Genomic DNA, 450,773 nt, shown 5'->3' with positions numbered 1-450,773 from the left:
ATGATGGAGTTATCCATTCTATGTCAAATTACATAAAAATTAGGGCACTCACCAGGACCTGGGACATAGTTCCACCTCCCTCCTGAGCCTGATGGAGGCTCAAATCCACATCTCCCATCTCTGAAAACGTAACCTAACCATTGGGCTATGAGTCATGCAGAGAAATGAACAACTGGCAGTGCTGCATAGTGGCACAGCTCCAAAAACAGGAGGAAAGAGCATCTGAACCCAGAGCAGCCTGGTAGTGAAAGGATTTATCCAGATGGTGGAGAAGGTGGGTTTGATCTCTGACTCCCTCAGACCTAAAGAAGAGGAGGGATCTGAATCTCAGTTTCCCAGTGCCTGGGCATGTGCTGAAATGATAAAAAAGTCGAGGGAACACCCCCATGTTATGATTTCAACCTTCAAAATTAAGAGTATGTCCCCTCTGAGGGAAAAAACCTCTGTCTTCCAAGAGGTGAACCTTCTTCTTTAGTGGTGTATCCCAATACCCCACATGGGAGGACTTCAGATTTATTTCTATGCCAGCAGTGTCTCTGCTGTCTGCTCCCTGCTAAGACCACTGAGTACTCTGGATCCCATACCAGGGCATTACACTGCTTAGATAGACTACACACCTACTATTAGATGCAGCAGCATGCCTGAAATGCAGGTATTCTGCTGTCTTTGTGTCTGGGTTCCTAAGACCTGGATTCACCTTGTGTCTCTGGGCACTTAATTGATGTGCCCAGAGGTTTTTCATAGTCTGTTAAGAGACTCAGCTCTAGGGAGCATCTCAAATCTGAATTATTATCTGGAGATGCCCCTGGGAATCCATTAATGTTCCCAGACTTAGGTACATGCCCAACCTCTCATACCTCATCTCTAAGCCTGTCTGTCTTGGTTTGCAGATGAGCAAGATACAGGTGCAGAAGCCAGAAGGGAACCACCACCATGTGCTCAGCAGCTCTCCCCTGTTTGGGCAATTAGGGATACAGGACTGGAGGGCATGCTAACTTATCTCCCGCTACTGATTAGGTTGCTGACCCTACTTGGTTCTTAATTTAGGTACTCATAAAAGGCTGAAGGGACACAATGACTAGATGCCTTAGTTTTTATCAGATCTAGTCCTCCACTGGATTCTAACACTCCATTGTGTATCATTGCAGAATTTTGTGTATTTCCCTGCCTGGTACGTGAACAAACATTTCAAGCTGCTGGAAGAACTTGTGTTTTGTTCATTTGCTTATTTAAATATAATAATTTACATATATACACAGATGTGAGTCAGGAACTCATCTTCTGCTTACAAGCTACAATGTAATTTTAAAAAATGTGTTAATTTCTTTATTATTATATTCTTGAGCTGAAAGGCAAAGAAAGAATTAATAAAAAAAAGATTCACAGTTTATACGTGATGTTAAAAGTAATAAGTTGCAATCAAGGTTACAGAAATATGCTGATAACTTAGCTCATTTTTTGTTACTCATTAAATTATTATGGGTGGGAAGAGGACTTCCTTAGAAAATAGTTTCTCAGTGGTTGAATCATTATCTTCTTGGTGTATTACCAGTTTTGAATTGTTATTTGAAAAGTTATTGCCTTACTAACAGAGAGCTACATTTTGGCCAAAGTTTTGGAAAAATTAAAGAGGTCATCAGCAAGACTCCATCTTATAAAAATGAATTGTAAGGGCTTGTTCAAAGATGTAAACTCTGACCAGTCAGATGACCCAAGCCTGCAAATTAAATGACATTCCTGAAGAACAATTTACTTTTAAAGTTCAGAATGACGAAGCCTAAATAAATTGTCAGATATCCCACAGTGGAGCTAGTGTGAATTTCAGAATTGTAATCAGGTACACTAATGAGGTTGCTGAAATATACATTAACACAAATAAGAACACAGTGACAATAAAGGCCTTGCACTTTTTTTTTTTTTTTTTTTCCTTTTAATTTCATGGGAGTATTGTTGAGACTTGTGATTGTGCAGAGAAAAAAAAATAATAAAAAGGCTTTGCAAAAAGAAGCAAGGCAGAAAAGCTCATAGACCACTTGCAGTGCCAAATCAGATAATGTGCTCGGCCTGGTGGTGTAATATCATGATGTACCAGTCAGTCTTGCTTTAAATGCTTGCTCAGTGCAGGACCTCTATTACCCTTAGGAAAGTAATGTGAAACCTACACCACCTCAGTTGTCTAGGCAGAGAGACCATTGCATAGCTGCAAAGGTATCAAAGAACTCTTGAACTCTGGTGCACAGAGGGATGTTTTTAGTCAATTCTTTGCTCTCTGCTCCCTCCTAGATTTCCACCAGCCAAAGCACAAAGAAGGTGTTCTGCCCCTCACATCTACCTTGATGAACCTTCTGGTGAGTACATGCAGAACTTGTCCCAGCCACAATGCATGCTGACCCGGCAAACCGTGGTCACCAGTCAGTTCATTTTTTTTTTCCCCTTATCTACTTTCATTCTAGAAATTCTGCCTTTTAAAGCATACTTATAATGCCACTGGATAATAAGAAGGAAAATTCATGGTTATTTATTTTTATACTAATATTAAACAGGCACATCCTGGGCCTGAATCTTATCAAACTACTTTGTTACAAGTTTGTTGTTTACATATTTACATTCCATAGGCACATGGGGGAAAACGTTGTAAATATTTACAGTTCTTTGGATGAGAAGACCTGAAAATTAGCAGAAAGAAGGTTTCCAGTATTGCAGTGAAGACTGTGAACACTTGCTTCCCTGCATGAAATGTGCCCGTTTTCACTTTGAAGGGCTGCCAGGTGGCAAGGGTGGGTTAAAGCGCCTGGCAAGCACAAGTTCTGGGTACATCTGAGCTGTCAGTTGGGCTTGCTCCTATTGCCCGTATGCACATGCTGGATCCTTCATGGGGTGGAACAATTTGGTATCCACCCAGCTAAAACCTGGAGCTGACTCAATGAAAAAAAACATCTCATGGCCTGCTTCAATGAGCATTACAGGTGGAAGCGAGCCAGCTCTCACCACCTCCACCTGGCCTGGCCTTCGAACACCATCTTACCAGGCGGTGAGCTGTCAGAATAAGTAACTCCTTACACAAATGTGCCCCTGGCATCACACACAAACACACCAGCGTTAGAGATGCCTGTGAGCAAGTGGCTGCAATGGATAGCTGCTGTGCCTGTGCTACCCAAGCGCTACAGATAGGGCCAAGCTGCTCAATGGGGAGCGCAGCAAGTTGTACCACACGATTCACTGGTTGGATAACTGGGAATGTATCCCTGGAGCAGGTGGCAGTACCAGCACAGGCACAGTCATCCTTTCCTCACTGAAACCTTGCAGACAGAGGTTGTGCACAAGCGAACCCCAGAGAACCTGCAGCTAAGTCTGATGATACCAACTACTGAAGCTTATTTAAAGCTCATTTCCTCCTTAGTCTTAGCTTGAGAACTAGTATCAGCTGACCATGTACTGAATGCCCTGCTAACTTTGCTTACTTGCTTTTTGGTTTTGTGTTTCTTTTAATCACAAAGATCACCTGTGCTGAATGCTGTAGATCAGGTTTGTTTAACCAGCATTGCTCCAGGGCCTCATGCTGTGTACGGATTCCTGCGCTGCACAGCCTGCTTCTTCTTGTTTGGTGACTCCTCCCTAATTCGTTGTCCACTTTCACCCCAATGCCCGTTTCTATTTTCTGTGCTTTTTGTGGTTTTGTCCAAATGCCTTATTACCTCTGTTTTCGAGGATCTGAAAACAATTCTGTTACTTTTATCTACTCTAATTCTGTTTTGCTCTTTTTTTTTGTGTCAACTCTGTGATTACCTGCAACACCCTATCTCATAAGAACACAAACATGTTGTTTAAGCATTGGTTTTTGGTTTTTTTTTCATCATTAACAACCATGATTAGATAATAACACTGAACTTTACAGGAGACTAGTAGACATCATTTAAATTCAATACATTGCTAAAAACTGGTACTGTTTGTACTTTCATTACATATTTTTCAACCTATGTGACAGAATTTATTCTGAACTGCATTTGGAATAAGTATTTAAAATAATAATGGATAATTATTCAAATAGTTTATTAAAATTCACATAAGAACTATGCCACTCTCTTCCTTTCACCTGTATTTTGTTCCAGCAAACTTTTTCTTGAATCAGCATAACGTAAACTTACCGTGTGCAATAATTTTCTTTTACTTTCTTTTATCTATATTTTTCTATATACTAGTTCCATTAGTAAAGGAAGTTAAAACAATTAATTGAAATTATTTTCAAAATGTCTTACGACTTTATTTTTTACTGAAAATAATTTTTTTTCTGATTTTGTTAATGAGATGGCTTACCCTCCTTTTGGCCTTTTAATTTAACCCAAATTTATAAGCCCTTCCTGTTTTTACAGTATTTGTGAATTTGGGGGGGGTTATTTGCAGGCTTTGAGGCAGTCCTTGCCTCTGCCTCAAAACTCTGAGCAGCTCTCACTAAACTTTTTCACTTGTCCTTGACATTTTACATTGTAGTCCCAAATCTTGGATTTAATGAACTCTTCCAATCACATGCCTTATCTTCCAGAGGAATTGCTTGTGTTTCTCTTTTTAATTGGCAGTATTTTTCTCCACTCATAGAACTAATTAAGTCTCTGACTTACATATGGCTCATCGTATTTCTTTGTTCTGCAGACATCTCTGTCTCAAAATTTGATGGCCTTCTAACATTATAGTTGGTAAACTCTTTTATTCCTATATTATTAAATATAAATCTTTTGCTATAACTGGATACAACATTTTTTCCATTTTTTTCACTCAGTAGTATCACAAAGAAGCAGATGAAGATCTTAAGTATTCAATGGATATTTTAATATCTATATTCTAAAATTGTTTTCTAATCTATCTTATAAAGCCCATCAATGATGGTTTATTACCCAGTGGTGGCCAGATTACTTAAGATTCTCCCGCAAGAAAGTTATTCTGTTACTACATTGTTCTTACTCCTAGTGTGCTATGGTCAGTCTACTGAAACTTCTCTCATTTCTCATTCATTTCACCTTTCCCAAGAAAACTTCCCAGCCAGGATTTACTTTCACTTCACAATTCATCAGTATTGCACATGACCCTGCTATTTTTTCCATCTTGCCCCATCTCCTTTGTCTTACATCGTTCAGCCAACTATAATAAAATGTAAAAGCCCTGGAGTGACAGCAAACTATTAATGACCTTCTGTATTGGTGGATTCAAAACTAAACATTAGAGTTATAGTTGTGAGCTACCCACAAGCCAGCAGTGCACCTTGGCAAAAGATGCAAAGATGTCCAAAGGCATCCTGAGCTCTATTAAAAGAACAGCCAGCACTTGTTATACCATATGAATAATACTGTGTCCAGTTTTGGGCCCTCAGTACAGGAGGCATCAATAAACTGGAACAAGTTCAGCAAGGGCCACCAGGATGGTTGGGGCTGGACCACTTGCCCCATAAAGAGAGGCTGAGGGACTGCAGCTTCTTCAGCTGGGAGAAAAGATGGCTCTGGGGGACCTGGCAGCATCCCTCAGTACCTGCAGGGATGTCATCAAGGAAGTGGAGCCAGGTGTTTCACAGTGTTGTGTGGTGGGAGGATGAGAGGCAGTAGGCATAAATTGGTACGAGGGTGGGTCAGGCAGGATCTGAAGAAAACCATTTCTCCCCATGAGGGCATTCATGCAGCAGATTGGGTTGTCCAGAGAGGTTATGCCATCTCCATTCATGAAGAAGATGACTGGATAAAGCCCTGAGCATCCTAGTCTGACTTCAGAGTTGGTCATGCTTTGAGCAGGAGGTTGGACTAGAGACTTTCCGAGGTCATTCCCATCTGTAATTCTATGGTTATAAAGATCAACCACAGAGCAGCATTAAATATCATATAATATCACTCTCATAGATCCTCTTATTAAAATAGTTCACATTTACCATTTACCTGGTTAGCACAAAACCTAAATTTCATCATTTGCAATAGTAGTAGCTGATGGTGAGATCTGTAGATCTGGCTTGTTTCATGTATTCTTTGCTATTGTGTAGAGACAGTAGAGCATATTCATGCTCTTGTTCTTTGCCTTCTGTCTCCTAGCAACTCCATCTGCTGCCTTATTTTATATGTTGGAAGAACAAGTCAGATTTATTTTTTTTAGTTAGAGAAAAGCTGCTCCTTCTCTGTTTCTAGCCTAGCTTAACATACAGTTTTATATTTAAGATGCTGGAATGCCTTTTGCAGAAGTAAAGTTCATTTCATCCTGCACTCTCTTATGCTCAGGCCCTCTTTTCCACAGATCTAGGCCAGTTCTTTACCCATGGGTTCTTGGCCACGTAGAAATTTCAGTGACTATTAATATTGTCGATTGCCTCCAAGACTCATTAATCCACCTTTGGTTTCAGGGAATGTTTCTGTTGTTTTTCACTCCTATTGTTTGGTCTTTCATAAGCTATAATTAGATGTTCTCTGGCATCCATAATTCACACAAATCTCTATTACTCATTCCCTGGCACATGACATATCTCCTTGCCAATATTTGTGGAGCACACTGTAAAGTGAGTGGCACTGAGAAGTACGTAATAAAAAGTGCTTATTCTGTACATGCCTGTCAGTTACACACCCATTACATTTAACTCGTCCGGCTCCACTGTGACATTTGTATCCTTGACTACAAGCAATTAACCATCACAGCAACATAATCTCTTATCCATCCAATGGATAAAACATCATAGTATTGGGTGATGGGTAAAGAAAAAGGACGGAAATATCAGTCTGCACTTGGACGATGTGAGAGTGCCTCAAGAGAGCATCAAAATATTATGAAACATTTCACCTTTCTAAAAATGTTTAATTACTTATACTTAGAGGGGTGATTTTCATCTACAAATAACAGACTGAAACTTAAGCCGCCTTTGTAGCCTACAGAAAAATCACAATGACTTTCATGTATTTTCAATAGAATTGGAGCTGAACCTTTTGTCCATGGTTCTTTAATCTGAGTATTCCTCCCTTGAATACCTTCAGTCCTTTTCATAGCATGTAATTTTTATGTTAGTTAGTCATGTTTCCAAAACTCCCTTGTTGATCTTTGTAACCGCTTCAGGCATTGCCTTTTCTGATATCAGCAGCAAATACTGTTGGGCTGCTCATTTCAGGAGTGAAGTTTTTGTGTAAGATTTGAAAAGGTGGATTGAAAGGGAAAAATAATCTGTCTTTATTGCATCCAGGTTAGATTGTACCCTAAACCAGAAACCAGTAAGTGCAAATGCTAGAAAGATTATTTTTTTTTTTTGGTGAACAGTCATGTACTTTTTAAGTCATCATTCCTGGGACTCTCTTGAGCTATAGGACTGAGTTGTGACACTGAAGTTAGACTGATCTATAGATTCTAGCAGTTTTAGGAGAACAGATTAAAAGAAAATGCAAACATCAAATTACATAACGATGCAGGAAGCTCCCCTTCTACAACATACAGACAGTTTAACTACAGTCCAGCCAAAATATTTATTTTGTCTCCTTTATATATGACTCCTTACAAGGAAAGGTGAGTTTTAAGAAAACCCACATACTAATGGTGCTCAGAATTTTTATTTTTAAAACATTCCTAAGCAACAGCTAATGGCCAATGATTAACAATACAGGTGATTGCTGGATTGGTATATAGATGATGTAGTCATCTACAAAACCCCACCTTATACCAAAACTCCCATGTGGACACAAGCTAGAATATAGCCCATCAGCCCTTATGTTTTCCTGGGGTCTATTGAGGCTGTCATGAACAGAAACAATAATCCCCTCATTCAGCAGAGCAAAACTATGACAATGAGTTAATCCTCCCAAGTGCTTTGCCCATGACAGTAACAACTAGAAAACAAGCATGCGATACACCGGCTGTTTGTGTTTACACCTTTCGTAGTTGCCACTGGCAACAACAAAATTAACATGTAAAAAAAACCCCAACAAAATATCTATTATTTTAATTGACAAAGTATATATAATGTTGAAAATAGACAAAACTAGCAGGAAAAAAACATGTAATAGAAAATATGACCTTTTTAAGATACCTTTTTTAATTTGCACAGCTGCAGTCTTCTATCATAGTGAAGTAAAAGAACAGTAAATACTAGACAGCTGACACTTAAATCATATATATCTTCTAGTTTTCAGCTCAGCATCTGCTGTATCATTTCTCAGACTTCAAAGTGTCTGGGAAGAGAGATCAAGGATAAGAAAAACGCATCTTTTCAACTGAAAGCATATACTTTTCAATGACAAAGGACTACAGGCCATATTCCATTGCTATTACGCAATAGCAGGGTACTCTGAAATTCTCATTTTCATCTAAAGGAAAAACTACCTCCACAACAGCAATTTGGAGGGAGTGGGTAGTTACAGAATAATAATAATAAAAAAAAAAATAATTACTAAAACATGTCAAGTTTTTATATTCAGTGAAAACGAACGTGTCCATTTCTCCAAAAGAAGTAGCATTGTAGTCCAGGCAAGCTGTTTCTGAGTGGGATAACACCCCCAGTACCTCCAGAACGCGGTTCAGGGAAGCAGTTGTCTTTCTTGTGCTGCACTGATTTTCCGTGCCAGAGGAGAATTCTGGTTTCAAGCATTTCCTCCTTAAAATGAAAGGACCTGATTCTTCTCTTACATCTATGGAAATCAGGAGAGAAAGACAATAGAGTAATGGCAACATTAAAGCAAGGACAGGATAAGAGACAAGAGCTTGAATATCGCTTTATTTATCATCCCTCTCATTAAAAGGAATTAGAGTTAATTAGCACAGCTTGTAGTGAAATTAAGATGTTTCATGCATATCCTATTTAAGCTTTCTATTATCTTTCTCTAGGTTTTCTCTTTACTTGTGAGAAATTCTATAAAGAAGCATATTAGATGACTTTGACCCACATCATTAGAAAAATCAATATGTTTTCATTTAGAATCAGATCAAAACACTGTAGCTCAAGAAAAATCAGAACTGTAAAGCCTTATTTAAAACCTTTTCTCTGTTAAGGGAAGTTATACAGTTTTCAAAGCGCTTTAGAAGCCTCAGTACTATATTTTGAAAAGACTGAAGAACTAAAATCCTATTAAAGCCATACTGCTAACCACTAGAGTGCCTGCTTCCTGACTCTGTTTTGGATGGATTTAGCCAAAATCACTTTGCCATGGGAAGAGCTAACCCTAAGCAGCATGGATTTCTGCCAGTCTGTGCCATTGGATCCCAAGGCCAGCAATACATCCCCAAAGCCATCAATCCCTACTTCACAGAGCAGACATATTCAGAGAGACTAGAACTTGGAGAATGGGACTCAACCCCAAAACAGCACGACATGCTACTATTCCCCTTCCTACACAAGCACTCATGGGATAACCGTGGGCATGCTGTCAAGCCCTAACTAGTGTGATGTGGCCAGACTACAAGTTTTCACGGCATTTTAGAAAAAACTGATGAAGCTACTGAGGCAGAAGAATGGGGATGTTTTTCTTTCCTCCAAACTGCTTGTTGAAGGAGAATGATACCCTTGTTTGGCTGTTCTTCCAGCCAGATAAGGAAAGGCTCAGTCACAGCTGGAGCAAGTGCCCTTCTCCAGTCAAATTTCATCACTAGGAAGCATTTACTCATTCCTACAAATGAAAAGGATGTCTCAAAAGTAAATCCTGTTTCTCAAAACATATCTGGAGGGTAATGAAGCCATGTTAGATGATTACAACTACATTCTCCACGTTCCTCAAAAACATTTCCATTTTTCAGACAGTAAGAAGGTTGTCCTGGAAAGAGGGAATACCCTCAATCCTTTCTACTAAATATTTTCTACCTTGAATAAAACTATTAGAATGTGACAGGGGGTGGCAAACAGCACACAGATGAATCTTGGTCTCCAGTTACATTAATTACTCTGGATCCTAGTTTAATGCAAGTGCTTCATGTAACCCAGGGTTAAATTAGTCATTTTTAAGATGCTTTCGCACCCCCCCACCCCCCCATATTTCTTACTACCTGTAGTAGTTCTTTATTTGGCTCGCTGGGGTTTTATGCTCCCCATTCATAAGCCCTATTTCTACACACACTTGCACATGTATATGCACACACAAACACATACACGCATAAATACCTCTCCTTGTGTACATGGCTGTCTCGTCCCGTGGCGTTATGGAGGGATTTCACTAGGCAACAAAGTCCTTGCAAGGCACGTACTGTAAGAGCACGTTTTTCTGTGAATCTAGCCTTGGTGTAGGAAGCTAGTTAGGTGCTTCCAAAATGTTAGTCATGTTGCTTGGTTACAACACACAATATTTAAGAACTTGGACACGATAGACTTAAGTAACTTGGTGCAAGACATAATCTAAAGAAGAAAATTCAGCCCTGCCTACCACAGAACCCCTGTTCTGGACCAATACAGACTAATATCTACAGAAGGTGGTATTTTTGCCATTAACTTCAATAAAATAAGCTTTTCATGTTACACCCTTATTGACAATACACCCAATCTAAACGGAAGCATGAAAACACATTTCTGAAAAAGGTTTATTTGCACATTGATTCAAAAATTTTGAAGCACAAAGCCCTCTCCAAAAACATCTGAGGATTTTTGCTCCCAGTGTCACAGGACTTACTCTTCCTTTTCTTGTGATCTATCTTCTGTCATTAAAAGGGATGTCTGGAAATAAGAACTCTCTTTTGCAGTGCTGAATAAATACCAACAATAAGGAATCTAAGATGCTGAGTTTTGACAGCGTACTTTTATAGCATTAATTTACTGGTTTTCATTATAAAATATCAATATACAACACACTTAACAAGGATGTTCATTCAAATATTGACACAAACCTCTGTCTGTTGCTATGATACTGCACTCATTTTATATTCCCATTTAGGTTATAAGAACATTTGCTCTGTTGTTTACTACAAAAAAGGCAAGACAAAAAATGGTTAGTTTTATGTCCTCCCCCATTTAAGGAGAATGTAAATGAACTCCTTACACCCCTCACTCCGCCTTTGGTTGGAATCACAGGGCTGGGACATCATGTTGGAAATCAGTACTGGGTATGCTGGCTTATTGTTCTCAACATAGTTACTATAACATTGAAAATTAATAATATATTTCACAGGTAGGCTCATAAGATGAGATATACATGTCTGATAGGGAAACAGCCCAGAAATGGTTAATGATGGTTCTAGTTTCCTCTTCCACCTAGGCCAAACCTGACAATTAAAAGCAGCTGGTAAAGGGGAATGTTGTGGGCATGGCAGGTGTGAAGTTTGGTTTGGAGATACTTTGTTAATGTTGCACATTAAAGAGGAAAAATACTGTGGGGGAAGTGGTTGAATGAGGAAGCTAAATAAGGGTCAGGTAAAATGCCCCTTTTACCATTTTATTTCGAGTTCTTGCTCTCTGGTTTGAGTCAGGTTCTGAGACTGGCTCACCTATATGTTATCCTGCTGCTATTTTAAGCAAGATGGACTGTTTTGCCTGATCCTGAGCTGGCAGTGGAGCTTTTTTAGCCTGAAAAAGTGTCTCTGTGCGTGCAATCTTCCATTCCTCATGAGGAGGAAACATGTAGAGGACCATGTACAGCTATATGGTATAGCTCTGGGTTTGATGTGCTTTACCCCCTTCTTCAGTGGTGTAGCCTTGCCTCTTTTGCTCTTTTCTACAATTTGAGAAACTCTGGAGGCTGAAAAGCAGTAAACAAAATTATTGTCCAGATCATCACAGGAATGAAAAAGGGAGCAATGGTCTTAGAGAGGAATGAGAGAGTTCGGCCTTTTCAAAGCATCTCACGTCCCTTTTTTCTTGGCATCTATTTGCCCTATCTGTAGTTTCCTTAGAGCTCTACAGATATTCCCCCACCCTCTCTTACACCCATGGGATCCCACCAGTTTCCTAGGAACCTGCTTCTCAGTAAAAATTGTCTGCACTGCCAAAAAGATTTGAGTTAGTTCTGGCCCTTAGCCAGAAGGGAAGCAGTGGTGTTGGAGATAAGGGAGCAAAAGGCTAACAAGCCTCACAGTGGAGAGAGGTCAAGGCTGACCTTATAATTGCCCAGATTATGCGGTGGGCATATGCAATTCCAAATTCTGTGTTGGATAGGGATTATACCTTGAATTCTATTGAGAGGAGGTATTGTGGGTGCTTGTGATAAGCCCATCTAGAGGACATCTCATGGAGATTGTTGGAGCTCTTTGTGTACATATAAAATTGAGTACCTTTTCAACGAGAGCATCAAGCAGTATGCAGGAGGACACTTAAACTACACAGGAAATAATCTTGGGCTGTGAGGACTTCTGTAGGCACAGCAGTGCAGCCACCTGTGATATGATCATACTTTCAGAACAAAGGTGCTGCCCAAAATGGAGAAATGTATGTTGTAACTATTCTGGCGTAACAGTATTAGCAATGGGTTGTTACACTGGTCTGATTATATGCTACTATAAATGCACTAGTGAATTTCCCCTTGTAAACAAACCTTGTAGAGGGAAGTGCAGTATCTTTTATTGTTTCCTGATGAAAGACTGAAATGTAAAAAGAACAGCATGTGCATTCTGCCCTTTGAAAGGAAAAACAGCAGTGCTGAGTGTCCCTCTTCCTCTCAGGCAGACACAAAGGACCTGAAGGCAAGCCTGTTCTATGAGTGCTTTAGTGCTCTCTGCCCCTCATTTTAATTAATGGATAGCACTGAGGAGGAACTAAATCCTGTTTGTTTTACTCAAGCAAGTGATCCCATTGACTTGAATTAAGCTACCTGCAGGATTAGAAGTAGAAGGATTAAGACCTCAGTGTAGCAAATTCATTTCACTCTTTTTCAAATGCAAATAGTCGTCTCTCAATTGTCAGCTTGATTCCTCTGTTAGTTGTTTAGCACAATAAGATCCTGATTCTGCTCCCTGATCGTGTCTTGTAGGCTGCTGTGTACCAAAAACATACTCAGCCTCCACAGAGTAATTGGAATAAAGGTGGAATAATAGGTGCTCTAACAATTTTATGTATAAATATATAAAAATAAAAATATATCTCAAATATCTCACTCTCAAAGAAGACAAAAACTTCCTCATAGGGAATTTGTTCCATGAGTTGTATCTCTGATCTTCCGATTTGTAATGTGGTTTTATACCTATTTTCCCTTTTACTTAGATTAGACAAGATTTTGCTCCCCTCTCTCCCCCACTGTGATGCTGAGGGAGAGACTGGTATTAGATATGCAGCATGGGAAGTCACGTTATTTTACAACTGATGTAACTATCTTGTGAAACCACTTTATAGCTGCTTTCATTAGAATGTCTTCACTGAGTTAAATAGATTACTCAACGTTAACCCAGCTGTAACCAAGAACATACGCTGATCTGAAATGTCATTTTAATTTGTAACCTCTCATTTTAATATATTTAATAGTTTTGTTGGGTGAGGACAACATTTGCCATTTATGGGTTTTTTTATTTAAATTATTTGAAAAAAACAGTAAGAGACTGTTACTGTGTTGATCAGAAGTCTGATAGCATCTTGAAACTCTGCCAAATTATTCCTAATTGTATGATGCATCTTTACTTTACAGTCATGTTGAATATTTCCAGAGCTTCTCTTCGATTATCTGTTTGATCTGCCACTGAAGTGGTTTTACCTTTCTACTGAAAGAAAGACCATTAAGAATTCTTACTAAGTCAGTGTTATCACTTCCTTAATTTTTTTTAAATATTTCAAATTGACTTTATATATCACTGAAAATTACTGTGAAATGAAAACAGTGTTATGTTGTGATGTTATATATCATACCAAAGGGTTAAGTTCCAAACAGAAATTTAAAAAAATCAGGAAAACCAGGAAAAAATGTAACTTAGTAGAGCACAAATAAATGTTGAAACTGTTTTTAAAAAATACAGTCTGTTCATTGTCATTTAGAGAGTCTCAAAATTTTTTTTAAATAACATGCTCTATTTTAAGTACTTCTGGCTTTGTAGCTAGGATCTCTGGAGGAGTGTCTACTCCCCATATAAAAATGTTCAGCCTTCTGAGTCTAGAAATTATTTGAAAAATGGAGCTTATTGGAAGCAGCATATTTTGTGTAATCCTCAGAAACTGTAAATGCTCTATTGAGTGTTTTGATGTCAGGTTTACAGCTGTGTTTGCCTACTCTGGTCCTCCAAAAGTCAGTAGCCATAGGTATGTGCCATCTATACCTCTAAAATTCTAATTGAAGAATAAGAGCCCAAAAGTTGGCTTGCTTGCCTGGATCAATATTTCAGGGTTTCTTTCTTGAAGCTTTAGTATTGCTGGGGTTTTGTAACACCTTGTCAGTACAACCCCCCTGGTTTTGGGTTTACCGTTGCATTGTCCTGATTTGGCAGTAAGACTCCTTTGAGGGAACAGAGCCAGTGCACCCCTTGGAAGACAGGAATCTGGGATGGCAAATCCCCATCAAGCCTAATAAAAGAATAGGAAAGAACCAACAAATTATCTGGCAACTTCAACTTTTCCAGGAAGATCCTGGAAAAATGTATGGGTCAATTACACAGTCAAAAATATGATCTGGCTTAAAGTTAGAAACTCCTGTAAGACCTGGCTTAAAGTTAGAAACACCTGTAAGAAGACATAACAAAAATGATGAAACTGGAGTTGTGATGTATTTAACCTAGCCACCTTTAGAAAGATGTTTGACAAAGTAATTAATTTAAAAGCAGATTAATACTCAGGTACAAATTATATACTTGCTTTTACTTTTCAAAGAACTGTTTGGACTGAGGACCGACAGCAGTTAACCATGGTCATGGTGCAGACAAAGGCTTGCAAATGGGGTAATACAGTTCAGTGAAAAATAAATTATCGTCCTGTTGATATTTCACCAGGAATATCACAATGTCACAAAATGCTTGCTAAAACAATAATATCCTTCCTAGTAACTCTGTAAGACACCCAAGCAAGTCTTTACCGTATTGCAATAAACAATTTACAGGTAAAATGCATTGTAAATTAAACATTGATTTAAATGCATTAGTCTTTTAATTGTAGGATTGCTAAAGACCTGGCATGGCTCAGAGGATTAAAAAAGATGCTGGGCTTAAATGATATTCAGTATAGGCTCAGGCAATTGCTTTTGCAAATCTATTACCAGCCTGCACTGCATTTGATAGTAACTAAAGTTGTCTTTATTGGTTGTTGAGTGACCAACATAAAGCACATCTGACAGAGTTGTGGAGGACATGATGGCCATGTTCTCAAACCCTTAATAAGTATCAAAAGCTCAGAAACCAAATACTTGTAAATAATGGGACAGAGCTTCCCATGCTCACAAATGCCTTTTCAGTAATAGAATGGCAATAGCATTAATTACCAAGGTCCTTCAGTGATGCTTCATTTAGCCCACAGCTCACCACCTCTGACAGCAGTGGGACTGCACCTCTGTCCAGCACAGGGTGTGTTGCCTTATAACAAAGTGTATGTGTATGTTTTTAGAAAGAACTGGGATTTTGTTGCTTTAACTTCTTGTCAAATATAATGGCAAAATATACTTGAAATATAATGGCAAAAAGCAATATTGTTCCTTTCAGAATGATGTTTAGCTACCATTTTGCATAAAATCATTCACATAAAAAGGTCAGAGAAGATCAATTTAAGAATAATCCAGAGGTAGGAGTTAGATGCATAAAAGTTATATGAATAATAAAATATCTCCTGAGGATGATCTGCATTGTCACTGCAGAGGGATATATCTCAGGATGGAATTCAAATCAGCCATCGTGCTAAGCAGGCAAATGTCTAGACTTAACCAAATGACATCTGAAATCCCTCCCATCTCTCTCTAGAGCTCAGGGCTTTTTGATCTGCATAATGTTCTCTTGAAAATACAGGTTCACATGCTTTCCTTCAAGGAATTTAGTAGGACCAAATGTGACTTTTTAAAAGCTAGTAGGTGATGTCACTACTCAAGAAGACTCATACTTACCTGACTGCAAAAAAAGTAAAAACAATCAGTCTTAGAGCACAGCAGTCAGATTTTGCATCTCCAGTAATTCTTCTGACCATTTATTTGTCGTAACATTCCTTTCTCTGTTGTTTTCTTGCTTGTGGATGCTTTGGACTGCTTTCAGGTTTGATAGGGGGCAGGACAGAGCCTGCTGTTAAGACACTGCCCTGAAAATCGTATGGTTTAACTCCTTCAGGTGCAGTATGGAATCAGGGCCACCCAGGCTAGGTGGATGGCATCCCTTCTGGGTTATTGCAGAAAGAATCACTTTTCTAGAGTAAGAGTAATTTCCAACTAAGTTTTCCAAGAAGCCTGATTCATTATGTTTGTTGGAACTGCTCTGAAAGCTCCTTTGGAATTTGAGTTCCTCAGAGGGCTTAGATGCTGGGAGGAATGTCTGCTTTCTGGTTCCCAGTCAGTCCTCAATAGAGGGAAGATGCTGAGATGCTCAGAAAGGGCAGTTCTCACCAGTGGATGGAATTGTGGTCCTTAAGCTTAAATCCCACCAGAACATGTGGTATATTGCAACAAACAATCATAGATCACAGGCACAGACATTTCAGTTATAGCATGTCATGTTCTTTTGGGCAAAAGGTTTCTTTCTTTGAGTGTTGGAAAAACTTTTTGGCTAAAAATTTTTGAACACTATAAGTTACAAATGTGACAAAGAAAGGAAGCAAATTTTTGGAGAAACAGGTAACAGAGAAAGACACCAGAAATCTACAAAGTTTTGTGTTACTGGATATTCAAAGGACAAGACGCCCCATTTTTTTAGACCCCTAGGTAAGGTAATAAATTCTGTTTGGTGTAATGCATGCCTGAGTTAAATTGAAACCATTTCTAATCAGCCGGTTTGAGGAAAGTCTAGGAAATAAAGAAAAATATCTGTGGGTGTTTAGTTATATGTGATAGCACGCTTACATTTAAAAGAACAAAATTTGAAAGATTTTGCCTGAAATTATTTTATGGTGGAGGGGTGTGATACATATCTATCACCAAAACAATTAACCAGGTTTTATTTGTAGTTATTTCAGAACAGGACATCATGAATGTGATGTTATACACAAAAACTTAATGCAAATGAAAAGAAGAAAAAGGCAAGCACACAAATGTGCTCATAATGTAAGATTTATTCTGTATAGGCTTACTAGTAATTACACTACCCTAATATTTGTCTAAATTAGTTAGAGTAAAAGAATATAAATGTAATTTGTATTTATATATACTTCTCCAGTTCATACCAAGAAAATATTCAATGGTAATTCAGTTAGTTTTTCTGCACTTCATGTTTTCTCACAGAACAAATACAAAGGCAGAAGAAATCAATTTGATATGAGACTATCAAGGTCAGATGGCTTAAAGTGCCTTTGTTTGAAATGGTTTGTTGCTTTGAAAGGCTTTTAACAACTTTTAACATACTATATGCCTGAGTTTTGGTCACAAAATGGGCTGAGAGTTAGTCAGAATTTGAAAATGGGATAGTCATCAGAATGATTTTCTAAAAGTAAAATTTTTGTTGTAACTATTAGTCCTCTCTTTCCTGTATCTCAAAGCTAATTAAACAAGTGACAATATATATTTTAGCATCGTTACTTTAAAAGACAAACTTTACTGCCTATCCTCCCCCCACACCCTCTTTTTTTTTCAATTGTGGCAAGTATATACATATGCAGCATTTCCAGGTTTAAGAACACAATTTTGAAGACATGCTTTCCCTCAGAAAAAGAGAAGTTGACATTTAATATATAACCACCAGCATGTCGTACAGTTTTAGATGCTTCATGACTTATGCTACATCCATGTTGGGTTGGTAGGTATGACACAACACTTTTGGGAGGATGCTTCATTTTGAAATGCCTGCTGGAGGACAGCCCGACTGCATACTCTGTTTCATACTTTAAAAATGCATTCCTCCTATGGTTTCAGATCTTTTTAGCTAAGAACAAAATAAACAGCATGGAAAATTGTCATTTTTGTGTTATGACCAAAGGGAGGTGCTAGGCTGGGCTAGGTAACTGCGGACATCCTCCTGGTTGATGTGGGTGGGAACAGTTTTCATCACCACAACCACAGGTTGGCACACTTTATGCCCATGTGTTTTCTGGGGGAGCATTTGCAGGACCAAGGGAGGAAAGCCAGGCAGCACTGGAGCTGTATTCAGCACAGTGCTGTCATGTGCAGGGACAAGTTTCCAGAAATACCATACAGCAATTTCTCTGTGCACAGGTGGAAGAGCTGATGTGGCTGGTGGTTATTTGTTCACAGCAGTACATGGACACTATCGTGACTGTCAGCATTTACCAGCTGAAGGGGTGGGAGGGGGAGGCAAATACCTGGATCATTATAATTGTACTTTGTAATGATTTCTGTAATATTTGCAGTTTAGAACTCTTGCTCCAGATTTGTTTCTTATGACATGAAATAAGTCTGTCGATCATAGTATTTATATACCACTCTTCTGGAAGAAAGTCTTAGGACTTTAAAATTATTAGCATCTATAAAAATTATCATTTATAACAAATTCTGTTGTTATAAAGATTAATTTCTATTGACAGCATGAGTAGCAACCTGGGAGAATGACTGAGGCTTTCATAGTTAAACTCTAAAATAAATTCCCCAGTTCCTGTGTATGTTCCCAACATGCTAATGCCAATAACTATTAAAACATTTTTATATGGATTATTATTTATAATATTTTATATGGGTATTCTCTGTGCTTTTGTGCTTATTTTTGTTTGAAACAGCATGCTGGTACTTAATGTAGACACCTGCTACGATTCATCAGTTTAATCTGTTAAGAAAAGTATAAAGGCTAAGTAATTTGTATTTCTTTAAAAACATATATGCTATAATTAACAAAACATAAGCAAAGAGCTTCATGTGATACTCCCTAGAAATCATCCATATTTTAAAATAACTTAAAATGAAAATACAGAGACCATCCCATTTAACTTCACTGATTTGCAAAGTCTTTAGGCACTGTGTTACATCCTACACATTAAATTGGTCTTTTAAAATATTCATAGATCTAAATTAAGTGTTTGAAATAATTTCCATTTCAAGTCTTAATATGAATATTAAAATCCCAAGGCAACTGAGAACTTGCATATTTAATTTGTTTTAAATTTAATGATAACATCTTAAAAGTATGATAATCTGTTGAGTTAGAGCTTGGAACTTAAAACATAAACAAACTGTTTAGTAATATGACCTGTATTTTAGCAAAAAGAAAAAAATGGATTGATGGTTGGTTGGCTTATAAATTAATCCTATGAATGTCCTTCTCTCCCAGTTAAAATCACAAAGAAGTTCAGCATTTGTCTTATTTATTCTCTGCATTGAATTAAAAAAAGGAAAATATTTCTTGTATTCTACATAAGTTTTGAATTCATTTTCCTAGCTGAAAGTGAGAAGGAATCACTATGTAGGCTTCATCAAGGCCACCTGAAAACAGGAAAGACAGGTCGAGCTACATGGACCAGTTATGGTACCAAATACAAGTGCACAACAGACCACTTTTGTAAGAATGCCTACTTCAGCTGCGCAGTTCCACATAATCTTACAGCCCAAGCAGATTTTTAGTTCTATACAGACTGTATCGGCTTAGGTTCAAAACTAGTTTTGGCAATCTCAGCACAAAAATATTTTTAATTCTGCACTGAAATGCCTCAAACTTTTGCTGTAGGACAGAGTGCAGAGCACTGACAGAAAGGTAGCTGCAAGTTTTGAAAAAGATGCTGAAAATAATATGGAAATTATTTATGTGGAGCTTACTCATAGGTCATCGTAATTCCAGGTGATTTTGTTTATAGACATCATGTCAAAAACTTCCGAGAAAAATCTAGTGTGCAGCATTTGTTTTGTTGCTAATGCTGGAAAACTTTGTAACAAGGCCACAGGGCAAATTCTGACAAATAGATGAGATTAAGGTGACAATTAATTTCCCTGAGTGATGGGCAGATGAGGTTTTAGGCTGCAATACCTTTCATGAAGATAGATAAGAACAAGATGTGGCAATCATCTATTTATTAAACTTAGAAAATATGCATATCTGTGACTTCTGAAATTTGTTTCAGCTTTTTGCAGTTTATACCATAGTTCTACAGCTATTTGCTGTGAGACTAAAAGGTTAAAGTGGAATACACTATAGTTTTGCTGACTTCCACCCACAGTTACAGAAATGCTAAGGACAAGTAAAAAAGTTAATAAATATTTTTTATGAGCACACCTGCATGCTGTTCTGGGCATTGCTGTCCCAGGTTCAAAAATAGTATGTAGTGAGATGTGTAGTGAGACAGCATCAGGTTTGGCACCCTTTGCCCTAACCATCCTCCAATGCTATTCCAGCAGGTTTTGAACCCTTTTCTTACCCTCCACTGACCTTTAGGTCTCGCCATGCCTGCCTTAACTTCATTCCATTAAAACATCATGCTGTTGGCCCCCATCACAGCCCTCCCATTATCTCAGACACTTCAAATCAGAGTTGGATGCATTTGGCAGCATAGATGTGGTCATAAAGTAAAGCCTTGCAAACCCAATGTGGCAATGAAGGTCAAGAAGAGGGAAGGTGATGGAGTTATAACCAGCTGCACTTCACTTTTACTTTCTCCACAACAGTTGCAATGTGGTCAGCCTCTGCTCCTATTGCTCCTGTCATCATTTCCCACCCCCTTCAGCAATGCAGGGAAAATTGCGCCTTCCCCTCAGTTGAGTCTCTGAAAAATTCGAGTCTATCCCTTGCTTAATGCTGTAATTTTGTTACAGGAAGCCTGCTGCTGTAGGAACTGGCAGCTTTGAAGGACAACTTGCTTGCAAAGAACTGTCTTCTTACACCAAGTCAAAAGTTGTTTTGCTTTTTCAGAAAACAAAAATGTCTGCATATTTAGACCTTCCAGAAGGTAAATATCCCAGGATGGATTCAACAAAGATATGCCCTTTTATTTTACTCTTTCTGTTCATACAGTTTTTGATTAATTAGAATTTAGCGGGGGCCTTTGAAACCTCTTAGAAATGGTTGTAATAAATCTGAGTGAAAAAGCATGTTACTTTTTCATTATATCAGAATTACATGGTTTTTTACCATCACGCTTGTTCTCTCAGCTCTAAGATGCTTAGCAGGGTGGCCTCTAGTTGCAAGCTTGAATAAAGCACAGACATAGCATATGCTTATTATGTTCTAAACTTGAACGGACTGGCAATGAAGTAATTGCTGACAAATGAGCTCAGCATATAAGGATGGGGGCATGCTCTCTCAGCTAATGTGGTCCACACTACGTGGTCTCAAATAGCAAGGAGTAATGGTGCTTGCAAATTATACTTCTGACTCTGGCTGGAATAAGGAATTTTGCAGCAATGGTGCCTTACCAGAGAAAATTGTTGGTGCTGCAATTTTTATTCATTTGTCTCCAGGATGCTTTCAGGAATCTCCAAGGGAATCATTAACAGATTGCAGAAATCAGCTGTCATTTTGAAAGATACTCCTTCCTCTTTTTCCTCTCTGTAGGGACTAATTCAATGATTTTCATTAAAGAAGACCAGCTTTTAGCTGCACTTTATACAAAATTATCACTAAAAATAAATGAACAGAAATAACATTCATGAACATAAGTCACTACTTGTTTCCTTTCCTTTTTTTTTTCGTTGGATCAGAGGATGCCACATGAAAGAAGTCTTATTTCAATAACATGATTCAGCTTCTCTGTTGAAAATTAGCATCAGATTTCCAGATATTTGAAACATAAAATGTAAATATGTACCATTTTACATATGCAATTTCTGTATTTTCTGCATTATTAATCTGTTTCCTAGAGGAAGGTACAAGCTACCCTGCTGCTAAGTCATTAATGAAGTTCTGCTCTCTAATTAGAGGAAGTAGCTATGGGAATGGTGTCTTGTGAAGCTCTAAGGGTATACTCTGAAACATGTTCTGTTCCTGAACTTTGGTGTTGGCATGAAACTCCTAACTCAAGTGCAAGCCATTAACCAGTCACATAATTCTGACCCAGTGCCAGGGGTTACGTGGCTATGATAGGACATAGGTCTGCTCACATCTTCTAGATGGGTGTTATGAGTCTGATCCTTACAGGGGAGATGCGGGTTTGAACTCTCTGAGACTCTGCAAGCCTCATACCTCAGCAATTCATCACTTTCTCACCCCAGTTGGCTACCTAAGAGCTGCCTCCCACACTTTCTGCTTCTAACTGCTGATACAGTGATTATTCCAGGAGAATACTTGATGTTGTTACTTAACTGCTGAAGTTCCTGGCCCAGTAGGAACATACCATGTGAATGGAATAACAAAAAACACACACGTTGAGGAGTGATACTGAATAACTATATTCTTTTGTCTAGTCAATCACAATGTGTTATAGGAAATAATTTCTCTAAACATTTTTTTATTCTAGTTTTCTTTAAAACCTCCTTGTAGCTAGGAGTTAGATAAATAAAAGCTGAAAAGGAGTTATTTAGCAATATTTAGCACAACAGATTTTTAGGTCTTAAGCACCAATCCCATAGCTAATCAGAAAAGAGCAGAGAAAAAGCACACATCTAGCTGGATAGACACACATTTTACAGTCTGAGGCTTTCATAGGTGAACAGTAACTCATGCAAAAAATCATATATTTAAAAAAAATGAATCAAAGTTTTTACTTTGCTCAAATCCCCAAAGGTAGGCCTATCTAGTCCATTCACTCTAATCGGTTTTTGAAGAACTGTCTTCCTGTGAGCTCCTTATTAAACTGTTGCCTTATTTACATTTTACAATATTTCTTGCAAATTAGGTCTAGCAATGGATGCTTGGTTCCGTCAGATATTTTTCAAGAACCTAGAAGGCACTCATCAACAGATGTTTTGCTGAGTTAGCCCTGCATCTTGTGGTTCAATGTTCATGATGTTTTCCATAAAGGATTTCTTATTAGAATGGATATTTGTATGTATAACATGTCCTCTAATCACAAGCGCAGTAAAGCTTGTGTGAGCAAACTAATTTGTGGGCAGCAGCTACTTGTTACTTCTGATTTATAGATGTCTGAGACATTAGATTAGGAAACAAAAATGACATCTTATGATTTGAGTTGCCAATATCACAGACATTCATGAATAACAAATCAGAAAATTTGGCAGTAGCTTGGCTAACCTTGACCGATACACATATGCAAATTATGATAGTAATAGAATAAGTAACAGAAAAAATTACTCTGTTCATCTAAAATTTAATTGTTAAATGAGAATTTAGATAAATCTCATCCTAATCAATAACAATCAAGAATATCTTAATAAAACAAAACCATTAGAAATAAAAAAGTTCTTCTGTTATGCAACAAAAAATGTTTAACTAAACACACAACCTTTTATTTATAGGAAACAGAAATATCAACTCATTTCACAGTGTGATACTTGGATCATCATCAGATGTTAATCTGATATCAACATGGCACCTTTCTTCTAACAAAATTTACAAGGCACATATCACACCAGGAATGTGTAAATCATTTCATGCCAAGAACACCCTAATCTGCTACGTCTCATCTCGTAAAACATTTATGGAAATCATTCTGTGCATACTGCATAGGAGAATTTAAAGGAATTCAGTCTGGAAAGGGGCAGACTGATTGCAAGTATCAACATATTTTTATGCATACAGTCCTACAGCCTTTTACCTGCTGTAGTCTCCACAGGATCTTAAAAAATTCCACCTGCTTTGATCAGATTACAAGAGCCAATCGCCTCCTTCGCACTACATTCCAGATAGAGTAACTCAATCTCTTATCAACAGATTTTTTCATTTAAACTGATTAAAAACCATAAGAAAATATCATTAATTTTAAAGGAGAGCAAATAATGCAACTTCTAGAATACATTAACCATGGTTATTTAGTATTACTGAATGATTCCACCGAAAGTTATCTTGTATTAACTAAAGCTAAAATTCCTCTTTCGAAACTAGAAGGGAGACTCAAAGGAAGGCTTATAATGATAGAAGGTGGCAATGTGCCATTATTCTTTTGTTGTCATTGGCAAGAACACAATCATGTGCCCTTTAATCTTTGTTATTCAGCCTGCTGCTCATACGGATAACAGAATCAACCACTTCTTTCAATCAAAGGAACAGGAACAGAATTGTCTGCGTTGAGAGAGGCACCAGGACTAGACTGAAACTGTGATATCCAACTACTATGTGCCCCATACTAACATGCAGTTCTAAGTCACAGAGATAAAAATATTCTGTACTTTGCTGTACACTTAATATCTTCTAGCACATCAAATTGCTTATGAATATGTTGAAAACAGTGGACCAATAGATTAAAATACACAGAGATAAAAGACTTCTGCATTTTACTGCTTAATTTAAAAGTTATCTGTAGTGTGGCACAAATTTATTTCCTAGGAAATAGTTTTAACTTATTAATGTATCTTATTTCATACCTCACAAATATAGTGCATACATACTGCATTATAAATAGTAATAGTATTACTACAAATAGCAATATACTTGCTAAATTCCATTTACTCAACTGTGCGGCAATTTTTTTCTTTGCAGTTTTCCCAGTGCTCAGTCCCAATTATGCCTAATGTCTACTCCAAGAGACCTAAAACCACTTTCATTTCTAATTTCTAGGAAATGTTTTAACATCCTTTGCCTCTTTTGTAACTCATCTGTTTGTTGTTTTTTTTTTAAATAGTAACATCGGAGCAATTGGTAACTGCCAATATAAATTCTTGTCGACTTTTAAAAGGCAGTTAAAAATAGTTTAAGGCAGTGGAGAGGCCTCGCTAATTCTGTGGTTTTACTATCTCTTTTTAATGGATTATTATATTATATCAGGAAAGGGAGATTAGGGCTAGATTCAGAGAAAGGACTTTGATGCAGCAAGGCACCATTAAGTAGAACATATAGAGTTCATGAAGACCTGCCTGAATTTATAGCAGTGAATAGGCTGTTCTAAAGAAAGCTGCATATTTTGAACTCTGGGGTTTTGTGCATGAAATCCCATGCATCTACTTGGGATTCACAGTCCAGACCTTTACGCTAAACAGTGTGTGTCTCCACTCTATATATCAGCCTTGCATACGGAGCCTTTGACTAAGGTATGGAAGATGCATGTTTACTTCTCTAGTTTGCCTGAGATCACAGGTGCTTTGGCATGACAATGTCTAATAATTAAACACCTTGATCTACTGGAATTACTCAGGGTGCCAGAGGTGTGATGGGTGCCATGCAGCCACTGGGGAGGTCTAGGTGTCTCTGGAGAGCAACCTACAGGCTGAATAAGTACATAGCCTGGAACCAGACTGAAAAGACACTTGTAAAACACACAAGAAAGATCTCTTTCACACTGCAGGTTATATAGATATAGCCTCTTTTTCATAAGAACTTAATACTCGATACAGTTGCCTTCAGATAGGTCTTTGATTAAAAGACTGCACAAAACCTGAAAACCCCAAGACCAAAAAGCCAAAACCCCCAGTCACTGGATTACTGACTTGTCATCCTCTATACCTCCATTTCACATTTTTGGCTGCAATGTATCCTGATTTCAAGAAGAATGGAGACACCACTCCCCAGAAAAACTAAGATACTCTGACAGTGGTGAAGATGTTTTTATGAAGGGAGATCTGTACATCTGAACCACCCCAGGCTGCAGAATATATGACCTCATGTTTCCCCTTTCTTTCATACGTGTTGCAGTGATGAGGCTAAGATGAAAAAAAAAATGCACTGTTATGCCCATCCTGTTTTTGAGAATGAAACCACTGACCTTTGTGCACACCTCAGTGCAATTTGCATGGGTTAAGTCTGACTAAAATACTTGGACGATTAGGTCCCTCTAAGGGACTTTGGTTGAGTTTAGCCATCTCACCATCTGGTATCTTGGTTAAATAGTGAGCTTAAAGGCAGAGATATCTTGTAAGATCAAGGCAGCATGACCTATAGCGAGCTCTTGGATCATCTCTTGAGCACAAATTTCACCCAGTTCCTATTAGGAGCTGGGCAAATCATGGGACAACACACAGTCCCAGTTGTCTTTGGCACTGATTATTACTTAGAAGTATTATATCGATACACATAATAGTTATGTTTATATTTAGAATATTTACCTTGTAAGGAAACCAAGTTTATTTTCTCTTCAGACCTTTCACAAAATGCAGTGGCAGAAAGTTCATAACTGTCATTTTCTATGCATGTCATATTATAAAAATCAGAAGAGTCATTGATCTGTCAAATGCTGAACATGTGCTTCAGAGACTTTACTAATGAAAGTAGCCAGCAGATAATTTTTAAGTTTTCTTATTTTATTTTACTAGTTTCAAATTTATAGTTAAGAGTCAAACAACACAGAAAAATAATGTTAGTAGCTATACATAGAAGTTAGGTATTAAAAAAAAATTTACGGCAGAATTAAGAAATTACCATGTTGTGCACATGATCCCACTTATGATGCCATTATTTAAGCAAAGGTCCTGTTCATTTAAAAATCTGCCATTGGTAATTCAGCTAAGACAAGTTTATAAAGAAAATCAGGGGGACAAAGCAGTTTTCAGGCATGCCATTCAATTATAGTTACAAATGCAAATACTTTATACAATCACAATTCAGTATTGTTACATTTGGATTAACCATTAATACGAAATCAAAAAAAGTTCATTATTTAGATAAGCCAATCTTTATAAATCTTTATAATCTAAAAGCCTCAAAAATATCCCACACTGTCTACTATATATCCCAATATTAAGGCAGTGCAAACATTTCTAAAGAGGGTTCAGTACATTTTCCAGAGCCTTGTATGAACATTTGTAATCAAGATGAATTATGTAAATACAATCTCTGCTCTAATTAATAAAATGTGAATGCCTCATACCTGCTTTAAAACAATTTAAATAATGTGTGCAATGCACCTTCATATTTATGTCATTGTATACAGAGCTAATCATACTCACCCTAAATATTTCACACTCCCCAGGCTCTTGTGTGACTCACAGTGGAGTAATCTAATTTTTCCAGGAAGAAATCTCACTAGAACGTCAATTCAAGGAGTGAAAATGCTTATGATAGCAGAAACCTCACATTTAAATAAATGAGAACATTTGTAGGTCCAGGCTTTTAATTTCAGAAATAGGTAAAAATCCAGCTTAATTTTGTCTGCTCATCTGAGATCATAGGCACTCAGTTTTCTTCTGTGAAAGCTCATCTATAGTACAAAACCACTTGCAGTCCTTTAATGACAGCTGAGTAAATTCATAGGTCCCTCATACCCTCTCTCTAAAGAGTTTTGCCTTCCATCTTTATGTTATGGACTTAACACTGATACTTTCAACACTGCTGAAGTTTTTATTAATACTCTGCCTAGTCTAATTTAAGAATGTCCGCTAACTCTACAGTGCAACATCTCAATCCCTAAGTATTTTTGCAGATAATCTTCTTAAATGTCATTAATTTACTTATTGTTGCTAAGTAAATCTCTACATAGATTTAAATCAGTTCAGATATTTAGACATACCAATTCATTCATTCTGATCATTGCATATGCCACATATATAAAAATGTAAATACATGTATGTCTAGAAATTGTACAAATTTATAAATTGTATGAATTATTACTTATATATACATATAATTATTTATTTATACAAATACATTTTAAGGGGAGTGGTCTGGAACTTGATATAGGAGTGGGCCCTGGACCTGACCTTAAGCACCTCCTGTGTCCCAAGAAATGATCGTCTAAGCCTCATTCATTCTACTACATCTCTGACAAGGGAGTGACCCCACTATCCTGGAGACAGAAAGTGGTAATATTCACAGCAGTATCTCAGTAGTATGATCAGTTAAGCAGCTTGAGGATCAAGCAGACACAGTAGCTGTCAACCGGAAATGAAACAGGGAGCTGAATTTCTGACACATGCTGCCTTTCTTGGCTGCTGAAGAAGGGACATCGAAGACTTCGCTTCATAGTTTTGGAGAAAAGATAGCTGAAGCTTATGGTACCCATCAGATGAAAAAAGCAGAGATGGACCATCCATTGCTAAATGAGAAGAAATGTGCAAGGAGAAGAGGTACAGCTGACTAAAAGCCTGGGCACAGGAAGATGCCATTCTCCAACATGGATATTATCCATCTAACATGATTGCCCTAAACATTAATGAACAGATAAAACATGATTTTAAGTCACATTTGGTTTCTAATCAGGAAGCTAGTTCCTTCATAAAAAAAACTAAGGCTGAGACAGCCTTCTCCATCTACTGCACTTGATTTTTTAATCCATGTGTAAAACCTTTCACTTGTCATTATATAATTAAAACATGACTATTGCAGTCTGACTGACTCCTGTCAGTCTAGATCACTTTGAATTCAAATTCTGCCATCATTAGTGCTTGTATCCACATTTATATTACTTGCAAATATAGCAAGCATCCTCTCTGTCCTTGATACAAGACATGAATGGTAGCACTAAGTAGTGTCCAGCCTAAGATAGGCTTTTGTACACCCCTTCTTGATATATCCTTACAGTTTGACATCAAGCCATTGAAACCATTCTTCTGAGCTTTATTTTTCTAGCTGCGTAACCACCTTACAGTGGGATCACCTAGATCCCTACCTTCTGCATGAAACTGTCATATGAAATGGTGCCTGAAGACTTTCAGTGGTCAAAATAAGTCATATCTACTGCTTCTTCTTTATCCATCAGCCTGTTACCTTGCTATAAAGAGAAATTATTTGTTTGACATGATCTGCAAAGGACAAATTGATGAGGGCTGTTATTTTTCATCTTGCTTTCAATGAATTCATTTGTTACAGTACTTTTACAGGCATTTAAGTTAGGCTAAATTGTATATAGTTTACTGGTCTAGTTCCATCCCCCTGGTTTTCAAGGATTAGTGTGGTTTTTGCCCTTTAACAGTCTTGGAACTTCATCCATTCTGCATGAGTTCTCAGACATAAATGTTAACAGCTTTGAGATGGTCTTACTCTGCTGAATCTCCTACTGTGAATTTTACTTGACTTGAGCAGATTTGAAAATGAATCCTGAACCTCTTTCTTCTTTTTGTTATACTACAATGATTCTTACCTCTATTTCCATGTGTGTTAATATTCTTAACCAATTAGGCTTCTTAGTGAAGAATTAAAAAAAATACCACAAACCACCAATGAAACACTGCAGAGTTCTCAGGGTATTCAACCACTGGATATACTTTCCTTCTGCGTAGAGATCTTTCTTTACTCTTCTAAATACCAGTATGCTTACAGAATATTTTATTCCTCCTAATAACTGCTTCTTATTTTATACTTTTGTGATTTTGTCCCTACAAGTTCATGCTATTCTTTTATAGTCATCCTTAATCTGAGAAAGGCCTTCTCGTGTTTGAGGTTGTTGAAGAGTTCATATCCCAATTAAACTCATTGTTTAGCATACTTTCTAGCCTTTTTTTTGCACTGTGTTTTACATTTGTGACCCAAATCTGACTTTTAAGAATCTATCAGACTTTGTGGTCTTTCTTCCTTTAAATCCACTTTCCACGGGTTCTTAAATATCAGTTCTCCAAGTTCATTGAAGTCTGCTTTCTTGAAATCAATTCATATTAGTTTTTTTCCTCCATCCTAAGTGTAAAGAACTGTAAACCTCATTATTTCATATTAGCCCTCATCCATCTACTTTCACTTCTTCGGTAAGGTCTTCCCAATTGGTCATAACCAAATCCAAAAGAGTGTTACTCTCCATCACCTGACCTTCCACCTGCTCTATTTCTTTGCAAGATGATGACTGAAGAGCTAGAGGTTTTCCACTAACACAAACTCCTGTTTCCAATTGTTAGTTCCTCTTAAAAAGGCACAATATCTGACACTTATGGGTTTATTTTCTACAGAATACCCTGACCACAACAACAAACTTTTGACATCAGCCAAGTAATTTCAACATGGCTATTTATGAACATTTTGGAGGCTTGAATGCTTTTCTATATATTTTTATATGAAAGGCAATATCTTTTTTTTCTATTCACAATTAAATTGTACTTTTTTATATCAATATTCTAATCCTGTGAACTAAGTTTCTGTAATGAATGTTAAATGATTATTTCACTTGTGTACTAAGACATCAAGCCCATCATTTGTATTACTCATCTAAATCTAATCTACTGCTAGAATATACACCTAAAATGTTTAGTATACAGTTTTATTCTTTGTATCACTATTGTGAAGCAGAAATTTTGCTGTTCTCAATTTTACGCCTTTAATGCTGACCTGTAAATTTATGCTGCCATCATTTCCTAATCTAATCTAATCTAATATGATATAATATATTGTAATTTAATGTAATATAATATGACATAGCATCATGTAACATGATATGATATGATATGATATGATATGATATAATATACTCTTCCACTGTGTAGAGGATGTTCCTTCACCTTCGGTATTACCTGACTGAAAATCTGGTGGAAGAAATGAACCCTACCCCTGTTGGGTTGTCCTCCTTTAGAACACCACCATGTACAATGAAGACAAAGTCACCCTGCTTATAAGTCTGCAGCCATATGTTTTTATTTAATTTATCTATACCTATCTGGACTGTTATCAGGGACATTATCAAATCTAAGGGCATTGAAGGGAACCCCACCTGAGCTTTCACTTTTGCTCCAAGAGCTATGTAGCCACTTACCTGCCTAAGATCATTCCTGGAAACATACTTACAGCCTATGGCCCATGGTAACCACAGTCACATGGGTGTCATAACCTTTTTCTTAACTTCACAGGTTCTGTCTCCTGGAAGGCAACACACTTCATAGCTGTTAAGTCAAGTGAGCAAATGCATACCCTCAGTATCTTCAAAAGTGTGTCACTGAATACTCCCAATATTTTTCCTCTTGAAAGTGGTAATTGTTCACTTCCAAACCTTTTGGACATGCAGTTCCTCAGCAGTCATGACTGAGGCTAATTCCTCACTCATTCACAGGGCAGTGGATGAGGTTTTGATCTAGGAAAATGTCTAATTGGTTGCAGGGCAATACAGAGAGAAGCAGCATCCAGTTTCCATTTCAAAGTCATCCCAGTCCATCTACCTTGGTCAGCACTGTTCTGTCCCTTCTATTCCTTTCTGTAATCTCCACCACTGGATGTTTCTGTGTTTATCCCATTGATCAAGTGCTTCACAATAGTGGATGCACCTTCATCTGCTTCCTAAGAAGGTCTGCAAGCAGATGCCTTCACCCTGGCTGCAAGTCCTGCAAATTAAGGCCAGTACCTTGGGTAAATGAATTGATCTGCTTTCCCACCGCTATTATTCTGTTGTTCCTGTGCATTATTTTCTCCCTTCTCCCTTGCAAAAGCACTATTTCCTACTTAATTTGAAAAGATCTACCTATCTGACTGCTCCATCCCACTCTTAATCACATTTATACTCTTCATTTTATCTAATGCACATACATATACTCGACATCCCAAATGGGATCTAACTTCTCCATTCTGTTATGATTGTGCCTCTTTTTCCCAGCTGATGAAAACTAGCCCTTGATTTTTTGTGACTTCTTCCCCTCAGAACTACTGGAGCAACATATACTCATTCAGATTTTCAGCTGACATCCATCAATCCAATTTCTTTAAATTTCTATTTTTAGAGAACTATCTTGTTAATTATCATTAGCAAACCCACAAAAAGCTCTCAGGATGACCACAGAAATACTCAGTCTAAAGACTGTCATGGTTAGATTTTTGCATGATGTATGTCTGTGGCATTTTCCTTTCCAAATGCATTTCTGAGGTACTATATCCATTCATATAATGCTAATAGAAATTAATGACACACCCCCCCACACACACACACATTTAAACAAATGAGTTTCTTGGTTATAAGACTGGAAACATGTTTTTAGAGTATATTTGTCCAATGCCTTTCATTAGCTTTCTCTGTTAGCAATTTAAAAGTACAGGGTTTTTTCCTGCTGTATTTTTAAAATATCTCATTTCTCTTATGGCCACAATCATCCATGATCTTTTCATAAATTCTAGTCACTCTTAGAAATTATTTTGCAGTATTCCATAACTATTTTACTTGGGTTTACACTTCTTACTATATTATCCAGGTACATGTTCCCAAAGCTGTTGAGGTCAATGTAGGTATTGACCGTAAAGAGCAGACCAGTAGCCTTATTACAATATTATTCTTGTCTCTCTGCAGCTACAGTACACTGTCATCTGAAAATTTTGTTGAGGAAGAGAGAAAAATGGAAGATATAAACCAGCAATAGTTCTAGGGGAGACACAAAACCCCACCCAAGGTAGAAAATTAAGAACTAATGTGTGAAAAATTAAAATTTTCAAGAGACACATTCCTTTTCTCGCATGGCCCTACTCCTATGGAGTACATCCACACTAAGAAACCTATCCAGTCACAGCTTCTAAGTTGTGCACACACGAGCAATATTGACACCAAAGAGCAATCAGATACTTCTTGATAACTTGCTAAGGAATGTTAAGAAAAGGAAAAGTAGAAAAAAATTAAGACAGTATAGAAATGAAGTGAGTGAATATTTTCAAAGCAAGTAAATTTTGTATTCACCCTGGGAAATGACAGTAAGGCCCACCCCCAGAAGGTCATGGAAACCAAAAAGGTGCTTAAATAATTTTTTGTATTAAGGAAAAAGCCCACTAAGTGGTAACAAATTGAGCACATTTCCATTTACAAGTGTGAAGAAAATCAGCTCTAACTGAAGAGTAGCAATGACAGTGAATGTAGTGGAAACCCCCTTGGTAGTAAATACATGTGGTCTTATTAATTTCATTGGTGTTGTATGTGTAAATAAAACAAGCAGTATTAGGCCAAATGAAATCTTGTAGACTATGAAATAATCTCCCAGGGAAGCCAGGTATAAGCTCCTTTGCTTAACACACTAAAATGCTGCAACATAAAATACTAAGAAAACATTCTAATGGGCAGCAAACTGTACTAGATGATTCACCATGAAAGGTCTTTCCTATCTCTAATTTCTATCAGTCTAGATCTAATCTATAACAATGGTTAATTTCCAAGGGGCTGTCACCCCCATTTCTTTCACAAGTGATTTCTATTATCACTGCAAAAACAAAGTGACTAATCAAGACACCAGTGACATTTTGCTACTTATCTGTAATTAAAATGCAGATCTTTTATTCTAATGTTGCCAAGGCATATAACATTTTCTGAAAAACACTGATTTGCATGTAATTTTATCTAAGTAAAAAGATGCTAAAATCAATTACCATGTTTGTTTGTAGAAATAAAAATAGAATTTAAAGTCAATATAGATTTATGAGTTTATGTTCTCATCCTAACCTAGTATGAGATTACAGGCCTGATGCAATTCTATCAGATAATTATATGACACAAAACCAAATGTCTTCTGTTGCATTATTAAAAAAATCTAGGGAAGACATTAACTACCAGTGGTTAAATGCGTCACGTTCCTGTGAAGGGGCTTTATAGCTGCATATACCATAGCTTAGAATTTGAAAGTAAAAAAAGAATTTGTAGTAAAAAAAAATAAAATATTGAATGTGTTTTTCAGGCACTTTAGTTGCTCATAATTCTATCTAATCTAACATATTTATGTAGTTTAGGGGTTCTTTAGGGTTCTTCTTTAGAGTTCTGCTTAAGATCTGCACAACTTCATTTTTCTATTATCCATGAAAATAACCAAAATACACTAGAATGTTAACTTCCCACAAATTCTGAGGAAACAAAAGTAATAATTTTAAAATTAATCAAATTTTTGAAGTTGCAGGACACAGATAGCTCAGCCTTACTTATGATAACATAGTTCCTAGTTCCACTCAGAACATGGGTAAGCGAGTGAAAAATAAGTGGGAACATCTATTGTATTCCATACATAAAATTGTAGCAGTTAAGTTGAATTCATCAATGTGTGCAACAAGATTCTGTGAGGCTTACTTTGAATGCCAGAAAATATAAAGAATAAGATGACACTGATGAAAAGAGAGGCACCAGAAATGAAAAATTAACTTCCATATGAAAGTTTAAAAATATATGCTAATAATAAAATATCCATTTTAGGTGATATTCCAAATGGAACTAGCATCTTGTAGAATACCAGTTATCAGAAACACATAATTAAAAAGTATTAAAGAGGGGAAAAATATTTTTTTACATAAAATTAAAGTCATATAAGGTTTCTTATAATTCTCACAAATACAAACTCAAGCAGGTCATAATTTTGTCTAGCTTGACAAACTTTCAAATTAATTTTATCACTGTGCATTAAATAAACAAAATGTTCATGTCTATAAGTATGTCTAGACATTATAAAAATGTAACAAAATAATTTAAAAAGTGATGAACAATATTTCTTTTCTGTATCGAAATTACTGTTCTCTCATTCTCACACGCACACTTTTTTCTGATTTTTCCTGTTGCACTAAACAACTTTTTTTTTTTAATACACCTTTCTACTGACTTAAAGAATGAGAAATATGTATTTCACCTTCTGTTTTGTTTTGAGCTTGTTTTTTTTTTTTTAATTCCACCTTTCCCTACCAGTACTGCTGACCACATTCATTCATTGCTGTTCCCAGCCAGAAGTTTTATTCTGCACTTCCCCGGTGTCCTAGCTTGCCTGTGCTATTGTTTATATTTTTAATTGTAGGAACTGATCTTGCACATACCAAGGCCATTAGGAGTTTCAAACTGAACTGAGTAACAATGGAATCAGGACTTAGAAAACTGAGCAATGATCTTGCATTAAAGGTTTGAAATGTCACTAAAAGGTGCTCTCATTAACCCATTTGGAGTTGAGGGGCTGGCAGAAAGTCACGCATGGTCAAAAATAAACTCTGGATGGGGAAATGGGACAAGTCAGAAACAGTGATGGAAAGTAAAAAGAAAATAATCAAGGGGAAGGGGAAGGGGAAGGGGAAGGGGAAGGGGAAGGGGAAGGGGAAGGGGAAGGGGAAGGGGAAGGGAAAAAAATGCAGGGAGGGGAAGAATGCATATAAAGTGTTCTATTAAATGAATTAACACTAAAAATAAGCAAGCTTTTCTATTCATAAATAATGCATTTTGAATTATTACATTTTTTTACATACATTGTTTAATTCAAATATAGGAATCTTAAACCAGCAGCCTTGATCTCTTCTGTCTAATGAAGGAATTTTGAGAAAGAAATTTTTTGTTTCCCCTTTTTTAAAAATCTGAAATATTTATATTGTTTGTATGCAATGTTCTGGTTTGATAATGTTCAGAATGCGAAATTTAGTATCACTTAGTATCACTAGATTTAATACTGTCTTTTAAACATACTTTATAATGAAGGTGAAGTTTCTTATCATACGGAATCTACAATTTTCTGTATTTTGTTTTGTTTTGTTTTGTCATGCATATTACTAATCTTTTTGTGACCTATGAAGAACTTACAAAGGAATTAATACTTTTATTCTGGAAAGTATATTGGTATTAGTACACAGTGTCACAAAGGCAGCCAAGCTAGCTGTAATGAATTAATTAATCACATTCAATGAATATTGAAGGCAGCAATTTTTGGAAATGAAAAAACTTAATTTTCCCAGTACAAAGGTGTCTGTACAACAAAAGAAAATTATCACTTTCCAACATCTGGATGAGAAGAGATGTTTTTAATAACTCTGATATTGTTTGTTATGAATAATTATTTGATAATAATGATGCAATAAACTTTCATTGATTCTCAGATGCAATCCTACAGGAAAAAAATCCAGTGGTTTAAGAAGTTACTACCTTCAGCTGTTGGTTTAAGGGTATATGAAAATACATTTGAATTAAAGTTTCTTGATTACTCAAGCTAGCCTACCTTAGATCACTTTAAGAAATCTTAGGAGAATACATTGCTGCTACCAGAGCTCAATGCTAACTTTTTTAACTGCTTGAGTTTAATTAACAATATGCTGTCTCTCCATACTTCTGTCTTTAGTCTGAAAAGGTGAATAAAATAATGCTTTCTCTTAAGCAGTACCATCTCTCATCTCAGAAGACTGTTAGACACACATAAACACCAGGAACTAGCCCATACCTACTTAACACCCGTAAGCAATTCAGTAACTGGAACACCAGTCTCTGCTCTCCGAGGTCATAGCCATTTATTTCTCAGCAGCAGAATTATTTTATGCCAAGGAAATATTGCAGCCTTGAAAGAAACGCTTTTTGCCACCATTCTCCTTGCATCCTGACAGTGAGGTCACTCTTCAGAAATAGGAGCTCTTGGTTTGAATCAGTGAGTCAGTGAACATGAAATCTGAGCCACCAGCACCAGCTAAGATAGTGAAATCTGATGATGATTCTTTAAGACACACATGCCTATAACTTTTGCTCAGATGCGATAATACTAGCTCCTGAATGACTCACTGTCCTATCTGGTGGTAGATACATGTGTCTCTCTCTAATGACATAAACATGTATTTGCAGTATAACATATTTAGTGTATTTCTTGGTGAAGAAATTTATAAGTAGAAAACTGAAAAATATCAAGGTAATATTCCACAGAGAAACATCATAATTCTCTCTTTATGACAGTACACTATATGTACTATAAGGCCTTTGTAGTAAGATTCAGCCCCATTTAAAATTTCACCTATCTTTAATTAAAGTAAATGAGTTACCCGTTCGCCATCTAGAATTAATCTTAGATTTCTCATCTCAATTAGCATGGCTTTTAGCTTATAACATAGATGGGGTTTGACTGATTCTTTAGCAGTTCACTCCCATATGACTCCAAAGCAGCTTTGTTTTGCTGTAAGGTCAGTCGTTGTTCGCTTCCAGATAGATAAACTAAGAGAACATTTCTGATGACTGCAGCCATTCATAGTATGCAGCACTTTCTATTTCAAAATGAGTGACTAATGAACAATCCTTTACCACCATTATTTGTCCCTCTAAATGGTAACATATACTTAAAAATGAGCTTTTACAGCCTCACTGATAATAGGAGGATCCTGCCTGCCACCCATCTCTTCTTTGCAACACTTTATGGTTTGTATTTGCAAGTAGTTTATTTATGTTTCAGCTTTCTCAATAGATATTTTACCCTTATTCAAGTTCCAACAGCATCCCAAATTGGAATATGACTGCAGATCCAGACAGCTCCCAGAAAAGCCTATCAGGAATCTGGATTAACACTAGGACCTTCAGAAGTTGTATAAATTAAATGTCTTCTGCACTCATCTGAAAAGGTATATACTCACTCTCCTTCCTTGATTGCCTCTTGGATATGACAAGTATACTCAAAACTACAGTAAAATAGTATCATAAATTGCAAACAAAAAAATAAAAAAAAAGTGTTTTGTAAGCAAGAACATAAATGATTGCGCATGGATTATAGAAATTGTGCAACTGTGACAAAAAAAATAGACAGTTGGTTTTCATTTTGGTGGTCATTTCAAAACCCATGCAGCTTTCCCATATATAAAAAGTCACTAATTCAACTATGGAGATAAAACCACCTGACTTAAATTTTCCTGTTTCAGCTGGCCTTGGATATCAACCAAAATCATTATTTAAATGGCAATAGAGTAAAATAATTCAGCATACACCTATTTTTAAGTAGAACATGACTATTACTTGATTGTTAGAAAAGAAAAACGTATAAACGTTGTCTTTTACATGGAATTCAAGCCTATACACTTCTAACAAGAAGACATTTCTATGCAGCCTATGCAAGGCACCAAAGCTTCAGAGAACAGCAAAATTCAAGTCCATTTCTGAACTGTAATTTCTAAATGCCTTGTACCCCATAGCAGCATGCTCCATGAAGTCAGATACACTGGTTCCTATGCCAAAGCTCCAGCTTACTTCCTTCCACAGCACAGGAGGCACAGGTCACTAGCCCAGCTTTCTTGTACACCACTCATAGGCACAGATGCCTAAAAGCGTCTAAGACCTCAAACTTTAAACAGCTACGTTGTTTATTGCCTACAGCCTTCGCCTGTAACATTATTTCCTTTCAAAACCCGTAAAGCCTTACCATTGTAAGCTGTTTTGTGAGCTTCACGTATTACAGTAATCCCGTTTTTTTCCCATTTGCTCCTTCAGGAACAGTGCCAAAATGCTCACTTTTCTGGAAACCCACTTGCCTAAGGAAATACATGTTTTGGTATATATCTTATGCTTTTCATTTTTGATTTATACCTTATGTGTTAACATTGGTAATTAATAGGCTATGGCTGGTCCTTTCACACTCTCATGTATTATACAAAGTACATTAAATCTTGCAGAAATTAACAGCTCTGCCTCCTGTTACTGTCAGATCTGTTCATCCCAGAAATCAATACGGGTTTGAAGAACACATTTACCCTGAACACACACGTGAAAGCTTATGAATGAGAAACAGCTCTAATTTAAAACTGTGCATGCAGAGGCCACAAACTATTTTTAGTAGTTATGATAACATCCTCAGCAGAGGCCTAAAAAGCACTTACATATATACTTGCATATGTAAATCCAAAACTGCGATTCTCAAAATCTTCTCTTCTTTTCTGCATAACGGTTTAAGCTCTGCAGGTTCCTCATGTGTTTTGAGTTTTAATGCATGCCTAGAAGTGCAACAGTCTTAAACAGCGAAGTAATTTGGCCCAAGCCTGACTGTGGCCAGCAATTGATCAGTAGTCTGCCTTTGTCCATGACAGGCTTAGACTCATAGGTGAAAGCTCCTGGCACAAAATGCAGGTGTGGCAGTTACTGTCTTTTGATACAGGTCAGTGGAAGTGGCAGGCCATCAAATGTTACATCAGAGAGTAGCTAATTGCTAAAAATATTTGCCCAGTAATAAATGATGAGAACTGTTTCCTCACAGAATGGAATTACATTTCTTGTAAAACAATATAATGGTCATATTGTTGTATCAGGAAGAAACTCAATAACCTTTTTATGGTGCAATAAACTTTGAAGTTCTTGCTGCAATAGGGGGCACTTCTTTGGAAAATGAGATGGAGAGCATCTGCTCTCAAAACATACCATTCGCTGCTTAGACTGACACTCTAGAGATAAAGATCTGAATTACTCAGAGGAAGGATGGCATTCACCCCAACCACCTATTTCTTTCCCAAATGCTCCAACATCTACAGTAGTGCATGAAAGGGTAATGTTGCACGGCATACTCTGCCAGAACAGTAAGGAGAGGCATCACTAACCACTCTCTGTCTCATTAAGGTCCTTATATCACACTTTGAGAAGGGGTTAATTATGCTCATGTGTTTTAGCCTTAGTCAGTGCAATCTTAATTGATTAGACCAATGGGGACATTTAACACAAACATGCCTGATATACACAGGTGGGACTCAACCTGCCCAAGTCCAAGTTTCTATAATGTAGAAGGTGGTCTACATGTAAGACAAATTTGAGGGCTTCTGTTACTTTAATAGAGAGATAATTGGTCCAGTCAATGGACTGTAGAAAGCTATCAATCTCATCCTGGTGTGGGCAATGACATTTCATCATCTGAATATCTCCCCAGCTCTGGATAGTTATCTATTATATCTAGCTCTGGATATAATTAGATCTAAGACACCTAGCTCACACATAGACAACAGCCCTAAAATTAAGATAGCTAGTATCCTACGCTATCCACATAAAAAAATATGATGGACAAGAGAACACCATATCCATGTGACTGGAGTCGCACAAGAACAAGTTCAATATTTCCAGCTGAAAAATATCCTCAGCAGGTGCATACGTCTATAACCATAGAAGCAGAGTACAGAAACCAGAGAATCAATCGTACCTATTGAGCAGACTCAGTAGGTATGGATCCTGGAAAGAAAAATCTTTGATTTCACAGAATTGTCCAAGTTATGAGCCTGGCCCCATTACATTTGTTTATCGATTATCTCTTGGCTTGAAGGATGGTCCTAAATTAAAAGCCAACCTCTGATTCACCTGGAGCTGAATTTACTCTGATTGGAGTCAGGTAAATCCAGAGCTGTTCACTGGCTTTACATCAATGCTTTCCAGCTCTCACCTTCTGTCTGTGAGAAAAAGCTTTTCAAGTTTTCCAGATTGCTGGCAACTCTTTTAAGACTTGAAAAAACAGTCAGTGAGTCAAGTCTAGTGTGATGCTAATTAGTAATGATAATTAGTGCTTTATAGTGCCTTTTATCTTCAAAGCACTTAAGAAATGCTGAGTTGGCATTAAATCTCACATCTCTAACCATGCTGAGTATACTAATAATTGAGCTGCTGATTAAAAACAAAAAACAAAAAAACAAAACAAAAAAAAAAAAAAAAAACAAACAAAAAACCCCCAAACCAACAAAAAACAACCAAAAAACCCAAAACCAAAAACTAAGGAGCAAGAACACCTCAATCTCTAGCTTCTACCTGTGCTCTGTAATTTTTAGATAGCCACACAGCTCCTGGAATAGGTTCCTACTGTGAACAAAAACTGTCCACATTGGAAGTTCAGACAATCGTGGATAAATTCCCTAAACTTAAAAATTGAAACCCCTGTCATGTACAAATTTATGTTGTGTTTACATTTCAGTGTGCATCCACACATTGTTTTGTGACTGCCTTTCTTCAGTGGCTGAATACTTCAGAACTCCAGACAATGCATAGGCACCTTATTCACAGGCATAAATTCCAGTAGTTACCAAAGAACCCAACAGCTGGATGCTGCAAAACACAATTTATTTTTTATAGTGATAGCTTTAGAAGATTCATAGATGTGAAGCTCTGGAAAGAACCTCAAAGATCTCTCTTGTGCCTCTAGGGAAGATCAGATGTTATGTTTTAAACCAAAACCATATTGTCTAATTTGCCCTTCTAGAGGTGTTAACAGCAGAGTGAACCTCATAGTTAGATCACATTGTTCAGGGAAATATCCAAGGATGGAAATTTCATTACTTCTCTTGGCAATCTGTTCCAGTGCTTAATAATTTTAACTCTGAAATTTTCTTTCTTACATTCAGTTACAATTTTCATTAATGCAACCTGTGACCAATGCCTCTTGTCCTTTTGCTGTGTACCTCCTACAAGATTTTGGGTCTATAAGGCCCTTTTAGGTCACTCAAGACAGAAATTTGATCCCCTTTTGACTTTCTTTTCTCCAGATTAAGCTAATTCAGTTCACTCAGCCTCATACGTTGTATGCTTCAGCCACTGAATCCTCTTAAGGATGCTTTGCTGGACTTTACTACTGGGATGTGCAAACCTGGGCACAATGCACCACATGTGACCTTCAGAGTGCCACGTAAAGGGGAATAAAGACTTTCTTTGACCTGCTGGCTATACTTTTATTAATGTGCCTTGGTATGAGATTGGTCTTCATGACCACCAGGTCACATCGGTGATTCACATTCCATTTCTTATCTACCAGCACCCCAAGGTTCTTTCTGCACTGCTGCTATCTCAGCAGCCTGTATTGCTACATGTGGTTGTTCTGTTTCAGATTCAGGGGTTTGCAGTTGCCTTTGCTCAGCTCCACAAGGTTTCTGCCAGTCCATTTCTCCAGGATGTCAAGGTTGTTCCAAATGGCAAACCTTTCCCTCCAGTGCATTGATGAATGTTGCTCTAATCCCTCTCTGTCCTCCCTGTCCCCTGCCATTTTGGTGTCATTCACAAGTCTGCACTGTTAAAGGTTTCATTATCCAGGTCATTGATGAAAGTATTAAGTAGAATCAATCCCAATATGGGTCCCTGAGGAATATCACTACTAGTTATACTTTGATCTGTTGATCACTCTTCATTAAGCCTGATGTTCCACTTTTTCATCCACTTTGTAGTCCATCCAGTCTGTATTTCCTCTTCTAGGCTAAATGTTTGTTATGTGAGAATATGTCAAAAGCTTTGCTTTGTTGAAGGCAAATGACATATGCCAGTCCCTTCACCCAATACGAAGAGTCAGTAATGTCATAGAAGGCAATCAGTCAAGCATACTTTTGCCTTGGTAAGTCCATGCTGCCTGTTTCCAAACAAATTCTTGTCCTTCACATGCTTGAAAATGGCTTCCATGAAGCTTTCCCCATAATCTTCTGGGAGAGTGAAGGGAGGCTGACTGACCTACAGTTTGCTGTATCACTCTTTCTGCCTTTTTGAAATGGATATAACATCTGATTTTTCCCAGTTATCAGGGACCTCCTTCAACCACCGTGACTATTCAAAGATAATAAAGAGTGGCCTCACCATGGTATTTGGTCAGCTCTTCAGCCTTCCCTCATAGATAAGCTTTTCTAACCCTCTTATCATTCTTTTGATTTCTCCTGAATGCCTTTCAGTTCATCTAAAGCTTTAGAAAAACATAGTGACTAAAACAGGACATAGTGTTCCTACTACTACATACCAGTACACTCTAAAATGAAAAGCAACATAGCATTGTTGACAAATGCTCTATTTTTGATTCATGATAGCTCCCATACTAGCTAATTGGAGACTGCACTGGTCTGGTAAGGTATAACAAAGATATTTCTGATTCATAATACAGAGCTCAGATTACCGGGTAATGTCTATCTCACAGGAGAGATTCAGGTTTTTTAGATATTGAGTTCAGTAAGATCTGATGATTTATAGCATCCATCATGATCAGAATTATAAGATTCTGTGTCCTTGACCAAGAATTTTGTGACGCAGAATTACTACAGATGAGCTAATAAAAATAATTCACTTGTTATATTAGACTCATTATATGTCTGCCATAAAAAATGAAAATATTCTATTTCTTTCCAAAATTACATCACAAAAGTGGTTTAGCAGCTCTGGTTTTATTAATTTTGAATCTAATGTTAAACACTCTGAACTTCAAAGTCTCTCCTTTTGTTGAATAATAATTTTAAATGCTCAAAACAAACCCATACCAATTAATAATAATGACCCCTGGAAACAGAGAACACAACTAGTATTAACCAGCATAATGACTGCTAAAATATATGCATTTTAAAATAATTTATTTTGATTCAAAACATTGTGGTGGGTTAACCTTGGCTAAGGACCAAACACTCTCAGCTGCTCTCACACCCCCTCCTCAGTGGGACAGGGGGAGAAAGTGGGATGTGAGAACTTATGGGTGGAGACAGAGACAGGGATGTCACTTACGAATTACTATCATGGATAAACTGGGCTTGACCTAGGGAAAGTTACTTTAATTTCTTGACAATTAAGATAGATTCAGGTAGTGAGAAACAAAAATAAACATTAAAGCTAAGTCCTTCCTGCTCTCTTTCTGAGGCCCAACTTCACTTCCAACACCTCCACCTGCCCCCACTCAAGCAGTGCAGGGAGTATAGTGGGGTGGTCAGTACATGGTGGTTTCTCTTTGCTGCTTCCTCACTCACACATTTTCCCTGATCCAGTGTGGGCTCTCTGTGGGCTGCAGTCTTCAGAAATATCCACCTACTCCACCAAGGTCCCCGCCATGGTTAAAGGGGAACCTCTGCTCTGGTGCCTGGGGCACCTCTCCTCTGACCTTGGTGTTTCCTGTGTTGTTTCTTACTCTTTTTGTTGCCTTGTCCATATTCTGTCTTGTGGTTTTTTGTCTTTTCTTAAACATATTTTCCTTGAGGCACCTCAACCTTGGCTGATAGGCTCAGCTGTGCCCTGTGTTGTGTCTGTTGGAGTTGGCTGGAACTGGCTGTGCCTGAGGTGGGGCTTCTCCTCACAGTGTCCTGTGATCACCCGCTGCTGATACCTTGCCATGGACACCCAACACAAACTTGTATGCAGTTAGAAGGAGCATGTAATCCTGTCCTATCATTCAGCAGATGGCTACTTCGGTTGACCATCTAGTTTAAACAGCCTTTCAATTTCCCCTAGAAACATACTGTCAATGACAATATAATCAAGAAATTGACACAGTCTTTGTACAAGACAACTAAACAAGCAGGCTGTCATAATTTTCAGGAGGGGACCTTGAAAGGTCATCTGGTCCAGCATTTCATGGGAAAGGGAGCCCAAACGAAATTGTCTAGCACCCTGTCCAATTGCATCTTGAAAACCTCCAGTGGTGAGGACTTTACAACATCCCTGGGGAGGTTATTCCAGTGAATGATTGTTCTCACTGTAGAAAATTTCTTTCCTATATCAACATGAAACCTCTTCTGGTGCAACTTGTACCCATTTTACCTTGTCTTTTCTGTGTGGCTTCTAGTGAAGAGACATCCTCCATCCTCTTTGTAGCCACCCTTTAGGTACCGGAATACAATGATGAGGTCCCTCCTGAGCCTTCTTTCCTCTAGGGTGAAAAGACCTAACTCCTTCAGTCTTTCCTCACAAGGCAGGTTCTTCAGACCTTTGATCCTCTTTGTGGCCTTACTTTGGACCTTCCCCAGTCTGTCTGCATCTTTCTTGAATTGTGAGGACCAGATCTGGACACAGTACACCTGGTGCAGCCTAACACATGCTGAATACAGTGGGATGATCACATCTCTATGTCTGCTGGTAGTACCTCTGCAGATGCAGCCCAGGAGCTGATTTGCCTTTGTTGCTGGCAGTACAGTGTTACGTTCAGCTCATTGTCCACCAGAACCCCCAGCCCCTTTTCAGCAAGGCTGCTCCCCAGCCACACAGATCCTACCCTGTACTGGGCTTTTTGTTATGTCATCTCATCTCAGATGCAGGACTTAGCACTTGTCTTTATTAAACTTCATATAAGTCTTGCTAGCCTACTCTTCCAGTTTGTCCATGTGTCTCTACCAGAAAGCTCTCCTTTCTGACATGTCCACCTTACCACCCAGTTTGGTGTCATCAGCATGCTTGGTGAGGGTGCTTTCAATTCCACCATCCAGATCATCTATGAAGATGTTGAACAGCATGGGGCCCACTATCAATCCCTAAAGGACCCCACTTGGGACAGGCTGCCAGCTTGAGTAAAAACCATTGGTCACCACCCTCTGAGTGCAGCCTGTTAGCCAGTTTCCTAACCATCCCACAGACCACCCATCCAATCTGTACCTTGCCAGTTTGTTTCAGAGAAGGTTGTGGGAAACAGTGTGAAATGCTCTGCTGATTTCCAGGTAAACAACTCCCACTCCTCTCCCCATGTTGACTGAAGATGTTATTTTGCTGTAGAAGGTGATGAGGTTAGTCTGGCTTGATTCACCTTTGGTAAATCTGTGCTGACTTTTCTCAATCACCTGCTTCGTTGGACAGTTGCTAGGAGGACCAATTCCATTATTTTCCCAGGGACTGAAGAAAGACCAGTGGGTCTGTGGTTTCCTGGGTATTCTCTTGGGCCCTTCTTGTAGATAGGTGTAACAATGCATTTTAAAACGCTTACACTAAAATCAGCATATATTGACAAATAAAATAGTTTGATTTATCTTCCACTTGTTAATGTATTGAATCTTCCCCAATTCTGGCTACTGATAAGCACTTTTTCATAGAATTCTTCTCTCCTTACCTGACTCAAAAGTTAAATTTGGGGAATTAGGTTCTGACTGTGTTTATTAGTTAGAAATTTTTTCATGAGCATTTACAAAGAAATTTCAGTGTTTTGACAGTTATTTTTAGTATGATGTACATTGTACTGTAATGAGTTTCATGCTATTGTCAGATATTACTACTTTAATGTTTATTTTTAAATAATGAACTTATAAATGTACTGCTAGTTGCAAATGAAAATTAAATTCAAACAGATCTTCATATTGTGTTCCTTAGAAAACCTCTCCAAGATGTAGATGCAAACTCTACAGTGTTTTATTCCTCCAGCATTCTACTCTTACACAGTCTGTAAGGCAGTCATATAAGAAATAATCTGTATCATATTTTGTAAAATATTGAAATAGACTGATATGAGATCACCACTTTTTATCTATTCTCCCATTTGCAGGTGAGATAAACTTGATAAAGAACCACCATCTGAAGGATTGTCTGCATATTTGGATCATCTTGGGTCTATATCCTCCATAAACATATAAAAGCCCATCTAGAATTTTCAAAATGGTCTAAATAGTTAAAATGCTTTGAAAAATCTCAAACTTTAATTCTAAACAGTCTCACCAATTGTACGCCGCTTTATCTGTCTTGGTAACATCAAAAAGACCTGTAGTATCATCTTATAGAAATCAGCAAAAAACAGGAACAGTTCTTTTATTTCACTATTCAAAAGCAAATTGGCAAATCCCTTTATGTATCCATAGTATAAGACTGGAATCTCTAAACTACAGGTAAATCAGTTTCTGAGGCAACTTAGATCAAGTAAAATAATGAACAACTTTTTCTTGCTGGGTTTTGTTGTTGTTTTGGGCTGGGTTTTGTTTTTATCTTTATCTTTTGTAGGTTGTTCATTTATACTCAAATATTTTTCAGCTATAGGTTTGCAGTGGGAAGATTCAGAGGCAGAAACACCCAGACCTATAGCCACTGAGTTGATAATTTACACATCCCCTCTCCTGTACAGCACAGAAGTGCTTCTCTAGCTTCGCCAAAGCTGAGAAATAATTAAAGAAAACCACTCCAAATTATTGCTGTGCTGCTGCCAAGAACATATTTGTGGCATACACACATACCCTAGCCCTTTCTGTGTCATAGTGTTGTTTCGTTACTGTGATATGACACGGAAACATGCCTGAGGAAAGTGGAAAGCAGCTGAGTTCCCATTTACACAATGGATGCTTTGTGGATACACAATGGTCTTTCTTAAAGTAATTTTCTCCTGAGTTTCAAATGAACTATCTTTATCATAAACTGATTTATTCTCTGTGATTTGTGTTATTTGTAAACAATGAGTCACAGTGGAACTTGAAAAATTGATATATTGTATTGCTTCATTATTCATAGTTATGCTTAGCCTTAATATTTAGAATAATTTGTAATGTTGTTTTCTTAACTTGTAACGTAACTTTTGCTGTATTGAAAATAAATGTATTACTATTACTGGAAGCCTTTCCTGGCAGGGAATGAAGGCACCAGTCACAGTTAAGCAATAGAAATGCATCTTTTTCAGACATAGGAAGAATTCTATCCCTGCTCTGTGAGAAACAGTCAATACGTTATCACCATAGCAATGCTTACTCTGAGCTTAACAGTTTCTGTGAGGAGAGGAAATACATGCAGTGGTTTGTTATGGATAAAAAATTGTTTCAAATTTTAAACTGAAAGAGAGTAGATTTACATTAGCTATTAGGAAGATGTTCTTTACTTTTACTGTCAGGGTGGTGAAGCACTGGCACAGGTTGCCAAGAGAAGCTGTGGGTGCCCCATCCCTGGAGATGTTCAGTGCCAGACTGGATGGGGTTTTCAGCAACCTGGTCTGGTGGAAGGTGTCCCTGCCCATGGCAGGGGGGTTGGAACTAGGTGATCTTTAAGGTCCTTTCCAACCCAAACGATTCTATGATTCCACAGTGATTCTATGAAATGGGTCCCCTAAGAAATATAGCACCCAATGCTACATCGTTCCTTGTTCTTCATGATATTGACAAGAGAAAAGCAGATTGCTGATGTTTGCCAGGGTGCTAAAATTTACTGAAACCTTTTGTATTATTTAAGTATCTGAGTACTACAAGAGATAACTTTTTCTTTTTCTGTTCATATTTATTTTCTCCTTTAACACAGATGGAAGAAAAATATTCCCCAGAAAATGAATTCATTATAGAACCTATTCTTTAGGAATTTCTGTGTTCTTTTGTACTGAATGGGAATGACATGAAGGTTATTTTAGTGAAAACAGCCATTTCCTTCATTCTTCTACCACCCTCCAGTTCCAAAAGGGCAAAGATCTGCCATTTTACCTAAGAACAAGTCTGCATTTTGTGCTCTTGGAACTACAGAAAGCAAAAACCCTTCCTAAATGCAGCATTCCATAAAATTTGCTGAAAAAACACTCCCTGCAATCTTCAGATGTTCAGTTTAGCTAAAAGTCACTGGAATCTAGGGCATATAATGTGTGTGAATAAAATCTGACTGTAATTAATCAATGTTTGCAACAAACACTCCACTCCCATTGTTAATGATTACACGGATTACAAAAATACTCTGAAAACATGTTCCTGTTAACTTTAACATTGTAGCATTGTCAGTGTTGTCTTTTCTAGTTATCAAACAAAAATTTTCTTCATAACTATTGGCAAGTAGTATAGGATAGATATTACTCAATGATAAACCCAGTCTCTTCAGCTGTTTTGGACCCAAGTTACTGAGTTTTGGACACAGTCTACAGCTTCAAACCGAATACAAAGGTTGAAAAAGTTGTGATATTAGGCAACATTATGTAACTTTTCACTGTAAAGGTGAATTTTATGTGCAGGAAGCCCAGAAGTTTTGCGTCTCTGAGACTGTGTGTTTACTTCCCATAGGGACTTGGATCCATCAAAGTTCTCCTCATTTTCCACCCAAGACATGAGACAAAGAGAAAGAAATCAAGAGATTATCATGCCAAGGGAAATGATACATCATAGGATTTTGATGCTTATGCAATATATGCAGAACTCAAAGCACAATTTTTTAGTTAGCTAAACTGTTTCAGGAAGTTCAATATATTCTAGGATTGATTTGAAAAAAAAATATTCATAAACTGCTACTTCTATTAAAAGAGAGACATACAGCATCAGTGAAACACTCATTAAAGAAAACAGGAAATAATTCTGTGACTTGCACTGTGGTCTTCTGCCATACAAGTGGGTGCCTTACACTTTAGGCTTCAAAATTAGATATCCTTCTACTATTTTTATACGGGTCTTAAGAAAAAGGAAGATTTTTCTCTGTAATTTTGAAGAGTATCTCCATATCTAGTCTTTTGATACATTCTCCCATGAAGTTTTGGTTTACCGCCCTTTCAGCTAGAGGAGGTAATAGGATATAAGTCTCTCATTTCCTTGGCAACTGTGGCCAACTGTTAGGTTATTCTATGAAAGAAAAGTGTGAGCCCAGCTGAGTTCTCTAAGAGGCTGTTGGTGCTTACTTTCAAGTAAAAGCTTTCTCAGGCCCTCTGTGCTGCTCTGTAAGCTTTCAGTCTGCTAAATACATTTTGCTGCAAAAGGATAAGATGCTAAGATAATGGAAACCATAAAAGAAGCCATTATATATATATGTGTGTATATATATATATATATATATATATAAAATGTATTTGGCCTGGTCACTAACAGAAGAGCATTTAACACTGCTGTTAAAAACATTTAAATATATCTATTTAAACAATAACTTGGCCCATACTGTTAACCTATATAAAGGACCAGGAAGACAAGGGCAAAAGACACTAACCACCTCGAATCTGCACTGCTTGTTGCTTGCCCCTTGATGAACAGATATGTCTTGGATGCAGCCTGATGAACAGATATGTCTTGGATGGAGCTAACCCAACACAGAGACAGTGACCGAGCTAACATTTAAGCAGCATGCTGAAGATCACTCTGTGGCCCTCTTTTATTTCACCACAGAGGTACAAGAACACAGATAAGTTAGTTCTTATGTTTTCTCAAATTTTTCAAAATCTTATAAAAGTTTCAAAAAATATTTGGTTAAGAGTTAAAGTTAGAAATTTCTTAGATTTTACTTTAACCCTTGTCTTTTTTTATTTTGAAACCAGCAGTCCTACCTGGAATAAACTCAGAGCATTGTGGTTCCCAGTCAAAGGATGACCTTGTAACTGTATACAGCTACACCAAAGACATATCAGTTCAAATGTTCCCACAATGACAAGCTGACGTACTAGAGATGTGAGCTTCAACCTTTCCTACTTTTGGCAGCTTAGCCATTTTTCAGTACCATAGAGAAAAATTTAAGCTCACTGACAAATAATCATCCTGCTTTTCTTAATTACCTGCTTTTTTATTCTTAAGAAGGAATTTACAGTCCCTAGAAGTCCAAGGTTAAAACCCATTATGGTAGGCAAACATCTCTACATCATCCTTCAGTCCTTTCCCATGCACAATTTTCACTTGCCTTTCTGATGTAAATGAGAGTTCTGCTTGATGTGGTTTTTTGATTCAGTTGACCTCCTGTTTCCTTTTTTTTTTTTTTTTTAATTGGAGAAGGTGCTTGCTCACAGCTTGTTTCCAGACAGTGGCTGAATTCGTCTCTTCTTTCCAAGGCAAATACTTCCCTAAAGTCTGGAACAGGAAAGCCTACTGACAGATGCGTGTAAAAGCATTCTCCTAGCAAATCAAAATTATACAGGAACATATATTCACCTAGGTTCACTCCACCTTCAAAATATTCTGTTTTGCTTTTGATTTACTCTCAAGGTAACATAAAATTACAATTACATTTATCCTGAAAAGCAACTGAACAATGAGTCAGTGAACTAGACTGAACTGCCCCATGACATTTATTCCATGTTTTTCTCTAGTTTTAAATCTAATACAGTCTTCAGCACAACAATCTCTTCCCAGCCTTCTTTTAAGAGCAAAACCTGAGATTTTTCTATGGCTAAGGAATGTTACTTTCACAGGAAAAAAAAGTAATAGGCATAATAGCGCATGAAATTTACCTGACTGTTCTTTTAGGGAACAAAGTTGTCGAGAAATATTAAAAGTATGACCTGTTCTAAAAGAGAGAGAGAAAGAGAGAGAGAGGTTGCTTATTTGTCTTTCTAGGAGGTATTACCAGGGAATCCAGTCAAAAGGAAGATACACTCAGCAGCAGTGAGTTAATGAATCCCACGGGGAAACAGGAAACAGACAAACTCCAAAGAACCTACCATCCTGAGAAATTTGTCCTAAGTAAGTTTATCTCCCAAAGGATAAGGGAAACTTTTTTTAAAGACTTCCTCTTAACCTGTACACATAGGACATTTTTGTTGTCCTTTTTGATCACGCACAGACTTTTTTATATACATACATTTATTACAAAGTATTAAGTTATAAAAGTCTTTGCAAAGTTATTTGATTTCTGGATTTTAGACAATATCAGAAGTACAGAGTCAACATTTGACTCCTCACTACAGAAAGAAGACCCACCTACCAGTCTTCAACTCATAATCTGCACATACTCTCTAAATTAAATATCCAAGTTTAGGATCAGCTCCTGAATAGAGCTGAGGCCAAGCTAGAACCACAGACTGGACGCAAAAGATGCTTGCTTTCATAGACATTGACATAACCATCCTGTTGATTCCTATTGACTTCTTATGAAGAAATAGCTATTTGCTCCCAGATAGCTTTCAGCTATCTGGTGTTAATTCTGCCTTCCAAGTGGGGCACACAGAATAAGGGCATTGCACAGTAGTTTTAGTAGTTTCCTATAGTGTCTCTGCTCTTAATGTTACATGTGGAGCCTAAACCGTTCCTTGCCCTCCTGTTTGAAAAGCCCACAGTCTGACAGCTGTCTCTAATTGTATGTGCAATTGTATGTCCAAAACTTGGTATGCTTCCAGAAGCAGTCCTAATACCACCTATTGATCTGGTCATTAATGTCCTAATTGCATGTGGTCATTTCAGGAAAGGGAGAGGTGATTTTGGGTGAGAATTTACATCTTCTTCAGTAAAAAATATTTTACCAATTTTGTTCCCATTTAATGCCTAAGCACTCCAGCAAATATTCTCCCATGGGAACAGCCTTTGACTCACAAAAAGTCCAGGTGCCCTTCTCCATTAGCCGTCTGGGTTAACATGCTCTGTTCCCTATCTCTGAAGTGACTATCCGTAAGACAAACTCATCTGGAAAGCTATATACAGCTGTGGACAGAACAGCGTTTCAAAGGTTTCTAAGGCTTTGTTGCAGACTGCCTTCTGTATTACTTTCCTGTAGCCATCAAGGTCATTCAAAGAAGCAAGGATGTAAGTATAATAATTTCTCTTAAGAGGTTGGTTATGTACTTTTCAAGTCTTTCAGGATGTCCCTTAAGATATGAGTAGAATTAAAAAAGTCCAGTGGGATGGTTTGAACTTTACCCCTGAGCTGAGCTCCATGGGGTTTATCTGGGTTAGAGAGCAATGCAGATGGTGGCCAAGCCAGCAACAGTTGGCTTGCAGCAGTTGCAAGGTGCATGACATGCCACTGAGCGCCCTGTCTCAGCAGGCAAAGTAGTCGTGGGACATGCATCTACACAACCAAACTCAACCTAGGGTTTTGTGGGGATGTAGAGTGAGAAGTCAATGATTCCCTTTCTTTGCATTCCTGGACAACTGTTGCACAATTTGAGCTGTGGTGAAATTATCAGATTGACCTTTTCAGCCCGCTAAGTGGAATGAAGACCTTGAGTAAACTGCTGTCAGACTACTAAATCCCGCCACTGAGCAATGCTGAGATGGCTGGTTTCAGACAGCCCCAGGCAGAGACTCAGAAACTCTGTGTTAAATTTGCATGGGACTAGACAGAGATTCCTTCCAGAGGACTGTCATGGGATCAATAGCATAAAAATAGTTTAACCTTTCAATTTTCACCTGAACAAAATCCATTAAAACAGTCTGCTCTGGGACTTCATAGGCAAGTTGTGTTTTTCTCTCAGCTACAGAGCAACCTGCACAGTATACAGGCTCATAGATCCCCTTACAATATTAAGGCCTCTTAACTCACAGTCTGCTATCACCTTTGGGATGACGGTTGCAGGGAGAATCACCTGAAGCGTAGTTATTCCGACGCCAGTCACTCAGCCAGACTTCAGCTTCCCTGGTCTGCTGGCTCCAGAAAACATTTCAAGAGACATTTCTGCTTATGACAGAAATCTGCTGTGGCAGCCCGCTGATTTGAGATCCATCCTGAACATTTATTCATTGCAATGGTCAACATGAGTCTGATTCAGCTGCCTAAACAAAGGCACCAAAGGTACCTCCTTGCCTCCAGCTGCCACAGAAGAAAGGTGCAGGTCTCTCATGGGATGTGTGTCGTACCTGCCTGTCCTCTGTATAGGATACCAAAGGCATCCTGAATTCTCTAGTGCATCTCAAATGAGACTTATCAGTTACGTTTGGCCAACAGCTCTGTGTTTCTGCCATAAGACCATAGCTAATTTCACTTCTAGCAAATGCTGTCAGTTCTTTCAGCACTTTTGCAACAGAAGAGCTGGTCTCCAGTCAGATCTTGAGCCCATAGCATTTCAGGCTATCAGCTATTAAAATATCTAAATTAATATTAAAGATGAAACCATGACAAAATCCTGGAAAATATGTTACAAAAAGGATACAGGAGAATATATGGAGCCAAACACACCCATTGTTTTATGATTTTGCTGTGTCCTTTCATGTTTCTTTACAGAGGGGGCACAGTTAGATGAACTCATACCCTCCCCTCCAAATGGAGCATTGGGCACAAAAGGTAGTGCTGGGGAGAATCTGGTCTTTACACCTCTTTGTGGGACTACAGAGTCCAGATCACAAGACTTTTCAGTGCTGTAGATGAGTCCAGTTTATACAAGGTGTGAGAAGCTGTATCCAGTTGCAACAGTTATTGTTTCAGCAAGAATTCCCCATATGTATATCCTGTTTTGGAAAAGAAAATCATCATGCGGATTTCCTTATCAACTCAAACTCTGATTGGAAAGACAGGAAAAAGACTTATTTCATGGGAAATAGTCCAGCAAGATGATTTTTGTTGTGATATGAATTGAAAGACCTCTCTTATCAGACTAAGATTTTATCTTCCTACCACTGAAACCTCAGAAACCTTATCATACTTTTAGAAGTTTGTGTATTCTGAATGACACCAGAAAAGGTCTGTGGATTGACCCTATCTAATACCAGACTTGTAATTTAGGTCATCATAGCCTTCATTTAAAGGCATGGGAGAAGAAACAGAAAATTCATGCATGTCCTCATGTACTCTCCATAGCACCTTCAGCTGGCAAACTAGCCCACCTATTATCTGAGTCATCCACTGACTTGAGAGTCAAAGGCAATTACATTCCCAATACTGGATCTTCAGTTATTTGCCTAAAATTAGTTTAGAAAAATCTGGACTCTAAAATGTTTCAACGTGCTGGCTGGCTAAACTACTGTTGACTCTTACAGAATGAACTGCAATCTGCAGAGCAGAAAGCAGAGCTGGAAAAAACAGAAATATCTCTATTTCTTCTGTATAAGTAAAGGAAATAGTCAGATGAAGCACTGTTTCAAGTTCAGCAGTCGTAAAAGAGTTTTCCATTCTTGTAATCAACATCAATCTTAAAAGGAGTACCTTAATTAGAATCTCAAAATATTTTTTTTTAACTAAATTGCTTTGGGTATTGCCCAAAGCAGTTGAGCTAATCTGGTTTGCAATTATATCTCTTTGGTTAATTTTATCAGACTGACTGGCTGATCTCTCTTTGATTTGTTAATACTCTTTAACATTTTAGTAATCCATTTCTCTCTCTGTTCTTAATAATTGTTTCTTGTTGAGTATCCTTGTTTCTTATTATCTCTTGATCAGTTATGTTGCAAGGCATGCTTTCATGGTTTCTAAAAAAATGCCTGCATGTCAATGTTTGTGATCACTAGTTGTATGGTTGATACACAAATACGTCACTTTGTGTTCCCTAAGATTTCATAAACAAGCAAGAGGGGGAAAGGGACGGTGATGAAGGCTTGCTCTCTGTCTGACATGAAGCTAGAATGCAGCTGGAGTTTGTAGCTGGACCCAGACATTGGGACATACCCTCACATTCCACAGCTTACGTTGCCTTATATGCTATTTAGTATAGCAGAAAGGAAGTCCAATAAGAAAACAGTTTAAATTTGTTTTTCTTGTGAGGCTTTCTGTAACCTACCTTTCCAAAGCGTAGCAATGGCTGATCCATCTTTTTCCAGAACTAATGTTTAAATCTCTAAAATTTTGGCTGTCAGTTCAAATTTTGCCTAGATAGGACTCAGTCAGCACTTGTTTCTTTTGCTGCATTCATCCTAGACTACTCACTTTAAGATTATTAAAGGAAGTTGCAAGTTTAATCTGGTAGAAATCAAGAGCAAGTTTAAATTTATTTAAATGCTAGAATCAAAGATCCAGCCTGGTTGGTTGTTTACCTCTAAAATGACCTGGCAAAAGTACAGCTTCATGTTAATAACCAGTTTATGGGGAAACATATTTCTTCAAATAAATAGGTTACTATTCTCTTCATACCTTTTAGACTTTGTAAATTACCCAACATATTAGTTTCAAAAGTATACTAAAACATTAGATTATCTACTGTTAGCTACACTCATTTATCCTGAATTTATATTAGCGTCTATTACCAAACCACCATAGCTAAGTTACTAATATAACTTTGAAATTATGCTTTCAGAAACAAATTACTAAGCATCCAAGACACTCCAACTTCATAAAGATAGTTTTCCTTTCCTTGCTAGTAAGTTAACTAAGTTTTTAAAATAGTAACTAGAGTCCTTCTTCTAGTAAGTTAACATCTATTTATGAGCATGTCCATAATTTGTTTCATTTTATCCAAATAAAGCAAACTTATTAAACCTAAATTTTCCCTCACTGCATTTCTGCAAAGCAAAATAACCTTAGTAGCTTCATCAGAATTTTTATAGAGCTGTTGCTAAGTAAAAAAATTCTGAAGGTCTTGAATTTTTAACAGCTATTCCCAGGCTGTTCTTTAATATTAGGGGAAAGTCTGCTCCATGAGATGGATCACCCTGTCTTCACATATATCTAAAAATTGCATGGGGCTATATGGCCTACAGCCTAAGCATAAACATGTTAACTAATGTTCAGAAAAGAATAAGTAAGTCCCAGTTTTCTATTTTTCTCAGAACATAGTAGAAGTAAAATTCTAGAAATTCATGAAGTCAAAAAGTATATACAAAAGTATAAATTTTAGAAGCAAAAGAAATCTGTGGCATAACTTCCTAAAACTGGGACAAGTTATGGGATCAGCTGACCCAGCAACTTAAAACAGCAGCCAAAAGTAGTTCCTACATATATGTATATATATATATATATATATATATATATATATATGTATATAAATCCTGGTGTAAGTGCAATGGAAAATTAGTAAGATAAGCTGCAGCTAGGAGCTTTCTATTAAGGTCTGAGGACTACACTAGGATATAGCTTCAGCTAAAGGTGAACTGGTGAAAATAACAGAGGCTGGTTAGCAAGATTCTTTAACTTTGAAATACAACTTTTTCTATTGTGGAGGTCAAGGAGTGAGGTTGGTAAGAGTTGCTGGAAGACCTTCAGTGAAAATGACTGAGTGAGAGTTTGAGGGCTAAGGAGAATGAGTATATTTGATTTTACTTGCTCTTTGTTCACCCATAATAGAAGTAAATGGCCTTCTAACAGCAGAAATCAAAAGCATGGCTCCATCACCCCACTGCAGACAGACTTAACACCATAAGCTATGTCTACTTTCATATTTCACTACTTTGCATTGCATCAGGATGAGTAAAGAAACTGGAAAAACATCGTAACTGCCTGATTAAAAGATGTCTAAAGCTTTTATATACTATTTATCCATTTCAAGCTCTAATTAAAATATGGTGGGCACCTCTGGAGGGCAATTCATTCCACCATAAGAACAGACGCTCAAGACAGGTGTGATGAATTACTCGTTGGAGATACTTGTCTCTTTTCATTTCCTATGGAAAGAGCTTGTCTAGCGTAGGCAACACAGCCAATACATACATTGGTGGTTGAAATGAGTGAGTCCTGCCTGAAGGATATTGATTATTAGCTGCTAGTGATAGACTGATATATGGTATGTATTTGGTTAAACTTCAAGCCAGATTAGTCTGAGATGCCTAACCTTTAGATGACTAATATTAGATAAAATAAGCTTTCCCTTTTTACAAAAAGGGGTTGTAAGTAATCTTCTAGCTTACTCCAAGCGTGAATGTTGTGAGCAGGAACTACTTGAAAATTTCATCAAAATGTAGCTGACTAAATTTACATTATACTTCATTGCTTTAAAATCATTATTCCCATAACTGTTTTGAATAGAGGGAGGTGCTAAGAGGCTTGTCAGGTCATCCCAAATTCAACAGTTACACATGGCACTTCGAGATTATTTCTGAGCGCTAGGTTGCAAACAGTTCTAGTCTCACACCACCTGTAAGTGGCTCTGAAAGAAAGCAGTGGAGATAGTCCATCTGTATATGACTACTTATTTTGTATGGGGCTTCAAATACCTGTGTCTGTATGGCTTTACACAGACAAAAGGACGTAGCATTCACAAAGCTGATGATTCATTTCTGGTAAAACTTCACTGAGTGTCGTTCTTGTATTTCTGTTCTTTGGGGTTTTTTTTAGTTAGTAATGGTGCTATAGCATTTTTTAAAAAGGAGAGCATCCAAAATTCAAAATTAAACTAATTGGCTAATAATCCATCTGCTCTATAGCTGCTCAGTAGTCAATAATTCATAAATTAAGAAGTTAGTTTAAAAAATATATAGAAATAGTATTTTTTCTGCTTGATGAACTGAATACTTTCTTTTTTTGTTTGTTTCCAAAACAAAGCCTATCTGTTGAATTGCAGTAGTTGTACAGGGCTGCAAGCTATCACATATAAACATATATACACATATATACACTTACACACATATATATATATAAAAAAGTATATATATATAACACATATGTACTTTTGTGGCTGTGTTTCTCATTAAAAAAAAGTGTAACAGATGTAATTATTTGGTTTTTAATATTGGTATTAGAAAGCATATTCTTTTAAGGAAAACAACTACTAAGTAACTTGATTGTAAAAATGAAAACATGTAGCTTTCTGGGGGTGTTTTTGTTGTTTGGGGTTTTTTTTGTACAGAACTAGTTTTTGAGTTACTATATAGTATACGAATGGAATTGCAAACTGGTCAATGGTAGAAGCATTCCTTGTGGTAGAAGTAAATTCTATTAAAGGATAAAACACATATACGGATACATCTTAAGAAGTACTTGTTAATCAGCTAGTTAATAACTTAGAGAAATAATATTTATTTAATGCTACCTACTTTTATATAAGAGCATAGCTAATCTACTTGATCTTTGGTTGTCTAGTCCTGCAGTCCTTTCTGTTACCTAAGGAGTGACATTAAAAAAATTGCAGAGTAATTATTGTTTTCATTGTGTTTGTACTTCTGATACTAGCACAAATTTAGCGTTCTAGTTCTTTTCTTTTAAAAGCTCTCTAAGTACCAAGACAGTTGGGGGGGTGGAGCGGAAATAATAAAAATCTTTGAATCTTGAGCCAGGGCTTTTAGAGTTCTTATTGGGATTTGTCTCTACGGTCAGTTAGTTTTAAAATGTTTAGTCCTGTAGTTCTTCCTAACATCTTTCATAAGTTCTGGAATGAAAAGCGTCTGGCTGCTTCAAGGTAATGTAAGTACTTCAAGAAAATAACTTTATGCAGGTGGGTCTGTGGCATTTGAGTCTTAAGTAAGAAATGTTGATGGATGCAGACATTTTTTTGAGTGTATGTATGTGTGTACCATTGTGCTTTGGTGTGAGCTTACTTTTCTTGTTTGTCATAGCTCCTTTTACTGTACTGTCATTTATTCCTTGTGATTTTTATCCATTTGCGGGAATTCTAGTTTTTACCTTCCTGAGCCACCCCTCTCTTGCAAAGGTTCTTGTTTTTTCTGTCTTTGGGTGCTCCTCCATCTAAAACAGAAGCTATTTTAAAAGAAATAGCAAAATCGAGGGCTGTTTAGTAGGTTGTAACTGGTGTTTGGGCACTTTCTCAAGAAGTCATATTTAGTTCAAAGACATCCAAATCAGTATGAATCTTTCCAAAGATTGATCATATTACCTCTCTCCTTTCATAATTATTCTTTATCTTAAACCTCTTAATGACATTTGAAAAACACATGAATATATACATTAGAACTGAGCATGTGTTCCATTCATACTCAGAGTAACATTTCAGTCACTTGCTATAGCTGTTCTTGAGCAAGTCACTCAAATAGCTACGACTCTGGTCCAAAGAGGGTTTTAATATGTTCTAATAAGACAAATCGTTTTTTTAGGATATTGCCTAGATTTCTTCAATGTGGTTTTTGGTTCCCCCAAATAAAGCAGCTCTGTTCAAATGCAGAATGTTGCTTAGGTCTGCTTCTTCTCACACTATATGCTCTACTTCTTGCAAAGGTGTTTCTGTTTCTGTTTTTGACTCTTGGTGTATGAATTTCATTTAATCCCTGCATGTATCTTTGTACTTTGCTAGCTCAGTTTGCTGTGATATCATTTTATTTTCTTGTCAGAGCTTATAATCTAAGATACAGATGTACTTGGGTAACTGAAGTCCACACTTTCCCTAAGTCTGATGGAGAATCCTGACAATTTTCTTCTGTTTATTAATTTCTGATTCATATTACAACCTGTTCCCAAATTAGAGATTTCACGGTCTTCCAAAAGCATATCTCTGACTGAACTCTCATTTATTTAGTAAATGCTCTAAAAAAATCTCCGTTAGGCTAATCATATGAATCTCGTAACTTTCAAAAGCAGCTTTCTTGAAAACATGACACTGTTCAAACAGGTTACCCTGTTCTTCTTCATGAGCAATTGAAGCTGAATGCTTCAGATCATACAATTTGACATTAAAAAAAATAATAATCCAACTGTTCTTTTGATCCTTGGGATTTGGGCTTTTTTTTGTTTGGGTTGGATGTTTTTAGTGTTTGTTTCTTTTTGTTTTATTAGTGTGTATGCAGGTGAATGGAACTAGATTATTGTTTGAATCTCTCCTGTTGTAATACCTTCAAGAATTCTAGCTAGAGAGGGTTCCTAAACTGCTGTCTTCTCATCCCTCCCCACTCTTTAAATATTTTTTCTCCAGCATTGCAGTATATATCCTTCATATCCTTGTGTTTCTTCCTTTTCTTATATCACCATAGAGAACTTTTTTTGAAGGAATTGATGAGAGAGATGTTTGGCAGGTTTTTGTGAGTGGGAAAGGGGAGGTAGTTTCTTTACTCATCTCTTGTTCTAAAGTCCTGTGGGGGTTGGATGGAGACAAACACATCTTGGTCTGTTAATTTTGCCTCTGCAAATAATTTCACTAGTCACACTAAAACATGCTGATATACGGTATGCCTGGAATTAGCTCAGTGGATGTTCCTTCATTAGGGATCCACTATCCTAGTGATTATAGTCTTCTTCCAAATATGAAATACTGAAGGACACTGAAATTCACTCTGATTCAAGTCCTCAATTTTAATAAAGAGTTTATATTTCTTGTATTTCTTCAAATAAGTGAATAAAGAGGCTGTGGAGGTTTGATTTTGGTTGTGGGTTTTTTTTTTTACAAATTATTTTTTTAATCTGCTGCCCTCTTGTATCTCAGGTATGGCTATACATTTAAATAGTCCATGAAAAACAGGGGAAAAAATGAGCGAGATATCAGAGGAAAAACCTTACAAACATGAAGATAACTTTTCATTTAAGGTGACCAGAACAACTTACTGGGAAGTGTAAGATGTTGTATGGGATGCAGATGATTTGTTCTCAAGGTCATCCACAGGGAGCATGAGCATTAAACTAACCTGGTGAAGCTGTACCAGTCAGTTCTTTGTATGCTGCTACAATGGATAACAGAACATTATTTCTGAGTTGAGAACATACTTCCTGGCCACCTCCCCCCACGCCACCCCCAGAGGTGAGAGGTCTTCGAAAATCACCCCCACCTAATGGGAGTGGACTTTACTCTTGCACAGCTTCTGAACTACAGAGCCACATAGCTCCGCTTTGACCTGTGTCGTGCACGCACATGATGGAGGGAAGTGAAAGATCCTATATTTCACTCAGTACTTGGTCCCTTGATCGGGCCTAACAAGTCACACAGGTCAATTTGGTTATATTACCTAGGACTTGCTTCCCAATGGAGAGGAGTTTTTCCTCAGTGGGCCTAAGCTGGTAGTAAAGAGAGAGAAGACACTTCAGCAGTGTGGGCTTTAAAGTTTATGTGTTATTAAATGTGACAGAAGTCTTAGTGGGGAGGATCTGTGCCCTGGTTTTTTTTTTATAAAAAGGTTAGCAAAGAAGATGAATAACGAATGGTGGAACTATGTTCCATATCAGAGACAAAGAAATAGAAGGAAATTGACTCAATGAAACAAAGATGACAGAAAGTAGCATGTTGTCATGAACTCAAGACTACTAGGTTTGAAATGCACCGCTTGCAGACAGAAGGTGACTTTGCAGAGGCTTTCCTGATGTCCTCTGAGACATCATGTGCCACACTGGCTAGAAAAATACCCACATTTCTCCCCCCCCCCAGTAGTTTTCCAACTAAAGGAAGTGATCCTAATAATCTGTCCACAGCAAATGCTACATGTTATAAACAGTTCATGGATCATGGATCCTGCATCTGTAGATATCAAATTATGCTGAACTGTAAGATATGAGACTACAGAGTATCCAGAAGTGATGCCTCTATGTAAAACATGCTGAAGTTTTAAGAAAAAGCACATAAAAGGAAAGAAGGTAAAACATACAACAGCAATAGGACTTGGATTAATCTGCGGCAGATGCTGATCTGAGGGAAATTCTTCCAAAACAAGCCTTCCAAACTGTTGTAGGCACAGCTTCTAGTGCTTCTACAGGTGATCAAAGCCACTGCTAGCACAAGAATTTTGGGGAGAAAAGAGAAGAATTAAATGGACTCCTAATTCTGAGTTAGGGGATCAGGAACGGAATGAAGAGCAAGGATTGAGGAAGCCAGTTGGGTAAGATCCATTCGCTGCCTTACCAGGCCAGTCACAAGCCTCTGGAACAAAGACTTAGCTCCCAATGTACTATAAGCACATTATTAAACTGTATGAGAAACTGCAGTACCTTATAGCAGAACTGGCAAAATCCATGCCTTCAGGTGTAGAGTCTAGCATGGAAGCAGACGGAGAATATCCCACAAATAATGGCCAAGTAGGTTTTGTCCAAATGCTTTGAAAGATATCAAAATCTAAGCAGAATCTAAATAAATTGTGGGTTGCATGCTTGCCTCTTGGTTTAACTGTTTACAATATGCTCCTATAAATATGAGGAACAGTGCCTGTTCTCAGGACCAGTTGAAATGGGAAGTTTCTTCTGGCTGCCCTACTGATACATATTAGTAAGAAAATCATCAGTCAAGTGACTAATGTAGTAGTCCTTCATAACTATAAGTCTACAGGGGGGAAAAAAATAAAATCCCACAGGGAATAATGTGGCTAGTGTATCAACAGGTGTATGCATAGACCTTGAGTTCAGTAAAATTCGTTGTGATAATTCATGTGTAGAAAGTCTCTTTGTGTTTGAACTTATAGCTGAAAAAGTTCACTGAGCTATTAATTTAACTGAATCCCAGGACTCTGCATTTTAAAACCAGCCCGAAGCCTGAAAGAGCTTTATTTAATTTACAGCTGTTCAAGAAAATTGTTTTAAGTAACTTCCAGTTATTAAAAATGGGGTGGGTTTTGTTTGTTCATTTGTTTTCCTTTAGAGTGTCTTTATAATGAAGATAGGGAAAACTTGACTTGAAAAAAACACAACAAAGTGAATACATTTGGAGAGTTAAATTTTTTAATTTTATAAAAATATTTATTATTTAAATACATCAGCTTTGTTTTCCTTCATTTCTGCTGTATATGGAAATGAAATGCGAATAAATGTAAGTTGGTGCCATTATCTGACCTGGAAAGCAATTGGATAAGGAGGAACAAGCATTTCCATTACAGGAATGGAGAAGAAGCTCTTGTCTCTAATATGGAGGTGGTATAGTACCTGCCCTGTGCTTTTTATCATTAACGAATTCCTTACATTAGAAAAGCACAGGACAAGAATTATGTTGTAAAGCTTTGTGGTCTGTCATGTCTTATGTCTCCCCCCTCAACAGTAACGAAGTCTCAAAATAAATGCTGACAACTCAAAGATAGATGTACATTACAGAGTGAGAATGAGAAACCAGACTTTAGCTTTGTTCATAGAATCATAGAATGGTTTTGGTTGGAAGGGACCTTAAAGATCACCTAGTTCCAACTCCCTGCCATGGGCAGGGACATCTTCCACTACACCTGGTTGCACAAAGCCCCATCCTACCTGGACTGTTGAAACTATGTTTGAAAATAGTTAACTACGTGATGAAAAACTGTCCCTTTAACTAATCATATCAACAGCCTCACAACATACCTTGACAGTGACAGAAGCTTAGTGACCAAGAGATTACACACATGCCCCCCCCCCCCCCCCCCCCCCCCCCCCTTATTACTGGTTTAAGTCCTATTTGTGGAGAAAATTCGATGGTAAGACCTTCAAGTGAACAAAGAACTCTAAATCACCTGGTTAGTAAATTCGTAAATTTCAAGTTTTATTGCAGAAGTACTGAATTCTGTGGTTTACAACTACCTGGCTGCAATTTGATATGTGAACTGTCTAGTTCACGTATTTTTGAAGTGATCTTATTCCAGACTCCCTGCCTGCTTGTGAAGAAATTACTGTATTGGGTTGTAGCATATTTTTAAAGTTTTTTAAAAAAAGGCCTGGAAATATAATTGAAAGTAAAATCGTTAGTTTATGAAACCATGGAACTTTTTCCTTTATGTTCCATCATGCAGGGTATGGGAGCTTTCCAATTACCTGGTGGGAATTCTTGTTCTACTGTGTTGAAACTCACGTTTGTATAATCCTGGTCCATGTGAGCAGTGATAGCAGGACAGACTGTCAGATTCTGATTCTGGATGACTTCTGAACCATTTGTCCTGCTGACACTTATTTATAAAGGTGCCAAGTGAATGAATGCAACTGCTGAAAACCCCACCTTAACGGAAAAGGGAGAGGCTGACAAAGTGCTTCGTTCTGTAACAGCAAGCAGATGTTAGCAAATGGGAAAGAGTTCAGTATTATCAGATGTAAGACACACTCTGGTTGCAAAGCACTTAATAGTAGCTTTCAGTTGACTGAATTTGTTTTAATGGTATAAAAAAATCATCTTTCAAATATACTGCTAGATCCAAAACTCCAGCTACATAAAGCAAAGGGCTAATCTGGTGCAAACAGAGTCCCCAAAACTATAACTACCACTTTTAAAAAACCAAACAAACAACACCCCCCCCCAAAAAAAAAAAAAAAAAAAAAAACCAACACAAAAAAAAAAAAAAAAAAAAACCACAACAAAAGACAAAAAAAATTGAACCTGTAATAATTTTATGCTAACTACAGGAGTATAGTCAATACCAGATCTAGCATAAGGCTGCTCTGGACAAATGTGTACTCCTGAATGTTCTTACATAGCACAGTACTGGTATTTATTGCTCAGAATCAGTCTCAGAGAAATAATATGAAATATGAGTACCACAATCATATTTTTAAAAGGATGAAAAAGAAAAGGTGACTTCCTCTGAGGACCAAACCACAAGCTAAAATATGGCTGTGAATGAGGACTGAACATCCAGCTCCCACCCAGCTGGTGCCATTAACAGCCTTACAAGTTGGACACTACTTCATATTTTGAGTGAAGAGAACTTGGAGGTAGACTATCTGAAGGTCCAGAATTATTTTTGCTGTGCAAATCCTAGTTACGTTGTCAAACACTGCTGCTCGTCACAGGCTAAAGTGTATGGAAGGTGGACTCTGTACTGTGTACACTTTGCAAGATTCCACCCAAAAGCAAAAAGATTTCAGAAGAAGAGGGATGTGGAGTAGCAGCTGCAGCTTGCAAAGAATAATGCTTACCACACTGTGTTGGGTACAACACAAGCCCAGACAAATTCCAGAGTTTGGAGCAATATGCAAGAATTGCAATAAATTGCATCACTTTCATAAAAGTTTGCCAGCACTTAGCATTTATGGCACATACATTAAGATGGTTAAACAGCATTAGTGAAGAAGAATAATTTTGAAATGTGACAGTGTTACACCATTTGTCAGGCTGTGTGTGTTTGGTGAAGGAAAAATTACTGTTTGCATATAGAGTAGCAGTTTACAGCCTAACACAAAAATGAGCTAAAAGATGGGGGGAGTTATTGTTTTTCTTTTTATTTGTTTGGTTTGGTGGTTTTTTTTTTTTTTCTGGTTCTTTCCTGTAGGAATGATTTTAGGTAATCCCTAAAAAAGGAGCTACAAAGACATATTACTCTGATTCTCAGAGGGAATGCGATTTGGTGGTGGTTAGCACCACAAGACATGGTCCTAGTTTTTTTGTGGCTCCTTTTATCAGTGATGGATTATTCCCCCCCCCCCCCCCCCTTAAGAATTATAATTGAAAGCTTTTTATGTAGTTACTATTTTAAATACTTCTTGGATGGTCTCTGGTGTCTCTGACTTCATTCAGGGTGTAGCTTTTTCTTCAGTGATGGCAGTAATCCAGCTGTCATTGTGCAACCTGGACAGCTACCTTTGAGAAAACCTGTATGAATTTACTGGGTTTGACATCCCCAGTTCTCTGAAAAAAAAAAAAAAAGTACTTGAAATTTGGCTTGAATGCTTAAGCATTGGTCGGCAACACACAAGCTTAAGAAAGATGGTTCTCTTATATTTGCTGTTATGCAGAATTGTTTGCAAAAATAATATATCTGTATTCACAGTCAGTGGAATCCCAAGCTTTCTTTAGGCCCTCTTTTGGAGGGGAGAAGAAAAAAATAAATAAAAATATGACAGCATGCACCTTCTTTGGATGACGGTTTTCTGCAGACTGCAACCCAGGCCACATTTGGTATATTTGTTTGGGTTTGTTGGGGTTTTATGTTTGTGTTTTTGTTTGTTCGGTTGTTTGTTGGTTTGTTTTTTTCAGTAACAAGTACTCTGGCCTGTACACCTGCAGTTCCCAGCTGGGAAAAGTATTAGAAAATGTGGCAAAACCGCAGGGCTGCAATTCCACTGATAAAAGGTAACAATGTAACAGATGTGAAGAAAGTAAATTGGTTGAAAGGCAGTAATGTAACAACATAACAAGATGAACTGTACCAGCACCTGCTGCCGCCTCCCCTGCCCTCTGCGAGCCGGTAAGGCATCCCGCAGCAAACCAGGCCAGCTTAAGGAAATCCCGGCCCAGCTTGGCAGCTGGATTTAGTGACCTCTGCCTTAAGCCAGCGAGAGGCTATCGCTCCTGGAAGGATCCTGCCCAGCCAGCATTACACAGCGCAGGCACAGGGCATGCGGGCTCAGCCGCCGCGGTGGGTCGCAGCAGACCCCTGGCGCCCCCGCCGCAGGCCGGAGCGCGGGTGCGGGGCCTGACGCGAGGCGGCGGGGCGGCCGCGGCTCTCCTGGCCGAAACCGGCGGCTCCGGCGCCTCGTCCGAGCGGGGCGGGACGCCGGCACGCGCTGAGGCAGGCGGGCGCGCGCTCCCGGCAGGGCGCAGAGCGCGCCCCGAGAGAAACCTCGCGGGGCCGGCGGAGCTCGACCCCGGGCGGGCAGGACCCCGGAGCCCCTCGCCGGCATCGGCGGGCCCCGGGACGGCCGCCGGCCCCTCGCCCGGCGCGGCAGGTGCGGGCGGCCGCTCGGCCCCGGATTTCCCGGGGGCCGCGCGGGGGGCGGGGCCGGGCGGCGCATGCGCCCGCCGGCCGGGCTGGCCGCCGGGGGGAGCTGGGGCGGCTGTGCGGAGAGAGGGCGGCGGCGCCGCCGAGGAGAAACTCCAGCGGGGAAGCGGCAGCCGCCGGCCTCCGCCCCCCCTCTCCCCCACCCCCCGTAGCGGGAAGGGGGAAGCGAGCGGCCGCCCCCCTCTCTCCCCCCCACCCCCCGTCCCGGAGGCACACGGTCCTGCCCGGAGCTCGGCGCGCCCGCCGGCGGGAGGGAGCGGCAGCCGTCGCTGCGGCCGGGGCGGAAGGCGAGAGGGCCGGTAGCCGCGGCCCCAGAGCCGCCGCTTGAGAGGAGGAGAGGGGTGTTCCCGCACCTCCGGCCCCGGCCCGGGTGGATGAGCGGCCTCCAGGGCGGCGGCGGCGGCTTTTGCGGCCTCTCCATGGCTGGGCCCCGGCGGTGAAGGCAGCGGGAGCCGCCTGTGTCCGCGTCGCGCCGGGAGGCAGCGCAGCCACCAGGGGGCGGGCGGGGAGGGGGATGAGCGCCGCAGCCGCCGCCGCCTCTGCGGGAGCCGCCGTCGCTGCCTGCACCGGGGCCGAGGGCGGCTTCTTCTTCTTTTCCAGCGGCTCCGGTCCGGCGGGGCCCATGGGGCCCGAAGAGGGCTCAGGCGGCGGGCTGGGAGCCCTGCCCGGCGCCCTGGCGGCGCAGCCGCTGGGCTGCCGGAGCCGCTACCAGCTGCTGCTCTCCGGGAAGGCCCTAGCCGACAGATACCGGAAGATTTACACGGCGGCGCTGAGCGACCGGGAGCTGGGAAGCCACCCGGGCAGGTAACGCGCGCCGAGCTCTCTCCCAGGAGAGACGGGCAGCCGCCGGCTGGGAGCGGCCCTTCCCCCGGCCCCCTGCGTGCACCTTCCTCCTGGCAGCCGTATGCCGCCCCTCTCCCGGCCGCCGCCCTCCCGGCCCCCTTGTCAGGCAGCGCGGTTGCCCCGCTGCCTCTGCCATGTGGCCGCCTCCGGGCCTCCGGGGACCGAGAGGGCGGCGATGTAACCCGGCGGCTGCCCAGGTGCCACCCCCGCCCCGCCGCCCGGGCCCTGCCGCTAGCTTGGCCGGCGGTACCGTGCAGATGGCGCTGCCACCACGCTTTCCCCGGGCCCGGGGGGAGTTACCTGTGCACGCTCCCCTCCCCCAGCGCGGAGGCCGGGGCTCCGTCACGCCCTTGTGGCGGACCGTATCGGTGTGAAGCCCCGCTCCGCGCGTCCTTCCGCGGCCCCCTGGGGGGATGGAGCGTTTCCTCACGGTGTCCATGTTGAGACCTCGGGTAGAGCTCGCTCTGGCCGGGGCCTGTCATGCCACTGAACCGGGCCGGAGCCCGCGGTCTGTAGCGAGACACGCCGCTGCCTGCTGCGGGAGGCACCCCGGATCTCGCTGGCGAGGTCGCCCGAGCGAGGGGCCCCGGGGCTTTGCCGCGTGCGGAGCAGCCGTTGGCTGCCCTGCCTTATTTTTCCTCTCTCGGTAACCTGCCGCCTTGCAGGCGGCCTCGTGTCGGGAGGGAGGCTGCGTCCCCTAAGCAGCGCTTCCCAGGGGGAGGCGGGGGGGGTGCGAGGGGTGTGCCGCCCCCACCCGCTTCCTGAGCCCCCCACGGCGGACGGTGCCCCTCGGGGGCTTCCTTTCCCGCCGGCCGGCCCTCGGGCTCCGGTCCCGGGGCCGCAGCAGTGTGCCTGTTGCTCCTGCCGCTTTTCGCCCGGGACGCGTCGCCGCCCTCCCCTCAACCTGGCCGTGTGACAGGCGGGGCGGGGGCGCCGCGCGGTGCCGGCGGGGGAGGGAGGGGCGGCGGGCGGCGCGCGTGGCCGCCGCGGCCGTTACCCGCACCCCCCGCCCCGGGCCGGGCCGCCCCTCCCGCCGGCGGAGCCGAGCGGCGGGGCCGGGAGCCCCGGCCTGGTGGCCGCTCTGCGTGAGGGGGGCGAGGGGCGGGTCCCCCCGCGGTGCCCGGGCGCTCCCCATTGTTTCCCACCGGAGGTCGCAGGGGATGCGGATGGCACGAAACCGGCACGTTCCTGTGTTCTCGGCCTCCGCTGGCCTTCAGCTGGGGTGTGGGTGGCCGGCTCGCGAGGAGAGCTTTGGGGCACCCTGGGTTTAAGTTTGTAAGCGGTTGTGAAGCGCTGGGTGGGTGGCCTCTTCGGTCTGGGCGGGTATTGTCAGTCGGACTGCAGCGGCAGGGCTGAATTCCGCCCGCCGCCCGCCCCCCGCCCCAAAGGCTGTGCCCAGGACTGCAATTAACAGGAGAAGCTAAAAGAATGACATAACTTTCCCAATTTGTTCCCGCAAATGCGGGAAGCGTGGCCTGTTAACATTGGCGTTTGGTATCTTTGCAAATACCGAGCGATTTCAGTGTATGATAGGGAAATGGCAGTTCTTTCTTTCCCTGGGTAGAACTGTGAGTGTTTTCTTACCCCATATAGTCCTTGGTTCAGTGCTCGTGCCTTTTTCCTTCAAAGCTTCTCTTTCTACTTTTGAGCTTTCTATTACTTAATCCTGGGACTGCAAGTGCAAAGTGTAAGGAAACCACTAAATGTAGGGAAATCAGCCCCGCGATTGCCCCGCGGTGTTCAGCTATTTGTCTGAACTTTGCCTTAATGTGTCTGTAGTTTTGAATTCGTTGTGTCCTCTGTGTTTTTTGGTTTCAGGATAATTCAATTGGTATCTCTTGTACTTAAAATTGTAGAAAATATTAGCTCTAGGTGGGTGTAAATGTTAATGTTTCTTTTAGTTGATGTTCTTACAATAATTACTTTTAAGATACCATAGATTGCATTCTTTGGGGTTCTGTTTCTTATTAGCAGATTCTTATGAGAATGCCAGTTAAAAAGAACAGTGACATTTGCAGTTAGTATATGTCTTTATTCTGGAAGGCTAGATTTAATCATGTATCTTGGCTATGTTATGTCATCTTCGAGCAAATCAAAGAAGCCAGACTCCTTGTACAGAGGAAAGGAGTTATCTTAAGCTGTTAGCAAGTAAATGACAGCTAGTTAATGCCGGTGAATACAGCCAATGTGTGCTGTAGGACTTAGCAGTGAAGGAATATTTAATAATCAGATGGTTGTCTGTTACCTCTTGGTACTTACCCCCAGCATCTTACGTATCAGACTGATGGCAGCCAAGGTAAAGCTCATGATCTCCACTGTTTCTTTGTATTGGTGTCACGCTGTTGCAATCTAAGGTTTGAGAATTTCAGTTACCTGGTAATCTTAAGTAGAAATGGTCAGAAATGCTTTTTTACAAGAACGATGAAAATTCCAAACATTTTCTAAAGAGATGCTTTGAAGTGATTTTTGATTGCATCTGGTTGCTGCGGTAGATAACAGTGCCAGCTAAAATAATTGGAGGTTAAGGTAATATAGTTTATAACAAGGGTCTTAACTTGATTTTTATATGTATGGAAAATCTGAAGCCTCTCAATCCATCAGTGAGTTTTTGTCACTAGAAAAATGTCTTCAAGTAGCTTAAACACCTAAACAAATTGGCTTATGAGCATTAATAAAATTCTTCCTGTGCTCCAAGAAGACTAATTTGAAGAATTATTTGCAGTATGTCGACACAGAATTTTTGCTTCAAGTCTGCAAAACTGTCCTCTGCACTGCACATGGTGTGACCAGTGACTGCCTCAGTGAATGCTTTTATTCAAAACCTGACTGTAATGTTTATGAAGAATTAAAAAGCAGCATGAAAATGCTTGTGCATAGACAAGGAAACTAAACTTGTGAAGACTATCTGAAAGTCACAAGTAAGATTAAGATCACATTTGCAAGGTGTTTGTGCTGGCTGTTATCTGAAAGTGATGAATATCATGTGTTGTGTAGGATGCAGTAATTGGCTTTGAAACAGAACTAGCAGCGCTTTGCATTTGCTCACGTGATACTGGCTGCGGTGTCATGAACACTTCGTTCTCCAAAAGAGGCGGTTCGGTCAAGTGTGCTTGTTCCCCCTGCCACGTTGACATATTTATTTATATAGCCTCTTGCAGTAACAGATTAGAGACTTGCTCTGGGTTAAAATTAACTTGGCAAAAATGATTTGTTGTAATCCAGACTAATTCCCTCATCTGGCTCACCTTGTGATTGTGCTTGTGACAGCGTGAGGTGAAGGGTTGTGCAAAGATCTGTGTACAGAGGTAGCGAAGCACTGCCGTTTCTGTTGCTAACACCAGCCTGATATTTTTATGAAAGCTATCTAATCCTGGAACTTAACATACAACCATCTTTGCTCAGATAACTATTAAGACTCTGTTACAGTACTACTAGCAGTGGGAAATTTACTCATCAAGGCAAGATTGGTTTGGAAGATGAATCTACTCTGAGTGTGCCTAGTTTGTAGTCTCTGCTTTGTGGCTGAAATATATGAATATTACTAGTAATGGCATAATGGCTGGTGTAGCCATGAAAGTCTGTAAAACACCAATAGGAAGCATGAGCTTCTTCAAGAGGGTAAATACAAACTTCATGTTGCAGTGTCGTCTCATAGGCTGGGTTCTGAGTGGATGAAACTGGAAGTCTGCTCTCTGTTACTGAAGTCATGTAAGTTGTTAACAGGTTTCAATCCTGAAGCTTTGTATCTGCAAAGTGAGGTATTTCTGATTTTCAGATTTTTGTTGTCTTCAAATATACATTTTTTTTCTGTTGTATAACTTAATCCTGACAAACAACCCTATCCAGCTGAACTGCTGCTGTTAGCTCTTGTGCATCTCCGGGTTTTCCCTGAACTGTCAGTCCCTTTAGTCTTCTTTTACCTATGTAGGTACTTAATACCAGAAGCATCAGTTAGGCTCAGTGTGTTCTGTGAAACTTTTTGTCAAATATGGATAGGTATACAAATCTGTAATGGCGCTAGTGTGGCCTGTTTTTGTAATGCAAGTGTTCTCTACATAATTTCTACTAACTTGAGATTTTAAAATAAAAATGACAATGTACTCTAAAATGACAGTAATTTCATACTCAAAGATTTTTTTTTTCTTGTCTGTTACAGCTTATCAACTGATTTTTACTAAAAAGATCATTTTCTTTTTGTCTGTAGGACAACAATTAGTAAATGTAAGAGTAGTATCATGCAGATCCAAGAATCATTTCTGAATATGTTCTTCTTTGGTTCCATTTGCACTTTAAATTACTTGCGAGGACTGTATCTGGATTTCTGTGGTAACATTAGGTATCAGAATTGCAGCAGTATTTATTGAATAATATTTAATATTGAAAATTTTGTATGTTCCTGACTAAAGGAAGATATCCTACTGAGCTTGTCAGGTGTTTAATTTGTTTGCTGCATAAAGCTTAGTAGAAACATTCTTTTAACTATTTTAAAAGTATTAACCATTTGAAAATACAAATGCTTTTGGGGAGTTACTTTTTTTGTCCGTTACTTCATTGCTCAAGTTGTCTCTTTTAACTTAGATCCTTCAGAGTAGAAAAGCTTCTATTTGTATTGTGGGGACAAAAATACCAAACAAATACAGTGTTGTGAAGTGGCTTGATTGAGATCAAGGAAAATGTCAGTGATGACTGGAATGTAAGATTTCTGTTATTAACCAGAAATCAGATGGCTGGTTTTCCAGCCGTTTTGTATGAATAAGAGGCAGCCAACTTTCTTTCATTTTACAGTGATTCTTTCTACTAGATGATAAATTTTTGGAGGTAGGCTAGCTCATCCACACTCATAGTTGTAAATTATATGTCCTTTGGAGAAAATTGATCATTATGTTAGTCTTTAGACTTTTTGAAGTTGACACAAAGTCTTCCCTTATGCCCCTTCTTCTGCTCAGTAATGCAATGCTTATTTGGCCCTGGGAATTTTTAAGTATGTATTTTTTAAAAATTTATTGGGGAAGCACTACTGAAACACTTTTGCAATGCCAAGTTATTTAAAGTATTTATAGAAAACGTGTAGTAAAATTAGATATGTGAAATGTGTTAATTTTGATTGCTGCACATCAGAAAGCCTGAATTTCTGAAGTTCTAAAGCCTTCACAAAAGCTGTAGGCTGTTCTTTGGGACTTGATGCTTTTTAAAAATGAAATCATAATTGTAGAAAGTTTGGAAGTATTCTTTTGATTGAAAAAATAAAGGTTATGTACAGAAAGACTAACAAAATGATAGCAGTGTTTCTGGTGAGGTATTATGCATTACATATTACATTTTCATGTTTATTCTTGGGGAAAAGTTTGCTCTGTAGGTCCCTTCCAACTGAAATATTCTGTTCTATTTTCCGCTCCTCTGTTTTTCAATTCTTAAATTTTGTAAATGTCATTTAAAAAAAAAAAAGTTTAAGTTCTTACATAAACTTAGGTTTATTTCATTGGAAAACTGATGTGCTGAGTCTTACATTAAGCTAATGTGCACTAGCAAAGCTGGTAAGAATTGCTGTCTGATGTAGGTTTTTTAGCTGCAATACGGTAATGTTTTAGTACTATATTGTGCTATTGGTTAATGGGGATTAACTAACAACTAAACCTGTGTATTTTTACTTACCTTCTTCACCTTATATTCTGATAAGGAAAATGGTTCTACAGATTTTTAAAAGAACTACTATGTAATAGTTGTTTAGTCTGACATGGTTTCTATTTGTGTAATGTTAGTGTAGAAAACATACTAGAAGCTGGAAAGAAACTAACAATATTATGTTGAGAGACTTAAGATGATTGTTTTATTTGTGTGTATATATCATAATTGATATAAACAATTTGAAAATGTAAAAAAACCCAACCCTGTAATCCATAAGAATATTTAGGTTTTGTGAAATATTAGAAAAACATTTCCTTTTCACAAAAATAGAGGCTGAAGCAGCCTTAGAAGTCTAGTGATGCTGAAAGTGACCTTTGTCTTTTGCAGTTGTGTGTGTCCTGCTCCTTCATTTAGACGGAAGGGCTGTAGTTTGAAAAGGAGTTAGTGAATGTGATAGTATCGTGTTGTGTGTGTGTGTGTGTTCTCCTATGAATTGTTTTGGATTACATAATAATACTATGTGGAACCTTTTGCTCTTCAGTTAAAAGTTCAGTTATTGGCCAAACCAGAATTGAATAGAAGTTGCAAAAAACTGTTAAGCTATTTTATTTTTTTTTTTAGCTATGAGAGTGTGCTTGTGTGAGAGTGTGCCAAGTAGCAGCAGCTTATGGTGTTTGTACTGTTAAATAGTGACATTCTGAATGTTCAGCTGTGGAGAAAATTGACATATTCTCAACATAATCAATTTGTTACTAAATTGGTTGTATGGGGTACCTAACTATCTAGCTGTAATATTTTGGTCATTATTGGTTAAGCATGTTTTAGTGTTCACATGGTAATTGTCTCAGGAAGTGTCTTTTTGCTGAGGTAAATAATAATGATAGCAGGTTATTGCCTCTTTCTCAATTCCTGTTTCGGCATTCTTGTAGATACTTCTGAAGCATAGGCAAGAGTTTACATCATTTTCCTTTATTGTTAGGTTAGTCCTTGATGGTTGGTGGTCACTTGATAGCATTGCCACCTTTAAGGATCTTGGCTGCTTATCCATGATCCAAAATACTGTATTTAATGTGCTGTAAACTTTTAAAATAATCTGTCCTTTCTGAATGTCAGCTTGGGGATTAACGAAGAGAATATTTGTGGGAATGTGATTATAGGTGTTGGTATCTATACAGTGGCAAAGTTCTTAGCAGCAGCAACATGTCTGGCTCAAGTATTAAGTGTTATACTTTTAGGAATTAAATCCATGTGTGGTCATTGCATTAATTTTGTGTGGGTTTTTTTTCTGCGGATAATGAAATCTCTTCCACTTTAAACCAGCAAACATTGTCTGAATAGTCTGCTGAAGTTCACAAGAATTTGAAACTTTAATATGCAAACATAAGGGAGTAAGTCCTTAAGTGGAACAGGAGAGGAGTCAGCATATTAGATTTGCAATGATTGTGGTTTATTCTGCTTAATATTTTAACCAGTGACTGATTATTTTTTTCTCTAATTTATTTCAAAGTGGCTACAGCTAGCAATTAGAGAAATAAACAAAAAGTTATTTTTGCTAAATTGGAATTGGACTTCACTTCCATTTTTTAAAGATGCATTCTGTTGGAAATTTTCAGGTAAAATATGATTTACTGTGCTCCATAATCTTCAGAATTCCTAATCTGTATGTCCCTGGGATTCTTACACTTACTGATATGAAGCCATCTGTGTGTAACTTCTATATTTTTCTTTCCTTTTATGTTGTTGGTTTGTGGTGGGGGGTTTGGGTGTTCTTTTTTTTGTTTTTAAACTGACAGGAAATGCCAGTTAAAGTTTCAGTTACACTGTCTGCTCTGGCATGTCTCTTAGGTGGCAAATATGAGCAGTTAAAGTTAGGCTGGAGCTGGAGCAATTTAAGAAGTTACCATTCCTCACTGCTAGCTGTGTTAAATGTAGTAAATGTGCTTCCTGCATACTTAAAAAAATTGTGTTGAATTTGTGTTTCTGCTATGTTAACCATCAGTTATGGGGGGGTCATTTTGTTTTCCTCACATATTAGGATTTTCCTCCAGGTCAAATTATTTTAATGTTTCCTTAGTAAATTCTCCTGACATATGAGTATGTATGTTTTACCAAACCTGTAATTTAAAGAGTATGTCTTTAAGGAAAATACACGTGATATATCAGTAATATTGTCTTTGGTACTGACATAACTTTGTGCAAACTGTCTTCCACATCCTTAGTTTACTTTGAAAACTTGCTCCATTGCAGCACCTCTTAAATACATGGTTGCATTTTTGTCTTTTTCTTCCTTACCTTGCTTGCTACAAACATTGTTTCAGGTTGAGGTGCTGGCTGGAATAGCAGTCTTATAATTAACTAAAGTTTTTGTATTGTATGTATACTCTTTCACAGCTAATCTTTCCTAGTGGGCTTTCACAGCCAGTTCTACCATTGTGCATCTCCAAAGGTTGAATACTAGAAACTGGCACATGAGAATGGGCTCCTTGTGCCATAAGTGGCAGTATTAAGGTATATGGTTTCTGTACATTTAGATTGAATGTTTCATATGTTACAGAGTGTATTAATATGCTTTTTTCTCAGTAGCAAGTATTTCATAGTAGATAGCATGTTATTGCTCCCTGCTTCTCTTCAGACTGATGGTGTTGATGGATTTAGTTTTATTTTTAAACTGAATGATAGTTCTTTCTTTTCATCTAGTATGTCTGTGACTACGTTAGCCTGAGAATACTGTGAGGATTTTTCTTTTGTAATGCATTTAATAAACCTAAATCTATACCGTTTTTACACCTTAAAAAAGAAATAAACATTTTACTTCCTTGTCCCCACATAAAACTGAAGCCCAATGGTTAGGTTAGTGCCATTCCTTGATTTTATTTTCTTCCCTTAACTTTCCTTGGCTTGTGTTCCTAAGTATCATTGTCCAAGGTAATGGTTTTTGAACTGAGGTTTTTAAACTCTTAGAAAATATTGATTCTGTGAAAGGGTGTGGTGGTTTAACCCCAGTAGGCAGCTAAGAACTGCACAGCTTCTCAGTCACACCCCCTGCAGTGGGACGGGGGATATAGTTGGAGGGATAAAAGTCCAAAAACTTGTGGGCTGAAGTAAAGACAGTTTAACAGGTAAAGCAAAAGCTGTGTGCACAAGCAAAGCAAAATAAGGAATTAATTCACTGCTTTCTATCAGCAGGCAGGTGTTCAGCCATCTCCAGGAAAGCAGGGCTCCATCACATGTAATAGTTACTTGGGAAGACAAGCCCCTTAACTGTGAATGTTCCCCCCTTCCTCTTTTCAGGAAGGAAAGTTCCCCCCTGGCTCTTATTGTTGAGCATGACATTATATGGTAGAGAATATCCCTTTGGTCAGTTGGGGTCAGCTGTCCTGGCTGTGTCCCCTCCCAGCTTGTGCACCCCCAGCCTGCCTGCTGGTGAGGCATCGTGAGAACAGAAGAGGCTTTGATGCTGTGCAAGTACCGTTCAGCTAAAGCATAGGTGTGTTACCAGCTCTGTTTCCATCAAAAATCTGAAACATACAAGCACTATACAAGCTACTCTGAAGAAAAATAACTACCCTAGCCAAAGCCAAGAAAGTAGAATGTAAAATAAGGTAAAAAAAGTTCAAGTCTGTTGTTTGTGGTTTAAATTCTTAGGTGCCATAGTATTTGATTATTTTGGTCATGATCTCTGTCAGTTTGGAAAAATGTCTAGGTAAAAGTTTTAACCTTAAAGGGGTCAAACCCTGAATTCTTCATTTTACTTCTCCACTGTTCTCATTGTTGCAGTTGATAACATCACTCATCTTTTCTATTGCTGAGCCTTTAAGCCAACGACTGTCTTTATCTGCAGCCAGTCATTTACATTACATCGAGTTGAGCTTGTTCTTAAATAAATGCCTTATTCTCTTGTTTTTATTATTTCAGCCTCTTCTTATTTTGATTGCTTCATCTTGAGTTATGTGTATTGTTACTTATGGCTCACCTCTTATCTGGTTTTGCCTTTCCTTTCTTTCTAACATACGTGCTCATTCGTCTTCATTATGCTTGTATGTTTTCAGAGCAGTCATATCTCTATTCCATTTGTCTCCAAACAAATCAATTCTCTATTCCATTTTATTTCTAGAATATAGTTATACAGGGTAGACCGTTGACAGCTGTGAACTGGTGAGTTTTCAGTTGCTTGCATTAGGTGGTTGTGCCTTCTGTTATTCATTGAAGACAATGTAAAATTTATTTGGTTTACTTGTAATAGTAATCACTCTAAGGATGTTATACTGTCATTACCCAGTGGTAATGTGCTGCTTCTTAGTAAGTACAGTTCTTCCTAAACTTCATGGCACATCTTCCGTAAATTAAAATTATGCTGGTATGATTCTGTGTAAGATAATTCTGTATGCACTTTTGTTTTGGTGGCTGCATTTAGATGAGAAGGTGGCCAAAGGTGCAGATATTGTCATCTTTTCTATGGTTGAATGACTTTTTTATATATTAAAAAAATAAGTGTCCTAAAAGTATTTATTAAGGATAAGAGATATAGAAATACTTTCCTCTACACTGAAAAACTTGAGATATTTTCCTTGTATGTTTTCTTACAGATCTAATTTCATAATGACATTGCAGCATATAAAGAAAAATCAGATAATTACAGAAAAGAAACTACAACTGTCAATTGTTGTACTGAGAGACCATTCTCTTTGTGTGGATAACACTTTGCGGGGGTGCTTTCTTGTGGTTCTCTTTGTTTCTATGAGATTGATGCTTTTTCAGATTATAAAAGGTTATAGATAAAAAAGGGATCTAGATACTGTTTTGTATTTCTGCACTTTTGTAATGGTTAAATGAGAATCAGATACATTTTACTTGTGTGGCTGGTTTTTAATTTCATTTATAGAACCTGCAGTGTTTGTTTCAGACTGTATTGGAGAAAGAAAAGATACTCCAGCAGCTGGGATAACTCCTTTCATTTTTAAGCCTCCATAATTTCGGTTTTTCAAAAAAAGCTAGTTGTTTAAAAAAGTTAATGTGATGGTAAAATAGTTCTGGGTTGTGAAACTAAAGTCATGATTAAAAAATGTGCAATTTCAGCTCACAAACAGTAGCACATTAAAGTCCCAACTGAACAATCAGATAGTAAAATGACCTTTTTCTTCTGGATCAGAGTGTGCAGGGAGGAGTTCCAGGCAATAGCTAATATGGCTGTTAGTCTTCCCCATCTTCCAGATGTTTATGTACCTCTGTGTTCCTCCTCGGGCAGTGTTCTTTCAAATCCATCAGTCTCCTTTTGTTCTGAGTTTTTTTAACTTTTTCAGATGCCTTAGAAGCCCAATATAGCCAGTCCTACTAGTCTACCTCTTCCTCTAAGCCTGTCTTAATTGGATTGCAGTTGATGTTCCTTACCTTGATTTATGGATTTCGTTGGCAAGGTTTTTAATAATTTTTCCATTTGTAGATGTACTGCTTAAGCCCTGACTTTACTTTTTTATTGGCATGGATGAAAATTCGCGTCAGGATGCTTGATTAATAATTCAAAGAAGATAGCATATAAGCTGGTAATGGTTTGGAGTGCATGCATATGGCTGTTAGAATGACAGTTGAGCTATTGCCCACTTTTAGTAAAAATTTGAGTTCCTCAAGTGTTAGATCTTAGGCTTAATAAATTATTATAAGCCTAAAATTATAAATAATTTTAAATATTTGAGGTCATCCAAGGATAATATTCTCATTGTTGACAATCAAAAAATACTGAGCTTATATTATTTGGGGGGAAAATTGATTGTGCTCTCTGGCATTGTTTTGAGATCTGCCTGTCAAGCTGAGCAGTTTTGCTCTTCAATGATTCTCACTGCTGTGTTCCTTAAAAAAGCTGTAGCCCTTGATGAAAAGTAATAGTACTCCCAGTAGTTTTCAGTAACAGTAGGTAATCTACAGATACCTTCAGGGAAGGAAGGGCAGTGGATGTTCTTTACCTCAACTTGAGTAAAGCTTTTCATACTGTCTCCCATAGCATCCCCAGGCTGACAAAGTACAGGTTAGATACGTGGACAGTGAAGTAGATTGAGAACTGGTTGAATAACTGGACCTAGAGGTTTCCAACCAGTGAAACAAAGTTCAGCTGGAGACAAGTCATCAGTAGCGTACCTTAGGAGCTGACACTAGGGCCAATACTGTTTAGCAACTTCATTAATGACCTAGAGGCTGGGACAGAGTGCACTCCCAGCAAGTTCATCGATGGTACAAAACTGGGAGGAGTTGCTCATATATCACATGGTTGTGTTTCCATTCAGAGGACTCTGGACAGGCTGGAGAATTGGGCTGTGAGGAATCTCATGAATGCAACAAGGGGAAATGAAGAATCCTGCATCAGGGGAGGAGTAACCTTGGGGGGGCTGGCTGAGCAGCTGTAAGACAGCTCTGCAGAGAAGTAACTTGGCATACTGGTGGACAACAATCTGACCAGGTGCCAGTAATGCACCGCCATGACAAAGGCGGCAGGCGGCTTCCTGAGCTGGGTTAGGAAGAGTGTTGTCAGCTGGCTGAAGGAGGTGCTCTCTGCTCAGCACTGCTAAGGCTGCATCTGGAGTGTCCAGTTCTAGACTTTCCAGTACAGGAGAGAGTCCAGTGCAGGGCCACAAAGGTGATTAAGGGTCTGGAGCATTTCTCTTATAAGGGAAGCTGAGCGAACTGGGACTGTGCAGTCTGAAGAAGAGGAGGCTCAGGGGGATCCTACCAGTGTATGGAGGGTATGAAGAAGAGGGAGCCAGACTTTTCTAAGTAGTGTCCACTGCCAGGACAAGAGGTAATGAGCACAAATTAAAAAAAAAAGAAATTTCAGTGCACTTCAAGAAAGCACTGTATGAGAGAGCAAGCGCTGGCACAAGTTGTATTCTTGAAGATACTAAAAATCCAACTGTACATGGTACTGGGCAACCTACTCTGTCTGACCCTGTTTGAGCAGGAGGTTTCATAGAATCAGTCACAGAATGGTTGAGGTTGAAAGGGACCTCTGGAGTTCACCCTGCTCAAGCAGGGCCACCTGGAGCCAGTTGTCCAGGACCACATCCAGATGGTTTTGAATATTGCCAAGCACAGAGACTCCACAACCTTGCTGGGCAACCTGTGCCAGTGCTCAGTCACCCTCCCAGTAAAAACAGTGTTACCTCAAGAGGTCCTTTCTGACCTGAATGATTCTGTGATTCTGTAATTCTTAGGAATAGACCACAAGGAGAAAGGATTGAGGTTTACCTGTGTGGGAACAAACACAGAGTGCTGAAAAATCAGTTCTTACAGCAAAGCTGTGTTGCAAGACGTGGTCCTCATGTTGCTGGAAACATAGAATCATGGAATCATTTAGGTTTGAAAACACCTTTAAGATCATTGAGTCCAACTGTAAACCAAACACTGCCAAGTCTTTCACTAAACCATCTCTGCAAAGTGCCACATCTACATACCTTTTAAGCTTTTAAGTACCTCCAGGGATGGTGACTCCACCACTTCCCTGGGCAGCTTGTTCCAATGCTTGATAATCCTTTCAGTGAAGAATTTTTTCCTAATATCCAACCTAAACCTCCCCATGTGCAACTTGAGGCCATTTCCTCTCATCCTATCACTTGTTACTTGGGATAAGAGACCAACACCTACCTCGCTACAACCTCGCTTCAGGTAGTTGTAGAGAGTGGTAAGGTCCTCTGAGCCTCCTTTTTTCCCAGGTTAAACAACCCCAGTTCTCTGTTTCCTCATAAGACTTGTGCTCTAGACCATTCTTTGGACATGGTCCAGTGCTTCAGTGTCTGTCTTGTAATGAGGGGCCCAAAGGTTCAGCCTCACCAGTGCTGAGTCCAGGGGGACAACCACTTCCCCATCCCTGCTGGCCACACAGTTTCTGATACAAGCCAGGATGCTGTTGGCCTTCTTGGCTACCTGGGCACACTGCTGGCTCATGTTCAGCTGGCTGTCCACCAACACCCCCAGGTCCTTTTCTGCTGGGCAGCTTTCCAGCCACTCTTCCCCAAGCCTGTAGCATTGTGGGGGGTTGTTGTGACCCAAGTGCAGGACCCGGCACTTCTCCTTGTAGAACCTCATACAACTGGCCCATTGATCCAGCCTGTCCCAGTCTCTCTGCAGAGCTTTCCTACCTTCAAGCAGATCATCACTCCTCCCCAACTTGAAGTCATGTGCATACTTCCTCAGGTTGCACTCAATCCCCTTATCCATATCATTGATAAAGATGTTGAACAGAACTGGTCCCAATACAGATCCCTGGAGAACACCACTTGTGACTGGCCACCGACTCCATTCACTTTGGGTTCAACCGTTCAGCCAGCTTTTAACCCAGCATAGAATACACCTGTCGAAGCCATGAGCAGCCAGTTTCTCCAGGAGAATGCTATGTGAAACTGTGTCAAAGGCTTTACTAATGTCCAGGTAGACAATATCCACAGCCTTTCCCTTACCCTCTAAGCATGTCAGCTTGTCATTGAAGGAGATCTGGTTAATCAAGCAGGACCTGCCTTTCATAAAGCCATGCTGGCTGGGCCTGATCACCTGGCTGTCCTGTATGTGCTGCATGATGGCACTCAGGGTGATCTGCTCGATAACCTTCCCTGGCACTCAGGTCAGACTGACAGGCCTCTAGTTCCCCAGACCCTCCATCAGGCCCTTCTTGTAGATGGGTGGCACATTTGCTAATCGCCAGTCTGAGTCCTCCCTGGTTAGCCAGGGCTGCTGAGAAATGATGGAGAGTGGCTCAGTGAGCTCTTCTGCCAGCTCCCTCAGTACCCTCGGGTGGATCCCATCCAGCCCCATAGACTTGTGTGTGTCTAAAGTGGAGCAGCAGGTGACTAACTATTTCCTCCTGGACTGTGGGGGCTTCATTCTGCTCCCTGCCCTTGTCTTCCAGCTCAGAGAGCTAGGTACGTGGACAACAACTGGTCTTACTATTGAAGATTCAGGCAGTACGTACCTTAGCCTTTTCCTCATTCTTTGTCACTATGTTTCTTCCCACATCCAATAAAGGATGGAGATTCTCCTTAGCCCTCCTTTTGTTGTTAATATATTTATAGAAACCCGTTGGACCTCCATTCTGTGGGCCGATAGAAATGAAAGGAATATGAGAGGAACTGAAAAGGTAGCCAAAGTTGCAGTTTTAGATAAGTTAATGCTACGTATTTGTCCTAACATTCTTGTTAAAGAGCTGCATGGTAACAGCATTCAAATGTAAGTAATTTATTACTTACTGTATTTGTAAGCTGTTTTAAGGTCTTTTGGCCTTATGGATGAAGATTAGTCTTGCTGAGGTGATGGGTGGATGTCTAGTGACAGTTAGTGTTCAGTGTTTGGGGTATTACTCAAAAAATCCTACTTTCTTCTCCTGCAACCTGTCTTCCACTTGTTTGGTTGGTTGGTTTTTGTTTTGCTAGCAAATATAATATTCAAACTTCTAATGTATCACAACAGGGAAAATACCTATTGTGAGCTAACTGCTATGCAACCGACTACTTTGGCTCTGATTTTGGCAGAAGCAGTTAACTTATTTTTCCTGCCCTGCCTGCAACAGTGTAAAGAGGAAGGGAAGGTCAAATGACAGCTTTACAGAGGTATTTTTCATTAAGTATTTCATAGAGCAATTGTTCCCTTGTCAGAGATATTCAAAAGCCCAGGGATACTAACTAGTGTTAGTGAAGGCATTTTTTCTGAAGAGTTCTGTAGATTTTGTTGCCCAGTTACAGTGAAAGGATTTAGATGAGTGTATTTATTTCTTCAGAAATGTACATTTTGGGATTTTTTTTTTCTATTTGTGCTTTGTAAGGTGCAATTTTGGGTCAGTTTATGATGAGAGTATATGGCATAATATATATTCTATATGTGCATGTGTATTTCATAAAGCTTGCTAATAATTGCGTTACACTGGGGGGGGTTTATGTGTATTTGTATGGTATGTATTTGTGCACTAGGTTTTGGTTTGTATATGTGTATTTTATTCCCTGTCAGCTATATTATGGCAAGATTATTTTGGAATCTTGATGGGTATTATTGTAGGTGGTACAAAAAAATGAAGCATTAAAAAGTTTTTTGAACGGTTGTTTGTAAGCAGACATTTTGTTTATTGAGACAAGGTCAGATTGGGGGGTTTGAGTGGTATTTATTTTCCTTCTTAAGTCTTGCAGTCTACTGACACTGTGGTTGAAGACACATTGGATATTTCAGTAGCAGAAGGAATGATTACCTGTGGCTACTTAGTCAAAGGGAGGTATCTGCAAAGGAAAAAAGTAGAGCAAGGAAAGCCTTACGGAAGTTGAGTTGTAGGGTACTTGAGGGCAACATCTAAACGTGATGGAACATTTGCTGGGTCCAGTTGACTTGAACTACTTTCTTACTAATTGGCATATTTGTGTTAATGGGAGTTAGATAGACTAAACCTCAAGTGAGCTGAGGACAGAATTAGGAGTTAAGTGGTATAGACTGGACCTAGTACTTGAGCCATTTCCTGAGCATCTCTCATTTTACAGTACAGATGCAATCTTAAAGCACCTACTCTTCAGTGACAGTCAGCGTGCCAACTTTGTAGAAGATAGACAACGTTTTGATTATGCAAGTTGTTTACTTAAGAGTTGCTTTATGGTGTGTGTTGTAAGGTATTTTCTAATTGTAGATATTTAGGATTCTTGGCAGCTGAAATAACAGTGGTGCAGAGATCACAGTGAAGTTGGAGAAATCAGAGGATTTCTTTTGGAGGGTCATGTAATGTGTAGCAAAATATGAGAGGTTTTGTTCATGGGGACTCTTTAAGAGAAGTAGTTGCTTGCAAGAAACAGTGTTCCTCCAGTTCATAGAAATAAGGCTGCTGAACATTGTAGTTTTTTGTAAATCCAGAGAGGTACCAAAACAGGGAGTGTGTAAGACAAGCAGCAACTTTGATGCATTTTACAATATTCAGTTGTTTGCATTTTGTCACTGATACCTCTTCATCTCCTTGCCAACATCCAGACTCCACAATATTTTTGTTGCTATTAAGTTCTCTGGTCATAAAACAACTTCTTTAGCTATCGATCAGGCCGTTAAAGCTTTGCCTATTTCCTTTGTTTCATTTCTTGTCATTGTTAACTTCCTCATGTGAGTCATTGCTTGTTTGTCCCAAACTTTTGTTGAACTTCATCTTTCTTTCTTTTGTTTTTCCTTTGGCTTTATGTTTCCCAGATGCTTTTCAGTTAACAGCAAGTCTGTATGCCCTGTAAAACAAGACTAAAAAAAGTAGCCTACAATTTTTAGATCACATCTTCTGATCAGCCTTGATAACCATTTTTTCTTTAATATTCCCTTTCCTGTATTTTCAAGCCCTTATAGTTGGACTTCTATAGCAATGAAAGAGTGAGTAGTTAATTTTTTTGCTGACAAGTGCACTGGTAATTATCAGCTGTGGTTCTCCTTTATTGTATTTGATATTAAGATGCCTTGAAGCTAGATTATAAATTAACAGCTGTTTTGGTGCACTTTGCAGGATGGAGTAAATGGTGTGGGAGATAGGGAAGCCCAGCAGAGGCTGTGACTGTTTTATTGTCTCTCCGTAATGGCTCTGCCCTTCATCTCTGTGATCATGGGTCAGATAGATTACCTGCTTACAGAAGATAAGGAAAAAACCTCAAAATGCACATTGTTGTGGTTTACCAGAAAAGTACCTCCTGGTTTTCTGCATTGCTGAAAAGTCTGATGCAGATCTGAAAGAAAAGGTAGCTCTGCCTTATAGTAAGTTAAAACAGTTGCAATCAGTGATGAAGGCAAGAACAGAGAAAGAACAGGCTAGAAAGTAGTTAGGCATGTTCACAATTATGATGAAATTCCCCCTTTAGAGTGGTTTGAAAAACTGGCTGAGGCAATTTCAGAGCTATTAGGAACTACCTTGGAGAATTCATAGAAGATATGTAAGCTTCTAGAAGACTAATATAAAGCAAACTGGTAAACAGTGGCTGACTAAAACAGGTAAAGAAGGACTCGGGGTAGTCTAGTACAGTTTCTGTTGACTGCATTTCTAAAAATACTGGGAAATTACATGTTCTATAAATGAGGATAGTAAATTAGACACAAAATGGATTTATGGTGAGCTCTAGGAAGTGTAATACTCAGCTATTAACAGTTGTCTAAAACTAATTTTTCAAAGATTATGGGAAATAATTAGCATTTCACCAAAAGAAATCTTAGTTTTAAGTGCTAAGTTTGTTCTAAAATCAGATGATGATTGAGTTTGGACCCAGTGCCGCTTAGTCTGTACTTCAACCCAGAGCTTGCTCCAAACTGAACTAAACCTTAGAATATCTTGTTACAGCAGGTCAGCTAAGGAGTATGCCAGGGCTCTGCTTCTAACCTTGGGTCTGCACCAAGAAGCATGGGATGATCTTCAAGCTGATGTTGCCCCTGTTGTCTCATTGGTTGGACTGTATCCTTCTGCAGGTGGCACTTTTGGGTGTGTTGCCTTTCACCTGTCAATTTGGCTACCTGTGCTCTAGCTGGAACTACTGTAAGGTGGATTTAAAACTACACAGAAGACCACCCTTGAGAGGCTAGCTGTCCTGCTCAAGGGGGGTGCATGCAAAAAGGTGTAGTAGCTCTTGTTCTACACCTGGATCTGTCCTAGGTCCTGAACGCTTCAGTCTCATCATTGACAGTTTCAACGTTGGGGTTGAGATTGTAGATTAAAAAATTCAGTGGATGCAAAACGGGGAATGATTACAGGTATACTGAAGATAATAACCTCAGCAAATACTTAGCTTCAGAAAACCTCAATCAGTAAGCACAAATGTAAAACCAATAGTGAATAAACAGTAAGGTAGAAGCTTCTAGTGACAGGTTCTACACATTGTATAGAATTATAAAGTGAATGTGATTCAGGAGTGTCATGCTGTTGGAGTTTTTTCAGATTTTTTTTTCAAAATGTGTGAGATTATTTTGTGTAGGAAACCTGAAGTAATTCTTGACCTTTTCTTTGCACTTTAGGATTGTGGGGCTTATTCTCCCTCCACCCCACCCCCCAGCCTGCTCTCTTGTTTTGTTTTCTCAACAAGAAGGGCTAGTACAGAGTATGACAGAATACTGAAATTAGGTGTTAGCGATCTAAATGATTTGTGGTTTAGGCTAAAGGAACTGAGACTGCTTAATTGACAAGATTTATTTCTCCTTATACTCAAAATAGATTCAAAGTAACTGTGGAAAAAGAGGAAAAGAAAGTGATTTTTCTACAATAAAAACATAAAAAAGTAGCATTTAATTGCTGTAAGGGTGATTTAGAAAAGACCTCACAAAGAGCTTTCTAGTAGGATTACTTAGGACATGGTGGAAGTATGATCATTGGCAGTGTTTAGTATCTCCACAGAGAAAACATGTGTTAGGAATTAATTGAAATTTTACTATCCCATGGATCAGGGAATAGAAAGACTGACCTTTCAGAGTTCTTTCCAGACACTGTTTTTAACAATTATAGAGTACCTTTCACTTGTCTATATTTTAGATTGCCTGGGGGCATGCACAAGTTTTCTGTACCATTGAAGTTTGGGAAAGTCTTGTTAAAAATCCTGTACACAGTGTCCACATTAATTCATCTGCATAGGAAACTCTTGATTGTTGCATGTAAGCGTATTCTTTGTCATGCACTTCTCTAGTATACCCTTGGGCATCAGTTATATCCAAGAAAGTGTGGATTGATTCAGGTGGCTGGCCTGTCTTAATACAGGCATATATTTTAAGTGTGGTAGAGTGGTTTTCATCCCTTGTTCTCTTCATAGCTTTGCATAGTGTTGTAGGTTTCATTATGTTGACTAATTCCCATAGAAGTCTGCTCTTATGCCTGAATTTGTTGTATGTTTGCTTATCCAGATGGTGAACAGCTGAAAAGCTCAGTATGTCTCTACTTGGAAGCGTAATCAGAAACATGGCTTGACACCAGGAAAAAATGCTAAACTCCGAATAAGAAAAAAATGTACTCTTTCTCCAATGTACAACCACATTTATTGTGCAGTCAAATTTTCCTTTACTATGTAAACAAACAGTGAGGATCACAGGGTAGTTGAGATTATAAGGGATCTCTGGGGACTGTCTAGTCCAACCTTCCCGCTCAGAGTAGGATCATTCAGAGCAGGTTGCTCTGCATTTTGTCCAGTTGAATTTTGGATATATTCAAGGGTGGAGAATCTATAGCCTCCCAGGGCAATCAGTTCCAGTGTTCGGCCACTCTTACAGTTCTTATTTTTAAATGGAACTTCCTGTATTTCACTTTTTCCCCCCTTGTCTCTCAGCCTGTCACTGGATGTTGTTCAGAAGAGTCTGGCTCCACCATCTTTACTGTCTCCCATCAGGTGTATATCCACATTGAGAAAATTCCACCCTCGCCGGCCCAGATTTTCTCTTTTCCCAGTTAAACAATCTCTGCTTCCTCGGTTTCTTCTCATATGACAGACACTGTGTGGTCCCCTAAGCATTGTAGTGGTACTTCTCAGGAGTTGCTCCAGTAAGCGGGTCTCTCTTGTATTGGGGAGCCCCAAACTGGTCATGGTACTCCAGATGTGGTCTTGCCAGTACTGTGTAGAGCATAAAAGCCAATGTTGTCAACCTGCTGGCAACACTTTTTCAATCCCAGCCCAGGAGGCTGTATGCAGCCTTTGCTTCAGGGGCATGTCACTGACTGATGTTCGGTATGTCCACCATGAGCACCTGTAGGTCTTTCTCTGTAAAGCTACTTTCCAGTCAGTTGTCTGACAGTGCCTACAGCTGAAAACCTCAGTATGTCTCTACTTGGAAGCGTAATCAGAAACATGGCTTGACACCAGGAAAAATGCTAAACTCTGAATAAGAAAAAAATGTACTCTTTCTCCAATGTACAACCACATTTATTGTGCAGTCAGTTTTCCTGGGGTTGTTCCTCTCCAGATGTAGGACTTCGCATTTCCCCATGTTAAACTTGAGATAACTGGTGGCCCTCTTTTTCAGTCTGTTGAGGCCCCTTTGAATGGCAGCACAACCCTCTGGTTTATTGACGACTCCTCCAGGTGCCTCTGCAAACTGGTTTGAAGATGCACTCTGTCCCATCATTCACAGCCCTTTGACCGTAGCAACTTGGCCTGTTTTCAGTCCATGTTTTTCTAGCTTGTATTTCATCGGTTTGTGTATGGGGATGTTGTGACTGACAGTGTCAAAAGCCTTACTAAAGTTGAAATAAATAATCCATTGCTCTCCAGTTACCCAGTAAGACAGCTTTCTCATTGTAGGAGGCTACCAGGTTGGTCAAGCATGATTTCCTCTTTATAAATCCAAGCTGGCTATTTGCTGTCACAATCTTATTCTTTGTATGTTTGGATCCCTAGGTCTTCCCTCTTTCTCTTGGTGATAGGAGTACACATTTATTTTCTTCCAGTTCTCAGGACTGTGACTTTTCAAAGACGGAAGGTGACCTTGCATGTCATTGGCCACGTTCCTCAGCACTTGTGGGTGCATTCTGTCAGGTCCTGTTGACTTACTTAAATGTTTGCTAACCTGAATTTGAAGGTAAGACATCATTACTTGGACTTTTCCTCTGGTCTCAGGGACATGGCATGTCTGAGGACTAGTTTTACTAGTAAACATGTAGATGGCCAGTGTCCTTTGTGACTAGGCTCTTACTCATTCAGCATTGGGCTCACATTTTTCCCTAGTCTTCATTTTGCTACTGATACACCCATAGAAGCCAACCTTGTCTTTCACATCCCTTGCCAGATTGAACTCAAGTTGACTTTGGCTTTTAGAACCCCATCCCTGGACACTCAGACAGTGTCTTTATGTTTCCCCTGGGTGATGTGACCCTGCTGCCACCACTTGTGTACTTCCTTTTTATGCCTGAGTGTTGTCAGGAGCTCCTTGTTCGTCCATGCAGGTCTCCTGTCTCCTATGTTTGAATTCGTGCATGTGTGAACAAACCATTCTTGAGCTTGGAAGTTATTCTTGAAAATCATCTAGCTCTTCTGCACCTTTTTCTCTTCAGGGGACTGTATGCCATCAGGTTCTTCAAAGTAGGTTGCTGAGCAGGCCAAAGTCTGTTCTGAAGTCTAGGGTTGTGATCCTGCTTTTGCCTTGCTCCCTTCTTTCAGGTCCTGAACTTCACCTGCATTGTCACTGCATCCGTGACTGCCCCTAGCCTTCATTCACCTGACTTGTTCTTCCTTGTTTCAAGTGTCAAGTCCAGCAAAGTGTCTGCCTTCCTTGACTCCTCGATCACCTGTGTCGTGAAGTTATCGTTCATGTGCTATGCAAACCTTCTGTATTGTTATGCCCTGCCGTGTTCCTTTCTAGCAGATATGGGGATAGTTAGCTTCCCCTATAAGGACCAGGGCCGGTTAATGTGAGGTTTCTTGCAGGCCTTATATACTTCTTTTTGACCAGACTGTGTGTAGCAGACACCCAAAACAATATCTGTCTGCTTTCTAATCCTAGTCATCTCAACTGGCTCACTATCAACTCTTTCATATTCTGTTTGAATCACAAAAAGGACAAGGACAATCCAGTTGGTGTTCTGCAACAACTATAATAAAGTTCTTCTAAAGTTTGGATGTGGGAAGGTAAAGGAAAACCATCAAACTGAATAGTAGAAAGTGAAAAGTACTGTGTTTGCTACTTTCTTTGAAGTGTATTTTATACCTCCAGAGACTAAGCAGAGAGTAATGAAGTCATTGCATTTTCTGGGAAGTCATTCTGTGTTGATACTTTTTTTACTCAAAATATTCTTTTATTCCCCACCTCTCTTCTGTAAGTTTGCAGTACTTCAGTTCTCTAGTGGTGACTTAGGAGTAGTGGTGCTTCTGTGTGCAATTAGGTGATATTAAAGAAAAGTCTTTGAAAAATTGTGTCTATCAGATGTTATAATGCACTTATTAAAAAAGAAAATCACAAAGGTATATAGACTTTTGCAAGTCAGTCTTCTGACAGTTTGTTGGGCAGAACTTAAGGTAGATGAGATAGGGCTCTGACATTTAACTGCTTTGGACCAGTTAGTCTTCCTGTAGTCCCACTGCTTTTATGGCAAACATGATACTCCATGGTGTAGTGACAACCACTGGATAATCTGATTTGTAATCTTTAGATCCTTTATGGCAGTAATAAATCTATACAAACAAAGCTGCCAAATGGCACTAGTTATTATGTGATTTCTGCACATAGAGATGAGTATTGCTGATCTTGCGTTGTTACTTAGTATGGGGCAGCTGAGGAAAAGTGGAGGAAACATCAGTTCGTTACTTTTCAACCAATGTCCACATGTCAGTACTTGTATTTCACTGACTTTGCGTGGAGTGCATTGGTAGGTTTAGAGCATTTTAAGGAACTCAGTGCTGTAATGAAAGACCCTGAGACATGATGGTGACTACATGAGTGATAATAGCTTGCAGATGTGGCCTACTTGATAGTTTCAGCTTGGGATTTCACTTCAGGCTATTCAGAAGCAAACACTTGCTGCTTCTTGTCCAACCAAATCGACCACCAGCAGCAATAATTCACCAAGAGCATGGAACAAAAGAATTCTTTGATATCACAAATCTGTTTCCATTTCAGTGTTGCTGAGTGTTTGCTGCCTCTTAAGAATATTTCCACTAGCCCTTGAATGCTTAAGCTAACTGTGCAGAGTAAGCAGCTATGGAAACAAAACAATACAGTCTGTTTGTCTGGACACAGCATGACTTTGATAGACCTCTCCTGTCAACAGTATACTTCTTACCAAAGATACTTAACCATCAAATCAGAGCAAGCAAGTTTAGACAAATACAGTGAGTCAAAGTCAGTTAGAAGTGTAAAAATTTTTAGCATGTGTTAGCATGTGGCTTACTGAATTCACTCATTTTTCAAAAGTGTACTCAAAGATTTAATTAACAGGAGAACGACTGGGTTTTAATGTTGTTCTAGCTACCACGACCTTTGGTAGCATATCTCAGATAGAAGCAAAGGTTTTAGGTCAGGCAGCAGTTGAATAACACTTTTGTTGTTCCTATTCTGCCTCAACAGCAGAGACAGAATAATAATTTTTTTTCTACTTGTCAGTGACACCTTTAGTGTAACATACAGCCTAGAAGAGCTTATGCAGGTGTGACAGTATTAACATAAGGTTAACATAATGTTAACCCATATCGAGTAATTCAGTAACAACTTGGGGGGGGGGGGGGGGGGGGGCAGCGCTAAACACATAAAGCTTCCTTCTCAAATTTCAACTTACGATTTGCAATTCAGGACTGTTGAGACTTTGAGGTAAGATGCTCTGTTTGCATTTCCTCAGCTCTTTTGAACAGAGTAAGAGCAATGGTGTTGAGACAACTGAAGAGCACCCTCCTAATATTGCAGCAGATATTGCAAGTTCTAGCTAATGCTGCTTCTGATTGGAAAACAAATAAACTAAGCATGCTTTTACTTCCTTTTACAGCAGGTGCCATGAAGCCCAATAGAAGTTGCAAACATGTCATTTAACAGCTATGTTACCTACTTTAAACTGTCCACCAATCACTTGTTGCCCACCCTCACCTTTTTTTTCTTTTCCCTTTGGTTTGAGATGGTTGTTCCATATTCCATGGTTTAACATTTTAGGTCTTTGCTTTTATTCTCAACAGATTTTTCTGTGAAGGCTATAATAGCACCATTCACTCTTTCTTTGGGTCCATTTGCCACAAGTATTTTCTTGTCAATGTATCTTCATGTTCTGCACTCATTTGACTTGCACTTCCTTTGTGGTCTAATTCAAAATTGCTAACTTAGTCTCAGATGTTACAACGGTTTGAAGTAGTCTGCAGAAAACCTGCCTAAGATTGGCTGATAATCAGTGTTTGGTTTGTGTGAACTGAATGGTATCAACAGCTGAGTTAAATGTTAAAGGCTAAAGACCACCTGCCACTGGAAGCAGATTGTCAGCATAGAGTTTCAGCGCTTTCACAAATAACAGTTTACAGCATTTTACAATTGTTAACCAAAACCATAATTAATAATTTAGCTAAAGAATCCAACCGAGCCATATCAGGTCTTGTTAATCTGCAGGTAGTAGAAGAGTCAGGCTTATAATTAACACATGTGGTTTTCAACAGGAAATTACTCATAATCTGCTTAACATTGTTTTTCATGAATATACTTGCCTATATTTTATCCTTTCTACCTGAATATTAGAACCTCTTGGCATAATGGTATATAACAGTAGAACTGTGGACAATCATATATATCTTTATATGTTATATACAGATACTTTATAAACACATTAGTATTACACAAAATAATGATAGGTTGCTTAGAACTGTTTATAAAATTAGTGTTGATGAGTTTTCTTTAATTTTTTTGATTAATCACTTACTAGTTCCAAAGTTTCATTTCGATATGGGGAAAAATAATGCTTTCTAACAAACCCACGGGGATTTCAGTATCCTTGATGTTTTGTTTTAAGAAAAAATAGGGAAATAAGTGTGGGTTCTCAACATGGCATTTCTATACCAAGTTGTTTCCATGTAAAAAACTGTTCAAGCCTGAAAGCTGGTGAAGATAATGACTGCTACAGTGGAGCGACTAGGAAAAGTTTATACTTGTAGCATCTTTAATGGCTGATGAATGAATGAGGGAGATCATAGCATCACCACTTGGAATCTGAAAGAGGAAGTAAGCCCATTGCTGATCTTTCCTGCTTGCTAATTGAAGAAGACATTGTCTAGGTATCATTGACAAATGAAGTTAGTGTGCAAAACAGTGGGGGTTTTGTCACTTTGGAAATGAGCCCAATCTTAGCAAGGGGGGGAGAAAAAGCCTTGATTTTGGGGGTTTCTAGGTGTATATGTACACACAGATAAATACATACAAAAATACAGGGGCTGGTCCTTTGATATATTTACAAGACGGAAAAGTACGTCTAATATTTGCACACTGTAACAAATCTGGAGAGTCTGCAAGAATTTTGGCAGGCAGAATTAAATTTGAAGTATCTTGGCAAGTTGAGTTAATGTCCTTTTTTCAAAAAGAAAACCAAAAAGCAATGCTTATTGAGTCTCTGGAAAGCGCAAATTGTAGTGTGTTTAAAAGATGTAATTAATAGGGCAACTAGATGAAAAAGTATTGGAAACCCAGTTTGGAGGTTTGCAGGAAAATGTTTTCAAGTCAGTCTGGGTTACGTAGGTCTGCCATGTCATATTGCTGTGAAGCTGGCAGATAATGCCTGGAATACATACTTTGGAGGAATATGAGGCAGTTCTTCTTCCTCTTCTCAATAGCAAATATTAAGTAGTGTTTTCAGTTTTGGTCAGGGTGGTTTACTTGTGGTGTGGACTGAGAGAGCCCTGAAGCCACCCAAAATAAATCAGGACTTTTACGCTTAAAGTTAGGGTGAAAGTTTCGTAATAGGTTGTTTGGTTCAGAGAAGAAGATTGAGTGGCTATAGAATGGAAAGGACTGCACTGTTCATGTTTGACAGCAGAATAAGAATTAACTTCAGTAAATTCTAATAAGGAAAAAAACCCTTATCTAATGTAAGAATAACTAAATAGTGAAACTGTCTATAGAGTTTGATTATATAAATTTGGATGTTAAAGGTTGTATGAAATTTCTTCTCCCTGCTTCTTAAGTAGGTTGTATACTGTCATATATTGAAACTTTACTGTTGAAGGAACCTTAGGAGGTCATCTAGGTTCTCTTTATAAGCTTTAGTTCACTAGGTGGGTGAGTGGGGGTGTTTCCCCTCACTGAATCACTTCTTTTAATTCCAGGGTAATGGTGGTCATTCCTTATAAGAAAAGTGGTGAGCTGATTTGTTTCTGCAGGTAGTGTCTTGATAAGGAACGTACCTTCTTCTTTGTTAACAGGTGAAGATGGAAAAGGTGATGAAATTTCTAGCAGACAGCTTTCTTGGGATACTCTGTGGGGGCTCTTTGTTTGAGCTTGTTTTCTGACTGGTGGCCAGTCCGACTTTAGTTTGCAGCTTTTGACTGCTGGTCCATGAGACTTCTATACTCGTGCAGTCTGAATGCTGTACGTGACAGAATTGTAAGCAATACGTTTGTAGTCCCTCAGAATTTTTATTTAGAACAAAATTGTTTGAAAAAAATGCTGAGATTCTCCTGATTCTCAATCTCTTTCCAGTTTGTTACCTGAAAGTGTAACTTCTTACTGCCTGTGATTTTCAGATTCCATAGTTTTATTTTTCCAACTAGTCTGAACTATAAACTGTTTGAGTAATGTTTAAGTGGCACAGAGGAATGCTAGTTGCAGTTGCTTTAAGTCCTGTATAGGATGAGCTGTGTGCTGCACAGATAACATCTGTCTTTTTTTTTTTTTTTTGCCAGAGGGTTTGTATTTGAACAGACCAGAGAAATGTAGAGTATGTTAAAAAGCATGCGTCTGGAACAAAGTAACCTCACTGATCTGATGATAACAAAATAGTTGTGTGCATATGTATGGACTCTTTTTTTTTTTTTTTTTTTTTCCCTCAACTGGGTAGTAATATGGAGGAGAAAAAGATTGTGATAGGAATGAGGTGTAGGCAGAAGAGGGTTAGAATACTGTGTGTTAGCCAGAGCTGTAAAGTAAAGGGATGGAAATGAAAAGTCTGTAAGATGAGGGTGGGAAAAGTCCACACAAAAGTTGAAAAAGCTGTTTGAGAAGTTGCAGTTTCTTCAACCAACTGAATTTTCTGCCAAATGATACATTTTTTAAGCTTTCTTTTTTACTTGGAAGGCTTGAATTCTTATCTGGTAAAGACTTCAGAAAACATACATGTTCTTTACTAACTGGATATATTATTGAGAATTGTCAATAATTACTGCTTCTAGCATTGGTGTAGCACTAATGGACTTGTAATAGAAACAGTAGAGTAAACCAGTATAAAATATAGGAATTTTTTTTGTCTGTCCTAGCATATATTCTGCTTAAATCACTGAAAGTAAAGAAACTTAATTCAGTGGAGCATTAAGAAAGCATAATTTTAAGTGCTTTATATTCTCTTCTATACTCGGAAATTCTGCCTCTGTTGGTTCCCTTTGCTTAGGAGAAAAAAATAAAAAAAGAGGAGTTCTGACTTTTTTAATCCTCTGCTGGTGCTGCTGTTTACCATTGGGTGTGGAAGGGAGTTTGATTCTTTTGTTCTCATTTCTGCTCTTTTTCAGAAGTAAGAAACTTTTTAGCAAGAAAAAATTGAAAAGGAAACAGAAGACTAAATTGAAAGTAAAAACACGCAACAAGGTAAGTCTATAACTGACAAATTTCTAACTAAAAAATGCAAGTAATTTCAACTGAGAAAAAAAAAGATATATAAAAGTGTAACCAGCAATTTAATTCTTTAGAAAAAATAAAAATAGGCCAGCATTGTTTCTTCGTTTACTGTGTTTTATATGACTATGATAATGATGTTAATCTTATTCATCTGTTTGCTACTAATGTTCAGCATGAAATACTATGAGCAGCATTTTTGATTCTCCAGTTCCTAAACTGTAAATGTAGCTAAACGTAGTGGTCTTATAGTTAAATTTAGAGATGCATGTCTAGCCAACAGAGACTGCTGCTGCGAGTTCTGTATACATTGCCTAAAGGAGAAAGGACGCGTTCAATATCTAAGGAATCCAAAGTTACCTCTGAAAATTCCTCCATAATGGAATAGATGATACTTACCTGTTTCTATTAATATTTTTGCCCCATGTAACCCCTGCCTCCATCACTTTAAATGCATGGGAGCAGTACAATGAACTTCTTAAAAATGTTTACAAGTTTAGTTGTTGCAGAGAAGAAATCTAGGCAGAAGCAACAGTATTTTAAAATACTGCTCTGCTGCATTCTGTATTGGAGATGTATTAATTTTATGTTCAAGCTAGCGCGTTGGAGGGATTTTCGTGAAGGCTCATTGCAGGCATGGAGGCTTCTTCCTGGGTTCCCACTGTAGTCAGTAAAGAAAAAGTAGATGATTCTGGACTGGTTCTGAAGGACAGAACCACAGAAATATCCAGTGAAAACACTTTCTAGTCAGTTAAATGCTCTTACAATACAAATACACTGTAGATCAAATTTGCTGTCTTATCCCTGTTTGCCAAACCTTGTGTAGTTACTCTATCTCAAGACAGATGACTTTGGGAGGGTGAAGCAGGCCCTGTATCTCTTCATTTGGTATTGCCTTTTTTTGGATGCTTACCAGATTGTTCTGCTTATCTCAAGTAGTGCAGCTCCAGTCTTTGGTATAGAACGGGCTTATCTTCACTTCTGTTTTCAGCACTGTACAGTGAAATGTTTCTGGTCCAAACTGTTTTTTTCAGCCCTTCCTTCAGTTGCTATGATAACAGAAGTTTTAGCCCTGTTCCCTTCGTGATTTTTTTCAGATGCACTGTCAACACACAAAACCAGGTTAGAAATTTGAAGAAATTTTGCAAAAATCTAGTTAGTCTTTGTGTGTTCTGTCTGGTGACAGAAATTTGTGTTTTAAAATAAGATAACTCTTCACCTTTGATCATTGAAAGGGAACCTTGTCTTTCTGAGTAGTGGTGGCCTAGTTGAACATTCGAGTAGGAAGCTAAATCCAGAACCACTGTTCTCCACAAGCTTGACAGTTAAATGTGCTTCTTGGATTTAGTGACACTGGATAACTGGATTGGCAGGATCCCTTCTGAATGGCCAAAGACATGAACATATTAAGGGCTGGTTCTTGTCAGTAGTTATAGATTTGGCACTGATTGATCATCTCTACACCTCATGCCTATGGAGGGTTGTTTCCAAGATTTTATTTTGATTTGAAACAGCTTCTACTTTAAGCATTAAATAAGATGTATCTGCCTTTGAAAGGTATAATGGTTTTTTGCATGCCTTTTATGATGCCTCTATTCTAGGAAGTCTTTGAGGCAGGCCAGGGTTGACCAGTAGAGCATTGATGTTTGTTCTGATTCACTGAGGTACAGAAAGGCACTCCAGCTTATTCTTGCAAGACAGCAATAACTTCTGTATTTCCTGAAAAATGTAGATGAAAAGGGAGAGGTAAAATCAGATCCATAGCTTTACAAACTTCGTTTACTGGAAAAGTGGGGTGGATTTGTTTTTTGGTTTTGGTTGTTTCCTTGGGGTTTTTTTTGTTGGTTTGGGTGGGGTTTTTTTGCCCTATATGTTTTTCAATGCATTCCCATACTTTGCAGTGCAGGATAAGCACAATGATAATTTTTGCACTGGAATGTCTGAAAACAGATTTGTGTATTGTCAGGAAAATGTGAGTTTTCATTTGAAGCCTTGTAATAGGGCAGATTGAAAAGCCCATCCCTACTGGACATTTTGAGCAGACTTGTGTGCATCTGTTAATTTCTTAAGAGCCAGGGTCTTTTAGTCTGAACAATGGGAGCTTTCTCTTGATATGCTTGATAGAGGCAGAGAGGGCCTTAAATTAAGAATAAGCTGAAGGAACCCAAAAATTTGTTCTTTATATCGTGTGCTTACTAAAAATAATTGAGTAATTGAAGAGGAGGGAACACTTAAAAAAAAAAGCCTTTGAGCAACTGGAGGAAAATAATTTCCACCATTTATGTATTAAATGTTATAACATTTTAAGTATAAAACATTATTTTATATTTAATGCAGCCCAGTAGTTTGAGCCTTATTCTGTCTCTAAGCTGGGGTCATGTTATGATCATTTTGAGCTCCTGTTAACTTTTGGTTTTGTGGTTTAGTATCTTTATTTTAAACAGTGGTATAAAATTTTAACATGTGGATACAGTGTGTTTTGGCTTTAGAAATTCAGGGCTGAATATGTTGTTTTAAATAGACAACAAATATGCCATTACTAGCCATCGGTGTAGCACCTTGGATTCTTGCTGCTGCCTCCTTTTTTTTTTTTTTTTTTTTTTTTTTTTTCTTTTTGGCAACAATTATCACTAGAAAATTGTAGGCTGTGTAACTTATGTCGACCCTATGAATACTGCTGCTTACTTCCCCCACCCCTCCCCCCGCCTCTTTTCACCCCTTGGAGCTTTCCCACATAACCATTAACTCAAAACTGCTGTTTAGAACAACTAGCTGAGAGACTGGATGGAAAGCCGTCTTCTGTTCTCATAATGTTATTTGAAGAATACTGAAGAATTGGAGTCTGCCATAGACAAAGAACGTAATTCCAGTGATTGGCATCCACCTGCTTAAATTATGCAACTATGACTTGTTTAGCTTTATACAAATAGAAGGAGTAAAAAAAATAGGAGGAGGAAAGGATAGTTCACATAGCAGACAAATTTATTGTAAGCCAATGATTAGATGTATAACGTGGATCAACTGGGAGAAATATTTGTCTCAATAAAACCACATGGAACTTCTTAAATAATTTAGCAGTGTTTTTAATGGCTTTTGTATTATTTGGTGTTTCAACCTCAAGAGGGCATCCCTTTCTAAGAGATGTTTTAACTGTTCAGAGAATTCGGTGAGGCTCTATGGGTCTGTGTTATGCACAGGTTAGATCAGATGGTTATTATAGCCTTACCTATTTTTAACAACAGATTAACTTTCCTCTCCTAGATTATAGTCTATTTCCATCACATCTGTGAATAAACGATTACTGCAGTCATCTGGTTCAAGAGGAAGGAAATAAGTTGGTCAGAAAATAAGCTATGTATGGATTTCATCTTTTGAGAAAACAGTTTCCTTAGGTGTGAGACAAGCGTAAAGGAGACCAGAGGGTTTTGTTTTTCCCACTTCTTTCCTTGAGCGTACTGGAACATTACATAGGCTAACTGAGGAGAGCATTTGTGAGTCTGGTTGATTTGATTTATTTTATGAACCAAACCTGTGCCATTTAACCTTTCCTACATAATGCATCCTTCCATTTACCAGGGTCTACGTGTTTACAAGGACAAGTCACGTATCAGAGTACAGGCATCTATGCTTCATTCTCTCTCATAAGATAGCTTCGTATCTTTTAGAAAGCAAGTAACACCCAAGAAATAAAACTTTACCTTCATATATTAAAACTCTGTTCATGATTCTTCATTTACATTGGCATTGCAGTTTCTCAGACTTACATTTAGACTTCAGTATTCAGTGGTTCTGGACTGAATTGTTCTTTCTTCAGCGTCTTCTAGAACTTCAAGAGAAAGACATTTCTAATTTTATCTTGACTGCTTGGAGAACATAATCAGCTTCTATTTTGTCTACCTAAAATACAGAAAACTTTTGTGAGGATTTTAATTAGGTTTATCACGTTTAACAGATTCTCTATCTATTCTTCTGGAAAAGATGCCATAGTCTTACTGACCATTGAAATGACCTTTCATCACTGTTACCTCACCTTGTATGGTTTCTGTTGAGAATCTCCTTTTTGAAGTTTAATATTGCACATTTTTTAAGAATGATGTCATATTTAAAAATTGCTTTTCCTTTCCACCAAAATTTAATTTTAGATGTTCTGTCTAGCACAAATTTTTCCAACTCTCAAGATAGCACATACCCAATATTCATCACACCTAACTTTTACGATGTATGTTTCATCATGTATCTTGTTTTATGAAGGTGCATTTTCTATTTATGATGATACCAAGTGAAACAACAAAGGTAAAGATTTCAGAATGTCCCACTTTCTTATAGTTCCTATGAAAACCACTGAATCAAAAAGGGTCATTCTTTTTTCCAGTCCTGAAGCTCCATTCTTTTTGAAAGTGATAGTGATTTCTTATTCTGAGGAACCAAATGCTTTGGGAGAAATGTGAGGCCTATCACCTTGTCTTCTACTCAGACATCCTAGAAGCTGGGTTCTAGTCATTCTTATATTTAGGGAGTGCTTTGGATTGCAATATTCCAGTAACCATTAAGAAAAGGACATTTAGAGGTGCAGAAAAAGCAGTTGTTGCTCTTCACCTTATCCACAGTGTCGCAAACAGATGTTTCATGCATCTGTGGATATGAATACACTTAACACCAAGGAAACAAGCTATAGGGTGGGTTTTTTCTTGAAATAATGTATCCCATAGCTCAAGAGCAGTCTGATTGGATTATTAATAATCCTAGGTCTGTGCAAAATTGGTAAATTGCTTCACTGAGTTGTTAGAAGTTGGTTAACATTTTCATTTAATGTTCCAGTGTTTTCCTTAACAACGTACAAGTATTTTGTGTCAACATGAAATGCAGCATCATTAACGTAACTTAAATTAGACTTTATTGGTTTGATATAAGAATTACAAAGTGGGGTTTTGTAGGCATAGTTAGTGGTTAGATTTTCACAGTGATCTGTTCTACCTCAAAATCTATGAGCCAGTAGCAAGATTGTACAGATACTAGCACAAATCTCATACTGCTGGGGAGGTTTGTATGGCTGTGTAGAAGTGACCCAATGCGATGGCTGTCATTAGAAGCAGAAAATGAAACTTCCAGTGCATGATGGGATGAACTTACATCCCAGTTTCCTAACTTGATTGGTGCATCTGATGACCTCAGTGAAGTTAAGAATCTGTTATAATCTGGAAAGGAAAAATCTTACCTTAGATGGAAAAAACTTCTGATGTCTGTTTTGAATACTTTCCACTACAACTGCTGACAAAAAGAAAAGGGGTGCGGGAAGCTGCTCACTGAAAGAGACAGAACATTCTCCTGTTTGGTTGTGGGTTTTGTTTGTTTGTTTTATCAGATCCATCTCTGCCTTCTGTAAAAGAAATCTAAAAAAAAGTTTATACAAACTACTCATATACCTCCACTTCTGAACAGATGTTTTTTGAAGACCTGGAAACTATAAATATTATAGTTAAAGTCCCACAGAGACTTGAGCAAATAAATCATGAAAAGTCAGTGGCTTCCACCTTGTAGTGAAGTTTGTGGGGGGAAGAGAGAGAAAGAACGACATGATAATTGGATATTCCCTTCCTACTCTCCAACCAGAAACAATGTGCCTTGTCATTCAGCACCTTTCTTCTGCCTTGAGGCATGCTAAGCATTTTTGTGCTTATACATGTAATGTTAATTCAGTTAAATTTTTTTCCCCTCAAATGAAAGACAGTAAGCAGTGAAAGTTGTAATTATCCTTGAGTTTTAACCTGGTTTTGTGACAACTTACTACTGTTCAAAGGAGGATTTATTTAGTACAGTCATAAGACCAGTGTTTTTAAACTGACAAAACCAGGTAGTGAATTTAAAAAATATTCTTAAGGGACATTGTTAGCTTTTCTACTATATTTGTCAAGTGTATAACAGGATAGAGTATAAGATAGTTTCAAAATTTTTCAGTTCTCAGAGATAAGGTGTTGTGAAGGGAAGGCAGAGGTATGAACTAAGAAATGTAAACAGTGGGTTAACATCACAGCTAGGAATTAAACTCTAGTTCTAAGTCATATATTCTAGTGCTACACTGTTCAGATAGAGCAGGGTTTTTCTGGAGAATGTGCTGTATTGAAGTCTGGATAGCAGATTATTGTATATACATATAGTTTGCAATGTTGTATAAGATTGAGACACTAAATAGAAATATAGACTATTTAAAATGCTTACTGTTTAAAAGTTAAAGCATTAGCTAAGGGACTTTTTAGTAGTTGTAGAGTATTGAGAATAAGAAAGGGGTTTATTTCTGAAAACTAGTCAACTTACTATTAATAAGCAAGAAAACATACATTGATATTTATCTAGCACTGTAATGTCTAAAATTATCTGTGCTGGTTAAACAATTTGGCCAACTTATTTCAAAAGAGGCAATATGAGCTACAGAACTAAAGCTGTTCTGGAACAGAGACTGAGCTGAACCCCTGACAGGAAAGAACTGAAATGGGAGCTCTTCACAGAAGTTACGATTACAGTACATGACAATAATTAGATAAGTGAAATGTGAGATAGAGATATTTCAGAGGATTCAGATATTTTTCTCTTCCTGTAACTGTCATTAAACTGGGAAATGCATAATAAATTTACTAAATATTTTTTTTTAATCTGTGCAGTTCAACTCAATTAGCTTTAAAGCTGAAAGCTTATATTGTGTGTTTGCCTTAACAACAGCTGCAAAAACTGTTGGGGTATGTGAATGGATATTTGACATACAGAAGAGTCATATCATCAAACAGTTTAGTTTTCTGGTGCCAGATACATTTTAAAGTATGTAGCAGTTCATTATCATTGGTATTAGTCCAAATCTATTTTGATGCAGTTTGATACTGGAATAACATGACATTGTATCTTGAGTTCTTGCACGGATTAATGATTGTGGTTTTTTAACAGTAGCTTTATTATTTCAAAGATAGTTGTGTTGAACAAGGACTAAACTTCTGTTGCATTTCAGTTCCTAATGGCAGAACTTCTGTTGTGCCAAAATAGAAAAAAAAACCCCAAACTTTTTTGTTCTTCATTGTCTTTATTTTTTTGCACTTACTGCTAGCACCAATATGGGTAAGAAAAATTAACGCAGTGTCTGTGTTGGATAAAATAGGCTACAGAGTAAACATGGCTTCTTAATGTTTCAGCTTGCAATAATTTTGTAGTAATAATGGAAAGGAAGGATATGCAAATATGTACCAGTACGGTTAGAATAATACTATAGTCAAAAATAAAGGGAAATACGTAAACTATGAAATATTTTTAAGTTCTTCTCATTATTTTTTTTTTTTTTTTTGTGACATATGTTGTTAAATGGTCTAACTTAGAAGCCTGTATTATTTCTGGTAATAATAAAAAGATAAGTGGAGACAAAAACCTGTTGTGAACCATTGCTGTGTTTTGATGTACAAACTTGTGTCTACCATAGTGTAGAAAAATAAATCCCTCCATTAAAACATTATCCAGTTCACTGGTTCTCTTCTCTGCTTAAGTCCTCTTTCCCATCAGTGCTCTCACAGATGTGTGAGTATTTCCACTCTGAGCCGTTCCAGATCACTGTAATATAATTCACGATGTATTCTGCCAGATGAACATGGTCATTCACAATATCTATCCCCCTTAAATAAAAAGAAAAAAAGCCTCCATCCTCACTGCCCCCCAAGATAAAAGAAACAAACCAAAATAACCTTGTGAAGTTAGTCATGACCCTGAATCAGTGTGGCCTAGTGCTCTTCCAAATTTTGCCTTGCAAGTTCAAGGAAATTTGTCTTGCACTCTTAACCTAGGTCTTCTCTCCTTACGTAGGCCCTGTGCCCTCTGTCTACACTGAAGTATTATAGGGAATCCCTTCCTCCCATATTCCTGAAGTCCAGTTTTTCATAGCCTGGGCTCAAACCAGCCTGGGCTCAAACCAGCCTAGTCTTTGGTAGTACACAACCGAAGAGAAAGTATAACCCTGCTTAGGGATTATTTTGTTGTTGTGGGGTTTGGAGTTTTAGTTTAAGTCTATCATTCCTCCTGTGTTATTGTACTGTTGCAGAAAGGGGGAGTATGGGGCAGAGTTTAAAAGATGTTTTTTAAAAAAATGTTTTTTCTTAATATTTTTTCAAGTCTGATGACAGCCTTCTGGAGGCTTTTCTGTGCCTTGGCAGTGGCTGACAGTAATACACTTGTAATAGATACCAAGGAAAGGGTAGGGCAGGGTAGTGGGTAGAGTAAGGGTGTGGATAGCAGTAGTTTCTCAGAATAGTTTCCAAACTTTGTGGTTCAGGGCTGTTGAAAACAGGATGGTGTCCTGTTATGTCATAGGTGTTGATACATTTTTGTATTCGGTAGTTTGTCCATTAGGTTTTTATTAGCCACAGCATCCTGCCGTGGGAGTTTTTGAATTGCCATCTGTTTTCATTTAATGACGAGACATCTAATGGCATTTTTAATTTCTAATATACATTTAGTAAACAGCTTGAATTTATTATTTACCCTTAGATTAAAATTAACAACTAGAATAAAAAATGACACATTTTAAAATTCAATAATAAATAAAAAATATTAACTGACTCCTGTTAGATAAATCCTGAATTCTGCTAGTCTTTTGCCTGTGACACAGGTTTGGACCATTCTGTAGCCTGAGCTGCTTTCATTTTCTGTCCTAGTGTCCTCATCAAGTTATGAGAGGTAGAGACTAAACCCAGATGGAATATATTGAAATTTCTTCCTTTTCCTCCTTTCTTTCCTGCCTGAAATGTAATTGCTACTTCAGCAAGAAAGTTCAGTCTCGAGTTTGAGAATCATTTTGCTTAGCCAAAATTATTGAGATGGTTGAGATTACTTTTATTTAGCAAAGCTTGAAACTTCTAATAAACTTAAAATTGATCTTGTTTTTCAGACTGAAAACCTAGAAAGTACAATAACTATACCAGATATCAGATTACATAGCAACCCTTCAGCTTTTAATGTTTACTGCAATGTCCGCCATTGTGTGTTGGAGTGGCAAAAAAAGGAAGCATCTGTATCTTTGGCTTCAAAGAACAGTGTACAGAGTGGGGATTCAGACAGTGATGAAGAAGAGGAATCCAAAGAGCCACCTATCAAACTTCCAAAGGCAAGTAACTGGATACTGTTTGAAGTGTGCCATGTATGTCATCTGAAGTTGGTATGTTCTTTGTGGTCAATAAGGAACAGCATTCTAAGCTAGCTGCTCAGAAAATAGCTATAGTTTTAGTTGTGGTCCATTTAGTCCAGAATCATCTGATCTGATGAATTAGGAAGATCTGTGTACCTGCCCAGTAATTATCTTCAAGTCAATTAAATGTCAGGTGAACATTCAACTTGCACTCCTTTAGAAGTGCTGGTACTTGAAACTAATCTACAGCCTCAAAAATCTTCATAAACAAAATGCAAATATGGTAGCTCTTAGAATCTGTCAGGCTACTAGCCACTAGTGATAAAACGTGCTTTCTCTTGCTTTATCCCCAAAAAGGAGTAAATCCTTCCACTATTAGAGTTCAGTTGGTGGAGTGTTTCCTAAAGCCGTTTGCCAGGTATATGTGTAATTGCAATAACTGTCAATTATTCTTAATAGCTTAGTTTTTTAATTTTCCACTTTCTTGCCTTTAGTGACTTTTGGCACTGATAAATATAGATAGTAACACACCTTAAGATTTTAGACACTATAGTTCAACAGTTAGGATAGGTTTTTTACTATTTACTAGTTCTGTGCTTATAGTAGCATTAATGGTGGAAAGTCAGAAATCTGTATACAAGCTACTGGTTTTTTCCTTAATTTTTTTGATTTAATGATTCATTTTGTACTATGCAACTTCTGTGCATTCAGTTTTGTTCATTGCTAGCTTATTAATGCTATAAATCCTGCTTCCTTTTTGTATTCTGAGTCTAAAAAGCACGTTCAGAGTAAATTTCCTTGTTTGTATTTGCTCTAAAAACAATAAAAATACCAAACTAAAAATGGTGTTGCAGCAATGTTCTAGTTGTTTAGAAAATTAGAAGTTTATAGACGTTTATAGATGATTGTGTTTAGGTAGTATTATCTGAAGGGCAAGGTTGGCACTCTGGAAAGTACTGGAGAATTGCAGAGGAATATAACCAAGTCAGGTAACTGCAATTTGGTAACTGAAATTTCACAGTTGGTAGTTGCAAAGTTATGTGTGGTCAGTAGAAATAGCATAATTTATGAACTGCATCTGACTCCTTGTGGATTATATTGAATGAATCAGCAAGTGCTTGTAGATTCTGGATTTGGAATTTTAAGTAAAAAGCAATATAGCTATTAGCATTTATAAAGAACGTAATGGAGTTTTAAAGAGATTTTGAAATTAAAAGAGGTTCCAAGAAGGATAAGATTTACCAGTGGTAAGGACAGAACACTTGTATATAGAAATGAAAACATTGGTATTGTTAAAGATGATGTAGAGTTTATCAAAAAGAGACTTGGAAAAATGGTGCAGTTTTAAAAAGATGGTGGCTTAGAAAAATGATAGGGAAGCTGTAGGTAGGAAGCTTTTATCAAAACAGAAAATCAGTGAGATATTTTGTTACATTTAATACAGAAAATTTAAATTGATTAAAATCAGTATGCCTTCAAACTGTTCATTTTTAGCAAAGAATCTACAAAATATCAAAGAATTCAAGAATTTTTACTGATTGAACGATGTCTTAGATGCTTGGTACAACCTCAGTGCTTTTAATAACGTATCTAGCTAATACTTGGTTGTTTAGGTCACTCTGAAATAAGACACTTTTTAATACTAATTTCACTTGCATCCAAACACTTGGAAAAAGCATCAACTTGGAGCTGTCTCAGAGGTAGTAAAACTTTTGGAGGCTAAGTATGTAAATGTCTTTGTATGCTGAATATAGGTGTCTGTCTTATGCTTTGAGGATAGTGTGGTCTCATTCTTACGTATAATGAACAATATTGGGTAGGGCTTAATTTGCTAAATGTAAAGACACATTTCTGAAAGTAATTGTTAGCTTATTAAAAAGAATACTGATATATTTTGAGTTTCAAGGTGAGGTGAAAGATTAAAAAAAAAAGTTTAGCCAAGATTATTTCTTCTCAGATTCTCTTAAACTGGTGAAGTTAGTCCTTGGTGTGGATTTTTTGGTATTGTGTGGGGTTTTTTGGTTCTTTTTTTAATTAAAATTCTTATATATGCATATAATTCTTTCATATGTATTTTTTATATATATATGTATGTGTGTGTGTGTGTATGTATATGGTGAAGAGAACTATTTTAAGATGCCTACCTGGTCTTTTTATCTCAGATACTAAAAAAAACCAACCCGAAACCTGTGAAGATAAGGCAAAACCCCAGCACAACTATCCATGGTTGATTTATGGTTGATTTCTACTGTAGTGGAAGTTCACCAAATTGTTTCCTTCACTGTGTTAGGTTCTCTGCTTTCTCCAGCTGCCTCTGTCAGCTGGTAGATGAGGTGTTCTGTTTGAAGACTGAGAAGAATATGTTAAACTTCTCATTTTCTCTCAAAGATACTATCACTGAAAAAAAGGGTATTTATAAAAATGTACTATAGTGTATTTTATTCATTAGCCTGCAAGATGATGCTGAGTTTTGGATCTTGAAAAAAACATCTGTGCTGTTATTTTGTTGACAGGTGGTTGGTTTTTTTCCTTATAGATTCCATGCATGTGTTTTCGTATCATTGGAGTGGGGGAAATGTAAGGTGCAATTTGCAGGAAAATTGCTGTTGCACTTTGAAAACTTGATTTGATTATGTTTTTATTTTTTCCTTCAAAAAACAAACAGGTGGTAAAAAAACTTCTGAAAGACAGGAACTAAAATAAATTGAATGACAGCAAAGACAGTTGCAAGGCATCTAGTAGAACTTAGATCTATTCTGACAGTCAGCTCTCTTTTAAGCATGACTGTCAGTTCCATTAACAATTTTATTTATTTTCAGATTTCAGTCTTTCTCAGATTTCACTCAGGGGTGAATCTATATTAAACACTATAAACATTGCGTCTCTGCTTCTTACAGAAACACACAATGAAGTTTTGAAGATATGGTTGCTTATTTGTTATGAGTTAACCCTACATGTTTTTTTTCATCCTCCTCACCATTACATACCATGTTTGAGAAGGAAGTGAAAGGGAACAGTCAGTGGAGAGAAGCATAACTGTAATCTCAGAACATTCAGAAATCCTAAAAGGGAAAGTTAGGAGTGGCTGTAACAGCGCTTTAACAGATGATGTATTAGTTGGCATAATGCGTGTCTGTGACGAGTTACATAAAGAGTTTTAGCAATAAGCAATTCATCTTTATTTTTTATATTGTCACAAAAACAATCTCAGAGGCTTTGGAGGGGAAAGTACTAGCGCTACCCGTATCAGCTGTCAAGTATATTGTTACTCAAGTTGGGAAGTAAGGATGCAAGCCAATTCTAGCTTGCTGTTTCACATTAATGAGCAAGGAGAAAGGAAAGAAGTCTGTCAAATAAAGTGTGAGCTTGATCGAAATTAGAAGGACTCAGGAGGCACAGTTTGTCTTATATTGTCCAAAAAAAAATAAGTTTCCTTATTTTTTCGTGGAACTGTTACTCTGCTTAGATACGCACTTTCATATAATGACATTGCTTCTGAGTAATATTTGCGAGTACAGTTGTGTAGGTGGGTACTTTTGATTCTCTTTTGAATTACTGTTTACATTTTTGTTCTTCAAATAATTGTCTTGTACTGTGAACATTAAGATATACTTTTATTGATGAAGATCCAAAAATATTAACAGATATTCTGAAATATCTGTACTTCTTTAGATCATTGAAGTTGGATTATGTGAAGTCTTTGAACTGATAAAGGAGACGAGATTTTCTCATCCATCCTTGTGTCTCAGGAGCCTACAAGCCTTGCTTAATGTGCTCCAGGGCCAGCAACCAGAAGGACTGCAATCAGAGCCTCCTGAAGTCCTAGGTAATACCTCATCTGTTACTGTATTTGTATTAATATATATCTATTATTGTGTTGGAGAGAAGAAAATGATTCCTAGGAAGTATTTATGAGATGGTAACTTGTTTGTTCTCAACTGATTGACTTTATTCTGGAGTGTAAACTCCTTGTGGTGTTGTAACCAGTGCTTTCTCAGCATTAATCTTTTGTAGAACAGAAATATTGGCATGTAAAGATGTATATATATACTTATAAAAAAAGTATCATGTTTTGTTGCTGTGTAATGCAGAGCTTCACTGAAGCACATAGTAAACCTTATAAATTGAGATTTGCTTGTCTTACCAAATTATAAAATGCTTGGTCTTATTAGAAGGAAGAAAGTTCTACGGTGAACTTCTTTTGTGATTTGCTGTTGTAATCTGTAGCTTAGCTATTTAATTAAAATTTATATAAAGCTGCTAAACAAAATGTCAGAATTATTGCTTTTATTTCCTCTGGCCATCCAAAAGCTTCCCTGAAAATTAATTTTGCTTTTAATGATATTGAAACTAAAAGTTGAACTGAAGGCTTTAAGTGTGTGATTGATTATGTCCTTGAAGTTAAAATCCAATTATCTTTTATTAATTCATAGTTTTTACTTATTCGTCGAACTGCAAAGAAGACTAAGCTATAGCATCTGTAGTTTAAAATCGAACAAAAATATGTATTTTCAGACTTTCTATATATGTTTTTCTGTGTTATGGCTCAACTGTACTCCATTTCCAAAGAGTATAATAATTTGCTACAGAAAGTTTTATTTTGTATTGATGCATAGATTATTAAAAAGCTACAAAGAAGGCTTTGTTTCGATTACTGCCTCAGTGATTATTGGTATATACTACCAAAAAAAAATGAGGTGGATTTCTGTTCACACCTTGATTGTTAAAGATGTTCAGCTGCTAAACAGTGCTTATAAAGAGGGATAGGATCAAAATAATTTTCAAGCTTTGATTTGAAATGCTTGTTTCTGAGAAATGGGATGTGCTTCAACATGGGTAATTGTCATAAAGATTAGACAAGTTTGGTCAAGACCTACATATCATCTCAGTGATGAGGCAGACTGAATAGGCAGATAAAGTAATTCGTTCTCACCCATTTTTTATAAATGTGTTCCACTGTAACAGAAGGACTTGGTTTTTCTTCTCTGGCCATTGTGGTTGTCGAGACTTAACATTTTCTGGCTAAAAAAGAGTGAAAAGGATGTTTCAGGCCTGTTTAAATGGGATGCTTTCTTTTCTGTCTGGAAATAGAGCTAAATTTAACAGCTGAGGAAAGATTACCATGTATTTTGTAAGTTTAATTTCCCATTGACTGGCAAATTGCTTGATACGATTTGGTGACTCATCTGTGTAATTGCTGTGTTTTATTTGCAGAATCCCTGTTCCAGCTTCTTCTGGAGATAACTGTCCGTAGCACAGGAATGAATGACAGTACAGGACAGTCCTTGACAGCACTTTCCTGCGCTTGCCTCTTCAGTTTGGTAGCAGCATGGGGAGAGACAGGAAGAACATTGCAAGCAATCTCTGCTATCCTCACCAATAATGGCAGCCATGCTTGTCAGACTATTCAGGTCTCTCACTAAAACTTCTCTGTATCTGGGAATTAATGTAAATGATACATACATGAGTTCTGAGAAGATCTATTCTGTAAATTCAGTTAACTTTTTTCCCCTCGCTATTTTTGAGATAAGAATAGGTACTTCATCTATCTTGAGTTAGACATGGAAGAACAAAAAATACAACACTTAAAAAATAGTAATGTTTTTCATTCACTCACTATTTCTTCTACTGTTTAGGTGCCAACCATTTTAAACTCTCTTCAGCGGAGTGTACAGGCAGTTCTGGTAGGCAAAATCCAAATCCAGGACTGGTTCAGTAATGGGATAAAGAAGGCAGCCTTGATGCACAAATGGCCATTGAAAGAAATATCGGTAGATGAAGACGACCAGTGTCTCCTTCAGAGTGATGGTTTTTTCCTGTATCTTTTGTGTAAAGATGGACTTTACAAAATTGGCTCTGGATATAGCGGCACAGTGAGGGTAATGTGATTTCTTCTTGTCTGACAAATGATAGTTAATATTTTAACATAACTTTTATGATGTCCTGTTTCCATTGAGAATCTTTTGTAGCTTACTAATGATCAGTTCTTTTAAATTTGTCTAACCTTTTTGTGATGATTTCTATGAAAATTTTACAGCATTTTCCTAAAATTTTCACTCTTCAATATGGTTGAATACATTGTTATTTAGATGGTAAATTATTTTGTGTAAAATTGTTGCTCTGATACTTGTTAAATGATTGGAGCTTTTTGCTTTTCAGGGCCATATATACAATTCCACATCCCGCATCAAAAACAGAAAGGAAAAAAAGTCTTGGTTAGGCTATGCTCAGGTAGGTGAATATTTAAAACATAAAATGTGTGCCCCATCCCCAGTCCCCCATGAGTAATTTAAATAGATCTTGGCTTAGAGTAAGATGCATGGGTATTGTATTGTTCCTTTGGCTTTAGTTATAAAAATAAATTTTTTGATACTGACTTTTAAATTGTGGAAAATGAGGAACATCTAATGGTATTGGCATGTAGAAAGGAGAAATGAAATTTGTCATTGATTTGTGCTGTCACTGTAAATACTTTCCCAAAATACAATGGTTTAACACATAAATTAATGACTTGTACAATCAATTGATGTATGCTTCTTCAATAAAGAAGTCAGTGGATGTAAACTGTGCTGTTGCAACAAAATAGTTTAAAAATATACTCAAAATATCTAATTATGAAAATTAATTTAAAAATATTTGTAGTAAATGACTACTGCAGAGTTAACTATATTTGGTTGATGTTTTGTGTTTTTAGAATTAGTCAGTTTCTGGAATATCAACCACCTTTTTTTATACCTTTGCCATTCATCATAAAAATAGTGGATTTTTTTAGAATCCTATTATTACCACTGAGTGTGCACACTCTCATGCTCTCTCTCCCTGCTCCCAAACAAAAAAACCTACAGCAAACCAAAAATTAAATTTCAGAGAACAATGAATTTACCTAATTTTTTTTAACTAGAGCAATTTTTATTGTATATTTACTATCAACTGAGTGATCTCATTGTCCCAGTGTGAAATTAACTGTACTCCTTATCATGTTTTTGAAGTGAAATGGCTCATTATGAATATATATTCTATTATTACAGTTATATACACACATACACATGACGTGGTTTTGTTTAGTGTTAAAACAGATCACGGAAAGACGGAAAGGTATATTGGTGCAATACAAATGTGTGTGGATGCATTCGTTCAGGAGCCTGTTTTATCCGTTTGGAAGGGAATAGGATCCATACAGTTTCACTATATAGAGTTACACATCTGTACATAGCTATAAATATATTTGATGTTCTTTGAGTGCTTGTACAGGTGTATGCACTCACACAGTGACTGTACCCAAAGGCATTGCTAGTTGGAAAAATGTCACTCTGGGGCTATATTTATAGGAAGATGTGTAAGTTGCACTTATTGCTAAGTATGTGTCCGTAAAAGAGGTAAGATAAACCCTCAGTCTCATTTTCCTTCAGGTGCTAGGTTAAGTCAGCTCAAATTCAAGTGATTTTTCTTGCTTCATCGTATGTTATTTTAGACTGATTCTTTTCTGTCTACTTTAATGCTATTAACTTATTTTTCATAGCTTTTGTGGGTTTGTTTTTCCTCGTTTCACAAAGATTTATCCAGAAAAATTCAAGTAGTTTAGATGGAAGGAAAAGGATTGGTTGGATTTTTCTGTTGTTGTTAGATGATTGTAATTAGGGTCTGTGACTCCTTGACAGATGAAGATATTCAGAGGTTAAGCCTTAGTGACCTCCATGTGAAAAGGGTCCATATGTAGATGTGTAGAATCCCCACCTGAGGCCAGTCATGCTTCAAGCAAGTACAAGCCATTGTCATATCTCCTGCTATGACACTACTGTTGTCAGAATCATTACTTGGTTCATATTGGCCTCTACAGCTTTCCTGTAGGTGAATACTACCTTGCTTGAGTGAGAACGTTTGTTCCTTTCCTTTAGCTGCTTTTATAGCAGAAGTGCTTTGTAAGTGTAAATTCCACACGTGTGTTTCTACCCTGCTCTCTCAAAGTCTTTGAAAGGTTCACAGGCATTGTAGGATCTTAAAAGATACAAGAGCAAAGTTGCCATGTTACTACTTCTGTGGATCTATGCACATTATGCAAACATGGGGGCTTATGCAATCTATCTAGTTCGAGTGTTTGTTTAAAAGTGCACTCAGAGTTAGAGGTACAAACAATAAACCTCAAATGTGAACTTCAGATAGGCAAATATTTTTACTGAGAAACCTTCTAAAATGGTGACTGAATCAAACCTTTAAAAAAGTATACATATGAACAGAGGGAAGACACTGTTTTGGTATACCAAAGGAGACTTCTTGACATGGGTTGCTGACCAGAGTAAGTAATTTTTCAGAAATGAAGGTATTCTGCATGTGGAGAAACAGAAAGAGGAAATCTTTAGTCCTGAGTATCCCTTCCCCTAGGTCTGGTTAGGAGCTGGAACGTACGAAGTATAAGAACTCATTGTATGTAACCTTGTGCCATGGCTACTGTCACCAAAATCACCCTGTACTTTGCAGGAGTTTCTTTGACGCAGAGCTCAGAAAGAATAAATACATGGTATCTTGTTAGTGTGGGAGTCAAAGTAGTTAATTAACATTTTTGAAAATTTATCTAGTTTTTAATGTTTATATTAATATTTATTAATGATCGCTCTCTATATAGGGCTATATATGTATTTTCTTCCTGGAATTCCTGTGAGTCCTTTGTTGATTTGGAAAGTGGGGACAGGAACATTGGTTTTTACTGTGGCTGTAGGTTTTAACTGTAATTGCATACACATGAAGAACAGCATTACTACGTGTGACTCCAAAAGCTGTATACAAGCTTTAGCACACTGGTCTACAGAATGTAGAAAGTGTGGAGGAAGGGGATCAAATTTCCATTTTTTATTACAGAATTTGATTAATGGAAAAAAGTTGATTATCAAAATTAAGCAGATTTGTGGTAAAAGGTTTCAAAAATGTTTAAACAATACCTAAAATGACTATTGCACTTTGAAACTTTTGACAATATCCTTTGATGTATTTAAGAATATTTTCGTACCAATATATGTATTTTTACTCTTACCAGGGTTATTTATTATATAGAGATGCAAATAATCACAGTATGACAGCCATAAGAATAAACCCTGAAACTCTGGAACAAGATGGTACAGTTGCTTTGCCAGGTAAGATCCTCTGGATGTGAGAAGATGGTTATAGTTTACTGTTTACATGATATGTATTTTCAGGTAAGCAGAAGAGAAATTGAGACAGGTTTTGAGATCACAGAGACACTGCTTTTTTTATGACTGATTTGCCTCATTAGACCAGCTGCAGTGTTTCATTCAGAGGTCTTGCATCTTACTCCAACTACTGGAAGAATGCTGCCACATCTAAAATGTATGGTCATCTTAATTTAAAGACTCCAAGAGCTTAACTTCCTTCTTAGAGAATTTTTATTTCTTCCTCATTTGAAGTTTGAGCATTTGGCTTGGATGTGACTTTGTTTCCAGTATCTCTTACATGTAGGTAGTTACAAACTCTGACCAAAATAATTTTTAAGTTTTTAATATCATAGAAATGTATCTAAAGAACAAAGGAGGCTAATGAACACTGATGGGCTATGCTTCTGATGTTTAAGTTGGTGGTGGGTTTTTGTTTATTTGTTTTGGGAATTTTTTGTAGGTTTTGTTTGTTTGTTTGTTTTGGGGTGGTGGTGTTGTTGTTGGGGTTTAGGTCTCTGTTTAGAAAATGAGGATGTTCCTGGAACGTGCTTAAATTAGCTTCCTGGTGAAACATCTCTTCTTAACCACTCACGTAAACAGTAGAAGGGCACAAGAATATCTTTTGATCGAACAATGACAGGCTTATTCTGTAGATCAGAAGAAAGATTTTATGTTGCATCCTGACATAAATAAGAAGACACTGACTGAAACCTCAGAAAAATTCTCTAGGCTTTTTGTACTTCAAACACAAGCAATCATTTTTAAGACAAACTATGAGTGTAGAATCTAGTTTATGCAGCTTTCTGCAAGTCCTTAGAATGTGGATGTCTGTTTAAGCTGCTTGGTCCTTGTGGGGCTGTATGAAAAGTCTTGAGTGAGAGCACATTCCAAGGACCTGACAAATTGCCTTGTAGGGCTGTTTTTACACTGTCTTCACCTCAAGGCACCTTCTTCAAACAGTAGGGTTCATTGAGGTCCTCAATTATGTTACCATTGATAAACAAATCGGTGCTCTTCATGCAAGTCTCGAGGGACACTTGAGAACATGTAAAGTCTGTACCTCTAAGCTTTTAGCTTTCTTTTGCAAATCTGAGTGACAGGTGTCATTCTGCAAGACAGCCTTGTGTTTATACTATAAAAAGGTGCAAATTAAATGAGTGTGCCTTCTAAACAAAACTGTAGTAATCTTTCAGTGCAAAAGTAAGTCTTACAACTCTGGGAATACCCAGCCAGAAATCCCTGAAACTATTTCACACAGTTGCTTTTCGTATGGTTTGTGATGGTGTGAAAGTGGATGCCAGGTGTTCTTCGTAACTCCTACCATTTGTATTTCAGGCCTTGAACTTTGCTGTTTTACTTTCTACACTTCTACACGTTTATCTTAATGTTATAATGTGAGCAGATATGACCTAGTCTTTTGGCTAGCACAAAGTCAAAGGGGTTCACTTCTGGTTATTTCAGTTTCCCATTAGGACAAAAGAAATTAAGGCGGGGGGGGGTGGGGGTGGTGGTGGTGGTATGTGACCTATATGAGGATACCTGATAAGTAACTCCAAGCAGTAGTGGCTGCCCCACTGTAACCTCAATAATAACCTGTGGCATGTTGTAGTTCTGAAAAACCATACTGGAAAGAACTAGAAGGCAGTAACCTTGCTAACAGCTGAACACTGATCTGACTCCCAACTATTTGTTCCTAATTGGTATGGTATTCAGACATGGCTGTTTGGAGTTAATCTCTTTCAAATGCCTGGGTTGGTGATTATGCATTTAAATAAGGTATTTGCATTTATTTGTACAGGGATGCGGAGGAGATTAGGAGCTCATTAGGACATGTGATTAGGAGTTGATCCCAGCTAGAAGTCACATGACCTTAGAAAGCTCAGTGAACTATAGAATATTATCTTCTCCTTTTTCAGACAGTAGGATCCACCAGTTTCTCGAAACCATAAACTTCTATTTCAAAGGGCAGTCTTTCCACTCTGATAGATGATCTAGCAAATCTGACAATGTATCTGGAACTGCCAGGCTGTGTGTCAACATTCTTGTATCTAACACCTTTGCTAAGCTTCATACAATGTAATTGAGATGTGGTGCTGTCTTCCCAGTCCAAATATCATAAAAGAATCTCTGAATTCTATAAGATTTTCTAGGTGATTGGACCGGAATTTACAGGGTTTTTTTCTAGATTGTTTCTTTAACAGTAATGCTTACTACATACCTGAGAGAAAGTTTGCTGTGTTCATCTGAAGAAATTGAAGTTACATGGTATATGGTTTCATTGTTCTTTGAATTTACACATGAATATCTTGGAGCTCAGGACTATTCACTTAGTCAGAAAAGTACTGCTGAGGGTAGCCTAGACAAGCTCAAGAGTACTTAAACAGCAGGCACAGGATGCACTGTGTAAATATGGAAGGTGATGGTTGACAGTTATCTTCTCGGGAAGCCTCTGCAGAGGCTGTGCTTAACAGATGTCGGTAGTTATGACCTTTAAATAAAACATAAGCACTTTCTGTTATAGTAATCTCCAGACAGAAACCTTGGATATCTTCATCCCCAGAGTAATTTCCAGTCAGATTGAGTAAGACCACAATTGTAGATAAGAGCTCCTTGCTAGCTGAGACACTACACTACCCTACTTTTTGCAGATACTCCATTTGTTTTCCAGTTTCTAATCTCCCCATTGATTAGATATTTAATGCTGGGCCTGGGTGTTATCTAATCATGTGCTAATTTTTAGGAAGTCTTCTGAAGAACATATATTAAGGAAAAAAAACCCACCAACATCCCAGATATAAACACATAAACAACCTCCAAAAACATTTACCTGGGGGCTTTCCTCTTCTTGAAATGACTCAAGAAGTAGGCCAAAGAGTAATATGGACCAACTGGTGGCCAGAATATCTTGTTTCCTTGACTGTTACACTTATGTGAACACGTAATTTTCAACCATTCAAAGGATCTTAATACTTACCAACTTCCTGTAACCTTTCAGAAATGTCATTTAGATTCTTTTTGGAACTTTTCTTCAAGTTATTGATGACTCTTGTTTTATCACTAATATCACTTTGCAACATAGAGAATTAGTAACATGAACTGACCTTGGTCATCAAATCAAGATTATATTTGAGAGAGCAGTATTTCAGACATCAGTGTATCTGTGATTCTCCATCCCGCTTGCTGCTTACCCTCTTTGTGATTCATACCTGTATGTGCTCTACGGGGGAGGCTGTCTACTTTAGGACTGTTACTTCAAGATGTGAAAATTAGAGAAGGCCACCTAATGCATATTCTGTTCCGAATAAGATAGTGTATTAGACTGGGCAGTACAGCAGGAAAAACTAAACAAGCTTATGGGTTTGTGCATACTGTGGTGGTTTTTTCAGGTGTAATATTTTTACAAAATATTCCAACTAGCTAGCAAAAAATAGCAAACTTGCTAGTTATGACAGAAGGTTATTATGTGCTTCATTTAGCATTAAATTTATTAGATAAAATTACTGATACGGGATCTTTGTTCAGGTTATGAAGCAGATATTTAGAGTGTAAAGTAGCTGTCCCAGAATATTTTTAGAAAAGGTGTATTTCCTGTGTGTAATCAGTGAAACAAACATCTTACAAGCCATATAATATCAATATCTTTGTTAGCAGCTCCTAGAGCAGAGCAGGAAGGGAAAAAGAGATGGTGTTAGGGACATACTCTTAAACTTGCAGAGGAAGTGGTCTTTTTATTTTTACCCTAATATGGGCAGAATTCTTTCCTTACCATTTTTTCTTGGAAATAGCTGACCAATTTTCAATAAATATGTGATGCATTCAAGTATATACTTTGTAGTTTTCAAAAAAACCCTAATTTTCAGTGAATAATTTGGCAAACTTTATAAACAATGGGAAAATGAGGTGAATAATGAATTCTGTTTCATTTATTTCTGTTAAGTTTTATATGCTGGACTGAGGAAATTTCTTTAAAGATAATGGCCCTTTTTTTAAAAAAAAAAGTGGGGGAGGGGAAGATCTTTGGGGAAGGAGAAAGACGAACACTCCCAGAAGATTAGAATTTGTGTTATAGTTTAGAATACCCCTCACAGGTGAATACTAAATGCTCTTACAGTTAAATATTGAGGTAATCCCTTATGTTTCATACAATGGAAAGTGCTTTAATAACTCTTAAAGGAACAAAGGAGTATTATATACTTTGGGTGAGAGAGGAGATCATAGCATAAAATAACATGTTATCAGAACAGTCTAATCTCTCTTCAGGCAAACTAGAATTCTCATAGTGTGATTAACAGTGTGTGTTATGTAAGTTAAAATAAACTGATGCAGTGCATTTCATCTTTCTCACAGATTGTCATACTGAAGGGCAGAATATCCTTTTCACTGATGGAGAATATATTAATCAAATAGCAGCATCTAGAGATGTAAGTGTTACGTATGATGGGTAAACTTCTTTCAACTGAATTGTTTTATTTTACAATACTTATAGCGTCCTTTTTGCTTAATGTTTGGCTTTTTCTTTGCTAAGGAAGAAATCCATGTAACTAGAGATAATGGGGAAACTACCATATTTGTGTATAAAGGAGCAATATTTTGGTATTTACCCACACAATTTTAATTTGTGATGGATTTTTCAGGTTTTTTTTATTTTTCAAATAAATTTTAAGGAAAATGTTGTTGCTCTTTCTGAGGAAAAAAAATCTTATACGTGGAATAATTTTTTTTTTAACATGTTGTTCTCCAGGATCTCTGTGGCATAAGCTTCTTAGAGCTTTATTATATATTTTTATTTTTCTAATTTAGTTTCTTGTAATTGCTTTGGTACATGTTAGGGAATTTCAGCGAGATTTAATAGAAGAGGTATGAAAGATACTACATTCAGATAGATTTTTATATGAAAATTGCCTATTGGCCAAAGTTATGGAAATGCAAATAAGTGCTTCTACTAAGGGCAAAATAGTTCTAGCTGTTCTGTGTTGTGTTTGGCAGACAGTTATTACATTTTTAGATCTGGATGGATCACTGTGTTTTGACAGTGAGAAAGCTGTAAAACAGGGATAGGGTAGGGACAGGGTGATACAGGCTTGGCAAGAAGTGCCAAACTTGCAACTATAAGAGAACCAGGATTAATCCCTTTCCCTGCTAATAAAACAACGTTTAACATGGCCAGATGAAGATGCTTGATCTACACTTGTAAACAAAAACCTGTTTTAGCTACTTTTTAAAGCAGTTAGTCTTCAACTGCGATGCAGAATTTTGGGTTCTGGATCAGGAGGGCATAAAAGATAAATGTGAATAGTTACAAATATTTCTGTGGTGAGATTCAGAGTTAATTATCTCTATAGTAATTCACCATTTTCATAGTGTTCATAGTGTTTTCATAGAATTCAAAATATGTTTAAGGTCAGTCAGATGCTTATCTTCAGCTCGTCCTGTTTGACACTTTCTTCTGTTCTCCTGTATAATAATGTTACATTTATCAATGTGTCCTCTGATAACTTGCTCTGAAGTAGTATTATCCTGAGGCACCTAGGCCTTAAAAAGTAAATTAATGCATTTATTTTACAGTATAAAGTAGGTTGTTTTTTATTTATTTATTGCAGGATGGCTTTGTAGTGCGAATATTTGCAACAAGTACTGAGCCAGTACTGCAACAAGAGCTGCAGCTTAAGCTTGCAAGAAAATGCCTACATGCCTGTGGCATCTCATTGTTTGATTTGGAGAAAGACTTACACATTATCAGTAAGTTCTCTTCTGTGAAGTAAGTCCTCTTCTGTGAAGGTTAATAAAACCCTAGTAATTCAAATAATGAAACCAAAACACTGCCCTTCCTGTTGTTTGCCTTTATTACGTGCAAGAAGGTATAGGTCCATTATAAACAGGTGGAGAAGTACAAGGGTTTTGAAACTGCTTAAGCGTTATTTGACTCATAGTAATCCACATACACATTTTGAAACCACCTTTCTATCTGTAGCATGATCAATGGTTTTCCAGTATTTTCCTCTAGTTGTGCAATAAATATATAATTGTTTGAAGCTTGGACTTCATAATGGTGCTCATATAACACATAGATAAACTATAGAACTCCTTGTTGGTTTGGGTCAAATTTACAAAATTTAAAAGGACTGTTGGCTGGATTAATGGAACAGAAATGTATTGAAAGATATTAAATTACATGAAAAACACCTTTGCATTAGAATCTGAGATGCAATAATGTTGGTTCCTACAAAGGCATTTTGGAGAGATATGACTTGGCCTTTGTTGTGGGTCTTTTTTTCTCCATTAGGTTTCTGCTTTTGGTGCTATCAGAACAAAAAGGCTACACGGACCTTTTCTCTGACCAAGCGCAGTAGCTCTTATGCTAGTGCTTTTTACCTCTTTGAACAACTCTGTCAAGTCTAGCCCTGTAAGCCTTCTTGTGGCAGCAAGACTTTGTTTCACTTGTAACTTTCTTAGAACTTATTGTTATGACAAACTGTCCCAGGCAGAGTTACGTTTGTAAACTTGTCTGTGATACCGACTGGTTAAACTGTCTGGTTAACACAATCTTACTCACTCAGGTACAGGGTTTGATGAGGAATCAGCTGTCCTTGGTGCTGGAAGAGAGTTTGCACTAATGAAAACTGCTAGTGGAAAGGTACTGAACATGTTCTGTAGTAAATAACGAACTACACCAATGTATATCTACACGTCATTTAATTTAATTACTGTTTTCCAAAATAGCTTCTTGCCTTTTTAGTATGTTAGAAAGACTTTATATGACACTATTTAAATACATTTTCAGAGCCTACTTTAAAGAGAAAAAGGAAAATGGTTATTTAAAACCACAGATGGTGTTGGAACCATTGAGAAATCTGTGGCTTGAAATTTACAGGAATTTCTACGGTCAGTCTTACTTAAAGATGGTGTGAGGCTTTGTTTTAGATTTGGGGGACAAAATTACCTTTTGTCTAAAATGATGTATTAGCACATTTGCAAAATTTTTTGCCTCATAACTTTACGTAAGCACTCTGACCATAGTCATTTATTTAAATCCCAGCCTGATTTTTCCAATCCTTTTGAAAATTACTATCTTCCGTAGGCAAAGTTTTCAATTAATTTCTTTAAACCTGTTCTTAATGATTTGATGTGTTGGTTCTGCTCAGTGGAGGCTGTTTTTCTGAGACATTTGCATATTCATTGACATTTAGAAATAATTTTGCTTACTGTGACTATGACTTTTTACATTATTTACTGTGGTTCTGTTTTGGTTTGGGAAACTGATGTTATTTTACTTGTATAAGCATAGTTCCTTGTTTTTCTTTGTTCAGAATTGTGTTGCTTTTTTGGAATGAAGGCCTTGCTCTGCTGCTATCAAAACAGTGAGACTGGTGAAAATGTTCACAAATAAACTTAACTATGTTTTCCTAAAAAAATTTAATATTATGAAGCAGAGTTTGATCAAGCAATACTCTTCAGACATTAGAGGACACAGGTTAATTTGAACTTGAGACTAACAAATGCCTCTTCAGTATAACATTAACAAATTTCCTAATTTTGATCTCTAAATTTGTGTGTTTAGGTAGGAAATACACTTTATAAGACAATGAAAAATGGCTTTAGGTGCCCACATAGGTTAACACACCTATTTTATATTACTATTGAGTAGCATGGTTCTAGAGGAAACTTTTTAGGCCAAACCGGTAGTTTTGTGTTTGTTCATGTGAAATATTTTATTCTGTGTTATTTATGTACTCAATGGCCACTGTGCATTTACTGAAAATAAGTTCTAAAAATGTGTCAAAGCATATGAAAATTTGTAGTAATTTGGTATTTTAAACTATTTTTATTGTTATAGTCCCATCTTGGGTTTACACTGAGTTAACTTTTAAGTGTTTTCAATGCTTGGTTTCCTCTGAGTAGTTTCTTCTGTACAGTTCTTTCTTGCGTGTTCAACTCATTTAGCCAAACAATTATATATGAAAACTAACTCTGTGGCACAGTAGAAAGCACAATTCAAAACAGAATCTAATCAGAATGTTTCCCCCATTAAGTCAAAATTCATGAATTTAGAATAGAGGTATTGAAATACTGTAAACAATTTCAGGGAAAGTTCTGTATGGTTTGAAGTGATGGGATTTAAAAATAATGCAACTTCAAAAATTATGCATGTTTAAAGTGCTGTGGCATAACTAAAAATTGTGAACTGTTTTCTCCTAGATTTATTATACAGGCAAATATCAGAGCCTTGGAATCAAACAAGGTGGTCCTTCAGCAGGAAAATGGGTTGAACTCCCAATCACAAAATCTCCAAAGATTATTCAGTTCTCTGTTGGACATGATGGCTCACACGCCTTACTTGTTGCTGAGGATGGAAGCATATTCTTCACAGGTTCTGCTAGTAAGGGAGAGGATGGCGAATCAAGTATGTATTTACACTTGCTTGACCAATGGTTGATAAAAGCCTGTTAACCACCTTTTAATTTGAAGAGTTTAAATGTTTTCCAAGACCATGTAAGCATACCATTGAGTTTGAGTTTTGCACCCTGACAACCAATTCCACCACCTCTCGCAACTAGAGATGTTTATGATCTTTTACCACAGTTTGGATTGTATCGTGGGAGTGCTATTTTAGAGTTTTCCTGAGGAAAGGCAGTCATAAGTTTGGTCAAGAGGCCATGCTGTCTGCCTGGAACTTTGTCTCAAAAACTGAAGAGCCAAACTTTAGCCTTTTCACTGTTGTTTTAGAGAACTTTGGAAATCGATGTTTTGCCAGCTAATGCCTCTCCATGATGCAGAGGTACATTGATTAGGAATTGTAGAAGCATGGTCTTCTGTGCTTGATCGAGCAGAATTCTTCAGACATTACAGAAGACAGATTAATTTGGTCTTCAGACTAACAAATGCCTCTTCAATATAGAATTATCAGACTTCCTAGTTTTGATCTCTGAAGCTGTGTGTTTAGGTTGAAATACACTTTATAAGACAATGAAAGTTACCTTTAGATGACCTAAAGCTCTGATCTGCTCTGATGTTAAATACTTCACTTTAGAAAACAGACTGTTCTGTTATGTTGTGTTAGATTAATATTTAAAAAAAAAAAAATGTTTTGAAAAATGTCTAGCTCCTGAGGATCTTAAAACAAAGCTGATATTTGAGTTGTCAGCCTCATGTGTACATTTTAATAGGATAATATGTATATTTCTATACAAGCCTAACTCAATTTCAAATGAAACTCTCCATAATGTCCTTCTTTAATAATGTAACTTAATGTTACCATTAAAATTAATATATTTTTCAGAAGGCGAGTTTGTGGAAAACTTCAATCTGCTAGCCATAGATTTTAAACACAGATTTAATAAGACTGAAATATTTGTGCCTCAGTGCAGTCAATTAGAAATATTATGAATTTTATACCAACATTTGAGTACTGTTTAGGTCTTTGGATACTAGTAGATGGTTAGAATTTTAAAATTTATTTAAATTAGAATGTAAAAATAGATTTAAAGTCTTGATAAACAGCAATGGTAGAGTCCAGCTTTGTTTCAATCAACTGTGTAGGCATTTTACCTTTCAAGAAAGCTGTTAACAAAAACTCAGCAGGCTGCATATGTGACCTATGGCATAGCTCATGCAGAAAGAAAGCATAGTTAGCTTACTGTTCCTGTAAAAGATTAACTACACTGACAGTATTCTCCAAGGCTGTGGGTTTTCTCATGTAATATAACTAAAATGCAGTCAAGAACATATTTTAAGGTTTGATCATGCATATGGTGTGGATTTTTTAATGTATTCAGAGTGAGAGGAATTTACTAGTAGAACTTTGGTATGTGCTTAGTATGTGCTGTAGTAACTTTTTAGAGTCTTCCTAAATGCAAATCTAATTAAAATTGTGTTGGACAAAATCATACTACTTTCTCCAGTAAATGTAAAGTAAATTTGAAGAGATTCAAGCAAAAATATTTCAGGAAATATATTTAAAAGCATAAATTTCAAGATTTCTTTGCACAGTTATTGGGAAGTTATCCAGAATACAATTAAACTGACTATTTTTGTTGTATAATTGATCTACAATTTCAGATGACACAGAAGTTTAGCACTGTGAAGTAAACTGCTGTTGCTACTTTTTTTTTTTTAAGTAGCAAAAATTAAATGAGAAGATTCAGTGCTTACCAGATCTTCTTACTGAAGAATCTGCTGAAGGACCTGATGATGGTCTTTCTTATGTTCTTTTATAAATTCAGCTCTCTTCTGACTCATCTGGTTCTCTTCGCCTCTTTAATTTGGCTCAGAGTGGATATGCACAGGTTTTATTTTTTAGTCCCCTTATTTCTTTTAAACCTGGGCAGGGAGACTGGGTTTTTGTCAACAGTATGTGTACGTGTTCTTTGTAGGAAGCTGGTAACTGTCAGCAACTGAAGGTAACTGGCAGTTCTTTGACTTGGGTGAAGAATCACCGACAGTAATGATAGCTATTAGTTCTTTTATCCAGTCTTTAGCTACGCTGTTACTGATTCGTTTGAGACCAGATTGGAAATAGTGATTTTGGGGCAGGGCTTTTTTAGCACTTTTAATTCCCTTTTTCTTCCTGTGGGAATCTGTCGTGACTCAGAGGTTTTCTAAACATTGTTGTCAGGGTTTAACCCCAGCCTGCAACTAAGTACTATGCAGCTGCTCGCTCACTCCCTCCCTGCCCCCCCACAGTGGGATGGGGAGAAGAGTCAGGAAAAGGTAAAACCTGTGGGTTGAGATAAGAACACTATAATAATTGAAGTAATGTAAAAAATTGTCATAATAGTAATGACAATGGAGATATTAAAAAGAGAGGAATAAAACCCAAGAAAACCAAGTGAGGCACGACAGAGTTGCTCATCACTCACTGATGGATGCCCAGCCAGTCCCCAAGCAGCGATCGGTCTGCCCTGGCCAACTCCCCCCCCAGTTCATATACTCAGCATGATGTTCTAAGGTATGGAATATCCCTTGGACTAGTTCAGGTCAGCTGTCCTTTTTATGCTCTCTCCCGGCTTCTAGTGTACCTCCCTTATTGGCGCAGATGGGGAACTGTAAAGGCCTTGACTAACAGCAAGCACTATTTAGCAACAACTAAAACATCAGTGTGTCCTCAACATTATTGTCATGCTGAATTCAAAACATTGCACTGTACCAGCTACTAGGAAGAAAATTCATTCTATCCCAGCTGAAACTGGGACAATGATTTTAATAGAGTTTATTATTTTTCTTGTAAAGAACTGAACTTGTGCAACATTTCCCTGTGAACTTATGCATATATTGTCATATATATTCTTCTCACATGGCAATGAGGACTCTTTTTTTACTATGCACTGCTTTGTAAAGTTCACAAAGTTAGTTCAGTCTATATATAAAAGAAAAACTCAAAGAATCATTCCTGGAAGATACCTATCTAATCATGACTTTGCCATTGAATTTTTTGAAAGAAACCGGTGTAATCCATTAAAAATCATACAGATGACAGTAGCAGTCTGAAAACTAACCCCTAATTATAAAACAAATGTTATTGTGCCTTTGAAAATTATTTTGGTAGAATGACTTGCAACTTATTTATTTATTTAAAGCTAAAAGCAGACGACAGTCAAAACCATATAAGCCTAAAAAAATTATTAAAATGGAGGGAAAGATTGTCATATCTACAGCATGCAATAATGGAAGCAGTTCTGTAATTTCAAAAGATGGAGAACTCTACATGTTTGGAAAAGATGCCATTTACTCCGATAGTACAAGTAAGTTAATATTTTTCTTTTGAGTGATTTTTCAACTAGAGTAATTGAAATGAGTCTGGAAGCTTTTAACATGTGTAAATGATGTTTGTGTGTTTCCTACTCTCCTAATAAATTTCTGAATTTCTGCTGATTCAGCCAAATATGGCAGAAGGATAGAAAGAGAAGACAATTTCCTTAAGTTCTGTAAAAATGTATAGCAGCACTGGTGACAAATGCCCAAACAAATGCTTCCACTAAGGAGAAGAAAAAATAAATTATTTGTTGTATTAATCTGACACTAGAAGGCCACACAGGGAAAAGTCAACAGAAATGAGACATGTTTTGTCAGGAGCAAAGGCTGCAGGAAACCAGGCCTTATATGTTCCTTTGCTCAAAAGACAGCCTGTTTTGAATTTGCAGGTGATCCAGTGCATCTCAATTTAAATAAAATATTGAAGAAATAAACTCCAGTGGCATTATAACTCCTTTAGAATTGTTTTTCAGAACAAGGGATTTGCAGCAGGGTTTGGTTTGGTTTTGGCTTTCCTTTCCTTGCAGGATAAATGGCCTAGACCTAATTCTCCTTTCACTTCTTATTCTAGAACTTGGTTTTTATATCTGCTTTTCTCCTTTGCTGTTAATTCAAAAATTGTCAGTATCCATTAGCAGTTTTGTTATGTCTCTGAAATTTCCTTCTCGGGTAGAAAGTACAATTTACCACTCAACTGTTTTATATCTTATAGGTTTAGTAACAGATTTGAAAGGCCATTTTGTGACTCAAGTAGCCATGGGCAAAGCTCACACCTGTGTGTTAATGAAGAATGGAGAAGTTTGGACATTTGGCGTAAATAATAAAGGACAGTGTGGGCGAGACACAGGCTCCATGAGCCAGGGAGGAAAAGGTGAAGGACCTAGATTTTTCCTTTTGTTTTGTGTGCTGGAAAATATTACAAGTGAAAACATAGCTAAGCATTTTATTATAAAATATAATTCCAATACTAAAGCTAAAGTACCTGCAACATGCTTAAAGAAACACACAGGTATGGATACTTTCACTTGAACGTCAGGTATTTGGTATTCTGCACATACTAATAAACTTAGTTATGTTAAAAAAAAATAAATCTCAATTACTTTTGTCAGTGAAAAAGCTTTTCTTTAAAACAAATGAGTAAAATCAAACCTCATCACTCCTTGTCTTACTATGTGCCATTGTCTTAGTAAGAAAAAAATTTCTGCCTTTCCTTGTTTTCATTCAGTCTTGAGGCTGTTGTTTGCCCAAACAGGGCATGACTGTAAGTCTATATCTTTCTCCAGAAAACCGAGCATTTCCGTTGCTCCTAAATATAGGTATGAAAAGTCATACCTGTTCATCTTTGCTGGATTAGCATATGTTATATGTGATGAGTAAGTGACCTGTTACTTGTATACTGAATATAAATGTTTCATTTCCATTGTGAAACCATAGCTATGTACCCCAGCCTGTGCTCAGAGGGGTTTTACAGGCATTGTTGTGCTGGCTGAGCATGCAAAGCAGGCATGCCTAGTCACTCCTTTTAAAACCTGATCTGCGTGTGTTCTTCAGAGCTTCTGCAGCAGCCACTGTTGGCCTCAGAAAACAGCTCTTTCTTGTTTTAATATCTTGACTAGGTTTTGGTGTGGAGAACATGGCAACAGCAATGGATGAAGACCTAGAAGAGGAACTGGATGAAAAAGATGAGAAGTCCATGATGTGTCCTCCAGGCATGCATAAATGGAAGCTGGAACAGTGTATGGTGTGCACTGTATGTGGAGATTGCACAGGCTATGGAGCTAGCTGTGTTAGTAGTGGGCGTCCTGACAGGGTGCCTGGAGGGTAAGCAAACATATGGAAATACACTTGCTATAGTGTGTTGAATGGCTAAAGCATGTGTTGAATACAAACTGAGTCGATGTGGTTTTAAACTTCCATTTAAGGTAACATTATATCTAAAAATAGTCTGCTTTTAAATTCAGAAGTAGGCTAAAATTTTTGTGTATGGCTTGTGATGGTTTCAAGTGATTTAGGTTTAAATTCATTTTTTAACATTTCTTTAGCATATAGTTCTTTACTAGAAGCTGTTGTATGTGAGCACCAATGTAATCTGTTTCTTGATAGAGTTGCTGGCTTTGGCATAACGTTTCTTCATCCTATGATGGAAGTTTTTTTTATCTTGCTCTTCCAGTTGCTTTTATCTGTTACTTTGGGGTTGAGCTGCATAAAGGGCCACTGCTTTACATATTGCCATTACTGTTTATCCAGCATGGCCTGTGCTTGTTTTTAACTTGTTCATGTTTTCATGTTGTGTATGTTTAATTAAATGAAGAAAAGTTAATGCTGAGAAGTCAGTTCAGATATGCATGGTCAGTGTGTGCTCTCTGGCACCATGGAGCAGCAGCTAGGATCTAAATTAGCTATATTTTCTGTTTATCTCAGGAAAAATTACATATCCAGAGATAGAAAAATAAATAATGTATGCTTTAATTACCAAGGCATCAGTAAAGCACAAAAATAGAAGATAGTGATAAAAGAACTCTTTATTTGCTGCAGAATCTGTGGCTGTGGCTCAGGTGAGTCAGGCTGTGCTGTATGTGGCTGCTGCAAGGCATGTGCTAGAGAACTGGATGGCCAGGAAGCAAGGCAAAGAGGAATCCTTGATGCTGTAAAAGAGATGATACCTTTAGATCTCTTGTTGGGTAAGTGACATGAAATTAGCAAGATGGCTTTTAATTTTCTTTCTTGCTGCACCTTTTTTTTCCTCAGTAGATCTGTTTACGCTCTTTAATAAACTCAGTCCCACTGATGACTTTTGAAACTTGAATTGGAATAACAGGTTAGTTTAGAAATGGGTTTGTTCTTTTCAGTTAATATTTCAGTTAGTATTTTCATTCTTCTGTATGATAAAACTTTGTATCTTAAATAATGCAGTTCTTTCTTTCCAATCAAATTACTGAATTTTTAGATTTACAGAATAGTTTTAGCATCATATTTTTAAAATGGGTAAAATGTGGTTTATCATGTAGATTTAATTGGTGAAATAGAAAAGTGGAATCACATTGGTAAGTGAAATATTTTAAACTTGCCCTTACTATACACCTGTGTCCATTTTGTCTTGTGTGGTTATGATACTGATACTAGAAAGTTGTTCTTGTTCTTTTTTGATAGCTTGAAACTTTTTCTATAATCTTTTTGTCAGGGTTTTTTGTAGTTACATAGAAGATGGGGAATATTGTTTCTTGAAAACTTTTTTATTTTTTCTCTTATAAATTTTCAGAGAAAAAGAGCTGCCAGGAATGTGGAATTTACTTTTCAAAAACCCCAAACACCTCCCACCCCAGCCCTCCTCCCCAAAAATACCCACCTTAGGGGGAAAAAAAGCCAACTAGTATGATTATTGGAAAATACAGTTTGGAGTCTTTCCTTCTAAGATCTGTTATCCCAGCATTTTTAATATTATATTCTCTCTACTGGGCAATTACAGGTTTTTGGAGGTCAGGTTTTCCTTCCTTCTTATTAATGTTTAGATTTATGTAGAGCCCTTAGTCCTGCATGGATATATGGATATAGTATTTGCTATAGAAAAGGAATACAAAAAAAAAAATCAAATGCATGACTTAAATTGATGAGATGTATAAATATTTTATTGGGGGTAGGGAGTGGGGGTGGAATAGTAACAATAGAAAATTTATGCTGTACTTGGAGTGTGGGAGGTTTTTTTCCCCAAGCAAAAGTTAAATAGAAACTAGAAGTGGTCCTCTTGATAAATTAACAGTAAGAACCCCAAACAACCTCACTGTGCACTCCCGATTCCTCCAAACAGGTATTTCTAAAAATAATTTTCTTTTATATGGCTATCACAGAAGTAGGTTTATATCGATGGTGAATAGCAGCTTTGATTCACAGCCCTGTTCTCATGCATGACCAGGAAGAAGTTACAGTTTTTGTGCAAACCTCCACTTTGATAACTACCCTCCCAGCAGGATAGGCAACAGCTCTTTGGTGCTGTGTTGGGCTTGGCATAGTTTGAGGTGAGGACTTGACCACATTTGTCTGTAGAAAAGTGACAGTACTTCCAGCTGAAGATTTTGTTTGATGCTGGGGGCAAGGTATATTTTGTTTAGGTTCTTGCAATTTGCTGAAGAAACATTGGAAAAAGGTAGTGCTTCTAGTAATTTTATTGTTGTGTTCATTCAAGTCATGCTTTCTGTTTTAAAAAGTGCTTTTCACTTTGTTTCAATTTTCTATTAAATTACCTATTTTGCTAAATAAGATTTACATACAGACTCTTAGTAAGCACAGAGCATACAGTGGTAAACCATTCTTAAAAATATCTAATCTATCTAAAACGTTTTTAAAATATAAGCTATTTTATGCTTGTTTTAGTAATAAACCTTTCTGAAACTTTTTTGGGGAAAATTGAGATAACAATGACAACACATAACTGAGTATTTCCTTCTATTAGGCACATACAGATTTATAGTATGTGCTAAATACTGTTCAGTGATGCTGGAATTGTGGCAGATTCATGAAAACCAGGAAATTCAGAGATAAGGCCTAAAACTCTTTTCCAAATTTACTCAACTCCTTTCTTTATTTTTAAATACTGTGTGAGAGCAGTGTAAGATGCAGGTAGTAAGTAGGCTTCAGTTTTCATTTACTTAACTTCTTCTAGGGTTTATTACAATAATAAAAATTTTTACAGATAGTTTTACATATTTTATTTTCTTAATCTATGTAGCTGTACCTGTTCCTGGAGTTAATATTGAAGAACACCTTCAGTTACGGCAAGAAGAAAAGCGGCAACGTGTAAATAGGAGACATAGATTGGAAGAAGGAAGAGGTAAGTGACTTTCCTATTGATAAGAGGCTTGAATACTTCAAGCAAACTTCTTAGTCTGTTTTCTAATGAAAATTAATTAGTTTTCCTCCAGTGAGCCAATACAGTAATGAAACAAGAATCAGAACCTAAATGGATAGCTTATGTTATTTAGCATGCTTCTGGAAAATTGTAAAAAATCTGTATGTTTAACAAAGTCTGCTCATAAGAATCAGCATTTTAATGGCGAACAGTAGCATTTTTTATCACTTTCATATAGTCAGTTTTCATTTTCTGTTGTTTCCTAGTTCAATAATAGTTTTTAAAAATGTAGATGCTAAAGCATATTTTTATATGCTTTTTTATATGAAGAATAGAAATGACTGCAAACCTGTCCAGTGCTAGTTACCTATAATATGAATTGTTTAGTTATTATTTTAAATGAATGACTCTATGTTGTACAATATGTAATCAGAATTTCTTGTTTCATACAATGAACTTTCCTACATTTGAATAGCATGAAAAAATTGACACACTGACTGAATAAAAAACAAAACGCTGCGTAATTTCAAAATTTTCTTTCCTTGTGTATTATCTAACTCAGGAAGTATTGCTGATTTTCTACATAAACAATATGTACTTAAACAAATTTTTAGTACTGTTCTTGTTTTAAAATACCTCAGTGTCTTAATCTGGTAAATATTTAAAGTTGAGAGATTTAAACTGACATAAATTATAATATTTTATGAAGCATGATGATGTCATTGGTAAGATTATTGTGTGTTGTGAAGAGGAACAGCTCTGTTGGAATGCTATGCTCTTCATATATGTATGAATAATAAATATATGATACCATAAATACCATTTTGATTCTTCTTTTAGGAATTAGATACTGGTTTTACTCAGATACAAAATGCACACCATGATGAAACTTAGTTCCTAGACTCCATGCCAGTGAGCCTTGTGGGGCAAATTGTGGCTTTATTTCACTTGCAAGTAAGAAATTACTGGTTTTAACACAAATAAGGAGCAACAAGGAAGAGAAGGCTTATAGTTTGCTATACATGTGGAAGAGGATGGAATATTTATTTTTCTTTAAATCTTTATGGTTAATTTTAGCTGTGACATGGAGAGGGGAAGCCTTTTGTCTTCCTTAATCTAGGTCATGTTAGAGCTGCATTGCATACTGCTGGCAAATACTAGGTACAGCTAACAATTATTTTTTGTTAAATCTTCATTGAATTACCCAGGTATTATTGAAACCTGCTGCTGTTCAGCCCAGATAGGTAACGATGACAGAGCTGGGAGGTAAATTTCAGTTGGAAAAAGAAAAGAAAGGAAGACAATAAAAGAGCAGCAGAGAAACATTTCAGTTTGCTTCCATTTCTGTGGTTAGAAGTAGAACCAGAGCAGTTTATCCCTTTTGTATGCTATCTGTCTCTAAAGAAAATAAATCATATTTTGGATTTAATTAAGTCTCGGGTGATCAATATCAGGAATGTGTTGCTATTGTTGGGTTGATAGGTGTATAGGGACTGTAGCTAAAAAGATGTTGCTGGACAGCTTGTGGCACACATCATGTTGTATTCTGTATCAAAATAACATTGAAATGCTATACCTACGTGGCTGCTGGAGGTAGTGGGTATGTCTAGCTGGAAGGCTTGGAGATTAGTCTCCTCTTTCAGTTTGGAATGACTTATGTGATAAAGCTAGGAATAGTGTTTCGACAAATACTTAAAGATCCTGATTTACATAGTCAAGTATGAAAATTTGATTTGATAATCGATCTTGATTTACACAATTATATGAAAAAGTTGTTTTATTGCCTCTCCATCCAAATGCTACAATTTTCCATGAGCTGGTGGAAAGAACAGCACCATTCTTGAGAACCCTTATAATCCTCTTTTCATGAGAGAGACCAAGAATATTTAAGTAATCAACTAGATTTTTGTATTGCTGTGCAAAATGTTTTGCAACCTGAAAAATAATTGTATTAATGTTAAAAAGAATAGGCAGACTGCTTAGTTTACTCAAAAAGTTCTAGTATTTGTGCATATGTAACTGAACAAATCCTTGCTAATGAAATAGCTATTTAGAGATCCAAAGAAAGATTCCAACCTTTTACTTCTCTGAAAGCATTGCTCAGTCAGTTAAAGGCCAGACTAGCTCTGTTAGGGTCTTTCCTTCAGGTACACAGTGGGGTATTTTGTCAGGTTTATGATTTCTGGGTTGTAGTGTTTTAATGTGTGGCTTTTGTTCTTTTATGCCAGATCAGTAAGAAACAAAGCCTGTATAGTTTTTGAGAGTCAAGAATCATAGAATGGTTTGATCCTTAAATATTTGATCCTTAGTTAGATCCATATTAGGATCCATATTAGATTCTTAAAATTAACTGTGGAAAATATTTTTCAGTTTGGGATAATAAATCTATTATTTCAAAGAACTTAAGAGTTTCTTGATATTGGTTATATTTCTTTACTCTTTTCAGTTCATAAAGTACAGTGTGTTCAGGTGACCAGTTTTGCTTCTTTTCTGTGGTAGTGGTAGAACTACTTCTTCCAGCTGCTCCTTTCTGCTTCTAGCTTAATGGCTTGACAAGAGCAGTGAAGAAGGCTCAAAATCAATTCCACATTTTTCAGTGTGGTGTATGACCTTTTGAGAAATAAAGCCAGCTGTATTCATCACAGCGTCTATGCTATATCATAATACCTCTACATAATTATTGATGGATGTTTCACTTTAGAATTTAGAAGTAGTCAAATATTTTAACTTAGTGCTTAAAGGTAATTTTTTTTTTTCAGAAAGCTGCAAGAATGTGAAAATAGCTTTTTAAACAAAATACATTTAACTAATAAGCTAAAAAAACACAGACATAGCTCTTACTATGGTGATAATAAATGGTCTTGTGCTTCACTGGTATTTCACTACTTCTCTTTCTCAGCCTATGATGTAAAAACCTACTTTTAGATGATCATTACAGAGATAGAGATTTGGTGTGTAATTAACCAAGTTTTAGCTTTTGATGCCCTTAGAGAACAGGAAAATTATTTTCCATCAATCTTATTCTATTTTGAACAACAAAAGAACCCACAGGAGATTGATTGATTTTAGTGAAAGCTGCTGTGTTTTGAGACAATGTTATCTGAGTCTGTGTATATTTGGGCAATTTTTGATTTTTCTGAAGTGTAACTGATTCAGTTAGTTCAGTTTTACCATAGTAGGTTGAGTAATATATAAAAGTGTTTAACATCTGTCCAAGCCACTATGGGCTTGGAATCAGTTTGTCAGTAACACTATTCTTTGTTCGTTGCTGAACATATACCTAAATATACAGCAGAACTATCTATTCAAATACAGTATTTTTCATTAAATATTAGCACAGCTTCTTTTTATAGTTTAGTTACATATTTATTTTGTTGCTTTCAGGACCTGGAGGTTATATTTGTTTCAAAGTTCTTTAAACAAACCAAAACAAATCAAATCTTTCTACTTGAAACAAAACAATCTCAGACCCATACATGACTTTCTGTTTAAGAATGCTTTCAAGAGAAGGCTGTAGGTTTTTGTCCTTAATGACCAGTAGGTATGGTTCTGTGAAATTACATTGTTGTGCTTGAGTTTGTGATTATTGTCTGAAAGAGGTGATTATTGTTAATAAAATTGATTTTTAAAGTAGAGGTATTTATATTATAGTTTTTGAACTCAGATTTGCAGTAGACTCAATGAGAACAGTTCTGGTTTATAGTTACTGTTTTAAGTTACCTTATGTGTTTTTATACAGAAATGCATCTTTCACATTTATTTAACAATATAGAGAAAGTCAAGTATTCAGAAGGGAAGAGGTGTCAAAATTAAGATTATCATAAATCATTATTTCCATCCCATTCTCTATCATCCCCAAATTGCCCTTTGGCTAGCCTGCATCTCCTTTTCCCCCTATAAGAAGCCCTAAAAATTTTTGTTTCATGTCTGATTTGTACAATTTTTAAGTGTCAATAGAAAAGAGTTTTAAAAACACAGGAAGAGGCATGTGTCCTGGTTTTATTTTCATTGTTTTGAACAAATTAAGCAAACTGCAATTAACCTTAGTGCCCGCAGAGCACAGTGACATTGTCTGTGAATATTTCCTACAAGTATTCCAGAAGCCAAAAAGTAGGTTTTTACAACAGAAAGTACCATCCAACCTAGGACTTCCCTGTGCAACCTTAAGTTACGCTGCTTGTGTGTGTTCTTCTTCATGATATGATCTTCAGTTTTGTGGTCGTGTACTATTTTTTCAGGTAGCCTGCTAAATTCAGTGCACTGATGTAGAAGTCACCATTTGAGATCATAGATTTCAGTATTCTGTAATCACAGCTTGCTGAATAGCATTTATTTAGGGAAAGTTACTAGAAAAAATCAAAATGTCAAATCAAACAGTAAGCTCTTAGATAGTTTTGCCTAAGTGCTTAGACAGCCAAGAATTCAAAAGCAATGCATGCAGGATGATAGTAATTGTGTACATTTTCCTGTAGTCCACTGCACTATTTAATAAATCCATTGTAATTTTCTAGAAAATTAAATTATTTTTGTAAGTAAGCATTTTTTTCCTTCATGCTCTTAATTCACTGCCAGACAAAGTCCATTTTAAAAGGCCTGGATCCTGCAGGACCGAGAAAAAAAAGCTAATCTTGACATTTCCTAGGCTATGGATGTTTAACCTCTCAGGTTAACTATGGGAAAGCATTCTATAAAGAATAAAGGGAGAGAGTGAATGTCATTTTACATTATATAGCAATTCCTTTAAAATAACAGCATTACAGTCTAACAGTGACTCTCCTTTGCTTGTCTCTTTAACTTGAGCTACTAAAATAACTAAGAATAGCGATAGGTTGTTATTCCCCATGTAGATCTATGTTAGAGGCTTCTAGAAGAGTTTTTCAAATAATGCTCTTTAGGCATTTTTTAACAAAATAAAGGAAATGTCCAATGCATGGCTGAGTTGTTCCACCAGAATAATTCATAGTACTTAAACTCTGCTCCCTTTATATAGGCAACCTCAGATGTAAGCAGAGAGCAGATATGGTCTATATGAATTGTTCTAGTGTTTTGTTTCCTGTGGTGGTATATTGGAGAGAGAGGAGGTACTTTACATTTTCCCAGTGCATGACTAAACATGCATTGCAATGTAGTTGAATTGTAGATATTTATTACATTATGATCATGTTACAGATTTAGCATGTATAAAAAGCCAAAGAGAATGACAGACTTGTGTTACATGGATTGGATATAAATTACTATGAAATTGATATATATTGCATTAAACTTTCTTTTGGATTCAGGTTCTTTCCATAATAGGTGGGAATGTAGCGTATATAGGAGTATCCAGAGACAAAGATAAATCCTGCTTTGGTCAGAAAGTTAGATACTGCTACAGAAATGTCATCTTGACCAGGGGAGTGTAATTCATGAGTGGCTTGGCTACTAAAGGCATCTGTGTGCGAGCACAATGCTGGAGCTGGCAGCTGACAGCATTTTCTGCTTCCTAGATATTCTCAGTCTTCCAAATATCCTGTATTTCTTTTACTCACCCTGACGTACTTAATTTCCTTCTGTCCTCCTGAAATTCTCTTATGCTTTTGCCATCTTTGCTCTGAGCGCTAAAATGCCAAAGGCTGCTTTCAGAGCTGTCTCTCATCCCCTGGTCTGTTTGTTGTGCAGGCATTTTCTATAACTTCCGAATTGTTTGCCTAAGTTATCTAGAGATCACTTCTTATGTTTGATCTCCCACAAATATCTTAGATCTACACACTTCATGCTGTACTCTTTGCAGTCCTTGCATCTGTCTTTACAACTTTTCTAATCTGAGTTTCGCTTTTGCTTTTGTTATATTATCCTGTCCATTCTCTATTTCTCAGGCTTTTAATTTCGACAGGAACTTCTCAGTAAGCAAGTTTTTTCGTGTTTGTGTTTTTTTATTATTATTTATTTTTATTATTTTCTCCTGTTCTTCATCCAGCTTCCCTCTATATCTTTTGTCCTTCAAACATTTTTAGCTTTCATAATCAGCTTGTTATTTGTGTCTCTCTCCTTTCTTGCCTTTTCCTGGCCTGCCTCAGTATACTCCTCAGTATCTCCCCTCCAACTTGGAAAGAGGGAAAGTGTGGTATAATTTTTTGTGTAAGTCTAAACTCTGGGAAGTAGGATATTAAACACAGCAAGCGGCCAGGCAGAAAGTAGTTTTTACCAAAAATGTATCTATTACACGGAAGCTTCAGCTGAGAGGAGACTGAAAACTGGGAACAATAGTAAAACAGCTAAAGGGAAAACCTGAAAGATGAAGATAAAGAAAAAGCAAATGATGATCCTTGATTGCCAGGAGTTCTTAATTATCAAGGAGACCTATATGGGATTAAGAGAGTCCAGAGAAATACAACAGAACCAAACAAAATATCTATGCTGTGTGTAGAAACATACATGATTAATGAGGTTTTGGGCCTCAGGTTTTGGGGCTATTTTTAATTTTGTTTTTTAAGTTAATGCTAAAATTTGTGAACTTCTGTGTGTGAAGGCAAGTTTCTTCATCTGAAGGCTCTAAAGCTAGGCAGAATCGGCCTGACTTCCACTTAAATTTCTTTCCATACTGTCTACTATAAGTTGAAGGAACTAGTGGTCTAAAGCTGACAGCAGGAAACCTAAGAGAATGGGCATTTATGAGAAGTAGCCTACATGAATTTCTTAATAAAGTTCAGCTGAGGAAATGGAGTATCAATAATGATTTTGGGGAAAGAGGAGGAATACTTGTTTTCAAGGTTTCAAAGCTGTTTATAACATGACATAAAGCCTAATTTGGGTTTTTGGGTTGTGGGAGTTTTTTGGGTTTTTATATTGGGTTTTCTGGTTGGTTTGGGCTTTTTTGTTTGTTTGTTTTTTGTTTTAATCCATGAAAGGACTGGGTCTGGGAACCCATGGACTAGCACTTGGCAGAAGTAGCTGCTCCTGATTCATGGTTTCCATTGAAAGTGAGACTTCTGGAAGAAAGATGCCTCCAAAGAAATTCTTGGTGGCATGCTTAACCTTTAAAATGGAGGAAAAATACAGATTCAAGGAACAAATTGCTGGTCCATGATCTACATATAATCAGCCTTAATTAAACTTGATACAGCACTGCTTGGTTCTAGATTTTAAATAGAAAAGGTAGCCTAGAGAAAATTTTAAATACATAAATCGTTGCTTTCTTCAAATACAAATCTTCTCTTGAAGACCTTTACATAGATGGGAAATATTTTAAAATAGATTTCAAAAAAGTCATATGATTTGCATAATTTTCCATGGAACAAGTGGTTTTGGGTTTCTTTGTGAGAACTCGGCATTTTAATTATGGTAATTACAAACAGTTGAATAGTTATGTTTTTTAAATTCAGCATTGATATGATGATACTGTTTCAAATTAGTATTTTGAATGTAATATTGTAGGATGTAAAGCATGATAATTAATCTTTTTAACTATTAAAGACAGTAATGGATACTGGCAATCAAATTTTACTCCAGTGCAAGCCTGTTCTGTTTCCATTGCTTGGAGTGTAGTTGCATACTTACAATTTTAGGTAAAACTGTCACTATGGGATATTTATTGTTTCTTTGCATAATATTTTGGTCTTATTATCAAGAAATGGCAACTTTCTTATTTAGGGTCTTTTGAATTTAGGAAAACAAAATTATATAATTATTATTATTTTTTTCATTGTTTTTAATTTGAATTTTGTTTAACACACTGTTTCCTTTTTTGTGAGCTTTCCTATGCATGTGCAAAATGTTTCTCCTCAGGCCCCCTTGTATTTCCTGGTCCTATTTTTATGAACCATCGAGAACAGGCTCTAGCCAGAATCAGACCCCATCCAGCACAGCTAAAGCATAAACGGGACAAGCACAAAGGTATTTGGTCTTCGTTATTGGCTAGGGTGGAAATAAGCCCATCTTCCCAGTCACTTCTTCCATGCACTGAATCTGTCTTTTCAAAGAACTGCACAAAATGGGTTCTGCCTTTCTTCTTGTTAGTATCTTGTTACCTGAGGAGAAAGAAAACACATTTAAATGTTAACCTTTTTTTTACAGTGTAAATGTTCGGTAGTCTGCATCATCTTTGTTTTTATTTCTTTTTTTTTTTTTTTTTTGGATGAAACATGCATTGTCTTTCTGTATGTCTTTTCTCATTTCTAACACTGTCTCCTTCTTAAGGCTCTTTAATTTTACCCTAGGAAACTTTAACACCTTCCAGCAACTCAGACTGTTGCATTGCATTTGTGGGTTTTTTTTGAACCTTTGTGTTGTATATCTGGGGTGATTGCTTTAACATATCAATTCCAGACTTGTTAATTCTAGCATAAAAATTTTGATAGGTATGTTATCTTTTAACAAGGCTTTTTTAGAAATGAAATATTTAAACCAATGTAATAAACACCTCCTTTTTTACTAGCTTTGAATAGGGGAAATACAAATCAAAAGTACAGGTTTTATGCTGCAATATTCTTGAGTTAAACATTTTTTGCAGAATGTAAGTTAGGAGGTATCTTTGATATTTCTGATGGTTTTGTATGTCTGGAAAGCCAATTCATTATACCTTGAATTTCTAAATGTGTAATTTGTTCAGATATAAGTGATTTCTTTTTTCTAGGAAGAGATAGGGTATTACTAAAAATTTCAGCTAAATTGATTAAAATTGAGCTGTATCAAATCTGATCATAGATTCTATATATATCTGTATATAAATGTGTCTGTACATATGTATTTACCTATAAAAATACATAGAATGTAGATTACAGACCTGATCAAAGTAAGTAGAAAGCTCATAAAATGGTGAGGGCCCGGAACATTTCACCTATTTTCTAATGAATAGCTAAATATGAATTGTTAAAATGGCATTTAGGTTGCATTAATGGAAGTTAGTGATAGTATTTGGCATGTGTGCAAACAAATGGTATGACAGTTTGAAGCCTTTATGGATGCAATATCAGTGTGTGAGTGATAGGCCTACCTAGTTACGAACATGCTGGATCATGAAATCATCTTAAGTATTTTATGGAAATGAAAGCAGAATCTGGTCCTTTGTATTTGCGTAATATATATTCAATCTGTTTGGAAAAGATATTATCTGTGCTTTAAATCATGATAGATTAAATAGAATAACCTATCATAATCTCCCTGGGAGAGATTGCATGCTGAAAGACAAAAAAAAATACAGAACCTGAATGCTGTCAATGACAATACTCGTTGGTGACCAGTATTCTTGAGCTGGATACTACTGCTAGTTGTACTGCTTGCAAGCCTTGACCTGATGGGCGAGTGCATAAAGGAGTATGATCATCCTGCCTACATCTGTACTTTTCCAGCATGTGGTAGTAGTTGGAGCTCACTTCAGCTCAAGTATCTCCTTACAAGAGGTATACTCATTAGTGTCAGTTTGAGGTTTACATGGCTTCTCAGAGTTGTAAGAACAGTGTGAAGGTCTGTATTTTGCTGAAAGATTTTGTCAGATATGCCCTGTAGAACTGAATATTTATTTTTCCTTGAGGAAGGGTATATGTGAAGAAACATTCAGTTTATTTTAGTTGTTTTGTGGCTCATGCTAAATAGCTAAGGAAGGTTGTAACATCTTTACAGTAAACTTTGAGGCCTGTCTCTGCCTGAGAAGATTGTTTCTCAAAAGACAACCATACATTCCACTAGAAACTAGAAATGCCCCTTAACTTCTGGAAGAGCTTCCAAGGGAAAACGGAAAACTGGTGAAGTGGGTTGTTATCAAAGTAGTAGGAAAGGTGGGAATCTTGAAAAAGATAAGTAGTATACCTCACCTTAAAAGGCATGCCTCTTTTACTATGCATAGAATGTAAAAGCAGCAATCGGGCAATCTGTGGCAGGGATGTTGACTTCAGTAGAAGGACAGTAACATTGAGATCAGCACATTCTTTTGGTTTACCTTTCAATGTGATGCTTTCCAAACTGGCATTCTTACTTCAGATCTTTCTGCTCAAGTAGTCTTGTAACTCTTCACACCAACCAGACCTTCAAGATCTTCAGGCAAGGAAACTTTATATCAAGTGGTCGTATTGATGAGGCCAGTACTAAACTTGCTGGTACCTGTTCCTGCTTCTCCATTTGCAGCTGAAGAACCTCTCTTGATAATGATATTTAAGCTTGAATGTGAACAGCTTCTTCAGAACTCACAATTACGACCTAATTTTAAAAGTGTATTTGATATGTACTTGTAGATATTATCAAATCAACATGTTTTCCACTTGTGGAATTCTTCTGTTGAATTGTCCAATTGAAAACTCCTTCATCAAAGTGCTCGTTTTCTGCAAAGCTTGCCATTGTAATCTATTCATTTCACATTTATAGGGTCTGTGTATCAAGATCCTTGTTATTACAAAAAATGCATATTAAGCATAATCATAATCTTTTTGGTCTATGTGTCTCTATCACAAGTATAAATAGAAAAGAGTAGGTACCACCTTCTTGGCATTCATGGAATGCTTTGACACTAAGAAGAAAAATGAGCCTGTACTTCATCCTCAATCTGCATCTCCAGTCCCTGTGGACTTCGTCACTGGGAATCTGAGAAAAAAAAAAAAGATTATTGAAAGTCTAGAATTTTCACAACTCTAGAAATTAACTGAGTAGCAATAAAAACAAAGTAAGTTCATTGAGTCACTTAAGATTCTGCAAGCAAATGCCACTTGTTTCCTGTATTTGTGAATAGTGGCAACGAAAAAAATATTCTAAACTGTATGAAACCAAATATCCTCAAAAGGTCAAAGGCTAGATGGAGCTGAAGATGGAACAAGCTATATAACAACCGTTTTTCGAATTCTAATACAAAATTATCAGGTGTTCAAGAGAATTTGCTTGTAACTTACTTTTTAACTGTAAAATAGTTGTCTGAAGGATAAAGTAGTTTAAAGCACTCATTGGAGAAAAACAGCTGACTGAAAAATCTACATCTAAGACATAATAGATATGAATGATACTGGAGTCTTTATATGTTCCATATTGACATTTCTATAACCTGGTAGACTTGTTTTTGTGTGCTAAGTGTTCCTAAAGAAGTTCAAAACACGTATTGCTTAAGACTTTTTGCACTTTGCTTAAGAAGATAAAAGTTGCACCAAAAGTGTTTCAGAGCCACTTTTTCTTTGCTAGGTTTTTACATGCTGCCATCAATAAGGAGAAATTTAGATGAGAACTTTCTTGGAATTTGAGTCATATGTTATCATGACAAGAAATATTTATTTGTTAATAACAATTATTAATGAAAAACTTTACTTTCTTTGTAACTTTTCTGCTACTGTTAGTTATGTCTCTCCATTCAGACTGCCTTATCATCTGTCATACCATACCAGAATAAGGTAACTCATAAATGTATGCCTTTTCGTCCACCTGTGAATTAAAGCTGAATACCTAATTTGGGAAGACAACATTGAAAGTAGCTTTCCTGGTTTCTGTCCTCTGCTGGAAAAAGGATAGAGGCAGATCTTTTTACTCCTCCAAAACATACATTTCTATTTGGCAGCTATCTGGATCACAGAAAATACCCAAGAACTCACATTCAGTCAAATACGCTTCTCTTTTTGTTGTATTCATATAGCATGGAAAAATAAGTACATGGAGAACATGGATGTGTTTTGCCATTGCTCAGTATTGCAGTTTTACTTGCATTCAGGTCAGATTATGGAATAATTTACTTGGCTGGTAAATTCCTGTTTGCATTTACTTTTTGGCTGAGCTGAACAGGTAAGCCAATACTGGTACAGAAATTCAGGACACAGTTATTACTGTTTGTAATAAGAATACAAGTTTTTGGTCACATTATCCTGAGTGTTACACACTTGTGATTCGGCATATCGAATGTCACCTATATGTCAAGTAAACTCTTTATTAACCTCTCAGTCATCCAACAGGCTTACTTTTTTTTCTGCCCTCATATGACAGATGATTTTCACAGCCAGAAGTAGGTTTCTGCAGCCATAGGCTGATTTGTTCAAGTAATAAACTGGTTTATAAATGTTTATAAAATGTTTATAAAGCCTATAGATGATACTAAAGGCATTCAGAAAATCCTGTGAGGGTTGAACGTCACAAATACTAACCAGTAACTTGTCTGATACGCTTTATTTGGGTAATCACTGCTGAACTGAACGAAGATTTGTTGGCAAATGATGTGGTCTAAAAAGACAATTATTCTAAGAATTTTTGTCTACAGTCATACTGCATTAGACTTTTCATCTGTGGGGAGAAGAAATGCATTTAATATCTTTAGAAACACCTTTCCCTCCTCCAGAGATGGTCAGTGACAAAAAAAATAATCTCATCACAGAAAAAGAAGTTCATCACCAGCTGAGGAACACTAATAAAAGGTTTTTCCTCAAGTCTGCACCAAGGGTCTGAGATGCAATTCTGTAACAATGTTGGTTTGGGTTTGGGTTTTTTGCCAGCAGAACTCTCATTTGTAGCTTATGATTTCCTTTGCTGTTAGGATTGAAGGAGCTTTTTTCTTCATTTCTGGAAAGCGGCTTTTTTTGTGCTAGTAATATCAGCCAAGAGAACTTTTGACCATGTTCCACAGAAGGAAAAAATTGTCTTCAGGAGTTAAAGAATTTTCTAAGGAAAATGGAGTGGTGGGGAGCGGTTAATTGGTTGTATTTCCAATTATTCCACTTTCCTTCCCCAACTGTACTAGATAACCAAGATGAAAACCCATGATTGTGAAGTTGTTCATGGAGACCAACCCCCAGTGTTGACAGCAGGAAACACTTTGGAGTTTTTGCTTGGTGCTGTCTTCTATCTCAGAGAGATGGAAGAGTCAAACTTTTTGTTCAGTGGGAGTCCAGTTGGGTAACATTTGAAGTATTAACTTGCTCTGCTTATAAGATTCCATTCATTCAGCCAGAAGAGTTTCTGCTTCAGTAGTCTTTTTATGCTTCCGTTTTAGGAACAGCTGTTTTGACACTACTTTTAATGAAATGAATACATGCCCAATTGTTTGTAAGAAAAAAAAGCATGTATCTCCATAGTTCTGCAATTGTTCCTTGAGACACGTGCAAATAAGCTTTCTGCATCTACCTTTCACCCTTGTACCTAAAAAAATTTTGACTCTGGGAAAGTACGGAAAGGAAGGGGGATGACCCAGTTTATTTGCAGCCTTATCTCTAATTGTAAGAGCTTGTAGAGCTTTGTTCTCCTGGCCAGTGCTGCTAGAAAAATGTGGTATGCATTGGCCATGTAATGGAGTATACAGATAAGCAGTATAGCCCATTAGTATTGCTGTAAAAGGAAGTAGTGATATTCTATTTAGCTTTGTATATTTTAGTCAAAAGAATTTTTTCCCCCTAAACAATGCTAGCTGAATCTTACTTTTTTTAGTGATGAGGGTTTTACACTTCGCACACATAAATTAATTTAGAGTGTTTATCAAGTTGAAGATTCAGCTGATTCAAAACTCATGAAACCATTACTAACCATGAAAGAAGGCTGAGAGGAGTTCCATTTTGTTTGCAAATTTCACACTTAAGCAAGGATATGTATGAAAGACAGTTGCTTCCATTCCTGCATTCTTAAAAGCTTGAGAAGTTAGCTTTGAAATTTGAAAATGCCAACTCTGTAAATCTTTTTCATTTAGAATAGATTTATTTCTCAGATAAGAAATTGCAAAATGTATTTCATGTGAGTGTACTTGTCTTTACATCTTGCACAATAGTATTTTGTGTTTCCTTAAGGGTAATATGATGCTATGCTTTCATTTGCAACTTCAGAAAAAAAGGGAATATATCTAGAATAATCTTTTTTTAAAAAAACAGTATCACATATTTATCATTTGTGAAAACAGCAGTCCTCAACTATTTACTAGTAGTTGTTGAAGCACTTATGACCAGTATGTTTTTCTTATGATGAAGCAGGGAATGCACATGTACCTGTTCAGGTACCTGCAGATCACTTGATATGATGCCATTACGTGACCAGAATACAACTTCTGCTGTATTTTGTTAATATGATGGTGCATAGGTGACGTGGTTGCTGTGTGTTGAGTTCATTTCATTCTAGGAAGTGCATGCAGCCACAAGACATACTTAGCAGATGTGTGCATTCCTGGCAGATGACTGTTCAAGTGTGTTTGCACAGTGGGGGAGCTTACATTTTTCATTACAGTTCTCAATGACTGAGGGAGGAAGGGTGACAAGGGACCACAGGTAGACTTCCAGAACAATTAGCTTTTTTCTGCTTCTGTCCAAAAAGCTTTTGTGAAAGAGGGAAGCAGTGAATAGGCTGCTTGCTGACTAAATAATTCTAGTGGCAGTATTAGCCCTTAGAACTATCTCTTGATTCCTTTCGCATGTAGAGATTAATGCAAATGTAGGCATAAAAAGTTCAAAGGTACTGCATTTGAGAAATAGCCAAATTGTTAACTAAAATACTAGAAGCCTGTTAAGGCAGAACTGTATTTTCAAGGGGTTTTGTTTAAATAGTGGTTCTGTCGCTTTGATTTTGTTGTTAGTACAAAAAAAGCTGCAGACAGACCTTCAGAAACATTTCTTCTAATGTGTGTGTGGTCTCGTAGTACACACACATTAGAAAACCTAATGTCGGAAAACCCTCAAAAATCCCATGGCAGTTCTGAGAGCCAGACAATTCCTTTACCATGTCTCCATTTCACGCATATCCAACATGTAGTGCAAGTGTAATTCTTTTTGATGAAGGGTACCTACATTTTGAAAGGGATACTCTACCTATGCTATTAAACCTAATTCTTCAAAAGCATTACTTAATACACACTGTTCCTTTACAGATGGAAACTACATGGAGATTCATATAATTACTGTACTCAGTCATCACTAGAAAACAGCTTTATTTCCAAAACAGGAAGATTTTTTTAAAACTGGTTTATAATAAAAATATTGACATGACTTTATCAGCAGTTTCCATGCATTAAAAAGGAAAGCAAGTTTGAGTAATATGTATAAAGCCAGAATTATATTTTTAAATTTTTTTAAGTCTCTTAAGTGCTATGCTGCAGATAGTGAATAATGAATGCTCAGAGTTCAGACTTCCACTAATGATTATTCACCATTACACTACAGGGAAACGTGTAGAAATTATAAATATAGATCTAAATTAACAGCACCTTGAATGCTTTGAGCAGCAATTGTTTCCCTGTATCAATTTTGTTAAGAAACAGTAAGTGGTCAGAATTAGCACAAAATTAATGTGGAATCTACTTTGTGCAGTTATTTTTCACGTCATGTATTTTCACTTCTTTATGCAAGAGACAGTGTGACTGAAGTTATATATGAAATTTTTCATTGTGAAGATGTACTTTCTTTAGAGCTTTCATTGCCCACTTTCTACACAAGTATAGGTGCTTTAACGGTGATGAGCATATTGTCTTTTTCTCTGTCATGTTGGTTTCCTGCTAAAGAAACCACCTTCCTTTGCAACCGTGTGACCACATAGTTTAATTACAGTGAAATTGTTAGATGACATAAACGTTCTAATTTCTGGAGAAGACAGTGGCTTTCAAGAAGTTTACTAATAATGCACTTATTTGACACTTCAGCGCTTTTCTCTGATGTGAGGGCAGTTTGACTTTAGGAACCAACAGTGCATGTCATACTAAAAGAAATGACAGAAAAAATGTCTCAAAATTCATCTTAAACAGAGAGAAAACAGACATCCTCGTAGTGAATATGTTGGCATTGATAGAAATGAGCTGCATAACTAATTGTAAGTTATGTAAAACAAGGGCTATATGGCCAAGTTGGAGTAAAGTAAAATCCTTAACAAGTAGTAATTGGAAAAAACAGACCAGGCTATGCCTATTGAGTTTAACTACAGTGCTTTCTGTCTACTTCATAATGCTACTTAATAAAGAACACAAGTGATAGTTATTAAGCTAAATTCTGCAGATATTTGAATTTCCTGTCTTGCTAGTCATTTTTGTCTGCCCTTTGAGAGACTCTGCTTTAAAGGATGTGATATTTTCCAGTGTGTAACTTTGTAGTAGGTGGTTTAGAAACAGAGTTTCTGTCATCTTTCACATCTACTTTGATGCCACGTTTTGAGCTGTCTGTCATACTATTCTGTGAGTTCTTTCTGTTGCCTTACAGATGGTGGGGTGGGGAGTTATTTACTATTCTTGTTCTATTCATTCTTCTAATATAACTCTTTTAGAAAACATGGGATATAATTGTAAGTTTTGTTTATAGACGGAAGTGGAGAAAGAGGTGAGAAGGATGCCAGCAAAATCACAACCTATCCACCAGGGGCTGTCCGGTTTGACTGTGAACTGCGGGCTGTACAAGTCAGTTGTGGATTTCACCATTCAGGTAAAAACAAATAAATCAATGTTAATTATAGCATAGAATTTTTGTTGATGATTTTTGGGGGTTATTTTAATGTTGTCATATGTGTTTTCCCTGCTGAGGGAAATTTAATTTTCTTTAAGGATGTAGGTGGGAGTGTTCAAGGTTGAAAAGAGTGTGGTATCATTTTTGTAGCCTACTACACTGTCCTTCAATAGTGAAAAGGATTATCATGTATTCATAAAGTATCATCAAGTCATCAAGTATCATATATTGAGTTACAATAGAGCTTTTAAGCAATTTTTGTCATTTGAAAACATCTGCATGGCATAGCATAGCCCTGCGTAGAGATGCTGGCTGTGATGGGTTGTGGAATCCCACACAAATCTCTTAGTGTTTCAATAGGGATAGTTAACTGTGCTGGTCAGAAAGGCTAACCCAGTACTGGTGCAGTACCATGTTAACATGTGCATACATCAGAAACATACTTTTCTTTTTCATTTGTTTTTCAGTGGTTTTGATGGAGAATGGTGATGTTTACACATTTGGATATGGGCAGCATGGGCAACTTGGACATGGTGATGTTAATTCCAGGTGAGCTGGTAATTAAAGGATGTGATTGTGTATTGCTGTACTGCTGCATAAAAAGTGGCTAAATTTCTGTTTCTCTGTAGCTAGTAAGTGTGAAAACTTGGGTATTGTCCAAATAAAGTTGATAAGCTCTTATCCCCCATAACCCTTGTATATAGATACAGTAACAATACTGTTGTACTTTTTAAGTAATTTGTTCAATACATGAAGGCTTCTGTGCATAGTTATTAGTGTAGCTTTGAGAAGGTTTCGTTTCTTCAATTCTCCCTACATATATGAGAGAATGACATTGAAATCTCATTAAGATTTCATTATTTCTGTAATATACTACATAAGCAGTAATGCAAATAGTACGATGTTTAAACCTAGGTTAACCTGTTTCTGTTACATAATTGACAGTAGTTCAGTTACAATAAAATCTCATTTTTGTTCATTATTAATCTCCAAAATTAAGTCTTTAAATTTGGGTCTCAACTGCATTTTGTAGACATTTATTTTGGATGTCAGCATGAGAGATATGTGCTTTCCTTGCGGTCAATGGAAATAGAGAAGTCAACAGTGTGGAAAGCTATTTAACTAACGACCTACTCTTATTTACTTTAGGTATGCTCAGTAACTGTGTAAACTTCATGGGCTTGATCTCCACTGACTACAGTGAAAGCATAGATAATTAAATATAGGTGTCTTTAATGTGAAGCTCAATCTCACCCTTAGTGTCTCATTCTTAGTATCTTACATACTCACTAAAGTAAAAAATGGGTGTCCTGCCATAAAAGGAAATGTTGTTCTTTGGGCACATACATATACCATATAACATGTAAGACAGGATATTGAATAGTAGGAATCATTGAGGCTTTGTGTATGTTCACTAATGCCCATTATCCTTATATAAGGCACACAGTGTGAAGCATCCGTGACCTGTCTTCAGTTCTGTCATTTCTCTTGTAGCAGTAGATCAAAATTACTGAACCTCTATCCTTCTAATCCCTTTGGAGACTTCCAAATCATTTCTTTTGTCAAGTTTCTGAAGAAATCTTCATCATCTTAAAACTTTCATTGGATTCACTAAACAAAACAGGGAGAGGGAAGGAAGGAAGCAAGAAAATTTACTGGAAGTTTTACTTTGTATTGAAAATATTTGTGCCTAATGGTAGTCTCTAAACTGGAGATTACCTGTAGTCAGTTTGCATTGGACTAGTGAATGCAGTCTGCGTTTCTGCCTATGGTGGAGCCATATCACGGATGAGTACTCTGTTTTTCATTCCTTGAAGTTCTTGGATACTTGTTCCAAGCTACAGCTGCTTTAGCTGGCAATTCCAGTCACTACTAGAATAAAGCCAATTTCTGTCTTAAAGGCTGAAGAGGTACAAACAGCAGTGTCATTTGTACTGGTAACTTACTGTCTCCTATTTTCAACTTTGATGAAGTTACTTGGCTTTTCTGAAGGCATCGGAGCTGTCCGCTGTATCTCTCAGAATTTCAGTCAGTAAACCCCACATCTGTTGCTTATTTGGACAGAAACTGGATGGAGACCAAATGTAGTTCCAAGTGAGATCCTAGAAGAGAACATGAAACATCCTGTGCCAAAGGATAATGCTTGACCGGGCCTAGAAGCTGAGGAGGTACAAGCAAATTGGCACTGACCTTTGTATCATTCTACAACAGACCCTAGAGTATCTGAAAAAAGCCTTGAAGAAATTTGGACTATGTCCTGTGCATGAGAACTGGCTATAGTACTATATTGCTGTTTAGCACCATCATTCAAATTATAATTTCCTCATTGATGTACTTCTTTTTCCAGCTTTAAGTAGAGATCTCTCCTCTGTCCTCACAGTAAGGGATTCAGAGAAGGAAACAGGGAATCCTTATGCAGAGTTCCACCTCAGTTGGGACGCAGTGGTGCTCAGATGGCCAGCTCCAGCCAGGTCAGTGGTATGTCAGTCATGCAGTGTGTCACATTGCCTGTATTGACTTCAGGAAGACCATCATCTTCTGAATCCAGTAACTGATGCTTTACTGTGTTTCTGGGAGAGAAATTAGAGAGAAAAAAAAAAAAAAGAAAAAAAAAGGAAGTAATATTTAGGCAGCCTAGCTAGTATGGGAGCCCATGAAAACAAAAACTGTCAGGGAAAATGCAGGAACTCTCATTTTCATCTGAGGGAGCCATCTTCATTGCCAGATGAAGCAATGATGGAAGTTCCTGGGCAGCAATTGATGATTTACCCTTTCAGAGACTTCTGTGTTGCAGTGTAAAGCTTTAGTAGTGAGACTATATTTTAAAACATCTTGAAAATGCTGAACTACTTTGAATTCTGCACACCTGTCCAGACATGTCTTTCTCCTTGATTAAGGGGATTCTGGACTCCTCTATTACAGTATGGTAGACACCGCAAATTCTTCCTCCTACTTCAGTAGGAGTGAGGCTTATTACATGCACTAGATGAACTTCGGGCTATTTTTTATGCAAACAAGCAAAAAAACCTCAGCAGTTGAGCGGGATGATGTGGTTCTCAATCAGTTAACAGAACTGAAATGGTCTGGAGGAACAAGGAATATGCACAAGGTGGTGTTATTTTATCCTTCAGCAAAGACTTCAGCCATTCACAGAAGGATCACTTAAAAATGCAAGTGATCTGGTTCCTGGAAGGCTGTTTTTTCCATATCAGTATGCTGGAGGCATTAAGCTAATCTGTATAGGTTTTCTGTTGTAAAATCCACAGTGGCAGATGTTGATGAGCTATTCACTACGTGAAGGATGTTGTCAGTGTCTGCTTATATTCTCAGATTAGATGCTGGTGGATAGAAATTCAGTGGAAGCAAGAAATGTTTTGCAGAATCTAGTCTTGGTGAAAAATAGCATGTCTTGTACTCAGGTAAGCAAAGGTCTGTTTGATACTGGTGCTCTCAGGCAGCTGGGACTTAAAACTGCAGGATCCTTCTGGTTTTGTTCAAAATTTGTCTACATTTCTTGTACAAACTGTTGACTTCAGCACAGTGTTAGCAAGGACCTGGTCTGGCAGTCAAGCTCCAGAAATGGAACGAGTGAAGTAAGACAATCCTGGTGTGATTTTGCTTCCGAAGGTTCAACAATAACATTGAAGAAAATTGAGCAGACCTTCCGTGGACAGTCAGCTGTTCTATTTGAAGACAACATGTAGAGGCTGTATCCTATTAATATCACTAGGAGGGGGAAAAAAAAATATGTTCCATTATCTCTGATAGGGTTGTGTTTCTAGGTGCATCGCCAGCCTATTTTACTTCAGTGGTGGAGTGCAGTTCTTGTTTACATCTTTTCACCAAACTTCCAGTTACATCTAAGATCTAAAAATCGGCATCTTTTTTTTAAGTCCGTACTGGCCATCTCTGCCTGCAACTGATAGAAGTTACTACCGGTTTCCTTTTACCCACTACACAGTAACAGCCCCTGGCACCCGGACTGTACAGCACCGCGGTCAGCTACCCCCAGTGACATCGTGCGGGACCCGGCAGCCCGGGTGGGCTGGGCAAGGACCATGGACAGCGACCGTGCCAACCCTTACTGCAGGGCGAGCTCTGGAAGCCCACACCTGATTCCAGAAATGCTTATCCTTCAGGATGGAAAAGGGTTTCGGATTGGCCAGCCAAAAATGCATTTGGACCCCCTGCAGGATCCTGAGTTAGCTGATGCATGTGTATCTGCTGCTTTTCGTTCAGCAATCATACATTTTCCCAAGGAGTCTCAGGTTACTTTCTGTATAGTTGAGGTTGGTCTTTTGCCATTGGCCTGTGTCAGGTACCTGTGTCATATCCCGAAGCCAAAGAATCTGTGAGTTTGAGGCCAATGTGTCCTTCAGTTCCATCCCAAAAGAATACTTCTTGCTTTCTGCCATTCAAATGGAGAAACCCTGGTTATCAAAACTTTGTCCAAAGAATCTCTCAGACTCTCAAGTGTCTATGCTGAGTTTTTCTGTGTTGAGCTTCAGAGGGATAGGGAAATACTTAAAACTATCACAGGTTTTAGATTCCATTTACATCAGTCAAACTGGCTTACTGTATTTTTCCAAATCCCTCTTCCTTTTATGAAATGAAAACTATTTTTCTGTAATTTTACTTTAAACTTTTGATTTAGTTAAATGTATTAAGCTTTTTCCTCCTCATATTTTTAGCTGATACACTGTAGTTGGCCATTCCAAAAGCTGGATGATCTGAATAAAAGAGCTATTTAAGAGGATATTACCTCTCTCTACATAAGTTGCCTGTCCATTTTTGCTTTGATGCTGCCAAGGGAATATCATGTACAGCATTCAGATAACATTGCTGACAGATTCAATTGCCAAAACAGAAAGACAGATAGTTTTGGTGATAACAGCTTGCATTTATGCATCAAAGAGATGAAACATTCACCTTTTTTACAAGCATAGGATTGATAATTTCATGCCTGCAGCTATCATAATTTTGAGAGAGAGAAAAAAATGTAATAAAAATATTTCCCTTTAACAGGAATGCTTTTGGATTAGTTCTTAACTATGTTTTGTTTCTGCTTTGGTGCCTTTTTGAGCTTCCTTAAAGTTAATGAGAGGCAAATGTAATATTTCTCTTGTTTTTAAAATATTTCATCATTGGTACAGCTGAACCTGTGTGTCTACGTATAATCTTACTGATGTCCAAACCTGTGTGCCTATAGACCAACAAAGGTTTCTAAATTTATGAATGCTATGTTGTGCATGCTCTACCAAATTTTATGCTGCCCTTCAGTCTCTCCATCTCCACTAGCATCACCTACTGGAAGCTACATTTGCCACAAAGCAGTAGTTTCTTTCTGTATACCTGTGTTCCCTCTCCTTCAGGTCATTAACCTATCTTCATGCTGCATTCTGCTGTTCCACATTTACGTGTGTTCACACCTTCTCATTTACCCTTTCCCTGCTGAATACATGATGCCTCTTCTTCCTCCTGCTTTCTTGACTTCTGTTTTACCTGCAATTCAGCCAAAATCAGGACATGTAGATAACCCATCTTTTTGCACATCAGCTGCTAAACAATCCCTAAGTAACCGTGGGTTGACACTTTTGTTACCGTCTAAGACAACCTGTTCTTCTTTTACATTTACCTACTTTTGAAATTGCGTGTTAAAAAGTAAGTTTAAATAGTGCTGCTGTTCTCTGGGTCAGCGTTCTCAAACAGAGTTATTTGGGAAGAAATTGTTCTTCAACTTCACAGTCTTTCTAAGTCCACAATAAATTTGAAGTCTAGGTAGACATTCATTATGGGGTTTAAAGTCTGGTATAGTTCTTTTAGGTTCCTGTTCACTTTGTTGGGATTGAGATAAAAACTTTAGGGTTTTTTTAGTATCTCATACTTCTTTCTTTTTATCTTTTCTGCTATTTCTATTCTAAATCATCACTTCAAGTTTTCTTTCTTTGCTTCTTGATCATGCTATTGGTTTGGATTTTTTCCATATTTTTTATTGGAATGGGAAATTTAATTTCTTATACCTGTCCATATTTGGGAGGCACATGGATTAGACTTTTTTCAGGTCTTTCTGGAAGACAGGAGAGGTTTGTTCTGCGTTGAGTCTAGAACTTTGATGGAGAGTGGTTTTTTAATGCGTTATTCTCCATTAGGAAGCTGATTGAGGTGGGTAGACCTCTTTCTGTAATAATTCTCTAGACAGTGATCTCAGGATGGCCTTATCAATATTGCTCCAGGTAATTGTATTAGGGTATCAACCACATAAGGCTTTAGTTGCTTCATAATGCAAACAGGGGTTTTTAAGTGCTTAACCAGCATCCTCACAGTGGAGGTTTTTTACTGCTGCAGTTCATTGCGATACGTTTTATATGCATACATGTATACACACTGATATATATTAGTGTAACTACAGTCACATTAATGAATCCTACAATTATATTAAATTAACCATTTTTGTTCTATGCTGATTTCTGAGTTTAACTGAAGAAAGGGTACTTGATCTGGTTCCCTGTAACAAGAGGGCATAACCTTAAATATCTGGTACAGTCTTTCGAACCTCTGTTAATCTCTGTGAGATGTTGCTTGAGTCTGATTCCGTATAGTATGTGAACATTGTGAATGTATTTTACGGTTACTGAAATCCTTATGTTACTAATGTATGTGTTAAATTTTTCATAAGCATATATTGATACAAAATTAATTTATTTTGATATAGGGGATGTCCCACATTGGTGCAGGCATTACCAGGTCCTAGTACACAAGTTACCGCTGGGAGCAACCATACAGCTATTCTCTTAATGGATGGCCAGGTTTTCACATTTGGAAGTTTCTCAGTAAGGAAACAGTAATATTTACTTATGGGAATAAGCTAGTAACTAATGTATTGTTCAGAGACCTTTCAAAACTGCTTATACTTGCTCTTATAGAACTACTCATGACTTCTGCATGTCTTTTGTGTCTGTTATGTCTAGAAATGTGGCATCTAATATTGTTGTGGTTAAAAAGGTATGATGCCAGAAATTCTTGTTGGTTTTCATATTTTAATGAAAGTGGTGATTTAGAACTGGCTTATTTTATAAGGTGCACTAGTTTTCTCAAACCCTTACTGTTGCAACCTTGGTTGCAAATAAATATCTATTGCATATTCTGTTACCTGTCTGTCTGCATTCATTAGAAAAAACAAGTGTCCTGTTTTTTTTCATAGAAATGGCAGTAAGTTGTAGAAGTTATGCTTATACTTGAGGGGAGATTATTTCTCAGTATAAAACAGCATAACTCTGGTACTCTTCTTTCCGCATGGTGTATATGCTCCTGAGTCCATGTGGAATCCGTTCTTATATTCACTGAATGAGCACTTCAACATCATTTAGTTCTCCTTCATCCTGATTTTAGGCCTTTGTGCTTCCTTGTCTTTGCAAAACCTCCCTTACTGCAATCTTTCTAGAGTCATTTGTTGTTTGTGCTTTCCCACTAATGTCCTTTTGCCAAAAGCTAGAGTGTAGGTACTGAGCTATATTTATGTGTTTAAAAACTACGTACTGTCAAACACAACAGAAGAGAAACTGCATCTCTGAAATCTGCCTTTTTACAAAAAATAAAGTGAAGACTGAAATTTTTCAAAGTGGAAAATCATGTTTTGAACTAAAAGTGTACCACAAGATGGCTCTTTGATTAGGTAATGTTTTGTTGTTTTTCAGACTTTTTAAGTAAGAGCTTTCGTGTCCATGTGTTTTTGAAAAGGCACTTGGACACATAAAAGTTTAGGCTTTGTTGACTTGCAGTGAAACTTGGCCCCTGAAAAACCAAATTAATTTTCAGAAATGGGATTTAAAAGCCTGTCTGTTGACTGAGGGTTTTTTTCTTTTTCTAAAAGAAAAAATAAATGTATACTACATTTAAACCACCTGTTCTGTGCATCTGGTTTTAATATTGTAATGCTTGAAAGTTTTTTGAAGACTTCATAAAGTCAAGACTAGCTCAAAAGCAAGCATGTTTCTTGAAAATGCTTTCACTAGTTTACTTACATACAGTGTTTTGTAGAAAGATGAGTAACACGCTGGACAGAGGGTATTTGCTGTACATGCGTGTTTCTTCTCCCTTACCATTTTAAATAAAAAGTTACCTTGACTTCATTAGCCTGCAATGAATTTCCTTTGCCTCAGGGAGGTAGATGGAGTCTCAACAGATTTATTGCTGCATCTCTTACTACATGCTTAAGTACAGCACAAGAACTGTTGGTCCACCTCTCAGTAACTAGTTGTACATAGAAGATAAGGCCCTAGATCTCCAGGTCAGGATGTTAAAGAGCATATGCAGAAGGGCTTGCTTAAGCATTTTATGCTGTTTTTAGCTCATTTAATGTGATAATTGATTCCTAGAGACCTCTAAGAGGTATTTGTTCAGTAAGATTTACAGTCCATATAAGTTCAGAATTGAGTGGGATATAGACTGAATCTGAATGTAGATTCCCACCCCCGCCCCCCATTAATTCATGCAGTTTGGCACTGAAGTTATTCAGGTATTAAATATTGAAGGAAAGTAATGCTTTTGTATTTGGTTCTGAAGATGGGAAGGAGGGTTATCCATCATGGAGAGTTAGTTACAGTAAAAAAAAAAAAAAAAAAGTTCACTCAAAAACCTAACTGAATAGAGAGGAAAATATCTGCCAGTAACTTGTTACTTGTATTTAAATGTGTAACACTTCGCTTAGAGTAGCCATTGCCTTTTGAAGGTAATTTTGTAGTAAACTAGCTCTTCCAGATTACTAATTTTGTATGTTGAAACTATCAAAGTAATTTATTCATCTTTGCAACTTCCTGTTACTTACTAATACTTACAATCTCTCTATAGAAAGGTCAGCTTGGTAGACCAATTCTGGATATGCCCTACTGGAATGCAAAACCAGCACCTATGCCTAACATAGGCTCTAAATATGGACGCAAAGCAACATGGATTGGAGCAAGTGGAGACCAGACTTTTCTCCGGATTGATGAAGCTCTCATTAATTCTCATGTGCTTGCTACATCAGAGATATTTGCAAGCAGGCATATAATAGGCAAGAACTCTTCTATAATATTTTAAATGCTTATAGAACTATTGGAGAAAAAATAGCTTTGGTCATGCAAACAGAATAGGAACAGGTCAAAAATGTCAATGGAGGGAATTAAAATATTTTGACTTTCTAATTATACTGCAGATGGTGATACTAGCTCCTTAAGAAATTAATTTTATTAAAAATAAGAATGTAAAAGTCTAAACTTTTCTCGCACTTAAATCTTACTACAGTTTATATTTTTGCCATAGGAGTGTATCTGTGCTTCCCTACTACATTAATGCCTCATGCATAGAAAAAGCCACGTAATGAGTGAAGTCTTTATGTCTTTCTGCTCCTTTTGCTTCCCGATCTAGGTTTGGTACCAGCTTCAATATCAGAACCTCCTCCTTTTAAATGTCTTCTGATAAACAAAGTAGATGGCAGTTGCAAAACATTCAATGATTCTGAGCAGGAAGACCTTCAAGGTTCTGGTGTGTGTCTGGATCCTGTCTATGATGTTATTTGGAGGCAAGTGTGGATTATAGCTATTAAACTCATAGTATGGAAATCTTTTAAAAATATTTTGGGAGGCTGGAGATTTGATTATGCTCATTTCCCTAGAAACAATTCTTAGTATTCTTTGTACCTTTTTTCACATGTTTTTATTTGTTCAAGTAAGCCCCAAACAAACATCTTCTTTTCCCTGATTTTTTTTTAAATTTATTTTCTTTTTTGCATCATTCTTGTTACATCTTGTGATGTTTGAGGTACCCCAATCTATTCTGCTTATTTACTGGTTTATTCTTTCCTTACTTTCCTCCATCTACTTAACACTTCACTGAATAATTTTCTTGCCATACCCAGCTTCCACAACCTTTTGTCTTAAATCTTCATCCTTCTCTCAGGAATTAGTGGTTAAGACTTGATTAGAATGGATGAAGTAATAGTATTCTTTTCAGTTCTAACATTTTGGGAGGTCAAAATAAAGATGCTTATTTAGATGATATAGACGTTCAAATTACAATTGTATTTATTTCACAGTCTTTGGGGTGGTTGCTTTCAGTGGAGTCTTAGAGCAAGCTTTGATCATAAACACTTGTTCCAAAATAGTATCATTACATTCAGTTCTTCTATAATGATGTAAAAGCTATGTTAGCCAGGATATGGGAGATAAATTTGGACTGTCATCTGAGTGCAAGGGATGGATGATGTTTAAACTGTTTGAAGACCTAGAACAAGAATAATCACTTAAGGTAGAATAAAGCAGGGAACCAGCTAGTCTGTGTTCGTCTGGAAGAGACAGTATTATGTAGGATCGTATCTTTAAAAGGTCAATGTGTCCAGAGGCTACTTGCGTCCTGCTTTGGGTGTCTTCATCCAAAATCAAGATGCAAGAACTTAATAGCCACTTAACATTGAAGCATGGGTATCTGCTAGGCGTGCTCTCTTATGACATCTGAAGTCCCACGTATGGTTGTAGTTCTGCACTGTGCACATCCCTGGGATTGTTTAAATCTCCTTAGCTAGGTACCAGTTCTTACTTAAATTATGCCGAGATTTGAAATAAGGAAGAGTAGCACCTACATCCCTTAACTCTCTCAGTCGTTACATTATCAGCTTGATGAAACACACTGAAAGACTCAATTTATGAAAAATGCAGTTGTGAGTGGCCACAGAATAGCAGTGAGTTTCAGGGGAGAAAAGGTGAGGACGCTCAACTTGATGTAGCACACTGAAATGTTTATTCAGTTTGAGGAAGTTCAAAGTCTCATGTTAAAAATATTATCATGGGTGAACATGGTTTGAGGTGTTTTGTATTGCAAAAATTTGGGGACTGTAGAACTATATCTAGAGCTTAAATACTTAACTGAAGAACGGATTATTGGAATCTGTGCAGTTTTATTTCCGTGTTATATCCCATGTTGTTTAATAGAAAATATTTTTAAAAGTCTAAAGAAGAGACATGTGAATGAACATGTCTATTAGTAGTGAAATATTTTGTATATCAATTATTATTTCTGGGCATTTTTATTCATGCCTGTTTAAATGAAGGAGCAGTTTCTCTGTACAGGGTGACAGCATTCTTGATTACATAGAGCTTAAGGATTTTCTTCACAGCTTTGACTTTTTTGAGTAGTAGTGAAATTCAAGTGGTTAAATAGTGTTGTATGTATGTGTGTGCATAAACTTGCACATTGCTAACTCATTGAAATCCTGAATACATATGGTGTTCTATAATGTTTTTAGTTAAAACTATTTCTCTGTTGGTTAGGCCATCTTCACCCCATATGGATTTTTAGAACAGTGTACCAAGTGAAAATTCCTTTTGTGCTTATTCTGTTTCTTCTTTCTACATAGTGATATCAAAGAGCACATTTTTTTACTTTTCTTGTTCTCCATGTTAACCTGTAGTATAGAAAGTCTTTGTATTCCCTTGTTTATGCTGCCCTTTTCTATAATCCCTTAAAAATTCATAAGGTGGTGTTACCCATTTTAAAAAGCCCAAACAAATTATGTTGGATTTCTCAAGATCTTTTTACTCTTATTTGAAGGTGAGTAACCCTTTTACTTTCACTTGGTATCTTTATCATTTATAGCACATCTGCCATTATATCTAGTACTTTTCTAGTTACTTGATGCTTCTTAATAGTTTATACCGGTTTTACTATTTATTAGCTTGGAAAAGTATCAACATTTTCTGAATTTTTAAACCCATATTATGACTGTTTGGCAAGTATGATAAGAATGTTTTTGTGTCTTTCCATTTGCTAGTGTGTTAAGCTAGTAAAGTTTGTATGAATTTGGTGTAATGGTGTTCAATTTTAAGAGTTTGTACTTGCAGACCTACATTATACATTAAGTAGCTTATAAAATTTAATTATCAGTTAGATTTTTATATTTTTTAGTAGGTGAAATGTTTGTTTTTTTACTCTGTTTCGTCTTGCTCTAGGTTTCGACCAAACGCTAGGGAACTGTGGAGTTACAATGCAGTAGTTGCTGATTCCAGACTTCCCTCAGCTCCAGACATGCAATCCCGGTGTAGTATTTTGAGTCCAGAACTTGCTCTACCAACAGGTTCCAAAGCTCTAACCACCAGATCTCATGCAGCTTTGCACATTCTAGGTATACACTTGTAGTTGATAAGTCAGAAGCTTAAGTGAAATAAAGAAACATTACTTCATGTATAAATGAATTGTAATCTAACAGCTTTCTGAATTTTTTGAGTTAAAATTTTACTTCGTAATCTTTCACCCTTGCTCTTAATGCTTATGATCTGGCTGATATGCATTAATTTTAATCAAAATAGATTTCTTCTGTTATCTTAATGATGCTAGAGGATTTTAGAGTTCTGATGGAACCTGCTACTAGAGGTTAGCATAATAAAATAAGAGAGCACCTTAGATGATCTTTTTGGACAGTCTGCAGAATAAAGTCAGTACTGTTAAAATTAATCTCGAGTCTCCAAAAAAAAGTAATCTTGAATAAGCTATTTTTATTTTAATGTAAATGCAGTATCTAAAATTAGAATTTACTCTTTTCAGTTTTGTATAGTGGGGCACTAAGAATAATGTGATTTCCTTTGGTAGTCTAAAAAGCCTACCAAAACAAAAAATAATCCCACTGTGTTCATGTATAAACTGACCACATGCAACATACCCAATACCCCAAAGCACAGATTTGGAAGTTATTTTAGCTCACTTGCTCACTGATTATGATGAGTTCCTTGTCCTGCTCCCTTCACTGTGTGTTAGAGATGTGATAAATTTTAATTTGAACAGCACTTTTTTGTGTCTGAGTCAGAGTAAGGCATGTCAGGTACCCATGTACGTGAAACAAAATGCCTTTTACGAATGCTCTCAAATCTATCCATAATTCAGTTACTGCTTCAACTCTTTTTTGGTAATATGGGAAATGTAAAAAGGAAAAAAAAAGGTCAAAATGAAGATGTTGCTCGCAATTTAGTTACCACTGGAAAAGTTTGGACACCATTTCAATCTCTTTTCTTGGTTATTCTGTAAAATTAATAAATTAAATTAAATTGATCTTCAGTGCTGACCCTTGAGATTCTACAGCAGTGACCCTTGACCTAATCAAAGCTATAATGATATTGGGTAACATATGTGTGGTTTAGGGACAAAACAGGTTGCTTTGATCTTTTAAACTAGTATTCATTTCCATTTCATTGATTATAATCAACAGTAAGAAATTTTGAATTCTTCTTTTTTTTTACTTTCTTTTAGGTTGTCTTGATACTTTGGCTGCTATGCAGGACTTAAAAATGGGTGTTGCAAATACAGAAGAAGAGACTCAAGCAGTAATGAAAGTTTATTCTAAAGAAGACTACAGTGTTGTTAACAGATTTGAAAGTACGTACCTAGCAAAATTTTATAGGACAGTTTTTTCAAGCTTGCAGAATAAAAGACTAAAATAGATTAACTGTATTTTTGTTGGGGTTGGGTTTTTTTTTCTTGCAGGTCATGGAGGAGGCTGGGGTTATTCAGCCCACTCAGTAGAAGCAATCCGTTTCTGTGCTGATACAGATATTTTGTTAGGTGGTCTTGGTCTTTTTGGAGGTAGGGGTGAATACACTGCTAAAATAAAGGTAAGTTTTTTGGTTCTGTTTTAAACAATATTATGACTCAAAATCAGAACTTTAGAAATGCCGTCTAAACCCATGTTTTTTTTTTCTTGATGAATGAGTGGTTTACTATAGATTAAATGCATTAGTAATAGAACTAGAAAAATACTTCTTAGTGAGAAAGCAGGTGAAGGTAAGGTAGGTGAAGTAGAGATCTGAGAATTACTATTCTTGTCAAAAATTGGCCCATTCGTACCTTCATAAATGCAATGCCATCTGAAAGGTGTCTTGAACAGATATGGTAGTGGGTCAAATTGTTCTGTGACCCATTTACACAAAGCTCAGAGGTCCACCTGCAGAAAATTGGTGTTGTAGGCTTCAAGTTGGAATCGCGTCCTGTGTCAGGATACATGAGGCACTGCTGCTCAAAGCCAGAAAAAGAATGCTTATCAGTAGCTGGAATTCCTTTGGTACCAGCTGAGTCATTGCTTCCCACTGACTGTACCACTTCTTTCTCAGACTGCTCTCATAGCTTCTCAGCTGGGATTCTTCAACTGAGAGTGAATGGCATCAAACATACTTAACATCGCTTTATGCCAAACGTGAGGATGATTAGGGCTGGAGCTTATGTGCTGATTTAGAATAAATAAAAAAATAACCTCGCTTTGCCTAAAAAAGCTCACGTAAACGCATAGTGTGGTAACAGCTCTGCTTTCAGATAATTAGCTTCTGTTCCTGCATTTAATAAGGATTTCAGAAACTCCCCAGAAGATGTTGTAAAGGAAGGATCTGTCTGAGATTTATATTAGATGTGTATGTTCAGAATGTGTTGTTGTTACTTGTCATTTAGTGGGTTTTATTGAGTTTTCTTCTGTTTCAGAGGAATAGATATTAAGGTTTCATTTAGGGAAATGGGTGGACTGTGCTTAACAGTAACATTTGCATAAAACAACAGGAGATCCAAAATAAAGTAGTTGTACTTTATTCTAGTTGACCACAATGATCAAGGATTGCAAATAATTAAGGAAAGCCAAGAAACTAAAAAAAAAATAAAAAACCCACTAATGTTCAAATACTAAAGGTAGTAACACTATGAAAGGACTCTAGTATTACTAATTTTTTCAATTTGTTTCCTGTTGTGTCTGGTTATCTTATAGCCAAGAAAAGATTTGCCAGTCCTGTCATACATAGATAAACTGTGTATTAAATAGACGTTTCAACAGAAGACCACATGTATTATGGTCTTTTTTGAAACTCGTCAAACTGTAGAAATGATTTTTGACTAAGAAATCCACGTTCTTTTGAAAAAGTTCTTTATTGTCTTTTGTCCTAGTCACTAACTGTTTATGACACTATTGACTAGCTCTGCTAAACAGTCAAACTGTTCCTTTCCAGAGAAACTGAGTGCATCTTCACTGCATTTCAGTCTATGACAGAAAGCCTGTGTCTTCTGCCCTACTTCAGATGCTCCGCATTTGTCTTGCTGCAAGATTTAGGGAGTTTCTCCACTTAAGAATATATCTGTGTATAAGGCTGGGAGGTCACTGTCAGCTGCTATTTTTTAACAGTTAATGATATTACAAAATCCTGACTTCCAGATGGGAATCTGCCTGTCAGTGATGGTAACTAGCAATTACTTTTGGGAAGGGGAGAGATTAATAGTAGACAGTTTCCAGAATGCCAGACAGGAAGAAGTGGTATTGTGAGGTTTCTAACACGTAAGACTTATTTTTTTCCTTTTTTCTTGCTCCACCAGTTGTTTGAATTGGGTCCAGATGGGGGAGACCATGAGACTGATGGAGACCTTCTTGCTGAAACAGATGTCTTAGCATATGATTGTGCTGCTAGGTAAGATGTTTTCCTTACCCACTTCTACCTACTTCTTGATGTTTATTTTTATTTTATTCATACACTTTTGAAACTCACTTTAAATATCAACAGAGATGACCTACATCAGTAGCAGTTTGTAGCAAGTTATGTAAAACTTACACTCAAAGTGCATTGGGTAAAGTAGTAAAACTCCTAAACATTATGGTGCTAAATTAAAAGAAGGAAAAATTATCACACGCTTCCTGTTGTATAGATCAAAGTCAAATCCCATATTCCTGTGGTAAGACAAAACAAAATGTTGCAGCAGCTCTTTTGAATACTTCTATCAAAAGGACGCTTTCAAGCACAAATGGGTATTTGCATTAAACAACTCATCATTAAACTTATTACAGTATAAAATTACCATAGCCAAAAGAAGGGTTATTGTGCTTCAGCTCATTAGAATACAAGCAGTTACTGCTTGAAAGATATTGTGCATATGGATGGAGTTAGCCATGTTTTAGCTGCTTTTTCATTCCCTGTTATGAAATAATTTAACATTCAAATAATCCATGAATAATTATTTTAAGTTTAATTCTTATGTATCACTAGTCCTAACTATATATTGTATTACTTTCTGAAATATTCATGTGTAATTCCTAAGAATTTGCCTATAAGCTCTTCTCATTTACAAAAATTTTCTGGAATTGAATTAAAATGATATAATTAATACTTTATAATTAATACTCTACTTGCAATATTATGTTTGAAGTGTAATTGGGGTTTGTCTGTTAATTTAACTTAATCTCTCCTTACTCTATTTGGCATTTGGTATCTGTTTCAAAATGCAAGATCAGGCTAGGCTTAGGCATCTGTAGGTCCTTCTGAATTATTTTTTTTTATTGCTACCATATTTTTCAATGAAATATTTTTAAAAGTTGAATATAAATAAATACCTGAAATTAATAATTTAATGCCATTAATTTTCTGTTTTCTAAGCAGGGTGTAATTCGTCAAAGATTAATCTAAAACCTAATTGACATACATCTTTTTTAAAATTTACTTTTACCAGAGAGAAGTACGCAATGATGTTTGATGAACCGGTACTCCTGCAAGCTGGCTGGTGGTATGTAGCTTGGGCAAGAGTGTCAGGACCTAGCAGTGACTGTGGATCTCATGGACAGGCCTCTATTACTACAGATGACGGGTACATGGTTTTTTTCTACATCTCTTTTAATGCCAAATAAAAAACATAAGGGATCTAATATTACTTGAATAATTATTGGATTATTTCTCTTTCAGTGTTGTATTTCAGTTTAAAAGTTCCAAGAAATCAAATAATGGTACAGATGTTAATGCGGGGCAGATACCACAGTTACTGTACAGGTAATATTTTGATCTCTATTTAGACCATTTATTGACAAGTTTTTAAAAAGAAGCCCTGTTAAAGTAAGCGTATGTTTCATGAAATCATTATTGTATTAAGCTAAGGAGATCAGTATCTGAAAAATTTAGGGAATGCTTAGTGTCTTGGAAAAAAGCAATAAATCCATTATACTAAAATGTATTTCTTCTGTACAGTCTCATAATTTCATCTAACATACTTCAGTTTTTTACTGGTTGGGAAGTAGTCTGTGTAGTAGGCCTCAGTTTAGGAGCAGTATACTGTCAAACAGGTGATTTTAAGGAAAAAAATAAACAAAACCCAAGGAATTGTGCTTTAGAGTAAGTTACCATAAATTTATTATTTTCACAATAAATGGTATGTAACTTTTAAAAGCAAGAACCCTTTCACTGTATTGCTAATATATTTCAGATTTCCTCAGATATATGCAAGACCTAATCGTTACATATTGTGTGTATAAATACATAAATAATTATTCCCCTCTGCCCTCACATTGATTCTGAAACTTGGAATTTCTTCATACCAGTTCTCTTGCTGTGTCCTTTCTAAGCACGTCCTTTCCAGGGTCCCTTGTCAGAACAGCTGACTGATGCCAGTAAGCTTTGTGTCCATAGACCCATATCTCTCCAGAGGAAGGTTTTGTTTTGACTGATTCACATTAAAATCCTGGCATAACCTATTAATTGTTTTGGGTGGTTTCTGTGGAGAGATGGCTGCAGCCAAAGACAAACAAGCCTTGGGGACCTCTGAGGGAGGAATATGGCTGAAAAGCCATGAGTAGCCCAAAAGGAAAGGTGCTGCAGTGACAGGTTCTTCCTGTATTTTTTACCTCCATTATGTTTTATCTCCACAAAACTAGTGTTCTTTAAGGATTAACACTTCTAGTCTTAAAAATGTCATCTGAAGAAATACAGTAAACACTTGTAATAATTGAATATGTAATTAAATCTCAACTTTATTATCAATTGTCACAATTCTGCCAGCTGAACAGAATTCAAGATATTTGATTACTGGCCTAGAACAATTAGGAACTAGAGAAAGTTCTGCTGAAATTTAACATTTTTTGGATAATTACCTTAAACTTCCCTTGCACTTTTGTTCCACTTGAATAATACAAGCTGTCAAAACTGCTAAAAGTAAAAAGTGCTGATTTCAAGTTAGTTCTTAATTTGTTCTTCCAGGCTGCCAACAAGTGATGGCAGTGCATCCAAAGGAAAACAGCAAACGAGTGAACCTGTGCATATTTTAAAGAGATCTTTTGCCAGAACTGTCTCAGTGGTGAGTATTATCAAGTATCTTGTGTGTTTCCTGTAGGCTCATTCATACTTAGAAAACAGAGATGTATATGTGGAAATGACTAATGATTTTTTTAGTGTCTGCTTTATCAAGCAGAGGTTATGTACACTGATGTATAAAACATTGTAATTATTTACTTTTTGTGAAGATTTCAGATGTAAACTTAAATCTAAGCTAAGCTTGGTATTGACCTAAGGATGAGAGCCTAGAAATGTGTATGTTTACAAGGTTGAGTTACTTAGTTTTGGTATTGGTTTTTTGGGGTGTGGGGTTGAGTTCATACTTACTGGTTGTATTCAATGTAGAACCCTTACTCCCTGCCAAGGAATTAATTTTAGCAGGCTCTTTAGAGTTTTGAGGGATCTTTACTACATGCTCTCTTCCATGGCTTTTAAATAACTGTCATTAATTAGTTGTTGGTGAGATTCATCTTCCTCTGGGATGCATTCCAATATACATTGAGAATCAGATGGCTTTTAATTAAACTTTGATAAATTGAGGTAAGGAGTATTTAATAGGCACAGTGAACTGCAACTATTAATAGAAGAGAGTCTGCAGTTATTCACATACAAGGAGGTTAGTCGAGTTTTGAGGAACACTGCATTAAGTTGAAAAGCAGTATTGTCGTGCAGGGTAAGGCCAATTCTGTCTTCATGTTTTTGAACTACAGTCCCTTCCTTATATGTTACAAGCAGTGATTATTTTCAGTTCCATCCTATTCTATGTTTTATACTGCATAGCAAGTACTCTTAGTATTCTCAGCTGATTGTTACATTGAAGTTACTGCCACCATACAAACACTTGCAGTCCAGTTTTCTTAACTGGTTTGCTTTCTCTCATTTATGTATTCTCTATTTCTTCAGTATTTCTTAATGATTAGGATGATCGTCCGCTCAGGTTTCTTCTACACAATTTGCATGTTTAGTAAACATATTATCAACATATTGATAGTTACTCTTACTGTATGTTTGCTTAAAAATATTTGCATTAAGTTATGGTCTCCTGTGGCTTTTAATACTTCACATTGTATCATCCCTCTTCATTATCTTGCTGCTGTTATCCCTCACCACAGAGGTGAACTGGGATAAGAGTAAAGTTTTGACTTTCTGAATCATTAGTCATAACTAACTTTGAACAATCAGTTCAATTGTTGCAGCTTGAAGGTATTCCATACCAAATACTTGTAGTTTGCCTTCTGAGGCACAACTTTATGAAACTATCAACCACATGTAATAGTAGTAGGAACAAAGTTTTGGACAAATAAAACTTTTTAATTCCTCAGATATCTCGTGTCCTATCATGTGCTTCTGTTGAATGTTCAAGTACTGTAAATGTGATATAGTTCCCATGCTCCTGCAGATCATAACTGTTTAAAAACAAAGTGAAGACAGCCCTGATAAGTCTTTACTGTTATGACAAGAATGTATTCTGTTAAAAGTAGGTATTAGACTATTCATACACAGATGAAACACATATAATTTCCAGAAAATTCTGTATTACAGATGAATACAAACAGTTGTTAGTTCTTAAATAACTAAGAGACTTCCACACACATAATAATATATGTTATAAATTGCTTTTAACATGTTATTATAGTGAAGTGTTCCCTACATTGTCAGTGCTCTTTTGTTCTCAAGGACAATGGGATTTGTGTGTTGTGTGGTAGGTATGTATAGACATAAATACATTTTTATAACAAGAATGGACACAGATGTTGTTTGCTTTTCATCTTATACTGATGCTGAAAGTTCACTTTTTTTTTAACACAAAATCTGTCTTCTGTGTCTTTCATAATCCTGACATAGGAATGCTTTGAATCTTTATTGAGCATCCTTCACTGGAGCTGGACAACACTGGTGCTGGGAGTTGAAGAACTGCGTGGACTTAAAGGATTCCAATACACTGCTACTCTTTTGGATTTAGAAAGGTTGCGTTTTGTGGGCACTTGCTGCCTGAGGTTGCTGAGGGTCTACACCTGTGAAATATATCCAATATCGGGTATTGCTTTTAATCACTTGTTTGATATTTATCAGCAAATAATAATCCACAGGACATTCAATATTTCATCTAAGTATTCATGTAGGATTTGCTAGAAGATGAAAATGGCCTACACAGATGGTTTTATTGGAATAGTTAAGAGACTGGATATTTGCGATTATCTGTATAACCAAGCATCCAACAGCACATGTTTACACTGTAACTTGTGTGTATTATTTACTTGTGTGTAAAGTTAATCTTCTGTTGGTCTTGACAGTTAAGTTCATTTGGGCTATACATTCTTTTTTGCCATTTCTGTACATAGTAGTTTCTTTGGTGGTGAGCACAATTTAAATTTGAAAGACAGTTTCTGTTTTTCATGCCTGTAGTTTAACAACACTCATATTAAAATTCAGTGTATATTATGAAAGACTGGAAAACTGGAAGTTTCTAATGTTCAGTTTTTGTTGATGTAGTTTAACCACTTTCACTGTTTTCCTTTTGAAATCAACTTCTCTGAATGTAGATTCATTAATTTTGCTAAATTCTTGTTGTTTTATTTGCATGTAAAATGTGCATCTAATATGAAAATGTTTTGTTTATTGTACATTTAACACTCCTCTTTGTGTAACCTTCTAGCTACGGCTAAGGCAGTTGTAGAAGAAACCAGCAAACTGGCAGATTGCATTGGAAAAACTAGGACCTTGCTGAGAAAAATTTTATCTGAAGGTGTTGACCATTGCATGGTGAAGTTGGACAATGATCCACAAGGATATCTCAGTCAGCCTCTCAGTCTTTTAGAAGCTGTTCTTCAGGAATGCCATAATACGTTCACAGCTTGCTTTCATTCATTTTATCCAACACCAGCTCTCCAGTGGGCATGTCTTTGTGACTTGCTGAATTGTTTGGACCAGGTACAATAAAATGGCACAAGCAAATATTAGAACTGAGCTTGCCCTTTTTCTCAAAGAGAAGCCAAGCAGTATTTATCCTCATTTGCAACTTGAATTCTGCTGTGGTTTGTTTGGGTTTTTTTAATAATTGGGGTTTGTTTTGATTTTGGTGTTTGTTTTGGTTTTTAAAGTGTCCAAGTTCAACAAGAGCCTAGGAACTTCTCTCTCCCTTAGCAGTAAGATTCTCTTACTGCTTTTTCTGAAGAAAATTTGTGGTGCTGATAACTCAACACCTGCTTCTTCAGTGTTGAGGCCATGCCTTATAGTGATTACTCGTGCTGCATGTTGTTCAGGAGCATACATGTGGCGTTTTTAATAGTCATCATTAGTACTTGAGTAATTTCTTATTAATAAATGTTACAACAGTGTTGTGATCCAGCAAAGTACTTGAGAAGATGGCAATATTATTCTATAATCAACAGCTTTCTTCTATCTTGCTTATTGTGAATTGAGCATCCCACATCGAAACAGTGTAGTCGCTTGCTTACAACAGTGAGCTCTAAACAATTTGATGTGTTGCATAAAAATTTATTTAGCATATAAAATTTGAGGAAGAATCAGTTCTTTAATATGTTATTCGTATTAGATTTATCAATTATAATAAGTGCTTTGTCTTCCAAGGGTGCCATAATTTCAAAACTAAATTTAAATGGGTTTATTATTTTAAAACATACCAACCAACTCATTTTAATTACTCCAGTTTGAAAGATCTAAATGGAAGCTCATGAGAGAAAATAATGTAAAATTCACAGGAAAGCTAACAATATATGAAATTCTTTCTCTAAACTATTTTTATAATTGCTATAAAACTGGAAATTTCCTCTCAAAAGCAGTTTCTCCCTCATTTACTTTGAATGAATGGTGCCAATTCTATTAATTTCTTTCTATGTTTTTAGGACATTCAAGAAGCAAACTTCAAAACCTCCAGTAGCCGGCTTCTTGCTGCTGTTATGTCAGCTCTCTGCCATACATCAGTAAAACTGACCTCTATCTTTCCAATTGCTTATGATGGAGAGGCGTTGTTGCGATCAATGGTTAAACAAGTCAGCACTGAGAATGACTCTGCTCTGGCCCATCGTTTTCCTCTTTTGGTTGCACACATGGAAAAACTTAGTCAGGTTAGGATGTATTCTAAAAAATTAACAATGTGTTTGTTTTACTTTGCAACAAAAACCACTCCATGTAAGTTCAAGTTTTAGCTTTATAAGGATGTAGCTGAATTTGCCTGAGTGTTTTCTTTCTAGGACACTTGTTTCAGAAACTTACTGTTTTGTCCAGTTTTCATCTTTTGGTCTGAAATATTCCAATTATCTCTTTTTCAGACAATGAGCAAAAATTATTCTGATATAGTTTGGAATATTAAATCTGCAGAAATATAGTTTGGAGTTGTCTTCCATTGCATAGTGTTTTCTGGAACAGTCTTTCGCTTTTCCACATGATCACAAGAATGAACATGTGCATAGATTCAGTGTTTTGAGCAAGAGTCAACACAGTTTTGGTAATAAAAAGTCACGTCTCAAGCTGGAGTTTTTAAAGGACTCAACACGCAGTGGACAAGGGAAGCCCAGTTCATATAGTTCTATCAAAGGCTGCTAGACAATTTTGTATTCAAGGGCTCCCAAATGCTGTATTTTTGCAGTTCTGTTATTCCAGAATATATTTACGGGAATTAAAAAGGTAAAGATGATAAACAAAGATATAGGACTACTAAATAGTATTCTTCACTTTAGAAGACGAGAGGTAGGATCTTATGAAATTATGAATCATGCATGAAAGGTAAATACAGGATAATTGTTGAGTCTTGCAATACCAAAAGTTTTGAGCCACCAGAGACTTTAGCAAAAGGTAAGTTCTTCGTAAAATACACAGCTAAGTTGTGGAACATATTCCCGTAGGCCATTATTATATTAAAAGTTTTCACAGACTTAGAAAGTACCTGCACAAATTAATGAAGAAGAAAATCACCAAAAGCTATTAAATGCAAAGATAATATTTCTGTCTTGGGTACAGTTGCCTCTTTAAAAGTTAAAGGTAGAAAGAGTTCTGTGCATGTACCTGTGCAAGTTTGCTTGACCTGATTGTCTTCCCTGTCTGTTCGCTACTTGGGTGTCTTTGGGAGACGCAGTGTTGAGAGAGACAAACCTTTGACTTCTATCAGTACAGCTGATTTTAATTTTCCTTATTGGAAATGATTTTCAGTATGGATAAAAGTTTTTGAAAAACTTTGGAAGTCACTGCTAGGTAGAAGATACAGCAGATCCCTAAGCTTAGATTTGTTTCATAGTCTTCATTCAGTAAACAACAATTGTTTTTATAAGCATCCCACTACTGGTTTTATCTTACCTATTTGCATAGAAGATTCTCTTTGCCAATATCAAAGCCAAAAAGCTTCTGAGTTTCTTTTTAGACAATGGGGAAGACAATGATATGAAGAATTCCATAGGTAGCTGTATATGTGTTGTATTCTAGTGTATGCTTATAGATAGTATGGCAAAGAGGGCTGTAAGAAAAGCTCTCTCCTGAAGAGGACACTTATATCTTTCCAATGCAATAAGAAAAGGTTGAGACCGCCTCATTCTGAAAGTTTAAGAGTATTAATCTTTTTTTTGACAAAGGACTACATACTGTGATAGCTTTGAGAATTATTTTTTTTTTACTCTTTAGACATTTCTTATTAAGAAGTCACAGGCTTTTTAGTTACATAGTGCTTATAATATGTGAAAATCCGTGTGGTTTTTTTTTAAAGTAAGAGCAATATCATTTGTCATTTTTCTCTTCATAATGCAGAGTGAAGAAAATGTTTCAGGGATGACAAGCTTTCGGGAAGTTCTGGAAAAGATGTTGGTCATTGTTGTTTTACCAGTACGGAACAGCCTTAGAAGAGAGAATGAACTTTTCTCTTCACATCTGGTTTCTAATACTTGTGGGTTGCTTGCTAGTATTGTGAGTGAGCTTACAGCATCAGCATTAGGATCTGAGGTAAAGCTTCTATAAAATCATTAGTAGAAGACTTTCAGAACAAGTATATTATGAATGTGTGATTCAGGCTGTGGTAAGAATTTGATAGGTGTGCAGATGTTTCACAGATGGTGGAATTCTCAGTTCTTGGTAGCTTTCAGATATTTAACATAAATTTTAAAGCCTGTACTTGGTGTACTAAGGAAGTACTGGTGATAATTAGCTACTGCATTATAACTGCAGAATACTGCAGATTGTTTATAAAACAGCAAATTTTTTAAGTTCTTCTCTTTTTACATGCATATCTCTGCATGTATACACTCAAAATATATTTTGTTCAGTACTCACTAGAGCCAGTGCCACATACCTGAGCATCTTTGTTCCCTTCATGGTATCATGGGTGCCTCAAGTTCTAATCCTATCTGCTTTTAATTATGGGTCAGAATTTATAATGTGTTTTGTTTATGCATTGTGTCTTCCTCCTTTATATACAAGATACTCCTTACACGTATCTTCCTTTATATATTCAATATTATGTATTATGCATATTATATTTGTCTATATCATTAGACTTTTTCCAGTTTATTTGCTTTGTATTCAAAATTGAGAGTGGTACTGATTTCAACTTCTTAAAATCCAGAGATTTATAATTACAAACGGAAGTTCCCTTTCATGAGGCTATAAAGTCATTAAATGATGGAATCTTATTTGATTTTATTAAAGGGATGTCACTGTCTCTGTACAGTCAGCAGACTTTTCACAGAAAGAACCAAGCCTTTGATAACATCTTGATTAAAGATGTATTTACTATTATATACGATCTGTATATGTCCTCTCTTAATATTGACCTAAGGCAAAAATACCCACCTTTTCTTGAAGCACAGTTAAGCTGTATTTTGTGCTAATTCATCCTGTAAAATATATTTTTAAATACTTGAAAAAAATAAGAATCAGATTCCTAATTACTCCTAGTTAATTTCCAATTACCATAAATTATATTTTATTTTTTCTTTTTAGTTGATATTGAATAGAAGCTGCAGTAGTGCCATCTTTTGTGTTTCATCAGTTGACTTTTAAAATTTGCCTAGTTGAAAATCTGGTTATTTAATTCACTTCAGTTTGCTTTATTAGAGTTGTCTAGCGTTTAGTGATTCATTTTTTCTGGTGCTTGTATTTCATTTTCTACAGGTTGATGGGCTGAACTCTCTCCATTCTGTCAAATCCACTCCAAACCGATTCACTAAAACAAGTCAGGGAAGAAGCTGGAATACTGGGAATGGATCCCCTGATGCAATATGTTTCTCTGTTGACAAACCTGGTGTAGTTGTAGTAGGATTTTCTGTTTATGGTGGAGGAGGAATTCATGAGTACGAGTTGGAGGTATTAGTTGATGATGTAAGTGCTGCATTTGAAAAAACATATTTGACCAAAAGTAACCTCAGAGTTCTTTATAATATGTTTTACAAAGTAATATTGTAATATTCTTATACGGTCTGGGCTACTAGTTAAACGGTGCACTGGTAGTAGGGGGGTTTGTGCTTCTGATGGTGATTTTTATGGTATTGCAAACTACATACCATATTCAGTGATGTCCTTACTTTGGCTGTGGTCTTGAAATCTTACTTTATTAAAAATAATATTTCAAGTATAGTGGGCTTTTCACTTCCTGGAGCTAAATTTTAATTAGTACTAGTTATCTTTTTTCAGACTGTGAAGGAAAATAAGAAATAAAGGACACAAAGTTAAAATGTTTTAAACCAAAACTTAAAGAAAGGGGTGGCCTACCAGCATGCTCAGACTGTAGGTACAAATGTTTCATGTATTGTTGTAGTCCCTTAGAAGAAGCATAAAACTGTATTGTGTACTTGTAATGAAGAAAAACCTGTTCTTTTACACCCGGTTGTCCACTTCGACTGTTCTAATCTCTTGTACAGGACAAGCATAGGTGGCTATGGGAAATCAACCTCTCTGCTCAGTAATTGCCTTTTTAGCAGAAAGGCTTCACTGTTGACTCCTGAACCGGTTTTCCAGCCTTTTTTTTTTTTTTTTTTTTTTGGTAATGCTGTGTATAATAATTTATGCAGGGAAACATAACTTGCACAATTGCATGAATGAATGTCATGTATTTACATTATAAATGTATTTAGATGACTTTGTTTCTTTGAATCAGAGTGATCATACTGGAGATTCAACTCATTCTCATAGATGGACATCTTTAGAGTTGGTTAAAGGAACTTACACCACAGATGATTCTCCCAGTGACATAGCTGAAATCAGACTTGACAAAATTGTGCCACTGAAGGTAAATAAAAGATGTATGCATCTGTAGGTTTCATATGACTTTAGATAATAAAATCAGAATGTTCAATGTAAATTGGTTTGTGTACATATTTGCAACTAGATGTTTACATGTTTGCTTTATAAAGTCCCAATGCAACCCTGTAACTGAAAAGTTCAAACCCTGGCAGCAAAAAGAAATTAAATCTTAATTTTTATAATAGCGTAAGGTAAATTGTAATTGCTTAGTAATTTCAGAACATTCTTGAATGTGGAACTTTTGCATGCAATTTGGTAGCTGATTTCATTGGGTACCTGGTTACTCTTCAAGTACTTAGTAATATTTTCCATAAGTTATGTTCCATATTTTGAGAACACAGAACAGCTTTGACTTTTGTTAAATGCTGGATCTTTTTCATTTAGTTTAATTTGTGGAGTGCTTTGAAGGACTTTCCAGGCTCTCCAGTATTAAGATAAAATCATAGAATCATAGAATGATTTGGATTCAAAGGGGCCTTAAAGATCACCTGGTTCCAACCCCCCTGCCATGGACAGGACACCTTCCACCAGACCAGGTTGCTCAGAGCCCCATCCAGCCTGGCCTTGAGCATTGCCAGGATGGGGCATCCACAGCTTCTCCAGACAGTCTGTGCCAGTGTCTCACCACCCTCACAGCAAAAAATTTCTTTCTAATATCTAATCTGAATCTACCCAATTTCAGTTTAAAACCGCTACCTCTTCTATCACTACAGGCCCTACTACAAAGTGTCCTCATCTTTCTTATAAGGCCCCTTTAGGTATTGTAAGGTTACTATAAGGTCTCCCTGGAGCCCTTTCTTCTTCATGCTGAACAGCTCCAACTCTCTCAGCCTGTCTTCATAGGAGAGGTGCTCCAGCCCTCTGATCATCTTCGTATATAATAGCTTTCATAATACTGTGAACCTTAACTTATATACTTGTTTTCTACTGTGTACTATATTTGGCTCTTGTTTTTAAGGAAAATGTGAAATACGCAGTTCGTTTGAGGAATTATGGAAGCCGGACTGCCAATGGAGATGGAGGAATGACCACAGTTCAGTGTCCAGATGGTGTAACGTTTACATTTAGTACATGTAGTCTGAGCAGTAATGGCACAAACCAAACACGAGGACAAATTCCACAGATTCTTTATTACAGGTTTGTGTGTTGTCATGATCCATTTCTAAGAAAAAACAGTAAAACCATTGTATTGCTATTATACCACATCTATTTTTGAGAAGTAACAGAAATAAATATATCTGGAGTGTGTTTGAGGAAAGAGCCTCTTTAACAGTATTACTCTGTTCTTCCAGTGTAGTTTCAGACTTCAGTTATTTAGTGAACACACCAGTTGTACTGGTGCCTCTTCCAGTCTTGTTTTAGGTTCTCTTTTTTTTTGACTTGGCAACTAATTTGATGGTTGACCTCTTTTACAAGGTCTGTTGTCTGTTGCTTTAAAGCTGTAATATGGGGGACTGGTAAGATGCACTACTTCAATCCCTTTTTTTTTTCTTTAACTTAAGAGACTTTTGAGACACTGCTCACTGGAATGCTTATCTTTCTGACTTCATTCTGTTCCTTCCTCTGTTGCTGGAAAGGATTGCATTATGTAGCAAAACAAAGTCTGTTTCTATAGGAACTGTATTCTCTCTTCTGTAGAGTTCAAAGGTATAAAAAGAGAAATTGCAACTGCCTGAAGAAAATGAACTGAAACATCTGACTGTCCTGCAGGGAAGCTTTATTTTAGCCTTTCAGGATGATAGTAGGAATACACTTAAGGTTATGCTTTTGCAGAAGGCATTGATTTAATTTTTGAGGTACTTGCCCTGATATGTATGAAGACATGGTTTTTCAAAAAGTGTCAGCACCTGACTATATGAATTACTACCATAGTCTGTATAACAAATAAATGTGTCGTGCCTTTTACTCGGTTCTCAATTTCTGTCGTAAAAGGCCAATCAACAGGAGGTCAAAGGAATAAAAGGAGCAAGGAATAGTAATTTACTTCAATATTTAATTATGTGTGAGGTGTACCTACCTACTAAAAGATGAGGAGGATAAAATAAGTAGCGCTACAAGTGACATATTTTGGACTAACAATCACAAGAACATGTTGCTCTTAAGAAAGTTTTGAAGGAGCTAAAATACAAAGAAATAAAGTTGCCAGCAAAATTATAGTAACAGTATATTTTAATGTAGAGTAATTCTGAACTCTTTTAAAACATGACATTAGATGTTCTCAGAGACTCACAAATCCAGCTTGTCAGTAATGACAGAAATTGCTTATTAAAGAATGGAAATACAGTGGTGCACATCATGATACTTTCGTTGATTTAGTCTCCTGGAATCTTGGACATCTGTGTTTAGGCAATTCCTCCAGCATTTGGAGGAATCTTATTTTGAAGTATCATAATTATGAAGTATATTACATAAGAAACAGGAAAGAAGACAAAGACAATATTTATTCCTTGTCCTGGATTTTCCACTTTTACATAAGCAAAAGTAGGAATAAAGAAGAAATAACCATTTCTTTGATTTCAGAAAAGCTAAGGACATAAAACCAGTAAAAGGAAGCTTCAAGGCATTTTAACTTAAGTTAGCATATGGCAAAGTGCTGTCTTCTGATCAGAGCAATCTTTGGGTTTTTTTGTTTCAGCTGTGATAAAATTCTAGGAAGCTTTTGAAGAACTGTAATGTCACAACTCAGAACTATTACAGGATAAATTAAGTTTTGTTTGGAAAATTTGAAGACTGCTGCCTGTAATCACAATGTCTGTTGAAGTCTGCTTGGACAACACAAACTTAAATGTTATCTGATGGATGGCTAGTTACAGACTTAGCTTGAGGATTCCCAGTTTAATAATGACTCGAGGTTTTGATTTGTCTACAGCAAAGGAACAAATGTTCAGTGAACTATTATAGAACAGAACTCGTAAGGTTCACATTCGATTTTGTTTGAAGGATGGGCAAATACAAATAAAATTGTTGCTTATGCAAATGCCAGGAAAGGTCATACCAAAAGTAATATGTTAATGTACTTCTGATAAAGGCAGAAATGCTGTGGAAGGTTTTATTGGAAAAGTACCCAGTTGGAATCAAACCCACTGTCAGTCACTAATAAAATAAAATTAAAAATGCTTGAGGCTGACAGCAAAACTACTGTTCTAGGAGGACACATTGACAAAAAAAAAAACACCCACCAAATCAACATTTTTTTGAAAGAGTGGTTAAGTCAAGTCATAGAGAAGGCTAGGTATCCTCGTTGCACACTGAACTGCTCCAAGTAAAGTTTTTGAGCATTCTCAGGTGCCAGGCCTGGAATCTTAATGTTCTCAAATAATATTTTGAAAAATCAAGTCTTTTTGGACAAACATAAGATAGCTGAAAGAGAATGGGAAGTTTTTACATGTTGATTAAGTGATTTTTGTTGTCTATGCCAAGGCTTGACCACTGTCATTTTGAGGGCTTTAAATTATCATTCAGCTGCTTTGAAAAAGTGAATCAAACCAAATCTTTTATATACCTTATTTGACATAGTTTGATGCATAATGTTGTTTAAGAGAACCTAGTTTTCATACAGGGTGGATTTCAAGGAAAAAACTATTTTTTAAGGGTAGCCATCAAATTGTATTTCAAAACCAAAATTAATCTTTAGAATAGGAAGGGAGAATCTTTTTCCCCTGTTTTACAATATTGCAGAAATATCCACTGAGTTTTACTCATTTTTGTGATGCATTTAGTATTATTCTGTTTTTATCAAGATAGATGGTTGGGCTTGGAAGAGCATAGCTATTAATACATTTTTGTGGTTTGAAAGGCATCTAGTCAAAAGAAACATTTCAGAAAAATGCTTTTCATATTTTCTGCCAAATAAAAATAAAATTATTGCAAAGGGCTAACACTGAGGCATTGCCTCCAAAATATCCTCTGTGGTTTCTTTGATTGTTTCCTTTATTGTTTTATCATAAATTAATAATTTATTCTGTGCCAAAAGTCAGTCAGTCATGTTCTTTTTTTAATATAATTTTGTATTTTGTGAACTTACTTTAACTTAATCCACCATCCAGGAGTGAGTATGATGGAGATCTGCAATCACAGCTTTTGAACAAAGCTAATGAAGAAGATAAAAATTGTAGCAGGGCTCTTTCTGTCGTGAGTGCTGTTGTACGGGCAGCCAAAGACCTGTTGCACAGGGCTCTTGCTGTAGATGGTAAGGCTTTTGAAAATTGACTTTAAAAATTCACTTCTCAAAACTTCTTTCCTTGATAGCAAGAGATAATAGTAGAACATCAGTAATAGAAAAATTGTGATATTTCTCTTTTGCTTTCCAAAGAGTACTCTTCTAATCTTTCATTCCTGTAGGTATCAAACTGTGAGTAACTTTCTAAGTCATTGGAGTTGTACTTGAGGTATTGTAGGCAGATATCTTGTATAAATTTGCTCATCAATTTAGTAGGTATCGTACTAAAGCTGGTAAGATTCTTTATTTCTAAAAAATACACGGTGGTAGGTCAGTTCCAAAATTTATTGCACATTTTGCACAGTGATGATCAGGAAGACTGGTGAATGTAAAATGCAGTTAAAAGGACTTAAACATCCATTTGTGAGAAATGTAAACATTAGCCTTAAAACTGAATGGTTTTAAGCTACCATCTTCATATCTAGAATATTACATAGTGCTGTAGAAATTGATTTGGAGGGCCAGGAGGAGTTTGTTTTGCTGGCTTTTGTAGCATAGAAAGTATGAACACAACTTCACAATTTGGCAAAGAATGTAATAAAATTATGCTCTAAGAGGAGGAAATTTTTTAACAGAGATCTGTATATAATGGCTTGTTTATCTTGGTTGAACTTTGCGGGTTTAGAATTTGACAATATTTAGATAATGAAAATAATGTGAAGTAAAACCTAGTGTAGAAACTAGAAGTTTAACTTGTAAGAAGCAAACTAGAAAAATAAGATGTGTTTTGAACTATGGTACATTTATTAATAATACCTGTATTGTATTTATCTTTGTTTAGCTGAAGACATTCCAGAACTACTCAGCTCTTCCAGTCTGTTTTCAATGCTGCTTCCCCTCATAATAGCCTACATAGGACCAGTAGCAGCAGCTATTCCCAAGGTATGCTCCTCAACAGAAATTATTGAAGAAATTTAAGAGTGTTATACATTAAAAGGTTTACTTTGGAAATGTAAACATCTTGATTTCTTAAGTTTTTGTGAATATAATGGTTTGTATTTGACCATGTGACTCATTATGAATTTTCCAAGAGTCAGGAATTTTAAAAACAAATCACCTTTTCAAAATGCCTGTTTTCTTTTTAACTTACATTGAAGACATTATGAAAAAAATACCTTAAAGAAGCAGAGAGAAAGATCATAGAATCTTAAAATGGTTTGGGTTGGAAGGGGCGTTAAAGATCACCTAGTTCCAACCCCCTGCATGGACAGGACACCTTCCACCAGACCAGGTTGCTCAAAGCCCCATCCAGCCTGGCCTTGAGCACTGCCAGGGATGGGGCATCCACAGCTTCTCTGGGCAGCCTGTGCCAGTGTCTCACCACCCTCACAGTATGAAAGACTTTAACAGTAGGAAAAGACAATAAGTTAGAATACTCTTCATTTCAGAGTCATTGATGAATATTAGTTGGAAGAATTTTTAAAAGATATTACGTAAATTCTACTTTTACAGTGAAAATCCAAAGCAGCGGTACCTGCTCATTAAATTAAGATTATTTATAGCAAATTTAGAGATGGGAAGATGTCAGCTGTAAATAAAAATAATCTTACTTTTCAGTCACATAGCATTCTTCCATGTCCCTGGGTTGAAACACTCTTGAAATTGGTTATTAGATTTACAAATGTCATTAATCCTTCACTAGTAGACACGATTGCCTTTTATTGCTTTGTCATGAACAATGAACATGAACAGGTTAAACTCTTTTCTGTCTTCTCATTAAAGTGGGGAGGAAAGACATCTGGCCACTAAAAATCTAGCAGGTTAATTTCATCAAAAATAGTTTCAAATTTTAATTAACTTGTTACTGTGATGAACTGGTGTTTAGAACAAAGTGTTTTACTTTAGAAGTATTCTCCTTGGAAGGTGTCAAAAATTACAGAGATAAGTGCGATGCTTAACACTAAATGCATTAAAATATATTAAATATTTGAAAAAACAGTGTTGTTATAGAACAAAATATAACTGGACTAGGACTTCAGTATGGTATTTGCTTTCTGTCAACTCATGCATATTTGTAAATATTACAGCTTTTTAGTAGGAGCTGGTTTAGTGAAAGTATCTTGCAGTTGTGTACAGATCTTTGTTTCAGCTTTGACAAGTCTGCAAGATAAGTGTTTGAGATGAATGTAGTGGTTCTTTTTTTATCAAGATTGTGTAGATGCAGAATTGGAAAGTGACTGGATGAATTGTAGTAGTGATATTCTGAAAACATCCAAACCATCTCTGTAGAGAAATGTAAGTTTGTGAGTATTGTTTTCACTCAGTCATAGGTAATACTTTATTGCGTGTGGTGTTATGTTACAGGTTGCTGTTGAGGTCTTTGGCCTAGTACAACAGTTACTTCCTTCTGTGGCAGTTCTGAATCAGAAATATGCCCCTCCAGCTTTTAACCCAAATCAGTCTACAGACAGCACCACTGGAAACCAACCGGAGCAAGGGCTTTCAGCTTGTACTACCTCCAATCACTATGCTGTTGTAGAAAGTGAGCATCCCTATAAACCTGCCTGTGTTACGCACTATAAGGTAAGCACCGTTTCTAAGTGCATACGCAGTTTCTTCAAAGCTTTTGACACAGGGCTTTCGTTTCGTTAACATTTACTGTCTGAAAAATTGTTGCATTGGGTGATAATTCCTAAATTTGCTCTGTCATAGATTTTCCTACTGTGACTCGCAGTTTCTCTGCTTGAACTGTCTTGGTTGTAGAAGTTGGAAGTCTTTATCCATACATTTTCTAATCAGATCTCAGACTTTCTTACCTAATGCTAAAGCAATGTTTTGTAAAAATACCAAATGCCAATTTTAGTCAAATTAATATGCATTATAGTAAAGATGTCCCTATGGTGGCTGTCGCTGTCTGACAATTTAAATTCTTCATTAATTACTTCCACTTGGGGCATTATTTAACATTGCAGAAGTCTCTGAAGTCCTCTTTAACTGGGTTAAATCACTCTGCATGGGATTCATTCTGCCTTACATGCATGACTATTACAATAAAACTACATTTTCCTCTATGTCAATAAAGGGTGTTTTTTCTAGTTCAGTAAAGGACTGAGGTATAAATTACATGCCTGAGAGATAAATCTCATGTTACAGTTCTTGAAATAGTGAGTTCTGCAGTTGTGTTGATTCCATGACTGTAAATACAGAGGCTGCAAACCTGGAATTGAGTAAGAGCTGGAGGAGGTCATTAATTGTTATTCTACTATTCTGCTTGCTTGTCCTGTGAGGCAGCAAGACATCCACGGCAGAAAATGTAGTTGTTATATGATCTTCCTGATGCAGTGATGCTAATTGTTGTTCTAAACGTTTATGGAGCTCATCTGAAGACTTAAACTTAGTTGCTACTGCATTTGATTTTCTGTAGCTATATGCTGTCATACTGCAGGCCATGTTCACAAGTGTGATTCAGCTGCTGTGTACTTTTCTAGGATTGCCCAAAAGAAATATTGAATATGTTTTTTGAAGTTTGCATTCAAAAACGTATTTGAGAGCTACATGTTTATAGTAGTTTGTGGTTGTTTTGTTTAATGATCCTGTGCAGAGTTCTTAAAAACAATCACGAATAGTATCGTAAGTGCAAATACTTAATCTGAACAGAAGTTATAATACATGATTGTAATTCAGTAAGGCATTTCAGGTATATCTGAATTTCAAAGAATAAATCAGGTTAATGTTAATCAAAAGCATGTCAAAACAACTGTACAGAATTACATAACTGAATCACTTTCTTAGTCTAAAGAGTTAAAACTAAATGGAAATGAAAAAATGTAAAAAACAACCACCCCCCAAGCCCACTTATCCCCTCCCCCTGCCCCCAAAACTTGTACATAATTAGGCTATTGTTTTGTTGTAGGTGACTTTTCCTGAATGTGTCAGGTGGATAACAATAGAGTTTGACATTCAGTGTGGCACTGCTCAATCAGAGGATGTTCTTCGTTTACTAATTCCTGTCAGAATTGCACAGAGTCTGGGATTTGGACCAAAGCATGCTTCTGTTCATGAAAACCTTAATTCATGGATAGAATTGAAAAAATTCTCTGGATCTTCAGGATGGCCCACCATGGTATTAGTATTGCCAGGTAATAAATAGATACTGCAGTAATTTCTAGTAATTTGATATTAGGTTTCTCGTTTCAAGTGGTGATCTGTGTGTTAATCATGGTTTTACTTTACATTTAAAGCCTGGGTTTCATATATGGTCATGTAGAAAAAACATACAAAAAGAGGAGAAATATTAGTATCTTTATAACGTATTTTATGTATCCTTTTACTTCCTATAAGGAAATGAAGCTCTTTTTTCTCTGGAGACTGCATCAGACTATGTGAAGGATGAAAAGGCTTGTTTTTATGGTTTCAAATGTTATGCAATTGGATATGAATTTAGTCCGGGATCTGATGAGGTAAGGAAAAAGTGAAATGGCTAAAATTGCTGCACCTATTAATTGTCTTTTGTAAGGCCAGGGTTTTTTAGTGAAAATATTTGCATTTCCACTTCTGACTAAATAACATTAGCAAAATACTTCTAAATTAATTTCATACTATTTGTTTGGAATTCTTTGAATATTGTTGGAGTGGCTTTTTGTATGGTTTGGAATTTTTAATAACTCTGACAGTCTGCAAATACGTACCATGATCTTTGTCTAGTATGTCAGTGGGATATTAAATTTCCTAAAATTCTGACCTAGTTTTCCATCAGAAATCCAAAGGATTGGGCGTTTCAGATATACAGTGATTAGTGTTCTGCTGTCAGTGCCAATTATGGGATGAAACTTACATTATTTTTCCAGTGTTCACCCATACCAGAACTTTCAGACTCCCTGGAAATGCTGTGCTCAGTTAGGCTACCTGAGATTTTGCACAGCGGTCACCTCATCTTGCCTTTAAGGTTGAGTCACTTCCACCGCTGTTTCCTTGCTGCAAAGGGAAGATAAAATTTCTTCATGTCCTTGAGCCAATGCTTTATTTTGTCTTTTTAAGAGATTACTGAAAATAGTTAATGTGCTTTATAATAATTCCAGAAAAATGGCCCTTCCCTGATCTTGGGAGTCTTTGGGCCTATTGCTTCATGTGAACTTCACAAGGTTTGCTTTACACCAAAACCTTCCAGAAGATTTACCTGATCTTATTCCTGGATTCTGCTCAAGCTAAATAATGTCTTCAGGTTTTCAGAACATGAGATTGTTTGGAATTCCAAACATGCCAGATAAGAAAACATACCATAAGATTATTAGCTATGATAGTCTCATTGGCTTGCTGCAAATCAGATTTATAAATCCTATAGATAATCTAACTAGTTTGTGTTTGAGTAATAATAATGATTTTTGCTTAAGCAGAAAAAAAGATGCAGATTTGTGTATGTCATGAATTTTTTAGAAGCAGTGGCAAACAAAGCTGCTGGCATGCTTTTAACACTCCATGCTGAAACTTGCTAGCCAATGTTAACTGTATCATCTAAGGAAAAGTTGCAAATAGTTGTTTTCAAACATACATTTTTATAGACTGAACACTCTAATTTAAATTCTAGAAATAGAAAATCAAGTTTTTCAGTGTTTAAGCTACCATGCATCTCAGGACTAAAGCATCTATAAGTAACTTTACGTAACTGGACGCACAATGTAAGTTTCTCCTTCTTTTGGGAACTTTGTGATTACAATTTTCTGAAGTGTTACCAGTGGTAGAAAAAGAAGCCTATGTTCTAGTGACCACTGTTTTCTCTAGCTTAAAGTAACAAAGTATCAGTCAGACCTAACTCAAGTCAGTGGGATTAATTTTTGCACCATCTGATTCTTTCTCCTCCTAAAGGACAAGCTTCTGGTACCATTACATAACTATAGTACATCGAATGACATTTCATTGTTAGGGAAGTCTTTGCAAAAACTGACATGTCGTTGAGTGTGAGCAAGTGCATCAAAGGAATCGGCTGTAGTTGAACTATTAATTTAAACCTAGGATTTTTGCAAAAATTGTAGATTTATGCTTTGATAAATGAAAAGGAAGACTTTTTGCTGGTCAATATTGAATCTACAAATATATATGCAAAATCTGCCTTTTGCATAAAGGGTGTTCACATAAGCAGAGACCTTGCAGTGAGTGGATCAACGTTTCAGATCTTTATTTGCTTTCTATTTCATAACCTGCTGTTTTGAGTCCTAAAGATGCAGTTTATCAAGGATTTAGTCTAAAATGCATTTTGGAGATTTTTTTGGTCTGCTTGGGAGTCTGGAGAATACAAGGCAAGTCTAGGGTTACTGATTTTGAAGACTCTTTCCAAAAGGATTTTTTAATCTACTTTTTATATTGCTGCTTTCTCTAAGTCTGCAAGAAGATCCATCAGATGGAGGTTTCCATCTCCCCTGCTGGTTTTTGGTGGTGGGTCGGTGGGGGTTTTTTCTTCCATGAGAGGTATTTGTCAGAGGTGTACTGAATCACTCATGCATTTCTTTAAAATTTAAAATTGGTGTTAGTGTCACTATCTTTTTTGTGAGCAGTTAAAGAGTTTGTGCCTGCATGTAGCTGAGACAAGTTGAAGGGAAACTCAGATACATTTCTTTATGTTTTAAAAAGTAGCAGCAGCCTTCTTAGCCGTACTAGTCTCCCCCCATTCCTTGCATCAAACCTCCTTCCCTCCATGTATTTGAAACCCATGTGCATGGTCTGTTCTTTTTTTCTTGTGAACAAGGTTGAAAGGTACTGATTGAGAAGCTCTCATGTTTTCAGTGACAAGTCTAGGGGGAGGCAGGGAGTCTTCTCATTCCCTAGAACAGCAGTGTTAATTGGAAGAAATGTTACCAGTGCAAACAGAAGGGAGAAACTGCCAAGGGTGTCACCCAGGATCTATAATGGAGAAAGGGAAATAATGGAATCTTTTTCCCGTCCTTGCCTTTCAACTAGAGAAGGGGAAGAGGAAAAAAGTTATGAACAGTACTACCTTTAAACAAGGTGGCAAGGTGAGCTTCTGTGGAATGTATATATGTACAGCATAGAAGATGCATTGCTTTGCAATCTGTATATGTATTGGTAAGGTGGTTTTTTGGGGTTTGGGTTTGTTTTTTTTTTTATTAGGAAGTTTCCTTTCTTTTTAACATTACAGACAAAAGACAATTATCATCTTCAGATGTTTTTACTAGGCTACCAGAAGCATGGTAACCCATTTATTAATACTCTTACCTAGTTGAAATTGTTCCAGAATTTTTGGTATGCTAGCCCATGTCACAGCAAAACATGACAATAGATGTATGGCAAGAAGTGTTTCACAGAAACTTGAAATGGAACATAAAATTAGTATCTTTTAGGATAAAGCAGTGTCAGGGAAAAATACTCATTGTCCTATTTTCTGAGACACTATTTTTGTTTCTAAATTGGTTTCAATTTTAAGGGTATTATTCAGCTGGAGAAAGAACTGGCAAATTTAGGAGGATCATGTGCAGCAGCTTTGATGAAGAAAGATCTAGCTCTTCCTATTGGTAAGTCCTACTCAAAGAACATACTTTGTTATTTCATCATTTGAGGTTTTCTGAATTAATGCTATCTTTAAATCTTAATGTTGCTCTTAGAGATAATCACACCAAACTGATTCTTAAAACTGAATTAATCAAACAAGATAATAAAGTAGTGAAGTTTTCTGCCTACACTGTTCCCTTCATGTGTGTATGGGGGGAAGGAAATGTGGTCATTTAAATCTGAATGAACTCACCCCGTCCACAGGTAGTGTATCAGTGTATGAGCTATGTCCTACAGTTTCCTCGGGGTACTTCACAAATGTGCAGGTATCTTATTTGTGTTTCTCTTTCACTGTTTCTTCTCCCTGCATTCCACACCTTTCTGAATGAAAAATACCTGCAGCTTTGAATTGCGAAATGTAAAATTAGTTGTTCAAAATTGAAAATGACCATTATGTATGTAGACCTTATACCCTAAAATATCTACTGTAGGGTTTGGAGTTTTTTACAATTGCAAAAATAGCTACATACTTTTAGAGCAGATGAAGTACATAAAAGTTTACAGTAACCCAAATGCAATTTAAAATGTTGCAATTTATAATGTAAGGAAAACTATGAGTTTATGAAAATTAATGGATATGGAGATTGAATTAGAACTTCTAATGATGCAACCATGTTCTGTGTAATAGAATTTCTCCTAATTAACATTAGTGTATAGGAAAAACAGACTTATAATATATAATAGGATATCTTTTTGATCATTTTAATTTAGGAGCAAAAATGAGAGCTCAAATATTGTTAATGAGACTGGAAATGTGTATTAATGAGCAGGAGGGCATTGAATAGTGTGCAGTTATAACCACAAAACCTAATTTGGAATTTTTAACCTGGTATTTTGCTTGAGTATTGGATGTTCAAATTTCTTACTTTGTTTTAAATAGGCACCTCAATTGCACTGGTAGATCTCACTTCTCTCTCAAAAGTACAGGCAATTCTATAGTTTAAATAGTGCCCTCTTATCCTTCAAACAGCCTCATTAAATCCTTAGTTGTATTGACTTCCCTAGCACTCATTTATCCTGTTGTTGTCCTATGCAAAAAAAAAAAAAAAAGCTAACATTGAAAGCTTCTAACTTAATTTCCTAGGTTTTCTAATATTTTCTACTTCTCCATAATTTTTTTTTTGTTTTGTTCTAATTTTGAATGTCTAAACAAGAAGGGAGAGTAGGTGGTACATAGACCAGCTTTAAATGCTTTCAGAGAGAAGGAATTTGAAATAAAACATGCTTTTATGTTACGTATGCAGTCTCAGCCACCTATAAAAGTGGTTGTCTATGATCTACAAGAGAGGAGGGATAAGTGCATTGCCTGTAAAGAGGCCTCCTGATTACTGATGTAATTACAATTTAATCAGCTCACTCTTTACCTAACACCAACTTAAGGACTTTAGCCAAGTCTGTTAGTGTTGCTGACAATACTACAATGCAAATTACATACCTTTGTATTATTTCTCTACAAGATCACTGGACCCTGTGATAAACAAAATAAACAAAACTGATGAAGTATACGCAGCAGTGGTAGTTACTTGTGAATGGAAACTACTGTGCAACCTTTTTAAGATGTTTTCAGTTGTCTGTAATTTTGCTCTAAGTGTTTTGCTTGGTGTCTCAGAAAAACACTATGGCAGAAAAAGAGGTTAAAATGGGGTTTTCTAGAGCAACATTTAAATGTCTTAGTATTAGACTGGTAGTTTTTTTCTTTTTCTGTGTTCTAAATTATGTATCTTCTACCTTTTGCTGCAAGTGAAATAGTGTTTTTAAAAATACTGTATTAGTGCCATTGCTCACCGACAGAGCAGTGTTGTATTTGTGGAATGGAGTGTCATTTAAGAAAAACCTATATAATCATATAAAAGACTGTCTTGTAATGCATACATACAGGAAAGCCCTTTTTGTTAGACTTCCCATACTTTATAATTTCTACAATTTTACCTCTGTTTTGTGTGTGGATGTATAGGCTAAACGAAGTAACCTAAAAGGCTTACTCCACAAAGTAATTAGCAACTTAACTTACAATTCCTGAACTTTGGGATTTAGAAGTTAGGCATCTATATCTAAGGTAGTAGCTCTAACCTTCTATTAGAGTTAATTTAGATATCCTCAGAGGATGGTTCATGTCATCCTTAGATGAAGATGTAAGAAAAATTAAATTAATCACCCAAAGGAGGAGCCTGTTTCTCCTTCATTTATTTTAAAGGTATCTTTCAAGTCTGTATCTATACCTAAGTCTGAGCTCATTTCATGCTTCGCTGCCCAAAACTAGGTAAAGTAATCCTGTTCCATTTCCCGGAAACTAAGTGTTCTTAAAACCTGGTAATTTTAATGAAGACAATAAGAATCTTCATGAACTTTCTCTCAGTGAAAATAGGATGATTGAACTGACTTCAAATCAGTTTTTACTGGTATCCTTGTAGGACCCTTCCATCTTCAGCTTTATTTGCATGATTTATCTTGATGTATTGACTTTAAGGAGGTTGTCCTTCACAAAGACGTACTTGGCTTTTTAGTAATTGCTGTAAGTGGCTATATTCTTTATACAAGTAACCAAATACCTGTCAAGTATTCCTCCAGAACCATTAGGGAAAAAAGTGTTTTGAAAGAACATTAAGAAGGTCTAGCATCCTCGCTCTAGAGGAAGATGAACTAGACAGTGATTCCTTCCTGTATTAGGAAAACTTTATCTTTGAGATACACGCAAATACTATTTGAGTTCCCGTGTTCAAAAGGTCACAATTCCTCCTTGCCAGTTCTCCAAGACTTTAAGATACTTCTTCCCAAGAGAGAGATCTGGTCTGTGACAAAGAATTAACTTATACAGCAATGTGGAATTGATTGATGTTTTTAACATTGTTACTTACTTGTTTGATTTGATAGAAGTTATTTCTGAGAGCAGATTTTTTATATGTCTTTATTTCTTTGGATTTTAAAAATGCCTTAGGACTTCATTCTTCTCACTTCTCTTTCTCTCTTCTGACTAGTAGAATTGCCTGACATGTTTTTGAGAGAAGGTAGAAATATGGTAACCTTACCTGTTTTACTTTTCTGTTAAAAGACTGTGTTTGGCAATTCTGGTCACCCTGGAAATCGGAATTTTTTGAGTTGTATTTGTAAGAAAGGAATATTGTGTAATAGAATGTATTCAAGTTTTATGTTTTAGGGGGAATGGTAATTTGCAAAATTGTGCAGAGTTTATCAGGTTTTTGAATACTGGTACTAGGGTAGTAAGCTCTTGAAAGGGAGCAGCTGGTGCATACTCACAAGTACTGCTTCCCAGAAACCATCTTGACCTCCCAAAATGTTTTTCTGAAAATACCTAGTCACATCCAAAGATTTGCCATACATACTGTCTTGGAGATAAGAAAAGTACCAAATTTTGTTTTGTATAATGGATATTGTTTATTTGCTTGTGCACTGAACTACACTATACTGCATGTTTACTACGTTACTTGAGAATACTAATCTTTCAACTGCTGGTTAAACAATATTACACATCATCATGCAAACCTAAATTTTGTTAATATACAAAGCTTCACTAAACAGAATTGAATTTCACATTCTATAATATGTAGATAAATCTTAATACTATTGTTATGAGAAATATATGATTATATTTTTACAGCAGGTAATGAATTTGAAGAAGATCTTGAGATACTTGAAGAGGCTGCCTTACAGGTATACTGTGGCTTTTTATCCATATCAGCGTACTTAAGCACATAATTGCATTTCAACTTTTTGACTGCTACAGAAGAAAATCACGTGTAAGGTTTTTATAGTAGAAGGGAATCCGGCTTGTTATAAAACAGTTTAAGAAAGTATTGTGGAAGTTTAGTATTTATATTATATCTTCTAATACTAAATCTTATTAAAAATGCATAAAATATCACATAGAAGGTTAGATGACCAAGTATAATTCAAAATATCTGTTTGGCTTAAGTTGTACTATTCAGCAAATTTTAAAAGTTACCAAAATTAACCCTTCACATGTCTTTGTAATTGCAGAAATAAAATAATCTTTTCAGTTGAGCACTAACATTTATCAAGCCCTAAATAATATGATTGCAGTTGTTCTGGTTTGATGGTGCTATGTTGTTTGTTGTGATGGTAGCTAATGATGGTCAGTAAGTCCCTATTTATAGCCCCTAGCTGATGATGAACAGTAGAAAAATTTTCAATGTTCTTTCTCTTTCCTAATTATCTTAAGGGCAACTGTTTTGAAATTCAGTTGTCACAGTACTTGCTGAAAAAACTCATCAGTGCTACAGTATGACACCAATGCATAGGTCTTAGGTGACAGAACAGTAAACAGAAACCGTCTAGGAGGAATCAGATGTTCCTTGGAAGAAATATTTTTTCAGCAATCTGTTCTTGGACCCACTGTGTTCTAATTCAAAATGTGAGCTAGGAGTGTGCATGCAAGTCATGGATTCCCCTTTGCTTTTAGTCCTGTCTGTTCAGTGGTTTATGCATCTTTCCATCTTCCTTCCTTGCAAAGAAGGGATTTCTTTTACTTTGTCTCACCCCAAAAATATCTTTCTTAAGAGATCTGCCTTTCTACAAGTTGTACCTCTAGCCTTTTATTTTCTTTTGGAACATGCTCATTGATCACATTTTCAGAATGGATTTTCAGATTTTTCAATTTTTCAGAATTTTAAGAATGCATTTTCTTTCTTCTGTCAGCAGTTTAGAATACTCCAACATGAAAGTCCGTGTTACCTTATTCTTTCCTCCAGAAATTCTCCCTCAACTCAAGCTCATTTAATTTCTTTTGACATACATTGTTGTTTTATAGACTGAGCTGACTTTTTCTTAAACTTTAATCAAAGTAAAGTTTATCCAGTTTTTATTCCGTTTATTCTCCTCCATGAATGGTTTTCAGTACCCAAACTGCCTATACCAATTGTGTCATGTCATGGGAAAGTGTCTGCATGTAAGATACTGAAAAGCACTTTTATGTCTCCAACCTTTCACCCCCACCTCAACCTCTGCCAAAAAAAAAGGTCTGCAAATCTCACTCCGGCATTCTTGGGAAAGGCTTGGCACTGTCTCACTCACCAACCATTTTGGAAGCTCTTGAAGGAAATCTTCCACTGCAGGTACAGAGCAATGAGCAGTCATTTCTGGAGGATTTCATTGCTTGTGTACCAGGATCAAGTGGTGGACGACTTGCAAGGTAAAAGTTTGTATGCTGCATGAATAAACCCATTACTTCATAGTTTAAGTTTTGCAGCAAAGTAGAAAATGTTTAGTTATCTGCTAAACTTTAACACCTGTGCGCTGTTGCTTGTCTATACAAATAGCTATAGATCTTTAATAGTTATATCAAATATTAGTTAAATAAAATTACTTGGCCGTATTGTTTCTGTTAATATATTAGTTAAAAGTATTGTGTATTATAGAGCTTCTGCACCCTTTCTTATCTGGAAGTCATGTTTATACAGAGTAAGGATTTATATTTGGGGGGCTATAAAAGATATTAATGGTAGGGTTGTTTTTTTTTGGTAGGTGGCTTCAGCCAGATTCATATGCTGATCCTCAAAAAACATCATTGATTTTGAATAAGGATGACATTCGGTGTGGCTGGCCAACTGTTATTACAGTACAAACAAAAGACCAGTATGGGGATGTTGTTCATGTTCCTAATATGAAGGTAATTATTTGAATCTTGGTTGTTCCTATAATTCGTTGTGTCATCTCTTAGTATTTGTTTTAAATATTCCACAGAATACTCTTGTATTGGACAGAAAGCGGCATTCATAAGTTCAATGTAGTCACACTTTCTTACCTATAAATCCACAAAATTACCAGAATCTGTATTACGCAAACACCATTTCATGCAGTTTATATTTTTTCTGTAATGAGCTACACATGCATAGTTCTGGAAATAACCAGTTGTAGGTGATGTTTGATAGTAATGATCTGTATGGTGACAGAATCCATTTTTTTTAACTTGTAAGCCAGGAAACAGTATAAATCATAGACTGAATAAATGTGATGGAAAAAAAGAATCAGAAGCACATTGATGGACCATTTTATAGTCACTTTATTTTAGACCAGAACAGCACTTCCCCCTTTTCTGTTTCTAATATCTGGAAGTTCTGTAGTTATTGAAATGAATAAAATAACTGGCAAGGTCTGAGATTCTTGGGTTTTGCTTCAGCCTCTTCAGTTAATCACTGTTCAGTTTTTTTAATGGTTCTTTTTTCGGTTGTTGAAGTACTGGAAAGGAAGTGTTTATGACAGCCTCAGGTAGAATTAGAAAATCTTTGCACACTTCAGAGAAAACCTATGTGATATGTGTAAAAGTTGGCTGCTTGAAGTGGCGAAGAACACAAACAAAACAAATTGAACACAAAATGGTTTTCATGTAGCTCTAATAAATTAGGTTATATCGATGTTTTAAACCCCACTGTTATTGTGGGGTAGTTGGTTTTGTTCAAACCCAAAAGTAGATGAAATACCTTTTACAGAGGCATGGTTCCTGCGATAAGAGCTCTCATATCTATTCTTTGTCTAGGATGTAATTGAAAGTTACCTTACAGTGAGCTGTAAACTCATTAATGAACAGTGAGTCTACAACAGTAACACAAGAATCAGCTTAGTCACAAACACAGCTTGAGTGACATTTATACATGTGGTTACTGACTTAAATCTGTGACAGAGGAAGTGGAATAGTCTTGAAGGTAGTGATTTTATCTATCAATCAGGAAAAGGGTATGTCAAAATATCATCAAAATTACAAATCATTGCTGGATATTTTTTTCCACATATGTATTAAAGTAATAAATCTTGATTCAATTTAATCATTCTGTTGGATTCATTCAGTGTGCAATGCAGTGGTACAACTTCCATAAATTAAGTCAAATTTTGATAAAATGTTGTGTGAAATCTGCAATATTTAATGTACTTTATTGCAGATTTAGGATGAATAATGTATAAACTTATTTTCCAGATTGTCTGTTCTGCCTCAGAAAACTGTACTGCTGACTATATTGCCTGCATTGATGGAGATGTGGTACCTCTGGGGGAAAAAAAAGTCAATTAAAATATGCATTAAAGAGCACAGTATAAACGTAACAGTACTGATGTAGTAGGATGGCAGAGCCAGCCAGGATCCAATCTGGCCACCACTGATGCAGATCTAGCAAGCCCTGATGATTCACTCTGAAACCTGTGTGCTCATTTGGAAGGCTCTCTTCCTACTTCGTAGCATTTTCTGTTGTGGGAAAACTTAGCTAGGCATACCGGGCTATGTGCTGCTCCCCAGTGAGTGCTCTGGGACTGGCAGAGTCGACACTGGCCCTTACTGATCATGTGCCAAGTCAGTTGGGTGCGTCTCTCCTGTACATTTACATTTTTCAGAGATGCAGTGCTTGGCTTTCCAAATTGTTGCTAAGTGTAGACACAGGTTTTTGCTACAGCTGGATTAAGCACTCTAAGCACTTTGTCACTGTACCTTACCACATCTAAAAGATTATGTGTGTGTGTGTGTGTGTTTTCTCTCTCTAAATCATCTTATGTTTCCCATGTCTTATTGTAGGTAGAAGTCAAAGCTATTCCTGTTTCTCAGAAAAAAACATCTTTGCAACAAGAACAAGTTAAAAAGGTGCAACGAATACCAGGGAGTCCTGCAACAGCTGCTTCCCCTAGCAGTGATATGACCTTTGGAGGACTTCCTTCACCAAAGCTTGATTCTTCCTATGAGCCAATGATAGTAAAAGAAGCTCGATATATTGCAATTACAATGATGAAGGTAAATGACTGTCATTTAAGCAATATAACTATAAAATTCAGTATTCGAAGTGCTTAAAGTATGCAAAAGAGAAGGAAAAAAATGTATTTCGTTTTGGTCACAATCTAAAAATACATTGATTACAAATTATTTTGGTTATGTTTAAGTTTAGTGTAAAACTACATGCATCAAAAAGGCCAATTTCCTGAACTATAAAGCAGTTACAGACTGGATTAGCATTTAAAAAGAAAAGTTCTATTTCATTGTGATTACACTTATTAACAAACTAGTCCGAGTTACTCAGGAGAAATTAAAACAGCTATTGAAATGTTGGAGGGGAAGTCAAATAAATGTATCCGTATAGATTTGGAGTGTTGCAGTGGATCTGTATTAAAACTGTAAGTGGTGAACATAGGAAAAAAATCTGAGCTCAGCATAATAGAAAGGTCACTTAAATAATTCAAATTTTTGCAAAATTACAAAGTTGCAAAAGAAGTTTGCAAAAAAAGCAAAAAAATGCAAATTGAGTTCAATTATGCAAATGATTCATAAATATTAAACACAATTTGTTGAAATTAGCCATTGTCAAATGGATCAGCTCAGAGACTTTGCCAGGAACAGTTTTTAAAAAGGTACAAATGGAAGAGTTAGTATTGAATAAGTGTATTTTAACACCTGCGATAAATTTACATATAAGTCACATTGACTCAGTTAAGAGATGTGACATGATGAGTATAATTAGCAGTTGGACATCTTTACAAGACATGATTAATCAGGAATCAGAGAAGGATAATACTTAGTATAATCAGTATGGATTTATGGAGGGGAAAAATCAGCAAAGTAGCATCTTTTAGAGGGCACAAGTGGTTTTCTGCATAGCGCTACAGTTGCTATGTGTAAATAGTGCAACTGGCTACTAAATCATGTCTTAATGGATCAGTGAAAGGACTAAAAAATCAATATGGAGTACAACAAATGTTTTTAAAACTTGTTAAATCAAATGTCTGAAAAAGGTATTTGCATCAGGGAGTGTATATCAAGGAGACAAGTGTGTTTGGCTTGTTTGGGTTTTTTTATTTGGAGTACTGCAAAGATCACTTCTTGGCTTGATGCTACTTGGTAATTTTATCAGTGACTTGAGGCGGGGAAAAAAATACATTATTTATTCAATGTTGGAACCCACATGGGATTTCTGATAGCCATTTTCCACAGGTACCTGCTGCTTCTTTTCCAGTAACAGGTGGCAAATCTGCTCCCACAACTGTTATGGTGGCACATCTAGCAATGTGTTAAGATACTCTGCAGTAAATGATAGTGGAATAAGTGTAGGGTGTCTAGAAATTAATTTCTAGATCTGATGGACCCTTTGAGTGAGGAATGCTTGATGTTAGCTTGTTAACTTGTCGTCTTTTTTTAACTGAGTCAGGCTAAGATAAAATGAAGATAAAAGTATTTGGTTAAAGTTATCTTAGTAGATAATAGCAGTAGAAGTCTTGGTAAAGATAAAAGTAAAACAGTACAAGTACACACCAAGGTAAAATACAAAAAGTGTTTCTCTCTTCTTGTTGAAACATGCTTGACTTCCATGTTTAACACCTTGCTGGGGAATCTTCCAGAAATTCCTTTTAGGTTAAGTCTTTTCTGTCCAACACCTTAACATTTTTTTGGTTTGTTCAGAAGAGAGCTGATATTTTGCTGCTTAAATTAAGGACTGTCTTGACATACTGGGAAATGCAGATATGTTGCCTGCTGTACTTGATTAGCTTATTAACAACTTTACTGATTCAAGAAAGTGTAAATAATTGTCTTCTACTTTCCTCCCCATGTTACTGAGTACACTCATTTCAGTGCAGAATGCCAATGTCCCCTGACTTTTTAATTTTATACCAGCCTGCATGTTATATCAGTACTGAATAGAAACATCCAAGTATGATTAGAAACTCTAACTTCTTACTTCATGACAATAAATTATTACATGTTTGGGGGACTGATAGCCTAAACTCTCCTTGTATAGAGATCTAAAATGGCTGATCTGCATGTGTTTTCAAACATTCTTATCTACCTCTTCCCTGCCTGTTGTTTTTGATTTAACATGGGAATCTGATAACTTGGCAACCACTGCAGCCTAGAGATTCTTGCTGAGGGACTTTGTGCAGTTCTGGGACTACCATTATTTACTTATTATGGGGCTTTTCAGTGCAGTTGTTTCACAAGAATCTGTAAAAGTGAATCGGCTCTTTTTTGTAGTGAGAATCAGTGGAAATATCACCTCAGTATAGAGGGAATTTCTTCACTGTGAGTAGAAAGAGAGAGGATCTGAAATTCCATTGATAAACCCACTGGTCTGGTTTGCAGTTTTTGACCTGCAGCATGCTTGCTTTCTTATCTTCACATGGTCTTCAGTGCACTACCTGTGTTCAATGGCTTTTTGTACAAGTGAGATTAGAAGACTTGACTGTGAACAAATGTTTTTGTTAGCAATAGGTATCTTTTTTACCTAAATAATGGTTATTTAAAGTGAAGATACTTTTTTCACGTATGTATTTATAATATAGCTGTGTTTCTCTTTCTGTGTTTTGGAATTTGTTTCTGGTTTCCTGATCCATACTTGTGGTGAGTGTAAAGTTAGATTAGTGTGATCTTTGAGAACATACCCTTGCTTTTATTTATTCTTGACCGTAGTATAACTGATAACTGTTGATTTTATGTTTGTTGAATTTAACCTGTTTATAGGCATATGAAAATTATTCTTTTGAAGAACTACGCTTTGCTTCACCAACACCAAAGAGGTAAACATAAAAAATTACTTTTTAGTAGGGGCTTAAATTAACCTGCCTTTTCACTTCTGCTTACACCCAGCCTCACAAGCTTTGACTGCCAGGTAATCTTTGTCTAAGGGTAGAAACACAAAAATCATGTATTATTATATTTTTTTCTTAGATTTAGAGATTTTGCTCCTTAATTCTTAATTGTTCTAATGTTGATTCCTTATTTGTATTATCTACTCTCTGAATGTGTTGTTTCATCATTTGCTATTAATAAATGTGGCATAGAGGGTTATAAGTTGATAATAAATAATATGAGGTTAATACATTGGACAGGGAAAAATGGTATTTAGATGATCTGTTAGAAAAAAAGTAGAATAGTTTCAAACTGTTACAGGTTAATTCCAAGAAGACAGTAATTGTTTAATGATTTCCATTGTTTTGTTTATGCCTAGACCCAGTGAAAACATGTTGATCAGAGTCAATAATGATGGTACATACTGTGCAAACTGGACTCCAGGAGCTGTTGGTCTCTATACCATTCATGTTACTATAGATGGCATTGAAATAGGTACTCAATTTTCACTATACTTCAGCATAAATTTATATTCTATCCATTTTGTATACCGATAAATGTATGTCTTGGTGCTTGCTCACAAGTTTTATTATTACAGTTGACAGCAAAACGTAGCACCCAAGTTTTTTGTTTAGAAGTGTTCTATCTAATTTCTTCTTCCTTCTGAAAAGGAAAAAAATACCACAGCTATTCTCTCATAGAAAAGGGATGTATGTGGCATATCATGTATTTATAATGTGGTTATATAACTACCAGATTAATAGAGTATCTTACTTTACAGTCCCAATGTTGCAAGAAAAATGTCTTGTTTCAGCTGAGAACGACAGACATGTATACTTAAAGGAGAAAAATAAAAAACAACAACCAAAAACCAACACTGAAGAACCTAAGGAAAGGGGAAATTGTTTCTGACCATGTAGGAGTAAATAATGCCATTTCTTCTGTGGAAAACTGAGACAGTGTGGTCTTGGTCTTAACTGAGACTCCACCTTAAGTCTCAATCATTTGTAGTAATTTTTAAATGCCTTAGGTTTCTTCCTTGCTGAAAATCTTTTAGTTCTCTTGTTAGGCCTAGGGACTACACTATGTGATACTATAGCATGCAGTGGAAAGATTGCCCCTCCAAAAATGTTGGTATCTTGAATACTCTCTTGTTAGTCTTACTGGTGCTATGGTGAAGATGGATATTGAAGGCATTGTAGTTAGGCCCAGATCTGATAGGGTTTCTGTGAGTTCACCAGCACCAGCAATTCCTTTTTCCTAATGCTGCGCAGCAGCTTTTGTAAATACATAAAGTGATACTCATAAATATGAATGCACATAATTCACATAGAATTGGAATGGGATATGTTAACTACAGAAGATAAGATTTATACGCTATCATTATTAATGTTTATCTTTGTTCCTCAAACAGTAACATTTTCCTTCATAGGAGTCTCCAGTGCACTCAATTGTATTTTTCCAGTCTGCTATTCCTGGAGACAAACTTTATACTGTAGTTTAAATCAGCTGTTGTTACACTTTTTCATGTATTCTACCATCCTCTATTTGTGTAGTGTTAACTTTTAGAAATGCTAGAATACAGTTGTTAACCTTGGTTATTAAACAGGTGTGAGTATACTTCAATACCTATGCCATTTTTCTTCAATGTAACTTCAGTCTTGGTTCAATCATAGTATCTTACTATCCCCTCTCAAGTTTTCATGTACTCGTGCTTGACCCCATAGTTCTGTCAATTTTTCACTGCTTTAGTTAAGTCTCTTAAGGTAGCACTTAGTTTCTTCTCTGTCTCAAACTTCAGTGTTCTTGATACTTCTGGATTCCCTCCGTTACTTCCATGCTTGGTTAAAAGAATTACTGAAACTAACAGTTTTATTGCTAGGTCTGGCTGCTTCTTTTCAAGTTGTTGCTCTTCAAAGGATCACCTTCTAAAATGAAACAACAAAAAAACCCTGGAAAAATCTACTGAGGCTATTAATTTGTAGTTTGGCTTTAACAGTGATTGCTGAGACAATTTCTTTTAAGATTATTACTCAAGGTTACTTAAGTTTGAACTGTTTCTTTAAATTTATTTTTTTTCACAATCTGAGAATGTTACTGTGTTGAGATATTTTCCGGTACCTTCTGGTCTTACAACAATGTTGGTAATTAAAGATGCTGGCAGTTTACATTACTGGCCTTTTCTGGTTGTGCAACTTGGATTTTAAGGCGCTTATCTGTTTTTCACATTTTGCAATTAGCATCTGCAGCAGTACAGCATGCATAAGCTATTGCTTCTCCAGAAGCTTTCACTTGCACCTTTCAAACATTAATCTCTTCTGTGTTCGCTAGTCCTTGAAACATACCCCTTAAGCTACTATTATGATACAAAATTACCTAATAGTGTTGTGTGCACAAGGTGTGACAGGTACCTAATAATAGTATGAAAATATAGACCTGTAAATTTCCACATATGAAGATACAAGTATTGAGAAAGTAATACTTTGCACCATGAAGCATCTGCAAGTGTTATTTAGGGCAGACAGATAAGCAAATGGTTATTTTGCCTACTCTGAATTGTAGCACAGATAAACTGTAATTCCTGTTTGACTGATATATCCTGTAATATTTTATTGTTTTTTTTAAAACTTAGTCTTGTTTGCTTACAGATGCTGGGCTAGAAGTGAAAGTAAAAGATCCTCCAAAAGGAATGATACCTCCTGGAACACAACTTACTAAACCAAAAGCAGAGCCTCAGCCAAACAAGGTTTGGAGAATGGGAGAAAAACCCCAACCATACAGTAATATTTGGGTGGGATTCTAGTGTTCTTTAATATGTACTTTATCATGTTATATTGGTGCAGGACTTAAGGATATTTGCAAATGTCTTTAGTGTGCCGAATGCAATGAAATTAATATATGGGGTAAAACGAAGGATGAAAGTCTGTTTCCTTTCAGTCTATCCATTAATAAAACAGTTAGAACCTCTGCAGAAATGGCCTTAGTCTTGGCTTGTCACACAAACGTTGTGGGACTATTGTGAAAGCCACAGACTGCATTCTGCACTATTAGTTCTTTTTCTTTGATATTGTACTATGAAATTAATTGTGCAAAGGTCTTCAAAAAGGTTATGGTTGTTTTTTTTTTGTGAAAAGGATCTTCTTCAGTCAATATAAAAACCAAAATTAGTTTATTAATATCTTCCTTAGAATATCATTATTTTATTTTTAAAAGTTATCCTTTCTGAAGCTTTTGACTTCCCCATTTCACCTTACCTTTCCACCCTGAAGGACTAAAGTAGACGCAAATAACAGAGCTTTCCTCTGAAAGCTGGTGTGGCAGTGATATAAGGAATATGCCCAGATGAAGGAATCATCTTCCACTTCCCCTTATATGCAAACGAAGGGATATTAAATGAGCCACTGAATATTTTTTTTCATGAAATAAACCTGTATTAAAAGATGCAGAATTCTGAAATACTACAACATTATCCTTTCCTGTCTTATTACAACTGCAAAGGTGGCTAAGAAATAGGTGGTTACAAAAATAATCAAGTGTTTGCCAGCTTCTTACCTATACAGTGTGTCCTGACCTAGTTGTTTTCCAACTTTCTGAATAATCTAGAGACAGTAACTTTATTGTGTAGTTTCCCAGTCTTTAAATGCATCCAGCGTCTTCTTTTGCCACTAACAAGATTCTTTTCCCTGCACCCACACTTCAAAATAGAAATAATAAATTAGCTTTCGTTTCCACACAATTTTTTATCTTTCATTGCATAATATTTTTTTTTGCCCTGAGAAATACTTCTAGGCTTTCTCCTTCCTCTTGGAAGGAAGACTTCCTGGTTACTTCATTATCTTAATTAAAATTCCCAATTCCTACTGGGTGAGATTCATCTCACAGAACTTAATGATATCTCCATCCAAGCTGATCATCATACATGTTGTTGTCACTAAAGACATCTGATCTAAGACGAGATAAATTGCTGAATGAAAGTGGTGTCTGTCTTTTTAGTTATTGCAGTGGAAATGGAGTTGACTGGTTCATATGTAACAGCTACATTTTTTTCATGAAGGTTAAAAATACTATACAGAAGTTAGGCCTCTGGTGTTCTGAGGCATTGCCTAGTGTTTAGTCATCTCCCTGGGGTGTTCTGTTTGCATGTCTTGTTTGTTGTTCCAATTTGTAGTCTCTTTGAAAGAGAAGACTTTCTGTCCTGTATATAGTGTCAGTAGAGCCTGCTGCAAAAATACACTACCTTTTATGGTAAATAATTTTGTCAGTCTTCTTTCTTCTGTGTTGTAACAAATCACACAACAAACCAGGTTAGAATAATTCTTTGTGTATGAACAGCAGTATTATAAATGATACAGAAAGGTAATTATTGCACTGTACTCCAAGCTTCTGAAGTCAAGAATGCAGATTAGATATGTGTCAGTCAGAGACAGTCCAATATACCAAATCATGTTTCCCTGAGAAAAAGGACTTAGCTGAGCTCTAGAAGCTTCTTCCTCTTCTTCGTCAGCCTGAAATTTCAGATAGTTATAACCAGAGGACACTAACACTGCATTCTCAGTGGTGATCTGTTCTCAGGTAGAATCACCAAATTATTTTCATTGAGGCAGTGAAACATTCCAGTTTAGTAGTCATACCTTACTTGAATCACAAGTTGAAAATGGATACTATAATATGATTTTATTATTGATGTCTTCATGCTCTGTTATTTGAAATCAAATGAAAATCTGGTTTTCCTGTCCATCCAAGTTGGTAAAGATTATCCCAGCGATCTGTATTTAGCCTGGAGTATATGACCCATAAGAACTGCTGCCTCCTCATTCATTGACTGTGAACCTTAGATTAACTAATTTGCAGGAAATTCCATTCTACATCCTATGGAGGGAAACATCATTTTTCAAGCTATGTAATGTAATTCAGGGTAGTTGGAACCAACTAGAAGAAAGCAGTCTGAATTTAGCTGAGTTGGAATGGGCAAGACTGGTGTCAGAATGATTGGTCACTAATATGTTTTGACTGTTTTGACTGTCCTCACATGACTGAACAAGTAGCTAGCATCAATTGCAAAAAAACCACCAAACCCAAAAACTCTGGGCAAGAGGTGGTGTTTTGCATCCCTTCATAGAAGGTTAAGTCCCTTGTTAAGTTCGCTTTATCCTATGCAACACACCTGTCTGTGCTGCAAGGTGTACCGCATTTTCAGATTAATTAAACAAGACACAGCAACAAAGCTCTTAAAAACTGCTGTCCACTGTAAGGGACAAGTTCATCTTAATTGCTAAGCCTTTCTGCATTAGCCACTTCTTTCAGTAAGAATCAGTTTGTGTGTACTCCATGGAAGAACTGACTATTGGGGTGTTACAGGACAGATACTGAACCATTGTGCCATAGAGAAATATTCCAAGTAAAGAGGGGCTAAGTCAGAAAGAAGACTCAGACAATTAAGTTTTTCATGATGGTCAGAAATGAGCATAAGAGAACTTTTAGTCTGTTTTTTGTTGTATTGTCTGTCAGTGGATCTGATCCCTGAACAGTGTGCAGTTACAGCTTGAACTTTCTTCAACTTAGTTAGCTCCTGCAAAGGGGAAAAATGCTCTTTCCAGGCCTGTGCATATCCAAATCTTGTGATTTGTGTGAGTTTTCTTCCTCTAAATTCAAGGTTTTTAAATCTAATTTCTAGCCAACCCATCATATGGTTTTCTAAAGTAACATTTTGGCATAACAATGCAGCGACCTTTAATTTGCACGGCTTTGTTTATAGGCTTGTCTCTGTTGAGAACGCTGTCAGCAGTGATTCAGCCTTACATTTTCATAAGGACCTTGGAAGTCTTAGTCTTGTCTGTTGAGAGAAATCTAAATCCTTGGAGTAACAGGATTGTTAGTAAACAAAACCTTGCACAATTTGGAGTAAGCTATATTTGAAATTCTTCACATGCTTCTGGGTTGTTGTTGGGATTTTTTTAATTAGCCTTAAATAAATACCATTTCTTAAAACAATTTCTTTAGGGGGGAAGAAATGAATTCATGCACTTAGTTGTTACCTTTCATTACCTTTTCCTGAGTTTACTTTTTCCATATCATTCTGTGCTTTATGTTAAGTTAAAGATTGAGTCCATACTTCAGTTGATAGGGTTTTTTTTGCTTTACATGTGGAGTTTGAAAATAAAGGTTTTATACCACATGCATAGAATACATGCACTTCTCAAAACCAGAGACCAAAAGGATGGCTTAGATTTGTTTTTTATGGGACAGGTGCCTGATGAGGTCTTTGAATGGTGAAATAATGATAGTGAATAACAACTGTGAGATTTTGGGGACTGTAGTAAATCAAAATTGTAACAAGGAGCATCTGATCTTCCTGTGAAAAAGGGAGAAACTATTGAAATAGCTATTATTGAAAGATAAAATAAAGAAGTAGAAAGATCTGTTCTTTTTCTATTTTTAAATGGCTATTTCAACTCTTTAGCTAAGGAAAATATCCAAATTTTGGCCAAAAAGTTGACTAAACAGAATCTTACAGTAGCACGAATGAGAACTGGTAATCCCAGGTTGATCAGTTACTGGAAATACTAAGTTTGAAAGGGCAAAAGCCTTGAAACTTGCAAGAATTAATAAAATGGGGAGTAGCAGGGCAGTTGAAAGAACTGGAAGCTTGTATTGAACATTGGATATTGTGTGGTACAACAGATCTTTCCAAGACTGAGTCAATGTACTTTTAGGTCTTTTTTAACGTTACGATTGGTTGTAGTAAAAAAACTTATACACAGCAGCCATGGGAAACTAGCAACAACCTGTAACTCTAAGACTGCCATCTCATCACTAGCATTTCAGAATCTGTTAAACCTATTTCTTTTTACTCTTGAGAACTCTGTTCTGATTTTTTCTTCCTTACTGTCTTCCTTTGCTTCTCTTAGGTTCGCAAATTTGTGGCCAAGGACAGTGCAGGGCTTCGTATCCGTAGCCACCCTTCCCTTCAGAGTGAGCAAATAGGCATAGTGAAAGTCAATGGATCCATCACTTTCATTGACGAGGTAATTCATAAGACATTTCTGTTGAAAATTGGGCTAAGATGTAAAGTTAATTCATGCAAATAATGGGTTTTTTATGTTTAGATGTTGACATATACAGCTTAAGAACGTAAAAGTATAAATTGCAAAAATCTAAATATTTACTAATTTAGTTTTTCACGCTGTCATTTCCTTTTAATTTACTTAATTGAAAAACTGTGTAACAAACTTTTGAGACTGATATGTAGAAACAAAATTCCTAGACTTCATCTCACAATAATATCTCTAAGGATTTAGCTGTTCATGACTTATTATTTCAACTCTACACAAAAATTCAGATGTAGGTGTAATTTTCATTACATCTTTCACTTACACTTCTGAAAGATCATTAGTGTGTTAGACTACTATGCATGTATAATTCTTACAATAAACTTCATATACAAGGAATATTTTTGCAATTTACTAAGTTATATCCGCAGTGTAAAAATGGAAAGTGGGGAATTTATGAAGCTTATGAAGGCTTGGCTTGCTTTCCTCTTTTTTTCTCAAAGCAACTCTTATTATTGCATGATCCAATTTAAATTTAATCTTCGTACCTTGCCTTCTAAAAAGATACGCCTCCCACTCCTTTGAAATTCTGATTTTGTTGATATTCCTCTTCACCTCTTCTTACATTCTATCAGCTTAGTGAAGATCATTACTTTCTTGCTACTGTTGTCTGTTTGTCTGAAGTCTGTTAATCCTACCAAGGTATGGAACAGTTACAGGAGGGCATGGCTCGTTTTTGTTGCTTGTTTCCCATAGATCCACAATGATGATGGTGTTTGGCTGAGGCTGAATGATGAGACAATAAAGAAGTATGTTCCTAACATGAATGGTTACACTGAAGCCTGGTGTCTCTCTTTTAACCAACATCTTGGCAAGAGCCTTCTGGTACCTGTTGACGTAAGTAAAAGGTGCCTTTGAAAAATATCCAAAAGTACACTCTATCCTCATTACAAGACTTTCTTTAATTAAGGCTGCAAATGAGTCCTGAGGTAAACAATATTTTAATTACCAAATGCTATCTTATATGTGTGTGCATTTTTGAGGGCTATTGTGTAATGAGGGTGGAGTGTAGAAAGGTACAAGGCTTTTTATGTTAAATCCTCTTCCCCTAGAAGAGAAACGAAAGTGCAAGGACTGTTGTAACAGGGTACAAAAGTATACTCATACTAGGTTGTGGTCTGCACCAGGTGTTTCTGTTGCAAGATGTCATTGTGTATAAAGTGATCCACTGACGTTACGATTTCAGAAGAGGCTTGCAGCCTGCAGTGAAGCAATGTAATTGAGGCTTTTTGAAAAAAAACTGAAAGTTCTTTAGGCTCTGTTGGGTTTTGTGTATATTTTTTGTGAGTTCTACACCTCAATCCTTGAGTTATCAATTTATTAGCTAATCATAGAATCGCAGTGCTTCAAGACAGTACAAAATTGAATTTACAGTAAGAGTAAGCATGATTTATCTGCATAACTTTAATGGTGGTCATCATTGGAGTTCAAAGGTTACACCTTTTCTGGAACAAGGTACAATTTGAAAAAAAATGTAAAAGGCAAGAACATATTTTAACCAAACCAATGTTTCTCAAAAAAATTATGAAAGTGCAGGCCATTCTGGCTCATCTGGTTTTGTGCATTCCCCAGAGTGGGCAGTACCTTGGTTTCTTCAGTGCGGAATGTAAGAACCAGATCTAATCATAAATACTGTTATTTAGATTTTATTTGTCATCTTATATGAGTGAGCTGCTGCTGCAGTTGAAGACAGTTAAAAAATATCTGGCCACATTTAATACCTGCAGCCAGCAATGTCATCCTGGTCATATTTTCCAATCATGGAAGAACGGAGATATTCCCAGTTTCAGTGAAACTGGGCTGTTTGCTAGTAGCCACATCTGGCAATTAATAAACCCCTCCAGCCTGTGTTTTGACAAGCACTGTTATATGATGTGAGTAGATCTTTCTATTCACCTTCTTGTTTATAAACTATTTGTTCATATAATTCTATTGGAGATTTCTCTCAATAAAATTCTTATTTTGGAAATTAATATTGCATTTGGGAAACATTTCTGTAATGGGAATAATTTCTGTATTCAACCATCAGTCATTGAAACACTGTGATGACAGACTAGTTTATGTGAGATACATGAAAACATGGGAAAAATTTAAGCGTTGCTTAAAATCTTGCTTGTATTTTTGGCCTTATAAATGGATACTCATTAGAAAATTGCTATATTATACTTTTACAAAATATTAAAATTTGTATACAGCAGTTGAATTTTACCTGTTCACACGTGATAAAAGTGAATTGACCTTGACAAACTAGTTAACTTCAGGAAATATTTTCTGAATGGGTATTATAGTCTGTTATGGGGTGGGGGGGGGAGGTGTTTGGGTTTTTTGTTTCTTTTGGTTTTTAAGTTTAACTATTTCTAATACTTTTTTACTTGCTGAAGGGAATAGTTTTGATCTCAGCAGTCGCATAGGTGATTAGCAAGAACTTACTGGCTGGTGTATTTCAAATGGCTCTAGAACATAACCTGCGCTTCCTGAGAAAAGCCTGAAAGGAAATGGCTGTCATTAATAAATAACTGAACATTCAATCTTGACAATCTAATCTTGAGAATTCAAATGACATTTGAATAAGTAGGTCAGGCACAATCACATGTGAAAAACGGCATTTTATTATCATATGTTTCACTCTGCTTCTGTAAAGTTCAGATAAAATACTGTCTATTTTTTTTTTAAACAGTATCGGTTCTGATACCATTTAGACTGTTAGAAGCTGGTAGATATGTCTAATTTTCTTTTATGTAACCAGTTACATTGCATTTTTAATGTCGTGAGGTTAAAGCCACATGCTTTCTTGGCTTCTGATCAGTAAGCAGGCCCTTGGCCAACATAGCAGAAGTCTTACAAAAGCAACTATTATAACAATGTAGTTATATATAATAAGAAATGTCTTTTGAACTAGTTTCAAATGGAAGGTTTCTTTGCATCTCTCTCATATTTTCAAATTTTAAAACGAGTCAGTGTGTCCTGAAACTATTTAATTTCATTATGACAGTATTTAGGCATAAAGATTTGTTGGTTTGATTCATAATAATAAGAGGAAGAAGGAAAAAATATTACCTAACATTTTCTCTTTCTTTCTTAAAGGCCACAAAACAGAAGTCACGATTCAGTGACTTGCTTTTGAATGCTTTAGTCTTCAGTGCATGCCATTTTAGCATTATGCACCACATAACTTGATGAAATTCAATAAACTCTTTTGTAAGCTCCTGATTTTGTAGCTCAGCTTAAAACTTTTTTTTTTCCTGCTAAATCTTGATCACATTAAGTGATAATGCTTTCTTGATAGGAAGTTTTAAAATCTCTTTTAAGGTGATTACTAAGTTGAGAATATTCAAAAATCTTTATTTCTCTGAATTGTCCAAGAAAAGAACTGTATTTGCAAGTTGTCAAACTTGATCAGTGCAGTCCTCTAGAGGTGAATGGCTCATGACAAAAGATATTCAATTAAGTAATACATGCTAAAGGTTCTTTAGATTAAATTTTGAAATAATCCATATCTGCTTATCCTGGTTTATACAAGGGGTTTGGAATCCAAAGCTGTTCTACCAGTATTGGTTTCAGAAGAAGGAAATAGACTGGAAATTTCTCTTGTGACTAAATATACAACTGGAATATCAAGTGGCTGAATTAGTCATTGTATTCCCTGTTCAAATTAATGTCACATTACTTTTATTAGGCTCCATTTTTATTCAGCTCAGGAGTTTATGCAGACTTGTAACTCCAGTTACGTTACTTTGTCACATTTAAATATACAGGCTTTTTATAATCATCTCATATGTAAATAAAATCTCTTAGTACCTTCTGTAAAATATGTAAAAAATATAATTTAAAAAAAAAGCTTTGGTTATTCTGTTTCATCACTGTATTAATTGAACAGTGAACAAAGAAAAAGCAGTAGAGTTTTTCAGCAGTGCTAATTTTGGCCTTTTATCATCTTGACATCTATATTGTATCTACATTTTAAGTTTTTTATTGACATTAACTAGATATTTATGAGAAAGCAAACACTGAATATCTTAGAACTCCTAAACAGACTGTTTCTATATATTTTGATCAAAATTACTATATTTAAAGGTAAATGATCATAGGAAGGCAGAGATCCATTGTAGTTATGAGACTTATTTATTGGAGCTGTGGTCATTTACCTTCTTAGAAAATCTGTGTCGTCAAATCTTCCTTATGTTGCTCATGTCCTTTCACAAGGAACTGCTATGTAGCCATTGATTTAAAACTGCACATGCAATCCATTGTAGGTAATATGATTATAAGACTATGAATTTAATAGAGGTGATTTTGGATAAGAGTATAAGTCTTAACTGATTGCAATTTTGGAGAAGCTGAATCCAATCCCAGTAGTTGTTTTTCCTTCTGTTTTTTTGACATCCAGTTAACTGTTTTTGAGAAAATACTTAAGTTCCTTACACGGACAGTGATTTATTATAGATGCTTACGCACAGTACTTAGAAGAAAGGTGCATACAATGTAAAACAGTACACACTAGGAAGAAATAGAATTTTATCTTGGTTAAGCTTTGGAACTTTACTTTTTAAAAATATTATTCTAAATATGTATTTATTACTTCATATTACATGTAAAAATTTATTATTAGGAATATTGTACCCTGCTGCCCAGTTATATTATTACATTCCCCAACCACCATAGACAAGCAGGATTGAGAAACTGCAAGTTTTTGAAACCATTATCGCAGTGGAAGCAAAGAACCAAAATTAGTATGTAGGCTGCAGTGCTGAATCACAGGACCTCAGAAAGCTGAATGTTCTGTGGAAATGTTGAAGGACTTTCACAAGAGACAACTGCTGTTGTTCTAGGCACAATGGAAGGAAACTGGGGAGTAGGACTATGCTGGGTAAAATAACAAGATGGTTGTTTAAGATAAACCCTTAGCTTTGAAAAGTAATATCAATTGACATTTTAAATATTTTTAAAAGATCTAATTTTTGGTGGTGAAACAAAGTCATTTATATTTAATTTTTTTTTATTTCTGAAACTTACACTTCATTGGAAAAAAGAATGAATTCCTCAAATTATTTGTAGTTTTAGTAGGGGAAAGCTTGTAAGGAAAAAATGAACAAAATCTACAGAAATTAGCATAAGGACTAAAAATAAAGCTTCTAGCTAGTAGTTTCTTCAGAATGAAAACTTAATTCTGAAATACATGCCAGTTAACCTAAACTAGCATAGACTATGCTAATAGTCTGGAAGCCCTGAAGCTCCCACAGTGAAGGACAGCTTCTAGTTTCATTGTCTCATTGTTGCTAAGCCAACATGGTCCCACTTCACTGCTGTTCATTTCTTTTGTATGTTTTACACATGTAGCTTTATAATGTACAAAACATATCTTTGAAATTACACTTGCGTATTTTAGGTATAATTATTCCATGTTTCTCTGTACAGTAGAGGTCCATCACAAACTGAGATACTCTGCCAAGTAGCACAATGAGTCAGTTAAACTATGTTGGATGCCTATGAAGTACAGTCTCACTAGACTAATATAGGCTTTTTATAGTTGCCATAGTTTTATCCCAAATTGATAAGACTATATTCTGCTAATCACCCTGTCTGAAACCCTCCCCACCTTCCCTAATGCTCCAAAATTTATCTCACTAGTGCATTGGTACCTCTTTCACTTTTGAGTAGATAGAGGTACTTTCACTGTTTTTGTAAAAATTGCAAATTGTTTGTATTACTGAAACTTGATGTAAGCAGTTTTGTCAACAGTATATAGCTATTATCATGAGACAAAAGCATGGGTTTAGTTACTTTTAATGTGTCAATGTTTTTTCAAGGAATGGAGAGAAGGCATGCGAAGAGTTTATTGTACTTGTTTCTGCTTAAAGGGATTCATTGCCTTTACTATTAAATTTTAGTGTGACTGCTGTCCAGGGATTTCGCTTGGTTCCCCTAATCAGGATGGGGATAGTAAATAAGATTTTCACACCTCTGTTCATATAGATAAAACGATTGCTTTGCCAAAAAGATTTTGTCATAAATACCAATTATTAGTACTGATATATATACTATTAATTCTTTCATTTGACAGGAACAGTGAAAATTTTCAAAGAAATTAGTAGAAACCAATTTATGGTGAAAGGATAACTTCTTTTTTATATTTTTCAGTGATTAAAAAACACTATCCTAGCTGTTCTGTGGGATAAAAAAGTATGCAGAACAGCAGTGCTTATTTATGTAGTACGGGCAATTGGTTATAAAATTAGTGAAGTCTCTCTGGCAGCTCTATTTGGTTGATGATAATTCATAATAAACTAGTAAATGCATTGTATATTTTATAAAACTAATTAAATCATAGCAATTGTTTTTCCTGCAGCACTCTGTGAAATTTTTGGCACTGGTAAAGAGTGCGATTTTGGTGTGCAAACTGGTGAAATCATTCTGTGCAAGTGAATTGCTTTCAACAGTGAGTTTAGCCTTCCTGCATCTTTTTAGTTCTGACTTGGTGACTAGAAGTCCATATTGCACTTGTCTTGCAATAGTTGAAATTATCTTTCAGAACAGCAGACTGTCTTGCTGTAAAACTGTGATTTGTGGTAGGACCAGCTACTGTTTTGTTGTAACAAAGTGTGGGATTTTCTGTGCACGAAGTCTCAAGCTTTATAAGAAATGTCTGGCTCTTAATTTCAGTAAATGGCATGACACACTACATCCATTTTGAGCTTTTGACATACTAAACTGTTCTTGTTTAATGGATGATTTGCCATGGTGAGCAATGGACTCAGGTGACTTGATTAGGAAAACAAAACTTTCCCTTTTGCAAAACATTCTACCAGTAAATTTACTTGTGGAGAAAGTTTGCATTAACAGAACCTTGAGCTTCTTCCTCCAGTGTTTCTTTGTTCCCATTTCTTTGTTGATATATGTCTTTTTTTTTAAACTTTGTTGCTCAGAATGTCTTTAATGCTAGCCAAGGAGTAAGGGATTTGGACTTTTTTTCATGGACTTCCAAAGCTTTACCCCCTAAGGTGAGTTAAATGACAGGTGCAGTCATGCTGTGTATCTCATGTTTTCAGATTGTACCTTGTGACTCAACTTTATGCTAAATATTCTTTGATTTTTACAGGAAATAGCAAATTCGCACAGAATGCTGTATCTGTGTCTCTTCCTTTAGGATGAGGAAAAAAAATACCAGAGCAGATTATTGAATTTTCATTAATTCATAAGCAGCACTCTCCTTTTTTTATGAACTGCATTAGAAATTCAGAGATGGCCTAGTAACATAATAAAGGCTTTCATTCTCTTTTGATGCAGAATGTACTAGTAATTTTATTGTGTTATTGGAGGATACACATGAAGTTGCAGCATCTAATAAAATGGTATTTGTATGAGTAAAGCCACAAATATTTAATCAATACTCAGCCCATTCTTAATCTAATTTTTTTAAATTATACAACTACTGGAACAACATGTTATGTACAGTTAAGCAGTTTAAGTTATCTATAGAAGTGCTTGTCTAAATCTCTTTACAGCCCTGTAGTGATTTTGAGATTGAGGTTTTTTCATAGGAACTTTGTAATGAAGATGATACTCAGTGTTGTACATACTGGTTTAGAGTTTTAAAGACTTGGTTTTCCATTGAATCTTTTTCCCCTAAATAGCAACCCTTTTTATTATTATATCAAGATCTAGGCACTGTTTAAACTGTCTTTAAAACATATGATTATTTTTTTCCTTGAACCAGTTTACCTCAGGTTGCATAAACCTGCTTCTAAAGTTGTGTTTACAGAACAGGATTCATTTTTGTATAAGGGCTTCTTTGAAAGACTGCTGAATTAGTCTGGACATAGTGCACAGACTTCCATACCAAAAAGCTGAAAATATGATAATTAAAGAGATCAGAGGAAATTATATTAATTAAAAAGGAAATAACATAAGGAGAAGTTTGGTTTAAAACTGATAAAAGGAAGTATTCTTTTACACAGCAAGAAGTGAACTCCTGGAAGGTGTTGTTACAGGAGATCGTGGTGGCAGAAACTATCAGCACATTCAGATGAAATTAAACATATTTACAGAAATCAGATTCATAAATAAACACTAAAGAAAATGGGTATACTCTCTAACATTCATAATAAAAATATTTAAAATGCTGTTGCTATACAAGGGACAGACCACTAACAAAGACTTGTATGCTACTTCTAAAAGAGCATCTCTTGTTGCCATTGCTGAAAACAGTATACCAGATTAGGTGAACCATTGGCTTCATCCCGTAGGGCATTGCTTAGTTCTTTACTTTCAGGTGTTCTTTTAAAAGCACCTATGACTTGCACCATAAGCATAATAGAGCTTGTTCCTGCTTCTCACTTGCTTTCTTCTGATATAAATATGCATTACGTTACTCCCGTCCCTCATATTTTTCTGTACAATAGCCTTTTTATTAAGCTATGGCTAGCTGAAAAATCTATGCTAATATTTCTCTTCTTTTAGTAGTTACCAATTTTTCTTGTTAGAAGATTCAAAAATGTTTTCTCATGTCAGATTCAAGTATATATTTCATCTGTAATTGGTGCCAGGGGAAGTAAATTTGCGGGCCATTTTTATTGTCATAGTATTAGTGCACATTTATTATTTTCACTTACATGTGCGTTTTGGAATGTATGATGTTGCTTTTACTTAGTCAGAACTTTACCTTTCCTTTACTTTAAATTAACAAGTATTCTAAATATGAAATCAAAAAAGCAGTGTATCATTTGGAAAGAGAGAATATTCAAAATCCCTTTACATAGCCCCAGGCTTTTCAGAAAATTTCACAAGTACAGCAGGAGGAATGAGTGTGTCCTGCTAAATGTCAGCATGAAGCAAGGTTTAGTGAAAGCGGTTAGAGTAGATAATTTGTCTCCAATGGTAGATATGAGATACTCCTTTTACATAAATGGTTTCATTTATACCACTGTTGTTTCAAGAGTAATATGGTGACTTTTCAATTAATGTGCAATTTACTAATAGTGGTTTATCATTGCACACTAAAATTAGCAATGTAACTAGTGTCTCTTTTAGCTTTGAAATTTAGCTGTTGTCTTGAAATAAGTATTTCTTATCTAAAAGTTCAAAGGTATTATTAATAGGTTTTATTCTGTTCTGTTTTGTTTTGCCCTTTTTTTTTTTTTTAATTTCTCAGGAATCTAGGTCTAATACTGATGATTTTTTCAAAGACCTAAATTCACACTGCCCACAGGAAGCAGTGATGCAAGAACAAGATATGCCATTCCTTCGAGGTGGACCTGGAGTGTACAAGGTAGTGAAGACTGGCCCATCAGGTCACAACATCAGAAGCTGCCCTAACCTTAGAGGTATCCCAATTGGAATGTTAGTTCTGGGAAACAAAGTCAAGGCAGTGGGCGAGGTATGGATCCTTGTAGCTTCAGTTAATGTCTTCATAGATACCAGTATATAACAGTAGTAAACACAGCAAAAGAATCTGCCCCTTTACAGGTTTGCTTTTCCAACCCTCATGATAAATACTAACCTTTGAACCTGGTTTATGTTATAAATACCAATGCAGTTATGTCTTTTGCCTTTTAGATGTGTGCATTGATTGAAATAATGTTAAAATTGTACTGCAGTTACCTATGCTTGCTTATATGTTTCTGTTACAGTATTCCTTACTTCCTTAGGAAATCGTTTCTTGTTTTACATTTTTGTCATATTCTTTGAAAAAAAAATGGTTTCATTGAAAAAATGTTTTTCTAGGACCTAACCAATTAACGAATTATTCTGTTTCTCTGTATTGATTGTATTCATTTGTTTAGTTGCTGAACTGTTGTTACTGTTCCCAGTTGTCCAGCTGTGGTGTTTTATGGTTAAGAAGGGCTTAAGGATGAAGTGTGTCATGCTATTTCCTAAATATAATGACAGGAACAAAATTAGTATTCATACAAACTTTTCACATATAACATAGTATTATAAATCTACTGTTGCAGCCATCAATAAAAAGGCATATTTTGGTGAATATCTCCACATTTTTATCTAGGCTTGTTTGGATGTTCTAAAGTTGTGGTGTCAGTGTTTTGCTTCTTCTAAACATAAACAGGTGTAACATTTTTGGAAACAGTCCTAACTGAAAATGTGCCATAAATAGATTTGGTACTTCAGTCTGCCTCAGCCTGTGGCCTTAATTTAAGAAACTGGGTTTTTGTCACATTTGCTTTGCGATATGTAGAGATTGGAATGAGTGTGTTTTTCAGGTACTATAATAAGTTGCTGAATCATGCTACTGAATTATCTGAAGAGTTAACAAATTGTGCTTTTTTGTGTGTGTGCATCAGGTGACTAATTCAGAAGGTACGTGGGTGCAGATGGATAAGAACAGCATGGTAGAGTTCTGTGAAAGTGATGAAGGCGAGGCATGGTCATTAGCTAGAGACAGAGGTGGAAACCAGTACCTCCGACATGAAGATGGCAAGTTGTTGTTTTGTTTGTTTTTCAAATTAACTTAGAAAAAATTAAGCAATCTGAGCAAGACAAATAAAGAAGAAACTGAGTTTTAAACAGGTATAACATTAATTTATGCTTTTTCATTTGAGTTTCTTGACACAGTTGGACTTCAGAGGTTTTTAGAAGAACAATTAAAATATTTCCTTGTGTTTGCTTTTGTACCAGTTATGGATCACAATTTTAACCATCCTCCTTTTAGCTATGGGAATCATTTTTAAATAAGAAATTGTGTGGTTTTGTTAACTTTCTTTGGTCTACTAATTGTTTTTTCCTTAACAGTCACAGCCAATCTAGATGAATTCTCCTATGCATGATTATGGGCTACTTATATTTCCTTAAAAGATGAGGCAGGGAATAATCTGTCGGTATTTATATTTCTGGAGGGGATCATCTACCCAGCCTCCCTGTCGGTGCAGATTCAGCTAGATCAGGTTGCTCAGGCCCTTTGTCTTCTATCTCCAGCCTTTCTGGACAACCTGTACCAGTATTTGACTCACCTTCATGGTGAAAAATTTTCCTAATACCTAATCACAGTTTCCGATGCTGCAACTTGTTTGTTGCCTCTTTCCTGAACCCTTCAATTAAGTAGTCAAAGGGAGCAATAAGATTTCAGCGTTCTCTTTTTAATACTAAACAAACCCAGATCTCTTAGCCTCTCTTTAGATGATGTGTGCCCTGCTGCCCTGACAGTCATGGTGGCCTCTGCTGAACTCATTTCAGTCTGTCTTCTGGTGGGGGGAGTCTGAAAGTAGACTCAGCGTCCCAGCTGTCCAGTGTGTCCCTCTTGTCTTTCCAATGTTCAGTAAAAATTACTATGGATCTTCATTAGCATGATTTTGTTACAAGTGTGCTCAGAGAGAAACATTTAAGGTTCATCTGTTGATAGTAACATTTTGGTAGACTTTCCTAGAGAGTGGTTAACTCACTTAAGATTTAGTTTCTTCAAGCCTTCTTTTTTTTTTTTTTTTTTTTTTTCCCCCCAACATATATATCTCTGTTTTCTGATTAAAACTGGACATTTTCAATTTATAATCTTCCCACTCCATTTATGGGATCTAATGCTTCCATCTTCCGAAGATCTCTTCATGAAAAACTTCTGCCTCAGCAGTCAAATTCTGCTTGTGTTCTTAGGTAATACTTATTGGCAGCCTCTTACTTGCTCATCATAACAGACTCTTTGCCCTTTTTCTGGTTTTGGCATTTTATTTCTGAAAACTGTTCCACACCTAGACACACATAATTAGCATCATGTTACCATATTAAAACAAAGTAATTCCTTGCTAATACATAAGTATCTCTTACAGCCTGTTGGTTTTTGGCTTTGAGGTATAAAACGTTCTGTGAAGAATGGGAATAACTAATAGTTTTAAATAAAATGCATAAATTGTTGGGGAAGAAAAGTTTATTTAATACTTAGCACAGTATTATTTTTTTTTGTCATAGATCCTCCGTTTTTAGTTATTTCTGATAATGTCAAATTCTGAGGTGCTTGAAGAGCCCAAGTAGCTTCTAAAAACCAAGTATTTGTGCTTTGGAACAGTACCTTACTTTTGAAAACAGGCGGATTTGATAATAGGGTTATTAACTTCATCATTTTCTATCCTAATATGAGGCTATTTGCTTTTTCAGTAGAAAATAATTTCGCTGAAATAATAGGTTTTTATCCATCAATAATACCATCTTTCAGATTACTTTTGTAATTTCATTATTTAATAAAATGATAATGAAATTTTAAAAAAGAAGTAGGATTTCTGTCAGAGACAAAAACAAAAGTCATACTGAATGCTCAAGTCTGTAGACAGGTATCCAGATACTTTAGCTGAAACGCTATAGCAAGATCTAGAATTGCCTCTAATTGAGAAAATTCTAGATCCTTCCTTTTTTAAACCAAGTTTAAATTTCCAGCCTTCTCCCTGATATATATATATTTTTTTAAAGTTGAATATGTGTGTTATGTAAAAGTTTGTACTATGTGGTTTTGGTCTGAAATGCAATTTTTTAAAAAATGCCTCTTAGAACAGTTGGGGGTTTTGTTTTTTTTACTTGAATCCACATTAAGTTTAGCATGTTTACAGGACAAAAAGTTGTCTGAGGTGCCAACTTGAGCATTTAACCTGCATTTGGGAGATTTCTTGTGAATATTTTGTTATAGATAATCAGTTCAAACTATTTCTGACCACATTAAGTCTGTCTCTCATTTGTCTTGGCTCTTGTGTTGCTATGGATGTTCTGAAAGACCCCAGGCTGAGTTTTGTTGGAGATTTTTTTAGCATCATACAGAAAGCAAAACTGTAGTACTCAGTAACAGATATGAATAAATCTGTCAGGTGAAAAAATATCTTATGTCCTGTGAACTATTAGCGGGTAGCCAGGGTTAAAAGTTTATTGGGTCTGAGTTTGCCACGGAAAACTATCCTTTCTCTACCACGCTTTGTCAAATGAATGTAACAATACCTGTCCAAAGAACAAATACTGAATGGTGCGATGCTAACTGAAAAATGAAATGTTAAGCCTGTTCCTAAGTGGCATATGACGGCAAAGCAGGCAGCAACTCAGTCAGACATAAAAACAGTCTGCATGGTATTAAGTCCTCCATCTTTATATTTTTAGAGCATGAGGTCTAAAGAAGAGAGATGTGCTTTTCTTTTTGAAGAGAATTGAGTGGAGTGGAAGAGTGCTCTCTGTGGAAAAAGAATATCGTTCTTTTGCCGTGTGACTCATCTTTCCAATGTAAATTGGTTACTGAGGTGGTCTAATTCTGAAGTGATGTGTCTTTTTTACAGAGCAAGTCCTTCTAGATCAAAACGTTCAGACTCCTCCTCCAAGTCCTTTTTCAATACAAGCTTTCAGTAAGGGGACAAGCTGTAGTAACGGACAAGGGTTTGATTATGGCCTTGGAAATAACAAAGGTATGTTTTTAGAAACTGATATTTTTCTTAACTTTGCTTAAATTTTTATTACTCATTTCCTACTCTTTCAGGCACCATCAGACGTTCTCCAAAAGGTATAAGCAGTAGTGCAATGAATTGCAAGGTGTTTTACATGTAGTTAATGTTATAACTTTAATTTCACTCAGTCTAAGTACACTGTATAAAAAGGATCATTAGAGTTTTGTAAATTACAGCTGAGGCTTTCTATAGTGGTAGGCACAAAATTATAATGCAGGAATGAAAAATATGTACTTGTAAAATAAGGTATGAAAATTACTGGATTTAGAAAGCATGTGCTTCAAAATTATCAGAAACATTTGTAAACACTTCTGACCTATCTTGACATTTTTAAAGTGCCTTCAATGGAATAACAAGATAAAAGATACCATTTGAGATTTTTAAGTTGTAAAACTGAAGTTACCTTTAAATCACATAGGTACCAGTTACAAATGCTGGGAAATAAATAAAATCTTTTTAATTTTACTGACATAATAATTGTTTCTTACAACCATGGTTTATTTCATTGGCCAGATGTAAATATATATAAGCCATCACAATAAACTCAAACTGGGCTGAATAGATCTAGAAGATTTAATAATAAAGTAGGGACTTTTGCTGAGGCAGATGTCCTTGAGAAATATTACTGAAACAAGGAGCTCTGTGATTCTGCTCTGACATAACTATACTTTGTTCATGTCACTATAAACATGGGTCTAAGGTGTGCTGTGTGTTTTTTGACACCAGCATATATTCTTAGTGGTCTCCTAAATAAAATATCTTGTTTTACAGGAGAAGACATGGGGGAAAAAAATATTCCTAAATGTTCTACTCTGTTATTTTCATAACATGAAATAGTTTTATGTCATTTCATAGTGTTTTACTGCAGAAAGAAGCAGTTCATACTTGTCCGTGCATTGCTACAGGAAACCCTTTTTTTGGACAAAGGCTGGAAAAGTTGAAGTGTTTTCCTTTTGTTTTAATAGGCCTTTTATACAGAACTGTTTTTCCCAGTTTAGTCATACTCATTTCAAAGTAATGGTTGAATTACAAAAGTGGAAGTGTTTAAGATGTTTGGTGTCTGAGGCAGTATTAAAGCTTGTCTCTTGTCAACTGTGTAATAGTGCAAAAGTATTATCTATTATTTTTTCTGCAGAAGCATATTAGGAAAGGAATTATTTTTTTCCTGTGTTGTCCAAAGATAAAATCTTGGAGTTCAGTATGCTATATTAACAAGCCTTCTAATTTTTCAAAGATATTGTGATTCTTTTTACTGTATTCTATCTTAAATATTTTCTGAGGTGTTATTTTGGATATTGCAGTTACAGAAAGTTTGGAAGCTAGTCCTGGCATTGAATTCTGTATCATTTTATATCCATTATTGTCTTGACAATACCCTCAAACTGTGATGTTTAGTGTGAGCAAGCAGCTCATCTAGCTGACTTTATTCCTTGTGTGTACTGTAATTCCTTCAGAACTGCCCAAGAGTAGAGTTGTTGGCAACTATACTGAAATAATAATGATATTACTTTCCCAAAACCAGAATTCTTCAGCTGTATTGTTACTTCATATGTAGTCTTTTTGCATTCTCAGGTCTAAGAAACATTGAGTTTTGTGGAAAATAAAAAACTGAAGGCATAACCATGATCTCTTAGGGAAATTTCTGAATGAAGCAGTTCTTTTGGAGGTGCTTGTTTGTTAAAAGAAATTCTGTAGAGATGCACTAGCTTCAATGAAAATTCAGTCACTGTATATGAATGTTTCAAACTGCTGGTCAAATATAAAGATCCCTATGTAATAGGTCTGTGTTTACAGTATGACCTGTGAGGAAGAAGACATAACTCCCACAATCCTTCTGTTTGATTTAGCTATGTCTTCTCTATTCCAGCTGTCTGCATTGCAGGCAAGTCTTTAATATTCCTCATGAGTAACCCTACCCACCTCCATATTTAATTATTGTGGGCAGATGACTTTCAACCTCTTCTCGGATGTTCTTCCATTTAAAATAATTATTTGGTTTAGGAAATAGGCCTGTCATATTTGAGAATAATAGTTGTTGTCAAACATGTCAATCACTTCTGGGTTATTAAGGTAGGAATGATTGCTGTCCAAGTACTGATTCTAGTATTTTTTAGTTATACTACTTCCAAAACAGTGGAATAAAATTGGTCTTTTTGATATGTGTAGATGATTATTTAGAAAGTTGTTCCAGGTGGTTTTAGGTATTTTTGTTTTCTGAATTTTGAAATCAAAATATCAAGAAAATAGGTGCAAATTTTAATTTTAGAATTCTTAGGTAACACAGGGTTCCATACACCCACTAGTCTTTCTCTAATTCAATGAAAAGACGATTTATAATGATCCAAAAATGTTGTACATTCAGTGAGTTGTAAATACCATATTAGTTTCTGATTTTTTTACTAGGGTTTCTAGAACGCTGTCAATGATATGAATTTGCAGAATAAAGTGTTGCTGTAGGATTTGTGTGGTGATGGTTCAAATCTGAGACTCAAACTCTTTGTGTCTCCCAGCTGATATTACTAAGTATACTTCAAATTATGACATGGTGTGATAAACTGCCTTCTTCCTGTAGGCTTCATGTATTTCTAATGCTCACACAGAATTTTTTGAGAATTGGCATTGAGAAATTAAAATTATTTTTAACTTGCTAGTTTTTTGAAGGCCTTCGTTTGCCTCACAACAAATGAATGTAGTTCTTCAGAAAACCAGTTCCAGTTCCAAAGTGGTACTTATTTAAAAAAAAAATTAACTTAAATCTGATCTTTAAAAACAGCATGACAGAATATTTTTGAAGATATTTGCAAAAACGAGCAAATATTTACCAAAGCCTTGGCACAGAAATACACTTGCCAAAGCCTAATTACATGTTATCTTTCCCTTCTCATCAGTTTTTCTAGTCTTTTTTTGCATGTTCTGTTGCATGTGTGGATTATTGTAAATGCTAGGGATTTCTGTTTTCTTTGGCTGCTCTTCATTTTTTAGCAAGGCGAATATAAATCTCTGTTTTGAAATGTTTTAAACAATTGCAATAAAATATCCATGATCCTTAAAAACCCTGCTTGTACTTTTTAGTGATTTTATTGCCATGCATGCAGTGAGATTTTTATGTTTAGCCACAACCAGGGTTGTATGTGGCTAAATAAGATCTATGACCTTTTTCTGTTACCACCATTTAAACTTTGAGCACCATTTTACTCTGCCTTTCTGGAGAATGACAGGTTGTAGTTTTGACTGTTTTGCCCACTACAGGTGACCAACTGAGTGCCATACTGAATTCCATTCAGTCACGGCCAAATCTCCCAGCTCCTTCCATCTTTGATCAAGCTGCAAAACCTCCCTCTTCCCTAGTCCACAGTCCATTTGTGTTCGGACAGCCCCTTTCCTTCCAGCAGCCTCAGCCACAGCTTCAGAGTAAGTTTGTCAGCCTTACCTGCCTCATCAGTCCATTTTTCCAGCTTTCAACATTGCTGTTCTCAGTTGCTTACCAGCTACTAATCATCCCTCAGTGCACCTCACTGGTTTTGTTTTTTTTAAGTTTTCCATGATTCAGAAGCATGTGAGATAATGGTCCTCAAGAAGTATACTTGTTCAACTTTAATTGCTATATTGAAAATATTTTGCTTTTGTATGTGTTCTGCAGTGTAGAGAAGTTATTAAAGTGCATTTCCAATACTGTGTGCAACTCTAGGTTTATAATTAAGATAAATATTTTGTATGGTACAAAATGTTGATAATTCTTTTAACATCAAAAACAGACTGCAGTAAATTCATAGGCATTACAATTTCTGACCTCCTAAATTCCTGGTTCATCTCTCCTGACTTCAGGGATGTAGCTGGAAGGTGGGAACAACTTGGCACTGCTCATAAGAAAGGCTTTGGTACCAGTGTTTTGTTGGGTACTCGTAGGTTTGGCATGGATGTGAATGTTTGCACCTTGAGGTGAATAGCAGTTAACCTGGTTACTGATGGGAGGACAGGAAACTGTTTGGTTTTTCACTAGTGAGAAATCAAAGCTCAGTATTTATGATGGATAGCAGATATTGCAGTAAATTCTTCCTTATATACAGAACAGGTATGGCATGGGTCACAGGAATAGTCTTCTTTTGTCTCCCATACTGTCCTTCAGAAGTGCCTCAGTTCTTTCTTGTTGGGACCCTGTCAGTCAGTTCAGCCTCTATGTCTGTGCAGTCCTGGATCTATCCAGCTCAGCTTATTGACGTGACATTGCAATGCTTCATGTGAGAACTAGATTAAAGTCTCTAATTCACTTTTGTAAAGACTATCAGAAATATTCTGACAGTGATCTTCTGTACTTATGCTGGATTTAAAACAACACCCTGAATGCAGAATATTCTAAAACCTACTCAGAAGAGAGGTGATTGCCAGTGGTATCAGTGGACTGTCAGTGAGAACTTGTCAATTGTATATTCTTTCCCATCGCTTTCAGTTTTCTCCTCTTGTTCAGAGCAGTAAAGTCAGTTTCTTATCCAATTTTGCATCAAAAATAACGCTAATTGTTTTATTTCACATTTCAGATTATTTGTCTTTTAGTGTTTAGACGTATATTGTATGAAAAGAAAAGCTGTCAGCATTTTTTGTTGGCTGCCCAGGAAGATGTTGCTCAATGGATTTGCCTATCCAATGGATATAGATAACTGTATTCAGTAAGCTGCATCCATGGTTTGTGTTTTATAACACAAACCTGATATATATCCCTGATTTAATAGCAAGCCTTTTTTGTCAGATAGTGGGGGCATGGGTAGTCTACCAAATAAAGTAATAATGAAACTAGGAAAATTTTTCAAGTTTGTGTCTCATTTGGGATCTTAGCTTAGTACAAGATCTCAAACAATATGTTTTTTTGGCCTTCCAGCAGGGCAAAAATCATCAGCCAGAACTGTTGCACTAACTGTGGTTTGATACAAGGACTTTCTTCCAAATTGTTTATTATCTAATACAGGATTTGATGCAGATAATACAAATTATGCATAAAGGATAGAAATAATAAGATTTTTGTTTTCACTGCCAAAGTTTAAGAATAATAGGGAGGAAAGTTTCCTGTTTGAACTTCCTTAGTTTTTTGCAAATTTGTTAATTCTCCATTTACAAGTTCATCCAACTTCCAAATATTGTCAGGGAGGCCTGTAAGACTATATTCACATACTTTTTCATTTAATAGTCAAGGAAATTAGGAAGGATATATGACTTTAGATTAAACATTTTATTTTAAGCAGTTATTCTATTATTACTGTATTTCTTGAAACTTTAAATATTAGAAAGTAATGGATGACTTTGCAATATAATAATAATTAGAATAGCGAGCATATATGCAATAAAATTATTTAGACAGAAAAGGTTAATTTGGGTCAGATTCTGCTGTGTGACTTTCAATGTGTTCAATACTGATGCAGCTATAATAGAACTGTAACAGAAATGCTTTTTAAGTGTGTGATTTTCATTTGTTATTTCCAAAGAACTTCATAGCCTTTTGTTATCAAACATGTAATTCAAAGTTAAACATTTTAAACAACATATCCCAAGGCTTTGTGTGAAGTCACTTGGATTTTTTGCCCTAGGCAAGTTTACTTTTAGTTTCAAATTGTGTTCTGTCCTTAAGTGCTTCTTGAAGTTAGATCTAAATATTAAAATAAATGTTTATAGTCAATAACTGCTATATTAAAGGGACTAATGATAGTCTAATAGTTGAAAGAAGTTGTGCCAGCCTAGATTTCCATGGCCTCAGAAGTTATATACCAAATACTGGTCTTGACTGAAAGTCTGCCTGCATAGTTTAGCCTACCACTTAAATTATCTGTCCTTAGGAAGAACAGAAACCTTTCCTCCTGAGGAGAAATTTTATTTGTAAGCATGATTGTGAGGAAAGTTAGGATCATTTGAATGTCCTCTAGAATTATTTCCTTAATTCAGATTTTTACAGTAGAAAGAAAAATGTTGGTCTGAGTATAAAACATACTCTGTGCCAGTGACCGTTTGTAGTTTTCCTTTAGAAGAGTTTGTAGCTTGCTGTTCTTTCTGAAGAATGGTTTCTGTGCTTGGGGTTTGGTTTGGTTTCCCAATACGTTTAAGGAAGAGGTAAAGGGCTTGTCACAACCTTTTATCTTCCAGTACAGTGTCTGGTTATTTTTTTTGTGGAAATACTACAGTTTTGGACAACCACTTCCTCAGATACAGTGCATGAAATAATAAGTAATGTCTCTGTTTTTCTTTTCACATCATAAACAGGTAAACTAACAAGAGTCTTGTGTGTTTTGTCAAAGAATTTTTTATAGAAGGGTTATTATAAAGAGAGAGGAACTGTGTTATTCAGTTTTGTGTTATTTGGTAGAACTCCATGAAGGGCTGCTTGTTCTGTTCTGCTTCATTCCTTTGCTAATTTTCACACATGGTCACACATGGGAAAAAAACAAACAAGCTTAAGATGCTCTTGTGATGTGTTTTAATTCCTTGTCAGTTCTTTATGCAGCTAAAAGTCAAAAAAACTAGAAGATATGGCATAACCTAACTGGAGTTCAGGAACAGCTGTATTGACCTGGAATCTTAGCAAGGATTTTTTTCCAGAAAGAGCACAAGTTTATATATATTTCTTCTTTGATTATTTCAACAAATCAATCTGTAATTGCTCCAGCCTGTCTATGCCAGCTTCTGAGAAGTTTGCAAAATCATCAGTAACAATTTGCTCAGGACTGCAACCTCCCATAGCTGCAAGATTATTAGTGGTTACTGGATTGATTTGGCTCTGGACTTTGTGAAGAGCACCAGTGACTCAGATTCCTTCCGGAAATCTGGCTATAGGTGAAGTGTGGAGGCCTAGAGGGTCAAGGAAGATCTTGTTTCCTTCAGCAGTGTATATGGGGTCATAAAAAACTCCTCAGAGGCGACAAGTCAGGGAAATAGGATTTTGCCATGCTGTCCAGCATCAATTATCAGAATTTCAATTGGCTGTTGAACTCTCAACTTGGGGAAGGAAATGTGAGACCTTGCGGTCACCAGTGTTAGACCTTTATGCCATGTCTCCTCACATCTGAGTTGTTACTGCGAATGAGGAGTGGATTTATAGGCTGAAGAGGCTGTGGACCCTGCCTCATCTGTCACATTCTTCCTCTTCCACGGCAGCCCTGGCAGCTCACTGAGCCGCTGCACAGCACGGCTACTGCTTCCTGACTCATCTCAGTCCAGCAGAAGCTGCAGTGGTGGGCTGCTGCTCCGTACCTTCACAGTGTCCTGACAGGCAGCTTCCTCACCAGTCCAGCATGTGGTCCCACCGTATCTGATCAACCCCTACCATTCATGTTAGGAGTTTCTTGATACATCCCTTCAGTGCTGTGCTAGCACTTCCTTTTTGGTTTTGGTCTCTTCCTTTCTAGGTGCTAGTTACAATGCATTTAGAACCACTGGCTTTGCCTGCAGTGCTTCTATCCATGTTTCCTAAACTGTAGAGGGGATGCAAAAGACCAGCACACATATGGAGCACATAACTCGTCTTGGTAGTGTTTGAGTAAAATGAGCCAAGCACACTGATCTTTTCTGTATCATGCTGAAATGACTTAATGTTCATGTGAAGCAGCCAGAGAGTTTGGTTTAACTGCTTTTTCAGATGCTGAGTATTGTCAAAGCTTTGTTCCTGAAAACTTGAGCTAATAAGTTAAACAGTTTCATACCCTAGGCTTTACAGATTTGTTAATCAAAGAGATATATGAAGCATACATTTGTCTAGATCAATCTAAAGCCATCCCTGGGGGACTGGTATGGTAAAGTTTGGAGGTAGAGCACAAGTAGTGTCAAGCTTTATTTAAGAAATAAATTCAGTTTATCATATCTTCAAAAATCATAGTTATAGATTATAAGATTATAGATTCATTTTTATTCACCTTTCTAGCACAGGAATGCTTTTTTCAGTTAATAAACTTAGTGGCTCAAGTGTTAGTGCTCCAAACGCTACCTTTTGGTCAAGTACATTGCTAATATTTTTCTAATGATACTGTGTTCCAGCTTTTACTTCCATTCGCTGACTCATTCCCCTCCTATAACAGTACCTAGTACTTTTCTCCCTTTTTTATATTTAATATTCAGACATTTGTTGACTTCAGTATATTCTTTTACTCATGAAAAAAGAAAGAGTCCTTGTCCAACTGTCACTATGACATTTGGCATTTTCAGGATGTGAAAAAAGATACATTGATTGCAGTGCTTCAGGAAATTCGGCTAACAGCCATATCATAGCTTCCACGTCAGTAACAGGGAGCTAAATTTTTGAAGAGTCATCCATTGCTTAGGTGAAGGGGCAAAAGCAGGGCAGTGATTTCCTTCATCATCATGCAAAAAAGCAGTGGCATTTCAGAAGAAACGTCAACTTACCTCCACTCTCCAGAGACATTGTTGTAGAGTTTGTTTAAAAAAGACTGATGTGGACCAGTTGGTGGCATGTCATGCCTCCTGGATCGGTTTACCAGGGTTTCCGCAGAGGAAGCAGGCATAGCTGTTAGAAGACTACATCCTGCCATAGGAATTGAACCACTTCTTATGTCTCCATATTGTGTAGCTTTTCAAGCTGGAGCTATTTCCACATTGAAGGAAAGAGTGTGACTAAAGATACGCTGTCACATTCGAATGTTATGTGAGACAGACCTTGCCTACCTTGTATTTCAGATCTTTGTAGCCTTTGAGGGTGATTCAAAGAGAAGGAATCCTGACAAAAAAGCTGGTCCCTGTGGCTGACCAGTTATCCTGGATAGACATACATTGTTTTCCAAGGCAGCAAGGAGATTATGTGGGAAACGTATTCTCTTCGACCCACAGTCCCCTTGGAATGATTGAGTAGTAGTAAATTGTTCAACATAAACTATATTACAACATTATAAAATATAAGTATTCTTAGACGTAGAATGAAAGAATGAAGTGTAAACGTGCATTCGTGAAAGTGAGCTTAGAAAATATTTTAATTAATTGTTCATAGAGTGGAATGCTAGTGTATCAAATTGACGTTTTTAGTATTGCCTCTACTGCTACTTTGTGCTCCTGACATGTCTTTCTGCATTTTACCTTTGAAAATCAGTGAAGTGACATCCTGTTACTCAGAAGCTGTATAGTTAGTATTGGATCTCTACATTTGTAGGCATCAGAGTAGGTAATACTGTTCTTAAATCTATGCTAATACTGGATTGAGAAAATAATAGCTTATTTTCTTGTTTTCAAGAATTAATTCAAACATGTGAACACCTGTTCATTGTACAGTCTATAGAACTGCAGGTCATTGCATAAGATTGGGGGTTTTGTATATTTATGTCTACAAGTTAGTAAACGTAGTACCAGACAAAAAGATGTCTTAAAAAGTGTAGGAATCGAAATGACTTATTTTCCATACACTTACCTTATCCCATTTGTGTGAAAGCATCTCTCTAAAACAGAGTATCTTCCAACATAAAAATTCTCTTTTAAATTGTTAATGCAGTACTAATTTGAGGTTTGTTTGGGTTTTCTTCTAAAGGAAGGAATAGGAAATTGAATTAGAAGTAAAAACAACATTACAGGAAAGTAAAATGATAGATTTGAGACTTAAAGTCTCTGCTGTTACATCACTTCAAGTTTCATTTGGAGCTGTACCTCTAACAGATTTTATCTCATTAGACTCTACTGAAATCATCTTGGATTACATCAGAATTTAACTTCTTGTGGTTTTTTTCTTAAGGCAAAATTTTGTTGAAGGGTTGATACACATTTGTTTTCATGTCTATACTGTTTGATAGAAACTCTTCTACTGCTGGTTATGTCTCTTGATAATATTGAGAAACTACAGTTCACATTACATATATAAGTTTTTTGAAACATTTCATTGTTGAGCTGCATTCAGATTTGAAAATAGATATTTTGATGTGTTTAATACATTTTCTTCATTCTTTCCAGTGATCAGTGAGACTGTCCAACACAAACATCTAGATGTTCTCTATTTTTGTCAAAAGAACGTGAAAATTGGTCATCTAGAAGACCATATTGCAGGTTTAAATAATTCATCTCTGAATTTACAGATTAAAAGTTAACATTTGAACATTTCAGTTCAAAACTAGATACTGCTGAGGTTTATACCATAAATCTCATTGGCTAGTCTACACATATTACATTCTTAGATCCTAGAAACTAATACTGAAATCACAGAACTTTTTTATTCTTTTAAAATTTAGATCAGGGAAAACATTTGGAAGTAACTTTCTCATTTAAAACTAATGTAGGAGTCTAAACAATTAATTCAGAATACTTAACAAAGGAGATAACCTATCATTTGAAATGCTTGTTTTTATTTCTGCTGCTTTTTCCATTGAATCTGTGCTGCTTCTGTGCAACTGTTTTCCACTGTAGAAACTCCATCCTGCTGCCTTGCTTCTCGTGAGCGTATTTACAAAACTAGTGATGTAGCTGGGCCTGCCTCTGCTATTTCATCTCTCTCTCACAAACTGAAGGGTGGGTATGCATGCCAACATAGCAAGGTTATTCAGATTTTTACATTCAAAATGGGGGGGGGGGCTTTTTTTCCTCCTTCCATTCATTTTCATTTCATTCGCTTAATAAAATAATGTTTTGAAATTAAACATTCAAGTTTGGTATTTGTTGGGAGCTTAATATAGCCAATTCAGTGTTGCCTTCCTGAGTTGCAGCAACTTCGTGGTATGCGATCTAGCTATCTCTTTCTGCTTCGTAAAGACGAAGGTGACTTAATCTAATCTCATAACCCTTGTTTTCAACCACTAGGCAAATGAAATATAGAAGAAAGGAGAAAAAATGCAGGGGGGGGGGTGGTTTTAAAAATAAAGCAGTTTGCTATATGATTATGCAGTTTTTAATTTTGGGGAAATGTTTTTGTGCTGATATAGTCTAGAATGCTAATTAGGATTGTTTACCTGTATATGTACAAATCCAAACCTTTGTTTTTAAAAAACATAAAATATCTTTTATTGCTGGAAGCTACTGTTAAGCCATGCCTTTCATAAGCAGTTTTGTCCTAGAATGTTTTCCTGTTTGATATTCATGCATATACTTGAATTTGATACATTGCTGAACGGCTTGCAGCATCTTCTGTCCTCTAAGCAGACTATTGTTGTCTTTTTGCTTTTTTTTTCCTTTATGAGTAATTCTGTAAAAGGTTCTATCTAGAGCATTTTCTCATCTGGCAGACCTTAAATTCATCTTTTTATTTGTTTCTGGGAAAAGCGTGTATAAAGTAATTATGATTTACATTTCTGAATTCATATATCACAAATTAGAGATCTCAAAATAGATCATCAGTAGAACTGGTGAATAACTGAGCGGGCATGAGCAAAATGCTTGGTCTGATATTTAAGAAAATGTTTGGTTTTTTCTTTCAGCAAGAACAATCATTTTATAAACCATGATGTACCATGCTATTTCTTAACTTTCCTCTTCCCCCACTCTTCCCCCCAAAAAAAATTACTATAGAACTTACAAGAAAAAATAAAGACAGATTAGGCTGTCAGAATTTACTATAATGATGTTTGAGATGTTCTCATTATATTCTGCTGTTTACATTTGGCATATTGTTCTGGAATAAAGACAAAATATTTCTTCTCTGCCTGGAGAGGTATGAACTCCTACCATGTTTTATGTCCTGGGAAGCCAGGAGAGTACCCTAAACTTCAAGCTTGTTAAATATTCTGATATAGGTACCCTTCACTTTTTCCTGTTTGTTTTATTATAAGCTACTTAAATATGGAGGTCGCAAAATAATAAGAATTGTTTGTAACCTGAAGAAGCATCTGGGTTGCTAGACTTTGCTTAATTTTTTATTTGTGTGTGTGTGTGTGTGTGTGTGTTGTGAGAGGTAACAGTAGGAAAAACTGCTTGTATATATATTCTAGCATAGGGATAAGGCTTTATGATTGAGAACTGGAAGAAATTGGTTCAGATCCCATCATGCAGGAGGAAGTAAACACAGATTTCTTACCTTCTAAGTAAATACAGAAGGTCTTGAATAAAAGATGACTGCCTGTCCTCTCTGTTCCCATTAGACATCAAGGTCCAAATTTGAAGATATTCTTTGATTAACCTAAACCTTATTTTTTAATAGGTGTTTCCCAAAAAATGTGCCCAGATAGTAAAAATAACCTTTTAGTATCTAGAAAAGTAAAATAATCCAAAGTACTGTGACCTAATTCTACAAGCTTTGCTAGAGAAACTCTACCATGTTTCACTAATGAACACCCATTCATATCAGGACGTAACTAATACGTTCAAGACTTTGCAGTGCTTTGCAATGCTTTGTGGAGAGAGTTATATTTAATTTGCAACAACTGCTGCATTGCTTATTTTTCAAAATAGAATTCTTCAAGAGAGAATGAGTGTTCACAGAATTGTTAGGATCAGATCGCTTTAATAAGCTACTTATTTGCATATACTTGTTTTGTATGTATTTATATTAAACTACCCATAGTTTTTATAGTTCTGTAGATTAATATATGTACAAAGTCACTGTGCACAGGAACAATAAATTAGTGCATCAAAATAAAAGGACATCATAGCTAAATCATCAACTCTGGTCTTAGTGACTGAAAAAGGTGGATGTTTTTTTTAGTAGGTTGTGTTCTGGTAGGAGAACATTGACAGTCTGTGGTTTAAAAAAGGTAGATACCTCAGAATATTAACATGAATCATTTTAAGCATGTTTGTGAGCCTCTTACCCAATTTGTCTTATAGCTGTATTTACTTCCTACGTTTCCTGACTGTTGAGCATTAATGAAAATAGGTCTGGTAACAGGCTTGATCTTTCTGCAAGTCTTTTTTTGCTCTCAGACTGACACACATAGAGATAATAAATAAGTAATCCCTGGTTTCTGTTGCAAGTGTGGTAAACTTAGTTAACTCCTGGCATTTTGCCCAAGGATGTAAGTTGTGCTTCCTTTACTAGTGTTTTGTGGAAATAGTTAACTGTGCCTTTTGGTACCGCCACAGTAGTGTTTTCTCTGTGAATATTTCCTAACACTTGTTTGTATGTATCTTTGGGAGAAGAAATGTGTTGAAAATAATCTAGGGGGAAAAAAATCGCATTATATTTCCATTCATTTTGATGTGAACAGAAGCATGTGTTTGATTTTTGTCTTGTGTTCGGGTCTTTAATCTTTGTTTTGTACTATTAAAGGTATCACTGTCAAAATATAGTAATTTAATTATAAAATACACTAAACAGGTGACCGAATGAATTTCACAGGAGCTGCTAGACCGATTTCTCCAGCAGGAAAATCAGACATGTCATCAAAACACAGAGCTGACAGCAGGTCACCCAAGCTCGATGTGCGAATGAATAGAGCTGCTGCTGACCAGAAGAAACCTAGGAATACAGAAGGCTTGTCTGCCAGTGAGTCTCTTATGCTGAAATCAGATGCTGCAAAATTGCGGTCAGACTCTCACAGCAGATCTTTGTCTCCAAATCATAACACTTTGCAAACACTAAAAACTGATGGAAGAACAACTACTGGTCTGAGAGCTGAATCACCAGGGCCAGGAAACCGGTCATCTTCTCCAAAGACAAAGACACTTACAGCTGTTAGATCTGGTGCTAGTTCTCCACGATCCTCATCACCCCATGACAAAACTCTACCTCAGAAAGCTCCTTCCCCTGTAAAAACAAAGCTTGATCCTCCTCGAGAACGCTCCAAATCAGATTCTTACACATTAGATCCAGACACCCTTCGTAAAAAGAAAGTACCACTAACAGAACCCTTAAGGGGGAGGTCCACTTCACCCAAACCAAAAATCATTGCAAAAGATGGAAAACCTGTTACAGAAACTGAAAATAGAGCTCCTTCCCCTCATGTGGTACAAGAAAATCTTCACAGTGAGGTAGTTGAAGTATGTACTTCAAGTACTTTAAAGACTAACAGCATTACAGATAGCACCTGTGAAGACAACACAGAATTCAGAAGTCTGGATGATGGTTCTAATAAAGTTCATTTCAGCATAGGAAAAGCACCGCTGAAAGATGAGCAAGACATGAGAGCATCTCCAAAAGTGAGCCGTAAATGTGCTGGTAGGCACACAAGACCCAAAAAGGAAAAATCCAGCTTTCTTTTCAAAGGCGATGGCTCCAAGCCCGTAGAGCCTGCCAAGCAAGCAATGTCACCTTCTGTTGCAGAATGTGCTAGAGCTGTATTTGCTGCGTTTCTCTGGCATGAAGGAATAGTTCATGATGCTATGGCTTGTTCATCTTTTTTGAAGTTCAATCCAGAACTGTCCAAAGAGCACGCACCAATACGAAGCAGTCTTACTCAACAACCTGCAGAGGAAAAAGAAAACAAGTTGAAAAATAGACATTCGTTGGAAATATCATCTGCTCTCAACATGTTCAACATCTCACCTCATGGACCAGATATATCTAAAATGGGTAGCATAAATAAAAACAAAGTCCTCTCAATGTTAAAAGAACCACCTCTGCATGAAAAGTGTGAGGATGGAAAAACTGAAACTACCTCCTTTGAAACGTCAAGTCATCACACAACGAAATCCAAGTCTCCTCTTCCATTAACACTGCAGCACTTGGTAGCTTTTTGGGAAGATATTTCTTTAGCGACTATTAAAGCAGCTTCCCAAAACATGATTTTTCCAAGTCCTGGTTCTTGTGCAGTGTTAAAGAAGAAGGAAAGTGACAAAGATAACAAGAAAACCAAAAAAGAGAAAAAGAAAAAAGAAAAGGTTGAAACTAGGCCAAGGGGAAATCTTTTCGGTGAGATGGCCCAGCTTGCAGTGGGAGGACCTGAAAAAGATACCATCTGTGAGTTGTGTGGAGAATCCCATCCATATCCAGTGACTTACCACATGAGACAAGCTCATCCAGGTAAGATTACATATTTACCTACATAATTCCCATGTCTATCTGTAAAATATATTGCACACACACGTTTTGGTACTAATTATTTTTATGAAAGTGTGTCAGGCTGTCTTGTCTAACATTTTAACACGGTTCAGTATGTAAGATAAATCAAAACTTATACATGCTAACTTATAAATTACATGGTTTTGTACGTAATTTTAGGTACTTACGGTCTAGGCTTTCAGAGATGCTGAATAAAGTTGTTTGAAAGAAGGCCAAAATAATGAGCTGACTTTACAGTAGACCTTCAGAAACATGCCATTTGTTACGCTTTACGACTGGAAAGTGTGCTGAGAAAACTGGAAATAAAATAAAAAATATGAGATTGGTTAATTTGAGTTTCAATGTTGCCAAAAGTTTTCTATTAGTATTCTTCTGTGAATAGTAGAAAACTTTCATGTATCCACTGTGTCAGCACTGGGTATCAGTGACTTATTTTTTTTGGTTTAAAATGTATCTTTTAAAAGAAACCATACAATCCAGTTCAAGTCTCTAGTCAATATGTACTTGCAAAATACAACCTGAGTCTGCTATTTTGTCTCTTTATATGGGTGTCTGAATTTTTTTCAGGAGTTAGTTTATTTTAGGAAAACAAGGTAAATCCGTGCTAGCTAAGCATTACCTTAGCTAGTCAACTAAGCTCAAAAGGTACGTAAGTTGTACTTCTGTTAGCTAATCCCTTCTGAATAATTTTCTACAATTTAGCTAGTAAAAAGTAGCCTTATTAAAGACAAAAATACTTCTGTCTTTTCTAGCTTGTAAATATCACTAATTATTTTGGCGGTTAAGAGAAGTTCAGGCTGATGTATGTGCTTATTTTAGCACTGTATGCAAAGTTAAAGCAAAATTAAGGAGCCTTATTATTCAGCAATTATCGGTGCCTTGAATCTTTCCAAGAAACAGTAATTGGCAAAGGAATGCACTTTGTTTCCTTTTAAGCTTTCTTAGACAGGGGGTAGGGTTTTTATGTTTGTTAAATCATAATTAATGTTGGCTAACATACAGTACTGACCTTACCATCACTCAGCTGTCTGAATTAGGGATCTGTCGATGCTTTGGACAAGTTCGTAATAACAACTGGAAAACTACAACGGGTTTGGATTCTTTGGATACCAGTGGGACACATGGTCATGCACCTTGTTTTTCAGTTACTTCAGATATATGGAAAAGGAGAAAATTAGGCCAAGAGAAGACAAGTGTCGTCTTTCCCTCTCTCCATTCCTCTTTTACAGTAATAAATAATGTAATAATAATCTTTCTTTTGATATAATGGGGTTTTAAAATCTTTTTCTCCAATGTAGGTTGTGGCCGTTATGCAGGTGGCCAAGGTTATAATAGCATTGGGCACTTTTGTGGAGGATGGGCTGGTAATTGTGGTGATGGTGGTATTGGAGGAAGCACTTGGTATTTGGTTTGTGATCGATGCAGAGAAAAATATCTCCGTGAAAAGCAAGCAGCAGCAAGAGAGAAGGTATTTGCATCTGTTTCTTACATGCTTAGCTCTCTATCTGTTTTATAGTACTGTGTTCACAACTTGAAAATAAGGTAGGGCCATTTTAAAAAAATTGGTAATTCAGAATTCTGGAAGGTTTTAGAATATTCACTTATGTCATTGATGGCTTAAAATAATAAGGTAGAACCTTTGTTGATTACTTGTGACCAAATTTCTTCCCTTCAGATAGTAGTGCTTTCAAATTTGTGATTTTATTTTTTTATCCCAATAGAACTACAGCACTGAATGTAGTGCCTAATTTTTTAAAAGTACGTGCCATGTTACTTAACTTTGAATTCTGTTTTATTTGTAAACTGAAATGAGTACTGTTTTAACTTTATGTTTGTAGTTTCTTTAATGATCTTAATCATCCAAATCATTGTATACAGATGCCAAATACTGAGCAATTTTTAATGGGAAAAGTACAAAAAGTGTTGTTCTTACATTGGTTTTCCACAATCAATTTCAAATTCTTGCTTAAAGTATACAAATATACTTTGAGGTTTTAAGATAAGCAGAACAATGCTAATTTAACTTTCTTTTCAAACTAAATTTGTTGAAACTTTTTGCACACAAAATTCGTCTTAAGGAAAACATCAAAATTTTCAGCTGTTTATTAAAAGTTTGCACAGTTATGAAAATGATAAAGTGTCATTAATAGAATAATAGAAATACATAATAGTAATAAAAATATAGTAATAGAAATATATATATATATAAAGTAATAGAAACATTTTAGAACAGGAAGGATCAAGCAACTTTATTATAACTGACATTGTCAGCTTTTCCTGTGATGAAGTATAAACATACTGGTTTTAAATTTCTCTAGATTAAACAATCTAGGAGAAAACCAATGCAAGTTAAGACTCCTCGTGCCTTGCCAACTATGGAAGCTCATCAAGTGATTAAAGCCAATGCACTGTATTTACTGTCACTGAGTAGTGCTGCTGAGCCCAGTATCCTCTGCTACCACCCTGCAAAAGCATTCCAATCTCAACTTCCCAGTCTCAAAGAAGGAATTTCTGAAGACTTTCCCATTAAAATGCCATGTCTCTATCTACAGACTTTAGCAAGGTAATTAAAGGAAGTTTATGAATATTGATTTCAACACTCATATCTATTTATGGAGTTGGATAAATATTTGTGTAGAAACACAAATGTAGAACATCCATAGAAAAATACATATTTTCCTAGTTCTTAATTATTTTTTTGTTCTTTTACATTTCAATGATCTTGCTCAATTTCTTAGATTGTATTTGCTCCAAGAGTCAAATATACCCTGAGTAGCTTTTGGATGCTAAATATTTTTTAACGACAGCTTAGTTTCTGTCCAAAAAATCTAGAATTTCCTGAAGAATTTAACTTAATATGTTAGTAGCAGACATATGTGCTACTTCCCTCTCTTCACAGTTAAAAATACTAGGAAGGAAACCAGAAGATTTGTGTTTACTTGGTATTGCTATGTAGATTTCACTGTAGTGTCTCATGTTTATGAAGGACAGACATTTGGACCTAAAGTACATAATGGAAATACCTAGTGAAAATACTGAAAGATAGCAAAGGGTGATCCCCTCTCCCTGTTGGTTGAAAATGCCATTATATTTTCCACTAACATTTGTAAGTCACAACCAGCATAAATGCATTAGGTGAGGGGTAAATGAATAGCATTGGCTGGCTAAATAGATTGGCAAACGACTTGTGTGTGTGTGTGTGTGTTTCAGGAATTTGTAATTCTTAATCCTAATTTTAAAATCTGTTTTGATGTAGGCATCATCATGAAAATTTTGTTGGGTACCAGGATGACAACCTTTTCCAGGATGAGATGAGATACCTGCGCTCAACTTCAGTACCTGCACCGTACATCTCAGTTACTCCTGATGCAAGTCCTAATGTCTTTGAAGAGCCAGAGAGTAACATGAAATCTATGCCCCCAAGGTACTTCCTTGTAATTCTAGATACTACATACAATTAGTAAAGCTTTAGCATAACACCAATTAAGGGGAAAAAAAAAAAAAAAAAAAAGAGGAAAACATTGCTGTAGTTAAGTAACTAAAGGATCAGATCAGCCCAGATCAGTCTCTGGAATGTTAGCAAAAAAGCCAAAAACATATGAAGCTGTAGTTAGAAAAGGATCTTCGGTGAATCATAGCATATCAGGTATATTTTCAACCACTAGCAATGCAAGTTTGCAAATTGGATTTGAAACTTTTACCTGTAATGCAAACCAGTTGCTTCCCTCTAGAAAGATCTTGGTTTTACAACAGAAATATGAAAAAATGTTCTTCAGTAATTGATAATGACTCTTAGTATACCTCAGGGAAATTTTTATTTCCCCATAGAGACAAATACAATTTCTCAAGAATCTCCAGAACTGAAGAAAGGGTCCAAGGACCAATCAACCAGCTGTTGCGAACTCCTTGAAAATGTAGCAGGTCTTTTTCCCCTGTATTTCTATTCTTTAACGCCTCTGACTATAGCGCAGATTAGTGGCCTTTTTGAAAGGCAGTGCCTATTATTCTCCTTTCAGGATTTCATTCTGAAGGGAAGTTTGAACAGGAGGGAATTTCATTGCATTACATTTTTCAAAGCAAGTGTTGCTGCTTCTTTCTGTGGAAAGTTAGAATGTCACTGAATGACAGCTTAATGCTATCTAAGACCAAGAGTGCTAGATGGTTTCTGTCAAGTTAAGCCAGTTTCTTACCTTATTAAGTTTACTGTGATCTAATTCAGGCAATAACACAATTTTTTGTTTTGCCAGGGAAAAAAAAGGCTTTTACTGTTACTTAATAATAGTCCAGAATCAACTTAGATGCTTGGTATTTTGAGATGTTAAACAGTGATTCCTCATATTACAATGAGGATGTAATGAAGAGAAAACTTGCTTTTAGTCTGTATTTATTTCAATCTGTTATATTTTATACTGACAGCAAAAACAGCTCATTGCAATACTGCAATCTACAATGTAGTCTTTTCAGAAATAGAACTTTTGTAACAAAACTCCTTAGGAGTGCATCGTATTGCTATATTCCTTTATTAAATCTGTGGACACCATGGTCTCCTGAGGCCTATAGGGACAGCATAAACTGGGAATTCTTCTGCAGACTGTAAGAAGTCCACTGAAGGTAAGGGGTAAAACATGTCAGAGGCGTAGCCATAGCAATTGAAAATTGGCTTTAAAGCTAATGATACTAGAAACTTTTACTTCATGTAAAGTTCTAAATTTCAGTTTGCTTGCAATTAAAAGTTCACTCCATAGGTGTTTTCACGAGCATTCTCAGGGAAAATTTGGTCTGAAACTTCAATTCAGGCACAATCTGAACGTTTGTAGTCTCTAAAAAAATACCTAAATTCTTGGAACTTGCCATGTACACCATTACACTTGTTTATAAAGCACTTGCATGCTTTTTCACCATGTGTAATTCTAAAACATGTTTCTTCTTTTCCAGCCTTTAAACAGTTATTAGGTACATAAGACAAAGTTTCATGCAGTAGCAGCATTTTCATTATTATGAAACGCATGTGTCTTTATTTAATATTTATGTATAATTCAAGTATATTCTATATATTCATTAATGAGTCTGTAACTTCACTGTTTTCTTTGTAGTTTGGAAACCAGTCCAATAACAGATACAGATCTTGCAAAGCGTACAGTCTTTCAAAGGTCATATTCAGTTGTTGCATCAGAATATGACAAACAGCACTCGATTTTGCCAGCCCGTGTAAAGGCAATCCCTAGGAGACGAGTCAACAGTGGAGATGCAGGTAAGAGCACAGACATGAGAAGCAGTGGAAAAAGTATTCAAAGATACATGGCACTGGGTTTGCAGTTCTTGGAAACTGTAGACAAATATAATTATGTATAAATAGATGTAATGGCTTTCATTTCTGGTTTTTAATAAACATTAGCTGTTTCTTAATCTGCACAGGGTTAGTCCAAGAACAGCTCAGGAATTACTGAGGTTCTGAAATTTGTGATGCATCTTTTGTGCTTGATTTCAAAGTTAAAGTGGTATTTTCTTTCTCGCTTGAAGCATCATTTTTCCATAGTGCTTTTTTTAAATGCATTTTTCGTGTAGAAGAAATGAAAAAAAATATTAATTCTAAAATGGCTCCATTGCTTTTTATTTTTACTGTGGCTATAAAATTAAAATGCACAAATAACCTGATGTATGCATATTTTTATGCTTTTGAATAGAAGTGGGGTCCTCCCTCCTGAGACATCCATCTCCTGAACTTTCTCGGTTAATCTCCGCCCACAGCTCTCTTTCCAAAGGAGAGAGAAATTTCCAGTGGCCAGTATTGGCATTTGTAATCCAGCATCATGATCTGGAAGGACTTGAAATAGCAATGAAACAAGCCTTACGGAAATCTGCTTGCCGAGTCTTTGCCATGGAGGTATTAATGTACTAATAGATCTTGTATGATTAAAATAAGACATTTTTAAATTCTATCTTAATTTTTCTTTCAGAATTTTTAAATATTTTTTTACAAAAGAGCGATGTGCAGTAAACCTATATTAAAAGTTCGGTTACCTGTATTATTAACTCTAAAAGTTATGAATACAGAAGTATTGTTTGTAAACCTTCCTCAATACTATATCTGTTGTGTAGAAAATCTCTGACAAAAGAATATTATTAAGGCTGCAAAAATCAACTATAAAAAGACTGCTTTCTCCTCATTTGCCCAGCATCTTCCAGGTCTTATTTGCCATTCCTTTTTCAAATCTGGGACTGAGTATTCTTTCTTTAGAATTGTTTTGGTGCTGGTAATAGCTAGATATTTCACAACTTCCTTCTGAGATGGATGAATGCTACCCCTGTTATGTAGATAATGAATGAGCGACCAAAAGATCCATTAAAGATCAGTTGCTTCAATAAAAGCTGCAAGAGACAGCCTCATTGAGGGCTTTTTTTGTTGTTGTTTTGTATTTATTTTAGCTAAGCTTTAATAATGTTTCTTCTGAACTTGTATACAGCATGGGTATTTTCCAAATATTTTTAATGTGTGAAAATATAGATGGGTTTTCTCAGATGAAGTAAAAACCACACCTCTACTGTTAAGCAACTGTCAAATTTCCAAACATCAACGTGAAAAGTGTTGCAGCTTTTAGAAGAATTTAAGAATATTATAGTTTTAAAAAACTTTTTTTCCCCATTATGTTGACTTTTTGGAAGTGGCTTAATTGTTTTGATTAATTCAATGGCAGAGACCAAACAAGGAAACCACATCTCAGCCTACAGAGTTCTAAATTAAGAAGGATCTTTACTTGTTTAACCAATTTAAATAGTAAGGAGTGCTGCCACCTTATCCTGTAATAATCTCTGAATATACTTCAGAACTTTGCTTTTTCATCCTAAAAGCTTTTTTCAAAGAACTTATTTTGCTGTACGGTGTTTGTGAATTACTTTGCTATACCCTGTGTAATATAGTTGTCATTTTAATAAACTGTTGTAGCTACAGAACAATGTGTCTTACTTGAAGGCCTTTGCATTATTGTTTGTCTGTCCAAAAGCATCAGTGCACCTCCTTAAATACATGGTTTAAGGAATGGTTTTACTGCAGGTTTGATTAAGCAATTATAGTAACTCCATGCGTGTGTGTTATTTTAGGCTTTCAACTGGCTGCTTTGTAACGTCATTCAAACAACTTCTCTTCATGATATTTTGTGGCATTTTGTGGCTTCCCTGACCCCTGCACCTGTAGAGCCTGAAGAAGAGGAGGATGAAGAAAATAAATCAAATAAAGAAAATGCAGAACAGGTAAGTAAGGTTCAGTGTTCCCTTCATAAATGCAGTATCTCTGTTGATTTTGTAGTCAATTTAGAAATATTTTTATTGTATGTAAAAAAACAAAACAGAACAAAAATAAACAGACCCTTAATCCTCTCAGTAAAAACAGTATCTTAATGATGGAATAAAAATTCTTAGTCTTAAATTGTATTTGATCTCCTTTGGTAGTCATAGATAAATTATTTTTTCTTCTCAAATCACCAGATTTTGTGTGCTGATGCATTATTTTTGTGAGTATTCAGAGGAAGGAAGGAGAAAAAAAAAACATAAGCACATTGCTAATCTAGTAACAAAAAAAATGTACTGTTTGCTTTTTATTCTTCCTTTGCCCCCGAATAAGAAGAAAGAAAAGAGAAAATATTTTTTAGAGAAGCTTTGTTGTTTGGTCTGCTGCGTCTTTCAGTGCTTTAAGAAAAGTCTGTAGATAATTCTGAAAATCTGTAGTTAATTTAAGTAATTCTAAGTATAGAGAGAAGTATATATTAAAACAAATAATATGTACACTACATGTAGTTAATTTAGTGATTTAAAAAAAAATTACAGTTCTGAAAATGTAGCATGTAAAATGGTATAGTCTAACATAGCACTCTTCCAAAAGGTAGGCAGTAGCTCTCTGCATTATATTGTGAATATTGTTTCTGTGCACGGCTCCAACTTTCTGCCTTCTAATAGTAATTGCACATCAAAAGCACTGCTAGAGTGAGGGAAATGTGTTCTTGCTGGTCAGCCTACAGAGTAAGAACCTTTACTATATAAAAGAATAAACAAATATTGTCTTAGCTGTAGTTTGGATAATTAATAATTGAAAGTTAAAGGACATTAGAAAGGAATGTTAAAATATGCCATTTCTGCTCTGGTGGGAATGCTGCTTCTCCTTGATACAACGAAGAGGGGGGACTTAAAAAATTCTTCTTGATCACTTAGGTAGGATGAATAATTTAATGGCATACAGAAACTGGCAACAGTTTTCAGCTAATTGTTAAATATTGTTCAGGTGATGTATATTCAAATCACATCTTCCTTTAGTAGTCTGATCATATGATAAAAAATACCCATGTAAATCTATGTACCTAATGTAATAAATCCAAGGCAGTTTGGTGCTTTTCCACAAATGGAATTCACTTCCTTATGTGAAATACTTTTACTTATTCTTTTAACATACAGGGAGAGGGTGAGAAAGCCCAGGGATGAATTCTGTAAAAATAGGAGATGGAGATCTAAAACCGTAAATGATTTAACACATAAAATGTAGGTTCAAGGTCAATGTCCTTCCTAAAGCAAAACAAAATGCCAGAATTACCAAGCTCCAGAGGAGGCAGGGGGAGCAAGATGTTATAAGGTGAACGCTTAGGCTTTGAACTTTTTCTGAATAATTGGTTTTATTTAGTGTAGAATTCAATCTCATGCTGCTTACTTGGTACGCTGAGCACACTTTACCACATTAGGCCCTCCAGGAAAACAGAGAGAAATGTCTGGTTTGATGGTTCTTGGCTAGGTAAGCATGTGCCTAAAATTTATTTCAAGTAATACCATAGCATTTCTAGGCATTCAAGCAGTTGAGATGTGTGGGAAATGTACTTGCAAGAATATACATAGACAATTTAATGGGTTTAAAATAGTAAGTTTTAATCTGGATTTGGATGTCAGTAGGTTGGGGGCATGCAGCTGGGTTCCATGGTTCAAGCAGTATCAGATCCTCTTTTAAGAAAGAAGCAAAGAGTCTGTATCCTTCGTAAATGAGTCTTTCTCTGCCTTCTGACATAGGGTATCATGATCAGAACCTCCTTCTCTTTCTCTGCTACTCCTCCCCATAACAAACCTTGCTGGCCCCCACCCTCTTTGGCCCTCTGCTGCTGTCTTCATACCCACTGCCCAGTGGAACGTGGCTCCCAATGCACAGCCATTCCGATACTAGCGCACCATTACTAAGAATCATCATTTTCACAGCTCTAATGAAATAAAGCAGCTGATAACCCTAGCTTAATTAGCAAGTTTGTTATGGCTGGTTTTTGCTGCTCATAAAAGTTGTTATTAACAGCTAGAATATGTCATTTTTCCTAGTTTGTTTCTTTGTTTTCAAATTATTGCAATGTTATCTTTTGCTTATGTAAATCATGAGAAACATGTGGTAGTATACAGTATACTTCCCAAATTCCTTGTTTAGTGTTCATGTATAACTTGTTACTGTAAAAATTCTCTGGAAGTAACTGCTTTGAAGTTCACATTCATTACAGGATTGTTGTAGTTATTCTTAAACCAAATATCATTAATGTTTTTGTTTCTGTTTATTTTTTTTTCTCTGAAAGTCTGTTAACAACATACAAATTGCTTTGCATCTTAGGAAAAAGACACAAGAGTGTGCGAACATCCTCTGTCAGATATAGTGATTGCTGGTGAAGCAGCTCACCCATTACCCCACACTTTTCATCGCCTTCTCCAGACAATCTCTGATCTCATGATGTCTCTTCCCAGTGGTAGTGCATTACAGCAAATGGCCTTAAGGTAAGCACAAATTAAGACAATTCTTAAAAGGCTGGAAATGTTGTAACATTATACATGAAAAGATTTTGCAATGTAGATAGGAAGTCTGAAATGACTTTATGTGCCCATGTGAAAAGGAACGTATCTATCCTTACGCATAGGAAAGATACATGTAAAAGATGTATTTATGTGTTTCTACATATAAATAACAGTATAAAAGACTTTATAGAGAAAAATATATTTGCTTGTAAATTCTGTACTATATCCACTATGGAAAAAAAACATATCATCAAATAATACGGTGGTATCTGTGTGTGTATGTGCATGGTAGCATGATACCTTTTACTCAGAAATCCATCATCTGAATAGTGTCCTTAAACGGTTTGAAATTTTTCCTGTGTATCTGTCTCAAATATACAATTTCAAAAACAATGATACTACTCACTGTTAAAATTCTAAGAAAAGTTTATTCTTGCCTTCCTCAAAATGATGCATAGAAACACTTAAGATCCTGCAATAATTTGAAGTTAAAGTTTTATAGAAAATACTTTGAGAAGCAAAAATGTAATTAAGTTTCACTGGTAGGTTATGTCTTTTAAACAATATTCAAAATTTCGAAGTCCACTAAATGTGTTTTCAGGTGCTGGAGTCTCAAATTCAAACAATCTGATCACCAGTTCCTGCACCAGAGCAATGTTTTTCATCATATCAACAATATTTTGTCTAAATCTGATGATGGAGATAGTGAAGAGAGTTTTAGTATCAGCGTTCAGTCTGGTTTTGAAGTGATGAATCAGGCAAGTATTACATTTCTCTCTCAGAAGCAGAGATTGATTGTGAACAGCCTGTACTTTCTACGATCATTCTGTTTGAATTAAAACATTTTTTATTGCAGTATCATATTTCCTTTAATATATCTCAGTTTGGGATCTTGTTGCTGACATTCAGGTTCTCATATTTAACTTTAAAGGTACAAGTATTGAGCCTTAGCTCATCTATCCTAAATTTTGGAGCAGTGCCTGTAAGTGCCTCTTTGCAAGTAAAGTGTTTGGGGGTCTCTTGTAGTTCATTCAGTTAATTCATTTCCTTTATTGAGTTAGTCCATTTTTTAAATGCTTTATACTCCAGTTATTACTTGCTTATATCTTTTTTTTTATTTCTGTTATTCTGAGGATTAGAAATTAGTACTCCTGATTAATATATTTAAAGTGGTTTCTTCCATTTATTAATAAATTTAGGCATTTCCTAATATATTCAGCTGTTAGCTAGTATATATTTCCTTTGGTTTAAAGAGCTAAATAATTTGAACAAATAAATGACAAATTTCTTCTTTAATTCAGAGTGCAGATTCCTCAGAACAAAAAAGCCTGTATGGTTTAAAAAAATGTAAATAATGCCTGTATTTGGGGTTATTTTCAGATATTATTAAATATTCTCATTTGTTTTCACAGGAACTGTGTATAGTGGTTTGTCTAAAAGACCTAACCAGCATTGTTGACATTAAAACATCAAGCCGACCGGCTATGATTGGTAGTTTAACAGACGGATCTACAGAAACGTTCTGGGAGTCAGGAGATGAAGATAAAAACAAAACTAAAAACATCACAATTAACTGTGTAAAAGGAATCAATGCACGTTATGTGTGTGTTCACGTAGACAATTCCAGAGATCTTGGGGTAAGAGGAAAGCGAAATTAAATGTCTCTCATTGAAGTTGCATATCAAAGTTGTATGTATTTATCAGTCAAGAACACAGTTTTCTTTGTCCAGTTCAGTTTGTAGTTCTAATTCTGAAGCTCACATTTCAAAGTAAAGTTTCTGATTCTTGTGGTTTTGAAAGCAGTAGCTGATGTGATCAGACCAATCCAATTAAATGTGCAGTTTGCATGAACTAACGTGTTCAATTTCAGATGCATTTTGAAGCATTTGATTATTTCCTAAGTTACTTTTCCGGCTCATGATTTCTGTCAAAGCATTCAAGTAAGGAGTTTTCGTAAAATCCAGACTATCTTCTAGACTTACTGCATTCAGGTTTATTCTGTACAGTAATATTAGAAATATATCTTTATTTCGACTCCAACTTTTAATACAAGGAGCAATTTTTTTCTTTTTCTTTTTTTTTTTTTTTGAGAGCTGTGCTTTGGAATCCTTTGTCCTTGGTTTTGATCACTTTTTAATTATTTTTTTTAATGAAACAAATTGCCACTCTTTTATGTACATTCTCTCTCAACAGAGAAGAAATAGTCAGAATGGTCCTCAGTTGAAGTGTTTTGTTCTTACTTTGCTTGTCTTTTGCAGAATAAAGTGACTTCAATGACCTTCCTAACTGGCAAGGCGGTAGAAGATCTCTGCAGAATAAAGCAGGTAAACATTTTAACAGCTGACATTGAAAAATTGATGTCATTTTGCCTGCATAGAGCAGAGATTTTCTAAGCAAATAGTTTCAATTTATTATAGTAGATAAATTATTTTACAAACATCAGGTATCATAATATTATTGGAAAATACTGTATTATTAATGACAGAATTCAGTTATATAAACTGAATATTGATCAAGCTTTTACTCTTTTACTGAAACAGAACAGGGTAATATGAAATGTTCCTTCGATTTTTTTTTTTTTTTTTTTTTGGTTTTTAATTGCTGAAGCTGAAAGTGTAAGTGTCCATGTAGGAGGTTTCCAAAAAAGAGCGTTTAGGTTGTGTTTTATAAGGTCCAACAAGCTGATTGATTTCTTTTACAGTACTTACATCTGAATATACCTGAAATAATTGCATTAATTAGTATTACACATTGTTACATATTCCGATGCCTGTCTTCTTGGTGTTGCACCTTTACCTGCTTCATGGAATCATTTTTCATTAAAGAAATGCAGCTTAAGAGTTAGCAGAAGTAGAACACCATGAGAAAGGAGAAAATAAATCATTTACCCTTAAGACAAGTTTTTCTAGTTACATGGTCTAATATACGTTTATAGCATGCATTTTACCCTGCTATTTTGGTTCTCAGCTTCAGGTGGCTGAAGACTTCTGTCCAGAGACTCGAGTTCAGAATGGTATTCAGTCTTTATACTTCTGTTGCGAAGCCAAATGATAGACACATGTGTTTTGTACAGAGAATAATGTTTTTTATTTTGACATTGGTGTGACCCAACAAAGATATTTAAGGTTTCAAGCAGGCAGTTACCATTTTGGGCTCAAAACTTTATTTGGATTATTGACAATCAGTGGTAAAATTCTTCAAGGAGAAGCATTGTCTTACTGCAAAGAGATGGCTTGCTTTTCTCTACCTGTTATCCTCAGAGAGCATTTACAGCAAAGATACAGCTCCAAAAGTTGTTACAAACCTGAAGAAAAAAAACTTTGGTACAGTGGGCTCATACTAAATGGTGAAGTGTGAGCGTGTGTATGTATGTAGAGAGATATAAAGTGTGTGTGTGTATGTGTATATTCCTCTGTGAGTCTATATATGTACATACAAAATATAGATGGAAGCACACGCACCCCTCTTGGATAATTCTTTTTTTGTGAGAAGACTGACTTGGTATGCCTGGCTGTCCAGCTAAATAAAAGAATGCTACAGCACAGCTCAGGTGCTGGACTTGCTATCATTGACACAGCTTGTTAGCTTGGTGCCTGGCCTTGTTTGTGTTTGCTGAAACAGTGCCCTGGCATTTCTTCAGGGATAGTTCAGTCCCAGGAGACAGGCAGGACTTGATTCAGCTTTGCTCCCTCTGCTGAACAGTCCTCTGACACTTCATCAACAGCTTTTCATCTTCAAATACACATGCTACACCCTAACTCATGCATACCCTGTCTCATGGTATTAAAAAAAAAAAAAAGTCAGTCTTGTCTGCTGCAGCACAGTTCAATGCAGACACTGAGAATTAGCATAGAAATGGGAAAGAACAAATATTAGCTTGGTTATAATTGAGCCTGTGGATATTGAGAGAGGGCTGGCTTGGCTCAGGGCCAAGTGCAGTTTAGGCTGCTTGGGCTGCTCGGAGCTGTGATGTGAGGCACTGCACCCTAGCGGGTTTTGGCTTCCAGTAGTGACATCACAGTTTAAATCTTATAACATTATTCACATTCTTTAAAAAAAAAAGATATTTGTTTTAAAATCATTTGATACAGTTCATCTGTCTTTTTTACAACTGTTAAGTCCTGCATCTCTTGATAAGACTATCAGACATTGACTTCCACACAGTTACAATTTCTTTGACAGGTGTTTATGTGCATAGGGATGAAATAACTACTGATAATTGTGTGTTATATTTTCAGTTAATCTTCAGGCTGCTTTTTTTTGTTGTTTGTTAAAAGTAGTGAGCAAATATTAGTTCAAAGTGTTTTTTTGAATATGTGAACTGTTGCTTAGAGGATGAAAGGGATAGATAAGCCACTATTTCTAATAGGCTTTAAAGACCAAAAATAAATATCTATATTTAATTCTTTTTAAGTTTGAGAATTTTTTAAATCAGAATTAATGATGTTGAATGTTTTTATAATTAAACATCTTAGTCTTACTGCTCAGGATGAAAATTTCATAGCAAACACTGTTTTGGTTCCAGCAGTATATGACAGGTTTGGTTTAGAAGTAGGTGACTTTTTGTTTGATGTAATAATGTCTGTTCCTCTCTTTATATTCCTGTTTAATAGGTAGACTTGGATTCAAGACATATTGGCTGGGTAACCAGTGAACTTCCTGGGGGTGACAATCACATCATCAAAATTGAATTGAAGGGTCCAGAGAACACACTAAGAGTTCGACAAGTGAAAATTCTTGGATGGAAAGATGGTGAAAGCATTAAGATAGCAGGCCAGATTTCTGCAAGTGTAGCTCAACAAAGAAACTGTGAATCTGAGACGCTGCGAGTGTTCCGACTTATTACATCCCAGGTGGGGTTTTAATGTGTTATACAGTGAAAGTTACTATAAGTTGTAGACTTTTGGTGCTTCATCTTTTAACGTGAAATGTCACATCCGCACAAATTTATCTCTTGAGATAATTGTCACTTTCTTCCTTCCAGGTATTTGGAAAACTCATCTCTGGAGATGCTGAGCCAACCCCAGAACAAGAAGAAAAAGCGCTGTTGTCTTCCCCAGAAGGAGAAGAAAAAGTACACAATGTATTTATTTGTATTCTATCAATAATACTTTGCTGAAAAAATGATCCAGGATGATTTTCAATATTTATCCTATGTCTTATGATATGTAATCTTCAGGTCAAAACAGAAGTAAAATGTTGCAATTGTTATTTTTAAAATAATATCATTAAGAAACTACACTAGTATCCTTTTACCTAGTATACTGTCCTGTTTTCTAGCAAGGATTTGTTCAAGTTTTCCTGAAAAGGTCACTGTATCTGGACTGTCATGTTTAATAGCCAAAATAGGACTGTCCTCAATGAAAGTAATTTCATTTTTCAGGTGACATATATAGTTCTGCTCTACCCAGTACCTAAGGGCAATAAGTTTCGTGACTGAATTATGCATTTATAGAAGTGTATTTTTCTCACACCTGCTGTGTGGTAACTCAATTGTATGTTCCCTGTTTCTTCTACTGTGAAATATATAAACTGAATAGTATATTCCATGCACTGCTTTACAAAGACTTAAATCAGTCATTGTATTAAGCTATGAAAAGATGCTAAATCTCAGACTCAGATAATTGTACTTTGTTTTGCTTATGTTATTTTGTTTCATGCTCAAATTGCCTCTTATAAAGAGAAAGTAAATCCAGCTAAGAGGCATTAACCATAGTTAAATTGATCTTGCCTATATATCTTATTTCTTTGTAACAAAAAGCTACAAACTTCTAAAACAAAGTTCATTGATATATTCCATGTTAATTGCTACAGTAATTAGGAAATGTAATTGAAAGTCTTGACCTAATATTTAATATGCTTTTTACAAAGGCAACATCAGATGCAGACCTGAAGGAGCACATGGTAGGGATCATATTCAGCCGGAGCAAACTGACAAATTTGCAGAAGCAGGTTTGTTCATTCTGAAATGCCTTGAGGAATAAATATTTGTGTGTTGTAATAAATATGCTCATTTTCAGTGACTATAGAACTTTTTATTTGACACTTGCAGTTCTTCTGTTGTTCTGTATAATCAAATTTTGGCTTACATTTTAAATAGTGTGTGTGTGTGTGATACGAAAAGTCTGCTGAAACTGACACTGAAAAGATTCACTTTGATAGGATAAAAACCTCTATCCTATTAGACTCAATTTAAAAAGTTTTAGAATTGAGTTCTAAATTGTACTTATTCGTGTTTGATGGTAATAATAGCGTAATAGTAGAGCCTCTCAAGTTTCTAGGAGAGGTTCAGTGACAGAGTTTAGATTTTAGTTTGCACAGTTTTTCTCCATTTGTGTTATCAAAAAATATTTAGGTTCAACAAAATTTAATCCTAAAAAAGTAATCGGTGCATAGATTCAATAATTATTTTTTCCTACAGTCAATGAATGTTTGGGTTTGTGGTTTTCTTCCTTATCTTTGTTTTTCTTAGCATAAAGCAGTAGAGTATATTTTTACTTTTTGTTTTGAATACTTATTTTTTTTAAAAATAGACCAATTAAAGCATCCTTTATATTATCTTTATTACGACTATCATGAGACAAACATTGCTGTAAAGATTTTCATCTTTACAAGATGAATACAAGAACTATTAGATAAATTCTGAAGTTTGCTAGATTAATAAATCATGCAGGATCTACTCTTTTGTCACCCATCTCAGCAAACTTTAAAATCTCCTAAAAATGCTTTTTAACATGCTATCAGTAAGACAAAAACATGGTTCTAAAAATTTTTAAGCTTTCTGAATGGTAAACTAAACAAGAGACTAAGTATGTTAATAAGTCCTTTTGTGGGTGTTGAGTAAATGTATTTCTTTGGGGGGTTATTTTGTGTGTGTTTTTTTAGACCTGCATTCTACATAAAAAGCAAATTAAAAGGCAGGAACTACAGTAAAAAAAAGATTTATTCCAATGAAATTTTCCAGAATGGAGATAAACAAATCCAGTATTAAATCTAAATCTTCATTCTAAAGAATTTTATCTGATCTTTACTCTTAGATTTAAATCTAAGTTTTATTCTTCATTTGAATTTATGTTGAAAAGTAAGTCAAGCACAGGCCAAATTTCACAGGCTTTCCTTTTTAGTCGTAGTTGTGAAGGTACGTAAACCACAGTCGTCTTCATTTTCTAAAAGTTTTGAAGAGTTGTTATGTACTTGTAATCTTTCCGGATAGGTGTGTGCTCATATAGTCCAGGCCATACGAATGGAAGCAACCCGCGTGCGTGAAGAATGGGAGCACGCTATCTCTAGCAAAGAGAACGCCAACTCGCAGCCGAACGATGAAGATGCTTCTTCTGATGCTTATTGCTTTGAGCTGCTCTCAATGGTTCTGGCGCTGAGCGGTTCCAATGTAGGCCGGCAGTACCTGGCTCAGCAGCTGACTCTGCTGCAGGATCTCTTCTCATTACTACATACTGCTTCGCCCAGAGTGCAGAGACAGGTGAGCGCTAACTAGTTACTACTCCTCTATCTTGGTATTCCTAGAAAAAAGTCTTTAGAATCCTATAATTGTGTGCATGATAATAGAATATGTATTTTAACTTACTTTTTTGTGAAATGTAATTTCATGTGTTCTCTTCAAAACTGTTTTCTCAATCTTACTCAGATCATCCCTATATTCCACCTAGGGAATAACTGTAAATAAAGCAACTCATTTTGTTATTGCAATCATGAGGAGGGGCAAATAGAAATATATGAACATTTAAAAACAAACTACAGAACCTCTTTTTGGAATTGAAGTGTTAGGTTTGGGTTTTTTTTTTTTCCCCCAGCTTTTGAGTTGCAAAATTAGAACAAACTCGCTTTTGAATGTTTGTAATGTTTTGTCTCCAGGAGGTAGAACAGGTGTAGGAACACAAAATTGCTTAATTAACGCTTAAGTCATCATGACCTAAATCAGCAAACCGTTCTGAAATGCCTTTGAGTAATACCATTCTTCACCTTTCTTGTCCTTAATTTCCCATTTCTCAAATGTATGAAGTTTGAAAGCTGGTTTATTTATTAAAATAAGAATTTTGTATAAAAAGCAGTTAAGTTCTCACGTGTGGAAGGAAGCCAGTGAGGTGACTGCTGCTTATTTTTTAGTAAGAACTCATGCCACCTTACTGTGGGGAGCTACAGGTACCCCCATTTATATGTGCTGTATATGCTCCAAATGTTGGTAAATATTTGTGTAATTTCAGGAGGCTGTAGTTAATTCTTGCCCTTTTAGTATCATATTTGACCTCAAGGCATAGTGACAGCTAGAATTATGGGATGAGTAATGACTGTCTTGCGAAAACATTGTAACAGATGAAGCAGAGGTTTCTCTGGTTGAGATAAGACATTGAATGAGTAGGGCATGGTTGAAATGTCTGTCAAATAGGATCTATAAAATCCAGTGTTGTTTGGGGTATATATATTCTGCATATATAATGCCTGTATAAGGAAGATGAGAGGTTTTTAAATTAGCGGTGTCTGTTACTGATCTGATGAGTCCTTAGCATGTTTGTCATATACTCCAGGCTAAAAGTAGTGTGGAACTAGACAGTTCCTTTCTACTTTTGGTATCCTCAGGTAGAGCTTTAATACCTCTTTTTCTGAACTTGAATGTTGTCTGTCTGAGTATATGTGTAGTTATATGCACATAATATAACATAAACATAGATATAAAAGATTCGGTTTTGTACGGTTAATGTGCTAGCTTGTTGTTGCTAGCTGGTATGCCTTCTCTAGGTGGATTTTTAGTTCCTGTTTCAGAATTTTTAATGTCTCACACTCGCTACTCTTCCTTTTTCCAGTTTTCTAAACTGTTACAACATTACATCTCAACTTGCCTGGAGGCAGACAATGCCCCGCATAGTAGTATCAATATATTGCAGATACGCAAAATACTGCTTTTTTTTCTTAAATATAAACGGTTTTTCAAAAGAACATTGAAGGCTTAAGAAACCAGATATGAAATGTTAACTCCTTAAGCTTTCAAACATCCTGATTTGGACCAAACTTTGCATGATAGAGCCAATTTCAACCCCAGTTCCACCAAGTGTTGAGGTTGAAGCATGTAATTTCAAGTACTTTATTTTCAAAAGTCTGAAGTGTCTCTAACAGTTCTACCATAGAGTTTCTGGCATCTAAAGATTATATGCAAAGTGGGTAACATGTCTGTAACATGCAACGTGCAACCAAATCAGAGTTGTACAAACATCTCTATCGCTATTATTGTAAGTCCAGTACTAAGTATATTTTTGTTATGATATGAAGGCTACGTATTGTTCGAGTGAGATTGGTTCTGGACCCTTCAGCCTTGTCTCACTGGGTATATTAATAAACACTTCAAAACAAGACAGAAACCTTTACAGAATTTCTTCTAGGTGTGACTCAAGTACAGAAAGTAGATTCAGTCCTTCTTACTGAAATAACTTGTGAAGAAGAAGAAAGACTTTATTTGATTTTGCTTGAAAACTCCAGCTGTCTTGGTAAGAATTGTGATGTTCTCATTTTTTCTCCAGGTAACATCATTACTAAGACGTGTTTTGCCCGAGGTAACGCCTAGTCGTCTGGCTAGTATCATAGGAGTGAAGTCTCTTCCACCAGCGGATATAAGTGATATCATTCACTCAACAGAAAAAGGAGATTGGAATAAACTAGGTATCTTAGACATGTTTTTGGGATGCATTGCCAAAGCTCTCACTGTACAGCTAAAAGCCAAAGGAACTACTATAACAGGGACGGCTGGCACTACTGCAGGCAAAGGAGTTACTACAGTCACACTTCCAATGATCTTCAATTCCAGGTTCGTTTAAAACTACCTATATATTCTCAAGCTAAAAGCACAAAATAATTACAGTCTTTGAAGTTAGCATGTTGTCTCTTACAATCTTTGTTTATGAATTGAAAAAATTGTGTAACATTTACAGTATGAGTCGTGTTATTAGTGAGTTTGATTTAAAAAAAATAAAAATAAATAAAAGAAAAGAAAAGAAACCCACAACCTACCATATGCTGAATATGTGCAGTGTTTCTTTGTGCTGGATTTTGACAAATAGTGATTTCTCTCAATTACTTGATTTTTATTTCATGTATTACCGTATGTCCTTGGCAGCTATATTCGGCGAGGTGAAAGCCACTGGTGGATGAAGGGTTCAACACCTACACAGATTTCAGAGATCATTATTAAACTCATTAAAGACATGGCAGCAGTAAGTTTCTACCCTTTATATGTGTGGAGGGTATTCAAATATTTCTGATAATGAAAAGTACATTTTTTCATTACTTTCTATTACAGTTAGTATTGGGTTGAGCTGTTAAATGTGAGTTGGTCTCAAGAACAAAAAGATAAGAGTCTTCTGGGTAGAGTCTAGGCCTAGGAGCTGGAGGAGCTGAGTTCTGATTCCACTAAACAGAAATCCAGTTTTGCAATGAGCTTTTAAATAAGTCGCTTGTACCAGAAATTTAAGTAGTAAACAATAATTGTGTACCATTTTCTACATTATTAACATGGAGGCCTAATTTTTTAAAGTCTTGAGCACTCAGAACTCCACTTGAAAAGTAAAAAGTATCTGTGGAGTAAGATAATAGTGTTGTAGGTAGATCTTATATGTGGAGTTTCTGGTTAAGACTGCATGTTAAGACTGACTTCTTTCAGTTTTGCTGAAATCTACATTTATAGTTGCTTATTACTTATTACATCTGGGCTGGAATTTTCCATAGTTGTATCTGCTTCAGGCAAGCTTTTTGGCAGAAGAATTTGATGAAAAGTTATTCAGGTATTTCCCAGAAACAATATTGGCAAAAAATAAATAGGGTTTGTATATCTTTAGGGGAGAGGAGTTCGGCTGGGAGGTTTCTGTTTTCCTTAATTCTGTACCTATTTCAGCAAGATGCTCTAAATGACATGGATTTTCCTCTGTGATTACCCTTTGAAAGCTGTTCCAGTATATTCAGCTTTGGAGTCCTATTTTCTAAACCATTCACTACACTTAGATTAAGGAGATCCATTCTCAAAGTTGCTGAAGCTGGATGGGAATTCTATGCACAAGATTTCAGAATCTCACAATTATCTTTAGCTAAGAGTTACAATTAAAGTGTGTCTTGTCCCTCAGCAGTACTGGTCCATGCATAAAATGATCACTTTGTCTTTGCTTCCATTGTTCCACTGACAAGAGGGAAAGGTCTGTGATTCCACATGATGGATTTTTGGTTTTGCTTACTTTATCAACATTTTAGGAAATTGCATATAAATACTGGGACCAAAAAAAATAGCAGTTGGAAAGACAGGTACTCACAAGATAGCAAATGCCAGAATGATTAACATGGTGCCCCCTGTTACGTATATATGTTTTCCTCGGGCACCCCACTTCTTTCAGTGTATAAGATGCAACATATATTGGGAATGAATTGGAGAGGTGGGGGGTAATTTGTTCAAGAATTTTTTTTTTTTTAACCGTTGTTGCCAGTATCATTTGTAGCCATTGTTGGTAGGTGTGCTTTGAGTAAGTGGGAAAACATTAGGGAAACAGTGGATTTTCTTCTGCAGCATTTTTAAATAGTACTGGTCAAGCCTTTTGAAGCAACTTGGTGGTCCTTGTTTTATGAGATTGTGGCTCCCATGATGATGGGAAAGCCTGTCCCTAAATGGACAGCTGATTAAAACTAAGCTGATCAGAGACCTTTGCCTGGAATAAAGAGATTAGTAGAAATAGAAAATGGCTGGCTGACTGGAATCAGATGTTTATATTTTCGTCTAAGCAGCAACTCTACCCATTCAAGACCTTCGCCCATGAAACTTGCATTTGCTAATATATCTGGTTCTCCAAAATCATTGCAGAAATCAGTAGGAAAGTTCTTAAAGCTCTGGTGTTAGATATGTCAACTTGCATGTACGTCCGAGTACGCTGGGCTCAATCTCCCACATACCTGATAGTTTTCCACTAGTGCTGGCTGTTGGGCACACTGGTGGGGTCTTGAATTCTCTTGTTTAAACCATTCTACTTGGAATGAATGTATAACTATTTATTACAAAAAAAAAAAAAAAAGGGATCAGGTCGGTCAGATAAAGTGTAGTCCTCTCAAATGTGGACATAAATCCCTCTTTCAGTAGATAGTGAATTGCTTACTTAAACTGTGGCAGCTCCTAAAGGCATGATTGGGACTGATTTTACTCTAATGTATTCAGTAGGCAAACAGTAAGGACCCCCCTCTCTTGTATGAGGAAGAGACCTGAACTTTTTCCCTTTCATTCGAGATCACGGAGACTGGACTGAGGCCATTCAAGAGAGGAGTAATAGTGTTTCTTGAATACATTTTGTAAGAAGCTTCTGTGCTTTAGGCATGCTCAAAACCTGTTCGGGGGTTGAGCCCTGTTACCCAAAAGAGGATGGAGGAACAGAGGGGTCCTGGTTTAAAAACCTTTCTTTGAGGCTTTTTAGAGCTGCTAATTATCAGCAGGGTGACATCAGTCATACTAGCCACTTCCTAAGAGTTACAGATGTGATTCACTTTTTCAACATTTGCGGTATGTAGGTACCTGCATCCCGGTTAGTCACTATACCTTCTTTTTTAGAGTCCAGTGAGTCTCAATTATTTCTGTCACCTTTCGCATCAAGTTTAGAAATCTGGAGATTACATTGAGGACTTAAGAATTCAGCAGTCTCTGAGTCAGGAATTTAGGGTGTGAGTCAGTGCCGCAGGCTCAGAATCATTGAGGTTGGTTTGGAAAGTATGATATGGTGCTGATGTTTCGTTCAAATACAGAAACTGTGGAGAGTATTCAGGAAGGCCAAGCTAGGGGCGAGTGAAGCTGATTTCTCTAGGAATCCACTGTAATCTTTGTGTTGTTCGTAGTCGCTTATTTGTGCTCCAGCTTCTTTCTCAGAGTCGGGCGGAGGGAGCTTTAGGAATATGTTCTTTCATTCTTCAAATCATATTCCTTCTACCTATTCCAAGTTAGTTATTCCAGTAGCTGCTTAGAGACTACCTCAGTCAGTCACCTGAGTATTTTATCTTTTACCAGATCTGTCTGATTTAAAAACGCTGGATTTCTCAAAGTCTTCCCCGACTTCCTCTTTTTCTATTCTAACTTGAGATCCTAACATGGTACAGCTTGTAGCAGCTCAAATTACAGTTTTAGTTGTTCTTAATAAAAGCTGTAATAAATTGAGTTTCCTCTTTAACAGGGTCATCTGTCGGAAGCTTGGTCCCGTGTGACAAAGAATGCTATTGCTGAAACCATCATAGCTCTGACCAAAATGGAAGAAGAATACAGATCACCAGTGCGGTGCATTGCAACAACCAGAGTAAGAACTTTACTAAACTTAACATTAGTTCTTTGTAAATGTGCAGTAGGAGCCCATCCAAGAGCCTTCCTATATTTTAGAAGAAACGTCCTTGTACAGGTTGCTTCAGGAAACAATGCCTACAGTACGCAGTTTATATTCTCCAAATCTAGCTGTGTGCATAATGGAGAGGTATCCTAACTAAGGCAATCGCTGTCCTATTAAAAGTCTTGGATCTCTGTGTCACAGCAGCTTGAGTTTTCTTCTTTGCGGCAGAAATACACCAGGAAAAGCTGAATTGTGATTAAATATGCATCTTGGGCACCTCCCAAATAATGAAGAATACATGTTAGGCTTATACATTTGGGGTTTTATCCTTCAGGTAATTCTGCTTTGTTTGTGATACTTGCCTTTTACTAAATCTATGAAATCATCTGTGTGGAAAATGGCACAATATGTATCAGCTGTCTTTTTCCAGCTGTCTACACGATTAAGTGGTTTGACTTCTAGGTCATCAGCTGCCACATCTCAAGGCTATTATGAAAACACTCGGTAACAAGCATTCTGTAGAACAATTAAGCTAAGCTTCACTTGTGGTTTAGTCTCAAAATGAAAAGTCATTTGCTGAACCCTTCATTATTTACCTGGGGTGGGTTTTTTATCTTGTCTTTACTTCTTCCATGAATCTTTTATAGAAACTGGAACTAACTTAACCTTAATATATTGCTTGAAATACCATAAAAGGCATACTTGTAAATAATGACATTTCTGTTGCTTAGGGAGTTCAGATTTTGGCTTTGAAGCATAATAATTATATGTGAAAGAAGAGATTTGCAATGGTTACAAGCACTTGACACTCACGTTGTTTTGCATCCTAGAAGGCTGTGCCAGTTGTCCTTTTAATCCTGTCACTTACATACTCTCTGCTGTTTGGAAGACATGGTGTCAGAGCTCCACCAGCTCCTGCTGTCCCTGTGTTAGTTTAATCAGGTCCTGCGGGAGCGCTGACGGTCAGCCTAGCTCTCCTTGTGAACGCACCTAGCTCTGTCAGGGAGCTGTGCTCTTCTGGGGGGAGTCCAATAGAGTTTTTTCAACAAAAGCCATTCTGTTCAAACCAAACCTCTGATCAAAAACTATTGCAAAATGCAGCTGCCAAGCGCGATTCAGTTTGGCTTGCAGGCTCACTGACAAATTCTCCTCATGTAGCTCATCTCTTCAGGATTTCACTGTAGTCAATGGAGAGGAAGAGAGAAAAGCTTCCTCAGAAGAACAGTTAGCTCAGAACCCTCTTCTAGGTAATCTCAAATGCCCCATGCAGTGAGGAGAGAACACTGGGAAACCAGTCTCATTGAGCTAAAGTTTTGTTGGTTTGGGTGGTGGCTTTTTTGTTGGGTTTTTAGGTTTTTTTCATTAGTCTGTGTCCTTGAATTTCTTCTTCTCCCCCAAAGCCTGCAATGTTTGGGAGTGATATGCAAGTCTGTATTTGCCATATTTCTCTAAAATGTACACTGGTTGATCTTTCTTTACTGTTTCTCTCTTGTGTGCTAACTACTTGTATTCATCATCATAAAGTGACATACCTGACAGAAGCCAAAGTTCAATAAGTTTTATTGTGTGCTTGACTTCTTCTGGAAAATAAAAACTTGCTTTGTATAAGCAGGCTTCAGCGAATGGTGACACGGTTTCTAGGTGGCAGTCTTATCTGCCAAAGTTTATATTTTTGGTATTTGTGATTATTATTTTTAAAAAAATATTTTTCATCTAAAACATTTAATTCTACCTTGCCTTTCAATAGTTATGGCTGGCCTTAGCATCCCTCTGTGTACTTGATCAGGACCATGTTGATAGACTATCCTCAGGAAGATGGATGGGAAAGGACGGACAACAGAAACAGATGGTGAGACAGAAAATGGTATCTTTTTGTGGTTATTGTGATTTATGCAGTAGTCAAAGAATTCAGAATAATGGTAGGGGAAGGCAGACTTGGCCTAACCTTATTCCTCCCTTTTGTCCCCAGTGGATATCGTATGTACATGTTTGTAGTATCTGTGTTCTAGACAAGCACTGCTCAGAAAACAAAAATTCCAACTTTAAACAATAAGGTAGCAAATCTGCTGGTATTTGGGATGGAGCAAGGCCTTCCTAACACCTGTAGAACAGATTTTCGAAGGTAGATTGACTCAGTTAGTATGACACCCTCTATCAGAGCTTTTTTGCTTTCTGTCTGGATCTCTGTTATAAAATAAAGTCAATTATTTTGTGTTCCTCAGTAACTTCTCTGTAATTTAGCTTCCTCTTCCCCATCTCAGCAGAGAATGATTACCCCAAAGAGAAAGAAACTTTTTCTAACTGAATTTAGCAAAGCTACCATTTACCCAGAGGATTTATAAATTTAACATGCAATGTGATGGATTTATGGAGTTTGTATTTTTCAGTATCACAAAAAGCTTATGATTTCTTTAATACCAATCTGGAAAGAGCTAAATAATGAAGCTGCTTTCTTTATAACTTGGTTAGGTGGATCCCAGTGGGAGGCAAGGGAAGATTGTGCCTTCCTGCTAGAGACAGGATGCTTAGAGCAAAGCCTCCAAAGCAGTTTAGCACAGGTAGGAAGGAATACAGTAGGCGCAGGGCTGCAGCAGCAGCAAAGACCAAAACTGCTGAGAAGGAACCAGACACAAAGGTTTCTGAGGTGATTAAGAAAGTCAAAGGACTTCTGCAGAGCTTTGGAAATGTCAGAGGAGCAGCCAAGACACCATCAAGCAGGGGTACAAGCTGCTAAACCCAGCCCCAAATTCCCCGGTCCTATTTTATACCAGAATATTTAAATGTTGAGGTGAGCTGTGTGTCCCTCCAACAGGACTTCTGTCGAAAGGATTCTGTTCTAAGTCGCATGGAAACAACATGGTCTGGGAGTACAATGGAAACTTTTTCTGACATATGCATAGGCATAATCAAAGTCAGTCGGTGAACCTTATTTGTACAGGTCTTTTGAACTGCAAAGCAGAACTGTGTTAAATTTCAAAAAATTGTATCAATAGAGCAACTTAATTTTATGATGGAGTTTTGAAGTTTGTTGCTCCAGCTGTATTCTGAGTTATAGATGACTACAGCCTTGATTAGTTGTTTGAACAGAGTAAACATACCATATCAAAGGAATGAAGGGTAAACATCGTGCCTATTGACTGACCTGAGTATTCTTATCTCTGAACTTTTCTGTTAACGCGCCCACAAGCCATTGCAGCCACATAAATCTTTTCCCAGACTAGTTGAAAACGATGTGTCAGCTATGTTGTTGAAAAACACGTTTTTGCTACATCACGCAAAATATGAGATGAAGAATAGCAGAAGAGCTGATGTAGTAAATGGGGACTTTTTGTGTCCAGGAGTAATTGTTTAGATACTGATTATTCTAAAGATACAATTAATGATATAAACAAGCTCTTTATCCCCCTTTATTCATTTGAGGTGAATGACTGGGGGGAGAAATGCTGAAAGGAAATGAGGGATTTAAGAAAGAAAGAATTATTATTTTTTTTCCAGCCAATGTGTGATAACCATGATGATGGTGAAACTGCTGCAATCATTTTATGTAATGTCTGTGGGAATTTATGTACAGATTGTGACAGATTCCTTCATCTCCATCGGCGAACAAAGACTCATCAGAGACAGGTAGAGTATACGTGACATCGCGTTGTATGCGCTGCATACATTGTGTGCATTTCCCCCATTAATACATAAGAAAAAGGCAAGTAGTAAGTATCAAATCTGAAAGTGGCGTTTTCTTTTATTTTGGAGATGAGATAGATAAGTTTCCATTTAACACTTTTTAGTTGGTTTTAGTTAAATTCTTTTGTCCTTTATCTTTCGAAGAACATTAGAAAATCGTGTAGCAGTCCCTAATTCTAACTCTCATGCTACATCAGCTTTTTTCTCTCTCATTCTAAGATTGATTAGGAACACTTTTTAGGAGAACCTAGGAACTGCATAGATTTTCTTAATTGTATCTCCTGTACTACTTCTATCATGTGATCCAATGCTTGTCAATCCCTTCATTTTTAATGTATATACATTTTTTAATATCCAAGAAAACCACTTGACAGCAAATATTCCTGCTGGTTTTCTTATGTCAGTCTTCTCTTATTTTTCAGCATTCCTCCAGCTCTCACTTTCACAGATAAATATGTTGTCAAATCCATAAGCCTGAAAATTTCCCAGCTTCTTTTAAGTTTGTTTTTAGGATTGAAACATCTTTCTTCTTTGACTTAATGAGGTTTTTTTACAAAGTGCTGTGTACTCTGCTAATTAGTGTTCTTTTGTGTTATTCTTTTATCCTTTTCATTACTAAACTTTAAACTACATTCTCCTTGGAATATTTATTTTTCTCATGGAAACTGATGTTGAAGATGCCTTTACTTCTGAAACTACTGAACCTTTCGTCTTTCTTGACATTATTTCTCGTTTGTGTTTTTTGTGGTCCTTTATTTCCCCTTTCCCTCTGACTACTTATATTTGCATAAAGCTTAAAGTAATAAACCTCACTAATAAGTTAATTCAATGGAAGTAATTTCTCTTCTTCCTTTCCTAGAGTGCACCTACATTAGCTTTTTAGTTAAGGTCAGGAATAGGCTTTTGAAACAGATACGATCATTTCTCCTCAACGCATTTGGATTTGTGCTGTAGAGTAGCCTTGGAGGGCATGAACTCAATTCCTTTCAGCTGGAACTAAAAACAACAAAAAAAAGATGGATGCAGGGACACACTGCTACTGGCCATTCATGCAAAGGATCAGCTGGTCTAGAGCATGTGTGATGTAAACATCAGATCATTGGCACTGAGTTTTGCTCCACAGACCTCCTTGGTGCCTCAGCATTCACAGTTCAGACTCAGCCTGGGAGTTCCATGCGGATCTGTTAACTTCTGTTTTTCTTAGCCAGAATCTTTGCAATGCCCTTTGAAATTTTCCTGGTTTGTCATCCTAAGAAGGTGATTTTGTATGTCTACTCTCCTGTCATGGCACAGCACAGTCTAGTCTCATTTACTTTTCTCATTTCTCCTATATAGCCTGTTCAGATTACAGTTGATAAAAAGTAAGTTCTTATCTCATAGAAGTCCTCTCATCTCTCCTTTAATCTGTCCAAAATGGCTACTTATCAGATTTTCCTATTTACTTCTGAAAGCATGTTGAAACTGTTACTCTTTATTCACCAACTTCACCTTTACATCTCTCATGTTAAGCCCCTCATTTTAAATTCTTTCGTGTTCCCTGTGTCCTGTTTCTCTTGGCTTCCTGTTCTTTGTCCACCTTCTGTCATACGTACCTCTTTAATATATTTTCTCTCCCTGCAAGAAAGGACAGTCTGTAAGTTACTATGACCTGCTTATCTGATTCCTTTGCGAAGCAGTTAGTTTGGGTTTTTTTTTCCCTGATGCTAATAAGATTTTTTTAAAAGTTCAAATTGAGTGCATATATCTATACCCAGGAAAACTCTAACTTTTATTGCCCTGCAGGTGAAATGAATGAAAACAGAACTGCCTTCAAAACTTAGGAAAGGAGAAAAAGAAGAGACTGTATAAAGTTCACTAAGAATCTCATGCAGTTTTTTGATTTTGCAAAAAATTTGTATTTTCCTCATTGTAGCCAAAAGTATCAGTTGTGTATTTATGTGAAAGTCAAAAAATATTACTATTACATGCTTATATAATTGGTATTGTATAGTACATATTATTAAGACCATAATTACCAATGTTGCTTTAATAAACTGCCAGCAGGGTTATGTGAAGCTATTTCTAATGTTATCTTGTGCTTTTAATATACTGTGGCCTACTGGATGAGCTGTGTAAGTCCAAGCTCCATATTTTTTAAATTAGAAAAATGTTGTGCAGCTTTCTTCTTAGCATTGCTGCACTATTCTTTCCCAGCCATGTTGGCTCAAGCATTAACGTTACGTATTTTTACTTCTAGAAACACAAAGCCTTTATCCATTCTGCAATATATACAAATTATGGAATGCATAAAAGAAAAATAGCTTGCAGTAGACAAACTCCTCAGAATCTATAAAACATCTGATGAAAATCCTAAGAGACAGTGACAAAAATAACATAGACATGCTATTTAATATCTGTTTGGTTAATCTGACAGGTTTTCAAAGAAGAAGAAGAAGCTATCAAAGTTGATCTCCACGAGGGTTGTGGTAGGACCAAACTTTTCTGGCTGATGGCATTAGCAGATTCTAAAACTATGAAAGCGATGGTGGAGTTTAGAGAACAGACAGGTAAAACACAACTGTTATTACTTGCTCTTTATCCTGATTATTTTTACCTTTTAAACGAGCATTTGTTGAGGGGAAAAAAATAACGAGCAGTTGAGGTTTTCACCTGCTTTGTGGCAATGCTTTTAATTGTTTGTTAATAAAAATACAATAACGTAAGTATTGCTGTTTTTCTGGTTGTTTTCTGTGATTGTTGTTTAGATGTCTGTTAGAATATCAGTCCCTTATGTTTCATTACAACAATTTTTGGTTTTCTTTACTCTTGTGGACCCAGGCAAGCCGACCACCAGCAGTTCTGAAGCATGTCGTTTCTGTGGATGTAGGAGTGGAACAGAATTATCAGCAGTGGGAAGCGTTTGTTCTGATACAGATTGCCAGGTATGTATTAACACATCAGTCACTGTTAATTATGTAAATAGAAAGGACTGTAGGATTAAATTGATTTCTTATTTAGTGTAAACCTTGCTCATCTTTGTGGTTGATAGTAAATCAGATCTCTTCTATGAAAATGTCTGAAGACTGATTATTATAATTCAAATACTTCCGAGTTTGTAAATGTTCCGTTTAATTACAGACTACAAACACCAACAGTCAACCAAAATACAGGGCAGTTTCATCATTGTCTTCAAAAGTATCTCAAGTTTTCACAAAAGCGTTCCAATTACAAAGTAAAATATCCACTGTCAGCATAAAGTCTAGTGTACTGGAAAGCTTGATAAAAGTAGTTTGTATAACAGCCTGTTTGCTGTGTGAGCATGGAACATTCAGGACTTAGCCAGGTTTGTTAGCTGTATCCACATATCCTGAGCGTTTTTGTGCCCTACGGTACAGGTACAATTGGCAGAGGACCAAATCCTAACTAATTTCTTATCCCGCCCTATATACTTCTCTTTACATGTAGGAAATTTGTCGTCTTTTTTTCTCTCTCAGCCTATAATAATATATTATTGTTATATTAATTCCATTCAATCTGTTGTTAGCTTCTGGGTAACTTTTACAGTTTTCTATTAGAGGTGATTGAAATGCCATTTCCATACAAAAGTGCTTTATGCTGATTAATGATTAGCTCATACTGTGTTCTGAAGAGTGGGTTACTTCGTATCCTTCCTGAAACACCAAAATCTGTAGATATCTTAAAAGATATTAATACAGGGCAAGCAATATTTATGCAGGAAGCACTTAATATACAAAATACACATGGAGGATTAAAGAATATTTCACTTTATAGTAATGGTTTCATTATGCCATTGCTATTCAGGAGTAACATAAGTAAATGAAAGTATCACTTTTACTTCAAGTACACAAAATGGGCAGTTTTTCCCAAGTACCTGCTGTAGCAGTAGACAACATGAATCACGATTCTTTCATCTTAGTTTATTGCCTGAACCAGCAGTCCTTCAAAAAGCAAGACTACATCAAACCATTCAGTGGTGGGGGAAAAAAGATTATTTATTTACTTTTAATAGGAATACGCTAAAATTGCCTGCAGCAAGACACACCCCTGCGGACATCCCTGTGGAGGCGTTAAGAATGAAGAGCACTGCTTACCATGCTTGCATGGCTGTGATAAGAATGCTACAACTCTGAAACAAGATGCTGATGACATGTGCATGATCTGCTTTACTGAAGCACTTTCAGCAGCACCAGCTATCCAGGTTTATCTTTGATTTATTTTTTTTCCCAGAAAAATCCTTCAGATGACACTCTTAAAAATTCCAAAATAGACACCATAACAACACGGAAGCTATTTAAAAAGCTTTCTTTTTGTCTGGCATTACTGCTAGTTCAACAAAGCAGATTGTATCAGTTGAGTTTGCTGTGTCTACTTTATTAAAATATATGATATTTTATGAATGAGAAAAACAGCTGAAGTAATTAAAGAATATATTTCATATATCCACTGGTCATTTTGGAATGGAAAGGTTATGATTTTAACAAAAAAAAAAACCCAACTTTTTTCTTTCTCTTTGTTAAGAAAACAGGGATCTTCTAGGATTTTTAATAAATTAGTTTTGGAATTGATATATATTGCCTCTTAAAAGCAAATAACTACTTCTGTTTTAGTGGTCAATGTAACCTCAGTGTTCACATACATGTATTCTTTTCCAAAGCTGGACTGCAGCCACGTTTTCCATTTGCAATGCTGTCAACGAGTACTAGAAAACAGATGGCTTGGGCCAAGGATAACTTTTGGGTTTATGTCCTGTCCTATTTGCAAGGTAAATGAACTACATGTTTACTGCCTAGATCAAACAGGTTACCGAATACTGTCTTTGTTTTTCCTTTTTTTTTTTTTTTAATACTACTTCTCTTACAATATAAATTAGTTATATGTCACTTTCCTTATTTTCTCATGTCACTAAAGAAAAGGGTATCATTGATGCATCTTTTTACCTTCCCCTACTGTTCCCCAAAGAGTCCTCTTAAAAAAAAAAGCATAATGCAGACATCTTAATGCTAGTTTATTCTTAGCGCCGTCTGCTTGTAAATTCCCAGTTTGGGGACAGCAGGGAGAGGAAAAAGTAATCTTAATGCACATTATCTGAAGCAGGAAACTTGGCTTCTCTTATTTTACTAACCCCTTTTAAAGCTGCTTTGCTTTTCAGTATGAGGACAGAGCTGAAGAATATATGTACAAAGTTCAGCTTAAATTACTAAAAAATCCTCTTGTACTCTACAAACTCATAATTGCTGTAAGGAAAAGCATATGATAGCTGCTGGGAAGGAGAGCACATTAACACCCTAGGAACATGAAACTTATGAATAGCCAGCCATTCTGCATGCCATGTTTTGGTAACTTATGGCAATAGCTTGTGATCATTAAATGATGAAGAGCTGGCAAAGAAGGCTGTCAGTCATTCTTGATTGCTGAGCAGTAAGTCAAAAGGGACCAAAATTAGAGAGAACATACAATCAGAATATTCCGGTGCTGTGATGAGTATTTCATGTACCCTTTACCATCCCTCTGGTTGTTACAGTCTGTTGTAAGGGCTGGTGGCTTCTTATAACAAAAGACCATACAAAAAGAATTCCTGGTTACTGTTTTTGCAGCAAATAAAGTAGCAGCCATTTTTTGAAATGTCCGTTGCCTGAGCTTTTCAGGTTTTATGACATCCATTACACTATTTGTGTTTGACCATAATACAAATAATCACAGCTGTTGTTATAAAGATGCAAGATATTTTAATCAGTTTTTTTATTTCAGAACAAAATCAATCATACAGTATTAAAAGACTTGCTTGATCCAATCAAAGAACTCTATGAAGATGTAAGGAGAAAAGCTCTAATGAGATTGGAGTATGAAGGGTTGCACAAGAGTGAGGCCATCACAACACCAGGTGTTAGATTTTATAATGACCCAGCTGGCTATGCTATGAACAGATATGCTTATTATGTTTGCTACAAGTGCAAAAAGGTATGACAACTAGTATTTTCTCAAATTAAATATACGTTATAGTTTCAAAAGTAATTTCTTAAAGAATGGAACATATTTAATATATTGTATATGGAATAGGAAAGCAGAAAAATGAATCATTGTTAAATGATAAAGTGTTGAGTAAATTAGATGTACATAGTGTCTTATCTTGTAAAGCTTGAAAGTATATACAAAGCAGTTCAGAAACCAAACACATGTTGAAGTGATGCCCTTCTTAGAAGAATGTGGAGATGATACTGTGGTTAAACCACCAGCAATCCCTTTGTCCCACTTCCAGCTCATACTTCATGTGAACGTTAAAGCAGTAGAAACATAGGTTTCATTCTAACTCTTCAATATGGAAAGCTCCCCACTAAGATTCAACCTAAATACTACTTTTACCCAAGTTGAAGTTCATTGCAACTGCAGGAAACTGACTTCAGGGCAGAAGTATTAGAAGAATGAAAAAAAAGTAGGAAAAGGAAATATGTGGTCTAGCCTGATGGACACTGGGTCATATAAGTACAGTTTTGTTCAAGTAGAGAATATGAAATTTATCCAGAAGACAAAAATCATATACAAACAGCCCATAGTTTCCCCACCGGCAGAGGAGAGACAAGCATTCTTTATCTATGGTCAGAGAAATTTCCGATAATCACTGCCCCCCCTCCCATGGATTCTTTCATCTGAAGCCAGTTTTAGTGCCCATCTTGATCTCATCATCTTCCTTTTTCCCTTAGGAATGAATGAAATAAGACAATTTCATAACAACATTTTCAGGGGACACTCTAATAACTTTCTTGTTAAATGGAAATGCAAAATTTTGAAATAAGAGGAGAAAGAATTAACATCTATTTGCTAGAGAAGAGCAGTAATGAATCCCTTTAACTCATTACCTTTTTAACTCATTTTAACTCATTACCCTTTAACTGCAGTTACTCAGTTCACTTTTGTTACTGCCTCTCACAATTAATCAATTTTCACTCCTCATCCTTTAGCAACTTGCCTACTGCCTTTTTTGTTCCCTACAAAAATAATTCTTCTTTTAATCTTACTTTCTCCAGTTTTTAGTCCAGTCCCCATTTTTCATTACACTTTTTCCAGCATTTAATACTCAGTGATTCAGGGGGTTTTATTGCCCTCTTTTTCTGTCCCTTGTACCTCGTTACTCCCTTTTGCACTATGTCCATATGTCTGAGCAGCTAATTCAACTATCTAATTTCGGACTTCTCTCCTTCCTTCAGCACCTCTTCACCCCAAACTACTACAGAATTCCCTGACAGACATTCCATAGGACTCCCCCTTTTCCTTTTAGTCTGCGGAGTTTGGGGGGCTGCTTGAATTTTTCCTTCCTCATAGTTGCTTTGAGACTACTTTCCCTATCCTTTCACAATCACAGCAAAAAGGCGAGAATTGCCGAGAGCAAGAATTTTGTGCATTGTCTAATTAGTTAATAAGATGGTGATAAAGGAAGTTACTCATTGCCGCATCTCACTACTCCATGTGAAAACGCTGTAGTATATGAGGAAATTCATCAGAGCTGGCAGTTTTGGTGCATTTTTGTGCCTAGTGTGTCCTGGTAAAATAAGATGAGAAAGTAGAATGAATTTGTAGAAAATAGCAAAATTCTAATTATAAGGGATCCCACATGAGTATAAAAACCAATACTCCCTTCAGCTAGTAAAAAGCCCTCCTGGTAGACTCTTTCTCTGCTGTCTTCAGCCTCAGTGCTGTCTTTCTTACATACAGTTCATAGAGCATCCAAATACTGTTTCAAAAGCCTTACAATCACTTGCATAGAGCACAGTATGTTGCACAATTTTTGGTCTCATTTATCCTGAGATTGAAAGACATTGTCTTAGTGCCTCAAAAACATCTAGATAGAGACAGTCAAGAGAGATCAGATCAGTGGAGACTACTGGAACTGCTTTTGCTCATCAGTTTTCCCTTACAAAGTAAATCTGTTAAAATAATAGTTGACTCTGGTTTAATGTCCAATTGTTTCTATATAAAATTAAGGCATATTTTGGTGGCGAAGCTCGTTGTGATGCCGAGGCTGGACAAGGAGATGACTATGATCCAAGAGAGCTAATCTGTGGCGCATGCTCTGACGTTTCAAGGGCTCAGGTAAGTAAAGAACTTGTATTCATGTTCTTAGTTCATTCTGAATCTCCAAGTACCTAAGCTGTACAATAATTCACAGTAATGTGGAACTGTATGTGTTGTATAATATTGCATAAGTTAATATATACTACAGAATGTAGAAATCTGTTGTTCAGATTGTTACAGCATGGGTACTTCATTTATCAGTGTTTGTTTTCTTTTGTTTAGATGTGTCCCAAACACGGTACAGATTTCTTAGAGTACAAATGCCGCTACTGCTGTTCAGTTGCTGTTTTTTTTTGTTTTGGGACAACGCATTTTTGCAATGCTTGCCATGACGATTTCCAAAGAATGACAAGCATCCCTAAAGAAGAACTCCCACACTGTCCTGCAGGTAGTATTTTTGCAAAGCAAATTTACCACACTGAATTCTCAGATAAGTAATTAGTACTAATTGATATTCTTATATTTTCTTACTGATAATTTTTAGGAAAACCCCAGGGTCAGTCACACAAATTTTAAATTCAGTGTCTTGAATGATATTAGAATGGATTTGTTCTACGTGTGCTTTTGATTTTTTTTTTCTGGCAATAATACAGGTGATGTCATCACACTGATCTTTTAAACATTAGGTGCTTTGATATAGAAAGACATTTCAATTTCCCTACACCAGTTCATGGTGACATGATGTGTTAAAATTATATCGAAAAAATTAACACTGATCTCAATAAATCATATCATTTCCCTTGCTGTTGAAAAAAAAAGTGAGGCTTTGATTAAGATATTTAAGTGAAGAAGTAAACATGCCAGGAATTGTAATTTCTTTTTGTTTAACCTTAGAATTGTTTACTGCAGTGTAATTTTTGTTCATAATTATCAATTTTGCTTTTAGATTGTAGAAATTTCTTCTACAGTATTAATGAAACAAAACTTCAGTGATTCTAAAATCTTTTTGCTTTTTTTACTTTGAGTTTGATTGATTTTAAATTCCAAGGTTTATCACTCTTTTTTCTTCAAATACCAATTCAACATTTGACTGTTTTAAGGAGCTAACAGTTTTTCATCCTGTTTTGTCAGATCTAATTTATGTTTTTTCTCTTGGCCTATTAAGCCTTTATTTTTGATGCCTTATAAATCCATATTATAGATGTATTGCCTTTACTTAGCATGGTTTCTGAGAAAATGTGATAGATGTTTATTGATACTGTCTGCAAGCATTAACCTTTTTTTTTTTCCTTCTTTTTTTCCCTTCCCTCCCCCTCACAATTAAATTTGCTGTAGGTCCCAAAGGTAAACAACTTGAAGGAACAGAATGTCCACTTCATGTTGTCCATCCACCCACTGGTGAAGAATTTGCTCTGGGTTGCGGGGTTTGCAGAAATGCTCACACTTTTTAGACTAGCATTTTTTTTTTTACCAGAGCAAAACAGGTGCCCTCATCCCTGAAATGTCATGAAAATAAAGTCCAGCTGGGATGAAGACGGGACCATTTCATAACCCAGGTAAAAGGAACAATTCACAGTGCAAGAAGGATGCCAAATACCATGTATATAATTCTTGCTGTGAGATATTGACATTTTTTGAACTGAGACATCAAAACTTGTGAGGTGTTTGCATGTGGCCATTACAGTCATTGGCTAGGAAACATTGGACATTTACAAATAAATAATTGCTATTAAAGGATCTGTGTGTCTGTGGACTATGAATGATGCTGGCTTTCAGGAGAAAGAAAAAATATTACTTATTGTATACTGACTTTTTGTAATCTTGTACAATTGTAACGCATCACAAGTGGGGATGGGAAAGAGGAATATTCTGGTTTATTTCCTAGACTGTTATAAAAAAAAATTGTGTTAGGAAGGCATAAATGTAACAAGTATCATGCTGTATATAAAGGTATCAATGTTTGTCCTGTATAAGGATTATTAAATTACAACAGCAGTTTCATTTAAACTTCTGGGTTATGTTTGAGCCTGAAATTTTAATGAAGTGCAATACTGAGTGTGCCTCATATCTTGCAGCTGTAAACATAATGGAATGTACATGTCAATAAAGCCACTGTACATTTTTATACAGTGAAAGTCTAATTAATGTGTAAGCCTCCATTTTCAGAATTTTTTTTTAAATGGTGGTGGGAAGCGTCATATAGAGCCGGCTTTTTAAAAAAGTAGGGAAGTTTATTGGTTGAACTGGTGGTTATGGAAGTACTTAAGATATACAAAGCACTGCTCCAATCTTCCAACAGAAAAGCTGGATAAATGTGCTAGCATTCATATGAAGTATTGTAATAATGTTTTAAAACACAGAAGAAGATTTTTTATCAGTTATGTTTTACTGAAGTCTTAATTACCCCTACTTTTAGGACAAATAGCTTTTTGCCATGAATCACAAAATGTTGATTTAATGGAGTTCCAATTCCTCTGCTCCTTTATAGTGAAAGCAAAATATAACTTCACATAAAGGCTTTTTACTGTATGTTTTTTTCTTCAGATTCTCTGTTATATATGTTCGACACCTTTTCTAGTATTTCTGTCTTGAAGTTGATGAAATGTGTGTTACTGGTGAACATGAACGAGTGCTCTTACATTGAAGATATTGGTGGATGGCATCCATGTCAAACAACATCAATCTAACCTAACTTCAGACATCTGTAATTTAGAATACCTGGAGAAAAAACACACACCTCTGAAGTACAATGTATCTTACAGTAGCTCTGCAGAGGGATCGGGACAGGCTGGACTAATGTGCTGAGGGCAATTGTATGAGGTTCAATAAGCAAAAGTGCCAGGTCCTGTGCTTGGGTCACAACAGCCCCACACAGCACTACAGGCTTGGGGCAGAGCGGCTGGGAAGCCGCCTGGCAGAAAAGGGCCTGGGGGTGCTGGTCAACAGATGGCTGAACATGAGCCAGTAGTGCACACAGGTAGCCAAGAAGGCCAACAGCATCCTGGCTTGTGTCAGAAACAGTGCGGCCAGCAGGACAACAGCAGTGATCATCCCTCTGCAGTCCACACTGGTGGGGGCACACCTGGAATACTGTGGTCAGTTTGGGGCCTCTCACTACAAGACAGATGTTGAGGTGCTGGAGCGTGTCCAGAGAAGGGCAACGAAGCTGGTGAAGGGTCTGGAGCACAAGTCTTGTGAGGAGCAGCTGAGGGAACTGGGGTTGTTTAGCCTGGGAAAAAGGGAGGCTCAGGGGAGATCTTACCCCTCTCTACAGCTACCTGAAAGGTGGTTGTAGTGAGGTGGGTGTCAGTTTCTTCTCCCAAGTAAGCAATAGGACAAGAGGAAACTTCCTCAATTTGTACCAGAGGAAGTTTAAATAGGTGTTAGGAAAAATTTAGTCACAGGAAAGGTCATAGAGCACTAGAACAGGCTGCCCAGGGAAGTGGCGGGGTCACCATCCCTGAGGGTATTTAAAAGACTTGTAGCTATAGCACTTAGGGACATGGTTTAGTGGCAAACTTGGCAGTGCTAAGGTTAATGGTTGGACTCAATGATCTCAAAGGTCTTTTCCAGCCTAAAGGATTCTATGATGCAATGAATGTGAGGGATGAGAGTGGTTGCAGACATAGAGACAAAGATTGTCACACACAGGGCTTGCACTAGACTTGCAAAGAAATATGCCACTTTTTTTTTTAACAAAGTTGTCCAAACAACTGAATTTGTGATAGTGCAGAATTTTAACTAGTGGGTATCTACTTGGAAAGATATACATCAGGAGAGAGGCTGCTTGGTAAGTTCTTGGAATATATTTAAAATAAATGTCATATGAAGTAGAGAAAGTAACTAAAAGGTGGCCTTACTAGATTCGATTATGATTCAAAGTCAGTTTAGAGGAAAACAATCATGAAGCAACAACATTCATTATTCTGAAAAGAGAGAGAAAAGATGATAAAATATATTCAGTAAATTGATGGAAATCATAGGTAAGATCTTGTAGGAATCAAATGTAAAGAAAAAGTTATCTAGGAGCGTTGACATTTTCTTTAGTATAGTTGGTTGTTCTAAGATCACAGCCAGGGCTATCCTACTGCAAACGAAGGATATAACTTGTACTAATCAGTCAGCTTGGCCCAGTCCGGAATTATATATTTAAAAAAAAGGAAATAAAATCAAATTGCTACAGATAAATAGCAGGGGGGGGGGAACGTACAAGATAAAATGGAATTTGCAACGGACATAAAGAATAACAAGTAGGCAAGAGAAAAAAATTGGTCCTGTACCTGCAATGATGAAGCCCTTCATTCCATAAAAAAAAAAAGTCACTAAATTTCAAACCATGTTAAACCCTCTATTTGAATATCAGGAGGAAGTCAAGGTGGTGTTTCTGTTCAGCATCTTGAAGAGTCAATATTCTTCTTACGTTAAACTTCATATATAATCAGAGAATACAAGTCACTTGTCCAAATTATGCCCATACCATAAGTGTTTAACTCAGTCATAGTCTCTTCAGTCAGGAGGGGCAGGTACTGCTGGGATATGGTTGATTTCATCTCAGTATAAAGTGGAAGCCCCCTGAATAGCTCAGATGTAGTTGACTACAATGTGCATTTTTAAAGCTAAGTTACCACAACCTACTCTGCAGCCTGAGGCAGAAGCAATGTTTTGGACCCATGACACCACAGCCTTTAGCACCAAGGCAGATTATTATTTTTTGAGAGAGATGTCAAGATACAAAGAGTGAAAGGTCAAAATCTGAAGTGTTCTTCCACATTTGTGGCTCTGTGTTCCCTGGTTAATGTTTTTTTTTCATAAACAGATCATCAAGCTTTCTTCTGGCATAGCACTCAGCACATTCTGGCAGGTGAAAGGTAAACATTGTGGCCCGAGATTGGACAGTTGGTGTTTTCATGTTGCCAGATACTTCCTGGAGAGCTACCTACTGTGGACCTTAAAAAAGATTCAGTGTCTTTATTTGAAAGTTCCTTACTCGATACTTGATAATCTTTTATCTGATACCCGTGAACTACTGAATGCACCCCAAGTCACTTCAGAATGGTAGATGTAGAGTAAAAAATGCAAAATGATGTGCTAAGGACTCTTCTACTTCTCATAGAAGAAATGTGCTGTAGGATTACCAGAACTAATATGCCTATTAGTTGGGAGGTGCTGCAGTAAATTTGGATTATACTAATGGCATGCAGGACAGAAGGTGGAAGAAAGCAGAGTGTTTATTAAGAATCTCCCTATCACACTATTCAGATGTCTCTCACAACCCAGTACCCTCCTCATTCCCTACTTCTCATCTACACTCAAACCCTCATGTCACTTCCCCCCTGCCCTTCACTAGGACTCTCAGGTGCTGTTTTCCATCCTAATCCACCACAGACAACAAACCCTTTTTCTCCTTTCATTGCTTTCTGGCTACTGTTTCTCCATTTTAGGAGCCTCCTCCTGCACCCCAGCGTGCAGGAACAGAGCTGCCACATGGAGGGGTAGCAGGTGGAGCAGTGCCCATGTCAGGCTGCCCACATACAGCCAAGGAGACACAGCAGAACCTGGAGCTGCCAAATACACTCTGCAGCATATGCTGTACCATTTTAAAGCCAATGTAAGATGTTACAAAAAGGCAGAATTTTTTTTTTCCTGTGTTAAGCATCACGCAAAGAGGAACCTTGTTCATAATGCAGGTATTAACCAGTACATAAAAGATAGAGCTGCATTTACACTTCTCTATTCCCCATATTGTGGATTAGATGTCTGTAAATTGAAACTCCATTGAGAGGGCATTTGGTTTAGAAAAGTCATTTTTCTAGTTGTAAGCTGATTTGATGAGGAAACATTAAAGGCAAAAATTTTTTTTTTATTTTCTTAAAAAGGATATTGGAGAAAGACAAATTAACTACAGTGGAAGATTAACGCATGTAATTTGAAGTGGTTTGTATCTTTATGCAGAGGTTCTTGACATAGGTCCCTGTGGGTCTTAAATTGCAGAAAAGTGAGTTATAGTGAGCAGACAGATCTGAGGTGTCTGACCCACTATCCTTTTTGGAAATTTCTGAGTGTAGCTCCATAGTTACAAGTTAATTTTTTGATTTTCCAGCCTTTTCTTTGATTTTAGACTAGTAAAAGTATTAATTTAGGAAATTGAGTTTACAGTTGGAAAAGGATTTGACACTGTTACATTCAGTTTATTAAATGGACTGAGTGAGGGATAGGCAGTGTCAGGAAAACTTTTCTCACACACACACGACTGACCATCCCAGATTACTACTGCAGGGAGATGGCACAGCCAAATGTGAGCATCAGGCTCTTGAGTAGAGCTCACTGCCCACCCATTAGGTCACACCTTGGCCACTCCGCTACTATGCTCTCAGACAGACATCCACGTCACCACATCTTCCTCTGCACCAATCCCTACTGCTGATTACAGCCAGATGCCAGCACAGAGCACTAATCAGATCAGCCCACAATAAGATTGCTGTATGCCTTCCAGCAGTCTCACATGCTTTTCTGTCAGCTGTTGATCCACGGCCCACGCAATGGAAATACTCAGTTCTTGTTTGCGCTGCTGTGTTTGCCACAGCTCACCACACTCAGCTAATTCATACCCAACTCAGCTCCTGGCCAAGGTGAAGCCATAGTACTCCCACTCAGACCATACATCATTAGTTTACAAATAGCCTAAACTTTCACAGGTGTATCCACCCACTGAGCACAAAATGAACAGTAAAAGTTAATAAGGTACAGACAATTAACCACTCATCACCAGGGCCTGAAAATCTTGGTCCTTACAAAACATTTTTTGTTAATCACATCGTACTGCGTTAGTTCATCATTTCACCTAAACAGAGGCTAGCTAGGAAGCTTTAGGACCACCTGGTCAATCAGGATATAACAGACTTTGTAGGTTTTTGCCACAGCCCCTTCCTTACCCCATGCCAAAACACTGCAGGTGACAGACTGTAGTAGCTGTACCACAGGTGCCCCATGTCCCTCAGCATAAGGGACACTAGAAGGGCTGCGTTGTCACACCCCCTGCTCTCAATGCAGAGGTCTAGTAGTGAAGAACTTGCACTACCAAGCATGCCCGGTGGCAGACTCTTCACCAGAGATACCTAAATAGATGCAACCAAATACAAAACAACAAACTGATTACAATCAACAGCACAACAATCAGGCACTATGGAGCATCAATGAGTCATTGATAATCACCCAAATATGTCCCCTGCCAGCTCGCCAATGAGTTTTCCCAAGTAATGGCAACATCCACAGTCTGTTGGGACAGAGGAGGCACCCGAGGTGGCGCTCTGTGCTCTTGCCACAAGGTTTCGTGTAGGCTGCCTACTGCTAGTTAAAATTCAGTCACTCTGGGTGTAACCGTTTCTTCCCATGTTGTACCTAATAGGAGGTTTGGCTGCTGAAACCTTAAATGGTACTTGAGGCATTGCTTTGGGATAGCCATTGAGCAGCACACACAGTGCCATTTGCTATCACTGTCATGGCACTGCTTCTACATTCTCACTCCTTTCCGCAGCCCACTGGGATAACCAGTTGCACCATCCTCCCTGGATACTGGTATAACAGCTGATATGCACAAAGCACTGTTTCCATTGGTCACTACTTGCACTTTGTCTTCTACCTAGTGCACATCACCTATCTGCAAGTCAAACCAGACAATGAACAGGCTCTACAAGGAAAGAATACCAGAACAACAAATGTAGCATCCATGGGTCAATTATTTACAGCTCCAGTTTTTTCTGACATCAGTACAGTCACCAACAGAAGGCTGCACCCATGGACTTCCTCGATTACATGTGGCAGAGGAACAAACAAGCCTGCAGAAGCCCCATCTGGCAGCGACAGCAGCGCTGCAGGTAGCCCCTGAACCCCTAGCTCTACTTGCAGCCCATCAGTGCCCCGCCTGAGGCCACAGAAAAGCACACTGCACCACTGAGGGTCAATCAGGGCTGTGCCCTTTAGCCAAACTTCTTCCTTTTGCATGAATCCCCCATGCTGCTACCTGCTTGTAGCTTGGCTTCAAAGTAGTGTTGTGGCTAGCTGCATGAGTGAGCACCACTCCTTGGTATGGGAGGCGCTCTCTGCTTGAGGATGGACCAGGTGATGGTCTGGCAGGACATTGGATCTGTTCTTCCAGCATGCTCTTACATTCAAGGAATTGGTGAATAACATCTAGGTTTTGCCTCCAGTGCTGGGATACAAGAGTTAGAAACAAGGTCCTGGACCTATATTTGAAAACTAGCATTGGGGTGTCTATGCAGGACCCATTTCACATGCCACATAAGGTACCCTCCTTCAGTGCCTTGGTACCAAGGCCAATCCTAATACAAATGCCAGACCCCTCTTAGCAATAAGTCTGGGATTTTTTACGACTGCTAGCTTGCTAATCAAGTCCTCACTCACTAGCAGAGACAGCTGAACCAATTTGCAGGGAGACCCACAGAACACAGAAAAACCAAAAAGCTACTCTACCAGCATGTTGTCAGGTCAGCCTATCCATGAGCTGGTGCTACCCCTTTCCAGCAATAATGTTCTCCTGTCAGCTGGTGATCCATGGTTCCCGCTATAAAAATGTTTGGTTGTCATCTGCTGGCGTTTGCATGGCTCAGCATGTTCAGCCCATTTGTATGGAACTACTAACCAAAACCACACCAGGATACTCCTGTACCAGAGATGCTCCAGCAAATAGCAATTTTTACTATGTAATCTTACAGAATATAGCAGAGTGGTATGATAGCTTTTACCAATGAAGCAAACATCAGAGTCATTTATCTGGAAAGAATCACTATAGACTCCAGAGACAGAAATAATACATAGACAGTGAGGTTTGAGGAGCCTTTTTGAAGCAATTATCTCCAGCTTTTATGGAAGCATGAGCAACAGTATCAAGTAACAAGCCTGTTGCAGGCAACACACTACCCTGTTGTCATCCCTAGTTTGATCTTTTTATTTTTCTGTGGCCATGAGGCCCTCTGTTTTAAGAATCATTTTACTTGTGGCTACTTTTTAAGAAACAGTCGAGTTTCAGCTCCTGTTCTATAAGGTATTGTTTGTGGTAGATAATATATACAGTATTAGGGACTGATAAAATAAGTATTCTAACAGTGTAAGAACTTCCCTCCCCCTAGAAAATCTTCCTGTATAGACTTAAGAATAAAACTAAGTTTCCCTAATTAAATCTACTGCTGGAAAATGATAAATTAATTTGGCATTGTTAAAGAACAAGTTCTGTTTTCCTGGGGTTTTTTTTCAGTACAGTCTGCTGAGGAGTAAGATTGTCACAGGCAGCCTAGAACAGGTCCTTCAGCCACTGACTCATCACACTTATCTCCCCGTATTTTTCACAGCTTGTACTTTCATTAAATTGGAGTGGGCTACTCATGCCCTGCAAGCCTCACATACTGTCATAGCTGGAACTGGTCTATTCTACTGTTACTTAACTTTCTTCCAACTGCTTCTATTATTTTCCCCCAGCCAGACACAAGCCAGGCTGATCAGGGCAGAGTACAGCTGCTGCATGACTGCTTCAAAGCCTCCTGAACATAGCCAGAAAATAAGCACAGGTGAGACTTTCAGTGCTAGAAGCTGTAGCATTTACAACCAAGACCCTGCATTTGCAACCTTCATCAGGCAGGTAGCCCATCAGCTGAAACAGGAAGAGATGTACCTGCACAACCTCAGCCTGATGTGGTGAGGTCCCCTTTTAGATGCTAGTTTCCTGGCTATCATTCTCCTGGCACAGAAGGGTGTCTGTGGGCTGTTCCTCATCTTCACATGATCATAGCGAGGGCGGCTTCAAATCTCTGCCATGAGTGACTCTCCTACTGGAAAGACTGAAACTTCAGAGAGCTTCTCCTTCTCTTTTGGAAAAATAAAGGATTACAAAGCAGTTTCCTCAGTAGTCTTGGTTTTGCATACCAGGGCCCAGTACAGGCCCCTGGACTTTTTCTGGTACTGTTAGAAGTCTACACAAGTAAAAGTAATTTCACCTTCATAATTTAAAATACTCCTTTCTCAAAAACTCATCTGCTGCTAGTTAAGTGGTAAGTAGGGCAGAGAAACCACCTAATGAAGATATACCTGTTCAAATATTTTCAAGTTACTAACTAAAGCATCGAGGTGCCCTGCCACAGCCGGCAGAGATAGAGCTCTTTCACAGACCAGCCCAGACTTCTGAGTACTGTCTCTGGACCTTTACTTCGACACTTCTTCACATGCTACCACCTATCTCAGTGCCAGCTACCTCACAGTCAAAGAGCTGGACAAACAGCATGGCTTTGCCTACCAGGTAAGGCCATAGGTTTTCTTTTATTCAGTTCTGGTAAACTCCCAGCTTCTCATGCTTTGCCAACAGACACCACAGACGCTGTTGGCAGCACTCTGCATTGTATCCAGGCCCTGATTTGGCTCCAAGCGCAGAGTTGCAGCTGCCTTTTGTGCTGATTTTGGCTGCTATGCCCCCAAATAGCAGGATGCAGAGAGCTCCTTCTGCACTTATTCTCATCTCATCCTACACTTAGTGTGCCTAAAACATACACAAGTAATTACAGCAAAACAAATAAAGGTACAGGCATCAAAGCAAGCTTTGTTTACTCCAAATACCAAGCAGCAAAATAAAACTGCAAGTCACTGTGAGAAGTCTCCCGCAGTAAGTCAATACATCTAAGCTCAGGTAACAGTAGATGCTTTAAAATAATGTTACCTCAAAACAAGATTGCAGCTGTTACACCTCCCAAGACTTCTACACAGAACCAGAAAATCCTTTTTTTTTTTTGCCACAAGATGTTCCAATTTTTTTCCTGCAGACACCAGAATGCAATCAGAACATTAATCTTGGCAAAAAGACATTTCTACTTGTTGCAGCACAAACTAGTAGACTGCAGCAAGGCTTTTTTTTTACCTTTGATCAGATTCTACTGTTGATGGTGTTTCTCCTTCCTCCAGAGGTCAGACCACACTACTCCTCCTCCAACTGCCCAACTCTCCCACAATCCTCAGTGCTATTTAACCACTTAGCAGGAACGGGCTACAGCTGCACATCATCCATGTCAATCAACCCACTGCCTTCGAGGCAAGGCCACAGCTGCATGTTATCAATGTTAATCAACCCACTGACTTCATTCCTCTACTACTGACTTAGCATGACACAGATCAGTTACATTACATCATCAGCATAACACTGCCTGAAAACAATAAGGGATGTGACCAGGAGAAGTGGTGGCTTCTTGCTCTACATGCACTGATAAACAATAGTTCCTCCTCCCTATGTACTGGGCCTAGGTCTGGGTCAACTCTTTGCAGTCAGAGGCTACCTACCTCTCCTGCATCTCCAGCAGTTTGCAAGTTATATACGTGCAAACATAACACATCCTTACTAGGAACTGTAATCGGGGGCTGTTATCTTCCCACCTTTAAAGAACCAGCAATGAATTGGAACATGGTGCTGAAAGCACAATTCCTAAATAGCAAGAATAGATGACACCGAATGTTTCCAGGTGGGGTCAGCAAAACAGTTATTTCAGTTTTCTCGACAGTATTGGCTTCAGCCATAAACACACCTTATTATTTACCAAGGTTTGTGTAGCTATTCCATGTAACAGAACAAGTTACACAGTCACATATTTGATACTGCAAGTGTGTCTGAGATGCTCATTTCTCTGCTCAAGGTGAGGCGATAAGCCACTTCTTACTTCCAGACTTTTGTTGCATTTCCTGAAAAGCTGAAAGCTGGATGTAGATTTATACACACAGAACTATACTGGCTGAGCTGTAGTAAATATCTCAAGACATTTCAAAGTGGAGAAAAAGAGATTATTCTCTCATAGATGTTCAAAATTAAAATGGACATTTCTCACTGGAAAACATTCCTGTTTCTATGCAAGTCATTCCCCGCCCCCCAATAATCTCAAGCAACTAGACCTAGAACTGAAAGAAAGGGAAAAAAGAAATAAAAAAAGGTTCTTTTTGATGCTTTTTTAACAGACTTGAAGTACACAAGAAAATGCTGTGGAAGGATTCTTTTATATAAAGTGCTTCTCTAAGAACTCAGGGATGGTGCCATTTGAATGATCACTGAAAAACTGTTACCCTGTTTCAAAGCCATTTCAAGACAGGGGAGAGCACCAGGTCATATCTGGCCGTTTCCATCAAACTTAGTGATGGCAACTGGGATCAAAACCCACTAGCTTGAAATTAAACAGTGGGGCAGGAATTTATTTCTTATCACTTCCAACAAGTAAACAATTAAAGTTAATTTTGAGGAATCTCACCAACCTGAGCCGCGTGCCAGGGGGACACGCTGTTAACAAGGTATCTGCAGCCCATGGGGACTGTCACACATCACTTCTTATTCTTTGCCTAGCAATACCCCAAGCACTTCGCTCCCAGTGCCTGCTGGGCCCACCAAGCATTGATTGTCTGCCTTCTCCATTACATTCACTCCTCAGGCTAGCCTGGCACGGGGCTTTCAAACTACTGAGGTAACTGGCTCTATCAGCGATGAGGACCCAGCTCCTCTGTGCCAGTATCACCCCTGTGTCTCGCCGAGACCCCCACTCCCCCGCTTCCCGGCCGCCCCGCACCTGAGGGGGAGGCCTGCCCGCAGCCCGGGCCCTGCCGCCCCGCCGCGCAGCAGCCAGCCGCCGCGGCGGCCCGGTGAGGCGCCGCAAATCGAGCCAGGAGGCAGCGGGGAGGCGGGACGAGGGCGGCAGGGCGAGCCGGCTGCCCCGCGGCCGCTGCTCCCGGCGGGACCGGGCGGCACAGCCGCGGCAGGGCGGCCATGACGGCGGGCAGCTGCGCTCGCGCGGGGGGGCGAGGGAGGGGGACGCGCCACCCCGCATCCCGCCCGCCGCCATTTTGCCTGGTGTGCGTCGCTTCCGCTGCTGGGAAGTAAACAGAGAGGGAGGGAGCGACGCGGGCTGGACGGGACGGAAGCGCTGGGGTCGGCTTCGGTGGAGGGAGCTGATGTGGCCAGAGCGGAGGCGCCAGTGCGGCCCGAGTCCCGGTTAATGCGGAGCGCAGCAGGGAGCCGCCAGGTGAAGGGCTGGAAGGGGGGGGCGGCGGCGCAGCAGGACTTTCCCCAGGCCCGCGGCCGCGCTGCCGTGCGGGGCGGAGAGCGGGGTCCGAGCAGCGGGGGCGGCGGGGCTCGGGGCCCTGCCCGGCAGCGGGGCGCCGCGCTGAGCCGGGGGGAGCCGACCCTGAGGTGAAGCTTCTCCGGGAGCAGCGGGACTTAAAACCTGTCCCTCCGTGTTTATAGGGTGTCGCTGCCTCGCAGCCGCCTGGTACAAACGGTAGTAAATGGGAAACCCCTCGTCGTTCTCGGCACAACTCGCGGTTCGGGGCGATTAGGGGTTCGGTTCATGTCTGGGCGCCCCCCATTAGCCCGTTCCTTTCTGGAAGAGCCTTACTGGAGGTGTCAGACAGCGAGCGCCCTGAGGCTTCTCCATGGGAAAGCGTTATCAGCAGCCGTGCACGGTTGTTAGGGGTTTGTTTGTTTGGGTTTGGTCTTTTTTTTTTTTTTTTTAAACTGCCATTGTGTTTTGTCTGCAACCTTACTCGGCAACAAAAACAACGCTGAGCATGTGCTTTGCTTCTCCTCCCACTTTGTGACTGAACTGTGTGATTTATGGTTGAACGTGACCATACTGCCTGCGAGATAGCGTGGGCTGCGCCCAGCTGCGGAGTTCAGAACACGGAGTTCAGAAAGAAGTTGTTATAGTAGGTTGAGTAGTTTACTTGGAAAATCTTTAGGAGTCAGGCATCCTGATTTCACGCATCTTTCCGTCCTGGTAGACCTGGGTATTTTCCTTGGGGGTTTGTGGGGGTTTTTTGTTTGTTGGGGTTTTTTCTCCCCTTCCTGTCACTATCTTAGATTTTAAAGGAAAGTTGGTTATAGCAGCAATTTGGAAAACCGACCAGTGATAAGTGTGTCCTGAGTATGTCAGGGAGAGTTAAAAGCAAGATTAATGGTTCAGGCATTGTAAGAAGTGATAAGCAATCGTTGTTTGAAAAATAGGCTGTGCCTATGCAGTAATATGCTAGAATAGAATTTTGCATCGTCTTCCTCATTGAGAAGTTATTTCTGTTGGCCTTGGATTTAAAATGGTTAGATCTTCAGACTATCAGATACCTAAAACAAAGTGAACTGTCTTAATTGCATTTGCCTGTTTCTGTGTGAAATTTGCAGAAAGATTTACTCTCCTCAGTGGCTTTATTTTTTTTATAAATAATTTCTAGATGACTTCACAAACTTTGTAGGCAAATCCGCATTCTTTCAATTTGTGGAGGTTTTTTATTGTTAAGCATGTTAAGGGGTTGAAATCAGTTATGTTTTTAAAAAGGTATTCCAGTACTTCAAATTCTGAAAGAGATGACAAAAAACAAACAAATTACTTAGAAATTAGATTACAAAATAGTCATTGAAATCTTAAAACCATATTATTTAGTCTTGAGCTTAGACTTCCCCCCCGCTCTTTGGAAGAAGTTCCACAAGGAGATATTTTTGAAAACTTATGTTTACTCTCTCCTTTCCATTACTGGAGCATTTGAGATGTCAGCAAAAAAAAAGCTGTCTGGAAATGTCTTTTCCCATCCCCTACTTTTCAAGCCGTGGCACTTAAAACACGTAGCATCTTATTTTCTTGAAAGACTGTCACCTGAAATTCATCCTCAGTATAGTTTTAGTGATGGCTGTATTTTCTCTTTTCTTCATTGGCTCTAAATGGCTATAAAAACTTGGGATAGTACCACACAACTTCAAGAGTGGCTTTTGATCCGTAACCAGCACATATTAACTACTCAGAACTCAACAAAGTTAGCTCAGAGGTGCATCTTTCAAGTTGGCTGTTGATGACCTGGGCCGCTTTTGTCAGCCGTATCTCAGAGGTTATTCTTCCAGCTGAAGAATTCATACAGTTTTGACAGTGGCAGCTCACTTCTTTTCTTAAAAAAAGTAAAAACGTGTTTGTTCTAGTGCCTGTGTCTATGAAGAGAGCGGTTGTAGTAAGTGCTGTATATATGTGCATCAGCTCTACTGTCCATGCACAGTAGCCCCTATAATCCAATGAGAAAATCCAGAACTTGACTCCCTAATACCATGATAAAAGTAGCCTACCTAACTAGAAATTCATGCACATATATTATCTTATTAACAAAAGATGAGGCAGGATCTCTGTAAAGGAAGGCTTGAAGAGTCAAGTCTAACAGTTACCTTATGTAGTTTTTTACAGCTTAACAAGAGATGGCTTTGGAAAGACTTAAAGACATCAAACTCACTATCCCGAATTTGGCAAGTGAACAGCTTGCGTACGCTGGTTGCTCACTATAACCTAATTGTTTGGAACATCTGTTTGGCCTAAAGTTTAAAGGAATGTTTCATTTCAGACTAGCTTATTAGAAGTAATATTCTTGGACTATGCTTTTTATCTCAAACACAAACATGACCGGTTTACAGTGGATTTGAAAACTAATCCTTTATTAGTTTTAAATTTAATTATTCAGTTTTCATGGTTGCAAAATCCAGTTCCTTCATCTTTTTGTTAGTTGCAGATGGTTCTAAGTCATTATTCAGTTTTCTTGCTTCTCTTCTGTACCAGTGAAGTTAGTGGCTCAGCCACAGAACTCTCTCTTGAATAGAAAGCTCGTTTCAGCACAGGAGTCATGTTTTGCATAGTCTCATAATCATGAGCTGTGAGTCACAGGAAGCAGTTCTCACGAAGCAAGTAGCGATTTTTACCCAGTAGCGTTTTGCTTTCAACGTGATAGCTTGCTTTTGTCATGTGAATAGGCAGGATTAAAGCCTTTTAAAGATAGTTAAGGAGATGCTGGCTTTGAGAAAATAATCTGTGGCGCATTGGATGATAAACAGTATAATTTTTCACTTGTATATCTAGTGTATTACACTTTTTTAAAAAACAAAGACTTGTACTTAGTTGCAGTACATAGCAGAGTAAGTTCATTGTCCTGGTCCCAAGTGAACGGGGTATATGATAATCTTATGTGTGTAATTGTACTTGAATGTTAAACCAGAATGATTTCACTGTGTATAAAGTCCATGTTTATCTTCTAGAAATCATGGGGGCTGGGGGGGTGCTTATACCACCCCTGGATTCTCTTAGCTTTTTACAGATTAGAATTCAGTGTATTGTACTTCAGTGTGAGATCTTGTTCAGAACCCTTTAGGACATGGTGTGCATGCCATTGAGGCTTTTAGAAATAAATGATTGGTTGCTAAATTCAGTTGTAAGCTGGCATGTACAAAAGACCACGCTTTGATCAAAATCCAGTACTAGATTTATTTCAGATGTATGTAGTGGTGGAGGTTTTTTCCTCTTTAATAATGTGATATAAGATAGAACTTGTGTAAGTGAGACCACTATGGAAGAAGTATATGCTACTGAGAATGAGATAACCTTTTGCCTCATCTCTGCTGAATTTAGTATGATTTTGAAGAAAGTTTGCTGACTCTTCTATAAACTTTTTTTGTGGCTTGAAACTTCCAGACTCACTGGAAATCTTTCATAATCCCTATTTACTAGTTAGTTGGAGAAACAAAAGCACACCAGTGCTTTTAATGAAATATGTTTTTAAGAATAGTGATTTAAAATAGATGCATTTTGAAGTAACCTTTTTTTAAAAAATACATACATTTAGAAAAATACAGGTTCTTCCTGTCTGGGTATAAAAATTAATTGGACAGATAGAACATCTGCAAGATGCAATACCTGCAAACATACATACATACCTCATTGTTTAGTTTCTTGCTTGACTTTTGCCTTCCACAGTTTCAAGTGTTGGTTTTGGTAAATAGGACTGGGACAGCAATATGCTGTCAGTGGTCACAGAATTGTTTAGAAGAGCATCTTCCCATTAGTAGGAAAGTAGATGGTTACTCGACAAAATAGTAAAACAAATTAGGTTCAAAGTGTTTTCAAACACCAAATTGAAATGCTGAAAGGGGAGTGACTGTTATAAATGGATCAGCACTGTTAATTGTTAAGTAATATTAAAGATATCTCTTTAGAGGGTAACGGTATTTTTAGACTACCACTTCAAATTCATTGGGCTCTTTCTTTCCCTGAAAAAAACCCTCTGTAAAAGTGTGACTACAGAAAACATGCTTTTTTACCTCCATAGTTTCCTATTAATATTGTTCTTCTCAGCTGTTATATTTACACAATATATAGAAAACATTTTTGTATTGTTTTTATAGAATGAAACGAGGAAGGAAAACTAATGAGGCAAACAACAGTTCATCTGAAGAGACAACTGAGAAAGAATCCAAGAGACACAAGGTTATCGATGAGAAGACCATAGTTGTGCAGAGTCCTGACTGGGCAAACCTGCTTCAAGACATTATCCTGCAGGTGTTTCAGTACTTGCCCCTTCTGGATCGTGCTCATGCGTCCCAGGTCTGCCGAAGCTGGAACCAAGTGTTTCATATGCCTGATCTCTGGAGGTGTTTTGAGTTTGAACTGAATCAGCCAGCTACATCTTACTTGAGGGCTACACATCCTGAACTAATCAAGCAAATAATAAAGAGGCATTCCAATCACCTGCAGTATGTAAGCTTCAAGGTAGTGTATTTTGTAGGCTTTTAAAAGTATCTTTATAAAAATAAAAGCAGTTGTTAAACTTGGTTATTTTTTCTTTTCTGCATTTTATTTGGAATATTTTAAGGAAATAGCTCTGGTACTCTTGAGACAGTTTTGATGATTCATCTATATAAATATAAAAGCATGAAAAGTATGATTTAATTAAAGTTAGTAATAGAAATACTGATGATAAGTGGTAATTGACAACTATGATCAAAACATTTTAGCATGCTGAAAATTAAAGAGTATTACTAAGTGTTAGGAGAGGCTTATGATGATATATTTGTGATTAGGATTGTCAGTTATTTAAAAAGAAATCCGGAAGCTCTCAGTGTCGTAGGCCTTGTTTTCAGGCCTAGTATACTGAAGAAATGGGTTCTCTAAATGGGCATATAGATACGGAGGTTACCTCCCATTGCATTTGTTTTTTTGAATATGTTTTCAGGACAAGAACTTGGAATAACAGTCCTGAACATACCGTTTCATTGCCTTAATTCCATTAGGTGGAGATTTTTTTGTTTGGTGTAGGTTTTTGGTTTTTTCTCTTTTCTTGTAGCATTTTAGCTGTCTAAAATTAAGCCTCAGTGAACTGGCAGAACGACTTCAGCTCTGATACTACTGTATGTGTGGGTACCTGCTTCAGAATTAAGTTTGATCAGGATGCATACATTGAGTGTTTCTCCATTTCACATCCTGTACGGACTTGGATCTAATATTCATCGTTGGAAAACATCTAGTGCAGAGAGTGACTTCAGTACTACTATTAAGCAGCTATCAATTTTAGTACTAAATTGTATGGGATTGTCTGTGTAATGGCATCTACTCAGCACAGCTGCATTTCAGTCAGCTGAAAAAGTATATGGGTTTTGCAAAGGATGGTATATCTACTGATTGTGCTTGGCTAAGAAATACCATCTGGTGAGAACTGGCTTTGTTAACATCACGGAACTATTTTCAGCAGATGAAAACCTTTAACATTGGTTTACATATCACTGTGTTTTAGAAGAGTGCTGTGAAACAGTCACAGCTGCATATGTATCAGCTATGTTACCAGTTTGGAAAGAAAATTACTCCTACAGCAAGGTGGACACGCTAGTTGTTTGTTTCTGAGATCTGGCAGTTTTAATGTAGGAATCATCAGCATGTGGGTAGCTGCAGACCTCTGCCTGATCACGTGTATTGCTACAGCTTGGTGCAGTATCAGATACAAACTGTTACCGCAAGGTCTGCAGGGTTTATCAGTGTCCAAATAAAGGAAACTTACAGCAGTATTGAGATGGCCTTCCACTGTCTGTCTCCCCTCTACATTGCTTTGCATCAAGTCATTTTGAAGGATTTCAGATGCTCTTCGCTGGTGGTGTGATACCCACATTGTTCCTTGAACTGTCCCTTCGGTGTTGCAGCATGAAGAGTAGATTGCAGGAAATAGTAAGGAGCAAGGATAATCACAAGGAAGTGGCTGTAACATTGACTGTTGCTCTGTCAAGGCTGAAAACTTGGGGTTTTTCTTTTGTAGGCAAAGAAAGATTGGATTGTCGGAAATAAGGTTTTTCAGGTTGTGTTCAAGCAGAAAATGAAGATTTGTTGGACTTGGATCAGTTGCTGGGAAGGTTGCGTATCTTATGGTAGACTTAAAATTGGTCTTCTGATCAAGCTTTTTGCTGTTCTGTAGATTTGCAAAGCTGTCATGCCTACTGTAATAGATAGAGAATAATAACAGAACAATAAGAAATCATTCAGAAAGCACATCTGACCGTTGAAGGAAATCCACTGAAGGCACATTAAGTGATTTGGTTGTGTAACAAGCAGGCTAATTAAGATATTTTTTTGTTCCCAGTGTATCCGTTGCATATCTGTTGTGGTATTAATGATGAAGGCCTAGTTATTTAGGTTCGTATCACAATGGACTTAACCCTCCAGCAGCTCTATGTTATGAGCTGAGTCACTGTAGGAGGAAGCAGCTTTCTCAGACAGTAAAATGTTTATAGAATTCATGCGTTTTTATAAGGAGGAATGTAAAGAGGAAGTGGGGTAGGCTCCAGACCCAAATGAACCTCTGCTTCCTAGTATTTGATGTGGATTGAGTATCTGGGAACAAACTGTTTAGGTGACCCCTCACTGTGCTAGATTTTATTAAAGTGTTTAGGAGAATGGTAAAATTCTAGTAAATTGTCTTGGATTTTTGGCATGTACTTTTTTTGGGGGAAAAAAGAATTACATTGATGGACTCCCAGTGAGGAATTTCAGAAGGTAAAGTGGAAAAAAATGTTAAAAGTACATCTACTCTGCTTCGCTTTTTTGTAAAGAGTATGTGTGATGCAGTGTTTTTTGGACAATAAATCTGTTTTGTTTTAAGGTGGACAGTAGCAAGGAATCTGCAGAAGCAGCTTGTGATATTTTATCACAGCTGGTGAATTGCTCTCTGAAAACACTTGGGCTAATTTCAACTGCCCGGCCAAGCTTCATGGATTTACCAAAGGTATTTAAATATGTGTATTTTTCTATAGCAAAGTATTGCAGTGTTTCATAGTGTATTTGTGTAACTTTATGAAAAGTTTTGTTGGAAGAATATGGATCTTTGGTAAAGATAACTGGTTTTGCTGGGCTCTATTAAAGGGAGGAACTGAGATGATGTACTAAAATGGTTAACTTATTCTCTGCACCATGTGAGAAGTTAGTCCTGACCTTGTTCTTCCAAGTCCTCCTGTCTACTGACCTCAATGTGATACTGAGCAACATGATGCAAGTCAGGAGGCTAGATAATTCCTGTCTGTGTCATTGTACTGTGGGTGATGTTTAGGGGGCTATTACAATTGAATGAGTGGGAGGGTTTAATCCATGTGAACTTGCTGTAGGGATTGTATTATGAATGAGCACTCTTCAGAAAGCAATATGATCATGATTTTCAATAATTCATGCCACACAGTCAAGTGTCAGATTCTTAGGCAGCATGCAGTGTATTTCTGAAACTTTGTCAGATTTTTACATTGCATGCTTACCAAAATTTAGATTTTGTTAGAAGGCATCTGATCTGGAAGACGATAGATCTCTTATGTGTGCTTCTAAACAGGAATTCCTGCTAGTGAGGTAGAAGTGTATTATTGCTGAGGAGCAAGAGAGTTTTGGGGTAACTTGGACTGTTTTATGGCAGTGACATCTCAAATGTCTCACAGCCTCAATTCTTGAATCCAGTCCACATGTATGTGAAGGACCAGATACAACTAGACTATTAGCTGGATCTCAGTGATGACATTGCTGATGATGGCAACAAGGACACAGAAGAACTAGGGACAGCCTGAGGAGAGGAAGCAGGCTATAGGTTTAAGCAAGGTTAGCTACAGAAGGATTATCAATTACTATCCTTAGCAGTGATCACAGATGCATCATGTAGTTCTCTTGAATATGTATTTTTAATCCTTAATATTCAAAGAGGCTTTCCAGATCTTTAACTAGTTTCTGCATGTTTTTTCCTTTTTTGATGTGCTTTGAGATGTGACTATAAGAAAATCTGAATGTAGTTAAAACAATCCACAGACTCAGTGTGTTAGAAATACTTTGTCCTTTCAGCTCTTGTATATTATTTCTTAGTGAGAAAGCTAAAACAGCACTCAGGACTAGTTTTCACTGGAGGGGTATGTTATGGTCCTGTTCAGCTTCCTGAGTAGTTATTTGCATGGCCTTACTCAGCTTCAAGGCTTCTAAAATACAGGCTTTCTCTTTTTTTTTTTTTTTTTTTTTTCCCAATAGGTTCACATGTGGCCTTTAAAAATATATATTCAAAATGAGCCAAAATCAACTCTAGGCATAATTTGCCTTTTGATGTTTACCACTCCATTAATACTGTCACTGGCATATGGGACCGGCAATGTTTTTCAAATTTTCATGGACCACTAATGAAACTAAAGAATTGAATTGGACAATGAATAAGCTCTTGTGGGAAGCCACTAGTAACAGGGCCATTGATGAGAAGCAGGCAAAGATAAATGGATCTGAAAAATGTTTAACACTACACTTTTTTTAATTATTTTTTTTATCAGACTGTATGGGAATTCTGAACTACTTTGTGCTATCTTCATCGGTGCCCTTCTGATTTCAACATGACAAATATTTGTAAATAGCACTTAGCTTTGTGTTGCCTAGTCTTTTGCTAAGCACATTCTACATAATCTTTTAAAGAATCATACTGTAGGCTACATATGTGGCAATATGGAAGAGGCATTAAATCACGAGCTTTTACATTTTGGGATGTTGCCTGTCTTTGGTAGCTCTTCAAACTGTGATTTCAAATTACGTGTTTTTGTAAACATGGTTAACTTTCTTTGCCTTTCTATTTAACAGCCTTCTTAGCAAAGGGAATTACATTCTAAATATAGAGAATAAAAACACAGTACTAACTTTTGGAATACAGAATGGAAATATTAAAGCACCTTTTCTTCTGTACATAACATATATAATCAGCATGTTGTCAGTATAGTTGGGAGTGGTCCCTAAAGCCAAAATGCCTAATGATTCTGATTTGAACTTTTTGTTCCCATTTGCGTGAGCTGACTTTGACAGTTTATGTTGATGTGAAAATATTAATTCCTGTTCTAAATCTAATTGTGAGTGAGTTTTAGCGAAAACCACAAACAGTACATAAGAATGAGCAAATAACTGTATTCAGGATTCTACATGTGAATGTGGCTCAGAGTGGAACAGTATTGAAATCAAATTAGCAGGTAATTTTGTGGGATACGTAATGCAGTGCATGGAGGAAGTACTTTAAAAAAGTCTTCTATTCAGTCAGTCTTGGAAGAAGTTATTACTCACTTCCTTCATACCACTGGTGATTTCTACAAGCAGTGCTGTATCTGCTCCCCAGTCTGCATTTCTCAAGTTAACATCTTGGGCTCTATCTTTGGTGTAAGTTTCAGTGGTTACATAAAAATGCTGAGGAGCAACCTTGAGCACTGGACCTGCATTATCTATGCTGCTTAATCAGTAACTAATTGATCACCTGCTCCTTGGCTCTGTTTGGACTGCTCCAGTTAGTTATCAGAGATAAATGCACTCAAACCCTAAATACTCTTTGTGGATGGTAGGCAGGCAGTGGTATCATTTGGCTTTGGACACATTTTAACAGGATGGAGTTGCCACTCTTGGTTATGTTTGCATCTCACCGATACAGCACAACTCACTATGTGGGAATTCCTGTTCAAGAAGATGCTTCTTTTAGAGCAGGAGTCCTCAAACTACGGCCTGCGGGCTGGATACGGCCCCCCAGGGTCCTCAATCTGGCCCCAGTATTTACAGAACCTCCCTGCCCCACCCCCGCCCCCTGCCGGGGCTTGGGGGGGGGGGAAACCAAGCAGCCGCAGATGACTGCCACTTAATCCACGTGCCGGCCCCCTGTTTAAAAAGTTTGAGGACCCCTGTTTTAGAGTGTGACTTGCAAATAATCCTCAAAATTAGGGCTTCTAGGCTTTCTCTTTGCTTGCGGTCTTCCTACAGATTTAAGTTAGGATTGTCCCGGGTCAGGTTCTTGATTTACGTTTAATGTTAAACATTCTGATTTGCCAAATGCATAAATTGATAGCAAAAACTGATTATACTTCCTCTACTCAAAAATATGCCAATTTTTAGTATTTTTAATTATGCAGTATTAAAAGTATCAAAAGAATGCTCTTTCAGCAAATGCTGTCAATAAGTGAAAGAATACTAGGACTGTTGTAGAAGCATTGAGATTTTTATTTCAGATACTATTGTTTTTCTTTTTTTTTTTCCAGTCTCACTTTATTTCTGCACTGACAGTGGTTTTTGTAAACTCCAAATCACTCTCTTCACTTAAGATTGATGATACACCAGTAGATGATCCATCTCTTAAAGTGCTAGTGGCTAACAACAGCGACACGCTCAAACTGTTGAAAATGAGCAGTTGTCCTCATGTTTCTCCAGCAGGTAAGCTAATGTGTTTTGGGGGTTTTGTTTTGTGTTTTTGTTGTGTTTTCAGTGTATACATTTGTCATGTTTTAACCCCAGCTGGCAACTAAGTACCACACAGCCGCTCACTCACATTCTCCCCCTCTGCCCCCAGCGGGATGGAGAGGAGAATCAGGGGGGGAAAAGGTAAAACGCATGGGTTGAGATAAAGACAATTTAATAGAACAAAAGCCACCGCATGCAAGCAGAGCAAAACAAAGAATTCGTTCATCACTTTCCATCAGCAGGCAGGTGTTCAGCCATCTCCAGGAAAGCAGGGCTCCAGCATGTATAACTGGGAACGTGCCCCCCTTCTTTCACCAGCTTTGTGTTCATGATATACGAAATACCCCTTTGGCTAGTTCAGGCCAGCTGTCCTGGTTATGCTCCCTCCCAGCTTCCTGTGCACTTGCTCACTGGGGGAGCTTAAAGTCCTTGAGTTAGAGTAAGCACTACTTAGCAGCAACTAAAACATCAGTGTGGTATCAACGTTATTCTCATACCAAATCCAAAACACATCATTGTACCAGCTAGTGAGGAGAAAATTAACTCTACCCCAGCCAGAACTGGGACAGCATTAAATTCTGTCTGAAACCAGTAAAGACCTGAAAAAACAGGGGTGGGGTGAGAGCGACAATGAATGTATCTACAGCAGCTGTCACTGAATAAAATACTAACTCAACTGGTTGCCAATCCATCCATCCTACTACTGGCAGAGTGACTGCTGAGCTAATAATAGAATAGTGCATGTCTGTTCAGGACAAATATCCAACCTCTTCTAGAACTTTATCAAACTTCATAGCGCACTACTCCTAAAATGACTATTTAAGTATTCCAGTATAATTAGGCTTTTTGGAACATGAGTTTCTTTTCTGCTCTTCATTATGTATAGGTTTTGAGTGTTGCAAAGTCATGGATTATGAAAGTAGTTCTGAAAGAAAGCAGTTTTATCTTTTGCTGGAGAGTAAATGTAGACAGCGTCAGCAAAGGGGAGATGAGACTGAGCTGTGCAGGACTTCCAGCATTACCAAATGGTGGAACTTCATTACCAACTTCATTAACGCTAAGCATGTTTGTAGCAAGAACGAAAACAGCTTGTATCAGAGTGAAATCACTGAAGATTGTTGAAGTTCATAGAATTAATGTTTGTGGAAGAATTATACACAAGAAGTTTAAGATTGATTCACAGCCCATCAACACTTACGGTTTTTCACTGAGAAATGGAAGACGAATTGTAAATGAGATGCTGGCAACATAGTTCAGTTCTTCTGAGGATGAGTAGAAACTACTGTATTTTTTTTATGCAAATATATTGCAAGTGTAAATATTGGGTATATTATATGTAAAATTCACCAGCAGGACTTTGGTATGTGGGGAAAATCGTACTGTGGCAGAGAGCGTGTTACTGTAGTGATAAAAAACAAAACACAAACTTAATACCTTTTGCAGTTGCAGCTCTCAGACAAAACCTTGTGTTTGGTTTTACATAAGGAAGTCCTGCAAGTGCAGGTTTGTTTTGTAGCAGATTTGTCTAGCAAAGTGTTCAGCATGTGAACTGGAATGTTACTTCCTTCAAAGCTTTGTAAGCCCTTTGTAAAGGAGGTTGCTTAAATGGGCTTGAGTGACTGGTTTTCCTGACTTAAAATCTTGTTTGAGGATCATTGTGTCTGTGTACAGGAGCCATAATGTGTCTGTTGAGAGGAAGAGGCTCCAGCAGGAGTGTAGCTGGGCAGAGGGAGTAATTTCCTTGGACTTGGATCCAAGTGTAACCTGTCAGCTCTAGCAGACTTTGCTGGCTTGTGGCTAGTCCTTGCCAGAAGGTTTTATGGAACATCATACACTTGATAATTTGGGAGGGGGCATCAGTTTACAAAGTTCTTTGACTGGTGTATACTGGTTGATGTATCTTGTACGATGTTTTTAATCGAAGGAACAATGGGTGGGAAGTGGTAACACCTGTTTAAGGAACAAGAAGCCCAACTGCTATCCAACTCCTTCATGGAGTGGAGGTGAATAGAATGGGAGCAGATGCATTAGTGACAAAACCAGAAGAGTGCTAAGTAAATGGCAAGAGAATTTGATTGCTTAATTTGGGTAGGAATGTACCCTGAGACAGAGAAAAAAGTGGATGTATTGGGTTTGTGTGGCAAAGGTTTGGTAGTCGGGCCAGGGCTACAGAGGTGGCTTCTGTGAGAATCTGCTAGAAGCTTCTCCTGTGTCTAATGGAGCCAATGTCAGCTGGCTCCAAGACGGACCTGCTGCTGGCTAATGCCAAGCCCATCAGCAATCGTGGTAGTGCCCCTGGGATAATTTATTGAAGAAGGAGGGGAAAAATCCTGTGCAACAGCAGCTGGACAGAGGAGTGAGACTATGTGAGAGGCACAGCCCTGCAGACACCAGGGTCAGTGAAGGAGGGGCAGAAGACGCTCCAGGTTCTGGAGCAGAGATTCCCCTGCAGCCCGTGGTGAAGCCCGCGGTGAGCCAGGCTGTGCCCTGCAGCCCATGGAGGTCAGTGGTGGAGCAGATCCCCACCTGCAGCCCACGGAGGTCAGTGGTGGAGCAGATCCCCACCTGCAGCCCACGGAGGTCAGTGGTGGAGCAGATCCCCACCTGCAGCCCACGGAGGTCAGTGGTGGAGCAGATCCCCACCTGCAGCCCGTGGAGGTCAGTGGTGGAGCAGATCCCCACCTGCAGCCCGTGGAGGTCAGTGGTGGAGCAGATCCCCACCTGCAGCCCGTGGAGGTCAGTGGTGGAGCAGATCCCCACCTGCAGCCCACGGAGGTCAGTGGTGGAGCAGATCCCCACCTGCAGCCCATGGAGGACCCCACACCGCAGAAGGTGGATGCGCCCGAAGGGGGCTGTGACCAGGGGGCAGCCCGCGCTGGAGCAGGCTCCTGGCAGGACCCGTGGCTCCCTGGAGAGAGGAGCCCAGGCTGGAGCAGGTTTGCTGGCCGGGCTTGTGACCCCGCGGGGGACCCACGCTGGAGCAGCCTGTGCCTGAAGGGCTGCGCCCCGGGGCAGGGACCCACGCTGGGGCAGGGTGGGAAGGACTGCAGCCCGTGGGAAGGGCTCGTGTGGGAGAAGTTCATGGAGGGCTGTCTGCCGGGGGGGGACCCCAGGCTGGAGCCGGAGCAGAGTGTGAGGAGCCTCCTGCTGAGGGGGGGAGTGGCAGAGACAGCGTGTGAGGGACTGACCGCAGCCCCTGGTCCCTGTCCCCCTGTGCTGCTCAGGGGGAAGACACAAATAAATTGGGAGTGAAGTTAAGCCTGGGAAGAGGGGAAGGGTGGGGGGAAGGTGTTTTAAAATTTAGTTTTATTTCTCATTATCGTACTCTGATTTGATTGGTAATTAATTAAACTAATTTCCCCAAGTTGAGTCTGTTTTGCCCGTGATGGTAATTGGTGAGTGATCTCCCTGCCGTTACCTCAACCCATGAACCTTCGGTTACATTTTCTCTCCCCTGCCTGGCTGAGGAGGGGAGTGATGGAGTGGCTTTGGTGGGCACCTGGCCGCCAGCCAGGGTCAACGCACAGCAGTGGAACGAAAGAAATGCACCAATATGTGGATAGTTGGCTTCAAGAGCAGGCAGGCTGCCAAAATAAGACTCTTGAAGGAGAATGAGATCTTTTTGAGCACTGAGACTTCCCTGCATTTTTTTTTTTCTGATGGGAATATTGTAATGAGTAGGCTGCTATAAAAGTGGAAGAACTTTAATTGAACCAAAAGGGCCATGAGTTATGCAAAACTAACTACTTATACCTGCACTTAAAATGGTATAACATGCCTTCAAATTGCAGGAGGTGGGGGTGGGGAGGGAGGGTAGTGTTCATTACTAGATTAGTTCTCAGTAAATGTGTTATTGAAGGACAGAGAAGAGTAATGCAAGTAGTGGAAGAGACAGAGTCCACCACTGCAGGGATAAAGGAAAAAGATTGATATCAAACTGTGAATTGCTTCCAAAGGATGCTCTGAATAATTCCTAATTTACCGTACAAAGGTAAAGAGGCATGTTTGAGTTTGGGCTGGACAAACAAAGGCAGTGATGTATTTCTGATCTTGGTGAGCATGTGTGAAGTTTCTTCTGATTGCTCTTTCCCCTCTGAACTTTAACTTGCATTAGAACTGCAGCAGTACCTTGTAAAACAAAATAACGGTTATTTTAAAATCCACATTGATGTGCTGCTGTTTATTACCTGAACTATTAGCTATTGGAACAGAGGGAACTGAAAGCACTTCCATAAAGGCTGTGTTTCTGCTGTGCTTTAGGGGTGGGAGGGTTGCTCCTCTTGGAATGGGGGGTAGGGGAGAAGGGCGGATGTAGGATGAGTCTGCATCAGCAGTTTAGCAGAGGGGTAATTTTGATGCGGATCTGTGCTGTATGATACCAGAACGATGTACTTTTTGGTGACACAAAGGTTTGGGCAGTGCTGAGGGATGTTGTGAACAGCATGGGCTCCAGGCAGCCCCTCCGGTAACGATCTGCACTGCATTCATTGTCAGTTGCTATATGCAGGTTATGTAATTTCATTGACAGTGTGTGATGTGGATGTCCAGGCCCAGGCCCCTAAAAAATTGCAGCCAGCTGAACCCCAGTTCTTCCCTTTTCGCCTCGCACCAGTCAATAATGTACCTTTATAAAGTTAACAAAGACTTCTTGAAGGATGGCAGTTTGGACAACAAGCTGGTTTGGATGCTAAATTTGTAGCGAGTTGTTTTCGGAAACTGGTGATGAGACAATATGTATGAATCTGAAATATTTCCTGTGTCAACAGACCCAGGTGTTGCGAAGCAGCGTGCCTAAGGCTGCTTAAAGGGAGTGGTCCTAGTAGCCCTTATGGGAGTGTTGCTGTAAGAATAACTGTGCTATGATTTAAGGGCAGGAAATTGTCTCTGGCACGTGTAGAAGGTACACAGAAGTTTGCAGTTGTTCTAATTTTGTACTCCTATCTTAAACCCCAATAAATCTGTATGTTCCCTTCACCTTGGATTCCATCCCTTTGTCCCCCAATGAAATAATGAGTATGCTTACATATATGCACTGGTTTTACAGGAAATAGTTACAGTAAGAGTTGGGTTAAAATTATATTAACCTCAATTCTGCTTTTTTTTAATTTTAATCTGTAACTTCTTTATTTAAAATTACAATATTTGATATTGTTAGAAAAGCTGCTGATGCATGTGTCCTTGCAGGTCCTCGGGTGAAAAATACATCTTTTTTTGGTGTAAATATTCATGCAGTATTTTTACAGTAATTTTTTTCAAGTGTTTTTAGGCTCAGTATAGGCTCCTCTTTTGAGTTTAATAACTGCATCTTAAAACAGCTTATGTCTTTCTGTATTTCTTCCCATTGTTTCAAAGCTATAGTGGACTGAGCTCACGTTTTTCAGTTCCATATTAAACACTCTGTTCTTATCTCTTGTGTTAATGGAAGACCATATCCCAAACTTTACGCAGTTTTCTCAGTCACATGAAATGCGGAAGACTGTATTCTTTTTTTTTAATGTGGTTTTTTTTTATTGTTTTGTTGGGTTTTTTTAGTACTGTTACCAGTGTGGTACCATTGCTTGTATCTTTAGATAGGATGAGTGGAAACCTTAAAGACAGAACTGAATTCTTTTTGTTAATGTCTTTGTCTTCCATGAGCAGCAAGTTAAATTGACTCATTAAAAGGAGAGTCTGAAAATCATTGCTATAGCAATTGCTGCTATGAATTTTTAGTGGTTTCCCTCTTTTTTTCATTTGCTGTTTCTTTTCCAAATTTAAATATTTATACTTTGCTAGAAAGAACAAATGCTGACAGCAACAACTTCTGTATTTAATTAAAATCCAGCATTCAATTTACCTTTGCTTTCTGCAAGTGATGAATTTAGTTCATGGTTGCTTTGTCAGCCACAGAGGGAGAGTGCAGTTTTTTCAGAGCAGGCTAGGGAAAAACTCATATTATTATGAGTAAGCTCCTTTTACAAGGATGAAGTTGAGTATATGTTGGTCTTACAACAAGGCAGAACAGTCAGAGTATGCTATTTATATACTGATCACGTGAGATTCAACTCCCACAGGGAAGTATACAATGCAACATGTTAACTTCTTTAAGTTTTCCTAGCAAAATAGCGATGTAGTCACACAGTGTATGTGTAATCTTACTGTGTGGGTACAAGGAAGTCACAAGATCATCCTAATACGGAAGAGATTCGTGCTCTGGTTGTCCAGTATGATTTTGTTTCGATGTTAGGTCTTGATTGCATGTTGAAATACCTGGTCTTTGCATGCTCTTGACATGCATCAACAAATTCACACTTAGGTTTCTCGTTATTAGTGTATTTATCTGTGTAACCCCTTTCATAATGTTCTCTTTTCCCAGGTATCCTTTGTGTGGCTGACCAGTGTCACGGCTTACGCGAGCTGGCGCTGAACTACCACCTGCTGAGCGATGAGCTTCTGCTTGCTTTGTCTTCTGAAAAACATGTCAGGTTAGAACACTTGCGCATTGATGTTGTCAGTGAAAATCCAGGACAGACTCAGTTCCACACGATTCAAAAGAGCAGCTGGGACGCTTTCATCAAGCATTCTCCTAAAGTAAATTTAGTCATGTACTTTTTCTTGTACGAAGAAGAGTTTGACCCGTTCTTTCGTTACGAAATACCCGTCACTCACCTTTACTTTGGAAGATCGGTAAGCAAAGACGTACTTGGCCGCGTTGGGATGACGTGTCCTCGGTTAGTTGAACTGGTTGTGTGCGCCAATGGATTACGGCCACTGGATGAGGAGCTGATCCGTATTGCAGAACGTTGCAAGTATCTGTCAGCCGTTGGCCTAGGAGAATGTGAAGTCTCTTGCAGTGCCTTTGTTGAGTTTGTGAAGATGTGTGGTGGTCGTCTCTCCCAGCTTTCTATTATGGAGGAAGTTTTGATTCCTGATCAGAAATACAGCTTAGAGCAGATTCATTGGGAAGTTTCAAAGCATCTCGGTAGAGTCTGGTTCCCGGACATGATGCCTACATGGTAAAGTCCTTAAAAGACTTCAAGACGGATGGAATAGCACCTTAAACCCAAGCTTACCATATTGCAATTTACTATATAAGCTTATTTAATACGATAGTTTTTACTGTAAGTTACTTCATTGTTTGATTAGAAAATTAATTTTTAATTCAAAAATTATTTGAAACCCAGATTCAAAAATAGAAATCATGGATAGCTCCAAAACCCATTTTCATCCAAACAAAAATCTGGTTTAGATTTGTTCTTTTTCATCAACAGTGACCTCAGACTTCTATGGAAATAAAAAGATGTATTTAAAATAACTGAAATGTACCTCCAAAATACCAGTTTTAATATGCTGTCCTTCTCTGATTCAGATACTAGTATTGAACATGATCAATTTGATCTTAGGAAACAAACGAAACCCCACGGAGATTGCATGCTTCTGTTGCAGACTATAGCATTTCTAAATCCAGTCATTTAGCTGAGTATCTAGTAGGCTGTTAAATGTACACGTTCTTTCTATAAAAGTCATAAAAGGCAAGAGCAATACACAATAATATAGTTTGGACAATTAAAATATTGTTTGCTACCTTATTCAACAGATTATTAGATCCATCTCTAAAATGTATTTAGCATGCAGACAGATAGTAGTGTGAGCTACTGGAAGTGGTGTGTTTTTTTCCCCCCTCTATGCATTTTAATATAGTTTGCTTATGGGATCTCAGATCTGTGTCTAAACCTGTTTTAAGGTATTTTGTCTAGCTCAGGAAGCGAAAGCATTCTGGGGAAAAAATGTAGATACATTGTATTTAAAAATACTGGAGTTAATGAGCTTTTCTAGCACATTAACTGGTTTTGCAGCATACGGTTAGATGGAATAATGTATAGTTTATAAAATAAACCCTGCAGTGTTAAATGTGATGACATGGATGCCAACGGTGTGAGACAAGGAAGTCAAAATTTGAATGGTGACCAAGAACCTTTTAACAAAACCTTAGACCTTTTGGCTGCTTTCAATTTGAGAGAAATGACATTGTAACAGTTGCTTAAGCTGTATAAACTAATTGTATACTGTAAATCTGTTTCAGAAACGTTTATGTATAAAGTGAATGTTTGATAGATGATCATTTTGTATACCTTTAATTCAGCTAGTTTGATCATTTCATAGTATTTAAAAACCTAAAGCAGTAGACTTGTGTGAAGTAGAGCAATAGGCAAAAACTTGTTTTGAGTATTTGGTAAATCAGTTTTATTAAAGAAAGTTTTTAGTCTGTAAGTGGCGTAGGCAGCGTGTTGCCTGTGATCTGGATGTGGCTTGTGACTTCATTTCTGACCGCCAACAGTTATGTTATTTTCTCTTTTACTTTATTGATTGGTAACACTAAAGTATTGCGTGGCTGCTGAATGCATTTGAAAGGTGATGGTGAGCCATCAGCAAGGCAAAGCTGTGCCAGCGGTGGGCTGTGCTGCACGCAGGGGTGGTGGTTTCTCATTCGAGCTGTACAGCTAGTGCTGGCGATAGAGCGTCTTAATTTCTGATTTCAGTGATGTTTATCCAAATGTATAGTTCAAGTGTAATACACTTATGACATATTTAAGTTCATAATTACATTTTGAGCAAACAATGTTCAGAGGACTGGACATCTTTATAGGGGAATTGTATGTTTCTGTAGAGCTTTGATTTAAAGATTGCATTTTATTAAATACATGGGTTTTGTATTAGAATTTATTAAACTAATGTAACACTAATTTGCTTTTATTTGCATAAAAGGTGTCAATATATTTAGTCTGTAAAAGTAAAAAAGCTCAGTGTTTTTTATATTCTGACTCTCAGAATTGCCTGCACGATAAAGGTTGAGTAACGCTAGTAATCTGGGGAAGAGAACGTTTTCACTAAGTGTGTGAAGTAATCTCACTAGTAATGCAGCTAAAACCTCTTTGGACCTTGACTGCTGGTGTCCTGATGTTGGCAGTGTATGTTGGTCTCCTGCTTACCGCTGTGGTAGCGGGAGTAACTGAAAAGCAAGATGCAACCTAAATACCAGAGTCCCCTCGCTTCTGGAATTGACATCCGTGAAACCCTGTGTTCTGCTTTTCACAGAGAAACCTCTGTCAGACCCTGAGGTGGGGGACATGTCGGCAGCTGAAGGCTTTATGCTTAGTTGTAATGAAACTGCTTCCCCAGCCAGGTACGTGGCCAGCCTTTTCTGAGGCAGTCTCTCTGTTTTGTTGGTTAGACTTCAAAAAGGCCTTCATAAATGCAACACAGTATTGTAATGGCTATCAAAATGTTCAGTGATAAGAAAACTGCTTGGAAGCAGTTGTCTCCCCCGCTGGAGGTCAGCAGTCTTTATCCATTGAACCAATTACAGCATCCTTCGCTCAAATAATCCAGCTATAGAACAAACTTCCCAAGCAACCCTGGATTCTAAGTAGCCTCAGTAAAAACTACAATGCTCCTTTTTGGCAAGTCTTGTGCAATTCTTATTTTGCCTTTACACGTTTAGAACAAATTACGTTTTTATTATTAATCTGTGACACAAGTGGTAAAAAGTTCACTAGAAACATGAACATGAGTGTTTTATAGCTGCGTAAGGTAATTTTCCCTGGGTTCACCTTTACTTCTTGCTGTTGTCAGAAGAAAACCCAGCATTGACTTGGTTGTCCAGTTTTGGGTAGGAGTTGTTAATGTCTGCAGTCACAAGTCTTACTTCTGAAAACAAGTGCTACATCATTTCAGGTTTTTGATACAAAATTAATCTTGAAAGCTGTTGATGCTAAACAGCTGGGATAGTCCTGACCAGTTACACTAGTTTACCATGAGATAATATATCAGAAGTGAAAAGGTGTGTGAATTGAGAGTAGCTGTTTACATTAACTTTGTAGTTTCATGCAATTCACCCAACGCTAAAAACTTGTGAATTTAAGTGGGATTTCTTAGTCAGAAGCTTTCACTAACACTATGCAAAGATCTAACCGTGTAAGTAAAAATTGCTATACTTATTCCAATTGTTAAAATTTTCATGTGTGCCAAATTACCTTCCTGTGAATTTAAAGCAGGGTTCAGCTGGGCCTCTTTATATTTGGAGTTGGCCTGACTACAGCCTGAACTTTGTTACGTTACTTCAGAGAGATCTGTCTTCATCTCTGGCCAGTCTAGTTGGCTGCACATGCAATGGTAAAAGTGCTGCTGCTGTATCTAAAACTGGAGCATTGATTTAATGAGGAAACTTGTGAAATCGTAAAGGCACTCAGAATTTCAGCATCTGTGTTTAGATGACAAACTGAATTCATTTTCCTAAAATACAGGTGCTGTAGAAACAAGTTCCTTGGAGACACGATTGAAGTCTACTAGTATTAACACTGGGACAGTGAAACCACAATTAACCTTAGGTGTTCTGTTTGTTTATTTTTTGTTAGGTTTTTCTTGTAGAATCACATCCACTGCTGGCTGGTGTCATTCATATGCTTTGAAACAGGCTGCGGGCATGTTTTCTGCTCTGTCTTCCACCTGTGCTTTTGTAAGATAGTGTTTCCTTGCAAAATGCTGAGGAACCGGGACAGCTCTGGACCTTTTAGAGGAATGTATCTGTTCCTTCCAGTCCTGCAGCATGACAGAAAACTCCTAGTTTCCTATTTTAGGATGATCCTGCATGAAGATCAGCTGTCATGGTTACAAGAATAAGGAGAAAGGCTTGTGATTCTTTGTCTGTTGTGTGGATGTAAGATAAAGAACCATGTAATCCAGATTGAAGTCGATGAACTGGCAGCTAGGCAGCCTGGATCTCAAAACCTGGTTTAAACATTAGTAAGACAAGAACTTTGGTGCATGCAGCATTATACCAGTTTTGCTGCTTTAGCCTCAAAAGGCAAGATTTAAGAGACAGTGCCACCCTCAACCATCTCCCAAACAAATGCTTTAGTGTTGGGGGTGAGGGAAAGGAGGAAAAGGGTTGATTTCCTAATTCCATAGCGGAAGTCTCTTGACAGTAAGCAAGTAGGTGGCCTGGAAGTCCTGTGGACCTGATGGCTGGATCCTTTGTTCCCTGGGAGGCTTAGGCACCCAAAAGCTGTTCTCTGCACATGCAACAGCCTTAATGCAGCAGGAAAGAGGCAGGCTTTAGAACAATCGCTTCTCCCATGGACTACAGCATCAAGCACTTCCAAGGGATCCTGACTCAACGGTGGTATGAACCCTCCAAGATAAATTGTTTCAGGAGGCCATGCTTTGCTCTAACTGTTCAAGGCATGGTATCAGCTGAAAAATTCCTTGCAGGCATCTGCTTCGTAACAGTTTTTAATCGCAGAACCCCACAGACTGAGTCTACCATTAATACTGAATTTTAAGTGTGATGTGACATGGGAGAGGATTCTTCTTATTCTGTTAGTTTTCCCTAGACTGAAAATACGATGTTCCCTAGGTGGCCGGTAAGGTCTGTTTTCACTATCTAATTTTATGATTTGCAACCAGCAGCTGATGGCAGGGGGGCTGTGGGTGGAGCTATGCTTTAGACTTCCAGTTGCGACTCCGTTGTAAGTGGAAGAGCAGAAGCCCACTCTGCTTTTCAAATTATTTCCTAGTTTTGGTGACTTCAAAACCAGAGGAACCTCAAATTCGGTGACACCATCCCAAGTTACGATCCAATACAGCAGCCACACGCTGTATTGGACCTTCCCGTGTGACAAGCCAGGAACTGCGTCGCTTGAGAACCCTCCTGGAGCGCAGTGCGGGTTAGCCCTCAGCAGCACAGTGGTATAAAAGTTAAGCAGTTTTGTGCAAGACCCCTGTGCAGACTTGGAAATGTTTGTATTACAGAATGATTGTGTATTATTACCCTTAACAGCAACATGTGTAAAAGCAGGCAACGGAACAAAGCACAGTCTGAAGTGACCGGTAATTCCTCTATTCAAAGCATGAGTAACAGCTCGGTGACACGTTCAGTGGAGCCAGGTAAAAGAGAAAGTCAGAGCGTGTCCTTGAGCCCAGCAGTTAGGACTGTCCCCTGGTTCCTACCATCAGGCAAGTCCTAATACCAGCTGGCTGTGAGTGAAATGCTAGGTGTGATCCTATTATGCCTGGCCCCCAATGTAACTTCTGGCAGGAAGACATCCACCTCAAATGCTTGAGCTAAGTAAAACAATAAATTTTGTTTTCAGACACAAAAACCTACAGATTATCAGGCATATACAAGCTGTTAGATGTCACAAACATTCGCTATTTAGGTGACAAAAGTGTAATCCTTATGGTTCTGTTCTGGGGTTGTCTAACAAAAGGAGCCTGCTCACCACCTCGGTATTATTTTGAATCTAAGTCTATATGCCTAACTCAAGGATTCTGGATTCTGCCTACAGGACAGCACTACACTCGATAACTTCCACCTAAATCCTAGTGAAACTACTTCCAGTGCAATAATGAGTCCACTTCAGCAACAGCACCTAACCAGTAGCTTTAAACTGAGGATAGAGTTCAAAACATGAAACAGACTTGCATATACACACATGGCTGCATGAAGGAATGGTCAAACGGTCACCAGTGTGACCTGCTACCGAATACTCTCGCAGATTCTGTCTCCAACAGCTGCTTCCTTCTGCTTCTGCCTGGAAGGGATGCAGGATCCTTGGCAAATAACTGTCCAGTTGTCTTTGTCTCTTCTTGTTGCCAGAAATTTACTGTCTTCTAACTTGCAACTAATACATGCTAGGATGTATCTGCTTCTCCTTGAAGCAACCCCCTGTACCATCCAGAGTATTAGGGTTAGAGTAAAACATGCTAAATTAAGCAGATTGTACAGATGATACAGGGAAAGTGAGAAGGGCTGTTATTTAGGTACAAAAAGCCCAGGATATTATAAACTTGTACTGATGACAGAACCAGGCAGTTATGTTTGACCACAGACATGAAAACCAATTACTACTTTCATACAGACATCCACTATTTTTGATCGGGTTCTTTAAGGTTTTACCTCTGCAACCAGTCACCTATGTCAGTTGTTGCATGTCTCTAGATACTACCGGTCCACAAATACCCACCTTTTTGATCGTTACAAGCTGCCCAAGGCAGCTTTGACATGTGGGATTCAGCTACTGCGCATCACAGCATACTCCCAACTATTCGGGGAAGAGTGACTGTGGTGCATAGGCTCCCTGGGTTCCACGTGAAGATGACAAAATACTGTTACAGTGCATGAACAGCCCATCAGGCTGAGCAGAGACCTACCCCACCACTGCATCTGCTTCAGGCTCTGAAAGGTCTCCAGCTGTATCAGTATTACAAGCTTTTCAGCAAGTGAGACAGAAGAAGCCTTTGGGGCTTCTGCTGGCTTGGTTCCATAATCCTATTTCCCTTTCAGAGCTCTGGACGCTGGTTTTGAGGTTGAGGCTTTTTCCTGAGAAGATAAACGTAGGTTCAACAATGCTGAGGGTTTCGAAGCCATAAAAACACGCATCAACAAGAATGTACCTTCTGTGGACAGGCTTGCTGCACCCCTTTATCTTCTCCGGTGCCTCCTGGATTACCTTCTTGGTGGGTAATCTGAAGAATCCAAAGCTCAGCTGGCTAAAGCAAGGGCTCATAAATTTGGCTGCAAAGATTAAAGGTCTTTCAAGTTGAGGCAGAAGATGAAGTTTCACATCACAGTGGAACTAAGTAGCAGCTCTCATCACCTCATTCCCCTCACACTAGCTTTCATGCTCATCCCACTACATGAGAATGCAATTCAACTGATCCATTTTAGTGACTTTTAAAAAGGTTAATTTTCTGCCATTCTTATGATTTCAATCAAATCACAGTGCCCTCTCCTCTTTGACTGCAGCAGGCTATTAACTTGGCTCAAGCCAAATGACACTGCAGTGTGGGGCTCCTGTGTTACTGCTTAGCCATGGTGCAGTGATAACCTCAGGAGCGCAACTCATTCTGCAACTAGTTTAAAAAAAAACAAGTACAACAACAACAAAATGAGCCGCATACATTTGGAGACGATTATGCTGCTGCAGGTGTATTTTTTGCGTATAGGCACCTCGCTGGTCTCCAGAATGCTGGTGTTCCCTTGGCTTTCGTCAGTTGGGTTTAAAAAGAACAGTGTCCAAGCTGCTCTAGGCATAGCCTGTAACAGGACTTGAGCACATGGCTGCTGGCACAGCACCGTTACTGGAAGCACCACTGCCATTAAGGGGCTGCAATCACTTTTTACAGCAAATCTGTGACAAAGCGTGAATTTTTAACTGTGACTTTGATATACCCCACAAACTTTCATTGCTTTTTTCATGTTAAGGGTTCTATGCTTTTTAAAAAAACTTAAAATTATATAAACATGACTTCTATGAAACTGACCTAACTAAAGCCTCAAGCAGACTTTAAGGCAGGAGACCACTAGAACACAATTATGCATTCAAGTTGACATCAAAACAGGCTGTTTGCCTTCTATCTGTGCTAGAAAACACACACAAGCCTTAGGAAGAGCCATCTGTATTGTGTTTACAGTGCAGGTGAAGGCTGCAAAGTGGTGAAAAGATACCACCCATGCTATCCTCTAGTAGATTGACTGCCCCTTCCCACTGTCATGAACCAGAGTACACTTCATAGGTCCCAGTTGTACAGACCAAAGAAATACAAAACCACCAACCTAAGGCACATGTTGAGGGAACTGGGCACATCTAGGCACCCAGGTTTGTTACCTCCAACACACAGATTGGCTGAGCTGGTCAGACCAGAAGGTCCTTGTAATGCTTGTCCCATCCCTGCTGGTGGCCAGGTGCTATCTGCCACCACGTAGCCGTGTACGCAGGGAGCACCCGAAACCAGAGCAGGGGGGGCTGCCTCCCAGTCACCCTCTGGCACTGCCGAGTTCAGCCAAGCGGCACCACACCAGCCTACTTTCAGGCAGCAGCTATCCATGGTTACACAGAAGCTGGCCAAGCCAGAGATGCTGAAGCATTCATGAATGTGTTACACAGGTAATAAGAAAAAAAAGCATAGTCTTTCATGTGGTCTAGCAAAGCCTTCCCACCACAACACTTTTACAGTCAGCAATGAAACATACACTATAATACCATCACGGTAGCAGTCCAAAATCCTTCAGGATATTCTGACATAAGGGCAAGTTCGGTTGTTCAGTAAGCAACTACACACCAAAGGATGTTTTGCTTCCAACAGGTAAAGGGACCTCTTCATAAATTATTTTGAGATAAGGGAACTTCATAGGTAAAAACCAGTATTCCAAGTTGTAGAAGAGGTAAAACTGATGATTCAAGATGACACGATCGATTATTTTTAAAAGATCCACAAAAAACTCTCCTACTGTCCGATGAGGTTTGAACGGATAGTAGAAGTCTCTTATAGCTGTTGCCAATGTCTCGTTTCCTAGTGGTCCAAAAATAGATGTTTCATTTCCCAAATAAACAGGTTCTCCACTGAATAAAATTATACTTGTATAGTTTGTTTGTACCTTCTTAAATACAGCTCCTAAGTCAGCTAGCTTCTGGTACGTTCTCAGTATAAATTTGGAGCATTCATAAGATTCAAACCAAACTACTGATTGTTTGTCAGGACTTGCTTGAACTGTCCAGGTCTCATAGTAAATGCCAGTCTCATTGTCGTATTTTACCCATTTTGCCATTTCATTAAACATGGTTCCTGTAAGAGATGAAAGTATTACAGAAACAAGGTAAGAAATACATGACTCAAAATATTTTCCATCTACTTCCAGGTTCTGCAAAAGTTTAGCTACAACATTACCTAACCATACTAAGACACAAGGCTTAGGCTGGAGGGAGAAATGATACACCACTGAATAAACATTTATAACTAAGTTACTTAAACTGTAATTCCTTTTCCTGTTGCATTTCCTGCTACTATGCCAGAACATCCAAACATCAAAGAACCACGATGTTCCCCTTTTGTTTTATCCATGTAGACAAACAGGGCAGGTAGTACAACCTACCAGATAGGCTGACAAAGCACTCACTAGTGCAACAGGCATTTCCGCACTTTCTCCAGTTTTAACTAAATTCAGCAAATCAGGGCAGAAGCTGTCATGTCTCTCCACAAAACAAACTGGACTGAGACACCCTGCTGTTTTAGCAGCCCCTCAGCCAGCAAAGTTGAACTGAGCCAAATAATATGAGTGGGATGTAAAGACCAGTAAACTTCAACACCTTGAGGAATACTTTTTTATTTAGAATATGTGTTTGGAGTATTCTGGTGAGGGTGATTTCACAACTGAATGAGGAAGACATCTCTAACTCAGCCCATATCTCTAGTAGCTCCCTATGGGTGATGCATCTGCCTCCCCAAAACAGAGCTAAAGCACAGGGCTAATTTTCTTTCTTTTGTTTTTCCCACAATCCTAGCTAGCATTGCACCTCAGCCTAGCTCCTCCCGTCTTTCTTTCCTCAGTCATGGCACAGGGTACAACCATCTGTGACTCAGATCCACCTAGGACCTCACATTCACAGCATGACCAAATTTTGCAGATTCTTCTTGTGTGATATGTCAAAGGGCACAGGCAGACAACAGCTTGCAATTGTGACAGTGTTCTAAGCCATGACCTTCATGACCCCTTCATCTTCTCCAACTCCTACCCAATTATCTTCCTAGTGTGTATTCTGTAAGGCATGTTACTGAAAAGGGTTTAACTCTCCTAACAAGACTGAGATGGACTTAATATAAGTTCTGGACTTAACATCTTAAATTAAACATAGATATTACAGGTTAATGCATGGTTTCATGATAATCTGCCTAGACAATCAAAAATCAGACTTTGGATATTCCTGCCCTAGTTCCACAGAAGCAACACACCCCTTAGTAACATTAACCTGGCCGATGGGCTCTAGAAAAGAGGTTGCTTCACTGTGGTCTCTGACACTGCTGACAAACAGCTTTATAGGATCTCACAAGGGCAAAGTGGGTCCAGCTGTTTCCTATGTTAAAACCTTCTCCTACAAGATGGGATGCTTTTTGCCTGCTCTCTGAAAGAACCAAGTTCAGCTCATGATGCTGTCCATCTGTGTTTGCATCCATTCATCCTATTCCACAGTGACTTTCAGATTCCTAGTCAAATTCAGACAATTCAAAATCCTCAGAGATGCCACCTTCCTTCAAGTTTCATGGAAACAGGAAGCAAGAGAGACAAGGAAGACTGTAACAACACCTCCACAAAGCTCCTCATCTTTCTTAGGCATCAAATAATCCACACAGGCAGGAAGCATTAAAATTTCCACAACTCCATGAAAATATTGAACTTGGTATTTGTACAAAAGAATCCAATCATATCAGGCATCAAAGACTTCAGTCATAAACATGAAAGCAGCTCTGCTATTTCATTGCTTAAAGAACAGCCTAGAATTTCATAGCAGCCCTGCACAGATTGTCTAGAGACTGAGTCCAGCAAAGCTGCTAAAGGTAGAAGTGGGCAAACATAAGGCACCACACCACACCAGCTGCAATCTGACTCTCCATTGTGCCTTCTACATTATGCCAGCTTCCAAGAGTAAGGGGGTTTGATCACACAAAATGCAGCTCTCCAAGTCCTCAGCAGACTTTGTTCATAAGTCATTCACTGTATTTAAATGACCTCTTTATTTTAGCATTTCAGTGTTCAGTGTACACCAGGAAGCTATTCTGGTGATCACCCATGTATTTAGAGGTGTAAATCCTGCTTTTGTTCTACAACATACGAGACAGACCTATTACTGGGGACATCTGCACAGTTTTTATGACACAGCGGGGGAGACGGAAATAGAGATTATTATTTTTATATTTGAGACTATTTCTAAATACGCCTTACTTGTTTGCTCAGCAATTTACACATTTTCGGCAGTTTTTCTATCTCAGCAGTCATCTGCCACTTCACAATAGAAGGTTTTGTTTTGGTGAAGCCATGTCAAAAGAGTGCATAATGGTTCTGTATAAGCTGTTTTGCTATTTTTACACTCAAGAGACTCAAGTGGTTTTGTACAGCAACACCAAATGACTCTCATTTAACAACTCTCCAGTGTGTGTTGATCAAAAGCCAGCAGCCTCATATCACTTTCTGTATTAAAGAGTGTGCAGGGATAGTATTTCAGTTTGAAAGAAATCAGCATCTGCAACTAACATTGCAAATAACCTACAAAACATAAATTAAAAGATTCTGCTTTACATGAAGACAAGGCTGACTCTGTATTTCAATGTATTTAACACTATCCAAAGCATCTGAAATCTACCTGATATTGTGGTCACGAGAACTAACGTTCCGTTTTCCTTCCAGTGTGCATCATCTATTCCCTCATAAAAGCAGGCAGCTCCCTGGTTACACCAGAACGGTGCATCCATGTCAGGCCGGAGATGTGGAAATGTGCAGTTCCCAAGCTGGAAGAGCTCATACCACTCCATTGTGTAGTTTTTGCCCGTTAGAGAGCTCTTGAAACCCACAGCATCATGCATAATTTTCTGGAAAAGAAAAAATAAAAACACCACAAAAAACCTTTACCATAAAAATTACTTCAGTTTGACTTGTACAGAAGATAAGACACTTGGGAGCTGTTGTGTAACAGGGCGAGAAAAGAGGAAGAGGTTTCTGTAACATCTTGGATTCAGCAGCATTGATGGACAACATACTAGATTGTATCACACTTTTATCAGAGTCACACTGTCTCAGTGGTTGTCTATCCACCCATTGTAAATTCATTTATTTGGAGACAGGTACTCAGTGGGAGCTCATCACCAAAACTCAAGCTTGCTTAACCTCACAGGGGTATCAAAGAAATAAAGAGCAGAACTGAATTACTGAAAACAGATCTTAGTAATGAAACCCACAAAAGGAATGGAATAAATATTTCTTTGGCAAAACTGTATAGCAAATACATAAATTCAACCTTAGTTTAACAACAGAAACAATGATATTTGAAGCTATTTCTAGTTTTCAGTCTATGTGCTTGGTTTTGATGTTCCTATTTCACGTACATTAGTATTTCTTTATTCATTAGGGATCATGCTTTGAAGCTTAATTATGCTGCTACAGTTATAAATATTACTAAAGTTGACAGTCTTTCATGTTTGCATGACTCCATGAATGGAGGCTTATCACAACATTCAAGAAAGAACCACAAAAGCAACCAACTCCCCATCACCCACAGTTCTGACCATCTAGCTGTCCACTCCTGACAGATAACCACGTTCATGAAAATTTATGTTTGACAACAGCAGAGTTAATACACTAAGCAAGCATTTCATCTGATAGTAGGAGACAAATAAATATATGTCCTTGATGCAGTCTTAGTGCAGAAAAAAAAGACACCCAAAACATAGTGGTATGTGTGTACAAAACACTCCAATACGCAGCTTCATAAGGGAACACATTCAAACCCACAGACAGTGCTGGTTATGTTCTTTTCTTTAGCTGAGCTAAATTCTGTAACTTTTGTTTGAAACTTACTGCTCTTTGGATATCTTTCCTATAGATAGCCTAGCTTGTGTGCTCCAATACTCCTCCACACAGGCATATCCCAACCTTACAGCACCCATTCTTGACAACTGCTGTTGAATTCAGCTGAATTTGCCAGTATAACTTTGTTAAACAAAAGCATCACCTCACCAAATGTGCTAGCAGGTCCCCGTATTTGAATTCCCATACTGGAGCCTGTAACCGATACACTTCAATGACATCTTCTTCTTTCATAACTGGAATGGCAGAGCCAGTGGGACAGAAGGTGTAACGAGCTTGGCAGTAAGGATCAGTTTTTGGACGGTAATCAAAGCGCCTGTGTTGAGAAAGAGAAGCACTGAGAATTTTAAGTACAGCTTCATGGCTGGAGTAACTGTCTCATGGCTTCCTAAGGGCCTGAGTGGGAGAACTCAAGTGTCCAGCCACCACCAAAGACAGATTGTGTGATCCAGACACTGCAACACTCGGTGTATGTAAGTTCGTAAGGCTGCCAAGGTGCACATTTGTAGAAACAGGACTTAATGACACAAAAATGCAAGTCGTGTTGTACACAGTACTGGGTAGTGAAGGTGCAGAAATGATGCATATTACAAAGCGTCACTTACAGTCACAAAATGAGAGACACATAGATGGTGGGTAGAGGACAGTTTGAGATCTGCCTCAAAAACATTTTCCTAGTGGTTTCTCTACACAAGGATTGACTGGTTTGCTCTGGGAAACTATTCCACAGTACAAGCTCCCCAGATGGAGCTATCTTTACTCTAGAACACTGCCAACATCAGGGAAAAAATATGCTGTTCCTCTATGCTACTTTAGATAAAGAGGTCTAAGAACCTAGCTAGGATCACTGTTTCCATTCACCACTCCTGTTAAACCTCAAAAACTGATCAGCTTACATATCATACTATATACAAACAGCAAAAGACCTTTCTGACAAGTCTTCCTTTCTCAACTTCCTTCAGACTGACTCACTGTATGTCACTTAAAACAAGGTTCTTATATTCCTGTTACCAAGACAGCTTGGCTTACATAGCTTGCCCAGAGCACAGCCTCAGAGTCTAACACACTCACTCGTGCAGGGCTACTCAATGGCAAATGTACTCCAGCCATGAGATGACTCAAGAACACATGATTCCCTGAGCCATAGTGAGGCCAGTAGCCCTGATGAGATTTATTTTGCCTGTGGACTTCTCCAAGCTTGCTGGTACTTCAGTATATCTGCCTTTATTTTGCCTGGGGTGGTGTGAAAGAAAAAAAAATAATAAACGAGTATGGCTGGAAAAAGGACACACAGTTATAGAAAACAAAGACTTATGCCAGCCACACATTTAAGTCCTGTTTCTTAATTGCACACCTTTCATTTTCAATTTCCCCTCCCGCTGCACCTTGCCTGTGACAAGAAAATAACAAGCACATTAAGAAGCATTAAAATGCCACATTTCCGAGTGTTTCACACCAACAGGCTCCAATTTTGACGAACCTGAGACCCAGCCTTGCAACTACTGAATTTGCTGGAAAATCCAGACGATTCTGGACTGCAAGATCAGCTCCTTCAGGCACCCCCAGATAAAAATCTAACCGCTGGGAATTGTGCAACAGGCTCTCTAAACTTCAGGCTTGCACTTGATAGCAGTTAAACACTGCTAACACCTCCCTTGGCAAACAGCAAGCCTGCACAAAATACACGCACAAGCGTAGCCCTTCTCCTGAGGGGGCCCTTCTCCCCAGCACTGCCAAAGCCTGAGCGATTCGCCTCAGGAAAACGTGGCAGCGTCCCCTCCTGTGCCTTCCCCAGCACCACCAGGCCCTTGGGGCTGAGGCAGCTCCGGAGCAGCAAACGGGATTTATACCAGTTCGTATCACGAACAGAAGTATGAAATTTAGATTTAATAAACTAAAATAAATCCTAGCCCAACTTCCTGATCGCAGCTTTCTGCTAGAACGGGAATTAAAGGCGCACCTTCCAAGCGAGGGCCGTCGCTCCCGGGGGCTGCAATCCCACCGCCGGCAGCGCGGGCGCTGCCCTAGGCCCGGCACGCCCGTTCCCCCACACCTGCGAGCGAAGTACACCAAACACCCGACAGCGACAAATACCCCCGTGATGAAAAAGAGAAAACTATGCACAGCCTTTTTAGTCTAAACATTAAACAAACAAAACAAAGGGAAAGGTGGCGGCCCTTGGAAGAGGCGGGCGGTTAGGCGCGGGCGGCCGGGGGGACGTGCCTCCCCCGCCGGCCGGGCCCCCTCCCCGGCCACTCACCTGTAAGGCACCGGCCACCGCCGCTGCGGGGCGCGGAGCCCCTCCGGGAAGCAGTGCCCGCAAGCCGCCGCCAGCAGCAGCAGCAGGAGCGGCCGGCAGCCCATGGCGGCGCGGCCTGCGGGGCTGCGGGAGGCTGGGCGGGAAGGGGCCGCCCCCGCGCCCGCCCACGGGGCCCGGCAAGCTCGGCCGTGGCGCGGCCAGCCCGGGCGGGAGGGCGGCGCTGCGCTGCGCGGCGGGGCCTGGCCCGGCGCGGGGTGTCTTCCTCCTCCCGAGGAAAAGCGAGCGTGGGCTGACTCATCCCTGAAAAACATCACTGGACTGAACTACGAATTCAGTTTTCTGGCGACCCAGACAGCTGCGCGTTCTTTTAATTTAGCTGAAGCGTTTGTTAGCAGCCCAGTACGTTGTTATGAGCATTGCCTTAGAGCCACCGTAAAACACACAGCAAACGTCGGCCCTTACAACCAGAACCCGCCGAGAGGGATGGCCTGGGTCCCGGGACGGAGAGGTGCGGCCTCGCCCGTGGCAGAAAGGCTTTTGCTGCCATAAACCCCGTAGTCCTGAGCCCCTTTGGGCCGCCCAGAAGTTTTGTCTGAAGCCTTTCAGGGCTTCCAAGCCAATGCCACCTATTTCAGAATTGAAATTCAGTCTGTAAAAACTTAACGTTATGGGGATTATATAGCAGTTTGTTCTCTTGGTGTTATGGCAACAGCGAGAACTATCTTGCAGATGAACTCTGGCTAAGGGAAACGGTGAGGACCAGTTTGCCAGCATCATCCCTGGAATAAGCACAGCTTTTTCCAGCTCTGTAGAGTTCAAAACCAGCTACACTGGCATCAGAGTCCAGGAGGCTAAGTTTGGTGGTTGGGATCTGCAGTGAAAGCACTGCCGTTTGCTCTTCACTGGGTAAATAATAACTGTGCTGTGGACTTTTGGCTATCAGGAGCCAGAGAAATATCCCTGCTCATTGCATACGAGCCCCTAAAGAACAATCAGTTCTCTAGTCAGCACTACATGCTAGGCTGTATTCAAACAAAATTGGAGGTGAAGAACCCTGCATCCTACATAAAAATGCAGAATAGGCTGCTGAATATCAGTTTCGGTAATGGTGGAGGTACTAAAGGTGTTCAGAAAACCATAAGATGGCACAGCTATTAAAATCCTTCATTTCAGCAATATTTCTGTATCTCACTTCATTCCTGCCTGATTCTATACTGCTTATATTTAAAATCCATGCCATTCAGCATTATATATTAATGCATGTATGCATGATCTACACATACCTATATTCCCATATTTCAATTCAATCTCATCCATGTTATTTCTGTCTGTTTTAAAGTAAAGCTCTGGGTTTGTTCTTTATAAAACAGCATGTGCTATTACTCATATGTGTTTCCTTACTTGAGCGTAGCACAAGATGCCAGCTCTTTCATCTGTTCAAAAAGGTATGTGTTTCTGTGGAATATATCCGTAACTCCTAGTTTCAGAGATTTTGATGTGTAACTCTAGAAGTGCTTTATGAAATAATGGAAGCATAATTTATCCCTGCTATGAAACCAAGATGCAGGGAACTGAAATGACATAATGAAGGTACTGTAACTGCTCAGTAGCCAAACTGGAAATACACTATGAACTGGTTCTTAGTCCTGGCTCAGTTTACAGTTTGGACTATTAAGTCTCATGCAGGCACTGCTGTGATTGCTGAAGGTGTCAGGTCAAATAACTAAGATGGTAAAGCTATTGATTTTATAATTTTTTTTCATTTTAGTAGCATTTTTATATCTTACTTCATTGCATCCCATACAAAATTTTTGCAGCACAGTACTGTTTTTTTTTTCTTCTCATAGAATCTAGGTTTTGTTGTGAACCATATTTTAACATGGAAAATTAACAACTAATAGATTTGTGAATAAATGTACTTCAGCTAAAAAGCTCACATCAGCAATTTCTGAGTCAGCGGCTGTCTCGTTTATTATCCAGAAACATGTCAAAGTGCCCTTTATAAACTCACAGAGATGATCTGCATCTCTGTCCACTAGCAGGCTTAGAGGAAAGATTGAGACTGACTACAAAGATCAACGTCTGGATTTGACAAGATTCCTAAATTTTTTCTTATTTCCCGGAGTATTTCCTTTTGATTAGTGAAAACCAAATATTTTCCTGAGACAATGAAGAAGACTCTTGGAGATTTCCCATTATAAAACAGTACCTTCTCCACCTCTGCCCTTGAAAGCGACAGGATGGAAGGAACAGAGGGAAAGGGGAAAACCAACCCTGCTGCTGCAGCCCAAAGTTGTATTTTTGAACAGCTACTTTGGGTTTGAACATCTACGTGAGTCATCACACTGTAATAGTCACAGCAAAGATGCTGGTGAACCTGAAGTAACAGCTCCTATCTCACAAAAATGGGCTCCTCTGGATGGTGTTTACATGCTCAGCTGCACATCTGCCAGCCTATATTCTAGCAATATGCCATTCAGTCAGAAAATTACAGTTATATATACGGATCACAGCAAACAAAACTACGCAGCTGGCAGTTTTACTGCTTGCAGCTTGGTGGGTTTTTTTTAAAAGATATTCACAATGGTGTATGTTAGCAATTGAGTCAGCTGGGTGCACACTGAGAAATACAAACATCACCTGAAGTCATATTGAAGCCAGTCTGAAAGACAGGAGTTCATCAGTCTGAGGTCCACCCTCTCGCCTTTGAGGAGTATGAAAGAAATCTTGAAAAAAGGAGCTATACACAGGACTCCTCTGCACCTATGCTCTGCTATATAGCCTGAGATGCAACCTGAACTGTGAGTTGGGGTGAGAGAAAGCCGTATCTTTCTCTACAGAAAAGGAGAACGGCTGGGCTTTGTGACCATGTAAGGTAGGGCTAAGGGTTCCCCTCATGTCCTCCTTAACCCTGAGAGCTAGGATGAGGACTGTGCTTCAGGAGAGGTGTGCAGCTCAGTGAGCATTTGGAACTGCAGGGCAGCTTCTGCTTTGTCTAGCAGCTTAGGGGACAAGGGAGGGAAATTATTTATTTCCAAGCTGGAATTCCAGAGGGCTCTGCTGAAGCCTGAGAGATAGAATGAGGGCTGAAATAAGGATGCAAATGAAGTTCATCATGAGTTTTGTGCTAGGAGGGACTCTCTGGTATCTGCTGCAGGGTAGAGATCAGTAAATTTATGAGTCAACCAGATGCAGTCTGTGAAATACAAAGAACTATTCAAGTCAAATTTAAGCCAATATGAGAATATGTTGTTAGGCAACTAAGGCCCTTCAGAGCAGGATTTCCACTAGAGAAAATATCTTTCTCAAATCCTGAGCAGCAGGAAAAGGCTTGGGGTCCAGGACAGAGCTGTAATTCAACCCTTTGAAACCTGAAGGGAACAGTACATGCTTTCTCCCCTTCAGGGTGTGTAGCTGGTTGCTCAAAGTCTGACAAGAACTGTTGTGTGGACAGCCAGAAATTGCTTCTGCTCTGCTGAGACACCTCAGCAGGGTCTCCCTACTCCTTTCATGGGGAGCTGCTTTTAAGCTAAGGTTCTTGCCTCCCACCTGAGCTACGCTGCAGCCACGCCTGGGCCCAGACATGTACCCCATGGGTGCAGATGCATCTGACATCCCAGCTTGGCCTTGGATCTGCCTCATCACTATGGACTTGCCTAGTGATTGGACTCTTGGTGGAACTTCATTGCCATCACCAGAGCTGCCCTGCTCACCTTGCTCAGGGAGGGTGGGACACAGCCTCCACGTGTCCTTTTATCATGCTAGGCTCCCCATGGAGAGCAGCCAGCCCTCACCATGCCCTGGCACCCTAACTCTGATGCTGCCACATTGCATAGCAGTGAATCCTCTTCCCCACTCCCCAGATGTTTATCTGAAGTCAGGAAGCAACTTTTGTCATTTATGCTATCTCTGGGGGTGTCAGGGAGCAGCAGGAGTAGGGCTGCTTTGCAAGAGAGGACAACCCAGGAGCAGAGGTGACCATGGTGCGGGCAAGGGCAGTGACATCAATGACCACACTGCAGTCCTGCAGTTTCTCAATGGGAACAGGTATGTAGTAGTGGCTGGATCCAGCAACAGCCCCAGAAACAGCAAGGTAGAATCAAGCCCAGGGCTACCTATGATGTGTCCAAGTTCCATCCAGGAGGCAGAATACTACCTGTAGCACAGGTTCACGGTCTGTGCAGGAAGACCTGTGTGTCAGGACGACAAGAAACAGGACTGGACATGCACATCTACAGCATATCTCGTATCATCTCCAGACATCCAGGCCTAAGTTTACATGCAGCCCATGGGTTTGTGGCCAGAGGGTGTGCGGGTGGAGGCCACAGCTGAGGCTAGCCTGCGTAATCATAGGGCTAGGAGTGCACTCTGGGCCTTCACAGCAGCTTCTTCTCCCATCAGGGTTTGTACTCTCACCTTGCAAAGATCTGGTTTCAGAGGTGTACCGCTTGTGAAATGCTCCTGTTGCTACTTGCTTTTGTGGGCCCAGGCCAGAGAAGAGTCATCACAGGGCTACTTCAGGGTGATGCAGAGCCAGGGCAAGGATGTGCCATGACCTGGGATGAAAATATGGACCTAAGGCAGATACAGAGGGTCATGATAAGATCACAAAGCCAGGAGATGGCATGAGCAAGCTGGAGCTAGACCATGGAACAGAGCCAGGTCAGTTATGGAGGTGTCACAGAGATGTGACATGGGGGAACCTGAAGTGGGATGGGAATTGGAATCCCAATCAAGTCCAAGGTCCATCCAGGAAAAAGGGCTACCTGTAATGTGAGTCTGAGGTCCACCCAAGGGACAGGACCAGAAGCAAGGCTAGAGATGAGGTTACTGACAATTCAGATCCACCCAGGAACAGTACTAGCCAGTAAGTCAGGACAGAAAGAAGCAGGGAATTCCAGCTCTGAAGGTGCTCAGTTCCCTAGCTCTAACATTAACCCTGGCTCTAACACACAGGAGAGTCTGGGACTCTGCTCGTATCTCCAAACATGCACTGAAATGAAGCTCCTTCCAGACAGCAGCATCCTCCTAGCATTCAAGCTTGAGTAGGACTCTAGTGGGATTCTAGCTCTGGAGACTCTCAGGTCCCTGATCCCCAACCCAGCCTTCCCACTCTCCTACATCTGCGCCTAAGGAGTCCCATGCCAGTAAGAACGCTGAACTGCCACTCCACTCTCACCAAACATATTTTGTATTTCTCTGGGTTGAGATGGCTCCACTGGAATTTCCCTGGGGTCCTACTCAATCTGGAGAGTAACGTGAAGATTTGGTGCTGTACAGAGCTCTAACTCAAGCATTTTGAGCAGTTGTGGGCATTCTGAACTGCAGCTGCACTGCAGTCCTGCTCTTAATCCTGAGAGACGGAGTGCGAGCTGTGGTGGAGTCCGAGCTGTAGCCCTACATTCATTTGGAGCAAAGATTGCCCAGCAGACAGCAGTCTGCCTTTAAGCAGGGAGTTTCCCTATCTTGGCCCTTTCCTGTTCAAAAGTCTCCCTATCCATTATCCCACACAGCCTCCTGACCTCTCAGTATATAGCTGAACGCATTTTGCTACAGAGACTTTGCTTTCATATGCCATTTTTGCGCTTCCCAGCTGATGCACTGTTGGGTCCCCTGCAGAACCCCCATGCTCCAGATTTTTTGAAGACACTCTCATTTTTCTACAAAATCGAGCTTTTCAGCCCTCTGGTCCCGTAAAAGTATATGTTTTCATTATTAAGCCCAAGTTTCTTCTTGTAAGAGAAGCAGCTCACAAAAAATGAAGGACCGAGAGCTGAGAGATCTTGCTAAAATTGACTAGAACTGGTCTCTGGCGTGGCATGTGTGTGTAAGAAGGGAACTACAGGTGAATGCTGCCTTGGGCCAAGGAAACCCTTGATTTCCTAGGCCAATGCCTTGATGACTAAGCTGGGAGCAGGTGAAAAGGCAGGCTGGTTTTCCAAAGAAACTGGTTTTCCTCGTAAAATGAAGCTGCTCCCCACAACGCAGTATGAGGTTAAGGGAGCCAAAAGATGTGTGTGGGTCTGTCGAGTAAGGTTATCATGGAAACAAACAGCATCAGGGCCCATCAGTACCGCTGGCCTCTACCCACACTCCACTTGGCTTTCAAAGTATATTCATTACACCATTATAGTCCTATGTGTAAAACAAAGGACCAGCTGCAGGGGTACACCACTGAGCCTCTGCAAGGCCCTGCTGGTGGCACAGCAGCCCTCAGACAAGCTGCAGGAACGCGGTGGGTAGGTAACAGCACTGCGAGGGCCGGGCGAGAAACGAGACCAAAAAGACTCCTGAGCCTGCATCGTTTAAAACTAAAGGCAGGTCTCGTGCTTTTTTTCCCCAGATTTCTGCGACGTTTAAAACTCATTCCCACCCACGTTTTGTAAGCAGGAGGGAGAGCACCTAGTGAGAAACTGCCCGCAATACCTGCGGACGGTGCGGCTGAGCCGCGGGGCGCCGGCCCCGCCAGCCCGGGGGCAGGCCGCGGAGCCCGGGCCAGGGCCCAGTGGCGCAGGCGCAGCAGGAGGAGGGAGGGTGCTGCGGGGCCCGGGTTCGGTGGCGTGAGCAGGCTGCGCCCGGGCTCGGCAGCGGCCGCCATGGGCAAGCGGGTGGCCGTGGTTCTGGCCGGCTGCGGCGTCTTCGATGGCAGCGAGATTCACGAGGCCGCGGCGGCGCTGGTGCACCTCAGCCGCGGCGGCGCGGAGGTAGGGGGCGGCCAGGCGGGGCGCGGCTCCCGGCCCCCCCGCGGCGGCTGTGCGGAGCCGGGTGCGACAGGCTCCCCGGGGGGCGGCCGGGTTCGTCTCCCCATCTCTTTGCGTCCCTCCCCGCCGAGGCCCTGTGCCGAAGCCCGGCTCTGGCCACGGTTTGTGGGATCCGAGCTCCTCCCGCTTCTCACCACTGCACGCCACCAAATCTGTTCAGCCGTACTCCCTCCTTATCTTACCCCCTCCCTTTTCTGTATTTATACCCCTCCCCGAGACGTGCGTGTCCCCGGGCAGGGGCGGCGGGCGGCAGCCGGCCGTGCGGAGCGGCGGGAGGCCCAGCCCGCTGCCCGCCCCCGCCCCAGGCTGCGCCGAGCCGGGGATGGGGCCCGGTTAACGTGCCGGCTCTGCTGTCCAGCCGGTTCTGCGGAAGGCCGGCGCTCGCCCTCGCTCGGGTTCACCTGCTTGTTTTGTGCCAGCTGTTTCTGGGCTTTTTCGGTAACGGGGAGTCCCTGGGAAGCCCGGACCAGGGTGTGGGGTGTGCCTGGGTCGTGCCCGTGGCTGCGGGTGTCTGGGTGTAGCGGCACTGGGGTGCCTGACGGTAACAACGGCACCTCCACATTTAGCACAAAATTGCCCTCTCTAAAGTGAACTAAAGTGGCGAGCGCTGAGAAGCCTGCCAGGCAAACTTCAAAACAGATACGTGCAGACAGCCTTTGCGGTACAGCTTTCACAGAGCTTGACATTTTAATGCAGCTTTCCCCTATTGTTCAAAATATGTTATTCCGTGTTTTGCTGTTCCTTCCTGCTACCAGTGTCTTAGGAAAGCGAGTAACTCTAATGTCTGCACTGGAAATGGCTGTAAGGTTTGCATCTGTATCTTTTAAACTTTTCTTGTAAAACTTTTTTAGCACTCTGATCCCATAATAGTTAAGAGTAGCCTTTCTTCAGACTCAGCTGTGTGTCCAGTCAGGCTGCTGGTACAAATGACGGTGCTCTGTTTGTCCTTGGGGTTACCTGCAGAGGGAATGCAGGCCATAGCAAAATCGGTAAGCTTAATGCTGGCCAAGAATGCAGTTCTGTCTAAAGGCTGTAGGAATAGGATGGGGAGGATGACCGGATTTACCTGTCCTAATATGCCACCTGTCACTTCAGATATTTAATGTGATAGATCCATCCTGTGGAATCCACTTCTCTTGGATAAGAGACTTCAGGAACAAAACCTGATTTCATTAAATGATCTTTCTTGTGACCAGGCTGCATGAGTTCTGTTTAAATTCACAAAATTGCTTCGTCTCTGTGTTCTAGGTGAAGATATTTGCCCCCAACATTGAGCAAAAGGATGTAGTCAATCACCTGAAAGGAAGTCCAACAGAAGAGAAGAGAAATGTGTTAGTTGAAAGTGCGAGATTGGCAAGAGGAAATATTCAGGATTTGGCTGAACTGAAAGCTAGTGAATTTGATGCAGTCATTTTCCCTGGTAGGTGCTTTTAAAAGAAAATCGTGGGGTTTTTTTCAATTGCAAATAACTGGTTTGCTTCTGCTATTTTTTTATTTTTAAATCGATTTGGAGAATAAATTACATCTTGAATTTGAGATGTATGTGGGTGTTTTCTTTCTTTTTACTTTCTTTTGAGGATGAGAAGATGTTTTAGGAAGCTCTTATGGGCTGGCAGGTCATCTCAGTTTATTTATTAATTTATAGTTTATTAATTTAAAATGCCAGAGCGTTCTTGTGGTGTCAAATTATACATCACACTATTCCTTCTAAGGATTGTGAAAACTTCAGTGCCTCTTTGTGGACAAGAACACTGACCAGAGTACAAAAGTAGGGCCCAAACCTGATATTACATGGCAGTGTCTTAGTTTTAGGGCCTCTGAAATTGTTGGCAGTATAGCAGGTTGCCAAATAGATTATATTCGCTGTCAGATGTGAGTACATTTTGTTTTAATTATGTATCTGGTTTGCTGCTGATGAAGTTATACTAAACATGTTTATGGATAATTTTTTATTTATAGACCACAAAATTGCCTTTCAGACAGAGGTAATTGTAATCACTTTAGAAATGAGGAAGCCAAAGCGTTACGAGGCAACTGTGACGCTGAAGATCAGTTTCCAGAGTATTCATAGTACTGCTGAAGACGGCCTTCACGGCTGTGCCCGCTGTGAATTTTGTTACGCTGTCTTTTGTTGTAAGGCCAGCAGAGGGTGGCTGTATAACGTGGAGAAACACTTCCAGCACTAAAACGCGGGGGTGACATCAGGGCTGATCAGGGAGTAGAGCCTAGCAAATATTTTCCACGTTAATTTCATGCTGTTATAACCCAGGCTCAGGGGGGTTGCTGTAATAACTGTTAGAGGGAAATGAAACCTATTAAGTTTGAAAATTAAAATCTTACCTCAGAGATTCCAGATAACACGTGAAAGTGAGCAAAGAGTGAAAGGAAAAATATTAAAAATGCAAAGAAAGCTTCTTGATGTTGTTCATTGAAGTACTTGTGGAAATTTCTGTTTGTTTATTGTAGAAAAGTTGATGTGCACATTCCATAAGGAATCAAGTATAATGGATGGTTACACTAATAACCTTCTTAATTTGTCTATTTTGATGGTTATAAATCCAGCAAATGAAGGTGCTGTAAAATATAATATGCTTGTACATTTAAATGAAGATTAAATGCAAGTAAAGGATTGTTATAACTAATTTCTAGGAAGAAAAATCCAGCATTATTTTTAATAGGAAATTATGTTACCATTCACGAGTGGTATGTCTCAGAATATCGCATGTTATCATTGCCTTTTTATGTAATATCCATTTTGTTCTTATTGTGTTAAACTTTTGGGGCTTTTTTTTTAAAGTCCATAAATCATTTGAGGGGAGGAAAAAACTCTATTAATTGCTGAAGTATAGAACTAAAACTTGAGAATGAATTACTGTAGAGGGTCAAATCACTGTTTGCATTAGCCTCATGAATTACGCTCTTATACTTTTTGTCATCACTTTTAGTTATCATTGGTCTTTCTTCTTATCTCTCTCTTGCTTATTGAGGGGTGCATATCAGATGGTGCAGCTTTTCCAGTGACTAGCAAATGGATGTGAGGTTTTCTATTTGTTGGTTATTGAAGCAAGATTAAGCTTTCTGGCCTGTGTAACATACGTGGTATAAAAAGTGTGCAGTTGAACTTTTAACGTCGTAAACTCATCATGTTTCACGTGCTGAAAACCGTCAGTATAGCAACTTAACATTCCTACATCTGCCAAGATTATGTTGTAAAAAAATGAGAACTTGTGTCTGATATTGAATGTGATGTGTTTTAGTGGTGCCTTACATTTGAGCTTTTGGGGTTGTTCTGTTTTTGGTATGGGTTTTTGTTTTTTTTTTTTTTTTTTAGGTGGTTTTGGTGTAGCAAAGAACCTGTGTTCCTGGGCTACAGATGGCAAGAACTGTACTGTCAATGAACATGTAAACTCCACACTCCAAGCTTTCCACAGTGCTAAAAAGCCCATTGGTTTGTGCTGTATATCACCAGTTCTGGCAGCTAAAGTCTTTCCTGGTTGTGAAGTTACAGTCGGCCAAGATAAAAATGTAGATGGAAGGTAAGAAGAAAATGGATGAAGATAATTTATATGGGAATTAGGATTAGGAAATGGCCAGTCTTCTGTGCAAAAGTCTGAGGTCTTTGGTGCCAGTAAACCTTGGGTAACTTATTAGTGACATTTTTCACTTATGTCAAGTTTTCACTTGCATAATAGTGGTAGGCACAGAGCTCTTAGGGCAGGCAGACAGAATCCATGAGGTCAGGTGACTTATGTGCTAGTACACAGGAACAGTTTATCCCTAAATTCAGAAATATATTGGTCTGTGATATGTTGTATAATACCAACAGACACAGACACAGTACAACTAATAGTCTGAAAATTCTAGATAGCCTTATCTCTTGCCTAAGCCATTGCTCTGAGCCACCAAAGGTGACATGGGTTCCTGCACTGGCTTTATTGTACAGTGTGTGTGCTAATGAGTCACTGGATGTGGCATCTGTCAGCCCTAAAAGTGACAGAACAAAGTGACTTTTACAGAATCACTGCTGTGCAAATGCACCGGTGACCAAGGATATAAAGTTATTTTTTCACATTACATTCATGGTAATTAAGTGATAGATTTTAGCTTACACTAAGTGAGATACAGAATTTGCTTACCCAGTGCCTTTGAAGGCCATGGTTCATATTACAAATGTGCAAATGAAGAACAGGCATCTGTCCGGCTGGTTCAAAAATTTGTGGTAATTTGAGTGGTTGTTTAGCTTGCATCTGTGGGCTTTTGTCAGCTCAGGGTGTTTTAATGAAGTTTTTCTGGTGGTAGAGGTTTGGGGCCAGTTTAGGGGGAGGCAGGTGAGAAAAGGGCCTGGCAGAAGTCAGTGCTGCTTCAAGGATTGTCAACTCCTGGTAACTCCTGAGTGGAATTTCATAGCAGCAGCAGTAGTGAGGGATTGCATCTTTTCCTCCCTTATCCTCAGGTAAAAAAAAAAAAATCTCTGCAGAATCCCAGTGGAATTCTGGTGTTGGAAAAGGTCTAACATTTCTGCAAGTTCAGCTGACATCTCTCAGACTTCTGAGGATCAGCTATGGCTGCACTTGGTATCATCTTGTAAACTTACTGAAAGGTTAAAACCAGAAATGTACTTTCTGAATTACCGTGGCTTTGCATTTCAGACCCTGTTTTCAAAGAGATCAGATCACTTGTGTCCATAGGGGATGGGAGAACCTGACAGTGGCAGTCTGACTCCTTTGTCACCTTCAACTAAAGAGTCACTTAAATATTACTATAGTTCTCTCATTCAAGTTATGTTGGCAGAACTTTATGACTGTATCATCTCTTTATGTTAATTACAGGTTTTTTATTTACAGATTTCCTGATGCTGAAACGGCATCTGCTATAGCAGAGCTTGGATGTAAGCACATTTGCAAAAATGTAAATGAATCCCATGTGGATAAAGCCAATAAAATAGTTACTACCTGTGCTTTCATGTGCAAGGCTCCTCTGCATGAAATCTTTGATGGAATTGGAACAATGGTGCAAGAAGTCCTGAAACTTGCCTGACTGGAAGAGTACAGACTTCTATGAGGAAATCAAATTAACTAAGCGTAAGCTTTTAGCTTTCTTTGATTGTATTAATAAAATAATGCAACTGCTAAACTTCACAGTTCTTGGTGTGGTTTTCTGGTTTTGTTTTTTTTTTTTTTTAAATCTGTAATACTTCAAACGGTTATTGCTAAGTTTATCCTATTTATTTCTCTTTTAATAGAAAGCATGTGTTGAAGGTTGCTGTGGTGGGTGTGTTCTGCTTTTTTTTCTCATGAATCTGAATATATTCAGTCTTGATAAAATAGTGCAGCAACCCTCCTTGTCCAATGGGGTTTTATCACATCATTAATGGTTATCAGTAATTCACATTTGGTGTTACCTACCCAGCTATAATTACAGATGAAATAGCTGTAAATGAGTCTGTATACCTTCAGTATAGGTAATGAAATTCTACTTTCTAATCAGAAGGGAAAAAGAAAAGAATGTGGTTATTAGTTGGTTCGTTGTTTTTTGGTTTTTTTTTTCCTTCCCTTGCAAATCTTTAAGCAAGTGTAACTAATGGACTTCTGAAATTTTTGCAGAGCCCTCTAGGTAAGCCAACTTTTTGTAAACCGAGAGTCAGAGGCTTAAGCACAAATGGATACCTTGTATGTGGAAAATACACAAGTTTGCTCTAATAAATAATGTGAGGTTTTTAGTAAAATGAATTATCTTTATTTTGTGATCTTTTGCATATGTAATTTGGTGCCCTAAGGGAGGTACGTTTTATGTATGTTAGAACACGTGCTGTGATCTTCCAAATGTAAACAAATGTTGTCAGCCTTTCTTAGAAGCACAGTCTGGCACAGCTTTGTACTCCTGAAGGAACTAAAACTTCCCAGAATTCATTATCAAGATATGTTGATTGTCACTTTGGACACTTAATTGTCCCCCCTAAGAAGCATTCTGATGCTCACAGGTCTCTGTCACTCATCACGAGTGTACTGTAGCTCATGCTTTGCAGTGCCTGAAGTAATAATCTAAACGTGTCATTGCTTGTTAGTGCTAATCATGTCTTGCTGAGCGAGTGCCTTGTAACTGGAGCAGGAATACAGCAGGAACAAACCTGTACCACAGAGCAGTGAAAAGATGGAACTGTGAAATAACTGCTTTTACGATGGGGAGTGTTGAGTTGTCCCTCTTGCTCCGCAGCTGGCATGATCAGGAAGGGCGCTAACCTTTACCTCGTCAATGCCAGACCAATCCTTACAGCAAAATCTGACATGTTACAGAATATCAAGTGCTACGGCTCTGTGTGGCACATTTATTTTAGCACGCGTTTATTTTAGCACAAACTTCAACGTAGCGGGTGTCATCTTCAAGGAGGCTTCAGAGCTAAATCTACAGAGGTAAATATATAAAAACTTATATTCGCTGGCCTTCTCACAGTGATGGAGACAGCATTTCCATACTCCTCCAGAATATGGATTTTCTTTATGGAGTTAATTAGTGGAAGCAGGACATACAGATATTTTTGGCAGAAGAGCAGGGAAATGTTTGTGTTGTGTGCAAGCAGTGCTCTGTTTCTAGAGGTATAAAGATAATCCAAGTCGTCTGTGCCAGTATGGATCTTCTGTTCAGCCTGTGCTGTGCACATAATTGCTAAGGTATTTACTTAGTCAAAACCCACAATATTGGACTGAACGTGGCTCTTGTGTTAACAGTAGTCCAATTAAAAGTGCTTGAGTCACTAAGTAAGAGTTTGTCCTGAGTTTGGCGTTTGCTTTGTGAACAGCATCCAGCTGTCGGAACATTCAAAGGAAGCACAGCTTCTGCGAAGGCTCTCTAGCTGACTGTCCTGATAAAAATCTACTTAATACAGAACAGTCCTCTACTTTCTCCAGATTGTACACAGTCTCTATAATGCCTTCTGTGGCTTCTGCAGGCAGGGCAGTGGAGGCATTGGATTGAAACTTTTTCTCCAAGTCCTCCTTTTTCAGAGGTTTCCTCCAGTGTCCGTAGAATGTATTGCAGCGGTCACTGATCACGGTGTTGTCCCGAAGCGTGACACTCACTTCGCAGTAAAGACTCTCAAAGCTAGGTGTGTTATCAGAAGGGTGCTCCAGCTGTGTTTTGTAGAGGAGCTCCTGCAAGGCTGGCCGGTGAATGTTCTTGCTGGTGAAGGACTGGACCGACATGGTGCCATCTAGCAAAGCAGAGCATGCAACAAACTGGAAGGAGTGTCGAGCTTCATGCTCTGAAGTAGGGCTGGGTCTGTTCACGTATTTGACTTCTGGGACTTTGAGAGTGACTTTCTCTATTTTATCAAGGGGGAGCAAGTTGTCACTGCTCTCCACAAGCTTCCTCCTAACAGAAGATGCTGCATCAGCCACCCAGTGCGTTCCAAGATGAGCAGGAAAGCGTTTGATGGCCACATCTTGCTGGCCCAACAGCCAGGGATAGGACTGCAAGGTTGGCAGAGTCTGTGGGTTGTAATCTGTATAAAAGGCCCCTATCCCTGACTCCATGTCCAAGATCTGTTTGTTTCCTTGAAGGCCCTGTGATGCCAAGCAAGCTGCTTCCAGTCCATGCTTGGCAGCATTGCCAACATGGAGGGGCTTCGTTTGGGTTGCTGCATTAGCCAGTGGGGCACCTGCATAGGAGGCAGCAATAGCCAAGGCGTTTTTACATTTCAGCTGGTCAAGAGCTAGCAGTTTGGCACAAGCTGCTGCACTCCCCATTGTACCAACCACAGTCGGTGGGTGGAACCTGAGGAAACAAAATATCTTCCTTACCATATTTCAAAAAGTCATCTGAATTCAGCATATACACAAGCTCACATTTCCTTCCACTGCTGTGGAAGACAGATTGGATCATAAAGAAACATACATCCCGAATTCATGTGTGGTCCTAACACAAAAAGATATTGCTTTTCCCCAGGAGCAAGTTAAACTGCAATAGCGCTGCTTACCAGAGGTCCTCCGCAGAAAGCAACTGAAATGTTAGAACTGCTCATAGTTCAAGGCATCCTGAACAGAATAGTGGCAAAAACACCACAGTTCATAGTCGTCTGTAAATTATCTGTAAATAATCTGCAGCCATCTATAAATTACATGTTAGGGGAGGCAAGTTTTCTAATTCTGAACTAGTTTTGCAAAACTGGTAGATGGAATGCACAGAAAATAGCAAGAAGACATCTAGCCAATCCCACACTTCTAGGCTTTCCCCTAAGCACACCCCATCTTCTTGGGCTCTGCTCTGGGCCCAGCACCAGTGACGCCTGTCTGCCGAGAGCAAGCCAGTTTGCAAGTGACACATGGTTGTATTTGATGTTAAACGTTGCCCTTTTGCTGCTGTTTTTAGTAAATAGGAAGGTAATCGCCTCCTTCTTGTAAAATGATCAGTGCTCTCACAAATAAATTTATTAGCTAAGCCTTAAGCAGTCATGTAAATCTATATTTAAGATGAACCTAATTTTGCAGACAACAGAAAATATGATTAACTGTGCCATTTATATTTTAACTGGCACTTAATTAAGTGTACTAACACCAAGAAAAAACCCCTTCCACTCGGCTTTCTACTTGAAGCATTTCTATGTACCTTTTTGGAATATTCCTGGCTTCATTGGAGAAGTGCAGCAGCCTGCCTTGCACTTCGATTCCCACGTTGAAAGCTAAGAGCAGATCAAGACCTGAGATTTTTTTCTTCTGAGGGAAGGCCTCGGCGAGCGCAATCACGGCAGGGAGCACAGCCCCAGATGGGTGTGTGGCTGGGTGCCACGTGTCATCAAAATCCATTGAGTGTACCTAATGGAAAGAGAAGCCTTGACTTGTCATCAGAAATAAACTCTGACATGGCAAGATTGGCTCAGCCAAATGAAACTCCTGTAACTGGTATGAAAAAGGACTGAAGAACTAGATATTCCTTAGAAAACAAAACTTCAAAAGTTTTTCTTTTTAAGACCTTTACTGCTAACGTGGCTCCGTGAGATGCAGCGATGCAATACAAATCTTGCCTCAAAGGAGTATCATTCTATTTCAAGTGAATTTTCACTTCACCCACAACAGTATATGTTTATTATGTGTAACATAATGAAATCACTTCCCCAGCACTGCAACTGATGCTGCTGTTTGGGCTCACACCATTAAAACTGTAGCAGTCGAATCCCTACTGCTAACTGAAAGCTGTATCATCAGAACTTCTCTAGTGCAACCATCCACTGGCAGTAGGCACCAGCCTGCCAATGTACACAAGGCTTTATCCTGAATTTTCAGCACATTGAAACAAGACTTATCATATGAGGAACCAGAGTCCCTGGGGTTGCTGGGAATAGGAGAAAACTACATTCTTAAAACTGGGCCAAGCTGATTAGCCCTTGAGAGTATCCAGAGAGATGCTGCCTCCTTCCCATGCCCAGAGCCCAGGTGCTCAGGCAGGTTTTGGGCATTCCCTGCATGGCATAGAGCTGCTGTTTTGATAGAAGACTGCTCCCAGCAGTCCAGTGAGTGTCTGCAATGTACTGCTGGTCACACTGTGCCAATACTACCCTCCCCCCTGCCAAGTTTCGAGAACCCCCAAGAACTTGAGAACATCAGGGACAGACAGCATTTTTAATAATACAATAAAGCTTCAAAAGCTGAACTTTCATGCCTGTTCACCCATGTCTTACTTCAGAGCAAACTGGGAAGGTGGTCAGGCTCCCCAGTCCCTGCCTTGAAAAACTTTGATGCCAGCTGGGAAGCTGTTCTGCACTGCAGGGTGACGAAAGTTGTGCCCAGTACTGGGTAAGCTGCATCCCTGGTGTCATCAATAAGTGCTTAGAATTGATGTGTGACTGAGACATAAACTGAGATGATCATATACATGCTAACAGCCAGATTTGAATATTACATGGACTGCTAGGAGCTGAGAGGTACCAGATCTCATTTCCAAGGTAATTTTCTCTACGTTGGAAATGAGGTGTCAAATTGGACCTCTGATCCTGTTGTCACACTAATTTAGATAGGCTTAATATTAGCATTTCCTTGGTTGGTCACCTTCCCTAGTTTTGCATAATTGCCAAATTTGTCTACCCCACCTCTTGTGCATCTTTCAATTTCAAATGGTTTCAGCTTTAATCTGAACTTAGACAAATGCCTGGGGAGTCAGCTATTGCTTTAATGACAAAGTATGTGTCCAAAATATATAATTGGCTTTTGAAAACTGTGTAACTGAAGATTAAATTGCCTTCTGATATTGTATGTGTGTATGTATATATATGTGCGTCTGTCTATATCTGTGTTTTTCTGTAACTATACTTCGCCAGCTGGCATGAAATTTGGATCCCAGTGAAATCAGTGAGAACAAGAGTACCTCTTTGTAATGCAGCTGTAGCAAAGTTGTAACAAGCTGTAGAGTTCTGACCTTTGAAAACAGCCCCATGTCCCGCATTTAAGGTAAGGGATGCTGTTGAGTTGGATCAGATATATATCATACCTTGAGCTTGGCCTCATTGGGAGAAAGTTGAAACACATTAAGAGAACAGTCTAGGAAAATTTTGTAGCAGGCTTCAGGCAGAAGAATAAAGCAAACTAAGATTTTAGGAGCATTCTGTTCTCTCTAGAGCAAGAATGGCATCAGTTAGTGTGATTTAAGAGCAAATGAAAGAGCATCCCTTACAGCCACTCCATTCACAAAGGCTGCATACAGAGGAGGCAGTCGGAAATCCAAGTGGCCCCAGATGGTACTGGATATATCTGAGCTGTAGATCTGAAACAAATTGACATCAATTAATTCAAAGTCCTGAACCCAAGAATAAATGTGCGCTGTATATCTGATGTAACTGAGATCAGACCATACCCTCTTGGGACCCAAATGTTTTATTGTTCTTTCAGAAAGTATGAAAAGAAATTTGGTTTCCTGTTGGCTTATGTCCCTTTCTGCCCACACAGACCTCAGGGGACAGACCAACACCATCCATCTGGCCATTCAATACCTTCACACAGCCTCTTCTCACCACCCATCAGCAGTTCCCTCAGAACTGTCATCACCTCCTTGGGGAAGATCTCCAGTTAATGGTTCTGCTTTTCTACATTTTAGTAAGACCATGATTAAATGATATATGGCCTCCTAGAGCTGGTATCCCCACGCTCTAAAGGGTGCTGTTCCTTTCCTTTTGCTGAGCAGATCTTCTAGCCAATGAAGGGATCTTTAAGGAATTAAATAAAAGGGCATAAACTACCAGGGTTTGGGAATGGGGGAATCTCTGTGCAGAGTCTTACTAGTGCACAGGGCTCTGGAGCCTGAGTGCAACTGGGCAGGTCTGACCAATAAAACAGTGGGATGAACTCTTCGTTGATGCACTGTGTTGGGAAGGCTTCTTCTCAGGGTCAAGTACTTCTCTAACTTAAAGAGAGCAAGAAAGAGTGGAGGGGAAATATGATCAATGTACATCAGAAAACAATTATGTTTTATGGATTGGAAGTAACCTGCTACTAACTCTCCATCCTTTTAACAGCTCCTTTTGAAAGTCTGGTGATATGGGATGTTTACTATGTGGATGTTTTTAATAAAATCTTATAGGTGAAAGAAGAGAAAGCATCCTTAATTAACTGTGTTTGCAGTGGGGGATCTTAGCATCCAGTCTCTTACACAGACTTCTGCCCATCCAGAGTGAAAAGTAACTCGAGCAATGAAGTTTCCCTGTCTCCAGTGGGAATAACACTGTCTCTCTCTTCCCATCTCCAAAAGAATTTCACCATGACAAAGTTTCCCCTTATAACCTAAGTTTTCCATTGCTTTTCTGAAAGCTAAACCTTAGGGTAAGCTATGATTGTCACACTTACCTTGCTGTACTGTGTCACTTTGTGGCAGACCTCAGTGCTGGTACCCAGAAGCCCCACTCCAAGAGTATCCAGAATCATTCGCTTACTTCTCTGAATGACTTGGTCTGTCAAGTGGTTTGCATTCAAACCATAAATGACATTAGCAAAATTTCCCGTAATTGTCTGGGAGGGGGAAAAAAAACAACAAAAGAGGAAGTAGATATTTCTCTTCATGTAAAGAAAACTCTTTTTTTCCCTCTTTTTTTTTTTTTTTCTTTCACTTTTGGGCTACTGCTTAGCATGCTGGCCATTTCTGTTGCCCTGCCCCTGCTTACATGAATTGCATCAGCAAAACTAAGTTTTACATTCTTCCTCTTTTTATTCCCAGAAATACCACAGTTATTTATATTTTATTTATACTTTCATCAGTGTCCTTGCCTGTTCTGTATTTCTGCTGCTTCCTCCCTGACTTGAGTCCTTGAGGGTAAGCACTGCAGGTGATGTAACACCACAAGATATCTGTAACTGTATTTATAGCTATATCTCTACACACACACGCACACACATATATAAAAAAAAGAGAAGCAAAAAAATCTAGCTTTCCATGGCACCTATTTATTGCTATTGAAATCAGTGGGAAAGTGTCATTTCAATCCAGTGCAGCCACTACCACACAAGGAGGCAAGATTTAATTTCCCTGAGTAGCAGACTTACTACCCCAAATCTTGCTGAGCTTGGCAGCTCTACCTTGCACCCCTTGCTCCTATCTCCCAGCTCCCATAGAATTCACGCTCAGCTGGAGTTTGAGCTTTTCTCCAAGACGAGCTCTCACCTCTTTGAAAAGCAGTGGCTCCTACTGATATGGGAATTGTATTTCTAATTTTTTATTTTTGCTTTCCTGTTGAGCATTGACCCATTAGATTTAGATTTAGATTAGATATTAGGAAGAAATTCTTCACTGTGAGGGTGGTGAGACACTGGCACAGGCTGCCCAGAGAAGCTGTGGATGCCCCATCCCTGGCAGTGCTCAAGGCCAGGCTGGATGGGGCTTTGAGCAGCCTGCTCTGGTGGAAGATGTCCCTGCCCGTGGCAGGGGGTTGGAACCAGGTGATCTTTAAGGTCCTTTCCAACCCAAACCATTCTATGCTATGATTATTCAGATTCAGTCTGCTTCTTGGCTGCAGTTGTTAGCTGCTGTTAATATCTCTATTAGAAACTAATCTAGACCTTCCCTTCTCTGACCGTTAGAAACTTCCCCCTATAGAGTATATATTATTTACAACCAGTCTATACACACACTTGCTTTTTTTTTTATACTGGCATTACTGAACATAGCTCTGAACATCCCCCTCTCTTTGCAAATTCTCTCCTTCCATTTCCCCTTGTCCTTCCCCTTCCTCTACTCCCCTGCACATATCCACACAGAGTGATGATATTTATGCTTGGCCTTAATTTTGCTAAGTTAAACAAGCTGTGCTGCTCTCTCCTCCTTTATTATACAGGTTCACCCCCACTATGCCAGTAGCTTTTCATTGTGTTTTTCACATTGGATTACTCTTTTCTAGTAATGGTGACCAGAATTGTACCCTTTATTTCAGAGAAGTTTCTCACTCAGCTTTGTACTAAAGCATTAAGACTATCTTGAGGAACACAGGTTGTTTAAAGCAGGTGAACCACACATCCCATGGTGTGATGTACACCTGCTGAAACATACAGAGTGATGATACAAAAGCTTAAGCAGAAAAGTGCATCTTACAGTGCAAAGAAACAAGACAGTACCTTTGCCCACATCTTGGAGGGATGGCTCGAGGTCCCAAGAGAGATGCAGCAGGCAAGTGACAGCCAGTGAGCAGGGGAAATCGCTCTTTATTTATGTGCGTATGTCTGGGGTGGGGGAAGAAATATTAGGCCTTTTTTCTTGCTCAACGTCTTACCCATTTCCTCCTCAGCCTGGAAATGTTCCTTTTTCTTCACTTTCAATTTTCCTCTGACTAACTGTACTACAAACTGCTGGGACACATGTGATAGGATTTCGTCAGTCAGGTTCACATGTCATGTAAATGGATATATGTGATATTTTATTACCAGACAGAAGCTGATCTATTAATTTAAGTGTCTCACATTTGGTAGCATGGAGAGAAGAGGTGATCAGGTGTGTCAGGCTGACCTTGGGGAATCGCAGTAGTCCCTGGATAACTCCACTGGTTGGAAGAGCTGTCAACCCAGTACAGGATGGCAAAGGCTGTTTTAACTTAAACAACCTCTTGTTTTGGTTTGGGTTTTTTTTCTTCTTTCACTGTATGTGTCCTCTATAATACATACAATTCAGACATAGGAAATGTGAATTTCAGACCATAAGTTGCATTAAGGCAGCTCTTGGCATTTAGTAGTGTTTTAACAGTGTGAATCACTATGTGAGGCCATGATTTCTACTAGCAGGTTTTCTGCATCTCAGGCAAGGATGCCTCCTCTGAGGAAGGGGGCACTGGTCCCACCACCAGTTTAGGGATTTTGCTTCTGTGGGAATCCCAGACTACTACAAGATAGTGAGGAAGACATCCCTGCCCATCCCATCAGGGAGGGAGCAGACCCCAGAGAAGCATGAGTAGAGACCACTGAACAATTTTGAAGTGAAAAAGTAATGTATGTCTGAAGTTTGGGAACCTCCTGGATTAGGGAACAAAGTATCATCTTAGAATTGCAGTCTTGCACTTTGATGCTTAAAAGTTCTGCCTAAAACTTACTTTAGGAACACCAGCCCTTTATTCAGCCTATGCTCAAATAATTTCATAAATCCTTGTCTAAGTGCTGAGTGCTTCCACGCAGACACCAGCACGGGTCTATAGATGAAGTTAAATGTTGATTTCAGTGGCTCTAACTACTACTGAAAGGTCCTGTTTCAGGCTGCATCCTCTCCCCTCCCCTGTCCCTGGACACATAGTCTTCCTCCTCCTCCTCCTCCTCCTCGCACCAGCACTGATGCTGAACAGATCCCTTTCTGAGCTGATCCAGCCTGTCTCCAGAGCCAGCTTAGGGATTCTCAGCCATCAGGCAAAACTGAGTTCCACTGCCTCAGAAATGCAAAATTAAATCTAGCAGCACAAGCAGAGGGAGACAGAAGTAGCACCAGCAGTATTCTGGGAAATTTTGAGAGGGCACGAACAGGTAAAAAGACGTGAGAGGGGATCAGCTGTTCCCCAGCAATCTCTAACCCAGATGTTTACCTATTTTGCCTGTGCCTTGAGTCAGCTCTGCTTATGGACATCGTCTTCGGGTGCCTAACTTGATGCTAGAAAATTGCACTGGGTAACAGAGTGCCTGAAATGATAGAAGCGGTGATGTGTCTGTTCATGGATGTAGCCAGAGAGCCTGAGGCCCAGGACTCCTCCAACCAGTCCTACAAACACATACATACTTTTGTACAGGCTAACCTGTATTATATCCAGGCTCCATTTAAAACCTTGTCTTGCCTTCCTCTTGAATATGAGCAGCTGTTCCGCATGGCTATAAACCTCTTCCCACACCCATTTCTCTATGAGTATACTACATCTTCCTCACTCCTGCATCTACAGTAAGCAACCCAGCAGCATCTCCTGCTTCCCAGGTCAGATGTGCGCTTTAGGCAAATCCTGACCCCATGGGGAACCGAACCAGAATGTCTCTCAATGCTTCTTCCTCGCTCCCTCATTTCCACACTAAGGAAAACCTCAGAGACAGCCTGAATGTACTAAAGAATTACCTCTCGTGCTGATAAAATCCAGCCCAGCTAATGAGATTGCTGACGTTGACAAGGTCGGCAATGGTTAGAAAGGTTAATAGAAGTTAATGCTATTAAACTGAAAAAGGGAAAGATTTTGTTAACTTTCACTTATTCACTTCTTGCAGCTCCTTCTTCCCTCCAGAAAAATGGAAGTAAATTTCTAAACCACTGAACTACAGAATGGCAGAGTGGCTGAACTTGGAAGGGATTTCCATAGATCATCTGGTCCAACCCACCTGCTCTAGCAGGACCACCCAGAGCAGGTTGCCCAGCACTGTGTCCAGTTGGGTTTTGAATATCTTAGAGGATGGAGACTCCACAGCCTCTCTGGGCAACTTGTGATAGTGTCTGACCACCAAAAAATTACATACTAAATAAAAGATACTCAAATCCTAAAGTCAGTCCTCTTTCAGTCATGTTTTTCCTTTACCTTTGGGATACCATTTATAGTCCCATTCTGCTTCTCCTTTCTTCCTTCTCCTCAGGTGAGACTGAAGTGAAATTTGAACATCTCCTTGACCCCTCTGTGCTTCTGGATGGCACAAAGGAAACACAGCAGCCCCACAGCCAGTTAAGGGGAATTTTCCTAACGTAAGAAGCAATATGGGACCCTTCTCATTTCCCCTGAGAAATCCAACGGATGGAACAGTGAATACAACTGAACAGCTGAAAAGTGTGGGGAAAGTATGGAGTAACACAACTCCTGATAAATCTATTTTATTACTCTAATGACTGCTTTAATTACGAGTGGCATTGTACTGGAAAGTCCACAATCACAATGCGACAAAAATGGCCCACAACCCTTTTTATCTCTAGAAGGCATAGCATAATGTCAGTTTGTAGGACTGCATCCTCACCCTGCATCATGACTCAAAACAAGGTCTACACAACAGATTACAGCTTACAATGTCTTATTTACCCCCAAACACATTGCAACACCTACTACAGGAAAGAAATGCGGAGGTCCAGCTGCCTTTAACCCCATGTCAAAGACTCCAAAGCAAATTCAGATGGGAGCCAGAACTTGTGTTGTGCCTTGCAATGTGATGTGCGGTCACACACGCTGCTAGCTGATGTAAGGTATGCAGTCACTTCCTTCGGCAGCCGGGATTGCGGGATGGATTGCCCCATGCGTTGCAATGGTAACATCAGTGCTATTTAAGGACTGAACTGAGATATTATGAGAATGTGATGTTTTAAAAGAAGAATGGGGTGTAACTGTAAATGCACAACATTAAATTGCTTGGGGGACCAATTTCCAAAATGTGGTCTGCAGACCTCAGAGTCAGGTGTACACTGTAGACTGGGAGGGAAGAGGAAGCAGTATGATTATCACTGCAGGAGGAAGGGACATCTATACAAAGTCCTGTACCTCCACAGGAGAATTCATAGGGGTCTAAACAGCAGCAGGTTGAAAATCAGAAACTGAGAGTCTGGTACAGGCTGTCCACCCTGACAAAGAGAATCTGCTTTCCTCTTCTTTGACACAATACACATGGTTCAGCAATTTGGGCAGACAATTTGTTAACTAGTGAGCATGATGGAAAGACAAAATGTGTTCATCCAAATGCCATTTGCAACATCATGCACAGCTACGGTAATGAGCTGTGTTGATTACAGAATAAGGCTTTAGAAAACCAGTGCCCCACAGAGTCTATTTTCTCCTGCTGACATCACATTTTTAAGCTGCTTTTTTCTTTCTTTTGCCTCCAGTTATTTTAGGCTAAACTCTGCACACACCTGCAAGCTGTATGTTTGCAATTGAAAGCAGTTTTTGCCTTAGCCTTACGCTCCTTTTGTTCTAAAGAAATACAAAAAATTGCAACAAACCGCAGTCTTTTAAGATGTAACTTCCTTCAGGGGCTGTGCTAAGATGAGAAAACAGGATTGTAGTGTGTTGACCCTGGCTGGAGGCCAGGTGCCCACCAAAGCCACTCCATCACTCCCCTCCTCAGCCAGGCAGGGGAGAGAAAATGTAACCGAAGGTTCATGGGTTGAGGTAACGGCAGGGAGATCACTCACCAATTACCATCACGGGCAAAACAGACTCAACTTGGGGAAATTAGTTTAATTAATTACCGATCAAATCAGAGTAGGATAATGAGAAATAAACCCAAATCTTAAAACACCTTCTGCCCACTTCTCCCTTCTTCACAGGCTTAACTTCACTCCCAGTTATATCTGCCTCCTCCCCCTGAGCAGTGTGGGCTGTTGGTTTAGCCCTGGCCGGTGACTAAGCCCCACACAGCCACTCGCTCCCACCCCCCCCACAGTGGGATGGGGGACAGGACTGGAAGAGTAAAAGTGAGAAAACTCTGGGCTGAGATAAAGACGGTTCGATAGGTAAAGCAAAAGCCACACACACGAGCAAAGCAAAACAAGGAATTGATTCACCATTTCCCGTGGGCAGGCAGGTGTTCAGCCACCCCCAGGAGAGCAGGGCTCCAGCACACATCATGGTTACTTGGGAAGACAAACATCATAATACCAAATGTCCCCACCTTCCTTCTTCCCCCAGGTTATACACTCAGCATGACATCATATGGTATGGAATGTCCCTTTGGCTAGTTGGGGTCAGCTCTCCTGGCTGTGTCCCCTCCCAATGTCCCGTGCCCCTCCAGCCCTCTCGCTGGCAGGGCTCGAGAAACCAAAAAGTCCTTGATGTAGCATAAACATCACCCAGCAACAACCAAACCCATCCGTGTGCTGTCAGCATTGCTCTCACACCAAACCCAAACCACAGCCCCGCACCAGCTACTGAGAAGAAAATTGACTCTATCCCAGCTGAAACCAGCAGCACAGGGGGACAGGGACCAGGGGCTGCGGTCAGTCCCTCACACGCTGTCTCTGCCGCTCCCCCCCTCAGCAGGAGGCTCCTCACACTCTGCTCCGGCTCCAGCCTGGGGTCCCCCCCCGGCAGACAGCCCTCCATGAACTTCTCCCACACGAGCCCTTCCCACGGGCTGCAGTCCTTCCCACCCTGCCCCAGCGTGGGTCCCTGCCCCGGGGCGCAGCCCTTCAGGCACAGGCTGCTCCAGCGTGGGTCCCCCGCGGGGTCACAAGCCCGGCCAGCAAACCTGCTCCAGCCTGGGCTCCTCTCTCCAGGGAGCCACGGGTCCTGCCAGGAGCCTGCTCCAGCGCGGGCTGCCCCCTGGTCACAGCCCCCTTCGGGCGCATCCACCTGCTGCGGTGTGGGGTCCTCCATGGGCTGCAGGTGGGGATCTGCTCCACCACTGACCTCCGTGGGCTGCAGGTGGGGATCTGCTCCACCACTGACCTCCACGGGCTGCAGGTGGGGATCTGCTCCACCACTGACCTCCACGGGCTGCAGGTGGGGATCTGCTCCACCACTGACCTCCACGGGCTGCAGGTGGGGATCTGCTCCACCACTGACCTCCACGGGCTGCAGGTGGGGATCTGCTCCACCACTGACCTCCGTGGGCTGCAGGTGGGGATCTGCTCCACCACTGACCTCCGTGGGCTGCAGGTGGGGATCTGCTCCACCACTGACCTCCATGGGCTGCAGGGCACAGCCTGGCTCACCGCGGGCTTCACCACGGGCTGCAGGGGAATCTCTGCTCCAGAACCTGGAGCGTCTTCTGCCCCTCCTTCACTGACCCTGGCGTCTGCAGGGCTGTGCCTCTCACACAGTCTCACACCTTTCTCCAGCTGCAATTTTTTGTGCAGATTCTTTTCTCCCTGTCTTAAATATGTTATCCCAGAGGTTCTACCACTGTCACTTAAGGGCTCAGCCTTGGACAACAGTGGGTCCGTCTTGGAGCTGGCTGACTTTGGCGCTGTCGGACATGGGGGAAGCTTCTAGCAGCTTCTCACAGAAGCCACCCCTGCAGTCCTGCCCTGCTGCCAGAACCTTGCCACACAAACCCAGTGCAGAGAAGCAGGTGCCAATGTGCTCTGTTAATAGAGCCTCTGCTATTGTTGAGGGTCTCAAAACCACTACGCAAGTGCAGAACCTGCTCATTTCCCCTCTACTGGGATATTTCAACTACAATAGAGGAGTGAGAATCTCAGCGAATAGTCTGGAATAAGTGGCTTGATCTGAATCCTTTTAACAGCCCTATGGCCATACATCTTGAGATGCTGTAAGTCTGCACCACTATCATTATTGTCTCATGTGCCTCTTTTCCCGCAGGCCTACCTTCCCATGTTGACCCCATCAGCAGTTACTGAGCCAGCCAGCAATAATACACAGCAAATGTAACAGGCAATAAATGCACCATGAAACATGTAATTCTGGAAATTTCTAGCCTATAGTAGTTCTCTTATTCACTTACTTGCACAACTAGTGGCAACAGCGGCTCAAGCACTGAGCTTGAGTTACAACACCCTTGTTTCCTTTTTTCAAACTTCTCCTAGCAAATCTTGGAATTGCCAGACCGTATTCTGGTAAAGGTTGCTATGAGTCAACACACCAAGTCTACATTACACTGACCTTCTTACCTTCCTAAATTAGTGATGCTATCCCTAAAGGCAAGTCCTTGCAGTTCATTTAAGCTTGTAATAGACATTGATTTGCTTAAATGAGCTGTAAGAGGGTGATACCAGACATAACTGAGATAATCATGTGGGATCTCATCCAGGACAGATCAATCATTTCAGTATAGGCATACCGGAACCAGGCTCAAGCTGCTTGACTAGTAGCAAAGGCAAGTTTGAAGCCAAGCAGTGTGTCAACATCGTTTATAGAGTAGTGTGAAGGGGCCTGAACTATAACATGAGAAGACACCATAGGTCCATGAAATTCCTGTTGACCTGGCGCAAATTTTAGGGCTCACCCATACTGTAGCCTTTACCCATAACGCTGGTACCAGCATTCAGATGCTGGCAGTGCAAAGAGCTACACGGTACTTGGCTACCTTGGATTCACAGCTCAGGAGGAGGAGGTGTAGGAGAAGGTGACACAGACAGACCCAGGCCCTTGTGAACTGCTTCTGCACCCTGGGGTAACACCACTTGTCCCTGGGATGCCTCACACCCATGTTCCCAAAGTTTTTCTTCACTCCACTGTAGCTTCCCACCCTATTTTCTAAAGAAATTAGGTTACCTGGTCTAAGAGCAGGTGAATGCAGGGTTTTGGTATGGCATGACCTCCCGTATGAAAAAAAGGAGCAGGTGTAGGAGATCACGTAGGGTCTCTGTACGTACATAGACTCTGCCATAACTTCTCCTTGCTGATGGTTTTGGCAGCCTGGGGCAGCCTGTAGCACACATTGCTCTCTTAATCAAAAAGCAGTCATGATGTCTATATTAAGTGGCCAAAATCCAGCCAGATGTCATCACAGGACTTGTGCCATTTGGGGAGATGATAACACTTGGCTAGCATAAATTCAGTGTTTGATTAAAGGAAACCAAATTAGTGTGAGCTCATGTGAGTGATGTAGCAAATTTAATTAAATTACCAGCAGAACTCCAGTGGCACAAGTGAGGCATTAGTCACCGTGCTGGGCTGCTGCATTGCACATAGAAAGGTACCCAGCAAAGAGGCCCAGATGTCAGGTTGTAACAAGCTCCAGCAAGCCTGTGGTGGCAGTCCAGTGGGGCGATACAGTATCAAGATCTAGTATACAACAAGCTTCAACGTTAATTAAGGGATAAAAGAGCCTCTCGGCATCTAAACTATTTCTTAGGATTTCTGAACCCCTAGGAAATTTTTCCAGATGCCATTACAAGCTTTTGTATACACTGAGAGGGCTAAAATAACACCTAAAGCATATACAGCAAAACCAGAATGAATAATAAAACATTCTCCTTCAAACAGAAACAGGCTTTGGGAAAAAAATTCACCTGATTTTGTGGGAGACCATCATTTACCTGTCAGCAGCTGCAGAAGCACTTGAGACAGTTACTGGGAGATGCTGGGTGAGCTGGCAGATTTTTTCCTCCAGGTTTCACTGCAGATAGTCGCTCTCTTCCTTTCAGCTTAGTCCCTCCCAAATATAGCCCCCCTCCCCAGAATGATTCAAGCAAAAAGCCATGTTGCAAAAGCCAAAGAGTACTTGTTGCTAAGAGTGCTCATTCTGCAAGCTTGTGCCAGGGGTTTATCCCCTCTGCCTCTTACTCGTTACACTGCAACATCTGCTCATACAATGTGCCGTCATTGAGGTCCCCAAGGCAGCTTGGGTATCCTCACTATCTTTCTGTATGTCGCTGCCCTTTAGCATCTCTTTTGGGGCACTCCTGTAAGTGGAGAAAGACTTTTTTTCCTCCTCTGTGATTGTATAGCTAGATCATGTATTTTCCACCCTGATATATTTCAAATGTGCCAAGAAATATTGCAAAACAGCCTAAAATTACACTTTAAATGCAGCAGTCTCTGATTTATGGTGTAATTATAAAACATGCCATGGTAGTTATTAGTCGTGAGATTGATTATTATACGTTTCAGACCGTAAAACATGCTGGGGAATTTCTAGCTGTGATTGTATATTCACCTCTAAAGAGAAAATGGGCGTTATTACACCAACATTTATAAAAGGGAGAAATAACAGCAAAAATGGAAAAAAGGTTAAATTTGAAGACAAGAGCTGCGAATACATAAAACATTTATATTATTACACTTTTCTAATTGAACATTTAAGCAGAAGCTAATGATTTGATTTAAATTGGTCCTTTTTTACATAAGTAGCATTTGAATGATTTTGGGTTTTAGAATGTAGAATTATGATGACACTATTTTTTCCCTAACATTGCTCATCTTCAGCATAGCAGATTAAGACAGATGCTGGAAGCATTAAAAATCAAGGATTTTCACAAAATGAAAGGGATTATTCTGTAACCTTTGATCATCTGTGTTGACTTGTCAGCATCAGCAGGTTTTAAAATTATTAATCTAAAAATGCTATCTACTATCAGATGTAGTGGACTGTTTCATTTACCTTTTTCCCTCCCTGCAAAGTCTGGAAGATGTCTCTCCTTATATGGCCTTGGATGTTGCAGGAGCTATAGAGTTAGTTGTAAGGAAAATAATATCTTGTTTGAGTCATGACATTTTTTATTTTAAAAAACCCCTTCAGGTTATGTTCAGTGAGAATGAATAATGTTAGTGGCACCACCAACTCACAGAGCTTATCCTGCTACCTTTGGTAACTGTTCTGCATGGCATAATGCCAGCACTATGACTTTGGTTTTAATATAATAAGCAAATGAACCAAACTTATTCCTCCTTTCCACAATTAGGAGACTTTTCCATTTCTGCAATCTGGTTATTTCCATTCTTTATCAAATTGGGCAGTTTTAAAGTCCATGCTTTCTTTCGGGATTTTTTTCCCCTTTTTAATTTCCTTAATTTTGTATAGTACTTTATTAAACTGGGAGGGTGGAGTCAGAAGGGAGAGGAGGTGTATTCCAACCCACCCACCCCCCACCCCCCTCCCAAATAATTCACGAAGTCGCAAATGAAGAAATATTGAAATGTTGTGGCACATCCTAAAACGCCAGCACATTTGCAGCAGGGCATAAATCATACCATTCATCCAGCGACGCACAGGGCAGGGCCAATGCAATGCTGTTTCATTGCAGAAGAAAAGCAGACAGCTGCCTTGGGCAGCAACTTTTAGGAGGCTGCTTACTGCCTGTGTTGCCTACAAATGAAGAAATAAAACTCTGTAATGGTTTTTAGCCTGATCCACCCATTGTTGCTTTGTGCTTCTGCATTCCTCTGCAGCTGCTTTTTTGGCAGGGCTCCTAAGGAGGAACAAGGTGGCTGATGCTGAGAAGTTGTTTTCCCCCACAGCTTCCTGCTGTCTCGCCCTACTACCCTTGGCAACAGGACTTTCCTTCACCTTCACTTTCACTTTCACTTTCACTTTCACCTTCACCTTCACCTTCACCTTCACCTTCACCTTCACCTTCACCTTCACCCAGTCCTGTGCTGCCCCTTTTCCTCCTGCGCTGACAAGGCCCAGGCATATTTCCCTGTGCTCTTCTACTCCCTGCAAATTGGGGAAGCCTATCTGGTTGAAATCAATTAAGGAAGGTGGATGGTTCCTTGGTGAGGGTGAAGCAGAAGAGGAAAGAGATGGTATGTGGCTGTATGGGAATAAAACATGACCTATCTCATAAGGATGCTGGAAGGACAGATTTTTGTGGGACAGGGAAAGGAAAGATGGAGAAGAAAGGAAAAGAAGTGGAAGAAAGACTCCGAGTCCTTACATATTCCCACCTTCTAAGATCCCCTGATTCCTCGCAGATCCCCTCTTCTCAGCCCCCAGAAACACGCTTTACAGCAACACTGAATTTTCCTGTGCTGCTGAGAAGCTGAATAAATCCCTGCTGCTTGGGAAGGAAGAACTAGCACTAACTTCCCGTGCTTCCATCAGCAGGAGTATGCTGAGACAGGAGAGGCCCCTCTGCTTAACTAACCTGCGTGAAATAAAGGACAACTTCTCCAATTGTTCAGTTTTTAGAAGGAGCTGGTACACTGGGGTGCAAGGCAATGTGTACAGAGCTGTTTGACAGAAGAGTGGGTACCAAGTTTGGCCCCACATTAAGGTCCACACCCCCCTCCATAGTCCACATGTCATTTGTGGTCACTGGGTTGGTGCTGGCCCTTGGCAGGCGTTAACACAGGCTGCTCTGGACATCTCCCTGAGCCAGGGTTATATGGCTCTTTGTCTGCCCTCATTTTCATTGCTGGCAGCATTTGGCTTGCCTCTTCCTGGTCCTCTGGACAGTAGAGAGCAACTCAAAATACTCATGGGGGCTGTGTCCAGACATGTCTGGCACATCTGGAGCAGGAGCTGCTCAGCAATGGTGGCAGCATCTCCTTGCCTCTGTTTTCTTGACCATGCATGTAAGGACTTAGGGCAGGCAAGCCTTGTGCTATCGGTCCTCTGCTCCTGACTTTCTTCTGTCAGTGCTGTCACTTCTGGTCAGAAATACTGCCTGCCTCTTTAAAACAAAGTAAGGAGGTTGTCCGTGAGTTGGCTTTGTGCCAGAGACTTCTGGACTCAGAGGTTTGATGCAACCTGGGAACTGACCATGTTGATGACTGCTCTTGAGATGCAACTGAGAAGAACTACCCCAAACCAAAAGTCTCAAGAACATCATTTCTTCCTAGGATCAGACTGCTCTCATACACTGACTATACCCACAGCCTTTTGCTGTTGGTATAGACATCTTTGCTAGCCAGTACCTGTTAAAGCAGCTGCTCTGAAGTTTGCAATTTTGCATCATGCATCCAAACTCAGCTTTCATTCCTGTATCCCAGGAGGGCACGTGCTGTGAAGCCCTCCCTCAGACTGTAGTTCAGCAAAGGAGAAATATTCAGGATAGGGGGACTGAGTGCACCGTCAGCAAGCTTGTCAATGACATGAGACTGAGTGATGGGGTCAATACACCTGGGGAAAGGGATCTTGGAAGTCTTGAGAGGTGGTCCTGTGTGAACCTCATGAAGTTCAACAAAGCCCAGTGCAAGGTTCTGCACCTGGGTTGGGGCAGCTCCTGGTATCAATATAGGCTGGGTGGAGAATGGATTGAGAGCAGCCCTGAGGAGAAGGTTAGGGGGTTCTGGTGGATGAAAAGCTCAACATAGCCTGACAATGGGCGCCTGCAGCTCAGAAAGCCAACCCTATCCTGGGCTGCATCAAAAGAAGCATAGCCAGCAGGTCGAGGGAAGTGACTCTCCCCGTCTACTCCTCTCTTGTAAGATCCCACCTGGATGACTACGTCCATCTCTGGAGCCCCTAACATAAGAAGGACATAGACCTGTTCGAGTTAGTCCAAGGAGGGCCACAAAGATGATCAGAGGGCTGGAACACCTCTCCTACGAAGACAGTCTGAAGGAGTTGGGGTTGCTCAGCCTGGAGAAGAGAAGGCTCCAGGAGACATTATAGCAGCCTGCCAGTACTTAAAGGGGCCTTATAAGAAAGATGAGGACAGACTTTGTAGTAGGGCCTGTAGCAATAGGGCAAGGGGGAATGGTTCTAAACTGAAAGAGGGTAGATTAGCTATTAGAAAGAAATTCTTGTGAGGGTGGTGAGGCACTGACACAGGCTGCCCAGAGAAGCTGTGGCTGCTCCATCCCTGGCAGTGCTCAAGGCCAGGCTGGATGGGGCTTTGAGCAACCTGGTCTGGTGGAAGGTGTCCTGTCCATGGCAGGGGGGTTGGAACTAGGTGATCTTTAAGGTCCCTTCCAGCTCAAGCCATTCTATGAGTCTATGAAGAATCTGGGAGGGGGAGAAAGGGCATGTGGTCAGACCTCTGTGTACCCTCCATGTGTTCATAAAAAAGGTGGGAAAGAAACCAAGGCTAACGGAGGCAGGGAAGTATCTATTCATATCTGTTGTATGAAATATAGTATCATTTAACATGATGCTGCTTCAAGCATCAGAGATATGGTGAGTTTGCTCACTGACTCCAAGTGAAAAATATTGATAGATCTATGGCCACCGTCAGCATGCTGTGCTGTTTATTGACTGGTATTATATCCCTTCTTTATGTGGACAAATTGTCCATGTGGCTGTCTGTCCTTCCTTCCTTCCTCTCCTATTCTCATAGCTCAGCTGGGAGCGTGTCTCGCCTGAAGCCAGTGCAGGATGCCAACTTCCCATAAGTTTATAAAAAAAGTCCACTCCATTGTATGCCCTAGGAGTGGATGCTGCACTGATGCTGAAAAATGGTGATCTCTGATCAGACTGTGTGGTGCATGCTGGAATGAGATCATGACGGGGCTGGCAGTTGGTGCTGGAGGTGGCACTTGGAAAGCAGTGAGCCCTCTTCTCTCTCCGGCCCCACAAGGCATCATCCCAAATAATCTCCATTAGCATGGGTGCTTCTGACAGAGGACCTGGAGCTTCAGGCATGTTCAAGAAAAAATGTGCAAGGTTGAGGGAGGAAGCTGAATTGGAGAATCTGCTTCTGGGCTGTGACAAAAGTATGGCCAGTCCCCAAGAAATCCCTGTAAGGATATGGAAAGAGGGACTTCAAAAGCTCACCAGATTCTCACAAGAGCAGCATATAAAGGTGCGTGGGGTTCCTTCCTCCATTTTATCACACTACAAGAAAGCCTCTAGTTGAGAGACCTGGCCCGAAGGTCCCCATCATCCACATCACCTCTGAGGCTGAAAAACGGGGTATTCAGAGCCTGCCCATAGGCTTCTGCTGTTTTCATACTCTGAGAGCCACACTAAAGCCTTTGTGGGAAGGACAGGAAAGCTCAGCAATCCTTACCTTCAGATCAGGCATTTCTGAGTGTTTCTGAACGAGCTGGCTCATCTCAGACACAGGACAGAGCAACTCACAGGTTACCGCAGTCTGTGGTGGGATGAGTTCAGCTAGACAGTCAGTGATGGAGTCCTTATTGGTGCACCCTTCTCTACAGCGTGGATTTCATCCACAGCAGACACCCACCCTAGCATAGACTCCAACCTTGCAATAGTTAACAAACAATGGGATTGAAAAGACTACACGTATTTGGGATCTTGATTGCTTTAACTTTGCTGTTTCTGAAACCTCAGGCTTCATGTTTTCCATATTTTTACAGTGATAATAGTGAGAAACTATTATAGTAAAAACTCGAATTCTCAGCTGACTACATGACTTCAGGTGGTGATGGCTTTAAAAGGAAAAACCCAAATACTTCAAGACTCTAGATCATGTGTTGAGATAACTATATGAATATGTATCAGGAGTAAATCCCTACTGGGAAATATAAATTATTTATAAATATCTAAAAGGCAGAATACAGCAAAATTTAACATCTTATTCCTACAGATTGCCACAAAATTATACTTGCATGAAGCTATTAACCCCAAAAGAGTTCAGACTGCATGAAAGACTCACTGAGAATTTGTCATGTGCCTGCTTTCAATGTAGGTCAGTGTATATACATGGCAAAACTGAAGGAAACTTACCAGAAATTATTTTTTCCACCTAGAGAAACTCTTGCCTGAGGTTATTCTGGAATGTGGATGATGTTCTAAGTTAAAATTAAACAAGATGAGATAGTCACATGAACAGTGACCACATAGGGAGGGGTGCAGATTGCAATGACCTTCCCTAAACTGAAAAAACACGGCAGAGGGTGACACACTTGTATTTATCCATCCATTTTGTGAGCACAATTATTACACTGGTAGGGAAGGACAAGTTAATGGCATATACAAATTAGGCATGGAAAAATGGGTAGAAGAGCATATGAACAAAATCTTCTTAACCCTGATGATGGCTTGTTCACTTATAACCGAACGTGAATTTTAAACGTTCTTTGGATACATAAGTACCTTAAATGCATCATGTATGAAGAAGATACAGAAAAACTAGAGGGGATTCAGAGAAGCATAAGACTGATAACAGGCTTAGAAAGCATGACCTGTGAAAGAGGTGTGAGGAGGTTTGTTTAGCCTAGAAACAGAAGTTGTGCCATTTCACATCACAGCTAAGCCAGTCCAGCCACTGGCACTTCTCTAATGCCCTCCCTAGGGCTTGATTCAATGAACTAAGTCAGCAGAAAACTTATTAAAAAACTGACAACATCTCCACTTTATCCTCTGAACTGGTTCATTATAATCACATGAGCACTGGATGAATGGGCAGAAAAAAAGTAGGGTGGTTCATTTTGGCAGCAGCTAACCTTCAGACTGGCTTAGCTTTAATGTGAGACTGCATCACGTACAGGTACGTGATACAGAAATACAGTCTGGGTGGTTTAGGAGGATGTCAAGCAACTTTGCTGCATCTGCTGAGAAAGAAAACAAAACCAAATATGCTAAGTATTTATCAAAGTTTCTTGGTTTATGCGAAAAAAAACCCATATCTTTATACCAGGAAGGGCACTGGGTACTGAAACATTAAAATACCGTATGTAAGAATATTGTGGAATTTCCTTCACTGGAATCATTACCGGTGTATCACGCTGATGTCTGCCAGAATTAGGCCAAAGTTTCGTGTCCTGCCTTGATGCAGAGGTGGATTAGATGATGATCTCTTGAGATTCATTCCATTCTTCTCTTTTTCTGACTTCGTGATTTACTGAGCTCACCCATCCTGCCTGAATTAGCTCTAACTGAACTCAAACACTACTTGGAAAAATGGCTTTAACAAGAACAGTGTCAGATTCTAATACTGCTATTTGACAGTAACTATGCATCTGTGAACACAGCGTCCACGGACACATTATCAGACACACCGCTCATGATCTGCTTTGTATTCCAGAAAAATTCCTGGACTGGCACATCTGGTCTCTAAATACACCATGAAAATAAGTTCATGAGAGGTGAACTTCTGAGGTGATTCCCAGGCTTGTGGTTCAGACTGCAAATGGGATTACAACACTTGCAAGTAGTTGCTCGAGCATGATGGAAATCCAGAAGTAGAGTTACCTACCAACTGGGTAATGTGTACATTGAGATATACAATTTCATGAATATTTGAGAAGAAAAGTATAACAAACAGCAAATTTTTGTTGAAATGTAAGTGATGTTCATATTCAGACAGCGGAAGTGTGTAATTGGTATCAAAATGAAGCAGAGAGGTGTGCTGTGTTCAGGACTTTTTTTCTTTTTTGAAAAACTTTTCTGTAGGGAAGTTCTGGGAAAAGCCTTGTAGGAAGAATAGAACCACAAAAAATGTATAGGCATTTATTAATAAAATATGAATAAAATATATCACCAAGTTATGTATAAAATAATAAATAAAATGTCAAGTTCTTAATAAAACTTTGTTACCTAAAGAAGTAGACAAAACAGTTCAAACATAGCAGGTCTGTGGATTCATCTAGACTTTACAGGTGAGGGATCAAGCTAAGAAGTATGCTTTAAGGAGTGTCTTTTCAAGTCTTTGGAAGTCCTGTCAAATGGAGAGGATCAATAATAATTTAGAGAGAGTGGGTAAGTCCTTCAAAGACATCTGAACACAGAACTCACTGTGCAATCACACCCACCCTGCCGACGCTGTGCAGCCTCATGTGGGAACCACCACTGTGGGACATAAAGCTGCCATCCGCAGTTTGAAGAGCAGGCAGCTTCCTTCTTTGACTAGCCCTGCTACCTTTGAAGCTGGGATCTACTTGTTCTAATGGGACTGATTAAAGAGGGAGAGGAAACTTCAAAAGACTTCGCTGCCTCTGTGAACTTAGTCAGAAGGCTGCACTGACAACCTCTTGTGACACATACCATAGTTTATTTTTTAACTTGTTCCTCATTCTGCCCTTTAACATTAGCATCTTCTTCCTGTTTTGTGTGTGAGAGTGCTGATGTTTTTTTTCACAGACACATCATAATCAGCTTCTCTACCTTAGATGGGACTGTTCCGTATTTCTTCCTAATGAGCTCCTTCTGTTTTTTTTGCTCTGGAATTTTGTTTGGTCACATGCTTTTAAAGCCATTGTGATCCTGATTCAGCAGCGTGATACATGGATCGTTGTGCCTGCCTGCCTGATGAGAGGCGTAGTTTTGTCATAGGGGTAATTCAATGGGAAGGGCAGTAATAACTGACACATGTACTAGGAAAGAACAAAATGCTGACAAAATCGTGAAGATGGGTCTGCTATTCCTCCAGGCCTCTGTGTATGCATGTGTGTTCATCGAATTTAATTTCACTTACTTAACACTGATCTGTGATGATGCTGTCTGTTCCCCCATTTCTGGATGCAGCCCACCTGATGCACAAGTTATCTCCCCTTTCTCGGTTCTGGCAGTGAGCCCTGGGTCGACTCCTCTGCTCATTTCCTTCTCCTACTTCTGTCTGCCCTTATAGAAAGAATGACTTCCTCAGCCGATTTACCAAATTACCACTTCTCATCCAAACTCCTTCTGAAAAATGCATTTCATAAGACACCCAGAGAGAACTTCCAAGTGTCTCCAGTTTGACTGGTGTGTCTTTTCAGGGTGCAGTGTTAAAAGACCAGGGATTTTCTTTGTTTTGGTGAAACTACATCAAAAGTGTTGCCTATCAGGTAACTCAGATGTCCCATTTGAGGAGTCCACATTAAAGGTAACAACAGATCCATATCTATATAATAAATAATTTAACAGAAATGCTTTGATGATTATGAGGTATCCTATTTTAGCATGTCTCAAAACTGTTGACCTCAGTGATTCACATCTCATCCCCTCAAAGAAAAATATTTTACTTCACTTATTCTCTCAGTTTATATTTAAGCCTTTTAGCTTACTTCCCTTGAACTCCGGAGACCTAATTCATCCTTTATGTGAGTCTTCTTGGGATAACAGAGGCCACACAGGTGACATTTCTTGCTTTTATTGGTTCTGCTTTTGTCTTGGCCATTCAAAATACGGGCAAAAAAGGAGAAGAAAAAACCAGAAAGGATGACCCCATTTGATATACCTCATCACACACATCTTGGTGTGAAGGCTTGGTCTTACTCCCACCACATGTTTGCAACAAGCCATTCCTTTCCCTACCACTCTCAAACAAGCTAAGGCAGCTGCTGTCTCTGCTTCCCTCCTCCTCCAGTCCTGTCCCCACTCCTTGCAGGTAACAGATGTCCTATTTGGCTTATCTGATTAACAGAAGAGCATGAGGTGGTGAGCTCTGGTTTTGGACCCCTCATTATCTACATCGGTTAATCTTTAATCTTGTGTTTTGGCTCTTTATCGGACCACTTCAGCTAGCTCTATCTGCAGGACAGCCTGCTCCTGAGCCATTAGCACGGTGAACACAAGGCAGCCAGTCTCACTTGATCTCAGAGCCATGGACTGCAAATAGAGTTTGCAGACCTGGAGAAGACAAAGGAATGACCAGGCATCCCATCTACTACCTTCTTGATGGACTTCTAGCTACGTGAAGCACCAGCTTGATTGCATTAGTAGTGTTTGTTCCTGTCAATGACACTGCCACTGTATTTACTGCTGAGAAAAACAGTGGAAATGAAAGTGATCACCAATTAATCATGTGATTCTGGAACAATTTAATCACGTGAGTCTGGAACAATTTTCTACTTGCACAACAATGGTACCACTTTTTTTTAACCTCTAGGAATAGATGGCAACTGCACCTACAAGAGAAGGCTGCCCATGGCATCAGTAAAGATACACATTTTGTTCTCTTTTAGATAAATGAATCTTGGGTTTAAAAGAAAAGTAATAAAAAGCCACTTGCACTCCTTTCTATATGCTATACACTTATACTCCTTGCTAGCCACACTGGAGCAAACAAACACTATACGCATGACTCGGAGGACTTTCGCACAAAGAATGCCACCGTTCAGAGTTGACAGCACCCTGATGAGGCTAGTTGGCACTGCCCACAAGCAGATGTGCCTCTGTTTGAAGGCATCTGAACTATGAAATGGTCTTCCTGAAATGGCTTCTTCCAGCTTTGCTACCGCAGGGTGTGCAAACCCAGAGCAGAGGCAGCGCTGCCACCTGCTGCTCCCGGGGCCGAGGCTCTCGCTCGCACCAAGGGAACCACAGCTCGGGTGGTTGGTAAAAGTTGGTAGGTACTGTAAAAATACATTTCTAGTACAACTAAATGTTAAAAAAAAATAATTAAAAACTACTAATAAAAAATCATTTTACTGTAAAATTACATAGCAACTTTGCCCTTTGCAAAGCATCACGGAATAAAATAAGTTACCATTAGGGTCTTGTCACAGTTTCAAAAGGAAAGCAAGCCACCTTGCCACCCTGACTTGCAGCTTAGTCCCATAGTTTGATGCTGTTATCTTTGGCTAGTTCAGCGTAAAGAGTTTTATTAGGCATTTACTGAAACTGTAGGCAACTAGCATCTCACCAGACTGAGGCTTTATATTAACAATGCTGTCCCTAAAGAAAGGCATGATGGACAACAGGCAAGAGTGATTAACACAGAAGAGAAATAAGCTCAAAATCATATTAAAATGCATGACTTAAGAGTGATACGCATGTATTTACATTTTTTCTACATCAGCTGTCCTATACAGCTGAAATTAGCCTGAGTTTTAGAAGTCTTGTCCTTGATAAACAGTACCAGAAATGCACCAAAAGAGTTAGTATTTTAAGGTCATAACAGAAACTACCACAACATTTGTAATGCTAAAATGATACATTGTTGGCACATGCCAAGAGCTCCTACTATTGCTCTAAAGCTTTGTGGAAATAGGACAGTGATGTCTCTGGCTAGCAAGAGGCACGGTTCATCCAAATTAAATTCAGTCACAGCAGACCTGACTAGTGAAGAATAGTTCTAAGGTCACTGTAAAGTCTGGGTTTTTAAGAGCTAAGCTTGTGACCCTTGAGCTTTTGATGACACTTTATTAAAAAATTTGGTTAGAATTTGTAAATTGACTACTGAATTGCAAAGGTTGGCAGAAACTGCCAAGGGGTGGTGATCTTTTCTTACAACAATGTATATGTAAATTTTGAAGGAAAATCACTGCACTGTTTAGGAAATTACATTTCAGATCTTCCCTAGGAAATGCTGTGATGAAATAAAGTATTATATATGGAAAAGCATGCATACAGTGCAGTCAGTCATATACGCCGGGTGAAATGCTGGCTCAAACCACAGTGAACTTCGCTGCTGAGTTGAGAGAGGCCAAAATTTCAACTTCCATATTTACATTTGCATGTGGATTTCACCAGGAAGGATTTGCTTCCTGGCTTTAGGAACATCACTTCTTTGTGCTAGATTCAAAAGAAAACTGCTTTTCACATTAAAAACAGCATTTGGCACACAGTGTGGCATTACAACCTGCTCATACTTTCTTCCGATACTTTGAATCAGGATCATCCTTGCTTATCAAGTCAAGCTACCTACTGCTTCACTACCTGAGGTATATTAACGTTGCTCTGTAATTTCATCCCTATTAGAGTCTTTGCTCATAAGTCATTTAAATCCCTGAACCTAAGCCATGCTCTCCTACTGCCTTTCGTCATTTTTATTTACATCTGGAAACAGTTTGGGATGTCAGAAGAAAGCTGATTGTGACAAATGCATGCCAATGTATTTCTTTCCTCCTTCAGTGCAAATTCAAACAGGTTAGCATCTAGCACTTGTGGTTTGAATAGGAGTGGAGCAAAGGAATATTTCCACAGCCAGACGTGATTCTCAGATGTGAGAAAGGGACTAACAGCATTGCCTCCTGGACAGACAGGTGGCTGGCATTTCACAGCTGAGGCATACTTGAGTGGGTCCTCACTTGATTGATACATCAGGCTAGGAGGTCTGCCCAGCCAAAGCATTGTGAATGTTCTCAGTGTACTTTCTCAAGAAAATTACTATGAATCCTAACACAAATTATGACATTGAATGACTATTCCTAGACTAGTTAAAACACATGGCAGACACACAATAATAATTAAAAAATCAAGAAATAATCTGAATACAACTTGGGGTAGTAAGCTGCTATCAAATCCAAACTTAACAAGGATGGAGAGTAGAAGTTAAGAAAAAAGTATATGGGGTAATTTAATACATATAATCTTACTCATTCAGTGTTAGCAGACAAAACATATCCAGACTTCATGTGCATTTACCAGTCGATTGTCTCTCCCTGACACATCAGTGTGAAAGAACACAAAACTACCTAACTAGCTCAGCTGATAGTTTTGTTTAGGTGTAGGGATTAATTAATTATATTAGCTATGGTTTCCTGTGCAGCAATTTTCCAGAAGTACAGATGGATTTATGATTTGCATAATGACAAGGGTTGAGATACTCAAAGCTGAAGAAAATAGAATAGAATATTTCAATTGGAAGGGACCTACAACAATCATGTAGTCCAAGATTTAGCCAAACAGCTCCAATTAAAGTAAATGGGAATTGTGTGCCTAAGACGGCTAATTAGCTTTGTGTTTTCAATCGAGAATCTTTACAGTGCCATAAATTTTCATATAGAACCTAGTATTTGTGCTGCAGGTAAGCTGAATATTATATAGAAGAGGACTTGTTTAAATCCTACAAGAATATTCAAAATAAAACGTAGGACCAGTGAATGGAACAAACCAGGTGTTAGCTCAGGCTGGTGTCATCTGTAAGATTTAAATGCTCAATAAGCTTACTGACAATACCTGGCTGAATTTAGTAAACCAGATATTATTCTTCACAGAGAAAGCACAATATCAGCAAAACAATTTTTACTAAGTGAATGGGAAGAAAAAAAAAGGTTTTATGCAGAAGCATAAATTACATGAAGCAAAGAAAAACCAGTTGGGCAGTGGCTGCACAATCATTTTTACAGAGTGTCAGTCATTATAATACGTATAGATGAGATTATCTAGACTTTCCCAGCCTGTATATCAAATATGTGTTGCTGGAATGTACCCAGCTCGCTTCTGAAGAGCTCCTGTGGGTAATATAGTTGCTAATACTAAACATAGTTAGAACTGCTTTTCCTTTGTATAGCTACCAGAAGACCTTTTCCATTCCATTCCTCTGTTCCTCCAGTTCATCTCACTCCCGACCCCTGCTCTGGATGTGTGATGTGTAGTTGATTTGGCACTGCTGATATCCTGGTCTCTTGTACCTGCAGAGATATCAGCTCTTAGGGTTGTAGGTGTAACCACCTCCTCTGGCTTCCCAAACATTTTTTCTACTACAAAGTGAAAAACCAGAACAGGTGCATTGAATATATTTGCTCTGGATCATGGAAAAAAAAGCACCAGCACAGTAAAAGGAAGAAGGTAGAGTTTTCTTGGAGAAAGCAATCAGAACATGCCTTACTAGTACATCTCCTGTTGTCAAACAGCAGTGATCCAAAAATCATCTTCTTCCACTAGAAATCAAGGGGACAGCCACATCAGCCTTGACCAGAGGACAGAGGCTGGGAAGTTAAGAAGAGAGGTTACCTGGGTAAGTTACTGATGAGTATTTTACTGTTTAAGGTCACTCCATTATCAAACTGATCTGAATAACCAAATTTATTATCTATATACAGTATCAAAAACCTGGCTAGCTATTGTACTCCTCTAAAATACTAAAAATATGGACTTGAGGGCTCATAAAACACAAAAGTAACTGTTCTGTACTTATTTTGCTTTTCCTTAGCTATATCTTTCATTTTTTTCCCTTCTCCTCTTCCCTCTTAACAAGCCTTATGCTTTGCAATTTTATTTTTTTCCTTTTTCAAACTGTCAGTCATAGACAGTGTCTTGACTTACAAAGAGATCTTTTCTTATTCTAGAAGCCGTTTTTGTCATTATGACTGCACGCTTTACGCTTATCTCCTGCCTCCCAGATAAGTTCTCCCTTCACCAAGATCCATCCTATAATCTCAACCTATTTCTATGTGATTTAACCTCCTTGAGATGAATAGATTTTTGTGCTTGTTTTATTTGAAAGGATTTTATTTAGGGGACTCAGTTCTGATACAATCTAGACTCGTGACATCCAGTTAAAAAATACAAAAAATAATGAAGAAAACTTTCAATTTTCTGAGAAAGGCAGTTTGGCAAAAACAGTACATACACAACACACATGAAAATTTAAAAAGTGAAAACAATTTCCTTTGCATGGGCATAATTCTTTCCGGGCTAGCCAAACTTTATGGCATATACTTTTGCCATTGTCTTGTTGCAGATGCAGGAAAGACGATTTCTGTGCTTAGTTCATAAGCAATTAATAAATAATCTGTATTTTGTCAGTGTGTCAGCAGCCTGCAGGTATACAAAGAGGAGAGCTGCTTAAAAATCCAATTCCTATATTCTTGAGGGCTTAACGAGTCTGTAAGCTGCTGGAATTAAGTGGCTGTGATTTATCTGTGTATTCAGATATTTACTTCATTAAAATTTCATTAAATCTAAACATACTTACACTCTTCATTCCATATATTCCTTAAATGTCCTGACAATCTCTTGAACATTTTTTTCTGTTGATATGTTTATTTTTAGTAACAATGTATTATTTATGTTTACATACATGACTGAACCCCCCAGATATTGTAGACAGACGATACCTTACAGGAAATCCCTACAAAGCCGAGTAGTAATCCATCCCTCTACATAAACACTTGCAACAGGAAAGCATATTCAGAATTTTCTAAACACGTTAGTTTAATCCTAATTGGGCCTCTCTAACTAAAGTGTGAAATACATGCAGTGAAGTTTTCTATGAATGAAGACAGGCTTATCAAACCCACCTCCAAATAAGCTGCAGAACTCTCAGTTTATCTTTACAGGTAAGAAACAGCTGCTTTTGATTACTTTAGGCAGTAACATCTCATTAGCACAGCACCTCAGGAAGCTGGGGAACCATCAGCTATGCCTGATGAAGCTGATTCCAAGTTTCTTCAAGCTTGGCTCAGTCCAAGCAGAAAATCAAGCTGGATTATGCAGGGGATAACAGGTAGGATAAATTCTGGAAGCACTGCCGAGGATGAGGGCTGAAGAAAATGTTCTGGCAAGCCCAACTCTGGCCCTAGCAGGGGCTGATTTCTGCTATTTCACTCCCTAGGCAGAGAGTTTTGGCAGTTAGGTAGCAAATAATTTCGCCCGCCAAGTAAGTGAAGAGAAATGTATCCTTCATGGTACGTTAGTTTGCGTGGCAGGTCAGGGAGGGTATCCGTGAATAGGAGGTTCAGCATCTCCTTCTGGCATGGGTTGCCCAGCTCAGATACGCTGCCTGCAGGAGCGAAGAGTGTCTAATTACAGCCTTCACTCACAGATGTCCCCACTGGCATGAACCCTATTTATAGCCATGGGTGACGTGTACTTTGGCAAGGTCCTGATAGAATGGATATTTTCCAGGATGCCTGGAGCTGCTAAGAGCTTGTGGAGCTGCACCCTCCATGTAGGAGGACCTGTGCTCTGAAGCTAAAGAATGAGAAACAAGTTTGAGTATCCTAACAACAAACATAAAAGATGCAAAGAGAACATCTGTCTTTATGTGTATATAAATTGTTTCTCATCTTCCAGGTAGGAAGGTGAACACCGAGTCTCTAATAAGACTTCATTAATTTCGTTTCAGCCTTTGCCAAGCGATGATGAAGTCTGGTGAACAGATAACTGTGGAGCCAGTAGAAAGCTGGAACCACCTTTACCATGTTCAAAGCATCCTTCAGGGTTGATACCCTGGGGTCACATGAGCAAGCAGGGAACTGTGAAACACTGTACAAGCATTGTGAAGCCACCCATCCCTTGACAGTTTAATATCACTTGTTAGTTTACATGAACCATGAAACAAGTGGGGTTTGACACCAATACGTTCAGTTCTTCCATTGAGGATACGAGCTTAGGTCTCAGTAGAGAAAAAACCCAAAACCATTAGTGCAAACATGGTTTTATTTGGTAGCCAAGAAAGGTAGTTAAGGTAGTAAAAAAATAATTTGCCAACTTATCTGTACTAGAGAGCCTGCTGTGGGCTTTCACCCCCTTCATACTTTTACAGGTGCTGTAAGAATCCCTGTAAGGATTTCTTCTATTAAACATAACAGGAATTCTAAATTGATTTAAACAGAAGAAGATGCAAAGAGAACAAAGCAGAACATTCAATTTCTGAGTCCGTCAAAATGAATGATTGCATTCCATTTGTTTATTTTAATCTAAATTAAATAGCTAACACTGGTTAAGCACACCTTGCATTGGTACATAGTGGCAGAAAGCAAAAGGAAGTGCATTAATTACTGTTCACTGACCACAGGTACGATTTTGAAATGTGCTAGATCAGTGAACAGTACACCTCCAGGAATCACAGCTAATGCAAATACATAAATTTGAAACATACAAACCCCAATGTTGTTATTATTAGCTCTTTTACCTTTGAAGAATCACTCTGTTGAAGGGATTAATTATATCCAATACATTTTGAATTCCTTTGTTAAAACACAGTTTTGTAAGAGAAGGGTATAAGCAAGACCTGTACGTTTTGAAAACTCCTTTAAAAAACATTTTCTCTTGGATACAGTTCCCACCCAGGAATGATACCACCCTTGTGATTAGCTTCTCAGAGGAATTTACTTGGGGACACTTCTGAACTTGTTCCTCTGTAAACCAGTGCTCTTACCTTTTGATTGTACCTCCAAGAATGTGTTTTTTTCCCCACTAAAAGCTATTCTGAAGCCTGGCTGACCCTACTGGAAGGGATGAAGATTGGGTTTTGTATCCTAACTACCTAGATAATGAGTTGCATTTTTCCTATTAGGAGAAGCTATTTTGCTGAATCCTTACACTGTCAAATTCTAAGAGATGGCGTAAGGCTGTTGATCCACAGTGACAGTTAACCTAGAAGATCGATGTAGTTTCCACTCACGTTTGCAAAGGTCTGGTTGCCTTTCTTTTGTTGCTGTGGTAGAAGCCAGGTCAGAGTGCTATTTATTCACAGATATAAAAATCACTAAGGGAAGATTTAAAGACGTGAATGAAATGTTTCACAGAGGTATAGAAGATTAATTTCAGAGAGACAAGGCTCACAAAAAAACCCCAGATTTAAAACTGCTCCGTAGGGGTTATGAGTAATTTAGCACAGGAGAAAAAAACTCACATGTTGTGCATATAAAATAACACACCACTACGTATTATGAAATGACATAGTTGTCCTCTGCTTTTTTTGTATCAGAGTGCGCTGGAACTTCCTGACAACTAACCAAAGCAGGGACACAGGAAATCCAGCATCACATTTTCCTAGATATCACCTGAGAAGAAGCAGCTGGCAGTACTTGCACATTTGGCATAAGGTGCGTAGCTTTGTTTCTTGTGTCCTCCAAATTCAGCAATGCTCGGGAAGGTGTGTGTGGAAGGTGTCCACTTCAATGCTGTTCTTTACTGAGGCAGAAACAACCTGCATGTCACCATGACATTGAGAGGGTGCCTTTTGTCTTTCAATTTTTGCAGAGGTGATTGAAGGAAATTAACACAGCTCTGAACTTCACTAATTGCTCACTTGATTAAGTTTCTCAGGCACAATCTGTAGCTCTGTATTGGCCAAGGACATGGAATACACAGCTAATGGCTGTCCTCCCTCCCTCCCTCTCCCCCAGGCTCTGCGAAGCATTGCCCTCACAAAATTATTGAGGGCAAGGTCTGTATCACACTGGCAGAGGAAAGTGCTTGAGCACTTGATGACCTCCTGAAGTCCCTTCCAACCTGAATTATTCTATGAGTCTTCAATATCTTTCACGTGTTTTCATAGCAGCTGGACTTCCTAGAGCATGCAGTTTCAGCTAAACACATTCAACTGCATATGCAAACACACAGGCAAAACCGCCTCTGTGAACAAATATTATCAGATATAACATAGAACATTCATTACAACTCAAATGATATATGGAAATCTATGAATTTGTGTATTTGTGTTGTCCAGCTGCACACAGCATGCGAGACCAAGTTTGCAGAGAGAGAGCACTCTCTTCAGAAGGAGTTGTATTCTTCTGTCTCTGGATGCAATAATGCACAGTTCAAGATTTTGGCAACACTACTTGAAATCACTTGAGTATAACGATGAGCCCGATAGTTTCACCCTGAGCAACGATTCAGAAATGGGACAGGTTTCATCTAATAGCCATCCACTGACAATCAAAAGCATACCTATGGAACTGCATACATTTTAAAGAGCATGTAAGTCCCCAAAATGGAAGAGCTCCCAACTATTAGGCAATAAACTCTGCTGTGGACTAACCATACTCTTTTTCTTGCATCCTCTAAGCAAGACTGTGAAGCTTAAATGAGTATATTTGAGCCTCTGGTTCAGTTTAGATCACTAACTCCTTTTGTCGGTTTCATGCAGGAGGCTAAATATTTCATTGAATTTAATATTAAAAATTCAAACAATTCAGTCATATTTAATTAGGCGTTTTCTAAGCAATGCTATACCATTTCACACAATACAGACTGAAAGAAGAAATAATAAATGCTAACCAGCACTTTTAGTTCAGAACAGAGCTAAAATGTGTTCTTGCTTTGTGAAGTTTCTCAGGAAGAAGTGGAATATACTAACATAATTGTTCACATCTACTTTTTGTGACTGAAAATGTATAGTTTTCTCTTTATCATGTATTGCAGGGTTGTGCCGGCAATACTTGGGAGCCCTTTGCATTTCCTAATTGCAATGTGGGTTTACTCCCACTAGATGTTACTCTTCCTCTATGGTTTGTGAAGGAAACCGTCCTCCACAAATAAACTTGGACCACCCGTGGGTGTGCTACCCAAAATGTAAAATAGGGGCTCATTTTTCATCCCATTGCGATGGAAACATCTTTCTAAACACCGACACAACGAAAGCCCTGCCCCCTACCTGCAAAAAATTCACCCCCACCACCCCCACACCCCCAATCCAAAAAACCAAACACCCAGAAACCAGTGTAAACTTCTCAAAATATTAAAAGGAGAAAAGCTGTTGTATCCCATCAGATTAGGACAGCATGCACCCAGCATGTAGCTGGTTCTGGTAGGCAGCTAATAGCAAACACTAAAATGTGACTGTCTTAGCTGAAGGAGCTATTGCTCAGAAGTCACGGTACTACACAAAGAAATTCAGCTAGACATTTATTGTCATAAAGCCTAGACTGTCCATTAGACAACATTTAATATTTAGCACCCTTTATGACAGGTGTATGTCTTACGAGGCATTCTGTGGCAGCCTTGGATATTACATGTACTAATATTTCACTGTCTCCCACACAAAAGAAGAATAAACCACTGAGATTATGACTGTGTTATGCAATCCGGTGACTGGCAGACACGTAAGTAAAAATATTTGATATATTTACTCATTGTAACACCCCGAGATGAAGTCCAGTTCTCACTGGAGACAGACATAGCCAAATGAAAAGAGATAGGAACTGGAGGAGAAAACGGGTTGGATATTTTGTGAAAACAGGAAAAAACCCCAAAGACATTACAATAACCAAAGCTTTGCAGCCAGGCAAAGTATCCTCGCTTGCATAAAGCATCAGTGAGATGCCCAGAGAAGGTAGCTCTGAAGAGAGGTTGCTTCAAACCAGTATATCAATACCGGACATGCTTTTAAGCCCAGAAAATGACAGCTATCTCAGAGACAAACAGTGCAAGCTGGGTCTTTGCCCAGGACTGTTGAACAGGCTGAATGAACAGTATCTTCCCATGAGAACACTCCTTGCTCCCTTTCTGAAGGGGACTCAGGGATCAGCTGGCACATTGGCACATAGAACGCTGCAGTGGGACGAACCGGTTTGTGTCCCTACAGAAAGCCCTGGGACAGCAGCCCAGATAAGGTGCATGTTACAGATGTGTGTCTGCCCGCTCACCCCCGAATGTGCATGGCTTTGGACATCACATGGTGCTGCACAGCAGCGTGGTGGGTCCTTCTTATCTGACCTCCCACTAGATGATAGGCAGGTGGAGGTAAAGCTCTGGAGAGCAAATGTCTGAAGCAGCAGCATAACTTACTCATCTGTGAAGTTTCTGAAAACACGAGCTGGAAGATCCGTTAAGCTCAGGTCTTAAAAAGTCTGCTCTCAAATCTAACAAAGCTCAAGGCAAATAAAACACTCAAGTCTAATAAACATGTTAGTGCTATTTTTGTTAACCTACATTAATACTCATCTAATGCCAGAGAGATTAAGTTTAATTAACAGATTAATTAAACACCCCCCTTTTTTTATATATGGGAGCCACTTGTAAGAGTCACCTGCTGGTAGGTACAAAATCTTCTACTTCAAATTCTGCTATGGATAAGCACCTGCACAAGAATTGTATGATCTCATCTTCTGGGTGCACAGTTTAATCACAGTGCTCTTGACAGAGAGCCCACACTGGGGAAGCGGATTTTAAAATACAAATCTGTGGGAGGCTCTTGAGGTGGCTCCTTGCTAAGTATGGCTGGGAGCAGGGTGATGCGGGGGGAGATGCCACTTAAGAGACTGAGAGGTAAAAGTAACGCCATGAAACTGTCACCAGCAAACGACCATGTGAAAATTTCATGTGCTTTGAGTCTGGTGAATTGACCCTAAAATAGTGTAAGGGAAGAAAAAACAAAGATTCCCTGTGTGGTAGCAGAGGACTCACATTATTTTCCCTCTTTTCTATAGCAACTAACTCAGATGTTGAAATGGGTAGCAAATCAACTTCATTCAGGCTTATCTTATTTTCCCTGGTCTTTTAGAACTGTTTTCACCTCTCTCCTACTCCCCTAAAAAAACCCAAAACAAACAAACAAACACACAGTAACCACCCCCCCAAAAAAAAAAAAAAAACAAACAACAAAACAAACAAGCAAAAAACCCCAGAGAAAACAAGCTGCTTGCTACAGAATGTCTGCAAAACATCAGATTAACCCGCTTGCCATTTGCTCCTACAAATGAAGACACCTGGTGGTCGAAGTCCTGTCAGCTGGCTTTCCCGCATGCAAAAAGTAACGTCCTGCACCGTTGCTACCCTACTCTTAGTCTTCAGATTAAACTCCTGCAAACTCTGAGTCTCTGCTGCCCAAAGCCTACCCCACCTCCTTCCTTACATCACAGTATCTCCCTGTCAGCTCTCCCTCAACACCATTGTCATCTATTCTGTTTTCAAACCTCCTATTTCTTAACTCCCCCTGTTCTTCCTCTTCTTCCTCTTCTCTTAGCTTGCTTCTTGAGAACTAACTTGCCTTTCCTTCCTTTCCCATTTCTCAGTTTTTGAAGGACTTCCTACCCCCTGCCTGTGCATCTTGTGATTTCTACTTCATGGACCACTGCATTAGGGCATTTGCAGCCGGGCAGCCCAGAGAGGGCTTCTCTCACTCTGACGACGGGAGGGCATGGACCACTGCCTTCATGCTCAGACCTTCCTGCCCTTTCAGCCGTCCTCTGGAGGAAGAAAGCACACTTGAACTCCCAGAGGAGAGCAACTGAGTACGTCCAGGCAGCAGCTCTTTACTATTGCTTGCAAAGAGGCACAGAAACATACATGAAATTAAAGCAAAAGCCTGAAACGTAATTTAAATGCTCTTTGCCAATGCACGTTAAATAGGTGCTTCTGTTTCACGCAGGTCTCGGTGTACCTAATTAATCCAAATTAAATCTGAGCTGTAAGGGCACCCAATTACACATGTATTCACGCAGACAGGAGGAGCCAGGCCCTCACGGTGAAGCGCCTCTTGACAGGCAGCTGCAGGGGATCCCAGCCTCAGCGGGGTCCCCCTCATCGCTACGGTCTTTCCTCGGCCGGCAGGAGCCGAGCCCCGACGGCGGGGCAGCCCCGGCCCGGCGCTCTCGGTGCCCCCCGACGGGGCGCGCTGCGGCTGCCGCCAAGCGCCGCCGGGGGATGCGGAGCGGCGGGAGGGTTGCGGGGCGGGCTGCAGGGCGCTGTCAGCCTGCGCAGGGCGATGCCTTGCGAGCCCTGAAACAGGCGGCGGCCCGGGTAGCAGCGCACGCTCGCGTTTTCCCCCGTGAAGGCGACGGGAGGGAGGGGACGCGGTTATACCGCGTCGAGGGTCTCGCTCGGCGAGGGTTTGGCCAAGCCTTCGGGAGATTAGGAAGGGCACAGCGGGGCCCTGCGGCGGGGCGGCAGCGCCCGGCCCCTTCCCCACCCCGGGGCGGACGGGGGGGGCTTCTTGCCTGCGAATAGACGAGACGCCTCGCAGAAGCCGGGGAGGGGGCCGGAGCCCGGACGGGTGCCAAGGGCGCAGCGGCCCCCCCGGTTTTACACCCGCCGGCCCCAGACTGCGGTGCCCGTCCGCGGCGACGGGAACGCAGCGGGGCCGCACCGGGCGGGAAGAGACTCCCCGCCGCAGCCGGGGAAGAAGGACCGGGGCGGGGGGGAACGACGACGGGGGACCCTGCGTCAGTGCAGGGCCGTCCCCTGTCCCTCCCCGTGCGCTCGGCTCTGCCTCCCGCCAGCCTCCCACGCCTCCCGCGAGGTGCGGCCGCGCTACATAAACACGGCCCCGCCGCCGCCGCCGGGGCTCTCCGCTCGCGGCCCGACGGAGGCGCCTGGCCGGGCAGCGGGCACCGCAGCGGCGGCGGGGAGCGGAGCGGCGGCGGCCGCGCGGCTCCGGGGACCGACGGGGCGGGAGGCTCCGGCGGGCAGCGGCGGAGGGCTGCGCGCTCTCCCGCGGGCGGCGGCGGCCCCGCCCGAGCCCGGGCGGCCGGAGGAGGCAGGGCGGCGGCTCCCCGCCGGCGGCGGGCTCCCGGCGGTATGGCCCTGGCGGACAGCGCCCGCGGGCTGCCCAACGGCGGCGGCGTCTCGCCGGCGGCAGGGAGCGCGGCGGCGGGCAGCGGGGCGGCGGCGGCGGCGGGCGGCTGGTCGTCCTTCCCGGAGATCGTGGAGCTGAACGTGGGCGGGCAGGTGTACGTGACGCGGCGGTGCACGGTGGTCTCGGTGCGCGACTCGCTGCTCTGGCGCATGTTCTCGCAGCAGCAGCCCAACGAGCTGCCCCGGGACAGCAAGGGCCGCTTCTTCCTCGACCGCGACGGCTTCCTCTTCCGCTACATCCTGGACTACCTGCGGGACCTGCAGCTGGTGCTGCCCGAGCACTTCCCCGAGCGCAGCCGCCTCCAGCGGGAGGCCGAGTACTTCCAGCTGCCCGACCTGGCCCGCCGTCTGGCGCAGGCTCGGGCCGCCGCCGCCGCCCGCCCCGCCGCGCTGCACCGCGACGGTTCGCTCTGCGTCGACGAACCGCCGCCGCCGCCGCTCCTCGGCTACCTGGAGGCCGAGCCGCTGGAAGGGGGCGGCGGCGGGGCCGCGGCGTCCGCCCCGTCGCCCACCGCCAGCCGCAGCCCCTCGGGCGGGCCGCTGCTCACGCCCTCGCAGTCGCTGGACGGGGCGGGCGGGCGGCGCTCGGGCTACATCACCATCGGCTACCGCGGCTCCTACACCATCGGGCGGGAGGCGCAGGCCGACGCCAAGTTCCGGCGGGTGGCCCGCATCACCGTCTGCGGCAAGACGGCGCTGGCCAAGGAGGTCTTCGGGGAGACGCTGAACGAGAGCCGTGACCCCGACCGCCCTCCCGAGCGCTACACCGCCCGCTACTACCTCAAGTTCAACTTCCTTGAGCAGGCCTTCGACCGGCTCTCCGAGGCCGGCTTCCGCATGGCTGCCTGCTCCTCCACCGGCACCTGCGCCTTCGCCCCCGAGCAGGGTGGCCCTGCCGATGACAAGATCTGGACCAGCTACACCGAGTATGTCTTCTGCCGGGACTGAGCAGCCGCCCGGCCCGTGGCGTGGGGATGAGGGGGCAGCCCCTGCACGCCCGTGCGCACATGGTCCCCTCCCGGCCTGGAGGAAGGAGGACGTGGAGGGGAGGCCGTGTTCCCCTGCGCTTTCCTCACCCCTGCGCCCGCCTCCATGCGCAAGGCGGGTCAGCTCCCAGTGCAGCCCCCACCCCTCCTGCACGTGCCTCCTGACGGCCCCGGGGACGGGAGGTCACCGTGTCGTGCCTCGGCCACCGTGTCCCTGCTTGGCCACCACATCCCTGCTCAGCCACTGCATCCCGGCTTATGCCATCATCCTCCCTCCCATGCCTCCCAGTAGCTGTGTCGGTAGCGAGGAAGGAGAGAGGTACCGGGAGCAGGCACGTGCGTGTGCCCAGCCCCTGCCCCTCTCCGTGTGCAGGACCTGAGAGATAGCTCTGTCAGGGTGGGGTGTTTTAAAAGCCACCCGTTTAGGGGCTGAAGAACTTCTTGGTTGCTTTTCAGCAACTTCTGTTGAAGGTGGCACAAAGACAGCATGCCTTTTCTCATCCCGGTACTCCTAAGGGGGATTTTGCCTTGCTGGGCAGACCCAAACTGGTCCATTTTATCCCTCTGCCACCCCATCAAAGTGATGTCTGTCTGTGAAGGACCGTCACACAGAAGTGATGCCTGACTGTGAGGGGTTGGCACTCCAGCTCATGCTTCCTCTATAGACATGAGTAATTTTGCAGGAGGGGTGTGTGTGTGTGTGGCCCTTCATGACCTGCTGCCTCCATCTCCTCCCTCTGCTCCCTATCTCTCTGAACTCCCCTCTCCAAGCTGTTAAACTGGACCAGAGCCTGCGCAGCAGGCACGTAAGGATGATGTGGAAGGACAGGATCGCTGGATAACCAACCATTTGAACTACCAAGTGTCTTCAGAGACACTTGTTTATTCCCTCGAGAGGTAAAACAACGATGCTTTGAAAAATTAAAGTGCTTGTGAATCATAACTTTCATGGGTGGTGTGAAGTCCTTATAATTCTCTTGAAGTTACTGTCTATGATATGCATAGAATACCCCATGCGTGTTTCCTTGAACGCCCTCAAAACGATGACGGTGAGACAAAGCCAGGCTTGCCAGAGCAAAGGTAGGGCCTGCTTCCTGGGAAGCTGAAATCGTGTATGTTGAATTAATGAAGATGGACATTATAAGTGCAATCAAGAGCACCCTGCTTGTTACTTTTTAAGTTTTGTCATGTTAGTGCTGTAAAACTTTGAAGCCAATAGAATTGATGCTGAAACCACATCTTTAAGAACCAGTCTCTCAGTTTGTCATGGCAGTACTTCCAGGGCAACGACACTGCTGAGATTAAGTACCTCTTCTTAGACAAACTTAGTGCTTCTTAGAAAGGATTAAGCCCTGTACTTAGAAAAACAAGAATGATGCCAACTATCTTCAGGGGAAATTACCCTTCCTAAGATGTATTTTGTTTGTGCTATCAAACAGTCTTTCTTTCCTGAAGAAGGCAGCCATAGCATGCTTTGGAACAGACAATCTGAGGAGCAGGTTTTTCTAATAAATTTGTGAAGATTGGGATACAAAAGCACTTTCCTTTAAATCCTGAACTTGATTTAAAACTCTGTGTTGTCAGTTCAGAACTTCACAAAAAAATATTCTAAATGTATCCCAAGTGTTGAAGAATTTAGCAGTATGTAGTAAAGGCTTGAAGTTACATTTTTAAAACTCTTGAATAATAAATTGTTCTAACTCCAAATTTAGAAATACTGCTAGCACTTGTATTCTAACCAAAGAATTTCACAGTAGGGTTTTGTTTTTAAAACCTTAATTCCTTTGAAAAGAGCTACAGCTACATAATGTATTGAGTTTCAGTGCTCAGTCTCTGTGTTCACCACTTGGTCTTTCATTAAGTGCATGCCTAACTGCACAAAACTGAAAATAATTTGCAGCACTGTGTTTGTTTGTTTGTTTTTTTTTTTTTTTTTGTTAATATTAGCAAGATTGTTTATCAATGTGGTTAAACTGAAGATGTAGATGGGAAAGCATTGGGTGGTGTCCAGTTGTAGACAGTTTTGTAATGGAGTATTTTTAAAGGGATAGAAACGTATACCTGCCAAATGTGATGAGCAATAAGATCAAGTGAGAGGCCAATACACCTGAAGACAGAACAAAACCTGCTTGTCCTACGCCTTACTCTGAGATGATTCCTTTCTGCTTAACTTATTTATACCACAAGTGAAAGGACGTTGATCACAGCTACTAGGTCTTTACAATGCCGTTCTCAAGAATAATGACTGTCTTTTTCTAGTTTCTGTTAAGTAATTCTGAAGTATGTTTTTTAAAATTTTGTATAAAATCAGTTTTCAGTAAAGTGTTGAAATTTGCTCTAGATAGCTTTCTTTTTTTAAGAATCTGGTAGCTTACTATATCCATCATAGGTACTATGAATAGGGGCAGTTTTAAATTGAACTTGTGATTCAGTGTACATATATATACAGTATATAAACATTTTACACGAATCATTTAGTTTTTTAATCATTTTAGTGCTACAGAATTTCATAATATATCTAGCTGAGCATTTACATATTATGCTATGTACATAATATAGTAATGTTTTATTGGTTTCCTATACCTGTTTCTATGGAAAAACTGAATATGAATATCAGCTTGTAGAACTGAGATTGATTATGTATTTGCCTGAATGTGAATCATAATTAAACTGCCAGGTGGTTGAATGCATCTCCAAAACAAAGATTGCCTGTATTTTGATCAATAATTGCCTATCTGTTTGCTGGCAGATGACCCAGAAACTCTCATATTTCAAGTAAAAATGAGTGTAATAAAAACGTAAACTAATGGTTTTTTAATCTTTGTGTTTGTGCTAAAATCTCTAAGTATTATTATTAGGAAATAGGGCCCCTCATTTACCGATAACTCATTAAATTTAGGCTTAAAATGACGGTGCCATAAATGTAATAGTCATTTGATGGTTTGGCACAGAAGACAGTATTTTTCTTAAACATTGCTCAGTAATTTCAGTAGAATTTTTAGAAGGTAAAATGCTGGTCTCTTGTGATGAGAGCTCAAAGAACAGATAAACATGACGACTGTGCTAACCTGTTGATGTGCAGAAGGACAAAAATCTAAAGGCACAGTACCAGAGTCCTGTATACCTTTTGTAGCTGTTGTTCACAGTTCATGTACTTATGGATGAATGCAGTAGCATTTACAAGTGCTATTAAAAAAAAACAAAGGCAGTCTTTCTTTTACTTAGAAGTTAAGGCATAGGTCTTTTCAGTGATGCATATCATGAAGGGTGACTGCAGATGTTTGACAGGATGTTTATATTTTTATACATGTAGATAACAAGCCACTTATTCATTCTTACTTTCACATGTATAGCACTGAAAATAAAGATCCTCCTAGGAAAACATTGCATACCAAATTAAATTCTTGTTCTTTAAATATTAACTCAGGTGTGTGGTTTATGCTGTCCTTTTTACTCTTGGTGAAGATGTCATTAGCTTTGCTCTCTCTTCCACAGTATCACATTTGTAACTTCAGCAAAGACTCCAAACAAATATGTAAAGCAGAAACATAGAGCAAAGACTATTTTGTGTATAGGGAACTCTAGTAACACCTGTGGCAAGATAAACAGAAATGTGTAATGCTCAGACTGCGTACTTTCAGGTGTCACAGACAATTTTTGTAGTACTGGTCAATATAAATCAGTCCTCAGGAAACCACAGTAATTAAGCAGCTTAATTTGAACAGGACAGAATAATTGTTGAAATAAAATGTTGATGTTTTTTATGAAGCCAGAGAATAACAACATTGGCTATAGTGCTCATTTAATGAAAGAAACATGATTACATAAGGAAATAAATGATCTGAGCAAAATGCATTTAAAAATTCTGTTAAGGAGCAGAGAGGTGATTTTGTTAGCTACCCTGTGATCTCTAGTGAACTGTTATAAACCTGACAATTTATAATTTACAATAAAGCTGTGATCAGTTTCAAAGAAAATCAGTAATGAATTGCTAATATAACCCATGTGTATGAAGCGCCTGTGTATTTAATAAAACTTTCTTGGGTAGCAGGTTTATAATGCAAAGGAACCAGCTGAAGGAAGTTTAATCAAATGTTTTATTTGATGGCTTGATGGTATTTGAGAGCTTTGTTATCTTGCAAATCTTAGGTCTCATTTCCTTTATACTACCACTGCAATTACCCTGCTCACCCCCATCCCTTATATTTTACTTTTGCTGGGCCAAAGACAGCACGTTCTTTGGCAGAGCCAGTTTTTGTTGTGCTGAAGGTTATGGCTGAATTCTACCTTTCTCTTTCAGTGAACTATAGACTTTTTTTCCCCTTTCTTTTACCCAGCCAGCAGTATTCATGGAATTTGTAAGAACATAACATCTGTGAGTTTTTTTAGTTCTTTCAATTGTATTTGAAATTACCCGTCAACTCAGAAGTTAAGGGGGACAGATGTCCACCCAAATGGACAATACAAGTGTATGAGCCTTATTTCCTTAGGAAACAAGGCTAGCAACAAATTACTGTAATTAATGTCTGGCACTGTCTATATAAAGGAGAACAGAGTAGTCCAATTGTACTAAATCCCTACAGGCCGAGGAGGCAAGCAGTCACGCTCACTTTTGCAACACTGGCCAGTCAGCCAAACAAATGGGTGGACTAGAATGTCTTAAAAATATTTCCAGCCTCCAAATTTCTGCGGTGTTTCCAAGTGTAGCTTGAACAGCTTTGGGTCTTATTTCAACAGCCCTTCTTGACTGCTTGTCTTATATCTATCTATTGGTACCTTTGCTGAAGAAATTTTTTGTTATGAACATAGAGCTTTTAGGACTCCTTCTGCCCTTTTGCCTGACAGAATTGGATCAAAATGTGCAAGGAAATATTTTCTGAAGGCTAGATTTGACTATTTTTTTTTTCATTATAGGAAATCTTCAGTTTAGTTGTTAACGAAAGATTAGCAGAAATGCATTATTTATTTAGAAAGTACTAGCATTTAATTTTATGAAACAATGCTAGTTTTATTTTTCATTAAAATGAACTGCCTGTGTTTTTCCCCATGCAGTGAACTGTACTAGATGTAAGGCTCTGCTGCTGAACAAAACTCTTATGTATGATTGCTGAAGTTTTAATACCACCGTTGCAAGCAGTCTGCTGGAAAGACCCAGCACAACTGCTGAGACAGTCAAAACCATCGTCAGTCAAATCGTCATCACATTTCTTCCCTGTTCCACTCTTCACTGTGTTCAAACTGGAATAAAATTAAGCTCTGTTATACATTTCTGGCTCTAAAACGTTTTTAGCACACACTATGGAGTATTTGGTACTTCCACCAAAGCTGTTGGCAACAGTGAGTCAGGCTTTTGAAGTAGATCTACTTCTTCATGAGGAAATACAAGCTGGGAAAAAATCCTTGCACAAAGCAGGAGCAGACTCATAGGGTTTTGGGGAAATTTCTGGGTATCACAAGAAATTCAAGACATTTTTCTGTCTAACCCAAATAATACATTCACACATTACTCTCATCTTGCACCCCTCACACACCCCCACCCCCGCCACCTGGAAAACCACCTTGCTTAGGGACACGGGCAGATGTGGGTTAACACTTTATCATCCTTCTTCATTCAATATAATATGAAAGGAAGTTCACACAGAATCATATAGGAATGAGCCAGCGTGTCCTGTGATGTCAGTATGCAGATGATGCCCAGCTCTGACTAGGCTTTTACAGTTTAAAAATTCACACAGACTAGAATTTAAGTAAGTGTTAACTCATTAAAGTTCAGCCAGTGAGAACGGCATATCTAGACTGCCATAAAAAAGCAGCTCCATTGATAAAGAGCATGTGGTCTCTTATTTTCCTTTGTAATTTTCAGGTTAGTTTATTGAGGATTAGGTTGTGATGTAAAAGAACAAAAAAGTAAAATAAAGCAAAGGCCCTTTCTTGCAGTCCTCTTCCTGCACACACATTCTTCAGGAGGGAACGCAGTGCTGGTGTCATGGGAACAACCTTTCTTTTTGGTTTCAGAGATAACTGCAATAACCCACAATACTGCCACCTCAGTTTTGACTGTTTTGCTGGTTGTGGCTGAACTTTAGGGTCACACCAACGCTTCATAAAAGGTCTTGTAGCAGAGCATATTGTCATAACCATGTAGACTTCCTTAGATTTGGATATAGTTTAATTTTCATTCAAATTTTCCAAATAGCTTAGTGACCATCTCTCTCCTCACATTACAGCAAATTCTGTGATTATTAACCTGCAGTTAAAGTTTAAAAGGGCAAAGACTATTCCAGGAATGTGACCCTCTTCTTTTTTTCCCCCTTTTTCCTTTCAGTAAGGGATCCCAGTTATGGATCCACTACTACCACCACCACCTCCCCCGATTTGTAGTCTTGTACAAACACTCCTAATTTTCCTCACCTTGTCAAATTCACTGCTGCATCTTCCTATGACTGAAAGCTCAAGGCACGAGTATTTCAGAAAGTGCAAGGACCAGGAGGTCTTGCAATGACTCACTAGTGTTACATGGCAACCCCTTGCTGCCGTGGTCCCTCTTGCAGTCAAAGCCAAGCTGCAAGGGCAGCTGGGTCCCAGGTCACTGGATGATCCACCAGACCTGGCCACAGCTGCCCCTTCTGCCTTGCTTCCTTCCCGGCCGTGACTGAGGTGGCTTGGTAGTCCCCGAGCCAGCGTGGTCCCGCTGCTGGTGCATTGTGTGAATAAAGGGGCAGCATGTGTATTCTGGTAAGCTCTGTACAGCCCAGCAGCCATGAACTGGCACTTCTCCACTAGACTCCTGACCCACTTATTTCCAGGGTGTGCTTTCATGGTTTGTATGTTATCTGCTGTCTCAGGGTATGGTTGGAACATGGGAAAGATTTAGCTGTTTACAGTAGGGTGCCTTATAGCTTATCTATTGTGCCACTAAAGGGACGATAAAGACAACTCAGTTAAAAATAGTTTTACAGTTCCTTAAAATTTTGTGGTCTGAATAAACCATGAAAAGTGCTGCATAAACTATAATAAAACTGGGTAAAGGCACCTTTTCTTTTATAGGTTGGAATGATGGCTTTATTAGTTTTGCTGGAGTACTAGCCTGTTCATCCACTTGGACTTGTTTGTATCATGTTAAAGGCTGGAGAGCACTCAGCTGCAGATAGCTAGACCAAACAGTCATATTTCTTTAGAAAATGTTAGAGGAGGAGTATATAAAGGCACTAATGTTCCTGTTTCTAAAAGAAAAGTTTATAGGTTGCTTGCAGATTATAAGATTGGATGTTTTTCAACGCATCACCTCCTAGGGTTTGAGGACGGAAAGAAATGTCCAGATCACCTAGTCTGCTGTTCTACATAGCATATATTGCAGGGCTTCCCTGAACGGTCTTTAAATCAGGCAGTGAAATCTCTTAGACTGTCATCTAACCTCATGGATGATACTGCTGGTGAAAAAGAAGACATCGCAGTGCTCAATTAATTGTTCTGCTGTGAATGTCACCAGCTTGGGCATCCACCCAGAAGAGTCTGTGATGTCTTCACCAACACCACACAGCTGGAGCGAGCGTTCTGTAGGAGGCAGTTCATTTGAGCCAAATCTGGGGACGAACTGTCCTGTCTTTTCCTTCAGTTGCCCACCACTTGTCCCTGTAACCAGCTTTGTGTTGGCTCCGTATGTTGTGGCCGTGGGGTGAACCAGTTCAGGGACCTGGTGCAGATGAAAACCTTAAGCAAGCAAACAGAAGAAGACAGGTTAGCTGTCAGCCAGAGCTGCTCCCCAAACTAGCTTACAGCATAACAGAGTTACTAGTGCCAGGAGATACAGTCTGATGACTAAACAGAGTCAGCTCCTGTGGTCTATCGATAAGGCATGTTTTTTAGTGCTTTAGTCATCTTATGTCTCTTCAAATCCTCTTCAACTTATCAACGTATTTTTGAACTGCTGATTTCAGATACTGCTCATTCCAGTAAGGGAATGCAGTAAAGCAAAGTAAAATTTCTCTGTCCCGTCCTCTGTGTTTTTCCATTCATCTGTCCAGGGTTTGAAATGGCAGTCCCGGGGATTTAAGCATCACTGGAGTTATGTTCAGTAAACCACCACTGTGAGCACCTGCGTTCTGTCCTCCAAATGCCACCCCAGTTATCAGTCAAAATGCACGGCAGTGGATAAGGTGTTTTCTCACTAAACATTATACCACAGTTTAACTTATAACAACTATATAGCCTTAAAAAACAATGCAAAACCAGTACAAGAGGATCTATTTTCTGTACATCAGTGCTGGTGAACCTTGCTGTGTCACACAAGTGTTCAGTATCATTTCTTACTAGTTGTTACGTTGGATAGGTGGTTTTCAACTGGTTAAATGGATGGCGGAGGATTAATGGCAAGTTGGCAGGCCTAAAGTTCCCAAATTACCCACTTTTTTTTAACCGCTGTCTTCAAAAACAGTTTATGCCGTTTCCAGTCCTTTGGAGCTTCCCCAGGGTTCTAAGACTTTCTGAGAAGGCTGCATTAGTAATTACACAGGCTCATCGAGACACCGGATTTAAATTAGCCAGATCTTGTTAAAATAAATACTTGTTGCTCATCTTTTTTTTTTGATTAGTCTTAGAAGGGAAAATGTTCATATCCTCAACAGAACCGCAGAGCAAAATATTTATACTCTTACTGAACTAGCAAGCCTCCAACTTCCATCTACTAATGAATCCATAGAGTTTTTCACATTTTTCCTAATAAAACTAGATTATTTCATTTTTAATCATGCCGACTACTACTTTCTTTGTGTTTTTTCCTTATATTATTGAATTTATACAATGCAATTAGTACAGCATTTGGAAATTACAGCTTTTGATTTATACAGGTTGTGATAATGTTCTCTTTCTCTATTAGAATTTATATCTATGACTTTTTAATAGCAGCTATCTGGATCCCATCTCAGGATGTTCTGAATAACTGTAACTCCTGTTGATCTCAATAAAAGGTGCTGTCACTGGAGGATATACATGACAATTTAGAAAACACACTGTTCTCTCTTTTACATTCAGCATTTGACTTTACATTTATTTGCTGAAACTGTAACCTAGGATTTAGAAATACAGTATTTTGAAAGGTAAGTTCCTTGCTATGCAGTTAGTGGGAATTTATACCATGATGTTACTTTGACCATTTAATCTCATTCTATCTATTGTGGTGCATGTCCAAAGAATATCTAGAGGATACACAAGAGGACTATTTTCTCAGATCTTTCCTAGCACTGACACATCTAAAAGGTACTTCATTATATTCAGTTATTTATGTGTCCTGGTTTCAGCTGGGATAGAGTTAGTTTTCTTCTCAGTAGCTGGTGCAGGGCTGTGGTTTGGGTTTGGTGTGAGAGCAACGCTGACAGCACACGGATGGGTTTGGTTGTTGCTGGGTGATGTTTATGCTACATCAAGGACTTTTTGGTTTCTCGAGCCCTGCCAGCCAGAGGGCTGGAGGGGCACGGGACATTGGGAGGGGACACAGCCAGGACAGCTGACCCCAACTAGCCAAAGGGACATTCCATACCATATGATGTCATGCTGAGTGTATAACCTGGGGGAAGAAGGAAGGTGGGGACATTTGGTATTATGATGTTTGTCTTCCCAAGTAACCATTACACGTGATGGAGCCCTGCTCTCCTGGGGGTGGCTGAACACCTGCCTGCCCACGGGAAATGGTGAATCAATTCCTTGTTTTGCTTTGCTCGTGTGTGTGGCTTTTGCTTTACCTATCGAACCGTCTTTATCTCAGCCCAGAGTTTTCTCACTTTTACTCTTCCAGTCCTGTCCCCCATCCCACTGTGGGGGGGGTGGGAGCGAGTGGCTGCGTGGGGCTTAGTCGCTGGCCAGGGTTAAACCACGACATTATGTTATTCCTAAACTCCATTTACAGAGTCACTTAAGAACATGGCTGATGTGCATTTTGGAGTGCTGCACATGTGGCCCACAGTTTATTCCTTTGCTCTTACTGGGAGTTGAACTCAATGGAGTTGATATTTGCTTTTTTTGAGGCCCTGCTTCCAGCACATTCTTCCAATATGTATGAATTGGTGTGGATATCAGAGGGGCAACATGGAAACTCAGCTGTGGTGAAGGCATGTGGCCAGGTGTGTCTCAGTTCCTAGGGGCTGCACGCTTTGCCTACCTATCCCACAAGATCATAGCGTGTGGAGGCTGATAGTGTCTGGATAAATAAAAAGTATTTAACTTTACAGGTAATAAGTTGTAGTAGCTTTTGTCTTACTTTGTGTTCATCAGGTTACTCCTCAAGAGAAGGCCCTATTGTAGCTGTAAACATGGGGTTTGCTATAATTCCCTTGCTATAACGCATACACTCGTCCTTACCATTTTTCCCTTGATTATCTCTTTAAATAGTTCAATGTTCTTCCCATGTTTTCATTTGCAGAATTAGATTACAAAAAAATAGAGAAAAAAAGTGCTGCTTTAAATTAACATCCTTAGACAATGTGAGATTACTATTAACCTTGATTTTTATAGGAGCAAATGGGAATAAAAGAGTTGCTGGCTGAAATTAACAAGTCATTCCTTTTATATAGAATAACACATGTCATAGTTTAAATCCAACCAGCAACTAAGTACCACATGGCTGCTTGCCCACTGCTAACCCCACACTCCGGTGGGATGGGAAGGAGAATTAGAAAAAGGTAAACCCCATGGGTTGAGATAAGAACAGTTTAATAATTGAAATGACATAAAAAAAAAAAAAAAAGTAGCCATGAAAAGGGAGATAACAAAAAGAGAGAGAGGAATAAATCCAAGAAAAACAGCTGATGTGCAATACAACTGCTCACCACCCACTGACCAAGGCCCAGCCAGTCCCCAAGCAGTGATCGGTGCCTCCCAGCCAAGCCCCCTCAGTTTATATATTAGGCATGATGTTCTATGGTATAGAATATCCCTTAGGCTAGTTTGAGTCAGCTGCCCTGGTTATGCTCCCTTCCAGGTTCTTGTACACCTCCTCGTTGGCAGAGCACAAGAAACTGAAAAATCCTTGACTTAAAGCACTACTTAGCAACAACTAAAACATCAGTGTTATCAACATTATCCTCATATGAAATGCAAAACATAGCACTGTGCCAGCTACTAGGAAGAAAATTAGCTCTATCCCAGCAGAAACCAGTACAACAGAATATGTAGTTCTGAATAACTTGGTTTAAACCAAGCAAGAAAGTTCCCGAGATCAGAGCAGCTCTCTTCTGTAATAGCAGTTACCTAATACTGAATGTTTTCCCCAAGATGAAGCATGTATCACACAGACATTACTAACTGAAGAAGGCAGGACACAGGACAGTCATTTCAGAATTATAAAACCCTCCACCTTTCCCACCTTTTTCCAAAGATGCTGTGTCCTTATGAAAATTCTGTGTTTTCCTTCTGACACATCACCAACTAGGAAACATATTTCACCCTTCCTGTTTACAGAGATGCTCTCATTTTACAGCAATTTTCATCTTTCCTAAGACAATGTATTGGCCTGCAGTTTTCCTTTCCACCTGTTGTCTTGCTTGACTGAACCTTTACTTTTTCTAAGTCTTCCACAACAGCTGCTCCCTGTGTACTTCTAATAAGTCTGATGTTGGATTTGGTGATTTACCTACTGTGTTAACTCTTTTAGCTCTTACGTTTTCACCTCTTTTGTATGGAAAGGCTTCTGGCTGAGGCACGTGGTTCTGTTTGTGTATACACATGGCATATCTGAATCTGTGCTATAGTTACAGGTACATAGGCATTGCCATACCATCTCAGCTAACTGCTTTGCCCAGTCATTTAAACTCTTTGATCATGACTGACAATGTAATGTCTGTCTTACATGGCTGTAATAATCTCTGTGAAGCCCACAGAGCATCCCAGAGTACTGTGTTGTAAACCCATTGTTAGGTATGTGGCAAAGGATTTTGCTTATGCATTTAATAAGGAATTGTGTGCTGTGAGTGCGCTATGTGAAAGTATTATTCTTTGCTGATTTTCTTTCTCTAAGGAAAAGTCAGTAGAATAAATGTATTTTGAATGTTCTTCTGGTTTGCGTATGCGGAGAAACCTACGCAGTACTGGTGTACCTACACTGTACCAGTGCAGTATAAATAGAATTGCACTCCTCTTTCTGCTCAGCTTCACTTGATTCAGGCTTTGTAAAAGTACTTACATCTCTCTCATTATATTATATTTCCCCCCTTAAAATGAAGACGCATTTGCTCTGTGAATTTTAGAGAGTGTTTTTATTATTATGATAAGAAAATGTTATTTTCCATGGTTATTTTGTATATAAAAGAAAGATTTAGAAAGAGATTTGTTTTAGTTTTGTGAAGGCTTTAGTCTTTTCCTCAGCATCTCTCCTTTTTGTTGTTACTTTATGAATTCAATGGTTTTGATTGTTATGTTTTTAGATGATTTTTTAATCTGCTTGTATTTTGCTGTCAATGCAATTTCATGAATTTAATAGAGTAATCTTGAGTTTTTTAGTGGTCCAACCAAAACTGGCACCCTATACTGGCTTTGTGGGATCAGGCCAATTTAAAGGCCTAGGGGTATCTATTTCATCCCTCTTTTGGTTTGTTTTTCTGAAATTCTCTCCAGCTATAAAGGGATTGATAGTTAGACTAGGGGTTAGCTCTGGGTGGCTGTGAGGGCGATTTTTGGTGAATTGCATTGTTGAGTAATTCTTTTCACAGGCAGCTTTAAGTATGTAAAAACAGAGACATAAGTAAAACTGACAGTGCCTCCGATTGTTTTAGGTTAAACCAAAAGGCTTGGGATGTCAGCTGCAAACTAGAGTCTCTCCCAGCTGCCCGTGGAATAGAGAACTTCTTTTAGATATGAGAGCTCAGAGTACAGCCTCCCTTTCCCTGATCATTAGAGCAGAAATTTGTATGAGCCCTTGCAGGTGAGTGCCCAGCCCAGGTTGCTAATGGGTGTCTGCAGTCTCCCCAATCCACCATGAAGCTGGAAGGACAAGTTCAAATGTGTTTTTTTGTGTGAAAACGCTGACCAGGGTCACTGTAACTCTGTACAGAGATTGGATCCTACATGATCATGAGATGCTTTATAGCTCAGAGCAGATGGGGAAAGTCTATAGTGTTAGGGAGCTGCCTAGCAAAGGGCTGAAGTGCTGGGGGTCATCATGAGACAGAGTTCAGCACTGGAACTGGTCCTGTCTTAGCAGAGAGAGAACTAGAGCACACGTGCTCCCCTCTGCACGAGTGTCTGTTAGGAGGCACAACCTACTACAATGGTAAGAAGGTCTCCTGGGTCAGTGGAATGGATGGGACAGGGATAAGAAGGCTGAATGGACTTATGTAGGCACTACCTAGGGTCTTTGTTGATGTTGGTTTTGATAATGTGAATATCTATTTCCCTGATATCCCTTCTCTCTCAGCACATGGGGAGGAAATAAAAATTTCAAGCCAGAAGAAGGAGCAGTGAGTCATGTTTACTAAGCATGTGCTTATTTTTAGAAATAAAATCAGAATTGCACATTTCTTAAGTATGAGTGCATACATAGGCATATAGTTATTAGCATAGTTCAGTCATCCCAGCACATTGTAACAGAGTATGACAACTGAGAAGTCATCATGATAACCTTGGGTGGTCCAGATCATGCATTCTAGTTTGCCCCAATAAGTTGAAAATATCCATAGGAATGAGGGAACCTGTTTAACTCCCTCGCTGCTCCTGTGTTGCTGTCCCTTGCTGGAGAAAGGGCATGGAAACATTAGTTTTCATACAATGATTTGTTCTGAGAATCCTGTACTTTTTTTTTTTTTTTTTTTTTCTCCTGAGGGAGGAGTCTCCTTATTACCAGCTGATAGAGAATTTTTTTTAATTCATCAGCTACTTTTTAGATGTGATAGTTTTTAAGTGGTTGTCCCCTTGTGACTTACCAGTTCTACCTTTTCTAGGTGACAAAAAATAAATGAATCTCCTTTCCATAAAGTGAAGGTCCCTGATGATCTCTAAATTATTTTCTTTCTAACAGAGTCTGTGATATGGTAACATGGCCAAGAGATCTGGGGCTTTGGCACTGAACGTGAAGAAAGATGGAATGAAAGCATAGCAAGATAATAGAAATATTGACCAGTGGTCTCTGCGATGGACAAAAAAGTAGTGATTTTCTTTCCCAGATCAGAAGAAGTAGTAACATACTCCATTCTTTTCTTGTCAAGACCTTTTCTTGGATGCAGGTGTCTCCTCAGGTTTCCTATGAGAAAAAGCAAAGCTCCTGGGAGAAAGAAAAGGCTTATACAAGTGCAATCCTTGGATGACCTTTTTGTCTTCTTGGACAGTCAAATAACAGAGAGAGAGAAGTGAAACACAGAGAAGGAGAAGAAATAAAAAGGGAAGGGAAAGGACTCATGCAAACAGTGATACTGGCCAGATATACATTTGACACTTTACTTTGTAAAGAAATAGAATTTTTAGAAAGACAAACATATGAAGAATCGCTAAGAACTGCAGACAGTCCTTACTATGTATTCCAGCAAAGGCAAGGGGAATAGGCATGTATCAGTCATTTAGTCCTACTGCAAACAGTAAGTACTGTCCTTACTCAGACTTGAGACAGCTTTGTTTGCAGATGGCTGGCATGTCTGTGATCATTTCCTAATGGAATTTAAATAATCCTTTTTTTATAAAGTGTCCTAATATGCATTGGGACATCCATGCTATGGAAAAGAGAAAGAGGCACAACTTTGTATTGCAATGTACTAACAGAGACTCTAAGTCTGCAGAAAGCAGTAGCAAATAGTCAGCTGTGTGTACAATAGCGGCAGTGACTCCCATGCCCACATGATTGTGTGATGTGAGTGCGCTTGGCATCCTTCGTTTTCCTTCCTTGTGTGGACTAAGCTCCAGAGATGACAGGTACGCTTTCTGCCTGCCTGCCCGCCCATACTGGTCCTGCAGAGCAGCAACATCTGGGGGACACATTGTGGTTAGTAATTCTAGACAAAATGCTGATCTGCAGTTCCTAGTTAACCACAGAGGCAGGTAAATGAATTGCATGGAAATGGTAAGAAAACCCACACTAAGGTCTCAAGATCTGATACTTCTCCCTTTTGAGTGCATAGGGATTTTTTTTCCCCAAAAAGGATCTAGGGATTTTTTTTTCTTTAACACCGCCCACCCCCCACCCCCCATCCCCCTTTTTTTTTGCCATGGTGCAGAGCTCTGAGCAGTTAGGAGTTCAATTACTTAGGGCAGGAACTGCTGAGGGTATCAAACGAAGCTTTACATGTGAAGAAAAGATGTCATTGACTCTGAAACACGTCAGGTGTCGGCTAGGAAAGTTGCACCTCAGTTTCCGTGCTCTGCTGACTCCTGCACAGTCATTGCCAGACCTGCAGGTCTGCCATGCAATTTCTTTCCCCTGTTGTGGGTGGCACTTGTATTTTTCATTCTGAAAGGAGCTCGACCCCATTAGACATCATGCAGGGCTCAAGTATCAAAATGGTAGAGACTTAAGTATCTGGAGTTTTTGGAAAAGCTGTTTTCGAAACTCCAGTTATGACTGATAGAAAGGGCTGTGTTTGCATCAGTCCAGAGAGAGCTGGAGGAGATCTCTGGATCTGCCGGAGAAGAAGCAAGAAAGGAATGTTTTATGCAGCTGATCTGGAGTTCTAAGCCTAATGGAAACTGCAAGCTAGTCATGTTTGAGCAAGAAATATCAGAAAGGGTATTCTGCTGTGTGCTGCACACAAGTTTTTGCACTGACCAAAGAGCAGCAGTGGGTGCTTCCTTCGTGTATTGAGCAGGGTGGTTCAGTATGGGTCTGCCAGGAATGAGCAGCTGTAAATAAAAATGCAGTGGAGTAATTCAGTGCTCCTTTCTGCTGCCTGTCTGCATTTTCTCTTAGGAATTCCTTCCTGACCTTAACAGGTGCATAAGACATGTAGTTGTATTCCATAGCAGGCCAATACTTTTCTGGAGCTTATTTGAATTTTTCAAATTTGCAGTGGTTTGTTCCTGTACCAAAAAGGCAATGCAGCTTTCCTGGCATTATCCACCTTCTTGACACCCACTCAGAAGTGTCAAGTTAGTTGTGACAAGCTACCATTCTTCTTTTGCATTCATAAATATATTTCTGTCATTTCTTTCCTAACCTGTAGACTCTGGCAATATACTTTTTCTTTTCCATTTTGCACACTGCAGGATGCAGATGGCAAGGTAGGGGGATATGACTTTTGTAATCCTTTCTGCTTTTTTAGTAATATAGCTGAAAAGTCACTCTAAGACTAGTCCTGTGAAAATCAAATGCAATTACTAGAAGTGTGTGCTCAAAGAATGTGAAATGACTACTTTCTAAATGGCAAAAACCACTAAACCAAAACTGTATCATTGTATCTGTATTGGCTTAAGGGAAGGAAAGGGAGCTAAGACACTACATTTGCAGGTTATGCTGTAAAGTGTATCCAAAAAAGTACAAAGTATATTATATTTATTTATAAAAGACGCAGTAATACAGTATACAGTAATAAATATAATATTATTTATTTTATAACTAAAACTTATTTATTTCTAAAAGACATAGTAATACAGGGTTATGGACTTATCAAGAGTTGTGAACTACCAGGGAAAATGCCAGTTTTGACTGTCAGTGGGTATCACCTGGATACACAGTTCCAATGTATCTGAAGGCAAATTAGGATCGGCTCTCTTTTGTATTTTTTGTGTGATACAGCTTTCCAAATAAAAGACACAGTAATACAGTATACAGTAATAAATATAATATTAATTTTATAACTAAAACTTATTTATTTCTAAAAGACATAGTAATACAGGGTTGTTGGAATCCTAGGTTATGGACTTATCAAGAGTTGTGAACTACCAGGGAAAATGCCAGTTTTGACTGTCAGTGGGTATCACCTGGATACACAGTTCCAGTGTATCTGAAGGCAAATTAGGATCGGCTCTCTTTTGTATTTTTTGTGTGATACAGCTTTCCAAATGGAAACGGTGCTTCACTCCATGGATTGCTACTTTGGAATTGCTAGAGCACTTCAGATGTTGCTGCAAGTCAGGGCTGCATAACCCTGCAGTTCCCACAGGCTTTATACACTCACATTGTAGCAATCCTAGATAGGTACATATCCTAACATGCTGTTGACTTAGCCTGGAGGGTTTAATCATATGGAACGTGCTGTCCAGGATGTCCCTTGTGTCCCTCTCAGATGACGGACACCGCCATGTGTAACATGCTTTGTATAACCTGAAGTCCACATGCCAGATCCTCACCTGGGGAGAAGTGCCAGCTGGTGGATGTTTTCTCACAGAGCTGATGAGTGAGCCCGCAAGGTCTCCTGCGAGGGGTGGGATGGTGTCTGAGGTTGGGGCAGGACTGAACTTGGCCGGCTGGAGCAGGAGGGCATGGCTGGTGCCTCTCTCCTTGCCTCCGCCAAGGTGGTGCTGGGGCTGCATCGTGCCCCTCAAAGCCCAGGCACCAGAGCTCATCCGGGGAATCCAAGCAGCAAAAAAAAATAATAATCAGCACCTAAAAGGAGAGAGTCAGAAAGCACTCATGAAACCTTGGAGACAGGAAAAGGCATGACTGTCTCCCATTCCTTGGGAATTACACTTTAAAAAAGGGGTCATTCCTGGCACAGGAGAGAGAACCCTTACTGACAGTGACTACAGTGCTGCTTTGGCCCCTTTTCAGCCCGTGCCATACCCTCAGGGCACAGCGAGTTGACAGAGCTGTGCAGTGCCGCCTTGCCAGGCAGCGGGGCTCGGCTGGGGGCCCCTGGAGCACTGCGCTGTGGTCCTTTCCAAAACCTGAGTAGCAGCATCCCTCACTGTCCTGTGCTAGGAATCCAGGTTCAAAGGCAAAAGATGCTTCTTTTTTACTGGTTGGGTTTTTTTTGGGTTTTTTTTGTTTGTTTGTTTGTTTGTTTTCTTCCCTCAGTTATCTCAGGTGAAATGTGAGCTTTTTCAGAAGCACCAATATCTCAGTGTCTGCAGCTGCTTGGAACAACTCCTTGCTGTGTCTGGGATTCAGACAGCACCAGCCAGTGCTAGTTGCCAGCTGACATGAACACAAAAGTGGGACTTTGCCTCTTTCTGTAGGTGGTGGGTCCAAGAGCTCAAAATTGTGAGTCTTGTGACCTTGCTGGGGTGTCTGCTCAGCCTTGTACAGACATGCAAAATGAAAGCTGCCAATGCTGGAGTGGTATTTTTCTTCTGACAGACACGTTCTCCCAAGGGAAGGTGCATGCTTCCTGTCTGGGACCATCTCAGTGCACCTCAGAAGTATTTCCTATACTCTACTGTTCAAAACATTTGAAAGATGGACAACAGGGTCTGCTACACACCTGGGCTCCTCGTTCTTCTTGCCTGCTTGGATTTCCTCAGTTGTCCATCCCTGAGAGCTCTCTCTCTAACTTCATCCTCTTCCTGCCTAGCTGCCCGTCGCTCTTCACATCTTAGTTTTCTCTTTCTGGTTTCTTGTGAAGAGCCTGCCAAACTTTCCATTCAATAGTATTGTTAGACAGGTAAAGATGAACTTGAACCAGTCCTGCTCTTAATCAAAGCTAGCTCATCTTACCTCCCTTCCTCAGAGGAGCTCTCCAGGAGTTTACACTCTGGAGTGACTGGAAGCACCTGCAGTGGAAATGTAGAAGTTAAAAGGTGGCAAGGACCTACCTGCCCAATGGCTACCTTAGCTCTGAAAGGCAGGTCCTTTCAATGGGTTTGCTCAGTCAGCTGTGCCAGTTCTGGCTGGATCACAGCACAAAGTGCCATGGCCAACCTGCATCGGGTCTTACTCTACACTGGAGCAGAGCTGCAGGCTGGTGGAGGACCTTGCTTGTCCCTGTGGCAGCAGTGCCACCTTTGCAGGGTGGAGGACTTTGTTGGCGTGCTGTTTGTGGATCACATACCTCTGCGGTTTCTGCTTCTGCCGCTGCTGTTGGCACCTCCTTGACTGATGCATTGTCCAGACCAGCCACCTCCTCCCCAAAGAGTTCCTTGTGGTGCTCAATGAGGAACTCCACCAGATATATCACCTGCACACAAGCAACCACCATTGGTTTCCACCTAGGTGGCTGAAAGCGGGTCAAACAGCCTTTTCCACTCCTGACCCTCGCTTCTGCGTAGAAAGCTGCAGCTGTGGGGCTGCCCTGCCCAGCAGCTCCCCCACGAGCGTTTGCTCAAGAGAGGCGGCAGCCAGGTGCCTCTGAACAGCAAAGCTTGGGTGGGCCCGGCAGGCTGTAGCCAGCTGGTAAACACAGCGTACCTTCATCATCTCCAGCACCAGGTCTTCCAGGGGGAAGTTGTGCTCCTCGGGTGGGCTGAGGAGGTATGGCCCTATGCAGGTGGCCAGGTTGCTGGCAGTCATCCTGTTGATGGCTGCGCTTCTGCTGATGTTTTCCAGAAGGGACAGCAAGGGCTTGAGCAGGAGGAGGCTGGCTTCAGGCAACTTGCTGGCCACCCTGTGGGAATGGGAACACAACATTGATAAAGTAGACGTTGTTGAGACAGGTCTGCCAGGGTGGTCTCACCCAAGGGAAGGCTCCCCGGCCATGCCGGGTGGCCCCACAGCAGAAGGACTGCCTTCACTGAGATGAGGCCACGCCACTGCATCCCTGCCTTTCTGGCAAGAGTCCTTTCATGGAGCAACCCTCAATGCCTTTGGGAAGTGCTCCAAGGAGAGAGATGCTTTTCTGTGCCACTTTCCCCCAAACCCCGGCCCCACAGCAGCAAGAGGCAGCTGGCAGAAAACATGGCTTTTCCAGGCAGGCTGTCACCTTGTGGGCCAGTCCTGGCCTCTGCCAGTCCCCACAGAGCAGGCAGGCTGCTCGCCACACTTACTTCTTCAGTCCTGCCAGCTTCTCCTGCATGCTGGTCTTCTGCAGGGCACTCATCCACTCCTCATAGAGCTCTTCCTCGAGGAGCTTGGAAGGAATCTTACAGAGGAAGTCCTACAATGCCAAGGGCTCCAGGTAAGGCTTTGACCATCCCTGGCACTCTGGCTCACGAGCAGGCAGCTGGATTTTGGCTCCTGCCCTTGCAGGTGCCCATCAGCACTGACAGAGCCAGGAGCTGCTGGGCTCCAGGTCAGGAGGGTTCACCTTCAAGATGGTGGCCAGCAGATGTATAGGCTGTTTTTTGAGGTGGACTTCTGCTCCACTGTTGAGGGCATCCCTGAGCTCCTGGGAGGTGTGCTTGCTGTCCTCCAGCTCGAAGATCCCCTCCGTGGATGGCCCATGCTCATGCAGGAGAGCCAGCAGGTCCTGCAGGGGACAGAGGAGGAGAGTTGGTTGGCTGGAGACAGGCCCTGGGGCAGATGAACCTTCCTCAGGGGCAGGAGATGGTGTGGATGGCTCTGCTTTCACTAGGGCAGGGTGGAGGAGTGGCTGGAGGTGAGTGGCATGAGGAGGAGCCGGCTTTGTCCCTGAGCCCCATGCGGGATCCTTCTGCTGGGGAGACTGCCTTTCTGCAGTAGCCAGTGGTATGGGGACCCCCTGGCCAGGCTTGCTTACCTGGATGGGCTGGGGCAGTGTGCCGTCCTGGCTGCAGAGAGCTGCCAGGGGCTGGCCAAAGAGAGGCCCCCTGCCACCAGAGCTTGACGGCTCGAGAGCCACTGCAGCAGTCCAGGTCCCTCGGCATGAAAAGGGCCATGGCAGCCTCCTGTTCCTCCTGCGGGTCTCACCTGCTGCCGGGGAAAAGAGAGCAAAGAGCCGTGGAGGAGAAGCGCCAGGCGAGTGCTCCCAGACCCTCTCAGCACTGTTCCCCCAGTGCCATGCACACAGAAGAAGCATAATTTGGGAAAGAGGGGACCCGGGGCTCAGCTCTGTCCTGCTGTAGGGCACTGACGATGGATGTGCCCTGTGGGAAGGGCAGCAGCAGCCTCAGTGCACTGTGAGTTCCACCTGCAAGATGAGGGGAGAAGGGCCATTATGCCCGTCTTCTCCAAACTCACCAGCTGAGTGGCCAGGTCCACCTTGGTTGCCAGAAGAGGTGGCCTGCAAGAAATACGCTGTGCTCACCAAGCGGCCCCACAGCAGAAAGGGCCCCCAGTGAGCTGCATCAGCCCCTGGCCATGTGTGAGACGTGGGGACAGCCAGACTTGACCCCAAGTGATCCTCACCTCTGCCTGGTGCTTGAGTATTGTCGCCTGGACAAGGGGAAAAGAGCAGAAGTGAGAAGTGATGTGCCCGGTGCTGGGCTGGAGCAGGCTCTGGGGCAGAGCAGAGCCAGGAGGGACACTCACAGCATTGCAGCCACGCAGCTCCTTCAGCAGCAGCTTGATGGAGGGCAGCTGGGTCACCTGGGCAATCCCCACTCCTTCTGGTGGGCTATGCATGGGGAAGGGGCAGAGAATGAGCTATGTGAGACCCAAGCCACCCTTTCTCTCTCTTGCCAGCCCAGGGAGCGTTCCTAAGCTGCCGTGAAGCAGCTGGGTACTGCCCAGCAGTCAAGCGGAGGGCAGCAGCAGTGGTGAGGACAGGGCTGAGCAGGTGTTGGCTGAACACAGCTGGCAAAGCAGCTCTGCCAGCTCTGCCCACTCAAGAGCTGCCTGCAGTGGCAGGGGCACCTCCCCCCCCCCAGCTGGGGAGCAGTGTTTCTGCATCATAGGGCTACGCCAGAGCATCCCCCCGTGATGTGAGCGTGGGCCCCCAGGCTGCACTGCCAGGCAGGGCTTACCAAAGGAGCATGCTGACCCAGAGATCCTTCATCGCCCAGGTGCTGCAGACAGAGAGGAGAAACAGCCTGAGTGCCCCCTGCACACCGTGGGCACTGGCACAGACCTGCCCTATGGGGATGGTCGCAGAGGCAGGACAGAGCCCTGTGGGGCAGGATGCCTTTGGTGGGGCATGGCACCGAGACTCACCAGAAAGTGACGATGCAGAAGTCGTGGGGCCAGATGAGGACAAGGGATTTGAAGGCCTTGCCTTTGACCTCCTTAGCATCCCCAGCTGCCCCGTTGCTACCGTTCAGCACCTGCAGCTGGGCCAGGGTCAGGCAGAGCTTTACATACAGGGTGCCGCCACGTCTGCAAAGAGGAGCAGCAGGGAGTGACCTGGAGGTGGCCGAGCCTGGTGCCTCCCCTTTAGCATTTGCCTGCCATGGGCAAGGCCTGGAGCTGCTCTTTGGGTGTCCCGGCCCTGGTGCCAGGGCCAGGGCGTGGGAGGAAAGGCAGCTGGGGTCTGTGAGTCTTACTTGGACTTGGCAATGACCAGGGCGTCCCTGAAGAGGAGGAGGTGCCTCTTGCTTGTCTTACGGCCCCGGGTCACCCGCACACGCTGGTGGAGCAGCGGCTCAGGTGATGCCGGGACAGGCACCTGCTGCCGCACGGGGTCAGGGTCGCTCCTGCAGGGCAGATGGTGCCGGGCATGAGAAAGGCAGCTGCTGTGGGCCCGCTGTGCTGGTGTGTCCCCGAGCTGTGGGGGGAGCTCACCTGGAGCTGCAGCAGCAGTTCACCTGGCCCATCCTACCGAGGCCAGGAGAAGTCTTCCGCGGGAATGGCGTGGGAGTGCGCCCAGCAGGCTCAAGCGAGGCTGCCAAGGGGGGTCCTGGTGCCGGCAGTGCTTGGCCCTGGGCTCTCCCCAGCAGCGCAGCGTGCTGGCACAGCGCCTCCCTGCAGGCACCGGGGCTGCTGCTGGGCCAGCACCAGGTCAACACATCGTGTCATTGTGGCCTCAGAGGAGCCACTGGGAGGTCGCAGGGGGGACAGGAGGTGGGGTGGGGAGAGGCACTGGGGGCCTCTCCCCAGTATGCCCAGGTCTCTCTTGTACTGGGGAGCCCAGAGCCGGGCAGAGCGCTGCAGGCCTGGTGTCACTGGCCCTGAGCAGAGGGGAAGGGCCACCTCCCTCCCACAGCAGGCAAGGCCTTGCCCAGCGCAGCCCAGGGCACGCTCACTCGCCGCCTTTGGGCACGGGCAGCGCGCTGGCTCCTGGTTTTTCCACCAGGACGCCCAGGGCCTTTTCTGCCACACTGCTTTCCAGCAGCTTTGCCAAGCTGCTTTTGGTCACGAGGATGCGTGGACGTGTCCCGGGATGCTTTGTGCCCGTACCAGTGCCATCCGCAGTCAGTCCCACCCTCTCTCTGCGGGTCTCCCTGTGCCGCTGCTGTGAGGGTGACAAGGGCACGTTTCCTCCAGCCAAAGCAGTGGTCCGAGCTGAAAGGCTCTCTCTTGTTAGGGGACAGGGGGGAGGAAGATGCACCCTGGTGACAGAGTTGCCACAGAACTCCTCCATCTTTTTTTTCCTTAACTCCAACTTAGGCCTGTGTTCATCCACATGTAGGAAATGTGTGCAGACTTGTTTATTCTGAAGCGTAGATTTAAAATCCACTTTAGCTTCAGTGGAGTTTAGGCCTGAGCTTACAGAAGGTTGCTTTTGTGAAAAGCAGATTCCAAAGACTTCCTGGAATAATGCATGCTTATAAAGTATTAAGGTACACCAGGGTATAAGAATGAAAAACAGAGAGGTATGCTGGAGTCGCAAAACTGAACCGGCCTGGAAACCAGGCATGTTTTTATAGCGGATGTTAGTTCTGGCCTGTTTCTATTGAGAATGTTGCTACCAGGACAGGTAGGATAAGTTAATATAAACCTAATAATGTTATAATTTAGCCATTCCAAGGTTAAATGTTCTATATGTGAAGCATATGAAGAAAGCGCTGGTAAATCCACCAGTGTTATGACTATTGACTGGTGACCCATGTTACAATACCTACAACCACAATGGCTAACAAGCCTCAAACGCATTAAGAACATGAGAATGCTGGTTCTGGGTCAAAGGGTCTGTGCTTTTTCTAGTGCTTTCTTTGCCACTGCCCAGCACTCAGCTGGCATATTCGTGGCCACACTGAGGACCAGTCCAGACTCTTGCTTTCCAGGGAGCCAATCACTACACATATGGGAGAGAAACAATAGACAAGACTTAGTTCTTCATATTCTTTCTATCGTTTTACTAGAGAATCTAAAGTTTGATATATCTTATTTTGTTTATATTTACACGGTACTTCACTGGGTCCAGACTAAAGGGCAATTCTCTACCTGACTGCCGCAAAAATTGGTCTGAGCCCTCAGTTAGTAACCAGCCATCGGTTAAATTTGTTTTTGAAATACAGCAAACTGTGGTGGAATAAGAAACTAAGAGAGTTAGGGGCATTGGTTGTATTTTCTGGAAGGAGGTGGTAAATTTTCTAGGTAAATTTTTTAATAGTGTTAGCATGAAAATCGTGTAAGAGTGGCACATGAAAGCTGAGTGTCTTTGTTCAGCTGAAGTAGTTGAGGATGCACTGGGGTTGTTGCTAAGGTAGAGCAATAGCAGCTACTGCTCTAGGCAAATGGCTTTATAGAATTAGAAGCCATTATGTCTTAAGTGACACATTTAGAAAATGTCTCTACATGAATAATTAGCTCACACAGCAAAGCTGCAGCTACCTGATAGCACAATATTTTTCCTGGTTTGGAGGGGTTCGTCACTGATACTTTATTCCCTTTATGACAAATAGGCAGCAAATGAAGGTGTTTTCATATATTGGAACAATCTGCATGTTTACATTTTTTTACAGCTGTTGCAAAGATGTAATTGAAACCCTGAAGAGCTTTTGCTCTTTATACTACTGAAAACCACGCTAAAGAGCTTTTTGCAAATTTCCAGTTTGGAGAATTGCAGAGTCATTATTCAAGTGTTTATGTGAGAGAAAAAAAATATCTTCCTTTAGAGAAAATATTTTGCTGCAATTTTTATTTTTATCTCTTCTATTTCATCTACCTTTTCTCCAGCTCAGAAAGGTCTACTTCTTTAGAAATTGTTCTTGTCTGATATGGCAGAATATCTCTGTGTAGTAGCTGAAAAGGAACTGGACCTGTCCTTTATCTCACTAAATTCTCATTTCCATAATGTATGCAGTTTTCCTTTACTCATCAAAAAAAGTTACAAAATCCCATACATCTGCTGGGATCATATATCAATCTGAGTGTGTACGGCCCAGCATTACTTTTTGCAACTGAGCTAAAATTCTGTGCCAAATTGTATCATAACCCAGGAATGAAAATAATAGGGATGACTTAGTTCGCATATATTCTCTGCAGATTGTTACGACCAACTGCAAGTAAGTAAGAAAAATACAGGTAGTTGATATTTCTAATTAAATCTTTGACATCTCAAGAAGTCATTTTAATATTAGATTTATTCTCATTATGCTTTCTGCATGGAAGACCAGAAGAATCTATGTTTTTAACAGAATTTATGCAGGAAAGCATTGGCAAAAAATACCAGAGTACTTTTAATGTTTGTTCCTATATCAGACATGCTGAGATAAGGCTTAAAAGCCCACCAGTGAATTCACATTTGCCTCAGTGTTGTTAGCAAAAGCTGTAATTATCTGTATTTTTTGAAAATGCTTAAAATGAAACACAACCTAACTCTCAGTTTTAGAACAATGTAGTACAGCAAAGACATTATCATCTATTTTTTCATTATAAGATACGAGTGCGTAACCAGGAAGAACACTAACACAATTATTTCTTAGTAAACCTTTACAGTATATAACCATTTAGTGGTTTTATATAAAATCAGAACTTACTCTGACTTTATCACAGCAGAACACTCTTGTTGTATAGGTAGACAAAGAGCTTGACTTTCTGGGATATTTTCATTCTCACAGTTCTGTTTCCTTTCATTGTCACTACCCAGTGATTTTTGTGGGAGATTAGGGTTAGCATAATTGCTTTCCCTTTCACTCTTGACAGTATTAGTAAGGCTAGCATTTCCAGCAGGGTCCCTTGGGCCTTACTGCTGCTGAATAATGCATGTCAGAGCTCTGTACCCCAGAGCAAGTTTTACCCACACATATTGCAGGGCTTGGCAAAGTGAAGGATGATCCCAACTGAGGCTGAGCTTCCACTGGGCTAGAAGTAGGCAAGGCTGGCAATGACCTAATTAGGAGCCATGGGACTAAGAGGGACCATAGAGTTTACATGACCATAGCTAGCCCTTGGTTAAAGATATCCAGGATTTTTGCTTGGATATATTTTATTGAAAGATTAAAGCAGCCACTGACACCTTTCAATTTTTCATCTGACCGCATCTTTTACAATTTTCTAGGTTGGTTTTTTTGGTTTTTTTTTTTGTTTTGTTTTGTTTTTTTTTTTTTTTTTTTTTTTTTTTACAGCTGAAACCTAACAGCTGAGGAGAAACTTGCAAATGTGTTGTGACAGGGAAGGGCATACTGCCCTTTTTACCTTCTGAAATCTTAAGTACTTAACTGTTCAATTGTATACACAATTCAGGGGGAAAGCAAATGGGAAGAAACATGAGTAGAGCGAGGGGTTTCTGGCTCAGAACAAGTATGCTAGGTCAGGTAAAAGGTTCATCTAGCTCAGTAGTGTCTTTCTGGAAGTGATCAATAGGGAAGTTTAGGGAAGAAATGGAGAAGTAAAGGAAGAATGCAAAGGCACATAAATGTAAAGCAAACGTAATGTATTTCCTGCTCCCATTCCTAGATTCTAAACCAGAAATGATGTCTTTGTATCTAATGACGCTTGGTGGATTTCTAGTCCATGACTTTATGTAGTTACTTTTCAAACACCTGAGAACTTTTGATATCTCCAACATCTAGCAGCAGTGAATTCCAAGGTTTAGGTATATCATGCTAAGAAGCTTCATTCCCCTTTTTGCTTTCAACCTGCCACATAATTTTATTTCATGATGACTAGCTCTTGTATAGGAATAGAATAACGATTCCTCATTCACCTTCTCCCTGCCATGACTTTTTTTAGCCCTTTGTCATATTGTCCCTTCAGTCATCACTTTCCTAGAGTAAAGAGCCCTTGCCTTGGTTGGTGACTCCAGGTCATTCCCAGCCTCTGATCAGTCTTCCGCTATTTTTGTCTTCAGTATGGTTTCTTCTGTTCTCTTTGTAGCTTGTAGAGCTCATAAATGTAGCTACATTGATTCCTTCATACACCTTCCTGCAGTTTAGGGTCTGGAAGTGGGAAGCTGAACTGGATCAGACCAAAGGTCTATTTACTGTGTTGTCCAGAATATCCATTAGGAGGTACTAGGGAAGCATGTAAGACTAGACTGTTCTTCAGGAACATTTGCACTTTAAACCCCAGGTTCGTGCACTGCAAGTTGGTATTTTTGTTCCTTTTTTAAATGGTGCAAGATTTAGACTTGTCCAAAAGGTAGTTTTTAACCCTCCCCTGCCCCGGCTTTGACCCTTACTGTCCAGTAGTTAAGTAAAAAGGTCACTTAGTCTGTTGATTGCATATTCTGTTTCTTGGGAATCTGAAAAATATGAAGAGATTTCCCTGTTAAGAGAGATTGCCTGACATTATAAAAAGTTCTGAAAAGTAGACAAGCCCAGAGTAATCATTCACAGCTATTCATTTAAAGGATAAAATTTTTATATTCACTCTGAAAAGCAATTTTCTGGAAAAAAGACTTTTGAAATCTGTAGCTGGCCCTGCTCCATATTTGTTCTGCAGTAACAAATAAATACAAAATTGCTGCAGAATGCAATTAACATAACAGATCCTGAACTGATGACTGTTAAATATTTGGTGAAGCCCAGTTTTGGGCATTTTAATAGTCTGGGCAAACTGACAAGTGTCCACCCCCTATAGACCTTCTATTAAACTCATAAACCTTTACAGATTAACATTTTGATGACCTAAAAACCTGATCATATGTACATTTAATGACTGTATAAAGCAATGAATCACTTAAAATGCAATTTAAAACTGCTGCTTCAGCATGGATCTTTTAAGTCGGTTGGAAATAATTAACTTCAGGATGATTTATTGAAAAGATTAATCTTTCGCTTAGGGCTGGAGTAATGCACATGACCTCTTCTGAAGAATATTTCTCACTACAGTTTTAATGGATACAGGATGAGCTAAGATGTTACTTGCTTTTGCTACCACCCAATAGATGTTCTGTCTCAGTACTTCTTTATGCATGTAATTTATTTTCACTGGCACATATCTAATTAGCCACTATCACATTTTGAATGTTATCTTTCTTGATGCAAGGGTTTTATAAAAGGCAAGCCCTGAAGAATCTCACAGATCAGATATTTCCATCTTTCACAGCACACATCAGCATAATACCAAACCATAAATTGTTGGTTGTCAAATTTCCTGTTGAAATTGTAAAGCCACAGGAGGTTAAGTATGCATGTAAGGTCCTATTGATTTCCAATCAACAAAGATGACTACAATCTATGGATACTGTAGGCATAATATTCTCATTTCTCTGGGAAACAACTATTTGACTGAATTGAATGTGTTTATAATCATAAATTCGAATCTACATAATGCAAAGGATGCTCTTTGTTTCAGTTTTTGACATCGCAACTTTTGGTACATGAATAGGCCTAATTTTTCTGTCCATCAGTAGAATACAGTTTCTTTATATATCTAGCCCCCCCAAACCCCCAAAATCTGAGAAATTCTGTGTGCATGTTTCTCCTCTCTGTGAGTTCTCCCCAGCACAGCTAACTCCCACTTCTACTTAGAAAAGCAGACTGCCTTTCTCACATCATGATCTCTGACTTCTTGTGGGTTTCAGCCAGTCTGAGCATAATCCTTAGATTGTTGAAAGCATATTCATCTCCAGTTCTCCCTGGAACCAGCTTTTAGCCTTATAAATACTAAGCTGTGTCATGCCGGAAAGAACCAAGCATTTCATTTCCTACATAATTCTTTTGAGGATCCAAGTTGTTTTATATTGTTTGATTTCATGTTCCCATTATCAGCCTCCTTGCATTTCATTCCCAGTGTACAGGAAGAACAGCAAACTAAGGCAGACAAGCTAGCTGCAGAAAAATATCATCAGTTATGCATGACAGTCCCTTCCTTAGAAAACACTTGAGCTTGAGGAACCCTCTGTTTTCCTTCCATGTCACACATATGTCTCACATAATACATGTCAGATAACTACTTTCACTATAGCTGGTATCTTTGCTTAGACTTAACAAGAGGGAATTTCTGGAATGTCAGCTAGCAGGATTCCTTCCTGAAGGGTCCCTTGCTGTTGCACTTATTTTCAGTATCTTCTGTCACAGATGTAAAAAAGTACCTTGAGCCTTTCTGTTATTAGGAGCTGGCATGACAAAGTAACAGCAAAATGATTGAATGAATTAACCAGAATAGCTTTCTGCTGGAGTGAAGCTGAGCTGTCTACACACTATGATGCATGTGCTGTTAAGCTTCTTTTGCTTGCTCTACTACATTAGCACTGCTACAGTTTTATGTGTGCCTCCTCACTGCTTCCTTTTGCTCACAATGCATTCTGTCACCTACAAGACCATATCTGATCTCTTACTAGACAAAAAATCTGGGCACTCAGCACATACAGAGCCTGATGGCAGAACAGAAGCTGAGGAACTTGCAGCGCATGCTCTAACTTGGGAATACCAGTCTGTGTATAAACAACTTCCAGCTTAATAATCCTACTTTTCATTAATATTTTTTTTTTCCTCTCTTTATCAACCAGCAAAGTCTGGCTGACACAGGAAGGAGCAATCTTGTGGTAATGAGATTTCAAAAGACAAGTTAAATTTGTTCCTGCAGAAAAGGAAGGACATGAGAAGTAGGAAGTGCTGAGAACAACAAATAGGATTATGAGAAATTTACAGGCTCTAACAAGTTCTTCTGACACCAGAAGGGCCCCCTTTGCACAACCTCCAAGTCTAGGCTAGCACAGCAAACCAGGGTGTGACAGAGCTTCTCAATGAGTGCCTGTCTTTTTATGCAAGAAGCTGTTTTTCTCAGATGGTCTAGAAGCCTGGAAGGGAAATTTCCACCCTCAATTTAGTTACTCTCAGAGATGATTATGGCTTTTGCTGTTGGCAAATCCAGCCATCTCAATTTCTAGAGCTACAAGGTCCATGAACAAGGACTTATTCTCAGTACTGCCGATGACTTTTGTGTTGACTATGGATGTGTAGCTTTTGGCGTTTCCCCTCATTTCCTCTTCTGCCTTCAGAAATTTATTTTAAGCTAGGGAAGTTACTTTTCCTTGTTTCCTCTGTTGTCAGTACAGTAAAACAGTCACTGTCAGGGTGACACGGAGCACCTTCCCTTAGGCTCTTGCTTTCAGTCTCTACTGTCTCTTCAGGGGTTACAAGGGAATCCTGAGGTGAGTCTCCCAAGCAAAATTAGCATCATGAGGACCCCAGGGGCTTTGACTGGGCCTATCTGAAAAACAAAGGTAGTATTTAACCCTGCTTATAAGGAACTTGAAAGGCTGCAGATAAGGAGAACCAAACTGATGTAATAATCACCTCCTACCCAGAGTGGTAGCAGCTCTCTCCTCATATAGTCTCTGCCTTCGCACACAAATGAGCACGCTCACTGCAGAACTAGCCCTCCATATAGCCATGTAATTTTGTTAATGCTGCTTGCATCACAACAACTGGTCTAGGATTGGAGTCACTGGTTAAGAGATTTGCAGAATGACAGAATGGTTGAAGTTGGCAGACACCTTTGGAGACCATCTGCTCCAACCCCATGCTCAAAGCAAGGTCACCTAAAACTGGTTGTCCAGGACCATGTCCAGATGGCTTTTGAATATCTCCAAGGATGGAGGCTCTCCAACCTTTCTGGGCAGCTTATTGCAGTTTTCAACCACCCTCACAGTAAAAAAAGTGTTATGCTCAGACAAAATTTCATATGTTTCCGTTTATACCCATGTGTTTCAATGAATTCATGCCCAAATTGGTGGTTTTACTTATAACGTAGGATTCATTTCACCTACAGACTGATTCAACTGATGAAGAGGCAATGTCTATATAGCTGAATAAAAAAGGGCCAGGTACAGACTGAGTTGCATCTATACAGTGTGGAACCAGCTCCTGCTGTGCCTGGTGTGTCTGAATGTGAGTTGGAAAGGTCCCAAGCAGACCCAGGGAATGAGGTGAGGGGTAAGCTGTGTGGGTGGTCAAGGGTGCTTGGGCTTGCTCTCTAGTGCTCTGTTGGCTGCCACATAGCTGCACCCTGTAAGGAGTAGCAATAATTTCCCCCTAGAGATGCCTGAAAGATTAGTTACACCCATAGCGCTTAATCTTTATCGTGCAGAGGACTTTGTGTCATTAATGTAGTGTTCCCTTGGCTCCAGAGTATATAGTTTCTAATGAGGACATGGAGAGATTTAAAACACACACACTCCATATATTACGGGATAAATACTGAGAATTAGCTGGTCCAATCTACCATATGTCAGATAAATGTTTTAGACTCTTATAGAACATTTAAATAATTTTAACTTATTTAATAAGTTTAAACTTATTAAGCAAACAACTTAGTTTATGTATAACATGGATAAAAATATGTACCATTCTTTCAGGTCAAAATTTGGTCAGAAACTCCTGTTGCATTCTGCATTATTTTCTTTTCATAGGTACTTTCAGGCAGAGGTCAGGTATTTGAATTGTTTCATAGATGGTGCAAGAGGGTCAACAACTTCTTTTTGTCGTCTGGGAGACATTTATTTCTTCTCTTAGATGTCACTAATTTATACACATCCTTCATGTATTACAGGTATGCTTTCACTTATGACCTCTCCACTGTCAGCCTTAGAAGTGGTATCATTGCTATCCTCCAGCCTAATGTTCCAGTATTGGTATGTATGTACTAAAAAAATAATTCCATCTTTTATAGTACTGCATTGTGACTGATCCAGGGACCTGTAGGTAATCTGTGTCAGGAACAGGAAACCAACCACATTTCCTTAATGTCAGTTCAGTGGTTTACTCACTAAGAATCACTGGAAAATAAATTAATGCCATCTGAAATCCGAGGAAGTTTTCTAGTGACTTCAGGGGCTTTAAAGCCAGGAGTTACTTCATTTTTTGGCATTATGTCTATATAGTTGAGTTCAGACCAAGCGTTTTTTTTCCACTACAGAAACTGCCTCAAGGCACAGTGGTTGTTTGTCAGCTCTTCCTTTGCTTGTGTACGCTAGTCTGACTAACATATTAGTCTTCTTCATTTTTTTGGTATTATAACAGTAAATACAAAGCTTTGGGGACTTAATAGGAAAAGTTTAGGACGTTCTTTTACATGGAGATGGGAGAAGAAATGAGTTTTGCAAACCCTCATATAAAGAATATATCAATACCATTATCTTTAATAGGGAACTAATCTATCAGTCTCCAACACTGGAAACAAATTTCTTTTACCTTCATTTCTGCTTTCCTACAGATATCACTAGTGATAACATAGTTTAGAAATAAAGCAATGGAACATTATTTACTTCCACAATGGTTCTAGCTTGTTGTTTTTATTTTCTCTTAAAAATTTCTCCCCAGTTCTGCTTTCCCAAAGGAAGGATAGAGGGTGGAAACCCACTTATCTAGCTCCAGCACATGTGTCTTCATCCTAGGTGCCTGGTGATTCCCCCAGTGTCTCTCTGTATGCATAGATAAATAAATAAATAAATAGATGGATACATAAATAAATATTTAAAAACTAGGAAATAAATTCCCTTCCTAGCTCTACAAGAAAGGATGAGTGCTTTTGAAGGCACCCCCTCCCAGAGGGTAGAGGATCCCCCTTTCCCTCTCCAGAGGGAGATCCGCTCCAACTAAAATATTTTTTTTAAATCATCAATGTCAATAACTAAGTGCTTAGTTTTGGTGAATTGAAGCTCTTTTTGGACAACTTCAGAAGCACCTTCTTCTCTCTATTGCTGATTTACTTACTTGAGAAAGTGTCATAGTTTAACCCTAGCCAGTGACTAAGTACCACACAGACAGTTGCTCACTCCCCACAACCCCCCCTGGTGGGACAAGCAAATTGGAAAAAGGTAAAAGTCATGATTTCAGATAAAAAGTTTAATAATTGAAATAAAGTAGAAAATAATAATAGTAATAACAACAAAAATAATTGTGGTGAAGAGGAATAAAACCCAAGAAAAAAAAATAAGCGATGCACAACACAGTTGCTCACCACCTGCTGACTGATGCCCAGCCAGTCCCCGAGCAGTGATCAACAACCCTCAGCCAGCTCCCCCAGTTTATACACTGAGCATGCTGTTCTATGGTATGGAATATCCCTTTGGCTAGTTTTGGCCAGCTGTCTTGGCTCTGCTCCCTCCCAGCTTTTTGTGCACCTGCTCACTGGCAGAGCCATGGGGAACTGGAAAGTCCTTGACTGAGAGTAAGCGCTACTTAGCAACAACTAAAGCATCAGTGTGTTATCAACATTATTCTTGTACTAAATGCAAAACACAGCACTGTACCAGCTATTAAGAAGAAAACATATCCCAGTTGAAACCAGGACAGGGAGACTAATCCAACAGGTATACTTAACCATTAGACACAACCTAATCCACAAATATCAAATAAAACAAAGGCAGAATTCTTTTCATATGAGATAGCTCCTTTATTTTTGTATCTGTATGTGGTATGACAAATTATATTTATCACATACTTTTGACCATCTGTACTAAAATCTCCTTGGCATTTCCAACATATCTTATAATTGTTTCAAAATTTCATTCTTTTCAGGCTATAAGACCAGATCAGGCACCAAGCAGTTGGGTAATGCTGGAGGGTATAAGATCAAATCTTTCTCATGTGCATCAGAGATAAAACTCTGAGAACAGCATACAATAGTCAGAAAGAATGGAAGAAAATGCTTGATGCTATCATTTTTAATAATAGCCAGACAGCAAGATTTTGCAATGATACATTACCTGAGGTTAACCATCCCTGGACAGTGTTAAAATATTTCTTCATTCTGTACTGTGTGTGCTACCTGTGTACAGAATGCTTGCATTATCTATGATACTGGAAATGTGTTTGGGGAGCATTAAGTTTTTTAGTGGGCATTAAATAAATGTATTGTATTATGTTTAAGCCATAACTCAAGAAAAGGAAAGGTTACTCAGGTGCTTAGGACTGTCAGTAGGGATGAGAACTTTTCTCATCAGTGCAAGAGAAGTACGGTAGCTGAAGGAATCTAGTCTCAAGAGTTAGGGTACAATTCTGGGAGCTTTACAACAACAGCAAGGAGCTGGACATGCTACAGGTGTTTCAAATCATATATTGTGTGATAACACCACTTTTCAGCACTTTCAGAGCCATTTAATAATGGCTCAAAATAAAGGAGTGTTCTGCGCTCATGATTAAACTCAGCTTCATGAAAGAGACTAAAAGGTCTAACCAGTACTTATTCTGTGTGACAAAGGGAAAAGGAGAGGCCTCATAAACAGTAATGAAGGACTTATTACCTATCTGATGTAAGGACAACAATTTCACAGCCGTTACTTCCCCTGACAATAGAACCAGGGGCTGCTCCGTAAGGAAAAGCCACCCTCATTCCAATAACATATAAGTGGCTTTGTAAGTTCCACTGCATTCTCACAGTGCACTCTTCTCGCACATGCAATGAAGATAGTCTTTATAAATCTTTCAGCCCCTCAGTAATCATTCTGATAAACCCTAACCCTGCAATGTGGCCCTTAGAATATCATAAATCAATGACAGGGACACCAAGGGTTTGTGACCCAGCAGTTTAAAGTTCATATATAGTCTTTGAAACTGAAGAATGATGCACCGCACAAGGTATTAGTGCAATTAAAGGAAGAAGGTTCTTACTGATGGAACACATGTTTAGCTAACTTAGTTAAGTCTAAGCTAACTTAACTGCAAAGTTCTTATAAATTCCCACTGGCACCTGCAAGGAGAGTTTTCTCTCTGTTCTGTACAGAAGGAGCCATTTTAGGCGGGAGCGCTCTATTATTTTAGCACTAAGCTAATGTTTACATTACTGAAACAAGTGCATGTACCAGTTATTTACTGTCGAGCTGGTTTAAGTAGTTTCTAGAAAACACTAGCTGATCTCTTGCAGCCTTGCCATTGTTCTGTTTCCTGCAGGGAGTGTTTATCCTAAAGAGTATGCTGGTGAGGCCTCCAAGCTTTATGGTGCAGGTGGTTATATTCTTTTAAGTTTTCTGCCCCTAAAGGTAGTTAGAAATTAGAAATCTTCTTAATGTATGTAAAACTTATAAGTTGAAGGTCAAAAAGACTGATTTACTATTCTTGAAAATAAAGACCTCATGATATATGGGCCAATTTGTGCTTTTCATATCTGTTAATTCCAGGTCATTACAGATGCAGACAGAAATAAAGATACATTTTTAAACCTTTTTTTTATATTCAGCATGCCTAAACATTTGTTTTTAGAATAAAAGCTGAAATGTTAAGATATGATCCCAAGCCCTATGTATCATCTGGTAGAGAATAAGCCTTCTCCTGTTACAAGGCTCTGACCCACTTGTGCTACATATATAGTAAGAAAAAACCCCCTTTTCATCATTGTGTTCTGCTTGAGAGGTATTATTGACTTCCCTTGAAATACTTTGTCCATTGGCACTTTATCTGTGGCTCCTTGGTAAGCTTGCAATGGGGTAATTTCAAATTCATGCTATTAAAACCCTTATGCCTCATGGAAACACAACGTTACATCATGTATCCTGTTTGTGTCACTGCATGAAAGAAATCTGCTCAGAATCTACCTTCAGCTTGCAAGCTTTAGATTTTATCATTTGTATTATGTTGGATGAGTATTTATTTGACTTTAATGACAAGTTCCACATCTGCTTCTGCTATGGACATTTGGCCTGCATGCTGGTACAAGACAAATATATTCTTATAAGATTACTATTTTATTCTTAGGTTGTTTATGAACTATTAAAAAAACCCCTTGTTTAAATAAAATAGTTTATATTTAGTGTCTTAGAATTACTTTTTTTTTTTAATTGTTCTTTCTGCTCATAGCACTCAAGCTGGCAAAATTACCTAGATTTACATTTTGGGATTTTTGTATTAAGAAGTGCCCTTTGTTTCCTGGGGAAGGACCATTTGTGTTCAAAAAGGCTTGCTTTTACTGTAGCAGGTCTCCCCCTTCCATGGGACTCAGTAAGATTATCAAGAGTTTAAACAGGACATACATGAGCAACCAAGCAGCCTAGATCCACTGATTTCCAGCATTTGGATCCTGTAGGCAAACCCCAGACTGACTGTGGACAAGCACATGGGCTATCTAGACTTGCTCACTGACATATTCAGTCCTAATGCCATATGCTATATCAATAGCATATGAGATGCCCTTACTTGCAAGACCTCACGTGCTTTGGGTTGTGTTGTCAATGACTGAAGCTATTTTGAAGCTGACCTTTGTACGCCTATCAAGCAAAACATGTGCTAGATATAAATTTTCCCAAAACTCAGTCTTTGAATGCAAGATACAGCTTGAAATTCCATCTTCCCCCCCCCCCCCCCCCCCCCCCCCCCCCAAGGTTTGTAGCAGAAACAGAAAAGAACTGAGGGGGGAAAATATTACACAGTATGTCACAAGGACTTTTATATTTGGCACAAAAGTAACTGGGGATAATGAGGAATATCTGCTGGGAAATAAATATTAGCAGATTGCTCAGGAAACCTTTGAATTGCATCAAGAAAAACGTTTCTGATTCCAGAGGTAAAGAAAGCAAAGGAGACATTCTTTTATATTCGTTGACAATTGTGAAGAATGGATGAGAATTTGAGGCTGGAAGGTCCATTTAAGAATGGCCTTTAGAAGAAAGATTCGTGATCATTCAGGACAAGAAGGAGGAATAGCAGCTGAGTGATAGAAGGTAGCTTTCAGTAAATTTAGAGACTGGGTAAACAAGATCTCATGTAAAGGAAAACGCTCTTAAAAGGTTAGCATCATAGAAATAATACACACAATAACATAGTATCCATCCACAACTATATACTATCCTACTGTGAAGAAAACAGAAAATGCAGTAAGAGATCAGCTTGATTAAAGCATGAACTGTGCATGAACCTTAGAGACAAGAAAGAATCAAGCTGGAAGCAGAAACTAGGTCAGGCTACTGAGGACGAGTGATAAATATAACATGAACATGTAGGAACAAAATTTTTAAAAAACAAAGCTCGAAACAAGATGCATCTGCCAAGAGATATCAATCAATTTAGAAATGCAATTGTAACGGAAGGGAAAGGATAGGGTGAATTGGTTGTCTGTTCAGTGGAGAGGAAAAACTATTGCTGAGTGATGCTCAGAAGGACAAATTTTGTAAGAATGTTTCTGCCTCAGTCCTTAAAAGAATGATCAATTGCAATTGAGGGGTATTGTAATTCATAGCGGTGATAAAAGTAAAGTCTTCAAAACTGAATAGTAAAGGAACCATTTAGACATTAGAGTTTTTCAAGTCAGCAAGGGATTAGGAGTTTCCTAATTAATACATGAAATAATTTTATGATGAATTATTAGATAGTACTGTTGTACTTGAAAGCATGTGATAGACAGGAAATGACTTGAAAGGTCCATGAAGGGAATGTCAGTGTCTGTCTTTGAATAAGGAGAAAGGAAGATTGGGGTATAATTCAGCCACTAGCTTAATTTCTGCTCTCAGAAAATGTTTGAACAACTGACTAAACAAAGTATTTATTAGCATTGGAAGACAACAACGATGTGAGTAGCAGCCAATACAAAATTATCAAATCTGTGTGATTTCTCCTACAGCAGGACAACAGGATTTGAGAACATAAATGCCAATTGTCTTGACTTCAGTGGGGCTTTCTGTATTGTCCTTTATAAGAAATTGGGAAAATATGATCTATGTTTGGGAGTTTGGCTGGAAAATCTTCTTTCAACACAAACCATGCTATGCTATGGTTCTATAAAGCACTGACACAGTGTGGATACAGAAGGGTTGGGTAGGTTTCACAAGCCGTGAAATAATGATCAACCGTTTGCAACAAGGAGGAAAGCATGTGTCTAATATGGCTCCCCAGAGACATTTCTCAGCCTGTGTTCAGTTTTTTCCTTAATGATCTGAAGAATATGCCCATTCAGTTTTCAGGTAACATGGAGCTGGGTGGCATGAAAAGAACAGAGAATTCAAATTGACCTTGAAGAATTGACTAAGTAGCTTGAAAATAGTAAGATGAAATTGAACAGGAACAAGTGTAATGTATTATTCTTGGGCATGAGTAATCAGATAGGCATATATGGGAAAGGAATGTCTAGTTAAATAGCAGTACTTCAGAAAAGGAGATGGAGGTTGCATTGGATCACAAGGTGAGCAGAAGACACAAATGGAAAAAAGCAAAAGTAATTTTTGTATATTTAGGGAATATAGTATGTAAGAAATAAAATACTACTTTTCCTCTGTTTGTTATCATGGTTACAGAACAGTATCCAAGTTTGGGGCACTGCATTTAAATAAAAGCAACTGACAAGTTTGGAGAAAAGGATTAAAAGGATTAAAAGAGTGATCACAAATATACAAAATATGACCTGCATTGAGAGGTTGAAGAATTTATTTAAGCACTAAGAGAGGAGGGCTATGAAGACGGTGGTCAGATATGTGAAAGAGTGTTGCAAAGAAGATGATTTGAAGTTGTTGCAAAGAAGTAATTTGTCCCTTATTTTCAGAGTGAATAGGAAAAGGAATAACAAAATTATAGAAGATTCCAATTAGTAACTGAGAAAACGTGCTTATTTATAAGGATAGGAAAGAATTGGTGGAATACTGGTGAGGTTGTATCCCTAAAATGGAGGCATCGCAGAGCAGTTTAGACCAATGTGTGTCAAGAAAACTGAGATATACTTGATTTAAGTGTAGGGCCAGGCATGGCCTAATGACTACCTGTAATCCTTTCTAGCTCTGTGATTTTGAAACATAGAAGTCAGTTCACACACGTTTGATGCTTATGTTATGAGATCCCAGCTCTCAGTCTGTCTTTAGGGGCTGTAATGTGAAAATATTTGAAATGAAAAGGGGATATGATTAAGCCCCAAACACTGGAGAGTTAACAAAACAAAGCAAGAAGACATGCACTATTTTGTCTGGAATAAATCCAGTGTAAATGAGATGTGAGTTCTTTTGGCGCATACGTGTGTTAAAATGAGAGTATGAAAATATATGAGTATCTGTGATATGTAGGTATTTACTTCCTTGTTTAAGAAAAGAATTGTCTGTTTGGTTATAACCATAAGAATTGTTATAACTAGAAAACCAAAAACTTGTATTAGACAGGTCTTTAAAAAAACCCAACCAAACAAGTTTATATGTGCTTCCTGAAATAAAGTGTGCCCTATATTTGCAGTATGACATTGTATTCAATTGATAAAATTTAAATAAAGGTTTAAGTTGAAGACTGCATTAAATGCATTATGTAATGCTCTCTTGAAAAATATTGTAACCTACAGCAATTTGGTTTTTCTAAAGGCCAATACTGTCCTGCAAAACTAATTTACAGATCATTTTCAGTTCAGATGATTTAGCAGTGTTCGATAAATTAAATAAGGGAGACTTCAATGAGAAGAAAAATATCCCAGCTTCACAATATAATATATAGCTATAATAGCAGAAGTCTCATGAAAGAAAAAAGAAACAAAACCCCAACTTAAGAGAGAATGCAGCTCTAGATAAGTAAAGTTCCTTCACCACTAACTTTTAATATGAAACTGAACTGATAAGATTAAGCAAGGAAAAAAAAAAAGCAAAGAAATAGATAGCCCAGGTTTTAATCTCAACTGTCATTATTTGTGAAGAATGCTTAACATGCTCTGTTGCTAACACAAGTTCTTCATAAGGCTGATTAGAAAGCTGGGGCTTATGCCTGCATGTATGTCTGAATTTGGAATATAATGAGCTCTTCAGGTTGTACTTGGCTTGGGATAGAAATACAGGCCCTATGAAATGGATGCACCCTCATGACTGAAGTAATTTTTATATTATTTTGAAGTCAGTACATGTTCCATCACTTCCGAACCATTCATTTGGGGAAGAGGTTTGAGTATTAGAGAAGGCAGCTTAATTTTTCATTCACTAGCTATAGCCCAGTGATGCCTGAAATGCAGGCAAACAAATAGCACAGAATCTAATTAAAAGCAAAGACGCTGTAGAAATTCAACTGGTTAGAGGTGTTTGTGTTTTGGTAAAACCTGGCTTTTTATATGAATTTCTTTTGCATTCTTTAGAACAATCAATGGAATTTTGGTTAAGTTGTATTAAAATAATAATTCATTAGTTTGGCTTTTGAGGTTCCTGATGTATTTAAAGCCTCATGCTGAGGGATTAAAGAATGAGTCAACACCAAGAGTAGCAAGTAATGCAGACTTTGGACCTCTAGTCCTGATTCTTTGCTGGCACCTTCTTTAAAATATTATATTCCAGTTGACTGCAATGGAGTTCTTCTTTATGGGTACTGGAGTTAAAAAAGATAAAACAGTGGTAGACACAAACATGAACAGAGAACGAGAAAACAGGGAAATGGAGATTTCACCTGTCTCGTGCAGGGCTGCCTCCATCCTGACAAGCTAATTTCTCCAGACAGTGACTCTTGAGACTGCAGACCAAGTGGGACACCGTTGGGGCGACCCAGCACTTCAGTAACCCGACCACATCCACGCTGTAAAATGCTCATCCCTGGGACCCATCAGATGCCCTTGCAGATTTCATTATGACCTTCGTGTGGTGTTTCTGGTTCAAAGTGGCTGTGATAATCTTAGGAGAGTATTGCAGCCTGCCAGATTGCAGTGATTAAAAGGAACGACAATTGTCTTAGAAGAGGAATAAGGTGGATGTATCTCTTCTTCCCACCTGTGCTGGCCCTCAGAGAGGCTCTTGATGGTTGATGTGATGTCTCTACCAAGTCCCTCTCAAACCCATTCTGCTTTGCTAAAATGAGTGACTCCCAAGACCTCCTCCAATGCCAGCTGAAGCAGGCAGCTATGCCCAGAGGGGTGTGCAGGACCAAGCACCCATATCCTTTCGCAGGGACATAGAAAGGAAAGCAGGAACAGATCTAATGCTCTGCAGCAGTATCTGTGTATTTTGTAATTTTCCATGAAGAGATGTGGCAAGGAAGTCAACCTTTTCTTTAGACCTGAAGAATAACTTGGAAAATAGCCTTCATGGGTAAGGTTTTGCTTAGTTTAGGGCCCAAAGCTACAGGATGCTTTGCATTCAGTGGACTAAAAAGGCTTTTGTTCATGTTGTTTGTCTCACTCGGTCCTTATCTCTGGACATGACAGGACTGTCCCATTTGATGGTGAGTCACCCTTGGTAAGGAAATTGTTCAGGTTCTTTTGTGGTTGTCAGTTTAGGTGCCAATACCAATCTCCATGCTTTCTCTAGGAGAGTTATGGGATCCTATTTTTTGTCCACAGCTTGTCTGTGCTTTGTGTGGGAAACCTTTTCAGGACCTTGGCTCTCACTGGGATAAAGCCTGTGACCATGGTGACATGTGTCCTGTCTCCCAGCTCATTGCATAAAAAAAAGGCCATAGTGTCACAATTGAAGTCCATGGAGGGGAACTGGGCCACCTTGCACTCCCCCTTCGCTGTTGTGCCGGTGTAGAGGATGCTACAAGGTGGATAGGAGAAAGGCATCCATAGAAGTTCCCACTTTAGAGGTGACACTTGGATCCAAGCTACTTGTGGGGAGACCACAGCTCCTGACAGTGTGCATTTTCTCAAAGTTTTGGGGCAGCTGTCTGAGTCTGTGGGGGGAGCTCTGGTTTACCTTGCATCACCTGCCAGACCCAGGTGTAGTGGTTAAAGTTAACAGTCCTCTGCATCCCATGGGTTTCCCTGTCCCATGCTGATTCAGTGGGTTAGTTGGATGTACACAGTACAAGAAAGCATCCCCAGGTACAGTTATGGAAAGAGTTTCTAAGCCTACACTGGGTGACCAAGAGAATCCATGGTAGTATCCTGGGGCACTCACCAGGATACCCTAAAAATGGGGGCACTTCAGGCAGGGCAGTCTAGGCAGGAGGGTTTTCAAGGGAGGCTTTTGACTTAGAAATCCACCGCAGTGACAGGAAATGTCATCCAAGTTATACTTCAAGCTCTTGGAAATGTTTTTATTTAAATACACATTATCCCTCATAGCTTTTCAATCTTCAGGCTTAATTTATCTTGAAGTTTAGTTTCCTCCATATGTTTACCATCAGCTAAAGAACCAGAGCTGATGAGCTGCTGGGAAATGTTTTGTCATGCTGTATATGAGTTCTTTGCTTTGCAGCTAAATGTTTTTACATTTGACTTGCACCCCTTCTGAGAAGAGATGAGTAGTCGCTGTTAGTACTGTTATTTCATACTTACATAATAGCTATTTGTTTCCTTGATGAGTGAATTTTTCCATTAAGGATTTCCAAGACTCACATTGCAGTAGTCTGGGATTGCAACTGCAATTTGATGCAACTTGGCTTGCACATAATTAGTACAGAATGGTGCACAATGTCACCATCTTCCCTAAGATGGAAGCTCTGGCTTAGATGGTGCAGAGCACTTCCCTTTGGTCTAAACAAAATTGACTCAATTTAGCAAGTCAGTCTCACTAAAGAGCATCTTGGGACTTAGTAACGTGCATGTGGTATGATAAAATGTTTGGTAAGTTCAAGGGTAAATAGAGATTTTATAACAGAAAGCCATTAGATAATTTTGGAAATGTATTTCTTGATCTAAACTTTTAAAAAGTTATTATGCAATTCTATAGTTGAATGATCTATAGATATACTTCATAATTATATTCATTTGACTTTCAGATTACATTTTGGGTTCTACTGTGTAAAGCTTTATCAATGAAATCTAGCAAAGCAAAAGCAGAAAAAAAAATCAAATTTGGTTGCATTAAGTGCAATTCAGGATAGGTTTAGCACTCAGTCAATTCTTTTTGTCTGTTGTAAAGTCAGCAGACAACATGTCTGTCAATTTTTATCAAAATACTTCAGAAAGGCATGGGAGTAAAAGGAGAAAAGCAGAACACTTACCTTTGTGATTTGGGATTATCGTGATTTATGATGTACACAGTAGTTTTAGGGTCTATTTTCTGGCATTATTTTTGTATTTTAGAACCAAAGACGCTTTGTGCTCCTTTAGAAAAGTTACTGTATTAAAGACATGGCTGTTTTGGAAAATAGCAACTGAGACTGCCTTCCAGAAGCCTTCACTTCCCCCTCCATCCTAGAGGAACACAAGTTTATTTGATTTTTTCTAACCACAAAGTTGTATCTATGATAGAATTTTAGTCTTTATGCTATGTGGGGCATGTCTGCAGTCTTAAATCTCTTCTAGCTATGTCTGTGTTGCTGCTAGGAAGGCAGGCCAGGGACCACATTAAAGCATGTGAGATTGCATTGCCCATGTATTTATATCGGTGCCTCCATCTGTAAGAAATGTGGGAAGTTTTAGAGGTCATGTAAAACTATTTTAATTTTAAAATATTTTATGAGATATTTTAAATAATGTAAAGACACATTCAATACCATAGAATTTCCTTACCCTCAAAAATTCCTGAACTATACCATTCCTATTGTTTTTATTTTTGTAAAGATTTGGTTGTATTTGGTGTATTAAATGTCCTTTATAAATATCTTAAATCCTGAAGCACAGAACTCATCATTAGACAATTTTGCTTATTAGCTAGTGTTTTCTGCAGAATCCACGTGAAAAGTGTAGCTCTATTTTGTTGAGATCTTTCTTGCAGAAATGCTATTAGCTGTTATTTCAGATGTTACTATTATTAATTTAATTCTGTTATTTGATTTTTTTTTAAAGTGAAACATTTCTATGGAAAACCACCAATCTATTTTCACAACTGAAAGCAATGACCAAAGAAGGCACAACAAGCCACAGGATTACTCTTAGCTGCTTTGAAAGTAAAATAACCTGTTGAAAGTCAGTATTTCATGGAACAGCTTGTAAGACTAGAATTTTTTTGTTAGAAGAAGATGAAAAATCGGTGGTGATTTAGTATGGTGCTTTTCTTGAATGGTAGTGTAAAGGCATTCTCAGAATTCTCTTTAGGACTGTACTACTTTTATAAATCCGGTTGTAACTCGTAGGATTTATGAAAATAGGTATGCAAAAGTTTATTCAGTACTTCAGGAGCCCCTGCAGCTTGCGTAAGATCCAGCAGGGATTGTCCTTCTGCTCAGCTGCAGCTGAGGTAGGCTCTCATGCTCACTGGAAGGGGTCCTCTCTACATGTTGACCAGCAGACCTGAATGACTACAGTGGGCAAAGAAAATACGGCATCTTACAAAGAGACATTACATCTGGTTCTGCTTTCAGTGCAGCCAAGGCACTTTGAGGCAGAGAGGTTCTGTGCTTTCACCAGGCAACAGCACCGGTGCAACCCCTCACTTTCAGCTGTGGCTTGTGGTCATGATATGTAGCAGTTCTGTAATCATCATCATCCTCTTACATCGTTGATCGATGCTGGAGCTTTCTACTGTTATGGTTCTTCAGTTTGTGACAGTGCCGGTAGCTTCCTTAAGCTGACCAGCCATTTGCTGTCATAACAGCATCAATTGCCATCTTTTATGCTCTCAGACTTTCTCATGTTTCAAGTACCACTTATAAATTAACTGTTGATATTAGTTATAGGATTTTTTATCTTCATCTTTGCTTTTATAATAATTCCTTGCTGTCCCTTCAGGCATTTCTCTGCTATGTCCACAAAAAGACTCAGAACTTTTAAGTCCCCTTTGTAGATTTGTATTTGATTCTTACCTAAATTTACTGCTTCTCTAAGCATGTCTTCTGACAAACTGTTCTGCCTTTTCTGATGTTAAACTGATGTGTTCAAAATTGTCTTCTCCTTTTAATATGTTTTCTCTGAATATATTGCTTATAAATAGTGACAGATTAATGATGGCTTGTTTATTCCCCAGAACCGGTGCAGGCAGAAGCAGTAGCCCTTTTGCAGTGAACTCTGTCCTGATCCAGAGTGCTCTGCCTCAGAGGATCAGGGAGGCTTGTCTAGTCTGTTGCAGAAGTTGGTAAAAGTGACATACATCAAATAGGAGCACAACTCATTTCACAGCACTACAGGTCAGCGGCATCTCCCTGTTTTTCATGACACCTCATGTGCTTTGGATCCCAGTGGCCGATGTGTCATGTGAAATGTTCCATTGCCTATTTCTGAACACTTTCTTGCTTAGCAAGACTGAATCACCAGTGATCAAACAAGATCTGACCTGGCCTTCTGCTCTGTATCTAAAATAAACAAGATTTTTCAGTCTCCATTCTGTACACCTTTGTCATTCACTGCAGCATCAATTGGACACCTGCTCCACAATAAAAAGTTGGCCAGCTGTCCTGCTCAGTCTCCTAGTGCTGTGGCCAAGCTCCCACATGCATTAAACTCCATCATTTCCCCCTAGATGAGAGTTCCCATCAGCAGTTTCTCAGTGGATGTGAAAAGCCCCAACAGCACTGCTGGGACATCTGAGAAATCAATTGCATGCTGTGCGTCCGTTGCAGTATCCATCAATTGGATGCTGGATGTCATGTCTACTGTGAAATGCCAAAGAGCATAGTGTACCTCTGAAGCAAGTTTTGGGGGAAACCCAGGGTTTAGGGGAAAGTACGCACAGTGCCACAAAGTTTGACCGCTGCCCAAATTCGTATGAGTTTAACATAAGGGTCTCTGCAGAAGCTAACAGCTGACACCTGGTAACAACAAAGTCAGCTACATAAATATTAGTATATAAATAAATTAATTTAACCAGTCAACAGCACAGAATAATTCAACAGGGAGAGCAGATTACCCTTGGAACCTGGTAAACTGAAGAAACTCTGGAGAATCTTCTTTACCTAAATGCTGCTGTATCATACCCTCATATCCCTGGAGCCCACATAGAATCCGTATTTCTTAGTTTCAGATCTTGTTACTAATGGATGATAGATTGGGAAAAAAAAAAGCTACGTGAAAATCTTGTAATAGCAAAAAGTTTGGAAATCTAAATGAGAAATTGTGTACTTATTATCATTATTTTTTTCAGCTGCAGTGTTGGGCCAAACATAATACTGTGAAAGTTTTTGTTTGCTTCCTGGACTAATAAAAAGAGGAACTTCTATAAACCTAGAGCATCTGTCAGAACTCATCAGACAGACATGCTTCTTCTTTTTCAGTAGGGCCAGAGGAGCTTTTGCATAGATGCTTCCTAATATTTTCCCTGAAGATATACTATTTTTGAAAGCAATTCCAGTTTTAAAAACTTACATTTTTGACACAAGAGGTCTTGTGGGCTTTGATGGTTGCAATTATTTAATGATGGTTACCAAAGGATGTTTGTAATAAGTACATTTTTCATGTGAATGGTGCTATATAATCAATGATATAACATGCAAATTTGCAGATATTAGGATATCTATCTTCCAGACTAAAACTGTAACTAAATCCTTATGTTTTACATCAAATCAGATCTGGGATAACTTGACATGCTTAGTGAAAAAGCTTTTGAGAATCTCAACTGTTTTGCCTCTGCCTTGTCCAGTGTACACCAGACTACGCATTAATTTGTGGAACGTGACTGTCAAACATTTTTGTTGGGTTGATCATGCATGAAAGATGGAAATCTTTTGCATCAGCAGGAATGGTCTCTTCAAGACATTCATGTTATACTGCTTCCTTTTTCAGGCATGGATTTAGCCTCTCCTCCCCAGGTAAGCCCCTTGAACAGCAAAAGAGAAATACATGCCTTATAATTTTCTGGCTTGATGTGGTTTTTAAGTACACCTTTATTCTCTAATTGAGCAATGAGCACCAAAGCCGTGTTACAGGCAGTAATTTCTCTTCCCTATCTTTAATGAAGATTTTTACAGCTGGTCTTCTCTGTGTTTCTGATACAGCTTGACAAGTTCAGTATATTAAATCATTAAGCTTCTCTTTACAGTATTTAGCAAGGCAGCATAGAAAGGAGATGGCAATCATTTTCACAGAAGCTCAAAATTGTCTGGTGAGCTCTGTTACCCTTCGGATAATCTGTGGAACAAAAGGTTGAAGAACAAATCTAATTCCCACTACAATCTTAGCAGCTCCTAAATCCTTCAAGGGTACTTCTTTTGGCTTTGATTACACTTGGAAAAAATGTAATCCAATTTTATATTGCTGTTGTATATAATTACTTGCACTTTGAATAAACATTACTTCCCATCCAGAAATCCCCATGCGATCTGAAAACACTTCCACCATCACTGCTATAGATGAATGTGTTGCTGCCAGCAAAGAAATGACTATGGAGTTTTTTGCAAAGTTTTTTACCAATTGTCATTTTTCTATGAAAGTATATTATACATTTGCGTTATCCTAGGAATACCAGAAGTGTGGCCATTAGTGGGAGGGCAGGAAGAAGGGTGAGGCATTATTTTTCTTTTTCTTCTGAATCTCTTTAATACAGGCTTATGCAAAATTCCCAGGACACATTGCATTTAACACAGCAAAAAAAAATTCTTGCAAACCTGTGCAAAGTCTATTCTGTATTCAGATGGAATAAAATCAGCATAATGAAAAAGCAGTGTTGGGCTCCTCCTGAGTCTCTGACAAAAGCACAAATACTGGCTTTTTATTCTCTGCTGCTCTACTATTCAAATAGAATGAAATATCAGTCATGCATTTTTTTAATATGTCTGAATGAGCTCTCTTGGCATTTCAGGCTTGGCGCACAGTGGGCTGGGTACTTGAGTTTTAATTTTCCTGTTCAGCTGAATAACGCAACTTTTCATGGTCCCTCTCCTCCTGGAGACCTCTTAAAAATCTTTGAAAGATTTTTTTTTTTTTTTTTTTTTTACTTTATGTACATCTTATGCTTCAATATTTGTTATACAAATTCTCCACAAGCCACTGGCAACTGCCAGTGGGCCAATAGGCACATGAGCATCAGCTAGACTGTGGGCAAGGGTGATATTAAAGAAACAGTGTTAGGTATTTCTGCTTGAAACAGCTCTATGAGCCTAGGACAGATACTATTTCATGGTCTGACACCCAGGGGAACTGAGGTCTCAGCTCTGACCCCAAAGGAAACCCCAAGTGCTAGCCTCACTGAGCAATTTGAAATATGACAGTGTTACTCTGTGCTTGCTGCAAGGTGACAAATTCTGTTTTCAGTGGTGTTAGGAAAGATATTCTTGAAACATTTCTGCCTGACTCCTACACTTGACAAGTGTATCTGAAAAAATGCATCTTAGTGGTTACACCATAGCAGGTACTACTAGAAGGTTATGTGTTGGTTTGTTGCTCAAAAGGAAATTTTCTTTTTTCTCTACACAGACAAGTTGCCAGGATTCCCTCACAAAAGTTGCTTGTTTTAAACTCCATATATTTTTCACTGTTTCTTTAGTCCTTCAAGTAAGTGGCTCCATTAATCCATGACAGAATTTTTGGAAAAAGGCAAACATGATGCAGGCTGCACAGGCCACTTGCAGCTCATGAAGAAATTTGTATGCTTGCTGACAGCCTGTGAAGCACCCTCACTTATACCTACCATGCTGGAGCAGTGACAATTGGGTGACAAGATACTGCTGAGCATCCTGCAAAGCAAGGGCTCCCTGCACACATGCAGGGAGCATCACAGCAGCTGCACATCTTTCTTTTCCCTTTGAGAACTGGACATACATCATAAGAAATGGATGCATGTGGCAGTCAAAAACCTGCACAGAACCGAGGCAGGTGTAATCTGGTTTAGGATCTGGACGTAGCAGGATAAAATTAAGCATGGGTAAAATTCCACCCTGGCATTCACCCAAGGTCTGGGGCAGATTTTGTATCCTGCACTAAGTTTCGTGTTGCCATGACTACAGTGCCCTTGCTGGGTGGTTAAAGCACACTCCAAGGCTTCCATCTGAGTAGCAGGACTGCATTTAGATGTGTCTCGTGTGTTGTCATCTGGACCAAGAATACTCTTCACTGACTTAGTTTGTAAGCTGAGCCTCTCTCTACCCCAACCTGCTTTGCTGAAGTAGGTTGAGCATTATTGAATCTACTTTTAAATAAAACACAAAACTGAAAAGGAAAAAGAAGAAGCCAGTGATTTCAGTGCTAATATTATGATTGTTTTCATTATTAGGGAAATGTAGTAGTCAAATCGTTGTTCACTCTACACTTTTTATATGCACAGCTGGTGCTAAACTTGCCTGCATCACATTTTCATACCAAAAATTTAGCTCTGAAAAATCATTGCATTTAGCCTGGTACTCACAGCGCACACCAATCAAATCAAAAGTGATTTGATTCCTATCTCTTTGTCTTCTATGAGAATGAAACCTAATAAATCAAATTACATTTTATTCACAAGTGAATTCACTGGTTCATCAACTGGGTTCTTTTCTTGCATTTTTGGCCTCAGCCAAGTTTCCCCCTCCTGCTAAAGAGTGAAAGATTTCAGTCAGAGAACTGTAAGACTGCATACACAAAACAGTGCAAACTAACTGAAACAAACTTTAGCTCTTTTTGTACAAAGTCATTTACATTGTCATTACTCTCAGTGGACACACTGAGATCTGGAAAGCTCCCAGAAAAGAAGAGTGGCTGAAACAGATTTATACACTTTTATGGAAGATGCATAACGTGTTCTCCTTAGCAAGGAAGCTAGAACACTTTTACAAAGCCCCGTAGCCCTCTCTGAATGCTAACAGCGTGTCTCTGTTTGTGGAAACACAGCATTCCTGTTTTGTCTCCTCTCTTTTGAGCTGAGTGCATGCAGCTTTTTCTTCTTGCATGTCTTTGTGTTGTAAAGGACAGTGGAGCAGTTTTCACTTGCCCCTCCAGGTAAAGGCCAGGATTACTGATGGTTGCTGTGCTACAGTCTTACTTCTCACCCGGCGCCCAGTGAAAGCACTAGCAGCATCAGCTGAGGATTTCCCCAGTATAAGGGAATCAGGAGTAATCCAAAGACTAGAGAAGGAAGAATAAACTCTGGTCCCTACTTTCCATATCTACTGTCTGTTCTGCAACATTAAAGAGGAAAAGGCATGAATTCTCCTTTCCATTTTTATAGTAATTTCTTAGAATGAGTTAAAAATTAGCTCTTTCAAAGGCAAAGTTTCCAACTTTGTTGGAAGTCACAAAAGTGAAGTTCAGTTATGTAGGCTTCTTACAATCACAACTGAATGCTGTTGTGTTTTCCAACACTGAAAAGCTGTGCTGATATGGAAGAACGTGTAGTGATTCTTACGTACATGGGGCTGAATTCAGAGCAGTTGATACTGTAGCACATGTGACTCCGTGGGGATGGGGATGCCTCGGGCGCTTGGTATGTTTGCAGTATTCTGGGAGATTTGTCAGACAGCTTTACGTAGTGTCAGCTTCACCCCCTTTTCACTTTGCTTTGCTCTCACTTCTGTGGTGTTCTCCAGCCAAACTGAAAGCGCATGAGTGAAGTTAAAATCTGGGTACATAAGAATACGATGAGCAAATGAAACCACCACAAGGTTCCTAGTAAGTGGAAGGTAAAGTGCCCTGGTATGTGGCATGATTTTTTCTCAGCATGTATGCAGATAGACAATAGTTATCTACGTTATGTGACCTCTATTTTCTTCTTCTTCTTCAGTGCAATCACACACGATTATTTATGTACCCGGTATTAGAATTTTATGCTGTTATATCCATACATACAGTGTGTGTGTATTTAACCATGAATATATCTATCACACACAGAAAACTACCACTGTGTCAGAAAACTCCAAGGTATCTTCTAGTGTGTCAAACCACACTGTCAAAACCATTAATTCTTGACCTGCCAAACTACCTTACATCTTTTCCTGTCTTTCAGAAAAATTAAGCTTGCTCTTGCTTTGTGACTGTGGAGAAAAATGGGAAGCTGAATATCAGTTATCTAATCTTTTCTTTTCCCCTCCTCTGAACCTGTTTTATCTTTTACTCCTGACTTGATGTTGAGCTGGAAAAAGCTTTTGCATGACTTTGTCAAAAACTCAGAAAAGGACATTTTTTACCTGGTTTGTTTTTTGGGTTTTTTTTTGTTTTTGTTTGTTTGTTTGTTTTTTCCATTTGCCAAATAAACGTTTCTACATAGACATGGATTTGTAGGCATCAAAGCACCATGGAACACACTTTAATCCAAGCATTTCCATTTTAGAAAGGAGATTACAAGCAGCAAGAGCCAATGTTGGCTCCTTTTTGCATGCAACTGGTGGTTGCATATAACTAACTCATCTCTCATGGCGAAAGACCTTATGCTAGGTTCAAGAAACAAAGAACGAGGCTCCAAGCAGAGAGCAGAGATAGTGCCCAGCCTTTCCTTTCTTCTGCGTGTAGACATGCTGCGTCCTTGCGCTTGGGTGTAATTGCTGCTTGAAGCTATATAGCCATTTTCAGAGTCGCAGCTGGAAACCTCTGGAGTTGACAAGGGTGTCCCTTCTCTCCTGACCACACTGTTGAGCAAAGAGTTTAAGTGCCATTAAGGGCCAGCCCCACCCGGCAGCATGACACCTCGGCATCCGTGCTGCTCTGCCCTCCTGCCATGCCGTTGTGGGTGGGAATACCCAGTTCTTGGGTCAAATGTAGATCCAGAAATTGAGGAAGCCATAAGTTTTAAGCTCTCCTTTGAGTTCCCAGGTGGATAACAGTAAGGGTATATCTCTGTAGATAAAGTTAAGTCTTCAATAATATTGTGACCTGGAGTGAGAGGGCCGATACAGGAACTTAAAAGAGGAAATGTTTCACAGATGGCTAAAAAGTGGAGTACTGAAAGTACAGTTTCAAGCTCTTGTTTCATTCCACTTTCCCAGGACTGAAATAGAAGCAGTTAGAGGGAAAGAGTAAGAGGTGAAATCCAAAATTCAGACATGACCAAAATGACTTGGCAGCTCAGCTTGCAGCCAGCTGTTCCCTGAAGCGTGTCCAAAGAAAGTAGCCAAGAGAACTGAAGAACGAACTCATTTTTGTTGGTAAATATCAGTCAGCTTGTGATTAATAATAACAACTTCTTTTTGTATATGATTTAAAAACCACCCTCATCTGGGACGTTATGGTAGGAGATACCCAAGTATGGAAATTTTGGTAGCTAGGACACAAAAAAAAAAAGCCAACCATGACAAGAAGAAATATTTCCAAATATCGCTTCTGCAAGGTTTAATAAATAGCTTTTGAAGGTTTTTTCCCCTTAAGTTTGAAAAGTTCCATTTATTCAGTCTTTTTCTCTCACATTTTGTGATTAAGTTCATGCACAGAATTATGAAGAAGCTTTTTGTTCTTGCTTAAGATGCATATCTCTCTGTAACCCGAACTGCGGTGTTATGACAGCCTGAGTTCACTCTGAAAACATTACATTTCCTTTATTGCCCTTGCACCATTTCCCATTTTTATGTTGTTACTGTGCTTCATAACTAGTATCCTGTATTCTTCACTTGCAGAACACACAGAGTAAAGGATGCCATAGATTCTTCAGACAGAAGCCACCTGTGAAATTTATGTATTTACATTAATAGAAAACAGAGGACTTGAGTGATGCTTTTCAAGTTTTACATACAGTATAAATCATTTACTTGCTCTCTGTTTGTGACAGTCTGCAGTTTAAGCAAATTATTTGCTGACACAAAACATAACTGGAACTGAGGTTCAGAGGCTTCTCTGAACTGTTTTATCTACTCCCCTTTCTTCCTGGAGCATTTTGATCTCTCCTGAAGAAATACTTTGAAACTCAAAACTTTTTTTTTTTTATGAGATGCATGCTTGGTAATAATATGAAGACCATGTTCTAATTTAGAAAAAATGTCTTCTCTTTAAAAACAAGAATTTACAGAATACTTCCCTCAGCAGCTAGATATTTTTTTTTCAGCCACATGCGTAGAATGATTTTCTGCTGCCTGATTCACACTCTTCCTTCCCACAGCTTGGTCTCCTTCCTCCCTAGTATCATGCTGTTTCCTACATGAGCAGCTTTTAGAAAGAGCTGTAAAAAGCACCTTTTAATTTAGTCCTTTCCAGTCAACTGAATGATTAATTCCAAAGCCAGTAGCAGAATGGTCTGATTAGAGCTCTCCTGGCACAGCAGCACTCTGCTTTATGCTGAGCATCAATTATTTCACTACATGTAATGTTGTTTTGGCTCCTGCTGGAGGTAGTCTTGATGTGACAGAAGGTCTAACCTTCAGGGAGTGGGAACGGACATCCCAGCATGACTGCCTTCTGCAAGTTCTTACCTCCTGGAGAAGTCATTCAGGGCTACCGCCAGAGAGAAAGATGCCTCCTTCCCCTCCTTGCTCAGTGCTCATCTTACAGCTAGGCAGGAGGAGATGAAGGTCCTGGTACGATGGGTAGGTCTTCTCTTTCCTTTTGTCTGTGACTTTGGGCTTGGGAAAGAGCAGAGGCAAGTTCTGAGAGTCACTGGCAGCGCAGTGGCCAGATTTAACATCTATGAGTGAGATTACAGAATTAAACCCCAAGTGTACTTGGCTCCAGGGTCAGGATGTTTCTGGAATATATAAGCCTCTAGGACTGGATGCCAAGGCCTGTTCAGTGTGACTTCGCAAATGCCCATCCTCCTGCTTTTTTCTACCCTGGGTGCCAGGGTTGCATCACCTCCTTCCATCCCAGAATGATGGAATCAAACCACAGACAACCCCAAAAGCCTCCAATACCCCTTAGCAACTGACGTGTGAGTGGCAGATAAAGCTCCAATGCATGTGGTGTTTACCATGCTTCTTAGTCCTCATCGACTGAAATGGAAATTCAGGGAATAAGTCTCTTTTCAGTACTTCCGCTTCTTCCTCCTTCCTCTTCTGCCTGATATTACAGCCTACCAGTGTTTTCTGGCAAAATTAGAGAAGTGTTGACATCAGAAGTGCTTTCAGGCAGCTTCACTTCTGGTGCTGGAGAGGACAAACATCTGGTTTGTAGGAAAATGAGTATGCTGCCATCTCCGCGCACTTTTGCCTCTAACTCTTTGCTGCCTTTGCCATCCATTGCTGTTCAACCTCCTTCTGGTTATATCCAGCAGCAGTGATACTTTTCCACAACAGTCTCTGTCTTGTAGCTTCCTGTACTACTTGCACATCAGCTTTTAGGCTCTAACTTCAAAGTGGGCTCTGCTTTCCATGGGATATAGACCTGGTGGCCCCCAGTGGTCCCTTGCAACGTAAATTGTTCCCTAATTGTATGATTCTGACTTGACGTGTGTCTGGACATGCAAATGGAGTCACTCCAGTCTGGGAACAATTCTGAGGAAAATTTCATGACTTCCTAACGACAAATATTTAAGTTTGAAAGCTTATCGTAATGGACCCAGTATAAAGTCTATTGTGCTCCCAGACAACACGAAGGAGTGCATTTCACAAACTAGATTTCCATGTTTTAATGGGATGCTACTTTCAGAGGGCTGTGCCAGATCATGAGGTTGTGTCCTGGTTTCGGTTGTCTCATTGCATGTTTGTTTGGAGGACTGGACAGCTAGATCTATTTGAGAGGTAACCTAAACTGTAGATTTTGTGCTATAAACAGAGGTGCCAAACATGTATATCTGTTCACCTACATGTCAGAACTGGAATATAGTTGCCCAAATGTAGGATGTGGGCAACAGATTTGAAAATATGACTAAAAAAGTGTACTCTAAAAGAGAAAGGCATCAACAAATATCTCTCTCATATTAAAGACAAATCTTGAAGACATACATGCACTCAACTACATTTTGCTCATCTGTGTCCCACGGGTACAAGGTCTGCAGGTTTTGCCATCAGAAATTAAAGGACGTCCCTGGGTGAAGAGGTAGAAGAAGAACCTAATCTCCCAAGGAAAGAATTAAATGGATGATTTTCTTCTTTGTTAATGTTTCTGTGCGTTCTATAAAAAATAGGAACTATCTCAGAAAAAGTCATTTTGTCAGGGAGTTTAACGTCCAGTCTCTCTAATGCTGTTTATAGTGCAGATGTGTCAAACCTGGGTCCCATCAAAATGACAAATAGTTTCTCACTGCTCCCTTTGACAGCCCCTTTCTATCCGTATCCATTGTGTGCCTTGTCTTCTACTCGGATTAATTCAGATTATAAATGCTTTGCGAAAGGTGCTGTCTTGTTCCATGCTTGTGAGATACTTAGTGTGATTAGGTGAACTTTTGATGGATCACTGTTTTTTGTCCTCATTTGGTGATAAAACAGAGTGCAGACCTGCACTTGTGCCATGGCCCTATGCATCTGGGAATCGTACTCCTGAAACTTGCCTTCAGCCAGCCAAGGAGCAGCTGTCCTACTTTAAATAACAGAGGAGCAAGAGGGAAAGCACTGTGAATTTTAAGGGAGCAGAAATCTCTGTGGTTAGTGGAAAAAAAACCCTTCTTCTGAGTCTTTCTTGGTGAAAATACGATGACTGTGGCTGCTTTTGTGGTATTTACATTTTACAAGAACAAGCTGTTCTTGTGGCATTTTTGGCTTGGTCATCCGGTAGGAAAAACAAGGGATGAGAGTGAAGAAAAGGAAATGTCAAAAGGACTCTTGAATGTCTGGTTGTGTGTGTGTATGTAAACGCATCAGGTAGGAAAAGGGAGAGAAATAGTAAGGGAGAAAAAAAAAAAAGAGGGTATGAAATGTGGAAGTGAGCAGAGGAAAGAAAAAACCTAAAAAGAAGCAGATTGCATCCCTGTAAAAGACAGAAGCAAAGAATCTGCCAGGGAAGGATACAGAAGAAAAAAACAATGGGGTAGTGTGTGTGTGTGAGGATTAGGCATTGTGTTGCTTCCATCAGTTTTGTCAGAAATTGAATTAAGCCCTTTGCCAGCCATTTGTGTTGTCATCTGACTTCAGTGGTGTATGTATTACTGAACTGCCACAGAGTCTTTGTGGTAAAGTGTGTCTATAAAGTAGGTCCTCAGGAGTCTGAGCTGAGAAAGGCACATGAATTTTGTTTTTCTATGTACACGTTTACCTAGAAGTTTTGATAAATTTTAGTTTTTCATGATTAACGTAGCTATGACTTCCTTTATTATTAGTCCTGCTATGAGGCTATCTGAGATAGAAACCAGAGAAACTGCATTAACCTTTTCATAACTTCTGCTCCCTGTTTTCCTCTTTCTGTCCCATTTCACTATGGAGAGGGGTTTTTAACTATTGACTGACATCCCACAACCTGTCTTTGCGTGATGGTGTTTCAGACAACTACAGCACTCAGTGCTGCTGTCGGTGCTTGGGATAGCACTGGTCGAGCTGTGCTTTTTCTGAGGCTCTGTGCTTGTCTGCAAAGACCTGGCTGCTGAGGGATGGTGGGCTTGTATGAGAAGTATGCGCCATGAGAACATATAGCTCCTCCATTGCCATGCAAATGTATAGCTTTCCCAGTCATAGCGGTATTACATCCACCCTGCATACTTAAAGGTCTAAAGGCATGCAAGGGAGGGCAGCCCTCCTGCAGAGCAGAGCTGGATGAAGTGGGTGGCTATACAGCTCAGGGCTGCACTAGGAGCATCAGGGTCTGCTTGTTCTGCTTATCAGCTGTACCTACTGTTGAGGTGAAGCTGCTCGGCTGATAAATTGCATCTGTTTTTAACTAGGGAAGCTGCATAGCAAGAAGTTGAGCCACAACTAAGGATACCTACCAGTAGAGAAACCATCATCTGAGGCTAGAAATGGAGCCACAGAGAGAAGGTAGGAATTTCCAGCAATATTTGAGCAAGTCTTACCAGGACTGTGAGGACCTGGATATGCGTGAGACTTGTAGGTATGCTTGGAAAGGATGGGATTATCAGTTTCATGTACAGTTTTGTATTTGCTTTTTTATTACCCTTTCTAGTTCTCATTTTAATACTTTGATGATTTTATTTGTCATCTGTATGTTTTTTATTAAATAAAGTGGCTTTTAATTTTGACTCAGTGCCTTGGGACCAATCTATTTCTTTCCTGTCATCATTTCTGTCCATGGCACACAGCTCTGGCTGACGTGCAGTCTGTCTAAATATCAGTGGTTTTTAAAAATGGGAGCAAATGAGGAAAATGTCAGGAAAAAACCACCACAGTCTAGCTCTGATTTACATGGAAAAACATTTGTAATCTCAAAGCTGATTGCCAAGATAGGTTCAAATGCTGAACTCAGACAGAAGTCCCTGTTGCTGATCAAAAGTGGACACTGTTCTTTGAACAAAACCACCACACTTAAATAAATGTTTTTATCTGGGGGGCAGATGGCTGCAGTGCAGCTCTCAAAACGTGGATTTTTACCATAGTACTTCCACTGAACAGTGAGGTGACACAGTTCCTGCTTCTGTGGCAGAGCAGGTACTGCAAAATCTAATGTGAGCAACACAAATCTTACCCATGTTCCTTGTTGATCAAACAGATGAAATCTGTTCTGTTTGCGGCTCTTCTCTTGCATCCTGCTTGTAAAATGGATGTAAAGATAGTAATTCCTTTAAGAAAAGCTCTCACATGAGAGCTAGAAGCTTTCTCTCCTTGTTCAGATTAATCCACTGATTAAACAGTTAGCCACATAGCCCAAGCCAAATAGCTTGTGAGAATCTCAGTGAAAAGCAATAATGTCTCCACTCTCAAAATTATGTGTGTGGGGGAAAAATAATCTATTTCTAGTCACATACAGTGAGAAATCACTTAGCATCACCAGTTCAGAATTATTACTGCCAAGAAAAATCCATTGTCATTATGCTGTTACTCATTGAAGGTATAGGCAGGAAAAAGGCAGGAGCAGTTTGCAAAGAGCTTGGGAAGAACACAAGTTACAGAAGACTTTGGAGGAGGCACTAAGAAGACACGCTGTACTGTATTTGTCTGGAGTGCTCCCTGTGCCTGCAGCATCTCTGAAAAGAGTAGTTTTCTTATAGAAAGAAGTAGGCCCATTACATTATAATCCAGCATGTGGTATATGAAGCATATGGACAGGGAGCTAGTAAGACTCACAGCAAGGAAGAAAATGTAATTAAGAAGCAAACAAAGCTGAGTCAGGCATGTATGTGCCAAGCAGGAAGGAGTATCCAGTGGTGCCATGTGGATGTGCGAGGAGGTAAGAGTGGTGTTTGACCTGAGAAACGCAGTCACGAGGGATGTGCTATGCAACTATGATGGTGCCAACAGGCAAACATAAGTTGCTGAGGAATGCACAATAAAAAATTTCTGGAAAACATAGTGGCTCTTCTATTCATTGCTTGGCATCGCATATTTGACTGCAAAACAAAACTGAGAGAGGAAAGACTGTAATCATTTTGGGCCCTGTTAGGAATTTTAACAGACCATAAAGGTATGTTTCAGTGTTGATGTGCAGATGCTGATGGGGAAATCATGAGATTACTGGCAAGTCAGCAAAGAAAATGAATTATTACACCCTACTGAGTAGACCAGCAGCCCTGTAAATGTCAAGAAAACTTTTAGGAATGCTAAAGTTTTGTATCAAAAGCTGAAAATTGCATAAAAGGTGAGATGGATTGAGATCTGGCTGAAGGTCAGAGGTCAGAGGGTTTTGACCAGTGCTGCAGAGTCTAGCTGGAGGCCTGTGGCTAGTGGTGTTCTGCAGGGGTCAGTTCTGGATCCAGTACCGTTCAGCTTATTCATTAGTGACCTGGATGAAGGGACAGAGGCACCCTCGGCCAGTTTGCTGATGATACAAAACTGGGGGGAGTGGCTGGTACACCAGAAGGCTGAACTGCCATTCAGCGAGACCTGGACATGCTGGAGAGCTGGGTGGAGAGGAACTGATTAAGTTCAATAGAGGTAAGTCTGGGGTCCTGCACCAGGACAGGCCTGGGGCTGACCTGCTGGAAGGCAGCTCTGTGGAGAAGGACTTGGGAGTTCTGGTGGACAGCAAGTTGCCCATGAGCCAGCAGTGTGCCCTGGTGGCCCAGAAGGCCAATGAGATCCTGGGGTGCATTAGAAGGAGAGTGTCCAGCAGGTCGAGGGAGGTGATCCTCCCCCTCTGCTCTGCCCTGGTGAGTCCCCATCTGGAGTGCTGTGTCCAGCTCTGGGCTCCCCAGTTCCAGAGAGACAGGGACCTGTTGGAGAGGATCCATCAGAGGGCTACAAAGATGAGAGGACTGAAGCATCTCCCTTATGAGGAAAGGCCAAGATAGCTGGGCCTGTTTAGCCTGGAGGAGAAAAGACTGAGAGGAGATCCTATCAATATCTCCAAATACCTTAAGGGCTAAGACTTCCAAGAGGATGGGGCCAGGCTCTTTTCAGTGGTGCCCAGTGACAGGACAAGGGGCCATGGGCACAAACTGCAACACAAGAAGTTCCTTCTGAATATGAGGAAGAACTTCCTTGCCTTGATGGTGACAGAGCACTGGAACAGGCTGCCCAGAGAGGCTGTGCAGTCTCCTTCTCTGGAGACATTCAAAAGCTGCCTGGGCATGATCCTGTATAACCTGCTGTAGGTGACCCTGCTTTAGCAAGGGGGTCAGACTAGATGATCTCTAGAGGTCTCTTTCAACCCTGACCCTTCTGTGATTCTGTGAAAATTGCTGAACAAAATTGCCCTTACTGAAGATGAAATTTGAATTTATTGTATGGTTTATGAAAAGACCACACGACATGATAATGCCATGGCAAGTCAGACTGTAACACTGCCAAAGCAAATGTTGAGAGGCAAATATTGGACTAAACATAAGTCAGATCCTCTTAATCAGGAATCTATTGGCTTCTAAGAAAATTTGGACAGCCCTAGGGAAACTAAAACTCCGAGGGAATGTCTAGGCCAAAATAAATGAAAGACCCAGGGATGCTGTGAGAGAGATCTGACAGAGCTGAAGTTTTTATTGGAATCACTCAGATTCTGTCATGTTCTGCCCTTGAAACGTTACATGATGGCATGTAGTTCCTGAGACTCAGGAATACCTTTTTCAGTAGTAAACAAGACTAAACAGAATTCTTCACAAAGCTGTGGAGCAACTGGTGCAAGAGATTAATGCATCTGAAGGAGACCTAGGAGCAACACTCTGGCAAAACCACCTTTCTCATCCTGAATGGCACAGAGAAGAGTAAGTGTGGATAAAAAGCAGATGCTGGTTGCTGGCTTTCCAGCATGGAACAGTACTATCATTCTATCTTAGCTCTTTGCAAGGGTACAAACACATAAGCCACTGGAAAGCATCACGTAGAGGCCATTGACCAAGTATTATCCAGGAAAGGTACTCCTTGTGACAGGTAAACTGAAGAGGGTATATTTCTGTGGTGCAGCTTAAGTGGCTCAGGAAACAGAATAACATCATACTTGAATTTTTCCAGCTTATGGCAGGAAGCTTTAGGTTGAGCAACATCATCTTGTGCGAATGCCAGGAGAAGAACATTATGTATGCACTCAAACAGTCTAGTCCATAAGGAGACAATGTCATAGGAATATGTTTCTGTCACTTGTTGGAGAGTAATCTGTACATTAATGACCAGAAGGCAGTAAACACAATTTATACCTAGCATATTAAAAAGCCTTAGGTGAATTTGGAAATAAACATACTGTTGAGTAATGAACATCTAATGAACCTTATGGGATATGTAAAGACATGTCAAGAAGAGCAAAAAATATTTTACCCCACCTATCAGAAAGACCAGATTAGTTTGTTTTTACAGAAGAAATTACAGCCAAAGATTATTTCTCCATTCCCTGGAATATGAGCTTTCCCAGAGATACCAAAGCCAGGAAACAGAAGGTATATGGAAAGTGAAAGGCATGTAAGGATGCATAATCCTTACATGATGCTAATACACTGCACAAGAATTCAAAAAAGAACCTTTCCTGTGTTGTTGTCATGCCCAGAAATGTTGAAGAATAATAACAATATTCTTCTTAAGAAACAAAAATGAAATAGATCTTTACTTGGGATCCTGAAGTTGGGAACTTCCAACATCTGTGAAACGGAAGCACTTTCACACAGAAATAGTTGAACCTATCTTTTTCATAAAACTTAATAATACATTAAATGAAAACCATGACCTTGATCAAAGACTTCTTTTTAGTTTGAAATAAAGAAACCAGCAAAGACCATTACATTTAAATTACGAGTGTTGTTTTTGTCAATGCACTATTTCTTCCCAAGGCTCCCACAAAGCCATGGAAAAGGAGTTAAAAGTAAAAAGAGCCAACAGGCAGCTGGGGTTACCTATCCACAGCAATGCTGATTTGCACAAAGCAAAGATCAGCAGAAATGTGTCAGAAAATAAAGGCTCTTCCTGCTAGGGCATTCTGTTACAGCAAATAGCATAGCTAGTATGTACAAATAGCTAAGGTAAGGCACAGTAAGCAGAGACCCAGCTACAATAAAACAGCCGAGAAACAGAGAATGCTAGGTGTAGAGGAATGAAGCTGGGTTAATTAACATTGATAATATACAGCTGTGGGTTGGCTTCAGGGGCAGAGGGTTGGCCGATGTAGATAAGGTGCAGCTGTCGTTCTGTTAAGTGGTTGAGAGGCAATGGAGAGAGAGCAGCCGAGGAAGAAGAGAGAGTAAGAAGCAGAGAGAAGAGAGAGAGTGTGTCCTGGATGAAGAGAGTCTGGGAGAAGGCAGCAGAGGGACTGTATGAAGAGTATGATGGTAGTGATGGTAAAAGACCTTGCTGCAGCTTGATAGTTTGGAAAGTGCTGTGATGGCTAGGCACAATGTTAGCCATCAAATGCCTGTATAAAATAATGGCAAAGGAAGACCTGCAATGTAGGTCAGATGAGTTGCTTATAAACTCAGGATAGCAGTGAAGCTGTAACTGAAGAAAACTTCAGAGTAGGGACAGACTATAAAAAGCGAGAGCCTTTTTTTAATTAAAGAAGTCTCCTGAAATTTGAAAAAAAGCAGCAAGCTCCTTTTCCCTTCCAGCAGCTAGAGGGGAGTGGAGTTTCAATTTTATAAATTGCTAACTAATCTGGAGCTAATATAAACTACTAATCACTTACTTATGCCCCAGGTCTAACATCCTCTTCATTCCTGTGTTAGAAAGTGTCCTTCAAAACATTTAGGATATTGAAGTTCCAGCATTTCTTGGGGAAATGAAGAAATAACTGGTTTCTGAGGAAAATTTTAAAATTATTTCTTACTGTATAAGCTGTTGCCACAGCTAAAAAAAAAAAAAAAAATTACAAAAATTTAAAAAAAGGTCTCCAAGCAGAGTTAAAATGTGTTCAAAATAACAAATGGTGACTGACAGCATGGTATGTCATCAGTGTTGCAGTTATCCCAAATAATAGAAAATCCCCACAAATATAAAATTAGGCCACTGAAACAACTGTAACCCTGCCCCATAGTCCCATGGTGCAATAGCCATATGATTAAAGCTTCTCAGTGTCTGCAGTCCCAGAGCAGAATAAATAATTTTTTCATTCCTTGATGTTTTATTTTCAATTCTTTTAGATTAATGGCTGCTACCTTTGCTGTAACGAGTAGAATTTTGAAAAGGTTTTAGATTACATGGCATTTGGTGCCAAGATTAACACTGCTGAAAATTAATCTGTGTATGACTATTCCCATCAGTGAAGCTATCAAAGAATTTCTCCCTTTCCAAAGAGGTTTACAATCCCATTGCTCTTAATGGAACTGAGGGCAAATCCTCCCTCATGTGCTGTGATGGTCAGTACCTTGCTTTGTTTCCAACACACACAAAGTCAACACAAGGCTGCTGACCAATTAACCCCCCAATTAAGCTGCCCCTGTAGGGGCACCTAATTGGCAGGGTGAATTTGCCCATGCTCTTCTGCCAGCAGCTAATCTAAATCTTTGCTTTTTGATAGTTCGTTGTGGCTGTTTACAAGCTGAATTTTGTCTGCACTGCCAGAAGCCTGGAGTCCTTGGTAGGACAAGGTCCTAATCTGTGAGGAACATAAATGGATAAGGGTTTAGGTTCAAGTAATGGGCCTTATGTTTTTGTAACAGAATTGTCTGAGTACAGCTTTCCCTTTGAAGTTGCAAGTATAACGGCAAGGGTGACCACACATTTTTTTACATCTCCTATTTTGGTTCATCATTGTATAAAGCCAATGCAAATGATTACCAACAGCCATTCCTGTAGAGCTCTTTGCCATCTCTATGCAAGACAAGCTCTAGCTGGCTTTCTTTTCCAAGTTTCTTAACTATTCATTCTTTCTCCTTCCCATCCCCCACTTTTGAGGCTTGTTATGTTATGAATTTTCTTTCTCTTTGTCTCTCTTTCCTGGCAAGTGTTCTCTTTGTGGCTAAGTCCTTCCTTTCTGTTGCCAGGCGCTTTTTTTTCCCCCCTTAGGTTGCTAGGCAATATTAGTTTTTCTACTTATTTTACTACTCATGTGACTTCTGCTCACCATCCCCTTCCAACATTACCCCACACCTTTTATTCATTACCACCTCTGCTTGCTCATACAGAGCTGAATAAAATTAAACAAGTGAACACTGGAAGGAGCTTAAATGACAAGTCTTTGCTATACCTAGCCTTAAAGAAGTCAAAATTTATAGCAAAATTCAAATTTTTAAGAATGAGATTTCATATTTCCCCTGAAGGATGCCTTTTAATAAACCCCAAATTTAATGCAAACAATTCTGTTGGAATGAGCAAGGCCTTGGCTGTAGTTATCTAATTTGTTGTCATGCTTAACAAACACAGGATAAAGGGACGTTGAGGTTAAGCTATACTTCACTATGTTTGTTTAAAAACCCAACACAGAGCCCCTCTGGGATGTAATTTCTCAAACCCACTTCAGCAAACAGTGGCATGAATAAGAAATCAATTCCTTTTCTTCCATTGGAAAAGGAGGGGCTAAATGACTGATGTTTTATATCAGAGGATTCAAGTATTGCATAGCAGACATGCTGTCCCAGATGACAGTATGGAAATTACCTTCCTAACAGCTGTGAAATATAAGATTATTATTTTTTTTAATTTACTCCAACTTTTTCCTTCCCCCACCTAAATTGCTTGTCACAGAACGCATTGGCTTGCATCCAAAATGACACACAGCAACATGGAAGAGATGGGTCATTATCACAGCTGATAAGCTTGAGATTAGAGATTCACCTCCCCCTCTCCTGCACCAAACCCCATCCTCCGTTATGGGGAGCTGTTCAAGCCACCCTTCCAGAGCCAGCTTTCTGCTCTTTCCTATCCAAAGTGCCCGTCATGCAAGTTTCTTCCTGAGTTCTCCTCTTCTGTTACAAGAGGCCTAAAGACCAACTCTTGCTTGCCAGACTTTTGACTTTTCTCCATTCATGAGAAAGACCCAGGCTAAGAGGAGCCCTGACAGTGGTGTGTGCCTGTTCTTCCTCTCCACCCCACCCTCAATGCAGAGCAGACCCTGCTCATGATTGCATCTACAGAGGGAAAGAGCTGGCTTTTATGATTGCTCCCTTCATCGGTGGGAGGATCTAGGAGGAGAAGTGGTAGAGTAAAATAATAAACAGAGGTGATATCATAATATCATATTAAAAAGGGACAGTAATCTAGTATCTGTCTGGTTCAGCCTTACATGATGATGCCAGGATACACCTTTTACCACTCTTCCAAAGTGTTGTGCCACAGCTTTCTCCCCTGTATAGCCTTTGCTGAGGTGTCATTCAAGCCTGAATGGAAGGTCAACCTCTCTCCCTTTTGCACATCATTCATGGAGGTTATATTTTTTTTAGCTGCAATAGAAACACTGATAATATATATTGGTATAAAAGGAAAATAAAGCTGACTTCCTGGTCTTTGTTAAACAGAGACTTCTTTTCACCTCTTTTACAGATAACACTTCCAGAAAGTCTCAGTTCCTCTCACATACAGCTCTATAAAAAGAAAAAAAGAGATGTTTCTGGATATTCCTTGTACAGGTTTTATATGAACACACCAGTGTAAATTCTCAGTCAATGTGGATCAAAGTAGTCTTACTGACAGCAGTGCAGATTTATTGCAGCTGAGATTCATGGAAACCTTTAAAATCAGATTGGATGAGTTCCTTTTGTACCACGAAATCCCATCTCTAGGAATTGCAGTTTGTTTTGCCAAACAACCCATTTCATAAACCAATCACGCTGTTTGGTTTTGATATGTGAATATTGTTTGCTTTGTGATGATAAAGCATTTTATTTCTTGGGGGGGGTGGGGTTGACAGAACATATGTAAAAGAAAGGCATTATTGTGCTGAATATGGAAGAAATATTTCATGCTCAAAACAGAAGGAGCAGGGAATGCAAAGAACAGACAATTTCTCTGACTAAATAACCTAAGTTCTCTTTTCTGAGTATTGATTTGACAGAAAAAGTCTGACAGTAAGGTAAAATTAAAGCCAAAATACAAAGGAAGCCTCATGCTGAAATCTTTGCTGTACCCTGCACACTGCCCTTAAAATGTCCTTGACGTCTGACACTGCCTGAGCTCTTCCTAAAGCACATAGAACTGCACATGCATCTTAGCCTTATCACTTCCGTCACCTCCATTACAAGCTTGGTTTAGTAACATCTGTATCAGGAAAAGTTGTCAAGCTCCTTCTTCAAATCTTGTAAAATACATTTGCCCTTGCAGGTCACTCTAGGCCCAAAGTGCAGTAGCCTCCTCCCTTATAGAACTGTCTTATATATGTCTCTTATAGAACTGTCTATGCTTTTCAGATTATTTTTTTTTCTGTGTGATGTTATTTTTCTTGATCTGTCAATGCTATACCATGTTCAACTAGCCTTTATTACCCCTGAGGTTAAAGACCCTTTTCTGTGGATGAGCCTATCCATTCCACTAAGCTTGCTGGCTGAAATTTTGCTGAATTGCAAAGAGTTACTTGTGTAGTAAAAACCTCAGCCTCATGGTTAGTTTTGGGAGCCTTCTAGCACCTATGGTCCAGAACAACACCTGAGTGACTAAAATGTTACTGTCACCAGGGCTTGCTTGCTGAGGTGGATTAGCACCAAGTTAGGCAACCTTCAGAGCTGAACTGGTTCATGCCCAGTCAGCTGTGGTGTCTTTAGACCTTCTTTCCTTGTGCTTACAGGTCCAGAGCTAGCAAGGGCAGAGAAAGCTCTAGTCTGATTTCACTTGCCAGCATGGGTACAGCAGCATGTCTATACATGGTAGATGTGCAGTCTTTCCATGTGGCTTGTTTTGGGGACAGAAAGAAAAGAAGCTGAAAAGCTTTTTCCCATACAAAGCAAAAGCTCCAGCATTGTCCTTCATTTTCTTCACTGTCCTTCCCTCTTCCTTTTTGTCCTTCATTTCCTAATAACATGTAACCTCAGTGCCATGCTGGACTTGATTGCTCCTGAACTTTGGTTCAGCTGATGCCACGTGATGAACCTTGTCAAGGGCAAGAGAGAGCAGGCAGCATTAAGGAGAACGTAACTTCTTTTTTTTTAATCTGATCCTTAAAACCAGAACACAGACTGACAAAGGTAAAACGTAGTTTCAGACTGGTACAGTACTGCCTTGTCACAATGTTTTACATGGAGAGGATTCTAGAGACACCAGCAAGGGCAGCATGAAGAAAAGGTTGCTTGAGAAAGCTTGAGTGCCTGTCTCATCTGTAGAGTTTGTTGTTCTTTTCCTCTCCAAAATGCCTCCTGTGAAGTCGCACATCTGTGCTTAATTTCACCAGTCAGGTGTGGGTCCTTCCAAGAACGGGTATGCTCATTAAAGAACAATCTGTTTACCGACAAAGAGAAAAGTAGTTTTGCACTGGCCCAAGCTGTGACTTGCAAGGAGGTAGCTGGGTCAGTTTCCATTGCAAAGCAAAAAAAAAACTATTGCAAAGTAGAGCTTCACCCTCCTACCCCACATCTCTATGCCATCCATTATGTGTGATTTTACATGCAGTTTTCAGTGTAATCCACTGACCTGTGGCACTGTCCTCCCCTGTTTCTGCTCTGTTATTTCCAGACAGTGAATTTACAGCCCAGATTTGATTTTCACATAACATGATATCTTTTGGGTGAGGATTATAAATTCCTTATCCTTCCAGAACTCTTTTTGGCACCTGCAGGTGGAGAATTGACTCCCCTAAAGGCCTGAGCACAGCTACATGCCCCGTGCAATCATGTGACGTGCAAAGCTCACGGACCTAATACTGATGAAAGCCATCATGCCCCAAGAGCATTGTGCAAGGGTAATGAAGAAAAAGAGGCATGGGTCTCAAAAGCAATATGGCTATTTCACTGTGGTGCCACTCCTGCGCTAATAAATGCTTTCAGCTACTCCCAGTCACTAAAGAGGCCAACCAAGCAGCAGCTGCAGACTCCGCAGTGACGAGGTAAGAGTATCCTCAGAGTCCATCCCTGTGGTAATGATCCTGCTGGGAAGGGAGAGAACACCCTGCCACTGTCAGCTCTTGCTGACTGTAGTAACAGCGTGACCCATCTTGTTTCTGAAAATGAACGCGGGCCCAGTATGGGCTCATCCGCTTTTTGAAATTTATGAGGGTTGCAGCAAAAGCCCCTTCCCAAGAAGGGTTACTGAAAAGAAACAGGTCTCAGGAAGTTCTGAGTTAGCTTTACATCCAGCACAGCTAAACCAGTCTGTAAACAAATATGTTGATGACCATTTGCTTTCTGTTAATTTCTGTTGCTATGATGCCTCCATTTCAAAACTTGATGTGTTAAAAGCCTTATCTGACGGAGCTTCCTTTGCAAGGTAAGGTCTTGATGTGTATGGCTGTGAGAGGAGATGGGTCTGAAGGATGGTGGTCACTGAAGAAGCACCTGCTGAGCTGCATGACAGGGGACTCAGTGCAGAACAGCACTGCCACCGAGCAGAGCTAAAATGGTGGGGCACAATCCAGACCTTCATTTAAAATATAGGGTAATCCTCTGAGCCAGAGGCTTTAAAGATAATGTGGAAACCGGAGGAAGGTCTGTTTTGTACTGAAGTACAGTTAAACTTTTCTAGTTTAACTAAGTTTTTCTGGCTAAACTTTTACAGGAATATGGGAAACTGTTTATGGGACTCAGTCTCTTTTGACTCCTGCTCATCTGAGCCTCCTGTTTTTGCAAGGGGTTTCACTAAAGTGGAACTCCGCACACAGTCCCATGGTAGTGTAGGAATTTATCATTGCCCCAATGGTTTCTGTGGAATGAAGCGAAAGTGTCGAGAAATGAAGGGCTTTAAAAATGAAAAATGTAACAATGCGTTTGAGAAGAATTTAGGATGTAACTGAAGGCAAAATTTCAGCTGCCGTGCTCTCTTGTAGCGGCTGTCTCAGCCACAAGTAGGGCGGGAGAAAGGCTAAGCAGCACATTCGGAGAGCTTATGTTTTTTCTTTAGCTACTGTTGAGTCAGGTGCTGGTATGCCAGGCATATTTACATCTGCTGGGCCAAAATGACTTTATGAACAGTCGTCTTTTTGGATAAGTGTCTCAAATGCGTCTTGGCAACAAATACCCACTCAAAACCAGCTATCATTCCCTCAAACCTTGCTGAGATCTAAGGACACAACAACAAACACCAATTATTTCTTTACAGCGCTGGCACACAAGGATCAGAAGCATTTCCTTGCTGTCCTGAGCCATCCCTAACACATTCCTATCGAGTTAAATTGTATTTGTGAGCCAATGGGAAATTTTAGAGATTATCCAGGCTGCCTTGCTTTACTCATAATTGCACCAAGAACTGTTAGAAACAACTTTTTTCTGAAAGAGCGGATGAAGTATGTGCATCATTGTACAAAAAGCCCTCCCACTGAACAGAAGGGGATTTTAAAACACCTTCAAAGTGAGAGGCAATAGGCTGTAAGCCAAAGCACCTGGAATGTAGTTTTATATACTGTATTTCCAACCAGCTTGTAGAGGCTGGAATGTAAAGAAACTATCTTCTAGAAGAATAATACCATGCTGATACTCTTCCTAGAATTAAGCTGTTAGTGGATTTCATACCAGAGTAGCAAAAGTGCTGCTCCTGACTTTTGATGTCTTCTGGGACAAATTAAAGTTATTGTACTCATATTAAATAAGGGACAAGTTGCAGTATGTGTTGAACCAGCTCCACTCACTAAAGACATTAGTCTAAATTTACAGCTGCCATAAGGAACTACAAGTCAGCTGGGCTCAACAGTCTTGCAGTCTTACATCAGCGGTGAAATTCAGCCAATGTTTCTCTGAGATATTTTTATACTCTGTTCCCAAGTACTCATTTCGTTTCCTGGACCAATGTCATTCTCCTAGATAAATGAAGTGCCACCAAGCTACCTTGTTAGCCATTTAGATAATTTTTGGCCAAAGGAAAAATCATAGAATGGTTGGGCTTGGAAGGGACCTTCAAGATCACCTAGTTCCAACCCCCCTGCCATGGACAGGACACCTTCCACCAGACCAGGTTGCTCAAAGCCCCATCCAGCCTGGCCTTGAGCACTGCCAGGGATGGGGCATCCACAGCTTCTCTGGGCAACATGTGCCAGTGTCTTGCCAGCCTCACAGTGAAGAGGAAAATACTTTCAGTTCAATTGATTTTTCATAAAAAGCCTTCTTCCAATGGAAAAATCTGCAAGGTTGGGCTGTTGTTCCTTTCAGTCGGAAGAAGCTGAAGCTGAATATAGGCAAAATTTTATTGCATGTGACACAATGGTTCCTGTTTACATTATGAATGTAAGGTCCTACCCTGAACACACTAAACAGATGAAAGCAATAGAGCTCCATAGATATGCTTTTGTGTTGAGAGACCCAGCTTAGTTTCAATTTCAGCATCTTGGCTACCAGCCACAGAGTGGCTGTGGCACCAACCTCCATGTAATCACTCAGGGGTTCCAGTAGGCTGGGCAGCTCATGATGATGCTCAAAAGACTATGGCAGTGCAGTGAACGGTGCCTGAGTAGAGCTGGCATGGGTCTGTCTCTGTGCTGCTGTCAGACCTCCTGCTGCAGGGCCATAACCTAATTCTGGCTGCAGACTCACACAGCTCTCATCAGCAACATTTTTAATGATCTACAAAATATTTCCTAGATTCTATTACTGCTTTTTATTTCCTGTACCATTATGACAAGGGTTGTTTTATTTTGTTCTTGCATGTTGTCATTCAGCACTTAAACTTTTTTTTGTACAGTACTTCTTTAAGGTCCTTTCTTCCTTCTTTCCTCTCCTACCCTCACATTTTGTGTTTCTATTCTGCATTTGTGGATTCATTTTCAATTGGCAACTTAAAAGAGTCCCTTCTTTTTCAGCACGTCTAATACTGAAACTAAATCAGGAAGAAGAAAGCGTGAACTACTATTGTGAGAAAAAGGAAGAATACATTCCTGCTGTGCAGAAAAAAGGGATGTCTACCAGCAATAGTACTAAATAGCTACAAAATGGGAAAACGACTCAAAAGTTAGTCTCTTCTGCATGCTTGTAATATCTCACTGTTTTTCTCAGCCTTCATGCTGCCGTCTCCCAGCTAAACAGCTGGGGGCTGAGAATCCCTGCCTCTCCTCCAATGCACATGGTTTGCAGCCTCTCAGAGTGCTATCAAGGGGCTAGAGGTGGGTTAAGGGCTGAGGGCTCGTGTGTGTGTGCGTGCGCTCACACGCCTGTGTGCACTTGTGTGGCAAACCCACCCCAAAGCCCAACTGGAAGCAGTTCTTAATAGCAGCCTCAACCTACAAATGTCAGCCATAAGCATGTTCACAACAGAGGTGGAGATACCAACTCCAGAGACCCACCACTGCCTTCAAGATGCTGATGTGAGCCCTGTGTGACTTCCACCCCACGGATACATTAGGCAGGAACTCTGAGAGCAGGGACAGGTAGGGCTGAGAGGACCTGCCAGCGACATAGTCACAGCCTTCCTGCAGGGACTGCCTCCATCCCGTCGGCCCCTGCTGAGTTCCTGCCTGAGCTTGGGTGGCTGCTCTTGGTGTGTATCGTGGAAGAAAGCACAGCACAAATGACACACATGACTTTTCCTTGCAGGACTGGCAGAATGAGCAAAAATTTTTCTTCACTATTTTGTTTGCACCATCTGTCCCTAGGGTAAGTGCTCTCCCACGAGTCCTGCAGGTGGAAATTGTCCTCTCCTGCAACATCCTACACCTGGCCCACACAGCTAGCAAAAGCCATAAGAGAAGTTGTGCTGGGTCTGAGCCCATATGTAGCAAAATCATGTAAATGTAACTGCTGTTACGTGCAGCCTTTACAACTCACCACGGAACTGTGCGTCAACATTAAAGCTTTTACCATCCAGTTTTGAACTTCACTTTGAAAATTTTCAACATCAGCGTTCTCATTTCACAAAGTTTCTGAACAACGTAGCTCATTTAATGCAAATATGCACTGTGGATGCATTCATACTAACACAGAGATGTTTTTTCAAACCCACTTAATTTTGCACAGACTGTCACATTGATTTTTTGTGATTTACCAGTCTCCCAAACTCAAGATCAATAGCACCACTGTGAAAAATCTACAGACAGCCTGAAACTATATGTCTGACAGTGGGAATTTAACTTCCAACATCACCAGCTATTTCACTGCAGACCATTTCAGCTGAAGCGTTCGCTTACTCCCACTGTTTGAAACCTTACTGGCATTTCATGTAGTGTAAATACTTGCTGGGGAACCAGAGCAGAGCAAGAAGTTCATGCTCATTAAACATGAGCCAGGAATGTGCCCTTGCAGCACAGAGTGATGGTATCCTGGGCTGCATTTGAAGGAGCATTGCCAACAGGTCAAGGGAGGTGACCCTATCCCTCTACTCAGCCCTGGTGTGGCCACACCTGGAGTACCATGTCCAGTTCTGGGCTCCCCAGTACAAGAGACAGAGTGTTCAGTGAAGGGGCACTAAGATGATTAAGAGACCGGAGCATCTCACCTACCAGGAGAGGCTGAGAGAACTTGGACTGTTTTGCTTTTAGAGAGGAGAAGGCTCAGGGAGGACATGTCATTAGCATATATAAATAATTGAAGGGAGGCTGCAAAGAGGATGGAACTCATCCTTTTTCAGTGGTGCCTTGTGACAGGACCAGAGGCAAACGGCATGAAGTGAAATACAGGAGGTTCCCCCTGAACATCTGGAAATATTTTTTTTTTTACTGTGAGAGAGGCTGAGCCCTGGCACAAGTTGCCCAAAGAGGCTGTGGAATCTCCTTCCTTGGAGATAATCAAAAGCCATCTGGACATGGTCCTGGGCAACCTGCTCTATGTGCTTTAGCAGGGAGGTTGGACAATATGATTTCTAGAGGTCCCTTCCAATCTCAGTCATTCTGTGATTCTGTGATTCTGTATGTGCTTCTGAAGTGATAAAATGAGAGCCTGTCTCCTCACGCCTATTCACAATTGCTGGTAGCATGGTAATGTTGGTAACATTAAGAAAGAGGGCACACTTTGCACTGTTTTGCTGGTATCTTCAGCACTGTTCTGTAAAGAGAAGCCTGGAGAAAATTGACTCTGTTACTGCCTAAATAAACTAATTAATTCATTGATGAGTGATGTGTATGCATTTACACTAGTTCCTACTCTTACACATGTTATTTGTTTTTTAAAGTTTTTTCCTATTTCTTGGTATTTAACCCAAAATAACATAGTATTTTACCCAAAATAACATGGATCTCCCGTGCAACTTAGGAATGGGGAGAAGGAAAGAGACCTCAGCACCAAAGGATACAGTTAATGGTGGGTGCACCAGAAGGGATGTCTGCTATGGTAGCTGGCCATCAGTGTGAACAAAGCTGTCTTTTACCAAAGGAAAAAATGCTGGTCAAATTCTCCAAGTTCTTGCTCTTTTCCCTGAGTCACTACGAGATCTTTGACTTTCAGCTCAGCACCCTTGAGATACCAGACCCAATTTTCAGTCTTTTTTTGGAGCAGCATCAGATGTTTGGAGCACACTGAGATGTTCCTAGGATTTCCTTAGAAAATTGGGTGCTGCTGCTGAATACAGATGTTCAGCAATTCTTAGGACAAGTAGTCCCCATACAAACAGCATTTCTGTCCTCAGGCAGCTGTGGTGAGCTGTGAGACAAAATATATCACTGGAAAAGCACAATTTAAAAATTGTGATTCAATTAATTCCTTTCAGACAGCATCTTCCTACACATTACACCCAAATAATGTACTAAACAACAGAGCAGTTGGGTATTAAAAGGAAGACATCCTTCAGGTCCTGTTGCGTTATATGAGCACAGGACCCCAAAATTTTGCCCTGATCAGTATGCCTACAGAGATTGCTTAGGGCTTCAGGGTCAGATTTAGCAGCAGAAATGAGAAACAGAACTATCAGATAAAGGGAAAGAAAGCAAAATGGCCACAGCTTATGCATTTCATACACTGTATCAATGAGAATCTTATAATTTTTTTTGTTAAAATTACCCAATCAGTAATTTGAAGCCTAACAAATACGTTGTATCTATATGGAGTATATTGTTGTTGTTGTTGTTACTATTATTATTATAGTAACTCTCCCATGGTTTTGTCTTCAGTCTACTCACAGCAAATAAAGTATATTTACCTAGAGTCTACCCTTGTTTATGCATTGGTTCCTGAGGTTTGCTGAAATGAGTTACACTGGGGATTTGTAAAAGGCAGCACACACCAGTGAATAGATTCCTGGCCAAGAAGTCAAATACCTTAAGTCAGACTTTTTGCCCCAGCTGCTGGCATCCCACATCACACATGGCAGCTGATTTACCACAGGTTCCTGCCTTCCAGGAGTACTCACCTATCTCAACCATGAAATAATGGACACTATGTAGTCCCCTACATCTGGGATTTTTATATGATTATAGAGAAGGCTGTCTGCATCACAGCGTGCTTAATAACTGTCCCCTTTGAAAGACTAAGCCACCGAGGGATGGATGTGGTCTTGTCATGATTCTCTGCTTTTGAGGAGGAAAACACAAATAATGTGCTTTAAACCCTCTCTCCAAAACCCAAAAGCAACAACAAAAAGCTAATGAAGTGATGAACTGGATGGCTGACCAGGTCACAGAGATCTGTAAAGAGCAAAATTATTGGGATGTCTGATTTTAGTAGAACATTTTGAGTAGCTCTAGCCTCACTAAGTAAAAGCCCAAACCCCTCAGAAATGTCGTGGCATTGCTTTTCTACATTTTCATTTCTATTCCTTCATTCTGGATTGTTTTCCAACTTAGTCTGGTTTTCATAGCTGGCACTGAGGACAATGTAGTTAATGTAGTACAAATCCTAGAGCTGTTCTCTGCATGCTTCTGCTTATACTTCTTTACAGATAAAAAGCTATCATTTTCTGCTCACCAACTGACTGGTGTTTGAAAACTTCCCGGGGGGGTGAAAAATAATGCAAAAATAATTGCAACTACTGTCACACAAAATGAAAACTGACCCCAGTGTGACTGGCAGGTTAGCAGGTCCTAAATCATTTATATATTCTAGCAAGCATACATGCCATAAATCTAATAAGCAGGTGGCAGAAGGCAGCCTCCAGGCTGTCACATGTTAGAAACTGAATGCAGAAAAGCAGTTTGCAGACAGTAAAAAGGAAAGCAGCAGTTCTGGACTGAACACAGCTGGAAGATGAATCCATTCCTTGCTTGTTGTTTGTTTTCACCAAATGCTGTGCTCCTTTACTGCTGTTACACTGTCCAGAGGCCCAAACCAAAACGAGGGTTACACATTGTTATATATAAGCAAGGAAAAGGTAGGCATGATTCTAGCAAGTTGGCCCACAGCTAAATAATTTTCAATACCAATGAGGGGACTCTATATGTGCAATTTTTTATATGATTTTGGAGGAAGTCACTTATCAAGTCTGCTTACCTGTGGAGACGACTACAAAAGGACAAGAATTTTGAAATTCTGGAATAAAATATTCCCACAGGTTTTCCACTGAAAATTTTAAATGAAAAAACGTAGTGCAGTGAGGAGGTAGTATTCCCATTGCACAAGCTGATGTTCTCGCTTTAGCCAGATGCTTTTGTGAGATTCCAGGTACATCCACTAAGGAGATACAGATTCCTACAATACAGAACCTAATTAAGTGCTCTGAATATCTCTGGAAGGGTCTATATTTCTCCATCAATTTCCAGGAGGAATCCTAGAAAAACAGTTAGCAAGTCTTAGAGCAAAAATGTGAATATACTCTTCTGCTTTGGATTTTAACTTCTAAGAAGCACCATTACATTGGCATGAGGTGTAGTCTTAACTCTTTCCCTCACTTTTTGCCTGTCTTGCCTGAATCACAGACATATTGAGACCCAGGACTGTCTACTATAGTTTGCACGGCATCTAGCAGAATGTTGTCCCTTCCAGCTCAGCTCTTGGTTCTTACTGAGAAACCAGAAAACTGAGAACTGTATGAGAATTGAGGTTTTTCATGTATAACCCAGAACTGTATGAGAATTGAGGTTTTTCATGTATGAGCAGTACAATAACCCAGTACTGAGGAAATGCAAGGGAAACCCTTTGCCCTGGTGTGCTCCAAAATAGCCGCTTCCATCCAAATCAGCTGTAAGGGACTGCTGCTGTTAAACACGCTAAGGCACAGGACCCTTGAAATGAAATGCAAAGCAAAGATAAAAAGACCTTCACAATACTACTTTAGCAAAGTGAAGTGTTTGCAGAGCTGGCTCTGCTCTCTAGGTATCGCGCTGGGGCTGGTGAGCTGAAGAACCTGTTGAAATCAAGTGGTTCAGTGATTGGGACATAGGATCTCACAGGTAAGGAGACAGGAAGAACGGTTACAGAGAAGGAAACTGGATGGTGTGGGGCAACCAAAGCACCAGTTGTGCAACTAGGCAGCGCATACAAATGCCACGTATGCAGGATTTCTCCTAGTTGGGATCAAATGTGTTGCCAGACAAAAGCCATTCTGCAATGCTAAATCCTGGGAAATAGCTATTCCTTATGGCTGTGGTGTTCCCTGGGTCTTGCTGGTCTTGCGTCAGGATCTGTCTCTCTTTTCCTAAGGACTTCAGGCTCTAAGCGCTCAGTTTGCTGGATCCAGCCTGCTGCTGTTAGCTGCGTCCCCTTCCCTACCCCGCTCCCCAGCCCTCCACAGAGAAATGTCCTTGAATGTTTTCTGATGTGGTTAATGCCACCCCTCTCGTCTCAGCTCCCTGGTATGCCTGCAGTCTTCCAGCTATTCTATAGGTCCATGATGTGCCTATGCTTCATCACATTTCCTGGCTTCCTTCATCACTCTCCAGCTGGTTTAATTTCTTGCTTATCAGAGGTGGTCGCTAGAAGATTTTTCTGATAAGGGGGAAAAAAAGCCTTAACCACTCTAGGGGCTTTGAATCCAGTCCTCTGTATTTCACACAACTGGCCTACCTATGGATTTTAGTCTCTTTTATGCTATTGCTTTCAGCTGAAATACTGTTACCTTCTTTAAGAAAAGGTCTTACACTGGGATTATGTAGCACTGGCAGCTACAATTTCACACTTGCACCTGTTAAATGCACAGCTTTTATCTTTCTGTTTGTCCATATAGCCATCTGGACAGATGTATTTTATAAGCAGTGAGTACTTTGGCATAAGTAAATAAGCTTTTGGGAGCACTTAGGAAGAAATAAGCTGTTTTGTGTGGGAAAGATGAAGAGGCCACCAGTGCAGCCTGAATCCTTAAGCTTATAGGCTTATTTTATTTAGCTAAATTGCAAAATGTCTAGAATGTTTTAAGTACCTCTTGTAAAGAAATAATGTAACATTAGCTAAGTCAGGAGGAAGAAAGGATGTTGTTGGAGACAACATTTCAAGCAACAAGGCAGATGGACAAATATTTTAGTGCCCAGTTCTGTCAAGTTGCTTGAACCAAGGAGAACTAAACCTGAAATAATTACACAAGACTTATGTATGGGGAAACCAGAAAAGAGAAGTTGAAAGGAGAGGGTTAGAGCTGGAACAGAAAGTGGCTTTACAATCCATATTCACAGCAACTGTTTTACCACTGCCAAAGATTTGCACAACTGGATTCGGAAAGAGCTGAAAACATCTTAGTAAAACCTTGTCTAACAGCAAGTCCTCTCTCTTGAGGACACCCAGATTATCCTGACAGAGCTAAAATACATGCCTGTCGAGGAGCTGAGAGAGAAATAACAGCCAGAGGGTAGCTACTGATTTAAAGAAATGCAGTAACAGTTTGTTCAGAGAGCAGATGAGGTGCGGAAATGGTATTTGACATCAGTTCAATGTTCTGACCTCACTTGTCTTTGCTTTTTTTAGAATCGCCTGTGCTGGCTGTATCATGTCATACTGGCAGAAAGAAAATTCAATAAGCACTACTGGTATTAGTGGATTTTAGTTCCTCCCTTATGAGGAAACAGACTCTTGTTTAACAGCAGACCACGTTTTTATGATAAAAGTCTGAGAAAAGACGTCAGCCATTTTCAGTTACTTACTAATGTGACTAACGTTATGCAGATCTTGTGTAGTGTTTTGCCCAGTTTTGTTCGAATGCCTTTTTAAGTATTTAAATGACTTCCAGTATTTCTACTGAAAGAGTCTTCCACGACCTAATTACATGAAAATATTTATTAAAAACTTGTGCTTTCAGTTCCTTTTTAAAAATATCTAAAAAAACCCCAAACAAACAAGGATGACTTTGTTATAAACAGAACTTGGTTCAAATACAACTCACATAACTCTTTACAATTTTCTTGTGTTCTCAGCCAGCCTGTTCTTTCATGTATAGATATATTAGCATTAAATTTGATTTACCGTGTTTGAAAATAATTGGGTAGTGGATTTACAAGAGTTTGTGCTGGGATGTATCTTTCTTTGTTGCACCTGTCTGACACAAATGTGATTTGCTGCCATGTTTAACAAGATTAAGTGATCTTTGTTCAGTTTCTGTCCCTCAGTTCTTTCTGCGCAATTTAGGAGTCAGACTTTGAAGGAAAAACAGTTGACAACAAGAGAGCACCACTAACATATTCATGCCTATTTTCCATCAGCAGTAAGAGGGAGAATATGAACACAGTGATAATAAGCTAATACGGGTAGCGTCACCATGGTAAATTGTTGGAGTAACTCCTCAATAGGGCACAGGACTAAATTTAGAACTACACTGCTGGTGAGTCATTGATCATTGCACAAGTAGCATGGTCTTCTGCTGTGAATATATATATACTGCATTTTGGGTACATGGGTACGCAGTTTAGCGGGGATCTAATTATATGGTTGTGCAAATTATATCTTACAATGTCATAGGTGAGATGGAGTAAACAAAAACCCACGATGGATCTGGATATTTAAGAACGAGTGAGATTAGAGCTTCTATCCTGCTTCATTTCCTCACACACTCATTCTGTTCCTCCCCACCAGCACTACCTTCCCCAGGTCTCAGTGTTCCTCCCCACAGAGGTGTCTCCTTGCCAGGGAAGGACAGGCAGAAAGCTCTGTCAGGTGATGCTGTGCCACTGCTCACAGGTACCAGTCTTAGGTGTTGGCAGCCAAGGTCTTTGGTCATCCCCCAGCACTTGCAGCCATGCAGCACTCTGATCTCCAGAGTCTCCTCCTACTTGCAGGGTTTTTGCCCCAGTCGGGTTATTCACTGCCTTCTTTCTGTATCCTCCAGCCCCCAGATTTCCTAATCTAAATAGTCAATGTGCAGAAGCAAACACATGATCACCTCGTAATTGGTGGTTCTGTCTCACATCTTTTTAATAATTGGAGCAATGAGGAAATGCCACGGTTATTTGGTCTTGGTGTTATCAAAATTTACAGCCAGCCCGTATCAGTTGCAGCTAGCAGCCGGCAGGCTCATGCTTGCTTATGAGTTCAAAAGTTCAGTTTCAGATAGTCACCCACTCACCCACAGATATGCAATTATCTGCTGCCTATTGATGTTCACAATCTAAGTTATCTTCACCTACTACATTTATTTGAGAAAAAAAAAAAAGCGGCTAAATCTTGGTGGGAAAATAGCTGGTTTTTTCTCTGGAAATAAAGGATTTCAACAACTCTGGTGCATCTGTGTCAGCGATAGCTATTAGAATGACTGCTGTCTTAGGGAGGTATCATGTCATAAGGCATGCACCAGAGTTACCTTCTTACTGTTGCAGTGCAATGACTCTGAAGCAGAAAACAGGCTTCCCCCCCAGCCCACCGCCCTCCCCATCTGCTGTCCTGAAACTAATTTCAAATTTTTGCTTTTCAATTTAGATAAAATCAATAGTAATTTCAGATAACATTTAGAAGTTGTCCTTTCCTCTGAAATTTGTCATATTAGAGCACAGGCCAGACTTCTCAAATAATAGATTTCCAATGTATGAGACCATGGCTAGCTTACTTGCTCTTTTGGAAGGTGACCACTGTAGTGCATTGGCTCTCTGGAAAGGCCAGAACAAATGAGCTCACATCTGAGTGGGGAAGAACTAAAGAGGGCTATGCTTTTTATTTGGAATCTTTTTTTTTTTTTTTTTTAATATCCTTCATGTAGGTGATCTGTAGGAAATAAAGGGAAAGAGTCCATGATACTCTCTGAAAATGCATGGAGTATGCAGAGTGGCAGGGAGGTCACTGCCTAAGTTGCATGCTAAATGCATGAGGAAAGTTCATATATATCTCACACACAGCCAGCAAAGAGTTCAAAAGTGGCCAGTATATTCTCACTGTTCCATTGCATTTTATCTTTGACTGTCAAAACTATTGTGAAAATAAATGTGCTGTGACAACAGGTATTTTTTTTTCAGAAACTCCTGCCCTAAGCCACTATTTCAGTAGCTGGCTATATAAAATGATAGCATGAGACTGAAAGAGCTAGATTCTGCTCTTAGTTCTGCAAACATAAATCTAGTATAGCTCTACAGAGGTTTGTGGAATTATTTCTGATTTACTGTAGTGTAGCCACGAGACAAATTGGCCCAAGGAGTATAGCTGTCTAATATTTTCTTCTGTATACTGCTTTATTACTTTGTACACAAAGTAGACGGCCTCCTGTTACAGGGTGATTCAGTAGCTCCCCAAAACACTGTGATACCATTATAACCACACAGACAGTCAGATGCATCAAGCTGACAGCTAACAGACTCTTCTTTCAATTTGTGGGTGACAGTTGCCACACAGTGATTTACATCTGGAAATGAACGTGCAGAAGAATACTTTGTGATAGCCCAACATTTTGATGATGTCTTCGTTGATCTAATGCCACCACGTTTTGGAGCAAAAATTTGCAATTTGTCAGGAGACTAGTCTCTGTGTTCAAAATGCTGTTATTCCAACAGAACTGACTTTAATCTATTATTACCTTAAAAAAGGAGGAAAATAAAAATAATTGGAGATTGGTAGGCACATCACAGACTTAAGGGAGATTTGCAGGTAAATATTTTTTTAAAAAGGTGTAACAACGGTGGAGGTCTGGTACAGCGAGTGTTTGCTGTAGACTGTTACAACAAAGACCTTGGGAGTTGAAATCATTGTCCTGAATGAAGAAGACGGCATCCTTTATCTTAGTACTGCTGTGACTCATGTTGTCTACAGACTGGCGTGAGCAGGAGAAGGATCAGGAATGAAAACAGGGCTTTGAGGTTTCCTTGCCCTGGTATGGTAAAGAACTACAGGAATCAAATCCTGTAAGAACAAGAATTTGGCTCAGAAAAGTTGGGGAATAGAGTTAAAGATTTCAGAGGTAAGAATTTCAGTTTGGTGAGAATGATGAAAGTTGGACCAGGCAGTTTGGATAGGTGAGAGCATGGTACTTGCGGAGGGGAAAGGTCTAGGTGAAACCAGGGCAAGTGAAAGGGTAAGGAAAACAATGATGAGAGCCAAGCTGGGGACACCTCACGCTGGCTTTTCAACTGTAAAAGTGCTCTTTTTGCACAGTGAGTGTTATCAAGTTCTGGCTTCAGCTTGTGTAACCTTAGGTCAATTCCTCTCTGACCTGTTTTGAGATGTAACTGCAACTAAACTTGTTACCATAGTATTCTACATCCGTATACTGTGTTTAGCTTGTTACTGAGGTTTATAACATTTCCTTTGTAAAATTACTGGTTGATTAGCATTGATATCAGCATTGCTAATGCAGTGGTGAAAATCAAAACTGTCTCACTGACATATGGTACTTGATTGTTAAGCCTACTAGGTCTCGCTCAGGCAAGCTCACCAAAGCTGAAAAAAAAATAATATTCTGATTAATGAGTGCACACTCTGGACAGGATCTGTGCATTCTCTTTCACAATGTTTTGTTTAATGCCCTGATTTTACCAGCACTTCAGAACACATAGTGGGGAAATACTGTTTTCTCTGTGCTCCCAAGAGCCTGACATAAAAGCATCTTGCTCACTGCACACAATTTAGCATATATGGAATTTTTCACTGAAATGGAGATAAATGGTTGATCTGGGATTCTCTTCAGAAGAATGCATGCAGCCATGTAGTGAAGCAGGTCAGGTTGTAATATTGCCTATAAATCACATTTTAAAAAAACAAAAGCAACCAAGCATTGCGTAATTGCAAGTCCATGAGAATAAAGGAAAGGTTCAAAAGAGAAGGAAAAGTTGGTTACCCCAAAATCACAGTTCCATGGAATATTGCTTCTTTGGGTAGATGATTTCCTGTGTGAATGAGTCAAAGTTTGTAGGGAGAGGTAATGACTTTTAAAACCAGAAAATAAAAGACAGATTTTCAGGTGCATTAACCCTTGCCCTTCTTTAAATCTGAAATAGAAAACTTTAAAGCTAAACACAAGCCGAAAACAATTATTCTGAACAAAACTATAAACTTTAATAGAAGGATGTGATAAAGTAGGGGTAGCTTATGAGGGAAAGAGAAGATGTTCATTTACCTCTTGTTAAAAATGGTGGTATGTGAGAAAAATAGATTGTATTTCTATCAAAGCTATGATTTCTAATATTGAGTTAGTAATTTTACTTCTCAAAACCATCTTTTGGAGGCACTTTGTAAACAGGAGAGATGTCTTCCTTGGTGATGGGAAGGGATGGACCAGTACTTCCCACATCACATCACTCTTCTTCCTTTTCTTTAAGGCCTAGAGAGTCAGAGGGGTACCAAATGTTGGGTAGGGCTATGCCCAGTTGTCCTTCAGATAAGCTGCCCCAAAAGAGGTTGCTGTCTTGAAGCTCTGCTTCCCTAAATCGCTTGTACCACAACTGCATGAGTCCATGCAGGTGAGCCGTTCAGAAAAAGAACAGAAACTATACCTCATGCTCATTTTTTCAGAACTGCACTGAATCATCAGTTCTCCTGGCATATCTAACATTGCATTTTTCTGACAAATAAAATATGATTCTTTTTCAGGTATAAGCTAATCAAAGGTGAGATGATATAGCACAAGAAAACGTTCAAGAAGCACACAGTTGAGTACTGCTTAAATTCAGGGTCATGTTCTACCCTCAGGTATACTAACGCACAATGCTTGTGGAAATCCTCATGCAAAAATACCTTCATCTCAGAACATAAATTACCCTTCAATTTGGACAGATTTATTTTTCCTGCAGCCTGTCTACCATTTTGAACTGCTATGTAAATTCCAGATCTGCACTGCTGCTGTTTGCCAGCACAGCAGTGCAAGAAATTGGGAAGACAATTTATTTGTTTACTTGAAGATTTTTTCTTTTCAGGAAAATTCTTAGGGGTAGGTTTAAGGTAAGTATAGCACCAGGTCAGGTCTTGTGTATCACTTTGGAAGTCGAAAACAGAAGAAAGAATGACTCGAGAGCTCTCTTTTCTAACAGGCAGGAGCTACAATTAATTTATAACGATATTAGATAAATTCCCAAAGAACTTTGACCCATTACAGCTGAAGTCCCATTTTTATAACTGACTTCTGATTCTGAATGACAGCAATATGAAATCATTTCAATGTTTCTCCTTGTATCTGAGTGTACATTTTGGAATGATCCTAAAGCTAGCACCAGAGACTGCCTGTGTCACATACTTCTCGGCCCCTTTCCCAGCCTATGCTTACCTGAGAATGATGTCCTTGAACCAGCACAGTGAAAGGATTGCATACAAGTAGGAAGAAAATGGAGGATCCCTTTTGCAAAGTCATAGACAATTATAAACATTAGGAATAGACAGAGGATATGTGGGAATCAGTTCGGTAGGAGTTTCATTTTCATTTCATGTAGGTGGTTTGGACTGTAGGAGGAATACGTAATAATGGTTTTATAATCCTAAGAAATTTGGCTGTAGGATGACATGCTGATAGGGCAATTAGTTTCTTCGTTTACTCAGATTATTCATAGCATAAGCAATATGTTTATGTGCACAATGAAAACAGAAAGCACATTTTGCCCAGTTTTGGTTGAGGATAAGTAAATCTATACAATGTGCAATGTTAATTATAGCTTCACAGTGTGCATCACACTTAAAATAACCACTAGTCCTGTTTCATTAGCACAATAATCATTCACACACAGGGCTTAATTAGCAGAAAAGGAGCAAAACCATTCTTATAGGATACTGTATATTTAAAAACATTTTTGAGAAGAGGTAGGACTGAAAAAATTAATGTACACTGAAAAATAAGATGTGATGCAATGATTGTTCTCTCATTCTTTATCCATTTTAGTTAAAAGGTACACTTGCTAAAATACAAAAAAACTAAACTGAGTTTTATAAAACTCAAAAAACAAAGATTATTATGGTTTGGCCTTTTCCTACAGTAAGCAATTGAAACAGAAGTATAGCTGATCTTGAGGGATTTTATTAAATTAAAGAACAGAATGGGGTTTTTGAAGGTTATAAATTATAGAAGACTGTCAAAGACACGCAATGTAAGTAGAATGCTGTCAACTGCAATTGAGGAGGATGAACACTGAGCTTATAGAGGTTGTGTTTAATGTTGGAACAAGTAGCTCTGACAATACATTCAATTCCAGAGATGGATCTGGTCAGTAAGAGTGTGAGACCACCTCTGGAAGATTTTGGATGAAGAACTGTCATAAACCAGTTACCGACTGAATGCCAGTTTTTTGTCCATGAACATACATGATGAAATTGTGTTGCAGGACATGCCCCAAGGGTTAAAAGTAAGCTGCAGTTGAGTCATTAGCAAGGAAACAGCATGACAGAAGGTTGGAAAGGTATGACATAGAGAAGCGATGAAGACTGATGAGATTACCTGTGGTCTGGCCACATGTCAGACTCACAGAGAGGGCAGCTTGAGATTCAGAAAGTTATGAAACTTAGGGCTGTGCTATTTGCAAAAAAAAAAAAAAAAAAAAATCCTCTTCTGTTTTGTATTTCCTCAAGACCTGGAACTCCCATGGTCGACAAATGCCTTTTACTAAGGTTCTTTCTCTTGATTGTCAGCCTGGACATTTGTTGGGAAACTCAGAAAGGGCAGAACATGAGGTGGACTCTCGGTGGTTGCATGGAAGTGAGGAATAACTTGGGTAGCAGAGATGCTGGTTCCAGGCTGTTCCTCTGTGGGAAAGGTTTTGGAGATACAGTGTGTGCCAGAGTGTTTTCTAGAAAGACAGGTTTTGGGACATGAAATCCAGTGGTTAGATGCACTTTCAGTGAGTCTCAGTCTAGTGCTGAATAGAACTGATAAGTGATGTGACATCATATTAAGTACTCTTTGTGTGCTCTGAAACAATTATCCTTTCGGAAATATTGTCATCCCTTTAGGCCCCTGCTCGGTAAGGGTTAGTCTGGATCATCATCTTCCGTGGGAATGATTAGCTCCTTCCATGCTAAGTGAGGTACCATTGCCTGGCTAACAGGCAGTAACATCCATTGATAAGGATGTCATATACTGTATTTAGAATGAAAGCCATCGCAAATAAAATTACGTCAAGCAGAGATCTCACCAGAGTCACAGAGTCTTAGAAGGCAGACGAACCTAATGCAGCAGGAATACTATGATGTAATTGTTATCATGGAAACATGGTGGAATAACTCGCATGACTGGAGTGCTGCCAATGGATGGCTACAAACTAAATCTTCAGAAGGGATGGACGAGGAATGAGAAGCGGTGGGGTAGCTCTGTATGTCAGGGAGTGTTTTGACTGCTGAATAATGGTGTCAATAGGGTGGACTGTTTATGGGTAAGAATCAGGGGGAAGGCCAGTGAGGTGGATATCCTGGTAAAAGTCTGTTACAGACCACCCAACCAGGATGAAAGGCAGATGAAACATTCTTAGGGGAACTGGGAGAAGTCTCAGGATTGCTAGCCCTTGTTCTCGTGGGGGACTTCAACCTACTGGATGTCCACTGGAAATACAGCACAGCTGAGAGGAAACAGCCTAGGAGGTTCCGGGAGGGTGTGGAAGGCAATTCCCTGACACAGCCGGTGAGTGAGCCAGCCAGGGGAGATGCCATGCTGGACCGGCTGTTTACAAACAGGGAAGAGCTGGTGGGTTATGTGGTCATTGGAGGACATCTTGGGCATAGCGATCATGAGATGACAGGGTTTTCAATTCTCAGAGAAGTAAGGGAAGTGGGTGGGGGTGGGGTGTGTCAGCAGAACCACCACCTTGGATTTCTGGAGGGCTGATTTTGGCCTGTTAAAGGACCTGGTTGACAGAGTCCCTTGGCAGGCAGTCCTGAAGGGCCAAGGGGTCCAGGAAAGCTGGACATTCTTCAAGAAGGAAATCTTAAAAGCGCAGGAGCAGGCTGTCCCCATGTGCTGAAATATGAGCTGGTGGGGAAGAAGACTGGCCTGGCTTAACAGAGAGCTTTGGCTGGAACTCAGGGGAAAAAGAAGAGTTAACCACCTTTGGAAGAAGGGACAGGCAACTCTGGAGGACTATAAGGATGTTGCGAGGTTTTGCAGGGCAAAGACTAGAGAGGCAATAGCCCAGCTAGAACTCAGGCTGGCCACTGCCATAAAAGATAACACAAAAAGTTTTTACAAATACATCACAAACAAAAGTAGGGCCAAGGATAATCTGCATCCTTTATTTGATGTGGTGGAGAACATTGCCACAAAAGACGAGGAAAAGGCTGAGATACCTGATACTTTCTTTGTCTTGGTCTTTAATAGTAAGACAAGTTACCCTCTGGGTACTCGGCCCCCTGATCTGGAAGACAGGGATGACAAGCAGAACGAAACCCCCACAGTCCAGGAGGAAAGAGTTAGTGACCTGCTGCTTTACCTAGACAAGCAGAAGTCTATGGAGCTGTATGGGATCCACCCAAGGGTACTGAGGGAGCTGGCGGAGGAGCTCATCAAGCCACTTTCCATCATTTATCAGCAGTCCTGGCTAACTGGGGAAGACCCAGAAGACTGGAGACTAACCAGTGTGAAGCCCATCTACATGAAGGGCAGGAAGGAGGATCAAGGGAACTACAAGCCTATCAGCCTGACTTTGGTGCCAGGGCAAATTATGGAGCAGATCATCCTGAGTGCCATCACATGGCACATGCAGGACAACCAGGGGATCAGGCCCAGCCAGCATGATTTATGAAAGGCAGGTCCTGCTCGATGAACCTGATCTCCTTCTATGACAAGATGACCTGAAGGCTGTGGATGTTGTCTACCTGGACCTTAGTGAAGTCTTTGGCACCATCTCCCACAGCATTCTTGTGGAGAACCTGGCTGCTCATGGTTATGACAGGTGTATTCTACACTGGGTTAAAAGCTGGATGCATGGCCGAGGCCAAAGAGTGGTTGTGAATGGGATTACATCCAGCTGGCAGGTAGTCACAAGCGGTGTTCTCCAGGGCTCGGTACTGGGCCAGTCCTGTTTAATGTCTTTATTGGCAATCTGGATGAGGGGATCAAGTGCACCCTCAGTAAGTTTGCAGATGACACCAAATTGGGGGGAGTGTTCATCTGCTTGAGGGCAGGAAGGCTCTGCAGAGGGATCTGGACAGGCTGGATCAATGGGCCAAAGCCTGTTGTATGAGGTTCAACAAGGAGAAGTGCTGGGTCCTGCACTTGGGTCACAACCCCAAGCAATGCTACAGGCTTGAGGAAGAGTGGCTGGGAAGCTGCCTGGTGGAAAAGGACCTGGGGGTGCTGGTTGACAGCCGGCTGAACATGAGCCAGCAGTGTGCCCAGGTAGCCAAGAAGGCCAACAGCATCCTGGCTTGCGTCAGAAACAGTGTGGCCAGCAGGGATGGGGAAGTGGTCATACCCCTGTACTTGGCACTGGTGAGGCCGCACCTCGAATGCTGTGTTCAGGTTTGGGCCCCTCACTACAAGAGTGATGTTGAGGTGCTGGAGTGTGTCCAGAGAAGGACGCAAAGCTGGTGAAGGGTCTGGAGCACAAGTCTTATGGAGGAGTAGTTGAGGGAACTGGGGTTGTTTAGTCTGGAGAAAAGGAGACTCAGAGAAGACCTTATTGTTCTCTACAACTACCTGAAAGGAAGCTGTAGGCAAGTGAGGTCAGTCTCTTCTAGATAATAAGTGACAGGACAAGAGGAAATGGCCTCAGGTTATACCAGAAGAGGTTTAGATTAGATATTACGAAAATTTCTTCACTGAATGGGTTGTCAAGAGTTGGAAAAGGCTGTCCAGGGACGTGGTGGAATCACCATTCCTGGAGGTGTTTAAAAAATGCGTAGATCCAGTGCTTGGCAATGTGATTTTGTGATGGACTTGGCAGTCCTGGGTTAATGGTTGGACTTGATGATCTCAAAGGTCTTTTCGAACATAAATGATTCAATGATTCAGGGAGGGTCCTATGCTACTGAAAGTGGGCATGGGCAAACAGAGTTTGTCTAAGTCAGATGACTTAATATCTGGGTCACACTCTGAAGGTGTTTCTTTCTCTACTGATTCCCTAAAGATCCCAGGGTAACTACACTCCTAAATTAGACCCCAAACTGCCTAAATGTCTGTGCAATTGATCAGGCCATGTCTCTGGCTTTAGGTTAACCTGTTTCTAGTACAGAGTTGTTTAATCTTATACGCATAATAATCACTTATATGGCAGCTTGCTAAGCAAAATTTCAGGATTTTTTTTTTTGAGGATTCATCTTCTCTTTGGATCCTCTGGTCAGTTCAGAAAATTTGGAGATAGTTTTCTTCAGGTTTTTTTCACTCGGGGAAATTATATTAGCTTTGATAAAATCAAAATATCTCTGGCTGCCTCTGTTGATCTCTGTAGGATTCTTAATTAAGAGATTATTTTTGTTGTTAAAGGCATCTGGGCACAGACTGATAGAATAATTTAGCTGACCCCTTATTTTCTCCTGATCTCCTCATCTTCACCTTCTGGTGTTTGAAAATTATTTTGCATTTCTGTAACTCATCTGACATTAATCTCTTTGCACTTCTGAAGTCAATGAGGAACATATTATGGTTCTGCAGAAGAATATAAATAACACAATCCACCCACAAGCGTTTCTTTATGCAAAGTGTGTCTTTCCTTATGTAGTGACATGATGGCTAGTAAAAATTTGTAATATTTATTGACAACAAATTGAATAAGACTCAGCTACAGAAGGGCACAGAGGAGTCTCAAAATTAACTGAAACTCTTGAAATTCTGATCACAATTTTATTGTATTATTTTCTTGCTTCGATTGGCAATGGTCCCTATATTTAGATTTTTCCACAGTCAAAGAGCTTATGATTTAGTAATTATTTTGGGGTATGGGTTTTTTTACATCTTGTACTTTCCTCAACTTTATATAAAGCTTCAGCTTTTAAAACTCTTACGGCAACCCACAATTTTTCCAGAAAGTATGGTATGATGATATAGTCATAGTAGTTAATGTTCTTTTGTTTCTAACTCAGCTAGAGTCATTACTTTTAATATGAAGTGACAATATGAAGTACTAT

General features: G+C 39.1%; 6 protein-coding genes and 3 long non-coding RNA genes across 32 annotated transcripts; 5 read left to right on the top strand and 4 right to left on the bottom strand.

Moving 5' to 3' along the window:
- Positions 1-59,972: 59,972 nt before the first annotated feature.
- Positions 59,973-85,038, bottom strand: LOC308058535. The gene is made up of 2 exons (XR_013925866.1): positions 67,330-85,038; positions 59,973-65,093 (listed from the first exon to the last, which is right to left on the bottom strand). It is a non-coding gene; the product is annotated as an uncharacterized lncRNA (long non-coding RNA).
- On the top strand, positions 65,084-267,103 carry MYCBP2 (MYC binding protein 2). 22 transcript variants are annotated; one of them, XM_080374382.1, is made up of 85 exons: positions 65,084-66,990; positions 94,767-94,842; positions 103,784-103,999; positions 107,693-107,846; positions 109,235-109,431; positions 109,657-109,899; positions 110,180-110,251; positions 113,049-113,145; positions 117,532-117,605; positions 118,785-118,923; positions 119,742-119,818; positions 121,381-121,585; positions 124,758-124,922; positions 125,645-125,803; positions 126,549-126,753; positions 127,468-127,613; positions 129,656-129,757; positions 137,540-137,647; positions 145,969-146,088; positions 146,577-146,658; positions 152,822-152,939; positions 154,957-155,161; positions 155,515-155,668; positions 158,091-158,263; positions 159,382-159,507; positions 159,616-159,743; positions 161,476-161,567; positions 162,601-162,735; positions 162,831-162,914; positions 164,115-164,211; positions 166,035-166,227; positions 166,846-167,120; positions 168,056-168,277; positions 169,947-170,138; positions 171,306-171,512; positions 172,288-172,419; positions 173,392-173,570; positions 176,480-176,622; positions 177,434-177,534; positions 178,957-179,175; positions 180,506-180,731; positions 180,934-181,052; positions 184,028-184,115; positions 187,772-187,821; positions 189,147-189,319; positions 189,652-189,796; positions 191,687-191,899; positions 194,612-194,667; positions 195,099-195,214; positions 197,368-197,465; positions 201,628-201,744; positions 202,525-202,665; positions 208,752-208,826; positions 210,977-211,201; positions 212,124-212,256; positions 215,076-215,201; positions 218,490-218,651; positions 228,451-230,094; positions 231,432-231,601; positions 232,452-232,696; positions 233,390-233,557; positions 235,227-235,384; positions 235,818-236,017; positions 237,232-237,381; positions 239,753-239,913; positions 240,533-240,689; positions 241,344-241,568; positions 242,190-242,255; positions 244,545-244,784; positions 244,916-245,014; positions 245,803-245,883; positions 247,145-247,411; positions 249,462-249,745; positions 250,055-250,151; positions 253,128-253,247; positions 255,022-255,123; positions 256,770-256,898; positions 259,369-259,501; positions 259,773-259,876; positions 260,965-261,153; positions 261,610-261,717; positions 262,704-262,913; positions 264,933-265,040; positions 265,245-265,410; positions 266,298-267,103. In XM_080374382.1, the coding sequence occupies exons 1-85, from the start codon at positions 66,701-66,703 to the stop codon at positions 266,411-266,413; spliced, it is 14,262 nt and encodes a 4,753-aa protein (XP_080230508.1). In that variant the 5' UTR covers positions 65,084-66,700; the 3' UTR covers positions 266,414-267,103. The 22 variants fall into 22 exon arrangements, with proteins under 22 accessions (XP_080230508.1, XP_080230506.1, XP_080230498.1 ...); XM_080374380.1 differs by having other exon boundaries at positions 218,466-218,651; XM_080374372.1 differs by having other exon boundaries at positions 197,368-197,510; positions 218,466-218,651.
- Positions 267,104-277,579: 10,476 nt separating this feature from the next.
- Positions 277,580-297,268, top strand: FBXL3 (F-box and leucine rich repeat protein 3). Of its 3 annotated transcripts, none has more exons than XM_080374419.1 (5): positions 277,580-278,014; positions 282,190-282,553; positions 284,928-285,050; positions 288,337-288,508; positions 294,891-297,268. In XM_080374419.1, exons 2-5 carry the CDS (start codon positions 282,191-282,193, stop codon positions 295,532-295,534), a joined length of 1,302 nt encoding a protein of 433 aa, XP_080230545.1. In that variant the 5' UTR covers positions 277,580-278,014; position 282,190; the 3' UTR covers positions 295,535-297,268. The 3 variants fall into 3 exon arrangements, with proteins under 3 accessions (XP_080230545.1, XP_080230547.1, XP_080230546.1); XM_080374421.1 differs by lacking the exon at positions 277,580-278,014 and adding an exon at positions 278,070-278,463; XM_080374420.1 differs by lacking the exon at positions 277,580-278,014 and adding an exon at positions 278,478-278,696.
- A 4,698-nt stretch (positions 297,269-301,966) lies between these two features.
- On the bottom strand, positions 301,967-310,362 carry CLN5 (CLN5 intracellular trafficking protein). The gene is made up of 4 exons (XM_080374422.1): positions 310,192-310,362; positions 308,082-308,247; positions 306,712-306,937; positions 301,967-304,141 (listed from the first exon to the last, which is right to left on the bottom strand). The coding sequence occupies exons 1-4, from the start codon at positions 310,293-310,295 to the stop codon at positions 303,630-303,632; spliced, it is 1,008 nt and encodes a 335-aa protein (XP_080230548.1). The 5' UTR covers positions 310,296-310,362; the 3' UTR covers positions 301,967-303,629.
- A 6,350-nt stretch (positions 310,363-316,712) lies between these two features.
- On the top strand, positions 316,713-322,090 carry LOC308058524 (glutamine amidotransferase-like class 1 domain-containing protein 3, mitochondrial). The gene is made up of 4 exons (XM_080374435.1): positions 316,713-316,895; positions 318,201-318,372; positions 320,284-320,488; positions 321,797-322,090. Exons 1-4 carry the CDS (start codon positions 316,788-316,790, stop codon positions 321,987-321,989), a joined length of 678 nt encoding a protein of 225 aa, XP_080230561.1. The 5' UTR covers positions 316,713-316,787; the 3' UTR covers positions 321,990-322,090.
- A 1,173-nt stretch (positions 322,091-323,263) lies between these two features.
- Positions 323,264-330,650, bottom strand: ACOD1 (aconitate decarboxylase 1). Its single transcript, XM_080374416.1, has 5 exons — positions 330,536-330,650; positions 328,778-328,939; positions 327,612-327,701; positions 325,554-325,759; positions 323,264-324,722 (listed from the first exon to the last, which is right to left on the bottom strand). Exons 1-5 carry the CDS (start codon positions 330,545-330,547, stop codon positions 323,768-323,770), a joined length of 1,425 nt encoding a protein of 474 aa, XP_080230542.1. The 5' UTR covers positions 330,548-330,650; the 3' UTR covers positions 323,264-323,767.
- A 27,418-nt stretch (positions 330,651-358,068) lies between these two features.
- On the top strand, positions 358,069-367,813 carry KCTD12 (potassium channel tetramerization domain containing 12). Its single transcript, XM_080374433.1, has one exon. It carries the CDS (start codon positions 361,505-361,507, stop codon positions 362,507-362,509), a length of 1,005 nt encoding a protein of 334 aa, XP_080230559.1. The 5' UTR covers positions 358,069-361,504; the 3' UTR covers positions 362,510-367,813.
- Positions 367,814-385,107: 17,294 nt separating this feature from the next.
- LOC308058532 lies at positions 385,108-419,846 on the top strand. Its single transcript, XR_013925863.1, has 2 exons — positions 385,108-394,148; positions 408,986-419,846. It is a non-coding gene; the product is annotated as an uncharacterized lncRNA (long non-coding RNA).
- On the bottom strand, positions 398,823-423,729 carry LOC308058534. The gene is made up of 2 exons (XR_013925865.1): positions 415,504-423,729; positions 398,823-414,760 (listed from the first exon to the last, which is right to left on the bottom strand). It is a non-coding gene; the product is annotated as an uncharacterized lncRNA (long non-coding RNA).
- Between the last annotated feature and the right edge of the window lie 27,044 nt (positions 423,730-450,773).

The sequence above is a fragment of the Falco punctatus genome, assembly GCF_963210335.1.
Source record: "Falco punctatus genome assembly, chromosome: 2".
Lineage (NCBI taxonomy): Eukaryota > Metazoa > Chordata > Aves > Falconiformes > Falconidae > Falco > Falco punctatus.
Note: the sequence above shows the minus strand (reverse complement) of the source record. Positions and strands in the feature narration are given on the sequence as shown.

Excerpts from the sequence above, each read along its gene's own strand:
- MYCBP2 (XM_080374361.1), top strand. The coding sequence starts at position 66,701 with ATGAGCGCCGCAGCCGCCGCCGCCTCTGCGGGAGCCGCCGTCGCTGCC. Across the intron at positions 236,018-237,231 it reads GCCGAGTCTTTGCCATGGAG|GCTTTCAACTGGCTGCTTTG; the intron begins GTATTAATGTAC and ends GTGTTATTTTAG. Across the intron at positions 265,041-265,244 it reads CTGACGTTTCAAGGGCTCAG|ATGTGTCCCAAACACGGTAC; the intron begins GTAAGTAAAGAA and ends TCTTTTGTTTAG.
- FBXL3 (XM_080374419.1), top strand. The coding sequence starts at position 282,191 with ATGAAACGAGGAAGGAAAACTAATGAGGCAAACAACAGTTCATCTGAA. Across the intron at positions 285,051-288,336 it reads GCTTCATGGATTTACCAAAG|TCTCACTTTATTTCTGCACT; the intron begins GTATTTAAATAT and ends TTTTTTTTCCAG. Across the intron at positions 288,509-294,890 it reads TCCTCATGTTTCTCCAGCAG|GTATCCTTTGTGTGGCTGAC; the intron begins GTAAGCTAATGT and ends CTCTTTTCCCAG.
- CLN5 (XM_080374422.1), bottom strand. The coding sequence starts at position 310,295 with ATGGGCTGCCGGCCGCTCCTGCTGCTGCTGCTGGCGGCGGCTTGCGGG. Across the intron at positions 308,248-310,191 it reads CGGTGGCCGGTGCCTTACAG|GCGCTTTGATTACCGTCCAA; the intron begins GTGAGTGGCCGG and ends TTCTCAACACAG. Across the intron at positions 304,142-306,711 it reads TCTCGTGACCACAATATCAG|GAACCATGTTTAATGAAATG; the intron begins GTAGATTTCAGA and ends CATCTCTTACAG.
- LOC308058524 (XM_080374435.1), top strand. The coding sequence starts at position 316,788 with ATGGGCAAGCGGGTGGCCGTGGTTCTGGCCGGCTGCGGCGTCTTCGAT. Across the intron at positions 316,896-318,200 it reads TCAGCCGCGGCGGCGCGGAG|GTGAAGATATTTGCCCCCAA; the intron begins GTAGGGGGCGGC and ends TCTGTGTTCTAG. Across the intron at positions 318,373-320,283 it reads TGATGCAGTCATTTTCCCTG|GTGGTTTTGGTGTAGCAAAG; the intron begins GTAGGTGCTTTT and ends TTTTTTTTTTAG.
- ACOD1 (XM_080374416.1), bottom strand. Across the intron at positions 327,702-328,777 it reads AAGTGACACAGTACAGCAAG|ATCTACAGCTCAGATATATC; the intron begins GTAAGTGTGACA and ends AATTTGTTTCAG. Across the intron at positions 325,760-327,611 it reads CCTTTGTGAATGGAGTGGCT|GTACACTCAATGGATTTTGA; the intron begins GTAAGGGATGCT and ends TCTTTCCATTAG.
- KCTD12 (XM_080374433.1), top strand. The coding sequence starts at position 361,505 with ATGGCCCTGGCGGACAGCGCCCGCGGGCTGCCCAACGGCGGCGGCGTC.